At 42.5% G+C, this 559,617-nt stretch overlaps 19 protein-coding genes, 1 long non-coding RNA gene and 1 pseudogene across 78 annotated transcripts; 12 read left to right on the forward strand and 9 right to left on the reverse strand.

Annotated features, from left to right (window-relative positions):
• Positions 1–479: 479 nt before the first annotated feature.
• Positions 480–6,963, forward strand: LOC110536153 (uncharacterized). Of its 6 annotated transcripts, none has more exons than XR_002475373.3 (5): positions 484–588; positions 910–944; positions 3,695–3,831; positions 5,515–5,633; positions 5,765–6,963. It is a non-coding gene; the product is annotated as an uncharacterized LOC110536153 (long non-coding RNA). The 6 variants fall into 6 exon arrangements; XR_016484648.1 differs by having other exon boundaries at positions 5,515–5,647; positions 5,765–6,013; XR_002475375.3 differs by lacking the exon at positions 910–944 and having other exon boundaries at positions 480–588.
• A 12,798-nt stretch (positions 6,964–19,761) lies between these two features.
• On the forward strand, positions 19,762–63,902 carry LOC110536155 (serine incorporator 5). Its single transcript, XM_036936027.2, has 12 exons — positions 19,762–20,172; positions 33,452–33,619; positions 40,298–40,476; positions 40,584–40,666; positions 52,470–52,563; positions 57,428–57,639; positions 57,745–57,837; positions 58,250–58,376; positions 59,452–59,521; positions 59,658–59,694; positions 60,309–60,453; positions 61,452–63,902. The coding sequence occupies exons 1-12, from the start codon at positions 20,140–20,142 to the stop codon at positions 61,594–61,596; spliced, it is 1,386 nt and encodes a 461-aa protein (XP_036791922.2). The 5' UTR covers positions 19,762–20,139; the 3' UTR covers positions 61,597–63,902.
• On the reverse strand, positions 49,490–51,330 carry LOC149979663 (uncharacterized). Its single transcript, XM_090190870.1, has 3 exons — positions 50,849–51,330; positions 50,214–50,796; positions 49,490–49,934 (listed from the first exon to the last, which is right to left on the reverse strand). Exons 1-3 carry the CDS (start codon positions 51,224–51,226, stop codon positions 49,534–49,536), a joined length of 1,362 nt encoding a protein of 453 aa, XP_090046996.1. The 5' UTR covers positions 51,227–51,330; the 3' UTR covers positions 49,490–49,533.
• Positions 63,903–82,472: 18,570 nt separating the features above from the next.
• Positions 82,473–101,448, reverse strand: rab3c (RAB3C, member RAS oncogene family). Of its 2 annotated transcripts, none has more exons than XM_021621738.3 (5): positions 101,246–101,448; positions 98,232–98,456; positions 94,653–94,771; positions 87,862–87,986; positions 82,473–87,554 (listed from the first exon to the last, which is right to left on the reverse strand). In XM_021621738.3, exons 1-5 carry the CDS (start codon positions 101,261–101,263, stop codon positions 87,364–87,366), a joined length of 678 nt encoding a protein of 225 aa, XP_021477413.1. In that variant the 5' UTR covers positions 101,264–101,448; the 3' UTR covers positions 82,473–87,363. The 2 variants fall into 2 exon arrangements, with proteins under 2 accessions (XP_021477413.1, XP_021477414.1); XM_021621739.3 differs by lacking the exon at positions 101,246–101,448 and adding an exon at positions 100,631–100,804.
• Positions 101,449–102,772: 1,324 nt separating this feature from the next.
• Positions 102,773–107,766, forward strand: si:dkey-190g11.3 (adenine nucleotide translocase lysine N-methyltransferase). Of its 5 annotated transcripts, none has more exons than XM_090190873.1 (7): positions 102,791–102,989; positions 103,640–103,830; positions 104,660–104,764; positions 105,053–105,193; positions 105,269–105,319; positions 105,528–105,671; positions 105,899–107,766. In XM_090190873.1, exons 2-7 carry the CDS (start codon positions 103,660–103,662, stop codon positions 105,914–105,916), a joined length of 630 nt encoding a protein of 209 aa, XP_090046999.1. In that variant the 5' UTR covers positions 102,791–102,989; positions 103,640–103,659; the 3' UTR covers positions 105,917–107,766. The 5 variants fall into 5 exon arrangements, with proteins under 5 accessions (XP_090047000.1, XP_090046999.1, XP_090047001.1 ...); XM_090190875.1 differs by having other exon boundaries at positions 102,879–102,989; positions 103,690–103,830; XM_090190874.1 differs by lacking the exon at positions 105,899–107,766 and having other exon boundaries at positions 102,773–102,989; positions 103,690–103,830; positions 105,528–105,796.
• Positions 107,767–109,527: 1,761 nt separating this feature from the next.
• plk2b (polo-like kinase 2b (Drosophila)) lies at positions 109,528–115,468 on the forward strand. Its single transcript, XM_036936029.2, has 13 exons — positions 109,528–109,800; positions 109,960–110,067; positions 110,197–110,313; positions 110,518–110,647; positions 110,833–111,016; positions 111,136–111,334; positions 111,504–111,651; positions 111,917–112,014; positions 112,222–112,435; positions 112,641–112,800; positions 113,104–113,233; positions 113,916–114,026; positions 114,341–115,468. Exons 1-13 carry the CDS (start codon positions 109,609–109,611, stop codon positions 114,530–114,532), a joined length of 1,983 nt encoding a protein of 660 aa, XP_036791924.1. The 5' UTR covers positions 109,528–109,608; the 3' UTR covers positions 114,533–115,468.
• A 77,625-nt stretch (positions 115,469–193,093) lies between these two features.
• LOC110535086 (UDP-glucuronosyltransferase 2A3 pseudogene) lies at positions 193,094–199,082 on the reverse strand (annotated as a pseudogene).
• A 21,072-nt stretch (positions 199,083–220,154) lies between these two features.
• On the forward strand, positions 220,155–229,403 carry mier3b (mesoderm induction early response 1, family member 3 b). The gene is made up of 13 exons (XM_021621743.3): positions 220,155–220,257; positions 221,020–221,044; positions 221,328–221,473; positions 222,414–222,548; positions 222,842–222,965; positions 224,327–224,400; positions 224,620–224,692; positions 224,831–224,979; positions 225,075–225,156; positions 225,239–225,333; positions 225,503–225,630; positions 225,853–226,013; positions 226,281–229,403. Exons 1-13 carry the CDS (start codon positions 220,249–220,251, stop codon positions 226,826–226,828), a joined length of 1,749 nt encoding a protein of 582 aa, XP_021477418.1. The 5' UTR covers positions 220,155–220,248; the 3' UTR covers positions 226,829–229,403.
• A 1,556-nt stretch (positions 229,404–230,959) lies between these two features.
• Positions 230,960–233,425, forward strand: LOC110536163 (chronophin). 2 transcript variants are annotated; one of them, XR_005034709.2, is made up of 3 exons: positions 230,960–232,296; positions 232,434–232,939; positions 233,085–233,425. XR_005034709.2 is itself a non-coding variant. In XM_021621757.3 (2 exons), the coding sequence occupies exons 1-2, from the start codon at positions 231,693–231,695 to the stop codon at positions 232,757–232,759; spliced, it is 930 nt and encodes a 309-aa protein (XP_021477432.1). In that variant the 5' UTR covers positions 230,960–231,692; the 3' UTR covers positions 232,760–233,425. The 2 variants fall into 2 exon arrangements, 1 of the variants encoding a protein (XP_021477432.1); XM_021621757.3 differs by having other exon boundaries at positions 232,434–233,425.
• A 156-nt stretch (positions 233,426–233,581) lies between these two features.
• kgd4 (alpha-ketoglutarate dehydrogenase subunit 4) lies at positions 233,582–236,608 on the reverse strand. 7 transcript variants are annotated; one of them, XM_021621761.3, is made up of 6 exons: positions 236,519–236,605; positions 236,221–236,251; positions 235,917–236,009; positions 235,231–235,294; positions 234,441–234,634; positions 233,582–234,211 (listed from the first exon to the last, which is right to left on the reverse strand). In XM_021621761.3, exons 3-6 carry the CDS (start codon positions 235,965–235,967, stop codon positions 234,194–234,196), a joined length of 327 nt encoding a protein of 108 aa, XP_021477436.1. In that variant the 5' UTR covers positions 235,968–236,009; positions 236,221–236,251; positions 236,519–236,605; the 3' UTR covers positions 233,582–234,193. The 7 variants fall into 7 exon arrangements, with proteins under 7 accessions (XP_021477436.1, XP_021477437.1, XP_021477435.1 ...); XM_021621762.3 differs by having other exon boundaries at positions 236,221–236,340; XM_021621760.3 differs by having other exon boundaries at positions 235,863–236,009; positions 236,221–236,340.
• An 87-nt stretch (positions 236,609–236,695) lies between these two features.
• Positions 236,696–240,378, forward strand: cenph (centromere protein H). Its single transcript, XM_021621758.3, has 10 exons — positions 236,696–236,821; positions 237,138–237,272; positions 237,912–237,967; positions 238,065–238,113; positions 238,230–238,298; positions 238,498–238,554; positions 238,970–239,033; positions 239,241–239,292; positions 239,536–239,696; positions 240,047–240,378. Exons 2-10 carry the CDS (start codon positions 237,151–237,153, stop codon positions 240,140–240,142), a joined length of 726 nt encoding a protein of 241 aa, XP_021477433.1. The 5' UTR covers positions 236,696–236,821; positions 237,138–237,150; the 3' UTR covers positions 240,143–240,378.
• A 165-nt stretch (positions 240,379–240,543) lies between these two features.
• On the forward strand, positions 240,544–245,574 carry dimt1l (DIM1 dimethyladenosine transferase 1-like (S. cerevisiae)). Its single transcript, NM_001165139.1, is given in 12 exon segments — positions 240,544–240,707; positions 241,186–241,259; positions 241,446–241,532; positions 241,632–241,693; positions 241,801–241,894; positions 241,997–242,046; positions 242,395–242,518; positions 242,722–242,814; positions 244,563–244,627; positions 244,727–244,790; positions 244,907–245,013; positions 245,116–245,574. Coding segments are annotated over 12 exon segments (921 nt in total). The 5' UTR covers positions 240,544–240,649; the 3' UTR covers positions 245,159–245,574.
• Positions 245,575–246,355: 781 nt separating this feature from the next.
• Positions 246,356–276,983, reverse strand: LOC110536160 (kinesin-like protein KIF2A). 13 transcript variants are annotated; one of them, XM_090190886.1, is made up of 23 exons: positions 276,418–276,592; positions 274,766–274,931; positions 268,448–268,542; positions 267,710–267,832; positions 267,316–267,373; positions 267,074–267,187; positions 266,810–266,854; positions 265,849–265,949; positions 265,556–265,651; positions 265,402–265,456; positions 264,176–264,338; positions 263,847–263,937; positions 263,595–263,658; positions 263,392–263,484; positions 261,852–261,993; positions 261,497–261,701; positions 261,042–261,152; positions 259,662–259,729; positions 259,094–259,186; positions 257,656–257,800; positions 257,353–257,454; positions 256,952–257,087; positions 246,356–247,157 (listed from the first exon to the last, which is right to left on the reverse strand). In XM_090190886.1, exons 3-23 carry the CDS (start codon positions 268,523–268,525, stop codon positions 247,069–247,071), a joined length of 2,172 nt encoding a protein of 723 aa, XP_090047012.1. In that variant the 5' UTR covers positions 268,526–268,542; positions 274,766–274,931; positions 276,418–276,592; the 3' UTR covers positions 246,356–247,068. The 13 variants fall into 13 exon arrangements, with proteins under 13 accessions (XP_090047012.1, XP_090047013.1, XP_090047014.1 ...); XM_090190887.1 differs by having other exon boundaries at positions 274,760–274,931; positions 276,418–276,576; XM_090190888.1 differs by having other exon boundaries at positions 267,316–267,370; positions 276,418–276,556.
• Positions 276,984–277,379: 396 nt separating this feature from the next.
• Positions 277,380–301,019, reverse strand: LOC110536162 (uncharacterized). Of its 16 annotated transcripts, none has more exons than XR_016484652.1 (13): positions 300,875–301,019; positions 287,275–287,329; positions 283,863–284,558; positions 283,582–283,647; positions 283,242–283,481; positions 283,113–283,149; positions 282,925–282,957; positions 279,498–279,530; positions 278,751–279,415; positions 278,509–278,545; positions 278,342–278,371; positions 278,197–278,262; positions 277,380–277,783 (listed from the first exon to the last, which is right to left on the reverse strand). XR_016484652.1 is itself a non-coding variant. In XM_090190905.1 (13 exons), the coding sequence occupies exons 5-13, from the start codon at positions 283,266–283,268 to the stop codon at positions 277,717–277,719; spliced, it is 375 nt and encodes a 124-aa protein (XP_090047031.1). In that variant the 5' UTR covers positions 283,269–283,481; positions 283,582–283,647; positions 283,863–284,558; positions 287,275–287,329; positions 300,875–301,019; the 3' UTR covers positions 277,380–277,716. The 16 variants fall into 16 exon arrangements, 13 of the variants coding, with proteins under 13 accessions (XP_090047031.1, XP_090047022.1, XP_036791932.2 ...); XR_016484650.1 differs by having other exon boundaries at positions 283,096–283,149; XR_016484651.1 differs by having other exon boundaries at positions 283,096–283,149; positions 287,275–287,332; positions 300,875–301,015.
• Positions 301,020–301,023: 4 nt separating this feature from the next.
• On the reverse strand, positions 301,024–318,282 carry LOC110535087 (protein unc-45 homolog B). 2 transcript variants are annotated; one of them, XM_036936031.2, is made up of 20 exons: positions 318,106–318,282; positions 317,152–317,322; positions 316,988–317,024; positions 316,642–316,817; positions 316,413–316,502; positions 316,097–316,264; positions 315,728–315,893; positions 315,349–315,519; positions 314,955–315,126; positions 314,402–314,702; positions 314,135–314,229; positions 310,262–310,403; positions 309,991–310,131; positions 309,625–309,752; positions 308,595–308,661; positions 307,977–308,090; positions 305,655–305,770; positions 303,620–303,737; positions 303,363–303,518; positions 301,024–302,921 (listed from the first exon to the last, which is right to left on the reverse strand). In XM_036936031.2, exons 2-20 carry the CDS (start codon positions 317,320–317,322, stop codon positions 302,652–302,654), a joined length of 2,799 nt encoding a protein of 932 aa, XP_036791926.1. In that variant the 5' UTR covers positions 318,106–318,282; the 3' UTR covers positions 301,024–302,651. The 2 variants fall into 2 exon arrangements, with proteins under 2 accessions (XP_036791926.1, XP_036791925.1); XM_036936030.2 differs by lacking the exon at positions 318,106–318,282 and adding an exon at positions 317,815–318,001.
• A 901-nt stretch (positions 318,283–319,183) lies between these two features.
• LOC110536168 (phosphatidylinositol 4-phosphate 5-kinase type-1 beta) lies at positions 319,184–392,314 on the forward strand. 5 transcript variants are annotated; one of them, XM_036936041.2, is made up of 15 exons: positions 319,184–319,466; positions 355,050–355,135; positions 359,345–359,413; positions 360,417–360,547; positions 364,933–365,050; positions 372,024–372,176; positions 372,458–372,754; positions 380,287–380,489; positions 380,727–380,810; positions 381,480–381,528; positions 381,654–381,738; positions 384,950–385,105; positions 386,618–386,735; positions 387,589–387,718; positions 391,053–392,314. In XM_036936041.2, the coding sequence occupies exons 3-15, from the start codon at positions 359,345–359,347 to the stop codon at positions 391,053–391,055; spliced, it is 1,596 nt and encodes a 531-aa protein (XP_036791936.2). In that variant the 5' UTR covers positions 319,184–319,466; positions 355,050–355,135; the 3' UTR covers positions 391,056–392,314. The 5 variants fall into 5 exon arrangements, with proteins under 5 accessions (XP_036791936.2, XP_036791941.2, XP_036791937.2 ...); XM_036936042.2 differs by lacking the exon at positions 319,184–319,466 and adding an exon at positions 319,563–319,714; XM_090190915.1 differs by lacking the exon at positions 319,184–319,466 and adding an exon at positions 346,892–347,210.
• LOC110536167 (ceramide transfer protein) lies at positions 392,190–432,812 on the reverse strand. Of its 3 annotated transcripts, XM_090190911.1 has the most exons (18): positions 431,687–432,812; positions 430,922–431,040; positions 430,049–430,183; positions 414,009–414,125; positions 411,300–411,407; positions 407,627–407,762; positions 407,267–407,353; positions 406,806–406,963; positions 399,758–399,850; positions 399,309–399,395; positions 398,995–399,087; positions 395,081–395,176; positions 394,748–394,880; positions 394,556–394,626; positions 394,318–394,446; positions 394,070–394,199; positions 393,700–393,837; positions 392,190–393,252 (listed from the first exon to the last, which is right to left on the reverse strand). In XM_090190911.1, exons 2-17 carry the CDS (start codon positions 431,012–431,014, stop codon positions 393,710–393,712), a joined length of 1,794 nt encoding a protein of 597 aa, XP_090047037.1. In that variant the 5' UTR covers positions 431,015–431,040; positions 431,687–432,812; the 3' UTR covers positions 392,190–393,252; positions 393,700–393,709. The 3 variants fall into 3 exon arrangements, with proteins under 3 accessions (XP_090047037.1, XP_021477440.3, XP_090047038.1); XM_021621765.3 differs by lacking the exon at positions 431,687–432,812 and having other exon boundaries at positions 430,922–431,559; XM_090190912.1 differs by lacking the exons at positions 406,806–406,963; positions 407,267–407,353; positions 407,627–407,762; ... (3 more) ...; positions 430,922–431,040; positions 431,687–432,812 and adding an exon at positions 405,682–405,960.
• Positions 432,813–434,073: 1,261 nt separating this feature from the next.
• On the forward strand, positions 434,074–449,939 carry LOC110536169 (DNA polymerase kappa). Of its 7 annotated transcripts, none has more exons than XR_016484654.1 (16): positions 434,074–434,180; positions 434,363–434,511; positions 434,726–434,845; positions 435,404–435,556; positions 437,318–437,449; positions 437,562–437,733; positions 438,186–438,401; positions 438,893–439,017; positions 439,157–439,323; positions 439,446–439,478; positions 441,041–441,137; positions 442,475–442,646; positions 442,819–444,090; positions 445,175–445,223; positions 447,856–448,016; positions 448,704–449,939. XR_016484654.1 is itself a non-coding variant. In XM_021621772.3 (16 exons), the coding sequence occupies exons 2-16, from the start codon at positions 434,383–434,385 to the stop codon at positions 447,938–447,940; spliced, it is 2,736 nt and encodes a 911-aa protein (XP_021477447.3). In that variant the 5' UTR covers positions 434,076–434,176; positions 434,363–434,382; the 3' UTR covers positions 447,941–449,939. The 7 variants fall into 7 exon arrangements, 5 of the variants coding, with proteins under 5 accessions (XP_021477446.3, XP_021477447.3, XP_090047036.1 ...); XR_016484653.1 differs by having other exon boundaries at positions 434,076–434,176; XM_021621772.3 differs by having other exon boundaries at positions 434,076–434,176; positions 442,819–443,685; positions 443,872–444,090; positions 447,856–449,939.
• Positions 449,940–450,228: 289 nt separating this feature from the next.
• LOC110536170 (uncharacterized) lies at positions 450,229–463,755 on the forward strand. 2 transcript variants are annotated; one of them, XM_021621774.3, is made up of 16 exons: positions 450,229–450,569; positions 451,634–451,734; positions 451,894–451,992; positions 452,125–452,223; positions 455,166–455,270; positions 455,396–455,500; positions 455,622–455,720; positions 455,933–456,031; positions 456,188–456,286; positions 456,439–456,537; positions 456,766–456,864; positions 456,951–457,046; positions 457,559–457,760; positions 458,029–458,160; positions 458,258–458,315; positions 462,317–463,755. In XM_021621774.3, the coding sequence occupies exons 1-15, from the start codon at positions 450,413–450,415 to the stop codon at positions 458,311–458,313; spliced, it is 1,647 nt and encodes a 548-aa protein (XP_021477449.1). In that variant the 5' UTR covers positions 450,229–450,412; the 3' UTR covers positions 458,314–458,315; positions 462,317–463,755. The 2 variants fall into 2 exon arrangements, with proteins under 2 accessions (XP_021477449.1, XP_021477448.1); XM_021621773.3 differs by lacking the exon at positions 462,317–463,755 and having other exon boundaries at positions 458,258–459,760.
• Positions 461,612–468,106, reverse strand: LOC110536171 (uncharacterized). Its single transcript, XM_036936332.2, has 3 exons — positions 467,932–468,106; positions 463,151–463,258; positions 461,612–462,349 (listed from the first exon to the last, which is right to left on the reverse strand). Exons 1-3 carry the CDS (start codon positions 467,980–467,982, stop codon positions 462,074–462,076), a joined length of 435 nt encoding a protein of 144 aa, XP_036792227.2. The 5' UTR covers positions 467,983–468,106; the 3' UTR covers positions 461,612–462,073.
• Positions 468,107–480,409: 12,303 nt separating this feature from the next.
• Positions 480,410–554,830, forward strand: LOC110536172 (synaptic vesicle glycoprotein 2C). Its single transcript, XM_036936049.2, has 13 exons — positions 480,410–480,580; positions 501,551–502,350; positions 533,462–533,642; positions 537,134–537,285; positions 544,182–544,315; positions 545,117–545,206; positions 545,853–545,963; positions 546,072–546,160; positions 546,646–546,810; positions 547,108–547,241; positions 547,668–547,874; positions 548,025–548,184; positions 548,333–554,830. Exons 2-13 carry the CDS (start codon positions 501,744–501,746, stop codon positions 548,514–548,516), a joined length of 2,214 nt encoding a protein of 737 aa, XP_036791944.2. The 5' UTR covers positions 480,410–480,580; positions 501,551–501,743; the 3' UTR covers positions 548,517–554,830.
• The last annotated feature ends 4,787 nt before the right edge of the window (positions 554,831–559,617 follow it).

The following is a 559,617-nucleotide window of genomic DNA, read 5'->3' on the forward strand; positions in this document are numbered from 1 at the left end:
GCTGAAAGAAGCCATGGAGCTGTGTGTGTTCACTGGTGCATATATCACACAGGTTTCAAATCTGAAAGAGACATGTCTCGGGGATCCCTGTCAAATATTTAGAAAGAGTGAGTAAAAAAAGCCTGATAGCTGTGACTGGCACCAACTGTTTTAAGTAATGAATAGACTAAAGCAGTATAACATAAATACATGTAGGAAAGAAATATGATCATCAATTGTAGCCTTCAACATAGCCATTTTTGTATAAAACAGTCATTACAAAATATACATTCATCAAATAATTTGCCATATTACAAATACATGCTTTTCTCAATTTGACAAACGGACATAACATATCGACCAACCAACCTGTCGATGCTCTTTGTTTTGAAGGTTAGATTATAATCACATCTATATAAGATTCAGGTTTACAGTAATCAACAGATGGCGCTGTTGTTCAGAAATCATAACCCTCAACAGGTAGATCCTTTCACCCGGAAATACGAACAAAGCCGGAAGTTGGATAAATTACAGTTTGAAATCGTGGCGCTTGGCGTAAAGTCCAGAGAAAAAATATATGAAAAACTCGATTCTCTGGGAGATGGTTAGGTAATGAGAAACATGATAATATTGCCATTGTTGGGTTTTTCGTATGAGCCGTTTTGTTAAGGTTAGCGCTGTATAGATTAAGAGAAAAGCTTGATTACTAGTTAGGACAATGAATGGTTTAGCTGGTTGCTACAAAGGCAACACCTTCAAAATGAGAGTAATTATCTAGCAACGCTAAGGTTATTTCGGTTTGTTGATAAGTTAGCTAGCTGCATGTATCTGTTTGTCACTTTTAAAGTTGGTGCTAGTGTTTCTCTCTGTTTTACTTACCAACGAATATGGTTGTTCTTCCTGCCTTCCCACTTTGCCACTGTGTACAAGACTATACCAACGACACGATAGTTGCCATCAAGAAGGTAAGAGCATGTCTCTAAAGTCTGTGAGGAATGTTTCAAAGTAATTGCCAGGAGCACCTGTTTTTCCTTTAAGGTTTTTGTGTAGGCCTAACACATGCCCATGTGGGTAAAACCTGGGAAGTATAACCACAGAACATTGAGCCAGATGTTTCACTGGATGTATGCACCTGAAGCATCCGGTTGGCATTTCCACTCACCATGGTTATGAGAGGAAGCCCAGTGGCGGCAGTGGGAGGAGATGGATTTTGGCCGACATTTAGCACATTTTCTCATTGATGAAACATTTGATCACAGTACAGTTTTCTGTTCCCAAAACTAGATTCTGTTATGAACAGAGTGGACTAAGTTTTGTAGACTATTCTTTGCCAAAGTCCCTGTATTCCCACGACTGCGTAGCCTCTCAAAGTTCCAACATCAAGTTTTCTGACGATGCGACACTAGTAGTCCTGATTACAAACAATGACAAGAAGACCTACATAGAGGAGGTAGGCGCCACACTCTGGCGGTGTGGTGCCAGGAAAAACCACCTTTCCCTAAACGTCAGCAAAACAAAGGAGCTGATTTTGGACTTCAGGAGGAACCAGGCTGGGCACACCCTCATCAACAGAGCCGCCATAGAGATGGCAGAAGAATGTGCAAGAGCGGCCTGGCCCTGCAGGCCCTCCGTGTTCTACAGGAGCACCATCAAGAGCATACTGTCGGGCTGCATCACAGCCTGGTACAGCAACTCCACCACCGCTGACTGCAAGGCTCTACAGATCAGCTGAACCCATCAATGGGTGCACACAGCCTGCCCTCCAGGACACCTACAACACCAGGTGTTGCAGGAAGGCCAAGAAGATCATCAAAGACCTCAGCCCCCCCGAGACACAGTATGTTCTCCCCACGTCTAGTATAGGAGCATCATGGCAAAAACTGTGAGACTGGCCAATAACTTCTACCCCCAGATCATCACACTGCTGAATAGCCACCACCTGCCCCCGCCCCGCCCCCCCAGTTGTAAATATGTATATATTTTTATTATTATTGTTTTATACACTTCTCTTATGGACCTGCACTGTTAGAGCTCAGAGTTTAAGAATTTCACTGTACCCTGCAATTATATCTGCGACCCTGTGCATATGACTAATAAACTCATCTATCTAAAAATGGCATTGTTGAGAAGGAGTGTCTGTGGATCCCAGTACAGGAGCTTCAGAATGGTTTAGGTTAAAACTATGTATGGGAGTAGTTTCCCAGACACAGATTAAAACTAGTCCTGGACTAAAAAGCAAGCTGTGGAGAATCTCCGTTGAAAAGGCTTCATCTTTGTCTGGGAAACCACCCCATGAAATTTGATTCCGTATATTTGTCTCAAGTTTGTCGAGAGATTAAACTGCTGTAGGAGTTAAGTCACCCAAACATTATCGGGGTAAGAATCTAACTAAACTCCTACTGTTTAAATTGAAACTGTCAGAAGTAATATTCATGCGTTCCTGGTTGAGCTTTGCATCAGTTTCATCATCAGTTGCATTAATGATAATTTAGAGCTCATTTGGATATTATTCCCAACCAAAGCATCCTTTATGAACAATACTAATTATCTTGATCACCATCACCTTTACTGTGAAATTATGTCATGTTCTCAAAGAAAGCACAATATCATATGTCCCTACACTTACATTAATGTGTGTCCATTGTGTGTCTATTTCTCAGCTCCTTGATGTATTTGGGCATAAATTCAACATCAGCTTGGTGTTTGACTTTATGGACACAGACCTGGAGGTAAAACTGAGCTGTAGGTTTTGGCCATATGGGTCAGTTTCCCAGACCCTGATTAAATCTAGTACTGGACTAAAAAAAGCTTGCTCAAAGGAAAAACTCCACCAAATGGCTTTTTACTCCAAGACTAGGATTAATCTCTGTCCAGGAAACTGGCCCCAGTAAATGCTGATGTTCACAGCTTTAGTCTAAAAGTGACCTTGGGCACTAGAGGCCACTAGAGGGATACTCCATCCAGTGCTTGGGATTCATGGGTTAATTCAAAGTATGAAGGTTCTGTTGGATATGCAAGAGGGTCCCTTTATAGACTAGTACTCTGTTCATTCTGTTAGCTCTCTGTGATGTCCTCCTTGAGGCACAGATATGGGTTCAGTCATACCGAACATCAAAGACTGGCTGGTTCCCAGAGAGAGGGAGCAGCCTGAGAGCTATGGTATTAGTTTGCTTCTATCTCTCTCTCTCAGGGGTTCTGTAGGGCCAGCTCTGGTCCTGGGGGATCTGTCTGTCTGTGTCTCTGCCTCACTCTGTCCCTCTCGCTCTCTCTGCCCATCCCTATTTCTCTCTCTCCCTTTTGCTCTGGATTTATGAGTCTGTGTCTGCCAGATGGCTCCAGATGAGTGCCCAGTTTCACTGCCAATACATCAAACTCAGTTAGAGAGTAGGAAAACAGACCCCCTTAGAGCCATAATTAAGGAGTGGTAGCTGCTCCTAAATAATCAATACCACCCTCTCCGTAGCTCTCAGGATGATCTAATGGCAATTATCAAATCATAGACAGACAGATAAATAGCTCAGACACAGAAGACTGAAATACGAGGAGGATTTGATAGCCTGTGTCTACATAGAGATGTTGAGCTGAAATTCTCTTGTGCTTGTGCTTTCCTGAGAGGTGATTTGTTGTATGTGGACCTTCAGCCTTGGAGTTAAGAAAAGGTAGACTATTGAGAGACTGGCTGACACCCCTGGTCTAACTCTCTCCTGTGTTCTAGGTGGTGATTAAAGATACCATTCTGGTGCTGACTCCAGCCAACATCAAAGGCTTCATAGTGATGACTCTACTGGGCCTGGAGTACATGCACCACACACTGTCATACAATACACACCTTCTCATAGGTGCTTGTGTCAGGTAAAGTTAGGCGTGATAGACTCGTCTCCACTTCAGAAATTATATTTGTAATTGTATTTTATGTAAATTAACAAATGTACGTTTGTTATAAATCAATTACAATTGAAGTCGGAAGTTTACATACACTTAGGTTGGATTCATTAACTTGTTTTTCAACCACTCCACAAATGTCTTGTTAAAAAACTATAGCTTTAACGAGTCGGTTAGGGCACCTACTTTGTGCATAACACAAGTCATTTTTCCAACAACTGTTTACAGACAGATTATTTCACTTATAATTCACTGTATCACAATTCTAGTGGGTCAGAAGTTTACAAACACTAAGTTGACTGTGCCTTTAAACAGCTTGGAAAATTCCAGAAAATTCTGTCATGCTTTAGAAGCTTCTGATAGGCTAATTGACATAATTTGAGTCAATTGGAGGTGTACCTGTGGATGTATTTCAAGGCCTACCTTCAAACTCAGTTCCTCTTTGCTTGACATCATGGGAAAATCAAAAGAAATCAGCCAAGACCCCAGAAAAAATATTGTAGACCTCCACAAGTATGGTTCATCCTTGGGAGCAATTTCCAAATGCCTGAAGGTACCGCGTTCATCTGTACAAACAATAGTACGCAAGTATAAACACCCTGGGACCACGCAGCCGTCATACCGCTCAGGAAGGAGACACGTTCTGTCTCCTAGAGATGAACGTACTTAGGTGTGAAAAGTGCAAATCAATCCCAGATCAACCGCAAAGGACCTTGTGAAGATGCTGGAGGAAACGGGTACAAAAGTATTTAGATCCACAGTAAAACTAGCCCTATATCGACATAACCTGAAAGGCCGCTCAGCAAAGAAGAAGCCACTGCTCAACACCCGCCATAAAAAGGCCAGACTACGGTTTGCAACTGCACATGGGGACAAAGATCGTACTTTTTGGATAAATGTTCTCTGGTCTGATGAAACAAAAATAAAACTCTTTAGCCATAATGACCATTGTTTTGTTTGGAGTGAAAAGGGAGATGCTTGCAAGCCGAAGAACACCATCCCAACCGTGAAGCATCATGTTGTGGGGGTGCTTTGCTGCAGGATGGACTGGTGCACTTCACAAAATAGATGACATCATGAGGGAGGAAAATTATGTGAATGTATTGAGACTTCTCACACCAAAGTCAGGAAGTTAAAGCTTGGTTGCAAATGGGCCTTCTAAATGAACAATGACCCCAAGAATTCTTCCAAAGTTGTGGCAAAATGGCTTAAGGACAAGAAAATCAAGGTTTTGGAGTGGCCATCACAAAGCCCTGACCTCAATACCATAGAACATTTGTGGGCAGAACTGAAAAAATCATTTGCGAGCAAGGAGGCCTACAAACCTGACTCGGTTACACCAGCTCTGTCAGGAGGAATGGGCCAACATTCACCCAGCTTATTGTGGGAAGCTTGTGGAAGGCTACCGAAACGTTAGACCCAAGTTAAAAAATGTAAAGGCAATGCTACCAAATACTAATTGAGTGTATGTAAACTTCTGACCCACTGGGAATGTGATGAAAGAAATAAAAGCTGAAATAAATAATTCTCTAAAGTGGTGATCCTAACTGACCTAAGACAGGGAATTTCTACTAGGATTAAAAAAACTGAGTTTATATGTTTTTGGCTAAGGTGTATGTAAACTTCCGACTTCAACTGTATATTTCTCCACAGTAAACGCTGTGTACGATCTGAAACCCAATAACCTGCTGCTGGATGAGAATGGGCTGCTGAAGCTGTCTGATTTTTGTTTGAGTAAAACTCTCGGCAGCCCTACAGTCTACACTCACCAGGTAGTCAGTCACCTGTAGGTGTCACTCTCAAACTCCATTTCAAAGTCTTTATTGTCCATTTATTTATATTTTTTAAAATTGCATTTAATGTGTCACTCACTGTGTTTGATACAATGTTTGCTCTCTCTCAGGTGGCGTGGTTCTCCAGAGTTGTTCAGTGCCAGGATGCATGGGGTGGGCGTCGACATGTGGGCCGTGGACTGCGTCCTTGCGGAGCTTCCGCAGGTACACACACCATAAGCTCAGTCCAATTTAAACATATAGACGAGACAAAACACGTTTGCCTGTAGAATGGCACTGAAACTAGGCAGCTCAATTGAACTTTGTTCTGAAATTGTCTGGTCTCTGTGATTTAAAAATAAATCTAGACTGAGCATCAAGGTTCAGATTACTGTATTGTCAGACACAAACCTTTCTGAATACATAATGCTGCATCCCAAATGGCAAGCTATTCCCTGTATAGTGTACTACTTTTGACCGGAGGACTCTGTTCAAAAGTTGTACAAATGTAGGGAATGTGGTTGCCATTTGAGACTCATGTTCCCTGCTACTCTGTGGTATAACACCCTCTGTCTCTCTCTTGTTAACATTCCTAGCAGGAAACTCCTGGCCTGTGAGTGTCTGTCTTTTCTGTGTCTGCATGTGTGGTTCATTTAAGACTAAGCAACGCCTTGAAAATATCTGGGTCCTCAATAATACATTGTGGATTTAAATAATGCCTTCATGTCTCTAACTCTAATGTGATACACAGTCCAGCACACAAACGGGGTCCCTGGGTCCTGTGTGGGAGGGTGATCTGGCATACAGACATACAGCAGCCTGTCCCCCCTGCTGTTCAGTTCTGTGTCAGAACTACCTCAGGCTATAGGAACCCCTGAGCCCCCCTCGGCCTCCCTTCTCTTTGGTTTTTCTCTGGAAGAGTTCTAAATGGCACCCTATTCCTTATTTAGTGCACTAATTTTGACCAGCTCTTAAAGCAGTGCACTAACGGAGGCATTTGGGATGAAGTCAGTCTGTTTATTCAGTGCTGTTTCTCCCAGCCCCCCCCCCCCCCCTCCCGTCTCCTCTCAACAGCCTCTGAGGGTGAGGTACTTTACGAACAGCCCCAGCTGCCCCAGCACAACTCCTCATCTGAGCCTCTCAAAGAGAATCAAGAGGAAACGAGATGGTCTGGAGACAAGGAATGAACAACACAGACACACACGCACATCTCAGCATTGGAATCAATAGCACAGACATTATTATTCCATCATACACCAGAGATAGAAGGTTAAATACCTCCTTGACATGTTTGTGTTTGACCATGATATTAATAACAACATGGTAAATATTATTCTGCTTGCTTATTTAAACTGATGGTTTGGCTTGTACAAAGGATTCAATGACTGGTTTCCAATTTTGGATTGGGCCAGCAAGGGCCTAGAATGCATACATATTTTTGTACTGTGACCATGTTATCAGAAGTAACCTCGTCAATTAAACATAAATATTCTCACACACTGTCAGAGTAACATGGTCTACTCGTATAGAACTGGAATCCCATTATAGTCAGAGCCCAGTAATTAAACGGATGTAGGCGGTACAAAATAGCGCAATAGCAACCCAGGACTAACACACACACACACACACAGGTGTAGGGATGGTGGCGGTACATTTAACTGCAACAAAAACCAAGTGTTACTGTGAGGTTCGATGTGTGGTTTGGGAACTATTTAGGTCGACTGGGTTGTATATTCTTGCTGGTCTTGCTGTTAAATGTCCAGTGTGGTTCATTGGACTGGGTAGTTAGAAGTTGCCCCTAAACCGTGGTCCATGGTCAGTTATTTTTTTTTTTTTTAACCTCCTAATGGTTAAAGTTTAGTGTTGAATAATGTTATTCTAGACCTGTGGTTAGTGGCAACTTCTAACTCCAGCGTGGCTCGTGTGGTCCAGTGGAAGACCTTCAGTGTGGTCTAACAGTGGTTCTGGATAGAGCTCTGTAAGAGACTGCTAGAGCACGACTATTTAGGTGACGAAAGAAGAAAACAGCAAGACTGTATTTTTGTCATGATTAATTTCATACATTTAGATGTACTGTAATATTGTCATGATTCATTTCATACAAAAACAATCTAAATGTATGTTATTTATTTTTGATGTGATGTAGGATAAGTCATTCTGTCTGAGATTGTGGTTGTTCATTTGGTTGACACTTCTGAATTAATGCAACACCTCAACTCTTAGCTGACTTCTCTTAGCATAAAGTATCTAATCAATTATCCCCCAAAAAATATGAATACAATTAATTAAGTGGAGAAATCTTAGTAAAAAATACCTACTCCCACTCTGGTTTAGGGTGCCATTCACCCCACATGGAGGGCAGAGCCCTTAGTGCTCTGAATAAATACATATACCTCCCACCCACTACATGAGCAGAGATTAAATCTCACATGTCTGAAGAATAAAAAATGTCTGTGTGCCAGTCTGTTTGCACAGATTTGGATAGTGGGAAAGGTTGTTTTTATGGCTTGCAAAACGAGCCACCAGGTGGGTGGGGATTTTACTTCATGACCAATTATTTAACCTTTATTTAACTAGGCAAATCAGTTAAGAACCAATTCTTATTTACAATGACTGCCAACAACGGCCAAACCCGGACGACGCTGGGCCAATTGTACACCGCCCAATGGGACTCCCAATCACGGCTGGTTGTGATACAGCCTGGATTCGAGCAAGGGTGTCTGTAGTGACGCCTCAAGCACTGAGATGCAGTGCCGTAGACCGCTGCGCCCCTCGGGAGCCCAAGAATGAACAAATCCTGCCCACCTGGGGCACTGGGCCATGCGAAACTAATTTGCTTAGTGTGTGTGGGAAAGAGACATGGTGGCTCTCCACTCAATTCCTGCTCCGCTCTGACACCATTGTTCCACCAGCAGCGCTGTATGTCAGCAGTCTAAAGTGGCCTGTTCCTGTCCTCTCCTCTGTCCACACGGATCTGACACAACCTGGCAAGTGAGAGCAGATCTTATGACAGATTTAGTTAGTCTCTCACCAGACTCAGGGACTGAGCTGTCCCCTGTCAGAGCAGGTCAAAAGCTGGCGTCCGCTACACCTGTACTGTAGTGAGACCCTTGGTTTCACCCATCCGATGTTGTTGGATCAGTTGTCTCAATGAAAAGGAAGGAAGGATACATTTTTTTAAGTATTGGAGCTGGACTCGGTCCAGACAGACAGAGAACCATTTGGGTCATGGCCAAGGCTCAGGGTTGAGGTGAGGGCAAGCTGAATGATTCAAGTCTATAGAACTGCCCCACAATACAATACGGCACCGGAACAGCAGAGCAGGGACACAATGGCTGTGTATGGCGGCCAAGCCTGGAGAAATGACAGGGTTGTGTGTGTGTGGATGATGGTGGTGTCAGAAGTTGTAACACAGGAGGCCAGTACACACTGATTGCAGAATCACTCCAAGAATAGTTATGAGAGCCATTGTTTTTTGTATTTTATTAAGAACCCCATAAGCTGTTGCAAAACCAGCAGCTACAGTGCCTTGCGAAAGTATTCGGCCCCCTTGAACTTTGCGACCTTTTCCCACATTTCAGGCTTCAAACATAAAGATATAAAACTGTATTTTTTTGTGACGAATCAACAAGTGGGACACAATCATGAAGTGGAACGACATTTATTGGATATTTCAAACTTTTTTAACAAATCAAAAACTGAAAAATTGGGCGTGCAAAATTATTCAGCCCCTTTACTTTCAGTGCAGCAAACTCTCTCCAGAAGTTCAGTGAGGATCTCTGAATGATCCAATGTTGACCTAAATGACTAATGATGATAAATACAATCCACCTGTGTGTAATCAAGTCTCCGTATAAATGCACCTGCACTGTGATAGTCTCAGAGGTCCGTTAAAAGCGCAGAGAGCATCATGAAGAACAAGGAACACACCAGGCAGGTCCGAGATACTGTTGTGAAGAAGTTTAAAGACTGATTTGGATACAAAAATATTTCCCAAGCTTTAAACATCCCAAGGAGCACTGTGCAAGCGATAATATTGAAATGGAAGGAGTATCAGACCACTGCAAATCTACCAAGACCTGGCCGTTCCTCTAAACTTTCAGCTCATACAAGGAGAAGACTGATCAGAGATGCAGCCAAGAGGCCCATGATCACTCTGGATGAACTGCAGAGATCTACAGCTGAGGTGGGAGACTCTGTCCATAGGACAGATATATTGCACAAATCTGGCCTTTATGGAAGAGTGGCAAGAAGAAAGCCATTTCTTAAAGATATCCATAAAAAGTGTTGTTTAAAGTTTGCCACAAGCCACCTGGGAGACACACCAAACATGTGGAAGAAGGTGCTCTGGTCAGATGAAACCAAAATTGAACTTTTTGGCAACAATGCAAAACGTTATGTTTGGCGTAAAAGCAACACAGCTGAACACACCATCCCCACTGTCAAACATGGTGGTGGCAGCATCATGGTTTGGGCCTGCTTTTCTTCAGCAGGGACAGGGAAGATGGTTAAAATTGATGGGAAGATGGATGGAGCCAAATACAGGACCATTCTGGAAGAAAACCTGATGGAGTCTGCAAAAGACCTGAGACTGGGACGGAGATTTGTCTTCCAACAAGACAATGATCCAAAACATTAAGCAAAATCTACAATGGAATGGTTCAAAAATAAACATATCCAGGTGTTAGAATGGCCAAGTCAAAGTCCAGACCTGAATCCAATCGAGAATCTGTGGAAAGAACTGAAAACTGCTGTTCACAAATGCTCTCCATCCAACCTCACTGAGCTCGAGCTGTTTTGCAAGGAGGAATGGGAAAACATGTCAGTCTCTCGATGTGCAAAACTGATAGAGACATACCCCAAGCGACTTACAGCTGTAATCGCAGCAAAAGGTGGCGCTACAAAGTATTAACTTAAGGGGGCTGAATAATATTGCACGCCCAATTTTTCAGTTTTTGATTTGTTAAAAAAGTTTGAAATATCCAATAAATGTCGTTCCACTTCATGATTGTGTCCCACTTGTTGTTGATTCTTCACAAAAAAAATACAGTTTTATATCTTTATGTTTGAAGCCTGAAATGTGGCAAAAGGTCGCAAAGTTCAAGGGGGCCGAATACTTTCGCAAGGCACTGTACACTTCCTGGGGTCCACACAAACATGAAACATTACATAATGCAGAACATTAATAGACAAGAATGGCAAACACAGCCTACATATCAATACATACACACAAAATATCTAGGTCAAATAGGGGAGAGGCGTGGTGCCGTGAGGTGTTGCTTTATCTGTTTTTTTAAACCAGGTTTGCTGTTCATTTGAGCAATATGAGATGTAATGGAGTTCCATGCAGTAATCGCTCTATATAATAATGTACGCTTTTGTGACTTTGTTATGTTTTGGGGACTGTGAAAGACCCCTGGTGGCATGGCTGGTGGGGTAAGTGTGTTTATTTGATTTATTTCACCTTTATTTAACCAGGTAGGCAAGTTGAGAACAAGTTCTCATTTACAATTGCGAACTGGCCAAGATAAAGCAAAGCAGTTCGACACATACAACGACACAGAGTTACACATGGAGTAAAACAAACATACAGCCAATAATACAGTATAAACAAGTCTATATACGATGTGAGCAAATTAGGTGCGATAAGGGAGGTAAAGGCAAAAAAAGGCCATGGTGGCAAAGTAAATACAATATAGCAAGTAAAACACTGGAATGGTAGATTTGCAGTGGAAGAATGTGCAAAGTAGAAATACAAATAATGGGGTGCAAAGGAGCTAAATTATTTAATTAAATACAGTAGGGAAAGAGGTAGTTGTTTGGGCTAAATTATAGGTGGGCTATGTACAGGTTCAGTAATCTGTGAGCTGCTCTGACAGTTGGTGCTTAAAGCTAGGGAGGGAGATAAGTGTTTCCAGTTTCAGAGATTTTTGTAGTTCGTTCCAGTCATTGGAAGCAGAGAACTGGAAGGAGAGGCGGCCAAAGAAAGAATTGCTTTGTCAGAGCTGTGTTTGTTGACTATGCAAGCAATTTGAAATGTTCAACACATTGCATCACTTTTTCTTTTTATAAGGAACAGTCAGTCTCTCCTCAACTCTTAGCCAAGAGAGACTGAAATACACTGCTCAAATAAATACAAATAAAATAAAGGGAACACTTAAACAACACAATGTAACTCCAAGTCAATCACACTTCTGTGAAATCAAACTGTCCCCTTAGGAAGCAAGTCTGATTGACCAATACATTTCACATGCTGTTGTGCAAATGGAATAGACAACAGGTGGAAATTATAGGCAATTAGCAAGACACCCCCAATAAAGGAGTGGTTCTGCAGTGGTGACCACAGACCACTTCTCAGTTCCTATGCTTCCTGGCTGATGTTTTGGTCACTTTTGAATGCTGTCGGTGCCTTCACTCTAGTGGTAGCATGAGACGGAGTCTACAACACACACAAGTGGCTCAGGTAGTGCAGCTCATCCAGGATGGCACATCAATGCGAGCTGTGGCAAGAAGGTTTGCTGTGTCTGTCAGCGTAGTGTCCAGAGCATGGAGGCGCTACCAGGAGACAGGCCAGACACTCTAATGTACTTGTCCTGTTGCTCAGTTGTGCACCAGAGCCTCCCACTCCTCTTTCTATTCTGGTTAGGGCCAGTTTGCGCTCTTCTGTGAATGGAATAGCCTTCATTTCTCAGAACAAGAATAGACTGACGAGTTTCAGAAGACAGTTCTTTGTTTTTGGCCATTTTAAGCCTGTAATCGAACTCACATGCTGATGCTCCAGATACTCAACTAGTCTAAAGAAGGACAGTTTTATTGCTTCTTTAATTAGCTCAACAGTTTTCAGCTGTGCTAACATAATTGCAAAAGGGTTTTCTAATGATCAATAATGGGCCTCTGTACGCCTATGTAGATATTCCATGAAAGAAAATAGCCGTTTCCAGCTACAATAGTCATTGACAACATTAACAATGTCTACACGGTATTTCTGACCAATTTGATGTTATTTTAATGGATGAAAAATGTGATTTTCTTTCAAAAACAAGGACATTTCTAAGTGGCCCCAAACTTTTGAATGTTAGCATATATGGTTAAATTATCAGCATACATGGATACACAGGTTTTGTTTAATGCCAGTGGCAGGTAATTGGTAAAAATATAAAAGACACTAGAGAGCTGCCCTGCGGTACACCACACCCTACATGTTGGACATTAGAGAAGCTTCCATTAAAGAAAACCCTCTGAGATCTATTAGATAGCTCTGAATCCACAATATAGCAGAGGTTGAAAGGCCATAAAACGTATGTTTTCTAATCAACAGGCAATGGTGAATAATATATTTGTAAAAAAAAAATGAACAAGGCAAATCGGTTAAAAACAAATTCTTATTTACAATGACAGCCTACCAAAAGGAAAAAGGCCTCCTGCAGGGACGGGGGCAGGGATTTAAAATCTATATATACAGTATCAGTCAAAAGTTTGGACACACCTACCCATTCAAGGGTTTTTCTTATTTTTTTACTATACTCTACATTGTACAATAATAGTGAAGACATCAAAATATATTTGTTATTCTTCAAAGTAGCCACCCCTTGCCTTAATGACAGCTTTGCACACTCTTGGCATTCTCTCAACCAGCTTCACGAGGAATGATTTTCCAACAGTATTGAAGGAACTGCCATAAATTGGGTTGAGGTCAGGTAATTGTAGAGGCCAGGTAATCTGATGTAGCGCTCCATCACTCCTTCTTGGTCAAATAGCCCTTACACAGTCTGGAGGTGTGTCACCAAAGCCCCATATACTACCCACCACTGCGACCTGTACGCTCTCGTTGGCTGGTCCTCTCTTCATACTTGTCGCCAAACCCACTGACTCCAGGTCATCTACAAGAACCTGCTAGGTAAAGTCCCACCTTATCTCAGCTTGCTGGTTACCATAGCAGCACCCACCTGTAGCACATGCTCTAGCAGGTATATCTCTCTGGTCGCCCCCAAAACCAATTCTTTCTTTGGCCACCTCTCCTTCCAGTTCTCTGCTGCCAATGACTGGAACGAACTACAAAAATCTCTGAAACTGGAAACACTTATCTCCCTCACTAGCTTTAAGCACCAGCTGTCAGAGCAGCTCACAGATTACTGCACCTGTACATAGCCCATCTACAATTTAGCCCAAACAACTACCACTCCCCCTACTGTATTTATTTATTTTTCTCCTTTGCACCCCATTATTTCTATCTCTACTTTGCACATTATTCCACTGCAAATCAACCATTCATGTTTTACTTGCTATATTGTATTTACTTTGCCACCATGGCCTTTTATTTGCCTTTACCTCCCTTATCTCACCTCATTTGCTCACATCGTATATAGACTTGTTTATACTGTATTATTGACTGTATGTTTGTTTTACTCCATGTGTAACTCTGTGTTGTTGAATGTGTCAAACTGCGTTGCTTTATCTTGGCCAGTTCGCAATTGTAAATGAGAACTTGTTCTCAACTTGCCTACCTGGTTAAATAAAGGTGAAATTAAAATAAATAAAAAAGGGATTAAATGAGGTTGAATGAACTGTTTCACTGCCAGAAAGGCTCAGCTGATAGCCAGGTGTAGCAGTGGTAAGATGTTGGGACAGCTTTATGTAGGCCCTAACAGTTTTTGGTCACTGTTACAGTGCAATTCATGTATTGTTTAGTGTTGTGTTGTGTCTTTGCTGGGATGCATCCCACTTTTTTTTGTTTTGCCCACCAAGATATACATGCTAAAATCACCACTGGCTGCCTTATATGACTTTCACTTCAATATCACATGATATTGGTTCTCGGCATCACATTATATCAAAAATAAATACATGCCCAGGCTCTCAGATTCCCAGATGACTTCCAACGTAAAGACTAAGAAAACGTTGCCTGTGTGAGTGGGCTCAGACATGCCATTCTGTATCCATGTGAAGGTCCTGTACCACACACACACACAAATACATGTGACGCACACGCATGCACAAACACACACACACCGACTGAAAACCATCCCCTCTCTAAACATTCCTCCCTCTATCTTGTTTGCGTTTCTCTGTGGAAAAGAAAGAAAGAAGAGTCTGAGAAGAGGAAGTCAGTGTCATCACCCAGGTTACCTAAAAGACAAAGGGAACTGAGAATGTTATGAAAAGCAAACACCCAACTCTTTCTCTACAATAACCCTTTAAACACACACACACACACAGTTTGTTCAACATACACTGCCTTCAGAAAGTATTTTCCACATTTTGTTGTGTTACAGAATTTAAAATTGAGATTTTTGGAGTCACTGGCCTACGCACCTTGTCAAAGTAAAATTGTTTTTCTACATTTTACAAATTAATAAAAAATGTAAAGCTGAAATACCTAGAGTCAATAAGTATTCAACCCCTTTGTTACTGCAAGCCTAATAAGTTCAGGAGTACAAATGTGCTTAACAAGTCACATTATAAGTTGCATGGACTCACTCTATGTGCAATAATAGTGTTTAACATGATTTTTGAATGACTACCTCATCTTTGTACCCCACACATACAATTGTCTGTAAGGTCCCTCAGCCGAGCTGTGAATTTCAAACACAGATTCAACCACAAAGACCAGGAAGGTTTTCCAATGCCTCGCGAAGAAGGGCACTTATTGGTAGATGGGTAAAAATAAAAACAATTGAAAATGGACTATCCCTTTGAGCATGGTGAAGTTACTAAATACACTTTGAATGGTGTATCAATGCACCCAGTCACTACAAAGATATAGGCATCCTTCCTAACTCAGTTGCCAGATAGGAAGGAAACTGCTCTGAGATTTCACCATGAGGCCAATGGTGACTTTAAAACAATTACAGAGTTTAACAGCTGTGATAGTGGAAAACTGAAAATGGATCAACAACATTGTAGTTACTTCACAATAATAACCTTATTGACCATGTGAAAAGAAGGAAGCCTGTACAGAAGAAAAAATATTCAAAAAAATGCATCCTGTTTGCAAGAAGGCACCAAAGAAAGACTGAAAAGAAATGTGGCAAAGCAATTCATTTTGGTCCTGAATACAAAGTGTTATGTTTGGGGCAAATCCAATACAACACACTACTGAGTACCACTCCATATTTTCAAGCATAGTGGTGGCTGCATCATGTTATGGGTATGCTTGTAATCGTTAATGACTGGGGAATTTTTCAGGATAAAAAATAAACGGAATGGAGTTAAGCACAAGCAAAATCCTACAGGAAGACCTGGTTCAGTCTGCCTTCCACCAGACACTGGGAGATGAATTCACCTTTCTGTAGGACAACAACCTAAAACACAAGGCCAAATCTATGCTGGAGTTGCTTACCAAGAAGACTGTTCCTGTGAATGTTCCTGAGTGGCCGAGTTACAGTTTTGACTTAAATCCCGTGCTTATTTTGAGTCGGATCTTGTGCACGTCTCAGATTTGACTTTGTTTGTTCCGGCACCTATTTGCCTCTCGTGGCATAATTGATGACTTATTTCACTGTTCGCACTGTAGACATTCTAGTAAAAGCGATCAGCATTAAATCAAGTTGCCTCCTCGTTATTTATCCCGCCCCCCCCCAGTGCATCCACCGACAAAGTGGTCGGAGCAGGTGCAATTTGCAATTCAAGAAGAAGCAAACGTATAACCCCTGGCTTGTCATGCAGAATTCAAAGTTGGGCTGTACAAAATGCAAAAAGCCTTAGAAGGAAGCTAAACATCAGTCTCATGTCCGCTCCTGGCTTTAAGCAAGAAGTTGACTCGCAAGAGTTAAATGGCCTTGACATGGGGAGAGTCATTGTGGAAGGTTTGGAAAACTAAGGTAGGACATTTTTTTAAATGTACTTTCACAGCACAAAACAAGTTTGTAATTGAATATGTGCTTCATATTATCACATAGGCAGGAGGTCTAAATATTCTCATTGTGTTCTGCTGTAGCCTACATTGTTCTATTTTATTTTAAGTTATATTCCGATATAGAGATATTTGTTCTACTGTTACATTGATGTCTTGAAAATGATATGAAATTGGGGTCTTGTAAGCCCCACTGCTGAGTATGTGTACATGGCGGGTGTTCTGAAGTGTTGTCTAAAAATGTTGCTGTACACTGACGTCTAGAAAATTAGGCTATAAGAAATTCGGACTTGTGTAAGGCCCGCAGTTATACTCAAGTATGTGTGCATACTGCAGTGAAGTCTAAAATGCTTTGAATTAATTAGCACCTTAGAGAGTGCTGTCCGTTTCACCACCATAGATAGTAGGCAACTTGGCTTAAATCTAGTGGCTTGCGGAAGTATTCACTCCCCTTGGTGTTTTTCCTATTTTGCTGCCTTACAACCTGGAATTAAAATGTTTTTTTTGGGGGGGGGGGGTTGTATCATTTGATTTGGTGTACAGCAATCTTTAAGTCATACCACAGATACTCAATTGGATTGAGGTCTGGGTTATGACTAGGCCATTCCAAGACATTTAAATGTTTCCCCTTAAACCACTCACGTGTTGCTTTAGCAGTATGCTTAGGGTCATTGTCCTGCTGGAAGGTGAGCCTCTGTCCTGGGCTCAAATCTCTGGAAGACTGAAACAGGTTTCCCTCAAGAATTTCAATGTATTTAGAGCCATCCATCATTACTTCAATTCTGACCAGTTTCCCAGTCCCTGCCGATGAAAAACATCCCCACAGCATGATGCTGCCACCACCATGCTTCACTGTGGGGATGGTGTTCTCGGGATGATGAGAGGTGTTAGGTTTGCACCAGGCATAGCGTTTTCCTTGATTCACAAAAAGCTACATTTTAGTCTCATCTGACCAGAGTACCTTCTTCCATATGTTTGGGGAGTCTCCCACATGCCTGTTGGCAAACACCAAACGGTTTGCTTATTTTTTTCTTTAAGCAATGGCTTTTTTTTCTTGCCACTCTTCCGTAAAGCCTAGCTCTGTGGAGTGTACGGCTTAAAGTGGTCCTATGGGCAGATACTCTAATCTCCGCTGTGGAACTTTGCAGCTCCTTCAGGGTTATCTTTTGTCTCTTTGTTGCCTCTCTGATTAAAGCCATCATTGCCTGATCCGTGAGTTTTGGTGGGCGGCCCTCTCTTGGCAGGTTTGTTGTGTTGCCATATTCTTTCTTTTTTTATATAATGGATTTAATGGTGGTCCGTGGGATGTTCAAAGTTATAACCCAACCCTGATCTGTACTTCTCCACAACTTTGTCTCTGATCATTTTGGAGTGCTCCTTGGTCTTCATGGTGCCGCTTGCTTGGTGGTGCCCCTTGCTTAGTGGTGTTGCAGACTCTGGGGCCTTTCAGTACAGGTGTATATATACTGAGATCATGTGATATATCATGTGACACTTAGATTGCACACAGTTGGACTTTATTTAACTAATTATGTGACTTCTGAAGGTAATTGGTTGCACCAGATCTTATTTAGGGGCTTCATAGCAAAGTGGGTGAATACATATGCACGCACCACTTTCCGTTTAGAATTTTTTTAAACAAGTTCTTTTTTTCATTTCACTTCACCAATTTGGACTATTTTGTGTATGTCATTACATGAAATCCAAATAAAAATCAATTTTCTCTGGACCCTGATCTCTCTTTTGACGAACATATCAAGACTGTTTCAAGGACAGCTTTTTTCCATCTACGTAACATTGCAAAAATCAGAAACTTTCTGTCCAAAAATGATGCAGAAAAATGTATCCATGCTTTTGTTACTTCTAGGTTAGACTACTGCAATTCGCTACTTTCAGGGCTACCTGGATAAAGCACTAAATAAACTGCAGTTAGTGCTAAATACGGCTGCTAGAATCCAAAAAATTTGATAATATTACTCCAGTGCTAGCCTCCCCACACTGGCTTTCTGTTAAGGCAAGGGCTGATTTCAAGGTTTTACTGCTAACCTACAAAGCATTACATGGGCTTGCTCCTACCTATCGTTCCGATTTGGTCCTGCGGTACATACCTACAAGTACGCTACGGTCACAAGACACAGGCCTCCTAATTGTCCCTAGAATTTCTAAGCAAACAGCTGGAGGCAGGGCTTTCTCCTATAGAGCTCAATTTTTATGGAATGGTCAGCCTACCCATGTGAGAGACGCAGACTCGGTCTCAACCTTTAAGTCTTTACTGAAGACTCATCTCTTCAGTAGGTCATATGATTGAGTGTAGTCTGGCCCAGGAGTTTGAAGGTGAACAGAAAGGCTCTGGAGCAACGAACCGCCCTTGCTGTCTCTGCCTGGCCGGTTCCCCTTTCTCCACTGGGATTCTCTGCCTCTAACCCTATTACAGGGGCTGAGTCACTGGCTTACTGGTGCTCTTCCATGCTGTCCCTAGGAGGGGTGCGTCACTTGAGTGGGTTGAGTCACTGACGTGATCTTCCTGTCTGGGTTGGCGCGGGGGGCCCCTTGGGTTGTGCCATGGCGGAGATCTTTGTGGTCTATACTCGGCCTTGTCTCAGGATGGTGAGTTGGTGGTTGAAAAGGGGGGCTGTGCTTTGGCAAAGTGGGTGGGGTTATATCCTGCGTGTTTGGCCCTGTCCGGGGGTATCATCGGTAGGGGCCACAGTGTCTCCTGACCCCTCCTGTCTCAGCCTCCAGTATTTATGCTGCAGTAGATTATGTGTCAGGGGGCTAGGGTCAGTCTGTTATATCTAGAGTACTTCTCCTGTCTTATCCGGTTTCCTGTGTGAACTTAAGTATGCTATCTCTAATTCTCTCTTTCTCTCTTTCATTTAGAATTTGGAAAACAATAATGGGCAAATGTTGTACAATACAGGTGTGGAAAAGCTCTTAGAGACTTCACCAGAAAGACTCCCAGCTGTAATCACTCTACAAAGTATTGACTCAGGGGTGTGAATACTTATGCAAATGAGATATTTATGTATTTAATTTTCAATACATTTGGAAACATTTCTACAAATATGTTTTCACTTTGTCATTATGAGATATTGTGTGTAGATGGACGAGAGAAAAAATATTGCATATATTTTGAATTCAGGTTGTAACAACAAAATGTGGATTGGATCAAGGGGTATGAATACCTTCTGAATGCACGGTATATCCCCTCATTGAATAGCGTACAACTATCATGAATAGAAACTATATGAACCCAACAACGTGACGAAAACGGATGTGACATAGAAATAAAATAAGAAAATACAATCATCTAAATTAAATGTGTCATAGTTATTCAGTATATTTTCTGTCGTGCGTATTAAATGTTTATAATGCTTCATATATTGATTTATTACACAGTAGCTCTACTATGGCATTTTACTCGCTTTGAGTCTGGCATTTTGTCTGTGCGATGAGCACCTGCCTGTAACAAGTAACGCCATCACGGTAAAAACAGTGGGAGGAGAGAGGGGGCTAGAAAGAGAGAGAGATAGAGACGGGGAAGTACATGTACTGCAGGCGCTCTGAGTAGAATTTTATGCGAGAACGTCCGTCTGTACCGAACTGGAAAAGTGGGCTGAATTCTGGAAGGGAATTTTTGACAACCATAACAAGATGTGTAGACCTAATCCGTGCTGTATAGGGCAGGTGAGTAATAACTAATTGTGGTTATAACTAATATTATACTCGGCACGTTTATGGAAAAAATACCACCAGCGAACGTTATTGGTTTTTCTAACAAATTGAACTCCATAATGTATAGTAGCTTACGCTACATTTTGATGTAAAATGTCGGAATTTAGTTAGCTAATTAGTTTTTTTTCTTGATTTCGTATTCAAGGTTTCAATTCATTTTTGTATTTTACGAAATGTGTATGGCTTCCAACTGTTTGGCTAAACGCTAGCTAGCTAGTTACTGTAGCTAGCTATTCTTGCGGATGACCATCGAAGATAATCTAGCCTGCCACAGTTTCCCCAAAAAATGAGTAGTAGCGCGCGACGCAGCTACAAAGATGTTATGATTTGAATCGATCGCGAGTCTGTAACATTTGTGTAAACTGGCAACATTGTTGCTTGTGTTGTAGATGTCACTTCTACTGTAAACAATGTGTCATCGCACTGTTTAACATGAGTTGACGGCGTGCGTGACACTAATTTGCCTTCAGTTCCTACATTTGCCGATCTGGTTACCTCTGCCAACATCCTAGCGGTTGTGCCCGGCTTGATCCAATTCATTTTTTGAAACTATCTCACAGTTTTCCAGTGACGTAATGCTGTGTTGTTCTAAAGGTTTTGGGCAAGTCGCTGTATTTCTTATTTTCTAGTGGAATGATATTGAGTTCGCATGACTAGCACAGATCTTAATCCAATAAACCTCACTTATTCGCTTAGGCTATTTGGGAATGATGTGGTCTAGCCATTAGGTGATGAGAAGAGCTTCTCTGGCTGAAAAGACTATGGGGCTAATTTAGGTAGAAATTACCATTGCAGCAGAAGTCAAAGCAACCAGCCAAAGTCCATTAACACATCTAGTTTAATATAACTTCATATTGGTATGTGAGAAAACTGGTTCTTATTTAACACAGTGATACAGAGATCTTCAATGTCCCATTGCATAGGCCTTGTCTTTGGCATTGTTCCATAACTGCCTGCTAGTCTAACTAACCACACTGAATAGTTTCTCCTCCAGAGGAATTTAATTACAGGGACACGTCCCTCATCCAATGTATTCAGGGGCCATCCCTTCAGTCCACTCAATGAAGAACGGAATCAAAGGAAATACGGGCTGGTGTGTGTGTGCATGTGTGCACATGCATGCGGTGTGTGTGGCTGATGTTAGCAAGAAATGAAGCACAAACACTTTAGTCAACATTGTCTTGCTACACAGGCCATGCGATAATCCTGTCTGTCACAGACCCCCATTAGCGTTGTCCCCGTCAACATGTGTATGAGTGTGTGTGTGTGTATTTGTGTTTGTTTTGACTGTGTGTCTATGCCTGTGTGTCCATCTTATTTGTATGTGTGATCGGCGGGTGGTCTGTTCATTTCCTCTTTGGCTGAATGTGGGGGGCTGGCTGTTTGGATTAGATTAGTGACGGAGATAAACTGGCCAGAGCTGTGCAGAAGAGGGCCAGAAACAGTGGTGTAGATGGACAGGGAGGGAAGTAGTCCAGAGAGAATCAGGACCGGAGAGGTGACTCCGATAGACGTAGTTGTAACTCTGAGCTACGCTGGAAACAGAACAGGAGGGTGGCAAACACAGCAATGAGAGGTCAGGACACACTGTTGTCACACACTGACTCAGCATACACCTGCAGTAGTCTGGCGGACACACGTGTGCACACACCTGCATCCGACTAAAATAAACATCCAGTCATCTGTCACTTCAGGCTTGCCACATGGCTCCACTCTACATCCAGACACTGGTCCCAGGTCAGCTGGATAGTTCAGCCTGTAATAGTTGAGGTTAGCGCTGGGGCAGGGAGATCCGACACTGGAACAGTTTCAGAACGTTTCCCACTGAACCAACATGGCTACGTAAACAAAGCCATTGTGTGTGTTTTTCAGTCTCTCCTGGCTCATAGACTATAGCTTCACATTTAGGAAACAACAGATGTAGTGATTATGGTGGTCTTCCTTTAAAACCCCTCTGGCTGTGAACACTGTCAGGCTTCCACAGGAGGAGGGAGACTTGAGCTAAATCCCTGATCAAAACCAGGATATTATGGCCTTTGATTGGCTTGGCTTCTTAAAGGAGTAGATTACTATTTTACAACTTGATGTTAGATCAGTGTTTCCCAAACTTGGTCCTCGTGACCCCAAGGGGTGTTCGTTCTGGTTTTTGCTTGATGATGAGTTGATTAGTTGAATCAGTTGTGTAGTGCTAGGGCAAAAACCATAAAGTGCACCCCTTGGGGACTTTGGGAAACCCTGTGTTAGATGGTTGCTCATCCTGAAAGTAGTCTATGGGTCAAGAGAAACTGTAGTCCATGGTTAATTTTTCTTTAAACACCAACTACGAACTTCAGCTAACCTTAACCACCACAATCTAACCGTCAATGAAACTGATGGGGACATGTGAGCATGTAAAAAAAAAAAGAAAAGTCTAAATCACTTGAAATCAATTCAAATCCTCTCCATATTTGATGTTACTTAAAGGTGATTTGGCCATAAAAAACATGCTTACATCCCCCCATCACTTCCATTGATTATTAGCTTGTGGTGGCTATTTACTTATTATTGCTGGATCCAAATCACAGAGAGAGAATCTGGCCACACATTTGAATTCAAGGGCAAAGAAGATAAAATAGCATGTAAAAAACCTAGTGCTATCTATTTTAGATTCTGAACTCAATTTCAAATCACACATTAGGAATGTAGCCAAAATAGATTTTTACCACCTGAGGTACATTGCCAAGGTGGGCCGTTTCTCTCTTAGGCTGAGACTCATGCATGCTATTATTACAAGCAGGCTTGACTACTGTAATGCTGTCCTGTCTGGTCTTCCCAAGAAAGCCATTGGTCAACTGCAAAACATACAGAATGCTGCAGCGTGGGTACTGACCAAGACCAGACGGAGAGCACACATTACGCTGGTTTTAAGGCAGCCTTTAGTTACTATGCCCTAGCCTCTGGAACAGTCTGCCAGAGAACCTGAGGGGGGCTGAAACTGTGGACATATTGAAAGAGATCTTAAAACACACCTTTTTATTTTAGCTTTTCCTTAGGGTGCTTTTTGGTTGTTGTTCTTTAGTTTTTTTTATCCTCTTATGTTTGTTGTAGTAAATATTTCATTGTTTTATTCATTTTTTCCTGTGAAGCACATTTTGTTCCATCCCATGTCTGAAATGTGCTGTATAAATAAAGCTTGATTTGATTTGATCAAGTTGTAAAATAGTGAACCACTCCTTTAACCGTCCTTGTACCAGGTGCAGCCATTAGAGGATTTGAATTCAGTTTGAAACTGAAATGTTTTACTGGCTACGATGAGGGTCACAAACAGAGCCTGGGGTTGTGGTTGGGAGTTTGGCTAGGGCTGTAGCTAGGCTAGCAGGCCTAGTGTAGTGTGTATGTTTATGTGTACACTCTTAGAAAAAAGGTGCTATCTAGAATCTGAAAGCGTTCTTCGGCTGTCCCCATAGGATAACCTTTTGAAGAACCCTTTTGGAACCCTTTTTTCTAAGAGTGTCGCCTAGATGTTGAGCATCTCTCTGTGCTGGCTGAGGCTCCATGTGTAGAGACGGTAGTATGATGAAACCCTGTGAAATGTCTGTCTGCTTGATGGTAATGGGTTCAGCCTAGCGACATCGAAAGACAGTGTAACCCACTGCTTCAGTCAGCAAACGAAAGGGAAAGGGGTATACCTAGTCAGTTGTACAACTAAATGCACGTGTTTGATAATTGATATCCAATATTGGATGAAAAAAGATCTGCTACACATTTAAATCTCCCATGTAACTACAGGTATTCCATTGTCTATAACACAATTATAAGCTAAATGCTTTATTCGTGTGTTTTTATTGGAGGCAAAGGTAAACATGGCTATGTTCCATTACTGAGAGTAAGATAATATATTGTATTGATCAGATAACACTGTGTTATGGCTGGACTACATTCTTCCTCTGTGTACTACTGTCTGTCTGTATCACTGACTCTCTGGGTCTCTTTTTTATCTTTTTGTTCCATTTCCTCTGTTTGGGTCATGGATGCCTCTTGGGTTGCTCAACATTCCCCTGTTCTCTTCCTGTTTCTCTTCCTTTCGCTCCCTCTCTTTATTTAGCGTAGCCAATGCCAGGGGCTGTATTTACCCCATTAAGGTGTTGTTACTCAAATCAATCAAATCAAATGTTATTGGTCACATGCTTCGTAAACAACAGGTGTAGACTAACAGTGAAATGCTTGCTTGCGGGCCGTTCCCAACAATACAGAGAGAAGGAAAATAAAGAAATAACATTTAATAATAAAAGTAAAAAGGAAAGTAAAAATCAGCCTTTCCAGCTACAATAGTCATTTACAATATTAACAATGTCTACACTGTATTTCTGATCAATTCTATGTTATTTTAATGGACAAAAAATGTGCTTTTCTTTCAAAAACTTTGACATTTCTAAGTGACCCCAAACGTTTGAACGGTACTGTACATATAACTAGGAATAAAGTGACTAGGCAACAAGATAGATAATGAACAGTAGCATGTGATGAATCAAAAAAGTTAGTGCAAAAAAAGGTTAATGCAGATAGTCCTAGTAGCTATTTGGTTAACAATTTATCTAACTATTTAACAGTCTTATGGCTTGGGAGTAGAAGCTGTACAGCGGCCTCTTGGTTCCGGACTTGGTGCATTGGTAAGGCTTGCTTCCTCTCAAGTTTGTGTAGGAAACAGTGCAGTGATACATTTTTGCAGAGTGCGTGCAACTGCCTAGCTATACAGACAACACAAAAGAGTTGCTGTCAATCAGGGAGAACGGGCACTAGGCTATCTCTACACTTTACCAACCCTAGCTTTGGCTCCTAACTCTGTAGGCCAATATGTGTGTTAGTGTGTGTGTGCCTCAGCCTTCTGTCTTTGTCTTCCTGGGTTTATATATGTTGCCGTACCTTCTGTTTCTCTCTGTGAACACAGAGCATGTGTAACTTGAGAGGGTGTGTCTGAGGAATGGGTTCATTTCATCTCTCCGTCTTGTTGGCTGCAGAAGAGTACAGCAACATCCCTGAGTCAGCAGCATCACAATGACTCGTGTGTGTGTGTGTGTGTGCGTGCGTGCGGCTCTAACTGTCTGTTGCCTGCGTTCTGCCTATGTTGTTGTTCTCTGTCTGGGTTTGACCTATTTATGCAGTGTGTGTGTGTGTGTGTGTGGCCCAGGGTATAAGGGAATGAGCTTTTAGTGGTTACCATTCTTATCCTCAAAGACACAACCCATTTTAACACTGATCGTAGGACTGTTCTTATCTCCAATAGAGCCCCACAGTGGAGGTGTCGTAATACCCATAAAACCTAGTAGTCAAACAGGGAAATGGTTCCAATCGTTTTTCCACCATTCATTTTTCCCATAGGTAATTTTAGATGCACTTAAAATAAGAGCTGTGTTTCTTGTAGGCTTAACTTGGCATGATGTTTTGATAACCATGTAAATCGCTCCCAGACAAGGTGACTTTTATCAATGTATTTGGCTCAATTTACTCTCAGATTCGAAAATGCTAATTAGCATGAAAATAATGTCATGCAAGAGTACAAATCCCTGTCTCTAGATAGACGGCACCTTTGCTAACAGGTATTGTGTCAATTTAAAACTTGCACAAGACAGTTCACAAAAATGTAAATTTAAAGAAAGTTAGCTAATTTATTCATTACTAAATTTAGCTAATGTTAGATAGTTAATCCAGAGATTCTTACCTTTGCCTCAATTTGGAAGTCAAGTCCACATTAGCAGCTAATTAGCATTCATTTTTTGTCAGGGGAAATACAGGCAAATATATTGATAAAAGTCACCTTGTCCTAGAGAGATTTACACGGTTATCTAAACGTCATGCCAGGGTAAACCTACATGAAACACAGCCCTTATTTTAAGTGTTTCTAAAAAATGAATGGTGGAAAAACGATTGGAACTATAACCTTGTTTGACCGCTAGGTTTTATGAGTATTATGACTCATACTGTGATACTCTATAGTGGTAGCCTATCTCATAGTGTTAGAGATATCCCCTGACCTAGGACCAGCTGTGGGCTTCACCAACTCCTGTCAACCTGCTGATCCATTCCTTTTCAATCCCTCAGTTTTTGACTAGCTAGCCCATTGTTTTCAATAAGTGGTTTGACTCTCTCAGTCACTTTCTGGATGGGGATTTGTGTTCATTTCCTGAAGGGAATCATAACATCCTGTTATACTGAAGTTCTGAGACTGAGTGGCCCACTAGTGGTACACAGCGGAGCGTGAAAGATGGTGTGTTTGTGTCTGTGTGAGCACAACGGGTCTGTAGTTTTACCAAGTCTTTTAGACTGAGGAGGGGTTTTCCCCTTTCACCCTTAACCCCTGGGACAGCTGATGGATACGAGACAGAACGAGATGAGGAGGAGAGAGAATAGAGAAAGAAAGGGGGAGGTCAAATAAAGGGAACAGGATGAGAGGTTGGTAGAGAGGGGGAGGAAGTGAGAGAGGGATAGCATAGCAGAAAGAACTAGAGGGAAAGAGTTCTCGATGCCCCCAGGGTCCAGCGAAGGTTGAGTCACAGTGGGGGTTGGTGTGCTGTGAGTGGAAGGGAGGGTGGTTTTGTGCTTTTTATAATAGTAATAATAATAATAATAGTAGTAGATAATAGTAGAGCTGGTGGCCTTGCCATGTAATCCTAACACTTTGTGGGAGTGGTGTGTGTGGTTGTGTGGGGGGTTGGAGGAGGGGTTGATGGCTACAGATTTGGGAGTTAGTAGTTTGGCAGGCACGGTGTTAATATTGTTTGAAAGGGGTCAGGGCAGACCACCTGTCGACATGGGAGGGAGGGGAGGGTCAGAGTTGGTTGTCATGGCATCTCCATTGTCTCTGTTTGCATCGGCATGCCTCAGCACGGTAGCTAGCTATTCAGTTAGCCCCAGTTAGCTCCTCTAGCCCCCTTAGTGTGTGTCCACTGTGTTAGTGTTAGAGCGTTTACACACACTGGGTCTATTAGATTAGCTGAACGGCTAAATACACGCTCACTAAAGACAGCCAACACCCACACAACCATTTTCCTAATCCACTACTTGAGTGTTGCCTAATTCATTCTTATCAAAGAGAGGAACTAATCCCATTTAGGCCTGTGAAGTTTAGTAGAGGAAATAGGCCTACTGCCCAGTCCCAAATCAACTCCCTACCTCTACCCCATACCCTGCACAGTACACACTCCCCCCAGCCCATCCTCCCTGGCACTTTTCCTACTAGCCTACACTCCTGCATCTGAAAGGGAAAGGCAAAGGGAAAGGGGGATACCTAGTCAGTTGTACAACTGAATGCCTTCAACTGAAATGTGTCTTATGCATTTAACCCAACCGCTCTGAATCAGAGAGGTGCGGGGGGTGCTGCCTTAGATTGGTGGGTGTGAGAAATGTAGAATACAATTTAGGCTAACTAAAATAATGGCCTGTGTCTGTCAAACTGTCAGCCTGTTCATTTGTAGTTTTTCCTTAGATTCTCCAATGCATTTTAAACCCACGCTGTTGACACTGATGCCTCCGAAGCCATCATTCTCCACACAGATGGACAGTTCTTCCAGAGAATCTGTCTTACTGCTCTCATAAGCAGAGGCATTGTCATCTATTTCTGAACTGGATAATTATACACCATACTTTAACCATCTAGTAGAACCCCACCCTTGCCATTCCATATCCATAAGATTCTCAGTGGCCCTAAATCATACAGAACACACAGCTGTGGTGAGGTTAGGGGGGTCTGAGTTGGCTTCAGTAAGGGGAACAAAAACAGGCTGCTGCCTCCTGCTCTCGTTCCCTCTCTGTGCATATACATCCTTTGGCCCCTCCTCCCTTGCCTGTCCTCTCCTGTCCTGTCTCTATTATGATACAGTCTTAAAGTGGAACTGACAGTGTTTTAACTAGGTTACAGATATGAAACAAACAGACAATCATAATATCAGTAAAACATATTCAATTCCCATGTTATGCCACAAAACCAATTTTATTCGTTTTTAAAAATAGGTTCTATTTGACAAAAAATATCTATGACATTGTTGGCAGAATAGATGGATGCAGTTCAATGCACAAATCATATAATTCACCAATAGATTTCTTGGTAGTCCAACCAATATTGTTATCAGGTTGTAAATTACAGCTGACCTGGGCCCGGTTTCCCAATAGGGGTGGAACTTAGGCTTAGAGTGTTTTAACAATGCATCGTAAAATAACGTCTGAAGATGCCACACCCATTTCCTAAAACACCACATACTGCACTCATCATACAGTGAGACTTAACTGTGTCATTACAGGAGCTGTCCTGTGCTGAAAAGGATTCCACAATATAGGCTAAAGAACCCGCTGTAGCTCTTAAATGATTTGTGGCTACTCAAAGTCATCTTTAAAAATATATAGTTTTCACAATAGTTTTCCCATCAAGAGAAGAAATGTTCTCTACCCTATTATGTATTTAAATATTTGTATTATGTTTGCCATGTGTTATGTATTATCATACTTTTGTATATAATGTTTGATTATGTACATTCTGCATTTCTTCAGTTTGTGTAAACTGTGAGCAAGATTGAATAAAGCCAAAGTCAAAATCGCTCATTCCCTCATTCGCTATAGAAAATATCAACGTGATCTAAAAGTTGGATATGATGACAATAGTTTTTGTAATCGCTCAACAAATCATTGTTGCCTAATGGCAGGCAGGAATTGGGCTTCAAGTAGGCCTACAGATATTCTACAATTAAATAATGAAACAATAAAAATAATAAAACATGAAGTAGCAAGTTAAGCAACATTGCCATAGACCTAATATGTTGACCTTTAGGTTATTGCTTAGGCTACAGTGAAATGTTTGAGCTTTTAGATAATAGTAGCCAATAGGCCTAATGTACAGTTGAAGTCTGAAGATTACATACACTTAGGTTGGAGTCATTAAAACTCATTTTTCAACCACTCCACAAATTTCTTGTTAACAAACTATAGTTCTGGCAAGTCGGTTAGGACATCTACTTTCTGCATGACACAAGTCATTTTTCAAACAATTGTTTACAGATATATTATTTCACTTATAATTCACTGTATCACAATTCCAGTGGGTCAGAAGTTTAGATACACTAAGTTGACTGTGCCTTTAAATAGCTTGGAAAATTCAAGAAAATTATATAATGGCTTTAGAAGCCTATGATAGGCTAATTGACATCATTTGACTCAGTTGGAGGTGTACCTGTGGATGTATTTCAAGGCCTACTTTCAGACTCAGTGCCTCTTTGCTTGACATCTTGGGAAAATCAAAAGAAATCAGCCAAGACCTCAGAAAAATAATTGTAGACCTCCACAAGTCTGGTTCATCCTTGGGAGCAATTTCCAAACGCCTGAAGGTGCCATGTTCATCTGTACAAACAATAGTACGCAAGTATAAACACCATGGGACCATGCAGCCATCATACCGCTCAGGAAGGAGATTCGTTCTGTCTCCTAGAGATGAGCGTACTTTTGTGCGAATAGTGCAAATCAATCCCAGATCAACTGCAAAGCTCCTTGTGAAAATGCTGGAGGAAACGGGTACAAAAGTATCTATATCCACAGTAAAACGAGTCCAATATCTACATAACCTAAAATGCTGCTCAGCAAGGAAGAAGCCACTGCTCCAAATCCGTCATAAAAAAGCCAGACTACGGTTTGCAACTGCACATGGGGACAAAGATCGTACTTTTTGGAGAAATGTTGTCTGGTCTGATGAAACAAAATTAGAACTGTTTGGCCATAATGACAATCATTATGTTTGGAGGAAAAAGGGGGAGGCTTGCAAGCCGAAGAACACCATCCCAACCGTGAAGCATGGGGGTGGCAGCATCATGTTGTGGGGGTGCTTTACTGCAGGATGGACTGGTGCACTTCACAAAATAGATGACATCATGAGGGAGGAAAATTATGTGGATATATTGAAGCAACATCTCAAGACATCAGTCAGGAAGTTAAAGCTTAGTCGCAAATGGGTCTTCCAAATGGACATTGACCCCAAGCATCCTTCCAAAGTTGTGGCAAAATGGCTTAAGGACAAGAAAGTCAAGGTGTTGGAGTGGCCATCACAAAGCCCTGACCTCAATCCCATAGAACATTTGTGGGCAGAACTGAAAAATCATGTGCGAGCAAGGTGGCCTTACAAACCTGACTCAGTTACACCAGCTCTGTCAGGAGGAATGGGCCAAAATTCACCCCTTATTGTGGGAAGCTTGTGGAAGGCTACCTGAAATGTTTGACCCAAGTTAAACAATGTAAAGGCAATGCTTTGAGTGTATGTAAACTTCTAACCCACTGGGAATGTGATGAAATATATAAACGCTGAAATAAATCATTCTCTCTACTATTATTCTGACATTTCACATTCTTAAAAGAAAGTGGTGATCCTAACTGGCCTAAAACATTTCTACTAGGAATAAATGTCAGGAATTGTGAAAAACTGAGTTTAAATGTATTTGGCTAAGGTGTATGTAAACTTCCGACTTCAACTGTATATGAATATCGAAGGGGCTCAGATGCAGCCTCATGGCTTAATAGTAGGTAGATCTATCGATTGCACATACATGAAAGTGATGTAAATATTTTGCCTAATATTCTAGCTATTATATAGTTTGGTTATCTCGGTATTCTTTTTTTTATGTATCCTTGCTTCGCTTGTAAACTTTTTAGGCTATTTATATAGAACTTTGAAGTTTTCAGCGGTCACAGAGAGACAGATACACATCTTCATTCTATGTTTAGCAGAGATTTTCTGCGTGTAAAGTGACGCGGGAGGGCGACGCACTTAGTGGTCTGTGGCAGGTATTAGATTACGAGCGATTTCAGATGCAACGTTAGGAAAGGTTTTAGGAAACGGCTCGGAAATGTTAAGATCCTCTTACGAAGGTTCTAACGATTAACTTAGCCTTAAGATGCTTTTGGGAAACTAGGCCTTTTGGAAACCAGGCCCATGTACATTGTTTGCGGTCTCCAGCCATTCGGGATGCACAGTTTCAGTTTCAATTACTTTTTTGGACAACAACTGACAAATTTAGCAAACTAAGGCTGGGAATTTCAATACAATCAAACTAGCAAGGGCGATGATCACAAGTCAGTCATAATGTGGATAATAGACTAGCATATCTATTTATGTAGCTATTTATTTGGCCAGTTAAATCGCAGAGCCTAACATTAGCTAGCGCTGGGAGGATGTCATGTCATTGGACGAGTGAGTGAGTGGCCAACTTTTTCTCCCCCATATCATTTTTGGGTGGCTACAGCTAGAGATGCAGGTGTCATTTGGTTACTGTTATTCAGAGTTAGCATATCTCTTAGTAGTCAATCTAAATAAAGCATTTTAGTATTTTTTTTTCTTCTCCCCAATATAGTGATATCCAATTACGATATTGTCTCATTGCTGCAACTCCCCAACGAGCTCGGGAGTGGTCGAAGGTCGAGTTATGCGTCCTCCAAAACATGACCTGCCAAACCGCACTTCTTAACACCCGCCCACTTAACCCGGAAGTCAGCTCGGTTCAACTCGGTTCAACTGACTCCCGTGAGACTTACATATTTGAAGGAATCCATTCAGGTGTATTTTGTGGCTTTGGCGAATGCGTTCTAGTTACCTAAAGTCTGTTGCTACTGCATGTAAACACACAGTCCAGCTCAAAGTGAATGATGGCAGGCCCGTGTGGAAATGTCTTATTTGTAGACCTACTGTATCTCTGATTGGCTATGGCACACCGATCTGTGTAGAGTCCCATCCTGGACAAGACTGAGATGGTTTTATTTGGTTTTATGTAATTCACTCTATTAAGTTTTCAAACTTAAAGCCGCTTCCCCACTCTATGTTGCTATAGAATTTTCACAAATGCCTTACTCTACATCATTCCCAAACATTGTATGAAAATGGTGCTTGCTTGTCAGAAATGTTTTTTAAAATTCTTCCTGGGGGTTTATATGAACAGATTTTAATAAGATTTAATGTTGCTAAAACACTGTCAGTTCCATCATAGTCCGCAGATGCTAAGACGCAATAGTCCGGCATCCCATCATGAAATAGCTACCCGGATTTGAGACCACTATCAGCGAGAGACCAGAGCCCGAATGCGCACATCCCCCAAATTCCCATCCAACACGGTTCTGGTACTCATCCTATATTCATGTGAATGTGTTGACAGTTGGAGAAATTGCTTGAGCTGCACTGAGAATTCAAAAACTATGAAAGCCAATATTTAAGAACACAGCTGTGTGTACACGTACATGTTTTGGGCCATGATAAACCCTTTAGATAGACAGGATTAAAACCTACAGAGGCCTACAGAGTTTGTGACATAGTATGTTATATGGCAGTAAAGCCTACCATCTGAGATGAGGTCTAAACTGTGTTCTAGGCCTGTGTCTGTTACGTAATCTGTGTATTATACAGTAACGGATGTAAAGCCAGATTATGGTCTGAGCCCGTGCTTAACCCTAACCCTATGATACCACAGTAAAGTGTGTCTTTGATATTGTCTGTGTGTGTGTGTGTGTGCGCGCAGCGGGTGTGTGTTTGTAACGGTCTGATGTGTTCTGTTCCGGTGCTAATGCCAGTAGTCTGTGGTATGCTCCAGACCCGTGCTCCTCGAGCCTCTAAATCACATCACATTTTATTGGTCACATACACTTATTTAGCAGTTGTTATTGCAGGTGTACCAAAATGCTTGTGTTCTTAACTCCAACAGTGCAGTAGTATCTAACAATTCACAACAATACACACTACCAGCCAGGGATCTGCTCAAGCTTCTCTAACTCCTGTCAACCAGCCAAGACTCCCGAGATTCCTGCTCAACAACGTTTTGGCTGCATCAATGACTTTCCTTCTCTCTCTCTGTGCATTTCCTGAGTTGTTAGCAGCAGTGACTGGCTTTAGTTTAGATCTTAAGGGGGCGGTTTGGTTTCCCAGACACAGATTAAGCCTAGTCCTGGACTAAAAAACACGCTCAACGAATCATCTTAAATCTCAATGCATAATCTTAAATCTCAATGGATAATCTTAAATCACAATGCATAATCTTAAATCTCAATGGATAATCTTAAATCACAATGCATAATCTTAAATCTTAATGGAGAATCATACATCTAAATGGAGAATCTCCTACTTGGAGAGGCATACTTTGTGTCCAGGAAACCGGCCCATAATGTTGTTATTGAGCATGCATAATGACAGTATACTGTAAGTTTTAATGCCTATGTCTTCTCTTCTGTCCTGGTGTAGCTGGCGTGCTGCTGTGGCTCGGCAGCCTGCTCCTGTTGCTGTGGCTGCTGTCCTAAGATCAAGCAGTCCACATCAACACGCTTCATGTATGTCTTCTACTTCCTCCTGGTCACCATTGTCTGTGTCGTCATGATGTCACCTACTGTGGAACAGGAGATGAGGGACCATGTGAGTACACACACGTGCACATTTAGACACGTACACACATGTGTATGCACACACACAGACACACACACTGTTCTTTACATGCATCCACACACACACACACACACACAAGGAACATGCACACACACGTACACACATGCTCACACACACATAGGGGCCTACATGTCTGGCCTTGTCTTATTTCCTGCCTTGATGTTGGTTAACACATGGAGATACAGTCGAGCTCTAGAATAGTTTTGGAAGCTTTAAACTCCACATAAACCCGGTAATAAAGCCTTCCCTGGCACAGCAGAGTGGAGCAGAGCTATGGAAAACGCTGCTGGTGTCATTTCCTGGGTGTGTAATTGTATGGTAGTTAGGAGAGCCTAGTTTAGTACAGCGTGCCACAGGGGCTAACACAGACAGTAACTACAGGTGGTGAGGGTAGGCAACAACACATCCGCCACGCTGACCCTCAACACGGGGGCTAACACAGACAGTAACTACAGGTGGTGAGGGTAGGCAACAACACATCCGCCACGCTGACCCTCAACACGGGGGCTAACACAGACAGTAACTACAGGTGGTGAGGGTAGGCAACAACACATCCGCCACGCTGACCCTCAACACAGGGGCTAACACAGACAGTAACTACAGGTGGTGAGGGTAGGCAACAACACATCCGCCACGCTGACCCTCAACACGGGGGCTAACACAGACAGTAACTACAGGTGGTGAGGGTAGGCAACAACACATCCGCCACGCTGACCCTCAACACGGGGGCTAACACAGACAGTAACTACAGGTGGTGAGGGTAGGCAACAACACATCTGCCACGCTGACCCTCAACACGGGGGCTAACACAGACAGTAACTACAGGTGGTGAGGGTAGGCAACAACACATCCGCCACGCTGACCCTCAACACAGGGGCTAACACAGACAGTAACTACAGGTGGTGAGGGTAGGCAACAACACATCCGCCACGCTGACCCTCAACACGGGGGCTAACACAGACAGTAACTACAGGTGGTGAGGGTAGGCAACAACACATCCGCCACGCCGACCCTCAACACGGGGGCTAACACAGACAGTAACTACAGGTGGTGAGGGTAGGCAACAACACATCCGCCACGCTGACCCTCAACACGGGGGCTAACACAGACAGTAACTACAGGTGGTGAGGGTAGGCAACAACACATCCGCCACGCTGACCCTCAACACGGGGGCTAACACAGACAGTAACTACAGGTGGTGAGGGTAGGCAACAACACATCCGCCACGCTGACCCTCAACACGGGGGCTAACACAGACAGTAACTACAGGTGGTGAGGGTAGGCAACAACACATCCGCCACGCTGACCCTCAACACGGGGGCTAACACAGACAGTAACTACAGGTGGTGAGGGTAGGCAACAACACATCCGCCACGCTGACCCTCAACACGGGGGCTAACACAGACAGTAACTACAGGTGGTGAGGGTAGGCAACAACACATCCGCCACGCCGACCCTCAACACGGGGGCTAACACAGACAGTAACTACAGGTGGTGAGGGTAGGCAACAACACATCCGCCACGCCGACCCTCAACACGGGGGCTAACACAGACAGTAACTACAGGTGGTGAGGGTAGGCAACAACACATCCGCCACGCTGACCCTCAACACGGGGGCTAACACAGACAGTAACTACAGGTGGTGAGGGTAGGCAACAACACATCCGCCACGCTGACCCTCAACACGGGGGCTAACACAGACAGTAACTACAGGTGGTGAGGGTAGGCAACAACACATCCGCCACGCTGACCCTCAACACGGGGGCTAACACAGACAGTAACTACAGGTGGTGAGGGTAGGCAACAACACATCCGCCACGCTGACCCTCAACACGGGGGCTAACACAGACAGTAACTACAGGTGGTGAGGGTAGGCAACAACACATCCGCCACGCTGACCCTCAACACGGGGGCTAACACAGACAGTAACTACAGGTGGTGAGGGTAGGCAACAACACATCCGCCACGCTGACCCTCAACACGGGGGCTAACACAGACAGTAACTACAGGTGGTGAGGGTAGGCAACAACACATCCGCCACGCTGACCCTCAACACGGGGGCTAACACAGACAGTAACTACAGGTGGTGAGGGTAGGCAACAACACATCCGCCACGCTGACCCTCAACACGGGGGCTAACACAGACAGTAACTACAGGTGGTGAGGGTAGGCAACAACACATCCGCCACGCTGACCCTCAACACGGGGGCTAACACATGCAGTATCTACAGGTGGTGAGGGTAGGCAACAACACATCCGCCACGCTGACCCTCAACACGGGGGCCACTCAGGGGTGTGTGTTAGTCCCCTCCTGTACTCCCTTTTCACCCGCGCACAACTCCAACACCATCATTAAGTTTGCCGACGACACAATGGTGGTAGGCCTGATCACCAACAACAGCCTCTCCCTCAACGCCAGTCAGACAAAGGAGCTGATCGTGGTCGACAGGAAACGGCGGGCCAAGCACGCCCCCATTCACATCGACAGGGCTGTTCTACAACTGCAGCATCGAGAACATCTTGACTGGCTGCATCACTGCTTGGTATGGCAACTACAAGGCGCTACAGAGGGTAGTGTGTAGGGCTGTTGCGGTGGCCGTATTACCACCACACCGGGAGTCATGAGTCATGACCGTAGTAAATTTCTACGTGACCGTTGACTCAAGGTATTCTCCTCTTATGCACTCAGGACGTGTTAGTAGATCCCAACTCACTAATGATCATCAGGTTCTAATGGCCTGGTACTCAGGGCTCTATTGTTCCTCTAACCACTCTGACATGGGTTAGTAGAACCCAACTCACTAATGATCATCAGGTTCTAATGGCCTGGTACTCAGGGATCTATTGTTCCTCTAACCACTCTGACATGTGTTAGTAGAACCCAACTCACTAATGATCATTAGGTTCTAATGGCCTGGTACTCAGGGCTCTATTGTTCCCCTAACCACCCTGACATCAATGCAAATGCTATTGAAAATCACATCAAACACTTATCTTCAAAACAGTATGTGCTTTTATATCTCACCACACTGTGATTGATCGATTTGAACTGAAACTGAGTGGAAAACATGGTTGTTGTGGATGTTGTTTCAAAGCCTAACAATGAAATGGACAGCACTTTCTATATGCATATTAGCGCTTATGCATACGCATAGGTCTATATATGAGCTGAAGCCCGAAAAAATACCTGAATTAAAGTAATGATTGTGCCGTTATACAATACATAACCTACCACATAGTACACATGGCAGAAAGACATACAACAAATACAGATTTAAGATACATAATTGGTCGAGCTTATATTAAACAAATCCAGAGATGGCCTATAGTGAATCTGTATTTGATTTTGAATATCCTAGTAATAGGGAATTGTTTATATTGTCATAGTGATTGGGCTGACACATTACCTTATGCTGCTATGTGCCATTCTAAATTGAAACTAATTTTACATATTAGTAAAGACAAAATTAAATTGAGGATAGTTAGTCATGGTAACATCCACATTAATGTAGAAGTGTTTAGACATATATTATATTCTTATTTACAATAAAAGTGACTCCAAAATGACGCAATACATTGTTCACCATTTATTTCTATTGGGCACAAAATAGTCTGAAACGCAACCAAAACAAACAGAACATGCATCCAACAAGTTAGTAGAGTCACAAGCTTGATCTAATCATTGGGTTCTAGGAATATGGGACCAAATACTAAACTTTTGACTACGTTGATACACATATAAGTGAATTTGTCCCAATACTTTTGGTACCCTGAAATAAAGGGACTATATACAGAAAGTGCTATAATTTCTAAATGGTTCACCCGATGTGGATGAAAATACCCTCTAATAAAAGATGACAGTCTGCACTTTAACCTCATAGTCATTGTATCATTTCAAGTCCAAAGTGTTGGAGCACAGAGCCAAAACAACAAAACATTTGTCACTGTATTTATCAGACTGTTACTGTCCAACTGGGCACACACTGGTTGAATCAATGAAATGACTTGGAACTGACGTCTGTGCCCAGTGGGATGGCACTGACTGTGACTACTCTACCACTGAAAGAGCTGTCAAAGACTCTCCCTCTCTCTTTGTATAGAGCAGACTTCCTGCTGTTTAGCTCCATATGAAACAGACATTCTGTAAAAGGAACATCCAGGACAAAATGGCTACCGTTAGAGACACACGATGAACACACACACACAGCGCAGTGGGCAGTCTAGAAGATGAGAGCGCGGTCATTGTGTATGTGTGTGAGAGAGCGTTGGTCTTTTGTCAGTAGATCTACAGCAGTGAGAGTCAGCGCTGTCCTTCTCCTAATCAAACCTCTATCGACATGCTAATCAGCTTCTTCACAACACACAAAGACTACAAAAACAGCCTGTTCTATTACTGCCAAGCCAACTGGTCTATATCCTACTATACTGTGTCTATATTGGCTGTGGTACTGAACTATGACAGCTCTGTCCAGTGACTGGCCGACTATACTACAGCCATGTTAGGGGTGTCCGACTCAACCAATAATCTAGAAAGTGGAACAGTCAGGTGACGTAGACCAAAGGACATTTGAGGTTTTTGTTAGTTTGTTTGGATAGAGCAGAACTTATGTACCAGGAAGCCACTACAAGTGAAAGCTGATGCAAGGCTCCAGGGCAGATTTATAAAGGACATTCCAACACACAGCCAGTCTCTCACTGGTTTAAAACACTTTTATATAGAGACTCCCAGCACCCAGCGTTGAAGCAGCTGTCTTTATTTCCTATAGAAATGACTCAAGTGACTCTTGCTCGGTCTTTCCACTTTCTATAGGCATTCTCACTCCGTCCCTCTCTGCCCCTTTATATAGGCCTACATCTCTTCCCTCCCTTTCTCTCCTCTCTCTCTCTCTCTCTCTCTCTCTCTCTCTCTCTCTCTATACATCCCCCTCGCTCTCTCACACACTCTCTCTTACTCTCTTTCTGTCATTTGTTCTCTCTGCTGAAAGCAGGCTGGTAATTTATTCATCCCTGTCATTGTTTGTTGTGGCCGACAGCCTCAGTAACAGGCCGAAGAGAAAGAGAAAATCGGTTTGATGGAGAGAAAGAAATAGGGCTTGGTGGAGAGAAAGAGGGTTTGGTGTTGCTGCCTGTTCCTTTTGCAGCTTGTTTAGAAGCGTGACGCTCAGCATGGACCCTATTAACTCTACTCTGACTGAAGACTGTGGGCTCCTCTGTCCTCTGGGGAACACACACATTCAGACGTGCTGTGATTTGTGTGATCCATTCCTTTTTTAATTAGAATAATATTTGTTTCTCAAATTATTTTTCAAAAGGTTTCTTCCCACTCCAGATACAAACGTATACATACAAACAACAACTTACAGACACACATAAACAATGACTACATTTCATCTGCCCAGACCTCCCTCCCTAGTGCCTGCATTTTTGTTTGCCACTTGTACCAATTTATTTTTCTTTACAAATCCATTCCGCCATAATAGTGATATTACCATACCTATAGTGTTAACATGGCTCCTTGTCTCTCTCCATCTCTCTCTGTCTCTCTGTCTCTCTCTCTACATCTCTGTGTCTCTGTCTCTCTCTCTCTCCATCTCTCTCTGTCTGTCTCTGTCTATCTCTCCATCTCTCTCTGTCTGTCTCTCTGTCTTTGTCTGTCTGTCTGTCTCTCTCTCTGTCTTTGTCTGTCTCTCTGTCTTTGTCTGTCTGTCTGTCTGTCTGTCTGTCTGTCTCTCTCTCTCTCTCTCTCTCTCTGTTTCTGTCTCTCTCGGTCTCTCTGTCTCTCTCTCTCTGTTTCTGTCTCTCTCTGTCTGTCTGTCTGTCTCTCTCTCTGTTTCTGTCTCTCTCTGTCTCTGTCTGTCTGTCTGTCTGTCTCTCTGTCTCTCTCTCTCTCTGTTTCTGTCTCTCTCTGTCTCTCTGTCTGTCTGTCTCTCTCTCTGTTTCTGTCTCTCTCTGTCTGTCTGTCTGTCTGTCTCTCTGTCTCTCTCTCTCTGTTTCTGTCTCTATCTGTCTCTCTGTCTCTGTCTGTCTGTCTGTCTGTCTGTCTGTCTGTCTGTCTGTCTGTCTGTCTCTGTCTTTCTCTCTCTCTGTCTTTGTCTGTCTCTCTGTCTTTGTCTGTCTGTCTGTCTCTCTCTCTCGCTCTCTCTTTTTCTGTCTCTCTCGGTCTCTCTGTCTCTCTCTCTCTGTTTCTGTCTCTCTCTGTCTCTCTGTCTGTCTGTCTCTCTCTCTGTTTCTGTCTCTCTCTGTCTCTGTCTGTCTGTCTGTCTGTCTGTCTCTCTCTCTCTGTTTCTGTCTATCTGTCTCTCTGTCTCTGTTTGTCTGTCTGTCTGTCTCTCTGTCTCTCTCTCTCTGTTTCTGTCTATCTGTCTCTCTGTCTCTGTTTGTCTGTCTCTCTCTCTCTCTCTGTTTCTGTCTCTCTCTCTGTTTCTGTCTCTCTGTCTGTCTCTCTCTCTGTTTCTGTCTCTCTCTGTCTCTCTGTCTGTCTCTCTCTCTGTTTCTGTCTCTCTCTGTCTCTCTCTCTGTTTCTGTCTCTCTCTCTGTTTCTGTCTCTGTCTGTCTCTCTCTCTGTTTCTGTCTCTCTCTGTTTCTCTGTCTGTCTGTCTCTTTCTCTGTTTCTGTTTCTCTCTGTCTCTCTCTGTCTCCGTGTTTTAGATCCCGTTATACAGGGACCTGTGTGAGAAGCTGAATGCTGGTGAGAACTGCTCTACCTTAGTGGGTTACTCTGCTGTGTACAAGGTCTGCTTCGGCATGGCCTGCTTCTTCTTCTTCTTCTGTATATTCACCCTACGAGTCAACTCTGCCACGGGCTGCCGTGCCGCCATACACAACGGGTACGTGCACTGTCTACAGTATCGGTGTGTGTGTGTGTGTGTGAGTATCTGTTTATTAATCAGTGTGTGTGTGTAGTGATGTTTGTCTCTCTCTCTCTCTCTGACAGGTTTTGGTTCCTGAAGTTCATAGCCTTGTTGGCCTGCTGTGTTGGAGGATTCTTCCTGCCAGAACAGGACATCTTTCTGGAAGGTAAGGACCCGTATGTCCCTTTTTCTATCCCTAGTCTTTATTCTTTCCATACAGTCCCTCCCTGAGAGGAGAGACACTGCTCTGTCACACTGTGGTGGCTCACCTATACTCACCTGTAGAGGTCAGCTTGACTGTCTTTTTAACCTCTCTAGGGTATGTGGGACGCTAGCGTCCCATCTGGCCAACATCCAGTGAGATTGCAGAGCGCCAAATTCAATTACAGAAATGCTCATTATAAAAATTCTGAAAACCAAACATATGTTACATAGGTTTAAAGATGAACTTCTTGTTAATCCAACCACGGTGTCAGATTTATAAAATGCTTTTCGGCAAAAGCATACCTAGCCCAGAACATACCTATCCCAGAACATAGCCCATTTGACAAATTATTGCAAACAGTAACCAGCCAAGCAGAAACGTTACAAAACTCAGAAATAGAGATCAAATTAATCCCTTACCTTTGATGATCTTCATATGGTGGCACTCAGAAGACATTAATTTACTCAATAAATGTTCCTTTTGTTCGATAAAGTCTCTTTATATCCAAATACCTCCGTTTTGTTTGCGTGTTTTCTTCAGTAATCCACAGGCTCAAATGCAGTCAAAACAGGGAGACAAAAATTGTATCCGTAAAGTTTATAGAAACATGTCAAACAATGTTTATATTCAATCCTCAGGTTGTTTTTAGCCTAAATGATCTATAATATTTCAACCGGACAATAACGTTGTCAAAATAAAAGGTAAACAAGAAATGCACTCTCTCGGGATTGCGCATGAAAAAGCTCTGTGACACGTCAGCGTCCACTCATTCAGACTGGTCTTACTCCCTCATTTATAAGAATACAGCCTTAAACTATTACTGTTGACATCTGGTGGAAGGCATAGGAACTGCAAATTGAGTCCTAAGTCAATGGATACTGTAATGGCATTGAATAGAAAACTACAAAACCCAACAACAACAAAAACTTCCTGAATGGGTTTTCTCAGGTTTTCGCCTGCCAAATCAGTTTTGTTATACTCACAGACACCATTTTAACAGTTTTGATAACGTTAGAGTGTTTTCTATCCAAATCTACCAGTTATATGCATATCATATCTTCTGGGCCCGAGTAGCAGGTTGTTTAATTTGGGCATGCTTTTCATCCAAAATTCCGAATGCTGCCCCCTACCCTAGAGAGGTTAAAGCCTTTCCTTAATCAGCTTTGAGAGAAGAGAGAGAGGGGGAATAAAGAGAGAGAAAGAGAGGGGAAGGAGTCTGTTATCTGCTCCCTTCAGAGGAGAGGACTGGTGCAGATGGAGGCTTTAGTTATCGTGTGTGTGTACAGTGTTAATCTAGTCCCTGTGGTTGTCCATGGGATGACGACAAACAAGGGGTTATGCAGAAGTCAAGTGTACACACCTTGCAGAAGATATGGAACAAGAGCTTTGCAGTATTTCAAATGTATGATCTCTGCCTTTCTTCCTCCCTCCCTCTTGCTCTTTCTCCACTCATCTCTCTTCAATCTCTTCCCTTCTCTCTGTCTCTCTCATGTATTTTCCTCTCTCTCTCTCTCTCTCTTTCATGTCTTTTCCTCTCTCCTCTCTCTCTTGTCTTTTCCTCTCTCTCTCTCATGTCTTTCTCTCTCCTCTCTCTCTCTTGTCTTTTCCTCTCTCTCTCTCTCTGTCTCTCTGTTGTCTTTTCCTCTCTCCTCTCTCTGTCTCTCTCTGTCTTTTCCTCTCTCCTCCCCTCTCTCTCTCTGTCTCTATCTGGTCTTTTCCTCTCTCCTCTCTCTCTCTCTCTCTCTCTCTCTCTTATCTTTTCCTCTCTCTCTCTCTCTCTCTCTCTCTGTCTCTCTGTCTCTCTCATGTCTTTTCCTCTCTCTCCTCTCTCTCTCTCTTGTCTTTTCCTCTCTCTTTCTCTCTCTCTCTCTCTCTCTCTCTGTTGTCTTTTCCTCTCTCTCTCTCTGTCTCTCTGTTGTCTTTTCTTCTCTCTCTCTCTGTCTCTCTGTTGTCTTTTCCTCTCTCCTCTCTCTCTGTCTCTCTCTCTTGTCTTTTCCTCTCTCCTCTCCTCTCTCCTCCCCTCTCTCTCTCTCCCTCTCTCCATCTCTCTGTTGTCTTTTCCTCTCTCCTCTCTCTCTCTCGTATTTTCCTCTCTCCTCCTCTCGCTCTGTCTCGCTGTTGTCTTTTCCTCTCTCCCTCTCTCTGTCTCTCTCTTGTATTTTCCTCTCCTCCTCTCTCTCTGTCTCGCTGTTGTCTTTTCCTCTCTCCTCCTCTCTCTGTATCTCTGTCTCTCTCTTGTCTTTTCCTCTCTCCTCTCTCTCTCTCTCTCTCTTTCTTGTATTTTCCTCTCTCTCTCTCTCCCTCTCTCTCTGTCTCTCTGTTGTCTTTTCCTCTCTCCTCCTCTCTCTGTCTCTCGGTTGTCTTTTCCTCTCTCCTCCTCTCTCTGTCTCTCGGTTGTCTTTTCCTCTCTCCTCTCTCTCTCTTAATTCAATTCAATTCAAGGGCTTTATTGGCATGGGAAACATGTGTTAACATTGCCAAAGCAAGTGAGGTAGATAATATACGAAAGTGAAATAAACAATACAAATTAACAGGAAACATTACACATACAGAAGTTTCAAAACAATAAAGACATTACAAATGTCATATTATATACAGTGTTTTAACAATGTACAAATGGTTAAAGGACACAAGATAAAATAAATAAGCATAAATATGGGTTGTATTTACAATGGTGTTTGTTCTTCACTGGTTGTCCTTTTCTCGTGGCTACAGGTCACAAATCTTGCTGCTGTGATGGCACACTGTGGAATTTCACCCAGTAGATATGGTCTGTCTCTCATCTTTTCCCCTCTCCTCCTCTCTTTCTGTCTCGCTCTTGTCTTTTCCTCTCTCTCTCTGTCTCTCTCGTATTTTCCTCTCTCCTCCTCTCTCTCTGTCTCGCTGTTGTCTTTTCCTCTCTCCCTCTCTCTGTCTCTCTCTTGTATTTTCCTCTCCTCCTCTCTCTCTGTCTCGCTGTTGTCTTTTCCTCTCTCCTCCTCTCTCTGTATCTCTCTTGTCTTTTCCTCTCTCCTCTCTCTCTCTCTCTCTTTCTTGTATTTTCCTCTCTCTCTCTCTCCCTCTCTCTCTGTCTCTCGTCTTTTCCTCTCTCCTCCTCTCCCTCTCTGTTTCGCTCTTGTCTTATCCTCTCTCCTCTCTCTCTGTCTCTCTTGTCTTTTACTCTCTCTCGCTCTCTCTCTCTCTCTGTCTCTCTCTTGTCTTTTCCTCTCTCCTGCTTCTGTCTCTCTCTTGTCTTCTCCTCTCTCTCTGTCTCTCTCATCTTTTCCTCTCTCCCTCTGTCTCTCTCTTGTCTTTTCCTCTCTCCTCCTCTCTCTGTCTCACTCTTGTCTTTTCCCCTCTCCTCTCTCTCTCTGTGTCTCTCTCTCTCTCTCTGTCTCTCTTTTGTCTTTTCCTCTCTCCTGCCTCTCTGTCTCTCTCTTGTCTTCTCCTCTCTCTCTGTCTCTCTCGTCTTTTCCTCTCTCCTCCTCTCTCTCTCTGTCTCGCTCTTGTCTTTTCCTCTCTCTCTCTCTATCTCTCTCTTGTCTTTTCCTCTCTCTCTTGTCTTTTCCTTTCTCCTCCTCTCTCTCTCTTGTCTTTTCCTTTCTCCTCCTCTCTCTCTCTTGTCTTTTCCTCTCTCCTCCCCTCTCTCTCTCCGTCTCGCTCTTGTCTTTTCCTCTCTGTCTTAATCTTGTCTTTTCCTCTCTCCTCCTCTCTCTCTGTCTCTCTCTTGTATTTTCCTCTCTCCTCCTCTCTCTTGTCTTTTCCTCTCTCCTCTCTCTCTCCCTGTTTCGCTCTTGTATTTTCCTCTCTCCCCTCTCTCTGTTTCACTCTTGTCTTGTCCTCTCTCCTCCTCTCTCTCTGTCTCTCTTGTATTTTCCTCTCTCCTCCTCTCTCTTGTCTTTTCCTCTCTCCTCTCTCTCTCTCTGTTTCGCTCTTGTATTTTCCTCTCTCCCCTCTCTCTCTCTCTGTCTCTCTCTTGTCTTTTACTCTCTCTCTCTCTCTCTCTCTCTGTCTCTCTCTTGTCTTCTCCTCTCTCTCTGTCTCTCTCGTCTTTTCCTCTCTCCTCCTCTCTCTCTGTCTCTCTCTTGTCTTTTCCCCTCTCCTCTCTCTCTCTGTCTCTCTGTCTCTCTCTCTCTCTCTCTCTCTCTCTCTCTGTCTCTCTCTTGTCTTTTCCTCTCTCCTGCCTCTCTCTCTCTGTCTCGCTCTTGTCTTTTCCTCTCTCTCTCTACCTCTCTCTCTACCTCTGTCTCTCTGTTGTCTTTTCCTCTCTCCTCTCTCTCTCTCTCTCTCTGTCTCTCGTCTTTTCCTCTCTCCTCTCTCTCTGTCTCGCTCTTGTCCTTTCCTCTCCCTCTCTCCCTCTCTCTGTCTCTCTGTTGTCTTTTCCTCTCTCTGTCTCTCTGTCTCTCGTCTTTTCCTCTCTCCTCCTCTCTCTCTCTGTCTCGCTCTTGTCTTTTCCTCTCTCTCTCTATTTCTCTCTTGTCTTTTCCTCTCTCTCTTGTCTTTTCCTTTCTCCTCCTCTCTCTCTTGTCTTTTCCTCTCTCCTCCCCTCTCTCTCTCCGTCTCAATCTTGTCTTTTCCTCTCTCCTCCTCTCTCTCTGTCTCTCTCTTGTATTTTCCTCTCTCCTCCTCTCTCTTGTCTTTTCCTCTCTCCTCTCTCTCTGTTTCGCTCTTGTCTTTTCCTCTCTCCTCTCTCTCTCTCTGTCTCTCGTCTTTTCCTCTCTCCTCCTCTCCCTCTCTGTTTCGCTCTTGTCTTATCCTCTCTCCTCTCTCTCTCTGTCTCTCTCTTGTCTTTTACTCTCTCTCTCTCGCTCTCTCTCTCTCTCTCTGTGTCTCTCTCTTGTCTTTTCCTCTCTCCTCCTCCTCTCTCTCTCTCTCTTGTCTTTTCCTCTCTCCTCCCCTCTCTCTCTCTATCTTGTCTTTTCCTCTCTCCTCCCCTCTCTCTCTGTCTCTCTTGTTTTTTCCTCCCTCCTCCCCTCTCTCTCTCTGTCAATTCAATTTAATTAAATTGACTTTATTGACATGGCAAGTTCATTATTACTTACATTGTCAAAGTATACATATCGAAAAATAAAAATAAAATAAAAATAAATATTTATATATAAAATATATAAAAATGGTGGAACCAACAGCAATAATAATAGTCGTAGTGGACATTGGATTACCATTAACAACAACAATATTAATGAGAACAACAATACATTAAAGCAATGGTAGTAGACCAGTGTCAACATGACTGAGAAGACACATGACATGGTATGAAAGACAAAACAAAACAAGATGGGAAATATTATCGACATTACTTTGCACCTTTCACTGGCTGTCCCTCAGGTTGTGGCAGGACACATATTTGGCTGCCAAAACTGCACATTTTGTCTTTTCACCCAATAAATATTAGATTTTTTTCTTCATCTTTTATAGTTTCAAATTCTTTGTATTGAATTATAATTTTGGGAAAGAAATATTCTCTTAGGTCTGAGTATTTGTCACAGTGTAATCTCCCCTGGAGCAGAGTGAGCACAGCCTGTCCTCTCTGGGCAGCCAGGTTTGTCTGTGACGACCAGTCCCTATAGCCAGACTGTACTTACTGAGTCTATACCTAATCAATGTTTTCCTCAGTTTTCTATCAGTCACAGTGGTCAGATAGTCTGCCACCATGTACGGTCTGTTTAGAGCCAAATAGCATTGAAGTTTACTTTGATTTTTTGTGGTGTCTTTCCAATAGCTGAAATATTTTTATTTTTGTTTTGTGATGATTTGGTTGGGCCAGATTTTCTGAGTGCTGTCCTGAGGCTCTATGGGGTTGGTTTGAGTTGGTGAACTGAGCCTCAAAACCAGCTGGCTGAGGGGACTCCTTCTCTTTTTTCATCTCTTGACATTGTAGAGCTGTGTGATGGAATGTTTTGGGGTCACTTGTTTTTAGATGGTTGTAAAATTTGATGGCTCATTTTTCTATTAGAATGAGGAGGGGGTATTGGCCCAATTCTGCTCTACATGCGTTATTTTGAGTTTTTCTTTGCATGCAGTATTTCGATTGGATGTTTGTCCCATTTGGTAAATTCATAATTAGAGATTGGACCCCATACTTCACTGCCATATAGAGCAATTGGTTCTATAACTGATTGAACATTTTTGAGCCAGATTCTAATTGGAATTTCGATTTTGATGTTCCTTTTAATGGCATAGAATGCTCTTCTTGCTTTGTCTCTCAGCTCATTCACAGCCATGTGAAAGCTACCTGTGTTTCTGATATTTAGTCATAGATATGTGTAGTTTTGGGTGTGTTCTAATAAAACTGTGTCCAAATAGGATTTATATTTGTCATCCTTATTTCCAGACCTTTTTTGGAATATCATTATATTTGGGTTTTTCAGGTTAACGGTCAGAGCCCAGGTCTGACAGAACCTGTGAAGATGATTTAGGTGCTGCTGTAACCCCTCTTTAGTGGGAGACAGCAGCACCAGGTCATCTGCGTACAGTAGACACTTGATTTCAGTGTTGTGTAGCCAGGTGCTGCCGATAGTGTTGGACTTATTGGGCAGCCCTGTTTCACTCCCCGTCCCTGAGAGAAGAAGTCTGTTTGCTTGTTGCCAATTTTAACCGCACATTTGTTTTTAGTGTACATTGATTTAATAACATCATATGTTTACCCTCCAATACCACTTTCTATTAGTTTAAAAAAATTATTTTGTGCCAAATTGATTCAAATGCTTTCTTGAACTCTGCAAAACACGAGTAGATTTTGTCTTTGTTTTGGTTTACTTGTTTATCAATTAGAGTTTGGAGGGTGTAAAATGTGGTCTGTTGTATGCTAATTTTTTAGAAATCCAATCTGGCTTCTGCTCAGGACGTTGTGTTCATCAAGGAAATGATGTAGTTTGCTATTTATAATACTGCAGAGAATTTTCCCCAAGTTGCTGTTAACGCAAATTCCTCTGTATTTATTTGGGTCAAATTTGTCTCCATTTTTACATTGGTGTGCTCAATCCCTGGTTCCACATATCGGGGAAAATACCTGCTGTGAGGATAATGTTGAAGAGTTTGAGTACAGCCAATTTTAATTTGTGGTCTGTATATTTGATCATTTCATTTAAAATACCATCAGCACCACAGGCCTTTTTTGGGTTGGAGAGTGCATAGTTTTTCCAATAATTCTTCTTCTGTAATTGGGGTATCCACAGGATTCTGATAGTCTGACTGCTGATTCAAGGATTTGTCATTTTTCTTGTATATATTTTTGTTCTGGGCTCTTTGTTATATTGCTGTAGAGGTTTGCAAAGTGATTTATCCACATATCCCCATTTTGGATAGCCAATTCCTCATGAGGTTTGTTTAATTTATTCCAATTCTCCCAGAAGTGGTTTGATTCTATGGATTCCTCAATTCTATCCAGCTGATTTCTAATGTGCTGTTCCTTTTTTGTTCTTAGGGTGTGTTTGTATTGCTTCAGTGTTTCCCCATATTGAAGGCGTATATTTTTGTTGTCTGGTTCTCTGGGTTTTTGATTAGATATATTTCTCAATGACTTTCTTAAATTTTTGCAATCAATATCAAACCATTTTTCATTATCTGTTATTTCTGGTTTGCTCTTATGCTTCTTTAGATTAGCCAAGGAGGCTAATTTGTCAAATATAAAGTTTATGTTCCAAACAGCCAAATTTACACCTTCATTGCTGAAGGACAATGTTAAGGCTAAAAAGTTGTCCAGGAGAGATTGTATTTTTTGGCTACTAATTGCTTTTTGGTAGATGTCTGTACTGTTTGCACTCCATCTATAGGCCTGTTTTGTACCATGTAATTTATTGGGCCGTGATGCTTCATGGTTGGGTTCTGCTCTTCTCAGATACACTGTGATTTTACTGTGGTCTGAGAGAGGAGTTAGTGGGCTGACTGTGAAGGCTCTGAGAGACTCTGGGTTTAGGTCGGTGAGGAAGTAGTCTACAGTGCTGCTGCCAAGGGATGAGCTGTAGGTTTACCTACCTAAAGAGTCCCCTCTCATCCTACCATTGACTATGTACAGACCCAGTGTTCGACAGAGCTTCACGAGCTGTACTCCGTTTTTGTTTTTCACTTTGTCATAGTTGTTTCTGTGGGGGTATGTGGGGAAGGAAAGGTTGTTGCTTCCTGGTAGATGTTTATCCCCACAACTGTTAATAGTGCCTTGTTCTTCTGCTGTTCTACCATTCAGGTCTCCACAGACCAGTACGTTGCCTTGGGCCTGAAAGTGACTCATTTCCCCCTCTAGAATGGAGAAACTCTCTTCATTGAAGTAGGGTGACTCTGAGGGGGGAATGTATGTGGCACAGAGGAAGACGTTTTTGTCTGTCAAGATAGTCTCCTTGTTGATTTTTAACCATATAATGAATTCTCCTGTTTTGATCAATTCGATTGAATGAATTAGTTCAGATTTATACCATATTAGCATTCCCCCTGAGTCTCTGCCCTGTTTGATTCCTTTTAGTTTAGTGGATGGTATGATTATCTCCCTATAACCTAGTGGACAGCCAGTGGAAACATCACCTCTGCACCATGTTTCCTGTAGTACTACAATATCAACATCATCAATTTCTTTCAGGAATTCTGGGTTTCTGCTCTTTAGTCCAAAAGCAGAGCACTTCGATCCTTGTAAATTCCAACATACCAACGTAAAAAGATTTCATAACTTTTTTTTCTCCCTTTACCTTCAAAATGAGATAAACACTCACAATCCAACAAGAACTATTAAAATAGGATTTTTCAATTAAAGTAAACTCTTATTATGCAAATGTAATTTGTTTATAATTTAAGATAGAATTTGTGTCATGCGACTTGGGTGGGTATAGTGTGAGGATGGTGGAGTTCTTGTGCTCATCTTACCATGACCCTCGGCCTATCACATGTGAGCATAGTAGACTCAGCATTTGTTTAATGTCACTCATTTGGTTGGTGGGGGCTGGGCCAGTTGCTCCTCTCACAACCTGTGCGTAGCTCTGCCTGCTGAGCTGTGGCTCCTCCAAGTGTGGGTCTGCGGTGGGGGGCAGGGGGGTGGGAGGCCTCGTCTGGGTGGCTCTGAAGCTGGGCTGGGGTGGTCTGTGCTGCGCTGGCTGTGGTGGGCATTGAGGTTGGTGGTGCTGTGGTTGTGGCTGGGTGTTCCAGGGTGCTGGTCCGGGGTGTTGTCTCTGTGATCTCAGAGGGGTGGAGATTGCTCCTCTGTTCCTGGGTGGAGAGGTCGGACTGCGGTTTAAAGCGATGTCCTTGAGAGTCTTGTACAGGGATGTCTCCCTGTACAGGTGAACATGGTCATAGAGACAGTCCAGATCGAGGGTGGGGACTGTCTCCCTGTACAGGTGAACATGGTCATAGAGACAGTCCAGATCGATGATGGGGACTGTCTCCCTGTACAGGTGAACATGGTCATAGAGACAGTCCAGATCGAGGGTGGGGACTGTCTCCCTGTACAGGTGAACATGGTCATAGAGACAGTCCAGATCGAGGGTGGGGACTGTCTCCCTGTACAGGTGAACATGGTCATAGAGACAGTCCAGATCGAGGGTGGGGACTGTCTCCCTGTACAAGTGAACATGGTCATAGAGACAGTCCAGATCGAGGGTGGGATGGTGGGCCAGGTGTACATTGGATCGCAGGGCACAGTCCTGGGATAGGCTGGCATTTATTCTTTGGATTGTGGCAGGGTGGAAGTCATTCCTCTGTAGAAGAGTTGACACCACGATTCTTGAGTTGGGGAAGATTGCGGAGGCCTTCTCAATCACTCCCCGTAGTGAAGTCGTCACCCTCTCCTGCTGAGCACGCAGGTCGTTGCTTCCGGTGTGTATGATTATGTGGCTTGGCGACCCGAGATGGGCCTTATCAAGCAGCTCCATGGCCCTCTGCGTTGTTGGGCACCACACCTTTCTCCTTTTGTGTCGAGGGAAAAGTTTATTCTCCTGAATAAACTTCCCATTTGAGTCCATCAACAGGACAATGTCAGCCAGTGTTTCTTCTGGACTGGAGGGGGCAGAGGGGGGGCTGGTGGGTGTTGGAGCTGGGGTGTGGCAGGTCTGTGCCGGTGCTGCTGTCAGTGGGAGGCTGTTCTGTGGGCTGGGGAGGAGGGGTGCAGCAGGCAGGGTTGGGGAAGCCTGGCTGGTTGAGCTGGGCTCCTCTGCTGTGTGAGGACGGGGCTGGGGAAGCCTGGCTGGTTGAGCTGGGCTCCTCTGCTGTGTGAGGGCAGGTCATAGAGTGGTGGTCTAGCTGCTCCTGCAGCCTGTCCTCTGTTCTCTTTCTCTCCTGCAGCTCCTCTCTTAGTGTGGTCAGATCGTTATTACTGTTCTGCCTGTCTTTTTGGAGCTCTCTCACCTCCTTTCTTAGATCAGCCAGCTCTCTATTGAGTCCGTCTCTCTCTTGCTGAACTTCTTTCAGCTGTGTTGCAAGGCTGCTGTCCTGCTCTGTCCTCACCTTGGTTAGGAGCTCCTCTAAGGTGTGGTTGTCAGGTTGCTGTTTGCTCACGCTCTCCCTCAGCAGGACCACCTCCACCTCCAGTTTGGTGAACTCATCCCTCATGGCAGCCATGGTGGTGAGGAGGGCCTGAGCCTGCTCTGCACTGAGGGGGTCGCTCTCCTCCTGGGGCGTGTCCTCCACTATGGTGGGAAGAGAGGTGCTGGATGTGCCTTTTTGGGTGGAGGTGAGGGTGGTGCTGGTGGAGTTTGTCTTGTGGGAGTGTCCTCTCTCTCTGCTCTCTCCTTAATGGTCTGAAAGTCTGTTTCAAACAGCCTAATGTTACCTTGCACCATGACAGTCCCAGTCTTGTAGAGGTTGATTGTTGTCATGGTGCTGTCAGGGTCATCTCTCTCTTTGATTTTCAGCTTCCACCCATTACAGATTCCCTCTTTCTTTATGGATGGGTAGTGAGAGCAGACTGCTGATCTCCATGCATTTGGCTGGTCAGTGAGGAAGATGAGATTACTCAAGTCATCGTTTTTGTAGAGGTCTGCAAAAAGAGTTTCTGGCCTCCCCTTTAGTAGTTTCTGTTTAAAAGCTTTCCTCGTTGTGTCATTTTTGGCCTCTTTATGGTAGAGAATGGATTCTGCGCTGAGGGGGAGTGGGGACATGGTGCCTGTGGGCTCTGCTACTGCTGCGCTGTTCTGCTGCCCCATTGGCATGGCAACCGATTTGTTCGTCTGCTGCTGTTGCTAGCTAGCGTTAATTTAGTTCAAAAACCAGCAAAAAGAGTGACAAATCCTCACACAAAAAAACAGAAGACATGTTTAAAGTTAGTCCGTGCTCCATTTTGGTTTACTCACTCAGTTTGGTCGTTTGATGTAGTTGTATTAACTCCCCTTGCTAGGTTTGTTCTAGCTCGTTTCTTCTGGCTAGCTTGTTAGTCTGCTGGCTAGGTCTTTGTTGTGTAGCTAGCTAGAGACAAAACTTCTTAACTTGAAACGCAAAGTTACTATTCTATTACTATTCTATTCTGAATGAATAGAGTTGTTGTTCATCACTTATTGTCTGGAATTCTTTTTCGATTAGAGTGTTTATCTCATTCTAAAAACAAAGAAATATGAAATATATCAGGAGCTCATGTTGAGCATGACTCTCATGTTGAGCATCTCTCATCACCTCTGTCTTTCTCTTGTTTTTCCTCTCTCCTCCTCTCTCTCTGTCTCTCTCTTGTCTTTTCCTCTCACCTCCTCTCTCTCTGTCTCTCTCTTGTCTTTTCCTCTCTTCTCCTCTCTCTCTTGTCTTTTTATCTCTCCTCCTCTCTCTCTGTCTCTCTCTTCTTTTCCTCTCTCCTCCTCTCTCTGTCTCTCCTCAGTGTGGAGGTATGTTGGAGCCGGAGGAGGGTTCTTCTTCCTGCTGATCCAGCTCATGCTGCTGGTGGAATTTGCTCACAGATGGAACACTAACTGGTGAGAACAACAACAACACCAATACTTATAATAAAGTTGTCTTTGTCCTGCTGCTTTATTTTATGTCTTCAGCCAAAACAGTCACACATAAATACAGAATTACATCATTACATAGGATAGACACACATCCTCCAAGCCTAAAGTACTTCAATATTTCTGTTATATAGAAGGGAATAATGTGTAGGGTTGTTGAGAAGGGAGAGAGGAAGGTGGCACCTAAGGAGGGAGAAACGGAGGACAGCGGGACGAAAATAGGATGGATCCCTGTGCTGTGTTGAAGGAAGGAGGACTAGAAAGAGGGAGGAATTAACCTTATGTAGGATTGCTTATTTTGGAGATGGAAGAGTATGAAGGAGGGAGAGAGAGAGAGGAGGGGAGGATGCCAGGATGGACTCCTGTGTAATGTTATTTACACAGGTGAGAGAGCGAGCGAGAAACAGAGGGGGAGAGAGAAAAACAGGGAGAGAGAGAAACAGAGGGAGAGAGAGAGACATAAACCGAGGGAGATAGAGAAACAGGAAGAGAAAGAAACCCAGGAAAGAGAGAGAAACAAAGGGAGAGAGAGAGAAAGAGGGAGATGGAGAGAGAGGAACCAAGGGAGAGAGAGAGAAACCGAGGGAGAGAGAGAGAGAGAGAGAAACAAAGGGAGATGGAGAGAGAGGAACCAAGGGAGAGAGAGAGGAACCAAGGGAGAGAGAGAGGAACCAAGGGAGAGAGAGAGAAACAGAGGGAGAGAGAGAGAAACAGAGGGAGAGCGAGAGAAACCGAGGGGGAGAGCGAGAGAAACCGAGGGAGAGACAGAGAAACCGAGGGAGAGACAGAGAAACCGAGGGAGAGAGAGAGAAACCGAGGGAGAGAGAGAGAGAAACCGAGGGAGAGAGAGAGAGAAACCGAGGGAGAGAGAGAGAAACAGAGGGAGAGAGAGAGAAACAGAGGGAGAGAGAGAGAAACAGAGGGAGAGAGAGAAACACAGAGAGAGAGAGAGAGAAACACAGAGAGAGAGAGAGAGAGAGAGAGAGAGAAACACAGAGAGGGAGATAGAGGGAGAGACAGAGAAACAGAGAGAGAGAGAGAGAAACAGAGGGAGGGAGAGAGAGAAACAGAGGGAGAGAGAGTAGAGAGAAACAGAGGGAGGGAGAGCGAGAGAAACAGAGGGAGGGAGAGCGAGAGAAACCGAGGGAGAGAGAGAGAGAAACCGAGGGAGAGAAAGAGAGAAACAGAGGGAGGGAGAGAGAACCAGAGGGAGAGAGAGAAACAGAGAGAGAGAGAGAGAGAGAGAAACAGAGGGAGATAGAGAGAGAGAAACAGAGGGAGGGAGAGAGAAACAGAGGGAGAGACAGAGAAACAGAGGGAGATAGAGAGAGAGAAACAGAGGGAGGGAGAGAGAGAGAAACAGAGGGAGGGAGCGCGAGAGAAACAGAGGGAGATAGAGAGAGAGAGAAACAGAGGGAGAGAGAGAGAAACAGAGGGAGAGAGAGAGAAACAGAGGGAGAGAGAGAGAAACAGAGGGAGGGAGAGAGAAACAGAGGGAGAGACAGAGAGAGAGAAACAGAGGGAGGGAGAGAGAAACAGAGGGAGAGACAGAGAGAGAGAGAGAGAGAAACAGAGGGAGGGAGAGAGAGAAACAGAGGGAGAGAGAGTAGAGAGAAACAGAGGGAGATAGAGAGAGAGAGAAACAGAGGGAGGGAGAGAGAGAGAAACAGAGGGAGGGAGAGAGAGAGAGAGAAACAGGGTGAGAGAGCTATTGTGTCTTGTTGTATACAGTACAAAGGAGGGTTTGGTCAGTGTCTTAAGTTGCAGACAGGATGCACATGACAACGGAGTGTATACCCACAGTTTCCTCTCCCCCTCTGAGACACACACACACACTCACAATAGAAATGAGGGTGGCAGGGGACCACTTTAGAGTCTGTTTGTCCATTTTTCACTGACTGGGAATATAAGGCAAGAGGTCACTGCAATTACCCTGCAGCTGTGTGACTGTGTGTGTGTGTGTGTGTGTGTGTGTGTGTGTGTGTGTCTGTGTATCTTAATGCTGAGCGATTAGTGCTTTTTGAGGGCGGTTCGGTTTTAGTTAAATTATTTAAAAAATAGTCACGTTTTCGATTTCAGTTTCGATTCTTTGGGTTGAATGCTGTAACAACACAGAATAAAACTATTAATACAATCCCATGATGGTCGTGACCGCTCATTACTGCTTATCGCTTATTAATCATCACTTATTCACTTTACATATTACATTTGTTTTATTTAAAGACTATTGTTTTATTCCAAGTCATCATCTCATCTCTATAGGGCTGCTGCATATGCTGTCTGACAAAATCCCTATTTTATAGATCTTCAAAGTAAATAAGGCAGTCCTCTATGACTGCTGAATACCAACTATCAACTGTCTTTTCAAGTGGAGATGCACTACATTACCAAAACCATGTGGACCCCAGCTCGTTGAACATCTCATTCCAATATCATGGGCATTAATATGGAGTTGGTCCCCCCTTTGCTTCTATAACAGCCTCCACTCTTCTGGGAAAGCTTTCCACTAGATGTTGGAACATTGCTGCGGGGACTTGCTTCCATTCAGCCACAAGAGCATTTGTGAGGTCGGGCACTGATGTTGGGCGATCAGGCCTGGCTCGCAGTTGGCGTTCCAATTCATCCCAAAGTTGTTCGATGGGGTTGAGGTCAGGTCTCTGTGCAGGCCAGTCAAGTTCTTCCACACTGATCTTGACAAACCATTTCTGTATGGACCTCGCTTTGTGCACAGGGTATAGGGCCTTCCCTAAACCATTGCCACAAAGTTGGAAGCATTGGGGCAGGTAGTGTTCTCGGGGCAGGTAGTGGCATCCGCCAAAACCAGATTTGTCCGTCGGACTGCCTGATAGCGAAGCGTGATTCCATCACTCCAGAGTCCAATGGCGGCAAGCTTTACACCACTCCATGGTGATCTTAGTCTTGTGTTCGGCTGCTTGGCTATGGAAGCCAATTTCATGAAGCTTCCAACGAACAGTTATTGTGCTTACGTTGCTTCCAGAGGCAGTTTGGAACTCGGTAGTGGGTGTTGCATCCAAGGACAGACAAATTTTATGCGCTTCAGCACTCTGCGGTTCCGTTCTGTGAGCTTGTGTGGCCTACCACTTCGAGGCTAAGCCGTTGTTGTTCCTAGACATTTCCACTTCACAATAACAGCACTTACAGTTGACCGGGGCAGCTCTAGCAGGGTAGGCATTTTATGAACTGACTTGTGCCACAATGAAAGTCACTGAGCTCTTCAGTAAGGCCATTCTACTGCCAATGTTTGTCTATGGAGATTGCATGGCTGTGTGCTGACAGATTTTATACACCTGTCAGCAACAGGTGTGGCTGAAATGGCCGAATCCGCTAATTTTAAGGGGTGTCCACATACTTTTGTATATATATTGTACCTCACAAAGCAACGGCTGCTCTCTATATCCCCTCACGATTGAGTCTTCTTCTGCTTCTTCCGTAGCAGGCATAAAAGAAACACAGACCGGAAAAGTACATGTGCAATGGATTATGGTCATTGTAGTTAATTGCCACGTTTTATGAGCTAAACTTTGTCGAATATTTGCCTGTTGAAAACTACAACTCTACATTGCACAGTTCAGGCTGGCTCTGATTTATCTCTAAAGAAACTGAATGTGCACATTGAGCTCACAGAAAAAAACTGAAGCAAATGGAATTCAAGTAATTGAACCGACGGCAGTCAATTAGTTGTTTTAAAAATAAAATAACCGAAATGTCGGTTAATCTATCAGTACTAGTGCATCTGTGTGTATTTGTGTGTTTGTGTCTGTGTGTCGATGGGGTTGGGGAGCTCTGAGTAAAAGTAATCTGGATGTGGAAGTTTTGCCAACAACCCTAAACCTGTCTTGTTTAGGGTTGTTGGCAAGCCTCAGGAATAAAATATAACTATATCCCCCTCTCTCTTCCTCCCATTCTTCCCTCCATCTCTCTCTTCCTCCTATCCTTCCTTCCCTCCATCTCTCTCTTCATCCTATCCTTCCTTCCCTCTATCTCTCTCTTCCTCCTATCCTTCCCTCCATCTCTCTCTTCCTCCCATCCATCTCTCTCTTCCTCCCATCCTTCCATCCATCTCTCTCTTCCTCCCATCCGTCTATCTCTTCCTCCCATCCTTCCATCCATCTCTCTCTTCCTCCCATCCTTCCATCCATCTCTCTCTTCCTCCCATCCTTCCATCCATCTCTCTCTTCCTCCCATCCTTCCCTCCATCTCTCTCTTCCTCCCATCTCTCTCTTCCTCCCATCCTTCCCCCATCTCTCTCTTCCTCCTATCCTTCCCTCCATCTCTTCCTCCTATCCTTCCCTCCATCTCTCTCTTCATTTTATCCTTCCCTCCATCTCTCTCTTCCTCCTATCCTTCCCTCCATCTCTCTCTTCCTCCTATCCTTCTCTCCATCTCTCTCTTCCTCCTATCCTTCCTTCCATCTCTCTCTTCCTCCTATCCTTCCCTCCATCTCTCTCTTCCTCCCATCCTTCTCTCCATCTCCCTCTTCCTTCTATTCTTCCCTCCATCTCTCTTCCTCCTATCCATCTCTCTCTTCCTCCTATCAATTTCTCTCTTCCTCCTATCCTTCCCTCCATCTCTCTCTTCCTCCTATTCTTCCCTCCATCTCTCTCTTCCTCCTATCCTTCCCTCCATCTCTCTCTTCCTCCTATCCTTCCCTCCATCTCTCTCTTCCTCCTATTTTCCCTCCATCTCTCTCTTCCTCCTATCCTTCCCTCCATCTCTCTCTTCCTCCTATCCTTCCCTCCATCTCTCTCTTCCTCCCATCCATCTCTCTTCCTCCCATCCTTCCCTCCATCTCTCTTCCTCCCATCCTTAGGAGTTCAGGTGTGAACGACAACCGTCTGTGGTATGGAGCACTGGCCATGGTCACCTTGATGCTGTTCAGTATGGCAGTAGGAGCTGTGGTGTTCATGGCTCTGTTCTACACACACTCTCAGGCTTGTCTGCTCAACAAGGTGTTCCTGGGGGTCAACAGCAGCCTCTGTCTCATAGTCACCCTGCTGGCTATATCGCCCTTCATACAGAGACGTTAGTATAGGCTATACAAACACTGGAACACACACACACACACACACACACACACACACACACACACACACACACACTTTAACAGTCCTTCTGTTCTCCCTCCAGTCCAGCCTAAGTCAGGCCTGCTCCAGCCAGGAGTGATCAGTGTGTACGTCATGTACCTCACCTTCTCAGCCTTCTCCAGCAAGCCCAAAGAGAGTAAGTAGACTGGAGGCTCAATGATGGAGCTCCAGTGTTTCATTGCCTATCTGATTGACCTATTAACAGGTTTTATGTGTTTGCATGTTGTTAAATTTCACGTAAAATTCAAAAGGCACTTGCACATCTTTCTTGCAGGTGCATAGTAACAATTGAATAACATGAAAGTAAAGAGAAACCCTTTAAAGTATCACTTGTCTTTATTAAACTTACGAATCGGCCTCAAGGCCTTCGTCAGAGCTTTTTGTTAAATTGTACCTAAAATGCCTCCATTTAAACTGTGTTCTGGTCCGATGTGCCCTTGCAGCTCTCCAGTACTAACAAACTTAAATATTATCCTCCTCTTTTTTCTGTTTTCTCTCATTCTTCCTCCTCTCCTTTTCTCTCTCTCTCTCTCTCTGTTTCTGTTTAGTGTTGGAGGTTAATGGGGTGAATACGACAGTTTGTGTGTTTCCCTTCAACTCTGGATCAGAGAGCGACAAGAGGATTGTATCAATAGTGGGAACTGTCATCATGTTCGGCTGTGTGCTCTACTCCTGGTAAGACACACAGTTATGTTATGGCCTGGTACTGAGCCTGGTACTGACCCTGGGCCTGTTACTGAGCCTGGTACTGACCCTGAGCCTGGGCCTGTTACTGAGCCTGGGCCTGGTACTGACCCTGGGCCTGTTACTGAGCCTGGTACTGGGCCTCGTACTGGGCCTGGTACTGAGCCTGGTACTGACCCTGGGCCTGTTACTGAGCCTGGTACTGACCCTGAGCCTGGGCCTGTTACTGAGCCTGGGCCTGGTACTGACCTTGGGCCTGTTACTGAGCCTGGTACTGGGCCTGGTACTGGGCCTGGTACTGAGCCTGGTACTGACCCTGGGCCAGGTACTGAGCCTGGTACTGACCCTGAGCCTGGTACTGAGCCTGGAACTGACACTGAGCCTGGGCCTGAGCCTGGTACTGACCCTGAGCCTGGAACTGAGCCTGGTACTGTCCCTGGGCCTGAGAGAACAAACAGATAAGGATGCTCAACCTCTGTGACTCCTGATCCCAGCTTGGGGGATATAATGAGGGCATAGAGCTTGAGTCTTTGGAGAATGTTTCTGTCTACCCTTGTGTGCACACTGTCTGTGATAAACCTTAAACATACCACTGTGGTTCCCCTTATCTTTTGAATTCAGCATTTCCACACCTGAACAACCTAAAATTCCCAACGACACACACGTGTTGCTGTCACCTATCCTGTGTTTTTAGATCAGTGCAGAGAGGATAGGGGCTGTGCTCTTTAGACTATTAGAATGCTTCCAGGTTAGAGATCTGTAGCTGCAGTGAGGTCATGTCTTATTGGCTTGAGCAGATGTGAAAGTGTTTTTGATTGGCTGGTGCTGTTCAGAGGGTGTGTGTGATTGGCTGGATCTGTAGTGCCTGTCCACATGTGGTTCACATTAAGCTCAGACATATCTCCTGTGGTCGTCTCTGTAAAAGACTTGAGCTATTCTCAACCACAAATTACTGGGAAAATGTCTTCTGTCATTCCTGTGCATGTGTTTCAAGTTTTATTAGTCATATGTAGTGGTATACACAGTTCTACGGAATGCTTACTGGTGTGTGTGTTTGTGTGTGTAGTTTGACGTCCACCACCAGACGAAGCTCTGCAGCACTGCGTGTGTGTAGGAACAGCATGCCTGAGACTGAGGTAAGAAGACCTACTCTCTCTCTCTCAGACACACACACAAGCTTAGTGTGTGTGTACGTGTGTGTTTAGTGAAATGGGGATGTATAGTTGATTGGTTGGTACATTCCTGTTGTACTAACTCCCCTCTCTTCTTCAGAGAGCTCGCTGCTGTTTCTGCTTTGGAGATGACACAGGTAAATACCCACATATTCTCTCTCCCTCCCACTGTTCTCTTTCTATCATCTCCCTACTGCAACACCAGCAGAAAGAGGCAGTGTTCTTGTATGTTCTCTCATACACATATTAACAGTAAAGATGCAGGAACAGCATTGGTCAGTAACCAGAGATGATGTCAGTGTTACCAGGAGGGGACTATGGTGGTGTGGAGCTAGACCAATCAGATGGTAGCAGTAGACCTGAGAGAAGGCTGCATCTGCCTTCTGGTGGGAGATAGCAGCACTGCAGCCAGGGAAAGCACAGCACGTCATTTCATTTAGGAATTTATTACACAGAGAAAACATATTTTAAATAAGCAGATGTACAGTTTAGAACATTACAATGAATTAAGAAAACAGGAGCCCTTCTCAGGAAGCCTACTGATTTTCAGGGAGTTTCCTGTCCGGAAAAGGGGAGGGAGAGACATATAGTGTAGACCCGGAAAATGGAAAGAAATCAGGAATATTAAATGGTGAGAGTGTTATTAGGTAGAAAATGTTCTGTCCATCATACATGTTGTGTTATGTATATGTTGCTGCGATGATGTAAGGTTGTAATAATGTTGCTGTGATGTTGTGGTTGTGTTGTCCAGATGACTATGATGAGGAGAAGACTGGAGGAGGCCAAAATGTTCTGTATGATGAGAGAGGGGGAACCATCTACAGCTACACCTACTTCCACTTTGTCTTCTTCCTGGGTTCACTGTATGTCATGATGACCGTCACCAACTGGTTCCAGTAAGTAGGAGAGTTACTGAGGAAACTTTACTCTAGGTTTCAGTAAGTAGAAGAGTTACTGAGGAAACGTTACATTAGGTTCCAGTAAGTAGAAGAGTTACTGGGGAAACGTTACATTAGGTTCCAGTAAGTAGAAGAGTTACTGGGGAAACTTTACATTAGGTTCCAGTAAGTAGAAGAGTTACTGGGGAAACGTTACATTAGGTTCCAGTAAGTAGGAGAGTTACTGGGGAAACTTTACACTAGGTTCCAGTAAGTAAAAGAGTTACTGAGGAAACTTTACATTAGGTTCCAGTAAGTAGGAGAGTTACTGGGGAAACTTTACACTAGGTTCCAGTAAGTAAAAGAGTTACTGAGGAAACTTTACATTAGGTTCCAGTAAGTAGGAGAGTTACTGGGGAAACTTTACACTAGGTTCCAGTAAGTAAAAGAGTTACTGAGGAAACTTTACATTAGGTTCCAGTAAGTAGGAGAGTTACTGAGGAAATGTTACATTAGGTTCCAGTAAGTAGAAGAGTTACTGGGGAAACTTTACACTAGGTTCCAGTAAGTAGAAGAGTTACTGGGGAAACTTTACACTAGGTTCCAGTAAGTAGGAGAGTTACTGGGGAAACTTTACACTAGGTTCCAGTAAGTAGGAGAGTTACTGGGGAAACTTTACACTAGGTTCCAGTAAGTAGAAGAGTTACTGGGGAAACTTTACACTAGGTTCCAGTAAGTAGGAGAGTTACTGGGGAAACTTTACACTAGGTTCCAGTAAGTAGAAGAGTTACTGGGGAAACTTTAACTTGGTTCCAGTTAGGAGAGTTGCTGTGATAAATGTAACTTGTAGTAGAGTTAGTGGGGAAACTTTAACTTGGTTCCAGTTAGGAGAGTTGCTGTGATAAATGTAACTTGTAGTAGAGTTACTGGGGAAACTTTAACTAGCTTGTGTCTCTGTAGTTATTCATTTAAGTTCAGCATAACACTAAGAGTGTGATATGTTTGTTTTCCTGTAGCTATGACAACCATAAGATAGATAAGCTGCTGGATGGCAGCTGGTCGGTGTTCTGGATCAAGATGGCGTCGTGCTGGGTGTGTCTCCTCCTCTACATCTGGACTCTGGTCGCCCCCATGGTCTGCCCTAAACGCTTCGAGGCCTAACACACACCAACACACACACACACACTGAAACACAGCCCAACACTACCTTCAGCTTTCTACATGGGGTTTTTGTGTTGTTTTTCATTTCCTTTTTTCCCTACTTTACATGGTTAAGCTATTGTTTCCTTGAAGGCAGTTGCTGTCTTTTTATTTGTTTACTACCTTTGATACATGGAGTATTCTGTTACATGCAGGGACTCTTCAGGGTGCCTAAAACAATGGGCTGGACCAAAATACATACAGTAATTTATGTGGGACCACATGATCATAGTGGTGCCCTGATTCTGTTATGGGATGCCCAGCACCCTTGAGCACCAATGTCAATTAAACCCTTTTACATGTTTGCTTACATTTGTGATTTTTATGTGTGCGAAGCATCTTTTCCCATGATGGACCCAGACCTCCATATTGTTCTGTTATTCCCATAAAGAGAAGTTCCATTTCTCAGGCTCACATATAAGCTGGAAGTGTCTTGCTTGCTATTGCGCCCTTTTGTAGAAGACGTTTTCTATGCAATGAATCCAAATGTTTTGATTTTCCTGTCTTCACATGGTCATGTGAATCATTTTAAATTATGAGTAGATATGATGGATTGTGTCCACACTCCTTTTGAGACATTTGTACACAACACTTTTTTGTAGTGTTGTTTTCCAAATAGGCCTGTGTGACTAGCAGAGTGCTCCCTGGCTGGTAAAGGACTGCCCTGGGACCAGACTCACTAATGGAGGGAGGGAGGCGATCATGGAGGGAAGATCAACAGTTTGATTTCAAACATTTGCCAAAGGTAGATCTCAGAAACAAAGAATTGACACGCTAAAGTTTTTCACTACCACAAACCTCTGATCCTTGGTTAGCTCTCTGTTGAAGGGTCACTTTCAGAGACTTTTTTAGGACTGTGAAAACAGAAGGGGATAGGGTTCAAAACGGACCGGGACCTTAGCGTGTAGTGTAGGTTACTTAACACTGGTTGTTACTGACTGAACAAACCCAGATCAAGACTTGACAGGGAGCAAAAAAAAACTTTCTCCAGAAATCCAAATGATTCTGTTGTCATACTTACAACCCTACAGTATATAACCCTTTTGATACTATTATATGTACACTCGTCTAATATGATATTTGAAGAAAAACTGGAACATTTTTCTATTTAACATGAAGTCTTTTACCTTCAATTTCAGATTGCTGAATAGAATAATCACATAACCCTATGAGCCAGCAGTTTGATTCATTCATATATATGCCATAAAGTACCCACTGTGACTTTAGTTTCTTCCTCAGCCATTGTCCTGAAGGGATTAAATCCATCTGAAAGGGTCGGCTGTGAACAATAGGGTTGGGATCCATCCATTCAGCAATGTCATGATCTGAAAGGGTTGGCTGTGAACAATAGGGTTGGGATCCATCCATTCAGTAATGTCATGGATCTGAAAGGGTCGGCTGTGAACAATAGGGTTGGGATCCATCCATTCAGTAATGTCATGGATCTGAAAGGGTCGGCTGTGAACAATAGGGTTGGGATCCATCCATTCAGTAATGCCATGGAGTGAATCGGAATTTCAATTCAACAATTAAAAGTTGCCATAGATTGTATAAAAATAGATTTGCGAAATATAATTTCACTTGAATTAACTGTATGATGCTGAATTGACACCTGGTGAATTGGAACGCCTGGTGTAAAACTGGTTTACTAATCAATTCCTGTACATGTTTGATATTAGCAGATTGTGTCCATATGTTATTTCAGACAAGTTGTTTGTCCACAGAGCCAGATAGACATGACATGGTGTTCTACAGCTCAGCACCATTAGGTCAAGGTCATGTTAAACCGTTAGGCTCAAAATAGTCTGATTAGGCTGTATGCTGCCATACCTGATATGCTGATGTCCCTTCCTGTTCTCCATTGTTAAGATGACCACTAGGTGTGTACACAGGAGTGTGAATGGAATGTGAGTGTTTGTTTAATTTATTTGAACAGGAGCACTTGCGTGAGTTTGTCTGTGCATAACATTGTGTGTATGTGTGTGCGTGCATGCGTCTCCAAACACACTGCTCACACTAAGGGCTCTATTCAATCCGTATGGCAGACGTTCAGCATTACAGCGTGATTGACATTTAAAGGCAATGTTCCCGCGTTAGCAGAGACTGCATTCACAGTAAACGCTGTATGTCTTGTCGGCTCCATCGGAAATTACCTTTACATTTCTATCTCCCAATCTGCAACTCTTCAGCGATACAGACTGAATAGAGCCCGAATTCTCTGTACACAGTTAGTTTGTCCTAAACAAAAAATAAAACATGAACAGCCTGTGTGTGTCTGTGTTTGTATAAAGCTAATCACTTTTAGCCTCAGCTTGAAATAGTGCCTTGGGGAAGAAATCACACTGCAATCTATTCCATTTAGTTACACATCAAACACGCCCTCCTCTCCCTTCCTATATAAGCCCTTGACAATATAACCTCCTGTTCCAAAGATGTGAGGACGACGGTCCTATGTCAGAATGGTTCAGATAACTACAGAAAGAAGCCAACATCAGCGTGAGCTTTGGTTGCGAATAGTATGAACTTTGAACTCTTATTCACTACAGAAGTGATACCTCCTAGCCGTTGAGTTAGCAACAGCAGATGCAACGAGGGTTAGGAAGGAACAGACAGAGTATCCCGTCTATCACCCAACAACGTTACTACAACGTATCCAATTGACAACCAGAGACATTCTTCAAAGGACTCGGTTTGGCAACATGGCAACACGGCCTTCCATCTACCACCAACCTACCGAAGTGCAGCTCAGAGTAAATATTTCTTGCATTTTCCTTTTCCAAATGGGCAGTAATTCAGAATGCATCAGATTCTGTATTTACGATTGCACAGCTTCTCCCTGTGTCCCTCAGTCTTCCCGCTCTTTCACTCAAACCCAGGCCTTTTCCTTTGTGTAACAAGCTGTCATATCTGTTCCACCCGCTAGGGACGTTTTCCTTTATGACGCAATTTGTAATCAAGTTATGATTTAATTATGTGTATGTGTAATTCTGTGTGATTAGTTAGGTATTTAGTAAATAAATAATTAAACCAATTTTGTATTGCTGATTCAAATTGTTAGCCAGGGTTCGTGCAGATAACCAAGAATTTACAACTTTCAGATGAGACTGAATTAAGATGCTGATTGATATTGACTGCTATTGATGTAAAATATTACTAGGTCTTTAAGAGTTTTCGGAAGATAACAGCTCTATAAATATTATTTTGTGGTGCCCCGACTCTAGTTAATTACATTTACATGATTAGCTCAATCAGGTGATATTAATTACAGAGAAATTATTTTATAGAATAGCATGTCATATCACTTAATCCGGCATAGCCAAATACACGACACTATCCTGTGACGGTAGTACTGGACTATCTTCTGAACAGTCTAATCACTTTATCCTGGTCCAAGTCCCCTGCACACACGTCACCCATGTTGTCATCTGGCACAGTCACACAGATTAGCCAGTGGGTTCTTGGTATGGCACACCCACAGAGTGAGGAACTACTTGAGAGCACACCCACAGTAGGGAATGAAACTAGTGGAGTGACTGACTGTCCTCATATGTCTGGTCAGAGTTGACCTCCAGTCTGCAGTCTGCCTCGTCCAGGATACCATTGTCATCATTGTCACACTCGTCTCCCTGTCCATCCTTCTGTGTCCAGATGGGAGGAGTTGATGACTGTAGGACAGTTGTCCTTAGTCTTCTGGTGACGAGAAGAGGGGAGAGCAAAGTCAACGCAGTAACTCTTCTATAGGTGTGGACGTGTTTATAGAAGGCTATACCTGTCTATTGGTGTCACACGTGTCTCCTACAAGATCATCATCAACATCTGACTGTGGGAGAAGAGGGATTCAATATCCTCATGAGGCATGCTACCCTGTTGCTGGCTACATTAGCATTTCAGTCTGAGTTTGGGGTTAGAGTGGTGCTATGGTTATGGTTGAAGTTGTTGGTTCTGTAGTGGTTTATCCAGAATGTTCTTCACGCCTGACCACAAAAACACACGTAAAAAAAATTATTCGGGCCCCAGTTGGTAGGGTTTGTTTAGGGCAGAGGTGAATAGTTTCCACTGGCTCTCAGCTGCGGGCAGGGATTATAATGGAATAGAAATTTAGCGATCCAGGGTTAAAGGGGAAGACGTAACCAAACGATCAAGATGTTAGAGGCCTGCCACAGTGCACAGACATCAAACATCATACTCAAACTGGATATGCGCACGCAAGCACACAAAGACACTCAACTGGGACACACTTTCACTATATCTGCCAATGGAACAGTTTTTTTAAAGGGTTATCTAGTAGCTAAAGATCACATCATTCAGAATCAGAGCTTTTTATAAATCAGGATTCCAAATGGGTTAGTTATAGTGAGAAATGGGAACTCATTTTAAACAAATGTTTTTACTTGTGTTTTGAACCTCATGAGGCTGAACCCTACCCCAGCTCCTGTTTTCCCTGTAAAGATGAACTAACAGGTAGGAGACTTGGATGGAAGACAGACTGAAAGAGACTGAGGGGATGTGAATGGATTCTAGATATGTGTCACACCCTGACCATAGAGAGCTGTTTATTCTGTTGGTTGGGGCGTGATAGTGACTGGGGTGGGTCATCTAGGTGATTAATGTTGGCCTGGTATGGTTCCCAATCAGACAGCTGTTTATCATTGTCTCTGATTGTGGATCATATTTAGGTAGCCATTTTCCCCATTGTGATTTGTGGGATCTTGTCTACAGTTAGTTGCTTGTGTGCACACCAGTATCTTCACATTTTGTTAGTACTTGTTTGGGTTAATTAAAATATGTGGAACTCTACGCACGCCGCACCTTGGTCCAATCATTATGACGATCGTGACAATATGACTCTGTTGAAGGCAATGATAAAGTCTGGAAGGGCTAGAGACAGGAGACATGCAGTTTTAAACCAGACAGCTAGACCTCAGACTGGTTTGGGAAAATAGATCTTAACGTCATGGATAAATACATCTTAGTGAGAACAAGTACTTCTACAGTCACTTAAAATAAATCACTAGGGCACACTGGTTGAATCAACATGGTTTCCACGTCATTTCAACAAAATATACTTTGAAAATAAATGTGAAATAGATGTTGAATTGATGTCTTTTTGTGCTTAATTCTAAACACCATAGCATCTTAATAAGTGACCATAGTCCAATTATGTTGTCCCTCAATCTTTCTTCACCAAAACAGAATTACAGTTGGCGTTTTAACCCCTCCTTGCTCACAGACCAAACATTCATTGACTGCATGATAGCCAAGTTGAATGAGTTCCTCAAGACTAATGACACAGGAGTGGTATCTGATTCTACACTATGAGAAACTTTTAAAGTGGTTATGAGAGGTCATATTATTTCAGCTTTGGAGGAGACATACAGAACTTCACTCTTTCAGGTTGACTACAACAATATTTTAAAATTAAAATATGAATACAATTCTATTCTTGGTTCACAGGTCAGCAACCTCCTGCTAATAAAGCTGAGACAAAAACAATTTGAACTAGGGGACAACCCGGTAAAGTTGCTGGCCAGACAACTAAAGAGTGCACAGGCAAATAGAGTAATCCATAAAATCCGGTCTAAGGCGGGCACTTTGCTGACAGACCCTAAAATAAAAACAACTGCTTCAAACAATTGTACTCAGTTCTATTCTTCCAGATCCGATGCTTCTGGTTCTAATGCATCAGCCTTCTTTGATTCCATCAGCCTGCCAAAAGTTGATGATCGTGCCAAAAAAAGAATTGAACTCAAATTTAACAACAGCGGAAATAATCGAGGCAATAAAAGCTTTCCCGCCTGGAAAGGCTGCAGGCCCGGATGGTTTGGGTTGTGAATTTTATAAAACCTCCAATGAAGTTCTCGCTCCCCTCTTACTCAGGAAGATCACTGATTCAACAGAAAATAATATTTTGCCGAAATCATTGTATGAAGCCAATATTTGCGTTCTGTTAAAAAAGGCAGGGAGGCATCATATCCTGCAAATTATAGACCAATAGCATGAATTAGTTTTGATAAAATGATCACCAACATGCTTGCTAAAAGGTTGAACAAACATGTAACAACCATTATTCACCCGGATCAGACAGGGTTTATCCCCGGCAAGTTCTCTTTTTCTAATGTGCACAGGCTGCTGAACATTCTTTATGCAAATCAGGGGAGGGGCTCCAATGCGGCTGTTAAATCGCTAGATGCTCAAAAAGCTTTTGACCAAATAGAATGGTCATATATGTTTGAAGCACTCACTAGATTTGGATTTGCGACTCATTTATCACCAGGGTCAAAATGCGCTATGCCTGCCGAACATCCTCTATTCTGACCAACAGCGACAAAATCCAGTCCCTGTGAACTACATCAGGTTTGCCCACTCAGTCCTCTGCTCTTCGCTGTCTCCATTGAACCCCTGGCGATACAAATAAGGGATCATCCTAATATCCAAGGTCTTGAAGTAGGAAACATAGAAAGCCGCATTTCGTTATATGTAGACGATGTATCATTATACCTCTCGAACCCAGTAGCCTGTCCCTAAACTACTAGACTTAATCAATTAATTTGGCAAACGATCTGGCTATTCAATAAATCAGGAAAAATGTGATCTCGGTAATCGCTGATAATTTTACAAGTGAGCTAGAGAGGGTAACATTTAAAGTGGTGCATGACCACTTAATTTACCTGGGACTAAAAATACCTAGAAATCCAAAGCTCATCTTCAAGCGAAACTACAGTGAACTGGTTGCAAAGCTAAACCAAACAGAGAGCTGTTGGCATAATGTTTTCTCGCCAGGTTCCTTTATCTTTGCTAGAATCTCCCAATTTTTCTTCAGAATTTTTTAAGACTTTGGACTCGACATTTTTATCATTTGTCTGGGGTTACAGAAACCACCGTATTCGTAAAGCCCACTTGCAAAAGGCCATTTAGGCTTAGGTCTACCCATCTTTAAGCATTATTACTGGGCTGCAAATATGGGAATATTACGTACTGGCAACTGGGTTTCCCTGATAAATTGGACACTGTTGCCCCCGTGTGGCTAAATATGGAGCTCAAGTCTGTCACAAATTCCTCTCTTCCAGCCTTGCTTTCCTCCAAAGCAGAGTTCCCAAACTGATATGCAACAACTTTGCTTTGAGAAATTCCATATTAAGCATGTTTGTAAGGTGCCTGATACCTCTGTATACACCCCGATATGCTTTAATTATTATTTTGTTCCATCTCGGTCTGATAAGGTGTTTCTTGAATGGAGGGAGAAGGGACTGGCCACAATTAAATATTTATACATAGATAATCAATTGGCATCATTCATCCAATTAAAGAATACATTCAATCTCTCCCATTCACATTTTTTTCCGTTACTTACAAGTCAGACACTATATCAAAGGGAAAATTCAAAATGCTGACACCTCCAGTACAACATTCGTTGTATGATTTGCTACAGCGCCCTCCCAATTCAAAACACCTCTACACAGAGGCCATACTAGTCATCTCAAGGAGACCTGGGGTAAAAAGTTAAATATTGAAATCTCATGTCTATGGGGAGAAGCCCAGTCTAGAATTCACTCCTGTTCCATCAATGCCAGATATCAATTGATACAATACGAAGTTGTGCATAGACTTCATTATTCCAAAACCAAATGACATAGAATTTACCCCCAGGCCTCCCCACTGTGTGACAGGTGTAAAGCCTCAAAGGGTTCCTTAACTCATCTGTTTTGGCTCTGCCCCCTACTCAATAATTATTGGAGGAACATCTTTGATTGGTACTCAAAGGTATATGAGAGGGCCATTGACCCAGGCGCAGAACTCGCTCTCTTTGGCTGCTCAGAGTCTGTTCTAAGATCGTCCTATGAGGAACAACAGGCTCTGATGTTTGCAATGGTGGCTGCAAAACAAATTGTCCTCACAGAATGGAAGTGACCCCCTCCCCCTTGCTTCAGGCACCATTAACTTGGAAAATAATAGTTTATTTAGGACCAACTACTCCAGCAGATATCTCAAGGTTTGGGGTCCGTTTCTGGACCGTCTGGACAGAGACTGACTGTGAACACTGACTAGGAACACTTACTGTTGTTGCAACTGTCATTGTTGCTCTCTTCTTGTCCCATGTATTGCCTAAGCAATGCTTAATTTCATAAGTCTGGCAGCTGCGTTTAAAAAAATCTTGTGTGCTTTTGTTTTGTACAAAATTGCAAAAGAAAATCCTTTAAAAGAAAATATTTGTAAAAGAATCCATGCTCTATGACTGTTTGATCACATAGACTGGAATATTTCCCAGGCGCCACTGGGGATTACCTATATGAATACGCCCACATGGCCGTATTCATAAAAAAATGCATTGATGATGTGATGCCCGAATCATAAACTGTGGCAGCCTTGTCAGGAAACAGAAGAGGAGAGATGCTGCTTATAAACACTGCAAGGTGACCGGGGACAATTGCATGGTTAAACAACACAATTCTAACATATGCAGATCGATCAAGATGGCGAGACACAAGCATAGGGACGAAATAGAGAAGCAATTCAGGGGGTTGGAGCGAGGCGTGGCAGGGGATTCTAACGATCACGGATTACAAAAATAAATCCAGTCACGACGCTGTCACCAACGCTGCCCTGCCGGACGAGCTAAACACATTTTTCTCACACGTCGAGCATAATGACTCTGAGTTGCCGAGGAGAGCCCCTGAGGACGAGGGCTACGTGCTGACGATCTCCACAGAGGACGTATGGAAGTCATTCAACCGTGTTAACCCTCGCAAGGCTCCTGGCCTAGAAGGCATCCCTAGCCGCGCTGTCAGAGCACGTGACAGTTTCAACTGTTCTGCCTGGGATTATTATTATTTGACCATGCTGGTCATTTATGAACATTTGAACATCTTGGCCATGTTCTGTTATAATCTCCACCCGGCACAGCCAGGAGAGGACTGGCCACCCCACATAGCCTGGTTCCTCTCTAGGTTTCTTCCTAGGTTTTGGCCTTTCTAGGGAGTTTTTCCTAGCCACCGTGCTTCTATACCTGTATTGCTTGCTGTTTGGGGTTTTAGGCTGGGTTTCTGTACAGCACTTTGAGATATCAGCTGATGTATGAAGGGCTATATAAATACATTTGATTTGATTTGATGTGCAGACCAGCTAGTTGTTGTGTTTTTGGACATTTATCCACACCTGCTTCACAATGTCCACTCTCATCCCCGTGCCCAAGAAAGGGAAAGTAACTGAGATGAATGACTACCAACCTGTAGCACTCACTTCCATCATCATGAAGTGCTTCTAGAGGCTAGTCAAAGACCACATCACCTCCTCCCTCCCCGACACACTCAACCCTCTCTAATTCGCCTACCGCCCTGTCAGATCCATGGACGACACAATTGCCATTTCACTGCCCTCACCCACGGGACAAAAGGAATGCATGTGTGAGGATGCTGTCAATTAACTTCAGCTCGGCCTTCAATACCATAGTGCCACAAATCACCACAAATCAAATTTTATTTGTCACATACACATGGTTAGCAGATGTTAATGTGAGTGTAGTGAAATGCATGTGCTTCTAGTTCCGACCGTGTAGTAATCTAACAATTTCACAACAACTACCTTATTCACACAAGTGTGAAGGAATTAATAAGAATATGTACATAAAAATAATATGGATGAGCGATGGCCGAACGGCATAGGCAAGATGCAGTAGATGGTATAGAGTACAGTATATACATATGAGGTGAGTAATGTAGGGTATGTAAATATTATATAGAGTGGCATTGTTTAAAGTGGCTAGTGATACATTTATTACATCCAATTTTTTATTATTAAAGTGGCCAGAGATTTGAGTCAGTATGTTGGCAGCAGCCACTCAATGTTAGTGATGACTGTTTAACAGTCTGATGGCCTTGAGATAGAAGCTGTTTTTCAGTGTCTCGGTCCAAGCTTTGATGCACCTGTACTGACCTCGCCTTCTGGATGATAGCGGGGTGAACAGGCAGTGGTTCAGGTGGTTGTTGTCCTTGATGATATTTTTGGCCTTCCTGTGACATCTGGTGGTGTAGGTGTCCTGGAGGGCAGGTAGTTTGCCCCCGGTGATGCGTTGTGCAGACGTCACTACCCTCTGGAGAGCCTTACGGTTGTGGTCGGAGCAGTTGCCGTACCGGTCGGTGATACAGCCCAACAGGATGCTCTTGATTGTGCATCTGTAGAAGTTTGTGAGTGTTTTTGGTGACAAGCCAAATTTCTTCAGCCTCCTGAGGTTGAAGAGGCGCTGTTGTGCCTTCTTCAACACGCTGTCTGTGTGGTTGGACCATTTCAGTTTGTCCGTGATGTGTACGCCGAGGTACTTAAAACTTTCCACCTTCTCCACTACTGTCCCGTCGATGTGGATAGTGGGCTGCTCCCTCTGCTGTTTCCTGAAGTTCACAATCATCTCCTTTGTTTTGTTGACATTGAGTGTGAGGTTATTTTCCTGACACCACACTCGGAGGGCCCTCACCTCCTCCCTGTAGACCGTCTCGTCGTTGCTGGTAATCAAGCCTACTACTGTCGTCTGCAAACTTGATGATTGAGTTGGAGGCGTGCATGGCAATGCAGTCATGGATGAACAGGGCGTACAGGAGAGGGCTGAGAACACACTCTTGTGGGGCCCCAGTGTTGAGAATCAGCGGGGTGGAGATGTTGTTTCCTACCTTCACCACCTGGGGGCGGCCCGTCAGGAAGTCCAGGACCCAGTTGCACAGGGCGGGGTCGAGACTCAGGGTCTCAAGCTTAATGACGAGTTTGGAGGGTACTATGGTGTTAAATGCTGAGCTGTAGTCAATGAACAGCATTCTTACATAGGTATTCCTCTTGTCCAGATGGGTTAGGGCAGTGTGCAGTGTGATTGCGATTGCGTCATCTGTGGACTTATTGGGGCGGTAAGCAAATTTGAGTGGGTCTAGGGTGTCAGGTAGGGTGGAGGTGATGTGGTCCTTGACTAGTCTCTCAAAGCACTTCATGATGACGGAAGTGAGTGCTAGTCATTTAGCTCAGTTACCTTAGCATTCTTGAGAACAGGAACAATGGTGGCCCTTTTGAAGCATGTGGAAACAGCAGACTGGGATAAGGATTGATTGAATATGTCCGTAAACACACCAGCCAGCTGGTCTGCGCATGCTCTGAGGACGCGGCTGGGGATGCCGTCTGGGCCTGCAGCCTTGCGAGGGTTAACATGTTTTAATGTTTTACTCACGTTGGCTGCAGTGAAGGAGAGCCTGCAGGTTTTGGTAGCGGGTCGTGTCGGTGGCACTGTATTGTCCTCAAAGCGAGCAGAAAAGTTGTTTAGTTTGTCTGGGAGCAAGACATCGTGGTCCGCGATGGGGCTGGTTTTCTTTTTGTAGTCCGTGATTGACTGTAGATCCTGCCACATACTTCTCGTGTCTGAGCCGTTGAATTGTGACTCTACTTTGTCTCTATACTGACGCTTAGCTTGTTTGATTGCCTTGCGGAGGGAATAGCTACACTGTTTGTATTCAGTCATGTTTCCGGTCACCTTGCCCTGATTAAAAGCAGTGGTACTCGCTTTCAGTTTTGCACGAATGCTGCCATCAATCCACGGTTTCTGATTGGGGAAGGTTTTAATAGTCGCTGTGGGTACAACATCACCGATGCACTTGCTAATAAACTCGCTCACCGAATCAGCGTGTTCATCAATGTTATTGTCCGACACTATGCAGAACATATCCCAGTCCACGTGATCGAAGCAATCTTGAAGCGTGGAATCCGATTGGTCGGACCAGCGTTGAACAGACCTGAGCACGGGCGTTTCCTGTTTAAGTTTCTGTCTATAGGCTGGGAGCAACAAAATGGAGTCGTGGTCAGATTTGCCAAAAGGAGGGCAGGGGAGGGCTTTGTATGGAAGTTAGAGGAACAATGATCCAGGGTTTTACCAGCCCGGGTTGTGCATTCGATATGCTGATAAAATTTAGGGTGCCTTGTTTTCAGATTAGCCTTGTTAAAATCCCCCGCTACAATAAATGCAGCCTCAGGATATATGGTTTCCAGTTTACATAGAGTCCAATGAGGTTCTTTCAGGGCCGTCGATGTGTCTGCTTGGGGGAGAGAATTCTGCTGGTAGATAATGCAGTCGGCATTTGATTGAAAGTAATTCCAAGACAGGTGAACAAAAGGACTTGAGTTCCTGTATTTTGTTATGATCACACTGCGTCTCGTTAATCATAAGTCATACACCCCTGCCCCTTCTTCTTACCAGAGAGATGTTTGTTTCTGTTGGCGCGATGCGTGAAGAAACCAGGTGGCTGTACCGACTTTGATAACGTATCCCGAGTGAGCCATGTTTCCGTGAAACAAAGAACGTTACAGTCTATGATGTCTCTCTGGAATGCAACCCGTGCTCAGATTTCATCTACCTTGTTGTCAAGAGACTGGACATTGGCGAGTAGCATACTCGGGAGCGGTGCGCTCGATGTGCCCATCTACGGAGCCTGACCAGAAGACCGCCCCATCTGCGGCGCCGTTGTTTTGGGTCACCGGCTGGGATCCGATCCATTGTCCTGGGTGGTGGACCAAACAGAGGATCCACTTCGGGAAAGTCGTATTCCTGGTCGTAATGTTGGTGAGTTGACGTTGCTCTTATATCCAATAGTTCCTCCCGGCTGTATGGCAGGCAACAGGACAATGGTCACTGAACTCATTAGCAAAGATTCCATTTTCTGTATACTTATGAGGGGCGTTTGTTAGAATGATACAGTGCCTTGCGAAAGTATTCGGCCCCCTTGAACTTTGCGACCTTTTGCCACATTTCAGGCTTCAAACATAAAGATATAAAACTGTATTTTTTTGTGAAGAATCAACAACAAGTGGGACACAATCATGAAGTGGAACGACATTTATTGGATATATCAAACTTTTTTTACAAAGCAAAAACTGAAAAATTGGGCGTGCAAAATTATTCAGCCCTCTTTACTTTCAGTGCAGCAAACTCTCTCCAGAAGTTCAGTGAGGTTCTCTGAATGATCCAATGTTGACCTAAATGACTAATGATGATAAATACAATCCACCTGTGTGTAATCAAGTCTCCGTATAAATGCACCTGCATTGTGATAGTCTCAGAGGTCCGTTAAAAGCGCAGAGAGCATCATGAAGAACAAGGAACACACCAGGAAGGTCCGAGATACTGTTGTGAAGAAGTTTAAAGCCGGATTTGGATACAAAAAGATTTCCCAAGCTTTAAACATCCCAAGGAGCACTGTGCAAGCGATAATATTGAAATGGAAGGAGTATCAGACCACTGCAAATCTACCAAGACCTGGCCGTCCCTCTAAACTTTCAGCTCATACAAGGAGAAGACTGATCAGAGATGCAGCCAAGAGGCCCATAATCACTCTGGATGAACTGCAGAGATCTGCAGCTGAGGTGGGAGACTCAGTCGTATATTGCACAAATCTGGCCTTTATGGAAGAGTGGCAAGAAGAAAGCCATTTCTTAAAGATATCCATAAAAAGTGTTGTTTAAAGTTAGCCACAAGCCACCTGGGAGACACACCAAACGTGGAAGAAGGTGCTCTGGTCAGATGAAACCAAAATTGAACTTTTTGGCAACAATGCAAAACGTTATGTTTGGCGTAAAAGCAACACAGCTCATCACCTTGAACACACCATCCCCACTGTCAAACATGGTGGTGGCAGCATCATGGTTTGGGCCTGCTTTTCTTCAGCAGGGACAGGGAAGATGGTTAAAATTGATGGGAAGATGGATGGAGCCAAATACAGGACCATTCTGGAAGAAAACCTGATGGAGTCTGCAAAAGACCTGAGACTGGGATGGAGATTTGTCTTCCAACAAGACAATGATCCAAAACATAAAGCAAAATCTACAATGGAATGGTTCAAAAATAAACATATCCAGGTGTTAGAATGGCCAAGTCAAAGTCCAGACCTGAATCCAATCGAGAATCTGTGGAAAGAACTGAAAATTGCTGTTCACAAATGCTCTCCATCCAACCTCACTGAGCTCGAGCTGTTTTGCAAGGAGGAATGGGAAAAAATTTCAGTCTCTCGATGTGCAAAACTGATAGAGGCATGCCCCAAGCGACTTACAGCTGTAATCGCAGCAAAAGGTGGCGCTACAAAGTATTAACTTAAGGGGGCTGAATAATTTTGCACGCCCAATTTTTCAGTTTTTGATTTGTTAAAAAAGTTTGAAATATCCAATAAATGTCGTTCCACTTCATGATTGTGTCCCACTTGTTGTTGATTCTTCACAAAAAAATACAGTTTTATATCTTTATGTTTGAAGCCTGAAATGTGGCAAAAGGTCGCAAAGTTCAAGGGGGCCGAATACTTTCGCAAGGCACTGTATATAAAGGAGTAGCTTTTTCAGGGTGTTTAATGTTGGGGCAGTTGGTTTAGTTATCAGCTGAGTGAGGTTTAACTCAGTACAACAATATTTCAGCCTGTTATTAATAATTCAGGCTTTGCATACTTCGATAGCAAGTCAGACAATGTTTTAAACTCACAGGGAGTAGCTGATGAAGGGCAATAAATTCCCACTACCGTTAGCTGGGTGTTATTACCAAGGCCCACATTAAAATTGCTTTGGTATGGAAATTGACACAGAAGCATTTAAGTTGGCGACTTCCCCACCTCTGCCAACTCTGTCAGATCTATATACATTATAACAAGTCAGAAACGCATCAGAATTTGGCCTCGACTTCTTAAACCAAGATTCAGTAATAATTTGAATGTCCGCGTCGGTTTGAGAAGCCAGAGTTACAAAAAAATCTATTTTCTAAATAAAATTTCTGCCATTTACATGAATCAGTCTAAGCCTGCAGCTGCAGGATTTCAGAACGGATAGTCTCTTAAACAACCATGCTATATTCAATAGGTACAGTATGTAACCCCCTGTTTAACGATACTGTAGGGCTGGCTTGAATTGGTATAGATATCAACATTTCCCAGGACTGTACCATTAGGCCTCGAACATATACAGTATTAACATAATGCCAAACATCCCCTTTCATCACGACAACCGCTGGGCCTTGAGGGAACCCCCTCCAAGCTAACAGTGTAATTAATACATTTCATATATGCTATTGCAAAAATAATCATTTGGTTGTGTTTATGAAGGTCTTAGGTAACATTAGAATATATATATATATATATATGTGTGTGTTTATATGTATATGTGTGTGTGTATATATATATATATATAACACTACCGTTCAAAGTTTGGGATCACTTAGAAATGTCCTTTTTTTCCCCCATTAAAATAACATCAAATTGTTCAGAAATTAGTTAGTCAGTTAACACAGTCAGTTAACACAGCCTACCCAGCCTACTGTTGTGTATAAATCAAATGATACAAACCCCCCCAAAATCTATTTTAATTCCAGGTTGTAAGACAACAAAATTGGAAAAATGCCGGGGGGGGGGGGTACTTTCACAAGCCACTGTACATCCCCATCGCCTTGTAGGTCATGAGTTGGGAAGAACATTATATTTAGGAACATGCCTTGCATTAGTTAATGGCAGGGAACTCTGCTAACATACTGTACGCCCACCCACTTCCTCTCTGTCTGCAGATGTCAGAAGTATGCCATTTCTGTATGTTTGAAGTATGTCATTGTTGTATGTTTGTCTCCGAGTGACATCCAGAGCCATATATTTATATGGTTCTGGTGACATCCAACATCAGCTGCTGTAATACTGGCTCCATTCACCTAGATGTTCCACGTTGTGTCCTGTGCCTTTGCTGTTGTTTTAGTTTTTTGACTTCCTTTGTTGACAGGATTAACAGGGACTCTTCAATGCTCATATTCAATTCATGGATGCATTTCCTTTAAGAACTACATAAATAGTTAGCACTTTATCCATTGTGTTTGGTTGGTTTGTGTAAAAAACATATTTTGGGAGAAACACATCTACAGAACAAAAGGAGACAGTATTGGTAGGGACTGGTACTGTGTGTCTTGATAAAAGCGCAGAAGGGATTGTATAGCTGTAAACTGTGACCAACTAACTCAGATTAAGCTCATTTTTGGAATTGTAATAACACAATTGACTCTTTTTACAAGATCAGAAAGTCACAGTTAGGTGTTAGGATTTGGCACATTGTCCTTAGCTGGTCAATAGTTGAAATTAAGGCAACATCAGCAAGATCATTCTCCTGGGGTTTTGTGATGGTATCAAAAACATATAATTACAAGATTGACATTATAATAAATTATCATAATCCTGGTTCGTTCTTTGTGCATGTTTGCAAATTAATGCTTTCCTTTCAACTCAATAAAAGTCTAATCTAACCTCACCTATTTAATTTGAGTCTGTTTGAGTCTCCTCTCTCTGTCTGTGTTGTGGGTGGGTAAATGTCCTCTGATGAAAGTGATAAAAAGCTCTGACCTAGGAAATAACCATATTCATCTGTCATTTAGGCTGACAGAGGATTTTTCTAGCCTGGTTTCGTAGTGTTTCTGTTCCAGCCCCTGGTGTTTCTGCTCTAGCCTGGTGCCCGTGTGTTTCTGCTCTAGCCTGGTGCCCGTGTGTTTCTGTTCTAGCCTGTTGTCTGTGTGTTTCTGTTCTAGCCTGTTGTCTGTGTGTTTCTGTTCTAGCCTGGTGTCTGTGTGTTTCTGTTCTAGCCTGGTGTCCGTGTGTTTCTGTTCTAGCCTGGTGTCTGTGTGTTTCTGTTCTAGCCTGGTGTCCGTGTGTTTCTGCTCTAGCCTGGTGTCAGTGTGTTTCAGCTCTAGCCTGGCATCCATGTGTTTCAGATCTAGCCTGGTGTCAGTGTGTTTCTGCTCTAGCCTGGCGTCTGTGTGTTTCTGCTCTAGTCTGGTGTCAGTGTTTCTGCTCTAGCCTGGTGTCCGTGTTTCAGCTCTAGCCTGGTGTCTGTGTGTTTCTGCTCTAGTCTGGTGTCAGTGTTTCTGCTCTAGCCTGGTGTCCGTATTTCAGCTCTAGCCTGGTGTCAGTGTGTTTCTGTTCTAGCCTGGTGTCTGTGTGTTTCTGCTCTAGCCTGGTGTCTGTGTGTTTCTGCTCTAGCCTGTTGTCCGTGTTTCAGCTCTAGCCTGGCGTCCATGTGTTTTAGATCTAGCCTGGTGTCTGTGTGTTTCAGCTCTAGCCTGGTGTCAGTGTGTTTCTGCTATAGTCTGGTGTCTGTGTGTTTCTGATCTAACCTGGTGTCAGTGTTTCAGCTCTAGCCTGGTGTCAGTGTGTTTCTGTTCTAGCCTGATGTCCGTGTGTTCCTGTACTAGCCTTCCTTTCTGCTTTCTGCTCTAGCCTTCCACATTGAAGCCATTAACTGTTTTCTGACCAGCCACACGTTTCACTACTTCACATGCACCATGGAAACAATGCAGGAAGAAATAAAATAATTTCTCTCTCTATTGTGAAAGAAAGTAACAGAGGTGGTGCAGTGCCTGAAAAAACTGTCATTATGTTGGGAGTGAGATAATAATAATTTCCTCTGGAGAAAAAAAAGAGAAGTCCTTAGCATAGTTCTGGGATGAGTTTTTTTCATGAAGCCAGTTCTGCTAACTGATGTTTACTAGAGACATTAAAATATGTATTATAGACCAATGATCAATGCTTAAAGACCTAAGTGGATCTAACACCTGTAATGTAACTTTTCCAACAAGCAATAAAACTAGCAATAGCCAGGGTGCCAGCTGTGTTGCTTTAGCCAACTCTAGCCATCAAATCGGAAATATTCTGAAGAAAGGCTCAAGCTGAGATGTCAAGAATAAACAACTCCACTGTTCATGCATTTTCTAAAGTCTGTAGTCTGTCTGTCTGTCTGTCTGTCTGTCTGTCTGTCTGTCTGTCTGTCTGTCTGTCTGTCTGAGCTAGAAGGTATCAGGTGGTGTCAGTTTTTTTACTCTGGGCAGTGAAGTGTCTTCCACCTGTGTAGCTTCTTTGGGTCCATCTACGTAGTACACTACATGACCAAAACCATGTGGACACCTGCTCGTCAAACATCTCATTCCAAAATCATGGGTATTAATATGGAGTTGGTCCCCCTTTGCTTTTGTAACAGCCTCCACTCTTCTTGGAAGGCTTCCCACTAGACGTTGGAACACTGCTGCGGGGGCTTGTTTCCATTCAGCCACAAGAACATTAGTGAGGTCGGGCACTGATGTCAAATCAAATTTTATTTTGATTTTTGATGTTAGCGATGTTAGGCGATTAAGCCTGGCTCGCAGTCGGCGTTTCAATCTATCACAAAGGTGTTCGATGGGATTGAGGTCAGGGCTCTGTGCTGGCCAGTCAAGTTCTTCCACACCGATCTCGACAAACCATTTCTGTGTGGACCTCTCTTTGTGCACGGGGCCATTCTCATGCTGAAACAGGAAAAGGCCTTCCCCAAACTGTTGCCACAAATTTGGAAGCATAGAATCGTCTAGAATATCATTGTAAGCTGTAGTGTTAAGATTTCCCTTCACTGGAACTAAGGATGAAACCATGAAAAACTGCCCCAGACCATTAATCCTCATCCACCAAACTTTACAGTTGGCAATATGCATTCGGGCAGGTAATGTTCTCCTGGCATTCGTCAAACCCAGATTTGTCCGTCGGACTGACAGATTGTGAAGCGTGATCCATCACTCCGGAGAACGCGTTTCCACTGCTCCAGAGTCCAAGGGCGGCGAGCATTACACCACTCCAGCCTATGCTTGGCATTGTACATGGTAATCTTAGGCTTGTGTGTGGTTGCTCGGCCATGGAAACCCAAACTCCCGACTAACAGTTTTGTGCTGACGTTGCTTCCAGAGGCAGTTTGGAACTTGTTAGTGAGTGTTGCAACTGAGGACATATGTTTTTTACGAGCTACTCGCTTCAGCACTCGGCGGTCCCGTTCTGTGAGCTTGTGTGGCCTACCACTTCGCAGCAGAGCCGTTGTTGTTCCTGGACATTTCCAATTCACAATAACAGCACTTAAAACTGACCGGGGCAGCTCTAGCAGGGTAGACATTTGATGAACTGACTTGTTAGAAGGGTGGCATCCTATGAAGGTGCCACATTGAAAGTCACTGAGCTCTTCAGTAAGGTCATTCTACTGCCAATGTTTGTTTATGGAGATTGCATGGCTGTGTGCGCGATTTTATACACCTGTCAGCAACAGGTGTGGCTGAAATGGCCGAATCCACTAATTTGAAGGGATGTCCACATACGTTTGTATATATAGTGTATGTCCTAGTCCATCCATAAGGTTAGGATTTAGGCTTGGGTAGTCTGGATCAGTGCTAAGAGGACTTCTGGAGCACTTGTCCCGGCCTGTACATGTTTGATTCCAGACTAGATGTATGTGGAGAAAGCCAGGCCTCTAGTGGTGAAAACGGACATTACCAAAACCACATGAGGTTAGGGTTTCGTTTGTAGTTTGGGCTAGAGTTAGGGTTAGGTTGAACTGGGAGGTGGGCATGAAGCTTGGGTTAGAGTCAGGGTAGAGGGTTAGAGTTCAACCTAGCCTCAAACACAACAACACTAACTCTAACCCTAGCTTCATGTCCACACCCCGGTTCAACCCTAATCCTAGCCTGAACCTACTTTCGTGTCCACACCCCGGTTCAAAAGTAGCCAAAACCCTAGCCTTAGTTAGTTTCATGTTCACATCCCTGTTCAACCCATACCCTAGCCTCAATCACAACCCTATCTTTAACTTTAGCTTCATTTTCACATCCCTGTTCAACCCATACCTTAGCCTCAATCACAACCCTAACTTTAACCCTAGCTTCATTTTCACATCCTTGTTCAACCCATACCTTAGCCTCAATCACAACCCTAACTTTAACCCTAGCTTCATTTTCACATCCTTGTTCAACCCATACCTTAGCCTCAATCACAACCCTATCTTTAACCCTAGCTTCATTTTCACATCCTTGTTCAACCCATACCTTAGCCTCAATCACAACCCTAACTTTAACCCTAGCTTCATTTTCACATCCTTGTTCAACCCATACCTTAGCCTCAATCACAACCCTAACTTTAACCCTAGCTTCATTTTCACATCCTTGTTCAACCCATACCTTAGCCTCAATCACAACCCTATCTTTAACCCTAGCTTCATTTTCACATCCTTGTTCAACCCATACCTTAGCCTCAATCACAACCCTAACTTTAACCCTAGCTTCATTTTCACATCCTTGTTCAACCCATACCTTAGCCTCAATCACAACCCTATCTTTAACTTTAGCTTCATTTTCACATCCCTGTTCAACCCATACCTTAGCCTCAATCACAACCCTAATACTTTCCTTGACCTCAACCCATGGTCATATCCATAACCCTATGTTATACATAGAATAATAATTTTCTCAGTTTGCCAAGGTTAGGTGATACAGGACATGGGCAGCAAAACCAGCTGAATTCTTCTTGAATGGGTAGAACTTGTAAAATATTAACTTCCCCAGTTTGTCCCTTAGGAGGCATACTTTCTCTAGAACTAGAGTGATCACACTGACAAGCTGAACACCGATCTCAAGAGGTAGCGAATGGATCTCCACACACAAACACACTGACAAGCTGAACACCGATCTCAAGAGGGAGCGAATGGATCTCCACACACAAACACACTGACAAGCTGAACACCGATCTCAAGAGGGAGCGAATGGATCTCCACACACAAACACACTGACAAGCTGAACACTGATCTCAAGAGGTAGCGAATGGATCTCCACACACAAACACACTGACAAGCTGAACACCGATCTCAAGAGGGAGCCAATGGATCTCCACACACAAACACACTGACAAGCTGAACACCGATCTCAAGAGGTAGCGAATGGATCTCCACACACAAACACACTGACAAGCTGAACACCGATCTCAAGAGGGAGCCAATGGATCTCCACACACAAACACAATACACACATGACATGAGTACAATTTGTTTATTTCCTATCATCTCAAAAACATAGTTTGTACATTGCTTGCACTTAAAGGTACAAATAGTATATCCAGTTTAATATCAGTCCACACTTTAATGAGGTGACCAGAGCGTGAGTGTACTATAGTTTCATGTAAAGCCTCTTCAAGTTCTTTAAAAGCACTTCATAAGTACAATGAATAATTATTATTATTATAATTATTGTTATTCATTATTATCATCTTAAGCCTTCATCAGTAATGACATGTTGAAGTGGCTTTTCACCGGCCAGGGGCAGTCATGAATATACTGTACATGATCACAGATGAAGAAGTAGATGACAGGGGATTTGACTGGAGCGATGTCAGTGGTCTCAAACTCAGCAGGATAATGCCTATTATTGATGTACAGGTAAATAATAATGTCTCACACAGACATCATGTTTGAGTTGAGATATTTCCCTTTTTTATCACATAGACTTAATATCAGTACGGCATATGGCATATACTAATTTCCCTGACTATCTTTCACAACACTGCATCTTGACATATAGTACGAGTTCACCAACAGTTAGCTAACAAGAACAGTATATAATAAGTAGTACATGAATACATCAGTAGAAAAGGTCAACACGTACAATAAGTAACACACACACACACACACACACACACACACACACACACACACACACACACACACACACACACACACACACACACACACACACACACACACACACAACTTCACCTCACAGCGAATCCCAGATAAAGCACATATTTAGTGTGTGTGATGCTTGCAGTGCCATACAGTACAACAAGAACATTAGAACAGTCACTCTACTGCAGGTATAACTACTAGGAGTACTATGTATAGGAAATCATTCATAGAATATTGCACTTGTTGGCCCATTGCACCCCACAGACAAAGCTATGAGGATGCACTTAAACATAGACAATATACACCTTTATAGATAGAAATATAGATAATTCAATGTCTTCATGCAACTTTTCTGAACCTTCATTTTTCTATGCAGAAACTCTAGACGGCGCAAAACAAACTACAGCCAGTTTTTTGGCACAATTATATATTTTTACTATTCTGTTTCTAGGTAATTTGTAGCTAAAGGATCAATGTAACTATTCACTTAATATATAGAAGAGATTATCTTTACTGGGATTTACAGGACATTCTCGATGTAAAGGACAATTTGCTTCAGCCAAGGATGGAGTGACAATAATAACATGATCCCTAAGCTGGTCAGGGATGTGGAAAAGGTGCACTAGTTTCTTATAAAAGGGAACCCATATACTGGAGCAGGTATATGAAATATGGATGTTTTGTCTGTTTCATAGAATATTGCTGTTTATCCAGTCAGACAGACTATCTATCATGGCTTCAGTATCCATCGGTCATAACATATCATATCTTGGCTGTGTTTAATTTGTGAATTATATGTTTTCATTTCTCTTGAGAAGTGGAAATGAGCAGGTTGGTATTTATTGACATAAATAATGTACTGGAGGCAGCTCTGCAGAGTGGTCACTAGGTGGCACAGCCACAAATTCATAAAATCTGATTTTAAACTTACCTTAACTCTAACCTTAACCACATTGCTAAGCCTAATGTCTAACCCTAACCTTAAATTAAGACCAAAAATCACATGTTTGTTTTCATACATTTCTACAACATAGACCATTTTGACTTTGCAGCTGGCCTATCTAGCAGAAACCACTCAGTTCTGCCTCCAGGGCAAGATTCAAAACAAGAAATGTCAATCTGCTGGAAATGAGGGAAGGGTTTATTGTTTGGGTAAAGCTAAATGTAAGGGTCTGGGTATAAAAACACAACTTAGGTTATTGGCTATTTGACATCACACTTGTATTATTCTTATTAAGGCTAGGAAAAGAGGATCTATTCAGTTTAGCAGAAATGCAGACACTCATCAGATCACACATCAGGACTACTACTACAAAACATGTACAGTATAATACAGTACTCACATAGACACAATGCATGTATAGTATATTCATTAAATATGAAATAAATGTGGCAGGTGAGCACAAAGGAGAAGAGGCCATGTTGGAAATACTAAAAGGCCACATTTGTTTTTATCCAAGGTAGATGATTGAAAGTACTCACACAGCCACACTCATTAATTTTTCCTAAAACACACAGGCACACGGTCACGCACGCACACACAAACTGCAAACAGAAATCACTACTACCTACCAGTTTGTATACAGTACACTTAATGATATAGTTTGGCTGTGGCAGAAGACTATGTAACAACAATACATACAAAATAAAAATAAATACATAAATAGAAGGATAAATAAATGAAAGCACTGATTATAACTGTGTGTCCGGCAGGTTTTACGATGGACAGTAAAAACAGTGACAGCTATGGGTTCTCCTCACAGAATTACAATTGATAACAAGTCTTTGAAGCCAGCTGGAAAGCTACTGTGCAGTACATGCATTGACCACACATTGAATTCTAAAAGCCTTTACGAGCATCATTTTTGTGAATATTGTATGGTAAACTAAAGAGAATAATGTATGTTTGTAATGTCCTATTATCAGCCACACTATAATAGGCCTCAGACCCTCTGTGTTTCCAGGTAAAGGTGTGAAGTGTGTATCTGTTCCTCAACACAGCTATGGAGAGGGACATACATTGATTGCTAGCCTGGTCACTGATCTGTGCTCTTGCCAACTCCACAATTCCATAAAGAGTTGGCAAGAGAGCAGAAACAAACTGGCACCAAGGCTAGTTGATTGCCATTGATGTTTAATGATAAAAGCGGTCGGATAACACACCACACTGTAAAGGAGTTACAGGCAGCTCAGTGGCAAGTCTAATTCTGTATTTCATATTACAGTACACCTACTATTATATAAATACGGTATCAATGCAAGTACTTGGTAATGACGCATACAGTACAATACCGTAAAATGTACCCTATTATACTACAAAAAAGTTAATTCTACCGTAATCAGAATGAATGAACGGATTAATGAAATTCATTGAGGGGAGGGGTTTGTACTTTACAGTATTTTACTGTAATTACAAGGGAGTGGTGCAAGCAAGTTGGCTGCTATGTAAAGTGTTTACACATTATATCATATTAATTCATATTTGGTGTTTTGTATCACTTGCCTATCTAGAGGCCTTAACCAAGGTTTCCAAACTGACAGCGACTACAGGGCAAAACAGACCAAAAGGACCTGGCAACATGCTCAACCACTTAAGGTTTGACTTGCTGCCACTCTAATCTGTCCACTATACATTATGAATGAATGGGTCACTATCACCACATAGCAGTCAAATTGGTACAGCATTCTCACATGCAGGTGCAAGCCTCAAAATATGTTAAAGGGAATATTACCTTTCTCTATGTTTTTCATTAGTCCACCGATGATACAGTCCCTTGTTTTTTTGCATGTCAGCAATCAAGTTTTCAAGATAAATAACTTTCAAAATACCGAAAGTGTCACAGTATGATGCGTTTTGAATATCTTGAAAACTTGAATGCTGACATGCAGAACATTTAGGGACTGATTAAACAGTGAAACAAAAACAAAAATATCCTTTTTGAGATGCACAACAATACCATGCACCCATTAGTGGTCAAAAGGTTTTTGGCCCTCAAAAGATACGGTATGGTGCTGTATTCTGTGGGGGGGAATTACAGTACCATTCGAAACAAAGCAATGACTTCTCCGACCAAAACGTTTTCCCACAATGTACCATAATATACAGTATGCTGTAGTAAAACGTTTCAGAGTATTTTACCAATGATCATACTCAAAATGACTGAATAAATTAGTTTTCTGTTACAGTGCAGGATACAGAAAGACAAGTGTGAACAACTCCAGTCCACTAGGGATGAAGTCCTTCTGGTTTTCCTTCCATCCTGGCACTTAATTGATCAACTACTGTCACTGATTGGCCAGACAGTGCACCTACAGCAGCTACACTGGTCAATCTCTGACTAAAAGGCAAGGAGGAAAGTCATCCTTCACAGCAGCCATCCAGGACTTTAGTTGTGCACCCCTGCTTTAAAGGCCCAGTACAGTAAAAAATGTGATTTCCTGTGTTTTATATATATTTCCATACTATGAGGTTGGAATAATACTGTGACTGTGTAAATTATGATAATGCCCTTTTAGTGTAAGAGCAGTTTGAAAAGGCCGCCTGAAATTTCAGCCTGTTTTGGTGGAATGGAGTTTTGGCCTGCCTATTGACAACACCAGGCGTTAAATTAGGAAATAGACCAATAAGAAAGAGAGTTCCAAACCTCTCTGCCAATAACAGCTAGTTTTCAGTTGTCCCCTCCCCACTCAGACCACTCCCAAGACCACTTGCTATAGCAAAATTCTTGCTTGAGAAATTGCTCTTTGCTAAGAAGCAATTTTGTTTATTTTTTACCATTTTAATTGAAAACAATAACAGTAAGGTATTTTATTGTTACCCAGAAATTATATGATATTAAGATTTTAAAAATATCAGCATTGTACTTTTAAGACTGTCTGTATCCAAAATAGCACCCTATTCCCTACATAGTGAACTACTTTTGACAAGAGCACTATGTGGGTCCTGCTCAAGTAGTGCATTATATAAGGCAGGGGTTCTTAAACTTTTTCAGCTCGAGACCCAAATAAAAAATGTACCATCATCCCGTGAACCAAATCGTCCTCCAACGACTCATATTAAGAAGAAATTGTGTGTGATTATAGATGTATTCTATAATGCGACTCACCTCTCACATGCCCAGGCCCCATTTTGCGTCCCAACCCATAGTTTAAGAAACTCTGAAATAGGTAATAGGATGTAATTTGGGATGCAGACTACATCTAAGGGACTGGGTATCTTGGCGACACAGTAACTGGGAGGAGCCACTAACAGTTGCAGGCGGGCTGCTGGAGGGGCGGGGCGCTGTCTGTCAGTTTGGCGCTGGGTGTTCCCATGGTAACGGCGGTGTCAGTGTCCAGGCTTTCGGACATCCTGTCACAGATGATGTCAACGAGGCGCTCGAAGGTCTGCTTGACGTTGATGTTGTCCTTGGCACTTGTCTCAAAGAACTCAAAACCTGTGAAGGGATAGAGAGACAGAATAATATATTGTTGGTGATGTTTACAAGAAGTAAATGATCCACATTCAGAAATCTCTTGACGTAATGTCTTAGTGGAAATGTAAGGCTGTCAAATACTGTAGGTCATGCTTACAATAAGTCAATGGACTTACAGAAGCCCATGTAGGCACTGGTGCTGCGAATCAGTATGAGCTGTAGCATTATAGATCTTCGTATCTATCTGACTGTTGATGTTTCAATGTGTTCATTCTTTTATCTCTGCTTATATAAAGTGTCCCTGATCAATGAAATGACAGCAGCTCACCCAGTTGTTCTGCCAGTTGTCTCCCACTGTCTGCAGCCACCACCCTCTCCTCCTGCATGTCACATTTGTTCCCAGCCAACACCACCTGGGCGTTGTCCCACGAATAGGTCTTAATCTGGGTCGACCTGCACATGCACATACACACACACACACACACACACATGAACAGAAAAAAACAGGAACTAAAACTCAAAACAGAGCACTGCATCTATCTACTAGACGCTATAAGTGATAAGCTGATACAGTGAAAACAACACACCTCCTATATCATCAGATCAGGACGATGAGGTGCTACAGTAGGACTGGAATCTGGGAGAAACATTTCAGGAACACATTTCCCCTGTGGCCACACAGAAAGAAGGCCAGAGCACCAGCGGAACACAATAATGTACTGTGATGTCAGCACTGCTCAGTCCAGATCAGACTGGTCATAGGAGTTGAGATATAGGTCAATTCACATCTGGCTATTGACTGCTATAACACAACATGACATCCTAGTCAAAAACAGCTTTTCTGAACCGGGGTTTGCATTAAATGTTTACATATAATTGACCTCTAGGTTATCCTATATTTAGTGTCAAAATGATTACCGATGTCTATGTTTATCTCTCACAATTATTAGTTATGTGTTTCAATTATCAATAACCAGGAGAGGAGAGAAGAGGAGAGGTGCAGCAGCGTCTATTTCTGTGAAGAGCATAGGCGTGCCTTCGTCCCTATTAGGAGACAACTGCGTCATACACAGGAAATTATTTTGTGTCAGGACACGAGCTCATTCACATAAAGCCTGGCAGGGAAGGAGCCGTTGCCATGGAAACAATGCATCTTTGCCCTAAACCTTGTAACCAGGAAGAACAATAGAGAATGGAATAAAAACCTACCATTAGAAGAAGTATGTTTAGGTTGTTGGATAGAATGATAAAGCATTGTTGTGCTCTGTCTGCTCTATGCTCTAGAGCAGTGGTTCCCAAATGTTTTATAGTCCCGGACCTCCATTCAACCTCCAGCTGCATACCCCCTCTAGCACCAGGGTCAGCTCACTCTCAAATGTTGTCTTTTGCCATCATTGTAAGCCTGCCACACATACACTATAAGATACATTTATTAAACATAAGAATTAGTGTGAGTTTTTGTCACAACCCGGCTCGTGGGAAGTGACAAAGAACTCTGATAGGACCAGGACAAAAATAATAATATAATAATAATCAATAATTTTGCTCTTTATTTAGCCATCTTAAATATAAAACCTTCTTTGTTCATCGAAGATTGTGAATTGAAAGGATACACATAACTCTGCAATGTTGGGTTGTATTAAAGAGAGTCTCATTATTTTTCCATACACAGTCTGTGCCAGTATTTTGTTTTCATGCTAGTGAGGGCCGAGAATCCACTCTCACATAGGTACGTGGTTGCAAAGGACATCAGTGTCTTAACAGCGCGATTTGTGTCATGCCCTGACCTTAGAGAGTCGTTTTATTTCTCTATTTGGTTAGGTCAGGGTGTGATGTGGGGTGGGCATTCTATGTTTTATTTTCTATGTTCCTTTATTTCTATGTTTTGGCCGGGTATGGTTCTCAATCAGGGACAGCTGTCTATCGTTGTCTAGCCCTTTTTCCCTCCTTTCAGTGTGGGTAGTTAACTTTGTTAGAGGTATCATAGCCCTGTTAAGCTTCACGGTCGTTTGTATTGGTTATGGTTTTTGTTGGCGACATTCTAAATAAAAGGAATATGTAAGCTCACCGCGCTGCGCTTTGGTCCGCTTCTTACGACGTCCGTGACAGAACTACCCACCACAAAAGAACCAAGCAGTGTGGTAAAAAGGAGGACTGGACATGGGATGACATCCTGGACGGCAAAGGATCCTGGACATGTGAGGAGATCCTGGCCGGAAGGGATCGCCTTCCATGGGAACAGGTGGAAGCAGCCAGGAAGGCAGAGGCAGCTGGTAAAGGGGCCCATCGTTACGAGGGAACACGTCTAGCTAGGAAGCCCGACCTGAGCCAACTCCCCGTGCTTACTGTGGGGAGAAGCGTGGTACTGGTCAGGCACCGTGTTATGCGGTGGAGCGCACGGTGTCTCCAATGCGCGTTCACAGCCTGGTGCACTACATCCCAGCTCCCCGCATCTGCCGGGCTAGGGTGAGCATCCAGCCAGGAAGGATGGTGCCGGCTCAGCGCGCCTGGTCTCCAGTGCGTCTCTCTGTGCACTGTGTCTCCGGTACGTCTGCAAAACCCAGTGCATCCTGTGCCAGCGCCCCGCATTTGCAGGGCGAAGATAATCATCCAGCCAGGACGGGTTGTGCAGGCTCTACGCTCGAGACCTCCAGTGCACCTCCACGGCCCAGTGTATCCGGTGCCTCCGCCAAGAACAAAGATGTCTCCCCAGCCTGGTGAGTCCTGTGCCTGCACCCAGAACCAAGCCTCCAGTATGTCTCCCCAGTCTGGTGAGTCCTGTGCCTGCGCCCAGAACCAAGCCTCCAGTGATGATCCATGGCAAGAAGCCTCCAGTGATGGTCCATGGCAAGAAGCCTCCAGTGATGGTCCATGGCAAGAAGCCTCCAGTGATGGTCCATGGCAAGAAGCCTCCAGTGATGGTCCATGGCAAGAAGCCTCCAGTGATGAACCATGGCACGAAGCCTCCAGTGATGATCCATGGCACGAAGCCTCCAGTGAGGATCCATGGCACGAAGCCTCCAGTGATGGTCCATGGCAAGAAGCCTCCAGTGATGATCCATGGCACGAAGCCTCCAGTGATGATCCATGGTAAGAAGCCTCCAGTGATGGTCCATGGCAAGAAGCCTCCAGTGATGATCCATGGAGAGAAGCCTCCAGTGATGGTCCATGGCAAGAAGCCTCCAGTGATGGTCCATGGCAAGAAGCCTCCAGTGATGATCCATGGCACGAAGCCTCCAGTGATGATCCATGGCACGAAGCCTCCAGTGATGGTCCATGGCACGAAGCCTCCAGTGATGGTCCATGGCAAGAAGCCTCCAGTGATGATCCATGGCACGAAGCCTCCAGTGATGATCCATGGCACGAAGCCTCCAGTGATGGTCCATGGCAAGAAGCCTCCAGTGATGATCCATGGCAAGAATCCTCCAGTGATGATCCATGGCACGAATCCTCCAGTGATGGTTCATGGCACGAAGCCTCCAGTGAGGAGTCATGGCAAGAAGCCTCCAGTGATGATCCATGGCACGAAACCTCCAGTGATGGTCCATGGCAAGAAGCCTCCAGTGATGATCCATGACAAGAATCCTCCAGTGATGATCCATGGCAAGAATCCTCCAGTGATGATCCATGGCACGAAGCCTCCAGTGATGATCCATGGCACGAAGCCTCCAGTGATGATCCATGGCACGAAGCCTCCAGTGATGATCCATGACACGAAGCCTACAGTGATGATCCATGGCACGAAGCCTCCAGTGATGATCCATGGCACGAAGCCTCCAGTGATGGTCCATGGCAAGAAGCCTCCAGTGATGATCCATGGCAAGAATCCTCCAGTGATGGTTCATGGCACGAAGCCTCCAGTGAGGAGTCATGGCAAGAAGCCTCCAGTGATGATCCATGGCACGAAGCCTACAGTGATGATCCATGGCAAGAAGCCTCCAGTGATGATCCATGGCACGAAGCCCCCAGTGATGGTCCATGGCAAGAAGCCTCCAGTGATGATCCATGGCAAGAATCCTCCAGTGATGGTTTATGGCACGAAGCCTCCAGTGAGGAGTCATGGCAAGAAGCCTCCAGTGATGATCCATGGCACGAAGCCTCCAGTGATGATCCATGGCAAGAAGCCTCCAGTGATGGTCCATGGCAAGAAGCCTCCAGTGATGGTCCATGGCAAGAAGCCTCCAGTGATGATCCATGGCAAGAAGCCTCCAGTGATGATCCATGGCAAGAATCCTCCAGTGAGGAGTCATGGCACAAAGCCTCCAGTGAGGAGTCATGGCACGAAGCCTCCAACGACGGCCTCCAGTCCGGAGCCTCCAGCAACGGCCTCCAGTCCGGAGCCTCCAGCGAGGGTGCCCAGTCCGGGGCCGCAGCAAGCCTGACAGCTTGAAAGACATTTGGACACTACAGTGAAAATGGTTAACTTTGTTACAGCAAGGCCCCTGATCTCTCGTGTATTTTCTGCACTATGCAATGATATGGGAAGCGACCATGTAACGCTTTTACAACATACAGAAGTGCGGTGGTTATCAAGGGGCAAAGTATTGCCATGTTTTTTTTAATTGAGAGATGAGCTTAAAGTTTTCTTTACTGACCATAATTTTCATTTGTCTGACCGCTTGCATGATGACGAGTTTCTCACACGACTGGCCTATCTGGGTGATGTTTTTTCTCACCTGAATGATCTGAATCTAGGATTACAGGAACTCTCCGCAACTATATTCAATGTGCGGTACGAAACTGAGGCTATGATTAAGAAGTTGGAGCTCTTCTCTGCCTGCATTAACAAGGACAACACACAGGTCTTTCTATCAATGTATGATTTTTTGTGTGCAAATGAACTCAAGCTGATGGACAATGTCAAATGTGATATAGTGAGTTGGGTGCGCAATTACGTAGGTACTTTCCCAAAACGGATGACACAAACAACTGGATTCGTTATCCCTTTCATGCCCTGCCTCCAGTCCACTTGCCGATATTTGAACAAGAGAGCCTCATTGAAATTGCAACAAGAGGTTCTGTGAAAATATAATTTAATCAGAAGCCACTGCCAGAGTATCCTGCCTTGGCAAATTGTCACGGACGTCGTAAGAAGCGGACCAAAGCGCAGCGTGGTGAGCTTACATATTCCTTTTATTTAGAATGTCGCCAACAAAAACCATAAACAATACAAACGACCCTGAAGCTTAACAGGACTATGATACCTCTAACAAAGTTAACTACCCACACTGAAAGGAGGGAAAAAGGGCTACCTAAGTATGATTCTCAGTCAGAGACAACGATAGACAGCTGTCCCTAATTGAGAACCATACCCGGCCAAAACATAGAAATAAAGAAACACATCACAGAGAAATAAGAAAATGTGAAGAAATGTAAAAAAAAAAAAAAAAAGTGAATCACGTTTTTATTTGGTGTGCCTTCAACGGCATTGCGTACCCCAGTTTGGGAATACCTGGTCTAGAGAAAAAGCTCACTGATTTGAACAGCTCCAGGACAATACCAGTCATTAGCTACTGTAAAAAATATAAACGCATGTAAAGTGTTGGTCCCATGTTTCATGAGCTGAAATAAAAGATCCCAGAAATGTTCCATATGCACAAAAAGCTTGTTTTCACTCAAATGTTATGCACACATTTGTTTACATCCTTGTTAGTGAGAATTTCTCCTTTGCCAAGATAATCCATCTACCTGACAGATGTGGCATATCAAGAAGCTGATTAACCGGCATGATTATTACACAGGTGTACCTTGTGCTGGGGACAATAAAAGGCCACTCTAAAATGTGCAGTTTTGTCACACAACACAATGCCACAGATGTCTCAAGTTTTGAGGGAGCAGGCAATTGGCATGCTGACTGCAGGAATGTCCTCCAGAGCTGTTGCCAGATAATTTAATGTTCATTTATCTACCATAAGCTGACTCCAATGCTGTTGTAGAGAATTTGGCAGTACATCCAACAGGCATCACCACCGCAGACCACGTGTAGCCATGCCAGCTCAGGAACTCCACATCCAGCTTCTTCACCTGCGGGATTGTCGGAGACCAGCCTCCCGGACAGCTGATGAAACTGAGGAGTAATTCTATCTGTAATAAATCCCTTTTCTGGGGAAAAACTCATTCTGATTGGCTGGGCCTGGCTCCCCAGTGGGTGGGCTTATGCCCTCCCAGGCTCACCCAAGGCTGCGCCCCTGCCCAGTCATGTGAAATCCATAGATCAGGGCCTAAAGAATTTATTTCAGTTGACTGATTTCCTTATATGAACTGTAACTCAATAAAATTGTTGAAATTGTTGCGTCTTTATATTTTTATATTTTTGTTCATATTACATGTACACAACCACAGTGAAAAGAGATGTTTAACCAGTCTAATTTCTACACATTATGCCCCACACACAATGCCAACACTCTTTTTGTTTCACCTTGAGACAGTTCATAGTTTTGTCAAGTGCATCCATCAAAACCTTCTGGTAGACTTTATCCCAGAAACCTATTGTTTGTGACTGATGAAATATACTCCTCTTGTGTTCTTATTTCTAGTCCTGAATAAATCATGTTGAATCCAGGGTACAGGAAACACACAGTACAGGTTAGTGTAGGTATTCAGTATTCAGATGGAAATAGCTTGTGTGGTTTACAAAGACAGCGATTCATGACTTTGCCCGACCTTCCCAGGGACCCCCACACAGGTGGGCTAGTGGCTCTCTGACAGCAAGCGCTCTAATCAATACGCTTAGATAAGGAGATACAGAAAGGGATGAAGGTCAGCTATTTGGGTCTGTTTCTTCACAGGGAGAAATCTTATACTCATCCTATCTCAATACAACCCAACAACAACACACCTCTTCTGTTGTCCTTGTCCATAAAGATAAGTAGTCTTTCTGAGAATGTGGTTAAGATAAACAGTACTTAATCCATAACATGGCATCTGAAGTTACTTCCTTCCCTCGTGTATTTCATGATGCATGATGTACTGACACAACATTGCAGTCTTACCAACGTGCTGATGAAAGATGTATTGCTGGTACGTATTGGTTTTCGATGAGAAAAGAAACGTATGCTATTCGGCACTCATTTTCCTCCTAGAGAGGGTGAAAATGTTTTGTACCCCAGTAAAACTCACCAGTCCTGCACACAATGGAAGGACTCCTCGTTTGTGATGTCATACATAAGGATGAAGCCCATGGCTCCGCGGTAGTAAGCAGTGGTGATGGTCCGGTACCGCTCCTGCCCCGCCGTGTCCTGGAGAGATACAGAACATTATTATTGCTGGTCACAAACAAATGCACATGCATGTACACACAGACACACAGACACACACACACATGCACAGTCACACAGATAACTAACAGTTAGTCACAGCGAAAGTCTCCCATCCTTCATGTGTGTATTTATTCTGGACCGGTTTGGCTGGTTGTGATTATCATATGCATAATGCATCGCTGACTGGTTTGGCTGGCTATGATTATCATGAATGCTGCATGGCTGTCATTGATAGGAAGGTCATTATCTATTCACAGATTCTAGAGGTTCAAGTCTTCCCAGTAAAGCCACTGTGGTGGCTGAGGCCTACTGGAAGTGCCATATTGTATTATGTAATGTCTATGGGCTTACAGTAAACATATTGTATAGGGGCTATTGATTGTCATAGCTGGTACTCTAGATAGCATATCAGTCATGTAGCAGACTGTCTGATTCATCAAAAGGAAAATGGCAAATGGCCATTTTGTCTGATTTCCAACTCCTGTTTGAAGTAGGTCGTTGGAGGGGTCAAAATCCCACTGTCCTTTTGCGAAAACACTAAAACTATCTGTCATCTGTGTTCTGTAGGGGATTCTAAGCCAAAACAGTGCTGGGTTACATTAGCTCCAGAGAGGCCTGCTCTGCTCTGTGAATATGGCTATAATTATGTCTGTGTGGTAGCCAGAGGACATATCTGACCTTCAAAAGCACACACAGCTCAAAGGCTGCCTCCCTCCATCTCCTTCATACAGCAGCTGGGCTGAGCAATGGAAACCCACAATAATACACACTAACACATTGATGTATTGTATGTGCACCTACATATACACATGCATGAGGGTGTACAGGTGTGTGTGTGTTATTTTTTTGTACAATACAATATGCACAGTAGGCCTATGTAATTACTGAGTCCTATATAATGTATTGAAAGGAAATCATTTGAGCCTTTTTCACACATTGTGCTAATGGTTCTCTTGTTTGGCAGACTGTGACATTACTTTACATTAAACATGAATCTAGACAATGCTTTGACTGCTGACTTTCCTCTTGGCTGAATACTGAGGACATACTGTATGCATCCACACACTTCATTACACTATCGATTCAGGGCAAAGTGCCTGACGATGACCCTTTTTATCTCTGGGTTATTTGAGTGTGCAGCTTTGCTTGTTCTTAGCTAAAAGACACAGCAAGACAGAAAAATCCTGCTGAGTTCAGTGAACAGGAGTTCCATTAGAAACTACCTGACTGAGTGTGTTTATGCATCACCATGGACCCCAGTGTGAATAAGCCCAAGAAATGGACAGACCATTTAGTACAGTCAGTGCAGAGTGACAGTAGGGATTGAATCTTACTGGTCAATTCTGGTATACTGTGGCTCGTCAGGAATAGTACAGTACTCAAACATGATTATGATAATACATAAAACTATAACCAGTAAACGTAACTGTATTTGCAAATGACTATGACACACTATTTCACGTGTATATTAATATTGTAAATCCAACAAGGACATCATCCATTATTATAAAATGATCACTGAAGGAACAGTTCTCTCAAAACGCCCAATTAGACAACCTAGAGCTTATTCATTTGAATGCTTTCTCTGGCAATTCTGCCTCTGTTAGAACCTGCTTGTCTTTCCTTCACTGACAAAAAACAATTACCCTTATTACTCAGAATTTAAACTGTTTACATTCAACCCTGCTTTTCTGCTTCCTGATAAAGTGTGTGTAATTTGTGTCCCATGCAAATCAGCTGATTAACTGCTACAGTACTGTCTGGGACTAATGAATTGGTGGAACAGACAGTAAATATGACAGCGAACAGCATTGCCTCTCTAAGAGAGAGAAAGAGTGGGTGTTTGGAGGAAGAAGGCTTTAAACTGAAGCCTTAGCTGCCTCAGAGCTGCTCAGAAACAAACTCTTCCATCTCCGAAACCTCCTAATTAAAAGAGCCTTAGGCAAAGTCGGCCAACCACAGGAGGGGAACACACAGTCTGAGAGGAGTGTTATTCAGTGATGATGTCCTTCAGCTAAGGGTTACAAGCATCCTGCTAACGATGACACATCCATCTGTCTCGGTTCTCTACGTTGCCCTGTCTCGGTTCTCTACGTTGCCCTGTCTCGGTTCTCTACATTGCCCTGTCTCGGTTCTCTACATTTCCCTGTCTCGGTTCTCTACATTGCCCTGTCTCGCATTCAATCACTCTAGGTCTTGTTCATACAGATAAGCGGCACAAGCCACCTCAAATGTAATTGTGACTGGATCCTAGTTGGCTCATAGAAATCTATAACAATGTAGAAGTCAGTATACCAGTTGCTTGGTAACCGTAACAGGAATGGACAAAAAGATTTGAAGCAGCAAACAATTATGTTTGTTAAGTTTAACTACAAGTGTGTTTTCTGAAAACAAATTACTCAGGAGAAATGGAGGGAATGAATGCTTGGCAAACCATGAGCCATCTAGTTACAACCTGTCACAGTGCTAGATAGTTATTGATCAAGAGTAGGGGACAGGGGAAGGGGCCTGGCTATGGATTGACAGTCTAATGTGGTTTACAGACCAGGGTCATTCGGTTAAAAGAAAGGGAGATTGGACAGGGGAGTTTCTTTTTCCAGACTCCCCTTAATAATTAGTAAAGGCTTTTGTTTCATGTTCAATAGAACCTCCATTAGCCCACTGTTAGGTTAGTCCTCCAAAAACTCCTTGGGAGGCTAGAATACAAATTACATGAGAAGACACTGATTATTTCAATAGTTACGAGCCCCTTGGGAATGAATGAGAGTGCATAATTGTAATGATGAGAGACTGACAATGTCTGAAATAGATTGACTACTCTAGGCTGATGCCGAGCCCCTGTAGGAGAAGAATGAATTTGCCTCTAGAGGCTGATTTATGGTCTCTTATGTATTTTTCCTTCTAATGGTTAATGTTAGGGTTGGATAATGTAAACTAGATCTGTGCCTGCGGGCAACTTCTAACAAGAGCCTATAGTTCCTATGACTACTGTAGGTCGGGATGTCTCCTAATATGCATACTACTTATGAGCTAGCGGCAATACGCTGGTGATATCAAAATAGATTTCAATGAGAGATACAAAATATTGAGTTTCTCCATGAGTAAGTTGGAAGTTGGAGTGTGGTTGCAAAGGCAGAATCATCTTGAAAAGCTCAGCACTGCTTAATGGCTTTTCTGGCCATTGTTAAACTGTTTTGAATGTAGCCATTTTACAGCACTGGTAATCTACTAAAACTGGCATTGACATTTTGAGCTTAATACTGTTGAGTATTTAGATCAAATGATCAAAATTACTGTTCATTAACCAAGGCAAGATAAGATCAATATTGCAGTTGAATGAATAGCTGATATTTGTCCAAACTGTAGTTGAAAAGCTATACTTACATTAGACATTATCTATTACAATAGTAAGTCCCCTGGACTTTAGAGACATACTTACCCAGATCTGCAATTTGATCCTCTTGTCATTCTTGTAGACAGTCTTGACTTTGAAGTCGATGCCCACAGTGCTGACGAAGGCTGAGGTGAAGGCGTCGTCAGCGTAGCGGAAAAGGAAGGAGGTTTTACCCACGCTGCTGTTCCCAATGATCAGCAGCTTGAACATGTAGTCAAAGTTCTGGTCCCCACCCTCCTTCCCTTGAGTGGTCCCCTGAGTGGCAGACATCTGGTAATATCAGGAGTCACAGTGTAAAAGGTCATGACAAACTTAAAATCAACTCATTGGAATTAGAAATGTTGCATGGAGGAGGGACGTCAAGGACGTGTAAAAGAAGAATAAATTATTAAACTAATCACACACAGACCCAGCCTGGTTTCATAGACTAGACATAACATAGTTAACGTAAATCCTGTGACACTCAAATTAATATGATGTTACGTTTGGTATGGTTACATAGGACAGGGGTTACTTAAGGCAAAAACAAAAGTAGTGTGGTTGGTCATATAACTCAAATGTCTAGCATCCCAAAGGTTGTCGAATCTCATCAGGGTAAACTTTAACATTTTAGCTAATTATCAACTTTTCAACTACTTACTACTTTTTAGCTACTCTGCAACTACTTAGCATGTTATCTAAACCTTCCCATAACCCTAACATTAACCCTTTTAGATAACCCTTCCCCTAACCTTTACCCTTTAACCTAACTCCTAAACTTAATCCTAACCTTAACCTTAACCCTAACCCTAACCTCTAAACCTAACCCCTAGCCTAGCTATATTAGCCAGCTAGCTAACATTAGCCACCTTGTAACATATCATACGTTTTGTAAATTGTTTACATATTCTACCTTTTGCAGATGTGTAACATATTGTACATTTGGCAAATTCGTAATGTAACGGATGTGAATCGGCTAGCTAGTTAGCGGTGGTGCGCGCTAAATAGCGTTTCAATTGGTGATGTCACTTGCTCTGAGACCTTGAAGTAGTGGTTCCCCTTGCTCTGCAATGGCCGTGGCTTTTGTGGAGCGATGGGTAACAATGCTTCGTGGGTGACTGTTGTTGATGTGTGCAGAGGGTCCCTGGTTCGAGCCCAGGTTGGGGCGAGGGGACGGTCTAAAGTTATACTGTTACATTGGTGCCGTGACCCGGATCACTGGTTGCTGCGGAAAAGGAGGAGGTCAAAAGGGGGGTGAGTGTAATGGATGTGAAACGGCTAGCTAGTTAGCGGTGGTGCGCGCTAAATAACGTTTCAATTGGTGATGTCACTTGCTCTGAGACCCTGAAGTAGTGGTTCCCCTTGCTCTGCAAGGGCCGCTGCTTTTGTGGAGCGATGGGTAACGATGCTTCGAGGGTGACTGTTGTTGATGTGTGCAGAGAGTCCCTGGTTCCCGCCCGGGTATGGGCGAGGGGACGGTCTAAAGTTATACTGTTACAGTAACATATAATATAAATTGTAATTCGTAACATATATCATATGAAATGGGTGGTGAACAACCACAAAATGAATACATACCATACAAAACGTAACATTTCATACTAAATGGAGTGTCTCTGATTAACGTAAGACTAATATGAAATGCTCAGACCAGATTGACACACCAGTCTCTCAGTTAGGTGTTAAAAGCACAGACTGTGTGTCTGATAGCAGATGGCTTTGTGGAATAAACCAGAAAAGCACTACACACCCTGGGGAATTGAAGAGTCCACCTGTGTTCTACATCCTCACATCTATGTGCCTGCCAATGAACATCAGTCAGATCCTTCACAAGGTGTTTGATCAATTAGGCTTGGATTTATCAAGGGGTATGCCAATCAATTCTACAATCCAATTACTGACTCTAGGAAATACAAAATGTGGAATGTTGAATCGTTCTTGCAAAATTCGCCATCATTTGTCAGCATTCTACAAAGATACAACTAGACTACAGCAGACATCTTTGTTCCTAATAGCCTTAATGTTTTTCTCTGTGCCTCAGCAATCTGCCATGTCAAACATGTGCCTGTTCTGTTTGTTCTGTTACACGAAGAATGATGCTTTCGGTTTTACATCAAGCAAGTCTACAATTGCATTATTAACAACACTGTACAATGTTTCGTAAACTAAATGTAATTTTACTTTACGCAATAAGCTATACAAGGACACATCATGTTAGGTGTTTAATGCGCTAATTTCCATTTTAAAATGTTATGATGACGACGAAAATACACTCTTCCATTTTGCTACACAGATGTAGCCCTCTTAAATTGGATAAAACCTCACAGAATGTTGGATAATCGCAAATACACTGTAATCTATAGTAGCCGCCCTAGGTCAATCAAGTTCTTCCCGAAATTATATCACAGTCTAGAAAAAATGACATGATGTAGAAAACATATCTGACGACATTATAGCAAACAAACCTCATTCGAAGGCTTCGTGTCAGTCAGTGGCTTTTCCTAGTTTATATATCAGGCTGTTGTTATATAAATTCTTACGGTTGGAGACAGTTCTGTTTGAGCCGAGGCAATTTCAGTACCTCGGAGCTGTCCCCGTGTTTTCCCGAAACTGAACCGTTGGAAAGCGTAGTAAGCACGTTCAAAGACGTCAAAGTTCACAATATGGGGCTTGTAGTCTTCGTAATGCAAAAAGCGCTCCAGGAGATTGAAATATTAAAGCGATGTGACTACATCATTCAGCATACAACACAGTCACTTTGACAACAGCTGTGGGCCTGCATTACTCTTGATAAGCTCAAGAAAACCACCAAACTACATGAAGACTGCATAAACATTTTTTTTTATATATTTTTGTGACCATTTTCATTTTACTAATGAAGTATTTTGGCAACTATAACATTTCCTCTGTGGCATTAGCAAAAACTATGCTTGCTTTTAGAATAAACAATATCACATTTCACAAATGTGCGTTTAGTCTACTACATGAATTTGATCAATGTAATGATTATGTGTATTTGGAGTTCTGTATAGCCTCATTAAACCTGGATACTATACAGATAGATGCTGGTAAGATCTTACCTTTCCGTATAAATCCATGTAGGCTGTGCTACCCACTAATAAAAAAATAAAACAAAATGTATTGTGATATGAGCCAAATGTTAATGAAAACAGTAAACCTCGACCGATATTACAAGACCTTCTTTCTGAAATTAATTATTTGTGAAGTCAATAATGGCTACTCGTTCTGAGCATCACTGCCGTCAGTCTCTCAGCCCCCGCCCCGAAATCATGCTCCGCTTCAGAGAACAGTAAACAGAACAGGAGGTGGCGGTGCACATGATTGATAGCGTCTCTGGCCTCGGCGTGCCGGGGTTAAGCAGATGGAGTCAAGATGTGCAACAATGTGTCAGTTACAATTATGCCTTTATCATCATTTTGGAAAATAGATAAGATCATACTGGAAAAATTATATAGGGGTAGGCCTATACAGCAAAATACAGAAAATTCAAACATCTAGGTATGGCCTTTATGAGATTTGCAATATTGTCTTTAAACCTTGGATGGGGGCTGTTAGAAAATGTGGGAAATATTGTGCCAATGTCACACAAACTTGGATAGTAATTATAGTAAATAGTAATGTACAATTAACAATGTCTACACTGTATTTCTGATCAATTTGATGTTATTTTAATGGCTTTTCTTTTAAAAACAAGGACATTTCTAAGTGACCCCAAACTTTTGAATGGTAGTGTATATATGGATGTCGATTAAGGCAGCCCCCCGCACCTCTCTGATTCAGAGGGGGTTGGGTTAAATGCGGAAGACACATTTCAGTTGAATGCATTCAGTTGTACAACTGACTAGGTATCCCCCTTTACATCACCCATATACAATAATATGTCATCATAGTCAACAGCCCCTCCACATTTCATTCAGTCCATTTATCATCTGTGCCAGGCTCACTTGGCTACTGTTCTAGACAACTGGACCGCACCTGTTCTCTGTTGCTATTTCTGGTCTGACTCGCCTGAGTGTCAGTCTGTTTGTACTTTCATGCCACCTCCCTGTCACTCATGGCCATGACAAACAATGCCAGCAATGGAGTTGGCAAGAGTACAAACCATTCTGGGACCAGGCTATCCCATGGTTACAATTGTGATCAACTAGACCACACCTAATCTATGTTGCTATTTCTTACAGTCCTGAGAAGAACAAAATGCTGGGAGGAATCAGGTTGTCAGACTAGTCTGAGTTAAGGTCACAATAACCTTCTGTATTTTGCACATGTCATTATGATAATAGGCTGAATCTACTGCACACCCAAAGCTGATTTGTGAAGGTGCTGCAGACAAAAGGCAAAACTGGAGAAACAGGAAAAAGTCTCTGCACACTTCCAGTGCCATTATGAAAATAAATATAACTTTGAAGTCTTCCATGTTGCCCTATAAAGCATCATACATTTGGCCTACATCTGACTAGATTGTGTTATGTCAAATATAAGAGTTTCGGACAATATATCTGATTAAAATGTTATATTGGGTTACTTAGACACTACCAGACACAACAAAAGTTACATAATGAGATAGACAGGCAATTTCATTGGCTGTAGCGTGGCCACTACCCATTCTTTAGTTGTTGGTAACCTCAGTTATGGAATGAAATCACCTATCCATGTACCAGGAACGGATTTGATTGGGTGTGTTATTTATTAATGACTCATGGGCGGGAATTAAGCGTTTGGCCTTTTGATTGATGTCTACTGGCCGCCTGAATGGCTCATTGACCTATAAAATAAGGGATTGCTAAAACGGGGGCGCGTCAGGTAGGTCGCAGTTGCAAAGCCTAATGTGCGTGGTTTACTAAATTGTAGCCTATTTGTGCAACTATCTTAAGTAACCAATTTATGTCGTGCAATAATATTACAACACATGTTTTCTCGTCTACAAATGTGTCTGCAAAATGTTCTATAAAACATACATAGGCTTACAGAATCAACGTGTATAACATATGTGGGAAATATCTTGCTAAAGATCTTGGGTAATGATCAACTCACCAATATTAACGCATGCATTGATATAGTAGCAAATTCGCTTTGAACAATTGTTATGTTTGAAAAGATTTTGATGACTGAAGTTTCGTAAACAAAAGTTTTCTAGAAATTGCTTTGCACGATCATATGGCACCCTCTGCTGGGGGCTTGAATCTTTGCATGTCGATTGAATTACTTTATTAATTGTCTTTGTCTATGACACGTTGCAAATGTCAATATCCGAGAAACTCTATTTGCATTGCTTTACAACTACTTTGAATGCCGGCAACAACTTTTGTGTTCAGATATTTATTTATGATTTTGTCAAAAATAAACAATGAATCAAGACATTAAGCCTATCCCTGTCTACCTGACTGTTGCCTCTGCTGTTTTGATTGGCCTAGTACAGTACAAATATGGATGCTAACCACTGCTTTATGTAGCCTAATAGAGACAGTTTATCATGGAGGACTCCACAGAATTCATTCTCCAGGATCAAGGCTCCAGGATGGTCCATAGCAGTAAGGACAACCCCATCCTGACAGTTGCTACTGGGGCTTTGCTCGCTGGCCTCTACGGAATGTGGACTATGTTTGCCCTTCCTGGCTTCCGCAAAGTTCCAAGAAGACTCAAGGTACATCTCATTCACATGAATGTGCTCAGGAAGGGCAGTGAAATCAATAAACAGTAATGCTCTTAAGAATGCTTAGCTGCTTGTCTTGGAATGCTCCATGTGTGTTTCATGGTGCCTTCAAATTAAGAAAGGGGTGTATGTGGTAAGTCAAATATTTTTAGAAGAACAATTTGGTAAGTCATATTTGTTGGTTGTTTTTTTCAAATTACGCCATGATGCAGTGTTTTTGATTAATGGATCCTGTGCTACTCTCTTCACCATCAGTTCATCATCATCATCAGACAAGAGCACTTTATCGTCAGGCACAGTTGATCACGAATTGGGGTAATACCAACCAAGGAATTCAGGGCCATAAAGAATGGAAGATAGATTGGATCGCCACGTTTACAACCCTTTGTATGAATGTCTTGGCTGGGTCTTGTTTTGGTCTTGGCTGGGTCATTGATGTCTCATCTTGTATGTGCAAGGCCCTTTGCAAGGCTTTTTCCACCTATGCAGCTGAATTGATGACATTAGGCAGGCTCCATTCAATCCCTTTGCTTTTTTTTTTTTTTACAGTAGTGCTTTATTAGTCTACAACTGTAAAACCCCAAGGGATAAGTATGTCCTACCTAGAACCAATTAAGGTGATATACAATTCAGTGGCGTCTCCCACATACCCCGTCCCCTAGCCTGAGTCCCAGTCTGTTTGTGCTACATGCCAACTTCTTGTCAATCGATGTCATGTTTGGCTGGACAATGACCAATGGAGTTAGAAAAAATACAAACAGTTCTGGGACCAGGCTAACCGTCTCCCATATTATTGACTGGCAATATTATTTTCATACAGGTGCCTTACCTGCCCTCGAGTAAAGCTCAGATCGTAAACGTCATGCAGCTGCTGGAGGGACGCAGAGGCCAACTAGTTGATCTGGGATCAGGAGACGGGAGACTGGTGAGTTGGCTCTGGTGAAATAAAACTCTCTGCTATGAACAATAGAGGCTGTGTTCCAAATAGCACCCTCTCCCCTATATTCTGTACTTCTTAGAGGACTGTATAGGGAATAAGAAGCCATTTGGGACACATACCGTGTCTGACACTTACATTTCTCTCTGTTCTAGCAAGGGATCTTGTGTGGCGAGGACAACAAGCAACAGACAAATTATAGTGAAGTCACTCTTTTGCTGCAGTGAAGTTATAGGTAGTTGTATGACTCAACTTTCCTCTACCTTCTTGTCTTAGGTGTTTGCTGCCTACTCTGTTGGCCTCCAGTGTACTGGATTTGAGATCAACTCCATGTTGCTGGCATATGCTAGAGTGAAGGCACGCTGGACAGGAGTACCACCCAGCCAGGCAAACTTTGTCAACAAGGACTTCTGGAAGGTACAGTATAGTTCTTTAACATTGTGTTTATTAGACACATACTCTTTACTAAATGTGTTTTCTCTCGTTTGACAGACTGATTTGTCAAACTACAACAACGTGACTGTATTCCTAGCCCCAGGATTGGTAAGCGTTCTATCCATGCTAGGCCTCCGCACAGCAAGAACAATTCCTGCTCTTATAATACGATTATTTCTACAATTAGATTTTGAATAACTAAATTATGTTCAAACAGTCTTAACTCAGAAATGATTGGGTGTGCTGGATCATTTGACAAGAGAGTGTTGATCTGATTGGTTGATGACTAAAACCAGCCTCTCTGATTGGTCCTCAGATGGAGGTGCTGTGTGAGAAGCTTCTGAGGGAGCTTCCTGATGACGCGTGTGTCGTCGCCTGCCGCTTCCCCTTCCCCCAGTGGCCCCACCGAGCCTCGCAGGGCGACGGCCTCGACCAGGCCTGGGCCTATGACATCAGCACTGTACGCTCAGCCCTGGGCCAGGCATGACCCTATGACCTTATACTGTGCATCGATGACTGGATTAATCCTAATGTCATTCACTGGTTCACACCAAACCCAATATATGCTAATTATCACCCCAAATCAAACCCAGTATCGCCAACTGCTTCTGTCTTTGTGTACATTTTCTTTTTTGATTTATTCAAAATTCAATAGGCACTCGCACATCTGAACTATCTTTGTTGCAGGTGCATGGTAACAGTTGAACAAGATGAGAAAAAAGAAGAAACCCGCACACTGCTCTTGATAGTATCACTGCTCTTGATAGTATCACTGCTCTTGATAGTATCACTGCTCTTGATAGTATCACTGCTCTTGATAGTATCACTGCTCTTGATAGTATCACTGCTCTTGATAGTATCACTGCTCTTGATAGTATCACTGCTCTTGATAGTATCACTGCTCTTCAATAAGCTCTACATATCGGCCTCATGGCCTTCCTCAGAGCATTTGTGAGTTAAAAAAATGTTTTTACACCCTTATGTAGACATAGCTCCACCCACATCCGTTCAATGCATCGAATGGGATTGGAGTTGAGGGAAAATTCTTAGAATATTTATGTTATATTTATTGTTATATTTTGTAATGCTTACTTAAGTGTCAACATAAAACATATTAAACGGGTGTTGTTGGAAGTAGACTAAAGTGCAGCGTGGTCAGCTACATTTTCCTTTTGTTGTAAAATGTCGCCAACAAAACAACAACCGTGAAGCTTATAGGGCTAACTGCCACAAACAAAGTTAACTACTCACACTGAAGGAGGGGAAAAGGGCTACCTAAGTTTGATTCCCAATCAGAGACAACGATAGACAGCTGTCCCTGATTGAGAACCATACCCGGCCAAAACATAGAAATAAAGAAACAGAACACAAAACATAGAATTCCCACCCCAAATCACACCCTGACCTAACCAAACAGAGAAATAAAACGTCTCTCTAAGGTCAGGGCGTAACAACACGTCTGTCAAACCACAATGAGGACATCACCCATCAAGCAAGTTTTCATAAATCATTGGTTACAGCGCAAGAAAAACATCAGAGTAATTTGAAATGGTGGCATTAATTCATGTTCACATTTACAACATAACGTATAAAGGCATTTCATCATTAAGACCTTTAGGAAATAATGTCTGGAGGGTGAAAATCCCAAAACAATTGTCTTTTGCTCAGAGTGTTATTTATATCGCCTCCCATGTCTGATATCTTAACTTTCTCTATGCCACAAATTCTAAAGGTAGAAATGTTATGTTTTTGGTCTTTAAAATGTACTGTGAGTAGATAATACCTGTCGTTTCTCCTGATTGAACTATTGCGTTCACTAATTGTCTGTTTGAGAGAAGCAGAGGTTTAACCTACAGAACACAGCCCACATGGACATTTAATAATGTAAATAACATGGGTGGTGGAGCACGTAATAATGTCATTTATTTGGAACCGTTTTCTTGTGTGTGTGTGTGGCAGAAATACTCACACTCCATCATATTGTTGCACTGTGCACAACCTCTGCATTTATAGTTACCATTCGGTAGAGGGCGTTAAAGAGCCCGGCTCATTTTCTTTTGTGGCTGGCAGTTGGCATGGACCAATTTCTCGCGTAAATTGCTACCTCCTATATACAATAAATCGTGGATTCTTAAATTCAGCTGGCAGAGCTGGGTCCGATGATAAAACATGCCAGTGTTTCCTGACATCATCTCCCACTTTGCGCGAGTTCAAAGTATATGTGGAGGTGAACATTACAGAGTGTTATTTAGCTTTAGTGGGTCTTTTTTTTGTAGCAGTTCATCTTGTGTTTTCACTAATTCCAAATTAAGAGCTTCATCCACACATTGTAATACTAGCAAGAGCAGTTTGTTGATTTATTGAACAATATATGAAGCGTGAGGTGTGTGCCAAGCTTCATTGGTCAAATGTAAAGGAAGGGAATTATAAACATGTCCTTACACTGTAATTAAACCAGAGCATTTGAAGTAATTATGTAAATTAGTCTTTCCCACTGTGGTGTGAAAGTAAGGTTGCAAACTGTGAGAGAAATTAATACAATTCTATTTTCTGGATGATGTTGACAATGTTTTTTATTCCCAGGTGGGTTATTGTCTTATAAAATGTCCATTCTGTAGGATCTAGTCATTTCCACTTCCACTGAGTTACAGGAGGCTACTATGGAAAAAGCTAGAAGAGCATTAGTTATCCAAGCTGATCACTGTACTGGCCAGTGTGCATTGATATAGAGTTTAGAGCAGGACATACAGTAGAGAGCCCAGCATTTGTCTGACTTCATATCATATCATCTCCACTCTAACTAAAAAGGCACGTTAATTGTATTGTCTTTCCACATGACAAGCAGGTAGGAGAGAGCAGAGGAACAGTAGTAGACCAGTGAGGGAAGCACGGGCAAATTCTTAAGCCAACTCCTGTTGTTTAGATGTGGAGGGGGTGGGGGCTTTGCACGTCCCACGTGCATGTCTCCCCCTTAGTCAGCAGACAGAAGCAGTCACACAGGAGGTGGGAAGGTTTGTGCATCCCAAATGGCACCCTATTTCTTAAATAGTGTATTACTTTTTACCAGGGCCCATCGGTATCATGTCAAAAGTAGTGTGCTATGTAGGGAAATCAAGGTGGCACACAGTCTCCACTGGGAGCCTGGGTCAATGTGATCATAACCCACAGATCTAAAGCCTGCAGAGGGCTCTGCTGTACACCACAGAGTACCCATGGCTGTGCCCAGGAACTATGGTAATCTGCTATGACATACTGGCAGATCGTTAAAAAGGTATTCCAACCTGGAGGACTGTAAAATAACCACCTGATGGTGCTAGAACCTCAAATTAAAATCAGAGTGGCAGAAAACCATAGTTGTCTTAATTTACACTCACAATTTTGTAGCATTTCTATGCGCTGTAGCAATGTATATGATTTTACAACACATACATACCCTCTACAACCACTGTGATTATTATCATTACTTGACCCTGCAGGTCATCTATGAACGTTTGACGATCTTGGCCATGTACTGTTATAATCTCAACCCGGCACAGCCAGAAGAGGACTGGCCACCCCTCAGAGCCTGGTTCCTTTCTGGGTTTCTTCCTAGGTTCCTGCCTTTCTAGGGTGTTTTTCCTAGCCCCCATGCTTCTACATGGGGCAGCAGGTAGCCTTGTGGTTAGAGTGTTGGGCCAGTAACAGAAAGGTTGCTAGATCGAATCCCCAAGCTGACAAGGTAAATACATATCTGTCGTTCTGCCCCTGAACACTGTTCCTAGGCGGTCATTGTAAATAAGAATTTGTTCTTAATTGTCTTGCCTAGTTAAAAAAAAAAAAAAAAACTTCTACATTGCTTACTGTTTGGGGTTTTAGGCTGGGTTTCTGTTATAGCACTTGTGACATCGGCTGATGTAAAAAGGGCTTTATAAATACATTTGATTGATTGCTTGATTAATACTGTACATACAGAACACACGATTTAACCATTTGGTTTTCATCACTGATTTACCCAACCATCAGATTTGATTAGTTGTTATCAAGATTTTGCTTGTGCTTGATATAAGTCTGGTATGTGACACTGTCCCACACCTTGACACTGAGTATATGGTGTTGATGATGATGTAATGGTAATAATGATGATGATGATTCATATTTAGCATTGCAAGATTGGGTAAATATTTTCCATTTTATCCAAGCCCTTTTCTTTATCGTAAGCATATAAACACCAGTCATTGACATGCCAGTCCTGACTGTGAGGGAGCTCTACCGGACCTCTAGAGTGACGTCGTAGAGCCAGCCAGACAAAGGGCGGGGCCTACGATACCATTCTGGCTAGTCAATGAGACCAGGCTGCATATAAACCCAAGCACTCTTGACTGCATTCAGAGTACGAGCAACGAAGTCATCACCTCGCTATGGAATTACTGAGGAATATCTCTCAACAGCCGACGAATAGCAACAGGATGTACGAGCCCAACCAACCCGGGTCCTGTGAACTGCGGAGAAAGAGAACTGAGGACCACGGTCATGCACCTGCAGAGATGTCGAAGATTATCACGGATCCTGCCACCGGGAAATGTTACTGCCGTGGGAAAGTTCTGGGAAAGGTAGCCATCAGTGAATTACAACAACGCAAATTACGCAAAGACAATATGGTTCTTTATGTGTCTACTTTGGGAATAGTACACTGTTATTCCAAAGCATGCACACTTGAAAGGAACCTGGTAAATATGCTTATCAATATGATTGTGTTATTTTCTTTTCAGGGAGGTTTCGCCAAGTGCTATGAGATGACCGACCTGTCCACGAGTAAAGTTTATGCAGCGAAAATTATTCCCCACACGCGCGTCTCCAAACCGCACCAACGGGAAAAGGTAAGAGCGCGCACCACTATTCATCATGTATTATAATGTCTATATAGATTGAAACTGAATGTCCAGGACTTTTGGATAATTCATGAATTAATTGCTTTTAATAATCACTATGATGTATCTTCTCCATAGATTGACAGGGAAATCGAGCTACACAGAGTTCTCCACCATAAACACATCGTGCACTTTTACCATCATTTCGAGGATAAAGATAACATCTACATCCTCCTAGAATACTGCAGTAGAAGAGTGAGTGTTAACTGCTACACTTGAATACTAAGCCTTTATTACTGAACTGAACTGAGAAATTCCTGCATACAGTAGCAGCACCTCCAAAGTACAGCCCTCACAGGGCAGCAGACAAAAAATGGGGAAACAAAAAATGATTTGTTCTTATTTTCCATAGACTGCCTTGACTGATCTAATATTTATTCCCATGTTATCTTTGTACAGTCTTTGGCACATATCCTGAAGGCACGCAAAGTGCTCACAGAGCCGGAAGTGCGATACTACCTCCGTCAGATCGTCTCAGGGCTGAAGTACCTGCATGAACAAGAGATCCTACACAGAGACCTCAAACTTGGTAAGCATCTATGGCAACAGACACAATAGAAGCCAGAGTCGTTATCATTCAATCGGCTTTGCCAAGCACAATGCAGAGGGATTCAAACCTGCAACCTTCACCTGTCAATCTGTAAACCAACCACTTTATGTTATTGATGACTCAGTAAATGGTACAATATTTGTAATCTTCTTCTCCCCTCCTAGGTAACTTCTTTGTGAGTGAGACGATGGAGCTGAAGGTGGGAGACTTTGGGCTGGCTGCCAAGCTAGAGCCTGCTGGGAACAGGAGGAAGACCATCTGTGGGACACCCAACTACCTGTCCCCTGAGGTGCTCAACAAGCAGGGCCACGGCTGTGAGTCAGACGTCTGGGCCCTGGGTTGTGTCATGTGAGTACATTCTATTTTATTTCAAGTTTTTTGTCAATAGACGGCTCTGTGAAATTCCATTCCATATGTAAATGTTATGACAACCAGTCACCAACTAAGTCTCCCCCTCCGTTCTCCAGGTACACCATGCTCCTGGGCAGACCCCCGTTCGAGACCACCAATCTGAAGGAGACGTACAGGTGTATCCGGGAGGCGCGTTACTCCCTGCCCTCCTCCCTGTCGCCCCAGGCCAAACAGCTCATCTCCAGCCTCCTGGCCAAGACCCCGGAGGACAGACCTCACCTGGACCACATACTGCGCCACGACTTCTTCTCACAGGTGAGTTAGCTAGCCCTCCCTCAGCCTCTCTCTCTTGCTCTCTCTGTACCATATGGAGCATGAGACTGCAAATCTAATTTTGTTTTAACATTCTGTTTCCTACTTGATATGATTATTTGTCTATCTGCACTTTTTCATTCTCCTAACATCTCTCTCTCCCTCCTTCCAGGGTTTTGTGCCAGAGCGTCTTCCTGCTAGTTGCTGCCACTCCGCTCCAGAGTTCCACGTCTCCAGCCCTGCCAAGAGCTTCTTCAAGAAGGCTGCAGCTGCCCTCTTCGGCGGGAAGAGAGACAAGGTCAAATACTACGAGACTCTGAGTGAGTATATCAATTATTCTCCTCATAAGACCGTCTTAGCCAATGTCGCCAATTATTAAACCAGTTAACATTTGTTTACCTTATAAAATGATTATATAATGTTGCTAATTACCAAGTGATGATTAAAGCTGTGGTGTCGTAAATCCACTGATGTATCATGAGTGTTTTTGGCAGATTTCCTATCTAATCACACGTCTGGTATGAATGAGAGGCTGCAGGTTGAGGCCATCCAGAATATTTTCTGACTGTGTGTTGTCTCTGGTAGATAAACTCACCAAAGAGGAAGAGGAGATCTACAAGCTTCGACATGACCTGAAGAAGACGGTTATCAGCCAGCAGCAGCAGAACAAACAGATGACTGAGGTGAGAAGCTCATCACTCTCTATTTGACCATGATAGTCATGATGAAATAAAATATAAAGTCAACACAGACTACTGTAATGCACAGCGTTAGGGGAGTAGTGAAAAGTCAGATTATGGAAAAGCAATTGTATGAGGAAATACTAAATCATGATAAAGGAAAGTGTGAGGCCATGTTATTTAACCCCTCCCTCTTTCTCCTCACCTCAGGATGGAAGGCCACCGTCACCATCTGCTGGGAGACCTGTCGCCCTGGCAACAGAGGGTCTGCCCCCGACGACGCGAGACACCATCCGGCTTATTGTTAGGGGCAGTCTGGGTAGCTGCAGCAGCAGTAGTGAATGTCTTGAGGACAGCACCACTGGCAGTGTGGCTGAGACAATCACCAGCGTTCTCAGAGGATGCCTGGAAAACATGCCCAAAGGTGAGCCTAATGCACTTATAATCCTGGAGATGAGACATGATTTTGTTGAAATAAGGCAGGTACAGTGTAATTATACTGTAATACTTACTACCATGTAAAGAAATGATTCCAACACCAATGTAACTTAATATAATAAAGTGGGACTCCCTTTGTTATTGCATATGGTTGAATTGTGTTTTAATCACAACTACCTTTCTGTCTCTAGCGGATGACATCCCCAAAGGGACAGAGTGCAGTAACCTGCAGTGGGTCACTAAGTGGGTGGACTACTCCAACAAGTATGGCTTTGGCTACCAGCTCTCAGACCACATAGTGGGTGTTCTGTTCAACAACGGGACACACATGAGCCTCCTCGCAGACAAGAAGTGCGTACTCTGTTCTCTTTATCACACAACACATCACTCATACCTTAGTTGGAGATTGTTTAGGCTCTATGGGTTTTTACATTCAGCTGTCAGATTGAACATCAAAATGTTTGATGGGCGTAAATAAACAGAAGTTGCCGGCTTCAGATGTAAAAGTCAACCAAAAGTAAGCGACAGAGAAGGTCTTTGCTGTCATACTGATAAATACATCTGTTTGGCATGCATCTTGTCCTTCAGAAACACGCAAGTGTTTATTTTGGTTGCTAACTCTCTTTTCCCTCTGTCTCTTCTTTCTGTCTGTAGGACTGTCCACTACTATGCTGAGTTGGGTCAGTGCTCTGTGTTCTCCACATCTGACGTGCCTGAGCACTTCGTAGGTCAGGTGACCGTCCTCAAGTACTTCGCCCACTACATGGAAGAGAACCTGATGGATGTAAGTCTAGCCTCTAGCCTCTCCTCTCATCCTCTATTCCTCTTTTCCTTTCCTGTTGATCCTATCTTTGACAATCTCTCTATTCTATCTATCCTCTCAGTCATTTCTTCCCACTGTTACCATTTCCCCCAAAAATCCTCTTTCCTGTCTTTACTCCTGGTGTTTCACTCCACTCTCCTTTCCTGTCCTTCACTCCACTCTCCTTTCCTGTCCTTCCTCCCGGTCCTTCACTCCACTCTCCTTTCCTGTCCTTCACTCCACTCTCCTTTCCTGTCCTTCACTCCACTCTCATTTCCTGTCCTTCCTCCTGGTCCTTCACTCCACTCTCCTTTCCTGTCCTTCCTCCCGGTCCTTCACTCCACTCTCCTTTCCTGTCCTTCACTCCACTCCCCTTTCCTGTCCTTCACTCCACTCCCCTTTCCTGTCCTTCCTCCCTGTTCTTCACTCCACTCTCCTTCACTCCACTCCCCTTTCCTGTCCTTCCTCCCGGTCCTTCACTCCACTCTCCTTTCCAGCCCCCCTCTCCTTTCATGTACTTCATCCCTGTCCTTCACTCCACTCTCCTTTCCAGCCCCCCTCTCCTTTCCTGTACTGCTCTCTCCCTCTGTCGTCTTTTCTCTCCTCCTCCTCCTAGTCTTCTCTCAGTCTAATGATTAAACCTGTTCCTGTGTTTGCTGTGTAGGGTGGAGACCTAGTGAGCCAGCCAGACACGCACATGCCCAGACTCTACTTGCTGCAGTGGCTCAAGTCTGACCGTGCCCTCATGATGCTCTTCAACGACGGCACGTTTCAGGTAAACACACACATCATCACAGCCAAAATAGACATTATGCAAAATAAACACAGTGCAGCTATGGTAAATCCACAGAACACTTCATGTAAATGCATAACACATACATCAGCTAAATATTCAAATCAGTTATTGTCTTCTATCGTCTCATAGATATATTTTCAGATAAGAACCCAAATGTACTTATTCCACATTTCAGGCACACTGTTCATCAGTTTCCCAGGGGGGTTAAATATGAGACATCTACATTGATGTTGGTATTATGCTATTTGTTGTATTTTCAGTACTTTATTAAAACATATATCTTTCTCTAACAGGTCAACTTCTACCACGACCACACCAAGATCATCCTGTGCACCCAGAGGGAGGAGTACATGCTGACATACATCAACGAGGAGCGTGTGTCCTCCACCTTCAGACTGAGCTCCCTGCTCACCTCCGGCTGCCCCGCAGACCTGCGCCAACGCATGGAGTACTCACTCAACATGCTGCTGCAGCGCTGCAACTGAACCAGGAAGCAGCACCACGCGGGGAACCGTTTATACAGCCGGACAGACTTCAACATGCTACTGCAGCACTGAACCAGGAAGCAGCGGCAGGTGGTGGGACAGTGAATGGGGTCGGACCTGTGTAAAGCAATGGACTACTGATTGGTAACCTTTGCAGAGTTGCAGCTGAATCTGGATGGAGAGGCTCTGGAAAGGACAGTGTATTGAGCACAATGACTTTGAACAATAAAGGGCTGATGTGTATGTTGATAATCGGAGGATAAGATGACTGGATGTTATGTTATGATGAGGGGATGGAGGTACGAATGTGAAAACCATCTGTTTTTGAGGAAGAGTGTGGAAGTGAAGAGGACAGTAACACTGGGCTGGAACCAGATAAAACTGTTATGTTATTATTATTTTTCTAATGAAAGTAGAACCATAAGGGCTGATGGAGGCTTCAAACTCGATCCTGGGGAAGTGCTGTGTACATTACAGTCCTGTAGTGTAGGGTTTCCCAAACTCGGTCCTGGGGCCTCCCCTGGGGCCACATTTAGTTTTTTTTGTCCTAGCACTACACAGCTCATTCAAATAACCAATTCATCATCAAGCTTTGCTTATTTGAATCAGCTGTGTAATGCTAGGGCAAAAAAAACTAAATGTGGCCCCAGGGGAGGCCCCAGGACCGAGTTTGGGAAACCCTACACTACAGGACTGTAATGTACACAGCACTTCTGCAGAGGGAGGGGAGGCTGTGTGTGGGGAGAAACACTAGCTAACTTCAAACTGTGATTCATTCTCTGAGGACAGATGGACATGGCTGTTTTACTGTGAAGGAGGGGGAGAATGATGTTGATCATACAAGAAGAGCCATTTCACTGTTAGACATTGGTAAAAAAAATAACTTATTGTGTACAAAAGTGAAGTATTTAATAAATATACAACTTTTTCAAAAAATATGTTCTGTGATATGACTGAGTTATTGGGGTTTGCACATATCAAATGGTCTGTCTTTATTTCAAGCGTTTATGGTTGAATTGTGTTTTAAAGATTGCTATGAAATGGTTGCTATACTTAGAGATAGAATGAACTATCTGTCTTAGTGAAACTCTCCTCAGGTGTAAAACATTTCCCAGGTGTTTTGATTAAGTACTTTGAAATACTGACAGAATGAATTCCACAAAGCCTCAGGCAATACATTATACTTTAAACTCACTTGCATTTACATTCCTACAGTTACATTTTTACTAGTATCCCATGTCAGCAGTTTCTAGTGCACATGTCAGGGAACAGAGGAGGGAAACTTGAGGGATGTAAGGGAGACGTGAGGGTCTGTTAAAGCACTTTGGTGAATTGAGGAAGCTTGACGATGATTCAGAGTGCAGCATTGGTCACATTGACATTGACACAATACTTCAATTTCCTCACCGGAAATAGCTGATTGAATTGGTTGTTGTGAGGGTGGATGGTAAAGGAATATGAAGGTAAGGGTGGATGAGGTTGAGGGTGGGTGGATGAGGGTAAGTCTTGAGAAATATTGAATTTATACTTTCAGATTGTCCATTCTTTTGCTTTCTCAATTGATAGCTTTTCAAAGTTGCTTTGTAAGAACAACCCCACTTTTACAAAAACTCCCACGGTACCTAACATCACTACACTTTAGACTTATGAGTTACCACACCCAGTCTCAGGGATGTTAACTCTGGAAGTTATTTTGGTCTCTACTGAGTTAGGTAAATCAGGTTTGTTCTTGCACCTCATTTGTGGAACAATCTTCAAAATGTTCTTAAATTTGATGTTTTAGTGCCTCTAGGGCAATTCAGAAAGCTGATTCAGGACCTTATTACTGATAAATGAGTTTTTTTATGACTGTTTTTCTTTCTGCTTGCATTTGGTATTTATATTTTGATATGTGTATATTCTGTCATTTCTGTAAGTCAGGGCTCACCTGTAAAAGAGACCTTGGTGTCACTATGACTCCCTGATAAAAATAATGGTTAAATGAATGAATTAAAATAAATGTAGTAAAATTATGCCACGGTTATTATTGCATCAGTGCTTGATGTTCCTGTTTGACTATTTAAGATCATCTTTCCCATAGAGATCCTTTTGAATTACTAATTCCTAATTGTATGATATTTGCTTTCACCTTGTTTGACTTCGTATCCATAGAAACAGGTAGAGCTCAATCAAGAATTCTATTTCTATGGGAAGGACTTTGGTTACGTAAGAGAGAGAGACATACAGTCCTAGTGACAGCCTGGTCCTTGACGTGGTTCTCCTCGTCAGCCTGCCTCTGACCTCAGCTCTGCCTGTCTATTCATCTTCTCATTCTGTTCTGACGAGGCCTGTCCCTAGCTCACCCTCCCTTTACAATTCACAGATGTTCAGCATTGCATCGCATAGAATTGATGATAATGATAACGTAATATTAGCGTTTACTGAGATAGCGGTTTAACTTTGAGCTGGATTACATTTCCCACCACTTATTTATTCCCTTCCTGAAAAATGACTTGTCTGTTGTTGACAGGTTCTGTTATTAACAGCAGAGTCAGTGAACCATGAGGTATTCAGAGCTGAAAGTGGAGTGTCTTTAAAATGGTTGTCTTGTCAGCCAAGGCACTGAATCCTGTGTGTGCGTGTGCGAGTGTGTGAATGTGTGTGTGTGTGAGTTTGCGTATGTGTGAGAAAGTGTGTGTGTGTGTGTGTGTGTGTGTGTGTGTGTGTGTGTGTGTGTGTGTGTGTGTGTGTGTGTGTGTGTGTGTGTGTGTGTGTGTGTGTGTGTGTGTGTGTGTGTGTGTGTGTGTGTACCCCATTTTTCTCCCCAATTTTGTGCTATCCAATTACTAGTTACAATCTTGTCTCATCGCTGCAACTCTCCATTGGGCTTGGGAGAGGCGCCAAGTTGCACTGTTTCTTAACACACTGCTCGCTTAACCCGGAAGCCAGCCCCATCATTGTGTCGGAGAATCAAACCTCAGGCTGCAATGTGCCACTCGGGATGCTTGAGTAACTTTCTTGAAGGTAAATTATACATGCTCCTCATACATAAACATGAACACACAACGAGACAAGGCAGGAAGTACAAGAGGAAGGAACAGGCATTATTTATGACACTTCCAGGTCTCAATTCATGTGGTTTGACATCGACAGCCTCTGGAGTCGGTGGTTCCTTCGGTCAGAGTCATACAAATAAACTACAAACGCTGACATCAAATGATGTGATGCCATGCACGCCTAGACCAATATGCCCCCTCTTCTCCACATCCAAACACATTTCAGGAGGTCGAACATTCTGCAGAAAAGGAATAGTACGTTGGATAGAGTAGTAGGAGTTGCATGATACCACCTCAATAGTTGGCACAGATCTAGGATCAGTTAAGCGTCTTTCCATCCTAATCTCAGCAGTTAGAGGGTAAAATACCAAACTCACCATAGATCAGCTTCTAGAGGTACCTTAATCCAACTGTTATTGAGTCAGCATAGGATACTGGCCCAGTTGCACAATCTTAGAGGATTTCTTAACCAACATTAATAATTTACAGCAGCCTAGCTCATTTAAAAATCAATTTAGATAGTGGAGTTCAGTCCTAACATAAAGACTAAGCTCAGAAGATGTTCTTGGGAGTGTCAGTGTCTGACAACAATCTGTTCACTTCAGATTATGCAGGTTCTTCAGTTTCTTCAAACGCAGGTTGCTTCATGTCACATTGTCAGCAGAGAACTCCTAACATGTGCACAGGCTTAGCAAGAGAATCTCTAAACTAGGGTGCCAACGGGGATCTTTCTCCCTCAACTATCGTCACAAAGTTTTCTCTGGGCGAAAGTGTGACTCACAGCTTCTTTAAAGTAGCCTGTGCCACAAATAGAACAGTGTATTTTCACATGCTGCTACCCTGACTCCAAGATTAAAGCTGCCTTTCATAATGTTTAATTCACAAGTTCTGAGTCTTGGATTTTATACCGTATGATTATTGTTACAGACTGAACAGTAAGTACCAAATGGGGAACATTACGTCAGTTCACAGTTGGAGTAACTTTCTTCCCAACAGGACACTCCTTTTTTTAAACTGGTAAGTGCACACTGAGGGAAGGAAGCAATTACTAAGTTCCTCTTTGCTGTATGTAGCTGTACGTTCTTTGAACCAGAGCCACATATTTAGATGATGAATATAAGGCTAAGCTTTGAACCAGACATGAAACTGTACGTTTGTACCTATTCCATTGTGTGAATTATTAAGACAGACTTCTCAATAAACAAAAAAAGATTTTCAAAATCACTTTCTGATCATATTGCATTAACCTTGATATTGTTTAATCACAAATCCCAAGCCATTAATACAAACCATTCCACTCATAATAAAAGTGAAAACAAGTGAATAGGTTTTAATCTGGCTCATGCATATTGTAAGCTCTCCATGCAAGCCTGTGCATGTCAGAGAGCAGAGCACAGTTCTAGACGTGAGAATTCAGCTGTACTGTACCCTCTCCTGGTATTTTACAGGGCACACAGAGCTAATGGATGTATCTAGTCCTGCCCATTCATGCAGCTTGGCACTGCAGGAGGGATGGCTGTTTAGCTTGGCTCTACCCCCTGGGCCTGGTTGGCAACGAGAACCAGGGCTAGTAAAATGGATATGCGTAAGCACGTGAGTACCCACAATGCCATGACAGTCTGTCAATACCCAGCCAATCAGTTCCTGTTAAATCCAGCCAGTAAAATGGTAGCATCCCTTGAGCCTAACTGAGTACGATGTAGGACGCTGACCTAAGGTCAGTTTTCATTTTTCCCTCTATTGGTTAACTTTAGGATTGGGCAGTTAAGCTGATCCTAGATCTGTGCATATGGGTAACTTCAGCCTAACAGATGTATCCCCAAAGATGACTTCCGCTCCATTGACTGACACTTCAGTCAGGTTAATATAATGATTGACAGCTCATCCACAGTAGTGTATGAATGAAAAAATCTATCACAAACTAATACATTGAAAAGACTTGGTACACAACCTGCGTTGTAGGAGTGTCGTAACAGCTGTCATGAAAAGAAGATCATTTGTAGGCTGACGGATGACAGGCGTGACTGATATCTAACATGTGTGCATCATAAATATGCATAATGTAGCAGTATGGTGTGAGAGGTGCACAAGGCTGACCACCGCTCTCCAGATGTGGGTCTGCTTTCCCTCCCATTGTATGACGTCAGGAGGCAGAGCGGACTTCCTTGAAGAGAAGGGATATCCTGTTCCCCTTTCCAGGATATACATCTGTCACATGCTAGAATGGATATTTTCCTGTCAATGAGGCAGATTCATGAGTAATGTGAACAACACCGAGCACAAAACACAAGGATTAAGCCTAGTATTGATAGTTAGTTGGACTAAGTGTTAAAGTTAGGCTAATTTATTGGTGTTAAACATGCTTGCTGTATACATTGTGATGGTGATTTATGAACACAATACTGTAGATGTGTTTTAGCAGCACATTGAGTTGCAACTTGCCTGAAATTTCCCCTCCTCTCAGTCCACCCAAGTAATGATTCTGCTGCTGTCACAGGATCTCAACAATCAATGACATTCATTAGATTTGGCACCAGCCTGGCATCTGCTACTGCATGCCACACAGAGGTCAACTTCTCTCCCTCAGAAAGTAATACATAAAACAGGGAGAAAATATGCTACTGTTCTTACACAGCAGTGTTACAAGCCTGTTCTTCCAACATATGCTGTAGTAGCCTCCCTGCATGTGAACACCCTATGGCCTTTGCCAATAGGTTTGGACAAACTTTGGCTGTTGCCCCTCAATCTCTACAATATCATTAAAACACACACCATTTTCTTTATATTTCACTACTGAACACATCAGCCTGAACACATCCGCCTGAACACATCAGCCTCAACACATCAGCCTGAACACATCAGCCTGAACACATCAGCCTCAACACATCAGCCTGAACACATCAGCCTCAACACATTAGCCTGAACACATCAGCCTCAACACATCAGCCTGAACACATCAGCCTGAACACATCAGCCTCAACACATTAGCCTCAACACATCAGCCTCAACACATCAGCCTGAACACATCAGCCTGGCACTTATCAACTAAACAGGATAGAAATGCCACAGTAATATTAGTATGGCGACAGTTTGAGGTCAAGTTCCCAGGGAGACAAAAGTGTGCATTATCGATCTAAAACCATCATCTATTTATTTACCTTGTGTTTCTCTGACTCAACAGTGTTTCTGGGCTACGTGGGAGTGTTTTTACTGGGTGAATGTCACAGTCAACATTGGAATTAGGAGGGTTGAAAGTCAACTACTGGGCGTGGATAGACCAACCTTCTAATGTGTTAATCCATTATTGTGGAAGTGACATTCCATTCTTGCTTGTCACCATGAAATCTACATTTGTTTTAATAATGTTCTGTCAAGCTAAACTCAAGTCGCCCTCACTTTCTTTTAATTCCCAAAACATGAATGGTGTTTTTAAGCAAGCACACACAGCTCAAAGCTATTTGGCTTTGGCATTAAATTGTTTGTCTAGCAGAGACATATAATTGATATCTGGCCAGACAATTACGCAGCAAACACAATTATCAGTGGCAGGTATCACTGTTTACAGCTAATGCTAATTTCTCCAACACACATTCATTAGCCTCCATCTGCCTGAGGGATAATCAAAGAGAAACAACATGATCTTCCCCTGGCTGGGAGGGAACAGAGCAGCTATGTGCAAGGGGTTGGTGGGCTTTCCAGAGGAACACTGCTAGTTGTGAGTGTGACTAAATACAGACTGGTGGAGCATCTAACACTGACGCTACAAGTGAGACAAGGGTTTAAATACACAGCTTCATGTTGAGGTTCGCTTCACAACACACGTGGAGGTAACTCCGGAGGTGGGGGACCAGAGATCTCTATATCATGACTCACCATGGCTTTCAAGGTGTGGGTCGACCCACACACACACACTGCACCTCCCTCTGAGGCATGTTGGGTTCTGCTCTGCTCAATGTCCAGAGTAACTCCACAATAACTTCAGAGACTCAGCCTTTAAAAACAAGCATAATATAGCATTCAGTGTGTTCAGTATATCCACTCTGACTGTCCTCCAGTGTATTGATGTTGGAGGCCAGTGTGACTCGATTGCCATGGTAACAGTTCATGTTTTGATGTACAATAGTAATGATGACAGTATCTACTTCATGCTCTGATAAATATGTCTATAGTACAGGAGCTGCAGATATTGCAGCAGCTAATACAAGATGATATAGGCCTATCTGTCATTCTTAGCTGCAATGATGATGTTTACAAATTACTCTGCAAGGTAACATCTCTTTTCACAGCACAATGTTTGGGCACATTAAATAACATGGTGATATTGTTACACTGGGTGATAAATGGCCCAGTCTCCATCTATTTCTATGCATCTCTTTCTCCCTCTCTGTCCTTCCATCACTCCCTCTCTCTCCTTCCATCACTCCCTCTCTCTCTCTCCTTCCATCACTCCCTCTCTCTCCTTCCATCACTCCCTCTCTCTCCTTCCATCACTCCCTCTCTGTCCTTCCATCACTCCCTCTCTCTCCTTCCATCACTCCCTCTCTCTCCTTCCATCACTCCCTCTCTGTCCTTCCATCACTCCCTCTCTCTCCTTCCATCACTCCCTCTCTCTCCTTCCATCACTCCCTCTCTCTCCTTCCATCACTCCCTCTCTCTCCTTCCATCACTCCCTCTCTCTCCTTCCATCACTCCCTCTCTCTCCTTCCATCACTCCCTCTCTCTCCTTCCATCACTCCCTCTCTCCTTCCATCACTCCCTCTCTCTCCTTCCATCACTCCCTCTCTCTCCTTCCATCACTCCCTCTCTCTCCTTCCATCACTCCTTCTCTCTCCTTCCATCACTCCCTCTCTCTCCTTCCATCACTCCCTCTCTCTCCCTCTCCTTGGTGCTTCACACATGTTTTCCACAAAGCCACAACAAGTCGCTAACACATCAATGATGTATATAAACTCTGGATTGCTGATGCTATGTATCGGCCATCCGGAGGCTTTGAAGCCACCGGTCGGCCATATCGGCACTCCCCATTGGGAGCAATTCTCCATAATAATTCATAGAATTATTCATAGAATTCGTTTTATATATTTAAAAAAAAAAGTATTTGTATTTTTAGCTCACATTATATAAATGAAAAGTATGCATCAAGGTGCCTGTAATAGAATACGTGGCAAAAACAAATGTAAACATTAATATATGCATTTCTATAGCTGCCAAAAAACTTTTTACAACGGTGGGGGAGTGCCAAGATGAAGGCACGATGGCTTCAACACAGCGCCCCCATCAGTCGTCTAGTGTACATATAATCATTGTAACGCATCCCTGTGGTTTTCATCAAGCCAGTGAAACCATGGAGCACATGTCAACACTCACCTTCTCTACAGTAAATAATAGAACATGAGCCATAGGCAAGTCTACATCAGTATATTTACAATCCTACTTAGTTAGAACTAGAGACAGGAGTTTTTCCTGAACAGAGTTTTTCCTAGGTTTTTCCTGTGCGGGTCACATGGTCATGAGAAACTCCTGAGCCAACTCAAAGCAGCCAGGCATATCAAACAAACTGATCGCTGAGTTAAATATCTCTGATACAACCAATGCTCCCCTGGCATTTCTTCAGACCCCATGGCACAGCACTAGTAAAGGGAAATGCCATGTGAAATGTTATCAGTGGTTCTCCCTCTGGGGTTGGCACAGACACACGGCCAGAGCGCTGCTCCACATGGTGACGTCTATCTGGGAAGAGAGATCCCCTCAGGCTTCCTCCAAAATCCTGGTGAGGCCTGACAGATATGGCATTTCAGAGCTACACACACACACACGCACGCACGCACACACGCACACGCACACGCACACACACACACACACACACACACACACACACACACACACACACACGCACACGCACACGCACACACATTCAGACAGACACACAAACTCAGACAAACACGCGATAGAGGTTCCCATCAATCAATTCTCTGAATCATTTCACTGGGATAAGCTACTGAAGCCTGTAGCCTTCTCCTGTAGAGTCGTTTTGGGGTAAAGAAGAGATTTGAAGAGGAAACATAGCTTTGCTGTTCGGGTTACACAAGAACTGCCGTCTAACCATCCTTTCTTTAAAATAGCTGTATGTCCTGCTGATGTCATTGCTATAGAAAAATGTTTACATAACCCAATGAAACATTGTTCTGCGCAGATCCCCTCTAGACCGGCAGTCAGTTACAATATTGTGTTCCTCTTCCCAGAACTTCAGTATCCATTGTGCATCTGGCCACTCTCAGTCATTGACCGAAAAGCTTTGGGTGCTCCCTGTGTGAACCACAGGAGGTTGGTGGTAACTTCATTACGGAGAACGGGCTCGTGGTAATGACTGGAGCGGACTTGGTGGAACGATAACAAACACATCAAACACATGGTTTCCAGATGTTTGATGCCATTCCGGCCATTAATGCCATTAAATGCCATTAAAGCTGCTGCTGTCATCCCCCTCTTCAAAGGGGGAGACACTCTAGACCCAAACTGCTCCAGACCTATATCTATCCTACCCTGCCTTTTTAAGGTCTTCGAAAGCCAAGTTAACAAACAGATCACCGACCATTTCGAATCCCACCGTACCTTCTCCGCTATGCAATCTGGCTTCCGAGCTGGTCATGGGTGCACCTCAGCCACGCTCAAGGTCCTAAACATATCATAACTGCTATCGATAAGAGACAATACTGTGCAGCCATATTCATTGACCTCGCTAAGGCTTTCGACTCTGTCAATCATCACATTCTTATCGGCAGACTTAACAGCCTTGGTTTCTCAAATGACTGCCTCGCCTGGTTCACCAACTACTTTCCTGATAGAGTTCAGTGTGTCAAATTGCAGGGCCTGTTGTCTGGACCTCTGGCAGTCTCTATGGGGGTGCCACAGGGTTCAATTCCCGGGCCGACTCTCTTCTCTGTATACATCAATGATGTCGCTCTTGCTTCTGGTGATTCTCTGATCCACCTCTACGCAGACGAAACCATTCTGTATACTTCTGGCCCTTCTTTGGACACTGTGCTAACTAACCTCCAGACGAGCTTCAATACCATACAACTCTCCTTCCGTGGCCTCCAACTGCTCTTAAATGCAAGTAAAACTAAATGCATGCTCATCAACCGATCACTGCCCGCACCTACCAGCATCACTACTCGGCACGGTTCTGACTTAGAATATGTGGACAACTACAAACGCCTAGGTGTCTGGTTAGACTGTAAACTCTCCTTCCAGACCCACATTAAGCATCTCCAATCCAAAATTAAATCTAGAATATGCTTCCTACTTCGCAATAAAGCATCCTTCACTCATGCTGCCAAATATACCCTCGTAAAACTGACCATCCTACCGATCCTCGACTTCGGTGATGTCATTTACAAAATAGCCTCCAAAAATCGAACTGCAAAAATCACTGAAGCTGGAGATTCTTATCTCCCTCACTAACTTCAAGCACCAGCTGTCAGAGCAGCTCACAGATCATTGCACCTGTACATAGCCCATCTGTAAATAGCCCATCCAACTACCTCATCCCCAATGCTGTATTTATGTATTTATTTTGCTCCTTTGCACCCCAGTATCTCTACTTGCACATTCATCTTCTGCACATCTATCACTCCAGTGTTTAATTGCTATATCGTAATTACCTTGCCACTATGGCCTATTTTATTACCTTACCTCCCTTGTCTTACCTCATTTGCACACACTGTATATATACATTTCTATCCTGTTTTTTCTACTGTATTATTGACTGTATGTTTGTTTATTCCATGCGTAACTCTGTGTTGTTGTATGTGTCGAACTGCTTGCTTTATCTTGGCCAGATCGCAGTTGTAAATGAGAACTTGTTCTCAACTAGACTACCTGGTTAAATAAAGGTAAAATAAATAAAGAAAACATTTAAATTATTATGAGTTGTTCTCCCCTCAGCAGCCTCCTGCGAGTCATGTGAAGGGTAGCAGGCAGGGACATGGGCCAGCACTGTCAAGGAAAATTAGCGAGACATGTGAAGGGTAGCTGGCAGGGACATGGGCCAGTACTGTCAAGGAAAATGAACGAGACATGTGAAGGGTAGCTGGCAGGGACATGGGCCAGTACTGTCAAGGAAAATGAGCGAGACATGTGAAGGGTAGCTGGCAGGGACATGGGCCAGTACTGTCAAGGAAAATGAGCGAGACATGTGAAGGGTAGCTGGCAGGGACATGGGCCAGTACTGTCAAGGAAAATGAGCGAGACATGTGAAGGGTAGCTGGCAGGGACATGGGCCAGTACTGTCAAGGAAAATGAGCGAGACATGTGAAGGGTAGCTGGCAGGGACATGGGCCAGTACTGTCAAGGAAAATGAGCGGGACATGTGAAGGGTAGCTGGCAGGGACATGGGCCAGTACTGTCAAGGACACTGTTTTTGCGTCAGACTGACAACTCAATTGATGAAGTCAATCAATAAATTGTTTACGATAATAGACTGGCTGTTTCCACTTAGCCTGCCATTGAGCTGAGAGTAGGAAGCACTGCTGTTTCCATAGCAACTCTCCACCCACCCACCCCCAGCACAAAGGTACATCCGGTGGTTGTGTTAGTCGCTCTACTTTACTGCCTAATCAAACATGGTCAAATCAATTGATGAACACAGATATATTATGCCCCCTTCTTTTCAGAACAGACTGAATTGAACACAGGAGATGGTGGCACCTTAATTGGGGAGGACAGGTACGTGGTAATGGATAGAATGGAATCAGTGGAATGGTATCAAATACATCAAACACATGGTCCATTCACTCCGTTACAGCCATTAATATGAGCCATCCTCCCCTCAGCAGCCTCCACTGGAATTGAAATAGGATTGACCCCTGGTATTGACAACTCTACTAACATATCTCTCTTGCCATAAACACTACAAGACCAAAAGTATGTGGACAACTGCTCGCCGAACATCTCATTCCAAAATCATGAGCATTAAAATGGAGTTGGTCCCTCATTTGCTGCGATAACAGCCTCCACTCTTCTGGAAGGCTTTCCACTAGAGGTTGGAACATTGCTGAATGGAAATCCTCCACTAAACTTTACAGTTTGCACTATGCATTCGGGGAGGTAGCGTTCTCCTGGCATCTGCCAAACCCAGATTCGTCCGGTGGACTGACCGATGTTGGAGTGTGATGCATCACGCCAGAGTTTCCACTGCTCCAGAGCAGTGGCGAGCTTTACACCGCATAGTGATCTTAGGCTTGTTTGCGGCTGCTCGGTCATGGAAACCCATTTCATGAAGTTCCCGACAAACAGTTATTGTGCTGACATTGCTGTCAAAGGCTGTTTGGAAGTCAGTAGTGAGCATTACAACCGAGGACAGACGATTTTTACACGCTACGCGGGCAGAAATTTGATGAACTGACTTGTTGGAAAGGTGGCATCCTATGAAGGTGCCACGTTGATAGTCACTGATCTCTTCAATAAGGCCATTCTACTGCCAGTGTTTGTCTATGGAGATTGCATGGCTGTGTGCTCGATTTTATACCCCTTTCAGCAACGGGTGTGGCTGAAATAATCAAATCCACTAATTTGAAGGGGATTCCACATATTTTTATATATATAGTTTAACTTGAATAAGTTGAGTACTGGAAGTTTACTGTTGACCATGCAAGCTGACAATGCTTGGTGTAAATGTTTGTCAGTGTGAAATGTTTAAGCCAGGCCACACATCCCAGTGGATATCCTCTGTTTGGCCAGGCAGGCGGATGATAGGGGAACAATGCTCCCAGAGAGGGTTGAGGGACAAGGGGAGGTGGGAGGGTGTGTATTCTCCAGAGGGACAAGATTTAATCCTGGAAATGTTGTGAATGACAGACACTTACAGCGCACCTGGTGTCTTGGTGGTGACGTCTTTAATGATCCTTATTAGTTGATGCGTGTGTTTTAGCCCTTTGGTCTGACCTGAGCAGTACAGTGCCATGTACATCATTTAACGTAAAGTAGCAAAACAGCTGTGGAAATCTTATTTGAATTGGAGGATGACTCCAATTCCCCAGTGACATGTTGTCTCCCCCTCTGCTTTGTTTTTCTTCAATGAGATGTCCATCCAATGCACAGAATAGAATAGACCATAATAGAATAGAACAAAACATAATAGAACAGAACATAATAGAAAAGAACAGAATAGAACAGAACATAATAGGACAGAACAGAATAGAACAGAACATAATAGGACAGAACATAACAGAACATAATAGAATATAATAGAACAGAACATAACATAACATAATATAATATAACATAATAGAACATAACATAATAGAACAGAACAGAATAGAATAGAACAGAATAGAATAGAACAGAACAGAACAGAACAGAACATAATAGAACAGGACAGAATAGAATAGAACAGAACAGTAAATGCATATACAAACCACACTGTTACACTGTAGGTGCAATGCAGTTTTTGATTCCTCTCTGGTTTGTCTCATCCTCATCCATATAAGGACTTTGCTCTCCTTCTCTTCTCCTCTCGGGTGAGCCTAGTCTACCTTTCGTGCAACGGTGTTGTTGTCATATATGCTCACCTGTGTAAATGTTTGGATGCTACGCCACAGTCTGAACCCCTAATCCATGCTGACAGATTGATGCTCAGGAGAGGGGAACTCTGAGATAAACAGGGTTACTCACCAGACAGTGGTTTGTAAGGATGACTCTATATCTCTGTGCGCGCGTGTGTGTGTGTGTGTGTGTGTGTGTGTGTGTGTGTGTGTGTGTGTGTGTAGAATTACCTTGTTGTTTGACTCATGGTTTGGATAAATCAGTGCCCGTCACGTGTGTGAGTAGGTACTGTATTTGCGTGTGAGCGCATGGGTTTGTGTTCAGCACATGCATTGAGCTCTGGATTAGCCATTAGCCTGTGACTAGACGAGATATATGTTCACTGATTAAAGATATAAGGTATAATACAGTACATATTCCCCAGCCCCCGCATGCAAATTACTGATATTTGATAGGACATTCTCACTAACAGCACAGTTTACAGTAATGATACTTGATTGGACATTCTTACTAATGGCACAGTTTACAGTTATGATACTTGATTGGACATTCTTACTAATGGCACAGTTTACAGTAATGATACTTGATTGGACATTCTCATTAACAACACCGTTTACAGTAAGGATACTTGATAGGACATTCTCACTAAGAGCACAGTTTACAGTAATGATACTTGATTGGACTTCCAACAGTCTCACTAATAAGCTATACTACCTTCAGCCACTGTACCGTGCAATGTGTTTTTAGAAACCACACCAGAGGCGGAATAAGGGCATACAAATGCTCATTGCCATACATGCGTTGGAAAAAGCACTTGTCATGCCACCATATTACCAATCAACCATAGTCCAGCCTACATCATCATCCACTCCTTACAAACTGATAGAGAGGATCTTACTCTATGGTGAAGGACACAAAGACAAAAAAAAGAAAACATTCAGTCTCTGGCCTTGAACATGTTCAGACAAGAATTGCTTCAACACCCAGAATCTCACATACACCACCATTCTCTAATATGATATGCTAGTACAGCACATTCTCCATTCTCCATGACCATGTGGTCACCACACATTGATGATACATTGGATTTGTTCATTTTCTTTTGTGTATAGGAGTGTGTACATCCATTGTCCAAAGAAGGAAAATAATTTAGAGATTGAGCTCTATCTCTGTCTGAAGTTGGCGGGTGGTCAGCACCAGGTACTGCATCTTGCCCTAGAGATATGGGATAAGATGCCTATCATCTTACTGTCTCAAGGTATAGTCATATATAGAACACACACACACACACTTTAGAATCACTTTTTTTAAGTCCATGTAGGTATTTCTGGAGGCTCCAGAAAGTCCTTTAACAAGTACTTTAAGCCTTGCTGTTGAATGATCCTTGTCCTTTAAAAAAAAATCTTCTTTAGTTTTAAAGCTGATGGAAAGTGGAGTACCAGGAATAGAGGAGAATCCAGGCAGTCAGCGTTCAGTGATGTTATCTTTAACTCAAAGCCCAGGCATTGAAGGCTGTCATAGTGCTGACTGGTGTTCTGTTCCACCAAACGATTATTTTAGCGCTATCATGTATTTTTATCATCCTTGCCTGATTTATGAATTTTCCTCCTGCAGATGTTTGGGGATGTTGGATGGTGAGATAAAGGTGACAGACAGAATGGTGCCTCTATCTCTCCTGCTAGGCAAAGACATGAGGTAATTGTTGAAACTGTATCTTGAACCTGAGCTCTGGACACTCTGTGGCTACAGATGTTGGACCATTGATCTAACATTGCCTTACAGGCCTTGAAAAAGGCATGGCAGCCAAACCATCAACAATAAAGTCCCTAATCTATCACATTGCCTTATCTTTTCTTTAACTGTATAAACACACCAAGCTCCAGAAGTGTGTGTAATAGAACGATGAGCTATGTGTCAAAGGGAGTACTCTTAACATTCTCTCATAAAGCTCTCTATAATTTCTCCCCCATCAGCCGGAGGCAGATACTGGGAGTCAGAAGAAGACCACAATGACACCAACACACACCCCAGATGAAAGACCAACTATTGGTCTGGGAAACAATGTGTGTGTCACACCCGCTGCCAGCCACAAGTACTGCCACGGGCCCAGAGGCATGGTGTCTTTAAAAATGCATTATGCTTTTACCCAACTATATCGGCTTGTGTAATAGTTAGACGTGCTCTGCATGTACTCTACATCACTAAATTATGTGGACACCTGCTCGTCGAACATCTCATTCCAAAATCATGGGCATGAATATGGATTTTGTCCCCCTTTGCTGCGATAACAGTTGCTGGAACATTGCTGCGGGGACTTGCTTCCATTCAGTCAAAAGAACATTAGTGAGGTCGGGCACTGATGTTGGGTGAATAGGCCTGGCTCGCAGTCGGCATTCCAATTCATCCCAAAGGTGTTAGATGTGGTTGAGGTCAGTGCTCTGTGCAGGCCAGTCAAGTTCTTCCACACTGATCTCAACAAATAATTTCTGTATGGACCTCCCTTTTTTTGCCCGAGAGCATTGTCATGCTAAAACAGGAAAGGGCCTTCCCCAAACTGTTGCCACAAAGTTAAAAGCACAGAATTGTCTAGAATGCCATTGTATGCTGTAGCGTTAAGATTTTCCTTCACTGGAACTAAGAGGCCTAGCCCGAACTATGAAAACCAGACCCAGACCATTATTTTTCCTGCACCAAACTTTACAGTTGGCACTATTCATTTGGACAGGTAGCGTTCTCCTGGCATCCGCCAAACCAAGATTCGTCTGTCGGACTACCAGATGGTGAAGCGTGATTCATCACCCAAGAGAACATGGTGGTGAGCTTTACACCGCTCCAGCAGACGCTTGGCATTGCGCATGGTGATCTTAGGCTTGTGTGCGGCTGCTTGGCCATGGAAACCCATTTCATGAAGCTCCAGATGAACAGTTCCTGTGCCAAAATTGCTTCAAAAGGCCGTTTGGAACTCGATAACGAGTGTTGTAACCGAGGACAGACGATTTTTGCGAGCTATGCGCTTCAGCACTCGACGGTCCCTTTCTATGAGCTTGTGTGGCCTACCACTTTGTGGCTGAGCCGTTGTTCCGCCGAGATGTTTCCACCACTCACCCAGAGGCGGCGCTCCTAGTGGCCGGAGACTTTAATGCAGGAAACTTAAATCAGTTCTACCAAATCTCTATTAACATGTTAAATGTGCAACCAGAGGGAAAAAAATGCTAGATCACCTGTACTCCACATACAGAGATGCGTACAGAGCTCTCCCTCGCCCTCCATTTGGTAAATCCGACCACAACTCTATCCTCCTGAGTGACTCGGTCTATAAAAATAAATGGTCAGAGGAAGCAGATGCTAAACTACAGGACTGTTTGCTATCACAGACTGGAACATGTTCCGGGATTCTCCCGATGACATTGAGGAATACACAACATCAGTCACTGGCTTTATCAATAAGTGCATTGAGGACGTCGTCCCCACAGTGACTGCACGTACATACCCCAACCAGAAGCCATGGATTACAGGCAACATTCACACTGAGCTAAAGGGTAGAGCTGCCGCTTTCAAGGTGCGGGAAGCTTACAAGAAATCCCGCTATGCCCTGCGACGAACCATCAAACAGGCAAAGCGTCAATACAGGGCTAAGATTGAATCCTACTACACCGGCTCCAACGCTCGTCGGATGTGGCAGGGCTTGCAAACTATTACCAACAAAGGGTATATAACAAAGTATTGAGATAAACTTTTGTTATTGACCAAATACTTATTTTCCACCATAATTTGCAAATAAATTCATTAAAAATCCTACAATGTGATTTTCTGGAGAAAAAAAAATCTCATTTTGGCTGTCATAGTTGAAGTGTACCTATGATGAAAATTGCATGCCTCTCTCATCTTTTTAAGTGAGAGAACTTGCACAATTGGTGGCTGACTAAATACTTTTTTGCCCCACTGTATAAATATAGGACAAAACACACATCACGACAAGAGAGACAACACTACATAAAGAGAGACCTAAGACAACAACATAGCAAGGCAGCAACACATGACAACATAGCATGGTAGCAACACAACATGACAACAACACGGTAGAAAAACAACATGGTAGCAGCACAAAACATGTTACAAACATTTTAGGGCACAGACAACAGCACAAAGGGCAAGAAGGTAGAGACAACAATGCATCACCAAAGCAGCCAAAACTGTCAGTAAGAGTGTCCATGATTGAGTCTTTGAATGAAGAGATTGAGATAAAACTGTCTAGCTTGAGTGTTTGTTGCAGTTCATTCCAGTCGCTAGCTGCAGCGAACTGAAAAGACGAGCGACCTAGGGATGTGTGCGCTTTGGGGACCTTTATGAATATGACTGGCAGAACGGATGTTGTATGTGGAGGATGAGGGCTGCAGTAGGTATCTCAGATAGGGGGAGAGAGGCCTAATAGGGTTTTATGAATAAGCATCAACCAGTGGGTCTTGCGACAGCTATACAGAGATGACCAGTTTACAGAGGAGAATAGAGTGCAGTGATGCGTCCTATAAGGAGCATTGGTGGCAAATCTGATGGCCAAATGGTAAAGAACATCTAGCCGCTCGAGAGCACCCTTACCTACCGATCTATAAATTACATCTAGCATGGGTAGGATGGTCATCTGAATCGGGGTTAGTTTGGCAGCTGGGGTGAAAGAGGAGTGATTACAATAGAGGATACCAAGTCTAGATTTAACTTTAGCATGCAGCATTGATATGTACTGAGAGAAGGACAGTGTACTGTCTGGCAATACTCCCAAGTATGTGTGTGAGGTGACTACCTCGAGCTCAAAACCCTCAGAGGAAGTAATCACACCTGTGGGGAGTGGGGAATTCTTCTTACCAAACCACATGACCTTTGTTTTGGAGGTGTTCAGAACAAGGTTAAGGGTAGAGAAAGCTTGTCGGACACTAAGAAAGATTTGTTGTAGAGCATTTAACACAAAATCCAGGGTGGGGCCAGCTGAGTATAAGACTGAATCATCGGCATATAAATGGATGAGAGAGCTTCCTACTGCCTGAGCTATGTTGTTGATGTAAATTGAGAAGAGTGTGGGGCCTAGGATTGGGCCTTGGGGGTACTTAATATAAATCAATCAAACGTATTTATATAGCCCTTCTTACGTCAGCTGATGTCACAAAGTGCTGTGCAGAAGCCCAGCCTAAAACCACAGAACAGCAAGCAATGCAGGTGTAGAAGCACAGTTAGGAAAAACTCCCTAGAAAGGCCAGAACCTAGGAAGAAACCTAGAGAGGAACCAGGCTATGAGGGGTGGCCAGTCCTTTTCTGGCTGTGCCGGGTGGAGATTATAACAGAACATGGCCAAGATGTTCAAATGTTCATAAATGACCAGAATGGTCAAATAATAATAATCACAGTGGTTGTTGAGGTTGCAACAGGTCAGCACCTCAGGAGTAAATGTCAGTTGGCTTTTCATAGCCGATCATTCAGAGTATCTCTACTGCTCCTGCTGTCTCTAGAGAGTCTGGGACAGGTAGCATGTCCAGTGAACAGGTCAGGGTTCCACAGCCGCATGCAGAACAGTTGAAACTGGAGCAGCAGCACGGCCAGGTGGACCAGGTGGACTTGGGACAGCAAGGAGTCATCAAGCCAGATAGTCCTGAGGCATGGTCCAGGGCTCAGTTCCTCCGAGAGAGAGAAAGAAAGAAAGAAAGAAAGAAAGAAAGAACGAAAGAAAGAAAGAAAGAAAGAAAGAAAGAAAGAAAGAAAAAGAGAGAATTAGAGAGAGCATACTTAAATTCACACTTCACACCGGATAAGATAACCCCCCCCACTTTGCCAAAGCACAGCCCCACACCACTAGAGGGATATCTTCAACCACCAACTTACCATCCTGAGACAAGGCCGAGTATAGCCCACAAAGATCTCCGCCACGGCACAATCCAAGGGGGGGCTCCAACCCAGACAGGAAGATCACATCAGTGACTCAACCCACTCAAGTGACGCACCCCTCCTAGGGACAGCATGAAAGAGCACTGCCTCCAGCTGTTTGCTTTGAAATTCTACAATTAGGAGGCCTGCGTCTTGTGACCGTAGCGTACGTGTAGGTAGGTATGTACGGCAGGACAAATCGGTTAGCAGTAAAACCTTGAAATCAGCCCTTGCCTTAACAGGCAGACAGTGTAGGGAGGCTAGCATTGGAGTAATATGATCAAATCATTTGGTTCTAGTCAGGATTCTAGCAGCCGTATTTAGCACTAACTGAAGTTTATTTAGTGCTTTATCTGGGTAGCCAGAAAGTAGAGCATTGCAGTAGTCTAACCTAGAAGTGACAAAAGCATGGATTAATTTTTCTGCATCATTTTTGAACAGAACGTTTCAGATTTTTGCAATGTTACGTAGATGGAAAAAAGCTGCCCTTGAAACAGTCTTGATATGTTCGTCAAAAGAGAGATCAGGGTACAGAGTGACGCCGAGGTCCTTCGCAGTTTTATTTGAGACGACTGTACAACCATTAAGATTAATTGTCAGATTCAACAGAATATCTCTTTGTTTCTTGGGACCTAGAACAAGCATCTCTGTTTTGTCCGAGTTTAAAAGTAGAAAGTTTGCAGCCATCCACTTCCTTATGTCTGAAACACAGGCTTCTAGCGAGGGCAATTTTGGGGCTTCACCATGTTTCATTGAAATGTACAGCTGTGTGTCATCCGCATAGCAGTGAAAGTTAACATTATGTTTTCGAATGACATCCCCAAGAGGTAAAATATATAGTGAACGGAACCTTGAGGAACACCGAAATGTACAGTTGATTTGTCAGAGGACAAACCATTCACAGAGACAAACTGATATCTTTCCGACAGATAAGATCTAAACCAGGCCAGAACTTGTCCGTGTAGACCAATTTGGGTTTCCAATCTCTCCAAAGGAATGTGGTGATCGATGGTATCAAAAGCAGCACTAAGGTCTAGGAGCACGAGGACAGATGCATAGCCTCGGTCTGACACCATTAAAAGGTAATTTACCACCTTTACAAGTGCAGTCTCAGTGCTATGATGGGGTCTATGACCAGACTGAAGCATTTCGTACATTGTTTGTCTTCAGGAAGGCAGTGAGTTGCTGCGCAAAAGCCTTTTCTAACATTTTTGAGAGGAATGGAAGATTCGATATAGGCCGATAGTTTTTTAATATTTTCTGGGTCAACATTTGGCTTTTTCAAGAGAGGCTTTATTACTGCCACTTTTAGTGAGTTTGGTACACATCCGGTGGATAGAGAGCCGTTTATTATGCTCAACATAGGAGGGCCAAGCACAGGAAGCAGCTCTTTCAGTAGTTTAGTTGGAATAGGGTCCAGTATGCAGCTTGAAGGTTTAGAGGCCATGATTATTTTCATCATTATGTCAAGAGATATAGTACTAAAACACTTGAGTGTCTCTCTTGATCCTAGGTCCTGGCAGAGTTGTGCAGACTCAGGACAACTGAGCTTTGAAGGAATACGCAGATTTAAAGAGGAGTCTGTAATTTGCTTTCTAATAATCATGATCTTTTCCTCAAAGAAGTTCATGAATTTATCATTGCTGAAGTGAAAGCCATCCTCTCTTGGGTAATGCTGCTTTTTAGTTAGCTTTGCGACAGTATCAAAAATACATTTCGGATTGTTCTTATTTTTCTCAATTAAGTTGGAAAAATAGGATGATCGAGCAGCAGTAAGGGCTCTTCGATACTGCACGGTACTGTCTTTCCAAGCTAGTCGGAAGACTTCCAGTTTGGTGTGTCACCATTTCCGTCCCAATTTTCTGGAAGCTTAATTCAGAGCTCGGGTATTTCCTGTATACCAGGGAGCTAGTTTCTAAAGAGATTTTTTAAAAGTTTTTAGTGGTGCAACTGCATCTAGGGTATTGCGCAAGGTTAAATTTAGTTCCTCAGTTAGGTGGTTAACTGATTTTTGTCCTCTGACGTCCTTGGGTAGACAGAGGGAGTCTGGAAGAACATCAAGGAATATTTGTGTTGTCTGTGAATTTATAGCACGACTTTTGATGTTTCTTGGTTGGGGTCTGAGCAGATTATTTGTTGCAATTGCAAACGTAATAAAACGGTGGTCCGATAGTCCAGGATTATGAGGAAAAACATTTATTCCATGGGACAAAACTAGGTCCAGAGTATGACTGTGACAGTGAGTAGGTCCAGAGACATGTTGGACAAAACCCACTGAGTCGATGATGGCTCCGAAAGCCTTTTGGAGTGGGTCTGTGGACTTTTCCATGTGAATTTTAAAGTCACCAAAAATTAGAATAGTATCTACTATGACTACAAGGTCCGATAGGAATTCAAGGAACTCAATGAGGAACTGAGGCCCTGAGGCCTGTAAACAGTAGCTATACAAAGTGATTGAGTAGGCTGCATAGATTTCATGACTAGAAGCTCAAAAGACGAAAACTTTTGTAAATTGAAATTTGCTATCGTAATTGTTAGCAACACCTCCGCCTTTGCGGGATGCACGGGGGATAAGGTCACTACTGTAGCCAGGAGGTGAGGCCTCATTTAACACAGTAAATTCATCAGGCTTAAGCCATGTTTCAGTCAGGCCAATCACATCAAGATTATGATCAGTGATTAGTTCATTGACTATAATTGCCTTTGAAGTAAGGGATCTAACATTAAGTAGCCCTATTTTGAGATGTGAGGTATCACGATCTCATTCAATAATGACAGGAATGGAGGAGGTCTTTATCCTTGTGAAATTGCTAAGGCGAACACCGCCATGTTTAGTTTTGCCCAACCTAGGTCGAGGCACAGACACAGTCTCAATGGGGATAGCTGAGCGGACTACACTGACTGTGCTAGTGGCAGACTCCTCTAAGCTGGCAGGCTGGCTAACAGCCTGCTGCCTGGCCTGCACCCTATTTCATTGTGGAGCTAGAGGAGTTAGAGCCCTGTCTATGTTTGTAGATAAGATGAGAGCACCCCTCCAGCTAGGATGGAGTCCGTCACTCCTCAGCAGGTCAGGCTTGGTGTGAGTCCCAGAAAGAGGGCCAATTATCTACAACTTCTATCTTTTGGGAGGGGAAGAAAACAGTTTTCAACCAGCGATTGAGTTGTGAGACTCTGCTGTAGAGCTCATCACTCCCCCTAACTGGGAGGGGGCCAGAGACAATTACTCGATGCCGACACATCTTTCTAGCTGATTTACACGCTGAAGCTATGTTGCGCTTGGTGACCTCTGACATCGTTGGTGCCGACGTTTGATAACAATATCTCTATACTCTCTACACTCGCCAGTTTTAGCTTTAGCCAGCACCATCTTCAGATTAGCCTTAATGTCGGTAGCCCTGCCCCCTGGTAAACAGTGTATGATCGCTGGATGATTCGTTTTCAGTCTAATACTGCGGGTAATTGAGTCGCCAATGACTAGAGTTTTCAATTTATCAGAGCTAATGGTGGGAAGCTTCGGCGTCTCAGCCCCCGTAACGGGAGGAGTAGAGACAAGAGAAGGCTCGGCCTCTGACTCCGACTCGTTGCTTAATGGGGAAAACCGGTTGAAAGTTTCTGTCGGCTGAATGAGCGACAGCGGTTGAGCATTCCTGCAGCATTTCCCTCCAGAAACTGTGAGAAAGTTGTCAGACTGCGGGACCGTGCAAGGGGATTTATACTAAAGTTACTATCTGTATTTACTGGTGCACAGATGCTGATTCATCCTTTCCTACACTGAAATTACCCTTGCCTAACGATTGCGTCTGAAGCTGGGCTTGTAGCACAGCTATCCTCGCCGTAAGGCGATCGTTCTCCTGTATATTAGCAGTACAGCGACTGCAATTAGAAGGCATCATGTTAATGTTACTACTTAGCTTCGGCTGTTGGAGGTCCTGGCGAACCATGTCCAGATATAGCGTCCGGAGTGAAAAAGTTTAATGAAAAAAAGTTGAGTGAGGGAAAAACTAAAACTATAAACGGTAATTAAAAAGTAAAAACCGTAAAGTTGTCAGGTAGCAAAGTAAGGTTGGCAACAAAATGCACAGCAACACGTAAACAAGCTGTAGCTATGTTGCGCTTGGTGACCTCTGACTGTCTCATCCTAACATCTTCAGATTAGCCTTAACCTCGATAGCCCTGCCCCCTGGTAAACAGTGTATGATTGCTGGATGATTCGTTTTCAGTCTAATACTGCGGGTAATGGAGTCGCCAATGACTAGAGTTTCCAATTTGACAGATCTAATGGTGGAAGGCTTCGACATCTCAGACCCGTAACGGGAGGAGTAGAGACCAGAGAAGGCTCGGCCTCTGACTCTGACTCGCTGCTTAATGGGGAGAACCGGTTGAAAGTTTCTGTCAGCTGAATGAGCAACACCGGTTGAGCATTCCTACAGCATTTCCTTCCAGAAGCCATGAGAAAGTTGTCCAGCTGTGGGACTGTGTGAGGGGATTTATATTTCTATGTGTATTTACTGGTGGCACAGACGCTGTTTCATCCTTTCCTTCACTTAAATTACCCTTTCCTAAGGGTTACGTTGTCCATATAATAGAGCTATGAGAAGGAGGGTGTTGGGGCACCATAAGGGTGTTGGGGCACCATAAGCTGCCGGAACAGCTTCAATGCGCCTTGGCATAGATTCTACAAGTGTCTGGAACTCTATTGAAGGGATGAAACACCATTCTTCCACAAGAAATTCTATAATTTAGTATTTTGTTGATGATGGTGGAAAACTCTCTCAGGCACCGCTCCAGAATCTCCCATAAGTGTTCAAAAGGGCTGAGATCTGGTGACTGAGACACACACACACACACTTTAAAACCCCTCTGATCCTTTGGAACTCTTCTCAAAGTCACTAAGATCTTCTTCTAGCCATGGTAGCCGAAATAATGGGCAACTGGGCATTTTTATACATGACGCTAAGCATGATGGGGTGTTAATTGCTAATTGCTTCCACACCTGTGTGAAAGCACCTGCTTTCAATAAAGTTTGTATCCTCATTTACTCAAGTGTTTCCTTTATTTTGGCAGTTATCTGTACATCAGTGTTACTGTACCGAAGTTACGGGGAACGCATTTTTGGGAACATTAAGTTAATTAAAACATCTTAGGGCTGCAATCCCATTAACGGGATCGATATGACAACAGCCAGTGAAAGTGCAGGGCGCCAAATTCAAAACAACAGAAATCTCATAATTAAAATTTTAAAAACATACATGTTTCTTATACCGTTTTAAATGTAATCTTGTTGTTAATCCCCTCACCATGTCCGATTTCAAATAGGCTTTACAGCGAAAGCACCACAAATGATTATGTTAGGTCACCACCAACTCACAGAAAAACACAGCTATTTTTCCAGCCAAAGTAAGGAGTCACAAAAAGCACAAATAGAGATAAAATTAATCACTAACCTTTGATGATCTTCATCAGATAACACTCATAGGACTTCATGTTACACAATACATGTATGTTTTGTTTGATAAAGTTCATATTTATATAAAAACATCTCAGTATACATTGTTCACTAGTTCCAAAAACATCCGGTGATATTGTAGAGAGCCACATCATTTTACAGAAATACTCATAATAAATGTTGATGAAAATACAATTGTTAGACATACATAAATATAGATATACCTCTCCTTAACCTTTCTGATCTCCCCATCCCGGATCCGGGTTCGTGAATACAGACTCAAGCTCATTACCATAACGCAACGTTAACTATTCATGAAAATCGCAAATGAAATGAAATAAATATGCTAGCTCTCAAGCTTAGCCTTTTGTTAACAACACTGTCATCTCAGATTTTCAAAATATGCTTCTCAACCATTGCAAAACAAGCATTTGTGTAACAGTATTGATGGCTAACGTAGCATTTAGCATTAGCATTCAGCTGGCAACATTTACACAAAAAAACAGAAAAGCATTCAAAAAAATCATTTACCTTTGAAGAACTTCAGATGTTTTCAATGAGGAGACTCTCGGATAGCAAATGTTCAGTTTTTCCTGAAAGATTATTTGTTTAGGACAAATCGCTCCGTTTTCTGCGTCACGTTTAGCTATGAAAAAACCCCTGTATCCAGGATTGTGTAAATCTATCAGCAAGCTCATTAGCATAACACAACGTTAACTATTTATGAAAATCGCAAATGAAATGAAATAAATATGCCATCTCTCAAGCTTAGCCTTTTGTAAACAACACTGTCATCTCAGATTTTCAAAATATGCTTCTCAACCATAGGAAAACAATCATTTGTGTAAAAGTAGCTAGCTAGAGTTAGCATTTCGCGTTAGCATTTAGCGTTAGCATTAGCGTTAGCATCCAGCACGCAACATTAACAAAAACATAAAAGCCTTCAAATAAAATAATTTACCTTTGAAGAACTTCTGATGTTTTCAATGAGGATACTCTCAGTTAGATAGCAGATGCTCAGTTTTTCCAAAAAGATTCCTTGTGTATTAGAAATAGCTCCGTTTTATACATCACATTTGGCTACCAAAAAAAATCCATAAATTCAGTCCTCAAAACGCAAACTTTTTTCCAAATTAACTCCATAATATCGACTGAAAACATGGCAAACGTTGTTTAGAATCAATCCTCAAGGTGTTTTTCACATATCTCTTCATTGATACATCGTTCTTGGACACATGCTTTCTCTCCTGAATCCCAGGAGAAAATGACCGCACCTGAAGATTACGCACAAATTTAGACAAAGGACACCGGGCGGACCTCTGGAAAATGTAGTCTCTTATGGCCAATCTTCCAATGATATGCCTACAAATACGTCACAATGCTGCTAAGACCTTGGGCGAACGACAGAAAGTGTAGGCTCATTCCTTGCGCAATCACAGCCATATAAGGAGAGAATGGAAAACAGAGCTTCAGAAATTCTGCCAATTCCTGGGTGATGCATCATCTTGGTTTCGCCTGTAGAATGAGTTCTGGGGCACTTACAGACAAAATCTTTGCAGATTCTGAAACTTCAGAGTGTTTTCTTTCCAAAACTGTCAAGAATATGCATAGTCGAGCATCTTTTCGTGACAAAATATCGCGCTTAAAACGGGAACGTTTTTTATCCAAAAATGAAATAGCGCCCCTAGAGCTCTAAGAGGTTAATGCAACCGCTGTGTCAGATTTCAAAAAAACTTTACGGAAAAAGCAAACCATTCAATAATCTGAGAACAGCGCTCAGAAATAAAAAATGTATCCGCCATGTTGGTGTCAACAGAGATCAGAAATAACATTATAAATATTCCCTTACCTTTGATGATCTTCATCAGAATGCCCAGGAATCCTAGTTCCACAATAAATATTTGATTTGTTCGATAATGCCCATTATTTATGTCCAAGTAGCTACTTTTGTTAGGGTGTTTAGTAAACAAATCCAAACGCTCGTGCAGTTCCAGCCGAACATCGGACAAAAACTTCAAAAAGTTATATTACCGGTCGTAAAAACATTTCAAACTAAGTATAGAATCAATCTTGAGGATGTTTTTATCATAAATCTTCAATAACGTTCCAACCGGAGAATTCCATTGTCTGTAGAAAAGCCATGGAACGCAGGTCGCTATCATGTGAAATGCGCGTGACCAGGACCTGGCTCTCTGCCAGACCACTGACTCAGAGAGCTCTCCTCCGGCCCAACATCACAGTAGAAGCCTCATTCAAGTTTCTAAAGATGGTTGACATCTAGTGGAAGCAACATAACCAATATCCCACTGTGTATTTAATAGAGGCTGGGTTGAAAATCGATCAACCTCAGATTCCCCACTTCCTGTTTGGATTTCTACACAGGTTTTTGCCAGCCACATAAGTTCTGTTATACTCACATACATCATTCAAACAGTTTTACATCCAAGCTACTCAATACTGCCCCTGTAGCCATAAGAAGTTGTTTAATGGTAAAAAATTATTCCAAGACAAAAGACATCTTATTGAAAGAAACCCTTTTTCTTTGAAAGGGGCAACTTAATTGTCAGAATGTGGAAGAGAGCTTCATTAAAAAAGCTGTCCCACTTACCAGGGAAACACACACCCTCAGGGGAACTCATGAACTTTTACTGCATTATCAAATTATGTACACACCAGTTTTCACATCACAAAAGGCAGGCAAACAATCACTTACGACAAGCGTCTCATTTCATTCCTGGGGGAAGGGGTGCTGTAGTTAGACTCACTAGGATGCAACTCTGTCTCTGGTGTTTGCTTGGAGGCAAAGCTATCCACTGTTGAAATGCATAGAATGCTGGCTGTCCACGCCAAAATAGAAGTCAGTCGTGTGCTTCATCTCGTCTGTATGATCTGTCTCCTTGATCCAGTGGCCAATAGGGTGGCAGTACACCCCATCCACCATGTTGCTCTGGTCGTACACACAACATCTGTCGTGGTGGGAACCGTTGCCTTCCCAGATGAAATTGCCCCCCACTCGTTTGATTAACTTCAACCACTAGCTCTCTTGGCAAGGTTCTGCTAGGTGCATGGCGGCGATCCAGAGGCAAGGCTCATGCATGGACAAAACCAGTGGCGTCCATTTCATCAGAACCGCATTGTTTTGGTCCCAGTGACCCATCTCCGGACGGGACCCTAACACAAACACCTCTACGTCTGGGCACTCCGGAGTGAGAATGACGCCGCACCTGTATAACTCAATATTAGCCATGTTAGCTAACAATTTTTAGAGTGGTAGTTAGTCTAGCCAGCTATCTAAACATGGCCGAATACCGACCGGGCACGCAGGGCACATGCCCAGGATCCTTGACCTCCATGGGGCCCCCATTTATTTTGTTTGTCATTCTCACTCAGATATCATAGTAACATGGCATAAGTAATCGAAAAATGTGTAGAATTGCAGGAAACTAGCTTTAAAACTGCAAAAATGTGTCTCTACCCCATGTCAAAATGGGTGGAATTGCAGGAAATATGCTGTAAAACTGCAAAAATATTCACTCTGCCCCATGGTAAAATTAGTAGAATTGCATGGAATGTGTTATAAAGTTGTAAACCTTTCTCTCCCCCCCATGGCAAAATGTGTAGAATTGCAGGGAATGTAAAAAAAAAAATTCCCTCCTTCTTCGAAAGGGGTGCCACTAAAATGTTTTGCTGCGCGGTGGGGGGCCTCCAAACCAAATCTCGCTTAGGGCCCCCAAAAGGCTAGGGCCGCTACAATACCGAGGACAATAATGTAAAGAGAGGTTCAGCAAATTTCAGAACTGGACAAAGGGATAAACTGTACTTTAGTTAGCTGCCCACTAGCTGACATTATGTGAACTCCAATATATTTTGTATTCATTGGGTCTCTTACAGTCCCTACATTGTTCGATTTTCTCCTGTTGCTAGCTGGGTCTGGAGAGTGAGTCAGCTCTCAGTGTGCTCAATCAGCTAGCTGTGGTGGGGGAGTGTAGAGGCAGGAGGAGGCAGGGCTGTTTCTGTTTCTGTCCACTGTAGGTGGATTGTTGGGGGGGATAAGCAGGAGTGTGACGGAGTAGGGGATGGGGCAGGAAATAAGAGTCAGTGATGACGCAAGGACTTTGCTGAGAGGACTTCCGATACGTACAGGCTATCAGCACTCATAGCTCAAACCCTGCTGCACACGGTACTGAGAATGATATAAATGAACTATAGAGAACACAATGACACTGCAGCGTGTGTGTGTGCGTGCGTGCGTGTGTGTGTGTGTGTGTGTGTGTGTGTGTGTGTGTGTGTGTGTGTGTGTGTGTGTGTGTGTGTGTGTGTGTGTGTGTGTGTGTGTGTGTGTGTGTGTGTGTGTGTGTGTGTTGGCATAGAAACAAGCCAAGGTACATAAAATCTGTACCAACCTGACAAGAAAATTTGGCTGAAATTCAAGTCTTGCGTAATTGGTCAGCTGCTCGATTAAGTTCTGTGTCCATATGTGTTAGGAGAAGTGATGAATAGATGCTAGAACAAGGAGCAGTACCGGAACGAGGAGCTCCAATCTCTCTTTGCAAGTATGTCTCCTTCCCTTCCCGAAATTTGAAAGATGCTATACACCTGCAGAATCATGATTTGTCCAAATAACCAGTGACGAAAAACCCAAGCACCAGAACTATTGCTGCTCATGCGTTAGCTATACACTATTGCTGCTAGTGTGCTAGCTATCTGTGTCCATAGTATAAAGACAGAATTACTACGGTACCATTTATGTTTAGTAGTCTGCCCACAAGAGATTATGTAACAATTAATTTGTTACAATAAGCATCATGACTAAGAAATTGAAATTATGCAAATGAGACACAACATTACACACACCACCATAGAAATAGAATGATTAGAACAGGCTTGGAACCTCTAACCCTGCCAATTTGAATGGTAAACTGACTGGTACATGTTTTATACACGTTTCTGATTGGCTTGAAGGGCATTCTAGAGCGTGCATTATTTCCCTATAATGCACAGTATATCAGCATGGTAGAATTCAATGGCTGTAGTTCATTCTGACATGTTCTATGTTTGAGCTGTTTTTGAAAGCAAAAGTCGAATTAGAAACATTATTAGCACTGTTGAATTTGATTTTCATTATAGCAAGCTAGGACTGATGGTTTGGTTAGCTAAAGTAGCGAGTCTGTTTGTTTGGTTACCAAGGCAACTACTGTAGATATCTGTGTAGTAAACTCTGATTCTGATTCTGATTATGAGGAGGTCCCTGATTAATGTTCTATCACAAAAGGGGTCCCTGGCCCCAAATAGTTTGAGAACCCCTGATCTTAATTGGAAAGGTGAATTGTTTGATTCCTCTGCCATGCTCAGCTAGGAGTTGAATTGATGAAACTGAGGTCCATTCGGGAGTGCTAATTATCCTGTGGTGTTGGGCAATGCAATGTTGTTAAATCCCAAGTGGGAGAGAAAGGTATTAACCAGCCGGGCAAGGATAATAAAAACAAGGTTAAACACTATTATTAAGAAGTGTGTAGGCCTGTCTAAGAAATGTTCATTTTAATGCCTGGATATGGTTATTGGCTAATTCATGTATTTATTTAATGACAATTACATTTGATTGGTTGATAATGGTATGTTACACGTAGCCTATCCTACAAAAACCTTGTCGTTGCTGTCTAGATCAGACCCAGTAAGGTAGGCATACCATAATGTTCATATTAGGTTCCTTTAGGGATATTATTATTTTCTGATAATGACCATGTCAATAGTGCTATAAATTCAAATAAAATGTTTGGTAAGAAGCCTCATTTTCCAGAAGCAGGTTTTTATATTGAATCATTACCAGCAATGACTCTGTAGGTGGTACACACAGGGCTTCACAGCTGCCATGCTGTGAGAGTGGGCAAGATATCACACCCTTTCTTCCTACAGGAAAGGGATGCCTCTCTAAGCACTGGGCTTCCTGTGGGCTAAATTAACACAGACTCTTTTCCTGCCTGGATTAATACTGAGCCATAGAGTACCAAAAGCACTTCTCTCCTTCTCTACTCTTCTCCTTCTATCCATCTCTCTCTCTCTATCTATCTCTGTCTATTGCTCTGTCTATCGCTCTCTCATGTTGTTTACACTGCAAAGTGCTGTACCGTCTGTGCTTTTTCAGTCATTTGTATACCCAATCGATTCAGTAAATAACATAAAACAGTGCAATATGTGGCAATTTATTGATAGTTCAATGCCATATTGCCCCATAATGTACCCTTTGGGCTTCACACAACCAGACATTGCCCTAATCAGTAATACCTCCTCTTCTGTTGTCCATATTTCCATGCTGTTGACCTTGATGAGGCCGCCCACGTGTCCACTTACTCATTCACTCTCTACAGCTCAATGTATACCCTTTGACCAATGGGTGGAGTGGACTTTACTCCTCTTCCTGGTCAAAACAGGAAACTGGGGGTGGGGAGGGAGGGGGTGCTCTGGTGATTTTGCTCCATTGTCTCTGCTTTCCTCTGCAGGTGCACTCGGGCCCCTGACTAAATAACAACAAACGTGTGTGTACTGTATATTATCTATTTTGAAATTAAACTGATTGTGTGTGTTTGTGTGTGTGTGTGTGTGTGTGTGTGTGTGTGTGTGTGTGTGTGTGTGTGTGTGTGTGTGTGTGTGTGTGTGTGTGTGAATATTTAGAGTAAGAAGAAAAGCACTCATCTTCTGCTGTGGCTCAGTTTAATGATTTTAATGAAGGTAGCTCCAGTTATGACTAATACAGCAGAGGTATTTGTCAAGGCTGGGAGAAGAAATGGCGTTAATAATCTGTTTTTAATGCTGAGGATAATGAGTGGAAGGGGGATTATACAAACGTGATCTGAAATAAGAAAAGGTTACTTACCAAAGCCCTGGCTTAATGACTGTAGGTCACCAGATGGTATGGTAAACAATGGCAGATCAGGACCCACTGGGCACAGACGTCAATTCAACGTCTATTCCACGTTGGTTCAATGTAATTTTGTTGAAATGACGTGGAAACATGTTGATTCAAGCAGTGTGTGCCCAGTGGGTAACTATTTTCCAGGTTGTTTGAGTGAGCTCACAGAACAGTACAGGTATTCATTTCCACTGTGGCGCAGAAACATGGTTAAGTATCGTTTGTTTGTCTATAACGTGATAGTTCTCTCTAATTGCTGTAAGTTCACTGGCCATGTCTTCTTTCCTTTATAGAAATGTGGTAGGTGTGCTGCGCTGCATTAGTTCCTTGTTCCATTGACTCCTCCACAATATAATCACGGATTTATCAAATGTAGAGCATGAGTTGGAACACATTCCAACAGTCTACTCTATCTAACAGTTAACATGCGGTTTTGAATGAGTATGGCTTTATTGTTAGACACAGTCTTCAAGTACATTGCAAACGCCTCACACTCATGTCATTGGTGCAGTAAGTAGCCTATCTGAGACGGGTCATCATGTGTGCAACCTAATATTATGTCCTAATCATTAGCTACCATAATGAGTACATGTGTAAGTCAGACTTATAGAGCGCCATAGTCATTAGGAACCATAATGAGTACATGTGTAAGTCAGACTTACAGAGAGCCCTTGTGATTTCAGTGACATCATTCTCGTATACATCTTCAGAAAACGGTGACATGGTAGAATCTCTTCAAGATAAATTCTTAATTTAGATGTAGTTCATGGATGAATATATGTTATAAAAGCACCTTGTTAGGAGGAAGTGAGAGAGAGAGCAGCAGAGAGAAAGAGTGTCAGACAGAAAGAGAGAGAAATATATACTGTGATATGGTGATACAGCCTCTGCAGAAGTCAGGGCATTCATACTTCTTGCGCTTTACGGGGCAGCGCAGCGCTGTTGAGCAGAGCTGTTGTGAAGGAAGTTGTCAATGAATTGAGTTGGTGTTTATATAGGACATGTCAAATTAGGTTTTCATATGTGATTGGTTTTCCCATGTGAATTTGCAATAAAGGTTCAATAAAAATAAATAAAATAAAAATTCCACATGTGAAAGGGAGATTTTCATGTGAAAGTTTTCACATGTGAAACTGCATATCCGATTTTCACGTGAGGTGAAAATATGTTATTCTCCTCACTTGTGAAAAAGTTGTGTTAACATGTGATGTAATACCTGTGAACATATGGTTTCGCATATGAACTAGCCTCATGTTTTTTCAACATGTGAATACAGCCATTTCACATGTGAAACTGCAAATGTCACGTTTTTTTGGAAGGGCCAGCTCCACACATTCACCGAAAATAATTTAATGAGTGAGATTATATTAAACTTGAGTTAGGGGAAAGAAAAATGATACTATGTTGAAGTTGATTGTGTTAATCAAAAGACAAAAGACTCCTCTATGTAACTATGCAGCTCTGTTCACTCTATTTCCCTGAAATTAGGATAATAAGGTCAGAGAAGAAGAAGCAGGAACAGATCTTATGGAGGGCATTGAAAGTATTGGATACAGAGAGAGAATGTAGGTTATTGATCATTCAGAGATATATGGGTTAATGTGCCCTCTTGGAACCGTGTGCTCTACCTTGGTTGTTTGTGGTTAGTTTGTAGCCAGCAGCAGCACACAGACAACCACTTGTTTCAGAGAAAGACCATGGCCCCATTGTGGGTTAGCACTAATAGTCTGTTCTCACTGATGGCTGGCCTGCATACAGACAGACAGAGGCACTTAGTCACTGAGTAGGTGGACAGACAGACAGACACGGTGCTTCACTCTCCCAACCTCTCCACAGTGCATTACTTGTACTTATCAGAAAAACCTGGTGCAGTTGCTCAGTTGCCTCTCTCTCTCCCCCTCTCCTGCTCTTACACACACATACAGATTGACTATTTCTCTCCCTTTTCAAATGTCACACACACACAGACACACATACAGAGATGGGCAAAAGGTACATCGAAAATTATATTTTTACAAATACAAAATACCCGACAGGCAAACCAAGGTACGTAGCCTGTATACAGTAATTTTATCTATTTCGAATTTTCAAAATGCAAAATAAATTTGCAGGTTGACGCCTTAATTACAACAACATTCTCAGTAATGATAACAAAAAAAACGTTTACTTGCTATGACTGTGATGTGTTTTTTTTATTTTTTTTAATCTACCTATTGCCGGAGAAGATGGCTAACATTTTAAGTGCTCCTAACCAACGGTGTTTTTTTGTTTGTTTTTTGGCTTATTTTTTTTACTTATTCTGTACATGTTGCTGCTACCGTCTCTTATGAAAAAATTACTTCTGGACATAAGAACAGCGATTACTCACCACGAACTGGCAGAAGCTTTTTTTCCTTTAACGAGTCCGACGAGCCCAACGTAAAGGACATATTGCTTTCCCGGGAACAGGCCCAAATCCCAGTAATTTGCGTGAAGAGAAGACTGAGAAAAAGAGGATGGAGGTCGGGCTGCCTTCTGAGAATTCCCCCACTGCCTTCCATTTTACTAGCTGACATGCAATCATTGGAAATTAAAATCAACGACCTACGAGGAAGATTAAACTACCAACGGAATATTAAAAACTGTAATGTCTTACGCTTCACGGAGTCGTGGCTGAACGATGACATTATCAACATACAGCTGGCTGGTTATACGCTGTATCGGCAGGATAGAACAGTGGCGTCTGGTAAGACAAGGGGGGCGAACTATGCATATTTGTAACAGCTGGTGCACGATATCTAAGGAAGTCTCAAGGTTTTGCTCGCCTGAGGTAGAGTATCTCATGATAAGCTGTAGACCACACTATCTACCTAGCCGTTTCATGCGTGAGTTCCAAATATCTCTAACGGGCGCCCCAGCGTGAGTTTTCTTATGCACGTGATGTTAGAACGTTCTCTCCATTCCAGAATGTGATTGTTACGCAACAGTACATTTAATCCGCGCTGCCCTCAAGCCAAGGCACGCAGCCTGTTTTTATTTGTAGCCTGTTTCAACTTCAATTTCAAATTATTTTCTAACAAGTTTTTATTTTCTAAGGACAGTTTGAATTGAGGTGTGTTCCGCATCCTCATTCATTCACATACAAATAGTCCTTTTTACTTTTGAGGATAATACATTTTTCTGACAAAATTCCCCAAGCACTTCCCAATTGTTTGTGCAGTTCTCCCATTAGAACAGGATCTGCACACACGTGTTCACATTTTCCATCGGTTGCTCGCATCGCAGTCATTGTTGTTTTCGTTACTAATAATAACTTTGGAAATGTGTTTCTATCAAAGTAAGTGCCTGATAACATTATAATAGTTTCTGTATGTCGTTTCTATTGTAGCTTACTGTATGTATGGAGCATAATGTATTTGTGTATATTCCTTAAACCGCGGACACACGAGGTAACGTTACTCCTTTCTTAAATAACCTTTGTGGTGTTATATTCAATCGTGCTTATATAGCTAGCTACATTCTTCTATTAGCGCTGTAAAACAATGCTAATTGCGTCAGAGAAGTATTAGCATGTGTTGTATTTTGAAGCTACATGGTCTTATGACTCCGAAGTGGCGCAGTGGTCAAAGGCACAACATCTCAGTGCTAGAGACGTCACCACAGACTCCCTGGTTCAAATCCAGGCTGTGTTTCTTTCAAAGTAAGTGCCTTATTACATTAGAATAGTTTCTGTATGTTGTGTTATGCCGTTTCTACTGTAGCTCACTGTATGTATGGAGCATAATATATTTGTGTATACTCCGTGTATTACACGCAAGGTAACATTACTCATTTCATAACCATTATGGTGTTATATTCAATTGTGCTTATGTAGCTAGCCACATTCTTCTATTAGCTCTGTAAAATACTTCTCTGACGCTAACTGACGCGTCAGAGAAGTATTAGCTTGTGTTGTATTTTGAAGCTAACCTGGCCTTGGGCACTGCATCTCAGTGTTAGAGGAGTCACTACAGACACCCTGGTCCGAATCCAGGCTGTATCACAACCGGCTGTGATTGAGAGTCCCATAGAGCGGCACACAATTGGCCTAGCGTTGTCCGAGTTTGGCCGGTGTAGGCCGTCATTGTAAATAATAATTTGTAATTTGTTGTTAAATGACTTAGTTAAATAAATAAAAAATATAACCATGGTTTGTTTTCATTTGGCCCATTTAGCATAGCTCTATTCTGCCCTGCCCCCTTCCGGAGCTCAAATGTTGGTTATTTTGTCAATGCAATATACAATTTTTATAGCAGTGTTTATTATGTTACTTCTTTGTAATATTGTTTTATTGCTATATCCTTATATTGTATTCTAATTACTAATAATTCCTCTTTATTCTGTACTTTCAGAAACCACAAACAGGATTTACCAATATCATAACAGGAACTGGAGCTGGACATCTTGCGAGCTGAAGACTGAGGCTTTTGTATGCTAGTGTCCACTCCTTAAAAGTTTACCTGGATGAAAACACAGCAAGTAAACACATAGGCCAATATGTAATGGTCGTCTATTTTATTGGTTGAACAACAACTTGTTTTAGTAGAGGGAAAAAAACGGAATATGCATAACCCATATTTAATATTCATGCAGTGACTGAACAACAACTGCATTTCCACCCCCCACCTCTGAAGGCATACCTGTATCATGGCAGGTCACCTGTCAAGTCACCTGTCAGGTCAGCCAGTCAGTAATTGCTGCAGATGTGCTCAATAGTGCTTGAGCATATGATACTCCCAAAAGCATGGTGAAATACATAGAGGTGTATCACAAGCGAAACACAAAACGTATTTTGTCAACTTCCTCTGCTTACTTCTCCTAGTGCCAGATAGGCAGACTTTGCAGTGCCTCCGTGTGTGAATACCTTGAGCAGCAGTTTGAGGGACTTTGCAGGGAAAATCCAGTGCAGTGTCTGCAGCTGTCTGCAGCTGGACGACCCCAAGTGGATGGGCGCCGAGGGGTGTGGTGCTCCTCCAGCAGCTCTCTCATGAGGTTCTCTCTGTACTTTTGGTAGGTAATTACTTTACCTATGAGGGAGTGGGGAGGATGAGGGAAGGGATTGGATAATGAGGCAGTGGGTAGGTGGGTGAGATATTGTCACTATAATTGCATAATGGAACTGTATGTGAACTGTAGATCTGTAGCGGGTTTTATATGTACCACAAGAGAACCAAGAAATGAAGAGCGACACCACGGCTGTCTTTTTGGCTTTTATGTCGATCTGCAATAGTATTGTGAAAAGACAAGACAGGAACACATCAGTCTCCAATGCACCATCTGACAAGTTGTTCTTTCTCAGTGTTTTCTCAGACTCACACAATCACATTCATACATGAAGCCATAATGTATAGTATAAAATAATAACCAGTCCTTAACACAAAGAATGTATATCTTAATTCTTAAACAAGAGAACCATACCTGCAATAGTATTGTGAAAAGACAGGAACACATCAGTCTCCAATGTACCATCTGACAAATTGTTCTATACAGGATCATGAAGAAAGGTAAAACACATATCCTGTCTCACATCCCCAATACATTGCTAGGTGCTTTCAGTGTTGACAGTACCAAAATATAACAACTCATGTACAAAAACACTGCAACACAAACAAGTTACAACGTGAAATCGCCTCTATCCCATTCAGACCATAGAGGACCAAACTACATCTCCAATAATGCAATGCCAGCACCAGTCGGCAGCTCAGCTCATCGTCTGCATCACAGAAAGGCATACTAGCTAGCAACAGCATCACCTTTTAGCACTCTGTAAACTATATTAATAACAACATTAAAACTCTGAAAGTTACACGTTTCAGTAGTCTCACACTCCCTTATAACAATATCTACAGCATTAACCTTGGGATGTTTTATTTATTTTGTGACTAGGGGGCAGTATTTTCATTTTTGGAAAAATAACGTTCCCGTAGTAAACAGGATATTTTGTCAGGACAAGATGCTAGAATATGCATATGATTGACAGCTTAGGATAGAAAACACTCTAAAGTTTCCAAAACTGTAAAATATTGTCTGTGAGTATAACAGAACTGATGTTGCAGGCGAAAGCCTGAGAAAAATCAAATTCGGAAGTGCCTCATGTTTTGAAAGCGCTGCGTTCCAATGCGTCCCTATTGAGCAGTGAATGGGCTATCAACCAGATGACTCTTTCTCCGTATTCCCAAAGGTGTCTACAGCATTGTGACGTAGTTTTACGCATTTATGTTGAAGAATACCCGTAAGCGGCTACATTGCGCAAGTGGTCACCTAATGACTCCCAGAGTGACTCTTGAGTAAAATACAGAGGTAGCCATTATTCCAATCGGTCCTACTGAAAAACGAATTGTCCCGGTGGATATATTATCGAATAGATATTTGAAAAACATCTTGAGGATTGATTATAAACAACGTTTGCCATGTTTCTGTCGATATTATGGAGCTAATTTGGAATATTTTTCTGTGTTTTCGGGCGATTTCTCAGCCAAACGTGAAGAACAAACGGAGCTATTTCGCCTAAGGAACATTTGCTATCTAACTGGGAGTCTCGTGAGTGAAAACATCTGAAGCTCATCAAAGGTAAACTACAAATCAGCAGGGCTAGATCATCTGGACCCTCTCTTTCTAAAATGATCTGCTGAAATTGTTGCAGCCCCTATTACTAGCCTGTTCAACCTCTCTTTCGTATTGTCTGAGATTCCCATAGATTGGAAAGCTGCCGCGTTTATCCCCCTCTTCAAAGGGGGAGACACTCTAGACTCAAACTGCTACAGACCTATATCTATTCTACCCTGCCTTTCTAAGGTCTTCGAAAGCCAAGTTAACAACAGATCACCGACCATTTTGAATCCCACCGTACCTTCTCCGCTATGCAGTCTGGTTTCAGAGCAGGTCATGGGTTGCACCTCAGCCACGCTCAAGGTCCTAAACGATATCATAACCGCCATCGATAAGAGACATTACTGTGCAGCTGTATTCATCGACCTCGCTAAGGCTTTCAACTCTGTCAATCACCACATTCTTATTGGCAGACTCAACTGCCTTGGTTTCTCAAATGATTGCCTCGCCTGGTTCACCAACTACTACTCTGATAGAGTTCAGTATGTCAAATCGGAGGGCCTGTTCTCCGGACCGCTGGCAGTCTCTATGGGGGTGCCACAGGGTTCAATTCTCGGGCCGACTCTCTTCTCTGTATACATCAATGATGTCGCTCTTGCTGCTGGTGATTCTCTCTACGCAGACGACACCATTCTGTATACCTCTGGCCCTCCGTTGGACACTGTGTTAACTAACCTCCAGATGAGCTTCAATGCCATACAACTCTCCTTACGTGGCCTCCAACTGCTCTTCAATGCAAGTAAAACTAAATGCATGCTCTTCAACCGATCGCTGCCCACACCTGCCCGCCCGTCCAGCATCACCACTCTGGACGGTTCTGACTATGTGGACAACTACAAATACCTAGGTGTCTGGTTAGACTGTAAACTCTACTTCCAGACTCACATTAAACATCTCCAATCCAAAAATAAATCTAGAATCAGCTTCCTATTTCGCATCAAAGCATCCTTCACTCATGCTGCCAAACATACCCTCGTAAAACTGACCATCCTACGAATCCTCGACTTTGGCGATGGCATTTACAAAATAGCCTCCAACACTCATCTCAACCAATTGGATGCAGTCTATCACAGTTCCATCACCAAAGCCCCATATACCACCCACAACGGCGACCTGTACGCTCTTGTTGGTTAGCCCTCACTTCATACTCGTCGCCAAACCCACTGGCTCCAGGTCATCTACAAGTCTATGCTAGGTAAAGCCCCGCCTTATCTCAGCTCACTGGTCACCATAGCAGCACCCACCCGTAGCACGCGCTCCAGCAGGTATATCTCACTGGTCACCCCCAAAGCCATTCTTCCTTTGGCCGCCTCTCCTTCCAGTTCTCTGCTGCCAATGACTGGAACTAACTGCAAAAATCACTAAAGCTGGAGACTCTTACCTCTCTCACTAGCTTTAAGCACCAGCTGTCAGTGCAGCTCACAGATCACTGCACCTGTACATAGCTCATCTGTAAATAGCCCATCCGGTCTACCACATCCACCCACACTGTATTTATTTATTTATCTTCCACCTTTGCACCCCAGTATCTATATGTCACGCCCTGGTCTTAGTATTTTGTGTTTTCTTTATTTATTTGGTCAGGCCAGGGTGTGACATGGGTTTTTTATGTGGTGTGTTTTGTCTTGGGGTTTTTCGTAGGTATTGGGATTGTGGCTTAGTGGGGTTTTCTAGCATAGTCTATGGCTGTCTGGAGTGGTTCTCAATCAGAGGCAGGTGTTTATCGTTGTCTCTGATTGGGAACCATATTTAGGCAGCCATATTCTTTGAGTGTTTCGTGGGTGATTGTTCCTGTCTCTGTGTTTGTTTTGCACCAGTATAGGCTGTTAGGTTTTCGTGTTACGTTTCTTGTTTTTGTATTGTTCGTTTTTCATCATTATTAAATGTATGAAAATTACCACGCTGCATTTTGGTCCGCCTCTCCTTCGACGGAAGAAAACCCTAACAGAATCACCCACCACAACAGGACTAAGCGGCGTGGTGACAGCGGCAGCAGGAGCAACAAAGTTTTGATTATACGACTTGGGAGGAAATAGACAGGTGGGCAGTCGACCCAGGGAGAGTGCCGGAGCCCGCCTGGGATTCGCTGGAGCAGTGCGAAGAGGGTTACAGGAGAATGGAGTTGGAGAGACGAACACGGTGGCGTGGAAGGAAGAGAGTCAGCCCCAACTATTTCTTGGGGGGGGCACAGGGAGAGTGTGGCAGAGTCAGGAGTCAGACCTGAGCCAACTCCCCCTGTTTATCGTGAGGAGCCAAGGAGGAGACCAGAACCAGAGCCGGTGTTGGAGGTGAGCGAAGCAGAGACTGTGAAGGAGTTAATGGGGAAATTGGAAGAGAGAGTTATGAGGGAGTTGCTGTGTTGGTGCTTTAGGCACGGAATTCGCCCGACGGAGCGTGTCGGGGATTTGATGGCACCTGGGTCAGCGCTCCATACTCGTCCTGAGGTGCGTGTTAGTCGGCTGGTGAAGATTGTGCCAGCCTCACGCACCAGGCCTCCTGTGCACCTCCCTAGCCTTGCACGTCCTGTGCCAGCCCTGCTCTCAAGATCTCCAGTACGCCTTCATGGTCCGGTCCATCCTGTGCCACCTCCACACACCAGCCCTCCGGTGGCAGCTCCCCGCACCAGGCTTCCTGTGCGTGTTCTCGGCCCAGTACCACCTGTGCCAGCACCACGCACCAGGCCTTCAGTGCGCTTCGCCTGTCCAGCGCTGCCAGAGCCTTCCTCCTCTCCAACGCTGCTGAAGTCTCCTGCCTGTTCAGCGCAGCCAGAGCTGCCAGTCTGCATGGAGCAGCCAGAGCTGCCAGTCTGCATGGAGCAGCCAGAGCTGCCAGTCTGCATGGAGCAGCCAGAGCTGCCAGTCTGCATGGAGCAGCCAGAGATGTCAGTCTGCATGGAGCAGCCAGAGATGTCAGTCTGCATGGAGCAGCCAGAGATGTCAGTCTGCATGGAGCAGTCAGAGATGTCAGTCTGCATGGAGCAGCCAGAGATGTCAGTCTGCATGGAGCAGCCAGAGATGTCAGTCTGCATGGAGCAGCCAGAGCTGCCAGTCTGCAAGGAGCAGCCAGTCTGCATGGAGCAGCCGGAGCTGCCAGTCTGCATGGAGCAGCCAGAGCCGCCAGTCAGCATGGAGCAGCTAGAGCCGCCAGTCAGCCATGATCTTCCAGATCCGCCAGTCAGCAAGGATCCGCCAGGATCTTCCAGATCCGCCAGTCAGCCAGGATCCGTCATTCAGCCAGGATCCGCCATTCAGCCAGGATCCGCCAGTCAGCCAGGATCTGCCGGCACCGCCAGTCAGCCAGGATCTGCCAGAGCCAACTACCTGCCTGAGCTTCCTCTCGGTACTGAGCTTCCTCTCAGTGCCGAGCTTCCTCTCAGTGCCGAGCTTCCTCTCAGTGCCGAGCTTCCCCTCAGTGCCGAGCTACCCCTCAGTGCCGAGCTACCCCTCAGTGCCGAGCTACCCCTCAGTGCCGAGCTACCCCTCAGTGCCGAGCTACCCCTCAGTGCCGAGCTACCCCTCAGTGCCGAGCTGCCCCTCAGTGCCGAGCTGCCCCTCAGTGCCGAGCTGCCCCTCAGTGCCGAGCTGCCCCTCAGTGCCGAGCTGCCCCTCAGTGCCGAGCTGCCCCTCAGTGCCGAGCTGCCCCTCAGTGCCGAGCTGCCCCTCTGTCCCGAGCTGCCCCTCAGTCCAGTGGGGTCCTTGGTGAGGGTTACTAGGCCAAGGTCGGCGGCGAGGGTTGCCTATCTAAGGACGCGAGGCAAATGGACTAAGACTTTGTTGGAGTGGGGTCCACGTCCCGCGCCGGAGCCGCCACCGTGGACAGACGCCCACCCGGACCCTCCCCTATGGGTTTAGGTGTGCGGCCGGGAGTCCGCACCTTGGGGGGGGGGGGTTCTGTCACGCCCTGGTCTTAGTATTTTGTGTTTTCTTTCTTTGTTTGGTCAGGCCAGGGTGTGACATGGGTTTTTTATGTGGTGTGTTTTGTCTTGGGGTTTTTCGTAGGTATTGGGATTGTGGCTTAGTGGGGTTTTCTAGCATAGTCTATGGCTGTCTGGAGTGGTTCTCAATCAGATGCAGGTGATTATCGTTGTCTCTGATTGGGAACCATATTTAGGCAGCCATATTCTTTGAGTGTTTCGTGGGTGATTGTTCCTGTCTCTGTGTTTTTGCACCAGTATAGGCTGTTAGGTTTTCGTGTTACGTTTCTTGTTTTTGTATTGTTCGTTTTTCATCATCATTATTAAATATGTATGAAAATTACCACGCTGCATTTTGGTCCGACTCTCCTTCGACAGAAGAAAACCCTAACACTATACTTGCACATTCATCTTCTGCGCATTCTACCATTCCAGTGTTTAATTGCTATTTTGTAATTCCTTCGCCACCATGGCCTATTTATTGCCTTAACTCTCTTATCCTACCTCATTTGCACATGTTGTGTATATAGATTTTTCTACTGTATTATTGATTGTATTTTGTGTGTTGTATGTGTCAAACGGCTTTGCTTTATCTTGGCCAGGTCGCAATTGCAAATGAGAACTTGTTCTCAATTAACCCACCTGGTTAAATAAAGGGGAAATAAGTATTTTTAATTTTTTTTTAGGATTGTTGACGAAGTACAGGCATCGCAGCAGAACTAGGAAGCGGTCTTAGGAAAAGAAGGTGGCAAAGAAAGGAGCTGCAAACATAGGATCTGTGCTCCAGTGTTCTCTTAGGGAGTTCTTCTTTACTACCCCCATGAGAAGGACTGTCACCAGGAAGGTATACATTTCACTAATTGTGGTTGTCACCCATTTAGCAAGTTTCCCCCCCACTCCTGGCTCCCTCTTCTCCTGTAGCTCCAAGGCATAGCGATTGTTCTTCTCTACTATGTCTCCCACCAGCTCCTCTGTCAGAAAAAACTTGAAGCACTCTGCCTCAAATGGAAATGGAAAGGGGCGTTTGCACTCCAGACTGGGACTCATCAAAGTAAACAGCAGGGCCAGGAGGTGTGAATGGCTGGCGGCCTTCCAGCTACCACAGAACTCCTGCACTTCATCCACTGTCGGTCTGCCTCCTTCACCACCAGCATCTTCAAAGGGAACTGGGACTTTGTCAGTGGACAAGGGGTCCTCAGATTCAGGGTTCTCAATGGCTGGGGGGCAGCTCCTTACTGTCACTGTCAAAATCTGATTCCTGACTTTCAGACTCATTGTCAGAATTTTTTTAAATCTCCAGAATTTACGCATTTGTGAGTTGTCTCCTTTTGAAAGACATTGCTAATGATACAGCTTAGCTCACTAGCTACATACATAACAACACTGAATCGTTCAGAGTGGGAGAGAGAGGTTACGTGATTGACTGCCTGCATGCGCCATTTGTATCAATAAATCACTATCAGAAAATGTTTTGTGTGGTAATTATCTCATTTTTTGAGAACTTCAGGAAGTGAATGGTGGGATGTGAACGATGGTTGACAACACACCCCTTCAACATGCATATTATAAACAGACCAAACTCATCTTGTCTTCTCTTATGATCTTTGGTTTCTGTGGAAAAAAGCATGGCTGCGTGCTGAAACTAATCATCCTCGGATTGCTTTCGTTTTGTGTTTTACAAGGTGTTTTACTCAGGTATTTCAATCAATGGTGAGCTCACCAGTGATGTGATTAATTATACATAGTAATTGCTTTTAGCTAATTCATAGTGTAGTTTATTTCAGCCGATCTTTCCTCAGATCATCCTTTGGTTTCCTTCCTTTTGAGCCAATCTTTCCTCAGTTAGCACTAGGACAAATGTAGCCTACATTTTTCTGGTTAGGATGATTGTGTTATGCTATAGATACTTCTGTGAGTATCTGAACATTACATCCAAAAATCAACTGCTCACTTTCTGGACATAACTGTGTAAGGACTGTGTTTGTGTAAATAGCTTCTGAAAAAAGTGTGGCCAGCTCAAATGCTGATTGTTGCGTCATTCGAAACTGGCCGTTCTAAATAAGCGTTCTAATCACACAGGTGAGATTGTACTCTTCAGGGACGACTGTAGAACAATCATACCGTGTGAGTGTGATGGTACGTGTGAAAGGGTTAAGAAGACCACCATAGTCCGAATGCCCAAGAACACTAAGGTAACCTGCCTAAATTAATACTGACCCGTAAGCACTCATGTCTGTAGACATGAAGTGCTTTGAAAGGCTGGTCATGGCTCACATCAACACAATTAGATCCCGAACAGATCCACAGATGATGCAATCTCTATTGCACTCCACACTGCCCTTTCACACCTGGACAAAAGGAACACCTATGTGAGAATGCTATTCATTGACTACAGCCCAGTGTTCAACACCATAACGCCCTCAAAGCTCATCAATAAGCTAAGGACCCTGGGACTAAACACCTCCCTCTGCACCTGGATCCTGGACTTCCTGATGGGCCGCCCCCAGGTAGTAAGGATAGGGGGTCCCTCAGGGGTGTGTGCTCAGTCCCCTCATGCACTCCCTGTTCACTTATGACTGTACGGCCAGGCACGACTCCAACACCATCATTAAGTTTGCTGGTGACACAACAATTGTAGGCCTGATCACCGACAACTACGACACAGCCTATAGGGATGAGGTCAGAGACCTGGCAGTGTGGTGCCAGGACAACAGCCTCTCCCTCAACATGATCAAGACAAAGGAGATTATTGTGGACTACAGGAAAAGGAGGACCGAGCACACCCCCATTCTCATCGACAGGGCTGTAGTGGAGCAGGTTGAGAGCTTCAAGTTCCTTGGTGTCCACATCACCAACAAACTAACATGGTCCAAGCACACCAAGACAGTCGTGAAGAGGACATGACAAAACCTATCCCCCCTCAGGAGACTGAAAAGATTTGGCATTGGTCCTCAGATCCTCAAAAGGTTCTACAACTGCATCATTGACAGCATCTTGACTGGTTGCGTCACTGCCAGGTATGGCAACTGCTCGGCCTCCGAGCGCAAGGCAATACAGAGGGTAGTGTGTACGGCCCAGTACATCACCGGGGCCAAGCTTCCTGCTATCCAGGACCTCTATACCAGGCGGTGTCTGAGGAAGACCCTAAAAATTGTCAAAGACTCCAGCCACCCTAGTCATAGATTGTTCTCTTTGCTACCGAACGGCAAGCGGTGCATGAGTGCCATGTCTAGGTCCAAGAAGCTTCTGAACAGCTTCTACCCCCAAGCCATAAGACTCCTAAACACACATCATGTCTGGACTATCATTAAATGTGAAGCCTGTATATTATCAAATCAATCTCTATGTGTAATTTAATTACGCAATTAAACTAATCGTGTAACTTGAATTAACTAGGAAGTCGGGGCACCACGGAAAATGTTGTTTATAGAGTGTCAATTTCCCGAATATAACTCAATATTTTCATATCTTATCAAAACAGTCGCTCATTAATTAATTATTATTATTACCTCATCAGTCCTCATTACTGAACATCGCAAACCCTTAGATATCTGCACCTTTGTTTCATCACAATTCTGGAGAGCAACATCTGTCCTGTGAAGTCCACAAAGCATATTGCATGTAACAAACAGTCACATGACCTATAGTAAATATGATGTGGCTGTCATTGGTTCTGATTTCTTTGTGAGTGTGTGTGTGTGCGTTCGGTCGGTCGTGCAAGTAGAAAAAAAACATGTTGACTCACCCTACTTGTAGAGAAATGCCAATGCATCATGTTGATAAAACTCTGTCACATAGTACACTCTTTTAGTTTTTGTTGTCCTAGGCTACCTGGCTAAAATGATACCTCGCTAGCCCAACATCCTTCATGGGCAACGTTAGCTAGTTAACATTAGCCTTTTACATCTAGCTATGTATTGAACTTCCATCCTCTGTGGCCAGGGGCACAATGTATGAATTTATGGTTGGATCAGAATTGCGTTATAATCATTGGCCAGTACGGAGAATCCAAACGGACTTCCCTTTACACTTTTTTTTGTGCACCAGGACCATTCACAGTTGAGCTCCCTCAATTTAGCGCAATGCTGATTGGCTATTATTTTATACATTTTTATATCAAGGGAGGTCAAATGCTCGCTGGCTTCCCTTGCATTTAATGCAACAACATCTTTTGGACCAGACAGCATCAGATAGATGGCCTACACATACAGAGACAGTGGGGCGCTGTTTCGCTCGCTTGAATGCTTTCTCCTGTGAGATACATTCAGCCTCTTGCGAAGTGAAGGAAAATGATGGCATCCATGAATACATGCCACTGGTGCTGTGTACTGTGGGCTGTAGTATGGGGCTGTGTTCTGCTCTGTTGTGCTGTGATACACTGGGTTATGATGTTGTGTGGTGATGTGGTCAGATGTGTTGTGTTCTGATGTGTGGTGATGTGTTTTGTTGTTGACTGGGCTCTGAGAGAGAGCAATGGTATGGTGCTGTGTTCTGCTCTGCTGTGCTGTGCTACACTGGGTTATGATGTTGTGTGGTGATGTGGTCAGATGTGTTGTGTTCTGATGTGTGGTGATGTGTTGTGTTCTGATGTGTGGTGATGTGTTTTGTTGTTGACTGGGCTCTGAGAGAGAGCAATGGTATGGTGCCTGGCAGGCCAGATAGTGACAGGTTGCATTACAGCTGTAATGAAATCTGTCTATTCTGACTGCACTCCATGGCACGTTGGCATGTTGCTGCTGTTACAGTGACTACACTTCTGCCGAGAGGGAGTCACAGGAGGAAGGAGTGAGGGAGAGATAGGCATTCAGAGAGAGAGAGTGTTTGTGTGTCATTGTGCAGTGATGAATAAAACATGTTGGCCTGCTGCCCTGCTCCACTCCAATGGCTCTGGGGAGGAAGGAGACAGCCACAGGCCACAGCACAGACTGTCTGACCATGAACAGAATACTAATGTACACAGAAGAGATGAGAGAGGAAATAATGAAATGGACAGGGGGAGGTTGAGAGAATGAGGGGAGCAGGGGGAGGTAGAGAGAATGAAGGGAGAGGGGGAGGTAGAGAGAATGAAGGGAGAGGGGGAGGTAGAGAGAATGAGGGGAGAGGGAAAGGGAAAGGGAAAGGGGGATACCTAGTCAGTTGTCCAACTGAACTTATTCAACTGAAATGTGTCTTCCGCATTTAACCCAACCCCCTCTGAATCAGAGAGGTGCGGGGGGCTGCCATAATTGACATCCACGTCTTCGGCGCCCGGGGACAGTGGGTTAACTGCCTTGCTCTGGGGCAGAACGACATATTTTTACCCTGTCAGCTCGGGGATTCGATCCAGCAACCTTTCGGTTCTGGCCCAACTCTCTAACCACTAGGCGGTAGGTAGAGAGAATGAGGGGAGAGGAATGAGGGGAGAGGGGGCGGTAGAGAGAATGATGGAGAGGATATTTTTTTTTTACTCCCTAGAAAGGCCAGAACCTAGGAAGAAACCAAGAGGGGGACCAGGCTCTGAGGGGTGGCTAGTCCTCTTCTGGCTGTACCGGGTGGAGATTATAACAGTACATGGCCAAGATGTTTAAACGTTCATAGATGACCAGTAGGGTCAAATAACAATAATAATCACAGTGGTTGTAGAGAGTGCAACAAGTCAGCACCTGATCAGCCAATCATTCCGAGTTAGAGACAGCAGGTGTGGTAGAGAGAGAGAGTTGAAAACAGCAGATCCGGGACAAGGCAGCACGTCAAGTGAACAGGTCAGGGTTCCATAGCCGCAGGCAGAACAGTTGAAACTGGAGCAGCAGCACAACCAGGTGGACTGGGGACAGAAAGGACTCATCAGGCCAGGTCGTCCTTAGGCATGGTCCTAGGGCTCAGGTCCTCCGAGAGAAGAGAGAAAGAGAGAGAGAGAGTTAGAGAGAGCATACTTAAATTCACACAGGACACCGGATAAGACAGGAGAAATACTCTAGATATAACAGACTGATCCTAGCCCCAGACATAAACTATTGCAGCATAAATACTGGAGGCTGAGACATATATTAAAAACTGTAATGTTTCACCGAGTCGTGGCTGAACGACGACATGGATAACATACAGCTGGCTGGGTTTTCGGTCCATCGGCAAGATAGAACAGCTGCCTCCAGTAAGACAAGAGGTGGCAGTCTGTGTCTATTTGTAAATAACAGCTGGTGCACGAAATCTAATATTAAGGAAGTCTCGAGGTTTTGCTCACCTGAGGTAGAGTATTTCATGATAAGCTGTAGACCACAAAATGTACCAAGAGAGTTTTCATCTATATTTTTCTTAGCGGTCTATTTACACCACAAACCAATGCTGTCACAAAGACGGCACTCAACGAGCTGTATAAGGCCATAAGCAAACAAGAAAATGCTCATCCAGAGGCGGCGCTCCTAGTGGCCGGGGACTTCAATGCAGGGAAACTTAAATCCGTTTGACCTAGTTTCTACCAGCATGTTACATGTGAAACCAGAGGAAAAAAAACTCTAAACCATGTTTACTCCAAACACAGAGATGCGTATAAAGCTCTCGCTCGCCCTCCATTTGTTCCGGGATACTTCTGATAGCATTGAGGAGTACACCACATCAGTCACTGTCTTCTTGTCGTCCCCATAGTGACCGTATGTACACACTCCAACCAGAAGCCATGGATTACAGGCAACATCCGTGTTGAGCTAAAGGGTAGATCTGCCGCTTTCAAGGAGTAGGACTCTAACCCGGACGCTTATAAAAATCCTGCTCTGCCCTCTGACAAACCATTAAACAGGCAAAGCGTCAATACAGGACTAAAATTCAATTGTAGTACACTGTCTCCGGCACTCGACGGATGTGGCAGGGCTTGCAAACTATTACAGGCTACAAAGGGAAGCACAGCCGTGAGCTTCCCAGTGGCATGAGCCTACTAGACGAGCTAAATTACTTCTATGCTCGCTTCGAGGCAAGTAACACTGAAGCATACATGAGAGCATCAGCTGTTTCAGACGACAGTATGATCACACTCTCCATAGCCGATGTGAGTAAGACGGATTACCAGGTCATGTACTCTGAGCATGCGCTGACCAATTGGCAAGTGTCTTCACTGACATTTTCAACCTGTCCCTGACCGAGTCTGTACTACCAACATGTTTCAAGCAGACCCCCATAGTCCCTGTGACCAAGAACACCAAGGTAATCTGCCTAAATGACTCCCGACCCGCAGCACTCACTCACATCTGTAGCCATGAAGTGCTATGAAATGCTGGTCATGGCTCACATCAACACCATTATCCCAGAAACCCTAGACCCACTACAATTTGCATTCCCGATAGTGATGAAGTGGCAGTTCCCCACTATCTACCTGTAAACCTCAGGTGTCGTCCTGAATGCACCCACACATAATCTCAGGGCCTTGACTGTATCCTATCCACACGCTGCAGTATCCTTTTGATTGCCAACCCATATACAAAACACTGATTATCAAAAGATTACCTGATAAAAACCTGATACATATACAACAGTGTTTCTCTATCCGACCCCCAATCACATCCTGCCACTGCCCTCAGCACCTTTCTAAAGTTAATTTAAATATACTCGACATGTCTCTTCCACATAAGCCTCTCATCAAACCACATACCTAAAAACTTAAGCTCAGACACCCTATCTATATCCTGACCATTTATTTTCAGCCAAACATCTTTAACCTTTCTCCTAGAAAACACCATAAAGCAGGACTTGGCCACAGACATCCACGGACATCCAAAACTCTCACAGCATCTTCCTCATCACATATTTCACATTTCCACCTCTCTTCAATACAGCCCCATCATCAGCATACAAGGCCACACCCACTCCCTGTCCCAGCTCCTTAAATATGTAATCTATCATCAAGGTGAACAACACCGGACTAACCACACTTCCCTGAGGAGTACCATTCTCCACTTCAAACCACATTGACAACTCTGACCCTACCCTCACCTGTATGACCCGATCGAACAGAAAGTCCATGATCCAGTTATACAGACATCCCCCAATGCCCAATGCACACAACTTGATCAACAACCCTTCCCTCCACATGGTATCATAAGCTTTCTCAATGTCAAAATACACAACACTCATCAAATATTTTGTTGTCAGGGCCTTGGCTATCTCTGTAGTAACTGTCACCAGGGCATCCATGGCAGACCTCCCTCTCCTCTGTGCTACCCTCATCAAATCCTTAACTTCCAGGAAATACATCATCCTACTCACTATCATCTTTTCCATCAACTTACACATGTTGGATGTCAGTGCGATAAGCCTATAACTGCCCACCCAGCAGGTATCACCCCCGTCCTCAACAACCCTAACACTGCTTCCAACGCACTGTCCGGTGCATGCTGAAACATCACATAACACATCCTATCTTCTCCAGGAGCAGTCTGCCCGCAGCCCTCCAACGCCATTGTCATCCCAAACATAGAAAACTCTGCATCCATAGCTTCTCCTGACTCCCCTTTTATCTTTAAAACATCTCCATGCTCCTTTAGCTTTTCCCAACGTCTCCTCTTACTCTCATCACAAAGGTTCTCACATCTATAAACCGCTGCAAATGCACCAACTAGGACATTTATATTTTCATTACTTGATACAGCTGTGATGTTTCTTTTGACCAACACTGGAATTCCAGCATTTTTACCCTTCCCCATCATTTAAAAAAATCAAAACCGCACCAATTTCGGTCTACCTATAGTGGAGCAAAATTCCCGCCATGCCTCCATTTTCGCTGTTTTAATCATTCTTCTGGCCTTCACTCTCTTCCTTTGATTCTCCATTAAATGTATTTCTGTCAATCCATTCCTTCCGTAGAGCTATATCCGTTTCCTGCACCACCTTTGAGCCCTCATCTGTCCACCATGGCACCACCCACTGTCTTCCTCTCCCCGAACACACGGGAACGGTCACATCTGCAGCTGATATAATTACAGACATTACTGCCTCAGCGCACTCATCCACAGACCTCTCCATTGATAACTGTTGTCCCGCCCGCTCACACAGGTACTTGAACATCCTCCAGTTAGCTTACTCAAAGCACCACCTCATGTTATTGCCTCTACTCTGCACACACACACACACACCCATATTGACCTTACATCGAACTGGAAAATGATCACTCACTACCGTGGTTTCTTTCATCACTTCCTATTCACACCGTCCTGCCACCGCCGCAGATAACAATGTCAAGTCCAAGCATGACTCCGTACACCTAAACACATACTAATCCTGTTATCCATAAATTATTCTACTATACTCCCATTATTATCTTATTATCTTTATGCATACTTCTCCAGATTTCATTATGGGCATTAAAATCACCACACCATATTACCGCCCTATCAATCCCTTCTAACTGTGCTAACATAAGAGGTTTGCAGGGGTTATACAAATGAACTATTACAATGTTACCGCTATTCCTACATATTTCTATCCCCACACATTCCAGTTCCTGTATCTCCAATACTTTGCAAGCCATCCCCACTTCAACGAACATAACACAACCCCTCTCCGACCCATCCACTCGATCACACTATACCAAGTCCCGGAATCACAAACTCCAGTTGAGGTTTGAGCCATGCCTCTTGTACACACTCTACATCTGGTACTACCGCCATGTCCACAAACAACATCCTTAAACTCTTGTCCGTTAGCTATTAAGCTTCTAGTGTTCCAATGAAGGATCACCAAAACCATACTAAACCCATTGGCGGTCCTGATTCAACGTCTCACGCATCATTACTCCAGTTGCTTCTGTAATTCCCAAGAAGTCTTTGGCTGCTTGTACCACCACATCTACGCAGACTTTTCCTTAACCTGATCACTCAAATTCATCACACTACACATGAACGCCAAGAAGTCAACCCTGTTCACCACACTGATGGTCACATTTCGTAGAGACCCCAGTGTGTGCTACTCCCTCACCACCCCTTCCATCAGAGGCAGCTGCACCACTTTCCTCACAGGTTCAGTACTTTTAACTCTCTCTGCTGCTTCAGCATACGTTATCTTGCTTGTGATCTGTACCTCCACTTCCTGCTTATGTGCTGTACAACCCTGAGCACTATGTTCCCTGCTGCAGTAACAGAACCTTGCCTTGGCATTCACCCCACACTTTCCATATTCATGTGGTCCCCCACACTTTGCACAACGTCTCTGCCTCTTACAGACGCTAGCTACATGTCCCATGCGCTGACACTTAAAGCACCAAAGCACCACTAGCACATATCTGTAACATAAAAGCTGATGAATCCTAGATGTACTCATCTCTGAAGAGTTCCTTCAAACTTTCTACTCCACCCTCCATTGTCTCACTGCTCATTCGCCTCGCCTCAACCACTTTCCTTTGGTCACCTCCCTCTTAAACTCCTCCATTGACACCTCCATCAGTACTCCTGCAATCCCCCCTCTTACTTCCGCCCTACTGCCAGGGATATGACACCCTCCATTTAGAGCCTCCATTTTCATTATCTTGTCCCTCTGAACTATATTAACCGCAAATATCAATACCTTTCCTTTCCTACGCACCATCTTTTACATGTCCTACATCTGACATGATGGCCTTTGACAACATTATCGGATGTAACATTTTACTAGTTGGCTCAGAGAAATCACCATTACTTTGTTTTCCTGTACCTAGTCTCATTGCCTATTTGCTTTTCTAGATTCCCTCCTTCCATCTATGTCTCCATCTGGGGTAAATCCAGCCTCATCCCCCTTTTCTGAACCTATTCCTATTTATCACAGTCATGTAGGTAGAGTCATCACTGATCCTACAATCTTCCTCTATCTCAGACTTAGCTACCATGCCAAATCTTTTCAGTCTCCTGAGGGGTAAATGTGTTGTCGTGCCCTCTTCATGACTGTCTTGATGTGTTTGGACAATTATAGTTTGTTGGTGATGTGGACACCAAGGATCTTGAAACTCTAGACCCGCTCCCCTACAGCCCCATCGATGAGAATGGGGGTGTGTTCAGCTCTCCTTTTCCTGTAGTCCACGATCAGCTCCTTTGTCTTGATCACATTAAGGGAGAGGTTGTTGTCCTGGCACCACACGGTCAGGTATCTGACCTCCTCCCTATAGGCTGTCTCATCGTTGTCAGTGATCAGCCTGTTGTGTCGTCGGCAAACTTAATGATGGTTTTGGAGTTGTGCTTGGCCCCGCAATTGTGGATGAAAAGGGAATACAGGAAAGGACTAACCCTGAGGGTGCGTGTGGATCAGTGTGGCAGATGTGTTGTTATCTATCCTTACCATCTGGGGGGCGGCCCGTCAGGAAGTCCAGGATCCAGTTGCAGAAGGAGGTGTTTAGTCCCAGGGTCATTAGCTTAGTAATGAGCTTTGAGGGCACTATGGTGTTGAACGCTGAGCTGTAGTCAATGAATAGCATTCTCACATAGGTGTTCCTTTTGTCCAGGTGGGAAAGGGAAGTGTGGAGTGCGATTGAGATTGCGTCATCTGTGTATCTGTTGGGGCGGTATACGAATTGGAATGGGTCTAGGGTTTCCCTGATGACTATGAACATCTCTGGATTTACTCTGGATTCATTCTGTTTCTGAAAAAGCTCTACATCATGTTAGTATTCTATATTGTTAGTATTCTCTGTTGTTCTAGAATGGGAGTTAAGATAGGTGTAGCTCTACATCCATCCTTCATAAAGTTAGGCCTACATTCAATGTGGTGTTTGAGTATTGGAGTATATACACTTTGACATGCTGACTGAGCAGCAGGATTTTCCAATGATGAGGTATAACGGTCTTTGTCTGGACCTGCAGGTGTTTATATAAATGTAACATATTAGTGAAAACACACCAGGGAGCCACACAATACAACCTAGCCACAGTTAGCAGGATGGGGGTTTCCATGAGAATGATAAGGCTATTAACTGATAGGGCTATTTATCAAAATAAAGCACTAAATGGGTTGATGTCAGTCTATTATTCAAAACCAAAAAGCAAATGGAGTGTATCACAAAGAAACAGGGAAGTCAACAGGGACGCATTAGCTAACAGACGTTTCATCATCCCAAGTGCCTTATGTGGGTGTCACGGCTGCCTCTTCCAGTTTACAGCCATTTCATTAAAGTTACTGAAGTACGGATCATATTGGCATCTATTTCGAATTAAAAATATTTTCTATATGCATAGGAGAAGAGTACCAAACTTGTTGCCATAACAACTTAAACTGCCGACGTAAGTCGTATCTCTGCGCATTTGTTTCACTTGATTGCTCACCACTTGGTCTGGTTCCTCTGCAGTGTCCATGGTAACGTTGACGGACATGTTTCGGAGCAGTAATACCACAGATAGAAGAAGGAGACAGATGTCTCACAGGATGTACTCATCTGAAGCATCCGTTTAGAACTTCCACTCATACCTCTCTCTCTCTCTCTCTCTCTCTCTCTCTCTCTCTCTCTCTCTCTCTCTCTCTCTCTCTCTCTCTCTCTCTCTCTCTCTCTCTCTCTCTCTCTCTCTCTCTCTCTCTCTCTCTCTCTCTCTCTCTCTCTCTCTCTCTCTCTCTCTCTCTCTCTCTCTCTCTCTCTCTCTCTCTGCAATGATCGGTAAGCTGCTCTGACTCCAGCTTCAGTGATTTTTGCAATTCATTCCAGTCAGTTGCAGCAGAGAACTGGAAGGAAAGGCGGCCAAAGGAGGAGTTGGCTTCGGGGATGACCAGTGAAATATACCTGCTGGAGCGCGTACTACGGGTGGGTGCTGCTATGGTGACCAGTGAGCTGAGATAAGGCGGGGCTTTACCTAGCATAGACTTCTAGATGACCTGGAGCCAGTGGGTTTGGCGACAAATATGAAGCGAGGGCCAGCCAACGAGAGCATACAGGTCGCAGTAGTGGGTAGTATATGGGGCTTTGGTGACAAAACAGATGGCACTGTGATTGACTACATCCAACTTTGCACAAAGTTGCACAGAATCGTCTAGAATGTCATTGTATGATGTAGCGTTAATTTTTCCCTTCACTGGAACTAAAGGGCCTAGCCTGAACCCTCTCTCTCTCTCTCTCTCTCCCACCTACCCTCCAAACTCCAGGCTCAGAGCTGAGTCAGATCGAGAGCAGCAGCAGTTCACTGAACATCAGTACAATAGGCGCTGTTCTAAGTCCTATCATTAAACAAACTCAGGCCTCTTGAACTTCAGTAGTTGAGGCATGGGATTATGCTTCTGCCTAGATCGATACGCTCTGAAAACTCTGTCTGAAAACTCTAACAGCCATTGCATTGGTAAACAAGTGATCTCCTGCTATTCCCTCCAGGCCTGCAGGCATCCAGCTGCCTGCCTCACAGGCCAAATATGCTATTTAGAAAATTGGGATATAAGAGACTGGAGAGGGGTTGAATTGAACATTTGGTCAATCTACAGGACTACAACATTGTTAGTACTTCAACTCCAAAAGGCTGATATCAGACCAGGGAAGTTAAGTCTGACCATTGTCAGCTGTCAGTCTCATGAGGAGGTGGAAATTCAAATCAAATCAAATGTTATTTGTCACATGTGCCGAATACAACAGGTGTAGACCTTAACCAACCTTACTTACAAGCCCTTAACCAACAATGCAGTTTAAGAAAAATAAGTGTTAAGAAATGATTTACTAAATAAACTGAAGTCTAAAAATCAAATCAAATCAAAAAAGTAACACAAGAAAATTACATAACAATAAGAAGGCTATATACAGGGGGTACCGGTACCGTGACATCTCCGCACATTGTCACGGTACCGATACCCCCTGTACAAGAAAATTACATAACAATAAGAAGGCTATATACAGGGGGTACCGGTACCGTGACATCTCCGCACATTGTCACGGTACCGATACCCCCTGTACAAGAAAATTACATAACAATAAGAAGGCTATATACAGGGGGTACCGGTACCGTGACATCTCCGCACATTGTCACGGTACCGATACCCCCTGTACAAGAAAATGACATAACAATAAGAAGGCTATATACAGGGGGTACCGGTACCGTGACAATCTCCGCACATTGTCACGGTACCGGTACCCCCTGTATATAGCCTTCTTATTGTTATGTAATTTTCTTGTACAGGGGGTATCGGTACCGTGACAATGTGCGGGGGTACAGGTTAGTCAAGGTAATTTTTAAAGTGACTATGCATAGATAATAAACAGCGAGTAGCAGCAGTGTAAAAATCTGTTTTGTCAAACCCATGGTATACGGTTGGATATACCACAGCTTTCAGCCAATCAGCATTCAGAGCTCAAACCACCCAGTTTATAAATGATAGGCTTGGCAGCAGCTTCAGATAGTGATGCTAATGCTGCGTTCATTAAATTAGATAATCAGCATTCTCAGTAAGTTCAAAGTAATAGTCAATGTAAATAGTCCGGTGGCCATTTGATTAATTGTTCAGCAGTCTTATGTATTGGGGCTAGAAGCTGTTAAGGATGTGTGTGATGTACAGTAGGATGTGTGTGTGTAATGTGTGTGTTATGTGTGTGTAATGTGTGATGATGACACAGCGCTGAAGCTGACAAACACACACACACACACACACACACACAATCACACTGTACAAATACACATACACTCACACACTGTACAAATACACACACAGACACACACGTAGGTTTACATTTATTGGGATGAGTCTTGTCTTTGAGGCAGAACTGAGCAATTTCGGCTAGATAGGCCAGCTGCAAAGTCAAAATTGTCTATGTTGTCAAATTTAATGACAACAAAAATTAGCTTTTTGGTCTTAATTTAAGGGTTAGGGTTAGCAGTGTGGTTACTTTTTGACTGTGCCAGAACAAGATTAAAACGAAAAATGCTAACCTGCCACACACACACACACAGACACACTTGGCAGGGTTATCTCAGTCTTTCTATGTCCACAGTCCCCTCGGCCTGCACTGTCTGCTTGAGCTAATATGTGGCTTGTTTTCAATTAGATTTTTTGATAGGGACTGAAAGTTTGTCCATGCAAAACGTTGTTGGCCCTGAAAATGACTATCAAGGAACTGTACTACCTCAGCTTACAAATAAGGAAACATGATGAGGAGAGGAGAACAAGTCTGGCCTCCCGAGTGGCGCAGTGGTCTAAGGCACTGCATCGCAGCGCTAGCTGTACCACTAGAGAACCTGGTTCAAGTCCAGGCTCTGAGGCGACTGGGGGCCATGCACAATTGGCCCAGCATCGATCCTGGTTAGGGGAGGGTTTGGCCAGCAGGGATGTCCTTGTCCCATCATTCTCTAGTGACTCCTGTGGTAGGCCGGGCACGATGCATGCTGACACAGTCAACAGTTGTACGTTATTTCCTCTGACACATTGGTGTGGCTGGCTTCTGGGTTAAGTGGGCATTGTGTCAAGAGGCAGTGCGGCTTGGTTGGGTCGTGTTTTGGAGGATGCACTGCTCTCGACCTTCGCCTCTCCCGAGTCCCCAACAATACCATCACAAAATATAGACATTTCACTGATGACTTGCCAATGATGCACTTCCACTACATTGAAGGTGAGCATCACATTCAGTCATAAATAAAAAAAACTGTGATGATTGAAAGCCATAGCGGCAGGAAGCAGCGGTGCTGAGGGTGATGCAGAACCCGCTGAAAAATCACAATGTCCCCCCCCCAAAAAAAAAAATTCACTAACCCCCCCTCCCCCCTCAGAAACAGCTATGCTGAAAGCATTTTTAATTCTACACAATCATTCGAGGGCGAGCGAGGGAGAGAGGGAGAGAGAATGAAGTGGGGAGTTGTCTCTCTGCAGCATTTCCATGCCCTCCTCAGAGCAGAGACAGGAAGGGAGAGGATTCTGAGACTTTTATCAGACTGTAATTACATGTCACTCCACCTGTAGGAGAGGAGCAAGAAGCCAGCCAGGGCGTGTGTGTGTGTGTGTGTGTGTGTGTGTGTGTGTGTGTGTGTGTGTGTGTGTGTGTGTGTGTGTGTGTGTGTGTGTGTGTGTGTGTGTGTGTGTGTGTGTGCGTGCGTGCGTGCATGAGTGTGTGAGTGTGTCTAAACAGTGACGAGGCTACGAACACATGTCTGGAGTGATAGGAATATTGTGGACAGCTCTGCTGTTGGCCACAAGTACACATAAACACACACACACACTTTTCAGTCAGGTATGCCGCAGGATTGGAGATGAGAGGTTTTTGTGTTGGTTGTATTCATGACACGGCACCTTTTGATAAAAAATGTAACAAATATTCAACTAAATATCACCAGAACTAGCAGTGATAAGCTGTATGATTAAGCGTCATAGGTTGCAGGGAACCAAGCACTGACACACTGATACAAAGTAAAAACAGGCACATTTCAATGCAGTCACATTTCACAATTCAATACTAGAAAAAGGTAATTGGCAACTTACAACTCAACTGTTCCTGATGACTCAATGCAAACCGGAAACTTCACTGGACAATACTGTCTGTCACCTCAACCTGAATACAGAAGTGTCATTAATGAGCTGCCAAACTCTCTCGCTCTCTCGTTTCTCACTTCTTTGAGTTCATATCTTTTATTCTATAGTTGAATGTTACTCTATCACAGCGAACGGCAACAGGGACCAGGCTTTTGTTCCTACTGAACCCGAACACACCTGATTTACCTAATCAATCAACCAAGCATGGTCTTTGATTTAGACCACTTTCAGCTGAATGATGTGTATTGGTGCTGGGCTATAACACAAGCCTGCACCCACTACAACCAGCCAGGACCTGAGTTTCCCACCCCTGCAGTATTAGGTCAAAGTTTGTTGTGTTTGTTTATTTTGCCTAAAAACAGACTTATGAATGACGTCACCGCCCAACGTTGGCGTGTTGCTTTGGTGAGAGCAGATGTTGCTCAGCGGTACTGTGCAGTGTGGTGCTGTGAGTAGATGAGAAGTGTTGTGTACAGCAGTGTAACCAGTTTTAGGGGGAGGGTTCCTATCCTCAGGGAGGGGTCCTGTTTTGGTCGTTCACAGGGGAAAGCTGCTGCTCGCTTCACATCATTGTTTGCTTTCCCAGCTGCCTGGAGTGAATAGAAAACAAGGCCTGAGAGGTCCGCCCCTTTCCTCTTTCTCTCTCCTTCCCTCCCTCTGACCCTTTCTTCTTCCTCAGTGTTCAAAACATCCCTGGAAGAAAAGCCAGTTGGCCTGGGAGAATGACCTCACCTATTGTCCCCAGCCTAACTCTGACAGGCAGTAAAATATTGACACAGAGAATGACGTCTGCCTTCAACTTGAGTTTGTCAACAGCAGGGGAGCTGTGTTTGTTTTTGGTGAAGAAGTCATGTACAATGTCCCAATATAACCCATAAATGTTCCATGTTAACATGATAGTGCCAAAGGTGCTCTTTGGTTTACAAACATCATGGCAATCTAAGTATATAGTATATTTACAGTATATAAACCACATGACCAAAGGTATGTGGACACTCGTCAAACATCGCATTCCAAAATCATGGTTAATAACATGGAGTTGGTCCCCCCTTTGCTGCTATAACAGCCTCCACTCTTCTTCATTGCTGCGGGGACTTGCTTCCATTCAGCCACAAGAGCATTAGTGAGGTTGGGCACTGATGTTTGGCGATTAGGCCTGGCTAGTTGGAATGCAGTCAGCGTTCCAATTCATCCCAAAGGTGTTCGATAGGATTGAGGTCAGAGCTCTGTGAAGGCCAGTCAAGTTCTCCCTGACCGATCTCAATAAAACAATTCTGTATGGACCTCGCTTTGTGCACAGGGGCATTGTCATGCGGAAACAGGAAAGGGCCTTCCCCAAATTGTTGCCACAAAGTTGGAAGCACAGAATATTTTACTCCTGAAATTATTTAGACATTTCAGCTTTTCATTTTGAATGAATTTGTAAAAACATATATATATAATGACATTATGGTGTATTGTGTGTTGGCCAGTGACACTAAATTTCAATTTAATCCATTTAAAATTCAGGCTGTAACACAACATTTGGAAAAAGTGTGAAAACTTTCTGAAGCTGCTATATATATAAACTGTATATATGTGTATAAATTACTGATATTACTGATACTATATCAATAATGGGAGGAATCAGTACAATGTGTATAACAGTGCAGATTGAGAATTTAATCGAGTTTTGAGATTTTGGAGTATAAAGTCACAGACTTCTCCCATTCTTGAGGTGATCTTTTATACTTTGTTATTACATACATATGACTAGATATTAGATAACATGAGAAATGACAGACTGATTACTAATCAAATCAAATTGTATTGGTCACATGCTTCTGAAACAACAGGAGTGGACTAACAGTGAAATGCTTACTTACGGGTCCTTCCCAACAATACAGAGAGAAAAATGTCAAAATAATGGTAATCAAACAGCAGTTATACAAGTAAACACCAGTTCATCCTGTTTCGTATAGTGAATATGTGAACTGACCACGGAAGCAATGCTTGGAGAGTCTTTGGGAGGAGGAAGCCTCAGAGTGTACAGTACACTTGTACTTTGGGCACTGGGCCAATACTCCCCCTTATTACCTCTTAGTAACAGCTTGGGTCACCTGGTATTGCAACAACCTTTCACAGGAAGTGAATTTAGGGTAATCGTTGAGAAGTCAGGAACAGTCCACTCCCTCTGTAAGAGCAAGTTTTACCACATTCCAGAACCATAAGGCCAGGGACACCATTCCATCCATTCCATTGCACTGAGACTTGTAAGTGAGGGCATAGTTGTCATGTCTCTGTGCCTTTAAATGACAGGGACATTGTGTTGTAGTAAACGCCTGACAGATAGAGACAGTGGATGGGTAATCTCACACACAGCTTGCAACTCCCAGCAACACTTGATCCACTTCACTTGGTTTGAGTTCAGTGACTTGGATGAGAAAATGTGATGAGGGGTGTCCCGGAACCTGTGACCTCATCATCCTGTTACCTCAAATACAGTCACAATTTTCTCCTCGCAGATGGCCACAAAAGAAGATACCACCCTCCTCTTGGTTTCCCTGCTCTCAACTTTGGAACGAGCCGGTGATGACACACCGGGTTTGGCGAACGTTGGTTGGATTGCAGTTAGGCACACACACACACGCACGCACGCAAACACACACACACACACATTCCCATGTGTGAAAACTCTAGAGAGGCAGATGGAGAAAAGCAGTCAAGAGAGAGTGTCTGATTTTTAAGTTCTACAATTACTGACAGTTCTCATCATGGTGTCCTGAGTCAGGAAGGCTTTGTGTCATTTTCATACAAACATGCATCTTGAAGATGAATCTTATGAAACATGATGAACATACTGTAACGACCTAATACCAACACCTAGAAACCTCATCAAGGGTTTTTTATATGTTGGCACAATGGCTAAGGTTGACAGTCTCTTCTACAAAAGGGCCCCTACAATCAACAATAACATGTTAAACTTGTTCATCATCTAAAAATAAGGATTTATCTCCCATTGGAGGAGGTGGTGATCTGCCATGGTGTTGAGTGAAAGTTGTGTTCTTTATGCAGGAAGTCGTATGCTCCTAGCCCTGGTGGGAAGGCTTTCCTCAGGAGCATCCAGAGGGGAGTTTCACCCACCTGCACGTTCGCGGGATTCTGATAATTCAACTGTTTTTAACAAGCTCTCCAGCAAACTGTCCTCCTCCCCTCCACCCAAGCCAACAGGCCTGCAGTTTGTCTCACACTCCTCCTCCTCTGCATTTGAGTCATAACTGCCGCTTTTCACACTTTTTCAAAAGCGATCTCTTGATATAGGCTAATTGGGTGAAGGCTGCCCCTTGTGCTGAGACACCAATACTGCAGGCACGAGCTTGGGAGGTCTTATCGTGTGGTCTCTGCAGGAGTAGGAGCCCCACGCTGTTCTGTAGAGCAAGAAAGCATCTCAGTAATAGAGATTTGATGATACCAGCTCTTATTATAAAATACATTGTGATTTAATATGTTTTCCCCAGTGCAAAGTCTGGACCTGTTTTTTGTATTTATTTTTAGATATGAATAAAAGAGGGGATAAATAAATACAGAAAACTTCAACATTAATCTTGCTTTACTCTAACACGTAAATCTGCACTATTCTAATCTTGTCACCTTTTTGTTCTTATACGTAGGTGGGGTCTTTATGGATGCAGTGCTGATGCTTTAAGGCTTGGCCGTTATCAGGGGAAGGAAGCTCCACTACTACATGTGGATATCATATAGAATTCCACAACTGAAGTGACCTCCACAGCTAAGGGCTTCCTCTTATGCAACAATGTTCTGTTTTGTTCTGTTAGAAGGGCTGTTCTTGAAAACATAGACGCGTAATGTGTAGAACATTGCCACTGAGTTCCACATTCTGTTGCATGCAAGCTAAACCCCCATGTTGGATTATGATGTGGAATGTTATTATGAGTTCTGTAAATTCTGTACATTCCATTGCACCATAGGAGGACCATGTGTTTCATGTAGAGAAGAGAATGCTCTGTTCTATGCATTCCCCTCCTACAGTTCAGCATACTCCGTAGACACCATGTTAGCACCCAAAGTTCTAAGAGGAATGCATTAGAATGTTACTGTAATAAAATGTTTTGAAACAACATCGAGAACAGTTGATCACATTCTGTATTCTTGAGCTCTGACACTACCTCTAACTGGCCTGTCAGGTTCTCACACTGTTTACCATACACCTCCAGACGTCCCTGTTGAACTTGAATGTGGGTGTAACGTTCGTCGTTGGGAGAAAGAGAGGAGGACCAAGGTGCAGCGTGGTAAGTATTCATATTCTCTTTAATGAAAACGAATACTCGAACAAAACCAACAAAACACGAGAACGAAACGAAAACAGTCCTGAACGGTGAAATACAAACACAGAACAGAAAATAAACACCCACGAAACAGAGGTGGAAAAAGGCTACCTAAGTATGATTCTCAATCAGAGACAACTAACGACACCTGCCTCTGATTGAGAACCATACCAGACCAAACTCAAAACACAACATAGAAAAACGAACATAGACAACCCATCCAACTCACGCCCTGACCATACTAAAACAAAGACATAACAAAAGAACAAAGGTCAGAACGTGACAGTGGGGGTGTTAGGATTTGGGACGGGATGGGATGGGAGGAACCATCTGCAGGGAGATGCCATCCTTCCCCTCAAGAGGCCAGGAAGCAGAGTGAAGGAGGGAAACAGGAAGGGAACTCCTCCAATGTTAAACTGAAGGGATCTGGAAAGGAAGTCAACCTGTACCAGTTATTTTAAATGGTGAGAGATTTAGATGGTTGTTCTGGGTGAAGGAGTATTAGAGAGAGAGGCTGGCTGTATGGTCGGCTGTCAGTGTAAAGTATGTAGGATGTCCTGGTATCTTGTGCTATATTTTGTGTTTGGAGTAGGAGTGTGTCTGTATATTGTGTTTCTGATGGGAGACCAAACAGAAAAGACTATGAAATAAGTCTACTCAAGGACTGAACACTACTCTTCTACATGAAAGAGGGTTGAAATGAATCAACATATTATTGTTTTCTTCTGTTTTTGGCAGGGGGTGGAGGGAGGCTATCTTTGGCTGTATTATTGTTTTGATAAGTAATGGGAAGAAAGAAGTGGCTCAAATAGGAAAGTGTTGTTTTTCCCCTCCATTATTTATTTTATATTTGAATCTGGTGATTATATTTGGACAGCTTTTGGAAATAACAATCTGGGCTGTGGTGTGAGTGATAATCAGTGCATGATAAGCAGATCAGAGGCAATAGCTGGATCCCAAATACCCCCCAAAGTAGTGCACTACATAAGGAGTAGGGTGCCATTTGGGATACAGTCAATGGTCCATCTCAGAGCTCCACATCTACCCTCTGCCCTGTAAAATCTGCCTGTGTCCCACTAAATAATGATCATGCTATAAAGGTACAGTATCGGTGAATAGTTGTAGGGGATACTGGTTTTAAGAACAATTGTATGATGGGGTAATAGATTCATTCATGACGTGTGTAACAATTCTGTTGCACACCAAATGGATTTGACCATATGACCAATGGTCGATGTCACCAATGGTGTTTGCATTGAATTTGACCAACAAAGCTTTGTTCTAGAACCACAGTCAATCAACCCAATCACTACAGCCCAGTTTCCTATTGTGGGATAAATCAAGTTTTATTACATTGAATCAAACGAAAGATGACTGTCCTCCAGCACTGTCAAAGGTGCACATGTTAGAATAGTTATCACCATGCTGCTGTGCTGTGCAATATGGGTCCTAGGCCATGGGTCCTAGGCGCCACAAAAATGTTTAAACACAGCCAAGCAGAAAGAGTATCATGTACTGCACTGAAACAATAAACAGTCCAGGCCTACAGGGTGTAGATTTGTGTCTTATCTCAGGCAGATCGCTCAAGAGTGATTTTGAAATTGGATGTAATCCTCGTCCTGAGGACGTTGGGAAATGCCTTCAAAACAATGCTTCAAAACTGTCCACTAGGGACAACCGTGAGCGCTATTACCGTCAAGTAGGCTCAGGCTTATCTTCCGCCTGATTTAATGACAGCATAGCTTCTGCAGACACTTTAGCACTCTAGTACGTTTAAAGGGAGACATCTTGGCATCAATTTCTTGTTAAGAACCTGGCCACTAAGAGCTTTCCCTCGCCTAGACATAACCAGCTATTAATAGGCGATAAACTAGGATATCTTTCACTGACAAACTAAACATGAGCATCCATACTTTTTACTGTATCGGCATTGGCTATTATGTCCAGCCAGGAGTAGCCTTAAGATCAGACCGCGGGTCCCGGCTACTGTTCTCCTCATTCCTTTATCATCCAGGTTTGTCCCACAGCAATGGAGAGGAAACTTCAGGTCAGTAACTGACACAAAGAGCATGGGAATAGGGACCACCGGTTGCTTACACGTGAACATGTAGATGACATATTTTGTGTGGTGTATAATACTAGGTGTGTATTTCCTATCAAGTAAATATGTGGTCAATGACAAATCAATGACAGTGAACTTGATGCAGTAATCATATTGGGCAGTTTTATTGGAATAACTGTATCCCTTATACCACCACACCACCACACTAGGCAGTATGGTACAGTTTATCCTATGTCTATGAGCAATACATCATCACATGTCTATCATCATGTCTGCCATGAAGACAACAAATCATGGATACGGCCATGTGGAATAGGCAGATAAAGAGGAGGCAATCAATAAAGTGATGCAGTCCAGGTGAGTCCAATGAATCGCTGATGCGCGTAATGTTGGTGACAGGTAGGAGGGTAGGCTAGTGGTTAGAGTGTTTGGCTAGTAACCGAAAGGTTGCAAGTTCAAATCCCTGAGCTGACAAGGTACAAATCTGTTGCTCTACCCCTGAACAAGGCAGTTACCCCACTATTCCTAGGTCGTCATTGAAAATAAGAATTTGTTCTTAACTGACTTGCCTAGTTAAATAAAGGTATTAAAAAAAGGTGTGAGTAATGATGGGCAGGCAGCCTGATGCCCTTGAGAGCAGGAGCAGGCGTGACACTTTGTTTGTAAATTATATCTGAGTGGTGGAGTGTCTATCTGTAAAAATAAAATAACAAATTAAAGGACAGTCTGGTTTGCTTAATATCAGCTATTTTTACTTTTGATACTTAAGTATATTTTTGAAATTACATTTACTCACCAACAGTAACTCTTGAACCATTCAAGCTAGATACACCAAACCAACTTCCACATATTCAAGCTATCGTAACTGCAAATTCTTAAAAACTTGTAGCAACTATAACTATAAACGTTTGCATAAGTTAACCCACAAACTAAGGACAGACGCTGGAGACGAGAAGCAGGTAGAGGAAGTGAACATTTAATGAAACACGAACATGAAATAGAAGAAGAACAGCATCTGGACAGGGGAAAAATAACGACATCAGTGCTGACACAGGGAACAAAGTGAGGAGCAGACAGATATAGAGGGGGTAATCAACAAAGTAATGGAGTCCAGGGGAATCTAATATTGCGCAGCTGCATTTAATGATGGTGACATGTGTGCGTAATGAAGGGCAGCCTGGCACCCTTGTGCACCAGAGAGAGAGAGCGGGAGCAGGCATGACACAAACCGTAACTCTTGAACCTTTCAAGCTAGAGACACCAAACCGACTGTCACATGTTCAGACTATCCTAACTTCCAATTCTTACAAATGTTTATCACCTATAGCCTTATACATTTGCATAAATTCTAATTAAATAATCTGCCAACATTAACTTTTGAACCGTTCAAGCTGTAGACACTAAACCAACGGTCAGATGTTCAGGTTATCCTATTTATCATATCCAATTAACCAATCAATTATTCAATTATTCAATCAAGCTATCTTTCCATCTAACTACTTTTTCAACTATTACCAGTCACTACCATTACTACTTCAGTCATTACCACTAATTTAACTTATTTCACAACCATAAATACTTGAACTTTTCTTGTTTTTTCTTGGTACTCTAGTCTATCCCGAGTGGGCTCCCGAGTGGCGGAGCGGTCTAAGGCACTTCATCTCAGTGCTTTAGGTATCACTACATACACCCTGGTTTGAATCCAGGCTGTATCACAACCAGCTGTGATTGGGAGTTCCATATTGGGAGATCCATAGGGCGGTGCACAATTGGCCCAGCATCATCTGGGTTTGGCCGGTGTAGGTCATCATTGTAAATAAGAATTTGTTCTTAACTGACTTGCCTATATCAATTAAAAGATATAACCCTGCCACTGCATGTTTTCTTCTTCCAGGACTTTCCATGCAGACTGTGTGATGCTTCAGAAGCCATGTTTCCTTCTGGTATCAGGAAGGTGTTTTTGCAGAGGTAAGCAGACGTGCTCCTGATTGCATCTCACCACCCCTGGGGGTCAACTAGAGCAGAGGGGGACATCCTGAGCTTAGACAGAGAAAGAAATGGGGGGAGGGTATACTGTAGAGTGATAGAGCTGTGTGTGTGGAGTTCATAGTGCTGGGAACAGCTGCAGCAGGACTTCCTGTCCTGAACAGGAAACAAAATGGCAGCGGACGGAACACTCAGAACAATGCTGTGAAACTCAGCCGCCACCCAAGTAAAGAGGGGAGGGCCTGGTGATTCAGAGGGGAGAGAGACGGACTGAGCCCATCCCAGGATCTCCATAGGAACCACGTGGTGGAATATTGTTACCCCAAAGGCCTTTACAATATGTCCATCCTTATGACAGTACAGTATAAACCACATACTGTAACACTTCATCCCAGTGTCTTTTGGTCTGGTCTGGTTTGATTTTTTTTTAAAACACATACCTTAAAAACATCTTAAATCCAAATATGTTGTTTTTGCTATGGTCCTCTTAGATTGCAGAGTCTATGGCAGTATGATGGAGGCTTCAACTTCTGATATCTGGTCTGGCTTTGATATTTAGATAGTAGATTTAGTTAGTTTTGTGATGAAGGAAGCTGATTCTTATCCATTAGATATTTATTCTATAATTGACCTTCTTTTTAGTTCTAAAAGTAACAGACTTCCTCAGTCAAGGTTTCCATGTCCTTCTAACAAAAAAATATTTTGCCATGAGCATTTTCACATTTCAAAACTTCATTCATTTATTAGAATAGTGAGGAGGATGCAAACGGACATGACTTTCTTGTGTTTAATATGTCACACAGGCCCTATATTTAGCCTGAAAGACATAATAGGCTAGGAACGGTTGTATTGTCCTCAGGACCTGCAAGCTTGGGAAAAAGTCTTCCAGGTTGACTATTGGGGTAAAGATGAGACAGGAGAGAGCAACTTATACACATACACTCAAGGGTTCACAGAGACACAAATACACCCATACTGTACAATACACCCTCAAGTGCAGATACACACAAAAACACACACACGCTCTTATAGACGGGTAAGCTGACAACGTCATGAAAATGATGTGCAAGCATCGATGAGGCAGAAGACCGTGTGGTGCTATGATTCGGAACTTTCAGAAAGCTAGCAACAATGACAAGAAGCTGCCACGTGAGGAATCGTAGGTGGCTTGTGTTAAGAGTCAATGTGCAGCAGGTGGGACGGAGTCAGGCGCAGGACACAGGGAATGAGTAAGAACGGACTTTACTCCACAAAACAACAAAATATACCAGCTCACAAATATAAGCGGCCACTTAACACAGAACAAACACACACAAAAACATGGGGGGAACCAGAGGGTTAAATAAGGAACATAATTATGGGAATGGAAACCAGGTGTGTACAATGAAGACAAAACAAATGGAAAATGAATAGTGGATTGGTGGCGGCTAGAAAACTGGTGACATCGACCGCCAAACGCCGCCCGAACAAGGAGAGGGACCATCTTCGGCGGAAGTCGTGACAGCTTGTTTCAGCTCGTCTTGCTTTGAGGTGTTTTGACTCATGTCATGTCTATGCTAATATGGCAAAAACGTCATAGCTAAATAACCAACAATTGTTACGATATATTTGAGAGACAACAAGTGCTCATTGTGCAAATCTATTTATGTTTTCAATAGTTTACATGTTGTCAACAATCTAAGCCAACCCAGTCTCTTTTGTCCCATAATTTCGCACGCATCGGTATTGCTGCTAAACAACCAACCTGAGAATAGACAAATATTTAGACAAAAAAAACAACTGATATAGAACTACAACACTGATATAGAACTAGAACATTCATATAAAACTAGAACACTGGTTTAGAATTAGAACACTGATATAAAACTAGAACACTGATATACAACTAGAACACTGATATAAAACTAGAACACTGATATAAAACTAGAACACTGATATAAAACTAGAACACTGGTTTAGAATTAGAACACTGATATAAAACTAGAACACTGATATAAAACTAGAACACTGATATAAAACTAGAACACTGGTTTAGAATTAGAACACTGGTTTAGAATTAGAACAATGATATAAAACTAGAACACTGATATAAAACTAGAACACTGGTTTAGAATTAGAACACTGATATAAAACTAGAACACTGATATAAAACTAGAACACTGGTTTAGAATTAGAACACTGATATAAAACTAGAACACTGGTTTAGAATTAGAACACTGATATAAAACTAGAACACTGATATAAAACTAGAACACTGATATAAAACTAGAACACTGGTTTAGAATTAGAACACTGATATAAAACTAGAACACTGATAGAAAACTAGAACACTGGTTTAGAATTAGAACACTGGTTTAGAATTAGAACACTGATATAAAACTAGAACACTGATATAAAACTAGAACACCGGTTTAGAATTAGAACACTGATATTGTCACGTTCTGACCTCTATTTCCGTTGTTTTGTATTTATTTAGTATGGTCAGGGCGTGAGTTGGGTGGGCAGTCTATGTTTGTTTTTCTATGTTTTGGGGCAGTTCTATGTTTTCGGCCTAGTATGGTTCTCAATCAGAGGCAGGTGTCATTAGTTGTCTCTGATTGAGAATCATACTTAGGTAGCCTGGGTTGCACTGTTTGTTTGTGGGTGATTGTCTATGTTGATGGCTTGTTTCAGCACAGGTCTCATTTTGTAGCTTCACGGTCGAATTTGGTTTATTGTTTTTGTTACTCGTTTGTATAGTGTTCAGTCTTTCTTGATTAAAGATTTACCATGGACACTTACCACGCCGCGTATTGGTCCTCAGATCCATCTCGTCTCTCCTCTTCAGATGAAGAGGAGGACGTCCGTGACAGATATAAAACTAGAACACTGGTTTAGAATTAGAACACTGGTTTAGAATTACAACACTGATATAAAACTAGAACACTGATATAAAACTAGAACACTGGTTTAGAATTAGAACACTGATATAAAACTAGAACGCTGATATAAAACCAGAACACTGGTTTTGAATTAGAACACTGGTTTAGAATTAGAACACTGATATAAAACTAGAACACTGGTTTAGAATTAGAACACTGATATAAAACTAGAACACTGGTTTAGAATTAGAACACTGATATAAAACTAGAACACTGGTTTAGAATTAGAACACTGATATAAAACTAGAACACTGATATAAAACTAGAACACTGGTTTAGAATTAGAACACTGATATAAAACTAGAACACTGGTTTAGAATTAGAACACTGATATAAAACTAGAACACTGATATAAAACTAGAACACTGGTTTAGAATTAGAACACTGATAAAAAACTAGAACACTGATATAAAACTAGAACACTGGTTTAGAATTAGAACACTGATATAAAACTAGAACACTGATATAAAACTAGAACACTGATATAAAACTAGAACACTGATAGAAAACTAGAACACTGGTTTAGAATTAGAACACTGATATAAAACTAGAACACTGATAGAAAACTAGAACACTGGTTTAGAATTAGAACACTGGTTTAGAATTAGAACACTGATATAAAACTAGAACACTGATATAAAACTAGAACACTGGTTTAGAATTAGAACACTGGTTTAGAATTACAACACTGATATAAAACTAGAACACTGATATAAAACTAGAACACTGGTTTAGAATTAGAACACTGATATAAAACTAGAACACTGGTTTAGAATTAGAACACTGGTTTAGAATTACAACACTGATATAAAACTAGAACACTGATATAAAACTAGAACACTGGTTTAGAATTAGAACACTGGTTTAGAATTAGAACACTGATATAAAACTAGAACACTGGTTTAGAATTAGAACACTGATGTAAAACTAGAACACTGGTTTAGAATTAGAACACTGATATAAAACTAGAATACTGATATAAAACTAGAACACTGGTTTAGAATTAGAACACTGATATAAAACTAGAACACTGGTTTAGAATTAGAACACTGATATAAAACTAGAACGCTGATATAAAACTAGAACACTGGTTTAGAATTAGAACACTGGTTTAGAATTAGAACACTGATATAAAACTAGAACACTGATATAAAACTAGAACACTGATATAAAACTAGAACACTGGTTTAGAATTAGAACACTGATATAAAACTAGAACACTGGTTTAGAATTAGAACACTGATATAAAACTAGAACACTGGTTTAAAATTAGAACACTGATATAAAACTAGAACACTGGTTTAGAATTAGAACACTGATATAAAACTAGAACACTGATATAAAACTAGAACACTGGTTTAGAATTAGAACACTGATATAAAACTAGAACACTGGTTTAGAATTAGAACACTGATATAAAACTAGAACGCTGATATAAAACTAGAACACTGGTTTAGAATTAGAACACTGGTTTAGAATTAGAACACTGATATAAAACTAGAACACTGATATAAAACTAGAACACTGATATAAAACTAGAACACTGGTTTAGAATTAGAACACTGATATAAAACTAGAACACTGGTTTAGAATTAGAACACTGATATAAAACTAGAACACTGGTTTAAAATTAGAACACTGATATAAAACTAGAACACTGGTTTAGAATTAGAACACTGATATAAAACTAGAACACTGATATAAAACTAGAACACTGGTTTAGAATTACAGTGCATTCGGAAAGTATTCAGACCCCTTGACTTTTTTACACGTTTTGTTACATTATAGCCTTATTCTAAAATGTACTAATTGTTGTTTTCCCTCATCTGTCACGTTCTGACCTTTATTTCCTTTGTTTTGTCTTTATTTAGTATGGTCAGGGCGTGAGTTGGGGTGGGCAGTCTGTTTGTTTTTTTGTGTTGGTTTTTGTGTTCAGCCTAGTATGGTTCTCAATCAGAGGCAGGTGTCGTTAGTTGTCTCTGATTGAGAATCATACTTAGGTAGCCTGGGTTTCACTGTTGGTTTGTGGGTGTGTGTGTCCGTGTGAGTGTTTGTCGCCACACGGTACGGTTTCGGTTTTCGTTTTCATCACATTGTTTATTGTTTGGTATTTCAGTGTTCAGTTAGTTTTTAATAAATCGTCAAGAACACTTACCACGCTGCATCTTGGTCCGATCCTTACTCCTCTTCAGACGAAGAGGAAATCTGTTGTTACATCATCAATCTACGCACAATACCCCATAATGACAAAACAAAAACACGTTTTACTCAGTACTTTGTTGAAGCACCTTTGGCAGCAATTACAGTCTTTTAGGGTATGACGCTACAAGCTTGGTACACCTGTATTTTGGGGAGTTTCTCCCATTTTTCTCTGCAGATCCTGTCAAGCTCTGTCAGGTTGGATGGGGAGCATTGCTGCACAGCTATTTTCAGGTCTCTCCAGAGATGTTAGATCGGATTCAAGTCCGGACTCTGGCTGGGCCACTGAAGGACATTCAGAGACTTGTGCCGAAGCCACTCCTGCGTTGTCTTGGCTGTGTGCTTAGGGTCGTTGTCCTGTTGGATGGTGAACCTTTGCCCCAGGTTGAGGTCCTGAGCTCTCTGGAGAAGATTTTCATCAAGGATCTCTCTGTACTTTGCTCCGTTCATCTTTCCCTCGATCCTGGCTAGTCTTCCAGTCCCTGCAGCTGAAAAACATCCCCAAAACATGATGCTGGCACCACCATGCTTCACCATAGGGATGGTGCCTGGTTTCCTCCAGATGTGACGCTTCCCATTCAAGCAAGAGTTCAATCTTGTTTCTCATGGTCTGAGAGTCCTTTAGGTGCCTTTTGGCAAGCTCCGATTGGGCTGTCATGTGCCTTTTACTGAGTGGCTTCCGTCTGGCCAATCTACCATAACGACCTGATTGGTGGAGTGCTGCAGAGATGGTTGTCCTTCTGGAAGGTTCTCCCATCTCCACCGAGGAACTCTGTAGCTGTGTCAGAGTGACCATTGAGTTCTTGGTCACCTCCCTGACCAAGGCCCTCCTCCCCCGAATGCTCAGTTTGGCTGGGTGGCCAGCTCTAGGAAGAGTTTTGGTGGGTCAAAACTTTTTCCATTTAAGAATGATTGACGCCACTGTGTTTCTTGGGGACATTCAATTCTGCAGATATTTTTGGTACCCTTCCCCAGATCTGTGCCTCGCTCGATGAACAATTCCTTCGACCTCATGGCTTGGTTTTTGCTCTGACATGCACTGTCAACTGTGGGATCTTATATAGACAGGTGTGTGCCTTTCCAAATCATGTCCAATCAATTGAATTTACAATCAAGTTGTAGAAACATCTCAAGGATGCTCAATGGAAACAGGCTGCACAGAGCTCAATTTTGAGTCTCATAGCAAAGGGTAGTAATACATATGTAAATAAGGAATTTCTGTTTTTGACACATTTGCAAACATTTCTAAAAACCTGTTATCGCTTTGTCATTATGGGGTATTGTGTGTAGATTGATGAGAGAAAAAATATATTTATAAATGTTTTTGAATAAGGCTGTAATGTAGCAAAATGAGGAAAAAGTCAAGGGGTCTGAACACTTTCCGAATGCACTGTAGAACACTGATATAGAACTCGGCCACCGATACAGAACACTGCTAGGCTTCCTGTGCACCAGCATTGTCTTACGTCAGATGGCATCACTCCTGCGCGACGGACGTTGCACTATCTGACGTGACACAGAGGCTAAGGGTGATAGAGGCAGAAAGGAAACTCAGCCAATGGAAATATGTAGCTACAGCACACCAGACAGCACTATACCATGACGTAAACCTATTCCTCTGGGATATGCTTTTCCAATACCAAACTAAACACACACCCTGATATAGGCCTGTAGCTATGAGGTAGAGGGGCCACAATGGAAACACAGTGGAAAGGTTTGATCAAATCTACTACTGTAAGAGCAGGGAGGGCAGGTACCAGGCAGCATGGGATGGATATTCCACTCCATCACCAACTTAGGCTGGTTCCATCATCGTAAGCAAACAGATGTGGAGTCTCTATCTTCTGGGAGAAGCGTCCATGTGTTGCTCATATGATAATAGGGTTGATTTGTTTAGTGCTTTCCAAAAATAGAATTTCACTTTATTTTACGTAAAATAAACATTGACAAACTACCAACCATCATTCATTAAACAAAAAAATCACACTGCTGAAAAGGAAAAATAATTTATGCGCATACTCACCTTGCTGTGATGATTTTTGTTGTGTTTTTTTATGTTCATGATGTAAACTGAACAGAGGGAAATCAGCATCTGTTTGTCTTCAGGGCCAATCAAGACAGAAACATAAAGTACTAGCCCATGGCTCATCCTTACTTTCACACAAAAATGTATAATTATCATGTTCTAACAGTAGTCAATGGTATTCAATGGCTTGTCATGTATTTCTGCAGCTGCTCCAGGTAACACAGCATCCTTATCCTCTTAGAATTTCTACTCCCAAGGTGGGCCGGAAAGCAGCGGAGGAGCTAAGAAGTAATTAAGCTTCTATTTTGAATGTATTTTTATCCGATACCTGCCCACAGAACTGAGACTGACAGACTGACAGTGGAGATTCGTACACAACGGAGGCCCTAAGGATGAACATCCTGGAATAAGAAGGACCCGGACAGCACTCGTCTCCTTATCGCGTCGCACAGGTGTCTCTGAGTCTTATTGAACATACACCTGGCTGTGTGTGCCTGACAGTTCTGTTTACTTAACAGCCCCTATTCAACTCCTCTCCCAGCAAGACCTATGAGAGATATGCCCTGAAAGTAAACAGGCTGATTGGGTGAATGAAGTGTCACTTGATTGATTTTCTTGTCTCATTATGATTTTGAGAATGACTGTGATGACAAAATAATTTCCCGGACAATAGTAAATCCCTGACCAGGAAATGGCTCTTGCTTGTGAGTGTGACTGTGATGAGCAATCAGGTACTGTGTAGTTAGTATGGCAACAGTGGTCCACACTGTTCAAAGGAGAGCTCATCTTTTGGTCGAATCTTCCGTAAATGCAATAGGTCTACTGTGCATTTAATCTGTCCCTGAACTTTGAGAAACTCTGTTGGTAGTACACTAACTTTTATTATTACAGAACTAAATGTGTCTGTCGTATGTGTCTACTGCCTGAGAAGATTATGAATAGCGACAGCAGCAAAGGTGTCTTTTCTTTTAAGCAATATCTGATGGTCCTCAAGATGCTGTATCACTGAGCTAAAATACATTCCTTCGCTGTACGCCTACCCAGATGCGTTTTCAAGCCTACAGGGAGCTAACAGCACCTCTCACTTAATCCAACCTGTCCTGTAACTCGCCTCCAACTACTGTAACCTAACGTAGCAGGTGTACAATAAACACCTGAGCGGGGTCCCCACATCCGGTTTTCAGGGGAAAAGGAAGCTAAGTTGAAGATACTATATGTTTCCAGTTTCTTCCGACCCCGCTGAGCCTAGCCGCCAACAAAGGTGCTCTGATGAAAACAAACAAATATTTTCATCTGTCAGCAGTCCGTTCCTGTTGAACAGGCTTATTATCGGTTCAGTTGTGAAATGTTTTCTCTCTCTCTCTCTCTCTCTCTCCTTCCCTCCCCCTTTCTTTCTGGCAGAGCAGCTCATTCTTCTTCGTTAGAGCATGTCTGGAAGAGTGATTGATGCAATAGTAATGGGAAGACAGCAATGTCCCCTCTCCCTGTGAAGGATCCCATAAGGAGGCAAGCTGCTTCATCATGATAGAGGGGTCTCCAGAAACAGTGTTTTATCTTTAAGGGGCAATGTGAGCTAGATAGAACAACAACAACATGCGTAATACATGTGAATTATGGCAGTGGCAGTGGCAGTTCTACTCTACCATTGTGAATTATGTATGCCATTTCTGCCATGCTTCTAAATCGATCTATACATCCACTCTTTCTCATAATGTTATATACGCCATTAGGAAACAGTCTTGGGTTTGAATAAAGCATGCAGTGCACTCTACTGAGCCTTCTGAACAGCCATATGAGGATACATCTGTCTTCTTCCATTCTACTCTGACCTCTTTTCCTTTTCTCAAAACATCCTGCCAATGATGGCAATCTGTATTCATCCAGCAATCCTCAAGACCTTGTCCTTGAGACATTCTCTGTGTTTAATACTGCATAGTGTTTTAACCAACAGTATTGGAAAGAGATTTCAGTATTGCATGAATACTTTCCTCTGTGTTCATAATGGCCTAGTGTGGGCTTGATTCATGATCTATTCAGTAAACATTGAGTAACAGCATTTTGAGGATGGAATCTCTGTTGTCCTCCTGATGCACTGAGAGAGTATGGCGGCTGGTTGAGACGAACCCTGACTGTGTTGACCGATATTCACTGCCATTAAACAAGAGGCTGGCACAGCAGCCACTCAGGCCTGTAGCTGTAATGGGAAACTGTAGCGCATGACAGCTAATCAAAGCTAGCTTAGTATCACACAGGAAGGTCTCATTCCCCAAGACCTAAAGTACTGCAAAACAAGGAGTAGGGTAGTTACCCCTAGACACTGATCTAAGATCAGTTTGGTATTTCATCCACTAATGGTTAAGATTAAGATTTGGGAAGTATAAGATTAAACTTCATCCTGAACCCTACAACTGCTCAAGCTGTACTTAATGAGTGAGGATAACATTTTGACACCTTAAAGATGAAATGCAAGTATTTGATACACTGCCGATTTTGCAGGTTTTCCTACTTACAAAGCATGTAGAGGTCTGTAATTTTTATCATAGCTACACTTCAACTGTGAGAGACGGAATCTAAAACAAAAATCCAGAAAGTTCAAGATGACGGTCAATCACCCTCGGATTTTTAAGTAATTAATTTGCATTTTATTGCATGACATAAGTATTTGATCACCTACCAACCAGTAAGAATTCTGGCTCTCACAGACCTGTTTTTCTTTAAGAAGCCCTCCTGTTCTCCACTCATTACCTGTATTAACTGCACCTGTTTGAACTTGTTACCTGTATAAAAGACACCTGTCCACACACTCAATCAAACAGACTCCAACCTCGCCACAATGGCCAAGGCCAGAGAGCTGTGTAAGGACATCAGGGGAAAAATCGTAGACCTGCACAAGGCTGGGATGGGCTACAGGACAAAAGGCAAGCAGCGTGGTGAGAAGGCAACAACTGTTGGCGCAATTATTAGAAAATGGAAGAAGTTCAAGATGACGGTCAATCACCCTCGGTCTGGGGCTCCATGCAAGATCTCACCTCGTGGGGCATCAATGATCATGAGGAAGGTGAGGGTTCAGCCCAGAACTGCACGGCAGGACCTGGTCAATGACCTGAAGACAGCTGGGACCACAGTCTCAAAGAAAACCATTAGTAACACACTACTCCGTCATGGATTAAAATCCTGCAGTGCTCGCAAGGTCCCCCTGCTCAAGCCAGCGCATGTCCAGGCAAGTTTTCCAATGACCATCTGGATTATCCAGAGGAGGAATGGGAGAAGGTCATGTGGTCTGATGAGACAGAAATAGAGCTTTTTGGTCCAAACTGTACTCACCGTGTTTGGAGGAAGAAGAAGGATGAGTGCAACCCCAAGAACACCATCCCAACCGTGAAGCATGGAGGTGGAAACATCATTCTTTGGGGATGCTTTTCTGCAAAGGGGACAGGACAACTGCACCTTATTGAGGGAAGGATGGATGGGGCCATGTATCGCGAGATCTTGGCCAACAACCGTCTTCCCTCAGTAAGAGCATTGAAGATGGGTCATGGCTGGGTCTTCCAGCATGACAACGACCCGAAAGACACAGCCAGGGCAACTAAGGAGTGGCTCCGTAAGAAGCATCTCAAGGTCCTGGAGCGGCCTAGCCAGTCTCCAGACCTGAACCCAATAGAAAATCTTTGGAGGGAGCTGAAAGTCCGTATTGCCCAGCGACAGCCCCGAAACCTGAAGGATCTGGAGAAGGTCTCTATGGAGGAGTGGGCCAAAATCCCTGCTGCAGTGTCTGCAAACCTGGTCAAGAACTACAGGAAACGTATGATCTCTGTAATTGCAAACAAAGGTTTCTGTACCAAATATTAAGTTCTGCTTTTCTGATGTATCAAATACTTATGTCATGCAATGAAATGCAAATGAATTACTTACAAATCATACAATGTGATTTTCTGGCTTTTTTAGATTCCGTCTCTCACAGTTGAAGTGTACCTATGATAACAATTACAGACCTCTACATGCTTTCTAAGTAAGAAAACCTGCAACATCGGCAGAGTATCAAATACTTGTTCTCCCCACTGTATATTGCCAAAGCTGTATAATTTTAAATACTAGCATAAATTATTGGAGCATTCTTTTGGATTTGGCAGAAAAAAAGGTTTTAGAAAGACTACCAGCAAATTATATATTGAATATTTGATAATAATGGATGTATTGATAATTTTAGAATATATTGATATCCGAATGAAAGCCTCAAAACACATCTGTATCATTCATGTTTTACTTTCCTCCTACAAAGCACCTTACACCATAAAAACCTTACAGCTAAAATGCTAACCAGCGTTATGAGCAACATAACTGCTAGCAGCGTGGCTATGACATCAAAAGAGTGGTAGGTGAATCAGAATATCTTGTAGGACTCTCCTCAGATAAGCTGCTCCTTTGTTCCAGATCACAAACTTGATCCAGAACATTGCAAAGTCCAGTGGCTTAATTATTTGGTCCATGTGCAGCCTGGACAGCCTTTGCATGTTCTCCCTGTAGGATGGCACATAGAGCTCAGCCTTCACGGCCTGCAGGAAGACATCTCTGTCTAAGGTGGCGATGTCCACTATCTTAGCCACTCCCTTTGCCCTCATCCTGTTGAGGTTATCATGCTGGTCGAAGATCAACGGGAGGCTGACTACGGGGACACCTTGGTAGATGGCCTCCTGGACTCCGTTGGTGCCCCAGGAGGTCGTTCTGTGAGAGCCCACCAGTAAGGTGTTGTTGCACATGGAGGCGGATCTCTTCCCAGCGTGCCTCCAGATGACCTTCTGAGGAAGTTGGCGAATGTCGTGGTGATGTCCTCAGGGATGTCCTCAGGAAACTGTCCAAACAAGGTCTCCAGGGATATAATGATGACCCCATGGTCCCCGGAGCTCTGGACAAATTCCTCCATGTCCTGGGGAAGTGACTTGGAGGGCTTGCACTGGAAGCTGCCCATGTAGACCCCGTTGGCATGGTAGGACTCGGGAAATCAAAGATAAAGTAATTCATTATGAGTCAAATGTCTGCTGCCTGGAAGAACGTCATGTAGTGAATGTCAGTGTCAAAGTGACAAAGTTTAGCTAGAGTTTAGGAGATATGCGATTTGCAAATAAGACATTTTTACCCTCTCAAGAAAAGTAATTTTGTCTAACTTTGCTCCTGGGGTATACTTTTGGTCATGTAGTGGATGTGGACGCCTGCTTCATCTCATTCCAAAATCCTAGACGTTTCCACTTCATAGTAACAGCACTTACAGTTGACTGGTGTAGCAGGGCAAACATTTGATGAACTGACTTGTTGATAAGGGGGTATCCTATGACGGTGCCACGTTGAAAGTTACTGAGCTCTTCCATAAGGCCATTCTACTTCTTGTCTATGGAGATTGCATGGTTGTGTGCTCGATTTTAAACACCTGTCAGCAACAGGTGTGGCTGAAAGGATGGAAGTTCATTATGTAGCTAGATGTAGAAGGCTCATGTTAACTAGCTAACGTTGCCCATGAAAGGAAGTTAGGCTAGCGAGCAAGCATTTTAGCCAGGTAGCCTAGGACATAAACATTTTTAAACGTGCACTGTATGACAGAGTGATAGACCGTTTTGTCGACAGGATGATGTCATTGGCATTTCTCTATCAGTAGGGTGTCAACATGTTTTTCTACTTGCATGAACGCACTCACACAGACACAAATCAGAACCATGAACAGCCATATCAAATGTAGCTTAGGTTAATTGGACACAATCTTTTATTTGTCACTGTATTACACTAAGCATAGGTGATTTGATGATGTTGAAATGTTGGTTGAAATTGTGCTGGAATAGTGAGATGTTAATTAAAACATCACGATGCCCCAAAAGGTGAAAACAAAACAAACGTTTCAGCCTCAGGCCATCATCAGTGTATAAATCGTTGGCACACACACCTGGCTTGAAGGATGATTGTACACTGTGAGGTTGGAATAATATTGTAACAATTATGATAATGCTCTTTTAGCGTAATAGCTGTTTGTTTGAATAGACCGCCTGAAATTTCTGCCTGTTTTGGTGGGTTGGAATTTTGGCCTGCCTGGTGACATCACCAGGCGGTAAAATTGTTAATAGACCATTAAGAAATAGAGTTCCAAACCTCTCTGCCAGTGCCAATAACAGCTAGTTTTCAGTTTTACTCTCCCCACTCAGACAACTGTTAAAGTGGAATTTCACAAAAAATACAAATGTGTTTGTTTTCTTCCAGATGTAAACATAATGGCTTTCTGCTGAGATTTAAGCATTGACATGGAACAATTGTAATTTTGAGAGTGAAAAACAAAAGCATTCTAAAACCAGATCTATTTAACTGTGTAAACATAATTTGGGAAACATGTCAAATATAATTTGTGGAGGAAATCTGAGATTTCATAGGGCCCCTCTTAGAGTTGTTTATTAACCATTATTTCACCAGGTATACTGACAGAAACGTGCACTTCTTTCTTTTGTACACTAAGGACCCGGATAAGAGTGGCAGGGATGAGAAGAGAAGAATGAGCCTATTTGAAAGCAATAAATAAAAATTGTAGCTCACAACATGTTTCATTTGTTAAAAGTAGCTCTCGTGCTTGAAAAGGTTGGAGACCCCTGATGTAAAGTAAGAACCTAACAAATAATTATTATTATTTTTCATAATATACAACTAAAAGATTTATATCAGCTCCATCAGACACCAAAAGGTATTTCATTTTTACAATTATTATCCAAGTGTTTAAAGGCCTTGATTGTTTAATTCTAACATTATATTATTCCAACATGGAATACAAATCTCCAAACTTATTTTTCTTATTTTGTTAGCATTTTAGCATGTTTTTATATATCTAGAACAAAAAACACAATTTATAAAGCAAACATTATCCCTTAGGTCTAGAACAGCAAATACCTAAATGGTTTAAGTATATGTTGTGTAACAGTAATTACAATATTTTTTCTGAATACTGACAAAAAAATATATCTTAAGGGGGTTAGCCATCAATGAGGGAGTTGACAAGCCACTGATGGAGTTGACAACAGATTCTGTAAACATACAGTCCATGTACATATTTTTGCCTCTAAAAATAGTTCAATAAAACATTTGTAAAATACAGAAAATGATTTGTTTGAAAATCCCCAATAAAAACATGGTGGAGAGCTGCAACGTGTTTACAGTATATGCTATCTGGGGGCCCTGACCTCCGGGGGACCTGCAGTCTGTCAGGAGACCATTCAAGGCCATTCTCAAACAAACCATTGTTGCTGGGACTTGTAATAACACATTATTGTTACTGCATGATGAAATTGTCTTGCTTAACAGTCGGATCTCCATCCAATCTTTTCATTATTTTAGCAGCAGTGTGTTTGAACTGTGGAGAGCTGCAACATGATGTCAATGTACACTGTCTTCAGTTTCCTCCCTTGCTTCCTCCATATTTGCACATTTGAACTTCTATTTGCACTTCAGATGTCCTTAGCCACATGCAGACAATAGGCCTACTCAGAACACTAGGCCAAAGGGGTGTTCCAATCTAACAAGCATGCCAGACAACCTAAGAGCAGCTACTTCACCACTAGAGAGAGTGAGTAACAGTAGAGAGTGGGCTGTCAGTGCAGTGTGGGTTGGTAATGTTGGGCAGAAAGGAGACAAAAAGAAAGTCGACCAGACAGAAAAATAGACAGGAGGGAGGGCGGACACTGACATGCTGGTGGGTACACAGTGTGATGGGTGGATGGCTGCAGAAGGTGGGTAGATTCTCATGTGTATAACATACAGGCAAAGAGATAGGGGAAGGAAACAGGCAGACACAGGGAGGAAGCTGGGCTGAAGCATAAAAACAGAGGAGATTGATTTCCAGAGTGTTTGCACCTGCTATTTTCAGAAGGGAATAAAATACACAACACAAAGCTAGAACCATGAAACTGTCTTCAATTTTAAGAGTTTATACACTTTAACATGTTGTTCTAAAACTCCTATAGGTTTTCTACCTCTGGAAAATAGCAGGTGTATTTTGTATTTATATAACTGTATACATACGTGCAAGCTGTACACACACACACAAATGCTCAGTAAATCTGACCCTGGCCCTTGTACAGTGCCTTCAGAAAGTATTCATACCCCTCGACTTATTCAACATTTTATTGTGTTATAGCCTGAATTCAAGATTAATTAAATATATTTTTTCCTCACCCATCTACATACAATACCCAATAATGACAAATTGAAAATGTGTTTTTAGAAATTTGTGCAAATATATATAAAATACAATACAGAAATATCTAATTTACATAAGTATTCACACATCTGGGTCAATATTTTGTAGAAGCACCTTTGGCAGCAATTACAGCTGTGAGTATTTCTGGATAAGTCTCCAAGAGCTTTCAACACCTGGAATGTGCAACATTTGCACATTATTATTTAAAACATTCTTCAAGCATTGTCAAATTAGCTAAACAACCATTTTCATATCTTGCCATAGATCTGTAACTGTAACCTGGCCACTCAGGAACATTCACTGTCTTCTTGGTAAGCAACTACAGTGTAGATTTAAACTCGTGTTTTAGGTTATTGTCCTGCTGAAAAGTGAATTAATTTCCCATTGTCTGGTGGAAAGCAGACTGAACCAGGTTTTCCTCTAGGATTTTTCCTGTGCTTAGCTCGATTCAGTTTATTTTTTACCCTGAAAAACTCCCCAGTCCTTAACAAATACAAGCATACCCATAACATGATGCAGCCACCGCTATGCTTGAAAATATGGAGAGTGGTACTAAGTAATGTGTAGTATTGTATTTGCTCCAAACATAACACTTTAGACTCAGGACAAAAAGTTAATGGCTTTGCTAAAGTTGCGGTATTATTTTATTGCCTTGTTGCAAACAAGAAGCATGTTTTGGAATATTTTTTATTTTGTACAGGTTTCCTTCTTTTCACTCTGTAAATTAGCTTAGTTGTCACGCCCTGACCTTAGTTATCTTTGTTTTCTTTATTATTTTGATTACGTCAGGGTGTGACGAGGGTGGTTTGTTTAGTTTTTGTATCTTCTAGGGGGTTTTGTATGTCTAGGGGGTTTTGTATATCTCTGAGTTTTTGTAAGTCTAGGTGTTTATATTTCTATGGTTGCCTAGATTGGTTCTCAATCCGAGGCAGCTGTTTATCATTGTCTCTGATTGTGGACCATATTTAAGTAGCCATATTCCTTGGGTATTTTGTGGGTTCTTGGTCTATGTTTAGTTGCCTGTCTGCACTATGCATATTAGCTTCATGGGTCGTTTTGTTGTTTTCATAGTCTGTTCAGTGTTCTTTCAGTGTTCTTTCAGTGTTCTTTCAGTGTTCTTTCAGTGTTCTTTCAGTGTTATTTCGTTAATTAAAGAAGAATGTACGCTTATCACGCTGCGCCTTGGTCTCCGCATTATAACGACCGTGACATTGGTATTGTGGAGTAAATACAATGTTGATCCATCCTCAGTTGTCTTCTGTCCCAGCCATTAAATTCTGTAACTCTTTTAAAGTCGCCATTGGCTTCATGGTGAAATCAATGAGGTTTCCTTCTTCTCCGTCAACTGAATTAGGAAGGACGCCTGTATCTTTGTAGTGACTGGGTGTATTGATACACCATCCAAAGTGTAATAACTTCACCAGGCTCAAATGGATATTTCATGTATTCTTTTTTTTACCCATCTACCAATAAGTGGCCTTCTTCTCGAGGCATTGGAAAACCTCCCTGATCTTTGTGGTTTAATCTGTGTTTGAAATTCACAGCTCGGCTGAGGGACCAAACAGATAATTGGATGTGTGGGGTACAAAGATGAGGTAGTCATTCAAAAATCATGTTAAACACTATTATTGCACATAGAGTGAGTCCATGCAACCGATTATGTGACTTGTTAAGCACATTTTTACTCCTGAACTTATTTAGGTTTGCCATATCTAAGGAGTTGAATACTTATTGACTCAATACATTTCAGCTTAAATTGTTTTATTCATTTGTATAAATGTTTCACTTTGACATTATGGGGTCTTGTGTTTAGGCCAGCGACAAAGCATCTCAATTTAATCCATTATACATTCAGGCTGTAAAACTATTTTTGTGGAAAAAGTCAAGAGGTGAGATTTCTTTCTGAAGGCACTGTATATAAACATTTGCTTTAGCATGACTGACAGTCCATGTCTCTGCAGGTGGGAGTTCTATCTGCCTTTACCTCTGTCTGGAAGCTCCCAGGTTGCTCATCCATATTGATATGCCACAACAATCAGACACATTTGGTAGACACTGGAGCTTGTTCAACATTGCAGCCAGGTCAAGACTGACTGATCTACAAATCACCTGGCATAATAAATACTCATTAGTAGATCATCTACTCAGTCATAATTCACACACATTTGGCAATGCATTCTATATGTGTGTGTGTGTGGTGGCAGAATTTGGGGTGAGCTGTTGTAACTTCTAAAGGGATATGTTCGGTGTTGGACTGTGATATTATGCCTTTCACAGACTCCAGGGAAGGCTGCTCCGTAACACAAGGCCATTGTATTACGGAACTGTTGATTCTATTGAAAGAACTGTTGTGTAACAGCATTATTGTATTATTACCTCCCAATATATAAGGGACATGTAACCATTTCTTCCTAGAGTTGGTCCCTGTGAAATCAGAGCTGGATCTCCCCTGCAGCTGCTTGTATTAACGATTATTCTACACTGCTCAAAAAAATAAAGGGAACACTTAAACAACACAATGTAACTCCAAGTCAATCACACTTCTGTGAAATCAAACTGTCCCCTTAGGAAGCAACACTGATTGGCAATCAATTTCACAAGCTGTTGTGCAAATGTAATAGACAACAGGTGGAAATTATAGGCAATTAGCAAGACACCCCCAATAAATGAGTAGTTCTGCAGGTGGTGACCACAGACCACTTCTCAGTTCCTATGCTTCCTGGCTGATGTTTTGGTCACTTTTGAATGCTGGCGGTGCTTTCACTCTAGTGGTAGCATGAGACGGAGTCTAGAACCCACACAAGTGGCTCAGGTAGTGCAGCTCATCCAGAATGGTACATCAATGCGAGCTGTGGCAAGGTTTGCTGTGTCTGTCAGCGTAGTGTCCAGAGCATGGAGGCGCTACCAGGAGACAGGCCAGTACATCAGGAGACGTGGAGGAGGCCGTAGGAGGGCAACAACCCAGCAGCAGGACCGCTACCTCCGCCTTTGTGCAAGGAGGAGCAGGAGGAGCACTGCCAGAGCCCTGCAAAATGACCTCCAGCAGGCCACAAATGTGCATGTGTCTGCTCAAACGGTCAGAAACAGACTCCATGAGGATGGTATGAGTGCCCGACGTCCACAGGTGGGGGTTGTGCTTACAGCCCAACACCGTGCAGGACGTTTGGCATTTGCCAGAGAAATTCGCCACTGGCGCCCTGTGCTCTTCACAGATGAAAGCAGGTTCACACTGAGCACATGTGACAGACGTGACAGAGTCTGGAGACGCCGTGGAGAAGGTTCTGCTGCCTGCAACATCCTCCAGCATGACCGGTTTGGCGGTAGGTCAGTCATGGTGTGGGGTGGCATTTCTTTTTCCTCCATGTGCTCGCCAGAGGTAGCCTGACTGTTATTAGGTACCGAGATGAGATCCTCAGACCCCTTGTGAGACCATATGCTGGTGTGGTTGGCCCTGGGTTCCTCCTAATGCAAGACAATGCTAGACCTCATGTGGCTGTGACTGTCCAGGAGTTGGCGGATGCTATTGTCCAGGTCTGGGAGGAGATCCCTCAGGAGACCATCCGCCACCTCATCAGGAGCATGCCCAGGCATTGTAGGGAGGTCATACAGGCACGTGGAGGCCACACACACTACTGAGCCTCATTTTGACTTGTTTTAAGGACATTAGATCAAAGTTGGATCAGCCTGTAGTGTGGTTTTCCACTTTAAAGTTTGAGTGTGACTCCAAATCCAGACTTCCATGGGTTGATAAATTTGATTTCCATTGATAATTTTTGTGTGATTTTGTTGTCAGCACATTCAACTATGTAAAGAAAAAAGTATTTATTAAGAATATTTCATTCATTCAGATCTAGTATGTGTTATTTTAGTGTTCCCTTTATTTTTTCGAGCAGTGTATTATAACATTAAATGGTCTCTGCCTTAATCCTTGGATCAAATTTTCCACAACATGTGGGAGTTTGAGGCTCCCCCTTTCAAGATCTCACCCTCCAACAAGAGTACAGTAACTTATGTACTTGGGCAACTGTTCTGGTCATAGATGGGTTGCTATAGTGATATCATCACCCACATGGTTTTTCACACACACACACACACACACACACACACACACACACACACACACACACACACACACACACACACACACACACAACATTCTCGGTCTATTCTACATTCCTCAATGTATTTGTAAGATAACGAATGCCCTTCAACACAGGAGGGAAAAATGCATATTGTTAAATGACAGTCGAGGTGACAGATTAACAAATGTTAAATCATTTAAAAGCTAAATCTGCATATGGATTAGTTATGGCCACTCCTGAAGTATCATTCCATTACTCACACAGTGATGTTTTGCAGATGAGCAATTGAAAAATCTCTGAAGCCAGTGCTATCTTTAAATGGTCATTTCCATTGTGGGAAAAGTATTTTCATGTAAAAGTCTTCTGCATGACGTAAAGCAGAGATAAGCACACACCTCCGCACCTAGTCACAGGAGTCTAATACAGTTAGAGAGTAAAAAAAGAAATGATTGAGCCCACTCATTTTACTTCCACTGATCCTTTCAGTCAACTGTTATGGTGAAATGACGGTGTATGTCAATTACATTTTTCATTACATAAATCAAACAAAGTCTTCAGTGTTTAATCCACTGGTAGAAGTCACAACCACAAATGCTTCTTGGGGAAGATTAAAATGAAGGTAGAATGTTCTCAAGAGATAACTACGTCGCCTCCAGTTCAACCACACACACATGCACACACACACACACACACACACACACACACACACACACACTGGTTTCCGGGCTTACATGAGAGGATGACTCATAAGGTAATGTGCTGTGTAGGAGTTTCAAACATGTGCCTCATTAAAGGTGAGATAGGTGACCCAGCTAGCACATTTGGTTCCTTGGCAGTTGTGGGAACATATGTTTTTGGTTTAATATTTGTTTTGGGAACGAAGCCATATGTTTTCTGACCGGTAAAACTGAACGTTTTTTTAAACGTTCTGAGAACAGAAGTGAAAATGTTGCCTGTTCTGTGAATGTTAAGTTTTGGGTTGCAGGGAGGTTCTGAGAACGTTGAACTCTGGTTCCATTAAAGTTTTCTTGTCAGGTTTTATTAATGCTCTGAGAACAGAAATAATAGGTTATTTTGAGTTTTTTTAATAACGTCCTAAAAACTCACACAGAATGTTTCAATATGACTTTTATTAACACTGTCAACTTTTTTGAACTTGTGGAAACTAATTTCCTTAGGCATTAATCATTGCAACACGTCTTTTTTATTGTGACATGGCATCAGTGAGATTCAAACCTATAATATTTTGTTTTCTATCCATGGAAATGGTCCCCTGCGCCACCAGGATGGAGGACGCATGCAAGGGTTTTTTACAGATACAAAGCTGTTAATTTTAGTCTATTTTAGTCAAGACCCCATTTCAAAGGAAACAAGCACTCATTAAGATCAGGTGTGGCCAATTAATGGGTGTGGCCAACACATCTGAACAGACTTAACAAGATAGAGGATAGAGAGAGTTTTGTTGGTTCTGAGAACGAAATGTATATTTTTTTAAATAACATTCTTGGAATGTTCTCTTAACGTTACTAAAGTTTTATTGTGGTTTTTATGGAACGTTTTTTAAATAACATTCTTAGAATGTTCTCTGAACGCTAAAGTTTTCTTGTGGTACGTAAAGTTTTCTTAACGTTCTTCGAACATAACTTTAATTAGAACCATGACGAAACCTGTAGAAAACGTTATGCTGAAAAACTGAAATTCTCTCAGATGAACATTGTTTCTTAACTTTCTCTGAACTATTTGAGAACATTCCCAATGTCCAACAAGTGTTAGAATGTTCCTAGAATATTACCAACATTTAAATGAAATATAACCATGTTTGAACTTTTAAGAAACGTTCGTTAAATTAAGAAAATATCAAGAAAATAATGTTTTTTTGTCAAGTTCCTTAAATGTGCTGAGATAGTTGCTTGGCTTTGGAACAAGCTTTCACCATTCCCAGAAAGTTGTGGTAAGGTTGTACGCAAAATATATGTTTTTTAGAACATTATGTGCTAGCTGGGGAGAGGGCTCTGTTAAGATCCTGCTGTGCTGTGCTGCATGGCACAGTGTGGGGGAGAGACAGCAAGTACTGCTAACACCCAATGCCCTGACGATAGCATGGAGACCAGCCTGCCAGCCAGAGCTTCACCATGTGCAGACTGAGTGAAAGACCCTACAGAGATTTGTGTTCTAACTCAAAATGAGAATGTTACGGTAATGATGCTAAAAAGCCTACTAGTGTGAACTTGTGAACTCTACAAATGGATGAGGACTTTGATTCAGCAGTATCTGAGAGATCAATCAAAGATGAGCTCCTGTGATTCTGAGCTCCAGATGATTTCAGAGTTTTTCTCTTGACCACAAATTAAGTGGCTCAAAACAGAACTGTAAAGGCTTTTATTTATTCTCCAGTACCTAATATGATCAGAGGCTTAAATGCTCACTGGCCTTCGAAGCCCTGTTCTGTAATATTGGCAGACGGTGAGCTGTGTTGAAATTGTCTAGCCTCCAGGAACACTGCATTAAAGCCTTGTACCTGCCTGGAGGCGTCTGAGTTCAGCTGTTTCCTGTTCCTTCCAGAGGCAACGTGACAGGAGACACAGAGGAGAGGGACAGGACACAATGTTCCTGAGGCCCCTCTGGATACTAATGGGGACTGAAGTGACTGAGGTTAACACTAATGCTCAAGCACTATTTTTTGAAATGGGATCATTATGGTCACATAGAAGCGCTTGATAAATCTTTAGAGGGTGTTTCGAAGATTTCAATAGTACATTTAAAGAGTTGTTGTCTGTTCAGTGTGACATGTTTTTAATGAGATGAATACAAACTGCCTGATTATATCTGTAATATCACAATTTTACCTTTCTGCCCATTTAGTGCAGCAGCAGCACTATAATAATGATTTATTTATTTTGTATAGCGCTTTTCATTACAAGTAGAATCTCAAAGAAAGCTTATGTAATTGGTCTTCAAAAACTTCAGCTGACAGGCAGTTGGGAAAAGTACAGTCGTGGCCAAAAGTTTTGAGAATGACACAAATATACATTTTCACAAAGTCTGCTGCCTCAGTTTGTATGATGGCAATTTGCATATACTCTAGAATGTTATGAAGAGTGATCAGATGAATTGCAATTAATTAACAGAATCCACAAAAAACATTTCCACTGCATTTCAGCCCTGCCACAAAATGACCAGCTGACATCATGTCAGTGATTCTCTCGCTAACACAGGTGTGCTGACGAGCACAAGGCTGGATATCACTCTATCATACAGATTTTTTTTTCAATTTTATAATATGTTTATTATTTTCCAATAAAAAATTAAATAAAAAAGACAGCAATACTAACAATGACATTCATTGTACTGTTGAATGGGATGGCCAATTTATATGACAAAACAAAACTTAACTCACACATACACAAAATAAAACAAAATCCTATTAGGTGGTACATGTATAAGAAGACAGCATATAGTCATTACAAGCAGTGTAGTTAAGCCAAAAATAAATATTGAGTAGAGTACAGCACAGAGTAGCAGCAGATCGTCAACCCAGTTATGAAGCGGGACTAGACCATTTATCTAGTATCGGCTGCCATATTTTGTAAAACACTGGACTTCTATTGGAGGTATTGTATCGAATCTTTTCCATATGTATTACATTCCCTAAATCCCGTAACCACATTTCAAACTCTCCAATTTCCAAAATTGCAATGTGAGCCTTTTGGCTAATAGAGTACAAAGAGAGATAGCCTTCCCTTCCTGGTTATTCTCATCAACTGTACCAAACAGAGTGATCAATAGGTCTGGGGCTAGAACTCTATCAAAGGCTTTAGATGGGTAATCAAAAATGAGAGCCCAGTAAGCATGTAACTTAGGACATGTCCAGAATAAGTGGGTCAACGTCCCCTCATCCTGCCACCTCTCACACAGTGGTGAGGTGTCCGGGAATATTTTATGCAGTTTTACTTTTGAGTAATGTAACCTGTGTATCACCTTAAACTGTACAGGGTTGTGTCTGGCATTCACTGAACTGTGGTTTATATTCCTGAGAGCTTCTACCCAGTCCTCATCTGAGATTTCTGAACCAAGTTCTTGTTCTCAAGCCCTTTTAATGGTGTCTGTGGATGCATATTTGTGGGCCTGTAGCACATCATACAGTCTAGATACTGACCCTTTGATTGGGGTTTGACAAGGAACAAGCTATCTAATGTAGGACTATTTGGCTTCATGCCACACTGTGGGATATGTGTCCTTAAGAAATTCCTGATTTGGAGGTATCTGAAAACTATCATGCTGATTGAGTACGAATAACAGACTGGAAGCATCAAAAGGAGGGTGGTGCAGGGAATCATTGTTCTTCCTCTGTCAACCATGGTTACCTGCAAGGAAACACGTGCCGTCATCATTGCTTTGCACAAAAAGGGCTTCACAGGCAAGGGTATTGCTGCCAGTAAGATTGCACCTAAATCAACCATTTATCGGATCATCAAGAACTTCAAGGAGAGCGGTTCAATTGCTGTGAAGAAGGCTTCAGGGCGCTCAAGAAAGTCCAGAAAGCGCCAGAACCGTCTCCTAAAGTTGATTCAGCTGCGGGATCGGGGCACCATCAGTACAGAGCTTGCTCAGGAATCGCAGCAGGCAGGTGTGAGTGCATCTGCACGGGCAGTGAAGCGAAGACTTTTGGAGGATCGCCTGGTGTCAAGAAGGGCAGCAAAGAAGCCACTTCTCTCCAGGAAAAACATCAGGGACAGACTGATATTCTGCAAAAGGTACAGGGATTGGACTGCTGAGGACTGGGGTAAGTCATTGATGAATTAATTGACAGCATGCCAGGGCGGATTGCAGAGATCTTGAAAAAGAAGGGTCAACACTGCAAATATGGACTCTTTGCATCAACTTCATGTAATTGTCAATAAAAGTCTTTGACACTTATTAAATGCTTGTAATTATACTTCAGTATTCCATAGTAACATCTGACAAAAATATCTAAAGACTCTGAAGCAGCAAACTTTGTGGAAATTAATATTTGTGTCATTCTCAAAACCTTTGGCCACAACTGTAGTATCTTGAGCAGAGGGATTAGTCCTTCAAAGACATTAATAGAATATGTGTCACCAGTCACCACCAATCTGGTTTAAGTGAAAGTTAATGCAGCAATTATCAAAGATTCCCATCTCTACAAAGCGCTTTGAACTACAGATACCTCTCTCTCTCTCTCTCTCTGAACATATTTTAGTTCTGGTGATTGTTATCGTGGTATCTAATGGCGGAGTTGATCAGCAAGCTGTTCACCTGCCACAAACCTACTGAATTCACATTTAGGCAACATAAATATCCCAGGTCATAGCCATGTTTGGTCATGTTGAGGAGTTTGATGTGGAGACATGTTAAGAACATCTGAAGGTACCACTTAATGTGATGTCTCTCAGTCCTCCAGAGTGGCGCAGAGGACTAAGGTGCTGCATCGCAGTGCTATACGCTTCACAACAGACCCAGGTTCGATCCCGGGCTGTGTTGCAGCCTGGCGTGACCAGGAGACCCATGAGGCAGTGCACAATTGGCCTGGCGTCGTCTGGGTTAAGGGAGGGTTTGGCTGGCTGGGATGTCCTTGTCCCATTGCGCTCTATCAACTCCTGTGGAGGGCTGGGCGCATGCACGCTGACACGGTCACCAGTTGGACGGTGTTTCCTCCGACACATTAGTGTGGCTGGCTTCTGGGTTAAGTGAGCAGTGTGTCAAGAAGCAGTGTGGCTTGGCTGGGTTGTGTTTCTCGACCTTTGCCTCACCTGACTCCGTACAGAAGTTGCAGCGATGGGACAAGACTGTAACTACCAACTGGATACCACGGGGAGTGAAAGGGGTCAAAAAATATATACAGTGCCTTGCGAAAGTATTCGGCCCCCTTGAACTTTTCGACCTTTTGCCACATTTCAGGCTTCAAACATAAAGATATAAAACTGTATTTTTTTGTGAAGAATCAACAAGTGGGACACAATCATGAAGTGGAACGACATTTATTGGATATTTCAAACTTTTTTAACAAATCAAAAACTGAAAAATTGGGCGTGCAAAATTATTCAGCCCCCTTAAGTTAATACTTTGTAGCGCCACCTTTTGCTGCGATTACAGCTGTAAATCGCTTGGGGTATGTCTCTATCAGTTTTGCACATCGAGAGACATTTTTTCCCATTCCTCCTTGCAAAACAGCTCGAGCTCAGTGAGGTTGGATGGAGAGCATTTGTGAACAGCAGTTTTCAGTTCTTTCCACAGATTCTCGATTGGATTCAGGTCTGGACTTTGACTTGGCCATTCTAACACCTGGATATGTTTATTTTTGAACCATTCCATTGTAGATTTTGCTTTATGTTTTGGATCATTGTCTTGTTGGAAGACAAATCTCCGTCCCAGTCTCAGGTCTTTTGCAGACTCCATCAGGTTCTTCCAGAATGGTCCTGTATTTGGCTCCATCCATCTTCCCATCAATTTTAACCATCTTCCCTGTCCCTGCTGAAGAAAAGCAGACCCAAACCATGATGCTGCCACCACCATGTTTGACAGTGGGGATGGTGTGTTCAGCTGTGTTGCTTTTACGCCAAACATAACGTTTTGCATTGTTGCCAAAAAGTTCAATTTTGGTTTCATCTGACCAGAGCACCTTCTTCCACATGTTTGGTGTGTCTCCCAGGTGGCTTGGGGCAAACTTTAAACAACACTTTTTATGGATATCTTTAAGAAATGGCTTTCTTCTTGCCACTCTTCCATAAAGGCCAGATTTGTGCAATATACGACTGATTGTTGTCCTATGGACAGAGTCTCCCACCTCAGCTGTAGATCTCTGCAGTTCATCCAGAGTGATCATGGGCCTCTTGGCTGCATCTCTGATCAGTCTTCTCCTTGTATGAGCTGAAAGTTTAGAGGGACGGCCAGGTCTTGGTAGATTTGCAGTGGTCTGATACTCCTTCAATTTCAATATTATCGCTTGCACAGTGCTCCTTGGGATGTTTACAGCTTGGGAAATCTTTTTGTATCCAAATCCGGCTTTAAACTTCTTCACAACAGTATCTCGGACCTGCCTGGTGTGTTCCTTGTTCTTCATGATGCTCTCTGCGCTTTTGATGGACCTCTGAGACTATCACAGTGCAGGTGCATTTATACGGAGACTTGATTACACACAGGTGGATTGTATTTATCATCATTAGTCATTTAGGTCAACATTGGATCATTCAGAGATCCTCACTGAACTTCTGGAGAGAGTTTGCTGCACTGAAAGTAAAGGGGCTGAATAATTTTGCACGCCCAATTTTTCAGTTTTTGATTTGTTAAAAAAGTTTGAAATATCCAATAAATGTCGTTCCACTTCATGATTGTGTCCCACTTGTTGTTGATTCTTCACAAAAAAAGACAGTTTTATATCTTTATGTTTGAAGCCTGAAATGTGGCAAAAGGTTGCAAAGTTCAAGGGGGCCGAATACTTTCGCAAGGCACTGTATATATTTTATTAGTCCATCCCTATGGAGATGAATCGATTCTGTTCGAATCGATTCTGTATGTCAAGGGTGCTTCACATTAACATATTAAATGCTCAAACATGTCTAGTATTCTGTGCTTTATGCAAGTATAATGGAGCAGAGTCATCATGCAGCTGAGTTGGTGGTGATGGGTGCAGTGTGGGTGTTCAGAGGTGACGAAAATCTTTATTAAGACACAACGTGACTGGCCCTCATTTGCGCATTGTCCGTAAGATTCTATGTCAAATCAAAACATCTCACTTTTCCTGCCATATGTGCTTTCCAATCACGTCAGCTCATAGATGGTGTTGGATGTCGAGTGGTATGATGATGACTCAGTCATTTGACTCACAGATTTGGATGTGATTAATTATGCATAACCGAGTACAGTAAGTAATGCATCTGTGGAACATAGAATATCTGAACACTCCCTTTCAAATGGGCCCATGCTAACTAACTGGCCTGGGGCTATTCAGTGTGCATGATACCATATCACTGGGCAGGTTGGCATTTATTGTCATTAATCCTGCCCTGGAGGCAACTCTGCAGAGTGGTCACTAGCTGGCACAGCCACAAAGTCATAACATCTGATTTTAAACCGAACCCTAACCTTAAAAACGTCCTCCAGTGATGTTTTAAATGTTCCTGTTGAAAAGCGATATCTGAATTATAAATACAGTAGTACACACAGAAAAATGTTAGTGACCACTCTGCAGAGTTTCCTTCAGGGCAGGATTAATGACAATATGTTTTGAGCAAAATAGTGTTTTTCAGACACAACTGCAAACTTCAAGGAGTAGGGCATTGAAGGAGTTGATCTGATGTGGATTTGGGATGGCATCTGCCTCCCCCTTGCTTGAGGAACAATAGAGGAGCAATAGAGAACAAAAGAGGAAGGCTCACCCCCACACATACACACTTTGTGCTATGTCACGACTTACCTTGACCACCTACTGAGATGTGCCTTTTGTTGAGTAAATCAGGTGTTAAATAAAGAAAATGAGACTAAGAAATTTAATTTGAATTAAAAACAGGTTCAGCCCCTGGTTCGACCATGATCAGGCAGAGTTACTCCACCTCAAGAATTCCATTTGGCGAAAGGCTCGGCACACGCATACTCAGGCTGACTGGCTCTCGTTCAGGTAAATAAGAAATAAGTGCACTCAGGCTATCCGGAAGGCCAAAGTTAGTTACTTTAAGGAGCAGTTCTCTCTGTGGGTCTAACCCCAAGAAGTTCTGGAAAGCGGTTAAAGACCTGGAGAATAAACCCTTCTCCTCACAGCTGCCCATGATGTGGTTGTTACTGACAAGGAATACATGGCTGAGCTCTTTAATTGTCATTTCAGGATTCCTATTTGACTCAGCCATGCCTCATTTCCCATCCAACATTTCCTCATCTCCCACCCCTTCTAATGCAACTAGCCCAGATGCGCCTCCCTCTTTTCCCCCCGCTACAAAGTTTCTTCCTGCAGGCAGTCACTGAGTCTGAGGTAATAAAGTTAAACTTGACCCTCTAAAGTTAAACTTGACCCCCTAAAGTTAAACTTGACCCCCTAAAGTTAAACTTGACCCTCTAAAGTTAAACTTGACCCCCAAAAAACATATGGGTCAGATGGTTTAGATCCTTTCTTCTTTAAGGTTGCAGCCCCTATAATCACCAAGCCTAACTCTGACCTTTTTAACCTGTCTCTCCTCTTTGGGGAGGTTCCCATTGCTTGGAAGGCAGCCACAGTGCATCCTTTACTTAAAGGGGAGATCAAGCTGATCATAACTGTTATAGGCCAATTTCAATTTTGCCCTGTTTATCAACATTTTTGGAAAAACTTGTCAATCAACTGACTGGCTTTCTTGATGTCTATAGTATTCTCTCTGGTATGCAATCTGGTTCCCGCTCAGGTTATGGATGTGTCACTGCAACCTTAAAGGTCCTAAATAATGTCACCATTGCCCTTTATTCTAAGCAATCTTGTGGGCCGACTAAGGAGTATTGGTGTCTCTGAAGGGTCTTTGGCCTGGTTTGCTAACTACCTCTCTCAAAGATTGCAGTGTATAAAGTCAGAACTGCTGTCTCAGCCACTGCTGTCTCAGCCACTGCCTGTCACCAAGGGAGTGGCCCAAGGCTCGATCCTAGGCCCCACGCTCTTCTCAATTTACATCAACAACATAGCTCAGGCAGTAGGAAGATCTCACCCATTTACATGCAGATGATACAGTCTCATACTCAGCTGGCCCCTCCCCGGATTTTGTGTTAAACACTCTACAACATATCTTTTAGTGTACAACAAGCTTTCTCTGCCCTTAACCTTGTTCTGAACACCTCCAAAACAAAGGTTATGTGGTTTGGTAAGAAGAATGCCCCTCTCCCCACTATTGTGATTACTACCTCTGAGGGTTTACAGCTTGAGGTAGTCACCTCAAACAAGTACTTGGGAGTATGGCTGGATGGTACACTGTCCTGCCAAAGCTGCAGGATAAGGTTAAATCTAGACTTGGTTACCTACATTGTAATGGCTCCTCTTTCACCACAGCTGCCAAATTAACCCTGATGCGGATGACCATCCTACCCATGCTGGATTTCGGAGACGTAATTTATTGATCGGCAAGTAAGGGTGCTCTCGAGCGGCTAGATGTTCTTTACCATTCGGCCATCAGATTTGCCACCAATGCTCCATATAGGACACATCACTGCACTCTATTCTCCTCTGTAAACTGGTCATCTCTGTATAGCTGTCGCAAGACCCACTGGTTGATGCTTATTTATAAAACCCTATTAGGCCTCTCTCCCCCCTATCTGAGATACCTACTGCAGCCCTCATCCTCGACATACAACATCCGTTCTGCAAGTCATATTCTGTTAAAGGTCCCCAAAGCACACACATCCCTGGGTCGCCCCTCTTTTCAGTTTGCTGCAGATGGCAGCTGGAACGAGTTGCAAAAAACACTCAAACTGCACAGTTTTATCTCTTTGGGATATCTCTTCAATCAAAGACTCAATAATGGACACTCTTACTGACAGTTGTGGCTGCTTCACGTGATGTATTGTTGTCTCTACCTTCTTGCCTTTTTGCTGCTGTCTGTGCCCAATAATGCTTAATCCATCATGTTTTGTGCTGCTACCATGTTGTGCTGCTGCCATGTTGTGATGCTGCCATGCTTTGCATCCCAGTATCTCTACTTGCACATCATCATCTGCAACTATATCACTCCCGTGTTAATGCTAAATAGTAATTATTTTTGCCACTATGGCCTGTTTATTGCCTTACCTCATTTGCACACACTGTATATAGATTTTTCTATTGTGTTATTGACTGTACGTTTGTCTATCCCATGTGTTGTTGTTCTTTGTCACACTGTTTTGCTTTGTCTTGGCCAGGTTGCAGTTGTAAATGAGAGCGTGTTCTCAACTGGCCTACCTGGTTAAATAAAGGTGAAATAAAATAAAACAAAAAATGTAATTAAATAAAAATGTTGTTGTCATGTGGCGTTGCTACCATGCTGTCTTGTCATGTGTTGCTGCCGTGCTATGTCGTCGTCTTAGGTCTCTCTTTATGTAGTCTTGTGGTGTCACTCTTGTCGTGATGTGTGTTTTGTCCTAAATTTGTATTTTTAATCCCAGCCCCCCGTACCCACAGGAGGCCTTTTACCTTAACTGACTTGTCTAGTTAAATAAAGATTAAATAAAAATGTTTACAAAAAAATTAAATGAGGTGAAAAGGAGACTGGAGTGTTTACGGTATGGACAATTTTCACTTAGCAGCTGGCCCATCTAGCGGAAATTGCTCAGTTCTGCTTCCAGGCTCGATTGATGACAATAAACAGCAAGCTGTTGGTCCCACAGCTGCTATTCCTATCTATTCTAAGGCACAGCCCATCAGATTGTTTTGGGTGACAAATTGGGGATGACACAAATGTAGGATTACAAAATTCTCTGAACTTTCCTGCTTATTCCCTCCTGATACCGGGAATCCTCCAACCAGGATTTTGGGAAAACCAGGGAATTTATAGAAAGTTCCCGGAATTTTGCAACCCTACAAAATAATTGTTGTATTTTGAAAACATTTTGATAGTCCTTGTGTAGCTTCCAAACAAATACAGTTTACACGGGTCTATAACATCTGAGCTGCAACCAGGCTTTCATAACTTTCATAACTACAATTTCTTAGAACAGCTCCGTTGGTAGAGAAGCGCCTGCACTGCAGCTGCTACTTTTCCTTGCTGATTAGAAATTGTGGTTTACATAGAAACTGTAGCCATCATGTAAACAGACACTGATCTGTTTCAAGTCAGGGCTTAACCTTAAATCAACATACACCGCATCAGCACAGCTGAGATATTCTTTAAGATTTGGTGACGTTGTAGTCAATGTGTTTGCTGTGGTTGGCAGTGGCTAGCATCATGTGTTGCCACTGATAAAGTAAGATCTGTGATTACACATTGCCTTCAGTTTCCATGTGTCTGAGGTGTCTCGGTCATGTCTTTTATGATTTATGTTACTCCTGGCCATTTCTTAGAATCCTTCAGTGAGTTGCCGTGTAACCAGACAGACAGAAGTAAGCCCAGTAGCATTCTGTATTTAATGGAACAACTCTACGGATAGCTAACACTGAGCAAAGTTATAGCATGCAATGCAACTCATGACTCAATAGCCCAACTAACAGACCAAATCAAATAAAAAATAAGAAGAAATTCTACTTTATCCCATTTCTTAGAATTTGTCCTGTTAACTAGCATCCTTATTGGTGTTAATGCCTATTCTTCTAGCCCTGGATCTCCTAAAAAAAACACAATGATGTAATTAGTGTAAACAAAAGGAGAAAATGCATTTCTGTAAATTATTGCTTCAAGGGAAGGGTATGCAATCCATCCGAGAATCTCAGAGAAACCTGTACCTTGTCTGGCATGTAGCCTATTGCATCCACACTTCTTTATTCCATGTATGCCTTGTAATTTTAAATACCCTCTCTGCATCGACTTGTTTTCATTTGTGTCGTGTTGAATTGGCAGCAGGGCTCCTGTCTCAGACATCTCATTTGTGATCGTCATCGTGATCGTCATGGGTAAAGTTACTGCGGAGTTCACTGCTGAATTACTAGCTAGAAACCACCTCCTCACAAGGTGCTAACATGACAACCCTTTCACATGTTCACTGTTTATTTTTTATCACAACCTACTTTTAAAACGTTGCCGTAGTCATCAAGTGCATGTACATTAACTGACTTTAAAAAAACGAATGTCAAGCACAATGTATTTAAAAGTATAATATTACACTATACTTGCATGGGTATTACTAGTGTTATTACAAAGGTATCAGGTACGTAATGTAACATAGAAACTAGTTATATTTACAGTTTCTCATAGTTTCACAGTTGTCCTCCAATGCGTGTGTTTAAGTGAGAAGCCTACACTCAGTTCTTATAATGTCAGGGTGGAAGTTCAGTGGGTGCACTGAGCTCCAAACCTTTGAAAAACCTCTAATGTTTATCCAGAAAACATAACCAAAAGTGCATGTTTACTCCAATGCCTTCGAAGATGTTGATGCGTTAAGTGGAATGTATGTTGTTTTTGTCTCTACAGACCAGTGGCGGTTTGTGCCTTCCAAGATTAGGGAGGACTCTTTTTTTTATGAGCATGGCCTTATTTTTATTACAGCATATTGGATGACTGTCATTCATATTCCATTCGCCCAGCTCAATGTAACATCGATAGGGTTAGGCTACTACATGATACTCAAATTTTCCCTATACCAATCATGAGGTTGTTACAACCTAGCCTACAAATATAAGTTTATAATTTTGGTGCACAAGACAAGAAACAACATTGGAGTAATCAAGGTGACCCACAATGACAAATTCAATACCATATTGCACACTCTTGCCTGCATCTAGCTGATCTGGGGTGTAATCATTAGTCCAAACATGAGTTTCTATTGGACAAATTCAGGTAGGTCCCTCCTCATTACGTTCCGTTTGGTTCCGTTTAATTAAGAAACATTTTGCAACAGAATCTGCGGAATGAATCTCTGATCATTCACACACACAGTTCACTTTCATAGCAGCCACATAGATCATCACTTTGCTCGTTGTATAATTCCTTCTCGCCTCTACGCGCTCTCCTCCTCCTCCTCTCACCTTTTCCCTTTGCTACACAGCCTACATCGATGTCACCATATTAATGTTATAGTCAACAAACTAGAACTAGCGAGTTAGCAAACCCACAGTCCAACCCATGTGTACAATCATGCAGTACAGTGTACAGCAAGCAGTTTAGCAGTTACACCGGCAGGCTCCAGTGGCAATAAATGAATACAATCGAAAGATTACCTTGCTTGGAAGAGTTGCAGCGTTGGATAGCTTTAGCCAGCTAGCTAACATAAACATAATTCCTCTCAGGTTGTCCAACACAGAGATAGCATTCCTCTCTGTTTGAGTCAGGTTGTTGAGTAGGCTAAATTAGCTATTAGCTAAGTAAGTGAAAAGTAAACTAAGAAGAACAAATACAATGAAATCTCTCTCTCTCTCTCTCTCTGCTCCTTAATTTTTGGCTGAAATGTATATGTTCAGAACTGTTCAACTATTGTCTTTCTCTCTCTTTTAGTCAACTACTCACCACATCTTATGCACAGCAGTGCTAGCTAGTTGTAGCTTATGCTTTCAGTACTAGATTAATTCTCTGATCCTTTGATTGAATGGACAAGATCTTAGTTCATACTGCAAGAGCTCTGATAGGTTGGATGATGTCCTCCGGAAGTCGTAATAATTACTGTGTAAGTCTATGGAAGGAGGTGGGAACCACGAGCCTCCTAGGTTTTATATTGAAGTCAATGTACCCAGAGGAGGACTGAAAATAGCAGTCCTCCGCCTACACCATGGTGCTGTTGATGCTACTGTAGACCATCATTGCAAAACAGTGTGTTTTAAATCGGTTATTTGGTGATATGTGAATATTTTTACCTAAAAATTATAACCTTTTAAATGCTTGACTATTATAAGTTCCCTTCCTCCTCTGATGAGCCTCCACTGCTCCAGACAACACCACCAGAAAGATACAAGGCATGAAATAGCCATTTTAATTTCTCCTCTGAGTGTCTACCCCACTCAAAGAAATTCTATCAGCAGTGTGGGTACAGACTCTGCAGTGAATGGAAGAGTCTGAATCACAAGCCTGCAGGCCCCCAATGTATACCCCCTCTCTTCTCCTCTATCCATAACCCACAACATTATTAGACCCCATTGTTGATTGTTGTCATCATTGTTGATTTTGATCAAAACCCACTTCTTCCTACAAGTTTTATTGTGGTGGTTGATTATGTATTAACTACCCTGGAACTGAGCCATATTGGTGGTGATGATGATGATGTGCAAAAAGAGTAAAATCCATGAAACAATGATGTCATTCTACATTCCATATTTTCACATTACCATACTCTTATTTGAGGTTGCTGACCATCTCTGCTTTTTGAGCACAAACTAACTCTCTTCACAATAAAGGTAATGAAGTATGGATGGGTGTCTTCCTGAGCCCAGCTGCTCCGTGAGTGAGTTAGTTAGTGCTATTATCTGTTTGTGAAATCCTGTAATCCAAACCCACACCACCCACCTGCTCACAGATAGGGCCACGCTGCTGCCTTTTGGAGCCCTCTGCTTTAAAAACACTGCAGTGGACCTCAGTGCCTTCAGAAAGGATTCATACCCATTGGCTTATTCCACATTTTGTTTTGTTACAGCCAGAATTCAAAATGGCTTAAATATTTAATTTTTTCTCCCCCATCTACACACAATGCTCCATAATGACAAAGTAATATTTCTGCTAATTTATTGAAATTAAATAAGTAAATAAATATGTAATTTACATAATTATTCACACCCCTAAGTCAATACATGTTAGAATCACCTTTGGCAGCTATTACAGCTATACGTTTTTCTGGGAAAGTCTAAGTGGTTTACACACCTGAATTGTGCAATATTTGCACATTTATTCTTTTTAAAATCCTCAAGCTCTTCAAGTTGGTTGTTGATCATTAATAGACAGCCATTTTCAAGTATTGCCATAGATTTTCAAGACGATTTAAGTCAAAACTGTAACTAGGCCACTCAGGACTTTCAATGTTGTCTTGGTAAGCAACTCCAGTGTACAGTGCATTTGGAAAGTATTCAGACCCCTTGACTTTTTGACACATTGAGAGCACCCCTCCAACTAGGATGGAGTCCGTCACTCCTCAACAGGCCAGGCTTGGTCCTGTTTGTGCGTGAGTCCCAGAAAGAGGGACAATTATCTACAAATTCCATTTTTGGGGAGGGGCAGAAAACAGTTTTCAACCAGCGATTGAGTTGTGAGACTCTGCTGTAGAGCTCATCACTCCCCCTAACTGGGAGGGGGCCAGAGACAATTACTCGATGCCGACATCTTTCTAGCTCATTTACACGCTGAAGCTATGTTGCGCTTGGTGACCTCTGACGGTTTCATCCTAACATCGTTGGTGCCGACGTGGATAACGATATCCCTATACTCTCTACACTTTTAGCCAGTTTTAGCTTTAGCCAGCACCATCTTCAGATTAGCCTTAATGTCGGTAGCCCTAAACATCAGCACCACAGGTAACTTCCATAATGCTGTGAACAATCTAAGAGACAAGGTAAGAAGGGCCTTCTACACTATCAAAAGGAACACAACATTTGAGATCCCAATTAGGATCTGGCTAAAAAATCCTTGAATCAGAACCAATTTCCCTTTATAGTTGTGAGGTCTGCGGTCTGCTCACCAACCAAGAATTCACAAAATGGTACAAACACCAAATTGAGACTCTGCATGCAGAATCCTGCAAAAACATCAGTGTGCAATGTAAAACCCCAAATAATGCATGCAGAATAAAATTTGACCGATACCCTTTTATTATCAAAATCCAGAAAAGAGCCATTCAATTCTACAGCCGCCGGGAAGCGATTCCCAAACCATCCTTAACAAAGCCATCACCAACAGAGAGATCCAACCAAATCATGAGAAAAAATAAAGATAATTACTTGACACATTGGAAAGAAATAACAAAAAAAATGAGCAAACTAGAATGCTCTTTGGCCCTAAACAGAGAGTACACAGTGGCAGAATACCTGACCACCGGGTCTGACCCAAAATTAAAGAAAGACATAGTGAACATAGCATTCCTATTGAGAAAAGCCTCCAAAAGCAGACCTGGCTCTCAAGAGAAGACATGCTATGTGCACACTGCCCACAAAATGTGGTGGAAACTGAGCTGCACTTCCTGACCACCTTCCAAATGTATGACCATATTAGAGACACATATTTCCCTCAGATTACACAGACCCACAAAGAATTCAAAAACAAATCCAATATTGATAAACTCCCATATCTATTGGGTGAAAATATATTACATTTTGTACTTTAACTATTTGCACATCATTACAACACTGTATACAGACAAAATATGACGTTTGAAATGTCTAAGTGTAATGTTTACTGTTAATTTGTTATTATCTATTTCACCTGCTTTGGAAATGTAAACATATGTTTCCCATGCCAATAAAGCCTATTAAATAAATAAATAAAGAGAGAGAGCATAGAGAGAGAGAGAGAGAATAGAGAGAGAGAGAGAGAGAGAGAATGGAGAGAGAGAGAGAGAGAGAATAGAGAGAGAGAGAGAATAGAGAGAGAGCGAGAGAGAGACTCTATTTCTTCTGCACAGATTCTGTCAGACCTGGGCCCTGACAGTAAATCTCAGTAAGACCAAAATAATGGTGTTCCAAAAAGGTCCAGTTGCCAGGACCACAAATACAAATTCCATCTAGACACTGTTCCCTAGCGCACACAAAAAACGATACATACCTTGGCCTAAACATCAGCGCCACAGGTAACTTCCACAAAGTTGTGAACGATCTGAGAGACAAGGAAAAAGAAGGGCATCAAAGGGAACATACATTTCAACATACCAATTAGGATCTGGCTAAAAATACTTGAATCAGTCATAGAGCCCATTGCCCTTTATGGTTGTGAGGTCTGGGGTCCGCTCACCAACCAAGACTTCACAAAATGGGACAAACACCAAATTGAGACACTGCATGCAGAATTCTGCAAAAAATATCATCCGTGTACAACGTAGAACACCAAATAATGCATGCAGAGCAGACTTACGCCGATACCCACTAATTATCAAAATCCAGAAAAGAGCCTTTAAATTCTACAACCACCTAAAAGGAAGCGATTCCCAAACCTTCCATAATAAAGCCATCAACTACAGAGAGATGAACCTGGAGAAGAGTACATTAAGCAAGCTGATCCTAGGGCTCTGTTCACAAACACAAACACACCCTACAGAGCCCCAGGACAGCAGCACAATTAGACCCAACCAAATCATGAGAAAACAAAAAGATAATTACTTGACACATTGGAAAGAATTAACAAAAAAACAGAGCAAACTAGAATGCTATTTGGCCCTAAACAGAGAGTACACAGTGGCAGAATACCTGACCACTGTGACTGACCCAAACTTAAGGAAAGCTTTGACTATGTACAGACTCAGTGAGCATAGCCTTGCTATTGAGAAAGGCCACCGTAGGCAGACATGGCTCTCAAGAGAAAGGTTATGTGCTCACTGCCCACAAAATGAGGTGGAAACTGAGCTGCACTTCCTAACCTCCTGCCCAATGTATGACCATATTAGAGCGACATATTTCCCTCAGATTACACAGACCCACAAAGAATTCGAAAACAAATCCAATTTTGATAAACTCCCATATCTACTGGGTGAAATTCCAGTGTGCCATCACAGCAGCAAGATTTGTGACCTGTTGCCACAAGAAAAGTGCAACCAGTGAAGAACAAACACCATTGTAAATACAACCCATATTTATGCTTATTTATTTTCCCTTGTGTACTTTAACCATTTGTACATTGTTACAACACTGTATATATATATATATATAATAAATAATAAAAATTAACAGTTAACAGAAGTTTCAAAACAATAAAGACATTACAAATGCCTTTTGTAATGTCTTTATTGTTTTGAAACTTCTGTTCGTGTAATGTTTACTGTTAATTTTTATTGTTTATTTCACTTTTGCATATTATCTACCTCACTTGCTTTGGCAATGTTAACACATGTTTCCCATGCCAATAAAGCCCCTTGAATTGAATTGAATTGACACTCCATTTATAGTAGTTCAACTGTGCCCCCTACTGGTTTTGTAAGTTGGGTCTGCAATGGGTAGGGACTATGGAAATTGCCTGTTAACTGGTTTACCTGAATTGACATTGTCTGATTTAGTTGTAGTACATTGAGTAAATTGCATGATTTTCATCTATTCAAGGAAAAGGAAATTCAGCATTATGAATAGTAATTTCAGAAGTTATTCAACAGTATCTGCTTGGATAGTGGTTTCTGACAGGTCTCAAATTAATACAAACCAACTGAACGTACAATCAGTACATTCTTTATCCCAGTCAATTTTTACAGTAACATTCCTGGCTAGATTTTGACGGTAGTTAGCCTACCAGTGTTAAGTTTGAAAGACGTCACGACTACTGTTACCTGGATCTCTGATTGGTTCAGAGACTCTATCCGGGTACTGAGCTGGAACGAGCTAAAGGTACCAATATGGCGGAGGTAAGAGGGAAAACAGGGGAGAAGCATCAGATTTTAAATCGATGTTTAAAAAATGTGTGTTGCCAACTTTCTATTTAAATGTAATCGATTACATAGATTAAGTTGTTTTTGTTCAATATTTGTGGTTTTGTGTCAAAATTGCTGCAACTATCCCTCTAAAATATGTTTGAATGTATACACCGATCCTTCACGACAAGGCCTGTTCGCTCTCAGCTGCTTTGCTAAGGTCTACCGGGCAGACTCAAACGCCAATTTGATGTGGGAAGAAAAATAAATAGACTTGATTTACAATTAATTGCGATTGTGTTTTTCGGTTCTTGTGTAAAAACAAAAACATCGCCTATAACTGGTGAATTGTTTACAGTTTTAGGTTACCGTGTACGAGGCTAAACAATAATTGTATTTTTTATTGTCAATAAGGTTAGCTTTAAGGCTAATTTCAGAGCATTGGCAGTACACAAAACTGGATATAGGGGCCTTAATGTTATTTTGTGTGCCACATCCAAATGGTATCATATTGCTACTTAATATTACAATTCTACAACATTAAATAAACCGCTGTGCGTTCGGTATGTGTTTTCAGGTTGCGGAAAAATGCAGCTCTTTTTATTTATTTATCCTGGTGGATATTATATATTATCGACAATGTCTGCTGTAAAAATCAATGTTTGTTTGAACGAAAATTTTCGAAAGTGTAACAGTAATATTCACAGATTCAAAATTGCTTAATTGGTGCTATTATATTTTTGTTCTTCCAAACAGGCTTCCTTCGGGAGTTCGAGCCCAGGTAATGTCGGAATACATTTTTTAATGGAACTTGAATGTGAAATTATGAATATGACATGCCCATTTTATATTCAGTTAATGTTTTGATACCATGCAGCTAAATACATTTATAAAATCTTTATTAAGGAAGTAATTCTTGTAAATTATTTAATTGTGCTGTGGGTGCGCCAATGGTATTGACAAGCAGTGGCAGTGCCAGTTTTGTCAAGAGTATCTTAATTTATTTGTGGTTGTCCTTGTAACGGTGCCTTTAAACTGCATTCTAAAATAGTTTTCGCCCACAGTTGGCTCTTTGTCGTCGGAAGATCATGACTTCGATCCGTCAGCCGAGATGCTAGTTCATGAATATGACGATGAGAGGACTTTGGAGGAGGAAGAGTCATTTGAGGGCGAGAAAAACTTCAACTCAGAGATAGCCGATCTAGAGAAGGTTGGTTGGCTATAGCTACAGATTGTAACACCAGATAATGTGATTTAACCCAACTTTTTTTTACCATTATACTGGTATGACAGGTGTGACTATACAAAACATCAGCAGAGATGAACTAACCTTGTATTAGCGATTGGTGGAAACAGGAGTCTCGTAAAATGGATGCATCCAGTTGCACGGGGTCCGTTTGATTTGAGAAAATGCTCTGATATTAAAATAATGTTGTTCATTAAGTAATCCAACAATGTGTACGTCGCCACCTTGTCTATTTCAAGTCTTCTCTCATTAATTGAGACAGGTGTGTCCACCCCCAAAGTGCTGCATGACAGACATCTCTGTCTCTATCAATGTGAGAAGACTTGAAATAGAAAAGATGGTGACATACACATTGTTGGATTACTTCATGGACCAAAATATTTTAGTTATTTTAATAGAGCATTTTCTGAATTCAAACAGACCCACTGCAAACTCCTTTTTCCACGAATCGAGGGCGAAGATGGTATCGCCAATACCAGGTTAGTTGGAAAAATCTCTGACAATGTTTTTTTAATATCCACACCTGTAATTACCAGTATAATGGTACACATCTTTTTCCCATGAAATCACATTTTCTGGTTTTACAATCTGTAGCTAGGTTGGCTAATAATATAAATGAATATACTGTTTCCTTTCTTCTAGACAGAAATTGTAGTTGTCATTTTTATTGGAATATTTTTAAATTCTGTCTATGCTTGAATTACCACTTCCCTACTTCAATGAATAAAATGTTATAGGCTGGGGGGGAAGCATAATGAATACATGACTATGTTCTGTGTTATTATGGAAACAGACACTGTGTCATGGAACTTTTTGTCTAACCATTCTTCACATAGCAGACATGAAATATCATGATTTTGATTGTAGAAACATGGTCTAATAGGATTTCTATTTGTTGTAACAGGAGGGGAACATGCCCTTGGAGGAACTGCTGGCCATCTACCGCTATGAGGCGTCTGTCAGTACGGCTGCAGGATCCAGCATGGACAGCTCTTCTGGGGAGCTGACGGATGAACTGCCAGACATGACTTTGGACAAGGTGAGCAAAATTCTGATTTGGTAAAGGGAATATTAATATATATTAAATATATTTAGAAAATGTCACCGTGTACTGTATAGACAAATTTGTGGATATTGAAAGAGGTTTTCAGTCAAATGTATTTGTTATATCATCAGTAGGCCATCTATCCCAACTATTATTACGTTATGTGTCTTACTTTTGTATTACCTCCAAGGTGTGGTTACGACAGACAAACTTGGAATTTTTAGGGTCAATTGATCCTTGGCGGGTTCCCTTCTAACGTTACAAATGGTGATTGTGTTCTTCCACAGGAGGAGATTGCTAAAGACCTGCTATCAGGAGACTATGAGGAGGAGACCCAGTCCTCCGCTGATGACCTTACTCCTTCAGTCACTTCCCACGAGGCCACTGACTTCTTCCCCAGAACACTCAGATGTAAGGCAATTCACTTCAATTGCAACTTTATTAGGACACCTCAGGGGTAAATAAGACATTGTCAGAGCTCAAGAGAGACCAATTACAAAACGCAGATTCATATAGTGCTTTATGGTGTGAAAGTTATGAGTAACTGCAATATTTTATTTATTAAAGCTGCAATATAACTTTTTGGGCGACCCAACCAAATTCACAGAAATCTTATGTATTTATTTATTTAATATCCAAAACATACAATATACTTTCAGTGAAGCCGCTCAACAACTACATCATACCAGTCATCCAACAGAGTCCCATTCAGAGCGACACACAGAAGCATCCAGGGTCAATGCCTGAATGGGCACATTGACTGATCTCCCACCAGGCCAAAAATCGTGAACCCAACCCCTCCAAGATGCCCCCACCCCCCCACAGTTCCCCAATAGCTGCCCCTCAACCATTCGAAACCCCTCCCAAGAAGAAAAATTTAAAAAATACAATTAATTCCATTCCCCCAAGAACCCACCCCCCCCAAAATGCACCAACAACCAAGAGAATGAACTAATGAGAAAAAAGAAAGACAGAAGAAAACAGCAAACAACAATGCAAAAAAAGTATTAAATAAAAACATACATTTCAAACAAAGGACATCGAGGACAACTAAAATCATAACAGCAATGCCAAATGTATATGTTTGTGTGCATGTCTGGCACTATTACGTGTATGTGTGTGTTCTTGTATGCGTTTATTTGAATGAGAGTGCGTATATGCATGTGTACAAACACCTGCATGGCATCAGCATCAGGCAAACCGGCATTAGTTGTAAAAACACTGTGTTATTCAAACAATTTTTATTACGTTTATTTTTTAAATGTTGCTTATTTTTGTTATGTCATTCTCATTGAATGCAAGTATAAGAAACGGTAGATATGTTCTATGTGAGCTATTTCTATGCTTCCTGTTATGTTTTGCGTCTTTTACTTTTGGTTTTGTACACCAGCTTCAAACAGCTGAAAATTCAATATTTTTGCTTATGTAAAATATATTTCACAGTGGTTTAGATAGTACAATGATTATCTACACTATACTTGCTTGTTTTGTCACACAAATTGAAATTAGGCAAACCATTAGAATTTCAGCAACCAGAAAATGTCAACGCGATTTCTGCGTAGTGCATCTACTGTGAAGTGCAGGTGTCATTATTAACAAAAGCACAGTAACTTATTTATCTTGTGCTTTGTCAGCATTTATCCCCTCCCAAACATTCATACTATATTTTAATATGATCTTATCTTGTCATGTGATGAGTTGATAAGCACAGGACACCATTCGGATAGCAAGAATTTTAATGGGGAGTGCCCTTTCTGTCTTTGCATTGTCAGCTAACACTATCTACGACGGTGATAAGGAGTCGGAATGTGAGGAGGATGGGCCAAGCCCCGAGGACTCCAGAAAGGTAAGAATCCTGTCCTTTCAAAGGTGACTTTATTTGAAGGGGATACAAGATTAGGTTTCCCATAAGCACTAATTGGAGGTCAGTTATTTTACTTTCCAATGGTTACAGTTATTTAGTGACCTTATTTAGTGACCTTTGGTTAACTGAACCTAGACCTGCATTTGGAACATGGTGCTGCATGTTCTGTTTTGAGCGGTAAGTCTGTTTTGTATTTCACAGGAAATAATGGTGGGATCGCAGCACCAAGCAGAGGTCCCCACTCACCTCTGTCACTATGGTGTTGATGAGAAGGGTGAGTGGAGGCTTTCTTACGAGGTTAACCCATAAACATATTGTCAAAGTTGCATTTGACAGTCAGATATTTAGTGTTTCCAAGTGTAATATTGCATAGTGTCTAACATTGTGATTGTCATCTGCCATTTTCGTACAGTATACGAAGATGATGACCAGTTGCTATGGACCCCGGACGTGTTGTCAGAGAGTAAGGTCAGGGACTTCCTGTGTGAGGAGTTGTCATGGGCAACTGACGAGAGGACAAGAAGTGACACGGCAGGAGCTCATGTGAGAGACAATGAGCAGGTCAGTCATCACTTTAAGACTCACTGGATGTCATAACATTAGATATGCTCCTGCTGCCATCAGAGTTCACCTATTCCTCTGTCGTCTCCCTGTAGGCTCTGTATGAGCTTGTGAAATGCAACTACAATACCCACAAAGCATTGGAGCGATATTGCAGTAATGTGAAATCCTCAAAGGGTAAGTTACCATTTTGAATGAAAAGTAGACTCATAAATGTCACTCTATTGTGAGGGAAAATGACTCCTTGTGATTTTTACAGAGGAATCCCCACCGTGGTCTGAAGATGAATGCAGAAACTTTGAACATGCACTACAGATATACGATAAGAACTTTCACCTCATACAGAAACACAAGGTGGGACTCTCTCTGTTACTGATTAAAGGGTGGAGAAATTATCATAATGTTGAAAGCTTCTGTAAGGATATGGACACTTTTTATTTAGCCTTTCTTTAAAAAGCCTTTGACACTAACTTCCTGTGTTGTAGAACTTTTCTCTTTATCATGTATTTCTGCCCTTCATCAGGTGAAGACACGGACGGTAGCTGAATGTGTGGCCTTTTACTACATGTGGAAGAAGTCAGAGCGCTTTGATTTCTTCGTCCAGCAGAACCGCTTTGGCAAAAAGAAGTATAGCAGCTATCCTGGCGTAACGTAAGTGATCGTTCATTCTGCTCAACAGTAGTAACTGAGGTCTGAATTCATTGCCAAATGTATGTAGACAGAGTTCTCTCTGAATATGATGAAAGCCTGTGTTTGCAGATTTTATTTTATTGTGCTTGCAACTACATGAAAGGGGTGGCTCATGGTTATTAAAGGAGAATGTGTCTATGGCTGAGTGTGTGTTAACCTTGTGTGTCTTCCCTCTGCCTGCAGGGACCTGATGGACCGGCTAGTGGACGAGGCGGAGGGCCTGGCAGTAGACAGCTCCTCCTCTGTTTGCTCAGGTGGAGGAGGAGGAGGCGGGGTGAGGATGGAGCCCACCACAGAGCAGCAGCTCAGCCTACTCAACTCCATCACTGCCAGCGACCTCACAGGTTAGTCAACAGGGTCTCAGATGTTCCACACTGCATGTAGCACAAACTGACCCCATTATCCTTGACAGGGTAACTATATTTTTCACAAGCCTAGCTTCAGATCTGGTATTCAGTATGAATCTGCAGTACACATATTATACACAACAATACAACTTTATACAATCTACGTCCTAAATCTAATCTATCTAAGTCCTAAAAGTCCTAAAAACAATACATATGAAATCCACAGATAACCAAGTAGTTTATATACGTGTCCCCCTCCCTCAGCCCTGAGTAACAGCGTGGCCACAGTGTGCAGCCCAGCGGAGGTGAGCTGCCTGGACTCGTACAGTTTCCCCCCTCTGGAGAGCCTCCACCGGGGGTCCCTGGCCCATGACGAGCCCCTGGGCTTTCCATCCAACGGAGGGGACCCCAACTGTCTCAACATGCTGGATGCTGGCTTCTACCACTCGGATCTGGGCCAGCTGGGTGGGGTGTGCGGGGCCAAGGAATGTGAGCGGCCCTCTAAGAGGCTCAAGTTGGCACTGCCTGACTCCTTCATCAACGATGCTTCTGTGGGAAACCTCGGAGTGGACTTTGAGGGGCGGCGGAAAATGACACACCACCGTATCACTGGCACCAAGATGGCAGTGTCCGTCACAGACTTTGGGAGTTTGGCGGGGAGCCCAACAGACTTATGGGAGCACACACACGGCATCACGCACAGCACAGCACGGCGCTCCAGTCAGTGTGACCTCCCGCCGCCCCGCCCCCAGAGTTCCACCTTTAAAACCACCCTCCCATGTGTACATAAGACTCACTCACTGGAGAATTAGATTTGTATTTAATAATGATATATATGAATATACATTTATTTCATTTGTGAAATATGACATCAGTGATGTCTTTATCGTATAGAACTAAAAATCTTGATTTCTCAAGAGTTTATATAGCCATTTATTTTCTCTGGTCCTGAGGTGTTTAATGTCCGTGTTTGTGTACAGTGGGGTCCGGCCCAAGGCTGCGGATAGACAGTTGTTTGTCCCCCCCCCCCCCCCCCCCACCCCCTCCCCAAGTTATCCTGTCACTCATATTCAGCTGCCAAAACATCTTTGTTCTGGTTTCATATGTAGTTTGTTCATTGTTAAAGTGGTACTTTTGATTGAATATCAGTGTTTACAGGTAATTATAGTATCCAGGCTTGGGCAAATGTTATTTTGTCTGAGATGAGCCTGGGGTTTGTATTTAATGCAACAGCACTCATTGTTGTCGAGGCGTTGTAGGTTATAACTCGTTATAACCTCCCTCTCTGCCTTAGTTTTTTTCTCCTGTGGAAGCTTATTTTGTACTCAACCTGCTTTTATCAGATCTTAACAGTCCAAAGTGGCCAAACCGGAGGAGAATGTTCTAGAAATGTAACAGTATATTATATGATCATTTCTCATTGTTAATTCTTGTGAGTCATGACAGGTCAAGACATTTTTAAATTTAGAGACTATACGGCTGAATCTAACACCCCAATAAGCAGAGCAGCTTTGTCTGTCCATCAGATTGTCTGAAACGTTTCCTTAAAAATCGCTCGTATTGCCCCAGAAATTAGTCTATATCATGAAAATATTATACTTTATGAAGGAAAATGTTTTTTGGATTGGTATAAGTGTTGCTTTGAGATGTCATGTGTTCAGTTACAGTAATGTATATAGTTTCTACCCTATACTCTTGGCACAATACAAATCTATTTGGCCCAGGCAAGTTGTGCTGTTTGCATGTTTATCATGGAGTTCGTTGAGCTTGACCACTCGGCAAAAAAAAAGAAGAGCAAAACAAATGATTCTAAATTGTATTGCTCTATATTGAAACTAAAACAGCCTGCGTAAGATTGTTAGAAGTATTATTTCCTTATTTAAAGCCACTTTCATGTAACTTCCACAGTACGGACTGGAGGATGCCTTTTATTATCCGGTCTATAAAGTAATGTCCAGTTGCAGTCTAACAGCCTACTTCTATTTCTCTAGACTGAACTAATTGTGAATTGTTGATTGTCGTGGAGTCATCACTGTGTTAATGAGTGCAGTAATAGTGTTTACTTAATTTAACTATGCATTGTGAGTTGGATAATTAGTTCGTTTGGGGGGTATTTAATTCTGAATGTCAGACACAGAAGTCCATAGATTTTTACATAAAGATGTACCATCCCAATAATTCACCATCCTGAGTGTGTCCTGTCGGGTTTCTTGCATATGAGCATTGGTTTTACCTAGGTAGGTGTTATCTAGTCACTATTTCTATGGCAAACATTGGAGTCGGCTGTTTGTTCACCTTGCATTGTTTCCCCAAATGTGGACAGTTTCATGTAAATAATTAGCTAATAGCCTTGAAAATGTCTTCATCGACTTAAACTTGTCTTAAACTTGTGAATCTGTGTTGATACAAAGACTTTAAATGGTATTCCTTGTAAAAGGGCAATGTGTAGATATGTACAGACATTACATGTTCTTACGTTTTACTGATGGACTTTGTTTGGATACTTTGGGGGGACAATGCATGCTAGCTGTGTGACAGTTCTTGAAAATGTACCACAAAAAGGCTTTACCTAAGACTTATTAATATATTATTCAATGTCGCATTTTGTGTTCTGAAGTCTGCAATCATATGTACAAATCCCATTTTGTTTCTCTCTTATTTTATTTTCACATTGCTGTCTTTGTCTTGGTGATAAAGGGATTGCTTCTGTAGTCCCTATCTTGAGAGATGGGTCTAGTCCAGAATCAAGCCCTTGTCCCTATCCCTTAGGTACTTGCATAGATCTGGTATGGTTGGATAAATATAACCAAAAATGGTATACCATTGCTTATACCCATCAAATACTTACAGATACATCAAGTGCCTAGGGAGATGTACCAAATGATTGTTGCTCACCATCATACAAAGTGCAGATGCAGTGGGTGTGTCCAGGTGCTCTCTAGCTTTAGAAGTGCAGGGATATATTTTTCACCCAATGGTTTGTACAAAGACTCGGAAATACTGTCTGAATGTAAAGGCCGTTGACTAGTAGATTAATATTTTGATTTTACAACCCTGTGCTGAAATCTTGTGATTTCATTGAGACTTGTGTGTAAGAAAGCACTAAACTAATTCCTTTTATATTTTGTATTGTGTTTTGAAGATAGGGGGGAGTGACTATAGCAGATATATATATATATAAAAATCTAGTTCTGTGAATAAAACCTGCAAAACGTGTATCCAGAAATAGACAATCAACACATTTACAATCAAATGTTAAGAAAATCGTTATTGTTTATAAGAATTGTACATAGACACTGAATAGTTTTTTTTCTTTTGGTTTTAAGCATTTTGTATTTTCTGTTCTTTAATACATGGTGTACGGATCCAGAAAAAAGATCTGGAAAATGTCTCAAGACTCCTGCTTTGACTTGTGTGACAGCACAATTGTGATTTTTGTGGTGTTCCCTAAAATGTCTCCAACTTCTTCACTGACATCACTATGGTGGGTCTATACTTTATAGTTGTCCCCCACAATCGGGTCTGGGACTGTGGATCTCCGTCTGTTCATACGTTAGTCACATGGGATATCTCAGACAGCAAAGGCGTGATTTTGAAGAAACATCGGTGAATGATCTGTCATTCCATAGAGATCCAGCATTTACAAAATTACACTGATTGGCCAGATGGTAGTGCTATAAAAGACTGGAAATACCAACTTTGAAAGGTCACACCCCTCACATTGTTTGACCTAAAACATGAAAGTTGGTACATATATCCCTCTCCTCACAAGGAACACATTTGCCTTAGGTCTGCCATGATGGACTTTCTGCCATTTAGAATTTTGTCAAATAAACCCTGCTCTTCTGGTACCGAATGACCGATCTGCATGAAACTGTGGCATCTATGGACAAAGGTCTCCAGAATCAATGCAATATTTTCCAGACTAGTACCAATAAACATTCACGTGGGTGTGGTCAAGAACATAAATACATAAATCAGTTAAGGATATTTGCATTGTAACAGTTTGGTAAGTGTTTAAAACACTTTCAAGACATCGACCACACAGTGGCACTATAACAGACATGTTTATATCTTTTGATCTGTTTGACTTGTGTACTGAAATTTGGCACACATGCTCAGGGAAATGAGTCTAGCTAAGCCACGTGATATCGCAGACATTTTGATGAAAGTTGAGTGAATGATGCTCTTGCCATAAAGAGACGTCTTTTACAAATTACACTGATTGGCCCAAGGATGACATGTTTACTGTGTGTTCCCGAAGAAAACTACATTATAGGGGTTTTTGGCATAATGTATCTCGGGTTCTGTAGTAGTCACATCGTGTCTGGCATTGTTAATCAATGTGTACTTTTCTAACAGTACTAAGAATGTGTTAGTGGTACTTAAAGTTTTGAAATCAAAATGTACTTTGAGCACAGTATACAATATTATGTCTAGTTTAGTAGGTTAAAACAACGATGCAAAATCTGAATACAAAATCATTCTATTCTGTGGCTGTATGAAATAGCAAACATAACGCGAATAAGGCTACCTGCCGCCCCGGTTAGAGCGTTGGACTAGTAACCGAAAGGTTGCAAGATCGAATCCCCGAGTTGACAAGGTAAAAATCTGTCGTTCTGCCCCTGAACAAGGCAGTTAACCCATAGTTAATAGGCCGTCATTAAAAATAAGAATTTGTTCTTAACTGATTTGCCTAGTTAAACAAAGGTAATAATAATTCTGGGATGACATTACTTCATCTTTGTAATTTACCTCCATGATAAAATGGTAACAACCATTACTGTAGTTAGATGTGTTGAAAAAGATTCCACGATATGGCCTTTTATTTGATTAACAACTCATTACACAAAGTATCTTACAAAACAGTATACCAACTAATGCAGACAAACTTTATACACAGGGGTATAAACATTTATTTTTTTTAAATACAAAAGGCTTTACAGGGATTTAGGGTTTGTTTTGCTTTACCATTTTTCAGATTATGCAACATTTAAATAAAATGTAAATTCAATACATTTTGTCCACAATCCGGATTTGGGCGGGTGCTCGGCTCGTTCTCGATGCAGTGTGCTGTTGAAATCTACGACCACTAGGAGAAATGCGGTGAAAAGAGTGTCCATGTTACAACCGAACTTTCTGGTTCCATTGAAGGGGATCGATTAAAGTTCCCAGGGCCCGTGTAGGCGTGTTTCGGTTGGAAATCGATTGCATTCGATTTGGAACCGGGCTGCCTCCCGGGCATGAGCCAGGTGCCCCTTTCAAAAGCCACAACCCTTTCAGAGCAAGGGGAACAACTACTTCAAGGTCTCAGAGCGAGTGACGTCACCGATCGAAACATTATTAGTGTGCACCCCGCTAACTAGCTAGTCATTTCACACCGGTTACACACAGATTACCGTTCGATTTGAGAATTGCCCTCCTCCCCGTTTTTGCCCGTTGATGTGAGATGTGATTTTTGCCCGTTGATGTGCCCCGCGGCTGAGCATAATCGAATCCGCCCATTGTAACAACGTTGGATACAATGCGAACGCTGCAGTTTCATTGGTTTATCATTACAGAAAGGCGTGGTTAAATCTTCTTGATTATGAAAGGTCAAATTGTGGTTGAAACCTATGACATTGCAGTAGATTTTGGCATATGAAAAGGTGAGAAATTGGCTATCTAACGTTAAGAATGGCCGGCGCACGCGCCCTCGGCTTCAAGGGATGTCTGAAGATTGGAGGCTCTCAAATAAGAAATCTGCTTAATGCAAAAGATTTCTTCCTTTTCGATTGCGATGGCGTGATATGGCACGGAGAAGAGGCAATAACTGGTGCCCCTAAGGTGGTGAGTTCTTTGATCAAACACGGCAAAAACGTGTTTTTCGTTACAAACAATTGCACTAGGCCACGTAAGAATTACGTGAACAAGTTCTACCGTCTGGGCTTTACTGGTGTTATGCAAGAGCAGATATTCAGCTCCTCGTATTGTTCGGCGCTTTACCTGAGAGATGTCGCTAAGGTGCAAGGTAAGGTGTTTGTCATCGGCGGAGAGGGAGTGCGTAATGAACTGTTACAGGCTGGCATTTCTTTCGTTGGTGACGAAGACGCGCCTGACGGCACTATATTTAACTGCGCATTGGCCTCGGATGTCAAAGCGGTCCTCGTTGGACATGATGACAAGTTTACCTTCCTTAAATTGGCCAAAGCCTCCTGCTATTTGCGGGATCCAGAGTGTCTGTTTTTGGCCACTGATGTGGACCCCTGGCACCCGCTGCAAGATGGAAGGATATTGCCAGGTATGGTACCGATGCTGTGCACTAACTAACCTAGCTAGTAAACTAACCGACTGGTGTGCGTGTGGAAGAGAGGAGCAGAGCTAGATAAAAAAATAATAACATGTACTCTATTTCCAACCCCCATCTCTCTCTGTCAGGTTCTGGGTGTCTGACAGCAGCGCTGGAAGTGGCCACAGGTCGGAAGGCTATGGTGATAGGCAAGCCCAGCCCCTTCATGTTTGAGTGCATCTCCAGCCAGTTCAGAGTTGACCCAGCCCAGTGCCTGATGGTGGGTGACCGCCTGGAGACAGACATGCTGTTTGGGGCCAACTGTGGCCTGGATACCATGCTTACACTCACAGGGATCTCTCAGATGAAGACAGCCCAGGAGTACAGAGACAGTGATCACTCCACAAATCAGAGCTTTGTACCAGACTATGTAGTGGATACCATTGCTGACTTCTTACCTGCATTTGAGGACTGACTTTGTGTTTCAGATGGTGGTGTTGTCCGTTCACCAGTTTTGAGTGACTCTGCTGTTATAACTGTCTTATAACAACTGACTGTTCAAAATATTACTAAATTTAAGAAAAACAGTTGTAGGATCAGGAGTGAAATGTTACTTCTTTATTCCAGTATTGGTTGTAAGAACTACTCATCCCAGGTAATGCCGTTTGTTAACATTAAAGGTTTTAGCAATCAGGTCTCAATAATGTTGAAATTTTTGGCAGTGCGTGTAGGCCTGCTGTAAATATTCCAATGCATTTTTGATGTGTATAGTGATGTAAACGTGATGTGGTCTGTTTCAGGTATCCCTTATTGGTTTTAGAAGAACATGTGAAGATCCATATTTCTGAATGGCCTGTGACCGTTGCAGACTTACCACATTGATGAGGCAATCAATGCACAAATAGTATTGGAGAAATACTGAAAACGTTTGAAAAAAAGCTTTGAGATAATGACTGTCTTTTCAATGTATTATGATCTTGTAATTTAATACAACTGGTGCCAGTACTGTCAGTTGAACTATCCCTGTTGTGAACTCCTTTGCTGGAAGACTGAAATGTGAGATTTGACATTCATTAGACTTTCCCTTGGGTGTGGTGTTTGACATGTATTGTCAGATCCAATAAATGTATATTTTATGATATCTGAACGCTCCTGTCTCAGTCACTCTAAATACTCAACACCAGACATAAAACCAAGTTAGATGTTAATGGTCTAATATGTATAAGAGTGTGTGTTAAGGTCCATTGTTTACCCACTGTGGCACAAATGCCATCTTAAATATAAAATCACAGGCAAGTTCACAGTAATCATTTTAATCATTCTTGTCCAATATCAAACAAAATCCATTCACTTCCATTATGTATCCTACTTGCTTTGTACCCGAACAAACTTGCACCAGATTAATCCATGTTAATCTGGGCCATGAGAAATGAGCCCTTCATTTTCTTCAGTTTTGTGGCGTAATTCAGTCTTGTCATAAATATGCAACTTTCGACAACAATGTAGTGTAGGGATGGGATAAAGGGCTGGTCAATGGTACACAGATGTACTGTTGATGCCAACATTAACCTTCAAGGATTGAATTAAGTGAAGGTGTAAAATAGTGAGCACTGAATGAGGTGGGTGCTGAACAAATAATATAATTGGAAGATTTACTGTAATGGCTTTTCTAAAATAAAACAATTAAAATGTACCCATTGAAATTAAGGTAGAATCAAGCAAAAAATATCTACAGTCACATCTTTAAAAATAAACTTTATATGTACAATTTCAACATGAATAAAATCTTTATTCTGCATGACGTTTAATGAGGTGTTGCAGCAGGTCCTCTTGTTGAAGAACAAAATTAGGCAAAGAAATTGATTTCCACAGATAAGGACCGTGGTTGCATTCACTGAGTCACTCAACTTTACTCTGGTCCACCACGCTGAAAAATAAACCAGAAGAGTGGTTAGTGAGATCTTAACTGTATTACAACACTAAGGTAACAGTTAATGCACTTTGTGTACCCGGGATGCCTTCTGTAACACTACGGGCTGAATTCAAAGCACATATCATACCCATGAGTGTAGCCGTATGTTACCACCTGTTACTTTTTAAAATCAACAATACCACACAATTACAGCACTTCTTCAGTGCCACAGATAGGCATTAACCTGAATATAGTCCATCTCTTCTGCTTCCAGTGCTCTCCTGCGGTATCTTTGGGGGAGTTCCTTCACTGTGGCCAAGCTGTCTGGGGTTCCAGGGAGCCAAGTGAGAGGTCCAGGGGGTCTTGATAACGGCAGCGGCACTACAAGTGGAGGTGGACTAGGAGAGCTGACTGCTAATGTTTTAAGAGCCTCTTGGACTGAAACAGAGGAAATGGTTGTTTGTTTTTAAACAATATTCATGTAGCTTTTAAAATCAGTGACTTTGTTTTAAACATCCTTTGTGTTTTATGTTATTTTAATTCATCACTTTTATTGCTTCGATTAGCACATTCATAGCACTGTTTCTATAATGAAATTGGAAAGGACTAAAATAACCTTTTCCTAAATTACAGTCGTTGACATGTTTTTTTAAATGGAAAATCAAGTCAGTGTTTCCCCTTTTATATGAAAATAACCTCATAACAATACCCAGGTTGGCCAACATAATGTCAAACTAACAGAGGACAAATGTTTTTAATGCGGAGAGCTACAAAGTAATATTACAATAGAACATTGTTTGACGCAATTCATACTGCCTATCATGTTCAAGTTAATGCAACTAATCAACATGCAACCAACACATTGATATGCAATAGGCTGGCTACATGTTGACGAACAAAGCATAATTGCATACAGTAGCCGAGTCCCTGAACAGTCAAAGGGTGGAATGTCCTCTTCAATAGGATTAGCACTATGCATGGACGAAAATAAAAAAATAGCTAGTGCAACATCAAACTGACAAGTTGCTACTCACCATTCGGCCTGGGTACCCCCTCTCTGCTGGGAAACTTGATTAGTGGAGCATGAGGTTTCACAGCCTGAAAGGTAGTCAAATGAAACCAGACAAATTAAATCAACCACTTAAATTAAAAGTAGTTGTTATGACACACTTGTCTTTTGCAGCCAGACAGTCCTATATACTGTTTAATGATATGAAGTGAAAACAATGCCATAACATATTGTATTGTAGGCCTACACATGTTTATCATTACTTTGAATAAACTGCATACTGGGAAGCTGCATGGCGATAACTAGCCAGCTAGCTACTGGACAAGATAAATTAGCTAGCTAGAGTAAACACTTTGAAAGCAAGAACTACTGATTAATGAACTTGCTATTTATAGCTTTAGTTCAAAGCCAAACCACATAAATAAATGTTACACTTATGCCAGTTAGAGTGGAGCTAGTTAGTCAGTCAACTTTCATCTATATACTAGCTAACTACATGCTAACATTTTGGAATTTCATGCAGACCAACAAGGGCATTAGCACGGGTAGCTTGCTCGTTAGCTTTGGGGATGCACAGCAATAACATAAATGTCGCTGGTTTCTGACCTTGAAACCGTAACGTCTTACATTAACTAGTCAACTTTTAAATGTACTCACTTGAGTGACAATAGTTGTTGCAGAGCGATAAATGACCCAGTTAGACAAGCGTACCTGTACAACCCGCCCAACAGTCGCCATTTTGCTACTGACTTTGCCCCCCATGACCTCACGGGTCTTCTTCCGGTTGAAAACAATTCGCAGTTCCTAAAAAGTACCAGAGCATTTGTCATGTGAAAATAACCAAGTCCACTGTATGGAAACCATAGATTGAGAACAACGGTATGGATGGGATGTGATGCGAATGTGAGCTGTCAAAAAGCTAACCGGGTCACCGGCGGATAACACCGTCACATTCAGAGTCAAATACAGAATAAAACATCTATGTACGGGCTCCAAACCCTTCAGAATTTCTTACCTTTGTATAGATGCAGTCAGCTGAAAATAGGCTTTATTATTCGAAATAACAGTAAACGTTCAGGTCAGTTTCTCATGCCATTACTGTCAAACGTTACTTTTGCTTGCACCAACTTGATTTCTAAGAATAACACAAGGAAAATCCTCTTAATCGATCAAAATGCTGGTAGCAGACAAATTCCATCAACCACATTGAGCTACGTAGGGTCCATTGAAAATTAACATTGTTTTATATGTCCAAATAATCACTATAGAGTATAAGCAATGACAACTGCGGTTAGCAAAGGAAAATAACCTACCGGTAATTTAATTTTACTCCGCCTAGAAAAAAGCGGGGGGGATACTGAAGAATTACTTGGTCACGTGGTTAGTCTTAATTTCCTGGCGGTATATTCAATATTGCACCAAGAGCCTATCATCGAGTCGAATTTTAAAGGACGTGACGTTTAACCAATGGAAATATTGTTACGGAAATTGTTAAAATGACTTGTCCAATAGGATTAGACTTCTCACTTCAGTTGAGTAGAAATGTTGTATTGGTTTGCAAGTTAACCGCTAAAAGGAATCCATACATTGTTTGTGTATTGAAAACTAAGAAAAGGGTACGTATTATATAAACGTCTGTATTATATATTATATTTCAGTTAGTGTTAATTAATTAGTTGCTTTCAAGTTCTTGCCCGACATTCCTGTAATTTAGCTGGCTAGCTAACTTTAGCTGGGGTTGTCTGCTTGCCTTTATCAAAGTCGTTCACAGATCATCTCTGGTTTCACTGACTTAGATGGAAAAGTAATTGCAGAGTTAAACAATTACAGAAAATCATAGCTAAATGTCCTTTCCTTGAGTTGATTGTTCTTCTCTATGGTTCTCTTGACGTTGGCGGTGAACACACTGACTGACACTATTTAATTTTCCAGGTAATAATTGAACATGGAGTCCTTGGATAGACTGGATAACCTTGCCTCAAGTCTTGAGACCGTGGCATTGAATGGTTTTCAGGCTACTACGGTTGACAATGGACAGAAGGACAGCTCACCTGCAGAGATGCTAAGGTTTCTCCACAATTCTTATCTATAGATCATTCAATCATTCTACAATACTTTCAGATGAATATGTATCATTCAGAATTACCATTTAACCAACCCATCTGTCATAGAGTATGTAATACAGGTAACTGCCAAAATAATAGAAACACTTGAGTAAATGAGGGATACAAAGTATACTGAATCAGGTGCTTCCATCCAGGTGGGGTTTCTTTGGGAAACGTGCCTCAATGAAGGGATGGGATAGCCCCTGTACTTCAGCATGAGGTCGAAAAGGGCAGTTTTCCTGGAAAATTAGCAGTATTTTCAATCTTCTCAATGGAGCAGTGTGGATAAAGGTACAATTTTGAGCACAGTGGCATATCCCATCCCTGCATTGAGGTACTCTTTCCCGACCAATATCTCGTGCCGGCTCCATGGTTTCTTAATGTAACCATGACTGCTTTACGATCTCAATGCAGCTCGGAATGGTTGGTATCTTCTGGCAAGGTGCAATTGAAGCTGTTCTGGCTCGTGGAGGCCCAACGCCCTATTAAGAGACTTTATGTTGGTGTTTCCTTTATTTTGGCAGTTACCTATGAATGTAGCTGACACTGCTTAACAAGACTTGGTATTAAATTCTACATTCATGAGTGTTTCTCCCCTCAGGATGAAAGAACAGATGTCAAATCAATGTTTTGAGATGGCAGTGAAGCTCCAAGCAGGTAAATTACATTACCTTTATTACTGAATTGGGTATGCTGATATACTATGTGACAATAAGACTGTAATTATTTAGCAATTTCAAATGTTCTTTAACAGGAAAAAGCAAAAGATCTTCTTGCAGTGCATCTGATGCTGAGAAAGACTTGTGAGTGTCTTTAGTTTGCAATATCGTCTCATGTAGGCCTATCCATAACTAAAAGGAATATTTTCTCAACTCATATTTTGAAAATGTGGATTTCTTTGTCTCTGGATAATCCACAGGCTGGATTATGCAAATACTTTGGAGGAAGCAAAAATCATTCATTTTAACAAGACATTGGCCTTACACAGGTAACTATCACATTTCTGTATTGATATGTAAAGTAACGGTCTTTCAATCCATTAATTACTAGTGCATTAGTTATGATAATAGTCATTTGTTGCTTGCAAACCCTTTAAGTAGAAGTTTGGAGCATCAGTTCCATTTGGACAGTACCTTTTTTTTTTTTTTTTTTTTTTTACTGATTATACATTGTGTTGTATTTGTTAGGATGCAGGTGTGGCATGCCATCTCTGAGAAGCTGAAACAGAGTGATCCAGAGGCTGTGTAAGTCCAACAGGAGCAGATTGTAACAGCCTGTTTGCGTCCCAAATGGCACCCAATTCCCTATATAGTCCACTACTGTTTACCAGAGCCATATTTACTATATAGGAAATAGGGTGCCAGGAAATAGACCCTGTCTTATTGATAGCAGTTCCTCCTAAACTGGCCTTTGAGAATAAAAATATTATTATCACTACCATTGATATACTTTGGGATTGATTTGAATTTGTTTGCATTGTTTGTAAAAATGTCAATTACACAAACCACCAATAGTTATCAGTTGTTTCCCTACTGACATTGTTATTACACTTTACCTGCCTATACTGTACATAACTAACGTTACCAATTTAAAAACATGTAACTATATATTTTTTAGCACTACTTGATGTAGAGTGGGGCCTGTATATTTTTATTCCAGAGCAATGAGGGGACTGACCAGTTGTAGCCTAGACCTTTGTTCAAAGATAAAGACACTTCAGCAGGTGGGTGCATCTGTTTTCAATATGGTTGGAAGTTTTCAACAATCTGATGGTGTGATTGTTATCCTACTGTTTTATAAATGAGAACAGAATGTGTATTGTTTTCATCAGAAAAACGGTGTAGTCATTGGCTTGGCTCTGCTGTGGTGTCACCAATTGTTGCAGATTTATGGAATGTTCTTTCTGACCTCTTGTTTGCTTTGTCAAAAGGAATCATGTGAGCTGCAGGACCAAATCACAGATGTTAAAAAGCAAAGGCTAGGTATTACATCACCCACACAATTACTGCTTTACCAAGGATGTATAGGAAAGTTCAAATGTATTTTTTGAACCTACTCTTATGAGGGTGTAAGAATTCACTACATTTTAATGAAGATTAACAATCACTTCTTTAGTGAATGTTTTCGTACTTTGCCGTGTAGTTCAGGAGGATAAGTGACATGAATAAAATAAAATCCCTCAAGCATATTTTATTCTTTGACATGTTTTATTTATTTTTCTGCAGATCTAAAGCGTCTCACTCATGAGAAGATGAAGGAGATGGATGAACTGAAGAGGAAGAGGGAGCACCCAGAGGCAGAGAAGTACAGAAATGTCCTGCAGAAAGGCCAGTCTCATCTGGAGAAGTACCAGAAGATGGCCACCATCACACAGAATGTCCTGCGGGTAAATTGCACTCTATATCTTTAAGAATACAGCTCTTTATTCTTAGGGTGTGTCCCAATAATATCTCATTTATTTTGAAGTGTGCACTTGATTACTTCGTCTCACAAATCTGAAAGCTTTGGACTTGTGTGAATGTCCATGATATTTCTTGTACCAATCATTTCCTTCCAAATCAGTAAAGGGATGTGGGGAAGGGGTTTGTAAATGAGAACTTGTTCTCAACTTGCCTACCTGGTTAAATAAAGGAGATTTAATTGGGACAGAGCCTTTGTGCCAAGAGGATGGTAGCATTTTACCTGTTCTGTTAATAATGTCAGAACTCATGATGCTATGTTGTTTTTTTTCTCCAGGGGATCATCATTGCCAGTAAAGTGAACTGGAGAGACGACCCCAAATTGAGAGACATCTCCATGACGCTGGAGGACATTCCCATCTCTGAGGAATGAGCTTTCCGCATGGAAGGGAAACATTTCTGTGACATTGTTTATATGTATAATATGTTCAGTTATCAAGGGAGAGGGGGGAGAGATAACATTAACTGATGTTAAGAGCACTTGGTAAAGTGCATAATACACTGCATCAGAGATGGACATATTTTTGTAATAAACCATTAGTTGTTTTTACAATAAAAAGCATATTTGTATTGACCATGTGTTTTTATGAATAAAACTGCTGTTCACCAGTTTTGAAATGTAGTAAATGTTTTAGTGAAAGGATGGGAAAGAAATTTGATTCATGATGAAACCACAAGTGTATGGCTCTGCCAGTAGATGGCGGTACGCACCAATCGGCAAAGGTTTCTACCATTCTAACCACGGTAGCACATTTCCTGCAGACGTCATAAATCAGGATATTTCGGTTATTTGCACGTGTTGATTTTTTTTTTTGTTGCGACTGGAACAATTTTTGTCTAATTCGTTTTTCTTTGGGAGTGTCTCAAAGTCGATTGAAAAATGCCAAAAGTAAGGGCAGAAAGGAAAACCAGACAACACCAACAGGTTAAAAACCAAGGTTTGTTTCAGCTGTTTCTAGTATCTAGCAGCTAACGTTAGCAGTGGCTTAGTGCGAGTCGGAGCTAGCCAGTGGCAGATACGTTTTTAACAAACGTTAGCTAGTCAGGCTTATGGCTCTATATAGGCTAGAAAGAAGACATTTGATCTGGCGTGATCTATCTAACCGTGCGTTAGCTAATATCTGGCGTGATTTAGTAGATACTAAGTTAGCTAGTTCATTATGTTAACAGCATAAGGTGGCGTTGCGGTCTAAGGCACTGCATCTCCGTGCTAGAGACCCTGGTTCGATCCCGGGCTGTATCACAACTGGCCGTGATCGAGAGTCCCATAGGGCGGCACAATTGGCATAGCGTCGTCCGGGTTAGGGGAGAGTTTGGCCTGGGTAGGCCTTCATTGTAAAATAAGAATGTGTTCTTAACTGACTTGCGTAGTTGAATTAAAAACATAAAACAACTGTTTTTGTAAATGTATTCTAGGGGTCATGTTCAACACTGGCCTTGGTCAACACATCTTGAAAAACCCACTGGTAGTCAATGGAATCATTGAAAAGGTAATGTACTGGTTGTAACCACTTTGTTTACCATTGGTAAAGGTCAAGGATCACAACCACCCCTTCTACAATTTTCAGAAGCATGCACAGAAATGCCTTCACATGTTCAAGCAGCTGTACCCTCTCTGGTCAATATAACATGATATTGATAGGAAGGCTCACTCATTCCGATATCCATGTTGGCAGGCTGCTCTCAGGCCGACAGATGTGGTGTTGGAGGTGGGACCTGGCACAGGAAACATGACTGTCAAACTGCTTGAGAAAGCCAAAAAGGTGAGAGATGCGTTCTTACTGTCAGTGAATGTTTGTAGCTAAAGGCTTATTTGAAGCTTCTGGTACTTACTGTTGCTTTCATCTTCCCCTTGTCTGAAGGTAGTGGCCTGTGAGTTGGACGGTAGGCTGGTTGCTGAGCTCCAGAAGAGAGTGCAGTGCACGTGAGTACTTGCCATAACTTAGCTACTGAGATACATTTACAATTCCTTAAAGGGGGAGTATAAGTTGAAAGTGTGATAGTGACATCTGTGTTCATTGTCTGTAATAGGCCTATGCAAACTAAACTACAGATCTTAGTGGGGGATGTCCTGAAAACAGAGCTGCCTTTCTTTGATGTCTGTGTTGCCAATTTACCTTACCAGGTAAAACTCATCACCCTCAGTAACCAACACTTACCCAGTTCAGTAGCATAATTCTGACAGTAATACATACCTACAGAAACATGTTTCATTGTTGTTTTGCAGATTTCATCACCTTTTGTCTTCAAGTTACTTCTGCACAGGCCTTTCTTTAGGTAAGAGACAAGAGAAGCTGGCTGGTTCCAGAGCTGAAAAACTCCCCTGATACTGTCTGATTTTCCCCCCCCCCCGCATCCATTAGTACACTTGGGGGCCAAATGTGAACCTCAAACAGGCATTGGTAGACCAGACTGTTGTGTAAATCATGCATTATTATCAATGTGAGATATTTAGGGACATTTGAGTGATGTGCATGGATCTCAAGTTGGGATTTGGCCAAATTAAAGTGTATTTGTCATATGCACAGGATACAGTACAATGACATGCATACTCGCAAGCTCTCCTCATAAACAGTGCAACAACTTAAACAACGGATAAAACCGTTTGATTTGGTGTCTTGTCAGATGTGCAGTGCTGATGTTCCAGAGAGAGTTTGCCATGCGTCTGGTTGCCAAGCCTGGAGACAAGCTGTACTGCAGGCTATCCATCAACACTCAGCTGCTGGCTCGAGTAGACCACCTCATGAAGGTCAGTGGGATCTCTTGCTTGCGTCCCAAATGGGCTCTGGTCAAAAGTAGTGCACTATATAATAGAGAATAGGATGCCATTTACATTTTGGGACAGAACGATTGACTCAGCCATGAAACTGCCATTGTGCATGCGGACTATTGTGTTTCTCAGCTATGTTTCATTCTTGCTTCATTCTTAATTCTCATTTCTCTCTTGCTCAGGTGGGGAAGAATAACTTCCGTCCTCCTCCTAAAGTGGAGTCGAGTGTTGTCAGAATAGAGCCTAAGAACCCACCACCTCCTGTTAACTTCCAGGTAAGTGTTAGTTCTGTGAAGGTGACTGTATAAGAGACATGGTTCACTGTCACCTACAGTGCCTTGCGAAAGTATTCGGCCCCCTTGAACTTTGCGACCTTTTGACACATTTCAGGCTTCAAACATAAATATATAAAACTGTATTTTTTGGTGAAGAAACAACAAGTGGGACACAATCATGAAGTGGAACGACATTTATTGGATATTTCAAACTTTTTTTAACAAAACAAAAACTGAAAAATTGGGCGTGCAAAATTATTCAGCCCCCTTAAGTTAATACTTTGTAGCGCCACCTTTTGCTGCGATTACAGCTGTAAGTCGCTTGGGGTATGTTATCAGTTTTGCACATCGAGAGACTGACATTTTTTCCCATTCCTCCTTGCAAAACAGCTCGAGCTCAGTGAGGTTGGATGGAGAGCATTTGTGAACAGCAGTTTTCAGTTCTTTCCACAGATTCTCGATTGGATTCAGGTCTGGACTTTGACTTGGCCATTCTAACACCTGGATATGTTTATTTTTGAACCATTCCATTGTAGATTTTGCTTTATGTTTTGGATCATTGTCTTGTTGGAAGACAAATCTCCGTCCCAGTCTCAGGTCTTTTGCAGACTCCATCAGGTTTTCTTCCAGAATGGTCCTGTATTTGGCTCCATCCATCTTCCCATCAATTTTAACCATCATCCATGTCCCTGCTGAAGAAAAGCAGGCCCAAACCATGATGCTGCCACCACGTTTGACAGTGGGGATGGTGTGTTCAGCTGTGTTGCTTTTACACCAAACATAACGTTTTGCATTGTTGCCAAAAAGTTCAATTTTGGTTTCATCTGACCAGAGCACCTTCTTCCACATGTTTGGTGTGTCTCCCAGGTGGCTTGTGGCAAACTTTAAACAACACTTTTTATGGATATCTTTAAGAAATGGCTTTCTTCTTGCCACTCTTCCATAAAGGCCAGATTTGTGCAATATACAACTGATTGTTGTCCTATGGACAGAGTCTCCCACCTCAGCTGTAGATCTCTGCAGTTCATCCAGAGTGATCATGGGCCTCTTGGCTGCATCTCTGATCAGTCTTCTCCTTGTATGAGCTGAAAGTTTCGAGGGACGGCCAGGTCTTGGTAGATTTGCAGTGGTCTGATACTCCTTCCATTTCAATATTATCGCTTGCACAGTGCTCCTTGGGATGTTTAAAGCTTGGGAAATCTTTTTGTATCCAAATCCGGCTTTAAACTTCTTCACAACAGTATCTCGGACCTGCCTGGTGTGTTCCTTGTTCTTCATGATGCTCTCTGCGCTTTTGACGGACCTCTGAGACTATCACAGTGCAGGTGCATTTATACGGAGACTTGATTACACACAGGTGGATTGTATTTATCATCATTAGTCATTTAGGTCAACATTGGATCATTCAGAGATCCTCACTGAACTTCTGGAGAGAGTTTGCTGCACTGAAAGTAAAGGGGCTGAATAATTTTGCACGCCCAATTTTTCAGTTTTTGATTTGTTAAAAAAGTTTGAAATATCCAATAAATGTCGTTCCACTTCATGATTGTGTCCCACTTGTTGTTGATTCTTCACAAAAAAATACAGTTTTATATCTTTATGTTTGAAGCCTGAAATGTGGCAAAAGGTCACAAAGTTCAAGGGGGCCGAATACTTTCGCAAGGCACTGTACATGGGAAAGATAGGAGTTTAAATGTTCTGCTGCACAGTAGGTCTTGTGATCAGGTTTGTAATCTTGCCTCCAACAGGAATGGGATGGTCTCGTCAGAATTGCATTTGTGAGGAAAAACAAAACCCTCAACGCAGGTTTCAAGTGAGTACCAAAACAAAGCATATTCAAATCATTCTTGGTCATATCCTGTCAGCCTCATGGTTGTGTGACAAGCTATAGCCTGAAGATGGTTCTTTCCAGGTCCACTGCAGTTGAGCAGCTGTTGGAGAAGAACTACAGGATTCACTGTTCAGTACACAACGTGGTAAGCACACACATGCCAATATTCCATTTATGCAGTCTATATTTTCACATTCTGGATGTGGTTGGGTGATTTATTACTAGTTAACGAGTCATTACATTTGATTGTTTCTGGAACAGGAAATCCCAGCAGACTTCAGCATCACCAAGAAGATTGAGAGTGTTTTGCAGGAGGCTGAGTTTAGTGAGAAGCGAGCCAGGATCATGGACATAGATGACTTCATGGTGTAAGTGGAGCTGGACTTCTTATTATGTTTGCAGTTTTTTTTTCTCCTTTAATGTTAATTTGTTTTTTTTGAGATTCTTCATGTCATCTGTCTTCTATCTAGACTTCTCCACGCGTTCAACTCTGCTGGGATCCACTTTTCCTAACTGGACAGCTGAGGACTTTGTGCAGGAGCACAAAGTGGTGGTGGAAACATATCCAGTTATTAAATCTCCAGTGTTCTTTAAAGAACAGAAACTGGAAGCTTTTATGGATTGAGATCACATCTAAGAGTCATGTGTTTGTTTGGATGATAACTACTTTCACTGGCTGGAGGAATGCAGAAAGACACCTCAGACTCATGGACTACTACCTTCATCATCAACATGAAAGCTGGTGATAAGTGAAATTGTTTGTTTTGCTGAAATGTACATATTTATTAAGCGGTAACAGGTATAGTTGATGTTCATACATAAAACAGGTGACGCGAGTACCTGTTGAGATGTGTTCTATGCCAATGTCAGCCCTATAGTATGTGCTTGGTTGTCATGGATAGGTTGAAAAATATACTTTGTCAGATGTCTGAGGAGCCCTGAGATAATCTTTGTTTCACGAAGTTACGCAATTCATGACTGCTTTACCACCATAAAAAAATGACCTTATGTCTTTTCGATGAAGAGTTATCAGCAGGATAGTAATAGCTAAGGTATGCAAAATATATAATGACAACTTGGAAGTATTCAAACAGGCTTTGCTGCACTATACCCATCTCCCTATGAAGTCTGCCTCTAGATGGTGCTGGTGTCACTTCTGCCGAGTTACAGGGCCAGAGTCACCACAGTCCCTGACAACTGTCTCTGGGTCCTACAAACAAAGGACATCACCCTGCTTACTGGACATCCTATCATTAAACTAGAGGTTTTCCTACCCATGACAACTGGAAATTAATCAAGGGCTATATAATGTGTCAGCTCAATTTAAATGCAATATTCACAGTAAACCATGCATGTCGGGGCAATCGGAAATACCATTTAAATATCAACCGTACTGTAATGGGTTCTGGATTGAATCTAGCCCAAATTCATAGTGTTACTCAGCCCTGTAAAATCCAGGTTGTATTTTGACTGCATGTGCATTTGTCAGTTAAGGAGACTATAGAGAGGTTCTAATGGCATTTCAGTGGTGCAGGTCAAGGGTCAAATCAAACAGAATACTCAAGAGTGTTGGGCCAGTAACCGAAAGGTTGCTGGATCGAATCCCCGAGCGGACAAGGTAACAATGTGTTCCCCGGGAGCTGAAGAGGTGATTAAGGCTGCCACTCTGGTTCAGAGGGTTTGGGTTAAATGAGGAAGACACATTTCAGGTATCACTGACTAGGTATCCCCTTTATTACTTCTGCCAGTGTTACATCTGTGGCAAACACAGAAACATATGCAACAGTAGGTCAGTGGTATTTACTATACATTTGTCTTTACAAAGTTAAATGGGTGAAAAATGACTTTACAGTATTAAATAACAGGGAGAACAACACAGAATCAAACTATAGACAAGGACTGGTAAGACATGAGAACCACAACTAGATTTGACTTCATCTCAACTCAGGAAATTGAAGAAGGAAAGAAAGACTGGCCCTACAGAGTAATGTCTATTCTGTACAGTGCCAACTGAGCAGGGAATCAACCACACGAGTTGGAAGCCAACAGAGAGTTGCACATGCATACATGTCAATCTGACCTACCAGAATACACAACACTGGTGTTGTAGAACCCAAAAGCACAACCAACATGGTCTCTGATGAAGACAAGTCAACAGCCGTTCAATTTAAAGTACAAAAAAGTAAAACAATTAAATAGAACAGGGCAAAACAAGAGTGAAAATGTAAAATCAGCTATAAAAGGGATCCAAGGTTGCATTCCCCTCCTGTTATTTCTGATGACATCCGTGGTGAGCCTGATTAGAAAACAGATGAGTCCGTTTCTTTGTTTGTGACAGCTGTGCCACGTTTTTATATTCATGTTCCTGTATGTGCCACTGCCCATTCCACACACAAAGACCACACCCCCATGTCAGGTCTGGTCTACAGCAGGGCACGTGGCCTCTTAGGATTGATCTGCTTACTGGCTTGTTCCTCTTCTTGGAGCGACGAGCGGAACGAGTTGACTTTATCTGAAAAGAAAGAAGCAGAAAGAGTGGATTAGATATTACTGCTTATTAAAAGAATACGATGACTCATGTTAATAAAGGTTAAACCTACTACTGAATGTCAACGGTGATACATGCAGAGACCAAAATCAACAAAATAACGAAAGAGGTGGTGAATAATACAAATATGCTGGCATGCATACGCCAGGAGTCAAAATAAATAGCTAATTTTGAGCATGTGGACACCCCTTCAAATGAGTGGATTTGGCTATTTCAGCCACACACGTTGCAGAAAGGTGTACAAAATTGAGTACACAGCCATGCAATCTCCATAGACAAATATTGGCAGAAGAATGGCCCGTACTGAAGGGTCAGTGACTTTCAACATGGCACCATCATGGGATGGCAAATTTCTGCCCTAATAGGAGCTGCCCCGGTCAACTGCAAGTTCTGTTATTGTGAAGTGGAGACATCGGGGAGCAACAGCTGCGAAGTGGCACCCCACACAAGCTCACGGAACAGGATCGCTGATGCGCGTAAAAATCGTCTGTCCTCGGTTGCAACTAGGGTTGCAAATTTGGGGGAATATTCAAAACGTGGAAACTTTGAGAATTAACAGGAATATATGGGAATTAATGGAAATATATGCAAATTAATATTAATACCATTTAAAAGTAGATGTTTTTTTGCATTGGATATATTTACCATATCATATGGAGACAGAAACAAACATTTGACCTTATCATAAGTAGACATAATTGCAAATTATTAAATCCTTCCAATATAAATTTAAAAAACAACTCAGTTACAAATTTAACTGTAATTGAGTTGACTCTTCACATCAACTACTTCTCTGATAGAGTTCAGTGTGTCAAATCGGAGGGTCTGCTGTCCGGACCCCTGGCAGTCTCTATGGGGGTGCCACAGGGTTCAAATCTTGGACCGACTCTCTTCTCTGTATACATCAATGATGTCGCTCTTGCTGCTGGTGAGTCTCTGATCCACCTCTACGCAAATTACACCATTCTGTATACTTCTGGCCCTTCTTTGGACACTGTGTTAACAACCCTCCAGGCAAGCTTCAATGCCATTACAACTCTCCTTCCGTGGCCTCCAATTGCTCTTACAGTTTTTCTCAGTAGCTTTGGTGCATTTCTTAGATCAAAAGTGCAATTCTTGATACTACTTGTACAAATTCCAAATCATCTAGTCACTTGTGCACATCATTAAAGCAATTTCTTATTCCTTTGAACAAATTGCAATTGATAATGTACAGCTTTTTTCCACATGATCAATTGCTCATGTCATGTTGATCAAAATATAGCAGATGGTTCTCTGTTGAATAGTCTTACCCCTCAAAACATCTAGGCATTAGTTCCTTGCATAAGCCATTACATGCAAAATTGTTGAGCTATTTGTCATAAACTGTCAAGCATAGTTTTACACATTTCTATTAGACCTTTTGTACAAAAACGTGAATTGATGAATCATGCAGGTGAAATTGACCCTCACTCATGAAGGAATGTAAAGTGTTAGTTCAACCAACAATCAACCAGTTGTCTAAATTGCTCAAAGATGCATCTCATGAAGAATCAATTGGCAAGCATATATAGACAGACCACAACATAGAGTTGCAATTTTCCAATAATGGATGGACCAGGAAACGAACAGGGTCAACAGCCAAGAGGAGGAAGAAGAGGAGCAAGGATGCGTGGTGGAAGGCAAAACAGAGGAAGAGGCAGAAGAGGACATAGGCGCATATCTGATGACATAAGGGCCACTATTGTAGACCATGTTGTCAATCATGGCCTTACAATGGCTGAGGCGGGTCGAAGGGTGCAGCCGAATATTGGGAGATCAACCGTGTCCTCAATAGTTCAAACGTTTAGAAGAGAGAACAGGTATGTCCACCAATGTACAGTGCAGTGTTACTGTATATTAGCAGTATACTGTATACTTCCTACAATGCTTCATATTACAGTAGTCCACTTGTATTTCACAGCATACAGAAATATACTCTATACAGATACATACTGCACCTTACATGCACCCACCTGTATGTTTTACAGTAAAATGTGTGTTCGCATAGTTTTTGTCTATGTGAAAGTGTGCGATGCATCACTGCATTTTTCCCCACATAGGACTGCAAGATTACCTCAAACCGGTGGCAGAGGACACCTTTTCACACCTCAACAGGAGGAGGCTATTTGCACCATGGTCCGAGTAAACAATGCCATGAGACTCAGGGAAATACAAAGGACCATTATAGAAGACAACGATGTCTTTGAAAACATCCATACGGTTAGCATCTCAACCATCGACAGGGTGCTGCATAGAAACCAGATGAGTATGAAACAGCTGTACCGTGTACCATTCCAAAGGAATGAGGACAGAGTTAAGGAGATATGGTACCAGTATGTACAGGTAAAACATATATCTATGTAACTACTTTACAGCAACATTTTATAGTGATACATAGTACAGTAAGCATAAACTGCACACATTTCCATTGCTGTGGAAGGAACATGCAATATATGTACATTTTATGTCACTCTTCCTTACCAAAACAAATTCAACTGTGTGTTCTGGAATATAGCGTATAATGGAGTTGGAATCAAGTGAACCCTCTCACAACTTTGTATACGTGGATGAGGCTGGCTTGAACCTGACCAAATGCAGAAGGCGGGGTCGGAATATCATCGGTCACTGAGCTACTGTGGATTTGCCAGGCCAACGGGGAGGAAATATCACCATGTGTGCTGCTATTTTCGGAGCATGGTGTCCTAACCTATATCCCCCTTATAAGGCCATACAACACCCAGCATCTACTCAACTTTTTAGAGACTCTCTACAGGGCTCTCATCCCTGATGATGAGAGGGGTCTGTTTAGAGAGGATTTGCCAAAGTATGTGGTCATTTGTGATAATGTGAGTTTCCATCGATCAAACATCATAAGGCAATGGTTTGTGACCCACCCGAGGATGCTCATAGAATTCCTCCCACCTTATTCACCATTCCTTAACCCAATTGAGGAGTTATTTTCAGCATGGAGGTGGAAGGTGTACGATCGTCAGCCACACACACAGATGACCCTGCTGGCTGCAATGGATGCAGCATGTGAGGACATCACAGTAGACGCCTGCAGAGGATGGATAAGGCATTCCAAAAGATTCTTTCCACGTTGCATTGGAGGGAAAATATCCGTTGTGATGTGGATGAGAATATGTGGGCCGACAGACAGGAACGTCTGGATGTGTAGAGACAGCACAATAGTGCTGCGGGCAAAGTTGTGCCTTAGGGGTGGTTTCCTGTGTTTCTTTCTAATTTAGTTTTTTTCCCTTTGTGCCCCTTGGGTTGTCCAGTCTCTTTCAATCAATAACCCACATACAGTAATATGTAAATAGTACTGTTAAAATTGATATATGCCATAGAAGTGCAGCTTTGTGCATTTTCAATACAGTAACTGTCATCCAAACTGTAGCCTAAGTTTACATAAGGTAATACTGTCAAAGTACACAGTTACATTGACAACAAGCCTAAACATTTTGACGACCTTGTTCGTGAACAATGACTAAATGACTTATCATTCTGATGACACTGACATGATCATTGGCATGAATATTTACTTTTGAGAGATGTACTAAGGATTTTTAGTGACTGACTAGCTTTAGAAACATATCTATTGTATATTGCAGTTTGTACAAATTGTTCTGAGAAATGCACTTATTTTGCACATGTTAGAGATGATGTGAAAAATGCACCAAAGCGACTGAGAAAAACTGTAAATACTAGTAAAACGAAATGCATGCTCTTCAACCGATCGCTGCCTGCACCTGCCCGCCTGTCCAACATCACTACTCTGGACGGCTCTGACTTAGAATACGTGGACAACTACAAATACCTAGGTGTTTGGTTAGACTGTAAACTCTCCTTCCAGACCCACATCAAACATCTCCAATCCAAAGTTAAATCTAGAATTGGCTTCCTATTTCGCAAAAAAAGCATCCTTCACTCATGCTGCCAAACATACCCTTGTAAAACTGACCATCCTACCGATCCTCGACTTTGGCGATGTCATCTACAAAATAGCCTCCAATACCCTACTCAACAAATTGGATGCAGTCTATCACAGTGCAATCCGTTTTGTCACCAAAGCCCCATATACTACCCACCATTGCGACCTGTACGCTCTCGTTGGCTGGCCCTCGCTTCATACTCGTCGCCAAACCCACTGGCTCCATGTCATTTACAAGACCCTGCTAGGTAAAGTCCCCGGTTATCTCAGCTCGCTGGTCACCATAGCATCACTCACCTGTAGCACACGCTCCAGCAGGTATATCTCTCTGGTCACCCCCAAAACCAATTATTTATTTGGCCGCCTCTCCTTCCAGTTCTCTGCTGCCAATGACTGGAACAAACTACAAAAATCTCTGAAACTGGAAACACTTATCTCCCTCACTAGCTTTAAGCACCAACTGTCAGAGCAGCTCACAGATTACTGCACCTGTACATAGCCCACCTATAATTTAGCCCAAACAACTACCTCTTTCCCTACTGTATTTATGTTATTTATTTTGCTCCTTTGCACCCCATTATTTTTATTTCTACTTTGCACATTCTTCCACTGCAAATCTACCATTCCAGTGTTTTACTTGCTATATTGTATTTACTTTGCCACCATGGCCTTTTTTTGCCTTTACCTCCCTTATCTCACCTCATTTGCTCACATCGTATATAGACTTGTTTATACTGTATTATTGACTGTATGTTTGTTTTACTCCATGTGTAACTCTGTGTCGTTGTATGTGTCGAACTGCTTTGCTTTATCTTGGCCAGGTCGCAATTGTAAATGAGAACTTGTTCTCAACTTGCCTACCTGGTTAAATAAAGGTGATTTAAAAAAAATATATATATATTTTTTTAAACATGAGATAATTTCACTGAACAACAAAAAGGGAATATTGAATGATCCCCAATGATCCATCGCATCTCCCAAAAACATGTTCAACATACATCTGTAAAATTAAGGTCTAGAAACTAACGCTTTCATTGTCTTCCTCTCAGGCTTCCATGTCTTCTCCCTGGACATCCTCAATGTCCATCTCTTGAACATTAGACTTTGAAGCTTCACTGTCACTTTCCAACCTTGTTGAGGATGGCTCGTTGTCGGGCTCAAAAAGGCTCAAATTTGCCTGGATGGCCACCAATTTTTCAACCCTTGTATTGGTCAGCCTGTTGCGTGCTTTGGTGTGTGTGTTCCCAAACAAGGACCAGTTGCGCTCAAATCCACAAATTCCCTTCCACCAGGTAGCCTAGTGGTTAGAGCGTTGGGCCAGTAACCGAAAGGTTGCTGGATCGAATCCCAGAGCTGACAAGGTAAAAATCTGTCGTTCTGCCCCTGAACAAGGCAGTGTTCCCCGGTAGGCCGTCAATGTAAATAAGAATTTGTTCTTAACTGACTTGGCTAGTTAAATAAAAATAAATACATTAGATATGTTGCAACGACTGCTATATTGCATCTCCATCCCAAAGCCCTTGCTTGGAAGTGTACTTCGCCAAACTGCCAAGAACCTTGCCCTCATCCAGGCCAAAGTGGAGAGACACGGTAGTGATGACACCATAGGCCTTGTTGATCTCTGCACCAGACAGGATGCTCTTGCCAGCATACTTGGGGTCCAACATGTATGCTGCAGTATGTATGGGCTTCAGGCAGAAGTCTCTATGCTTTTTGATGTACAGTGGGGCAAAAATGTATTTAGTCAGCCACCAATTGTGCAAGTTCTCCCACTTAAAAAGATGAGAGGCCTGTAATTTTCATCATAGGTACACTTCAACTATGACAGACAAAATGAGAAAAAAAATCCAGAAAATCACATTGTAGGATTTTTAATGAATTTATTTGAAAATTATGGTGGAAAATAAGTATTTGGTCAATAACAAAGTTTCTCAATACTTTGTTATATACCCTTTGTTGGCAATGACAGAGGTCAAACGTTTTCTGTAAGTCTTCACAAGGTTTTCACACACTGTTGCTGGTATTTTGGCCCATTCCTCCATGCAGATCTCCTCTAGAGCAGTGATGTTTTGGGGCTGTTGCTGGGCAACACAGACTTTCAACTCCCTCCAAAGATTTTCTATGGGGTTGAGATCTGGAGACTGGCTAGGCCACTCCAGGACCTTGAAATGCTTCTTACGAAGCCACTCCTTCGTTGCCCGGGCGGTGTGTTTGGGATCATTGTCATGCTGAAAGACCCAGCCACGTTTCATCTTCAATGCCCTTGCTGATGGAAGGAGGTTTTTACTCAAAATCTCACGATACATGGCCCCATTCCATTCTTTCCTTTACACGGATCAGTCGTCCTGGTCCCTTTGCAGCCCCAAAGCATGATGTTTCCACCCCCATGCTTCACAGTAGCTATGGTGTTCTTTGGATGCAACTCAGCATTCTTTGTCCTCCAAACACAACGAGTTGAGTTTACCAAAAAGTTATATTTTGGTTTCATCTGACCATATGACATTCTCCCAATTCTGGATCATCCAAATGCTCTCTAGCAAACTTCAGACGGGCCTGGACATGTACTGGCTTAAGCAGGGGGACACGTCTGGCACTGCAGGATTTGAGTCCCTGGTGGCATAGTGTGTTACTGATGGTAGGCTCTCTGCAGGTCATTCACTAGGTCCCCCCGTGTGGTTCTGGGATTTTTGCTCACCGTTCTTGTGATCATTTTGACCCCACGGTGTGAGATCTTGCGTGGAGCCCCAGATCGAGGGAGATTATCAGTGGTCTTGTATGTCTTCCATTTCCTAATAATTGCTCCCACAGTTGATTTCTTCAAACCAAGCTGTTTACCTATTGCAGATTCAGTCTTCCCAGCCTGGTGCAGGTCTACAATTTTGTTTCTGGTGTCCTTTGACAGCTCTTTGGTCTTGGCCATAGTGGAGTTTGGAGTGTGACTGTTTGAGGTTGTGGACAGGTGTTTTTTATACTAATAACAAGTTCAAACAGGTGCCATTAATACAGGTAACAAGTGGAGGACAGAGGAGCCTCTTAAAGAAGAAGTTACAGGTCTGTGAGAGCCAGAAATCTGGCTTGTTTGTAGGTGACCAAATACTTATTTTCCACAATAATTTGCAAATAAATTCATAAAAAATCCTACAATGTGATTTTCTGGATTTTTCTTCTCATTTTGTCTGTCATAGTGGAAGTGTACCTATGATGAAAATTACAGGCCTCTCATCTTTTTAAGTGGGAGAACTTGCACAATTGGTGGCTGACTAAATACTTTTTTGCCCCACTGTATTCCAGAACTGCAGTTTCCTCTGCTTGGAGCAACAGTGAAGTGGGCAGGACAGTATGGATTCCTTCTCTTCTCTTGATTCCTGCAAGCAGAGTCTGAACATTAGACAGGATGGCATTGTCTCCCTCAATCAGTGCAATGGTTACTGCTATAGGTTTCAGGAGTTTCAGGTTGCTCTCTCCCAAAATACATCATCCAGGAGGATCCTCTTGATGGGGTTGTCCATATCGGCAGACTGTGATACGGCCATTTCTTGGAGAGACTCGTTCCCCTACAGGCGACTGTAGAACATGATGACTACACCACCCCAACAGGTGTTGTTGGGCAGCTTCAATGTGGTGCTCTTATTCTTCTCACTTTGCTTGGTGAGGTAGATTGCTGCTATAACTTAATGACCCTTCACATACCTAACCATTTCCTTGGCTCTCTTGTAGAGTATATCCATTGTTTTCAGTGCCATGATGTCCTTGAGGAGCAGATTCAATGCATGAGCAGCACAGCCAATGGGTGTGAAGTGAGGGTAGGACTCCTCCACTTTAGACCAAGCAGCCTTCATGTTCGCAGCATTGTCTGTCACCAGTGCAAATACCTTCTGTGGTACAAGGTCATTAATGACTGCCTTCAGCGCATCTGCAATGTAGAGACCGGTGTGTCTGTTGTTCCTTGTGTCTCTGCTCTTTTAGAATACTGGTCGAGGGGCGAAGATGATGTAGTTAATTATTCCTTGCCCATGAACATTTGACCACCCATCGGAGATGATTGCAATACAGTCTGCTTTCTCTACGATTTGCTTGACCTTCACTTGAACTCTGCATCCAGCAAATGAGTAGATTAAGCATGTCTGGTTGGGGATTGGTGAATAGAAGTAGAGGGACTTTTTGTGAGCGCTGAGGGAACTTTATGCACTTGGCCAAATTATTCTGCATCTTTGTTGCAAATGTACACAGCTTTTCCTTCTACATTAGCTGCAGTGAAATGTCTCCATACATCAGATAGTGCCCGTAGCATTTTCATGTAAAGATTAGGGGACAAAATGAGTTTAAAAAATACAAATAAAATTCCATGTACAGATAAATAGTTAAGCAGTTAGATTAAAACAACTCCTTTGTAAGATACATGGTTTAAACTGAAACATGTATGGAAACAGGTGAATTAAAACTCGTCAGTTAGCAGGCTCAAGCAAGCTAAAACCCACATGGTAGCAAAAACTAACTAGCAAAAATGATTAAGTTACAAAATTATTTAAACACACTTTTCTGTAGGCTACTATTTACAAGAAATCATGTATGTCATATAAAATATATTCACCCAGTATTGTACTAGAAAGCATGTAGTCCTTGGCTCAGACAGTGTAGTAGTGTGGGCTCAATAGCATCTCATTAGTGTGCAAGATCTTGAGAATCAGCTGTACATGTGATGGAAGAATGCACTGTGCATGCAGAGGGTTGCAATTCCATTGAATTGGGGATAGTTTAACCAAAATATGCCACAAGACCAAGAATAGCCTTATGTGTATCCCACAAAAAGGTTCACTGTTATATAATTTAAGCAAAATTCCCAGGCTTAATTTCGTATCGGAAATTTCCCGGAAAGTTTCCGACCCTTTGCAACCCTAGTTGCAACACTTACTACCGAGTTCCAAACTGTCTCTGGAAGCAACAGCAGCACAATACCTTTTCGTCGGGAGCTTCATGAAATGGATTTCCATATCCGAGCACCCGCACACAAGCCTAAGATCACAATGCACAATGCCAAGCGTCGGCTGGAGTGGTGTAAAGCTCACCACCATTGGACTCTGGAGTAGTAGAAATGCGTTCTCTCACGCTTCACCATCTGGCAGTCTGACGGACAAATCTGGGTTTGGCGGATTCCAGGAGAACACTACCTGCACAAATTAATAGTGCCAACTGTAAAGTTTGGTAGAGGAGGAATAATGGTCTGGGGCTTCTTTTTCATGGTTCGGACTAGGCCCATTAGTTCAGTTGAAGGGAAATCTTAATGCTACAGCATACAATGACATTCTAGACAATTCTGTGCTTCAAACTTTGTGGAAACAGTTTAGTGAAGGCCCTTTCCTGTTTCAGCATGACAATGCCCCCATGCACAAAGCGAGGTCCATACAGAAATGGTTTGTTGAGATCGGTGTGGAAGAACTTGAGTGGCCTGCACAGAGCCCTGACCTCAACCCCATTGAACACCTTCGGGATGAATTGGAATGCCAACTGCGAACCAGGCCTAATCGCCCAACCTCACTAATGCTTGTGGCTGAATGGAAGCAAGTCTCTGCAGCAATGTTCCAACATCTAGTGGAAAGCCTTCCCAGAAGAGTGGAGGCTGTTATAGCAGCAAAGGGGGGACCAACTCCATGTTAATGCCTTTGATTTTGGAATGGGATTTTCCAGGTGAGCATACTTTTGGCCATGTAGTGTAAATGGACCAAACCTCATTCCTTAGCGATGTTCTTCCATCTGACTGAAACGGTACCATGTCACTGTAATAATACATGTCTAGGCTGCTTACCTCTGAGCTCAGTGAGGATATCAATCTTCTGATCCAGTATCTGCTCTAGCTGAGTGGCGTAGGAGTCCACGTCATAGTCCACCTCCTCAGTCATTTCCAGCAGAACCTTCTCATCCTCCAGCCACCGGATAGACTCCTGCTCGCAAAAGACACACACACACACACACATTAACAACTCACCAATAACGATCATCTTCCTACTGACAAACAAATTATTTAAATCAATGACTTTGCTCCCATCAAGTCAGTATTACATTAGCTTGAAGAAGTGGATGATTTAGAGAATTTCATGGATAGTCGCTCCACAGGACATTAATCTTGCAGATTAATTCAACACAGAGGTCCTCCCCTAACCATATGTGAAAGGATCTAAGAGGAGCCATCTGTTAATGTCGTCTGACCTGGAAGACAGCTCTGTGGTCCTCCAGCACCTGTTCCTCCATCTCCACCATCTGAGACACAGCCTCATGGAAGTTAAAGAGCTGGGGTGACACCTCCTCCTCCTGGAAAGACAGACAACAGTCAGAGTAACACACACACACACACACCAGCATCACCTCTTTTGAATAAATGGCCTCAGGGAAGGAATAGCTGGGGCTCATACACAAACTCATGCACACACACACACACACAGTGAGAAAACCATCTAGGATACAAGCTGAGTGAACATAAAAGAGTGAGTGTATTATAAGAGTGTGGCTTACGTTCTGCTCACAGAGCAGTTTGAGGTCGTCTCTCTGGGGGGAGCTGCCCAGGTGGTCCCAGTCATAGTCCATCAGGTCCACCACATGGATGTTGGGTCGGACCCCCTCGGTCACCTGGTTAGCGTCCACCGTCAACTCCTTCACTCTGTGTGTCAATCAACACCATCCTCCAGTCAGCTGACAGTGCTGCTCAGCCCAGTTAAATACACTCCATATGCTGGGCCTTATTCAGTAGGGACAAACAGTCAGGATATTGCAGATAGAAATGCATTACTTGGATATGACTTTGACTCAGAATATTAAGTCTCGTCAGTTCTATGCAATACATTTGGCTGAATGTTTTGGCCCATTGAATAGATACCCAGAAACCATCACAACACCAGTGACACCATGTGCAGCCAATGGGTCCATCATCTGTGCTCTTATTGGTTGCAACTTGCTTGACAATCCATTTTAAGTTACAGTGATATGGTATCTTTAAAATCAAATGTTTTATTTTTTCAGTCGATAAAACCGAATTAAGCAATATAAGAATAATGAGTTAATCAAATTCAGAGTGCTAGATTAGTTGTTCCCCACTAAAGCAGCTCTAAATGATGATGCTATAGAACTGTAGAAGCTGTGTGTTTCAACAGGGCCCTTGCATGTTAGCCATGTTTGGCATGACAATGAGCGACAATGAGTTGGCATGATAGCACAAACATATGGCCAGGACTGTCTATACTTCTGGCATCTCGTGTATGTTTAATGAGGTGTGACTGAGCTGATATGGTCCAGTACAGCCTAACCTTATTGACTTGTGTCTAAGCCATGACTGACTGGGTGGTGACAGGAATTGCTGTAGCAGTTGGAATAAACACAGGCTGGTCTCACTGCACCTTTGGCAATAATTGCAGGTACTTAGCCAAGGAACTATCCTCTAACTAGCATAGTATAAAATGACCAGTCAAATACTAGGCATCAACTAATAGGCCTGACTGACTGGTTATGCTACATGACACCATAAACAAAGATTTGGAACCAAATGCCACATCACAAGAACATTATGTGAAAAAGCGCGAGGGCACACATTATTGTCCATGAGAAGATATGAGAACAGCTTTCACAAGTTAACAATCTCACTCAGCACAGAAAAAGATGATCGCAGAGCACATGCCAAGGCTGGAGAAAAGGATGAAAGAATGTTTCATGGAGATGGAATAAAAAGGGAAGGAAATGAGGAATAAGACGCATGGACAAGTCCTCCACAGAGACCGGTGAGAACGATGGAACAAAGACCAAAAGAAGAAAGTGTGTTGTGTGTATTATACAACTAATGTATGCATACAGGGAAATCATGCAGGTAAGTGTATGCTTTGACAACCAAAAAGGTATTTGTATGTGTGCACACAATGGGAAGGTGCTTGAACTGCAGGAAGAAGTAGCAAAGTCATCGTACTCATGGGTGGGCGAGAGCTCCGAGAGCTCCGAGCGACTTCCACCGCCCTGGGAGAAGGGGATGTCTGAGGGACTGATCCCAAACTCCTTTACTCTGCAGAGCAGAGCACAGCACCAGGCCCAGAGAAGAGGAGCAGGAAACACAAGAGAGAGGGGACGAGGGTCAGGACACACAAAACTAGAGAGAGAAATAGGCATTTTCCTTTCCCCATGACCTGCCTGCCACAGTGGCACTCATTCAGTCTTTCACATGTAGCCTACATCTCATCAAACTGCTGCAGACAGATATTCCCAATTGAAATACTTGTATGATCATAGAGAGCCCTTTCTTTACATCATTATACCTGCCTATTGAGGCTCAGAAGCATCCTCTACCCATTTCTAAGCACAAAAATGCTGTGTGAACGAGCACAGTGAAGAGCTCAAGGTCCATAGAAACGTAAAGGGAGCGTATTCAAAGAAGAGGTTCCTATATTCCTTTTCTCAGACACTTCTGTGCTGATCACAGATGGAAAGCACAATTGTAGGAGAGACAGTTTCCCATGGCCAGCTGTAACACGTGTGCCCACCTGTTAGCGTAGCGTAGCGTGTTGAGGGTGTTCTCACAGGATGTCATGCCAGGAGAGATGGTGGCTATCTGGATAGAACAGAGGTGAGGAGAAAATCAGTGGAGGTAAGGTAAGGCCAGTACAAAGACCAAGTAAGGTGGCCCGTCCTTTGCAGAAAGTGTGCTTACTTACAAGCTACAGGGTCCCCTACAGGGTCGGTATAGGCCTAGACCAGTGGTCACCAACCTTTCTGAGTCAAGATCACTTCAAAAACATGTCTATGCAACATTAACCAATTAAAAACAGTTCTGTAGCATTGAGGTTCATACAGTAGGTTATAGGCCCAACACATTAACACTGCATATTGGCTACAGTTGAATTTCCCTGAAAATTATATACTTTTTTTGAGGTAGTCTATATGATCACACCGGTAATACATCAGTTGTTGTATTACTTGTGAGGCACAGCTGAGTGAACATACATTTAAATAATTTTCTTTTTCTTTTTCTGGGCTGATTGATGGTGCCTGCATCTGATGGTCAATCTCAGCAGAGGGAGAGAGGAGCAGACTGAGGGTCAGCCTCTCAACATCCCTCCACTCCCTTTCCTCCACTGACACTGACCAAAAAGGGACACCGTCTTCTAGCTGATAGCCAAACTCTAGTCACACCAAATTATTTCTGCCTCATGCACAAATTAATGTTGTTATTCCTATGAACAGAGAAAGTGAAATATTCCCAAGCTGCTAATAATAACAACAAGCCTATCGATACACTTTCCTTCTCATTCATTACAGCTGCAGTGGTGGTTGTAGCACAAGTGGAAGAACACCCATTAAATGGCTTATGAAAGAGTTGAATAAAGTGTTGACAGTGCTGAGTAAGAACAAACATGAGCTCAGTCATAAAAACAGCATGTCTTTGCTGTATTCATTGACAGTCTCTCTCTAGTCATGGTTTTAAACGTTTTAATCTCACAGCATCAACTTTAGCTTTCTTTTAAGCCTGCTACGTTATCGCAGACATGGTAATCTGAGACATCCGATTGGCCAGCAGTAGGCCTATAGTGTGCTTGATTTGCTCTCTGGGCCCGACGGGAAGGCAGAGTATGTACCTTCAGACACATGAAATGGTTCAAAATGGGAACACTTCGCCTACCCAGGAAACGGCGCGATACAAAAAAAAATAAAAAATTGAAACGCAAGGCTTTATCGTTGTTTTTTTTTAAATAAATGTTTGGCGATCGACTAGGAATACCTTGGTGACCCCTGGCCTAGACCATGGGCAAGGTGTCTTAAAAAAAGTATTTTTTAATAAAATCAGAGATGACTGAACCATATGCCAGTGAGGAAAGAATTCACCAATTACCAATCCCACTAGCAGTGACTAATGATGAACTCACCATGCATGTGCGGGAGTTCTCCCCTATGAAGGAGTCTCGGAGGACCTGTGTGAGCTTGCTGGCCCTGAATGGAGTGTGTGGTTTGTTCCGTCCCAGCGCCCTGATGCACTCCTGGTAGAGTTAAAGAGAGATACAATGAGCTTCAGTTTGTCTGCCTGCTGCTAAGTCTGACTGGCTGACTGATATACATTCTGAGAGAGATGGGACAGGAAAAATACAGTTGACCATTTCTATAAGATTACGTTATGTCCAACTAAGCCTGCTAGTTCTGTTCAACTGGAGGAAAATGCATCTCAGACAGCACACTATCAGAGCTGTATTCATGTAAAATTCTGTAAATCCCTCTAAGATGAATAAACTTTTACTTGAACTACCAGACTAAACATCTGCTAACTTTCTACCGAGTGTCCCTGTCAGAATACTCTGCAGCTGCCCTCTGACCTCTCCCCTCTGACCTTTAGTGCCAGAAGGCTCTTGTTGATCTCAGCGCCCTCCAGGCGTGTCTGGCGGTCAGCGCTGGATGTGTCGGCCCCCCTCTCGTTCCCCGCCAGGTCGATCAGGGAGAACTTGCCATGCATCTTCCCCTTCCTTCTCAGAATGATCTGGAACACGGCGTGGCTACGGGACGAGTGGGCGTTGGCCGAGGTCTGCCCTGACGTTCTGAGAGAGAGGGACAGAGAGGGAGAAAGAAAGCAGGAAGGAGAGCATTTAAATGTAATGCACAATAACATTTTAAAGATCACCGTTTATGTCATTAGTTAGGGCAACTGTGGGATGTTGCTACAAATACCTTCCACTCCGTTGCCTTACCTGCAGCTGTTGCCCACTTCTATGAGTTTGAGGACGTCCTCTGTGCATTTGACATCTCTCTCATGCAACCCCACCACCTGCACCTGCTGCTTCCCATCCTCCAGCACCCGGAGCTTAGCCTTACCATTCAGCAGGTCAAACACCTAGAAGACACACACAACAAGCATGTCAAATACCTATACAACCACACACGCAGTCAGGTTAAACACAGTCAGGTCCAACACATATAGAACCGCAACTTAAAACCAGTCTGTCAATATAATCACCCACGGGAGCAATACACAGTTTCCCCTTACAGGCCGAGTTAAACACTTACAACCAAGTTCCCTACATTATTTTGGGGCACTGACCAATTGAGGTCTTGGAAGCAGAAACTTGAACGTTGTGAGAATTCTGTGCAACCTCCAGCACATGTTTACAGTGAACACTGAGGCTGTACCCTTACCGTTTCAGACAGTAGTCAATAGTCTAATGGCTATTTGAGCATAAATGTAGGCCTATCAGTGGCCTACCAACGAAACCAATGGAGAAAATCCTCTAATATTTTCACATGGAAATAGCTTTAAATTTCTATGATATGCCTACATTCCATGAGACTTAAAAAAAAACATTTTTTTAACATCATGGACCAAATAGGTCATTGTAAATTGCATATGATGCAATATAAACTGTGCGGTTCAAGCACCAAATGCTCATTGGCTGACAGCTGTGCTATATCAGACCGTATACCATGGGTATGACAAAACATGTATTTTTACTGCTCTAATTACATTGGTAACCAGTTTATAATAGCAATAAGGCACCTCGGGGGTTTGTGATATATAGCCAATATACCACGGCTAAGGGCTGTGTCCAGGCACTCCGCGTTGCGTCGTGCACAAGAACAGCCCTTAGTCGTGGTATATAGGTCATATACCACACCCCTTGTGCCTTATTGCTTAAATAAACCACATTACAAAATCAAATATTATTACTACCAAGCAATAAGGCCCGAGGGGGTGTGGTATATGGCTAATATACCACGGCTAAGGGATGTTCTTAAGCACAACGCAGAGTGCCTGAATACAGCCCTTATATGGCCAATATACCACAGCTATCACAAAACCCTGAGGTGCCTTATTGATATTATAATCTAGATAACAACAGAATTAGGGCAGTATAAATACATTTTTTGTCATACCCATGGTATACGGGCTGATATACCACAGCTTTCAGCCAACCAGCATTCAGGGCTCGAACCACCCAGCTACACTCTGCCTATTAATTTATATGCAACAGACCCTTCATATTAAAGACTCAATCTTGCAAAGTTAGATTTGTTTTGTTGCATTGAAAAGGGGCTGATAATGTTGATTCGATCACAGAGAAAAACGTTGATAGTGTAAACTGATGAGACGAACTCAGTGAAACTCAATCTCTTGCGTCTACTGCCCCGGCAGTCCTGGAGATGCGTGGCCACGCACACGCACAGCTTAGAAGGAACATTGCCTACAACCAAAACCACAAGTGGATGCTGTATAAACAAGTCATTAATCACTTTCCTTTCCACTGTAGATTTCAAAGAAGGTTGCGTACACCTGAAGATCTAACTTCTTGTGGCAAGGTTTCTTCAACATGACAAACACATCCCGAGCTGCATGATGACAAAGGGGAAAAAGACTAAGAGAAAGTTTTACAATTGTAATAGGTTCTGAGCATTACAGCACCAACAACAATACTAAGAATACACTAAGAATCACTTACCAGCTAATGCATAAATCCCTTTAGAACAATCCTGGTTCTTTCCAGAAAAATCTCCACCCATAGTCTGAAACAAAAGACGGCAATATTCACAGTTCTGATTGTGGGTGAAACATAAATAGAAATGAAAATGCAACAACGCTTGTACACATTGAACCTGGATGTCGCGGATGTAATGTTATTGTTAAGTTAGTGTTTAATAATTGACATGCATCAGCAGAAGAGGATGAGGAGGCTGGTGTGTGTGCGACTCACATGTGTTTTGCCACTACCAGTCTGTCCATAGGCGAAGCACGTGGCCATGCCCCTCTCAAAGATGGTCTCCACCAGGGGCCTGGCAGTAAACCTGTAGTAGAAACACACAAATCCACTCATCAGTGTGTGTGCATTCACACACACTAGCAAAACACATACTTGCACACATTCCATCACAACACCCTAACAAACACACACCATCAAAATACATCCCACACACACACACACTGCAAGCAGTCCTCCTGGATTGAATTCCAGTAAAAACATACAGCTGACACATCAAACAAAACAGTTGTTTTACTGCAACAACCGACTGCTCTCTGTCTGACCTGTAAACCATTTCATTAGTGGTGCTGTCATCAAATGCGTAGTCGAAGCGGAAGGTCTGGTTCTCCAGGTAGCGTGTCAGGTCCACCTTCTGCTTGGGCTCATGGACCATCACCACATCCTTACTGGGGATGGTAATCACATCCAGGTCCCTTATAGTCAACTCTGGAACACACACAGCCATGTTAATGAAAGTATACAGAGAAGATACACTATATACACAAAACTATGTGGACACCCCTTCAAATTAGCGACTTCAGCTATTTCAGCCACACTCGTTGGTGACAGGTATGTAAAATTGAGCACACCGCCATGCAATCTCCATAAACAAACATTGGCCTTACTGAAGAGTTCAGTGACGTTCAACGTTGCACCGTCATAGGATGCCACCTTTCCAACAAGTCAGTTCGTCAAATTTCTGCCCTGCTAGAGCTGCACCGGTCAACTGTAAGTGCTGTTATTGAGAAGTTCAAACGTCTAGGAGCAACAACGGCTCAGCCGCAAATTGGAAGACCACACAAGCTCACAGAACAGGACCGGCGTGTGCTGAAATGTAGAAAAATAGTTTGTCCTCGGTTGCAACACTCACTACCGAGTTCCAAACTGCCTCTGGAAGCAATGTCAGCACAAGAACTGTTCGTCGACAGCTTCATGAAATGGGCTTCCATGGCCAAGTAGCCGCACACAAGCCTAACATGGCAACAGTTTGGGGAAGGCCCTTTCCTGTTTCAACATGACAATTCCCCTGTGCACAAAGCAAGGTCCATACAGAAATAGTTTGTCGAGATCGGTGTGGAAGAACTTGACTGGCCTGCACAGAGCCCTGACCTCAACTCCATCGAACACTTTTGGAATGAATTGGAAATTCAACTGCGAGCCAGGCCTAATCGCCCAACATCAGTGCCCGACCTCACTAATGCTCGTGGCTAAATGGAAGCAAGTCCCCGCAGCAATATTCAAACATCTAGTGAAAATCCTTCCCAAAAGAGTGGAGGCTGTTATAGCAGCAAAGGGGGGACCAACTCCATATGAATGCCCATGATATTGGAATGATGATCAGACGAGCAGTTGTCAACATACTTTTGGTTATGTAGTGTAGTTTCCCTGATTGCAGGCCATAAGAAAATACCTGAACCTGACTGATTATGACCGTCCAAAAGCTCATAGTAGGTAAACTCGTGACTGGTTCCTCATTATGATTAAAGGCTCTGTTGGATGTCCTCCTTACCTTTCTTGTTAAGTGGACGTTTCCTCACACAAACACATATTCTGTGCTCTTCAATCTGACAAAATAAAAACACACATTAATCAGGCCATTGTATTGGGACAGAGGGAGAGAAAGCAGGGAGAGGGAGAGAGAGCAGGGTGTTGTCTGTACTCACCAAATCTGTGGTGGACAGCGGCCGGTAGTCCAGACTGGCACGAAAGTCTCTGATCATATGCAGGATCTCATAGTTAGGGACAGTGGTGTCCACCTCCTGGGAACGGTTATGTTAGGTCACTGTTCAATTTATACTCAAATTGAATTAGCAAGTTATTATCACTAAAGAAAATGTGTTCAATGACTAACATCGCTATAGTGAGTCAATTATCTTATTTTATCCTCATTTTAAAAACCCAGATATTAGAGAAGATATGGGGGGGCCAGAGGATGGAAGGAGGAGTGCCCCTGTACCTGTGCCTTCTTCTCCCTCAGCTCCTGTTGCTGTATCCGTCGTTTCTCTCTCTTCTCCTGCAGTTTCTCCACTTCCTTCACACAGTTGGACTTCCTCCTCGCTGCCAGGAAACCCCGGCAAAGGAACAGGAAGTCACAAACGCTGCCTTTCACAGAACATGCACACTCAACCTTTCTGAAAGGGATCTCTTCCTCTGCTGGTGTTTCCCTACTATAGGGTTGTCCAGACAGAGTGGTGGCTGGCTGGGGACTGGACCTTCTAGCATCCAGGGGGGCAGCAACTTTATACAGGCCTGAGGGCAGGCTACAGCAGCTGGCACAAACCTTACCCTGGTAACCCTTCTATTCCTATTACACTACTATAGGGCTCCTGACCAACCACTGATCCAACAACAGTCAAATGCTGACTGGGAAAGCAGAGATATGAGTACATAGGGGACTTCTTAGTCTAGGTTCCTCAAAAGTTACATAAATCCTGCATCACATTACAGTTAGTACCATTTAGAAACCCAATTCATAATTTGAAAATCCGATCATAAGAGAGAGGAGAGTATAAAGTGAGTGTCAGTAGCCCATTTCTGATTCCACCAGAGCCTAAGATATCCAGCTGAGCAGCACAGTAACCCTTCCTCTAGCATACAGCCCCATTTGAAGGCCTGCAGGCTCGTCATTCAGAGCAGAGAGCGAGGATTAATAACCTGCAGTAATCTGGGGGAGCAGGGCCAGGACAGAACCAGTGCCAGGTTGGCCGGCAGGAAGGAAGAGAGAAATAGAGAAAGAGCTACGAGGATGTCTCTCTGTTTCTGATTCCATTGGTAGGGGGGAGCCCCCATCAAGACTTTGAATATAGCGGAAGCCTTTTAGGCGAGTAATAATCACAAACTAAAGGTTCTCCAAAGGAAAGCGACAGGGCTCTAAGATAGCATTAAGCATTGGGGTGGTTGGGAGAGTTGATACATACAAAGCTGTCCAAACTCCTTTCTGCTTAGCTGATGCAATGACGCTTCTGTGACACACATGTGATCGACAAAACATAGAAAATCAGGAACATCAAGCCTATTGGTCAGATGTTATCGTAACAAATACACAACATGAAATGGAATAACAAATAATATCTCCAGGGAATGCTTAGGAGGGTGAAAATGACAGAACATTCAGATTTCCGGAATGAGTAAATATGTAAAAATAACTCCAACATAGATGGATATAGCCGTAATGTTCCTACCATTGGCTAACTGTTGGGCTGTCTGGGCCTGGGTGGGCTGGGCTGGCAGCTGGGCAGGAGGAGGAGAAGGCTCTGGCTGCTGGGGTGGAGCTGGTCTGGCCCGGGTCGACACCACTGTGGAACCCACAACACAGAGAGTTATCAAGAGGGCCTGTTTCAAGTGAATTAAGCGACATGGTACCCATGAACATTGTCTTGAAATGTTCAACTGTCAATTATCAAAAACAAGTACACAAACACACCTCTGTTATCCCTGGATGGAGTGCCATTCTTAGTGGGCGCTATGGTTCGCCGGTTCTGCTAAAGAACACAAAAGAGGGAGATAAGATAAATGCATTGACAAAAATAATTGAAGCCATGAGGATTAAACTGTAATCATGGTTTGCGAAATGATTTTACCCAGCAGATCACTAGATCACAACCCTGAAGAATACAACACTTCTCACTCCCATGACTGCAAAATAAGGGTTATAGAAATGGACAAATACTGAGAATCAGATTACTGGAGCTTCCTTTGTTCGCATCTGTTCTGTGTTTTTATGTTTTTACCTATGCACTACACAGGCAGACTTCACCCTGCAGTGGTTATCCTAGCAGTCCATAACAAAACTCAATTCCATCGCATGAAACGCTCACCTTGGAGATCTTGTTGACCTTCACAGAGGTGGGCGTTGGTGGGGGAGGGGTCTCTGGGCTGTGGGTGATCTCCTCTTCTGGGGCCACATCTGGGTTTAGTGCAAATATACTCTCCAAGTCAATCTGGATAGAGAGCAGTGTGTGTCACTGTAATTGTACCTAACCCATACAGATCGCTCCTGAACAATTCTACTAGTCCCTTCTCTTTGCCCTTCTTGTGTGTGTGTCTGTGTGTGGTGTGGCAATAAATGTGTTGACTGTACATCTCTCACCTACTGATCATCATTACCACACCTAACAGAGGCCACAACCAATTGGTGCCCTTTCTCATGGTCCTTCGAGCCAGACTTTTCAAGTCAATATTCAACAGGAGATCTAACACAATATACTCTACACATCAATATGCAGAAGAGATTAGGTGCAAATATACTCCGTTAATATGTACCTTATATGTTAGTATATGGAGAGCAGAGAAGTATATCTGTGTAGCTCAGAGGAGCAGAGAGCAACAGGACAACATCTGTATTCAACAGCAAAGCTCAGGAAATATGACTGCTGTAAGGCTCTCTAAACTCAAGTATATTCAGGGCAGAGAGTGATGTCTGGCAGAACATGCAGAAGGATTGTGTAATCTCCAAAACTCTAGAATGTCTTCAGATGCATTATTCATACGGCTCAATGCCTAAGAGCTGAGCGGACGCCGGCTGCCGTGCTAAGCTACTAGCTAGGCTTGGTTACCTCTTTCCCTTTGGTGTCTCCATTTTCGATCCACTCCACAGTGACGCTCTCATTGTCTTCATTCAACGACGTGACCATGGCTTGGTGTATTCGTCCTGTAACAAAGCACGTGTGGTTGTGCATTATCTGACAAACACCCACAGCACAGAGAAGTTGGAAGACTAAAGGGGAGTTCTCTGAAATGTAACAAATTAGTTAATTCCTTAAAATTGTTGCACAGTACTGTCCTGACTCTGGCCTACACTACTCACAGTGCACTACAGTCATTAGGGATGACTGACTGCATGACACATCTTTATTGTAAGGGCGGGAGTGGGAGGACTTTCCCCAGGGAATCAGTCAGCAGGGAAGACCGTAGCTACTAGTAGCTACCCAACTGGAGAAGTGCATAGGGACATTAAACTACTATAATGAAGCTGGAGTACACAGACCCCTGCAGCACACACACACTTCAACATGCTCTCTGAAACTGTATGGCTATGCCAGCCTGACAATACAGTACATGACAAAATAATTGGCCTTAAACATCCCAAACTAGCTTCTCCAGGACATTACTCAACAGAAGTGTGCGAAGACAAGAGAGGTGGTCTATCTAAACTTCAGCCACAGATATGCCATTTAGCAGACGCTTTTATCCAAAGCAAGTTACTGTCATGCATGCATACATTTTAAATATGGGTGGCCCTGGGAATCAAACCCACAACCCTGATGGTGCAATCACCATGCTCGACCAACTGAGACATAGAAAGCCATGTCAAACAAGTTAGGAAGCATGTAGTCAATATACATGGAGTTACCCGTTCCCTGTCCTCCCTCCCATCTACCGCTGGTCTAAATACACACTTCACAGGCAGCCTGAGCGGAGTCTGCTCCATAATTACCAGCAGCTTCCTGTGCCTAACCCTGGTCTATGACACACTACATCCCCTGGCTGCTCACTGTCAGGGGGGAAGCGGGGGGGGACATGTTCCCAGCATTCATTATTTAGAGCAGAGAGCTTTATGGATGCTTTTAGTGTTCGCTGCTGCTGAGTTCTACCCAAGTAATGATTCTACAGCGCACAGCAGTGAAAGCCCACTTAAATAACTCAGTAACAGAACAAGAATCCCTTTGATCTGAGATAGTAAGTGTCAGACAGTGATGTAAAAATAGCTTACATCAGCACTGACAGAGGCGGCAAGTGAAATGTGGAACATGCGGTCAGATGCCTGTCATGAGTCCATATGCATGTCACTCCACCATGACGTCTTTCCCTCTCCTCTTTGGCAGATCTGCTCTAGAAAACTCTGCTTCTGGTCAAGAGGGACACACCAACTGATGTGTGTGTCTTGGTGAGCCTATGCACTACTACACTGACCTGAAGAAATACAACTTGCTGAGGAGAACTTGCTGCATTGAGACTAGAGGTCAACCGATTATGATTTTTCAACGCCGATACCGATTATTGGAGGACCAAAAAAGCCGATACCGAATAAATCGGACGATTTTTTAAATGAATTTATTTGTAATAATGACAATTACAACAATACTGAATGAACACTTATTTTAACTTAACATAATACATCAATAAAATCAATTTAGCCTCAAGTAAATAATGAAACATGTTCAATTTGGTTTAAATAATGCAAAAACAAAGTGCTGGAGAAGAAAGTAAAAGTGCAATATGTGCTATGTAAGAAAGCTAACGTTTCAGTTCCTTGCTCAGAATAGTTGAAGTCATAAACAGTGCAATGCTTGACGCACAACGAAGAGCTGCTGGCAAAACGCACAAAAGTGCTGTTTGAATGAATGTTTACGCGCCTGCTTCTGCCTACCACCACTCAGTCAGATACTTCGATACTTGTATGCTCAGTCAGATTATATGCAACGCAGGACACGCTAGATAATATCTAGTAATATCATCAACCATGTTTAGTTAACTAGTGATTATGATTGATTGTTTTTTTACAAGAAAAGTTTAATGCTAGCTAGCATCTTACCTTGGCTTACTGCATTCGCGTAACAGGCAGTCTCCTTGTGGAGTGCAACGAGAGAGAGGCAGGTCGTTATTGCGTTGGACTACTTAACTGTAAGGTTGCAAGATTGAATCCCCCGAGCTGACAAGGTGAAAATCTGTCTTTCTGCCCCATAACAAGGCAGTTAACCCACCGTTCCTAGGCCGTCATTGAAAATAAGAATGTGTTCTTAACTGACTTGCCCAGTTAAATAAAAAGGTATAAAAAAATATTATATATTTATTTTTAAATCGACGCCCAAAAATACAGATTTCCGAATTGTTATGAAAACTTGAAATCGTCCATTCCAATTAATCGGTTGACCTCTAATAGAGACTGCGTGTGTGTGTGTGTGATTCTGAGAGCTGTGTCTCAGAGATCTTTATGGTAGGGCTGGACCTGCGCCAAGCTAGCTGGCAGTTAAATCCCATCTTGGATCAGCAGGTTGATTGCAAGCTACCCTGGCAACAGCAGGTGACTGTAGACACACAATGGCAGACAGACAGAATTACTTAAGAACAGGGACACATGGGAGGTGACAGAGCCCAGTGTGTTCCGGAGGATTAGATGAGGACACACAGACAAGGAAAAGGAATCGCTTACCATTGTGGAGGGAGCAAGAGCAGCAGGCGAATACTGAACAGACTGGCACTCAGGCTTGCAAGACCTGATGCAATTGAATCACTAAGAATAGAGAATGGCCTGGTCCTCCAAGAACTTCCTTGTACAGACCAACCAACCACCACACTATCTCAGCAGCTTTACCCACACACTCCTCAAATAGCACTACATGCAAACAGAATCTGTATTGTGTTTTCTGTGTGTAGAGAAACTTACACAACACATGCATCCATCTCATCTGTAAACATGTGAATGGTAACTGACAGGTGAATGGTACCCTGTCCGTGTGCACTGACTGCAGTGCCATACTCTAGCTCTTTGTTCTAAAATACAAACCTAAGGTGACTAAAAGCATCCGCATGCTTCCCAGCCGAAGCAGTTCGTTAGAGTTCGTGCATACAGTACCAGTCAAAAGTTTGGACACACCTACTCATTCAAGGGTTTTTATTTTTACTATTTTCTACATTGTAGAATAATAGAAGACATCAAAACTTTGAAATAACAAATCAAGATTATCCTACCAACAGGACATTAAAAGCGAATATCTCATGTTTTACAGAGTCGTAGCTGAACGACGACATGGATAATATAGAGCTGGAGGGGTTTTCCATGCATCGGCATGACAGAGAAGCAACGTCTGGTAAGATGAGGGGTGGGGGTCTGTGTCCATTTGTCAATAACAGCTGGTGAGTGATGTCTAATATTAAAGAAGTCTCCAGGTATTGCTTGCCTGAGGTAGAGTACCTTATGATAAACTGTAGACCACAATAACTACCAAGAGAGTTCTCATCTATATTATTCGTAGCCGTCTATTTACCACCACAAACCGATGCTGGCACTAAGACCGCACTCGACCAGCTGTATTAATTAGGCCATAAGAAAACTCATCCAAAGGCGGCGCTCCTAGTGGCTGTGGACTTTAATGCAGTGAAACTTAAATCCGTTTTGTCATTTCTACCAGCATGACACATGTGCAACCAGAGGGAGATTTTTTTTTAAATATAATAAATAGAAACAAAAACTCTAGACCACCTTTACTCCACACACAGAGACGCGTACAAAGCTCTCTCTCGAACTCCATTTGGCAAATCTGACCATAATTCACTTGATTCCGGCTTACAAGCAAAAACTAAGGCAGGAAGTACCAGTAACTCCCACAATACGGAAGTGGTCAGATGACACGGATGCAACACTAAGGGACTGTTTTGCTAGCACAGACTGGAATTTGTTCCGGGATTCATCCAATGGCATTGAGGAGTATACCACCTCAATCATTGGCTCAATCAATAAGTGCATCGACGACGTCGTCCCCACAGTGACCGTACGTACATACCCCAACCAGAAGCCATAGATTACAGGCAACATCCGCATCGAGCTAAAGGCTAGAGCTGCCACTTTCAAGGAGTGGGACACTAGTCCCTATGCCCTCAGACGAACCATCAAACAGGCAAAGTGTCAATACAGGATTAAGATTGAATCCTACTATACCAGCTCTGGCTCTCGTCGGGTGTAGCAGGGCTTGAAAACGATTATGGACTACAAAGGGAAACCCAGCTGCGAGCTGCACAGTGACGTGAGCCTACCAGAAGAGCTAAACCCCTTTTATGCTCACTTCAAGGCAAGCAACACAGAAGCATGCATGAGAGCACAGTCTGTTACGGACGACAGTGTGATAATGCTCTCCGTAGCCGATGTGAGCAAGATAGGTCAACATTCACAAGGCCATGGGGCCAGACGGATTACCAGGACGTGAACAAAAGACCAACTGGCAAGTGTCTTCACCGACATTTTCAACCTCTCCCTGACCGAGTCTGAAATACCTACTGTTGAAGTCGTAAGTTCACATTCACTTAGGTTGGAGTCATTAAAACTCGTTTTTCAACCGCTCCACAAATTTCTAGTTTACAAACTATAGTTTTGGCAAGACGGTTAGGACATCTACTTTGTGCATGACAAGTAATTTTTCCAACAATTGTTTACAGACAGGTGAAATAGGTGATCTATCACAATTCCAGTGGGTCAGAAGTTTACATACACTAAGTTGACTGTGCCTTTAAACTAGAGGTCCACTGATTAATCGGAATAGCCGATTAATTAGGGCCGATTTCAAGTTTTCATAATCGGAAATCGGTCAAATGGGACACCGATTTGACCTTTTTTTAACACCTTTATTTAATCTCTATTTAACTAGGCAAGTCAGTTAGGAATACATTCTTACTTTCAATGACGGCCTAGTTAACTGCCTCGTTCAGGGGCAGAACGACAGATTTTCACCTTGTCAGCTTGGGGGATTCAATCTTGCAACCTTACAGTTAACTAGTCCAACACTCTAACCACCTGCCTCTCATTGCACTCCACGAGGAGACTGCCTGTTACGTGAATGCAGTAAACCAAGGTAAATTGCTAGCTAGCATTAAACTTACCTTATAAAAAACAATCAATCATAATCACTAGTTAATCTAGCGTGTCCTGAGTTGCATATAATCGATGCGGTGCGTATCGTTGCTCCAATGTGTACCTAACCATGAACATCAATGCCTTTCTTAAAATCAATACACACAAGTATATATTTAGCTAAAATAAATCCAGGTTAACAGGCAGTATTACCAGGTGAAATTGTGTCACTTCTCTTGCGTTCATTGCACGCAGAGTCAGTGTATATGCAACAGTTTGGGCTGCCTAATTTGCCAGAATTTTACGTAATTATGACATAACATTGAAGGTTGTGCAATGTAACAGGAATATTTAGACTTATGGATGCCACCGTTAAATAAAATACAGAATGGTTCCATATTTCACTGAAAGAATAAACGTTTTGTTTTCGAAATTATAGTTTCTGGATTTGACCATATTAAATGACCTAAGGCTGGTATTTCTGTGTGTTATGTTACAATACATGGCACTTTTACTTTCTTCTCCAACACTTTGTTTTTGCATTATTTAAACCAAATTGAACATGTTTCATTATTTATTTGAGATATTGATTTTTATTTAGGTATTATATTAAGTTCAAATAAGTGTTAATTCAATATTGTTGTAATTGTCTTTATTACAAATATATAAATACATTTTTTTTTTTTTTAAATAAGCTTTTTTTGGTCCTCCAATAAATCGGTATAGGCGTTGAAAAATCATAATCGGTTGACCTCTAGTTGACACCTCATATGTTGAGCGGGGGACAGAGTGGGCAGTTACAAAACACATCAAGTTAGAGCAACTTAAAGGAGCAATTATGGTCAAGTGCCTTGCTCAAAGGCACACACCAATATTTTGCTTAGTTTGCGGGGGGATTCGAACCAGAAATATTTTGTTTACTGGCCCAACACTCTTAACCACTAAGCTACCTGCCGCTTCCTTACTTAACTGACTGCTGTCAGTTGGTCAAAAATGTCTCCATGGCATCTACTTTGAAAGACACTGAATGGGGATCATTTCATGCAGACATTAGAATACAGTTGATAATCCACATAAAGATTAAATAGGCCTTTCTCTTATGCCATTGAAAGAGGGCAAAAAGTGTTTCCTGTCCTGGCTGGGATTAAAAGGAATGCTGGTGCCAGACACACCCTGCACAGTTAAAGTTCTAGTAGACTAGACTGAAGTGTCAATGTCAAAAGTGAAATTAGCTGATATATTTTTATATTTAAAAAGAGATGATAAAATGTAAGAGGCTTAAAGCCTCATCTAACTGCTATACTTTTACCACTTTTCCTCTCAAGTCCTTATGATAGTCTGCTATCATGGCACACAGTAGGCTATTCTGTGGTTGAGTGATGCCTCCATTCATCGCAGAGCCCATCAGTGCCTGGCTAATGGCAGGACTAGAGACTGAGGGAGGAGGGTACTCCTGGTATATTCCAGAGAGCTGCCTGCAACAGATGAGGGGGTGGTGGTTAATAGCTTGAATCGGACTTCGCCAGGCACCGCCCCCAGAGATAGCACAGACAGCTCTACCTACGGACACTAGATAGGACCCACTTCCCATACATGATACACCAGTAAACATTAAAACACCCACGTAATCCATAACAACTAAATTTACGCAACAAAAAAAGTAAGAACTCTTCACCCCTAGTTTATAGTAATCAGAAGGATATGATGGTTTTGTTGCGGCGCTATACCTCATCCCAGGAGGGATCTGTCTCCTAGGAGTGTTAACCCGGTTTGGCTGCCTGGCGCAGGTACACAGAAACGGGCAAATGGCAAAAAACAGCCAGCCCCTTTCTCTCCCTTATAACAAATCAGTCAAGCTCATCTTGGGTGCACTGCAAAGCTACCAGATCAAGTTGATCTGAATATAAAAACTGTGCGTGCTAGTCAATGATGTGTATGGTGGTAGTCCTAAAAATAAAATAAATAAAAAGGAGGCCATTAGACTGGTTGTCATGGTTATTTTTACTGACAGCTGCCTGCTATACCTCTAACATTCATGGGTAGCTAGATAGCAGCTAAGTGCCTCAGTTTCAAACCATCTGTAACGTTACAGTACCTGCCTAGCTTACTAAACTCCACAGTGAAGGAAGTTTGATGAACTCCACAACTTCCTTCACCGCGAAGTTCAGTCAGCTAGCTACTACCCGCACAACAATTATCTGCAGTAGCTAGATATTGTAACGTTATTGGGAGACCTCAAAATCCCGGTTCATAATACCCACCAAACGACCTATGTAACTTATGTAGCTAGTCGTAGTATGACACAATGCTAACTTGACAATAAGTTTAACAGCCAGCCTTCTCGCCCCCCAAAAAATAAAACACTATCAAAGTTAACTAGCTAGAAATTATATTAAATATACTTTTAGCTAACATTAACCTCTATATAACCAGTTAAGTTAGCCAGTTAAATTACCTAGCCACTTCAGTGTTCTGAAGCATACAAGGACAGCTGGTAGCTTACCTTTGCTAACTAACCAGAACACGTATTTTGCGGTACCTTTCACAACCTAACGTTACTTAACTAGCGGGTGGCTTTGGTTAGCTAGTTTGTTGTTAGCTGCTAAACGAACGTTAACTAGCTAGCGTTAGTGTGGTAACCAGAGCTGTGCATACTGTAGTTACTGTAAAGCGTTAAGGAGCTAGCTGCTTTAACTGGCAAACTACACTAGTTAGTCCAATAACCCATTTTAACTGGTTGTTAACTATCCAGTTAGAATGTGCATTTGTCGTCTAGGTAGTCAGCTAGTTAACGTTACATAGGCCAGGTTGGCTAGCAAGCACAGCCACCCCAACTTTGCGGCTGCTACTCGGCTTCAACGGTTGCAGTGTATTCACAGCAACACAAAGCTTCTCAAAACAACTACCAGCGAGGTAAAAACCAATCGAGACATCAGAAATGACATACGAACGTAAACTTACCATCGCTTCGCTTTATTTCAACGTACACGCCGACGACGATTTTGCCAAAACTACCCGCCATTCTTCATTAGTGTATAGTATCCTGAAAGATGTTGACTTGTGTTTGAAATAAATCTACTTTGACCGGAGGATGCATGGACAGCCAGCCAGAGAGAAATAAGGGATTTCAATAGTTACCACAGCCACAAAGGGGGAGTTGGATACACATCGTAAAAAAATATTTTAAAAAATAACTTTTTGGTATTCCTTTAGGGTTAGGTTTCAAATCACATTTTAAGACGATGAATTGTAGAAATTGGCGTTTCTTTTACTAGTGACGATCGGAAAAAAGTGACCTAACGTCAAACAGACAATTTCGCAATCCATACTGCTGCACATAACATAGTCTGGTCCAAGATCAATATGTGTTCTTGCCAATGCCAACACCATTGCTGTGTCTGTTTGGCATGATAGCGCACAAGCATTCTGTCAACATCTGACCCCCCCAATAACCTGTTGATTGGTGTTGTACCAAGGTCAGAGAACCTATCCCCACACCTCACCGACAAGAGCGTTGGGACACGCTCTTGAACGCTGCACCAGGGTGTCATTCCACTTCAAACGCCTATGTGAATAGTGCATTAAAGTTTCTCCTCCTAAAGCACAGTCAACGAAGAACAGCTGGTAGGGTTTTATGAATGTTAAACAGTGTGTTATGAGGTTTTATTATTGACAGGTTACACGGGGATTTCCTCAAACTTACCCAAAAGATTACATAATGATAAAACATGTATAAGGCCATGTGTCTACAGCTATTCAAGTGAAGTATCAACATAAAACTTTCAAAATCTGCTAGCGAGGATAAAGAAATGCATGTGAAAACCAAATCAGAGTTCACTCAAAATCTTGAAGGCTACAATTAAAAGTAGAATAATTCATATATAATTGCTGCAATTAACAGAGTTGATTGAATGACAGCCTAATTGTTCATAATTCTTTCATTTATTTGAACAAATATGGACAGGTAAGCCATAGGATGGAAAAAAGCAAAAAATGTGAAGCCCCAAAGCAGTTCCCTTAATAATTTGCATTCCATTTTCACTGATCAATAAAATCAGGGTCTTATGCCATCTATGTTCCACACTGAAATATGTTGAAAACACAAGTTACACAAACACGCACTATCTGTTGAAATGAAAATGTAAGATGTGCCACATTTTGAACATGAACATAAAAAAACACTTCATAGACGAGCCAGGTCAATCAGTACCATAGTCTCTATGCTAACCATGCTGCCGGAGACAGCTCCACGGGCCCTCATTACTGCCGATGGCTCAGGGGGCCCCCATTGTCAAGCATGTTCACAGCCATCACTTCATTATTGTCTCTAAAGGAACAAGATGCATGTCATTGACATGGCAAATCAATGTTGAGTAGCAAAATACCATATCTATTACCTGGGGTGTGTTCAGTTCGCTTCAACTTTTGCTATGTTGAGTGATGGTGCGTACTGAACAGCACGTTTCTCCAAAACGATGTGCAATCTTCAACAACCTTTGGTGAACCTTTGCTCCCATTGGGTGGGTGTGGTGTATGTGGCCTGACCAATATGGGTGTGACCATTTGAAATATCAAAACTCGCGCAACACACCATACGGTAATAGCCCTCTGGGTCATCATAATCACTACGTTTTTCAATTGGTCGTTAAGTACAGTATAGTTTCCATTGAATTCAGCCTTGAACACCGTTCGGTCATACTGAACGCACCCCAGGTAGTCAAATATTGTTCTCTACTATACCTATTGGCAGGACCTCCATTCTGATTGATACCGTTGTTCAGAGCACTCATCTCAGTCTCTTCATCTCTGCAGCAAAACATGCAGCAGTAATCACTCAATATATCTTACATCTGATTATGATTCAAACCACGAATATTAGACTTACTGGTTTCTACTGGCACCCTGCTGCTTTTGTCTGTAGGGAGACAGATGCAGTGTTTTAACTTGTAACAGAGAGAATAAAATATTATTCTAAAAGACAGTGAATATTTTATGAAAGTTCTAGTATGAATATCTGTGTGTGTGTCTAAGCGCAACTTTAACAGAACATACCTGATCAAATAGACTGCAACAACAACACCAATAAAGCCTGACAGAGAAAAGTGCCAATTAATCAAAAACATAACTTTCAAAGACTTAATACTGTGATCCTAGCATTAGAGAGGAGTAATGCAAGCTCTAATGGTGCTAAACTGCACCTGGAACTATAGATGAAGCAATCATTTCAACATGGAACTGAGTAAGTATCAGGTGAATATAATGTGGAAGATATTCTAAAGAAACTAGTATCTCACCTCGTAACAGGACAATCGCTGCAGTGTCAGGCAATCAAGCCCCGGAAATAAACAGAAGAAGAATACAGGAGACCATGGCAAGAGCAGCAGCAGATACAGCAGCAGCAAAGCTTAGCCCTCAAGCAATCATTGATATTAGTTATGCCTGCAAGACCCACTTCACAAAATATACAAATTCATGTTTATAAGACATATTCTGTATAAGTACTTTAGCAATACATGTAAAGGATTAACTACAGCCATGCCAGCGGCGACAGGAAAAGCAGTAGCAGAGCCATCTAATATTAATAATAATGCATTTAATGTGCATAGTGCTTTTCATTACAGTCCTTCTCAAGGCTCTACTTAGGCAAAGAAAAATGCAAATGGAATAGATGCACAAAAAAACTGTTTTCAGATTAGGATTAGACCTATGAGAAAAAGTCTGTAGAAGTGGGTTATAAAGGCCCATTTTAAACGCTTGGATTGGTGGAGCAGCGCTCAGAGGGTAAGGGAGAGCATTCCATTAGCAAGAAACAAGGGAGCAAAAGGCTTGTTCCCACCCCCCTCCCCCAAAAAGCACATTTAAGATGTAGTACAGGATAGGATTGATAGGAGGGGCCCTTTTCGATGAAATTTACCAATAACTAAAATGACAATGACAATGACGCCGACAAACAATGAACCTATGGGAACAGAAAATCACAAACTGTTTAATTGCACAAACATGGCAGTTTGACCTTTGTAATTCTGTCTATTGGATCTTACCATTTTCAGGTGGTGGTGAGGTAGTCATATCAGCTGTTGAATCAAATCAAACTTTAATTTGTCACATGCACCGAATACAAGTGTAGACCGTACCGTGAAATGTTTACTTACAAGTCCTTAACCAACAGTGCAGTTCAAGAAGAGTTAAGAAAATATTTACCAAATAAACGAAAGTAAAAAATAATAATAACATAACAATAAATAGGTTATATACAGGGGGTACCGGTACCGAGTCAGTGTGCGTGGGTACAGGTTAGAGGTCATTTGTACATGCAGGTAGGGGTGAAGTGACTATGCATAGGTAATAAACAGTTAGCAGCAGTATACAAAAAGCAGTATACTGCTTGGATTGCGGGAAGCTTGGCTCCAGTGATGTACTGGGCTGTACGCACCACCCTCTGTAGCGCCTTATGGTCAGATGCCGAGCAGTTGCCATACCAGGTGGTGATGCTCTCGATGAGGCAGCTGTTGAACTTTGAGGATCTGGGGACCCATGCCAAATCTTTTCAGTCTCCTGAGGGGGAAAAGGTTTCGTCGTGCCCTCTTCATGACTGTCTTGGTGTGTTTGGACCATGATAGATCATTGGTGATGTGGACACCAAGGAACTTGAAACTATCAACCCGCTCCACTACAGCCCAGTTGATGTTAAAGGGGGCCTGTTCGGCCACCTTTTCCTGTAGTCCACGATCAGCGCCTTTGTCTTGCTCACATTGAGGCAGAGGTTCTTGTCCTGGCACCACACTGCCAGTTCTCGGACCTCCTCCCTATAGGCTGTCTCATCGTTGTCGGTGATCACTGTTGTGTAGTCAGCAAACTTAATGATGGTGTTGCAGTCATGTTTGGCCATGCAGTCGTGGGTGGACAGGAAGTACAGGAGGGGAATAAGTACACACCCCTGAAGGGCCCCAGTGTTGAGGATTAGCGTGGCAGATGTGTGGTTGCCTATCCTTACCACCTGGGGACAGACCGTCAGCAAGTCGAGGATCCAGTTGCAGAGGGAGGTAATTTAGTCCCAGGGTTCTTAGCTTAGTGATGAGCTTCGTGGGCACTATGGTGTTGAACGCTGAGCTGTAGTCAATGAACAGCATTCTCACATACAATACCGTTCAAAAGTTTGGGGTCATTTATAAATGTCCTTGTTTTTGAAAGAAACACATTTTTGGTCAATTAACATCAAATTGATCAGAAATACAGTGTAGACATTGTTAATGTAGTAAATGACTATTATAGCTGGAAACAGCTGATTTTTAATGGAATATCTACATTGGTGTACAGAGGCCCATTATCAGCAACCATCACTCCTGTGTTCCAAAGGCAGGATGTGTTAGCTAATCCAAGTTTATCATTTTAAAAAGGCTAACTGATCCTTAGAAAATCATTTTGCAATTATGTTGGCACAGCTGTAAACTGTTGTTCTGTTTAAAGAAGCAATAAAACTGTCCTTCTTTAGACTAGTTGAGTATCTTGAGCATCAGCATTTGTGGGTTCGATTACAGGCACAAAATGGCCAGAAACAAATAACTTTCTTCTGAAACGCATCAGTCTATTCTTGTTCTGAGAAATGAAGGCTATTCCATGTGAGAAATTGCCAAGAAACTGAAGGTCTGGTACAAGTACATGTCCTGGTAATCCATCTGGCTCCACAGCTTTGTGAATGTTGACCTGTTTAAAGGTCTTTCTCACATTGGCTACCGAGAGCATTATCACGCAGTCATCCAGAACAGCTAGTGCTCTCGTGCATGCTTCAGTGTTGCTTGCCTTGAAACGAGCATAAAAAGGCATTTAGCTCGTCCGGTAGGCCCGCGTCACTGGGCAGCTCGTGTCTGGGTTTCCCTTTGTAGTCCGTAATAGTTTTCAAGCCCTGCCTCTAGCCTTTAGCTCGATACAGATGTTGCCTGTAATCCATGGCTTCTGGTTTGGATATGTACGTATGGTCACCGTGGAGACGACGTCGTTGTTGATGCACTTATTGATGAAGCCGATGACTGAGGTGATATACTCCTCAATGCCATTGGATGAATCCCAGAACATATTCCAGTCTGTGCTAGCAAAACAGTCCTTTAGCGTAGCATCCGCACCATCTGACCACTTCTGTATTGAGCGAGTCACTGGTACTTCCTGATTTCGTTTTTTCTTGTAAGCAGGAATCAGGAGGATAGAACTATGGTTGGATTTGCCAAATGGAGGGCGGGGGAGAGCTTTGTATGCGTTTCTGTGTGTGGAGTAAAGGTGGTCTAGAGTTTTTTTCCCCCTCTGGTTGCACATGTGACATGCTCGTAAAAATTTGGTAAAACGGATTTAAGTCCCAGGCCACTAGGAGCGCCGCTTCTAGGTGAGCATTTTCTTTTTTGCTTATGGCCTTATAGAGTTGGTTGAGTGAGCTCTTAGTGCCAGCATCGGTCTGTGGTGGTATGTAGACGGCTACGAAAAATATAGATGAGAACTCTTGGTAGATAGTGTGGTCTACAGCTTATGATAAGGTACTCTACCTCAGGCGAGCAATCCCTTGTTTTATATTAGACATCGTGCACCAGCTGTTATTGATTAAAAAAAAACAACCCCACCCCTCGTCTTACCAGACGTAGCTTCTCGGTTCTGCCGGTGCATTGAAAATCCCTCCAGCTCTATATTGTCCGCGTAGTCGTTCAGCCACGACTCGATATTACAGTTCTCAATGTTCCGTTGGTAGGATAATCGTAGGTCATCCATTTTATTTTCAAATGATTGCATGTTAGCAAGTAGAATTGATGGCAATGGGAGTTTACTCGCTCGCCTACGGATTCGCAAAAGGCAGCCTGATCTGCGTCCTCTTTTCCTCCGTCTTTTCTTCACACAAATGACGTGTATCTGGACCTGTATATCTTTCTCGTCTGAAAAAGCTTCTTCCAGTCCGTGAAGAGTAATCCCAGTTCTGATGTCCAGAAGTCTCTTTCATAAGAGACGGAAGCAGCAGCATTATGTACAAAATAAGCTACAAACAACGCAAAAAAAATCTAACTAAATAGCACAATTGATTACGGACATGTAAAACGTCAGCCATTCTCTTCGACGACATTTTATCCCTGAAGACAGGAGATCGAGGTTAACCATGCTTTAATTAAGCAACAAGGCACAGGGGGGGTTGGGATATGGCCAATATACCCCGCCTAAGGCCTGTTCTTATGCACAACGCAACATGGAGTGCCTGGATACAGACCTTAGCCGTGACATATTGGCCATATACCACAAACCCCTGAGGTGCCTTATGGCTACTATAAACTGGTTACCAATGTAAGAAGATCAGTAAAAATACATGTTCTGTCATAGCCGTGGAATACGGTCTGATATACCACAGCTGTCAGCCAATGAGCATTCAGGGCTCAAACTACCTAGTTAATAATTCAGAATAATACACAGTTAAAACCTAACCCTTCTGTTATAGCTCACCATTGAGAGTTGGTGCTGACAAAGTGGTGTCACCTATGTAAAGAACAAGAGAAACAATGAAATAAGATTAACAAAAACTAAACGATGAAAATGTAATATTTTAAGTTAACTCAGAAACATGTTTTTGTCTGTGTTGCATAAACAAACAGACCCTATGGACAGAGAGCTTGCCTCGAACAGTGTCCAACCTTGAGTCTTGAGCAGCCTCCAACAATGGTGGACACTCTGAAACATAATTCCAGAAATGTTAATCATAAAAAAAAAAAACAAGGCTCAACATAGACATAGTAGAATGTGTCTTCAGTTGCAGTCAATACCTGTCTTTTCAGAGGGCACATGGTCATGATATTGTTCCATATCACACTTCTTGCCCTCTTCAATCATAAGCACAAATGTCCGACCATCATGCTGGCAAACAGTCTTGGACTTTTGGGAAATGCTTGTGCAGAGTGGGATCGGTAAACCCTTCAACAGTTCATCCTCCCCACACCATATCTTAGTCACATCAGCAGCACATCCAGGACTCTTGCAGGCGATGCATGACAAACTCTGGTGATCTACAATGGCACAGAAAGACAATGCACTTGGCATAAGAAATACCTGTTCTGTTAAATGTACAGAAAAAAAAGTATGGCAAAATGTTTGATCCATCCTCACCGTTGCTTGTAAAGACACCCCCAGTGCCAGATGCCACCCCGAGCATGACTACACAAAATAAACTATCTACAGAGAAACAAAATATTAGAGGCATATCTATAGCATATGGATCACATCAGGGTTGGAGTCAATTCCATTTCAATTCAGAATGTAAACTGAAATTCCAATTTTCCTTAATGCTTCTCCAAGAGAAAATGTGGAATCGGAATTTCAGTGTACTACCTGAATTCAAATGGACTTGACCCTGAAAATGAATCCCATGTACATATCTTACAACTTACTTGGGGACCAGCATAACATTGTTGGTGAGAATGCCTGCAGCCATAGGAAGACTGACAGTAGCCATGAGAGAACAGTCTCTACAAAGGAAGCACTGGAATTTGCCTCTTTGTCACGTTGAGGTTTGGCTGATCGTCTGCGTTTCCTTATATTCTTCCTCTTGGGAGCCACCTTGTGTTCTTTCTCTGGGACTAGTTTTCCCTCTATCTTTCTCTTCAATCTCTCTCTTCACAGCCCTCTCAGCAACCAACTCCTCCCCTGACTCACAACTGTTTGTCCCCTTTCCCTCTTTCATTTCAGCTCTCATCCCATCTTCAAACTCCCCCTCAGCAGCCATCTCAGTCACCTCTACTCCAACTGGGACAAAGCAGTCTCCCTCTCTCCACTCTGCACTGACTGTGTCACTCACACCCTCCTCTGAGAAAGCATCTCTCCTTTCCTCCTTATCACGGTCACCTGAGTTCCAACTCAGCTCTTTAACAATCCCACTTGTATCCTCATCACCAGTGAACACCCTCTCTACACTTCCCTCACCCTTGCCTCCCTCAGGCAAGTTCAGGTTTATCTCTCCAGATTCATGAATATTCTCCAGGATAGCTGTTGGTAGAGCTGGCAACACCTCTCTACTGCTAGAGATGGAGGTACAAGATTCCAGTGCTGAGCTTGTTTCTGGTGGAAGGTTTGTGTCCTGTGCAGGGCTTGAAAGACACAGTACAGAAACCATTATAATTCATATATATTTGACTCCTAATTTGGTTTGAGACATGCAGCAAGTAAATGCATGCACTCAGAATGTAGATACAGTGCCTTGCGAAAGTATTCGGCCCCCTTGAACTTTGCGACCTTTTGCCACATTTCAGGCTTCAAACATAAAGATATAAAACTGTATTTTTTTGTGAAGAATCAACAACAAGTGGGACACAATCATGAAGTGGAATGACATTTATTGGATATTTCTAACTTTTTTAACAAATCAAAAACTGAAAAATTGGGCGTGCAAAATTATTCAGCCCCCTTAAGTTAATACTTTGTAGCGCCACCTTTTGCTGCGATTACAGCTGTAAGTCGCTTGGGGTATGTCTCTATCAGTTTTGCACATCGAGAGACTGACATTTTTTCCCATTCCTCCTTGCAAAACAGCTCGAGCTCAGTGAGGTTGGATGGAGAGCATTTGTGAACAGCAGTTTTCAGTTCTTTCCACAGATTCTCGATTGGATTCAGGTCTGGACTTTGACTTGGCCATTCTAACACCTGGATATGTTTATTTTTGAACCATTCCATTGTAGATTTTGCTTTATGTTTTGGATCATTGTCTTGTTGGAAGACAAATCTCTCTCAAATCTCCCAGTCTCAGGTCTTTTGCAGACTCCATCAGGTTTTCTTCCAGAGTGGTCCTGTATTTGGCTCCATCCATCTTCCCATCAATTTGAACCATCTTCCCTGTCCCTGCTGAAGAAAAGCAGGCCCAAAACAATATGCTGCCACCACCATGTTTGACAGTGGGGATGGTGTGTTCAGGGTGATGAGCTGTGTTGCTTTTACACCAAACATAACGTTTTGCATTGTTGCCAAAAAGTTCAATTTTGGTTTCATCTGACCAGAGCACCTTCTTCCACATGTTTGGTGTGTCTCCCAGGTGGCTTGTGGCAAACTTTAAACGACACTTTTTATGGATATCTTTAAGAAATGTCTTTCTTCTTGCCACTCTTCCATAAAGGCCAGATTTGTGCAATATACGACTGATTGTTGTCCTATGGACAGAGTCTCCCACCTCAGCTGTAGATCTCTGCAGTTCATCCAGAGTGATCATGGGCCTCTTGGCTGCATCTCTGATCAGTCTTCTCCTTGTATGAGCTGAAAGTTTAGAGGGACGGCCAGGTCTTGGTAGATTTGCAGTGGTCTGATACTCCTTCCATTTCAATATTATCGCTTGCACAGTGCTCCTTGGGATGTTTAATGCTTGGGAAATCTTTTTGTATCCAAATCCGGCTTTAAACTTCTTCACAACAGTATCTCGGACCTGCCTGGTGTGTTCCTTGTTCTTCATGATGCTCTCTGCGCTTTTAACGGACCTCTGAGACTATCGCAGTGCAGGTGCATTTATACGTAGACTTGATTACACACAGGTGGATTGTATTTATCATCATTAGTCATTTAGGTCAACATTGGATCATTCAGAGAACCTCACTGAACTTCTGGAGAGAGTTTGCTGCACTGAAAGTAAAGGGGAGTAATTTTGCACACCCAATTTTTCAGTTTTTTATTTGTTAAAAAAGTTTGAAATATCCAATAAATGTCGTTCCACTTCATGATTGTGTCCCACTTGTTGTTGATTCTTCACAAAAAAATACAGTTTTATATCTTTATGTTTGAAGCCTGAAATGTGGCAAAAGGTCGCAAAGTTCAAGGGGGCCGAATACTTTCGCAAGGCACTGTATAATGGAGCAAGTAAAATTTGTGAACACTATACTGTACTGTTTTGCAGTATCAGGACATTATCATTTCAGCACATGAAAACACATTCTTCAAAATATAGTAAAGACAAGCAAAAATTACTGTACAAAATAATTCAAATACTGAGCTATATTGTGTGCAAAAATAAAATATTTTATACTAATACAATTTCTCAGAGAACAAGATTTATTTTAACAAGTAATACAAATTCTCAAAACTTACATCACTAACAAAACATCAAAGATCCACCCAGCAGTGGTGGGTTTGGCATTGAAATAAGAATCCATGAGCAGAAAATAACCCCATACCTACTGTAAAATAAAGGTGGTGGATCTTTGATGTTATGGAGCTATTTTACTTCTATTGGTCCTGGGGACATTTTTGCCAAAAACCTGGTTGCCTCTGCTAAGAGGCTGAAACTTGGCCACCATTGCATCTTCCAGCAAGACAATAACCCCAAGCACACATCAATATCCACAAAGAAATGGTTAATTGGCCACAAAAGCAACACTTTTCAATGGCCATCTCAGTCTCCGGACTTGAAAACCCGTGGTTTGAATTGAAGAGGGCAGTTCATGAGCGCTGACGATTGATATCAAGGACCTGAAAGAATTCTGTATTCGAGGAATGGTCTGAGATCCCTCCCAAAGTCTTCAACGGATAAAACACTTTAGAAAAAGGCTCAGTGAGGTGTTGAAAACAGTGGTGTCAATCATTTTGACCCCTACCTTTGAGAAAAAAAATATTTACTTATATATATATATATATATATATATATATATATATATATATATATATAAAAGTAAATATTTTTTTTTTAATTGCTTTCTCTGAGCAATTGTATTAATATAAAATACAATTATTTTAAACAAAATGTAGCATACAATATAGCTCAGTATTTGAATTATTTTAGTCATTTTTGCTCATCTTTATCGAGTGTCACTGTATATGAAGGCTTACCAGTTTTTTCTGCATTCAGTTTCTTCATAGACCGCCACCGCCATAGCTGACCCACCTACTTGAGATAATACAAATCGACCTCAAATTCCATTCATGATCCTTCTCTCCAGCCATTAGCAAAAACATAACATGTACGTCAAATATTCAACTTTTTTTTAAATAGAAAAAGACCCTACACATTTACAACAGCTTTCATTACGAGTCATACTATTTAGACTATAAATGTCCATTGGAATGTGACTTGTGTTAGGATACTCAGAAAATAATATCAAAGTTTGGTGTTTCAAATATTTTGATGCCATAACTTCCCTCAGTGAATTGCTGGCATTGCAGTACAATCTGCTGAGAGCTGAGATCCTGTAATTATACTACTTCTGGTTACATCTAGGCCTGGGGAGAATCTCAACAGGATTACCTCGATTCCTCGCATCCTCTCCTCGCCTCTTTTTGAAAAATGTCAAAAGTACTCAAGGAGAGGAGGCAAGGAGATGAAACGTGGAAACAAATACACTTGAATTAAATGAGATGGGTAGAATCCCAAAACACATATGTAAAGTGGTAAAAAATCTATTTAACTAGTTGTGCAAGACATTTTATAGATACAAGGACAAGTAGCGGTATCATTTTTAAATGTGTGCATTTTCTCAGCACACTATGCTGAGAAAGCAGCTGATTCAAAAGGTGGTGTGGCAGATTTCAAAACTCTTCAGCAGTAGGGTCGGCCTACACCCGAGTATCCTCCACCAGAGGAGGCAATCAAATAGTAGAGAACTCCCCTGTTCACCTATTGGGCCGTCAACGTTTTCACCATCATTGCAAAGCCCTAGTTATTTTTTTGCTTTGACTAAGTCATTTCTGAAGATGATTTACTTCATGTGATCAGCGATTCATTTACGCAGGTCCCTCATTTTAAGGTCAACCCTGTTATGTGAACTGAACAATTTATTTAATATGGTGAAACTTTTCCTATTTAAATGTATTTTTTTAAGAAACATTGAACATCTAATTAGAGGTCAACCGATTATGATTTTTCAACGCCGATACCGATTATTGGAGGACCAAAAAAAACCGATACCGATTAATCGGCCAATTCTTATTTATAATAATGACAATAACAATACTGAATGAACACTTATTTTAACATAATACATAAATAAAATCAATTTAGCCTCAAATAAATAATGAAACATGTTCAATTTGGTTTAAATAATGCAAAAACAAGTGTGTGCCATGTAAGAAAGCTAACGTTTAAGTTCCTTGCTCAGAACATGAGAACATATGAAAGCTGGTGGTTCCTTTTAACATGAGTCTTCAATATTCCCAGGTAAGAAGTTTTAGGTTGTAGTTATTATAGGCATTATTAGGACTCTCTCTCTATACCATTTGTATTTCATATACCTTTGACTATTGGATGTTTATATGGATGTTGGATGATATTGGATGGTTATAGGCACTTTAGTATTGCCAGTGTAACAGTATAGCTTCCACCCCCCTCCCTGGGCTCGAACCAGGAACACATCATCAACAGCCACCCTCGAAGCATCGTTACCCATCGCTCCAAAAAACCAAGGTCCTTGCAGAGTAAGGGGAACAACTACTTCAAGGTCTCAGAGCGAGTGACGTCACCGATTTAAACGCTATCAGCGCGCACCCCGCTAACTAGCTAGCCATTTCACATCGGTTACATCAGCCTAATCTCAGGAGTTGATAGGCTTGAAGTCATAAACAGCTCAATGCTTGAAGCACAGCGAAGAGCTGCTGGCAAACGTACAAAAGTGCTGTTTGAATGAATGCTTAAGAGCCTGCTGGTGCCTACCATCGCTCAATGAGACTGCTCTATCAAATCATAGACTTTATTATAACACACAGAAGTACGAGCCTTAGGTCATTAATATGGTCAAATCCAGAAATTATAATTTCGAAAACAAAACGTTTATTCTTTCAGTGAAATACGGAACCGTTCTGTATTTTATTTAACGGTGGCATCCATAAGTCTAAATATTCCTGTTACATTGCACAACCTTCAATGTTATGTCATAATTATGTAAAATTCTGGCAAAGTAGTTCGCAACGAGCCAGGCTGCCCAAACTGTTGCATTTTCCCTGACTCTGCGTGCAACAAACAAGAGAATTGACAATTTCCCTAGTTTAATGTTGCCTGCTAACCTGGATTTCTTTTAGCTGAATATGCAGGTAAAAAAAAATATCCTTCTGTGTATTGATTTTAAGAAAGGCATCGATGTTTATGGTTGGGTACACATTGGTGCAACGGCAGTGCTTTTCTCGCAAATGCGCTCGTTAAATCACCCGTTCGGCAAACTAGGCTATGATTCAATGATAAATTAACAGGCACGATTATATGCAACGCAGGATGAGCTAGATAAACTAGTAATATCAACCATGTGTAGTTGATCACTAGTTATGTTAAGATTGATCGTTTTTTTATAAGATACGTTTAATGCTAGCTAGCACCTTCCCTTGGCTCCTTGCTGCACTCGCATAACAGGTAGTCAGCCTGCCGTGCAGTCTCCTCATGGAGTGCAATGTTATCGGCCATGATCCGTGTCCAAAAATGCTGATTACCGATTGTTATGAAACCTTGAAAATCGGCCCTAATTAAAATCGGCCATTCCGATTAATCAGTCGACCTCTACATCTAAATCATAGTGTAAAAGCAGGTGAGCCGGTTCTACTCTTTTTGGCAATTTTCTGTTGTTTTGTAGTGGAAAACTGAGCGGATCGAGCATAACACGTTAACCCGGTTATCCATACAGTGCATTCGGAAAGTATTCAGACCCCTTCCCTTTTTCCACATTTTGTTACGCTAGTTTAATAAAAAATAAATAAAACAATGTAAATCTCATCCTCAATCTACACACAGTACCCCATAATTACAAAGCTACATTTGTTTTTTAGAAATGCTTGCAAATTTATAAGAAATATATACATTAATAACAAACATTTACACCCTTTGCCATAACACTCAAAATTTAGCTCAGGTGCATCCTTTTTCCATTGATCATCCTTGAGATGATGCTACAACTTGACTGGAATCCACCTGTGGAAGCCACTCCTCTGTAAAAAGGCACATGACAGCCCGCTTGGAGTTTGCCAAAAGGCACCTAAAGGACTCTGACAATGAGAAACAAGATTCTCTGGTCTGATGAAACCATCATTGAACCATTTGACCTGAACGCCAAGCGTCACATCTGGAGGGAACCTAACACCATGCCTACAGTGAAGCATGGTGCTGGTAAAATACAGTTAGGTTCTTATTTTTCAGAGTAAATAACTCACGGACACTATAGAAACTTCAACCAATTTGAATCATTCCCCAAAAGGTTCTGTACAGCTGAAAACAGACAGCAAAAGATTTCAGACTTCAGTTTATATGCATCCTACTTAAGACACTCCCCTTTCTCTCCAATCCTTACATTTTATGGCTCTACAGGAAGCTAGTAAAGAGGGTAACAGGATTCCAAACATTTATTACACTTAAGTAGAGGTCAACCGATTAATCGGAATGGCCGATTAATTAGGGCCGATTTCAAGTTTTCATAATCGGAAATTGGTCAAATGGGACACCGATTTGACCTTTTTTTAACACCTTTATTTAATCTCTATTTAACTAGGCAAGTCAGTTAGGAACACATTCTTACTTTCAATGAAGGCCTAGTTAACTGCCTCGTTCAGGGGCAGAACGACAGATTTTCACCTTGTCAGCTCGGGGGATTCAATCTTGCAACCTTACAGTTAACTAGTCCAACGCAATAACGACCTGCCTCTCTCTCGTTGCACTCCACAAGGAGACTGCCTGTTACGTGAATGCAGTAAGCCAAGGTAAGATGCTAGCTAGCATTTAACTGATCTTATAAAAAACAATCATAATCTCTAGTTAATGAAGCTGGTTGAGAGAATGCAAGAGTGTGCAAAGCTGTCAAGGCAAAGGGTGGCTACATTGAAGAATCTCTAAAATATATTTAGATTTGTTTAACACTTTTTTGATTATTACATGTCTACATATGTAATAATTTGTCTTCACTATTATTCTACAATGTAGAAAATAGTACAAATAAAGAAACCCTTGAATGAGTAGGTGTGTCCAAACTTTTGACTGGTACTGTATATCTCCACATATCCCAAAAACAAATTATTCATTCTTTAAGCTCATGGAGGTAAGCAATCCCATTGAGGATTTCCAATCACCTCCAAAATACATTTGGCATCCACTAATGGATCTAAAAGTAAACAGATTTCCTGCTCAAAATCTTGAAATAGGTCTTTGTGTCTCACCCTGATCCGTTTCACCTGTCCTTGTGATTGTCTCCACCCCCTCCAGGTGTCGCTTGTTTTCCCCAGTGTATTTATCCCTGTGTTTCCGGTCTCTCTGTGCCAGTTCGTCTTGTATGTTTCCAAGTCAACCAGCATTTTTCCCGTTCTCCTGCTATTTGCATTCTCCTTTCTCGTCCTCTCGGTTTTGACCCATGCCCGTTTCTGGACTTTGTACCCGCCTGCCTGACTATTCTGCCTCCTGTGTCTGCATTTGGGTCTTGCGTTGTTTTTTTTAACTGTTATTTGTAGCATAAATGTTTCCCAAAATGAAAGGCACAACATTCACATCTATAAGTAAAATCAACCATCTTCCAGAATGATCAGCCTTACTCTTGACTATTGCTGGACGCAGACGTCTAACTCCCTTCATAGACTTTGAGAGCACTGGGTGGCCAACCATGGGTCCCTCCTGACCATCGTCCTGGCACATTGAAATTGTGGCAAATACACTCTCAAAGTAGAGTCATGGTCAGCCCGCATCAAGTAATGATTGTAAACTGTAAAACTGCTTGTACATCCCCACGACTCATGGCAAAATTATGACCATCACACCAAGTACAGAATATGCCCCCAGCGCATTTGAAGAAGCAGCCCTGGCGGAAGAAGCAGCCCTGGCGTTCTGCAACGTGTTTACCACATTGTCCTGAATGCCTAGACTTGCCCATTTACACCTCTCAGGGGCCAAGCCCAAAAGCTGGAGGCAGCGTGCCACAGCGTGTCCCCCGAGCCTGAGAGAGCAGGTTGGGTCTTATTGGCAGCTGCCATGGGATCCCAGAGAGGGACAACAGAAGGATGAACCATGGTCGTCTCGGCCAGTATGGGGCAATCAGGAGCAGCTGGTGGTCCTTCACACTAACCCTGTCTAGTGTATTTGTGATCAGGGGAAATGGTGGGAATGCATAACGTGTAACTGTCGGCCAATCGTGAGGGAGGGCATCCAAACCCAGAGGGCCTGGAGGGTCCGACATCGAGAACCAGCTGGGACAATGAGTGTTGTCCTGAGATACAAACAGGTTCACCTGCACTCTCCCAAACCTTTCCCACAGCTGTAACACGACCTGAGGGTGTAGACTCCAGTCCCGCTCCAGCAGGCCATTTCTAGAAAGCATTCCGTTGCCCGTTTCAAAACCCCGGGGATGTGCTCTGCCCGCAGTGACGTTAAGCAGGTCTGAGCCCACAGCAAGAGCTCCCGAGACTTACCTCGCGAAGGTGCTGATCTCAGTCCCCCCAGTAATTGATATACACCACTAGTGGTGTTGTCTGAGCTGACCAGGACATGCTTCCCCTTCAAGTAGAGCAGGAACTGTTGGAGTGCCAGTCAAACCACCCTGAGCTCCAGCACATTGATGCGCTTTCCACTCCATGGGGGGTTCCTGCCACCGCTCGCTGCCATGCTTCTCAACACTGTCCCCCAACCTGCTAGTGAGGCATCAGTGCACACATGCTCCCTGCGGTGGACTCTTTTCAGGCGTGAGAGTGCCATTTCAGAGTCCTCACACATGCATTAGTCACCGGTAGCTGACGAAGTCTGTGTCGTCTCTGGTGTAGATGGTGAGAGTTGAACCATAGCTGGAGTGGCCTGAGGTGAGGAAGGCCCAGTGGAATCCACAGAGAAGCCACCGTGAGTATGCCGAGTAGCTTCTGGCACTCTAATACAGACACGGCTCATCCAAGCAGGAAACAGTCTAGGTAGGTCTGTATCTTCTCCAATCTCACCTGAGGGAGACGTGCTCTCAGAAAATGTGAATAAATCAACATCCCCTGGAAGACCACCATCTGTGAGGGAGTCAGGTTGTTCTTCACCCTGTTTAGGGTGAGGCCCAGGTCTTGAATGTCATTCACGATTATCCTTGGGTCTGCTGTAGCTTGCTCTCTTGATTGAGCACACACCAGCCAGTCATCCAGGTAGGTCAGCACTAGAATACCCTGGGACGTGATAGGCACTAGGACTACGTCCATGTACTTTGTGAATGTATGTGGCGCCAGTGAGGGGCCGAACGGGAGGACTTTGAATTCGTAAGCCACAGAGGTACTTCCAGTGATCTCGATGAACAGGAACGTGGAAGTACACATTCTTCAGGTCGAGCTCGAGACTGCCTGCAACACCTGCGCTGGTGAGAGCATCTTGAACTTGAGCTCCTTTAAACATTTGTTGAGGTCAGGATCATCTGAAAGTTGGAACTATGAAATATGTTGAGTAGAACCCACTTCGCCATTCTAGTGGCTCTACCTTCCTGATTGGTCTTGCTCCTGAGCAAGGATGCAATCTCCAACCAGAGCGCCTCTTTCCTCACCCCATCTGCCACTCTAGGTGACGCAGATGCTCCTGTAGGTCGTTGGTATCAGAATTGGAGTTTGTAACCCCCCAGAACTGTGCCCAGAACCCAGAGAGAATCCTTGCCTCTCCCAGTTTGCCGTTTGGGCCAGGAAAAGATGTCAGAGGCCAAACGCCAGCACCTCAGGAGTACTGCCAGGGCCCATGCGTTTTAGCAGTGTGCCGCTGCTTGTAAGGGTGGTCACGACTAGAGGTTGACTGATTAACCTCACTAGGGCAGGGGGCATTATTGACACCTCCGGATGAAAAGCGTGCCCAAAGTAAACTGCCTGTTACTCAGGCCCAGAAGCTAGGATATGCATATAATTGGTAGATTTGGATAGAAAACACTAAAGTTTTCTAAAGCTGTTAAAATAATGTCTGTGGGTATAACAGAACTGATATGGCAGGCAGAAACCTGAGAAGAATCCATCCAGGAAGTGGGATTTTATTTATGTTTGTAGTTTTTCCATTGACTGCCTATACAGTATCCCATGACTTAGGACTCAAATTGCACTTCCTATGGCTTCCACTAGATGTCAACAGTCTTTAGAAATTGTTTCAGGCTTGTATTCTGAAAAATGAGGGAGTAAGACCACTGAGTAAGTGGATAGTGGAAAGTCCCCAGACCCGTTTTCTGAGCGCGACCGAGAGCGCATCTTTCTTGTTTTTCTTTTATATTGACAACGCTATTGTCCGGTTGAAATATTATCGATTATTATGACTAAAAACAACCTGAGGATTGATTATAAACATCGTTTGACATGTTTCTACGAACTCTACGGATACCATTTGGATTTTTCGTCTGCCTGTTGTGACTGCCTTTGAGCCATTGGATAACTGAACAAAACTGAGGTTTTTGGATATAAAGAGGGACTTGATCGAACAAATGAACATTTATTGTGAAACTGGGAGTGTTAAGTTAACTGTTAAGTGATTAATTTGATCACTATTTCTGACTTTTGTAACTCCAATACTTGGCTGGTAACTGTTTGTAAATGTTTTGTGTGCTGGGCGCTGTCCTCAGATAATAACATGGTATGCTTTCGCTGTAAAGCCTTTTTGAAATCTGACACCGCGGTTGGATTATCAAGAAGTTCATCTTTAAGCCGATGTATAACACTTGTATGTTTTATGAATTTGTATTATGAGTATTTCTGTTTTTGAATTTGGTGCTCTGCAATTTCACCGGATGTTGGCCAGGTAGGAGGGTAGCGTCCCACATTCCCATAAGAAGTTAATCGGCATGGCCAATTTCAAGTTTTCATAAGAATTGGTCATTATGGCCGATTACATTGCACTTCGAGGAGACTGCGTGGCAGGCTGATCACCTGTCACGCGAGTGCAGCAAGGAGCCATGGTAAGTTGCTAACTAGCATTAAACTTATCTTATAACAATCAACCTTAACATAATCACTAGTTAACTACACATAGTTGATGATATTACTAGTTTAACTAGCCTGTCCTGCATTGCATACAATTAATGTGGTGGCTGTTAATTCATCATCGAATCACAGACTACTTCGCCAAACGGGTGATGATTTAACAAGCGCATTCGCGAAAAAAAAGCACTGTCGGTACATCAATGTATCCAACCATAAACATCAATGGCTTCCTTAAAATCAATACACAAGTATATATTTTTAAACCTGCATATTTAAGAATTAACTTTAATATTAACTAGGGAAATTGTGTCACTTCTCGTGTTCTGTGCAAGCAGTCAGGATATATGCAGGAGTTTGGGCTGCCTGGCTTGAACGGTTTCTTCCTAACAACGACCGTAATTAATTTGCCAGAATTGAACATAATTATGACATAACATTGAAGGTTGTGCAATGTAACAGCAATATTTAGACTTATGGATGCCACCCATTCAATAAAATACGGAACTGTTCCGTATTTCACTGAAAGAATAAACGTTTTGTTTTCAAAATGATAGTGTCCAGATTTGACCATATTAATGACCTAAGGCTCGTATTTCTGTGTTTATTATAATTAAGTCTATTATTTCATATTTGATAGAGCAGTCTGACTGAGCAGTGGTAGGCAGCAACAGGTTCGTAAGCATTCATTCAAACAGCACTTTTTTCTGCATTTGCCAGCAGCTCTTCGCAATGCTTGAAGCACAGCGCTGTTTATGACTTCAAGCTTATCAACTCCCGAGATTAGGCTGGCAACACTATAGTGCCTATAAGAACATCCAATAGTCAAAAGGTGTATGAAATATAAAGAGAAAGTCCTATAATAACTAAAACTTCTTACCTGGGAATATTGAAGACTCATGTTAAAAGGAACCACCAGCTTTCACGTTCTCAGGTTATGAGCAAAAAATAAAACAATTTGCCGATTAATCTGTATCGCCTTTTTTTGGTCCTCCAATAAATCAGTATCAGTAGAATTTTTTTTTTTAAATAGTTTAAAAGTTGACACCTCCCATCCTGCCCAGTCTTCCTGCTCGTCCAAGGGTCAGGGGCAGGGCGCACAGTTTCCAAAAACTGCTGCAAAGTCACTCTGTCTTTGCTCAGTTTTGTAGTCTGCTGTATGAGGTTGTTGACCCCTCACCCAATGGTGGAACCTGGCATGAAGGTGAGCTCCAAGAATGTTTTCTTATCTGGCGGAGGCAGTTTAGATTGTGCAGTCACCACTGAAGCCAAAGCCTTGCGGTTGGCACGTGCCATATCCATCTGGAGCATTGTGAGCAGCCTTGACACCTTTGTGGCCTCCTTAAGAAGCTTGTCATCACCACCTGGGAGGCAAGGGATCAGCAGGGCGAGGTAGGATTGCAGCATCGTAGCCGCTTCTACGAGGCACGCATTGATGGAGAGGGTCCCGGAAGTGCTTTGCAGCCGTTTATCACTTACTCTTTCAGGTCCTGGTTTGAGGCGAGGCACCATTCCAACAATCTCCTTGTCAAGGAGGATCATGGCAACCACCATGTCATCCATCACCGGATTGTGGTCTAGCCCCAAGGACTCTGCATCCATTAGGAGAGTCCACGGCCTGGTCTGGTTGTCACAACGGAAGCCCCCTTCCATCTTGCGCCAGTATTTGCGGAGAGCCAAAGCGAACTTGGGGCAGATGGGAATAAGGAGCTGCTCAGATGGTGCTTCTTCTAGCTTGATATCAAGGGCGGTAGCCACCCTCGCTAAAATTTCCAGTGTTGCTTACGTCACCGCCTGGGGTGCCTCTGTAGAGGCGCTCCCATCTACAGATGGCGCTGTGGACTGGGTCGATCCCTGATGTGCTCGGAACACTGGAGCACTGTCACCCAACTCCAACTCGTCTCCAGAGTGGAGAGAGAGGGCCTCGTTGCCGTCATCATCCCCCTGTAAAGCATCCCCTTCCTCCCGCAGGCTTTCCGCCTGATGTTTGAGGCAGATCAACTCCTTAGCCGTACTAAGTTTGTAGGGTGGGTCCCCAAAGCGGCCGAAGGAGTGCTGCTGCGACGACGCATCAACCCAGAGGGGGGAATACGGTCATCAGATGGGAGGACTGTACTGTGGCCCTCATCCCCTTCAGGTGTGCTAAGCGCAGGCGGCGCAGGCCAAACAACTATTAGGTTCTCTAACCACTCGTGTGTGATCTAACCCAAGACAGGTAATGTAGGTGTTCTAAGTTATTGAATACACTCTAACATAGAGCTCTTACCAAGCGAATGCTCTCTGGAATGAGCTGAGAAAAGGTAGTGTGGCGGCAGCTATTTAAGGGGGTCAGCTGCAGCACTACCCAGAACACGGGACTAATCTGATATTCTTACTTGGAATGTATCCTGCTGAGCGAAAGGATACCACATTGGCGTGATCCAATATAGTGCTACATAACAGCACAGCAGACAATCGCTCGTTGTTTCATGCCGTCTCCCTCTTGTTCCGGAAGCGCGTAGAGTTTCAAATTCAATCTCCTCTGATTTCCTCCCTTTCTTGGGAGCGGGGGTGTTGGACACATAGTCCGGCTGCTCCACCAGATCAGGGCAAGTTGCATCAGAACGTGCATAACAGTGAGTATTTTCTGTTAGCCTTCTTAGCTAGCTAGTGGAGTAGCTTAGATGTTAAAACATTCCACTTCATGAAGGGTATCGTCAAAAGGCTATTTTTTCTTGCACTTTTAATTCAGTGCAACATCAGATTACCAATTTGGCCAGGTTTGTTCACAAAAAAAATTGTTAAGCCGGAAAAAAAAAAATCAAACAAAGTTCATCAGGCACGGTATACTACGACCACAAGGAACAAAGAGACTGATATTTCACCAGATATATAAAATGTGAAGCATCCAGTTGGCATTTTCACTCACTAACACTGGGTGGTGAGGAAGTCCAGTGGCAGAAGATGTTGAGAGATGTGGATTTTGGTTGAAAAAGTACCCAATTGTCATACTTGAGCAAAGATAAATTAATAGAAAATGACTCAAGTAAATGTGAAGGTCACTTAAGTAAAAGTGTAACAGATTTGGTTTTAAATATACATAAGTATCAAAAGTACAGTGGGCAAAAAAGTATTTAGTCAGCCACCAATTGTGCAAGTTCTCCCACTTAAAAAAAATTAGGCCTGTAATTCATCATAGGTACACTTCAACTATTACAAACAAAATGAGAAGAAAAATCCAGAAAATCACATTGTAGGATTTTTAATGAATTTATTTGCAAATTATGGTGGAAAGTAAGTATTTGGTCACCTACAAACAAGCAAGAATTCTGGCTCTCAGACCTGTAACTTCTTCTTTAACCTCTTGAACCTCTGGGGGTAGTATTTCATTTTTTGGATGAAAAACGTTACCGTTTTAAACAAGATATGTTGTCACGAAAAGATGCTCGACTATGCATATAATTGACAGCTTTGGAAAGAAAACACTGACGTTTCCAAAACTGCAAAGATATTGTCTGTGAGTGCCACAGAACTAATGCTACAGGTGAAACCAAGATGAAATTTCATACAGGAAGTGAGCCAGATTTTGAATGCGCTGTGTTCCAATGTCTCCTTATATGGCTGTGAAAGCACAAGGAATGAGCCTACACTTTCTGTTGTTTCCCCAAGGTGTCTGCAGCATTGTGACGTATTTGTAGGCATATCATTGGAAAATTGACCATAAGAGACTACATTTACCAGGTGTCCGCTCGGTGTCCTCCGTCGAAACTATTGCGTAATCTCCAGGTGCGTGCATTTTTCCATTTTGTTCAGAGGAGAAACAAAACTGACACGAGTGATTTATCATCGAATAGATATGTGAAAACCTTGAGGATTGATTCTAAACAACGTTTGCCATGTTTGTCGATATTATGGAGTTAATTTGGAAAAAAGTTTGCCATTGTAATGACTGAATTTTCGGGTTTTTTCTTAGCCAAACAAAACAGAGCGATTTCTCCTACACAAATAATATTTTATGAAAAACTGAACATTTGCTATCTAACTGAGAGTCTCCTCATTGAAAACATCTGAAGTTCTTCAAAGGTAAATTATTTTATTTGAATGCTTTTCTTGTTTTTGTGATAATGTTGCCTGCTGAATGCTAGGCTTAATGCTATGCTAGCTATCAATACTCTTACACAAATGCTTGTGTAGCTATGATTGAAAAGCATTTTTTGAAAATCTGAGATGACAGTGTTAACAAAAGGCTAAGCTTGTGAGCCAATATTTATTTAATTTCTGGGAAGACTGAAGCTGCAATAGGTAAACAGCTTGGTTTGAAGAAATCAACTGTGGGAGCAATTATTAGGAAATGGAAGACATACAAGACCACTGATAATCTCCCTCGATCAGGGGCTCCACGCAAGATCTCACCCCGTGGGGTCAAAATGATCACAAGAACGGTGAGCAAAAATCCCAGAACCACACAGGAGGACCTAGTGAATGACCTGCAGAGAGCTGGGACCAAAGTAACAAAGCCTACCATCAGCAAGGGCATTGAATATGAAATGTGGTTGGGTCTTTCAGCATGACAATGATCCCAAACACACCGCCCGGGCAACAAAGGAGTGGCTTCGTAAGAAGCATTTTAAGGTTCTGGAGTGGCCTAGCCAGTCTCCATATCTCAACCCCATAGAAAATCTTTGGAGGGAGTTGAAAGTCTGTATTGCCCAGCAACAGCCCCAAAACGTCACTGCTCTAGAGTAGATCTACATGGAGGAATGGCCCAAAATACCAGCAACAGTGTGTGAAAACCCTGTGAAGACTTACAGAAAACATTTGACCTCTGTCATTGCCAACAAAGGGTATATAACAAAGTATTGAGATAAACTTTTGTTATGGTGGAAAATAAGTATTTGGTCAATAATTTGCAAATAAATTCATTAAAAAAATCCTACAGTGTGATTTTCTGGATTTCTCTCATTTTGTCTGCCATAGTTGAAGTGACCTATGATAAATCACAGGCCTCTCATCTTTTTAAGTGGGAGAACTTGCACAATTGGTGGCTGACTAAATACTTTTTTGCCCCACTGTATAAATCATTTCACATTCCTTATATTAAGCAAACCACACTGCACAATTATAGTTTTTTTTTTTTTACAGAGCCAGGGGCACACGCCAACAATTTACAAATGAAGACATTCTGCTTTTGCTTCGATCACACCGACAATGTCGTTGCATTTTGGTACACCGGCATTACATTCATTTCCAATGAAACGCTGCGTTTGCCTTTCAGCATTGTGGATTGGATTTATCGAAAGTATGCGTCAAACTGTATGAGTAGACGGCTTGACAGAAATGGTAGCAGAAGTTGAATACATATTCAGATTATGCTGTGTACTATTTCGCACAAAAACACTGTCGGTGTATTCGAAACGTAATTTTCTCATCGATTAAAATGTATCTCCACAGCTAGAATCTGTTACGAACAGACGGACGGACTCTAGCAGGCAATTGTTGCCCTATAAGACAAACTTTCTAAACGTCGACAAAAAATGCTTTATCACCGGACAAGTTAATGGAAACATAGTTACGGTTAACTATTTACACTTACCTTATTTCTGGTAATCACAAATAACGATGCAATACCCGCCGACAGGAAAAGTCAACTAATACGTTCGTTTGAAGTGTAAGGTGGAGAAAATTAAGTGTTGCCAACTAATTTCGAGTGTAACACGGAACCCAAACCGACTACGCGTGCGCTATCGTGCATACATTTATTTAGCCCCCCCACACCAAACGTCATCACAACACGCAGGTTAAAATATCAAAACAAACTCTGAACCAATCACATTAATTTGGGGACAGGTCGAAAAGCATTAAACATGTATGGCAATTTAGCTAGTACTTGCTAGCTAACGTTAATTTGTCCTATTTAGCTAACTTGCTGTTGCTTGCTAATTTGTCCTGGGATATAAACATTAAGCTGTTATTTTACCTGAAATGCACAATGACCTCGTACTCCGACAATTAATCCACACATAAACCGGCCAACCGAATCGTTTCTCGTCATTTCTCCTCCTTCCAGGCTTTTTCATCGTTTAATTTATATGGCGATCCCATCTAGAGGCAGGTTGATTTGTTGCTAATTGACGTTGCGATGTCATTGCGAGAACGTAATGAAGAATACAATGACGTTACTCAAATTGACTGGCCATCTCGGCAAAAAAATATTATTTGACATTTGTTCAGGTACAGACCCACTCTTTTCTGTACAATTTTGATTGATGTTGTAAGTTCTGTTCAAGATCAAACATTCGTGTCCAACTATATTCATTGGGTTTGGCTAGTCGAACCCGTACTACTGCTGCTGCAGTCAGCCAACAATGATTTGCAATTTACTGTGCACAGCTGAGCGTCTGCTGCTGACGTCACTCACAACGCACTTTTGCAGCCAGGCCCGTGTTGTGACAGAGAATCTTTTTTTGTGTCATTTAGAGGGAAAATGCGTGCATTTTAGCGTTTGAGTCACTTTTCAAAAGTTGCTAAAAATTCAAAATACATTTTTAAAACTAGGTCAATTTGTTGCCAGGTGCTGTTTGAAAAAATAGTTGCCAAGGTAGTCTGAAAAGTTGCTAAATCTAGCAACAAAATTGCTAAATTGGCATCACTGGGAGAAATACTGTAGGTACGTTCCACTACAATACCAATATTTTAGAAAGGCGGGGTTTGAGTGGCTGGTATCTATTGACAACCCTAACAATCCATGCAAGAATCGAACAGCGTATTTTTCCTAAAAATCCAATCTTTATCCTTAAGTGAAAAATTACATTAAACAAACACCTCTCATCAACACAAATACACTTTACTTAACTGACTGAAAACTCAGATAAATATATTTGTATGGTCTCTGAATTCAGGAGAGCAGACCCTGCTTTAATTGCTCAGGTGGATCGGTCCTATCGCCTTGCCTCCCTGTCCATAGGCCTACAACCTTAAATCTCTGGACCTCGATCTGTGGGATGAATCTCAGTCCATAAGCAAGTTACTGTAATTAGCTCTCAAGTTGTAGTTTTAGGTACAATCTGCAAGTTCAATGTCCTGTGACAAGTGTTAGCCTGACACTTTGGGGGGACTGAGGGTAGTGAGGCGGTATGGGCATCTGCAGGTGTACCTGCCAAATAAGAGGGGGAACATGAGCACTCATTGGACTAGAATGGAATTGGCATACAGGTTCTTATTTCTGTATGTGTGTGATTTGTTTCTGGTTGATTGAGTTTGCATTTCCTCTCATTGCCACAAGAGACAAATAACTTGGTGTTGCGCCTTTGAGGGGGTAGGACCAATGCATGCCAGTCCCTGGTACTACAAAAAGGTTGAGGAACACTGCTTTAAGGGGTTGTGAAGGGCTTGATGAGGCCGAGGTCCATGGCCTTGACCAGGCAGGTGCGTGCCACATCGATTACAATCTGCCTCTTGGGGTTGTCCATTGCTTTGCCAATCACTGTCAGGATCTCCAGGATCTCGCTCTCCATCAGCTTCTTGGCCAGCTCGTTGTCATCCGAGTTCAGCATGTTGTACACGATCACAAGGCCTCTGTGCTGAATCTGGGGCTGATCATGGAGAATCAGCCTCTGAAGGATCTCCATCCACTGCAGCGTCTGTGGAGAGAACCGAGAAAAGATTGATCAGTCAGTCAAATGATTACAAGCGCTTTACATTTGACAAGTGATGTGGATGAGGCCTCATAATTATGACACATATTGATTAGGTAATATATATTTTGTTCAAAATATTAGGAACACCTGCTCTTTCCATGACAGACTGACAAGATGAATGCTATGATCCCTTATTGATGTCACTTGTTAAATCCACTTCAATCAGTGTAGATGAAGGGGAGGAGACAGTTATTGATTATGTAATATATAACTATATTCAATGTTGTGATTCTACACTAATTCGGTAACATAGAACTGTAATTAGTATCAAGATGATTCAGTGTTGTGCTTGATTGGCACAGTTCAATTAAATTAGGAACTTTGCACAGGAACTGTCCTTGGGTCACCCCAAAGTGAGTGGTGAATGCAACCAGACAGACGTACCACCAGGGTCATCTTGGTGCACAGCTTCTTCTGGGCAGCGGTGAGCATGGCCAGGCCCCCGGCTGCAGCTCTCTGGAGCTTTTCATTGTCCTCAACACACATCAGCACCAGCAGCTTCAGTCTATCATTCCCATCCTCCAGGTACCGATCCTGCACCTGGAATACACACACAATGATGACGTTACACTGGGTGACACGTTTATCACGCACACAATGTCATGACATTGTTCCCAAAGAGTGATGGGGTTCCCTCTTACCTCTTTGCACGTCACCAGGTTGCACATGCACTCTGTGGCTGCCTGTCTGATATGGTCATGGTCTTCAAACATGTACTGCTCAATCTCAGGGAGAGCCTTCTCTTTCAGGATCTTCACCCTAGTGCCACAGAGGATGGGATGAAAGAGTTAATGAATCAGGCAACCATCTCATCTCCTCCACTCAAAATAGTTTGGCAGCAACAGTGAAAAAATCTAAATGAACTCTGGAAAGTCCCCAGAGCATATACAGTGCCTTGCGAAAGTATTCGGCCCCCTTGAACTTTGCGACCTTTTGCCACATTTCAGGCTTCAAACATAAAGATATAAAACTGTATTTTTTTGTGAAGAATCAACAACAAGTGGGACACAATCATGAAGTGGAACGACATTTATTGGATTATTTCAAACTTTTTTAACAAATCAAAAACTGAAATATTGGGCGTGCAAAATTATTCAGCCCCTTTACTTTCAGTGCAGCAAACTCTCTCCAGAAGTTCAGTGAGGATCTCTGAATGATCCAATGTTGACCTAAATGACTAATGATGATAAATACAATCCACCTGTTTGTAATCAAGTCTCCGTATAAATGCACCTGCACTGTGATAGTATCAGAGGTCCGTTAAAAGCGCAGAGAGCATCATGAAGAACAAGGAACACACCAGGCAGGTCCGAGATACTGTTGTGAATAAGTTTAAAGCCGGATTTGGATACAAAAAGATTTCCCAAGCTTTAAACATCCCAAGGAGCACTGTGCAAGCGATAATATTGAAATGGAAGGAGTATCAGACCACTGCAAATCTACCAAGACCTGGCCGTCCCTCTAAACTTTCAGCTCATACAAGGAGAAGACTGATCAGAGATACATCCAATAGGCCCATAATCACTCTGGATGAACTGCAGAGATCTACAGCTGAGGTGGGAGACTCTGTCCATAGGACAACAATCAGTCGTATATTGCACAAATCTGGCCTTTATGGAAGAGTGGCAAGAAGAAAGCCATTTCTTAAAGATATCCATAAAAAGTGTCGTTTAAAGTTTGCCACAAGCCACCTGGGAGACACACCAAACATGTGGAAGAAGGTGCTCTGGTAAGATGAAACCAAAATTGAACTTTTTGGCAACAATGCAAAACGTTATGTTTGGCGTAAAAGCAACACAGCTGAACACACCATCCCCACTGTTAAACATGGTGGTGGCAGCATCATGGTTTGGGCCTGCTTTTCTTCAGCAGGGACAGGGAAGATGGTTAAAATTGATGGGAAGATGGATGGAGCCAAATACAGGACCATTCTGGAAGAGAACCTGATGGAGTCTGCAAAAGACCTGAGACTGGGACGGAGATTTGTCTTCCAACAAGACAATGATCCAAAACATAAAGCAAAATCTACAATGGAATGGTTCAAAAATAAACATATCCAGGTGTTAGAATGGCCAAGTCAAAGTCCAGACCTGAATCCAATCGAGAATCTGTGGAAAGAACTGAAAACTGCTGTTCACAAATGCTCTCCATCCAACCTCACTGAGCTCGAGCTGTTTTGCAAGGAGGAATGGGAAAAAACTTCAGTCTCTCGATGTGCAAAACTGATAGAGACATACCCCAAGCGACTTAAAGCTGTAATCGCAGCAAAAGGTGGCGCTACAAAGTATTAACTTATGGGGGCTGAATAATTTTACACGCCCAATTTTTCAGTTTTTTATTTGTTAAAAAAGTTTGAAATATCCAATAAATGTCGTTCCACTTCATGATTGTGTCCCACTTGTTGTTGATTCTTCACAAAAAAATACAGTTTTATATCTTTATGTTTGAAGCCTGAAATGTGGCAAAAGGTCGCAAAGTTCAAAGGGGCCGAATACTTTCGCAAGGCACTGTATTAGCCCATGTTTAGTGCCATATGAATAAACACACTTATCCTCTCACACCTCAATATTACCTTATATTGATTGTTGAATTGTGTAATTAATCCAAAATAGTCTGATGTTTTGTTGGGTTATACATACATACTGTGGTGTGGTTGGTAAACAAACAGACCCTCACCTCAGTTTGTCGTTGAGACCAGCCAAATTGGTGAGACTCAGAAGTGCCTCGTAGTTCTGCACCCCATCTCTTTCAGGGTGCAACAGGCTGACTAGAGGACGCACCACCTCATAGATCTGCCAGAGAGAGATGACAAGGCATTTTTTATTTAACCAGGTAGGCTAGTTGAGAACAAGTTCTCATTTACAACTGCGACCTGGCCAAGATAAAGCAAAGCAGTGTGACACAGACAACAACACAGAGTTACACGTGGAATAAACAATAAACAAGCCAATGACACAGTAGAAAAAAAGAAAGTCTATATACAGTGTGTGCAAAAGGCATGAGGTAGGCAATAAATAGGCCATAGGAGCAAATAATTACAAATTAGCAGATTAACACTGGAGTGATAAATGAGTAGATGATGTGCAAGTAGAGATACTGGTGTGCAAAAGAGCAGAAAAGTAAATACAAACAGTATGGGGATGAGGTAGGTAGATTGGGTGGGCTATTTACAGATGGACTATGTATAGCTGCAGCGATCGGTTAGCTGATGTTTAAAGTTGGTGAGGGGAAAAAAAAGTCTCCAACTTCAGCGATTTTTGCAATTCGTTCCAGTCACTGGCAGCAGAGAACTGGAAGGAAAGGCGGCCAAACGAGGTGTTGGCTTTGGGGATGATCAGTGAGATATACCTGCTGGAACGTGTGCTACGGGTGGGTGTTGTTATCGTGACCAATGAACTGAGAAGGCGGAGCTTTACCTAGCATAGACTTATAGATGACCTGGAGCCAGTGGGTCAGGCGCCGAACATGTTGCGAGGGCCAGCTGACTAGAGCATACAGGTCGCAGTGGTGGGTAGTATAAGGTGATTTGGTAACAAAATGGATGGCACTGTGATAGACTGCATCCAGTTTGCTGAGTAGAGTATTGGAAGCCATTTTATAGATGACGTCGCCAAAGTCGAGGATCGGTAGGATAGTCAGTTTTACTAGGGTCAGTTTGGCGGCGTGAGTGAAGGAGGCTTTGTTGCGAAATAGAAAGCCGATTCTAGATTTGATTTTGGATTGGAGATGTTTAATATGAGTCTGGAAGGAGAGTTTACAGTCTAACCAGACACCTAGGTATTTATAGTTGTCCACATATTCTACGTCGGAACCGTCCAGGGTGGGGATGCTAGTCAGGCGGGCGGGTGCGGGCAACGGACGGTTGAAAAGCATGCATTTAGTTTTACTAGCGATTAAGAGCAGTTGGAGGCCACGGAAGGAGTGTTGTATGTCATTGAAGCTCGTTTGGAGGTTAGTTAGCACAGTGTCCTGTTGGCCAGGGGAGCTGTTGGCCAGGGTTGGAGTAGCCAGGAGGAAGGCATGGCCAGCCGTTGAGAAATGCTTATTGAAATCTTCGATTATCATGGATTTATTGATGGTGACAGTATTACCTAGCCTCAGTGCAGTGGGCAGCTGGGAGGAGGAGCTCTTGTTCTCCATGGACTTTACAGTGTCCCAAAACTTTTGAGTTAGAGCTACAGGATGCACATCTCTGCTTGAAAAAGCTGGCCTTTGCTTTCCTGACTGACTGCGTGTATTGGTTCCTGACTTCCCTGAACAGTTGCATATCGCGGGGACCATTTGATGCTAATGCAGTCGGCCACAGGATGTTTTTGTGCTGTTCAAGGGCAGTCAGGTCTGGAGTGAACCAAGGGCTATATCTGTTCTTAGTTCTGCATTTTTTGAACGGGGCATGCTTATCTAAGATGGTGAGGAAATTACTTTTAAAGAATGACCAGGCATCCTCGACTGACGGGATGAGGTCAATATCCTTCCAGGATACCCGGGCCAGGTCGATTAGAAAGGCCTGATCGCAGAAGCATTTTAGGGAGCGTTTGACAGTGATGAGGGGTGGTCGTTTGACCGTGGACCCATAGTGGATACAGGCAATGAGGCAGTGATTGCTGAGATCCTGATTGAAAACAGAGGAGGTGTATTTGGAGGGCAAGTTGGTCAGGATAATGTCTATGGGGGTGCCCATGTTTACAGATTTAGGGTTGTACCTGGTGGGTTCCTTGATGATTTGTGTGAGATTGAGGGCATCTAGCTTAGATTGTAGGACTGCCAGGGTGTTACGCATATCCCAGTTTAGGTCACCTAACAGAACAAACTCTAAAGCTAGGCATGATGAGGGAGGGAGGGTAAAAGAGAGGAACCCGAAAGAGAGTGACATAGTAAGAAAGGATATGAAGGACAGAGAAAGAAGAATAAAGTTGAGTTGAAAAAGTATGAGTTTTACTGAATGCAAGACAACTAAAATACATACACGTAACAGGAAGTGGTCAGACAGGTTCTTACCCTCTCTCCAGGGAATGCGATCTCCGGGTTGGAGACAGCAGCGATCTTGGCCAGGGCATGTGCGGCCCTTACTTTCCCTATAGCTGATCCCTCCAGAGCCAGTGGGATCAGAGCCTGGTGATCACACAGCAAGAGATCAGAGGTTCAGACACAGACCCACACACACTTCAACTTTTACTGTGACATTACAACATACTCTAGCCCAGGGGTCGGCAACCCTGTTCCTGAATGCTGCAGGTATTGCAGGATATTGTCCCAACTAGGCACCATGCCAGACCAACTGAGCTAATTTATTAGTTCAGTGATTGACTAAATTCAACACACCTGATCTTCCAGCTTGGTTAAATCAAAAACATGAAGTGCCTGCTGCACTCCAGGACTGCCTACCCCTGCTCTAGCCTGCATTCGCCTATGGTTGGCCAGACACTACTTGACTGATCCATACTCAAACCACAGTTTAGTTTTAACTATGACACCTCATAGTTGTTTTGAAAAGATAACGTTTTCTCTATAGAGTCAGAAAACTACTGGTTAAATAAAGGTAATAAATCAAATGTAAATTTAGACTGTGTTATAGATTATACTAGAATGGAAAATATTGTTATGTCTGTCACTCACCTTGCCCCCTCCATGGGCGCAAATAGTGCCACGGTCTTTGGGATCATCTGCCAAGGCAAGGAACACCCTGCAAATCAAAGCAAATACCATTTATTTCAATCTCATTTGTTCTGCAGTATTGCTAATTGCATGTACTGACTGGATAAATATGAGTATTTTATTAGGATCCCCATTATCTGTTGCTGAAGCAGCAGCTACTCTTCCTGGGGTGCACACAAAACATGACATAATACAGAACATTAATAGACAAGAACAGCTCAAGGATGGAACTACACACATTTAAAATAAGAACAATAGAACCAAAAAAAGTCCTGCTGACACAACACAGAGAAACAGAGAGACCCATTACTCTAGGCCTACATACAAATACATGAATTATTACATTTCCAATCTCATATATTCCATTCACATTCAGTAGCATCTATCAGTTACACGCATACATACATCAGTACATATGCATATACACTGAGTATACAAAACATAAAGAATACCTGCTCTTTCCATGACATAGACTGACCAGGTGAATCCAGGTGAAAACTATGATCCCTTATTGATGTCACTTGTTAAATCCCCTTCAATCAGTGTAGATGAAGGAGAGGAGACGGGTTAAAGAACGATTTTTAAGCCTTGAGACAATTGAGACATGGATTGTGTATGTGTGCCATCCGGAGGGAGAATGGGCAAGACAAATGATTTAAGTGCCTTGAACTGGGTATGGTAGTAGATGCCAGGCGCACCAGTTTGTGTCAAGAACTGCAACGCTGCTGGGTTTTTCACACTCAACAGTTTCTTGTGTGTATCAAGAATGGTCCACCACCAAAGGACATCCAGCCAACTTGACACAACTGTGGGAATCATTGGAGTGAACATGGGCCAGCATCCCTGTGAAACGCTTTGAGGCTATTCTGAGGGCAAAAGGAGATGCAACTCAATATTAGGAAGTTGTTCCTAATGTTTGGTATACTCAGTTTATAAGAATGTCTGTGACATAGCTAAATCCTCGAGCCTAGTACAGTTCCAGGTTGCTCACCTTGCCAGCATCTCTTTGGTCTGGTCAGTCAGGAGAACGTTGTCAGCTTTCACCATGACAGTGAGAGCTGAGATGACCCCTCCCTTTAGCATCCTCTTCACTCTCTTCTGGATGAAATCTTTCTTGTCCTAAGGGCAGAGAAGTGTGTGTATTGTCAGCACCTCCCTCAGATAATATACAGTACCTAGGGCCTCACAATAAAATATATAACTTTTCTTACAGTAGAGAGCAGCATAGTCACATTTATATATACTTTATGCTAGTTAAGTTAACAGTGCTTATTCTGTCCTGACATAAGGATGACTTGTTGTACAGTTCTGCCCACCAGACAGACAGAGGGAGGCCTGTGTCTTTCTCTTATCTTACCTTGGGGTGCTGCTCAGGGACGTGCTGCTTGGAGAACTTGGCCAGTTGAACCAGCTCAGGCATGATGTCTTTCTTCTCATAGCTGTTGGTGCAGTTGACCAGGGTACAGGCCACAGCATACAGGATGGTCTTATCTTTAGACTGTGTCACAGGGAAACAGGGAATAGTGAAGTTTAATCCTCTCCTCCAGGTCGCATATGTAATGCCACTATGCTCATGTTATGTGCTATGAGTGGTGTCTATCCTCTGTCTTCAATAATACAGTACCTACCTTGGCCAGGTCAAACATGGCTTTCATGGCAGGATCGTCCTCAACAAAGTCATCTTTTACATCAGCGTCTTGGGTTAAGTAGGCCAAACCTTCTATAGCCCACTTCCTGGTCCTCGTGTCCATGGCAGAGTTACACAACCACCTGACACACACAGGAAGAGTGTTAACAGGGAACAGGGCTAACAGGAAATGGTCCGCCATCTTGGGATTATGATCATGGGAAGCTATTTCAAAATCACTCTGAGGGAATATAATGAACATAAGGTTACAGCTCAATCTATTACTCCTGATATTGTTAGTCCATAATACTTTTGAAAAAGAGCCTGTGATGGACTGTCTATCTATTAATACTTCAATGAGCATTAACACCAAAAAGTTACACAGCAGCTACAGTTGTATGTGAACCCTTTGGAATTACCTGGATTTCTGCATAAATTGGTCATAAAATTTGATCTGATCTTCATCTAAGTCACAACAATAGAGAAACACAGGGTGCTTAAATTAATAACACACAAGTTATTGTATTTTTTTTGTCTATATTGAATACATAATTTAAACATTCACAGTGTAGGTTGGAAAAATTATGTGAACCCCTAGGCTAATGACTTCTCCAAAAGCTAATTGGAGTCAGGAGTCAGCTAACCTGGAGTCCAATCAATGAGACGAGATTGGAGATGGTTAGAGCTGCCCTGCCCTATAAAAAACACTCACAACAGTTTAGTTTGCTATTCAGAAGAAGCATTGCCTGATGTGAACCATGCCTCGAACAAAAGAGATCGCAGAAGACTTAATAAGATTAAGAATTGTTGACTTGCATAAAGCTGGAAAGGGTTACAAAACTATCTCTAAAAGCCTTGATATTCATCAGTCCACAGTAAGACAAATTGTATATAAATGGAAAACATTCAGCACTGTTGCTATTCTCCCTAGGAGTGGCCGACCTGCAAAGATGACTGCAAGAGCACAGCGCAGAATGATCAATGAGGTTAAGAAGAATCCTAGAGTGTCAGTTAAAGATTTACAGAAATCTCTGGAATATGCTAACATCTCTGACGGGTCTACGATACGTAAAACACTAAACAAGAACGGTGTTCATGGGAAGACAACATGGAAGAAGCCACTGCTGTCCAAAAAAACATTCCTGCATGTCTGAAGTTCGCAAAAGAGCACCTGTATGTTCCACAACGCTACTGGCAAACTATTCTGTCGACAGATTAAACTAAAGTTGAGTTGTTTGGAAGGAACACACAACACTGTGTGGAGAAAAAAAAAGGCACAGCACACCAACATCAACCTCATCCCAACTGTAAAGTATGGTGGAGTGAGCATCATGGTTTGGGGCTGCTTTGCTGCCTCAGGGCCTTGACAGCTTGCTATCAATGCCGGAAAAGTAAATTCACAAGTTTATCAAGACATTTTGCAGGAGAATGTTAGGCTATCTGCCCGCCAATTGAAGCTCAACAGAAGTTGAGTGATGCAACAAGACGACAACCTAACACACCGAAGTAAATCAACAACAGAATGGCTTCAACAGAAGAAAATTCGCAGTCTGGAGTAGAGGTCGATCGATTAATCGGGATGGCCGATTTCAAGTTTTCATACCAATCGGTATTTTTGGACACCGATTGGCCGATTTTATTATTTACAGTTTGTATTTTTTAAAACGCCTTTATTTAACTAGGCAAGTCGGTTAAAAACACATTCTTATTTTCAATGACGGCCTAGGAAAGGTGGGTTAACTGCCTTGTTCAGGGGCAGAACGACAGATTTGTATCTGGTCAGCTCGGGGATTCGTTTTAGCAACCTTCTGGCTACTAGTCCAACGCTCTAACCACCTGCCTTACATTGCACTCCACGAGGAGCAGGCTGACTACCTGTTACGCGAAGGCAGCAAGAAGCCAAGGTAAGTTGCTAGCTAGCATTAAATGTATCTTATAACAAACAATCAACCTTAACATAATCACTAGTTAACTACACATGATTGATATTTCTAGCTTATCCTGCGTTGCACATAATCGATGCGGTGCCTGTTAATTTCTCTTCGAATCACAGCCTACTTCGTCAAACGGGTGATGATTTAACAAGCTAATTTGTGAAAAAAAGCACTGTCGTTGCACCAATGTACCTAATCATAAACATCAATGCCTTTCTTTAAAATCAATAGACAAGTATATATTTTTAAACCTGCATATTTAGTTAATATTGCCTGCTAACATGAATTTCTTATAACTAGGAAAATTGTGTCACTTCTCTTGCGTTCCGTGCAAGCAGTCAGGGTATATGCAGCAGTTTGGGCCGCCTGGCTCATTGCGAACTGTGTGAAGTACATTTATTCCTAACAAAGACCGTAATTAATTTGCCAGAATTGTACATAATAATGACATAACATTGAAGATTGTACAATGTAACAGCAAAATTTAGGGATGCCATCCGTTAGATAAAATACGGAACGGTTCCGTAATTCACTGAAAGAATAAACATTTTGTTTTCGAAATGATAGTTTCCGTATTCAACCATATTAATGACCAAAGGCTCTTATTTCTGTGTTATTATGTTATAATTAAGTCTATGATTTGATAGAGCAGTCAGACTGAGCGGTGGTAGGCAGCAGCAGTCTCGTAAGCATTCATTCAAACAGCACTTTTGTGCATTTGCCAGCAGCTCGCTGTTTGACTTCAAGCCTATCAACTCTCGAGATTAGGCTGGTGTAACCGATGTGAAATGGCTAGTTAGTTAGCGGGTTGCACGCTAATAGTGTTTCAAACGTCACTCGCTCTGAGACTTAGAGTAGTTCCCCTTGCTCTGCAAGGGCCGCGGCTTTTGTGGAGCGATGGGTAACGATGCTTCGAGGGTGACTGTTGATGTGTTCCTGGTTCGAGCCCAGGTAGGGGCAAGGAGAGGGACGGAAGCTATACTGTTACACTGGCAATACTAAAGAGCCTATAAGAACATCCAATAGTCAAAGATTAATGAAATACAAATGGTATAGAGAGATATAGTCCTACTACAACCTAAAACTTCTTACCTGGGAATATTGGAGACTCATGTTAAAAGGAACCACCAGCTTTCATATGTTCTCATGTTCTGAGCAAGGAACTTAAACGTTAGCTTTTTTACATGGCACATATTGCACTTTTACTTTCTTCTCCAACACTGTTTTTGCATTATTTTAACCAAATTGAACATGTTTCATTATTTATTTGAGGCTAAATTTATTTTATTGATCTATTTATTATATTAAGTTAAAATAAGTGTTCATTCAGTATTGTTGTAATTGTCATTATTGCAAATATATTTTTAAAAACCGGCCGATTTTAATCGGTATAGGCTTTTTTTTTGGTCTTCCAATAATCGGCATCGGCTTTTTTTGGTCTTCCAATCGGTATCCGTTAAAAAATCATAATCGGTCGACCTCTAGTCTGGTGTAGCCCAGTCAGTCCTGAACTCAACCCGATTGAGATGCTGTGGCATGACCTCAAGACAGCGGTTCACACCAGACATCCCAAGAATATTGCTGAACTGAAACAGTTTCTTTTTAAAGAGGAATGGTCCAAAATTCCTCCTGATCTTTGTGCAGGTCTGATCCACAACTACAGAAAACTTTTGGTTGAGGTTATTGCTGCCAAAGGAGGGTCAACCAGTTATTAAATCCAAGGGTTCACATACTTTTTCCACCCTACACTGTGAATGTTTACACAGTGTTAATAAAATACATAATTGTTTGTGTTATTAGTTTAAGCAGACTGTTTGTCTAATGTTGTGACTTAGATGACATTTTATGACCAATTTATGCAGAAATCCAGGTAATTCCAAAGGGTTCATTTACTTTTTCTTGCCACTGTACATAATCATCAGAGCCACAAAACCACTTACTTCCTACACTGCTTGGCCAGTTTCTCAGTGGAGCCTTCAGCAAACTGCCTCATACTATAGTCATCTCCACCTGCTGAGCCTAGCTTACACAGACCCTGGGGAAAGGGACCCACACACACAATATTGAGTTCATGAACTTGTAAGGTTGGATAAATCTGAAGAGTCCCTGTAATGCTTTCAAACATGAACTATCAATGAACCCCTAAAAAATAAAAATGTCCATTCTATTCCATCTTTCCATAGTATGGAAATCTAAAGCTCGCTCACCACCAGCGCACGGATTTTGATCTTATCGTTCTTCGTCTTCTTGTAGATGTCTTTGAGCAGTGACACACCGTTGGTGATGATGAAGGAGGCGCGGCTCATCTTGGTCGAGGAGTGGATCAGTGCTTCCACTGCGACCATCTGGTCCACCTCACGCTCGGAGCCGCACAGCGCCACCATCATCTCCATGATGCCCTGGCGACCCACCAGCTGGTTGCCCACCTCGAAGGGGCCCTGCAGCAGGCCTGACAGAGCATTGATGGCGTGGATGTTCCTGTCCATGTCGTTGGGGTCAAACTTGCCTCTGTGGAATGGGACATGGTCAGGTGGAGCAGGGTTAAGGAATAGATGAGGGAGGAGGTCAGGGATAAATGTTAGTCTGTTAATTTAGTACTTATCCCCACCACCAACTCTATGGTGCTGTTAGATACTTCCCCTGGTGTAACATTACTCATGATGTATGCATGCATCACATATCGCTTAATGTCTGTATGATGTTATTGTCATTAGATATGGTACTTGTACGTTGCTGTTATGTTACTAATTTGTAACTCACTTGATGTACTCGTCACAGACTTCCCTATAGTTGTCTCTCTCGGGGTCGCAGCGCAGGTCGTCCCAGAGCTTGTCGAGGAGCACGCTGGCGATGAGCTGAGTGTTCTCTGTCATGGGCAGCTGGTCTGGGAGGTCAGGTATCTGGCCACACACCTTCAGGATCTTCTTCAGACCTGGGGGGGGGGGGGGGGGGGTTCACAAAGCAAGATGAATGGCAACTTTCCTACATTAAGTTGTTACTCTCAGTACTACATTTATTTTTTTCAATACAAACCATAAAATAATGTTTCTCAAGAACAAGACATAAACCCACAACTGACATAAACAGAGAAGAACTATTTCACAGGCCTACTTTGTGTCACAAATCATCGTAAAAGCTACAGTAACCCACTCACCGTGGTCGATCGTAAAGAGGCTCTTGGAGTGGTCAGGGTCTTTCTTGTCCTTGCGAGGCACGTTTCTGGTCAGCAGGTTCAGGGCCTGGTCTCTGCCATGTCCTGAAACCTTCTTACTGGCAACCATCTCCAGCAGGGCCATCAGGATGCTCTTCAAGTCCTTGCTTGCATCTGCAGGGGAGCATAGAAAGTGTCAGACCCGTTTTATAAAACACAAACAAGATTAGAATGACGAGACCTTCAAAATCAGTTTATATAGCTGATTATGCTATTCAGAGGCATTTCAAGTTTGGTAAAAAGCATTACATAAATGTATATACATTTTAGGGCTTTTGAGTGAAACTACTTAGGAAATCAGGAATGTGAGTGGATGTCTCACCCAAAACCAGGGCTTCCTCCTTCCCATAAAACCTCCGGTCTCCTCCAGTGAGGGAGTCATTGATGCACTGGAACAGGTCACAGGTTGCCAAGGCAATGTCCTCGTTGTCGACGGCCATGATGCTGCACAACTTGTCTATGCCCACCAGGTGGATAATGGCCATGGCCTGTTCAGAGACAAACATACAGGTCAACTGAGTGTCCAAAAAGGAACTATTGCTAGACATTACAATAGCAACTTTGAAAATGATCCATATCTGGCTGGAAGGACCAGGAGTTGTGAGGATCAGAAGTACTTGAGGTTTGGCTCCCCATTTATCCCCTTCTCACATAACCTATAATGCACCTCTCTGTCTTCCCTGCCCCTCACCCGAGCTTTGTGTCCAGTGCACATTCCAGCGAAGGTGCGGATAGCGGCCAGGACCATCTCTACTTTTCCGGTCTCAAGCAAATCCAGTAGCAGAGGCACTCCATTGTTCTGGAAGATTCTCTCTGCGCCAGCTTCTTCTCTGGCCAGAACCACCAGGTTGTTAGCAGCCTACATGGGAAGAAAATATTATTCATATTGCCATTAAAGTTACACACATTGCATTTGATATCAGACTTTAAAAATATTAAAGACCACAGCATCATGCTTAGTACAGTTGAATCAATGGAACTGATCTCTACTATGGTGTCATACAAACCATTTCCTTCTTGTCCTTGTCCATCTCCTCATCAAGCAGAATGTCAAACATGTTCTGAACCCGTGAGTCTGTGGAGAAGGTTGTCTTCAGCTGTAGACAGAGAGCGAGAGAGAAGTATCAGATGTGTTTTTTTATGTCTAGTTCATAAGTCAATAAAATATTATAATCACATAGTCATATGTAAGTAAACCAATGGATTGTGTCTAAACTGTCCCAGAGGGTAGCAGACCTTGGCTTGGATCTCAGCCCCCAGCCTCCTGAGGGTCTCCAGGAAGGTCTTGTTTTTGGGCTCGATGGTGGAACACCTCTGGACATCTTTAAAGGCCATGTCCAGCTTGCCCAGCTTCTCCAGAGCCTGGCAGCGCCGGAACAGGGCTTTGACGTCTGCTGCATCCACGTCAATGGCTGTCGGAGAGCAGAGAAGTATACAAGTGTCTGGGTTGAAGTGAAAATATCACTGTGGCATGAGCATAATACATTATTTGTCATGTTATATGACTGAGTGAGCAAAAACCATAACTGGCTGTGTTTTGATTCTTGTTTACGTACTAAACATTTGGTAGACTGTACCGTACCTTTGGAGGCATCGGAGGCTGCATTGGTGTAGCTTTCCTATGAAGAAAAAAGAGTTCAAAAACATCAGAAGATCAGGAAATCACACCCAAGGATAATTATGAATAATTATAAATCTATTCAAATTTTGCTTGATGAAGGCTTGTGGTTTAGGTGAGGTGTTTACCTTTTTCAGAAAACAGGCTGATCTGTTCCTGTAGACAACGGCGAGAACCTTTTTGTCCGTGCACAACTTGATGGCTTTAGTGTAACACTCAATGGCCTTGTCGACCTCACCGGCTTGGAAATGCTTGTTCCCCTCATCTTTGAACTGGATTGGATCTGCCATCTCACCCATCTGGTAAGGAGAGGAGAAGTTGTAGCTCAAAATCCTAAATATCTTGGTTAGAATTCAGTTGGATTTTTTTTACTTCAGGTTTCGGGGTCACTGGTACTTACAAAGTAAACAGCACATGTTTCTGGAATATTCCATTACTCTTCTAACACGATACATTGAACATGTACAGTGGCTATATATACTTAATAACACATTAATGAACTTTAGAACAGATTGCAGCCCACTCTAAATCTAGAAGAATAATAATGTTACCAAATATAACCCTGTTTCTGGTAGATTGTTTAACTTTACAACCACTTAAAGGAAACAAGTCAAGAATAATGCCAGCTAAAACATGATCATTTTGACAAGGTTTCCATTCATTGTGAATTAAACATATTAACAGCATGACTCAAACTTTAAGTCAGCATGAGCGATGTACCACATTTCCTAAAAATGACAAACAAATGACAGAAAATATAACATTCTATGAAAAACGGTTACTCTTCTTACCATTTTCACTATAATGTCTCCTTCTGACCCGAGTCCCCTTTAGCAAATGGCCCTGCACATGTAATCTCTAACTTGAAATGGCCTCCCCTCATGCCTTATTTGGGCATCATTCTGCACCCCAGTGGGGGCCTTACCACTGATACAACCATCCTAATGGACAGACAGCTTCCTGCCACTCCTGATAGACAATCACCATGCCCCTCTCCCCTGGCTTGAGAGCCCCTGGCAGGCAAGCATGTCACTCAAGACCTTGTACACTCAAGACATGTGTTCCTTAGAGCCATACGGTACCTTTAGGATTGTGTGATTGTGTCGTCTCCTCTCTTCTCTTCTATTCCCTTGCTTGGGTTGTCTAGTGTTGAGCTTCACTGCCTGATTGTTGCGCTGTCAACTTTTTTTGTAGTAATGCAACTCCCCCTCCGTCACAATTTATATTTATACTGAATCTCAATGAGGTGGGCCAGAACCAAGGTGGATATATTTTAAATAAGGGATGGGGGTCTACTCTCCACAGAACAGACAGTTGCTGGGAGAACTCTACACTGAATTCCCACATTTAGCATTGGTTTGGGTTTGTTACAATGTCTCATTGCTTTTATGACAACATTCCAATGGAGAATCTTTAGAATAACTGCATAGTAGTTCCTCTTTTTGTTCTCTATTTGTACATAATGACATAGGTAACCCCCTTGAATCATGGTCTGTTCCTGATATGGTCTATTTAAGGAATAGGTTCGATGACAGCTGAGAACTCACCAGCAAATGCATCTACAGCTCTAGTGAAGCGTGGGGCGGATTGGGTGGAGTGGGGGGTATGGCAGCCACTGACAGCTGTAGGAACACACAGAATGACCTGGCAGCTTCTAGAAAGAGAACTCTCTCGTGTGTGTGAGAGAGGTATTTTCTACAACTTTCTGGATCTACTTGAAGGTAAACTCCAGTCCTGACCGACGTATATAGAGTTGTTTCATGTAGAATATCGAAGGGGAAAAATAGAAAGACTGTGTATAGGCTCATCTGTCATTAAAAAATACACATCCCTTTATCAAAAACAAACAGCAGGCAGATGTCAACAACAAGCAACTGTCTCCCCCTCAGTCTGGTTCTTCTAAAGTTTTCTTCTGACCTAGGGAGTTTTTCCTCGTCAACTGTGCCTATGCATATTCTCTGTGGGTTTTAGTTGGGTTATGGAAATGACAGCCATTGAATTGTACAACTTTGTTAGCAGACAAATGTAACAGACGTTCTCAGCCACTAAAAGGCGTTATTTGCCATAATAAATGCACCGTACTGCAAGTGGCAGATCAGTGGTGAAAATCAAATATTTTGCAGCCTAACATTACCATAACTGCCCTGTAGATGGCTAGCTGATTCTAGTTCTGCATCACAGCAGAGTAGGTTGTTGGTGCACAATGTCTGGTTATGCTGAGAGGCAGAGAATGAGACATGTGTAACCAAGCCTACCCCTCTCTGTCAGTAGGCTACAGCATAGACTAGGTTACACAGGGAGCCGCACTCACAATTGCTCGCTCGCTCGCTCTCTCGTAAATATTGCTACCCGGGACTGGAATACTCCCTGTAATCCCACAGAAAGATAAAATCAACGTCAATCAATCGGTGTACTTCGCTTCACAAACGAGGGCGAACAGCTGGTAAGATTGAGGTGTTATTCATGATAACGAGAATTCTGATATTTACCTGTCCATTGAGCTATCGATTTGAAATTGACAATATTGGTCAGGTGACATGGGGATGACGTTTCAGCAATTGCTTGGCGAAGGTGTTTTTCTCAGTCGAAGAATGTGTCAGACTAATTTGTATTAATATTAATAACAGAATACGCTGCTACCTCACGTCAAGAGCTGGCAGTAAACCTTGCCAGACTGCAACTGTATTCAAGGTAATCGGGGTGCACCGAAGTGTTTGCTTATGCAGGCTATTGGCAATTAGGTTTTCTGGTGTTGTGTTCTTATCAACATCCTCGCCCTATTTTGAGAAACACAGTTTATTCAGGAAAGTGAAATTACGTAATATTGCGGGGAAGTGGCACCTAGCTTGGGGTTAACTTGAACTATTGTGAGTTTGCGACATGAAAGTGGTCAGTTCTTGAACACAGTGCAGTTGACAATTTACAATTGGTGATAAATTGGCTAGACTGGTGCAATTCCACGGTTAAAGTGATGCTAACTTTAACCGTGTTAGCCGCTAACAGAATGACAGCACAAACCATGTTACCCAACTTTCCTTCTACACTAATTCTGCAAGTAAATGTGTTTCTGTAAACGTTTCCATGGAAATGGTTCAAAGTAGTCATTGTGCAATGTACATAGTTGCATGGTTTGTTTAACTTTGTAATAATTGTTTTTTGTTTGACATTTTAAAGTAAAAAAATATGAGTCTCAGCAACACTCTTAACATGGAATTGCCAGCCTCTTATTGATGATCATATAGGGTTTGTGCTGAATAGCCCATTCCTGTTGTTGATTTCTGGAAAATAAGCCTACCAATTTACTGAGAGCAATTATTTTATCAACATTGGCTGGGTTGGAGACCTTTCTCATTGTTCCAAGGACAAGGACTCTGAGAAGCCTGGGGCATTTCAACACCTGGCGTCCTCAGGGACACACACACACACACTTAGTCTTGTTTAACTAATCTTTTGGCGACAAACAATTGATTCCCATTCAAAATTGTATTTTTCCTAACCCCTAGACCTTACCCTAACCTTAACCCTAAAACCTTAACCTTAGATCTAACTTTTAACCCCTAAGCCTAACACTAATTGTAACCGTAACTCTAAACCCCCTAGAAATAGCCTTTTTCCTCGTGGGGACTAACAAAAGGTCCCCAGTTGGTCAAATGTTTTGTTTGTTGTTTGTTTACTATTCTTGTGAAGAGTTCACACACACACACACACACACTGCTCTGTGAAATCTTAGTAGGTCACCTCTATGATGTGATTTGTTTTATTTACAGTAGGCTATTGAACTTGAACAACAGGGAACTTTTTGTTACACACACACTCCTTTTTTTATTTCTCTGAAAATAATCATCACAGAATTTGAGCAATGCCCGTTCTTTTACTACCTGATTAAATTTCATTTCAAAGGAGCCGTACCGAAAACTGAAATAAAACATTGCACATAATGTTTTCTATGTAACATCCAAAAGGCTACTGAAACTGTCCTACTATTACTAACTCTATCAAAGCTGTTATTAACAGCTATTCTAGATTATATACAGTAGCTAGTTACTTTACTGTTGTGTGCTCATTGAGCCAGCATCTCAGTATAAATGTGAGTGTAGTGTTGAGGTGTGTGTTTGACAAACTTTGAGGTTGGCTGCTGCCATGGGCGCCAGTCTAATTTCTTCAATGTTTGTTGCTTAGCCCACTGCAACCGCAGTTTCTTGTTTTTTTCTGAAAGAAGTGTAACTCTGTTAGGTCGTCGGCTGCCATACCCCATTTGTGTCAAGGTACAACGAGTTATGCATTCTTTTATGTGTCTTTGGGCACCAATGTTGTACTGGACAGACAGTTGACTATGTAGCCTGTCTGTTGCTATGCACAATTCGTGTCAGCCTCCTTTGTCCTCTTTCATCAATGACCCGTTTTTGACCACTGGCCTGCCGTTGGCTGGAAGTCCTTTGGGTGGTGCACCATTCTTGATACATAGGGCAAACTGTTGATCATGAAAAACCCAGCAGTTTTGCAGTTGTTGACACACTCAAAACGGTGCGCCTGGCACCTACTACCATAGCTCGTTTTAAAGGCACTGAAATAAGTTGTCTTCCCATTTACCCTCTGAGTGGCATACATACATACATACATACATACATACATACATACATACATACATACACACACACACACAGAGGATGGGATCATGCTGTAGGAAGGTTAACTGGAAGACTGTGCAAGACAAGGGCTTCGATTCAGCCCCCAAGGAAGCAGACACGACCACATAGACATGTTGGTCTCTTTGTTGTGGGCATAGTTTTGGGAACATAAACAGCTCAACAGGGTGTTGTTTCCTCTACTGGTTTCTTCTAGTCAACAGTGAACTACCTGGAATCCGTGTCTCCAGCAACCGTGTGTGACTGGTGGGGGTTAAACCCGGGTCAACTGCATACCACTAGACTGCTAGCCCGCTGTGCTAAAGCCTAGTCATTAGCTCAAGGAGCGAAAACCAGTCTTCAGGTCTCAGGCAAGATTACTCATCACACAGGCCTGATTTACCGTTCCACATTCATTACATGAGGCTAGGTTCAAATAAACAGTGTCGGGAGATGTTTTCCACAAATTGGATGTCTTAGAACTCATCTGGTTTAAGCAGGTTTGTTGAACAAGCTCTGTCCATTAGCTCAGCGTTGTGCATAGCCCACCCAAAACATCTTGTCACCAGTTTTGCAAACACAATCACTCTGCCCCTCTCATCATAGACACCTTACACTGCTTTGGAACAGTCACAAGGTGTCATGGAGAAAAATGGATTCATTATGGAAACCTTACACTGCAAAACTAATGCGGTGTCATGGAGAAAATTGGGTCCATGAGTCCTGATGAGCTTCCTGTTTCCTGCTGATTTGACTGTGAGGTGGAGTTGGCCAGCTCAAGGTTAGTGTGCCACTGAGTTTGAATGGGAAAGCAGCTCATGCAAATCTTGTCCCCTTCAACAAATTATCGTCAAAGCAACACCTGTGTGCCGTCTGGTTCTGTCCCTGTCCACACAGAAGGCTTGTCATAGCAGAGTCAGGCCTCCCTGAGACATTATGTCATATTTTCCAGCTGGAAAGGGACTGGAGTGGCATGTATGTGTTCCCACAGACTCATATGACTTGTTCTGTCTGACCTTGGCCCCAGCTCAATTGCTACCACATTCAGTGCATTCAGAAAGTATTCAGACCCCTTCCTTTTTCCACATTTTGTTACATAACAGCCTTACTCTAAAATTGACTAAATAAATGTTTCGCTTCGTCAATCTACACACAATACCTCATAATGAAAATGTGAAATCAGGTTTTTAGACATTTGCAAAAATGTATAAAGAATATAAAACATACCTTATTTACATAAGTAGTTAGACCCTTTGCTATGATACTTGAAATTGAGCTCAGGTGTGTCCTATTTCCATTCATCACCCTTGAGGTGTTTCTACAACTTGATTGGAGTCCATCTGTGCTAAATTCAATTGATTGGCCATGATTTGGAAAGGCACACATCTGTCTATATAAGGTCACATAGTTGACATAGTTGACAGAGAAAAGAACAAGCCATGAGGTCGGAGGAATTGTCCATAGAGTTCCGAGACAGGATTGTGTCGAGGCACAGATCTGGGAAAGGTTACCAAAAAAATGTATGCGGCATTGAAGGTCCCCAAGAACACAGTGGCCTCCATTCTTACATGGAAGAAGTTTTGAACCACCAAGACACTTCCCAGAGCTGGCCGCCCGGCCAAACTGAGCAATCAGGGGAGAAGGGCCTTGGTCAGGGAGGTGACCAAGAACCCGTTAGTCACTCTGACAGAGCTGCAAAGTTCCTCTGTTGAGATGGTTGGCTTTCTGGTAGGTTCTCCCATCTCTGCAGCACTCCACCAATCAGGCCTTTATGGTAGAGTGGCCTGATAGAAGCCACTCCTCAGTAAAAGGAACATGACAGCCCACTTGGAGTTTGCCAAAAGGCTGGTGTGATGAAACTAAGATTGAACTCTTTGGCTTGAATGCTAAGCATCATGTCTAGAAGAAACCTGGCACTCTCCCTACGGTGAAGCATGGTGGTGGGCAGGGACTGGGAGACTAGTCAGGGGCAGGGACTGGGAGACTAGTCAGGATCAAAGGAAAGATGAACGGCGCAATGTACAGAGAGATTCTTAATGAAAGCCTGCTCCAGAGCGCTCAAACTGGGGCGAAGGTTTACCTTCCAACAGGACAACGACCCTAATCACACAGTCAAGACAACACAGGAGTGCTTCGGGACAAGTCTCAAAATATCCTTGTATGGCCCGGACTTGAACCCGATCAAACATTTCTGGAGAGACCTGAAAATAGCTATGCAGCGACACTCCCCATCTAACCTGGCAGAGCTTCAGAGGATCTGCAGAGAAGAATGGGAGAAGCTCCCCAAATACAGGTGTGCCAAGCTTGTAGCGTCATATCCAAGAAGACTAGGCTGTAATCACTGCCAAAGGAGCTTCAACAAAGTACTGAGTAAAGGGTCTGAATACTTATGTAAATGTGATATTTCAGTTTTTTCACTTTGCCATTATGGGGTATTGTGTGTAGATTGATGAGAAGAAAAAAAGCTATTTACTTCATTTTAGAATAAGGCTCTAACGTAACAAAATGTGGAAAAAGTAATGGGTCTGAAATCTTTCCGAATGCACTGTATGGCAATGGTCTATTTGCATATAGGCCTACTGCAGCTCTGATTGGTTATGGCGCAACGGTTTGTGTAGAGTATGAGTCGTGCCTGTCAATGCAATAGAATCCTACTCTGCGTTCTGCCCAACAAATTCTCTGGCACAATTTGAACTTCATTCAACTTTCTAGTTTTCTATCTCGTGCTTCTCTCTGCGCGCTGATATTTCAAATGTGCGGCGTGTGCAGCTTAGAGGGAACATTTAGTTGTAATAGGCATGAGAGATCCAAAGACTATTCTTACTTTAGACATTGGCGAGTGACTGGTCTGAATTCTGGACAGTTACAATCAATAAAATGTTTCTGCAATCCGCAGCCTTAAGGGTTTGAGCGTACTCCTGGGTCAGAGAGCATCGTTAGACAGTCACACTGTACTACTCCATACTGGAGGACTGATGGATAGATAGGGCCATAATAACAGTGATGTGAGTCTCATTTGAAACACGATTACATAACACAAGGGGGACACAGAAGGTCTCCGCACTTTTTTTCAGCACTTTAAACCACTGCTGTCTGTGACACTTACTATCTGACTGGCTTGCTGGCTGACTGACTGACTGGGGTGCCTTGTCCTTATGTGGCAGTTGAAGAGGTGGAACATTGGCTTTAGATGTCCTGGTACAGAGCTAGCAGTGTTGAGTTTTTATAATGAAATCTTGCACTTTGCTCCTGACTGTTTTTGTGTTTTGTGTGACCCTTCTTCATATCAGTCATCCTCCCTCTGAGCTGTTTCTCTTTTTCTTTTTTTCATTTAATCTTCTTTTCTGCCTTCTGTGCATTTGAACATTAACTTAACTTATCAGTGGTGCACCACAAGGTTTATACACTATATACAAAAATATGTGGACACCCCTTCAAATTAATGGATTTGGCTATTTCAGCCACACCCGTTGCTGACAGCTGTGTAAAATTGAGCACACAGCCATGCAATCTCCATAGACAAACATTGGCAGTAGAATGGCCTTACTGAAGAGCTCAGTAACTTTCAATGTGGCACCGCCATAGGATTCCGCCTATCTAACAAGTCAGTTCGTAAAATGTCTGCCCTGCTAGAGCTGCCCCGTTCAACTGTAAGTGCTGTTATTGTGAAATGGAAATGTTTTGGAGCAACAACGGCTCAGCCACAAAGTGGTAGGCCACACATGCTCACAGAAGGTGAGTGCTGAAGCGTGTAGCGCATAAAAATCGTCTGTCCTCGAATGCAACACTCACTACCGAGTTCCAAACTTCCTCTGGAAGCAACGTCAGCACAATAACTGTTCATCGGGAGCTTCAGGAAATGGGTTTCCAAGCATAAGATCACCATGTGCAATGCCAAGCGTCGGCTGGAGTGGTGTAAGTTTTGCCGCCGTTGGACTCTGGAGCACTGGAAATGCATTTTCTGGAGTGATGAATCACGCTTCACCATCTGGCAGTCCGATTAACAAATCTGGGTTTGGCGGATGCCAGGAGAATGCTACCTGCCCGACTGCATAGTGCTAACTGTAAAGTTTGGTGGAGGAGGAATAGTGGTCTAGAGCTGTTTTTCATTCTTTGGGCTAGCCCCTTAGATCCAGTGAAGGGCAATCTTAACGCTACAGCATACAATGACATAAGTGGAGGGTCTTCAGAGAAGGAAGGGGAGGACTATCTTCCTCAGTGAAACACACAAAAATGATCCTTTTATAAGATAAAAAATATACTAAATATAATTGATTAAAACACATTATTTTGCAATGAAGGTCTACAATAGCCTCAACATCACTCTGTAGGGTATAACCATGGTGTAGCCAGAGGATGGCTAGCTTCCGTCCTCCTCTGGGTACATTGACTTCAATACAAAACCTAGGAGGTGCATGGTTCTCACCCCCTTCCATAGACTTGTACAGAATTTATTGCAACTTCCGGAGGACGTTCTCCAACCAATCAGTGCTCTTGCAGCATGAACTGACGTTTTGTCCACTCAATCAAAGGATCAGAGAATGAAGCTAGTACTGAAAGCATAAGCTACAGTTAGCTAGCAGTGCAGTGCATAAAATGTGGTGAGTAGTTGACTCAGAGAGAGAGACAATAGTTTAACAGTTTTGAACAAATTCATTTTCTTCCAGAATGACCCTTTGCAAGATAGTGTCATTTATTTTCAGTTTCACTTACTTAGCTAGCAAATGCAGCTAGCTAGTTTAGCCTACTCAAACACCCTGCTCAAACAAAGAGATGCTATGTTAGCTAACTGGCTATGACTATCCAACACAACACTGGAACTCTTCCAAGTCAAGGTAAGCTTTTGGTTTTGACTCATTTATTGCCACCGGGGCTGCCGGTGTAAGTGCTGAACTGCTTACTAACTGTACACTGTAACGTTACTGCATGATTGTAGCAGGTTTACTAACCCATTAGTTTTATTAGCAATTTTGACTATGGCATTACTTTAGGTAATATGGTGACAACGATGTAGGCTGTGTGTAGCAGTTATGATACGGTTTGGCTTGGAAAGTTTTTTTTCACCTGGTCACATACAGCTGAATTGTTGTGCATTGAAGTCCACAAGCGAAGGGAAAAGGTGAGAGGAGGAGCGCGCATAGATGCAAGAAGGAATACAACGTGGCTGCTATGAAAGTGAACTGTGTTTGTGTGATCAGGGGTGTATTCATTCTGCCGATTCTGTTGAAAAATGTTTCTTAAACGGAACAAAATGGGGATAAACATACCTGAATTTGTCCAATAGAAACATTTGTTTGCCACTGTTGGACTAATGATTACACCCTATATCAGCTAGATGCAGGCAAGAGTGTGCAAGGCGGTACTGAATGTGTTACTGTCTGTCACTGTGTCACCTCAAATTTGTCTCTCGACCTGTGTGCACCTATGTTGTAAACTTTAATTCATAGGCTAAGTTGTAGCAAACTCATAGCCTAAACCTATCGCTGTTACATTGAACTGGGTGAATTGAATATGAATGACAGTCATCCAATATGCTGTCATAGAAATAAGGCCATGCTCATGAAAAATTGTCCTCCCATCTTAAACGGCACTGACCACCACTGAATGACATTCTAGAAGATTCTGTGCTTCCAACTTTGTGGCAACAGTTTGGGGAAGGTCCTTTACTTTTTCAGCATGACAATACCCCCGTGCACAAAACAAGGTCCATACAGAAATGGTTTGTTGAGATCGGTGTGGAAGAACATGAGATGTACAATGAGCAGGTGTCCACATACTTTTGGTCATATAGTGTAAGTTGACCATCAGTTAATACCATTTATCTTAACAATTTTTAATTTCAACTTAAATGGCGTAATGTGAGAGTTGCGACATCCCAAGGAATCCAGGATAGCATGGACAAAAACTTCCCATAGAAGATTGTTTTGTGTTTCATTGTTTGTTGTTTACACATCCAGACTGGAGCTGAAGATTCATCTCCCATGACAACCATTCCTTTCTTTGAGCACCAGCATAATCAGACTTTGAGCGCCGGAATAATCAGAGTTTATCAGTTTACTTTTCTACTTGGGTAAATACCAATACTGCTGGCCTTGATTTCCACCAGGAAACAGGTGGTTCTGAAGGCGCCTGTTGTCCTAGAACTTATAGTCTGAGTCTTTGCCTAGGGCTGTGTTTGACCCCTTTTGACTGGGCAGGCTGAACCATCAGCAGTTGTGTATTTGGGCAGTTGCACAGTAACGGACTTGCGCTGAGATTGAAAATGTATGCCAAAACAAAAACCTTTTATGTAAAAGTTTAACAAACCATACAACTCTATGCACAAGGACTACATTTAACTATTTACACTGACATTTTTACAAAAACGCAAACACTGGAAGAACTGCAAAGTTTGGTATCAGAATTTGTCAAATCTCCCTCCGTTTATGTGAGCATGTTTTCCAAAAACTCTTAAATATTTGTTCCGAATGAACGTGAAAAGATGTTTGAAGAAAGAATGGGGTGTCAGCTATGACATGACACGTTGAGTTTTGAAACAATCTCTTTTGGTTATTCAACTACAGTAAGTGGATGTGCACCCGGTAACAGAATTGTGAAATTTCATGATGGGTCTGTACGACACAGAAATACATAATTATGGATACGAATGCCAGTCTCTTCATGGTGATAGGTACACACCAATATCTTCCTTTGCATATTTGGGTATTATGCTACGCACGGGCTATTATTTAAATGAGCTCCGCCACCAAACAAGACCAAATTTGGTTGGACTGGACAAAATCTTAAACAATCATAGACGTCTATGTTTCACAAGTTTGGACATCTAAGTACAGCTCAGTAGAGTGCAGTACAGTACATTATAGTATACTCAACTCTAGTGTGCTCAACTGTGTACTGTACTGAACTCTATTTTACTGCACTGTACAGTACATGACTGTACTGAGCTATAATCTACATTTGATTTACTGTAATGTAATATATATACTGTGCTATATACTGGTCCGGACCGAAACAAATCTCAACCAATCATGGACATCTATGTTTGACCCAAATTAAGGCTGGTCCAGACATCTGTGGATGTTGAAATCAAAGCCAGAGCGGACTGAACCAATTTCAACTACTTTTCAACATCCAGTAACGTCCGGTGTCGGTCGGTGCTTAGTGGGTGAGGATGATGGTTACAGTAAATAGAAAGAGCGGGTAGGTGTCAGTAAGAGACGGAAGAGGTGACATTAATTTGAGAGAGCGGGTGGGAGGGCTTGTCCAGACTTTTCAAACTTTTGCTTTGACCACCAGATGACAGAAAGAAAACAGTTATCAGCTTAACATAACTGATTTGGGAACAGAATTTTGAGTTAAATCACTTAAATAAAATTGATATCAGTAAAAACACCAACTAACAACTACCTTTGTTACTTCTGTGGACTTTCATTATCCTCCTTCCTCAAATTTAGAAAATACCTTAAAGATATGTGTGTTTTTGGTAAAGGAATTACAAGGCAATGTTTCTTAGACTTACAGAAGCCAGAACAAATTATACTAAACTAAATATGTGTTGATATTAGTTGGCAGGGGGCTTTACTTCTATATTATTGTGTTTTGATGTATTTCTAATACCTTTTAAGACTTTCTCTGGTAGATGTTTTCTAAGACCCATTTTCCATCTGTTTGACCAGAAATCAAAGCCTTTGCGTATTCCTGAAAAATGCATATATGCCTTAATTTCCAAAAAATGTAGACTCCTACAGTGGCTTGTGAAAGTATTCACCCGCCTTGGCATTTTTCCTATTTCGTTGCCTTACAACCTGGAATTAAAAATATTTTTGGGGGGTTTGTATCATTTTATTTACACAACATGCCTCCACTTTGAAGATACAAAATATGTTGTATTGTGAAACAAACAAGAAATAACACAAAAAAACAGAACTTGAGCGTGCATAACTATTCACCTCCGCAAAGTCAATACTTTGTAGAGACACCTTTTGCAGCAATTACAGTTGCAAGTGTCTTGGGGTATGTCTCTATAAGCTTACATCTAGCCACTGGGATTTTTGCCCATTCTTCAAGGCAAAACTGCTCCAGCTCCTTCAAGTTGGATGGGTTCCGCTGGTGTAGAGCAATCTTTAAGTCATACCACAGATTCTCAATTGGATTGAGGTCTGGGCTTTGACTAGGCCATTCCAAGACATTTAAATGTTTCCCTTTAAACCACTCGAATGTTGCTTTAGCAGTATGCTTAGGGTTATTGCCCTGCTGGAAGGTTAACCTCCGTCCCAGTCTCAAATCTCTGGAAGAATGGAACAGGTTTCCCTCAAGAATTTCCCTGTATTTAGCGTCATCTTCATTCCTTCAATTCTGACCAGTTTCCCAGTCCCTGCCGAGGAAAAACATACCCACAGCATGATGCTACCACCACTTTGCTTCACTGTGGGGATGGTGTTCTCGGGGTGATGCGGTGTTGGGTTTGCACCAGACATAGCGTTTTCCTTGATGACCAAAAAGCTACATTTTAGTCTCATCTGACCAGAGTACCTTCTTCCATATGTTTGGGGAGTCTCCCTCATGCCTTTAGGTGAACACCAAATGTGTTTGCTTATTTTTTTCTTTAAGCAATGCCTTTTTTTCTGGCCACACTTCTGTAAATCCCAGCTATGTGGAGTGTACTGCTTAAAGTGGTCCTATGGGCAGATACCCCAGCCTCCACTGTGGAGCATTGCAGCTCCTTCAGGATTATCTTTGGTCTCTTTGTTGCCTCTCTGATTAATGCCCTCCTTGCCTGGACCGTGAGTTTTGGTGGGCGGCCCTCTCTTGGCAGGTTTGTTGTGGTGCCATATTCTTTCAATTAAAAAAAAAAAAAAGATTTAATGGTGCTCCGTGGGATGTTTACAGTTTCTGATATTTTTTTTATAATCCAACCATGATCTGTACTTCTCCACAACTTATCCTGTTTGGAGAGCTCCTTCGTCTTCATGGTGCCTCTTGCTTAGTGGTGTTGCAGACTCTGGAGCCTTTCAGAACAGATATACTGAGAACATGTGACACTTAGATTGCACACAGTTGGACTTTATTTAACTAATTATGAGACTTCATGCGCAACTTTTCAGTTTGTTTTTTGAAACAAGTAATTTTTTTCACTTCACCAATTTGGACTATTTTGTGTATGTCCATTACATGAAATCCAAATAAAAATCGATTTAAATTGCAGGTTGTAATGCAGCAAAATAGGAAAAAATGCCAAGGGGGATGAATACTTTTGCAAGGCACGATAGCTTTCATTTGATCTGCTCCTCTGAACTTCCCATGTTGGTTCTCCTGGGCCCTTTTACATGGAAATATCCCTAGTCATATCTCCCTTGGCTCAGCTATGTTTCTCTGCTTCATTAAAACTTTGTTTCTCAGCATCTGTTTGATATGACCGTAATGAAAGCTAAAGGAATGTGCAATGGCTGCAATTGGCCTTGCGGTTCACAGTAAATATACATGTACAGTACATACAGTATAGGCAATAGGCAGTTCTTTCCTCTGAGCTCAGTTGAAGTCCTGCTGTGGAGGGTTGAAACCTCTACCAATAATCCTGTGTTTACATGCTCTATTTCTCAGATCCACTGATGCATAGAACAACTCTAAAGTAGTCCTTTAACGTACATGTTACATCTAATTGGTGTTTCTCTAGGAAATGCATATTATGTACTTGGAAATTAAATTAATTTGAAAGTTTTGGCGTTGATGTGGTCCAATAAGATCCAAGTTAGATCAGATGGCCATAATGGGCTTAATAAACTGTTGAATACCTCTGAACAACCCTTTAAAAAGCTGTTCTCAGAACACCACAACATCACAGGAAGCATGTATACTCAGGGGAAGTGTTTCAGTCAAAACATTGTTTAAATGTGCTCTGGTTTGTTGAGGAAAGAGAGAACACATTACTAGGAAAGTCAACTTCAAAACATTATGTAGTTTTATTGGGATTAGCAGCTGTGGTTTGTAAGTAAGGAATCTACATGTTTCTGAAATGACTTACTTCCCCTTAAACATGTATTACTGTACATTTTTGGGGATACTTTCACAGCAAGTTCTCCATAGCTCTGATTCAACATGTGGCATTCACTCTCATTGGCAACCCTAAGGAAATGTGTTTATCACTGAGGAGAGCCTAATGTGAGGGACTGTTTAAAAACTCTGCATCCTCTTGGTTGTATAACAGCAGCTGAATCTAGATGGAGAAATGCCCTTTTTCATCTGTTTCATCTTAATGACTTATCTCCCTTTCCCGGCCCCACAGTTTCTTTGGCAGCCTCTGAGATGGTGCAAACTCCCTAAGAAGGCCACCAGAGCTACATAGGCATAGGCTGTCAAATCATCAGATAGAGATTGGCTGGTGTTTGATTCTCTGCCCAGGAATTGGTTCGTTGTTATTTGACTCTTGGGATTCCAATTGACTGTAGCTGTAGGTCATGTTAATGTTGTTGTTGTTGTTGTTGTTGTTTTGGTCCTGCTGAGCTCCCACTCTCCCTCTTCTCTGTCCTGGCAAGGGAAAGACTAGGAGAGGCCCACAATGGGGCCTGGATAGAGAGACTGAAAGGAAGACTGATGAAGAGAGGGAGAATAGGAGAGTGAGTGAAAGAAAGACATGTTGTGAGAGTGCATGAGGAAAGGGTGAGGCTAGGAGGTAGAGGGAGTGTGTGTGTGTACATGGTGGTAGTTACAGAGAAAGCCCTCTCTGTGCTTTCCCCCTTTCTCTTTCTTTCTCTCTGTCTGTCTCTGTGTCTTTCTTGCTTCTTTCTGTCCTTCAGCTCCTGACCCAAGATCAGTGATGGGAGGGTGACCCTGTCCCGTCGGCCACCACGCCTGATCGTCCCATGTGGCAGCCGCATGCATCATTATGACCATGTCACCTCTTTCAACACCTCTAGTAAAGTCACATCTCACAAGGTGCTGCACAGAAGGAATATAATAACATCAGGGCCACGTTTTGATTCTTGGTAAGACATTGCTAGTTAAGGGAGAGGACCTTGCACTCCGTGTTGGGGTTGACTGGGCTGGATTAGGCTTCATTAAGCTTCATTCTCTCTGAGTGTCATGTTTTTGTTGACAGTGGATGGACTATTATGGTTTGGAGTGTAGGCTAATTTGTGGACATTGTTAGTTTGCCAGCAATTTTAGAGCTCTCCTATAACAGCGTGGCTGCTGAATGAGACAAGGAGAACACTGGTGCTCATGCATATTTTTTAGCCTCTATGCCATGTCTGTATCACTCGCCATATCACCGTCTATAGCTATAGTTGTCTCTGTCAGACCCTATACGCTAAGCATTTATTTTGGTTTGATTGCAGGGCTTTCCCAAGCTGCTTCATATTATATTGACCTTTCTGTCAAGTAAATGTCTATGTTGATTCTAGCTCATCAAACCCTCTATTGTCTCCCAGTCCACATGCAGACGTCAGTTATGCTGGTTGGACATTCCTCTCCCTGCCTACCAGAACATCATAAGACTAGAGCACGGTCATAGAAACCACTGGGCAAACAAACACCAGGTTATATGAGAGGACTGGAGCTGTATAAGCAATGGTATTAAAGGAAGCTATCTAGCTTGCCCTCTACCCCTCTCTCATTCTCTCTCTCCTTACTTTAATAAACCATTCTCCCTCTTTCTATCCCCTCTCTCATTCTTTCGACAGCGGTTTCTGTTTCTCTCTTTTCACTTTCTATCCCTCTCATTTGCATTCTCACTCTCCCTATTCCCTCTTGTTGCTGCTACACTGTCTCTGTCCCTCTCTCTATCCCTCTCTGTGTTTCTCACCCTTCTCCCTCTCTACTGTTGGGGCCATGTGATTCTGTGGGCACAGAGAGTGCTCCTCTCGACTCCACTCCTCTCCCTCCCCTCTGCTCTGCTGCACAGTGCTGCTGGAGAGACAGAGACATTCCCTGAATAACAAACACACACACATTCCTCTACAGTGCTCTCTGTCTCTCTCCCTCTCTCCTCATCTTGTTCCATCTCTCTATCTTCATTTATTTATCTTTGTCTTTCTCTCTCTTTCTATCCTTCTCTTTCTTCACTACACTTCTGAAAGATAATATCTGTAGCCATTAAACAGAGAGACTTTTAAAGTGTTCTCTCACAGACACTCTTTCTCTCACTCATCCTCCCTTTCTCACTGGCCCTGTATGCCAATGGTAAAAGGTCATATGATGGCATCATAATGAGTTATGTGTGTCTGCCAAATATATACTTTAGTCTATCTGCTTAAAAAGGACATCATGTACTCAATTCTACTCCATTAACTCATTTCATTATATGGAGCAGAGGCAATTGAATAGTTGAACATGCATGTATAGATATCCACATAATGATACTGGAGGTGAACCACAGTTCAATAGAGTGCTCTTCCTTTTTCTGTGCTGCTTATGTTTTATACTGTACCTCCTGCTCTCTGTTCAATTGAACAGCAGTGTCTGTGTTTAGACTTTAGCTCTGCGTGGTAGGACTCCGTTGTTTCCAGGTGCAGTGGACTGTTCTAAAGAGTTAGCCTGCAGCTCTGTTTCTCTCGCAGAGGTGTGTAGTATGTAGGAGCGTCCCAGAGGATCCACAGGCAGGCTCTTACTGTCTGTAGCAGAATGTGGAACACTTACAGAACTGTCCGTAACTTTACCTGCTCATTGTCCAATGCTCCACTTATGTAGAGTTGTTTGGGAACCTGAGGCGGTGTAGGTAGTGTAGAGATGGATGCAGTAGATTTTTGCCGTTCAGGTTTGTGATTTCTCCTTTCTCTTGCTCTCTTTCAAGCTGTTTTGACTGGATGAGCTGTGTTGTGGTGTCTTGTGTGATCTCTAGGGATTAACACTGGTAACCGGGATCCTGGGACTGTCCCAGGATAACTTCACATTTCCCGAAAAAATTGTCGTCGGATATCACACTAATGCAATTCCACAGCAGCAGATTGGCAAAAAATCTAATTGCACATTATCCAAACAGGTTGTCGCATGGAAGCCTTTATTAACCTACCGTATTTACTTCACACAGAGTGGGAAAGTCGCCATAAATGAAAAGCACACGCACCGTTTTGATTGGGACAGCGCCATCGCGTTGCTTAAGGACAACGGTGGGGGACCCGTCTGGATAAATCAATCCATGTCAGATATTTTTTTCACTGAATCTCCGTTTGGATATTTGGTAACTTTTAGGCAGGGGAAATGTTAGCTAAATTGAGGTGAGAGCTAATGATCATCTTTATTCTAGTTTGCTCAAATATTAGCTGATCAGAACATTTTTGCTAACATGTTATACAAGTGGATTTTACTCTTCACCCTGTCCTACTCCCGACCAAAAGCCTGTGACTTTTCTGATAATACATCATTGTGATTTTGTTTAACTGAATCTATGTATGTATATGTGGTTAATTGATCTTCGGCTGGACAAGTGGAAGTGGTAGCTCATTTATTCGTTTGCTCATCTATCACTGAACAGAAATATTTAGCATACAATAATGTATCCTTAATATTTATTTATTGACTCACAATGTAGCCTTAAATAACTTTATATAGAGCCTATGCTATTTTCCTATCGTCCCAATCCTACTGAAACCCCAAATCCTGACTCCTGTCTCGCATGAAAATGCTTAACTTTATACTGTAGTCCATATTTTGCATTATCAAAGCACGTCTCGCCTATATGCATGTCAAAATACAGCTATAACATTTCCCCCGCTTATCTGCGCTATCTCGTATTGCTGCCCATATAAGAGCTTTGGTGAAGAATGTGTGATCAACAAACGGTATGAGAGTAGATCATCTCTCTGTTATTCATGAGTTGATGGTGGTGCTGCTTTCTGTTTGGCAAAGCATCATGGTCTGTGATGAACTGGTATTTAATGGATTGAACTCCATCTCCTTACAAAGAAACGAGAGCATCGCTTTCCTCCTGTGCAGGGATCAATCTATCTAGTCATAGCTCCCTCAGCTCAGCTAGGTTTCTCTGTATCATTAAAACTCTGTTTCAAAGCATCTGTTTTGTTATGGAACACTTCTGTGACAATTTCAAAAGGCGTGGTCTGACACTGTACCACTGCTAGGAGACTGAAGCAGGAACCTCCAGTGAGGAACAAAGAGAGTTTAGACAGTCAGGCAGGCATGTCTGCTGGGGACTGGAGGGAGCCCACAACAACCACGGTTAGCCAGCTCCTGATCAGTCTAGGATTGTATCCTTACTTAGTCCTTAAATCTTCTGATTTAGTTAACAGAGGTATACAATTTGTTTTGGGGGTTTAGACAACATATAAAATATACCTAAAGTGATATCTTATAAAGCCAATATAAACAAACTGGAGGTCATTGTATCTATTCTTTATTTTACCATGGCAGTTCCAGCAATATTTGAATCTCTTTCAATCTCAAGTGGGTCCTAGCCAAGAAAGGCAGCAATTACTGCAATTGAGTATCTTAATACGTAGATCCCTGGAGCTAAACTGCCTTTTCATATTGCCCACTCACTTTGTCCGTGCCAGAAATCTTCTGGGCTTGTTTAACATCCCTCAGTCTGGGTTGTGAAGGCTTAATGTCAATGAAGCCTGGCAGTCTTCAGCTCTCTGAGTTGCTGCCACACTATTGATTTGCCCTTATGTCTTCTATCTGCTGCAGTAATCCAAAAGTGTCTGTGGGGACTGAGGAGTAACAGAGCTAGCCGCTCTCTGTCTTTCTCTCTCTCTGCTGAGCTACTCTGTAGTATCCCTCCATGGAGATATCTAGTGGATATAATGTGTTGGTTCAAGTTTGTTTTAAATTAAATGAAAAGGAGGGTCTATTTAAATGAAAAGTAGGGTCTATTTCAATTAAAAGTATGGTCTCTGGGTCTAGCCTGGTAGCAGATCTGTCGTGTTCGTTGTCCTGTCAACAGAATTGGGAAGTAACAGGTTACAGTTACTGGTTTTTCATGTAATAATCTTGGATTACATGTAATCTGTTACTGTAACGGTTTTCTGTATGAGAAGGAGAGTCGGACCAAAATGCAGCGTGTAGATTTCGATCCATGTTTTAATAAACAAACGTAAAACACGAATCAATACAAACACTACAAAATAAAGAAAGTTATGAACGTAACGAAAACCTAAACAGCCCTATCTGGTGAAAACACACAGACAGGAACAATCACCCACCAACACACAGTGAAACCCAGGCTACCTAAATATGGTTCCCAATCAGAGACAATGACGAACACCTGCCTCTGATTGAGAACCATATCAGGCCGAACATAGAACTGGACAAACTAGACATGTAACATAGAATGCCCACTCAGATCACACCCTGACCAACCAAAACAGAAATATACAAAGTAAACTATGGTCAGGGTGTGACAGTTACTCCCTAATCCTGTTACCTTACCAGCTAAAATATTGTAATCAAATTACACATACTTTTGGTTATTACTTCCAGGATTACTTTTCAGAATGTATGTTTGCAGTGGTGTAAAGTACTTAAGTAAAAATACTTTAAACTTCTACTTAAGTAGTTTTTTTGGGGTATCTGTACTTTACTTTACTATTTATATTTTGACAACTTTTACTTCACTACATTCCTAAAGAAAATATAGTACTTTTTACTCCATACATTTTCCCTGACAACCCAAAGTACTTACCTTTTTGAATGCTTAGCAGAACAAGAAAATTGTGAAATTCACGCAGTTATCAAGAGAACTCGTGGTCATCCCTACTGCCTATGCTCTGGCTGACTTGCGAAACACAAATGCATCTTTTGTAAATAATGTCTCTATCCGTACATTTTAAAAACAAGAACATGGTGCCGTCTGCTTTGCTTAATATAAGGAATTTGAAATGATTCATACTTATATTTTAGCAATTCAATTTACTTTTTATACTTAAGTATATTTAAAACCAAATACTTTTAGACTTTTAATCAAGTAGTATTTTACTGGGGGACTTTCACTTTTACTTGAGTAACTTTTTATTAACGTATCTAAACTTATACTCAAGTATAACAATTGGATACCTTTTCCACCACTGTATGTTTGCAAAAAAAATTGTTGACAGCTTTCTGTTTTCTCAATGACATTCAAATCAGCATTGAAAAAAGGTGCAAGTTTCTCCTGAGCAAGTCTGACCACAAGTCAGAGACCACTATGATGACACACCAAATACGTTTGATGGATTGCGGGAAAAGTGCAGGAATAGGCTTTCATAGACTACAGGCCAAGCTATGTCTTCCAATGGTGTGACTGTGGCCGGCATCCAAAGATTATCCAACTTGAATAAAAGCTTGGAGGTAAGGATGACAGTAGTGGTGTAGTCTACGGTGATACGGATATCACTTATTATTGATATCTACATAGCGCACTGATGTGATTCACACGTTTACTTTCTCATTTAGCTTGCTGCGCCTTATGCATTGTGGTTGGCTGTTCACAAATGTACTGTATATGTGTGTTTTAACCCAATAATGGTTGAATTGAAAAAGTTTAAGCTGCCTATCAAGCATTGTTTTTGTGACCAGTGGACAGCCAGTGAAAAATGTGCCCTTGCAACAGCTGCATAGTGCGGATCCAGGGCCTCATTAATGTAGGGGCTTGCAGGGCTGAAGCCCCGGGGCCCGAGCTCATAGGGGGCCCTTGAGGCAGAGAAAAATGGAAGTGTGTGTGTGTGTGTGTGTGTGTGTGTGTGTGTATATATACAGTATCAGTACCAAAAGTTAGGACACAATTACTAATTCCAGGGTTTTTCTTTATTTTTTACTAATTCTACATTGTAGAATAATAGTGACGGCATCAAAACTATGAAATAACACATGGAATCATGTAGTAACCAAAAAAGTGTTGTATAGCAGGTCAACAAATGGCATGTGGCAGGTTGGTCTTATGTAGTACTTGTTATGTTTGTTCCTTGTATAATGACAAACCCGGGGCTTAGGTTTAACTACTTTTAATGAACCTTATACTTCAGCTTGAAAATTAATTGTTTTGCCATGCAAGGCATTCTTCAACCACCTGCCCCGCCCGCATAGCCTGCTGGGTAACGCAGTCTAAATTATTAACACATAACAACACAGTACTAGTTGTAGTAGAGTTTTGTTATGTACCCATCAGTGACATTCCCTGTTGGTGTGATCATTTTCATCATTGATCACATGTGACAAGCAGTAGAAACGTATTGACTTCATGATTGGAGATTACAGATTGCCTCCTGGGCTCTGCTGTTCAATATTATGTTCTACCATTACTATGCAAACATTTGGACAATTTTAAACCAATGAGCCAAGAGCACATCATTGAGAGCAGCTCAGCTTTCAGCAGTAAACCCAGTGGATGACGTGTGAGTGGATCTCTCTGTTCCTCCTGTCAGTATTACTAGTTGTAATTAGGAGGAATATGTACCACAGTAACATGAAATTATTATTATTATTAAAAGCTCTGAATAAGACAGTGAGGCTTCTTCAAGAGCAGTGATACTATCAAGAGCAGTGTGCGGGTGTCTTCTTTTTTCTCAGGATTATTATTATTACCTCGATTCTATCATGTTTCAAGGTAAACCCCAAACTGTGTGTGTGTGTGTACTACTGTGCTGTACTACTGAGAAAAGAGACCGACATGATTCTTAGTCAATAATGCGTCTGTTCAATTACACAATCATGTGGTTTTAGTTTAGTCTTTGACCTCTGTATATACAGTAGTTCCATGAAGGGATTCTATAAATGAACTGAATTACTTTTAAGTAACTAGCCTTTATGAACGTCATAGGCCTATATGGTACCTTTTTTAATGTTAAGTATGACCAGGTTTGATTTGATTAAGCAATGTTAACCTTTTCACGTGTGAGTTCCAAATATCGCTAACGGTCGCTCCAGCGTGAGTTAAAAAAATAAAAATTATACGTGTGATGTCGGTGCACTCACTGTTCCATAATGTGATTGTTACGCAACATGACAGTTAGCCCGCAAGGCGCTCAAACCAAGGCACGCTACCTGCTAATTATCTATAGGGTGTGTTTCAACTTGTCAATTTCAAAGGATTTTCTAACATGTCGTTTTCTAACAACAGTTTTAATTGAGGTGTGTTCCATCTCATTAATTCACGTAGAATTAGCCCATTTCACTGTTAAGGACAATTTATGTTTAAGACTTTACTGAGCCGGACAAACGTCTCTCTTCGAGGAGACCCCAAGCACTTCCCCAGTGTTTCCCCAGATCAAGTATGCAGACATTTGCATTTCCACTCAGAAAATAACTTGCACAAACCTTTTGCCCCTGGCACATTTTCCAGCTGGCGCCCGCTTTGCCTTCATTTCTGTTTTCCTTACTGATAAAACTTTGGGCGTGTGTGTGTGTGTGTGTGTGTGTGTGTGTGTGTGTGACTATCAAAGTAAGTGCCTTATTACATTATAATTATAGTTTCTGTATATCGTGGTGTTGTTTCTACTGTTGCACACCGTTATGTATGTATGGAGCATAATGTATTTACGTTTTCAAGTACTAGTGACATCATGCATTCTGATTATTGCATAGATTGCAATCATGTTGTCATGTAAATGTCTCAGACCAAATATGTAATAACATAACGAGTTATAGGGATGGTTCACTGACTGACAGATTGAAACTATCATTACTCATGGTTGCCAGCTCAGACCCCCTTTCCAGAGGTTTTATTTTTTGTTCTCCTTTGTTTGCCTCAATTTATTGATAAATCCCTCATCATAGTAATATTTCCTGCATTATACCTTCCCCCATTTCTACCCACCCTCCCACAAACCCCCTAAAATGGTTTCAACCAAATCTGGCAACCCTGTTTAGCTTTCGCGCTACTGTTAAACTAGGCAGTAGGTTTATACTATGGGTAATAATCTGTGTGATTTGTCAAAAACTGTAAACAACTTGTCAGACGTCAGGTGCCAATCTAAATTAATATTTTTTGGGCAATGGGCACAGCCGAATTTGACTTTGTTTGTTTGCGTTTTATAGTGAATGGCGTTCTGGGATTAGGGAGTTTTCGCTTGTCAAACATAAACAAACATGGCTGCCATCATAAAGAATTTAGCTGCGTCTCAGCTAAACTAACAGCATCTCTTTTCTAAACAATATTACATTTCTCCCTTGTGCTCACCAGAGATGTGGTGCATTGTAAACAAGTCTAGCTGTTAGGTCGCTAACTTGTGTTTTGTTTATCTGTCACCGCGACTGGTTTATGGAATGAGTTTGGATATGTTCTGTGTGACGCTAAAATTAATTTCGCGTTTATCTTTTACAATAAAAGGTGACATTGAGGAATAAAGTTGTGATTACCTTTTTATTTCCCATCAGTACAAAACATTTTAGATTCTTTTCAGACAACAATGCTGTTTAGACGTGTTTGTTGCATCATACGCTCTGTTGCTACTGTTCCAATCACATATTTGCGATGGTATGCTGCAGGGAGTACTCAACAATAATCACATATGTGATCGTACACGTCAAAGGGTTAAGGGTTGAATGCATTCTCTGGCTAGTCTCTGTTCTCACAGTCTGGGGACCTGACTGTTTCTGCATTGAACAACGCTACAACGTTGCCTTGCGAAACTGTTAGGCCAGACAATGCCAATTTGGCTGCAGCAGGAGCAGCCTGAGCCTGGCACCTGGGCTAATGTAGGTAGGGGGAGGAAGGGATATTACACAAGAGCATCCCAAATGGCACCAAACAGTGGCTTGTGAAAGTATTCATCCCCTTTGGCATTTGTCCTATTTTGTTGTCTTTCAACCTGGAATTAAAATAGATATTTTGGAGGTTTGTATCATTTTGATTTACACAACATGCCTACCACTTTGAAGATGCAAAATATTTTTTATTATGAAACAAACAAGATATAAGACAAAAAAATCCAGAACTTGAGCATGCATAACTATTCACCCCTGCAAAGTCAATACTTTGTAGAGCCACCTTTTGTAGCAATTACAGCTGCCAGTCTCTTGGGGTATGTCTCTATAAGCTTGGCACATCTAGCCACTGGTATGTTTGCCCATTCTTCAAGGCAAAACTGCTCCAGCTCCTTCAAGTTGGATGGGTTCCGCTGGTGTAGAGCAATCTTTAAATCATACCACAGATTCTCAATTGGATTGAGGTCTGGGCTTTGACTAGGCCATTCCAAGACATTTAAATGTTTCCCCTTAAACCACCCGAGTGTTGCTTTAGCAGTATGCTTAGGGTTATTGTCCTGCTGGACGGTGAACATCCGTCCCAGTCTCAAATCTCTGGAAGACTGAAACAGGTTTCCCTCAAGAATTTCCCTGTATTTAGCGCCATCCATTATTCCTTCAATTCTGACCAGTTTCCCAGTCCCTGCCGATGGAAAAACATCCCCACAGCATGATGATGGGGTGATGAGGTGTTGGGTTTGCGCCAGACATAGCGTTTTCCTTGATGACCAAAAAGCTCAATTTTAGTCTCATCTGACCAGATCTGTGTGACACTTAGATTGCACAGAGGTGGACTTTATTTAACTAATTATGTGACTTCTGAAGGTATTTGGTTGCGCCAGATATTATTTAGGGGCTTCATAGCAAAGGGGGTGAATACATATGCATGCACCACTTTTCCATTTTTTTGAATTTTTTGAAACAAGCTATTTTTTTTTTCATTTTAGTTCACCAATTTGGACTATTTTGTGTATGACCATTACATGACATAAAACAAATCTATTTAAATTACAGGTTGTAATGCAAGAAAATAGGAAAAACACAAAGGAGGATGAATACTTTTGCAAGGTACTATATTCCCTTCATAGTGCACTACTTTTGACAAGAGCGCTAATGGTCCTTGTCAAAAGTAGTGCACTACAGCTGAAGTCGGAAGTTTACATACACTTAGGTTGGAGTCATTAAAACTTGTTTTTCAACCACTCCACAAATTTCTTGTTAACAAACTAGAGTATTGGCAACTCGGTTAGGACATCTACTTTGTGCATGACACAAGTAAGTTTTCCAACAATTGTTTACATACAGTGAATTATAAGTGAAATAATCTGTATCACAATTCAAGTGGGTCAGAAGTTTCATACACTAAGTTGACTGTGCCTTTAAACAGCTTGGAATATTCCCGGAAAATAATTGTAGACCTCTACATGTCTGGTTCATCCTTGGGAGCAATTTCCAAACTCCTGAAGGTACCACGTTCATCTGTACAAACAATAGTACGCAAGTATAAACACCCTGGGACCACGCAGCCACAGCGTTTTGTCTCCTAGAGATGAATGTACTTTGCTGTGAAAAGTGCAAATCAATCCCAGAACAACAGCAAAGGACCTTGTGAAGATGCTGGAGGAAACATGTACAAAAGTATCTATATCCACAGTAAAACGAGTCCTATATCGACATAACCTGAAAGGTCACTCAGCACGGAAGAAGCCACTGCTCCACAACAGCCATAAAAAAGCCAGACTACGGTTTGCAACTGCACATGGGGACAAAGATCATACTTCTTGGAGAAATGTCCTCTGGTCTGATGAAACAAAAATAAAACTGTTTGGCCATAACGACCATAGTAATGTTTGGAGGAAAAAGGGGGAGGCTTGCAATCCCGAAGAACACCATCCAAACCGTGAAGCACGGGGGTGGCAGCATCATGTTGTAGGGGTGCTTTGCTGCAGGAGGGACTGGTGCACTTCACAAAATAGATGGCTTCATGAGGCAGGAAAATTACATGGATATATTGAAGCAACATCTCAAGACATCAGACAGGAAGTTGAAGCTTGGTCACAAATAGGTCTTCCAAATGGACTATGCCTCCAAGCATACTTCCAGAGTTGTGGCAAAATGGCTTAAGGACAACAAAGTCAAGGTATTGGAGTGGCTATCACAAAGCCCTGACCTCAATCCCATAGAACATTTGTAGGCAGAACTGAAAAAGCGTGTGCGAGCAAGGAGGCCTACAAACCTGACTCCGTTACACCAGCTCTGTCAGGAGGAATGAGCCAACTTATTGTGGGAAGCTTGTGGAAGGCTACCCTAAACGTTTGACCCAAGTTAAACAATGTAAAGGCAATGCTACCAAATACTAATTGAGTGTATGTAAACTTCTGACCCACTGGGAATGTGATGAAAGAAATGAAAGCTGAAATAATTCTCTACTATTATTCTGACATTTCACATTCTTAGGATCACCATTTTCTTTTAACTGACCTAAGACAGGGAATCTTTACTAGGATTAAATTAAATTGTGAAAAACTGAGTTTAAATGTATTTGGCTAAGGTGTATGTAAACTTCCGACTTCAACTGTATATAGGGACTAAGGTGCCATTTGAGATACAGCCCTGGTGTTAGATCCTCACTCGGCTCTCTGTTTGCTCTCAGGGAGTTGAAGTTTCAGCCTACAGGAGGATAGAGAGATTGAGTGGAAGAGAGAGGGAATAGAGTGGAGGGGATGGGCAAATAAACTCCTGGAGCTATGGAGACCGTGAGAGCATAGCCACACCTCAGTGTGTCTAACATAATCTCACTCACTCACTCACATTTACACAGCAAACCTCCAGTGCATGAGACCTGCCGGCCGTATCCAAACACATCTCAGTCAGTTCAGCATGTGTCTCTGTGTGTGAAGCTATAGAGCTGTGTGAAGCTGTACAGTTGTGTGAAGCTGTACAGTTGTGTGAAGCTTGCTAAGAAACATTTTAGCTGAAAAGGTTCTCACAAGTTCTGCAGACAAACACTTACTCTGAACATTGGAACATGTATCTGAGGTGTGTTTGTTTGTGTGCATGTGCGTGCATGTGAATTCCCTGCTTGAGTGTTGTGTGAAATGGAGATAGTGTGTCTTATTACACAGAGGATCTACAATGCCATGCCATGCAGACTGAGGGGGGCTTCAGTTTGTCTCATGCCACACCACTCACAGGGCAGGACCAACTTTAGATTTGACTAATGATGTAGCTAGTCTCCTGAGCTGTGCGTTGACTCCCTTCCCCTCGTTCTCTCATTTATCTTTCTATCTGTGTTTCTCTCTCGTGTGCACTTTTATATGGACACGCACACACAAACACACATTGGAGAAGGATACTTTACGCAGCAGAGCTGTTCCATTTGATACTGTGTTCTTGTTGGCCCTTGTAGACTAGGGAGTATTTTATTGAGTCTTTACAGTAAAGGACTGAGTCTATACTTCAATATTGATTTAGCTCCTTTTACCTGTTTTGATTCCAATCCAAACCCCAGCAGCCCATCCCATTCCCCCTGCTACACTTGCTCGTTCAGGAATAGTGTCAGGGCCTCGCCTCAGGAAGTTCCCATTACTTTTGTCCACAGCATTTCCCAAGTGTTCTGGCAACGTTCTTATTAAGTTCATATACCACATACAGTGTCCTTGAGAGAGACTGTTCTTAATAGCTCTTTGCTCTGACATCGAACATCACACTATTTACATCAAATCAGATCCATGTGCTTGTACGCTGTACTATATATGGCTATGCGTTGAATGTGTTAGTGAGCTTCAACAGCTGTTGTACTGTAGCACCAGAGGATGATATGAGTGTTCTGTTTGAAAAAGGGCCATCCATCCATCTCTCTTTGTTTAGCTGGGAACAACAGCTCTGCAGCTGTGGGCCTCTCGTGGATTGTTCTGGAAAAGGTCTGATAGAGGGAGCAATGGCTGGCTGGGAAGGTCACAGGTCAGGTGGCTTAGAGACAGAGAGAGGGGGGGGTAGAGGGATAGGGAGAGGGGTTAGAGCGAGAGAGGGGGAGAGATGTGGGGATAGGGGGGCAGAGAGAAAGAGGGAGAGAAAAAGAGAGAGGAGGAGGCGGTAGAGAGAGCGAGAGTAGGAGTGAGGTAGAGTGGGAGTGAGGCACCGTCAGCGTCCCCTTCCCTATGACAGACAGACTGACTGACTAATTAACATTCCTCTTGTTCAGTATCCATACAGACAGACCCAGCACCAGAAAACATGACTTATTATGATTACCCAGGTTAGCTTAGGTCTGATTGGCCAACAGACTGTACAGCACCAATAATAATAATGTTAGACAATACACAGTTGTGATTTATTCACTAGGATCCTGGAGAAATGACTGTGACGCTGTGAATTCTGTTCTTTTTACATGTTATGCAATATCGGTGACTTTATGTAATATGCATGATATTTTCATTTGCATTTGAATAAACATGTTATGACTCAATGTTGCCCCTGAAGGCGAACAGCCAATGGTCTCACACACACACACACACACACACACACACACACACACACCACAGACAGAATACTCACACACACAGCGAGAGACAGTCTTTCCTTACCTGACCTACAGCACAGACATCAGCCCCAAGTCAAATAGTATTTACCCTGTGTGCTGCTGCTGTGTTGCTATAGTAACAAGAGAGCTGGTGTACAGATAAGGCTTCAGTCTGTAGATGAACACAGATTGTCTCTCTGCTACATTCCGCTCTTAATGTCAGCCAGTTCAGGTGCAGACCGACACACAAACAGGGTTGCAACGCTATCGGTCATTTACCAAAGTTACCGGAATCTTCAGTAATATTGGTAATTAACAGAAAATCTATGCTAATCTATTGTAACTTTGGTAATTTATACTTGAATAACTTGTACAAAATGTATTCATATATAGTATTCCTTTTTTATATCTGTCCATATTGTCTAAGTTTCTAGTAGATGGTTCAAGAGAAAATAGCCTAATTAGTGAAAAAAGCTTTGAATGAAAAATTGCATTATTTTCAGTTAACTCTGCAACTCTTTCAACTATTGACTCTTCCAACTGCCACCAGTTTGACGCCAAAACATGGACAACAAATTCATATTGACAGTCAAATAAATAAATGTTTATAAAAAATAAATAAAATATATTTCATGCTGAAACCCTCATATTTAACACCAATGGTATTCACTAAGTTGATGGTTTATATTTAGGGAAGTGGAGGGTCTTCAGAATAAGAAGGGGAGGACCATCCTCCTCAGTGAATTTAATAAAAATGTAAATTAGTGAAGGTTATTTTTTAGATAAAACTATACTAAATATATTCACTTCACCAAATAATTTATTAAAACACTTTTGCGATGGTCTACAGTAGCCTCAGCAGCACTCTGTAGGGTAGCCCCATGGTGTAGCTTTTGTCTTCCCCTGGGTACATTGACTATAATACAAAATCTATGAGGCTCATGGTTCTCAGCCCTTCCATATATTTACACTAATTATGACAACTTCCGGAGAACGTCCTCCAACCTATCAGAGATCTTGCAGCATGAACTGACATGTTGTCCACCTAATCAAGATCAGAGAATGAATCTAGTACTGAAAGCATAAGCTACAGCTAGCTAGCACTGCAGTGCATACAATGTGGTGAGTAGTTGACTCAAAGAGAGAGAAAGACGATAGTTGAACAGTTTTGAACAATTGAATTTCTTCCAAAATGAAGGGGAAGAGAGCTATATTTGGTTGTATTTTAGATATGTATATTTTTTTACTTTCACTTAGCTAAGAAATGCAGCTAGCTAGTTTCGACTACTCAAACACCCTGCTCAAACAGAAAGGAATGCTATGTTATCTAGCTGGCTATGACTATCCAACACTGGAACTCTTCCAAGTCAAGGTAAACTTTGGTTTTGATCATTTATTGATATGAAGGTTTGGCTTGGAATTATTATTATTTTTTATTTTTTTTGCCTGCTAATGAGCAAACAAGCAAATCATGCTGTTTTTATGTGCTAGCTATGAGAGTGAACTGTTTGTGTGTGGTCATGGGTGTATTCATTTAGCCCATTTGTATTTATTAAGGATCCCCATTAGTTCCTGCCAAAGCAGCAGCTACTCTTCCTGGGGTTTATTATGGATCCCCATTAGTTCCTGCCAAAGCAGCAGCTACTCTTCCTGGAGTTTATTATGGATCCACATTAATTCCTGCCAAAGCAGCAGCTACTCTTCCTAGGGTCCAGCAAAATTAAGGCAGTGTATACAATTTTAAAAACATTACAATACATTCACAGATTTCACAACACACTGTATGCCCTCAGGCCCCTACTCCACCACTACTAAATATCTACAGTACTAAATCCATGTGTATGTATAGTGCGTATGTTATCGTGTGTGTGTATGCGTGTGTCTGCCAATGTTTGTGTTGCTTCACAGTCACCACTGTTCCATAAGGTGTCTTTTTAATCTGTTTTTTAAAATCAAATTTTACTGCTTGCATTAGTTACTTGATGTGGAATAGAGTTCCATGTAGTCATGGCTCTATGTAGAACTGTGTGCCTCCAATAGTCTGTTCTGGACTTGGGGACTGTGAAGAGACCTCTTGTGGCATGTCTGGTGGGGTATGCATGGGTGTCGGAGCTGTGTGCCAGTAGTTTAGACAGACAGCTCGGGGCATTCAACATGTCAATACCTCTCATAAATAAAAGTAGTAATGAAGTCAATCTCTCCTCCACTTTCAACCAGGAGAGATTGACATGCATATTATTAAAAAACTTTCTTAAAAGGAACAAAACAGGGATAAACATATCTGAATTTGTCCATACATACCTATATCTGCAGCTGTTTAACTAATGATTACACCCTAGATCAGCTAGATGCAGGCAAGAGTGTGCAAGGCGGTATTGAATGTGTCACTGCCTGTCACCTTGATTGTTCAAAATTCTCTTGACCTGTGCACCTATTTTGTAAACTTTCATTCGTAGTAGCCTAAACCTATCAATGTTACATTGAGCTGGGTGAATGGAATTTGATTGACAGTCATTCAATATGCTGTAGTAGAAATAAGGCCATGCTCATAAAAAAATGATCAGCACAGCCAGTGATTTAGGATAATGTTTTACAGCTTTGTCATTCTATTATCGTATTTAATTGTTTAATATATTTTACATGTGATAAGGCCACACAGAGGGCCAGAGATAATTACTAACACCTGTGATAATCTGAAGTACTCAAAAGGGCCATTAGATATCTTGTGATAGATTACATAAAATCCTTGAAGAATACCATCATTCTGGCAGTTTACTGGTAAACATTGAACGTTTCAAGTAATATACCCTCCCTTTGCAACCCTACACACAACAACCCTATCTATGACATCACTAACTGTTTATTTTGTTCAGTGTATATTGTTATGATGTTCTCAGTACAGTTGAAGTCTGAGGTTTACATACACCTTAGCCAAATGCATTTAAACTCAGTTTTTCACAATTCCTGACATTTAATCCGAGTAAGAATTCCCTGTCTTTCAATTTCAGTCTCTCGATGTGCAAAACTGATAGACATACCCCAAGCGACTTACAGCTGTAATCGCAGCAAAAGGTGGCGCTACAAAGTATTAACTTAAGGGTGCTGAATAATTTTGCACGCCCAATTTTTCAGTTTTTGATTTGTTAAAAAAGTTTGAAATATCCAATAAATGTCGTTCCACTTCATGATTGTGTCCCACTTGTTGTTGATTCTTCACAAAAAAATACAGTTTTATATCTTTATGTTTGAAGCCTGAAATGTGGCAAAAGGTTGCAAAGTTCAAGGGGATCGAATACTTTCGCAAGGCACTGTATATATATATTTTTTTAAATATATATTTTTTATTATATATATATATATATATATATATATATACACACCTTTTATTTAATCTTTATTTAACTAGGCAAGTCAGTTAAGAACACATTCTTATTTTCAATGACGGCCTAGGGACAGTGGGTTAACTGCCTCGTTCAGGGGCAGAACGACAGATTTTCACCTTGTCAGCTCGGGGGATTCAATCTTGCAACCTTACAGTTAACTAGTCCAACGCAATAATGACCTGCCTCGCACTCTTTGCACTCCACGAGGAGACTGCCTGTTACGCAAATGCAGTAAGCCAAGGTAAGTTGCTAGCTAGCATTAAACTTATCTTATACAAATCAATCAATCATAATCTCTAGTTAACTAAACATGGTTGATGATATTACTAGATATTATCTAGCGTGTTCTGTGTTGCATATAATTTGACTGAGTATCTAAGTATCTGACTGAGCGGTGGTAGGCAGAAGCAGGCGCGTAAACATGAATTTAAACAGAACTTTCGTGCGTTTTGCCAGCAGCTCTTCGTTGTGCGTCAAGCATTGCGCTGTTTATGACTTCAAACCTATCAACTCCCGAGATGAGGCTGGTGTGACTGAAGTGAAATGGCTGGCTAGTTAGCGTGCGCTAATAGCGTTTCAAACTTCACTCGCTCTGAGCCTTGAGGTGGTTATTTCCCTTGCTCTGCATGGGTAACGCTGCTTCGACGTGGTGGCTGTTGTCGTTGTGTTGCTGGTTCGAGCCCAGGGAGGAGCGAGGAGAGGGACGGAAGCTATACTGTTACACTGGCAATACTAAAGTGCCTATAAGAACATCCAATACTCAAAGGTTAATGAAATACAAATGGTATAGAGGGAAATAGTCCTATAATTCCTATAATAACTACAACCTAAAACTTCTTACCTGGGATAATTGAAGACTCATGTTAAAAGGTTAAAAGGAACCACCAGCTTTCACATGTTCTGAGCAAGGAACTGAAACGTTAGCTTTCTTACATAGCACATATTGCACTTTTACGTTCTTCTCCAACTCTTTGTTTTTGCATTATTTAAACCAAATTGAACATGTTTCATTATCTACTTGAGACAAAATAGATTTTATTGATGCATTATATTAAGTTAAAATAAGTGTTAATTCAGTATTGTTGTAATTGTCATTATTACAAATACATATATTTTTTTTAATCGGCCGATTAATCGACATCGGTATCGGCGTTGAAAAATCATAATCGGTCGACCTCTAATCTGCACGCACAGTGAGGCGAAGACTTTTGGAGGATGGCCTGGTGTCAAGAAGGGCAGCAAAGATGGCACTTCTCTCCAGGAAAAACATCAGGGATAGACTGATATTCTACAAAAGGTACAGGGATTGGACTTCTGAGGACTGGGGTAAAGTCATTTTCTCTGAGTCCCCTTTCCGATTGTTTGGGGCACCCGGAAAAAAGCTTGTCCGGAGAAGACTAGGTGTGCGCTACCATTAGTCCTGTGTCATGCCAACAGTAAAGTATCCTGAGACCATTCATGTGTGGGGTTGCTTCTCAGCCAAGGGAGTGGGCTCCCTCACAATTTGGCCTAAGAACACAGCCATGAATAAAGAACGGTACCAACACATCCTCCGAGAGCAACTTCTCCCAACCATCCAGGAACGGTTTGGTGACGTACAATGACTTTTCCAGAATGATGGAGCACCTTGCCATAAGGCAGAAGTGATAACTAAGTGGCTCGGGGAACAAAACATAGATATTTTGGGTCCATGGCCAGGAAACTCCCCAGATCTTAATCCCATTGAGAACTTGTGGTCAATCCTCAAGAGTTGGGTGGACAAACAAAAACCCACAAAGTCTGACAAACTCCAAGCATTGATTACGCAAGAATGGGCTGCCATCGGTCAGGATGTGGCCCAGAAGTTAATTGACAGCATGCCAGGGTGGATTGCAGAGATCTTGAAAAAGAAGGGTCAACACTGCAAATATTGACTCTTTGCATCAACTTCATGTAATTGTCAATACAAGCCTTTGACACTTATGAAATGCTTGTAATTATACTTCAATATTCCATAGTAACATCTGACAAAAATATCTAAAGACACTGAGGCAGAAAATTAATATTTGTGTCATTCTCAAAACTTTTGGCCACGACTGTGGTTAAACCAGACTAGCCTGGTTAAACCAGACTGAATGTTGTGCTCATCATAAAACAACAGCTTATTCCACAGTCAATGAGAATACAGTATTTATTAAGGAGGGGCGTGAGTACGCGTTTAAAGGTTTGTATTCGATTACTAATAATAAGTTCTTGAAATCCTCAAATGCAACACTTTTTTTTTTTGTCACCAAATCTTTATTAATATTGTACATTTCTTGTTGGGGGGCTACAGGCACAATACACACATTGATGTAATCTCACATCCACCCACTTTAAAAAGTACACAAGTACAAAGTTTTGATCACCATGATCAAACCACAGAGCCAGAAAGTAACAATAAATGTAGTACAGAGGGGAAAAAAGAAGTGTGTCTCTAGCGAAATCTCTGATGTATTGAGAGATTCAAGGAGCTATCATCGTTCAGCAACATACTCATGTCCCAAAAGTATTTAACTGCAGGGCCCCCGAGCTGTCGTTCTGCCCCTGAACAGGCAGTTAACCCACTGTTCCTAGGCCGTCATTGAAAGTAAGAATTTGTTCTTAATTGACTTGCCTAGTTTTAAAAAAATATACAAATTTTAAAAGTATGAAGGAACAGTTGGGAGTTGGGGCCAATTGTATAATGAAAAGTTTCTTTAGCGTTAAATACAGTGTCTGAACAAATGTAAAATGTATAAATTGATGGGATGCTGTCAACAAATGTAAAATGTATAAATTGACGGGATGCCAATGTCATATTTTTCAATATTCTGTTCCAGTTAAAGCGTCATTCAGATTCACTTAGATCTGTGGATCATAATTTTTTTATTGGCTAGCTCAGAATATGAACTTTCCAAAAGTAGTTTATATATTTTGGACATCAGTCCTTTTGGGAGCCCAGATAATTTATTTACAAATCCCATCATTGGATGGTTCGGTAGTTGGGTTTCCAACATAGCTGACCTAAATTGTAAATATAGAAAAAAGGTAATATGAATGTCTATCAATCCTTGTAATGTTCCTAAACCATTACTCTCAATCGGCAAGGTGTACGGATTCCACATTTGGACCATGAGGTGATGCAAAAGACCAGATCGTAAGGCATTATTTATTTTTTTACCGCTTTTTCTCCCCAATTGGTAGTAAGTCTTGTCTCATCATTGCAACTCCTGTACGCACTCGGGAGAGGTGAAGCTTGTGTGTCCTCCAAAACACAACCCAACCAAGCCGCACTGCTTCTTGACACAATGCCCACTTAACCCGGAAGCCAGCCACACCAATGTGTCGGAGGAAACACCGTACACCTGGCGACTGTGTCAGCGTGCACTGCGCCCGGCCCACCACAGGAGTCGCTAGTGCAAGGACATCCCTGCCGGCCAAACCCTCCCTAACCCGGATGACGCTGGGCCAATTGTGCGCTGCCTCGTGTCTCCCGGTTGCGGCCAGCTGCGACAGAGCCTGGACTCGAACCCAGAATCTCTACTGGCACAGCTAGCACTGCAATGCAGTGCACCATTCTGGAGGTCTATCGCAAGGCATTGTTGTGAAATATTGGAGTATGATAAAGTAAGATATCTTTGGCATATAATGAGATGACGTGACCCGTAGAATTGAAAGACTATTTAGCAGGTAAAATGTATATGCTCTGAAAAAATTTCAAACACTTCAATCTTTTTATTGTTGGGATTATGTCAAGTGCAGCAAAAATATGTTTTGTTTTCAGTTGTATATCAGAAAAAACAGTAATTGGAAAAACCAGTAGCATACTGCATACTTTTTTGCCTTTAGCCCCTTTTCACACTAACTTGCGAACACTCAACATTATTTTCATGAGAGTACTTGAACACACTTTCTTTCAAAATCCCATCCCTAATATATCTTTCCTATAATTGTTTTAAGGCTTCCTCACAGATATCTACTAGCAGGGGTTGGAATTGAAATGATATTTCGTTCTGAACAGAACCACCATTTCTTTTTCCGTTCCACTGTTCTGACCAGCAAAATAAAGTTCTGAACCGGTTAGAACCTTAAAGTACTGGTTTATATTGTTCCTTTCTGATCCTTTTTTAACTTGTGAAATCAACCATTTTTACATTTATCTCGTTAAATTTCTTCAGCAATCAGTGCGGATAGAGCAGGCAAGGTAGTTGTTTACATGAGTGATGGACAGACAAGTGTAGCCTATGATGCAATACAACTGAAATTTTGCGGGTGGGGGAGAGAGCGAGAGAGGGAAGTGTAAAGTGGTGGACATCTTGTTATGACATGCATTATCTGAATTAGGTCCACAGAATTATACCTAGGGGGAGCGGATTCTATGAATGAACTTTGAATGTTCTTTTGAGCTAGCAAGCTCGCAACGTCAGTACAGTAGCCTATGCTTTGGAGGGAGAGGGGCAGGTATTCTAACCACACACCGGCAAAGATTTTCAGCTGGGAAGCAGGCAGCCACTGGAATACATTTCTGAGTGACAGAGTCAGGGCTTTGCATAGGTGCTTTGTTGCATTTTTGTGTGGGAAAAAATGCCTCTAACTTAAAATAAACGTATTAACCGGTTCCCATGCTTTTTTTAAAAAGTTTCTGTTCCAGAAGAGTATGGAACACAACATTTTGAACAGAAATACAATGGTTCATTGGATCAGTCTAAAAGTTTGCACATACACTGCTGCCATCTAGTGGCCAAAATCTCAAATGCGCCTGGGCTGGAATAATATATTATGTCTTTTCTCTTGCATTTCAAAGATGATGGTACAAAAAAACGCATGTTTTTTTTTTTCTTTGTATAACTTTTTTCCAGATCTAATGTGTTATATTTTCGTACATTCCTTTCAAATGGTATCACAAATATGCATATCCTTGTTTCAGGTCCTGAGCTACAGGCAGTTAGATTTGGGTATGTCATTTTAGGTGAACATTTGAGGGGAAAAAAGGGTGGATCCTTAAGAGGTTTTAAACAACAAGACTCACTTTACACTTGCTGACATGTTCACATTAGGCACACACACTCTGGTGTGGCTGAATGGTGAATAAGAGCTTCTTTGTGCTGCAGGTCTGACTGTGTGTTGGCCCTGCCTGGGGCACCATTATTTCTCATACAGTACACTCTGAGGGTCTGCAGACTGTCTCTGTGCTTTACGAGGAGTCATTTATCCAGCACAGTTAGTGCAGCAGGCATGGCTGCTCACACCCCTTCTCTACCCCCACAGCAGAGCTCCTCTTTGTGGGAAAAAAAGGGGAGGTGTTAGTGATGTTAGGGAGGTTTGACTGATGTTATGACTGCAGCATCATATCTTGTTATGGCTGTGTGTGGAGGGTGATTTGCTCCTGAACAACAGCAGGGAGCCAGTAGGGCTGGGGAGGAAACACACACCATGCAAACTCACTAATAAATGCACTGAAAGACCCTATTGTCTAGCCGTCTAAAATAATGGATAATTGTCTGCAGGATTGTTCATCATTTCGGGTTTTGAAATAGATTAAATCCATTTGTTAACTGGTGGAAGTGTAAAAAAATAAATACAATTTAAATGAAATTGTTTTCAGAGGCCACTTGAAAAACAATTCCAATAATGAAACAGGCATATCTGCCGGAATGTCCCTGTTAATGAAAAAATATTTGCTGGTGGACATTTTTCCAAGTTTCTATTGAAAAATGAAAGAGGAGCAGCTTAATATTGAAGCGGAGGGCATTCTTCTACTGTTCTTTCACTCTGTAATGATAGTAATGTAATGGAGTATTTTCTCTATGTCTTCTTTCCTCTTCCAGAGGGTCTCTGTGGATTGAAATACCCCCATGACTAAGAGATGTGGTCGTGATCATTATTCCATTGGCAGAGCTTTTCACTAAGCAAGGTGGGCTCATTATACCTGCTTCACACTGACACTCCTATCTGCAGGGTCTTATTGATCAACATAACGACCAGATACTGTAGATACACTGTGCTAGCTTTACATCTTCACATTAAGGCAACCTCTTAAGAATTAAGCTTTAAGGAGCAATTCAGCATGACTGAATGTCTAGCATACTGTAGGTCCAAAAAAACAGATTTTCACCAAGGTTTCATGATGCTTGTATCTGAGATTGTTCTATACATCAGTTGGTGTCACTATAAACTTCGATATGAGGTCCTAAACTTAACATGAAAGTGCACCCTTGTAGCGGTGTGGGCTAATACAGTCAAAATGTTTGGGTAAGTTGAACCAATGGCAAGTTGAGCAAATTTAAGTGTTTTCTTCCCAGGCATAATGCAAAGCGTTATCGCTGGGATATGAAGTATCAACCGGGCCTGGCCTATGTTAAAAAAGTACAAAGTATTTGTTAGGTGTTAAGCCTGTGTTAAAATATGATTCAAATTATTAAAAGACAAAAAACTGAATTGTGTTTGGGAAATAAAGATAGACATGGTTTTAAATAGGTAGTGGAAATATTTAATTCAGTGCAGAATTTTGTTTGTCGGCGGCTTAACTTACCCTGTCCCACGACTCAACTTACCCCATACCTGACTGGCCTGCACAGAGCCCTGACCTCAACCCCATCGAACACCTTTGGGATGAATTGGAACGCCGGGCCTAATCACCCAACATCCATGCCCAACCTCACTAATGCTCTTATGACTGAATGGAAGCAAGTCACCGCAGCATTGTTCCAACATCTAGTGGAAAGCCAGAGTGGAGTGGAGGCTGTTCTAGCAACAAAGGGAGGACCAACTTCATATTAATGTCCATGATTTTGGAATGACATGTTCGACGAGGATGTAGTGTAACTCATCCAAATGGCTTTGACTTCTCAAAAACAGTATAAAGCTAACACAATATAATGCTCCGTCACCTTAATAATTTAGCAACTTACTCAGATAACTAGCAAGTTAAACTTAGAGGTCACGTTAACGCAGAATTCTTGCAGGAAAAAAAGATAAAATGCATAATAAAAAACCTTTCTGCGTTTTGTAAACTCAGATCTAAAACGCTAATTATTGTAATTTCTGCTCAGCATCAAACAAATTTTGTGCTTCAGTTGCACTTCTCCACTCAGATGAGAATTCAGGAATGGACATTCTATCATGTATCGGCAGACAGAGTTCAGACTGTGTAGCTACTTTTTCTGGTACTTTTCTCGGTGTGGCCAGTAAATTGCAAGATTACCTTTACACAAAACATTAGAAAATGAAGCTGGCTACATTCTTTATGATAAACATTGGAAATATGATGGCCATGGATCGTTTTTGGAAAAAATACCATGCTTTTTAATCGTAAACTCATTTTCGTGTGTGGCTGCCAGCCAAATAGCGTTGCACTTATGTTGTCATCTGATAACAATTAAGCTATTTTCTGCTGAATGGGTTGCACTAATATATTTTATGTGAAGAAAAACTATAGTTGCACGTCCCTAATCACTGTATTGAAGCAAAAAAATACTTGACATTCAATATAAAACACGACCCCTGTCAATACACACCTGCTCCCTCTTTCTCCATTTATGTAATTTACAAACAAACACTGTTCAGGGGAACTACAGTACGCTTCATAATGTAAAATTATGTGACGGGTGAAATGAAGAACATGATCTGCTTCATATTATATATTGCACAAGTTGACTGCAGGTACAGTTGAAGTCGGAAGTTTACGTACACTTAGTTTGGAGTCATTAAAACATGCTTTTCGACCACTCCACAAATTTTAAGTTAACAAACTATAGTTTTGGCAAGTCGGTTAGGACATCTCCTTTGTGCATGTCACAAGTAATTTTTCCAACAATTGTTTACAGACAGATTATTTCACTTATAATTCACTGTATCACAATTCCAGTGGGTCAGAAGTTTACATACACTAAGTTGACTGTGCCTTTAAACAGCTTGGAAAATTCCAGAAAATGATGTCATGGCTTTAGAAGCTTCTGATAGGCTATGACATCATTTGAGTCAATTTGAGGTGTACCTGTGAATGCATTTCAAGGCCTACCTTCAAACTCGGCGCCTCTTTGCTTGACATCATGAGAAAATCTAAAGATATCAGCCAAGACCTCCAAAAAAATTGTAAACCTCCACAAGTCTGGTTCATCCTTGGGAGCAATTTCCAAATGCCTGAAGGTACCACGTTCATCTGTACAAACAATAGTACACAAGTATAAACACCATGGGGCCACTCAGCGGCCCTACCACTCAGGAAGGAGACGCGTTCTGTCTCCTAGAGATGAATGTACTTGGGTGCAAAAAGTGCAAATCAATCCCAGATCAACAGCAAAGGACCTTGTGAAGATGCTGGAGGAAACAGGTACAAAAGGATCTATATCCACAGTAAAATGAGTCCTATATCGACATAACCTGAAAGGCTGCTCAGCAAGGAAGAAGCCACTGCTCCAAAACCGCCATAAAAAAGCAAGACTACGGTGTTGCAACTGCACATGGGGACAAAGTTGGTACTTCTTGGAGAAATGTCCTCTGGTCTGATGAAACAAAAATAGAACTGTTTGGCCAAAATGACCATCGTTATGTTTGGAGGAAAAGGGGGAGGCTTGCAAGCCGAAGAACACCATACCAACTGTGAAGCACAGGGGTGGCAGCATCATGTTGTGGGGGTGCTTTGCTGCAGGAGGGACTGGTGTACTTCACAAAATGGCATCATGAGGGAGGAAAATGATGTGGATATATTGAAGCAACATCTCATGACATCAGTCAGGAAGTAGGTCGCAAATGGGACTTCCAAATGGACAATGACCCCAAGCATACTTCCAAAGTTGTGGCAAAATGGCTTAAGGACAACAAAGTCAAGGTATCGGAGTGGCCATCACAAAGCCCTGAACTCAGTCCTATAGAAAATGTGTAAGGCAGAGCTGAAAAAGCGTGTGCGAGCAAGGAGGCCTACAAACCAGACTCTGTTACACCAACTCTGTCAGTATCAATGGGCCAAAATTCACCCAATGTTACGCCCTGACCATAGAGAGCCTTTTTATTCTCTATTTTGGTTAGGTCGGGGTGTGACTAGGGTGGGTAATCTAGTTTGTTTTATTTCTATGTTGGCCTGGTATGGTTCCCAATCAGAGGCAGCTGTTTAGCATTGTCTCTGATTGGGGATCATATTTAGGCAGCCATTTTCCCCACTGTTTTTTTGTGGGATCCTGTTTATGTGTAGTTGCCTGTGAGCACTCCATAGCTTCATGTTTCGTTTGCTTTTTTTCCCAATTGTTTTGTGCGTTTCGCGAAAAAAAAAGATGTGGAACCCATATCACGCTACGCCTTGGTTCGAATGTTATTTCGACGATCGTGACACCCAACTTATTGTGGGAAGCTTGTGGAAGGCTACCCTAAACGTTTGACCCAAGTTAAACAATGAAAAGGCTACCAAATACTATTTGAGTGTATGTAAACTTCTGACCCACTGGGAATGTGATGAAAGAAATAAAAGCTGAAATAAATGATTCTCTCTACTTAACTGACCTAAGACAGGGAATTCTTACTAGGATTAAGTGTCAGGAATTGAGAAAAACTTTGTTTAAATGTATTTGGCTAAGGTGTATGTAAACTTCCACTGTATTTACTTCAAAAGTAGCTACTTATATAATTTTTTTATTTTTTGAAAAACTTTTAAAAAATAGTTTTGACGGTATTGAAAAACCATCCCGTGGCTATTTGCAAATACCCCCGTATATAGGGTATACCACCCAAGCCTAGTAAACAATTGCTCAACTCTTCACTATATGCTTTTTGAACCCGGCACCCGACAACATTTTGTCACTACAAACGTTTGAGTTTAGCACGCCAATTTCTCCTTAGATTAAAAACGCGTACGTCATCAATCTACATGGTTCTATTAGTCAAAGTAAAACTTGAAGGCCTCTGTGTTCATCTAGTCTGGATTGAGAAAAAACGGTTGTGGAAAAAACTGTCTTTGTGAGCTGTGTCTTGAGTTAACATTATGCAATAATCCAAGATGAATTTATTCCTACTCAGTCAGTGAGAATTTACTGTATTCCTGTACCACTGACTTAGCACCTGAAAATACTGTTTATTTCATACTAATCTTGTGACCAGTGAGTTTCTTCATCTTCTGCTCTCCTCTCATCAGATGTCAACGACCACAGAAAATGGAGTGGGAGGGTATCGGAACACAAGCGGAGAGAAAACATACAAGAAGGTAAAGTTTCGTTCCGCCACACTTCCTCACTGCTCTCTCTGGCAGGGTTTGTTTGGCCTTTTATGAGAACCATGAAGGGAGGTTTAACAGTGAGTGTTGTTGGAATGAATTCCCATTCATCGCTAGGATGAAGTCCAAGAAGCTTTCACTTTTGAAGTCCTTTTAATGTCCTGCTTCTACACAGTTGGTACATGATGTCCTGACCTTTCAGAAGTAGCATGCCTGGGAAGCTCACAGTCCATTTGCTGCTTTACTGTATTTTCAGTTGGATTAGACATCAATGGTGGTGATGGGATTTTGGCGCACACAATGTAACAGGGCTTATTGCAAAAAGTGCAGGCTATTTGAAACATCTAGGTAATTTATTTGATATTTTCAGAACTATTGAAGCTACAGTGGGGCAAAAAAATATTTATAATACTTATTTTCCACCATAATTTGCAAATAAATGAATAAAAAATCCTACAATGTGATTTTCAGGATTTTTTTTCTCATTTTGTATGTCATAGTTGAAGTGTACCTATGATGAAAATTACAGGCCTCTCATCTTTTTAAGTGGGAGAACTTGCACAATTGGTGGCTGACTAAATACTTGTTTTGCCCCACTGTATGTAACAGTGTAATTTGTAAAAATAACCAGCCATCTTGGCATCAGCTGGCTTTCAATGTCATTACTGTAACGTGCTTGTTTCAGAGAATCTGACATTGTTTTCTGACTGTATTGTATGTTCCTGAACGCCCATCTTACATTTGCCTCCTTTATAAGACATGCCTCTAAAAGAGTTCTCAGTACAGTATCTCTAGGGAATTTGCTACCTTCTTGCCCTTTGGAGTTTATGCCTAGTTTGCTTTCCTTTTTAGCACTGTGAAAAAAATCTTTGTAAAAAGCACCATACAAATAAACATGTAATTGTAATTAAATGTATTGGTTGATTGCTTGATTGATTTGTTGATTGATTGATTTATGTGTTGATTGGTGTGTTTGGTTGTCTCTCACCCTCAGACCACGTCGTCGGCCCTGAAGGGGGCCATCCAGTTGGGCATCGGCTACACGGTGGGAAACTTGACCTCCAAACCTGACAGAGATGTTCTCATGCAGGACTTCTACGTTGTGGAGAGTGTCTTCCTGCCCAGGTGAGGAGCAGGGACATTACTGATGATTATAGTGATGCTACAGATGTAGAATCTTAATTTGATCACCTTGTTGCAGGAGAACTTCACTGCAATGCAGGAAATATAAAACTAGAAGTGTATTTGAGGTTTTAAAAGGCTTCTGAAGTTTATAAATACCACTTTGTTTGAAGATGTAATCCGGAGGCAGGTTTTCTATACAACAGCCTTCTGTGTGTTCTCTTTTCGACCCCCTCCGTGTATATGGAATCAAACGCAGAAATTTTATCATTCTCCTTAGCTATCATACTCTGCTTCCACCGGGCATTCCACTGGTTTCAAAACTCGGTCCTCCAGAAAGTGGAGAGCATTAGCAACTCTTTTGCAGTTGTGATATCTTTCCAAAAAGCTGTCTTAGAAAGTATTACCTACACACACTGAGCAGCTCTTCTTATAGACAGAAGCATGCTACATGGCAGACCAATCCGAACTCATCTCTCGGCATGTCCAGCCCATCCATTATCTCAGCCAATCATGGCTAGCGGGAAGGTTCCTGTCTTTCTGTGGCTAAACCAACTTGGCTCATAATTAAAATGTTGTATTCATATTTACAGATGGCATACAAGTTTGTTATTAAGGCACGTGAAAGTTCACATGTTCCAGAAGGCATTTCTGCCAAAAAACTTGTGAATTAGTGACACGCGACACAATCCTAGTTTCCAGAAACGAGCCACATATATTGTATTTATGTACGCTTTCACACAAAAACATGCTTTACATCCTGAGTAGATTAACCATAATGATAGGTCCATTAGAAACACTACAACCTATTTGTGGGTGCTGCTGTGAAGTGACTCATTGCCTTTCTGTAGTGAGCCTGTGAATGAAAAGAGGAACTTAGGTTGAGCTCAATCTGTCTGCTAGCTGAAATAGGATAGCTTCATGTCTGGATCACTTCATGAGACAAGAGGGAGGAGGCGTTCTCCTTAAACAGTATTGATGCACGGAGAGAGATGGATTCCCAGGGTTCATATCCCAAAGAATAGAAAAAGGAATCTATCATTTAACATGAGAATGAATCAGCTAGTTGAAGTCCTGGTGTGCGAACCCAGTCTCTCTAGTGGATTGAATACCCAATACCCTGGGAATCCACATACTGTGTCTCTTAATGCAAGTGCAAAATGTACTGCGTGCCATGCTTGGGCCATACAATCCTCTATCTTAATAATTACATCATCAGCTTAAAGAAACACATTATCTAACCCAGCACACACCTAGGAATTCTCACGCATGAACACGTACACACACATACATGCATCCAAATACACGCAAGCACACAAACGCGCACAAGCACACACACACAGCGTGTAAGAGATGATATCATTAGTGCCATCAGACCACGTCACTGTTTGAATAAGCTTCTCGTTTATGTCTCACACATTTTGCTCAAGATCTAGAGCAGGGGTGTCAAACTCATTTTGCCCGGGGGCCACATTTGGTCTTCCATGAGGTCCGGAGTGCTACACTGAAAATGTGTCATTATTTAATCTCTGTCAAAATGTGCATAGAAATAGTCCTCTATCCATCATTTTTGGAATTTTAGATGCTCCCGGACTGTCTAGCTTTCATTTCGGTGATTATTAGCGAGCTGGACACAGTCAATATGCTGTATGAATTTAAGTCCATAAAAATGTCTACACAGTTTCCATTCGTTTTTAGTCATTTTAAAGTATACTGATTTTGTTTACCCCTCCCCCAAAAATATAATTTTTATGATGTATTTTTACTCAAACCACCCGCGGGCCGGATTGGAACTGATCCGGCCCGCGGGCCATATGTTTGACACTCCTGATCTAGAGAATCTGTTCCTGAACAAAATGATCAAAAAAATTCAACAAACCCCTTCCCAAATGAAAAACAGTAAATCAAAAAATAATTTCAACCTCTTGATTGACTAGCCTCTTTCCTTTCAAGCCTTGCGGAGACTTGGACTAGGAAATGCTTTCTGTGTGTCACTTTCCAAATGGCACATCAGGACATGCAAATTTTGTCCTCCAATAGAAACTATATTCAAACATGCTGTCAGTTTATACTCACAGACTGAGTTTCACCATCATTATGCTAATTTCAACATACACTGAGTATACCAAATATTAGGAACACTTTCCTAAAATTGAGTTTCACCCCATGTTGACTCCAATGTTTCCCACAGTTGTGTCAAGTTGGCTGGATGTCCTTTGGGTGGTGGACCATTCTTGATACACACAGGAAACTGTTGAGCGTGAAAAACGCAGCAGCGTTGCAGTTCTTGACAATCTTCTGATGCAGCCTGGAATCGAACCAGGGTCTGTAGTGATGCCTCTAGCACTGAGATGCAGTGCCTTAGACCACTGCGCCACTCGGGAGCCCCAGGCTGGTTTTGGATGCCTGTATTTCTCAGACATTTTCTGACTCTCACATTGCTTATCTGGTGTAACTTGTCTAGTCGTATTTTCTCTAAAAGTACCCTATGAAAGACACTCATAGCTGTGTGAAGTTCTCCTTAGTCTAAATGGTTCTAATATGAGGCCTTGCACTCACAGCAGGCAGCACATGGCTCTGTGCAGCTGGAGGTAATTATCCTTGCTGCCCACACACACTACATAAGCAGTGTGATTTCATTCAGGAGGAGGCTGATAATCACAACTATTGTGTTACACAGCGGAGCCAGGTTGTAGCTTATCCTTTATCTTGGCCAGGTCGCAGTTGTAAATGAGAACTTGTTCTCAACCAGCCTACCTGGTTAAATAAAGGTGAAATAGAAAAAATATTTTTTTAAATCCCGTTGCTGAGTGAAAGCACTGCGGTACGGCTCAACATCTTAGCCAAGTCCAAAAACATGGTTTCAAAAGCAGCTTGGCGTTGAGATTCCCTGGAAAACACAGCCTTGTTAACCCACTGTTAATGGATTTAGGGGAGTTGTTATTCTCTAAAAGATTTCAAGGAGCATCTGGAGCTAAGCTAATCACCCAGCAGACCCCCTGTGTTCTGTTCCACCTGGCACAGCTACAGGCTCATGTTAAACTGGGTCAGTCTTTATGTGAGCCATGCCAGTATCTCATATAGTAGAGAGAGGAAGAAAGGAAAACAGAAATGTTTCTTATGTAGTCTTTCTCTCTTTCATTGGACACAGAGCTCATATCATCATAGTGCTAGTCTATTGTGTTGTAAGGTGTTGTGTTGTAAGGTGTTGTGTTGAAAGGTGTTGTATTGTGTTGTAAGGTGTTGTATTGTGTTGTATTGTGTTGTAAGGTGTTGTATTGTGTTGTAAGGTGTTGTATTGTATTTTATGATGTGGTGTTGTAAGGTGTTTTGTGGTGTTGTATGGTGTGGTGTGTTGCAAGGTGTTGTTTTGTTGTGTGGTGTTGTTGTGTGGTGTTTTATGGTGTTGTAATGTGTGTTATGGTGTTGTATTGTGTTTTATGGTGTGGTATTGTGTTGTATTGTGTTGTAAGATGGTGTGGTGTTGTAAGGTGTTTTATGGTGTTGTAATGTATTTTATGGTGTTGTAATGTGTTTTATGGTGTTGTAATGTGTGTTATGGTGTTGTATTGTGTTTTATGGTGTGGTATTGTGTTGTATTGTGTTGTAAGATGGTGTGGTGTTGTAAGGTGTTTTATGGTGTGGTATTGTGTTGTATTGTGTTGTAAGATGGTGTGGTGTTGTATTGTGTTTTATGGTGTGGTATTGTGTTGTATTGTGTTGTAAGATGGTGTGGTGTTGTAAGGTGTTTTATGGTGTGGTATTGTGTTGTATTGTGTTGTAAGATGGTGTGGTGTTGTAAGGTGTTTTATGGTGTGGTATTGTGTTGTATGGTGTGATGTTGTGTTGTAAGGTGTTTTATGGTGTTGTGTGGTGTTGTAAGGTGGTATTGTGTGGTGTGGTTTTGTGTTGTGAGGTGTTTTATGGTGTTGTAAGGTGTTGTATGAGTATTGTTTAGGGTAATCAGAGCTGTTCTCGCTCTCCAGGCTCTGACCTCTAAACAGGGCTGTGTGCCACTGGAATACCAGTTCATCTGGCTTGCCATCATGGGTTACTGTATTAATGTCAATACACACAGAGGTGTGTTGCGTTACTTCATGCCACGCTGAATGGAACTGACTGGGCTGAATGCTCTGACATGAAGATTGTGTTCTAGTTATAGCCCCCCCCCCCCCCCCCCACACACACACATTTTTGCTGAGACTGTGTGATATTTGTTTGCAAAATATCAGTCTAGATCAGTAATAGTGATAGTTTTCTACATTTGTGAACTGATCAGCTGAGATTTCTTTGTAAGGCTTTGTCCAAACTTACTTGCTTGTGTTTGTGAGGATATTCTAACTAACTGTTCTGTGTCTATGTTGTCTGGTTGGTCTTCTTTCCATCAGTGAAGGGAGCAACCTGACACCGGCGCACCACTACCCAGACTTCCGCTTCAAAACCTACGCCCCACTTGCATTCCGCTACTTCCGAGAGCTCTTCGGGATCAAACCAGATGACTACCTGGTAGGTCTATGCACTGCACCTGATCGAGACACATCCCATAGGTTAGAGTTCATCCTACCTATCATGTACAGTAGCTTTCTACAATAAATTCATTGGGATCAGTGGTGACTAAAGTGTATTTTACATGTATACATTTTAGTAATTTATCAGACACTTTTATCCAGAGCGACTTACCGGAGCAATTACAGTTAAGTGCCTTGCTCAAGGGCACATCGACAGATTTTTTTCACCTAGTCAGCTCGGGGATTCGAACCAGCGACCTGTTGAGCTTGTGATGAAATTGTATACATGTGCTTTTCTTATAACTCATTTATGTGTTCTATTCATGTGCTGTTCTATAAACCAATTTCTGTGTTCATGCAAGTGGCTGACTTAACGAATCCTCACTATCAGCAGCTGTAATTTGTCAGTACGCCCAGACCTTGTTTTGAGAATGAAATATATCTCAGTTTCAAGGTCTCAGTTTAGAGAGAAGAAGCCTTGTGAGGTGTTGGTCTGTCACATGTTATGAACTAGTATTGGTCAGTGATATGAATGAAACAAAATGGTAATGATTAATTAATTATGCTAAATCATACAAATATAACTTGTCTGTGTATAGCCGTATATAAGGGACTGCCCCAGCAGAGCTCCTGACAGACATTTACTATGGTGCATTAAGTTTGTTGGAATCTCTCCAGCGTGCTGACAAATAAAGAATGATTCAATTAAGATTGACTTTGAGTGTCCCTGTGTAAGAAGTTCCACATCAAGCTCTTAACCGCTAGTCTACCTGCCACCCTGTGAGAGCAGTGGTTTTTACCCTGTTCTACATGTCCAGCTGTGGTGGTGGTGATTGGGGTTGGGCTGGGTGTAAGATAATGGTCATGCTAATTGAGCATGCTTTCATTATGACGGGTTTAATTGTATCCCCTGCACATTGAAATGAAATGAGGCTGTAATTTCCCAGAGGGTGTGCGTGTATCAGGAGTTAACCCCGTGCTGATCGATCTAACTCAGGAGGCATGTCAGAGAGAGAGGCCCTTTAGGTCAAAGTCATTACCACTCTCTAGTATTCTGCTGTCATTATCACTGGAATAGGTGGAGCAGAGGATAATACACCATAGAGTTATAGAGTTCAATATGCAGCACTACCTACCATACAGTATATATACATATATCATACTGTATGCAGGAGCAGGCCTGGCTATTCACTGCATGATCTGTTATCTATATATTATTCCACTCACACATTACTTATCATTTGAAATGATTTTCTACCATTTTTTCTATTATGCCCATAGCTTGAGGTTTTGGATGAACACTCTTTACGTCAAGGCTGTTTTAGCCAGCCTCACCACAACTCTTATGAATGCCCTACCACACTCTGCATTTATGATCTGTAATCATTGCTAGCAGACAAAAGGCTACACGACAGGCAAAGAAAGAGTGAAAGCCAGAGAGGGGCAGATTGGAAGTGGGAGAGAGAATGAAGGGTGATGCAAACACGGTCTTAATGTGTGTCCTTGTATTGATTATGCATTTATTCAGAGACCGGAGCAACAAATCAGCTTAATTAAGACACACACACACATACTACCCCCCAGGCTACTGAATGCAAATGCAGATATATTGCGGATGTGTTTGTGCTGTGGGCTCAACGTGATTGCAGACTGCCATCAGTCTGTGGAGAACCCCATGCCTTCTCTCTCTCTCTTATCTATCTATCCATCAGAATACACAGTGCTGTTTCCCTTTTACTGCACTTATCATTAAAGTTAGTGTTTAATGGACACAGCACTACTGCCTTTCTTCACTGACTTCCCCTATTCCTTTGATTTCCACATAGAAGGGGTTCTGTTAGACTAAGGCTTTTCTGTTCATATGGAGAACAACACAAAATATGTTCTTGGAACGGTTGTTGTATGTGGGCTCTATTGCCAGAGGCTCATCTCATGTAAACTAAACTGGAAATGTTCTTGTGTGTACAGACATGGGCTTTGTTTGTGAAGGTACAACTGATAAACACACACACATGCTGGTGGAAACAATACATTCACCCGTGCCCTGAGGCTTATTGCTGGCCTTACGTGGGGTTGGGTGTGTGTGGGGTTGGGTGTGTGTGTGAAGTAGGGGTGTGTGTGTGTGTGTGTGAAGTAGGGGGGTGGGTGGGTGTGTGTGTGTGTGTGTGTGTGTGTGTGTGTGTGTGAAGTAGGGGTGTGTGTGTGTGTGAAGTAGGGGTGGGTGTGTGTGTGTGTGAAGTAGGGGTGTGGGGGGGGGGGGGGGTTGGGTGTGTGGGGGGGGGGGGGGTTGGGTGTGTGTGTGTGGGGGGGGGGTTGGGTGTGTGTGAAGTAGGGGGGTTGGGTGTGTGTGAAGTAGGGGTGTGTGTGTGTGTGTGTGTGTGAAGTAGGGGTGTGTGTGTGTGAAGTAGGGGGGTGTGTGAAGTAGGGGGGTGGGTGGGTGTGTGTGTGTGTGAAGTAGGTGTGTGTGTGTGTGAAGTAGGTGTGTGTGTGTGTGTGTGTGTGTGAAGTAGGGGGTGTGTGTGTGTGAAGTAGGGGGGTGTGTGTGTGTGGGGGGGGGGGTTGGGTGTGTGTGAAGTAGGGGTGGGTTGGGTGTGTGTGTGTGTGGGGGGGGGGTGTGTGAAGTAGAGGTGTGTGTGTGTGTGTGTGAAGTGGGGGGGGTGTGTGTGAAGTAGGGGGGGGTGTGTGTGAAGAAGGGGTGTGGGTGTGTGTGTGTGAAGTAGGGGTGTGTGTGTGTGTGTGTGTGTGAAGTAGGGGGGTGTGTGTGTGTGTGTGTGTGTGTGTGTGTGTGTGTGTGTGTGTGTGTGTGTGAAGTAGGGGGGGGGGGGTGTGTGTGAAGTAGAGGGGTGTGTGTGAAGAAGGGGTGTGTGTGTGTGTGTGTGTGTGAAGTAGGGGTGTGTGTGTCTGTGTGAAGTAGGTGTGTGTGTGTGAAGTAGGGGGGTGTGTGTGTGTGAGGTAAGGGGGAGGGTGTGCGTGCATGGGTGAGTGTTAATGAAATACCGTGCTAGAAAAGCCACGCAAGCATCTTTGAATGAATGAAACAGTATGTTTGCATTCCAGACCACACCAATTGGAATACAACTTGTTCTTTTTTAACCACACAATAAACAACGGACGGTGTGTTAGGTGTTTGTCCATGGTATAAGTTGTGTTTTGTAAATCAGGCGAGAACCTTGTTGTCGTGAGGATTAGGCAGCTCGTTCAATGACCACAGGACTTGATTGAGGCAGCACAAACAGATCTGCGACTAGGTTATGGTTGTACAGGCATACTGTACCTCACCAGTTGAATTGTTTTGTTGTTTTTACAGGCATATTAAACCAGTTATGTTGTGTTGTTGTTTTTACAGACATATTAAACCAGTTATGTTGTGTGTTGTTTTTACAGGCATATTTAACCAGTTATGTTGTGTTGTTGTTTTTACAGACATATTAAACCAGTTATGTTGTGTGTTGTTTTTACAGACATATTAAACCAGTTATGTTGTGTGTTGTTTTTACAGGCATATTTAACCAGTTATGTTGTGTTGTTTTTACAGGCATATTAAACCAGTTGTGTTGTGTGGTGTTTTTACAGACATATTAAACCAGTTATGTTGTGTGTTGTTTTTACAGGCATATTAAACCAGTTGTGTTGTGTGGTGTTTTTACAGACATATTAAACCAGTTATGTTGTGTGTTGTTTTTACAGGCATATTAAACCAGTTGTGTTGTGTGGTGTTTTTACAGACATATTAAACCAGTTATGTTGTGTGTTGTTTTTACAGACATATTAAACCAGTTATGTTGTTGTTTTTACAGGCATATTAAACCAGTTATGTTGTTGTTTTTACAGACATATTAAACCAGTTATGTTGTTGTTTTTACAGGCATATTAAACCAGTTGTGTTGTTGTTTTTACAGACATATTAAACCAGTTATGTTGTTGTTTTTACAGACATATTAAACCAGTTATGTTGTGTGTTGTTTTTACAGACATATTAAACCAGTTATGTTGTTGTTTTTACAGACATATTAAACCAGTTGTGTTGTTGTTTTTACAGGCATATTAAACCAGTTATGTTGTTGTTTTTACAGACATATTAAACCAGTTATGTTGTTGTTTTTACAGGCATATTAAACCAGTTGTGTTGTTGTTTTTACAGGCATATTAAACCAGTTATGTTGTTGTTTTTACAGACATATTAAACCAGTTGTGTTGTTGTTTTTACAGACATATTAAACCAGTTATGTTGTTGTTTTTACAGGCATATTAAACCAGTTATGTTGTGTGTTGTTTTTACAGACATATTAAACCAGTTATGTTGTGTGTTGTTTTTACAGACATATTAAACCAGTTATGTTGTTGTTTTTACAGGCATATTAAAGCAGTTATGTTGTTTTTACAGACATATTAAACCAGTTATGTTGTGTTGTTGTTTTTACAGACATATTAAACCAGTTATGTTGTGTTGTTGTTTTTACAGGCATATTAAACCAGTTATGTTGTGTGGTGTTTTTACAGACATATTAAACCAGTTATGTTGTTGTTTTTACAGGCATATTAAACCAGTTATGTTGTGTGTTGTTTTTACAGACATATTAAACCAGTTATGTTGTTTTTACAGACATATTAAACCAGTTATGTTGTGTGTTGTTTTTACAGACATATTAAACCAGTTATGTTGTTTTTACAGACATATTAAACCAGTTATGTTGTGTGTTGTTTTTACAGACATATTAAACCAGTTATGTTGTTTTTACAGACATATTAAACCAGTTATGTTGTGTGTTGTTTTTACAGACATATTAAACCAGTTATGTTGTTTTTACAGGCATATTAAACCAGTTATGTTGTGTGTTGTTTTTACAGACATATTAAACCAGTTATGTTGTTTTTACAGACATATTAAACCAGTTATGTTGTGTGTTGTTTTTACAGACATATTAAACCAGTTATGTTGTTTTTACAGACATATTAAACCAGTTATGTTGTGTGTTGTTTTTACAGACATATTAAACCAGTTATGTTGTTGTTTTTACAGACATATTAAAGCAGTTATGTTGTTGTTTTTACAGGCATATTAAACCAGTTATGTTGTTGTTTTTACAGACATATTAAACCAGTTATGTTGTTGTTTTTACAGGCATATTAAACCAGTTATGTTGTGTGGTGTTTTTACAGGCATATTAAACCAGTTATGTTGTTGTTTTTACAGACATATTAAACCAGTTATGTTGTTGTTTTTACAGGCATATTAAACCAGTTATGTTGTTGTTTTTACAGACATATTAAACCAGTTATGTTGTTGTTTTTACAGACATATTAAACCAGTTATGTTGTTTTTACAGTCATATTAAACCAGTTATGTTGTTTTTACAGACATATTAAACCAGTTATGTTGTTTTTACAGACATATTAAACCAGTTATGTTGTTGTTTTTACAGACATATTAAACCAGTTATGTTGTGTGTTGTGTTGTGTGTTGTTTTTACTGGCATATTAAACCAGTTATGTTGTGTTGTTGTTTTTACAGACATATTAAACCTGTTGTGTTGTTTTTACAGACATATTAAACCAGTTATGTTGTTGTTTTTACAGACATATTAAACCAGTTATGTTGTGTGTTGTTTTTACAGACATATTCAACCAGTTATGTTGTTGTTTTTACAGACATATTAAACCAGTTATGTTGTTGTTTTTACAGACATATTAAACCAGTTATGTTGTGTTGTTGTTTTTACAGGCATATTAAGCCAGTTATGTTGTGTGTTGTTTTTACAGACATATTAAACCAGTTATGTTGTTGTTTTTACAGGCATATTAAAGCAGTTATGTTGTTTTTACAGACATATTAAACCAGTTATGTTGTGTTGTTTTTACAGGCATATTAAACCAGTTATGTTGTGTGGTGTTTTTACAGACATATTAAACCAGTTATGTTGTGTGTTGTTTTTACAGACATATTAAACCAGTTATGTTGTTTTTACAGACATATTAAACCAGTTATGTTGTGTTGTTGTTTTTACAGGCATATTAAACCAGTTATGTTGTGTGGTGTTTTTACAGGCATATTAAACCAGTTATGTTGTGTGTTGTTTTTACAGACATATTAAACCAGTTATGTTGTGTGGTGTTTTTACAGACATATTAAACCAGTTATGTTGTGTGTTGTTTTTACAGACATATTAAACCAGTTATGTTGTTGTTTTTACAGACATATTTAACCAGTTATGTTGTGTTGTTGTTTTTACAGGCATATTAAACCAGTTATGTTGTGTTGTTGTTTTTACAGGCATATTAAACCAGTTATGTTGTGTTGTTGTTTTTACAGACATATTAAACCAGTTATGTTGTTGTTTTTACAGACATATTAAACCAGTTATGTTGTTGTTTTTACAGACATATTAAACCAGTTATGTTGTTGTTTTTACAGACATATTTAACCAGTTATGTTGTGTTGTTGTTTTTACAGGCATATTTAACCAGTTATGTTGTGTTGTTGTTTTTACAGGCATATTAAACCAGTTATGTTGTGTTGTTGTTTTTACAGGCATATTAAACCAGTTATGTTGTGTTGTTGTTTTTACAGACATATTAAACCAGTTATGTTGTTGTTTTTACAGACATATTTAACCAGTTATGTTGTGTTGTTGTTTTTACAGACATATTTAACCAGTTATGTTGTGTTGTTGTTTTTACAGGCATATTAAACCAGTTGTGTTGTGTGGTGTTTTTACAGACATATTAAACCTGTTATGTTGTTGTTTTTACAGACATATTAAACCAGTTATGTTGTTGTTTTTACAGACATATTAAACCAGTTATGTTGTTGTTTTTACAGACATATTAAACCAGTTATGTTGTGTGTTGTTTTTACAGACATATTAAACCAGTTATGTTGTTGTTTTTACAGACATATTAAACCAGTTATGTTGTTGTTTTTTCAGGCATATTACACGAGTTATATTATGTGTTGTTGTTTTTCTCCTCAGTACTCTATCTGTAATGAGCCTCTGATTGAGCTGTCCAATCCCGGGGCCAGCGGCTCTCTGTTCTACCTGACCAGCGATGACGAGTTCATCATCAAAACCGTCCAGCACAAAGAGGCTGAGTTTCTCCAGAAACTACTCCCAGGTTACTACATGGTGAGTAATTTACCCAATCTGGTCTGCGTTCCCTATACAGTGCACTACTTTTGACCAGGGCCCATAGGGCTCTGTTTAAAAGTAGTGCACTATATAAGATTTAGGGTTCAGTTTAGGTTGCAAACCTAGTCTCAGGCCTTTTAAACAGTGGAAAAATACTGAGGTTTAAGGTTTGGGATTAATGGTTAACTGAGTATTCAGAGCTATATGAACTCTAACCAATCCAGAACCTTAATAATCTACTAACTGCAATCCACCTCTCTCCCCACATCCACACACAGAACCTGAACCAGAACCCACGCACGCTGTTGCCTAAGTTCTACGGTCTATACTGCATCCAGTCTGGAGGCGTCAACATCCGGCTGGTGGTGATGAACAACGTGCTGCCGCGCTCTGTCAAGATGAACTACAAGTACGACCTGAAGGGCTCCACCTACAAGAGACGTGCCTCCAGGAAGGAGAGAGAGAAGGCCTGTCCCGTCTTCAAGGACTTGGACTTCCAGGACATGCATGAAGGGCTCTACTTTGACGCTGACACCTACAATGCACTGATGAAGACCCTACAGAGAGACTGCCTGGTAGGTGTAGACTGGGACATGTGTGTGTGTGTGTGTGTCTGTCCGTCTGTCTGTCTGTCGGCTCGAACTCTGACTGTGTGGTAGGGCCTGGTGAAGCTGTGCTACAACACTGTCTTGAGTACCAAGAAAAGCAGATTATACAGCTGGTTTGAATGTTATGTCATTTCGACTTGCTGAGTCATCCCAGTATTGCAACGCATCTCAGCAAACACATGGCAGGAGCAATTTAACAAAACAAAGCAGATTCCTCACATTCTTTCAGTATTGTATGCAGATTATGGAGAGTCGTTCTGGCTTTTCCAGTCATGCTAGAATTAGAAACTAGAAGTACTATCAGATGAGAAGGCTCAGTTTACAGCACTATCTGTACGCTCATCTCTACAGTCTGCTGTTTTCATTCCCAAACTCTGGACTTAAATGGCCAAACTCCTGGTGATGTCTTCCCTTGGACATTGGGTCAGATGCCAGAAGAAGGAAAGGGCACAGATTGTATTTGTAGTTGGACTCCCTCTGTCTCTGGGAAATCAGCAACCTCTCCCATTCAAACAGGATACTCTGCACTCAGTACACACGCTCAAATAGTATACACTGCATACACGTACACACACGCATATATACTAATGCAAGTATGCACACACGCACGCACGTGCGCCACACCCACACACACTCGCTCTCCACTCTTCCACTTCAAACTCTGCTACATTGTATACAAGCCTAGAACAGTGTGTGTGATTGTAGGGTTGGACAGAGTGTTTTGAGAAAGGGAACTGTGTGTTGCTGCAGTGTTTGGCACTGGGACTGTGTGTTTCCACTGTGGGTTCATTGGGAGCTCTGAGCTCTGTTCAGTTCCATGACAGCTCTCCAAACACTGAGTGTGATTAAGAAATGTTCCCAGCAGCGTGAGAGCGAGAAAGTAAGGGAGCGCACCAGCCTAAAGATAGGAGTCCAAACTGAGGCTGCATTCCTGTCTATTTCAGAGCAATCGCCACCAGATTAGCCTGTCTAATCTAGTGAAGTAGTGGGATCCGAGCTATTGTTCAACAGAAAGAGAACACCACAACTCTGCTCTGAGCAAGGAGCTACTTTGCCACACCTAAAATGTACATAGAACAAACAGGACCACAACAAGTCAAGCTGGAGATCTATAGGCCTACAGCACTACTATGCTGTACACTGTGTACAGAACATTAAGAACACCTGCCTTTTCCATGACATAGACTGACCAGATGAATCCAGGTGAAGCTATGATCTCTTATTGATGTCACCTGTTAAATCCACTTCAATCAGTGTAGATGAAGGGGAGGAGACAGGTTAAAGAAGGATTTTTAAGCCTTGAGACAATTGAGACGTGGATTGTGTATGTGTGCCATTCAGAGGCTGAAATGGGAAATTCATAAAATGTAAGTGCCTTTTGAACGGGGTATGGTAGTAGGTGCCAGGCGCACCGGTTTGTGTCAAGAACTGCAACGCTGCTGGGTTTTTCATGCTCAACTGTTTCCCGTGTGTATCAAGAATGGTCCACCACCCAAAGGACATCCAGCCAACGTGACACAACTGTGGGAAACATTGGAGTCAACATGGGGCCAGCATCCCGCTTCCGACAAAAGGGGGATGGGTCTCAATATTAGGAAGATGTTCCTAATGTTTGGTATACTCAGTGTATATCTGTCTTATCTCCCTCTGTTGTCATTGTGCTCTGTTCAGACCTACACTACCTGTTTGTGAATAGATAATTGGTTGATTGATTGAAAACACGTAATCAATCATAATGTGGACTGTTACAGATCATATGGTGAATAGTCTTATTCAGCTATTATTATACAGTATAGTTCTTACATAACCCTATGTACTGTACATAACCCTGGCCGCCTTGGCTAGCTCTGAAGGGATGAAGGGATATATCTCATGTGGGAGAAGAATGAAGTTGCCCCTAGGCAGTTTAGTATTTTCAACAGTTAAGTTATAGTTAGTATATGTGGAGGTTTAGCTTATCCTAGATCTGTGCCCCTAAGGACAACTTTAAACCAGAGGCTGTTAAGCCTGTGTTGTAACAATGTGGGTGTTGTCCCTGACAGAGAGAGCATGGTAGTGTCTGTCTGTCTCTGTCTCTGTCTGACGGCACAGGGTGCTTCACTCTGTCTCCAACCAGGATGTAGACATCAGGAAGTAGACCAGGAACAGTAAGGAAGACACACTTCCTGTTTAAGGTATCCAACCTTTGAAAACTTGGAAATGTTATAGCCTACGATGTGATTGTCAAGGACATTTGTTTTACTCCCCCATAACAATGTCATGGCTTCTGTGAACCAGTTTTTTACCACTTTCATTGTATCGGAGACTGAGCTGTTTTTCAACAGCAAACGAGAAGTGGTGACTTAATGAATGGAGTTAGTCTGCATGAGTAGCACGGTGTTGTGGGTATATATAGGCCTGTTTGGTAACAGGCTGTCCTGTGTGTTTCTGATGACTCTCCTTTGGGACACCGCCTGGAGTCACGCCTCGATGGATTTGGCTGCTATAGCTGGCTGATTCATCTCCTCTGCTCTCCTTGTGTTTGTTAACTAAACTCACACACTCCTCAATGTTGACTTTCTATTAGCTCAGAATGGTGGGGAAAGGATAACAGTGGTTCACAGATAGGGCTGTGACGGTCATGGAATTTGGGTGACGGTAATGGGCCGGCCAAATGACCGTGGTCACCGTAATAACCGTTTCATGATGGTCTTCATCTGTAACCGTTGGTTACACAGTTATTCAGTAATTGTGCCAGCCCTATTCACAGACACTCTAAGATGACCTCTTGTTTGAAGTCTTTTAGACGACCTCTGTCTCTCTGTCCCTCCCCATCTCTCTTCTCTCACTTCCTTTGTACTTCAAAGTATAAAGAGAACAGTGTTTCATGCAGGTCATTAATGTGCCAGGCCCAGGTTTTATAATGACTGTTTGTTTGTGTCTGTCTGGGGTGGGGGGCTGTGTCTGGGGGGGGGGGGGGGGGGCTGGAGCACAGTGTCTTTGACGTCATGATTCTGACACAATGTTTGTTTTTGAAATGTCTCCTTGTGTAAATGTCTTCCTCTTTTGTCTTTTGTTTAGTAGGGAGAGTTGTTAAGAGACAAAAATACATTCTGTAACTGTAACCCTGAACAGAAGTTATTGTGGTACGTCTGAGCAGTGGTTGTACTGTAAGTGACTGGACTGTAGCTAGTTTGTTATTGTCACGGCTTCCTGCCTTCCCCTCCAGAGCAGTAAGCAAAGCGCCCCCTAAGCAGAATCTTTGTCCGTTTCCATGAGTAAGCAGTAAACCCCTAGCCACAGAGCCTGCTGCCACACCGAAAAACAGGAGTGGGATCGAGAGGGACGTGGGTGAGGGGGGGAAGGAGATTCAGCCAAGGTATGGAGGGGAGGTAAGGGGTGAGATGAGAGAGGGGGACCAGGAAGTGTCTGCTGCTGAATGTGGGTCACTGAGGGAAATGTAGAGTAGTATGTTTTTCCTTCTTCTCCTCTCTCCATCTCACAACAAACTAAGAACATTAATAAACCATGCCCAGTCCTATGACTGGAGAGGGGAGTGGGGGGGGGGGGGGGGGGGGGTGACAATGTACGTCACTGCACTGCAGGGCTCTGAGATGTTGTTCAGAGGATGACAATGTCAAATGGAATGACAGTTTAGCGAAGGGTACAATGTTTTGTAAGGGGTTGCCAATCATGAGGTCTGTTTGTGACTAGGGAAGAGGGACGTGGAGTGGCATTTAACTTGATGTCTGCAAAGGTTTTTGTCTGGGAATGCCCCTATTAATTTGAGACGGAAACAAACACGTATGCTCACATGCACGCACACACACAGCGCCACACACACACACACACACACACACAAAGGGGCCGGATTAATGCAGGGGCTGAAGCTTCTGGGCTTCAGCCCCGATAATAAGGAAATATAAACTGTATAATAACTGCATAATGTGACTGGTCAATTGTGTGAATCAATGGCTAGGTCCAAGAGGCAATGTTCAAAATACAACAGAGAGCATCATTTAGCGACAGAGGATCAATAGTTTATAAAAAATAACTGTGGATTAAGTTTTATCACAAGAACATTTGGGTATCTGCCAAAATAAATGAAACACCAACATAAAGTGTCTTAGTGATTTCTTAATCCTGCCCTGCACAAACACACAGAATGTTTGGGATTTATTTTCTTCTCATTATTGTTATAGAACTCGTGGCGGGTCATGTTGTCCCCCTCTCCTCCTGCCATGTCATGTTGTCCCCCTCTCCTCCTGCCATGTCATGTTGTCCCCCTCTCCTCCTGCCATGTCATGTTGTCCCCCTCTCCTCCTACCATGTCATGTTGTCCCCCTCTCCTCCTGCCATGTCATGTTGTTGCCATGTCATGTTGTCCCCCTCTCCTCCTGCCATGTCATGTTGTCCCCCTCTCCTCCTGCCATGTCATGTTGTCCCGTCTCCTCCTGCCATGTCATGTTGTCGCCATGTCATGTCGTCCCCCTCTCCTCCTGCCATGTCATGTTGTCCCCCTCTTCTCCTGCCATGCCATGTTGTCGCCATGTCATGTTGTCCCCCTCTCCTCCTGCCATGTCATGTTGTCCCGTCTCCTCCTGCCATGTCATGTTGTCCCGTCTCCTCCTGCCATGTCATGTTGTCCCCCTCTCCTCCTGCCATGTCATGTTGTCCCCCTCTCCTCCTGCCATGTCATGTTGTCGCCATGTCATGTTGTCCCCCTCTCCTCCTGCCATGTCATGTTGTCCCCCTCTTCTCCTGCCATGTCATGTTGTCGCCATGTCATGTTGTCCCCCTCTCCTCCTGCCATGTCATCTTGTCCCGTCTCCTCCTGCCATGTCATGTTGTCCCCCTCTACTCCTGCCATGTCATGTTGTCCCGTGTCCTCCTGCCATGTCATGTTGTCCCCCTCTCCTCCTGCCATGTCATGTTGTCCCCCTCTCCTCCTGCCATGTCATGTTGTCCCCCTCTCCTCCTGCCATGTCATGTTGTCCCCCTCTCCTCCTGCCATGTCATGTTGTCCCCCTCTCCTCCTGCCATGTCATGTTGTCCCCCTCTCCTCCTGCCATGTTGTCCCGTTTTCCTCCTGCCATGTCATGTTGTCCCGTTTTCCTCCTGCCATGTCATGTTGTCCCCCTCTCCTCCTGCCATGTCATGTTGTCCCCCTCTCCTCCTGCCATGTCATGTTGTCCCCCTCTCCTCCTGCCATGTCATGTTGTCCCGTCTCCTCCTGCCATGTCATGTTGTCCCGTCTCCTCCTGCCATGTCATGTTGTCGCCATGTCATGTTGTCCCCCTCTCCTCCTGCCATGTCATGTTGTCCCGTCTCCTCCTGCCATGTCATGTTGTCCCCCTCTCCTCCTGCCATGTCATGTTGTCCCCCTCTCCTCCTGCCATGTCATGTTGTCCCCCTCTCCTCCTACCATGTCATGTTGTCCCCCTCTCCTCCTGCCATGTCATGTTGTCCCCCTCTCCTCCTGCCATGTCATGTTGTCCCGTCTCCTCCTGCCATGTCATGTTGTCCCCCTCTCCTCCTGCCATGTCATGTTGTCCCCCTCTCCTCCTGCCATGTCATGTTGTCCCCCTCTCCTCCTGCCATGTCATGTTGTCCCCCTCTCCTCCTGCCATGTCATGTTGTCCCCCTCTCCTCCTGCCATGTCATGTTGTCCCCCTCTCCTCCTACCATGTCATGTTGTCCCCCTCTCCTCCTACCATGTCATGTTGTCCCCCTCTCCTCCTGCCATGTCATGTTGTCCCCCTCTCCTCCTGCCATGTCATGTTGTCCCCCTCTCCTCCTGCCATGTCATGTTGTCGCCATGTCATGTTGTCCCCTCTCCTCCTGCCATGTCATGTTGTCCCCCTCTCCTCCTGCCATGTCATGTTGTCACCATGTCATGCTGTCCCGTCTCCTCCTGCCATGTCATGTTGTCCCCCTCTCCTCCTGCCATGTCATGTTGTCCCCCTCTCCTCCTGCCATGTCATGTTGTCCCCCTCTTCTCCTGCCATGTCATGTTGTCCTCCTGCCATGTCATGTGATTCTGTCATTCCTTTGGAAGATGACGGGGACAACAATGGCCTCTCTCACAAAGCCAAACCACGGCAGATCTCAAATGACACCATATTCCCCATGCAGTGCTACAGCTGGATCTAGCCACTACGCCTAACATAAAAACATGGAGACATTCCATCAAATGTCAATGTAAAGGCTGAGAATTGTAATTATTTTAAGGACACTCCTGACCTCTAACAACCAACTAAAATCTAAAACTGACCTTACCTTAACCAAACCCTAACCATAACCTGATTTTTACCAATTCTGAAATGAAATATCGGTTTGCAGGTCAGGAGTGTCCTTATAGCCTTTTCCGGGCAGGTTGGTGTGTGGCTCTATTCAAAATGGTTGCCTAAGAATAGGACGGGGGAGTCAAGAGGAAGGGATGCAAATCAGAGACATGGAAAATACCAAGCTCGAACAAGAGCACAAGTGTTTATTCTGAATGTTTGTGTGTATGTGTGGCTGGTGTGCGCGCGTGTCTGTATGATTGTTCATGGTTTGCATTCGTCTTAAAAGGACACTACAGAACTAATTAACCATGATTAAACCACCAACAATAAAGCACAAATAAAGACGCATTTACCATGGGGATATCCTGGAAATAGCTGTTCTATAATCTTATTGTGGGTGTGCTCAGTCATGGTGCAATGGATTCTAGTTATAGATACATCAGTGGTATAACATATCTAAAGGCCATCTTTGCTCAACTATATCCCTCCTACTGTCCACTCTTAGTAAGGGTGTGTTTGTGTTAGTCTTTATTATCAAAGATCCTCATTCTGGACATATTAGTTCACATTTCTTAGATTATGTCTGAAAAGGCAAATAAACTGGTTCTGTTGTGGTCCTTTCACTCAGCCTGTTTTCTACTAGCCAGTTCTATATAACGGATGATGATGACTGAGTCCGTTTGGCAAGTTTGGAAGTTCCCGATGTTGGAAATACTGTTTACGGAATCCAACTGAGAGCAGATTCTAGGAATTACCATGACAATCATGATGACCATTCCTTGTTTCTCGTTGTCGTCTCTCTTACAGACAGACAGACAGTGCTATTCTTAGATGTTTCGGGGATTGGTACAATAATGCTTAGAATAAGACGATTCCCGTAGTCCAATGATGGAAAATCAGGCAAACTACATCAGCAATTTTTTGGATGCTAATTCGATAATCCTATTATGGCAGAAGGGACTATAAAAAGGATGACTTTCCACACATCATATCACAATTGCCTATTTATCTTTGGTCACACAGAAATACGGGTCACACTTCAATAACCCAGATCATAAAAAAACACTTTTTGTTTAAAATGCACACAGCTGTGTGTGATACTGGTCAGATTCCGGACTTAGACCAAGGCCAACACCGCTCCAACTGTTTCCACTCTTTGCTAGCCTACGGGTTGTTTTGATGTTATTTCAGACCATGGTAATTAACTGTGTGGTTTCATGTTGTGTGCTGCAGGTGTTGGAGAGCTTTAAGATCATGGACTACAGTCTGCTTCTGGCCGTGCATGTTCTGGACCAGAGCCCGAAGGAGGGCGGCGAGCCGGGTCAGGCAGTGGGGGATGGCAAGCGGCCCGTGGCCCAGAGGGTCCTCTACTCCACAGCCATGGAGTCTATCCAGGGGGACGGCAAGGCTGCCGAGGCCCACACCACAGACGACACGTGAGTCAGCTCACCTCAGTCATACTGCCCATACACATTCAAAGACAACCACACGTACAGTACACAATCATATACACTGTAATAGCTTGATGACATTTACACTTACACACACTCACATTCACATACACTGAAAAATACATGGCAAAACTTTTACAAACAATGATCAAAACCCTTAATGTGTCTCCTGACCTGACTACATTCTGTGACTGGACTTGCATTTACTGGGCTGTATTTCAGGATGGGTGGAATTCCTGCCAAGTCACACAAAGAAGAGAAGCTGCTTATTTTCCTGGGCATCATCGACATCCTGCAGTCCTACAGGTTTAACATGACTTCATAACATGCTATATTATATAGCATAATAACATACTATAATGTTCTGTAACATGGAGGGTTCGTTGCTACGCCCACAGACTAGTTAGCATTACATATTCTGATTGATTGGATATCAAGCAGCCACTCTCCTGGGTCCTTAAAGCATCCTTTTCTATCCAACTCTGTTAATAAGGGTTCTGTAGCTATCAGTCTTTCCTATTCACTCTGGTGAAGCATTGATTTTCTGTCCCAATGCAGGGAGTAAGGGAGAGAGAAGCTCCTCAGTGTGACAAACCTCGAGGGCCAGAGAGACAGAAGTGTCCCTAAAGCTTGTTCCCTTGTCCATATCTCAGCATCTCTAAGCTGACCTCAGGACCTGTCTGTCAGTGTCTTGGCTGGGGAGTTCCATAATGATATCATTCCCCATATATCTTTTCATATTAATCCTCTTCCCTTGCCAACTGTTTGCTTGCCTCAGTCCATCAATTGCAGTGTCAAATGTAACTACAATGGGAGCATATTATGTAACATTAAATGTAATATTGCTGTGGTTCCTGTTCTGTTTTTGGTGTCAACGGGAAGCATCTCAGGTTTTGGGTGATGGGGCTTGGTGCGGGGTTGGGTTTGTTGCGTAACAAGCTCTGTTTGTGACAAGACTTCTTGTTTCCCCCTCAGATTCATTAAGAAGTTGGAACACTCATGGAAGGCCCTGGTCTACGACGGCGTAAGTTGATATGCTGCTGATTACGTGTGTCCTTCTGAACACACACCGTTCATAGGTTCCATTCTTATTGATCACAAATGGCCCTCCCTGATAAAAGCCTGTATTGGCTTCTGTTCTGTCCTCAGGACTCTGTCTCGGTGCACCGGCCTGGTTTCTATGCCAACCGATTCCTCAAGTTCATGAGCACTTCGGTGTTCCGGAAGACTCCGAGTAAGTCTGCTGGCTTTTGTTCCTCAGTCCCCTATGACAGGGATACATTTATGACTTAAGCTGTCACACATGCCAAGCACTGGGATCGGAAAACAAGTGTAATGGTATAAGGGGTATGAGGGCTAAGACTGAGACTACAATTACACTATGTCGGTGTGTCACGTACAGTTTAGTCAACTTTAAACCATTGGAAATGTTTGTACAGATTGATTTGTTAGTCACCTGCTGTGTTGAAGGCAACAACGCAGCTGTGTTGATGTAAGGTCCTCTTACAGGAGAAATGTATACGTGATTGTGTTTTACCAGTTTGTTATGTGGATGATCCAGTAACACATACACTGTTGTCAGTCAATTAAATAGGTCAGATTTCAAACCCTCCCTCAGCTCCTCTCGCTGTGCTTTCAGTTTACGCTGACATACTGATATACGCTGACATACTGAAATACGCTGATATACTGATATACGCTGATATACGCTGACATACTGATATACGCTGACATACTGATATACGCTGACATACTGATATACGCTGACATACTGATATACGCTGACATACTGATATACGCTGACATACTGATATACGCTGATATACTGATATACGCTGATATGCACTGATATACGCTGACATACTGATATACGCTGACATACTGATATACGCTGACATACTGATATACGCTGACATACTGATATACGCTGACATACTGATATACGCTGATATACGCTGACATACTGATAAACGCTGACATACTGACATACTGATATACGCTGACATACGCTGACATACGCTGACATACTGATATACGCTGACATACTGATATATGCTGATATACGCTGACATACTGATATACGCTGACATATGCTGACATACTGATATACACTGACATACGCTGACATACTGATATACGCTGACATACTGATATACGCTGACATACGCTGACATACGCTGACATACTGATATACGCTGACATACTGATATACGCTGACATATGCTGACATACTGATATACACTGACATACGCTGACATACTGATATACGCTGACATACTGATATACGCTGACATACTGATATACGCTGACATACTGATATACGCTGACATACTGATATACGCTGACATACTGATATACGCTGACATACTGATATACGCTGACATACTGATATACGCTGACATACTGATATACGCTGACATACTGATATACGCTGACATACTGACATACGCTGACATACGCTGACATACTGATATACGCTGACATACTGATATATGCTGACATACTGATATATGCTGACATACTGATATATGCTGACATACTGATATATGCTGACATACTGATATACGCTGACATACGCTGACATACTGATATACGCTGACATACTGATATACGCTGACATACTGATATATGCTGACATACTGATATACGCTGACATACTGATATACGCTGACATACTGATATATGCTGACATACTGATATACGCTGACATACGCTGACATACTGATATACGCTGATATACGCTGACATACTGATATACGCTGACATACTGATATACGCTGATATACGCTGACATACGCTGACATAATGATATATGCTGACATACTGATATACGCTGACATACTGATATACGCTGACATACTGATATACGCTGACATACTGATATACGCTGACATACTGACATACGCTGACATACTGATATATGCTGACATACTGATATACGCTGACATACGCTGACATACTGATATACGCTGACATACTGATATACGCTGACATACTGATATACGCTGACATACTGATATACGCTGACATACTGATATACGCTGACATACTGATATACGCTGACATACTGATATATGCTGACATACTGATATACGCTGACATACTGATATACGCTGACATACTGATATACGCTGACATACTGATATACGCTGACATACTGATATACGCTGACATACTGATATACGCTGACATACTGATATACGCTGACATACTGATATACGCTGACATACTGATATACGCTGACATACTGATATATGCTGACATACTGATATACGCTGACATACTGATATACGCTGACATACGCTGACATACTGATATACGCTGACATACTGATATACGCTGATATACGCTGACATACTGATATACGCTGACATACGCTGACATAATGATATATGCTGACATAATGATATATGCTGACATACTGATATACGCTGACATACTGATATAGATTCTTGGCGAAAGTGACTTACGGTAATGCGTCCATGGATACATTTATGTAGTTGCATATTTTAGTAGTTCTGTTCTGCCTTTAGTTCTTTCCCCAGAAATATCTTGTTATCAAAGAGGTGCTTAGTTTCTCCCTATTAACAGGAGTCTATGGTTGTCCTCTGTTTGGGTGGTGGCCATGCCAGTCCCCCAGTGGGGGTAATTTAGGAACCCACCCCAGTGGCTGAAGCCCTTCTCACTTCAGGGTTTTGACTTGTGGAATGTTTCATGTTAAGATGAAATAAAGCAGTGTGCAATGCTGATTTAATGAAGATGGTTTCTGCCATGGTTTGGGATTTAGATGCTTGGTATTATTATGGCAATGCTTCTGCACAGTTTGATACAATGGGGAGGGATTTCATGCTCTGCTTGGGAGTCAGAATGGAACATCGGGGGACAGTTGCATAATGATCATTATGCGTTAACAGTTTGATCATTTTACTGCTACTTTGGGACAGACACTTCAAACTTGATTATGCACGATAATGGTTGCAATCAGGGTAATCTGTTCCCTCCATCTCGCCCTCTTTCTCTCTTGCTCTACCCCTTGACTCTCATTCCTACCCCCTCACTCTCTCCCCAACCCCCTCTTTCTATCTTGCTCGACCCCTTCACTCTCATTCCTACCCCCTCACTCTCTCCCCAACCCCCTCTTTCTCTCTTGCTCTACCCCTTCACTCTCATTCCTACCCCCTCACTCTCTCCCCAACCCCCTCACTCTCTCCCCAACCCCCTCTTTCTCTCTTGCTCAACCCCTTCACTCTCATTCCTACCCCCTCACTCTCTCCCCAACCCCCTATTTCTCTCTTGCTCCCTCTCTCTCTCCTTATCTTACTCTCTCCCTTCCCTCCGCTCTCCTTTTCTCTTCCCCCACCACTCGTTTCTGTCTCCCCCTTTCTTTTACCTCGCTCCCCATCCCACTCCCCTCTCTTTCTCTCTCTCTCTCTGTCTCTCTGCAGCCATTCGCTTCTCCCCTTCTAAGAGGACTCGTACATCCATCCCTGCTCTGAAGTCGTCCTCTCAGGAGATCCTGTCTTCTCAGAAGGAAGAGGAGGAGGAGGAGAGGAGGCAGAGTCTGGGAGGAGCACGCAGTCTGGCCAGTCTAGACGGACAAGGTAGACCAGCACACTATTATCAATCATCCACACATTCATGTGTTGTAAAAACAAAAAGCACCTGAGAGAAATCACTTCCCAGATATGTCATGTAGACCATACCTCTCATTATGTCTGGACCGATGGGCCTTTGAAAACCACTTGGTCCCCATAAACTAGTCCTTCAGTAGTGCCATAGTGTCTCCACCTCCAGCCCCCACTGAAATGTTACCTCACCGGAAAGAAAACACAGTCTATATCCTGTTATTAACAGCCAGTCCTCCTAACTCATCCCTCTCGCTGTCTCTCTCGGTGTCTCTCTCGCTGTCTCTCTTTCGCTCTCTCTCTCTCTCTCTCTGTCTCTGTGTGAGTGATTGAGTTAGCGTTATTCATGTAAACTCTTTCTGTGTCTCTTGAGGAGTCATTATCAGGCCCTGACTCCAGTGGCTGGCTGGATTAGAATCAGGCCCTGACTCCAGTGGCTGGCTGGATTAGAATCAGGCCCTGACTCCAGTGGCTGGCTGGATTAGAATCAGGCCCTGACTCCAGTGGCTGGCTGGATTAGAATCAGGCCCTGACTCCAGTGGCTGGCTGGATTAGAATCAGGCCCTGACTCCAGTGGCTGGCTGGATTAGAATCAGGCCCTGACTCCAGTGGCTGGCTGGATTAGAATCAGGCCCTGACTCCAGTGGCTGGCTGGATTAGAATCAGGCCCTGACTCCAGTGGCTGGCTGGATTAGAATCAGGCCGCTTTCCACAATAGTAACTCAGCGTCATGACTCTTCCTCTACGGTAACACCACTGTTGGCCAAACTGTTGGCCAATATTACAGGAAGAGATGAGGGTGCAGACTTCTGAGTAAGAGAGAGAAGTCTTGTTTCATATTGCAACATAGCTTCTTTAGTTTATATGAAATCTTATTTTAACTAAACAACACCTTTGTGCACGTTCTATGTCCAACCTTCATATAACATACCATAAAGACATTTATATATTTTACATGTACAGTTTCATTTTCAATAGCTTACTCTACGTATTCTAGTTAACCAATTCCACTCATACCTTCGGTCTTGTTAGAAAACCCTATTTTGAGGGATAAAAGGTTCTTGTAGGGACAATTACATAATAATTGTAAGCACAAGACATGGTTGTTTTATTATCTCATCTAATTAAACTAATTCAAACCCATGTTCTGTCCTGCAGCTTCGACATCCAGTCTGTACTGTAGGTCTTTAGATCATGTGTTAAATTAATAGCACAGCACAAGCACCCAGGACTTTGTCCTTGCCCTGTCACATCTGCATACTCTTTTGGGGTTTAGGCCCAGGTTGCTGTTATACAAATACAGTTAATAATACATTGACTGACTGAAGGCATTATCAGTGAGGTCATGGCTTTGTGTGTATCTCTCAGTGAGGTCATGGCTTTGTGTGTATCTCTCAGTGAGGTCATGGCTTTGTGTGTATCTCTCAGTGAAGCCATCGCTATGTGTGTATCTCTCAGTGAAGCCATCGCTATGTGTGTTTCTCCCAGTGTTTGGCTCCTACCTGCGTCCTGACCTAGTCCCTGACACCCCATCTTCCTACGAGGGCTCCTCCATGGGAACCATCTCCTCCTCCTCCATCAACCTGGAGACCCAGTCTGAAGACAGGTACCTCTCTCCCCTTCCTTCCTTCCACCTGGAGACTCTCTGTCCCCCCCCCCCCCCCCCCCCCCCCAGTAGTGTCAGGTTCTAACCCAACTGGAAGTCTCCATTGTGATGCCTGCCTGGTCTTGTTCCCTTCTCAGGCACCTGTCTGTTGCCCTAAATTTGTCTATCAATGTGTTTCATGAATATTTGACTCAAGGCTTTCAGAAGGTCTGATTAAGAGACATTGTTAGAAGAGAGAGTGTAATTTTCTGACAGGGTGACTTTTTCTATGTATGTACATAATCCCTTTTCTGAGGTGTGTGTGTGCCTGCATGTCACCTTTAAGAGGGGTAGGCAATAACATGCCATAAAATGGTAAACACATTCCTGAATTTAAGCAAAGTCAGGAGTCAGCTGACATGCATCAAGGAAATGGCCTGTTTCAGATGTACACCAGCCCCCAGTGCCCCCTGCTGTTCACGTGATGCTGTGTTTTAAAGGACGTTTATTTTCCCTGATTATTTGGGACTCTTTTTAGAGGTCCATAACCCAGTAAAGGAGTTCCACATAAAACATAATGTCCCAGAATTCCCTTACTTAAATGAACTTATCCTGTTTGTAAGTTCTTAGACATTAACTTCCCCTAGAGAGACCTCTAGTCTATAGCCAGACACCAGACACACAGGTTTTCCTCTGTTTCCCTGAAGGGGGTTTCACCTGGCTGTCATTTTCATGTTGGATTCTTTGATTTGCTATGCAGTTAATCTTGCACTATGGTCAAAAGAAGGGAGCTATGGAGGGAATAGGGTGCCATTTGGGACTCTTGTTTGTATATCTACTTATGTGTGTTTCTTGTTCTCCTGTTTCCCCTCAGAGATGAAATGGCGTCCAGCTCAACATTCACCCTGCAAGACAGCGCCATCTGTCTGACTTCAGAGCAGAGCACCATGGACGTAGAGGTGGACATGGACCGGGATGATGGCTCAGTGCTCGATGTCTACTTAGTGAGTATTCACTCACTGGGTGTGTCCCAAATTACACCCTATTCCCTACATAATGCACTACTTTTGACCAGGGCCCATAGGGCTCTGCTCAACACCCTATTTCCGATAAGAAGATAACTTTTTAAAATGTTTCTGCTCAAGTTTTTTTTTTTTTTTTAAACCTTTATTTAACTAGGCAAGTCAGTTAAGAACAAATTATTATTTTCAATGAAGGCCTAGGAACAGTGGGTTAACTGCCTTGTTCAGGGGCAGAATGACAGATTTTTACCTTGTCAGCTCGGGGATTCGATCTTGTAACCTTTAGGTTCTAACCACTAGGCTACCTGCCGCCCCAACATGACATGTTCTACTCTGATTTAGCCACGGTCTCCTGTATTCCTGACCCTGAGTGGGCTCTAGAAAATGTATCCTCCATATTTATTCATCTGGCAGATAAACACACCCCTTTTAATCAATTCAGAGTCAAAGATAATGTAGGTGAAACCCTTGGTTTTCAAATCAAATTGTATTTGTCACATGTGCCGAATACACCTTACAGTGAAATGCTTACTTACGAGCCCTTAACCAACAATGCCTTTTTAAGAAAAATAAGTGGTAAGTAATAAATAGATCAAATAATTAAACAGCAGCAGTAAAATAACAATAGTGAGGCTATTTACAGGGGGTTAGTTGAGGTAATATGTAAATGTAGGTAGAGTTAAAGGGACCATGCATAAATAATAAACAGAGTGTAGCAGCAGTGTAAAAGGTGGAAGGCAATGCAAATTGTCTGAGTAGCTCGTTTATTAGCTGTTCAGGAGTCTTATGGCTTGGGGGTAGAAGCTGTTAAGAAGCCTTTTGGACCTAGACATGGCGCTCCGGTACCGCTTGCAGTGGGGTAGCAGAGAAAACAGACTGTTCTCTCTGGTGCTCTCGATGGTGCAGCTGTAGAACCTTTTGAGGACCAATGCCAAATCTTTTCAGTCTCCTGAGGGGGAATAGGTGTTGTCGTTCCCTCCTCACGACTGTCTTAATGTGTTTGGACCATGATAGTTTGTTGGTGATGTGGACACCAAGGAACTTGAAGCTCTCAACTTCCTCCACAACAGCCCTGTCGATGAGAATGGGGGCGTGCTCGGTCCTCCTTTTCCTGTAGTCCAAAATCATGTCGTTTGTCTTGATCACGTTGAGGTAGAGGATGTGGTAGAGGTAGTTGTCCTGGCACCACACGGCCAGGTCTCTGACCTCCTCCCTATAGGCTGTCTCATCATTGTCGGTGATCAGGCCTACCACTGTTGTGTCATCAGCAAACTTGATGATGGTGTTGGAGTCGTGCCTGGCCAGGGAGTACAGGAGGGGACTGAGCACGCACCCCTGAGGGGCCCCCTTGTTGAGGATCAGCGTGGCGGATATGTTGTTACCTAGTCTTACCACCTGGGGACAGCCCGTCAGGAAGTCCAGGATCCAGTTGCAGAGGGAGGTGTTTAGTCCCAAGGTCCTTAGCTTACTGATGAGTTTTGAGGGCACTATGGTGTTGAATGCTGAGCTGTAGTCAATGAATGGCATTCTCAAATAGGTGTTCCTTTTGTCCAGGTGGGAAAGGGCAGTGTTGAGTGCAATAGAAATTGCATCATCTGTTGGGGCGGTATGCAAATTGGAGTAGGTCTAGTGTTTCTAGGATAATGGTGTTGATGTGAGCAATGACCAGCCTTTCAAAGCACTTCATGGCTAAAGACGTGAGTGCTACGGATCAGTAGTTATTTAGGCAGGTTACCTTAGTGTTCTTGGTGTTTCTCCTGATTTATCTGAGCTAATTCAGATGATAAATCAGACTTGGGCCAAATCAAGGTGGACTGGCAATCTTTCAGACAATTGAGAAAGAGTTGTACTATCTCGATTTAAAAAAAAAAGCTAAATCAAACTATTTTTTAAGCTCTCTCTGACTCAGGTGGTGATCCTTCTACATTTTGGAAAACAGTAAATGCCCTGAAGTGTTCAAATTCCTGTTCTTCCCTGCCTAAGCAAGTTTTGTCTGACTCTGGCATCATAACTGAGAAGAATGGGATAAGTGATACTTTTAATCTCGGCAGGCTTTTTATTTGAGAGAAACGGTGGTGTAGTTGACCCTGTTCAGTCAATCGACTGCTCTTCCCTCTGCCAGCCTCTAGCTGCCTCGATGGTTAACCCGTCAACTTCTAGTGAATCTTTGTTTTCATTTCAACAATTTACTACCTGTGATGTGCAAGATGCCTGGATTGATGGAGAAAAAAAAATCCACTGGGGCTGATATACTTGATCCATTGTTGCTGCAGCTCTCTGCCCCCCTGATTGCTGAATCATTAACCCATATGTTTAACCTGATGATTATATCTGGTACTATCCCCAAGGTTTGGAAGGCGGCCCAGGTACTCCTCCTTAAATAAAGGTTAAATGATTATCACCCTATTTCTAAACTTTCTTGCCAACTAAGATATTACAATCCTTGATTCATTCTCAGCTTTCTTTCTTATCTTTGAAATGTATTCTAAATGTACATCAGTCAGGTTTCAGACCAGGTCCCTAGTTATAAATGTTGTGGTTAACTGTATGTATAAAAGGCAACATTGTGATGCCCTTTTCATTGACCTGTCAAAGGCTTTCGATACTATTGATCACTCACTACTAATTAAGAGGCTTTCCTCAAATTGGCCTCGACCAGGCTGCATGTAACTGGTTTAAAAATGACTTGACAGATATAACTCAATGTGTATCTACTGATGGTGTTAAATCAGGTTTCCTGGATATTACGAAAGGGGTTGATTCTGGGTCCTGTACTTTCTGTTTACATTAACAATATCTTGTCTGTAAGAAATTGGAACCTGCACTTGTACTGTATGCTGATGATACTGTTGTGTATGCTATCGCCTCCATGGTTGACCAGGCTCTACCGTCTGCCTTTATTGTATTACAGAAACACTTTTTTGACCTGAAATTAGTTTTACCTGCATTCAGTACTATGTATATGTTGTTCTCTAGAGCACATACAAATAAGTCTGATTTAAACATACAGAACATCAAAGTATTCAGACCCCTTGACTTTATCCATATTTTTTTTTACGTTGCAGCCTTATTCTAAAATGGATCGAATTGTTTTTCAATAATAATTCAGGGCTCATCTGTAAAATACACCTTGGTCTCTATATGACTCCCTGATAAAATACAATCAAATAAATAATTTAAAATAAAAGTCTGCTATAAAGTGCACTACTTTTGACCAGGGGCCCATAGGGCTCTGACTAGCACACCCCTGTAGGAGCAGATCTGTCAAATGGATATAATAACCTGTATTTACTTACACTGCACTCTTCTGTTTCAGTGAAAGGGGAGGCTTACAGAGTACTACGATTTTGTCAATCGTCTTGACAATCGCTACACTCCATTGGACAGGGCTCCTTTGACTCCACCCCCAGCGCTGCTAAATCCACTATTGCCAAACACAAAGGACTGGGATGCTCACACCTGATAGGCTGATGAACTAAAACAAGACACAAATGGAATTACATGTCAGACCTTACCAAGTGATGTTTGTTAGAGCATGTCAGTGAAGTCCCTCATGGCCTATAAAGAAAAGCATATATAGAAGATATACATTAATTTGAATGTTTTCATTTTCCTGCTGACTAGAAGTTATTACACTTTCTTCATAGTAGCTGGTTGGATAATGAACATTTAGTGACATCTTGGCCATTGCAGAAGTGTAACAGTGACATGGAAAACACAAGGCCAATATGGATGAGCCTCGACTCATGCTGTTAAAAGAACAGATATTATATTCATTCTGAAACCACCAAGCCAAGACCAAGCTAAAGACTCATTGGCTGGTATGTTGAAGGTACCAAACCAACCAACACATTGCTATTCATTCCAATCAGACAGGATGAAAGGAGCAGTTTGAAGGCTGCTGTCGACCTGAGAGGAGACCCGGTCAATCTTCTTGGATTTTTAGCTTCATTGAAGAGGATGGCGATATACACTCGCCCCTGTCAAAATGGCACTTTGGATGTTAGTTATGATTGTAATAACTATTTTTCCTTGACGAACGTTGGATTAGTGGAATATGCACACCTATGTATGTCATAAGTACAATGGTAGATTTTTTTTGATGCACAGAAACAAATTTTATAGGGAGGGGTGTCAACTGAATATTTCTCAGGATATCCTTTGATACTGAAGAACGAGTGTGTCCTCTATTGTTAACTAACCTGTAGTTTGCCTCCATTTTAGACAGAATGTGTCAGATCTATGATTATATATAGTTTGCTGAAGATAAATATTTTAATCACTGAATGTGAAGAATCCTATAAATAAAATGCGTTCCACTTGTTTCTTTTCCCAAAAAATCTTGAATATCAGTTGCAATCGATGCTTTGTTTAAAAAAAACAAAAAACAGTACTCTCCATTTCCCTCATGTAAAAACATCCTCACAACTGCAGAGTAATGACTAAGTCTTCATTTGTGTAGCGTAACAATTTTAATTTACAGAACATTGCCCAAATGATAACACTTCAGACGTACAACAGAAATATACAAAGCGTGTCAATTCCTCAGACAAAATTAAAGGCTTAATGCATTCTTCAGCTGATGTCACTCCTCTGATCATCATGGCAATGTTGTTTCCCCATGGATTCTATGACCCCTCAAGCTGAGTGGAGGATTCTGACAAAAATGAGGTAAGAAATCCTGTGAAATGCTGACCCCAGTGTAGTGTCTCTGGTCGTATGATACTGTAACAGACTTCTTCCAGGGCTCATCCTGGTGTTTAAGGCATGACAGGTTAACGAGGGATGTGAAAAAAAATGGCCACCCCATCTCCTCAGCCGTTGAAGCGACTGAAGAGGTCCATTTGAACACCCAATGCTGTGGTAGGTACATTCAACAAATGACATCCATACATTCAGTTGGTTGTCATAAAGGTCACCTTACTTTGAAAACAGGCGAGTTATGTAGTTCTTCCAATTCCAGTTTGCCAACATCCTTTACTTTACATACACTGGTAAACTAATGTCTCCGTACGATCCTTTACAGCTACTGTATAATGGTGTACAAAGCTTTAGACTCCAGGGCAGGTCGTCACTAGGAGAGGACAAGACGAAGGCTAGCCAAACTCAACACACTACTCTCCGTCTGTCTACTTGCATTCTTTTTGTAGTAAAATTAGCAGCATGAAAACAGTGGTTAATGCAAACAAAGTATAATTGGAAATGTACAAAACAATTTACAAAAAGCAAAGAATTGGTTCAATTGATTCAAAATATTGCCATAGAAATTCTTGAATTTATATACAAATACATGGACAGTTTCACGATGTTTGGTTGTTTTTGTCTCAGGTGGCTAGCAACTACTGGTAGAATAAAGCCCTAAACCAGTTTCTAGTCATTTGATACAGATATTTCATCATGGGTAATATAGTTTGGAGCCATTCTGGTAGACGGATTAATGGGTAATGTAGTCTGTGGGAGCCCCTTGAATGATCATAAATGTAGCCATGTCTCTTCAGGATTAAATGTGTTCCCGCCTGAGAGAAAAGGAGATGGAAAGTTACCAAAAATAACAAAACTCACACAATGATCCTCAACATTGATCTGATTTAACAACTGTACTTGTGTGGTAGAGTGTAATTAAATATTTGTCTATATAGATGTCTTTAGGCTTGATCCAGCAATGCTGTCTGGAGGCGGCGTATGGAGGCTGTGACCCAATTGCAGAGCCTCCAGAGGCCAAATCGAGCTCCGTACAGTGATGTTGTGCACTTCCCAATTCATGTAACAATGCCGAAGGCTTCGTATAGCTCCACATTGACATGATTGGGTGATGGTAGGTCCTGTATAAACAAACTCACTTCCTTGACAACAGATCTGCGAAGCATGAATGCCCTGACTTCTACAGAGGCCGTATCGCAGTAAATGCTGTACGGCCATTGCATATGCAGAGCCTTTTAGAGTGGGTTTGAGTTCGCTGCTACCTGTAGAGGTTTAAAAGAGGATGGGTTTCCCACTGGTCTTCTCCTGGACGTAGCCAGTGAAGCGTTTGAGGAACTTGGGGTACTCCCTCTTGGCCACAGCTCTGAGGACTGAGGCAGGGGCCCAGCCTCCAGGATTCACTAGGGAAAAACAACCACTCAGTCACTATATATATTACACGGTGTGATAAAATCCCTATACCAAACCATTAATCAACATTTAACTTCCATAAAGCAGCTTGTACGTGGTCCAATAGGTAACATAGAAGAAAAAAAACTGACATGTAGGTGGATAAACTTGACCAGGCTCATATGACAACCATGAAGTCCTCACCTAGTGGGGACCTGAAAGAACTTGGGTTGCTGTACTCACCGTTGGCCACGTAGGTGATCTTACAGAGGATGTTGTCCCTGCTGATCTCTTTGTTACCCTCTGGAGGGCTCACAAGGGTCTGGCAGATCATGGCCACGTTGATTTTCGCACGGACACACCGGTTGGTGGGCTACAGAAAGAAAGGAATTGATGAGAAGGTAAGAGAGCAGTAGCCATTCCCCCCCCTTCCAATTCAACATTGATCCCTAGCTCTATGCCATCAAGCCCTTTGTGTCTGTGGAACTCACCTGAGCGTTGTTATGATCCACAGAGAAGTTGCAGACCAGCCACGTGTCTGGGTCACTTTCATTGGTTGCCAGGATCTTCCTGATAGCGGATAGGTAGAGAACGTCCCTCTGAGAGGCTGGCCATACTCTCTGAAACACAACCATTGGCTGTCAGTCAAACATGACGAGTCTTTAGACAACCCACATGTACAAGAGCCTGACACACTAGGGTGAGCCTGAACTCCAGAGGTATGATTACCTTGTGTGTCTGGTAGACTATAACAGCATTGTCTGAGAGCGTCTCCACCACGTTGAAGTTTTCAATAGTGGCTGGAAGAGAAACAGACCAAGACTAGACAAATCAACATAATTCAAGACATTGATTGTGTGCAAAGTAACAAAATAAAATGATGACTCTAGTCTAAAAATAATCTGATGACGATAGACTCACTCTCCCAGTCGTTGCGTACGTCCGTGTCCCAGAAGTAGTGGCATAACTCGTGTCCTGTCACACCCTTCACTGCATGGGTGGCCTTCAGAGGGTCCAGGACGATGCCGTTCTCCTCCACCTCTCTCCTGTACACCTGAGATAGCAGACAGTCACATGCATTAGCCATTATAGACCCATATTGGACCCATATACACTGCACTGTTTACAGTGTGAGTGAGCAGAGCGGAGCATGTTAAACTCATCACTGTAGGTATAGTCTTCTATACTAGGCATGCAGGGGACAGTGTGTCTACTGTAGTATCTAGTTATGGTCGTCTATATCCTCATCCTCACCTTCATCTCACCCTCCTCCACTACCAGCTGCCAGTTGGCGTCTCCACCCATGTCCTGCAGGGAGTATGTCATGTGATTCTGGACCACCTCCTCCACCTGACACAGACACATCACATGTAGCAGGGCCTTGAGTCACTGTATTTTACTGTAACAGTCTGTACTACAGGCTGTTATTAGGAGACAGAGCATCACTGTCAGGGAGAATGTAAGGTACAGTATATTCAGTACACTGGGGTCCATGCCTGCTCATGCAGAGAAAGTGGGATGGAGAAAGAGGTTACAACAGGAATCCAGTCATGCATTGCAGCATCTGCTGAGGTCAGCTCAGACCAAACAATGGATGGTGACCAGGGGCCTGGTCTCAGCTTTACTCTTTTTAATGCTGTGGCTAACTGAATACTGGCACATAGCTCCTCAAGGAAACACGGCCATTTTGTTTTTTTTGCCCCCTTTTTCATGATATTGAGTTGGTATTTACAGTCTTGCCCCATCGCTGCAATTCCGTATGGACTTGGGAGAGGCGAAGGTCGAGAGCCGTGCGTCCTACGAAACACAACCCAGCCACTGCTTCTTGACACAATGCCCGCTTAACCCGGGAAGCCAGCCGCACCAACGTGTCAGAAGAAGAAACTCCGTACATCTGGCAACTGTGTCAGCATGCATGAGCCCGGCCTGCGACAGGACGACGCTGGGCCAATTGTACGGCGCCCAATGGGTCTCCCGGTCGGCTGCGACAGAGCCTGGACACGAACCAGGATCTCTAGAGGCACAACTAGCACTTCGATGCCGTTCCTTAGACCACTGACACAAATTCTAGAACTGTTGATTATTGAATCTCGGCCCCTGACCACCCGTTTTTTTGTTTTGATTGTAGAGAGCGCCATCAAGTTATAGCCAGTGGTTGTAGCAAGCTCCACTTCCCGCCATTGTAAATAAGAATTTGTTCTTACCTAGTTAAAGGTTACATAAAAAATAAAATTCCCCTGTCCCAAATGTGTAATTCACACTCCAACCTGTGAAAGTCAGCAATACGCTACAAAGCGTTTAGTCTGCCGGAAAGCTAAAACAAGAAGAAAAAGTTTAGCTAGCTAGCTACTAGGGGTGGGTAGCTAGTCCTGTGCTGTTTTTTCCAAACAGGACAACGTGCGTTGATCACTGCAATGAAGGTCTGGCTACATTTGACTTTTCACTCAGTGTCTTACGGCCTAGCAATAGCGGTCTATTCTGTTAAAAGCTGTCCATGCCACCCAAAAAGCCAACTTTGTGCAACAGGAAACTACATCTGTAGCTAGCTAGCCAGTAACGAGCTAATTGGCTTGGGCAGTATGCCATATATAACATATGGAATAGCCAGGATGGTTTTTCAATACCATTGAAACAATTTACCCCCCCACAATTGCTCTTCACCCAGGGGTGCTACAATGCAGGGTGTTGGGAAAAGCAGAAGGTACATTTCCCATTATAAGCAATGGACAATAAAGTATCTATTCCCTCCATGTTATTGTCACAAGATGTCTCAATTGCACCACTGTTCAAGGATTCCATGTATTGTATGGCTACTATTTAATTGTGCTATGTAAACTCATATTGTATATTCAGAACAAATAAACTGAGTTTCTTACTATGCCTACCTACATATTTGACACTGTGAAAGACTAAATGTCTACCTACTTCTGAGTATTATTGTGAATGAGTTGTGCATTACCCCGGCCAAACCTTCCCCTAACCCGGACGACGCTGAGCCAATTGTGCGCACCCTATGGGACAACCGGATGTGATACAGCCTGGGATCGAACCAGGGCCTGTCGTGACCCCTCTAGCACTGAGATGAAGTGCCTTAGACTGCTGTGCCACTCGAGAAATTGGGCTTACATGTAGCTTAGTCAGTGTATGGGACTTCTCCATACACTAAGCTACATGTAGCTTAGTCAGTGTATGGGACTTCTCCATACACTAAGCTACATGTAAAACCGTTTCCGTTTTTTTACATGTTGAGTTCTCTGGGGCAGCTAGCTAGCAGGATGTATAGTGGGGCCGCGCATTCTAAATTAGTTTGTTTACGTTCCAAAAAAGGTCTATAGTTAAATCTACATAATTTTATTTAATTATTGTATCTAAGCGGCCTTGTAGCTCAGCTTGCCTAACTGTGTGCATTGATAAATTCAACTCCTAATGATTTTGCAAGTGGAATGTTGTTGAAAATGGATCCATTCAAGGCAGCTCTGGACAGTGTAAAGACAGGTTTCGGAGGGAGGGAACACGAGTGCATCAGAAAGAGATGGAACGACACAATGGGTATAGGACAGGTCATCAGATAGCGTGGAAGAAGGTGAACACAGCCAAGATCAATGTATGTATTACAGTTCCTAGTCATTCACATGCAGTCAGTCTCAGCCAGTAGAGTGCAGTGTAATGTGCATTCCCAGGAGGCAGGTGGCAAAAAAATAAAAGATAATAATACCTTATTTACATAAGTATTCAGACTATTTGTTATGAGACTCGAAATTGAGCTCAGGTGCATCCTGTTTCCATAGATCATCCATGAGGTGTTTCTACATCTTGATTGGAGTCCATCTGTGGTCAATTCAATTGATTGGACATGATTTGGAAAGGCTCACACCTGTCTATATAAAGGTCCCACATTTCACCGTGCATGTCAGAGCAAAAACCAAGCCATGAGGTCAAAGGAATTGTCCGTAGAGCTCAAAGACAGGATTGTGTTGAGGCACAGATCCCCAAGAACAGACTGACCTCTATCAATCTTAAATGGAAGAAGTTTGGAACCACCAAGACTCTTCCTAGAGCTGGCCACCCAGCCAAACTGAGCAATCGGGGAAGAAGGGCATTGGTCAGGGAGGTGACCTAGAACCCGATGGTCACTCTGACAGAGCTCCAGAGTTCCTCTGTGGAGATGGGAGAACCTCCCAGGACAACCACCTCTGAAGGACTCTACCAAATCAGGCCTTTGTGGTAGAGTGGCCAGACGGAAGCCACTCTTCAGTAAAAGGCACATGACAGCCCATGAGAAACAAGAGTCTCCGGTCTGATGAGGCCAAGATTGAACTCTTTGGCCTGAATGCCAAGTGTCACGTCTGGAGGAAACCTGGCACCCTCCCATGGTGATGGCAGCATCATGCTGTGGGGATGTTTTTCAGAGACAGGGACTGGGAGAATAGTCAGGATCGAGGGAAAGATAACAATAAACGAAGCAAAGGACAAAGAGATCCTTGATGAAAACCTGCTCCAGAGCACTCAGGACCTCAGACTGGGCCGAAGGTTCACCTTCCAACAGGACAACAACCCTAAGCATACAGCCAAGACAACGCAGGAGTGGCTTCAGGACAAGTCTCTGAATGTCTTTGAGTGGCCCAGCCAGAGCCCGGACTTGAACCCGATAGCGAACATCTCTGGAGACCTAAAAATAGCTGTGCAGATACGCTCCCCATCCAACCTGACAGAGCTTGAGAGGATCTGCAGAGAAGAATGGGAGAAACTCCACAAATACAGGTGTGCCAAGTTGTAGCATCATACCCAAGAAGACTTGAGGCTGTAATCGCTGACAAAGGTGCTTCAACAAAGTACTGAGTAAAGGGTCTGAATACTTATGTAAATGTAATATTTTTTTAAATATCTAAAAACCTGTTTTTGCTTTGTCATTATGAGGTATTGTGTGTAGATTGATAAGGGGAAAAAACAATTTAATCCATTTTAGAATAAGGTTGTAACAATTTTGAAAAAGTCAAGGGGTCTGAATACTTTCCGAATGCACTGTACATCCATCAAATTGATTTATAAAGCCCTTTTAACATCAGCCGATGTTACAAAGTGTTATTCAGAAACCCAGCCTATATAAATGACAAATATTTGTCACCCGAATTTTAATAATCGTCACAACCCTATGTTTGTGTGTGTACCTGTTCGGCAAAGCGGTGGGTTCCGATGGTGGAGTATGTGTCTCCAGGAGGAACTGGGGTCAGTCTGGGTTTCCTCACCTTGTCTGACTGACACTGAGAACGTACAGACAACTCTAATTATTCTCACAATACACTCAGTTGTGTAATCCCAAAACGATCACACCTGTAGGTCTAATATCTAGATTCTAGATCTGAAAGGAAAGGACATGTTCTCTTTGTTATGCAAGGAAGGAAAATCCGCCACACAGACGTTTCACATCTATACAGAATGCCGGCAGGTGGGAACTAGCGAGCAGAGTAAAATAGTAACGTACCTGCTCCTCTATCTTGTCTTGTCTGTCCAGGGCAGCTTCCACCGCATCAAAGAACTCATCCTCCTTTATGAGGCTATTAGGACCCTCCTGTAGAAACAACACCATGACAAGGTACAACTCATTACGACAGATGTACTGTTTCCACGATGTACAAACTAGTAGCCAAATCAATGTCATGCAACAGGAATCAATGTCCCGCAATCTGACTGGTATATACCCACTATGACTAATACAATGGCATAACCATGAGCTATAATGTCAATTTTATAGTATCTATCCTTATAAGCAAGTGGAAATAAATATTTAGCATTCTTGTCTCGTGTCACTTCCTGAGTCATTACTAAGTCAGATACCTATGATAACTCATGTGGATTGGTTGCAGTATTCATCGTCACTACAGGTGGAAGTGTCAGGACAGTTTTGGCAGTTTGAAAGGTTAGAACTCTTACCTCGTAGTCGGGGCCTCCATAGTGAGATTTCTTCTTCAGTTCACTCAAGGCCGACTTGTAGGCATCCTCCACCCTTCTCCTCTTCTCCAGCTCCTGAACACACAGTCAATGGGTCAACTGGAAGGAATATTGTTCATGAAGAGTCTATACGCTTGTGGTAAAATAAATCGCCATCTCAAATCTAACTCTCAAAGTGTTGCAACAGTATACTGGAAACACGGTACAAAAACGTCATGATACTTTTTCAAAAATCATGGCGCCGTTTCATATTATGCTACCACATTTTTCAGCCAAACCGATCTAAAAGAACCTTCTGGATCCTGTTATAAAACGTTAAGTCTTCAAAAAAAATTAAGATATTCAGTTGACTTTAAGCAACAGCTACTAGTCTCATATCCGCTGGTCCAATAATGTCCACTTGACTTTCATGAGCATATCATGTGGCAGCAGTAATCAGCCTGCCGCATCCCGTATCAGTCCTCACTCGCCTGTTTCTCTCTGTTCGCTCTTCCTGGACATCTGTTCCTCCATCAGTTTAAACGTAATGTAGTCATGATGGTGAGCGAGGCTGCAGACCCTGACGAGTCTTCTGTTAGATTTATACATTTGTTCTAAGGCACTCCATCGCAGTCCTTGAAACGTTACTACAGATCCTGGTTCGATCCCGGGCTGTGTCGCAGGGTAGAGTGCATGCTGACACGGTCGCCAGGTGTACGGTGTTTCCTCCAACACATTGGTGCAGCTGGCTTCCGGGTTAAGCGAGCAGTGTGTCATGAAGCAATGCGGCTTGGCAGGGTCGTGTTTCGGAGGACGCATGGCTCTCGACCTTTGCCTCTCCCGAGTCCGTACGGGAGTTGCAGCGAAGGGTAAAAAGTAAAAAATGATCACACACACACACACACGGTGGGGCAAAAAAGTATTTAGTCAGCAATCCATTGTGCAAGTTCTCCCACTTAAAAAGATAAGGCCTGTAATTTTCATCATAGGTACACTTCAACTATGACAGACAAAATGAGAAAAAATAAATAAAATCACATTGTAGGATTTTTAATTAATTTTTTTGCAAATTATGGCGGAAAATAAGTATTTGGTCACCTACAAACAAGCCAGATTTCTGGCTATCACAGACCTGTAACTTCTTCTTTAAGAGGCTCCTCTGTGCTCCACTCGTTACCTGTATTAATGGCACCTGTTTGAACTTGTTAACAGTATAAAAGACACCTGTCCGCAACCTCAAACAGTCACACTCCAAACTCCACTATGGCCAAGACCAAAGACCTGTCAAAGGACACCAGAAACAAAATTGTAGACCTGCACCAGGCTAGGAAGACTGAATCTGCAATAGGTAAGCAGCTTAGTTTGAATAAATCAACTGTGGGAGAAAATATTAGGAAATGGAAGACATACAAGAGCACTGAAAATCTCCCTCGATCTGGGGCTCCACGCAAGATCTCACCCCGTGGGGTCAAAATGATCACAAGAACGGTGAGCAAAAATCCCAGAACCACACAGAGAGACCTAGTGAATGACCTGCAGAGAACTGGGACCAAAGTAACAAAGCCTACCATCAGTAACACACTACGCCGCCAGGGACTCAAATCCTGCAGTGCCAGACGTGTCCCTCTGCTTAAGCCAGTACATGTCCAGGCCCGTCTGAAGTTCGCTAGAGAGCATTTGGATGATCCAGAAGAAGATTGGGAGAATGTCATATGGTAAGATGAAACCAAAATGGTAACTCAACTCGTCGTGTTTGGAGGACAAATAATGCTGAGTTGCATCCAAAGAACACCATACCTACTGTGAAGCATGGGGGTGGAAACATCATGCTCTGGAGCTGTTTTTCTGCAAAGGGACCAGTACAACTGATCCGTGTAAAGGAAAGAATGAATGGGGCCATGTATCATGAGATATTGAGTGAAAACCTCCTTCCATCAGCAAGGGCATTGAAGATGAAACGTGGCTGGGTCTTTCAGCATGACAATGACCCCAAACACACCGCCCGGGCAATGAAGGAGTGGCTTCGTAAGAAGCATTTCAAGGTCCTGGAGTGGCCTAGCCAGTCTCCATATCTCAACCCCATAGAAAATCTTTGGAGGGAGTTGAAAGTCTGTGTTGCCCAGCAACAGCCCCAAAACATCATGGCTCTAGAGGAGATCTGCATGGAGGAATGGGCCAAAATACCAGCAACAGTGTGTGAAAACCTTGTGAAGACTTACAGAAAACATTTGACCTCTGTACTGAGATAAACTTTTGTTATTGACCAAATACTTATTTCCCACCATAATTTGCAAATAAATTCATTAAAAAATCCTACAATGTGATTTTCTGGATTTTTTTTCTCATTTTGTCTGTCATAGTTGAAGTGTACCTATGATGATAAATTACAGGCCTCATCTTTTTAAGTGGGAGAACTTGCACAATTGGTGGCTGACTAAATACTTTTTTGCCCCACTGTACATACATACAGTTGAAATCGGAAGTTTACATACACTTAGGTTGGAGTCATTAAAACTCGTTTTTCAACCACTCCACAAATGTATTGTTAAACTATAGTTCTGGCAAGTCGGTTAGGAAATCTACTTTGCATGACAAGTCATTTTTCCAACAATTGTTAACAGATAGATTATTTCACTGTATCACAATTCCAGTGGGTCAGAAGTTTACATACACTGAGGTGACTGTGCCATTAAACAGCTTGGAAAATTCCAGAAAATTATGTAATGGCTTTAGAAGCTTCTGATTGGCTAATTGACAGCATTTGAGTCAGTTGGAGGTGTATCTGTGAATGTATTTCAAGGCCTACTTTCAAACTCAGTGCCTATTTGCTTGACATCATGGGAAAATCAAAAGAAATCAGCCAAGACATCAGAAAAACAATTGTAGTCCTCCACAAGTCTGGTTCATCATTGGGAGCAATTTCCAAATGCCTGAAGGTACCACGTTCATCTGTACAAACAATACGTATGCAAGTATAAAGCAAATATAAACACCATGGGACCACGCAGCCATCATACTGCTCAGGAAGAAGACGCGCTCTGTCTCCTAGAGATGAGCATACTTTGGTGTGAAAGGTGCAAATCAATCCCAGAACAGCAGCAAAGGACCTTGTGAAGATGCTGAAGGAAACAGGTACAAAAGTATCTATATCCACAGCAAAACAAGTCTTATATCGACATCACCTGAAAGGCCGCTCTGCAAGGTAGAACACACTGCTCCAAAACCTCCATAAAAAAGACAGACCACAGTTTGCAACTGCACATGGGGATAAAGATCGTACTTTTTGAACAAATGTCCTCTGATCTGATGAAACAAAAATATAACTGTTTGGCCATAATGACCATCGTTATGTTTGGAGGAAAAAGGCAAGCCGATTCTATGCAGTATTCTATGCAGTATTCTATGCAGTATTCTATGCAGTATTCTATGCTAGGAGACACTGCTCAAAATAGTTTAAATTCCAGTCTCATGCTCCACCAGAGGTAATTAAACTGACTCAAGACAAATGAGGCTGGCCTTTGTCTGGCATCCTCTAAGTCTTCCAGTAGCAGGAGGGAGGTGCTTCCTTGCTCATGATGCCCCACTTAGGTGCACTAAACCTGGCTGACTGGCTTGAGGGCTGTCACAAAGTACAAAGAGAACGAAGTGCCGCTTCGCACAATGAAATCCACAACAAACACTAAACGGAACAGTAGGCACACCTACTTCAAAAAGACACAGAATTCCAATAACAACATGAAGCAGATTAAATGTCACACAGGATTAAAAACAAACTTTTACAAGATGGAACAGGACACTACAGAACGGTGCTGCTGCCTACATCTCTACCACAGGTCCATTACAATTGTAATGACTAAGGATAGAAAGACAGTACACCTTTGGATTAGGATAATCTCCAACTCGAAACCAACTCAAATTCCAACTAACAGATCTGTCAAACTAGTGACTAAACCCTATTATCAAAAAACTACAACATAGTGGAAATTGATCCAAATACAAGTCCAAATATTGACTAGAAAAAAGGAGGGAAGGCGAAAACTGGGATACAACAGTCAGTTTTGGTTTCCATTAAGAGCGTATTCCAATCTGCTGTGGTGTGTTGGAAGCAGCCATCTCTGAGACCTAGGCCTATTAAAGAAAAAAGCTAAGTGAGAAGTAGCCATTGGTCTGAAGCAGAAGGAAATTCACATGATCACCACAATGCCTACTCCACACATGCTCTACTAAGGTTTTCCAGGACACAGCTTTGACCTACTACAGTAGCAACACTACATGGCCAAAAGTATGTTGACACCCCTTCAAATGAGTGGATCCGGGAATTTCAGCAACACCTGTTGCTGACAGGTGTATAAAATTGAGTACACCGCCATGCAATCTCCATAGAGAAACATAGGCAGTAGAATGGCCCGTTCAGAAGAGCTCAATGACTTTCAACATGGCACCATCACAGGATGCAACCTTTCCAACAAGTCAGTTTGACAAATGTCTGCCCTGTTAGAGCTGCCCAGGTCAAATGTAAGTGCTGTTCTTGTAAAGTAGAAACATTTAGGAGCAACACCGGCTCAACCACAAAGTGGTAGGCCACACAAGCTCACAGAGCGAGAGCGCCGAGTAGCATGGCTGTGTGCTCGATTTTATACACCTGTCAGCAACAGGTGTGGCTGAAATAGCTGAATCCACTAATTTGAAGGGTATATGCAGTGCCAGTCAAAAGTTGACACACCTACTCATTCCAGGGTTTATTTAGACTATTTTCTGCATTGTAGAATAATAGTGAAGACATAAAAACTAGGAAATAACACATATGGAATCATGTAGTAACCCAAAAAAAAGTGTTAAATGAAAATATATTTTATATCTGAGATTATTCAAAGTAGCCACCCTTTGCCTTGATGACAGCTTTGCTCACTCTTGGCATTCTCTCAAATAGCTTCAAGAGGAATGCTTTTTCAACCGTCTTGAAGGAGTTATACACAGAAGATCTCAGCTAAACAAACATTTATTTTATCTGTTGCTCTGTGACTGCCGATAACTTCAGAACAAAGTTGACTACAGTACAAAGTTGCCAATGTCTTTGCAATTGTTATAAAGAAGCAAAGGATATAACGCTGCTTCAAATGAAAACAGATGACTGCATTGAAAGAAATACAGTAGGCTACATAGGCCTATATACTGTATTTCAATCACATTAAAATCAATTGAGTTCCATGTTCATAGTGTAGGCCTAACAATGTGTGCAATGTGACAAATATTCAATTTAGTGCATACCCTAAGCATTAGAATAAGCTTCCTCAATATTTGATCATTTCTTTCTAGGAGCTGAACCATTGTCCGTATCTAATGTTAAGGTAAGATTTGAATGGAGAGAGCTGAGCCAAGAGCAGTGTTGCTTTTCTTTCGATCCTATCAGTATCTGTAGGAGAATTAGGTTAAGAAAGGGTTAGGGTTAGCGAAAATGCTCTCCTAACCTGCTATGAAAAGTATTTTAGGGAAATCAAGGTTGGTCTTGCTTCTCATGTGCCTGGTGTTAGCTAGCTCTGCAGCAACCGAGTTGTTGGTCCCAATTTTAGCATTGTCAGAAATGCTACAAAAAGATAGCACATCGTTGGTTCTTAAGGGACAGAAAATGAGCATGTGAGAGCGATAAATAAATTAAAACAGGTGCGCCTACAAACATAGCCAATCAGCAATTTTTTAAGTCCAATGTTCACTTTATGGACACTAGTCTCGTTTTAATCCGACTGATACAAGTTAAGCTATGTAGGCGCAGAAAATACTCTTAAAGCTCAATTGCTAACAAGCCTGTTAAAAATTCTGGTATGTGGTTCTTGGTAACGGCCGGACAGTTCATAACGAGAGGCTGGGAGTGTGGTGTATCTCCAATCAAGATGATTCGCTTCAACCAATACCGACACTATAATACGTACTGTAAAGAAGCGGCTGCAAGTCTGTAGTGGGATCCATCTCTGGCTTTCGTATTTCAGTATGTCGGCCCTCTTGTGTAGCGAGGGCTTCCAGGAAGACAGAAGGTACCACGATGTCCGAGCAGTCATCCTATTACTTACTCCAGTTTGTGTGTTGGAGTGTGTGTCCTGTCCTGTGACGCTCTCTCCCTGATCAACATATGCTACATTCAAGATACACACACCCAGCCACGCTGGTAGTCGAAACCAACTGCAGGCTACTCCTACCTCCCTTTCTTGGGTTGGGCAACTTGCCTTGAAATTTTTTTTTGGAAGAACTGGTTTTCAACAGCTGAGCAGAGTAAGGATGTGAAGCTTAGTCATGTGTCTGACGCAAGGTAGGGAGGCGAATTCCTACAGACTGCAGTATCTACAAAGTACATTCTCAATTCTTAATCCACTCAAATCACCACTAAACCATTCAAACAATTAAACCATTCAAATGTGACTTTACGGAAATGCAGATGAAGTGTGGTTTATTTCACATGATGAAAACAAAAAGAGCCCTCTACCTTCAAAAGCAGGATTGTCTTGAAAAGGTGTTTAACAAGTGCTGTAATTACAAAGTTCTTTCAGACAGAATGTCAATCTAGCCATGTTTTAATAGTTCTAATAGAATGCAAACTCACTGTTATCTTCCCTGAAGAGTTGAATGTTTCTAAATGTTTTACATGCCTATTGCACAACTGTTGGACATACTACCTGAGGGAGATTCTTTCCAAACACATAACAGTCCGGCATAATGAAACTAAAAGCCAATTAAGGCAGAGTGGGGCATTGAGGTGACCAGATGATCCAATCACCTCCACACACACATTAGACTGGATCTGCCACCACTGGTTAGACAACGCCTCTGCTGAACCAGGAGTTGTGTACTGTCTCCTCTCACTGGCTTAAACCATAAACACACCAGTCCACTTCTATTTTACCAGCCATGTTCGATTAAAAATGATAACTCGTTCTCTTCTGCAACAACCTGACTGGGGAAGTGTCCCATGAGAGAGGTGAGGGGTCGAATGACCCTGTTGGTAGCTAAAGAAGACTTTAGCTCTAAAGAAGAGCTGTTACAGCAGTGGGCAGTGCCATACCTTGTCAAGTCTCTTCTGCCAGCTGTCTTCTCTCTTCACCATGAGTTCGATGCAGTGGGAGAGGGTGGACAGGATCCCAGCTGTAGTGGCCTTAAACGTGATGGCCTCACCCTTAAAGTCGATCCCATTCATGACCTTAGGATTAGCAGCGGGAAACACTGGGAGAGAGAGATGACATATGACACAGTTTGATGACATGGTTCCAATGTCACATGCCACCATTCTACACATAACTGTGCTTCAGGGGTGATGAAACTAAGATTTGTTTTCTGATCTGCTTCCACAACACACATTCAACACAAACACACATTTGGGAGGAACGCAGTGTTATCTACAGTGCAGCGCCCCTAGAGCTATTTTAGGGGTCAAGTTCCTTGCTCAAGGACACAAACACTCATATTGCTACAAGTAGTAGCAACTTTAGTAATAGTATAAGTGTGAATTTACACACTGATCCTCACGCTTCTCTTTGCTGCCGTTGTTGTTGTAAAGGCAGTCGCCATCGGGCCGTGTGCTCGAGGGAAAGTCATCTTCATCCTCCTCCACCACTGGAAAGGAGACAAGACTCCATTGATCTACCAGGGTTGCCATTCCATGTTCTGTGGCAAGTGTGGTTATTACAATTTACATGGCCAGTTCAATATGGAACTGTAAAACCCACAGAAAGCCCCTCCCAGGTATTCTTCAGTACCTCTGACTGTCCCTCTCCCTCCATGTTAGCTTATTTGTTTATTTTGATCCCCATTAGCTTTTGCAGAAGCTACTCTTCCTGGGGTCCACAGTCCCTCTCCCTCCATGTTAACCAGCTACATTAGGTCTACCTCTGTCTCTCTGGAACTCGTCCTTGGAGACGCCATCTGCGCAGCTATCAAAGTACTTCTGCAGTGTGTCCACCTGTCTGCAGAGGATGTCTCTGAACGTCTCCATCTCCGCCAGCTTCTCCGGCAGGCTGTGGCCCTTCAGGTCCAACAACACAAACACACGGGTTCACTGTTAGATCTTAACATAATTAAACAATCATGCATTGGGAATCAACGGGACGTCTGCACCAAGTTAAGGTTTGTCCCTTGGTAATGAATGAATTAAACAAAATGCCTAGCTACACCTTTCCAGGGGCTGTATTGTCCAGGAGCGATTCCTGCGTATGCAAAATAACTATTTAAATGGGCGGTGTATACCAAGAAAGCAAACTTCTCGCACGTTGGCGAAATTAAGCCAATAAAAAGTGTTATGGCGGTTACATGAAATGGACAAGCTTTTTGGGGAGACTGAACATATTAGCAAAAGTTGTGAGTTTGTAACTCTTAGGTCAAAATATGTAAAGCCATTTCGAAGGAAAGGCTGTACACAAAAACGACAATACTGAAAAGACTGTCCTCTCTAAAGTAATTATGGGAATGACAAACGACGGCTATGTATGTTACAGAATCTGAAATAAACATTCCAAGCTTAAAGATCAAAATCTATCATAACAAATTTGTAGTCATTTGGAATGTTTTTAAAAAGGTCAGTGGAAAGCATATTGCATAATTACAGGTAGCCTGAATAGTATGCAAGGCCAATTAGTACTCTAACATTCTATTTATTGCATATACAGTGCTGTCTGAAAAGTATTCAGACCCCTTGACTTTTGACACATTTTGTTATGTTACAGCCTTATTTTAAAATTGATTAAATAGTCCCCCCCCCCCCCCCTCAATCTACACAAAATACCCCATAATGACAAATCAAAAATTTGTTTATTTTTAAAAATATCAAATTTACATAAGTATTCAGACCATTTTCTCAGGACTTTGTTGAAGCACCTTCGGCTGCTATTCCAACCTTGAGTCTTCTTGGGTATGACGCTACAAGCTTTGCACGCCTGTATTTGGGAGTTTCTCCCATTCTCTGCAGATCCTCTCAAGCTCTGTCAGGTTGGATGGGGAGCGACGCTGCACAGCTATTTTTAGGTCTCTCCAGAAATGTTTGATCAGGTTCAAGTCCGGGCACTGGCTGAGCCACTCAAGGACATTCAGAGACTTGTGTCGAAGCCAATCCTGCGATGTTTTGGCTGTGTGCTTAGGGTTGTGGTCCTGTTGTAAGGTGAACCTTTGCCCCAGTCGGAACACCTGAGCGCTCTGTAGCAGGTTCTCATCAAGGATCTCTGTAATTTGATCCGTTCATCTTTCCCTCGATCCTGACTAGTCTCCCAGTCCCTGAAAAACATCCTCACAGCAAGATTCTCCTACCATTCTCCACATTCATCTACTGCACACCTACCATTCCAGTGTTTAATTGCTATATTGTACTTACTTCACCACCATGGCCTATCATGCGTCACCATAGGGATAGTGCCAGGTTCCCTCCAGATGTAACGCTTGGCATTCAGGCTAAATAGTTCAATCTTAGTTTCATCAGAACAGAGAATATCATTATCAAAAGCTACCTAAGGACACTTAGACAAACTCCAAGAAGGCTGTCATGTGCCTTTTACTGAGGAGTGGCTTCTGTCTGGCCACTCTACCATAAAGGCCTGATTGGTGGAGTGCTGCAGAGATGGTTGTCTGTCTGGAACGTTCTCCCATCTCCACAGAGGAAGTCTGAAGCTCTGTCAGAGAGACCATAGGGTGGGGTGGGTTCTTGGTCTCCTCCCTGACCACGGCCCTTCTCCCCCACTTGCTCAGTTTGTCTGGGCGGCCAGCTCTAGGAAGAGTCTCGGTGGTTCCAAATTTCTTCAATTTAAGAATAATGGAGGCCACTGTATTTGGGGACCTTCAATATTTTGGTACCCTTCCCCAGATCTGTGCCTCGACACAATCCTGTCTCGAAGCTCTACGAACAATTCCTTCGACCTCATGGCTTGGTTTTTGTGCTGACATGTCAACTGTGGGACCTTATATAGACATGTGTGTGCCTTTCCAAATCAGGTCCAATCAATTGAAGTTACCACAGGTGGACTCCAAGTTGTAGAAACAGCTCAAGGATGATCAATGGAAACAGGATGCACCTCGGTCTGAGTACGTACGTAAACGAGTACCTGTTTTTTGTTTTTAAATTTGATAAAAAACAGTTTTTCGCTCTGTCATTATGGGGTATTTTGTGTAGATTGGGCAGTCCCTCCAGGATTCCGCGATCGCAAAATCAACCAATCAGCGCATATTAGGCGAGAGCTCGCAATTTTGACCAATTCCCGCACTTTTACCGTGGAAATGGCCCAATCCAAAAAAATTTATTTTTTTTATTTTTATTTTTTTTAATCGCTCATTTGCCAACGAAAATAACAGTTAACGTCTGTGCGAAACAATTTCCAAATGTTTTTGGAAACTAGAGAAAGTCAACAATCAACAGTCACTTCGAATCAGCAAAGCATAAGAGAATGTCAGAACAGTTCCCACAGCAGCGGCAGATCACCATGACTGAATTGCAAAATGTATCACAGAATTTCAGAATAGCTGCAGCAAAATCAAGCATTTTTGGCTGCAGAAATCACTTTTTTCCTCCCGCGAAATCCTGGAGGGGCTGATTAGGGGGAAAATCAATTGAATCCATTTTACAATAAGGCTGTAACGTAACAAAATGTGGAATATGTCAAGGGATCTGAATATTTTCCGAATGCACTGTACATGTGCCTATACTGTCAATCCACTTTTCTGGACACTGAATTAAGATGGTGTATTTTGGGGTGCTTTCTTTTGAAAAGGACACTCCAGGACTGTTCAGATTGTTGATAAGCACTCTTCTCATCTTTCTATCCTTTACAACATTACTGCCATGTATGAGAAATGCATTCCAGTTCATATTTTCCAAGATAATATTAGCTAGACGGAACATATCATTTTCAAGATATTAATAATTGCTTCTAAAAGTCTGAAGATTACATCTCAAAACAATCACACAAAATGTGGTGAATGCACAAGCTAAGACATGATACAAAGAGCGTCTGCTAAATGATTAAAATAGATATTACGGATATCATAACACTGAAAAAGGATACGGGCAATGAAGAGTTATAAAGCATGTATAGACCATATAAAACCTTGATAAAAGTTAGCTTTACAGGCTGTGACCGATATGTGCATGTTTTAGAAAAACTTTTCCTAAAAAACATTCTGGATGTGACATAGGGGTGTTGGCTGGGACGGGCGATCTTTACAAGACTGTAGAACACGCAAACAAAACTCACAACACTTCAATTTGGTCTATACTGCTTCATTTACATCACATCTTCGTAACCAACACTGGGGGACAGCTGTGAGTGGAGAAACAAGCACTGTGAGCTCTTTGAAAAAGCCATGAAATATGATTGACAGAAAAGCCTTCCGAGACTTGGCTTGCTACTCTTAAATGAACATAATTCATACAATTTCCGACTTAAACTTTTCAAATAAAGCCTGAACTCCAACATGTAATTATACATGTGGATTCATTTGGAAATGACTATTTAGGCATGCACAGGTTGGGAAATTCATGGAATTTCCCTGGAAATTTGTTGACAGTGTTGTGGTGGTTTACCTTGAAGGAGGAAGTGGAGGTGGCAGAGAAGCCGCTGGCAGCAGAGGTGAGAGACAGCATGGAGCCATGACGCCTCAGACTGGACTCTGAACCATACCCCGACTCCGCCTGGAGGGGTGGGGGGAGAATACATTAGACCAGTGTTCTCAACTCCAGTCTTCACGCACCCCCAACAGTACATATTTTTGTGTGGCCCCGGAAAAGCACACCTGATTCTACTTTTTAACTAATCATCAAGCCCGTGACAAGTTGAATTAGATGTGTTTGTTCCTGGGCGACAACAAAAAGTGTGTGCTGTTGGGTGTACTTGACAACTGAAGTTGGGGAACACGTGTTCAACCAGTCACCAGAGTAAGAAATACATTATTCCCCCAGCCAGGGAAATACAGAATCAAACCCTGAGAAACAGGTATACTACAGGAAAGCACAAGGATTGCCTTTAGTCCAATGGGATCTATTGAAGGGGGAACAGGACACTGACTACACCAGCTTGTGACCCAATAGGTTTGGAGGCCTATAGGAGGCTTGGTACGGTGCATTGTATGCTTGGGTATGGAGATGTCAACATTTGTCCTATCATGATTATATACTCAGAAAACATTGTGATATAGGATGGTATCGACCCCTATTGGCCAACCACTTTTCTTTGCAAAAAATTACAATAAAAACCCAGCTATAACCACCGTTAGGCTATAATCACAATAAAAGTTAATGTTGCTGAAAGCCTGGACAGAGGCTATGTAGAGGAAAATATTTTCTAATATTCCTGTCTGGTGGAGACAGCTTCAGTATGTAACAGGCTTGTGTGTGTGTGTGTGTGTGTATCCATAGGATGCAAGGGAAAGGGACCAGAGACGTGCCTCTCGTGCTTCAGCCAGTGTAATCTGACCTCGCATTAGTTCTCACTTCACTTGCTACACATGTTGCTTCTTGTGGACTGTAGTGTCGCTCTGTCAGCTCTGATTGGCAGACAAAAACAACAAGCTCCACGTGAATGCTATACACAGACGTAGACAGAGAGAAAGTATATTTCCTGACGGGACATTGAGCTGCTTTGGTGGAATTGTCCGCTGTGTCTAGCCTACATTCTCCCCTTGCTTTATTATTTGAAATGGCCTACAGCAAATACATATAGGCAAAGAATTCAGATTGTCATAAACGGTAACTAGTAATGCTGCATAGTGCCATAAATACACTGAGTATACAAAACATTAAGAACATTTCCATGACAAACTAACCAGGTGAAAGCTATGATTCTTTTTTGAGGTCACTTAAATCCACTTCAAATCAGTGTAGATGTGTGCCATTCAGAGGGTGAATGACCAAGACAAAATATGTAAGTGCCTTTGAACAGGGTATGGTAGTAGGTGCCAGGTGGACCGGTTTGTGTCAAGAACTGCAACGCTGCTGGGGTTTTCCACGCTAAACAGTTTCCCGTGTGTATCAAGAATGGTCCACCAACTAAAGGACATCCAGCCAACTTAACACAACTGTGGGAAGCATCTGTGTCAACATGGGCCAGCATCCCTGTGGAACGCTTCACACCTTGTAGAGTCAATGCCAGACAAATTGAGGCTGTTCTGAGGGCAAAAAGGCTGGTGCAACTCAGGTGTTCCTAATGTTTGGTATACTCAGTGCATAACTCACCTTTCTGGTAAAAATAGTTACTTATTGCTAAGACATACTCACTTTTGATGACAAGCTCAAGTACTTATTAGTACCCTACCTCGTCTAAGAGTATCTTAAAATGAGACATCTCAGTCTTATCTCCCCCCCAGAAAACGTGCACTCGTCTTTTCCCACTAGCACTGACTTTGCTGATAACCTCTGAGGGGAAAATGACTTACAACTGATGTGGTTGTTTCAGCTAGCTATCTTTAGATGAATGGAAGTTGCTCAGGATAAGAGTGTCTGCTAAACAACTCAAATCTAGTACAAATATGATGGAGTTCCTATTCAAGAAAAGTGGGTGAATAGGGCATGAAGTATGCTAAGTTGAAATATCTACATATAGTAATGATCCGTTTAGGAACTCAGTCATTACATTTATACACTTATAACTGTAAAATAAATATGATCATATTTAGTGACGGTGAAAATTGGCACTATTTTATAGAACTGATGACAATGAATGTACTGCCTCTGAGCAACACACACCATTCAACAACCCGCCGACCACTGGGCTTCCTCTCACTACCATATTTGGTAGTGAGAGGAAGGAAACGCCAAGCGGATGCTTCACATTTATACATCTGGTGAAATAACTCCTCATTGTTCTATCTGTGGTATCATCCTGGTCCTAACACACACACACACCAAGTTTTTCCTGTTCGTCCCACATTCAACTGTCACAAACCAGTCGACCAGTTCCACTCAGGAGCAGTCATGTTGCAACATGTCAATTCCTGGGAATGGTAGCATACTGTAAATATGGGATCTCAAATCACGATGCTTCCGGTTGCCACCATCTCTCACTTGTTTGTATTTCTTGGCCCGGGACTTGAACTAGAATCTTTCTGGCTACCTCTCTAACCTCTAGTCTTGGCTACCTCTACCTCTAGTTCTATTTCAAACCAACCACTAGGCTGGTGCACTTATGTGTAGATCTTAAAGTATTGGAGAATAAACGTAAATTGCACATGCCAAGGGGAAGATCTCTGGTATATGTCACTTCTGTGTACAAGAGAGAAAGAGATCCTTCATTCTTACCTTGTGTAGTTCGATGGAGTCAATCCATTGGAGCCGGTGCTCTGGGTCCTCTGCCCGTAGGTACCACACACTGTCGTTCACACTGATGTCAAAACGACACTCGTCAAACTCGTGGGGCTGCAGGGAGAGACAGAGTGAGTGGAGACACGAGTGACTAGGCCTATACAGGAGACGTCAAACCCTACAGCAGAAAGTACTTTGGGAAAAGCAGTGCGTCTACCGCTTTAAAAACAAACGAGTGGTCAATAGATCCTTCTTTCAGAATCAACTCAACAAGGCCCAAACACCCAACACTAGGCTATATTATTATGCAGGGCTTATTCCAATCAACATGTTGGTTGTAGGAGGAATGTGGTTCTGACTAGTGGTGCAAAGGGTATACTACTTGAAACTTTTGAAGTTTACCAGAAAACTACCAGAATTTTATCATATGACAACTTTTTTGGGGAAATTCAGATTATCATCACAGGTGTATCTCTGGCCCTCTAAAACATAATCTTAATATAAACCAATTTAGTGAATACTGTAAGAATATTCCAAAGATAAATACACAACGCAGAGGACGAGAGGTCAATAGAGGACTAACAATCAATGCAAATAGTAGTTTTTCTGTAATAGGGGATTAATGAGCAATGGTTATGGGAGGGATTTGTCGATACAGTGAGCCTGAAATAGGATACTTGTTATTTGGCCCAGTTTTATTGCAAGGAATTCTAATTGGCTAGGGCTGGGTTATAAAACGACATGCTGTCCCTTTGTTCTGTGGAGAACTGGGAGAGAATCACAGAAGAGCATCACTGAGGACAGGGGAGAATGATCATCTACCTCAGCATAGTATCTATGATTTATCCTCTTTGAATAAACATATTTCCTCCCCTTGATTTGCTTTGGGGTCTGTGCTATTAAAGAATAACAACAACTGCTAACGTTTGGTGCCGTGACGAATTGGTCTAAACAACAAGAAAACTTAACAACTGTGGATTGATCCAGAGGAGAGTCTACTCTTAATCTCCTGATTGATGGCCATCAGTGCTGAGTGAGTCTAGACCAATATAATTTTAAAAGAACCAAATCAGGTTAAAATTAGTGCATGCAATGAGTGAAACGTATCTGTGATGTGTAAGGGTTCAAGTGAAACCTTCTTGTTGCATAGAAGCGAGTTGCTAGTTGAGTAGCAATTTTTACACGTGTGGTTAACGTAAGTCTTCAACACAGGGATACAAACCGGTGAGGGCCCAAAAAGGTGACTTTTTTTTCTCTTTTTACTGAAACATGTCAAAAAAATCCCTGCTAGCGGTAAATGCAGGTTAACTAATTAAACAACAAATATGATCTGTCTCTGTGTAAAATAAGTGGTTAATGTGAACCTAACTCACTAAAGAATGTAAGTAAAGCAATCCAATGTTATTTGTTGCCTAGACTTTACTGCAAATGACACTCAAGTCCTGAGAAAAAAAACAATACACTAATATTGCAGTTAGCCATCACAGCCTTTATAATAGAACACTTGTGACCATACACATCTAAATATTGCAATTGGGGGGAAAAAAACATCTTAAAGTAGAATATGAATGAAACAAACAGGCATTCTATTTTTGCTCTATGATAGTTGCCACTATAGTAGACATTGATCAAGTGCACAAGGTTGTGTACAAAATTAACATTCACTAAGTAAAAAAATGTAATAATCCCCCTCACTCACACACCTCCCTACTATCAAATTCAACACAACAAAAGCAATATCTTTGGGCTACACTGCACGTTATTACATTGTACACTTTCTGCATGTGGACATCTGTTCTACAATGTGCCAGCAGAGCATGATACTCTTTTTTTGGCATAAATGATCTCTTTCAGGCAGAGAGTTCACCTGGCATACCCCTTTTTAATTCACTGTATTGAAAGAGGGAAAGTGTGTGGCATTTCTTTCACCTCTATTGGCCTCCAGCATAAGCCAGGCCCAGCTCCAGCTACACTTGATCCATGAATCCACTTGTTTTTACCTAATTCTCTCATTCTGAAAATTAACCACATACTGTAGAGGGAAAACTTCAGTTCACAGATAGTTATTTCGTTAACATTTCACAGATTGCCAGGGTTCAGTATGCAACTAACACGTTATAATTTGAGGAACGGCAAGGAGACTGATACCAGTTAACTGGCAAACTGCCTTTGCAACTTTCCAGCTCGCGCACTGATTCTGTAACTAGCAAGTTGGTTGCTGCATTCTTTTATGTGAACGATTGGCTGAGCCCTGGATACAGCCAGTATTGCTCCTAACGCGCATCACTCACCTTTCCTCATTGGCTCTACACAATTCACATAGGTCACATATTTTGGATTCAAAACGGCAAATTTCGCCGAAAGGTGACTAGTTTGCATCCCTGTCAACAAGCTTTTTTATGGGTAGCCAGGCCCTAGAGAGACAATGTGTTCTAGAAATGGTTTGAGTCCTCAAAGGGGGATATATTTTGGGGTTAAATAAATATATAAAACAGAGAGAGAGAGAGAGAGATATATTATACAACTTTGAAGTTAAATGTAGCGCCATTGTTAAGTGAGAAAACCACTCTGGAAAAGGGTGGAACAGCTCCTCCGGATGTGAGTATGAAAGAGATTTTAAATTCACTGTCTATGAAGATATGAAGAACCATTTCAAAGTAGAGAAGTGTAAGCATGAGATAAATAAATATTCTGTCATTGTTGACAAAGATGGAATCTGTCTGATATACAAAAAGCTTGGGGAAAAATACAGGGAATGTCTAACTCCTTGACAAAGTCACGATGATCTTTAACTGTATCAGCCGAAGAAAGAAAACGGGATGAGAAATTTTTTCTGGAGAATCATGATAGGACATTGCAGAGAGGTAAAGAAAGTTTGAAAGCTCTTGGTGGACAGATCAAAACCTTGAAAGAAGAAATTCAACAATTACAGGGAAGGGTCGTAAAAACAGACTTGGCTCCAACGTGTGGAGGACCCTTTGTTCCTTCAATCTACCCTCAGGCTGAGTTGCGCAAGGATGATCGGCATTCAAGCATCTGGTCAGCATTGCCTGGCTTTGAGTCAACAGATTCTGACAGCAGTGACGAATGATTTCTTAGGCCAACCAGAACACAGGCTGTAAAATGTAGTAAAGACAAACCTCCGGTGACAGTAATCACACATAAATCAGCATCTCCAAAATACACTGCTCAAAAAAATAAAGGGAACACTAAAATAACACATCCTAGATCTGAATGAATGAAATATTCTTAAATACTTTTTTCTTTACATAGTTGAATGTGCTGACAAAATCACACAAAAATTACCAATGGAAATCAAACTTATCAACCCATGGAGGTCTGAATTTGGAGTCACACTCAAAATTAAAGTGGAAAACCACACTACAGGCTGATCCAACTTTGATGTAATGTCCTTAAAACAAGTCAAAATGAGGCTCAGTAGTGTGTGTGGCCTCCACGTGCCTGTATGACCTCCCTACAACGCCTGGGCATGCTCCTGATGAGGTGGCGGATGGTCTCCTGAGGGATCTCCTCCCAGACCTGGACTAAAGCATCCGCCAACTCCTGGACAGTCTGTGGTGCAACGTGGCGTTGGTGGATGGAGCGAGACATGATGTCTCAGATGTGCTCAATTGGATTCAGGTCTGGGGAACGGGCGGGCCAGTCCATAGCATCAATGCCTTCCTCTTGCAGGAACTGCTGACACACTCCAGCCATATGAGGTCTAGCATTGTCTTGCATTAGGAGGAACCCAGGGCCAACTTCGCCAGCATATGGTCTCACAAGGGGTCTGAGGATCTCATCTCGGTACCTAATGGCAGTCAGGCTACCTCTGGCGAGCACATGGAGGGCTGTGCGGCCCCCCAAAGAAATGCCACCCCACACCATGACTGACCCACCGCCAAACCGGTCATGCTGGAGGATGTTGCAGGCAGCCAAACGTTCTCCACGGCATCTACAGACTGTCACGTTTGTCACATGCTCAGTGTGAACCTGCTTTCATCTGTGAAGAGCACAGGGCGCCAGTGGCGAATTTGCCAATCTTGGTGTTCTCTGGCAAATGCCAAACGCTCTGCACGGTGTTGGGCTGTAAGCACAACCCCCACCTGTGGACGTCGGGCCCTCATACCACCCTCATGGAGTCTGTTTCTGACCGTTTGAGCAGACACATGCACATTTGTGGCCTGCTGGAGGTCATTTTGCAGGGCTTTGGCAGTGCTTCTCCTGCTCCTCCTTGCACAAAGGCGGAGGTAGCGGTCCTGCAGCTGGGTTGTTGCCCTCCTACGGCCTCCTCCACGTCTCCTGATGTACTGGCCTGTCTCCTGGTAGCGCTCTCCATGCTCTGGACACTACGCTGACAGACACAGCAAACCTTCTTGCCACATCTCGCATTGATGTGCCATCCTGAATGAGCTGCACTACCTGAGCCACTTGTGTGGGTTGTAGACTCCGTCTCATGCTACCACTAGAGTGAAAGCACCGCCAGCATTCAAAAGTGACCAAAACATCAGCCAGGAAGCATAGGAACTGAGAAGTGGTCTGTGGTCCCCACCTGCAGAACCACTCCTTTATTGGGGGTGTCTTGCTAAATGCCTATAATTTCCACCTGTTGTCTATTCCATTTGCACAACAGCATGTGAAATTTATTGTCAATCAGTGTTGCTTCCTAAGTGGACAGTTTGATTTCACAGAAGTGTGATTGACTTGGAGTTACATTGTGTTGTTTAAGTGTTCCCTTTATTTTTTGAGCAGTGTAGTTGGATGAATGGTCAAAAATGTTGAAACTAGAGGTTGACTGATTATGATTTTTCAACGCCGATACCGATTATTGGAGGACCAAAAAAGCCGATACCGATTAATCGGACGATTTAAAAAAAATGTATTTGTAATAATGATAATTACAACAATACTGAATGAACACTTATTTTAACTTATTATAATACATCAATAAAATCAATTTAGCCTCAAGTAAATAATGAAACATGTTCAATTTGGTTTAAATAATGCAAAAACAAAGTGTTGGAGAAGAAAGTAAAAGTGCAATATGTGCTATGTAAGAAAGCTAACATTTCAGTTCCTTGCTCAGAACATGAGAACATATGAAAGCTGGTGGTTCCTTTTAACATGAGTCTTCAATATTCCCAGGTAAGAAGTTTTAGGATGTAGTTATTATAGGCTTTATACGACTATTTCCCTCTATACCATTTGTATTTCATTAACCTTTGACTATTGGATGTTCTTATAGGTACTTTAGTATTGCCAGTGTAACAGTATAGCTTCCGTCCCTCTCCTCGCTCCTCCCTGGGCTCGAACCAGCAACACAACGACAACAGCCACCATCAAAGCAGCGTTACCCATGCAGAGCAAGAGGAACAACTACTAGAAGGCTCAGAGCGAGTTACGTTTGAAACACTATTAGCGCGCGCTAACTAGCTAGCCATTTCACTTCTGTTACTCATCTCGTGAGTTGATAGGCTTGAAGTCATAAACAGCGCAATGCTTGACGCACAACGAAGAGCTGCTGGCAAAACACACAAAAGTGCTGTTTGAATGAATGTTTACGCGCCTGCTTCTGCCTACCACCGCTCAGTCAGATACTTCGATACTTGTATGCTTGTATGTTCAGTCGGATAATATGCAACGCAGGACACGCTAGATAATATCTAGTATTATCATCAACCATGTGTAGTTAACTAGTGGTTATGATTGATTGTTGCTAGCTATCAACTTCCGTGTTTTCCTTAAGGGTATGACCAATGCAACCACCATATTGGGGAGAGATAACCAAATGTGTTCAAAAACCAAATTACGCGTTTGTTGAATTTGAAGAAAGGTTTAGAGAAGAGGTGGTTAGACACAGTGGGTTACCCGACATGGAAGATGAAGATGCCCCATTTTTGGAGGAATTGAGTGTAATCACTCATCAGCTGATCCATACATTACTTGCGAAAAACATTTGTTTCCACAACTAATGACTGGGAGAGACAAAACTACGGCGACAGACAGACGGTCACGACTGGACAGAGACATCAATCAACATAATAAACTGTCTTATCAGAGTTGTGCAGGTTCCGAGTGAAACCAACAACAATATCCGTTCAGCAGAAGAGAAACCTGGTGTGTCATTATTAAGGGATTTCTGGTCACTGGCAAAGAGAATAGGATAAGCAGGGTCCGTCTATGTAAAAATGGACTCAAGACAACAGCCCCAACGCTGATGCAGAAATTTAAGAAGCCCTCTCCGGCTCAGCAGCAGAGTTTTCTGGATGATGTGGAGGTAAACTAACAGACCCCCTATTACTTCCAATCTCAGCTGGTGTACATATGAAATCAAATGGAATATATGGGAACATGATGGTTAACAACTTTGCTTGCAATAGATTGTCTTTAGTAGATGCAGGTGCTGAAGTCACTCTGTTGCCCATATCTTATGCAAAACAAATGTCCTCAGTACACGGGCAAGAACATCGGAGCAACAAGCGTGGGGGGGACAAAGACCGATATGAAACAAACCGTTATCAATTTCTCTTGGTCCAATGAAGATTGATGCAGGAGTGTGGATAGGCTCATTTGAACAACCTATTTTAGGTCTTGATGTTTTATGCAACTTGACTCTACATTGAACATTTCTGAAGGGAAGGTGACATGGCAAATTAGACAACTGCAGGGCTCTACAGTTCAGAACCATCCTATTTGGACTACTAAAACAAAATGAGTGTGGAACTTTCGATAAGGAACCAGTGTGCTTGACAGGTGTTGTACCACCTTGCACAAAACAATATCCCATTAGCAAGGAAGCTATGGACACTACTAAAGTAGTGATTAAAGATCTATGGAACATGGGTATAGATGAAAAGACACCATGCAATCCGGCTACTCTCATGTATCCTCCAGATACCACATTACTTGAACACGACTGTTGTTAATTGGTTTTGGATCAGCTCTCTGATAAGTTTATAGAGCCATTCTTTGGAAAACCGTGAGTTTATCTTATACACAGACAGTATGCTTTTGGTGTCACCCATTATTTTGGAAAAATATGGAAAAACAGAGGATTCATGACATCACTGGGAGCTCCTGTGAAGAATTGACCAGAGTTGATGGCTCTACTGAATGCTCTCCAGTTACAATTTTGAAAATGAAAGCACATGGTAGAATCTTTACAGACAAAAGTAATGATTTGGCTGATATTGCTGCTAAGGCGGATGCCAAGAGAAAATCTCTGTCAGCTAAACTGATTAGGAGATACACCTTGGATACATTGCAACACATTAGAGATATGCAAACAATGAAGTGTGGGAATGGATGGCTGCAAGATGCAAACTCAATCAAGGTGTGTGGAAATACAACCTGAGATGTGTAGCGCCAAATACACTCTTACCCTACTTGGTGACACAGATCCACTCTTTGGGACACATTGGTGTAGACAAGATAGTTTATCGTTTTGTGTGCAAATGGTGGAATCCTATTGGCTACACCAATAACCTGGGTTTGGAATCTGTTCCTTAAAGACAGCAAGGCCTTTTCCTCCACATTTTCTGACTTCGAGCTCCTCTTCTAGTAGAAATGGCCCGTTGATGCCAGCTGATGTTGCCCTAGTTTAATAAACTTTATAGGGCCCTATAAAATGTTGTATTTTCTCAAAATGCAGTTTCTCCATTTAGTTTTCCCAGGTTTCAGCTTTTCCCCCCGATTTTCATGTTTTCGCTCTCAAAAAATCACACATTTTTAATAGAAAAACAACAATTTGAGACCACTTTTGAGATCTGGGGAAAACCTAAGAAATTTTCATTTTTGGGTGTAGATAACCTTTCATTCAAGTGCGCACCAGCAAGACACTTACTTGGCTAGCAGTGTTTCTGTAGCACACGTGATTGCTGAGTTTGCTAAACAAATCACTACTGGATTGATGCAAATAATCATGATCTCATTCTGCCAGGTAGGCATAGACTACTTTGTAGTTAACATTTAATTGAGAAGATTTTTATGAAACCCTTTCCAACTACCAGAAGGCAGTTGTCATTAGCATCCTCGCAAACGGCTACCCAAAGCGGTAGACAAACGCGCACAAACATGGGGATTCACGAGCAGTTGCCTCTTCAGAAAGTTGAAGGAACAAACGAATCACTTAGGCTACGCATTTCGTTCATGACATCATAATCTTTGACAAATTAATTGATTTCCTACTAAGTTCAAGACATGATTAAATATTGTTGAATTATGTTTTAATGTCTGGATTCCGTCCACATTCCCTGCATCGCAAATTTTATAGGGCCTTAACTATTAATAAAGCTCCTCGTTTTATTTCCCGTAACAAAAAACTGCAGAGCCCCCACACCACACAGTATCTGGAACATACATGTAATGCCTGCAAAATGTCATAAAGCTAAAACAATCCCCATGTGTTCCATTTCATAAGTTAGTTTCAACTTCTGATGTAGTGATGAGGGAGGGCTGCTGGTTTCTCTTTAACCTCTTCCTGTACCAATCAGTACTGGGTAGAAGTTGTCATTGTAACCAGATTACCCCTATCCATTGTAAAGAAAAACAAATCTGACCTTAGATCAGTTTCTAAGGGTAACAACACCCTACTCGTATCAAGCATGTCCTTAAGAACCTCTCTGCTGTCTGTGTGAATCAGAAGAACCATTAAGTCCACTGGCACAAGGCTCTATCAGACACAGACCATAAAGCCTGGCTTTATTTTCGCTCCTTCTCCAGGAGCATAGTGTGCTGCAATCTATCCCTATCGGTGTGTGTGGAGAGATCTGATTGAGAACACTGTAACTGCCAATGCTGCAGTTGCTTCGCTTGTATCCTTGGTTGTTAAAAAATTAAAATGTATTGTTGACATTATCTATAGTAGTTAGTAGGGATGCACAATATATTAGTAAGCATATCGGAATCGGACGATATTAGCTAAAGATGCCAACATTGGTATCGGCCCGATGTTTAGTTTAACACCGATGTCAAAGCTACCATGCATACCTATATGAAGTAGGTGCATGATGTGATAACGCCACGTAAAATCCTAACCTACCCCACACAATGTCTGCTGTGTGGATCGAGCATCCAACAAGTCCAGCAGTCATTTGAAAGAGTAACAACATTTCAGCGAGACAACTCAAAAGGCGAAATCCATTTAAGCCAAGACAATGGAATTCATTGCCCTTGACAATCAACCGTTCTCTGTCGTGGGTGATGTTGGCTTTCGCCGACTGGTCGAGCACCAGTACACACTACCAAGTGCGCTATTTTTCAGATGTTACACAGTAATAGTGTCACTGCTATTAGCTTCACGACATGCATACTACGGAACGACGTTTGGGTCTTTGCGTGTCAAAAAAGATACAATAGCACTGTCAAAGCTGTACAAAAAAGTCTGCAAACACGTACGATGTGTTTACAATGCGGCGTTGGTAATAAAGCCTTTGTTCGACCGCAACTTCTGGGGTAGCTAGCTTTAGCTTGGTACCTAGCTAGCACCAATACAACCAGCCTGAAAACAATGACCAGCAGAAACTGCAGTCATGTTCATTATTCTAAGCAATGATTTAGGAATCCTGGTGTGTAAGTATTAGCTAGGTTGCCACTTGTTGTCCGCCTACTGAAATTGAACTTCAGTTCATGAAAATAAATAGCAAGCCAGCTACGTAACCCTGTTGCCCAAAGCTAACGTTATAAGCAGCCAGCTAGCTTCATCTGGCTAGTGATGCTCGACCGTGTTGTGAAGCTAGCCACAGTAAGGATTAGGCACTAGTGGAATTTACGGTTCGCCTTTAAAATAAAAAACTGTCATTGACAAATGAACAAATAGTAGAATTATGCTAAACTTTTATTTTGAAGGCTAACCGCAAAGTCCACTATTGTGGCTAATCCTTATTGTGGCTAGCTTCACAGATGGGTCCGACCATAAATAGGTTATTTTAGATGACACCCAGCTATAAAGTTAGCTAGCTAACTATATAGCTACTGAAACAGATTGTCGTTTTTGACACGTCAAGTATCTTTTTTGACACGCAAAAACCCAAACGGCGTTCCATAGAAATCCTGGTTGAGAATGAAACAACTGAACAACGAAACAGCACAGCAAGTGAAAGAAAAAGGTTTTGATGATGTTTTACTGGTAATGGGGACATATGGAAATGCCAACAAAATTACTTTTCAGTCAGTGTAGTGTGTGTGTGTAACCTTTATTTATCTAGGCAAGTCAGTTAAGAACAAATTCTTATTTACAATGACGGCCCGGACGCTGCTGGGCCAATTGTGCGACTCCCTATGGGACTCCCAATCACGGCCAGATGTGATACAGCCTGGATTCGAACCAGGGACTGTAGTGACGCCTCTTGCACTGAGATGTAGTACCTTAGACCGCTGCATCCATGTGTGTGTGTTACCTATTTACATGTGCTAGAATGCTTAAAAAGGACGCTAAAATATTAAATAATCGATTATCAGTTGTTTTTTTTGGGGGCAAGGAAAATATCGGTATCGGCCAAAAATGTCATATCGGTGCATCACTAGTAGTTAGTACCAGTATTACGATCATTAGGGGGCGGCAGGGTAGCCTAGTGGTTAGAGCGTTGGACTAGTAACCGGAATATTGCAAGTTCAAACCCCCGAGCTGACAAGGTACAAATCTGTCGTTCTGCCCCTGAACAGGCAGTTAACCCACTGTTCCTAGGCCGTCTTTGTAAATAAGAATTTGTTCTTAACTGACTTGCCTAGTTAAATAAAAGGTAAAATAAAAATAAAATTATCAACTCTAATGTGAAGATATTTTACCTTGTACGTGAAAATAAACGTAACAGAGAATACAAAACCTAATACATCTCTGACAAACACACACATACTGCATGAAAAGAGCAGTGTATGATTTCCATCCCTCTTGAAAGAAGCACAGGATACTGAACAAATGCAGCAGATACTGAGAGCGATGCGTAAACAGTAGCCTGCGGTGTTGTGACACAGCATGAGGTTGAGCCATAGCCTGAGGCGGAATTATCTGACTTGCATTTTCTGCACAAATACTGTACCTACAGTGAGTGTACTGTACCGAGTCTAGCCATAGCCTGAGGCGGAATTATCTGGAATTATCTGACTTGCATTTTCTGCACAAATACTGTACCTACAGTGAGTATGGTGTACATCCTAACAGTGAAGCTGGCCTCTATTGAGCAAGACATTAACCGATGGCCAGTGTTGGAGAGTAGTGAACTACATGTAGTTCAACTAATAATTTAACTACATTTTGCAGTAGCTTGGTGCTAGTTGAACTAAGTTCAGATCTTGGTAGTGTTTTTTGTAGTTAATTACTATTTACCATGTATCTAACTACTGAACCTACATTACTTTTTTGGTAAAAACAAAATATGAGTAAAGTAGGAAATGGCATGAGACCTTCCTAATTCTCACTTGAAACATTATTTTAGCCTATTAAACACAAACTTTCTGTTGACACTTAACTCCAGTGTGATCTGTTCTTGCAATTTGAGGTCTATGATATTTCAGATTTAGATCTAGCTATTTCGGGATAAATAATCATGATGTAGTGAACTACATTTTCAAATTTACTTTATGTAAACTAAACTCAGCAAAAAAAGAAATGTCTTCTCACTGTCAACTGCGTAAATTTTTTATCAAACTTAACATATGTAAATATTTGTATGAACAGAACAAGATTCAACAACTGAGACAAACTGAACAAGTTCCACAGACATGTGACTAACAGAAGTGGAATAATGTGTCCCTGAACAAAAGGTGTGGGGGGGGGGGTGGTCATCTGTCCTTCCTGTCTCCCTGTAGCGGTGTCTTAGGCATCTCACAGTGCGGACACTGCAATTTATTGCCCTTGCCACATCTGCAGCCCTCAAGCCTCCTTGCAGCATGCCTAAGGCACTTTCACGCCAGGACTTGCCAGTTCTTGCTGTGGGATGTTACCCCACTCTTCCACCAAGGCACCTGCAAGTTCCCAGACATTTCTGGGGGGGGGGGGGGGGGGGGGGATTCAACAAGTCCCAAACGTGATCAATGGGATTGAGATCTGGGCTCTTCCATGGCCATGGCAGAACACTGATATCCATGTCCTGCAGGAAATCACGCACAGAACGAGCAGTATGGTGGCATTGTCATGCTGGAGGGTCATGTCACGATGAGCCTGCAGGAAGGGTACCACATGAGGGAGGTCTTCCCTGTAACGCACAGCGTTAAGATTACCTGCAATGACAACAAGCTCAGTCTGATGATGCTGTGACACACCGCCCCAGACCATGACGGACCCTCCACCTCAAAATTGATCCCGCTCCAGAGTACAGGCCTCGGTGTAACGTTCATTCCTTCGACGATAAACTTAAATCCGACCATCACCCCTGGTGAGACAAAACCGCGACTCGTCAGTGAAGAGCACTTTTTGCCAGTCCTGTCTGGTCCAGCGACGGTGGGTTTGTGCCCATAGGCGACGTTGTTGCCGGTGATGTCTGGTGAAGACCTTGTGCGTTCCTGGTGTAACTCAGGCAGTTGTTGTTGCCTTCCTGTACCTGTCCCGCAGGTGTGATGTTCAGATGTACTGATCCTGTGCAGGTGTTGTTACACGTCATCTGCCACTGCAAGGATGATCATCTGTCCTTCCTGTCTCCCTGTAGCGGTGTCTTAGGCATCTCACAGTACGGACACTGCAATTTATTGCCCTTGCCACATCTGCAGTCCTCGTGCCTCCTTGCTGCATGCCTAAGTCACTTTCACGCAGATGCGCAGGGACCCTGGGCATCTTTCTTTTGGTGTTTTTCAGAGTCTGTAGAAAGGCCTCTTTAGCGTCCTAAGTTTTCATAACTGTGACCTTAATTGCCTACCGTCTGTAAGCTGTTAGTGTCTTAATGAACATGCACCTGTGGAACAGTCGTTAATTGTTTATGGTTCATTGAACAAGCATGGGAAACAGCGTTTAAACCCTTTACAATGATGAGCTGTGAAGTTATTTGGATTTTTACAAATTATCTTTGAAAGACAGGGTCCTGAAAAAGGGACATTTCTTTTTCTGCTGTTTTTATATTACTCGTACGGGTAGCTTTAGTGTAGCTTACCTTCTTCCAATGTTAAGTAACTGGTATCTTGGTAAACTATTTTCAGAGTAGCTTTCCAAACACTGCCAATGGCTAGTTTCTGCATTCCTAAGACCTCACACAACACAGATAGAAGAGTCTGTCGACAGACAGCTCAGGGATATTTGGAAAGATGGCAGAGAGAGGTTGCGTCTTTGAGTCTTGTTTTTGCCTTCATTATAAAACAGACTGAGTGCCACTGACTGTGTAGGTGTGGTGCTAGTAGTTAAAACCTTGTCTGTTGCTTTACATAGTTCCTTTTTTCTAATGCTCTCTTAGAAGCACAAAGACACCTTTCACCTAAATGCCCAATACAGTAAAAAAAAAAAATCCTGTGTTATACAGTACCAGTTAAACATTTTGACACACCTACAAGGGTTTTTCCTTCTTTGTACTATTTTCTACATTGTAGAATAATAGTGAAGACATCAAAACTATGAAATCATGTAGTAACCAAAAAGTGTTAAATCAAAATATATTTTAGAGATTCTTCAAAGTAGCCACCCTTTGCCTTGATGACAGCTTTGCACACTCTTGGCATTCTCTCAACCAGCTTCATGAGGAATGCTTTTCCAAAAGTCTTGAAGGAGTTCCCACATATGCTGAGCACTTCTTGGCTGCTTTTCCTTCACTCTGCGGTCCAACTCATCCCAAACCATCTCAATTAGGTTGAGGTCGGGTGATTGTAGAGGCCAGGTCATGATGTAGCACCATCACTCTCCTTCTTGGTCATTGTCCTGTTGAAAAACAAATGACAGTCACACTAAGCGCAAACCAGATGGGATGGCGTAGCGCTGCAGAATGCTGTTGTAGCCATGCTGATTAAGTGTGCCTTCAATTCTCAATAAATGACAGCATCACCAGCAAAGCATCCCCACACCATAACACCACCTCCTCCTCCATTCTTCACGGTGGGAACCTCACATGCAGAGATCCTCAGTTAGCCTTCTCTGCGTCTCACAAAGACACGGCAGTTGGAACCAAAAATTTGGACTCATCAGACCAAAGGATAGATTTCCACCGGTCTAATGTCCATTGCTCATGTTTCTTGGCCCAAGCAAGTCTCTTCTTATTAGTGTCCTTTATCAGTGGTTTCTTTGCAGCAATTTGACCATGAAGGCCTGATTCACACAGTCTCCTCTGAACAGTTGTTGTTGAGATGCGTCTGTTACTTGGACTCTGTGAAGCATTTATTTGGGCTGCAATTTCTGAGGCTGACAACTCTATAACTTATCCTCTGCAGCAGAGGGAACTCTGGGTCTTCCTTTCCTGTGGGACTCATGGGAGCTAGTTTCACCAAAGTGCTTGATGGATTTTGCGACTGCATTTGAAGAAACGTTCAAAGTTCTTGAAATTTTCCACATTGACTGACCTTCATGTCTTAAAGTAATGATGGACTGTCATTTCGCTTTGCTTATTTGAGCTGTTCTTGCCATAATATGGACTTTGTCTTTTACCAAATAGGGCTATCTTCTGTATACCACCCCTAACTTGTCACAACACAACTGATTGGCTCAAACACATTAAGGAAAGAAATTACACAAATTAACAAGGCACACATGTTAATTGAAATGCATTCCTGGTGACTACCTCATGAAGCTGGTTGAGAGAACGCCAAGAGTGTGCAAAGCTGCCATCAAGGCAAAGGGTGGCAATTTGAAGAATATAAAATATATTTAGATTTGTTTAACACTTTTCTGGTTACTACATGATTCCATGTGTTATTTCATAGCTGATGTCTTCATTATTATTCTATAATGTATAAAATAGTAAAAATAAAGAAAAACCCCTGAATGAGTAGGTGTGTCCAAACTTTTGACTGGTACTGTATATATCCACACTATCAGGTTGGAATAATACTGTGTAAATTATGATAATGTCCTTTAGGTAGCCTGGCAGGTAGGAGCGTTGGGCCAGTAACCGAAAGGTTGCTGGAACTAATTCCTGAGTTGACAAGGTAAAAATCTGTCATTCTGCCCATGCAAGGCAGTTAACCCACTGTTCCCTGGGAGCAGATGACATGGATGTTGATTAAGGCAGCACCTCTCTGATTCAGAGGGGTTTGGTTAAATGCGATAGACACATTTCAGTTGAATGCGTTCAGTTGTACAACTGACTAGTTATTCTCCTTTCCCCTTCCCTTAGTGTAAGAGCTGTTAGAAACAACTGCCTGAAATTTCAGCCTGTTTTAGTGAGACGGATTTTTTGCCTGCCTGGTGACATTACCAGGTGGTAAATTAGTTAATAGACCAATGAGAAAGAGTTCCACACCTCTCTGCCAATAACAGCTAATTTGTAATTTTCCCCTCCTAACTCAGACCTCTCCCAGAGAGCCCTAACAAAACCCTTCATTGAGAAATTGCTCTTTGCTAAGAAGCTATTTTTGTTTATTTTTGACCATTTAATTGAAAACAATCACAGTAAGGTATTTAATTGTTACTTAGTTGTTACCCAGAAATTATATTTAATATTGAGATAAAAACAGCTGCATTGGACCTAAGGAAAGTTACAACAACCCATATTATGGTTTTAATCTGATTTCAGTCATTTAATCCTATTGCACAAATAGCAGTAACACCATTTGTTTGGCCTCTGTAGTGAACCATGGTATTTCAGAAAGAAAATATGTTTAACCAGGGAGTTGGATTTCAGTTTATCTAACCAACAGGAGGCCTGCCTGAGGAGAATAAAGTGTCAACTGGCTAGAAACAGAAGCATACCACACAAAGGATAACAGTATGTGGCCAGAGATTACAATACAGAATCAGGATTTCAGATGCCTAAAGAACAATGTATATGTGTTTACAACTGGTGCTTCTTGTAGTGTCAGTATGCCCTTGTCATTTCACTTCCACCATTTCAGTGTCTGAACAAACATTTTTGCCAAAATGTGCCATAATGCTGCTTTCTGAGAGGAAATTAACATTTCCTCTTACTTACAGTGATGATAGCTTTGCTGAGACACAGAGAGCCCCTGCAGCCGTACTCCCGCTCATCCTCTGATTTATAGTAGCTCAGAGTGTTGTTCTTCAACACTACCCACCGGTCCTGCCATCCGTGAATGTAGTTGGTCCACTGTCAACAAAACATAAGAGCAGATAGTCAAGCCTACAACTCTACTAGCGGTGTACTTACAGTAGGACAGGGGTCATATATTTAGTTTCACACAATCACTATAGAAGACAATGATTGGTTAAATTCATTTCCTGGTTAATTGAAAGAGAAGTGGGTGTTGCATGTCCCACAAAAGGATGCTATTAATGGCCAGGGATTGACATTAAAGGTCACCCTATTGCTTGAGGCAAGTGAACTGAGCAGTGGAGCCTGCTTTGATGTTGTCCCATTGGGCATGTGATCAAATAAAATAACAAACAATCTGCAAAGAATTCCAGTAGCCTAAAACGAATATTTCTGATTCCTCCCCATGTGTAGATGAAAGGCAGGCGATATATTGCACTTTGTGTATAAATAGCTCATTTACATGTTTGGTCAACTGATCAGAATCCTCGAGCAACCAAAAAAATAAATACTGGGCAAGTGCCTTTCAGACTTTAATGTCAATCCCTGATTGCAATTTGGCCCAGGCAGCTTGTTATTAGTAACAGCGGCCATTTGTTTGTTGTACCTATTGGCTGATAGTAATTTAGATTGACAATGTTTTGATCAATTTGACCCAACCATTGTACACCATAGGGAAGTGTACAATGGGCACATCAAACTTTGAATAAAAGCTAGCAGGTATTTAGTTATTGTAGTTGTAGCAGTGTTTTTTAGAGGATCAAGTCCTGAATAAAGATACATTGTTTGTCTTACCTTGCTTAGGACGCCACCGAGTTCAACAGGCTGCCCAGATTCGGGATCCACATCTTCATCTGAGCCCGACGAGTTCGAACTATTCTCCGACATTTAACAACCAAGTTGTTGGTAGTTACCTAGAGGATAGCGTTTACCACGTGCAAATTAAAATACACAAATTGATAAGACTTGGCCTAGCGAGTGTTGCCAAATCGGTTAGAGGGCAAACGTTGTAGAAAAACATGAGACAGTATAACTAAGCAAGCCACTCCTGATTGGCATGCAATAATTGCATGGTTAACTAACGTAGCGTTAAATCCACAACTTCTTGCGGGCTATGTGTTTCGATAGCAACACGACGTAACGTTTGCTATCTCAAGTTAGCTAGAAGCAAATACAATGCATTTAGCTAAAGCTAGTTAGCTGGCTAGCAATCCAGTCAAAACGCAGCAGTCAAAATAGTCCTTCTGTTTAAATGCGCCATATCCTCTACGATCAAATACACATGGTAAATCCTTTCAGAGACGCCCTCAGACTCCGAGAACTAACAGTACGATAGCTAGCCTCCCCGCGAATCTGTAGTGCGCTGTCATGAACAGGACGACCCAAACCTGTTTGCCTACGCCTGTGGTTGTTCGGTATCATCGCCGCTATGCAGAAACTGCGCAAAATATATGATCTCTATATCAAAATCACTTGCTACGATGTGATATTTCATTGTTTGAATAAATTAATCACGTTACATAGAGAGATCATATTAATGCATCAACAACACTGGCTCACCTGTTAAAGTTTATGTAGATGGACATGTATTGTCAAGGTTTTGTTTATCAGCGCTGTAGAGAAGGTTGCAATTGCGGCTGCAATTCGGGGCGTTCCTGGATGTTGGGCATTCCTGCATCTTCTTCTTCAGTGAGGTTTAACAGCGGTTGGCATACAAATCACGATGCATTACCACCAACAACTTGACCGGGATATAAATCCCTTATACTTTGATCCACAAAACAAAATGGAGAAAAAAATATACCAACAATTACCCAACCTTAACCTTATACTCATTAAAACCCACAACCCTATTTCATTATTTAAACCCATCTGGCTCTTTTCCCCAGGCCAACAGGACACCGCCACCCAACACACCCTGTAACTCTTCTGAAGTCAAATATGGTACCCCCAAAAACTTCTCTGCCACCACAACATCTAATTTCTGTGACCTACGTTCCATCTCTGCTGTACAGTTGATAACCATAGCTATGAATGTTAATCATATCAGGATCCCTCACCCTGACCCATCTTCCTCTACTTTTTTCAGTGTGTCAACATATGACACCCTCTGCACTACTCTAACCCTGGTAACCTCAACCTGCCTCTCTCTCAACACTTCTTTCTGATCCCCAGCACAATGGCCACCTCTACAATTGACACATACGCTTCTTTCTGATCCCCAGCACCATGGCCACCTCTACAATTAACACATACGCTTCTTTCTGATCCCCAGCACCATGGCCACCTCTACTGCACATTCCTTTTGTCTCATGCCCTTCTGCACACTTCTCACACACTGCTGCCACTCCCCCATACACATTGCTGCCACATGCCCATAAACTTGACACCTGTAACAACGTAATGGGTTCAGCACAAAACCTTGTACGGGATAACTGAAATATTATAACATTCTTTTATCGGGCAAAGACTCAACATCAAAACTCAGAAGAACAGGCAATGACTCTCACCAGTCATGCCACCCAGTCTGCATCGCATCAAACGACGAGCATCACAAACACCGGGAATCTTCCCCTTCAGCTGGTCCACCTTCACCGCTACCCCAGTAATCACTCCTTTCAATGGCGCCCTATTCCTAAGAGCAAAGCAATAAACCGATCTCGCTCCCTCTGGGCAGAAGAAACATACACAAATATCACGTGTTACCTTCAATGACTCAGCTGCACCAAACTCCTTTACCACCCACCCTGAAACCACAAATGGATCTGCTAAAAGGCAAGGATTCACTTTCTCAAAAAATGTCACTCCTACTGGATGAGATTGTTCTTTATCATGTCCATTGATGAAAGGCTCGGGCTCTGAGCTCTTCACCACAGCTTCCACTCCACTTAACTCGCTCTCACTCATTTCTATTTCACCTCCAGCACTTGACATGGCATACTCCTTGCTCTGCTTGTACTTGCCACCAGTCTTCTTCGCCTCCCCATCTCCCTTTCTATTGTCATCTTCATCAAATTCAACCTCAACCTCTGCTTTCGTCATTCTCTTCGATGCCTTCTTCCTCCTTTTCCTCTTTCCTTCCTCACAGCTGAAACAGAAGACTGTCTCCTGCAGCTTAGGTAGAGGCAGTAGGTCCCCACACTCATAACAGAAGTTCCTGTGGTTCCCGCTTGTCTCTGGAGCCTTTTTCCACTCAACCGTCCCCACAAAATCCATGCTCCCAGGTTCTTCTTCTTCTTCATCAATTGGCCTCTCTATACAGACAAGATACTTGTCTCTTCGCCCTAACAATTGGAATAGGCTGTCTAGCTCCCGTCTATCCTTTCTTTGGATTTGTGGATCCAATTATTTTCCAAAAATGTTTAATAGTTGATGAGGGTTGTTGAATTCAACCACCTGTATTCCACAGGAGGTTGGTGTCACCTTAATTAGGGAGATCGGTCTCGTTGTAATGATGAGCGGAGTAGATGAAATGGTAACAAATACATCAAACACATGGTTTCCAGGTGTTTGATGCAATTCCATTTGCTCCGTTCCATTTGAGCTTTTCTCCCTCAGCAGCTACCTGTGCTGTATTCAATGGAGAGATGCTATGCTACTAGCCTCATGTCATGAATATACATAGCCATCTTGAGACAACTCTGATATCAGGTGTTTTGCGGGGATGTCATGTGTCCTTATATTTATATTGTTCCTTTTATATCAGTCCACTCGTAACAAATTAAGCATTACGAAAATTATATTCAATCAAATAAAGCTCACGTAGAAAATAGGCCATTCATTTGATGTTTTACCAAATTCTAAACTCATTGATCTACATACAAAAACTCCTTGCTTGGTGTGCAATTTTTTTTAAAACGCCACCTGCTGGAGGGAGACAGATTTTCCGCCGAGTTGGGCCTCTCTTTTTACCTCTTCCTCTCTGACCGCACCTCCGGTCCTGCCCCATAATGACGTGGCTAGCATGCGGAAGCAAATTCAAAACTCAGGAGTGAAGACCGAAGACAAGATGCATCGGCAAAGAAGAGACTTATAACGGCGCCAAATTCGGCCAGTACACAAACAAAATATTTTTTTTTTTTTGTCATTGATAGTTGGAAACTTGCTTCAAACGTTACTAGCTGTTTATAATATTTTTTACCAACTTTTGGTACATATTGTGGTAGCTAGTTTGTTAACTTAGTTACCATAATTATTCTTGCTTGTTCTAACGTTAACTTTATGTATTAAATGCAGGGTCTCACTTGAGGTGAAGGATGGAGACTGGGGGGACCTCCTCCAGTGGGGAGGGCTTCCTCTCCAGAATGGCCCTCAACGACAACAAGGCTGGAATGGAGGGCCTTGACAGGGACAAGATAAACAAGATCATCATGAAGTTCTCCAAGGTACCATGTTGAGAACTTCTGTCTGTATCCAAACACCCAAACTAACACTCGCCTAGACTCTGAGTTAATACCCTAGTTATCTACCTTACTGTAATGTAATGGCACAGGAACAGACAAACCCACTTGTTGAGGCCCAGTGTGTTCTCTTCTCACAGTGTAACATGGCCAGTTACTGGAGGTCATCAGCCTCTGTGTTTACCTTCCTCTCCTACAGGGCTCCAGGTTCTATGAGAACGAGATGAAAAAGGAACAGCAGGTGAACCAGCGCATTGAGAGGATGATGCTGCAGAAAGCACACATCACTGAGCAACAGTTGAGCAAAGCACAAACACAGGTACGGTGTAGGTGGGCTCTATACACACGCGGGCTCCCGAGTGGTGCAGCGGTCTAAGGCACTGCATCTCAGTGCTAGAGGCGTCACTGTAGACCCTGGTTTGATTCCAGGCTGTATCACAACCGGCTGTGATTGAGAGTCCCATAGGGCGACGCACAATTGGCCCAGCGTCGTTAGGGTTTGGCCGAGGTAGGCCATCATTGTAAACTGACTTTCCGAGTTAAATAAAATTTAAAAAACACACACACATTATGCGGCCTCTGACACACAGATACAGTAAGTTTATAGCTTCTACAGTATATTTTATTTTACATTTATTTATCTAGGCAAGTCAGTTAAGAACAAATTCTTATTTTCAATGACTGCCTTGGAACAGTGGGTTAACTGCCTTGTTCAGGGGCAGAACGACAGATTTTTAACTTGTCAGCTCGGGGATTCGATCTTGTAACCTTTCGGTTACTAGTCCAATGCTCTAATCACTAGGCTACCTGCCGCCCCCATATATTTAGGTGTTATAATTTGATTGAAGTTCTGTCGCCTCTGAACGTCTTGTTGTAGGTGGAAAATATGACCTTTGACCTGGAGAGGGTTCGTGACTTGAGCCGTGTTATTGTGCACGTGGATATGGATGCCTTCTACGCTGCGGTGGAGACGAGAGACTGTCCTGACCTGAAGGACAAACCCATGGCCGTGGGCTCTATGAGCATGCTGGTGAGATTCTATACAGGACTGTTAATTTGCTAGCAACATACTTTAGGCCATGTAGTGTATGTGGACACCTCTTCCTATTAGGGAATTTGGCCATTTCAGCCACATGTTGCTGACAAGTGTACAAAATCAAGCACACAGCCATGCATTCTCCATAGACAAACATTGGGAGTAGAATGGCCCGTACTGAAGTGACTTTCAACTTTCAACATGGCACTATTGAGACGTTTCATTACATGTTTTCTTACCTCATGTACACTATATATACATTAGTATGTGGACACCCCTTCAAATTAGTGGATTTGGCTATTTTAGCCACACCCGTTGCTGACAGGTGTATAAAATTGAGCACAGAAAACATTTGCAGTAGAATGGCCTTACTGGAGAGCTCAGCGACCTTCAATGTGGCACTGTCATAGGATGCCACCTTTCCAACAAGTCTGTTCGTAAAATTTCTGCCCTGCTAGAGCTGCCCCGGTCAACTGTAAGTGCTGTTATTGTGAAGTGGAAACGTCTAGGAGCAACAACGGCTCAGCCGTGAAGTGGTAGGCCACACAAGCTCACAGAACGGGAGCGGTGAGTGCTGAGTGCTGAAGCGCATAGCGTGTAAAAATCGTCTGTCCTCAATTGTAACTCTCACTACCGAGTTCCAAACTGCCTCAAGGAAGCAACGTCAGCACAATAACTGGACGTCGGGAGCTTAATGAAATGGGTTTCCCTGGCCGAGTAGCCACACACAAGCCTAATATCACCATGCACAATGCCAAGTGTCGGCTAGAGTGGTGTGAAGCTCGCCGCCATTGGACTCTCTGGAGTGATGAATCACGCTTCACCATCTGGCAGTCCGACAGACGAATCTGGGTTTGGCTGATGCCAGGTGAACGTTACCTGCCCCAATGCATAGTGCCAACTGTAGAGTTTGGTGGAGGAGGAATAATGATCTGGGGCTGTTCATGGTTTGTGCTAAGCTCCAGTGAAGGAAAATGTTAACTCTACAGCATACAGTGACATTCTAGACGATTCTGCGCTTCCAACTTTCTGGCAACAGTTTGGGGAAGGCCCTTTCCTGTATCAGCATTACAATGCCCCCATGCACAAAGTGAGGTCCATACAGAAATGCTTTGTTGAGATCAGTGTGGAAGAACCTGACTTTCCTGCACAGAGCTTTGACCTCTACCCCATCGAACACCTTGGAGATGAATTGGAACGCTGACATCAGTGCCGACTTCACTAATTATCTTGTAGCTGAATGTAAGCAAGTCCCCGCAGCAATGTTCCAACATCTAGTGGAATGCCTTCCCAGAAGAGTTATAGCAGCGAAGGGGGGGACCAACTCTATATTAATGCCCATGATATTGGAAGGAGATGTTTGACGAGCAGGTGTCAACATACTTTTGGCCATGTAGTGTATAAGCACAGGCTTCTCATGAGCGAGACAGGATTTGGAAGGCTGGCCACGCAAGACTATGGAGACAAGCAAAATAATATATAATTATATATTATTATTATTATTATATAGTTTGTGATACCAAATGTCTAGTTATGTGATGTCAAAATAAGAAAGCCAAGCCTGTTGACTTCGCTACCCAGAGGGAGGTTCATATCTGGCGATCTTTCTCACACTGGTTCTCTTTCATGTATGAACTAGTTTATGGTGTTCTAACTGAATCTGAAAGATGGCCCATTATTGCACTACAACAATTACCTCGTATTGAGCCCCAGGTTGTGTCTACAACTTGTCTATGTTTTATCCACTCTCCTCAGACAACTTCCAACTACCATGCAAGGAAGTTTGGGGTCCGTGCCGCCATGCCTGGCTTCATCGCGAAGAAGCTCTGCCCAAACCTGGTTATTGTTCCAACCAACTTTGACAAATACAGAGCAGTGAGCGCTGAAGTAAGGATCTGACACACACAGTGTTTCAGTGGCCAGTGAGGCTTTTAATATATGTATAAATATCCTCCCTAAACAGACATATGGGTCACTAATCATCCTATTTCTCTGCTAGGTCCAAGAGATCTTTGCAGACTATGACCCTCACTTCCTTCCCATGAGTCTGGACGAGGCCTACCTGGACATCAGTGAGCACCTGGAGCAGAGGAGGGTCTGGCCAGAGGCCCTGCGTACCCACCGTCTCCGGACCAACGACACTGGGACAGCTACATCCGTGTCAGTGCCAGGTCAGGAGTCGGTGTCTAAATACAGTGGATTACTGTGTAATAAATGTGTCATGTTCATTTGTTACACTGTTGGATTCCTTTTTTAAACCCATTTTACAGTTATAGTTTACATACTGTGATAAAGTTGTCATTTGTAAGACAACTTTGAGAGTCCATTTTAAGTAGTTCGATTGCGATATAAAGGCAGATACATGTTCTATGGTAGATATAACAAAAGTAAAGAGGGTTATTAAGAGCTTAATAGCATAAGCCTCATCTAATTCTTCCTTCATTTTCTGCCTGACAGAAAGTAAATTAGAAGGGATTGGAACTATGTATGTGTAGTCCCTCTCGCTTTCTCTTATCTAGTTCACTTTTGCCACCTGTCAAGTATAACGAGTGACAAGGGGGGCAGAAGAGAAGAGACATGGACACACAGCTGTGAATCATCTCACACCTCTCTCTCTCTCTAGTTGAGGAGCAGGGTGATGGCCTACAGGAGACAGTAGAGGGTCTGTCTCCTGTCCTGTTTGAGGACAGCCCCAGCTCCTCCTCCTGCCCCTTTCTGCAGGATGCTCCTGGGGGCGGGGCTGGGGGAGACGTGATGGTGTTTGGGACCTGTGCCGAGGAGGCGGTGAGAGAGATGCGCTTCCGCATCGAGCAGAAAACCTCACTTACTGCCAGCGCAGGTGAGCGAGACGCTGTGTGTTCGTTTTCCTCAGAGGACACATTGTCTGAGTCCCAGATAGCACCCTATTTAGATTTTAATTGAACCTTTATTTAACTAGGCAAGTCAGTTAAGAACAAATTCTTATTTACAATGACGGCCTACACTGGCCAAACCCTCCCCTAAACCGGACGACACGGGGCCAATTGGGCGCCTCCCTATGGGACTCCCAATCACAGCTGGTTATGATACAGCCCAGTATCGAACCAGGGTCTGTGATGACGACTCCAGCACTTTGATGCAGTGCCGTAGACCGCTGCGCCACTCGTGAACCCAAATTCACTATGAAATGTCTTTTGGAACAGAGCTGAGGGTTACATAGCTGTGTGAAAATACCTCAGGGAACATTTGATATGTTACTATCCTAGTCTAACTTCATCATCCTATTCTGTATGTAGTCACATCAAGCTTGTAACACATTTGCCATGGGTCTTTTATTGGTCATTCTTCTAGGCATTGCCCCAAACATGATGCTGGCCAAGGTGTGTAGTGATAAGAACAAACCCAACGGCCAGTACAGACTCCCCTCTAACCGACAGGCTGTCATGGTATTCATACAGGACCTGCCAGTCCGGAAGGTAGGTTGCTATACACCTCAGCCCCAAACCTAGACAGCCTATTAAGGGATGTTTACTCAAGGAGATTTTTTATGGACCATGTTGCTAGCTGATGGCCTACAAATAAAGATGAGTAAAAGATGGTCTTTTGGTGTGCCAGGTATCAGGCATTGGGAACGTGACAGAGAAGATGCTGGGAGCTCTAGGTATCACCAGCTGTATCCATCTTGGCCAGGAGATGGCGCTGCTGGCCTTGCTGTTCTCTGAGACAGCCTGGCACCACTTCCTCGAAATCTCCCTAGGCTTGGGCTCCACACACATCGAGAGGTTCTGGCCGGGCAGGCAGAGGGGGTGGGCAGGGCAGAAAGGGGCAACTATACAGTAGATGAATCCTTCAAATGAGTTCAAGTCATCTGACTTGAGTCTGTCTGTTTTTTATTTACTTACAGGGACGGGGAGAGAAAAAGCATGAGCACAGAGAGGTAGTTGTTTTTCTTTTCTGGCAACATACAGTGAGCTCAAAGTATTTTCACAGTGACAAGTTTGTTGTTGTTTTGGCTCTGTACTCAAGCACATAGGATTTGAAATGACAGAGACTATGAGGTTAACCTTAAAGTGCAGACGGTCAACTTTAATTTGAGGTTATTATATCCATATTGGCTGAACCGTTTAGAACTGACATAACTTTTTGTACATAGTCTCCCCATTTTAGGGAACTGAAAGTATTTTGACAAATTCACTTATGTGTGTTAAAGTAGTCAACGGGTTAGTATTTTGTTCCATATTCTTAGCACGTAATGATTACATCAAGCTTGTGACTCTAAAAACTTGTCAGATGCTGTTGCAGTTTGTTTTTGTTGTTTCAGATTATTTTGTGTCAAATAGAAATTAATTGTAAATAATTTGTCATTTTGTAGTCACTTTTATTCTAAATAAGAATAGAGTACTTGTTTCTGAACACTTCTCCATTAATATTGATGCTACCATGATTCTGGATAATAATGCATGAGTCTTGAATAACTATGAGTGAGAATGTTTGAGTCCTCTCAACATTACCAATAATGGGAGGTTAGCCATTTTGGTTGGGTAACTTTCTCACTCATCAGAACCTTATCAACCATTCATTTCTATTTGGCACAAAATAATCTGAGACGCAACCAAAACAAACTGTAAATGCATCAAACAAGTTTGTAGAGTCACAAGCTTGATGTAGTTATTGCGTGCTAGGAATATGTGACCAAATGCTAAACTTTTTACTACTTAAATACGCACGTTAATTTGGGTTGCCTGGCTACCCAGACTCCTTGCTCCAGCCAAATGCAACGCCACGCCTACGGACGTTAGTTTCTTCTCCACAATGAGTCTGGATCTGAGTACCTCCCCGACCTTTCCCCGAATGCAAACCCATTCGGGGCCGTCTGATTAGTCCAGAAACCGATGGGTTGAGCCAGAACACACGTATAAAGTGGTGGTTTTAAAATTCCTCATTTGCTTTGATACTATGATTCGTTAGAGACAATCTAATTGCTGACAATTTTTTGTGCAACACCCCTCGTCGCCACAATCGACTTCAATGATGGCATTCTCAGACTAAAGTATGTAGCGAACGACAGACCAGCGGAAGAATTCGGTGTGAGTTGCCAGGCTATAAAACAGGGGGGGGGGGGACTATGTACAAAAAGTTCTGTCATTTCTAAACGGTTCACCCAATGTATTCGCCTCATAATAACCAGACTGATTGTCGCTGTGCAGTGAACATTCATGTAAGCTTGCGAGATCAGGTGGCTTGCTAGGCTACCGATATGGATGAAAATACCCTCAAATTAAAGCTGGCCGTCTGCACTTTAACCTCAGTCATTGTTTCATTTAAAATGTGTTTATTTATTGCACATATCCAGTTCAGAGACAGAATTACAAAACATGTCACTGTCCAAATACTTTTGGACCTTACTGTATGTGTGAAATCAATAGATAAATAATGGAACATACTCTAATACTCTCCCCACATCCAACATGTTTCTCTATCTCCTTCATTCTCTGTCAGGACATTTGGAGAGATGGTTGCATTAGAGGAGCAGTTCTCTCTGTGCAGGCAGCTGTGTCAAGACCTGGCTCAGGACCTGCAGAAGGAGGCTCTCCGGGTACTCCACAGCAGTGGTTTTCAACCCTCTCCTCGGGGACCTCCAGACGTTTCACAATTTTGTTGTAGCCCTGAACTACCTCACCTGTTTCACCTTTTCAGAGGCTTGATGATTAGTTGTCAAGTTGAATCAGTTGTGCTAGCTGTAGAATAGTTAAAATACATGGAAGGACTGGGGGTCCCCGAGGAGTGGTTTGAAAGTACAGCTTGGTTCATTACAGTACACTTTTAGTAATGGTATAAGTTGTGTAGCACATTTCTCCACCTCGCTTAGAGTATATTTTCTTAAACACAAATTCACTTGGATTCATAGTAAAAGTGTTTGAAATCAAACAATTTTTTAAAAATCAATTAATCTACTCGGTCTGCAACCCAGAGTTTGTAAGATTCTGATTTAAATGAAACAGATTTCTCAGCTTACAATAGTCAAAATGTTTATTCACGAGGACGTCCTAACATCAAAAATGCAAACCCAGACTTTATAACACACACAAACAAGTTCAAATCTTAAGCTACGCCTTGCTTAGACAGTCTGTGTTTTTCCACTACATAGATACATTGTTTAATCTGCAACATGTTTCATAATCTTCTGCAAGCCTAACCGTTTCTCCCCTCCACGGGTGGAGACAATGTCCTGTAAGGAACACAGTAGTCCAGCTTGTCTGTCGATAGCTCCTCTTATCATTTGTTTCCCACTTGCACCCTGCTTACATACTAAAAAGGAACAAAAGGTCCTTGTTCTAATTCTGACTAAAACTACACACATCAGATTATAGTTTTATGATTCTAATCAATTTCATAAATTATATGGTTTCAGAGTGGAATTATTTAATCATTATCTTTCAACATATACATTATTTTATCAGGAAGAGGGAGCAGGAAAGTGTTCTTGAACAGAAAGGATATTTCCTCAGAGAGGGTATTGAGAGGGTATTTTGGGGTCACAGAACATCACAATATCAGTGTTGGATCCCAGAATCAATCTGTCTCTAAGAAGCATCTCACACAATTACTAGAGCGTCTGTTTCCCTCCAATCGATAGAGAGAGCTGCCTTGGCACGACCATCACCCCCTGGCTTAGCCCTAATGTTCTTTTGATAGCTGGAGGAAATAGAGAGCAATTATGGAGAATACCAGGGACCAGTGTGATCCTCAGCCTGCCTGGTGAATAGGCTGCTTGGGGATGATCATCGCGCTCTTAGGAAAATGTCTTTGACCCTTCTTCACTTAGTGTAATCTATCAGTCAAATCAATGTCTGTTTTGTCCTTTGACTCCATCCCCAGGTTCAACCAGATGTATCCTGTAATTCACCATGTCATTGCTTTGTTTTCTTCCAGGGCAAGACAGTGACGTTGAAGCTTAAAAATGTCAACTTTGAGGTGAAAACCAGAGCGTGGACATTGCCGTGTGCCGTTGCTACGAGTGACGAGCTCTTTGCTGTCGCTAAGGACTTGCTGAAGACTGAGATTGACAACGTCAGCCCCCAGCCACTGAGACTGAGGCTCATGGGTAACCTTAATTTACCTTCTCTCACTGGTTTAAATGGAGTATACCACTGGAAAAAAATACTTAATATCACATTTAATGTCTGTTGTATATATCAATAATATATGAAGTACCTTCTACTGATTCTGTTATTAATTCTTATCTTTAATTAAAATCAACCCTTGCGTGTCTGCAGGCATTCGAGTTTCCAGCTTTGTCAGAGCTGACGACAAGAAACCCCAGCAGAAGAGCATTGTGGGATTCCTTCAGCAAGGCAGGGCTGACTCCAGTAGCCCCTCACAGATCTCCTCCCACAAGCCTGTGAAAGAGCATCCACCTAAGCCTCCAGGCCAGACCCAGCCCTTTCCCTGCCCTTCCCTGGTACAGCAGAGCCAGGGGCAGGAGGATCACCCCTGGGTACCCAGCTGGGGAGGAGTGGAGGTGGGGAGGACTGGGGAGCAGCAGCAGTCCTTCTTCCAAAAAGCTCGCGCCCAGAGGCTGCGGCTGCAAGCTGAGAGAGAGGACCCACCAGAGGATGGAAAGTGGAACGTCTTAGAGACCAGACTGGGCCCAACCTCATCAGCCACCAAGCCCAAACAGACACAGACACCCATTCAGAAGAATCCAAATACATCAGCAGAGACACACTTCACGATGAGTGCATTGACAGCTCCTGACAACATGACACATGCACCTACAGCCAGCAGCACAGAGGCACATGTGTCTACTTCATTGTACTGGTCCACAGAGCCAGGGACAGACAGTCTGACCTGCCCTGTGTGCTTCAGGGAGGTGAACACCACAGACCTGACAGTCTTCAACAGACATGTTGACCAGTGTCTCAGTGGGGTTCCTATGGAGCACAACATTCACACAGACACAGAACTAGAGAGAGGCTCCAGTGTCTGTGAGGAGGAGGTGGAGAAAGAGAGGGAAGGGGAGATTGAGAAAGAGATAGCTGAAGGGGAAAGGAGGAGGGAGGAGGGATTGATGGAGAAAGGTAGGGACCCACTTAGTAGGTGCATGTTGGACTCATTGGGCCTTCGATTGGACTCTAGTGCAGGTGATAATAAAGGACTACTTCTGTATGAGACTAGTACAACTAATATTTCACTAAACGCTGTGGGCCTGAACCCTGTCTGCCTTAACACTTGTCCAAATGGAGGTGTGTCTATACCTAGAGTTACAGACCCTAACATCCTGAAGGGTTCATCTCAAAGTGACCCTCGTATTCGTCCGTTGTCCCCAGGTGGCCCTCGGCCAATGACTACGCCCAAGGTTGAGTCACATGACCCCAGAGAACCCGCCCTCACCTGCCCAGTGTGTCAGGTGACACAGGACACCGATAACCTCACCCTCTTTAACCGACACGTTGACCTCTGTCTAAACCAGGAGGTCTTACATGAGCTTGAAGGACTGGCATCTGTGGACTGCACCACCCACAATGCAACACCTGCTGCCCACAAAGGTCAGTGTTTCATTTAATGATTGATCTCACATTACATGTCACCATGGGGCACCATGTGCAGATCGATGAGGGACAAAACAATTAAATCCATGTTAGAACAAGGCTGCAACACAACAAAATGCGGAAAAAGCCAAGGGGTCCGAACATTCTCCGAACGCACTGCACGTAATGGAGCTCCATTTGTTCAGTTCTGTAAATAACTCACGCTTGAAACCGAAAGACAACTCAAATGTGTCCTACAAAGCACCAACATTATTTACAAAATGTAAATGGTACAGAACAAAAACTGATATCTGGATCAAATACATTAACATAAAATGTATACACTACTCTACCTGATTTAGTGCTGATCTTCAAATATTCTTTATATTAAGCTTTTCAATACATATTGTTTTGCAAATGACAGTATGGACTATAACTACGGCTGTTCTGATCTGTTGTTGCACATTGTTCATGAATGTGTCTTGTAGTTCTTATACAAGGCCAAATTTAAAGTGTATTAATATGAATAGGAAAAACACATCCCAGAAACATGTAGTTCTGTCCTTGAACTGTTCTTGTCTATTAATGTGTTATATGATGTCATGTTTTGTGTGGACCCCAGGAAGAGTAGCTGCTGATTTTGCAACAGCTAATGGGGATCCTAATAAAATACCAAATGGTCATTAAAATAGACCAAGAACTTACTTGAGGTTGAGTATATTTTCTTCCAAGAAAGAGTGAAACTGACCTGTTCTAAGGGTGAAACTAGAAGAATGTTTGGCCACTGTGAGGCCAGTCTGTCTGTCTCAGTGACATGGTATTGTGGGGGCTGTGTATTGATTTCCTTTGAGAGAGTGAAGACGTCTCATTTCACACTGTGGGGCCTCCCCTGCCCTGCTCACTGCCCCTGGTAAATCACTTCTTCACCCATTCAAGCCTGACAATGGAAAGAAAGTCTCTTCCAGTTTCCTCTTAACTAACTTGCCTGTGAGGTTGCAGTCTTTATAGCTTTGAAAATAACACAAATTACTAAATTGCTTGTCGAACCTAGACAGTTGTCATTCTTTTTTTCCTAATGTCTTTTCCTGTTTCCCGCCCACAGAGCGAGAGCAGCCCCTGCGGAGAGCGCCACAGAAAGGCAAGAGCAAAAGGTGAAACTACCTACAACTTCTTAGACATATCTCTGACTCAGGGTGTATATATCAGAGATTGAAGTGTCACTCAGAGAGGAGCGAGATAATTGATTTAGATGTACCCATGGTTACTGACACTAATCGTGTTAGTTTGAATTGGTCAATTGACTTGAAAGTCAGTACATTCACAATGGACTTAATTAAACACAAATGTTGCGTGGTAGATTAAAACATTGACCAGAAGTTGACAAGAAGGTTTCAGATACTGGTGAAGACAGAGTGAGAATTGTGCAGTAAAATCAAATGTATTTATATAGCCCTTTTTACATCAGCTGATATCTCAGAGCTGTACAGAAACCCAGCCTAAAACCCCAAACAGCAAGCAATGCAGTTGTAGAAGCACAATGGCTAGGAAAAACTCCCTAGAAAGGCCAAAACCTAGGAAGAAACCTCGAGAGTAACCAGGCCATGAGGGGTGGCCAGTCCTCTTCTGGCTGTGCCGGGTTGAGATTATAACAGAACATGGCCAAGATGTTCAAATGTTCATAAATGACCAGCATGGTCAAATAATAATAATCACAATAGTTGTTGAGGGTGCAGCAAGTCAGCACCTCAGGAGGAAATGTCAGTTGGCTTTTCATAGCCGATCATTGAGAGTATCTCTACCGCTCTTGCTGTCTCTAGAGAGTTGAAAACAGCAGGTCTGGGACAGGTAGCACGTCCGGTGAACAGGTCAGGGTTCCTTAGCCGCAGGCAAAACAGTTGAAACTGGAGCAGCAGCACGGCCAGGTGGACTGGGGACAGCAAGGAGTCATCATGCCAAAGAAAGAAAGAGAGAATTAGAGCGAGCATACTTAAATTCACACAGGACACCGAATAAAACAGGAGAAATACTCCAGAAATAACTGACTGACCCTAGCCCCCCAACACACAAACTACTCCAGCATAAATACTGGAGGCTGAGACAGGAGGGGTCAGGAGACACTGTGGCCCCATCCGATGATACCCCCAGACAGGGCCAAACAGGCAGGATATAACCCCACCTACTTTTCCAAAGCACAGCCCCCACACCACTAGAGGGATATCTTCAACCACCAACTTACCATCCTGAGACAAGACCGAGTATAGCCCACAAAGATCTCCGCCACGGCACAACCTAAGGGGGGGCGCCAACCCAGACAGGAAGACCACGTCAGTGACTCAACCCACGCACCCCTCCTAGGGACGGCATGGAAGAGCACCAGTAAGCCAGTGACTCAGCCCCTGTAATAGGGTTAGAGGCAGAGAATCACAGTGGAGATGGGGGACCCAGCCAGGCAGAGACCACAAGGGTGGTTCGTTGCTCCAGTGCCTTTCCATTCACCTTCACACTCCTGGGCCAGACTACACTCAATCATAGGACCTACTGAAGAGATGAGTCTTCAATAAAGACTTAAAGGATGAGACCAAGTCTGCGTCTCTCACATGGGTAGGCAGACCATTCCATAAAAATGGAGCTCTATAGGAGAAAGCCCTGTCTCCAGCTGTTTGCTTAGAAATTCTAGGGACAATTAGGAGGCCTGCGCCTTGTGACCGTAGTGTACGTGTAGGTATGTACGGCAGGACCAAATCGGAAAGATGGGTAGGAGCAAGCCCATGTAATGCTTTGTAGGTTAGCAGTAAAACCTTGAAATCAGCCCTTGCCTTAACAGGCAGCCAGTGTAGGGAGGCTAGCACTGGAGTAATATGATCACATTGTTGGGTTCTAGTCAGGATTCTAGCAGCCGTATTTAGCACTAACTGACGTTTATTTAGTGCTTTATCCGGGTAGCCGTAAAGTAGAGCATTGCAGTAGTCTAACCTAGAAGTAACAAAAGCATGGATTAATTTTTCTGCATCCTTTTTGGACAGAACATTTCTGATTTTTGCAATGTTATGTAGATGGAAAAAAGCTGTCCTTGAAATGGTCTTGCCAGGTCGCAGTTGTAAATGAGAACTTGTTCTCAACTTGCCTACCTGGTTAAATAAAGGTAAAATAAAATAAAATATGTTCTTCAAAAGAGAGATCAGGGTCCAGAGTAACACCGAGGTCCTTCACAGTTTTATTTGAGACGACTGTACAACCATCAGGATTAATTGTCAGATTCAACAGAAGATCTTTGTTTCTTGGGACCTAGAACAAGCATCTCTGTTTTGTCTGAGTTTAAAAGTAGAACGTTTGCAGCCATCCACTTCCTTATGTGCGAAACAGGCTTCCAGTGAGGGCAATTTTGGGGCTTCACCATGTTTCATCGAAATGTACAGCTGTGTGTCATCTGCATAGCAGTGAAAGTTAACATTGTTTTCGATTGACATCCCCAAGAGGTAAAATATATAGTGAAAACAATAGTGGTCCTAAAACGGAACCTTGAGGAACACCGAAATTTACAGTTGATTTGTCAGAGGACAAAACATTCACAGAGACAAACTGATATCTTTCCGACAGATAAAATCTAAACCAGGCCAGAACTTGTCTGTGTAGACCAATTTGGGTTTCCAATCTCTCCAAAATAATGTGGTGATTGATGGTATCAAAAGCAGCACTAAGGTCTAGGAGCACGAGGACAGATGCAGAGCCTCGGTCTGACGCCATTAAAAAATGTGCTGTGTTTCGTTCTGGCTACTTTTCCAGGAGAGGCTCATCTCCCCCACCCCCATCTAAGAAGGTCAAAGCCCTGGGCCCAACTCGGAACACCATCGACAAGTTCTTTAGGTGACAACACACACGAAGACCAAGAGGATGGCATGTTATTCTCAGACGGTGATGAAGACTGACTGCTACCTGGATCTCAGGTGAATGGAGTGCTGGTGACCTCACTAGAAACCATACCTACCTACCTAGTACTTCTTGGATTGCTGGGCATTTGGATTGCTTACTCAATAATTGAAGATGCACTTTCTTCTTTCTATAATGTTAGTTTTTATGTATTTTGTTCATTCTTTAATGTCATAATGGTCATAAATTGCTTTATTAATTTATTGTACTGCTATAATTGATCATGCACTAGCTGCGGCTAAATGAGGGGACTGTGTGTGTTTTGCACCATTTTAGATGTAAAGAAGAAGGTGCACGATGGATGTGAAGAATAGGGGTTAGAATAACTAAACACTGAACAAAAATATAAATGCAGCATATAAAGTGTTGGTCTGCACAAAAAGTTTATTTCTCTCAACTTTTGTACACAAATTTGTTTACATCCCTGTTACTGGGCCTTTCTCCTTTGCCAAAATAATCCATCCACCTGATAAGTGTGGCATATCAAGAAGCTGGTTAAATAGCATGATCATTACACAGGTGCGCATGTGCTGGGGGCAACAAAGGGCACTCTAAAATGTGCCGTTTTGTCACACAATGCCACTGACATCTCAAGTTTTGAGGGAGCGTGCAATTGGCATGCTGACCGCAGGAATGTCCACCAGAGCTGTTGCCAGATAATTAAATTTAAATTTTTCTACCATAAGCCGCCTCTGTCGTTTTAGAGAATTTGGCAGTGCCTCACAACCGCAGACCAGGTGCAACCATGCCAGCCCAGGACCTCCACATCTGGCTTCTTCAACTGCGGGATCATCTGAGATCAGGCATCTGGACAGCTGATTAAACTGTGGGTTTGCACAACCAAAATATTTCTGCACAAACTGCCTCAGGGTAGCTCATCTACGTGCTCATTGTCTTCATTAGGGTCTTGATCGGACTGTAGTTCGGCATCGTAACCGACTTCATTTGGGGAAAATGCTCATCTTCGATGGCCACTGGCACTCTGGAGAAGTGTGCTCTTCCCAGATTAATCATGGTTTCAACTGTACCGGGCAGACGGCATGTATGGCATCGTGTGGGCGAGCGGTTTGCTGATGTCAACATTGTGAACGGAGTGCCCCATGGTGGCGGTGGGGTTATGGTATGGGCAAGCATTAGCTACGGATAATGAACACGATTGAATTTTATCGATGGCAATTTGAACACACAGAGATACCGTGACGAGATCCTGAGGCCCATTGTTGTGCCATTTATCCACCGCCATCACCTCATGTTTCACCATAATGCACGGACCCATGTCGCATGGATCTGTACACAATTTCTGGAAGCTGGAAATGTCCCAGTTCTTCATGGCCTGCATACTCTTCAGATATGTCACCCATTGAGCATGTTTGGGATGCTCTAGATCAACGTATACGACAGCGTGTTCCAGTTCCCGCCAATATCGAGCAACATTAAAGAGGAGTGGGACAACAGCGTGATCAACTCTATGTGCTGCATGAGGCAAATGGTGGTCACACCACATACTGACTGATTTTCTGATCCATGCCCTACTTTTTTTTAAAGTTATGCATCTGTTGGTGACATCTGTATTCCCAGTCATGTGAAATCCATAGATTAGGGCCTAATTTATTTATTTAAATTGACTGATTTCCTTATATGAACGGTATCTTTGAAATTGTTCCATGTAAGTAATGTAATTCTAAGTTTATATTTTTGTTCAGTGTATTATAGTTTTGCATAAGAAAACTTAAATATCTAAATTGTTTTAGATTATATTTAAATGTGCATTTAGTATTTAAGATGTTTCCACAAGAATATTGCTCAAAGTTACCACCATGTTGACATTTGCTGAATGAACTGTGTTGGCAGTCAATTATTCTCCTTGTTAAACTTTGTAAAGTCTCTGTGTCAATGTTGATGAGTATTTAATGTGTGCAGTATAAATCCATTTAAACACACCTAAGGCCTCAACTACTTTCGGAGTTTTGATTGGAGCTTAGATTCATAATAATAGTAAACTGTACACTGTACAGGAGCTCAATAGTCAAATACACATGAATGACTAGAGTCAGTCATAAATCTGCACTCATACAGCTCACTACTCCAGGCTTAGAGTGTAGATAAGGCAGTGCAGGTATTCTTATGCACTCACTTTGACCAGAAGCGATTCTGTGAAGGGTGTGGGCTTCCAGAGTAAACAGAGGTCAGCCTTCCAGCCCTGGTAATGTACATACACTGCTCCATTTCCACACCACTTTGTATTCCTTATGCAGTAAGAACCTCTATCTGCTTCAGTAAAAAGATCCAGTTCCTGACCAGACTTTCTGCATTCATTCAGTAATGCTACATGGTTGTTTTGAAAGACAAGTATTAAACAGAGACATACTGGGATCCAGCCCAGGATACAGGGAGAAGTCACCAGATATTCACCATGGAGAGAATGTCCTTGAAGGAGAGGATGGGGGCACAGCTGATGAAGGAGCTGAACCTGAACCCTAAAACGCCAAAAACCACAAAAAAAGCAGTCAAGGGATTCACTGACTTCATACAGAACGAGGAGACCAACAGTTACAATAATGAAGAAATGTGTGAGTACCGGGTATGTGTGAGTACCGGGTATGTGTGAGTACCGGGTATGTGTGAGTACCGGGTATGTGTGAGTACCGGGTATGTGTGAGTACCGGGTATGTGTGAGTACCAGGTATGTGTGAGTACCGGGTATGTGTGAGTACCGGGTATGTGTGAGTACCGGGTATGTGTGAGTACCAGGTATGTGTGAGTACCGGGTATGTGTGAGTACCAGGTATGTGTGAGTACCGGGTATGTGTGTGTGAACGTGTGCCCATGAGCATGTAAATGGGTAACACCTAAGCCCTGTTTAGATTTGTTTTATTCAACATAACTTGAGTAAACACTGAACGTTAAAAAAGGGGGGGTTTGTGCCATCTGCACTGTTATTCAAGTGAAAGTGTTTTTGAAAATGTTTAAGTGGAAATTGTTAAAAGTAGTCTTTGCATATAGTTGTAGGGTTTGTTTAACTTTTCAATCACTGGTTTTTGTTTGACATGCATGTTAAAGTGAAAAATTGGAGTCTCAGCATCACTCTGTCACAGTGGAATTGTCCCACGGTCAAATTTAACAGTAAGAATAATAGCCTGAGGCAACAGAGCCTTACTTCTGCCCTCTTTAACAGGATCGGAAATTGAGTTCTTGTAATTATGGTATTAAATGTTGAGAAACATTGGTGAATATTCATTCAATGCTAACATATTCTTTCGTAGACCAAAGCAAGCAAGGAATATCCTTATCCTCTTAATTATAATGACTGCAAAGATTATGTTATGATAATATACTGTAGAAATGATAATGCTCTTGACCAAATCCCTGATCATCCTTATGGTTGAATCCATGTTGGAAAACCTTAGGTGTGTTACCATGTATCTGTCATAGGTAATGGTTTGACTGAATGTGAACATCCAGTGTGCAAAGAGCTGTGTTTGTATTGGCCACACGCACACACACAGCTTACCAATTCCACCCTAATACTAGTCATAATAACTGAAATTTCACACCCCCATGTTCTCAAAAGAAAAACATGCATATTGATGTATTACTTATTGTGAAGCACCTGGTGAGTCTTATGTGTTTGCAGTGCTGGAGCTGGAGAAGGAGTACATTGAAGCAGCAAAGATAAATGATGTACAGACCATGAAGATTCTGGGAAGGGCAGTCAAGGTTGACGCAAAGAACTTGGTGAGTCAGTCCTCATATCCATAGGAACATCGTCTCCACACTGCAGTTAGTGGGACTACAGGAGACTATCATGTACTATTTCTGTTACTTCTTTATTAGAACCATGTACTCTGTTCTGTGTCACTTGTTAGAATAACTTGTCCCATGCATTGACCCTAGCATGATCGCACTGCCCTGCACTATGCAGTTGCTGGAAAAAACATAGAGGCCGTCCAAGTCCTTCTCCAGCGCAGAGCAAACATCAATCAAGAGGACAAGGTAGGAAGACAACACTTTTCCGGTGTTACTGATGGTGTCTTTTAAAGCTTCTCCTCTTCAACAAACTCAGGAGAGAATGGCCATGGTTTGTCAAAATTAAACTATTTCTCTCTTTCATACATACTCGCACAGCATGGAGTGACAGCCATCCACCTGGCTGCCTGGTTTGGGAGTCTGCCCATCCTGAAGTTGCTTGTGCAGGGTGGTGCTGATCAGAAGGTTGAGAATGCGGTAGGGAACCTCTGTTCCTATTCACAAATTTCTCAGAAATCCCTTTCCTCGATCTGCTGGTCAGACCTAAGCTGTTCTCTGACATCTCAACCATCTAGGATATCAATTACAATAATCAACCATCAACACAATTTCTCCATAACCATTTGAGAATACAAAATGTCAAGTTGTCATGTACAGTGCCTTTGGAAAGTATTCAGACCCTTTGACTTTTTCCACATTTTGTTATGATACAGCCTTATTCTAAAATGTATGTACATACAATACCCCACAATGACAAAGCAAAAACTTTTATTTAAATTTGCTAATTTATAAAAAATATATATAAATAATATCACCTTTACATAAGTATTAAGACCCTTTAGTCAATACTTTGTTGAAGGACCTTTGGCAGCAATTACAGCCTCAAGTCTTCTTGCGTATGACGCTACAAGCTTAAGTTGACACACCTATATTTGGGGAGTTTCTCCGATTTTTCTTTGCAGATCCTGTCAAGCTCTGTCAGGTTGGATGGGGAGCGACGCTGCACAGCTATTTTCAGGTCTCTCCAGAGAAAAGTACAGAGAGATCCTTGATGAAAACCTGCTCCAGAGATGTTCAAGTCCGGGCTCTTGGCTGGGCCACTCAAGGACGTTCAGAGACCTGTCCCAAAGCCACTGCTGCGTTGTCTTGGCTGGGTGCTCATGGTCATTGCTCATGGTCTTGTTGGAAGGTGAATCTTCGCCCCATTCTGAGGTCCTGATCTCTCTGGAGCAGGTTTTCATCAAGGATCTCTCTGTACTTTTCTCTGTTCATCTTTGCCTCGATCCTGACTAGTCTCCTAGTCCCTGCCGCTGAAAAACACCCCCCAGACCAAGGCCCTTCTCCTCCGATTGCTCAGTTTGGCCGGGAAGCCAGTTCTATGAAGAGTCTTGGTGGTTCCAAACATCTTCCATTTAAGAATGATGGAGGCCACTGTGTTCTTAGGGACCTTCAATGCTGCAGACATTTTTTTGTACCCTTCCCCAGATCTGTACCTCGACACAATCTTGTCTCAGAGCTCTACGGACAATTCCTTTGACCTCATGGCTTGGTTTTTGCTCTGACATGCACTGTTAACTGTGGGACCTTATACAGACAGGTGTGTGTGCCTTTCCAAATCATGTCCAATTAATTGAATTCACCACAGGTGGACGCCAATCAAGTTGTATAAACATCAAGGATGATCAATGGAAACAAGATGTTCCTGAGCTCAAATTCAAATCTCATAGCAAAGAGTCTGAATACTTAGTTGAAGTCAGAAGTTTACATACACTTAGGTTGGAGTCATTAAAACTCGTTTTTCAACTACTCCACAAATTTCTTGTTAAAAAACTATAGTTTTGGCAAGTCGGTTAGGACATATACTTTGTGCATGACACAAGTAACTTTTCAAAAAATTGTTTACAGATTATTTCACTATCACAATTCTAGTGGGTCAGACATTTACATACACTAAGTTGACTGTGCCTTTAAACAGCTTGGAAAATTCCAGAAAATGATGTCATGGCTTTAGAAGCTTCTGATAGGTCAATTGGAGGTGTACCTGTGGATGTATTTCAAGGCCTACCTTCAAACCCAGTGCCTCTTTGCTTGACATCATGGGAAAATCAAAATACCTCCACAAGTCTGGTTCATCCTTGGGAGCAATTTCCAAACACCTGAAGGTACCACATTCATCTGTACAAACAATGGTACGCAAGTATAAACACCATTGGACCATGCAGTCGTCATACCGCTCAGGAAGGAGACGCGTTCTGTCTCCTAGAGATGAACGTACTGTGCTGTGAAAAGTGCAAATCAAAAACAAACAAAAAAGTGCAAAGCGAAAGTATCTATATCCACAGTAAAACGAGTCCTATATCGACAACCTGAAAGGCCGCTCAGCAAGGAAGAAGCCACTGCTTCAACCCAGCTATAAAAAAGCCAGACTACGGATTGCAACTGCACATGGGTACAAAGATTGTACTTTTGGAGAAATGTCCTCTGGTCTGATGAAAGAAAAATATAACTGTTTGGCCATCGTTATGTTTGGAGGAAAAAGGGGGAGGCTTGCAAGCCGAAGAACACCATCCCATCCGTGAAGCACGGGGGTGGCAGCATCATGTTGTGGGGGTGCTTTGCTGCAGGAGGAATATTATGTGGATATATTTAAGCAACATCTCAAGACATCAGTCAGGAAGTTAAAGCTTGGTCGCCAATGGGTTTTCCAAATGGACAATGACCCCAAGCATACTTCCAAAGTTGTGGCAAAATGGCTTAAAGACAACAAAGTCAAGGTATTGGAGTGGCCATCACCCATCCTATATAACATTTGTGGGCAGAATTGAAAAAACGTGTGAGAGCAAGGAGGCCTACAAACCTGACTCAGTTACACCAGCTCTGTCAGGAGGAATGGGCCAAAATTCACATTATTGTGGGAAGCTTGTGGAAGGCTACCTGAAACGTTTGACCCAAGTTAAACAATTTAAAGGCACTGATACCAAATACTATTTGAGTGTATGTCAACTTTTGACCCACTGGGAATGTGATGAAAGAAATAAAAGCTGAAATAAATCATTACTATTATTCTGACATTTCACATTCTTAAAATAAAGTGGTGATCCTAACTGACCTAAGACAGGGAATTTTTACTAGGATTAAATGTCAGGAATTGTGGAAAAATAGTTTAAATGTATTTGGCTAATGTGTATGTAAACTTCCGACTTCAACTGTATGTAAATAAGGTATTACAGTTTATTTTTTATACATTTTCAAAGATGTCTAAGAACCAGTTTCGCTTTGTCATTGTGGGGTATTATGTGTAGATAGCTGAGGATTTGTTTACATTTATTTAACGTAACAAAATGTGGAAAAAGTCAAGGGGTCTGAATACTTTCCGAAGGCACTGTATGGAGATGGTGAGTTGTATTCTCACTTCTCAGCTGGGAATGAACATCATGCACTGTGCTGCCATCAACAACCACACTGACATAATGACATTCATCATCTACGACCTGATGATGAAAGAGCTGGACAAAGAGGACCTGGTAACTACATAGACATACAGTATCAGTAACCATTGCATCCATTTCAAATATTGATTGGGCTGAATTAGTTCAATAAGCTGACCCTTTTTTTTCATCTCCTACCCCCCCGCACCAATCTCTCTCAGTCTGGACACAGAGCGTTTGCTTTGGCAGCAGAGCATGGCTCTGTGGAGATGCTGCAGATGTTGATGGAGGAGGCATACAATATGGCCACCATGGAGGAAGACCAGGTGTGTGTGTCACACCAATCAGGGGGCTGTAGGACTGTTTATTCCTCTATCTCCTCTTCCTGTTCACTGTCTCTCTCCCTTCCTCATTTCCTCCTGATTTTTCTCTTTCTCTAAATGCTAGAATAGGAACACACCTCTGCATTTGGCTGCCGGCAATGGCCACTTGGATGTCGTCCAGCTACTGCTGAAGAGCTTTGAAACTCGCAATGAAGTCAATATGGTAAAGTCTCACTGTAAACGCTTTCAGGGAAGCCAAAACGTTCATATTTTAACCCTGCTTAAATTGAAAAAATTATCTTTAATGGTGAGCGAGTGCTGCGCATTTTCCTTTTCAATGGAGCTGTTTGATTGCCAGCATGTGTGATGGTGTGTGCTCAATGGCTACACCTTGCAGTAGCTGCTTTAGGTCAATGACTGATGTATTCGTGGCAGGCTGGGGAGACGGCTCTATACCTGGCTGCTGGCGCTGGCCATGAGGACTGCGTCCAGGCTCTGTTGGAGGCAGGCTGTGACCCAAACATTGTCACCATGGTAGGCCTGTAAACATAAACCACACCCTCCAACTATTCACTAAAATGGCCGCCACCAGGCATAGTTACTAAATCACACCCTGTTTATTCTACTTCAGTACTTTACCTAATAGGTAGACCTCTCTATTCAATGGGAACCTCTCCTCTCCCCTCTTAGGACCAAAGCAGTGCTCTACACCCTGTCTCAGAGAAGGGCCACACATCGTTGGTGAGACTCCTCATAGAGAACTCGGCCCACTTGGACTTACAAAACCAGGTGAGAGTGAGCATAGTGAACTGGTCCTACGTCTTGGTCAACCATGAATAAAGCCAACCTGTTATCTGTGTAATTACTCAGTCTGTAGTATGACCTGACATCAGAGAGAGTTTCTATATAATGGTCCATGTTGGTTGTGTCTCCATTGGCAGCACCTCCAGGCTCCTCTCTACCTGGCAGTGAAGAACTGTCACATCCCTGTCATACACACACTGCTCGAGGCTGGCTGCAACATCAACGTCACTGATCACGTACATACAACACGTATACTCGGTCCACATCAATGTTATAATGAATTAGTTGCGTCCCAAATGGCACCCTATTCTCTGCATAGTGCATTACTAGTCCCGGGTCCTGCCAAACGTAGTGCACTATGTAGGACAGACATTGTAATGGTTGAAGTTATGGGTTTGGTAATCTGACCCTAGATCTGTGGTTAAGGGAAACTTATAACGTGAGCTCCTGTCTGTCCTCCTAAGAGGTCCCAGACTGTCCTGCATGTCGCTGCAGAGCTGGCCAGAGTGGACATTGTTGAGATGCTTCTGAAAGCTGGGATGAACCTAGTCCTCCAAGACAAGGTGAAACATGGACACCGAGAATAGGCTCATTTGACCCCTCTCCTCTCCACGGCAACTTCCCACTCAACTGTTTCTGTTTTGAGCAGCAGGGTAAGACAGCACTGGGTGTGGCAGCCCGAGCAGACGAGGTCATCATCGTTGACATGATCATCAAGGCAGAGAGATATTTGACATGGAGGATGGTAATGTTAACAGAGGACCATAATGGAAATAACTAACTTCATTGTGTTTGTTTATCCTCTATAATTGTGAATGAATGTAGAATGTATAGTCTACTGTTGTGTGAGAGACCTCCCTATAAGTGATATAGCTGTACTGTATGATCAAATGCAGTAAATTCAATCAGAGATGAATACGTTGCTGAAGTCATCTGCTAATCAATTTACTGGAGCTGGAAATCAATGATTATATTCATCACCGATTATTAATTTCCTAAAGTCACAACTCCAGATTAATCCCTGTAATACCATTAACGCTGGCAGTGGGAACATTATTTATGGACCTGAAATGCTTGACAATCAATTTCAGTGTCAATTTGATTCAGCATATCTTCCATACCCAACCTGACAGTCAAAGCAAGTGGCTCTGGCATTCAATAAGCATGGGACTATGTGTGCTTATCGCTGAACACTCACTGCTCTCAGTTTGTGAAGCTTGTCCTTTCTCAGGTGACTAGATGTGATTACCCTTCCAGGCCAACACTGAGCTTAATGAGAACCTTCACAGCCAGACTCCGCTGACGTTTAAATTAGACCACCGCACGGAGAGCAAACAGACCCGCAGCACTGCCTGGCACCTGGCCTACCGCCTGCTGAAGCCAGGCGACTGGAAGAGGCTGGCTCTGCACTGGCATTTCACTGAGCAGCAGGTGGCTGCCATCGAGGAGCAGTGGACAGGTGACACACACAACACCTTTGGCTCACAGTGTAGCGCAGGGGAAAATCATTCACAGGAATATCAATTGAAACTCATGAATTTATCAATACCAAGTGTAAAGATAAAATTTAGAAATCGGTAAGAGGGATTCTTTACTCATTTGACATTGTTCCAAAAACAAGCCACTTGGGTGACATTACCAAGGAAAGCCTTAACTACACTAAGTAATTTAACTCTTATTTTACCAGGGAAGTAAAGAACAGTTTCTAATTTAGTGTGTGTGTGTAGGGCAGCAGAGCTACCAGGAACATGGGAACAGGATGCTGTTGATCTGGCTTCATGGGGTAGAGCTGGCCCAAAGGAGTCCTGCTAAAGAGCTGTACCAGGGCCTGCTTGCCATAGGCAACAAGACTATAGCAGGTATGGGGTGTCCATGACCCTTACCTCATAGGAAAATATAACATTTATGTTGAAGTCATAACAGCAAATTACAGATGGGTGTTTTGTTGTTTTACAGATAAAATACGAATGGACACAGAGGAAGGAGACATGAAGAAATGCATCCTTTCATAAAGGTGGAAAAAAAACGACATAGGCATGCTTGAGTCAACAAGATTATTTTTTTCCAAAGCATTTGTGTGGTTATTTTTCAATTGATCTTTATATATATATATATATTCAGTGAATGGTTTATTATTCTATGAGCACATTTTCTTCCAATTCATGTTCCATCATTCCAGCAATTTACATTGAGGGTTTAAGGTGCAGAATGTGGCTAAAACATAAACATATGGCGTTGATATAGTTCTGAAAACGTTGAACACAGGTGTTGTTCTCCACACGTCAACAATGTTAGGTAAAACCAGGGATGCAAACTAGTCGCCGTTTTGAATCCAAAATGTGATTCGTGTGGGTCAGATGAGAAAAGTTTGGGATGGAAGGGCTTTGGATCACTACTAGCTGTAAGTGAACAAGTGATGCGCGTTGGGAGCTGGCTGTATCCAGGGCTCAGCCAATCGTTAAAACGGCAGCACGTGACTGAAGAGACAACCAACTTGCTAGTTACAGAATCAGCGCGCGCTGGAAAAACAGCGGGAGAGTGGGAAGAGGTAGCTGATCACCGAGACGGGGCGAGGAGTTGATGAAGCTTCATGAGCTGTAACCGAAAAACAACTGACGTTTGGAAAGTGTGGAACAAGTATCTTGCTAGCTGGATCGAATTATCAGTTAGCAAGCCAAAGAAATGTTGAGCAACATTAACCAACTTAAACTCAATTATTTGATCAGCTAACGTTACAACATCAGATGAGCTAACCAATTCGCTATAGTATTAACTGGTATACGACTACTTGCCGTTCCTCAAGTTATAACGTGTTAGTTGCTTACTGGACCCTGGCAATCTGTGTGAAATGTTAACCATCTAAAGTAACGTTGTGTGGTTAATTTAAAATATTAGGTAGGGATGAAGTGTAATGTTAGCTTGGCCTGGCTTAAACTGGATGCCACCATAGAGGTGAAAGGAACACCACACACTTCCCTCTTTCTCAATAAAAAGGGGTATGCCAGGTGTACTCTGCCTGAAAGATCAATTATGCCAACAAAGTGTATCATGCTCTGCTGGCACATTGTAGAACGTAATAATGTGTAGTCCAAAGATAGCTATTGTTGTGTTGAATTTGACAGTAACGTGTGAGGGGGGATTACGTGTTTTACTCGGTGAACATTTTTGTGAACTTGCTCGATGTCTACTATAGTGGCCACTATAATAGAGCAAAAATAGAATGCCTGTTTTTCAATCAAATTTGATTAGTTCCATGCGCCGAAGACAACAGGTGTAGCAGTAAAATGCTTACTTACGAGCCCCGAACCTGCAATGCAGTTTCAAAAAATACGCATAAGAATAAGAGAAACAAGTAATTAAAGAGTAATTATATTTCTACTTTGTTTTCCCCCCAAATTGCAATATGTAGATGTGTGTGTGTGGTCACAACCATTCTATTATAAAGGCTGTCGTGGCTAACTGCAATATTAGTGTATTATTTTGTCAAGACTTGAGTGTCATTTGCAGTCAAGTCTTGGCAACAAATAACATTGGATTGATTTCTTTACTTTTTTTTAGTTGTGAGTCAGGTTCACATGAACCACTTTTTATTTTATACAGACTGATTATGTAGATCATATTTGTTGTTGTTTAATTAGTTAACCTGTATTTCACCCCAGCAAGGATTTTTTGCATGTTTTGGTGGAGAAAAAAGTGTCACCTTTTTGGGCCCTCACCAGTTTGCGCCCCTGGGTAAAACTACTAGGAAAATGGTCATCATTTAAATAGAAAGATGGTTCCATCAGTCACCATTCTATTTTCCATTCCGGAGTGTTAGAAATATCAGGTGCAGGTGTAGCATATGTCTAAAATATTTGGGAATATTCAAACGTGCAGGTGTATCAGCTTGACTAAGTCATGTATGGAAGACTGTATTTGCATAGAAGGTGGGTGGAATGTTCCTATGCGATATGGTTTTGTTTGTGTGTGTTTACTCAACAACTTTGATAGAGTGTTTGTGGTAGGCTGAGTGTGTTCTGGAGGAACTCTGGCCCTGCTGTTTGGAGGAGGAGAAGCTGTGGCCTGACCCGCTGGGAGAGAGAAAGGGAGACAGGGTGAGGTCTATCCAGCGAAGGTGTGTTTCTACAGATCATAAATCTACTTGTTTGGTGATTTTGATTCATTGTAAAAATAGACATGTTTGATGCTGATGGTGTACCTGTGTGACAGGGTGTTGGCGCTCCACCCATAGGTTGCTGGGAGTGCAGACGAAGCGTGCCGTGATGCATGCAGTCAAGGTTTTGGAGGCTTTCTGTTGACTCGCTGTGATCACCAGTGTACTGAGCTGATACATATTATTAAGGAACAGTCAATAAATACGGGACCTTTCACTTTGTTTGACAAATGGTGAGGAAAACGGTAACCAGAGACAGTGGCTGACACCCTTTTCCCAAACACTTCTCATCATGGATTTAGCCATGGTAAAAACTCCTTGTCAATGATAACACCAATCCAATGATTGTAGCTCCATGACAAAGTGGGAGAGGGGTAGAGAATCGGGACATAGCCACGATAAGCTCCCAGTGCCATAGATAGTTAGTACAAACCGGTCTGTGCTCTGTGGGAGCTTGCAAAGCCACTAACCTGTCTGTGGGAGCTTGCAGTGCCTCCTGGTGGTAGGGTGCTGTGGAACACCTCTGCCCTAGAACCCACCTGAGGGAGAGCGAGTGAGTGGGCAGAGTGATCGTAGAAGCCCATACATAGAGGAGATGAAGAAATTAGACAAACTGATCCACTGTTTCACATAGTGGGTGTTTGAGGAGTCAGTATTGTGTTGTGACAATTACACCCATATGAAATACTGTTAATGAGAAAATGTTAAGCCTTGAGAAAGAATAGATACAACGGCAGGAAATGTGACTATGTTTAATGATGGGGGAACCTGATCCATAATAGTGAAAACTTGCATGCACTGTAACTAGGGTGTGTGAGAGTCTCACCGTCTCTGTCACGATGGTACAGGGGGGTCAAGGTGGAGTGGGCTGTACCCGAACAGAGGCGGCGGGCCAATGAGCCTGAGCCAGGATCGTGCTGGAGGGAAGACCAATAAGATCAGTCATATAATGTCATACAGGTTTATGTCCTGAAGTAAGCTTCATAACTGGACAGGTCAAAGATGACAAACAAATAAGCCCAATATGATCAAATCTGACCCAACATAAATCACATTGTCAGTTGTAAAATGAGACAAATGACTGACATTCCAGGCCCTCCCCCTAAAACAACCAACAAAGCTCAATTATTACACAGATAAATGAAACAGCAACAAGAAACACTAATACTCTTTTACTTTAAGCTGAACCCTACAATCTCATATACATGCATACGCACGATGACCACACATAAACACAATCAGAAAAAGTCCTTGCCCATCAGTCAACGCCAGACCAAGGTTACAACCTCCACAAAGAGCACCACTCAGTCAGCACATTCAAAGATTTAGCATCATCACGCCATCCAATGAATGAATGAGCCAGAGGAATGAAAAACATCCCCCTCTCCACATAAATCTATACTGTCAACGTGTCAATAGTAGCAGACTGCACTCTATTGGACAACTAGTGTCTGTTTTACTGTAACATAGGCTACATGTGTAGGTTGATCAGATCATATGGACTGGGAAAGGTATACTTATTTTTTAAAGAATCTGTTCTATGAATGAAAATGTCAGGAACAGAAGTGTTTGGGTTTTTTTAACCCTTTTTCGCCCCAATTTCGTGGTATCCAATTATTTTAGTAGCTACTATCTTGTCTCATCGCTACAACTCCCGCTCGGGAGAGACGACGGTTGAAAGTCATGCGTCCTCTGATACCCAACCAAGCCGCACTGCTTCTTAATACAGCGCGCATCCAACCCGGAAGCCAGCCGCACCAATGTGTCGGAGGAAACACCGTGCACCTGGCAACCTTGGTTAGCGCGCACTGTGCCCGGCCCTTCTTCATGGACTCCTCATAACGCTCCCTCTCTGCCCGCAGGCTCTGGATCTCAGCCTGGGCCGCATCCACGTGCTACTCACCGGGAGAGGGAAAAGAAGGAGAGAGGGACGAGAAAGAGTGGGGGAGGAGGAGAGAGAGGGATTAATTAATGTATCATCGTTGTTAAACGTACCGTAATTAAAATTCAAAGGTAACATTGTGGAAAACATGAGGCTAGATTGTTACTGAGGAATAAAGATTAAAGGGAAGCATGTTTCAAATCACTAACTCTGAACTGACCACAGTCTGCAATGTCTGCTCCATTCCCTCTCTTCTCTCACTCACAGTAATAACCATCTCTCCCTCACTGTGCTAGGCCTGTGTTCTGCTCTAGCTCCATTCTTTCTCTTCACGTCTATGGTACTGCCAATAACTCTAGCCGATTCAAATCCTCTCTTCCATTCCAATACCCCCCTCCCTCCGTTTCTGCTAGGACTGCTCTACTACATGTCTATGGCTCAATCACTGCTCTAGCTCCTCTCTCACTGGGCTTTCAGCCTCCATCAATTACATGTTTAGTCAATCAAGCTCACTCACTGTGATTGATGAATAACTGCTGCACTAAAGCAATGTTATTAACCTCTCCACAAAACCTGGTTTACAGACAAACCTTCAAAAATGTGTATTTGCCATTTAAAAAGCTGTCAGGTCTGCAGAACTGTGCAATATGGCGAGTGACAACTATTTATATAAGACCATGTTAATTCAGTCTCTGTTGTCCAGTTAGTGTAGCTAGCTACTGTTCTGTGCTCATGTAAACTCTGGGTAAATTGTCTTATTTTAGTACAGAACACCCAACAAAAACAAATTCACATTTCAGAGTGTTAGAATTACATATGATTTCTGTTTCCACCTCCCCTGGACGAGGGCATGCCAGCCTGCCCACACCTTCCTCTTCAGCTGCAGACTGTAGTGCTGCTCTGCCAGCCGGGCACTGTGGGCCTGGAGAGAAGGGAGGGGACACGGGGGAAAGCAGGATAGACCAGGGACAGGTGGAGAAATGTTTAGAAAGACTCAACTACGTAGGATTCAAACCCACAAATGAACAAGAAACAACTTTGTTTTTCTACTTTTCAGATATTTAGTGAAAGATGTATTAAATACTGTAATTGTCAGTTTGAGAAACAGACGCCTCACAAGTCCTCAACTGACAGCTTCATTAAATAGTACCCGCAAAACACCAGTCTCAACGTCAACAGTTTATTTTTATTGGCCAGTCTGAGATATGGCTTTTTCTTTGCAGCTCTGGCTAGAAGACCAGCATCCCGGAGTCACCTCTTCGCTGTTTACGTTGAGACTGGTGTTTTGTGGGTACTATTTAATGAAGCTGCCAGTTGAGGACTTGTGAGGTGTCTTTCTTAAACTAGACACTAATGTACTTGCTGATAATGGACCTCTGTACACCTATGTAGATATAAAAATAAAAACAATAGAATTGGCAGTTTCCAGCTACAATAGTCATTTACAACATTAACAATGTCTACACTGTATTTCTGATCAATTTGATGTTATTTTAATGGACCAAAAATGAACGGTAGTGTATACTGTAGCAGAAATTACGAATCAGATGAGGAATTCCTGATCAGTCAGGAAACATCTGATAAGGCCCACTGGGCCAATAGAATACATTTGTAGAACACAGCCTCAAAAGTCTATTCTCATAACTGAGAATATACACCGCTCAAAAACAGGGAACACTAAAATAACACATCCTAGATCTGAATGAATGAAATATTCTTATTAAATACTTTTTTCTTTACATAGTTGAATGTGCTGACAACAAAATCATCAATGGAAATCAAATTTATCAACCCATGGAGGTCTGGATTTGGAGTCACACTCAAACTTTAAATTGGAAAACCACACTACAGGCTGATCCAACTTTGATGTAATGTCCTTAAAACAAGTCTAAATGAGGCTCAGTAGTGTGTGTGGCCTCCACGTGCCTGTATGACCTCCCTACAACGCCTGGGCATGCTCTTGATGAGGTGGCGGATGGTCTCCTGAGGGATCTCCTCCCAGACCTGGACTAAAGCATCCACCAACTCCTGGACAGTCTGTGGTGCAACGTGGCGTTGGTGGATGGAGCGAGACATGATGTCCCAGATGTGCTCAATTGGATTCAGGTCTGGGGAACGGGCGGGCCAGTCCTTAGCATCAATGCCTTCCTCTTGCAGGAACTGCTGACACACTCCAGCCACATGAGGTCTAGCATTGTCTTGCATTAGGAGGAACCCAGGGCCAACCTCGCCAGCATATGGTCTCACAAGGGGTCTGAGGATCTCATCTCGGTACCTAATGGCAGTCAGGCTACCTCTGGCGAGCACATGGAGGGCTGTGCGGCCCCCCAAAGAAATGCCACCCCACACCATGACTGACCCACTGCCAAACCGGTCATGCTGGAGGATGTTGCAGGCAGCAGAACGTTCTCCACGGCGTCTCCAGACTTTGTCACGTGTGTCTCATGTGCTCAGTGTGAACCTGCTTTCATCTGTGAAGAGCACAGGGCGCCAGTGGCGAATTTGCCAATCTTGGTGTTCTCTGGCAAATGCCAAACGTCCTGGGCTGTAAGCACAACCCCCACCTGTGGACGTCGGGCCCTCATATCACCCTCATGGAGTCTGTTTCTGACCGTTTGAGCAGACACATGCACATTTGTGGCCTGCTGGAGGTCATTTTGCAGGGCTCTGGCAGTGCTCCTCCTGCTCTTCCTTGCACAAAGGCGGAGGTAGCGGTCCTGCTGCTGGGTTGTTGCCCTCCTACGGCCTCCTCCACGTCTCCTGATGTACTGGCCTGTCTCCTGGTAGCGCCTCCATGCTCTGGACACTACGCTGACAGACACAGCAAACCTTCTTGCCACAGCTCGCATTGATGTCTCATCCTGGATGAGCTGCACTACCTGAGCCACTTGTGTGGGTTGTAGACTCCGTCTCATGCTACCACTAGAGTGAAAGCACCGCCAGCATTCAAAAGTGACCAAAACATCAGCCAGGAAGCATAGGAACTGAGAAGTGGTCTGTGGTCACCACCTGCAGAACTACTCCTTTATTGGGGGTATCTTGTGTGATTGACTTGGAGTTACATTGTTTTGTTTAAGTGTTCCCTTTATTTTTTTGAGAAGTGTATTATGTTAATCTCCAAGCTAAAATACATCTCCAGGCATTGAATAGATAGACAAAAAAGAAGCAGGGCAGGCTATCCTAGAGGCTGTCGCTGCATTCATGTTCTCCTCAGTGATAAATATCTCAGTAACCATGGTGACCAGGTGGTCTGCTGTGTCTGCACCTCTCAAACGGCATCTGCAGTCTGTCTGAGACAACAGACGACTTACCGGCCATCTTTTCATTACCTGGATCTCAAGAGATTGTCTTTATTTTCTGCACACAAACCTGATAAACAAAATAATGTTTGATCCTGGGTGGCACAGTGGTCTAAGGCAGTGCATCGCAGTGCCACCAGAGATTCTGGGTTCGAGCCCAGGCTCTGTCGCAGCAGGCCGCGACCGGGAGGCCCATGGGTCGGCGCACAATTGACCCAGCGTCGTCCGGGTTAGGGAGGGTTTGGCCGCATTAGCGACTCCTGCGGCGGGCCGCGCACGCTGACCAGGTCGTCAGGTGTACGGTGTTTCCTCCGACACATTGGTGCGGCTGGCTTCTGGGTTAGATGTGCATTGTGTTAAGAAGCCGTGTGGCTTGGTTGGGTTGTGTTTCGGAGGACTCTCGACCTTCGCCTTTTCCGAGTCCGTACCGGAGTTGCAGCGATGAGACAAGACAGTAACTACTACCGATTGGATACCACAAAATTGGGGAGAAAAAGGGGGTAAAAATAATAATAATGTTTGATTAGAACTCTGGGAGCATCAAAATAGTATATTATAGTTTTATATATCCTAAAGCCTGTTCAGTCTCACGGCCTTTATAATAATGTTTTTTATTGGACTAAATAGAAAGCATATAGCTGTCTGCTTTGGCTGTGTGTGACTACCCTCAGACATGTGTTAGTGTGCCCTGGGCTCTACTATAACAAGGGAAGCCCTTGCTGCTGACCCAACCCCCCTGCTAGAGCATTTCCCATCTTTAGCTACAGAAACTGAGCCTGGGAGGCAGAGAGAGTGAGAGAGAAAGAAACAGAGCGAGAGACTAAGTGTGACCGTAAGAATGCAAAGTAAGACTGGTTCCTCATCCAGGAATGCATTTACGTCAATATCTTAATCAAGGAAGAAAAAAGCACTCTAAAGAGCAGTTTGGGTATGATGCCAGCATATCATTACAAATCAGGCGCACAAAATCCTGCCTGCTTTTTTACATCCCAGTGCACTACTCCATGACAGTTTAAGCTCTACAACCACAACTAAACATGCCACGGTCTGGAGAAAAGACTGAAACCGGGTGTAAGCTTGGTTTAAGCTTGCTTGTGGTAGGTAACAGAGAATGAATGGTTATTCTGATATTAAATAGAGTACCTCAGACAACTAAATATTGTAATAAATAATGTGGAAATTGTGCAAGTTGAGATGACTAAACTGCTTGGAGTAACCCTAGATTGCAAACTGTCATGGTCAAAACATATTGATGCAGTTAGTAGCTAAGATGGGGAGAAGTCTGTCTATAATAAAGCGATGCTCTGCCTTAACAACACTATCAACAAGGCAGGTCCTACAGGCCCTAGTTTTGTCGCACCTTGACTACTGTTCAGTCGTGTGGTCAGGTGCCACAAAAAAGAACTTAGGAAAATTGCAATTGGCTCAGAACAGGGCAGCACGGCTGGCCCTTGGATGTACACACAACTAATAATAATATGCATGTCAATCTCTCCTGGCTGAAAGTGGAGGAGAGATTGACTTCATCGCTACTTTTATTTATGAGAGGTTGACATGTTGATTGCACCGAGCTGTCTGTCTAAACTACTGGCACACAGCTCGGACACCCATGCATACCCCACAAGAAGTCTCTTCACAGTCCCCAAGTCCAGAACAGACTATGGGAGGCACACAGTTCTACATGGAGCCATGACGACATGGAGCTCTATTCCACATCAAGTAACTCATGCCAGCAGTACAATTAGATTTTAAAAAACAGCTTAGGGAACAGCGGGGACTGTGATGCAACACAAACATTGGCACAGACACATGCATACACACACAATAACATACGCACTATACATACACATGGATTTAGTACTGTAGATATATGGTAGTGGTTGAGTAGGGGCCATGTATTGTAATGTTTTTAAAATAGTATAAACTGCCTTAATTAAATGTAACCTGTCATTTATGGTCTGATATTGTCAGTTATATGATTAACGTGCTTCACAGTCTGTGTTTAGGGACAGGTATTGGCTATCATCAAGCTATTCATTTCTCCATGTCAAGTGTTTGGGTGCTTGTGAAATACACATGGAACATTTAACAGCTTGTTGGACTTGGTGCATTTGAGTCTATGTAGGCCTGGGGTATAAAAATAAAAAAAACTACGACAGAGGATAATTTCTTGAAATCAAAATCCTTTATGACAGTTGATCATTTGAAGGGAGCAATGTGGAGGGCCTCAAGCTGTGTGTCTGTCAGAATGGCTTAGTGTAACGAGTGTGTGTGGTTGAGCAGCAGCCCACTGTACCTGCTGAGTGTTAGGGCCTAGCGTCATCGTTTCCACGGGAACCTTGTTCATCTGCAGACAGTTGTGATGCGTTCAGAAGCTGCAGTTGAGCACTGGGCTGCTGCTCATACTCAGGACTGACCACTGCATGGTGGAGAAGTTCTTCATATTCATCCTGTCCATAATGAAAGAAGAGCGTGAGTCATTGAATCCTGAATAAAGTTCTGCATAGATACTGCATGTCTCCATTGCAACTTCAAATGATCACTCAAAACAGTCAAATTATGAGTTTTTTTTAGATTAAGAATTGTATTCATCTTTTTTGAAGACCTCTCCACAAATCTGTAAAAGGAAGTGCTTTGTTACCTGCAGCTCAGATGAGACCGAGCTGTCCCCTGGTAGAACTGGACTGCTCGAATCCCCTTCATCTGAGGAAAGATTAAAATACAAAACAAATGTTTATTTTACTAGGAACAGCACTTGGAATGGTCCCGTGCTGATGAAGTCAGATAGCATGATGACAAATACTAAATAGTTCATTAACATAAAAAATAGATAAATAAAACCTAGATAACTATTATACTTTATTCAAAGATTTTACCTAGAAGTGGACATGACGAATTTATAAGGTAGCTACGGCGAGGGTAGTCTCGCAAGGCCATCCTACAAAATCTATTTTGGTGATTCGTCAGGTGATGGCATAAAGTTTAGGCTATATTTCCAAGTGAATGGGGTGCTTGCTTTCACCAAACAAACGTTCAAAGAGCAGATGATTGACTGGGGAAAAAACAACGATAGATTGGATCAACTTGTAATGAGTGGCAGCAGACTGCTAAACTATGTTCAACATGATTTAGCTAGATAACAAACGTTAGTAACCTAGCTAGCGCGAAAACACACACTGCAGCTTTGAAACATTGTCTTGTATAATGTCATCATTTTCAAAAGTAGCTAGATAACGTTATTCAATTACTGCTTTTTAGAGTATCTCGAACTGGCTTCGTCTTGCGTTTGTTTGTTTGTAATTTGTTGAATTTGACCGTTTCAAACCTCTTACTTTGCGTTTCAAACTGGCTAACTTTAGAACAAGGCGCGATTAGGTTGGTTACTGAGTCGAAGGTCCTTACTACAGTACTTTTGATTGGGCAGTGCTTTTCCCTGGTAACAGTAGGCAGAAACAACACTGAAATCAACCAGAGGCGGAGGAGGAAGCCATATTACCCAAACCAAACCACTGCCCCAAACGGCCTGAGTGAACTATATTCCTTTATCCACCATCTTCGGCTACATGTCATCTAAGATGATCCAAGTGGTCATGCTGTAATTTTAGCTATCTATAGTACTGCTACTGGTATAATTAGCTGACCAGATGTAATGTTAATCTACTGTTATATTTAAGTGAACATATTGCACTGTAACGTCAGCTAGTGTTGCAAGTTTAAATTGATTTGTCAATGCTTCTTTATCATTTGCCATTAATAAGCAGGGAAAAACAGTGGGTGTGTGTGTACATTCTTGTTTGGTAGCGTATGACAGTTAGTGGCAGCAGCACTACTTACTGGTGGTTTTGTAGCCCACAGCAGACCATTGTGATGGTTAATGCATTAATTAAAACAATCAATCAGTCCCACTTATCCGTCTGAAGTAGGTATATGTCTTTGGTGAATACCACCACCCTGAGAACCTGCCTTTAGACATTATCGTGTTTGTGTCAGTTGGGCAACTGCCGACACATAGCTAGGTTCATTACCCGTACGAGCGAAGACAGAAACGCCTTTGAGGTCATGAACCTCGTGCTTAATGGCATTAAACCCCATATGTGGCAGAGGCCTGGCAGACTAGAACGGAGGTGGGACAGACAGCAGAGACATATGGTCCCTCTTGGCCACGGCAGAAATGCCTGTGTTGCTCTTGGTCTAGGACCTCTTTACCACCTGGATGTGCAGGGAATAGGCTGCTATGGCACTATCAGGCACGATGCTAGCAGCATTGATATGAGACTTGTCAATTCTTTGAATTAGATACATGAGGGAAAACACTGTGTAATGCCATATGTGTCTGTGTAAGTGTAATACTCTCACTCTGAGATTAAACTGACATCTTAAACTGGGCTATTCTGCCAAGGACGAACACTAGTGCCAAAAAGCAGTTTAACAACCGATCCCCTGGCATAGCATAGGCTACTCCAGTTGAGGAATAAGTGTGGATTTCAGGTCACTATAACATATTGTTTAAGATATGTCTTTTGTTACAAGAAAATAAGGCAATAAGACATGGTGAAGTATGCAATGAAACCACATAGATAGGATTTTATCATTATGCATCTTGACAGTATGGGTTTTAACCTGTCTGGATGCACAGAGAGGATAATCCCTGTTGCATTGAGGGGAGTGCATCATGTTCTGATGAATGACAGAACTGTGTAGCTTCACACAGATGACCTATTTCCATTCCACATATGCACCATATTTATACATTTTAAAGGGATATGTTTCTCACAATTTCTCTTTGAGGATGATATTGTCACCAGAGCTTGCTTTGGCAGCTTCCCTGCCCTTTATGATAGCATTAGTGAGCAACTGCTAATTTGTTATGCTTTGGTTAAGATATCATAACAAAACAAGGCATGATAAAATAATCCTTACAACGTGTGTGTGTGCGTGCGTGCATGCGTGCGCGTGTGTGTGGCAAGAGTGAACCAAGGAAAATAAAGTGTCACAAGAATCACAATGTCAAAATGACAAGAGATATGAAGCTGTAAATGCCCCTACACTCCATTCCCAATCAGGGACTGTATGGCCTGTCTCCAACAGACAATGTGGTTCATCATTGGATACGATGGTCTACCAGTAAGCACATGTGTGTGGTTCTGTGTGTGGGTCAAACAATATCCAAATATTGATCACTATTATTCACTGTTCCTGTGGTGCACATATATTTTTACACATGGAATGATTGATATATTTTCCCTTCAACAAATCAATGGTAATAGCCGTGTTTGGATCTTAAAACTCTTTCATTCTTGTAGTGGAAAGAGGTTATAAACGACTGTTGATAGGGGTGAGATTAAACAGTGTTTTACTCCCCAACCCCCTCACTAGATCCACTTTGTAAATACCACCTTAGTTTTAAAAAGTAAATGCAACTGGGCCTGTGTTGAAATGGGATGCAGCTCACATCCTTCTCTCCTAGCCTGTAAGAAGTTCAATCTGTTCCAGGACAATAATCACAATCTGTTTGACTTTCCTCCCCCTGGCATTTTAGCTCAGGTATGTAAGACTATTCAAGACCTTGAAATGGTAGACATGACAGAAATGAGAGAATAATGTTCTGAGGTAAAGCTGATTGAGTTGGAAAAAGCAAAAAAGTATTCTTCAGTTTTTTGTCAGTATATTGCTGATGTTTGATTGTTTAATTATTAATCTTGACAAAAAATGTTTTGTTTATACAGCAGTCAAAAGTTTGGACACACTGTCACGACTTCTGCCAAAGTCGGGTCCTCTCCTTGTTCGGGCGGTGCTCGGCGGTCGGCGTCGCCGGTCTTCTAGCCATCATCGATCCACTTTTCATTTTCCATTGTTCCCGTGGCTGTGCCCTTCCCCGTTCACGCCTTAGACAGTCGACCATCAGGGTCAGGGTTGATTAGGGAGGCCACCGCTCCTCTGGGTATGGTGACGCAGAGGGGTCACAAGGAGAGAATCAGTCTCTTCCTCATTGACTCTCCTGCATTTCTCGTGGTGCTAGGCCTACCCTGGTTAGCTTGTCTTGGCAACGGAGGGCTCTCACGGGGTGGTCGCGAGAGTGCTGGGGGAGTTGTTTAGGTGTTTCCGTTGGTGCTACTACAGTGGAAAGTCCAGACCAGGTCTCCACCGTGCGCATTCTCCCTGAATATGCCGATTTGGCTCTCGCCTTTTCCAAAAAGAAGGCGACTCAATTTCCACCCATTGACGGGGGGATTGTGCGATAGATCTCCTGGTAGACCCAGCACTTCCCAGGAGTCACGTGTATCCCCTCTCACAGGCGGAGACGGCGGCTATGGAAACATATGTCTCCGAATCCCTGCGTCAGGGGTACATTCGCGTCCTCTACTTCACCCACCTCCTTGAGTTTCTTTTTTGTGAAGAAGGATGGAGGTCTCCGCCAGTGCATTGACTACCGAGGCCTAAATCAAATCACTGTGAGGTACAGTTACCCGCTACCTCTTAACGCTACAGCGATTCAGTCAATGCATGGGGCGCGCTTTTTCACCAAACTAGATCTCAGGAGTGCTTACAACCTGGTGCGTATCAGGGAGGGAGATGAGTGGAAGACGGCGTTCAGCACGACCTTAGGGCATTATGAGTACCTTGTCATGCCGTACGGGTTGATGAATGCTCCATCAGTCTTCCAAGCCTTTGTAGATGAGATTTTCAGGGACCTGCACTGGCAGTGTGTAGTGGTGTATATTGATGACATTCTGATATACTCTGCTACACGTGCCGAGCATGACCTGTACGTCAACGCTGAGAAATGCCTGTTCTTCCAGTAGTCCGTCTCGGGGGTGGAGATGGAGAGCGACCGCATTTCAGCCTTGCGTAATTGGCCGACTCCCACCACAGTAAAGGAAGTGCAGTGGTTCCTAGGGTTTGCCAATTACTACCGGAGGTTTATCCGGGGTTTTGGTCAGGTAGCGGCTCCCATTGCCTCACTGCTGAAGGGGGGACCGGTACGGTTGCAGTGGTCGGCTGAGGCAGACAAGGCTTTTGGTCACCTGAGGGCTCTGTTTACCTCGGCTCCCGTGCTGGCCCATCCGGATCCCTCTTTGGCCTTCAAAGTGGAGGTGGACGCTTCCGAGGCTGGGATAGGAGCCGTGCTCTCTCAGCGCTCGGGTACGCCACCGAAACTCGGGGGACCGGGAGCTGTTGACTGTCGTCAAGGCTCTAAAGGCGTGGAGACATTGGCTTGAGGGAGCATCCCTTTTTCATCTGGACTGACCACAGCAATCTGGAATACATCCGGGCAGCGAGGAGACTGAACCCTCGCCAGGCAAGGTGGGCCATGTTTTTCACCCGTTTTGTTTTTTCCCTTTCCTACAGACCAGGTTCCCAAAATGTGAAGGCAGACGCACTGTCCCGACTGTATGACACAGAGGAGCGGCCCATGGATCCCACTCCCATACTCCCGGCCTCCTGCCTGGTGGCGCCGGTAGTGTGGGAGCTGGACGCGGACATTGGGCAGGCGTTACGTGCAGAGCCCGCTCCCCTCCAGTGTCCCGCAGGGCAACTGTACGTTCCGTCTGCTGTCCGTGACCGGTTGATCTATTGGGCCCACATGTCACCCTCCTCTGGCCATCCTGGGAACGGTCGGACGGTGCGCTGTTTGGTTGGGAAGTACTGGTGGCCTACCGTGGCCAACGACATGAGGGTTTATGTTTCCTCTTGCTTGGTGTGCGCTCAGTGTAAGGCTCCTGCCCAGAGGGAAGCTACACCCCTTACCCGTTCCACAGAGGTCTTGGTCGCACCTGCCAGTGGATTTTCTTACCGATCTCCCCCCCTCACAAGGAAACACCACGATCCTGGTCGTTGTGGAACGGTTCTCTAAGTCCTGCTGTCTTCTCCCTCTGCCCGGTCTCTCATGGCCCTACAGACTGCAGAGCCCTTATTTACGCACGTCTTCCGGCACTACAGGGTGCCTGAGGATATAGTGTCTGATCGAGGTTCCCAGCTCACTTCGAGGGTCTGGAAGGCGTTCATGGAACGTCTGGGGGTCTCGATCAGCCTTACCTCTGGGTTTCATCCCGAGAGTAATAGGCAGGTGGAGAGAGTGAACCAGGATGTGGGCAGGTTTCTGCAGTCGTATTGCCAGGATCGGCCGGGGGAGTGGGCAGCATTCGTTCCACTAACCTCTCCCCCTTCCAGTGCGTACTGGGGTACCAGCCGGTTCTGGCGCCTTGGCATCAGAGTCGGACCGAGGCTCCTGTGGTGGACGACTGGTTCAGGCGCGCGGAGGAGACATGGGACACCACCCATGTTCACCTCCAGTGCAGACCGTCACCACAGTGAGGCCCCGGTGTTCGCACCAGGGGACTGTGTCTGGCTCTCGACCCGGAACCTGCCCTCCGCCTGTCCTACCGGAAGCTGGGCCCGCGGTTTGTGGGGCCATTTAAAGTCCTGAGGAGAGTGAAGGAGGTTTGTCATAGGTTACAGCTTCCCCCTGATTACCGTATTAACCCCTCGTTCCATGTGTCTCTCCTCAGGCCGGTGGTGGTTAGCCCGCTCCAGGAGTCTGAGGTGCGGGAGGTTCCTCCGCCCCCTTTGGACGTCGAGGGGGCCCCGGCGTACTCCATTCTCTCTATATTGGAATTGAGGCGTCGGGCGAGGGGCCTTCAGTCCCTCGTGGAGTGGGAGGGGTACGGTCCGGAGGAGAGGTGCTGGGTTCCGGTGGAGGACGTGTTGGACCCTTCAATGCTGCGGGAGTTCCACCGTCTCCGTCCGGGTCGCCCTGCGCCTCGCCCTCCGGGACGTCCCCGAGGCCGGCGTCGGCTCGCTGCTGGAGCCTGCGCATACTGTCACGACTTCCGCCGAAGTCGGGTCCTCTCCTTGTTCGGGCGGTGGTCGGCGGTCGGCGTTGCCGGTCTTCTAGCCATCGTCGATCCACTTTTCATTTTCCATTTTGTTTTGTCTTGTTTTTCCACACACCTGGTTTCAATTCCCTCATTTACTTGTTGTGTATTTAACTCTCTGTTCCCCCCATGTCTTTGTGTGGGATTGTTTATTGTAGTGCTTGTGCATGTTCCCCGTGAGCGCACAACAGGTTATTTTTATGCCCATTTATCTTGTTGTTCTGGATGCCGTTGGTTTTGCTTAATAAATCTCCGGTTATTACCCAGTTCTGCTCTCCTGCGCCTGACTTCTCTGCCGCCAATTACGCACCCCGCTACACACACCTACTCATTCAAGAGTTTTTCTTTATTTTTACTATTTTCTACATTGTAGAATAATAGTGAAGATATCAAAACTATGAAATAATACATATGGAATCATGTAGTAACCAAAAAAGTGTTTAACAAATCAAAATATATTTTAGATTCCTCAAAGTAGCCACCCTTTGCTTTGATGACAGCTTTACACACTCTTGGCATTCTCTCAACCAGCTTCACCTGGAATGCTTTTCCAACTTTCTTGAAGGAGTTCCCACATATGCTGAGCACTTGTTGGCTGATTTTCTCTCACTCACACTCGGTCCAACTCATCCCAAACCATCTCAATTGGGTTGAGGTCAGGTTATTGTGGAGGCCAGGTCATCTGATGCAGCACTCCACCACACCTTCTTGGTCAAATAGCCCTTACACAGCCTGGAGGTGTGTTTTGGGTCATTGTCTTGTTGAAAAACAAATGACAGTCTCACTAAGCTGCAGAATGCTGTGGTAGCCACGCTGCTTAAGTGTGCCTTGAATTCTAAATACATTTCTGACAGTGTCACCAGCAAAACACCCCCACACCATCACACCTCCTCCTCCATGCTTCATGGTGGGAACCACACATGTGGATATAATCTGTTCACCTACTCTGCGTCTCACAAAGACACGGCGGTTGGAAACAAAAATCTCAAATTTGGACTCATCAGACCAAAGGACAGATTTCCACCGGTCTAATGTCTATTGATCTTGTTTCTTGGCGCAAGCAAGTCTCTTGTTATTATTGGTGTCTAGTAGTGGTTTCTTTGCACCAATTTGACCATGAAGGCCTGATTCACACAGTCTCCTCTGAACAGTTGATGTTGAGATGTGTCTGTTACTTGAACTCTGTGAAGCATTTATTTTGACTGCAATTTCTGGGGTTGAAAACTCTAACTAACTTATCCTCTGCAGCAGAGGTAACTCTGGGTCTTACTTTCCTGTGGCACTCCTCATGAGAGCTAGTTGCACCATAGTGCTTGATGGTTTTTGCGACTGCACTTTCAAGGTATTTGAAATTTTCCGGGTTGACTGACCTTCATGTCTTAAAGTAATGATGGACTGTCGATTTCTCTTTGCTTATTTGAACTGTTCTTGCCATAATATCGATTTGGTATTTTACCAAATAGGGCTATCGTCTGTATACCACCTCTACCATGTCACAACACAACTGATTGTCTCAAACACATTAAGAAGGAAAGAAATTCTACAAAATAACTTTTAACAAGGCACAACTATTCATTGAAATATATTCCTGATGACTACCTAATGAAGTTGGTTGAGAGAATGCCAAGAGTGTTCAAAGCTGTCATCAAAGCAAAGGGTGTTCACTTTGAAGAATCTCAAATGTAACATATTTTTAGATTTGTTTAACACTTTTTTGGTTACTACATGATTCCATATGTGTTATTTCATAGTTTTGATGTTGTCACTGTTATTCTACAATGTAGAAAATAGTATAAATAACGAAAAACCTTGAATGAGTAGGTGTGTCCAAATGTTTGACTGCTACTGTACATTAGGCAGATAACAAGAATCCCTGCCTGGGGTGGAATGAGCTGGAACTGAGTGCCATAGAGAAGAGTCATCGATGGCCTATGCTCCCAAAGGAGCGATGGGCCTAAGGAAGTAAGAAAGTTTGTTTAATACATTACGCTACCTGATGCATGTACATGTACTGTACAATGTACAGTATTTACCTCCTATAATTCATTTGGTTATAGTACTGTAATAAACTGTAAATAACATAACTTTCTACAAAACTGCTGCTGCTGCCTACAATCGATTTGAATTAGATCTGTCTGCAGAGCCACAATTCCTGACAACAACAACAATGTGCTGTCATCAATCATGATGATGTTAACCCATTTGCTGCCCATATCCGACAGTGGTGACCTCTCATACAAGACAATGGGGATAATAGTCAGTGAAGCACTTTTCTTAGCTGCCTACTGTTTTCAGAGAACTTTTGATTGCATGTTGATGATATTGGACATCCCCCTCAGGCTACAGTCATTTATCACATCACCACGACAATAACACCAGTGTCCTTTTGCTTTTATGATGCTCTTTTCCAAAACAATCACTGGCTACTTGGTATTGTGTCTGTAAATATGGCCATGCTGTCTCCATTTATATAATGTAAGTATACTCCCTGGCAACTGTGTAAGAGAGGGCTAAAGGTCTGCTGACCAATAAGAGAGAAGGAGAGAGGAAACGAGAGAGTGGGAAGGTGGGAGCTAAGTCAGTTACCTCTCCCACTAGGCAAAAACAATTATCATCAATGTCTGAATCGCTGTCTAGACAAAGATAACACACTTTATGGCTAGACTGCAGCACTAGTCTACCCAAGCTATAACTATTAATGGCTGCTAATGTGCATCTCTGTGTATCTATGGGTATAGGCATGTTTGGTGTAAGTAGGATTCTTTGAAATGTGAATGAATATGTGATATGATGGTGTGTTTGTGTGTGTGTGGCCATGTGCGTCAGAGTTTGTGTGTGTGTGTGTGGCCATGTGCGTCAGAGTGTGTGTGTGTGTGGGAGAGAGAGAGAGGGCCATTCTGTTCTCCCGTACATTAAGCTAAGTGCTCCTTGGCTCTCCAGAAGTAGTAAATTGAGTCTTAGGCCTGAGGAGATGTTGTCTTCCAGCTCTGAATGAAAAGCAGAGAGTGTCCCCAGCCTCAGATCACCGCTCCTGTGAATCATCAAAATCAGAGGACAAAGACAGGTGCCTCTCTTTTGTAAGTGTGTGTGTGAGTGAGTGTGTCCATGCCGGTATGTATGCATGTGAGTGTGTCTCTGTATATAAATGCATTTCTTCATGTGGGAAATGTACTGTGATGGTATTTAATTCACGCTACGTACGTTATATCGCCTGTGTCAAGCACTCTTTCCATTTCTTGACATTCAAACAGAATCCCCCCTAAAAATATATCAACATAATACCACCAATTCCTGACAGTATCATTACACCAGTGCTACCCTCTACATCTTTGAATTTAGCTCAAACTGCTGGAATCCATTTTAAATGCAATCCTTTGACAATCATATCTTACTATGACTTAAATCTCATATACAGCAAGAGGTAACCCCCACAGAAGAACATTAAATGGGATGTTTTGTGCAGATAATAATCATCTCTCTGCAGTGGATCTTGTTCCTCTGTGGTACTGCTACGACGGATTTTGGTCTTTAATGATGTGAGTACTGTAGGACTGAGTGTGCTGCCGCTTGCATCAGTCCCTCACTTTATTCTCTGACCGTCTCTCTCCACAGCTCTTGGGTTTGAGAAGTGCTAGGATTTGACATAACAAGCACAGTGCTCACTGTCTCTCACTTCATCAGAAGAACCTACTTATCTTTGAGAGAGCCTGTGTTCCGTTATGTAATTATACAGCATTATTATACATACAGTCTTTGTGTGATATTCTGTAACAGGTAAGAATTATAATCTGTGTCGTACTGTATTGTGTGCATAGAAATAACTAAAATAATAAACTCTCAGATACTTTTGAAGTCTCTTTTTCTTTTCATGACTGATTGCAGTTACTTTCATCAGCTATATTACTCATATTCAATGCTGAACAGGGAAACAGTGATCACTATGCCCTCAGTGTTATTGCTCAGAGAAGAAGGTGCACTGACCTGGGCGTGTTGATAGATCAGGGTGATACTTTGAAACACTTTGACTAAATTAATAGCATTCATTGAGTTCATCTTGCAACAGCCAATGTTCTGCCAAGTAATGATGGGTGCCATTCATTATAGATGCGCATGGCATCTTGTTAATTGATTGTCAGTCAGTATTCTTCTTCTGGTATTCTTCTGGTGACACCAGCCTTGGGTCATGGACTGCCCTGTATTGCTCTGTGCAGGTACACACCTATGTTTGCAGAAAGGGAAGAACTCATATTAATATCCCAATTGAAATTCTGTTTTAACATTTAGTGAGAGCAGATCCCGTGCTTTTCACAAAAGGCCAACACATAATTCCAATTCTCCTTTATGCCAATGTTAATGTTCTATTCACTGTTTTTCTTAGATTATACTTGAGAAAAAGCCCAATCTGTGGTTAAGAATGGAGTTACAACAAGAATGAACCAGACAGAAAGCTTCACTGAGACACAAAAGAAAATAGATGTAACCTACTAAGGTAAGGCCGAATTAAGTAGGAAAGCATGCCTATTCATATTTGCTTGGGTCATCTTGATGAATTCATGCTTGTAACTAATCAAGCATAAAACAAACAGTGGAACCTGTAATATAATAGTGGTAATAATAATAATAATAATAATAGTGGTTGTTCAGATTAGGACTGACTCATGACTCAGCCATTTAGCTTATTGAGAGAAAATTGTGGTGTGGCCCACATATGACATTGGCCTAATTCACAGAATTTTCTGAAGAACTTTAATGGAAAGGTAATGAATAATTCATGTATCCAGTGTCTGTCTTATCCACCAACGCGCTGTAGTAGTGGTGTTTTTAAGGCGCAAATTCATCACTGAAATAATTTATGGAGTCAGGGCCATGGACAGCGGTCATTCGCGGAAAATGTCTTTCAGGACCGTGGATAGCGTAATATGAAAACGCTGATGTCGCCTAGTTGGCCTTCTGCGGTTACAAACTACACTAAACAAAAATATATAGACGCAACATGCAAACATTTCAAAGATTTTACTGAGTTACAGTTTATTGAAGGAAATCAGTCATTTAAATAAGTCATTATCCCCCCGTTCAGCATATTACACCTAACGCACTGCGCTTTTAGCAGGATAAACTACTTTCAATATTATACCAGCCTTGTATGTTTTCAAATATGTAAGATACAGAATGAATCATTTTAATCAAGTGAACTTGAAAACATTGCTATAAGGTGAATTTGTAAATGTGTTTTATTTAGCCTACACACTACGCTGTTCGAGACTGTGGCGGGAATTATAATTTGGCACAATGGTTTGCAACAGGTCGAGCTGTTGTCGCATCAAATGGAATTTGAAATGATGCCGGCGAGAGCAAGACTGACTCCATTACAATAACGAGTCACAATGATACACTGCCACATTAACATAAGGCTATATGACACAAACTTTTCAGAAAATACAATCCGTTTTACAGCACAATTAATTTGCCTTTCAAATGTATGCCATTCATCTTCAGCATGTCATCTGAATTTCTTTGTTGTTGCTTTGCCACAAAAACATGCAAAAACGATCAATTTCCATTGCTCAATATGAAACTTTATCAAGGTATTTGAAGAATAACATGAGCTCTTAAATCTGTAGAAAATATGTTCGTTAAAAAGCCTCGGTCTGGAAATCAAAACCTCTCATCACATCCTACAGTACTGCACGTCGCAGTGTTTCACGTCATTCTCCCTTTAACGAGATTGTTCCATTAGATGGAATTGCCTGCATCACTCAATGAAATACAATTTTTGATTTTACTTTCTCTCCTAGCTATCCCCTGCCCCTTCTGCTCCTCTCTCTCTCTCTCTCTCTCTCTCTCTCTCTCTCTCTCTCTCTCTTTGACTCTCTCTCTCTCTGTCTATCTCCTTTTCCTGAAGTAGCCTACTGCAGAGAGAGAACTGCATCGAAAAAACACACCGGAAGACATGAACTACCTCAGTTCTACAGTGTGATAGCAGCAAATACAGATTCGTAAGACACAAGCAACTCGCCTGGTGCAATGGCTAACAATCAGGGCCATCCACTTTTCCTCTCTCACACAAAGGTAAGCGCGTTGATTGATCGAGGGAACGTTGTGGGAAAGCAGAGGTTGTTCTTATTCAAGTAGGCTAGCCTACAGTGATTCGTTTACATTGCTTCATATAGCCTTTCGCGGAATACAGCATAATGTTCATTATAGGCTAAGTGTAAAGTAAAATAGCAAAATACACTTTTTGATATTGTCATATGCAAAGTTCGGTTACGTAGGCCTAATTATTGTATGAGAGACTGCAGTGCAACTGTGAGGGGGATGTTGGCAGGAATACCCACTTTATTCATAATAAAATGCTATTTACTGCTCAGTCTCATTCATAGCTTACGTCTGAAGTTTACCAGATTTTTCAGTGGAATTGCCTTTGAAACTATACTGACAAATATTATGTGCTTGGTGTTTTTGTTGGAATGGAGTGTCTATGCTTGACTTTTCTTTATAGTCCGTGTAAAACATGTGCTTCAAACCATCCAGATACACTACTTGGAGTATTTGGGATACTAAGCTATAATGTAGGCTAACATCAAAGAATACAGTTTGGTTTTAGTCCTGTTACATCAAGGCTATCCCTTTAGACATACCCACCAAGTAAAGTCATGATGTCCATGATATTTGTTCTTTATTCAAATAAAATTGAAGTCAATAGTTGCTACTGTCTCAAATCTCTGCAAGTCTGAAACAAGCTCTCGTCTGCGTTGAATGAGTATCAGGCGGCCAGTCACCCCGGGCGCTTAAAGCACTCTGCATACCGCCAAAAAGAGCGCAAGGCTGCGGGTACAGTAGCGAGCTGGGTACTGATTCAACGATTGATAGGCTACCAAAGAGAACGTCCAGTGAAGCGGAAATTTGCATCAAAGTGCTCTGTAGTAGGAGAATTATAAGCTTGCTTGGTAACATTTAAGTTGTCTTCAAAACGGCTTGACATATTTTCATGTGAGGTTTTGTCTAGCTGGACAGTTGGTGGGAAATATGAGACTATTTTTCTTTATCCTCACTTGACTTTTAATGGTGTTGACAGCTAAATTAAGTCATGTGTAGGCCATGGCTTTCAGATGAAGGAAAAAGCTAATGGAAGAGGAAAGGGCTGTCTTTTTCACATCAGATCACCAATCAATCCTGTATCTTATATGCTTGACACACCCCACTGGGCACAGACTCAATTCAAAGTATATTCCACATTGGTTAAACTTAATTTTATTGAAATGATGTGGAAACAACTTTCATTCAACCAGTGTGTGCAAGGTGGGTCAAATTTAAACCCAAACCATTTTCTCTCAGGTGGACCATACACTATAGGGGTACATGCTGTACACCCTTCCAGTGGTACTAGGACCCCTAGGGGTACTTGGCCTATCTACAAGGGGTTTTTGAGAAGACTCATGAGACCATAGGCCTACTGGTGAAATGCACATGAGGGGGTACTTAAGGGGTACTCCGGGTAGAGCACAATTTAGTTGGTGGTACAGTAACTAAAAAAGATTAGGAACCAACCACTGGCAACACCACCTGACTCAAAGCTACATCCTTGAGAGGTGGAGGCTCTAAATAGACCCAGTGCGTCAGCCTTGTAAGTCCCCCGGTCTAAGCACGAAGCAAATGAAACATTAACAGATAAATCATTTGCATATATCTGGAATGAGTCAATCCGGTAATTACTTGGCATTGTAAAATAATGTTATTCAGCCACGTCCTCTAACCTCGCTTGCCCATCTTCAATGAACATTTGAACCACATACTTCTCTTACTCAGGATACCCATAGTACCGTTCTTTATTAGAGCAAGGTTTTTCCTGCATAAAGTCTCACATCTCTTCACACATGCATGCCTCCATTTTCACAATTTTCTCTCATGTTGTATTTTGGGTTTACCTCTTTCCAAACGGCTGTCAACCTGGTGAAGCACAGCCACAGACTATAGTGTAAAAGCTGCATCCAGCAGCAAACGGTGTGCTCTCCAGCTTATCTGTTAGGGCTCTCTGTGTTTCCTAGCTCGGTGGTAAGTGGTGTGCTCCCCACAGCTTCTCTGTTAGGGCTCTCTGTGTTTCCTAGCTCGGTGGTAAGGGGCTGGCATGGCTGGGTGACCATATGGGCCAAACAGGAACCAGTGTGTGTTCTCTGGGAGCCAAGGCACATAACCTGTTTGGATCATCCCTCCCTTCCTGACTCAAATGTAACTCTGCTAAGTATTATGTGACATCGTTTTTGTAAATGGGAACTAGGTGATATTCTAATACAAATCCCAGAGATCAGTAGCAGTTACCTGATATATCATTGGCCATTATACCCTGCATCTGTGAAATCAGCTGGATGTGCTGTTCAGTGAATGCAATGTATTTCAGTCTTTAGTTTTAATGTAGGACACACTGTAGTGTGGGGAGTTGAGTGCATATCCAAGTGCCATTAATTTTGACCAGCACTGTCACATGATATCACAACACTATTAGTTCCATTCATATTAAATCAAAATTTCTTGGTCGCATAAACAGGTTTGCAGATGTTATAGCAGGTGCAGTGAAATACCTGTGTTTCTAGAACTAACAGTGCAGTAATATTTATCAATACAATAACAATACACACATAATCCCAAAATATAAAAAAGATCAGAACGAGCAATATCAGAATGAGCAATGCCCAAGCCCGGAATATATCTCTCTCTCTCTCTCTCTCTATATATATATATATAAATTGTGTGTATAGACAGCATGGACAGTTTATGAATAGAAAAAAGGTGTGTACAGCAGTATTAATACAGGATGAGCCAGGATGAGCCAGGATCAGCCATGACTAGAATACAGTACATATAAAGTGGGTAAAACAGTGTGTAAATATTGTTAAAGTGACCAGTGTTCAATGTTTCTATATACATGGGGCAGCAGTCTTTAAGCTGCAGGGCAGAGTACCGGGTGGTAGCCAGCAAGTGACAGTGTCTAAGGTGCCAGGCAGCGTAACTGGCAAGCTATGGAGAGCCATGTGGTTGTGGGCGGTGCAGTTGCCAGATGGTGATGCAGCCCGACAGAATGCTCTCGATGGTTTATCTGTAGAAGTTCAGGAGCATCTTAGGAGTCACGCCAAATTTCTTCAGCCTCCTGAGGTTGAAGAGGTGCTGTGGCTCTTCTTCACTACGGTGTGGGTGTGGTGGGACCATTTCAGGTCCTCAGTGATCCTCTCCACTGCGGCCCTGTCGATGTGAATGGGGGCGTGCTCTCTCTGCAGTCTCCTCTAGTCCATGATCAACTCCTTCGTTTTGTTGATGTTGAGAGAGAGGTTATTTCCCCGGCACCACTCCGCCAGGGCACTAACCTCCACCCCGTAGGCCATCTCAGCATTGTTGTTGATCAGGCCTACCACTGTTGTGTATCCACTAAGTCATAAGGGACAGAGAGTACAGGAGGGGGCTGAGCACACACTGCCTGGGTGATCCCTGTGTTGAGGATCAGTATAGAAATGGTGTTGTTGCCCCGCCTCACCACCTGGGGGCGACCCGTGAGGAAGTCTAAGACCCAGTTGAACAGGGAGGGGCTCAGATCCAGGGCCACTGCAGTGGTGAGGGAACTGTTCTATTGTTATTGGCATGGGGGGAATTCCTATGTCTTATCTACACTAAGCAGGGGATTGATTGAAGTCAACATTAAAATTAATAATTCCAGTTATTATAGGTTAAAAAGGGATTGCCAACCGGCAACAGCAGTACGAAGTAACCATAAAAGTTTACTTTAAACCGTTCGCCATTATCAAAATATCCTTGTGAAGGTTGACTCCACTACAGAGCACTATTGAAGCAGGTTTCTTTCAGGGGTAATCTGTGTACCTACATGGCTAGTGGGCTTTAGCTCTCCTCCATTCCTCTCTCACTTTCTCTATTCTCCTTCAACCCTCTCTCTTTCTTTTCTGTCTACCCCTCTCCTCTTTCCAGTTTCCCATCTCATCTCTCCTTCCTCCTCTCCCCTTCATCTCTCTCCACTCCTCCTGTCTCCATTCCACTCCCTTTTCCCATCCCTCTTTATACATTCCTCTCTTTTTTCTGTATTCCACCATCTCTCTCTCTCCATGTAATGTCATCAGGATCTCCTAAATGAATACCTCCCAGGCCCAGGCTCTTTCTTGCAGATAAGGTCATGCGGTCTCCATTTTGATGGGATTACGTGCGGGTCGGTCCATTTAGAGATTGGACCTGCCCTGTCTGATGCTGATGGAACAAACCAACTACCAAACCGTCTACCCACGCTTGTCTTTCAAAGGGGAGGACACTCACAAGTCAAACATGACTAAGACTGAATACATTCAAATAAAGATTGCATCCCCAACATTGGTTGAATGTGAAAGTATGTGACAGGATATTGAATAAAACACAGTGTGGATTAGTCTAATAAGGAGCATAAGTTGCTAGTATTTCCATCATAGGATGTTTGCACTTGCATTCACATTGAACCTCATCATTAAAAATAGTCCAAATGCAAGTGGAGTGCATACAGGGAGGGCAAGGACACTGGCAGCTCGGTTTTCATTACTGCTTTGTGTGAGTGAGTATGTTTGGTCCAGTCTGTCATTCAGACTGCACAAAGCAGGCAGTATTGATGATCTATTATGATCTTATGAAAACATATGAAGTGTTTACTGCCCTCAGTAGGTGTTGGTCAGGAAACCAGTAAACTCCTCTTGCTACAAAGTAGCTTTGTTTTTCATTCTAACCACCTAATCTACAGTGCATTTGGAAAATATTCAGACCCTTTGACTTTTTCCACATTTTGTTACGTTACAGCCTTATTCTAAAATTGATTAAATTCGTTATTTTCCTCATCAATCTACACACAATACCCCATAATGACAAAGTGAAGAACAACAACAACCTTATCTACATAACTATTCAGACCCTTTGCTATGAGACTCAATTGATTGGACATGATGTGGAAAGGCACACACCTGTCTATATATACCAAGCCATGAGGTTGAAGGAATTGTCTGTAAGAGCTCCGAGATAGGTTTGTGTCGAGGCACATATCTGGGGAAGGGTACCAAAACATTTCTGCAGCATTGAAAGTCCCCAAGAACACAGTGGCCTCCATCTTTCTTAAATGGCAGAAGTTTGGAACCACCAAGACTCTTCCTACAGCTGGCCGGGGGAGCAATCTGGGGAAAAGGGCCTTAGTCAGGGAGGTGACCAAGAACCCAATTGTCACTCTGAGAGAGCTCTAGAGTTCCTCTGTGGAGATGGGGAGAACCTTCCAGAAGGACAACCATCTCTGCAGCACTCCACCAATCAGGCCTTTATGGTAGAGTGGCCACATGACAGCCCACTTGGAGTTTGCCAAAAGGCACCTAAAAACTCAGACTATGAGAAACAAGATTCTCTGGTCTGATGAAACTAAGATTGAACTCTTTGTCCTGAATACCAAGCATCACATCTGGAGGAAACCTGCCACTATCTCTACTGTGAAGGATGGTGGTGGCAGCATCATGCTGTGGGGATGTTTTTCAGCGGCAGGGACAGGATCGAGGCAAAGATTAATGAAGAAAAGTACAGAGAGATCCTTGATGAAAACCTGTTCCAGAGCACTCAGGACCTCAGACTGGGGCAAAGGTTCACCTTCCAACACTACAACAACCCTAAGCACACAGCCAAGACATCAGAGGAGTGGCTTCGGGACCAGTCTCTGAATGTCCTTGAGTGGCCCAGCCAGTGCCCGGACTATTCTGGTTAGAGCCAGTTTGCGCTGTTCTGTGAAGGGAGTAGTACACAGCGTTGTATGACATCTTCAGTTTCTTGGCAATTTCTCGCATGGAATAGCGCATAATGTCTTAGAACAAGAATAGACTGACGAGTTTCAGAAGAAAGTTATTTGTTTCTGGCCATTTTGAGCCTGTAATTGAACACACAAATGCTGATGCTCCAGATACTCAACTAGTCTAAAGAAGGACAGTTTTATTGCTTCTTTAATGAGGACAACAGTTTTCAGCTGTGCTAACATAATTGCAAAAGGGTTTTCTAATGATCAATTAGCACTTTAAAATGCTAAACTTGGATTAGCTAACACAAAGTGCCATTGGAACACAGGAGTGATGGTTGCTGATAATGGGCCTCTGTACACCTATGTACAGTAGATATTCCATAAAAAATCAGCCGTTTCCAGCTACAATAGTCATTTACAACATTAACAATGTCTACGCTGTATTTCTGATCAATTTGATGTTATTTTAATGGGCAAAAAATGTGCTTTTCTTTCAAAAACAAGGACATCTCTAAGTGACCCCAAACTTTTTAACGGTAGTGTATTTCCCTTTAGTCCAAAAGGTAGACTCATTATGCATGAGATCAGATCCAGCAAATTGTCCTCAAATCAAATGTATTGGTCACATACACACTGTTAGCAGATGTTATTGCGAGTGTAGCGAAATGCTTGTGCTTCTAGATCTGACAGTGCAGCAGTATCTAACAGGTAATATCTAACAATTCCACAACACAACCTAATACCTAACAAATTCGTCAACAAAACCTAATACACACGATTTAGTAAAGGAATGGGATAAGAATATATAAGTATAAAATATATGGATGAGCAGTGACAGAGATGCAATAGATAGTAAAGAATAGATATTGAATGATACAGTATACATTATATACATATGAGATGAGTAATGCGAGATATGTAAACATTCTTAAAGCATTATTATTAAAGTGACTAGTGTTCCATTTAATAAAGTGGCCAATGATATCAAATCTGTAGGTAGGCAGCCACTCAATGTTAGTGGTGGCTGTTTAACAATCTGATGGTCTTGAGATAGAAGTTGTTTTTCAGTCTCTTGGTCCCAGCTTTGATGCACCTGTCCTGATCTTGTCTTCTGGATGGAAACAGGGTGAACAGGCAGTGGCTCGGGTGGTTATTGGTGCTCCCTTTGCTGTTTCCTGAAGTCCACAATCATCTCTTTTGTTTTGCTGACATTGATTGAGAGGTTATTTTCCTGACACCACACTCTGAGGGCCCTCAGCTCCTCCCTGTAGGCTGTCTCGTTGTTGTTGGTAATCAAGCCTACTACTTTTGTGTTGTCTGCAAACTTGATGATTGAGTTGGAGGCGTGCATGGCAATGCAGTCATGGGTGAACATGGAGTACAGGAGGGGGCTGAGAACACACCCTTGTGGGGCACCAGTGTGGAGGATCAGCGGAGTGGAGATGTTGTTTCCTACCTTCACCACCTGGAGGCGGCCCATCAGGATGTCCAGGACCCAGTTGCATAGGGCGGGGTCAAGACCCAGGGTCTCAAGCTTAATGATGAGCTTGGAGGGTACTATGGTGTTGTAGGCTGAGCTGTAGTCAGTTAACAGCATTCTTACATTAAAAAGATCTCTGTTTCCTTCTTCTCAAACTCTCATTTAAATCTCTATTATAGTGTCATCTTTAACCGGTAACAAAATGCAGGTTGACGTTTATTGTCATGAGTCTTGTCTTGGAGGCAAAACTGAGTGATTTCCCCTTAGATATGCCAGATCCACAGTTATAATTGGCTACATTGAAAAATTAATGTAAATACAGATGTGCTTTTTTTTCTTAGTTTGAGGGTTAGGCATTAGTGTTAGCAATGTGGTTAAGGTTAGGTTTGACATTTTATGACTTTGTGGCTGTGCCAGCTAGTTACCACTCTGCAGACCTACCTCCAGAACAAGATTCATGGCAAAAAAATGCTAACCTGCTAACACCATAAATACTTTTCTCAGTTTGTGATAACTTTTTATTAGTGTCAGTAGCCCGGCAAAATGCCCTAAAATCATGTCTTGAATCTGGTCATTTGTTTGCGGATTAGTTGGAAAGTTGCAGCCACGTAATAGTTGACCTAGAGTTTTTAAAGAGGCTGAAGGAAAGCAGAGGCACCATCCATCACCCAGACAGAGGCTATCGCTAGACCAGGGCCTATTTCAAGCCATCCTCAGACAGTTCACACTAATGGTAGCTGCATGTCTTGTGTTAACCCTCTGTATGCCAGTCCACTCAAATCAAATCTTATTGGTCACATACACATATTTAACAGATGTTATTGGTCACATACACATATTTAACAGATGTTATTGGTCACATACACATATTTAACAGATGTTATTGGTCACATACACATATTTAACAGATGTTATTGGTCCATATTTAACAGATGTTATTGGTCACATACACATATTTAACAGATGTTATTGGTCCATATTTAACAGATGTTATTGGTCCATACACATATTTAACAGATGTTATTGGTTACATACACATATTTATCAGATGTTATTGGTTACATACACATATTTATCAGATGTTATTGGTTACATACACATATTTATCAGATGTTATTGGTCACATACACATATTTAACAGATGTTATTGGTCCATATTTAACAGATGTTATTGGTCACATACACATATTTAACAGATGTTATTGGTCCATATTTATCAGATGTTATTGGTCCATATTTATCAGTTGTTATTGGTCCATACACATATTTAACAGATGTTATTGGTCCATACACATATTTATCAGATGTTATTGGTCACATACACATATTTATCAGATGTTATTGGTCACATACACATATTTATCAGATGTTATTGGTCACATACACATATTTATCAGATGTTATTGGTTACATACACATATTTATCAGATGTTATTGGTTACATACACATATTTATCAGATGTTATTGGTCCATACACATATTTATCAGATGTTATTGGTCACATACACATATTTATCAGATGTTATTGGTTACATACACATATTTATCAGATGTTATTGGTCCATACACATATTTATCAGATGTTATTGGTCACATACACATATTTATCAGATGTTATTGGTCACATACACATATTTATCAGATGTTATTGGTTACATACACATATTTATCAGATGTTATTGGTTACATACACATATTTATCAGATGTTATTGGTTACATACACATATTTAACAGATGTTATTGGTCCATATTTAACATATGTTATTGGTTACATACACATATTTAACAGATGTTATTGGTCCATATTTATCAGATGTTATTGGTTACATACACATATTTAACAGATGTTATTGGTCCATACACATATTTATCAGATGTTATTGGTCACATACACATATTTAACAGATGTTATTGGTCCATATTTAACATATGTTATTGGTTACATACACATATTTAACAGATGTTATTGGTCCATATTTATCAGATGTTATTGGTTACATACACATATTTATCAGATGTTATTGGTTACATACACATATTTAACAGATGTTATTGGTCCATATTTAACATATGTTATTGGTTACATACACATATTTAACAGATGTTATTGGTCCATATTTAACAGATGTTATTGGTTACATACACATATTTATCAGATGTTATTGGTTACATACACATATTTATCAGATGTTATTGGTTACATACACATATTTATCAGATGTTATTGGTTACATACACATATTTATCAGATGTTATTGGTCCATACACATATTTATCAGATGTTATTGGTTACATACACATATTTATCAGATGTTATTGGTTACATACACATATTTATCAGATGTTATTGGTTACATACACATATTTATCAGATGTTATTGGTCCATACACATATTTATCAGATGTTATTGGTCCATACACATATTTATCAGATGTTATTGGTTACATACACATATTTATCAGATGTTATTGGTCACATACACATATTTAACAGATGTTATTGGTCCATATTTAACAGATGTTATTGGTCACATACACATATTTAACAGATGTTATTGGTCCATATTTAACAGATGTTATTGGTCACATACACATATTTAACAGATGTTATTGGTCCATATTTAACAGATGTTATTGGTCCATATTTAACAGATGTTATTGGTCCATATTTAACAGATGTTATTGGTCCATATTTATCAGATGTTATTGGTCCATATTTATCAGATGTTATTGGTCCATATTTATCAGATGTTATTGGTCCATATTTATCAGATGTTATTGGTCCATATTTATCAGATGTTATTGGTCCATATTTATCAGATGTTATTGGTCCATATTTATCAGATGTTATTGGTCCATACACATATTTAACAGATGTTATTGGTCCATACACATATTTATCAGATGTTATTGGTCCATACACATATTTAACAGATGTTATTGGTCCATATTTATCAGATGTTATTGGTCCATATTTATCAGATGTTATTGGTCCATACACATATTTAACAGATGTTATTGGTCCATACACATATTTAACAGATGTTATTGGTTACATACACATATTTATCAGATGTTATTGGTTACATACACATATTTATCAGATGTTATTGGTCACATACACATATTTAACAGATGTTATTGGTCCATATTTAACAGATGTTATTGGTCCATACACATATTTATCAGATGTTATTGGTCACATACACATATTTAACAGATGTTATTGGTCCATACACATATTTAACAGATGTTATTGGTCCATACACATATTTAACAGATGTTATTGGTTACATACACATATTTATCAGATGTTATTGGTTACATACACATATTTATCAGATGTTATTGGTCACATACACATATTTAACAGATGTTATTGGTCCATATTTAACATATGTTATTGGTTACATACACATATTTAACAGATGTTATTGGTTACATACACATATTTAACAGATGTTATTGGTCACATACACATATTTAACAGATGTTATTGGTTACATACACATATTTATCAGATGTTATTGGTTACATACACATATTTAACAGATGTTATTGGTTACATACACATATTTATCAGATGTTATTGGTCACATACACATATTTAACATATGTTATTGGTCCATATTTAACATATGTTATTGGTTACATACACATATTTAACAGATGTTATTGGTTACATACACATATTTAACAGATGTTATTGGTCACATACACATATTTAACAGATGTTATTGGTCCATATTTAACAGATGTTATTGGTCCATACACATATTTAACAGATGTTATTGGTCCATACACATATTTATCAGATGTTATTGGTCCATATTTAACAGATGTTATTGGTCCATATTTAACAGATGTTATTGGTCCATATTTATCAGATGTTATTGGTCCATATTTATCAGATGTTATTGGTCCATATTTATCAGATGTTATTGGTCCATATTTATCAGATGTTATTGGTCACATACACATATTTATCAGATGTTATTGGTCCATACACATATTTAACAGATGTTATTGGTCCATACACATATTTATCAGATGTTATTGGTCACATACACATATTTATCAGATGTTATTGGTCACATACACATATTTATCAGATGTTATTGGTCACATACACATATTTATCAGATGTTATTGGTCACATACACATATTTATCAGATGTTATTGGTCCATACACATATTTAACAGATGTTATTGGTCCATACACATATTTATCAGATGTTATTGGTCACATACACATATTTATCAGATGTTATTGGTTACATACACATATTTAACAGATGTTATTGGTTACATACACATATTTAACAGATGTTATTGGTCCATATTTAACAGATGTTATTGGTCCATACACATATTTATCAGATGTTATTGGTTACATACACATATTTATCAGATGTTATTGGTCACATACACATATTTAACAGATGTTATTGGTTACATACACATATTTAACAGATGTTATTGGTTACATACACATATTTAACAGATGTTATTGGTCCATACACATATTTATCAGATGTTATTGGTCACATACACATATTTAACATATGTTATTGGTCCATATTTAACATATGTTATTGGTTACATACACATATTTATCAGATGTTATTGGTTACATACACATATTTATCAGATGTTATTGGTCACATACACATATTTATCAGATGTTATTGGTTACATACACATATTTATCAGATGTTATTGGTTACATACACATATTTATCAGATGTTATTGGTCACATACACATATTTATCAGATGTTATTGGTCACATACACATATTTAACAAATGTTATTGGTTACATACACATATTTATCAGATGTTATTGGTCACATACACATATTTAACAGATGTTATTGGTTACATACACATATTTAACAGATGTTATTGGTCACATACACATATTTAGCAGATGTTATTGGTCACATACACATATTTAACAGATGTTATTGGTCCATACACATATTTATCAGATGTTATTGGCCACATACACATATTTAACAGATGTTATTGGTTACATACACATATTTAACAGATGTTATTGGTCCATATTTAACAGATGTTATTGGTCACATACACATATTTAACAGATGTTATTGGTCCATATTTAACAGATGTTATTGGTCCATATTTAACAGATGTTATTGGTCACATACACATATTTAACAGATGTTATTGGTCCATATTTAACAGATGTTATTGGTCCATATTTAACAGATGTTATTGGTTACATACACATATTTAACAGATGTTATTGGTCACATACACATATTTAACAGATGTTATTGGTCACATACACATATTTAACAGATGTTATTGGTTGCATACACATATTTAACAGATGTTATTGGTCCATACACATATTTAGCAGATGATATTGGTCACATACACATATTTAACAGATGTTATTGGTCCATACACATATTTATCAGATGGCATTGGTCCATATTTAACAGATGTTATTGGTTACATACACATATTTAACAGATGTTATTGGTCCATATTTAACAGATGTTATTGGTCCATATTTAACAGATGTTATTGGTCCATATTTAACAGATGTTATTGGTCCATATTTAACAGATGTTATTGGTTACATACACATATTTATCAGATGTTATTGGTCCATACACATATTTAACAGATGTTATTGGTCACATACACATATTTAACAGATGTTATTGGTCACATACACATATTTAACAGATGTTATTGGTTACATACACATATTTATCAGATGTTATTGGTTACATACACATATTTATCAGATGTTATTGGTCACATACACATATTTATCAGATGTTATTGGTCCATACACATATTTAACAGATGTTATTGGTCCATACACATATTTATCAGATGTTATTGGTCACATACACATATTTAACAGATGTTATTGGTCACATACACATATTTAACAGATGTTATTGGTTACATACACATATTTATCAGATGTTATTGGTTACATACACATATTTAACAGATGTTATTGGTTACATACACATATTTATCAGATGTTATTGGTTACATACACATATTTATCAGATGTTATTGGTCACATACACATATTTAACAGATGTTATTGGTCACATACACATATTTATCAGATGTTATTGGTCCATATTTATCAGATGTTATTGGTCCATATTTATCAGATGTTATTGGTCCATACACATATTTAACAGATGTTATTGGTCCATATTTAACAGATGTTATTGGTCCATACACATATTTATCAGATGTTATTGGTCCATCCACATATTTAACAGATGTTATTGGTCCATATTTAGCAGATGTTATTGGTCCATATTTATCAGATGTTATTGGTCCATACACATATTTAACAGATGTTATTGGTCCATATTTAACAGATGTTATTGGTCCATATTTAACAGATGTTATTGGTCCATATTTAACAGATGTTATTGGTCCATATTTAACAGATGTTATTGGTTACATACACATATTTATCAGATGTTATTGGTCCATACACATATTTAACAGATGTTATTGGTCACATACACATATTTAACAGATGTTATTGGTCACATACACATATTTAACAGATGTTATTGGTTACATACACATATTTATCAGATGTTATTGGTTACATACACATATTTATCAGATGTTATTGGTCACATACACATATTTATCAGATGTTATTGGTCCATACACATATTTAACAGATGTTATTGGTCCATACACATATTTATCAGATGTTATTGGTCACATACACATATTTAACAGATGTTATTGGTCACATACACATATTTAACAGATGTTATTGGTTACATACACATATTTATCAGATGTTATTGGTTACATACACATATTTAACAGATGTTATTGGTTACATACACATATTTATCAGATGTTATTGGTTACATACACATATTTATCAGATGTTATTGGTCACATACACATATTTAACAGATGTTATTGGTCACATACACATATTTATCAGATGTTATTGGTCCATATTTATCAGATGTTATTGGTCCATATTTATCAGATGTTATTGGTCCATACACATATTTAACAGATGTTATTGGTCCATATTTAACAGATGTTATTGGTCCATACACATATTTATCAGATGTTATTGGTCCATACACATATTTAACAGATGTTATTGGTCCATATTTAGCAGATGTTATTGGTCCATACACATATTTAACAGATGTTATTGGTCCATACACATATTTATCAGATGTTTTTGGTCCATATTTAACAGATGTTATTGGTTACATACACATATTTAACAGATGTTATTGGTCCATACACATATTTAACAGATGTTATTGGTTACATACACATATTTAACAGATGTTATTGGTCCATACACATATTTATCAGATGTTATTGGTCCATACACATATTTATCAGATGTTATTGGTCACATACACATATTTAACAGATGTTATTGGTCCATACACATATTTATCAGATGTTATTGGTTACATACACATATTTATCAGATGTTATTGGTCCATATTTAACAGATGTTATTGGTCCATATTTATCAGATGTTATTGGTTACATACACATATTTATCAGATGTTATTGGTTACATACACATATTTATCAGATGTTATTGGTTACATACACATATTTATCAGATGTTATTGGTCACATACACATATTTATCAGATGTTATTGGTCCATATTTAACAGATGTTATTGGTTACATACACATATTTATCAGATGTTATTGGTCCATACACATATTTATCAGATGTTATTGGTCCATACACATATTTATCAGATGTTATTGGTCCATATTTAACATATGTTATTGGTTACATACACATATTTATCAGATGTTATTGGTCCATACACATATTTAACAGATGTTATTGGTCACATACACATATTTAACAGATGTTATTGGTCCATATTTAACAGATGTTATTGGTCCATACACATATTTAACAGATGTTATTGGTTACATACACATATTTAACAGATGTTATTGGTCCATACACATATTTATCAGATGTTATTGGTTACATACACATATTTATCAGATGTTATTGGTCCATATTTAACAGATGTTATTGGTCCATATTTATCAGATGTTATTGGTTACATACACATATTTATCAGATGTTATTGGTTACATACACATATTTATCAGATGTTATTGGTTACATACACATATTTATCAGATGTTATTGGTCACATACACATATTTATCAGATGTTATTGGTCCATATTTAACAGATGTTATTGGTTACATACACATATTTATCAGATGTTATTGGTCCATACACATATTTATCAGATGTTATTGGTCCATACACATATTTATCAGATGTTATTGGTCCATATTTAACATATGTTATTGGTTACATACACATATTTATCAGATGTTATTGGTCCATACACATATTTAACAGATGTTATTGGTCACATACACATATTTAACAGATGTTATTGGTCCATATTTAACAGATGTTATTGGTCCATACACATATTTAACAGATGTTATTGGTTACATACACATATTTATCAGATGTTTTTGGTCCATATTTAACAGATGTTATTGGTCCATACACATATTTATCAGATGTTTTTGGTCCATATTTAACAGATGTTATTGGTTACATACACATATTTAACAGATGTTATTGGTTACATACACATATTTAACAGATGTTATTGGTCCATACACATATTTATCAGATGTTATTGGTCCATACACATATTTATCAGATGTTATTGGTCCATATTTAACAGATGTTATTGGTCCATACACATATTTATCAGATGTTATTGGTCCATATTTAACAGATGTTATTGGTCCATACACATATTTATCAGATGTTATTGGTCCATATTTATCAGATGTTATTGGTCCATATTTATCAGATGTTATTGGTCCATATTTATCAGATGTTATTGGTCCATATTTATCAGATGTTATTGGTCCATATTTAACAGATGTTATTGGTCCATACACATATTTATCAGATGTTATTGGTCCATATTTAACAGATGTTATTGGTCCATACACATATTTATCAGATGTTATTGGTTACATACACATATTTATCAGATGTTATTGGTTACATACACATATTTATCAGATGTTATTGGTTACATACACATATTTATCAGATGTTATTGGTTACATACACATATTTATCAGATGTTATTGGTCCATACACATATTTATCAGATGTTATTGGTCCATACACATATTTATCAGATGTTATTGGTTACATACACATATTTAACAGATGTTATTGGTCACATACACATATTTAACAGATGTTATTGGTTACATACACATATTTAACAGATGTTATTGGTTACATACACATATTTAACAGATGTTATTGGTCACATACACATATTTATCAGATGTTATTGGTTACATACACATATTTAACAGATGTTATTGGTCCATACACATATTTATCAGATGTTATTGGTCCATACACATATTTATCAGATGTTATTGGTCCATACACATGTTTATCAGATGTTATTGGTCACATACACATATTTAACAGATGTTATTGGTCCATACACATATTTATCAGATGTTATTGGTTACATACACATATTTATCAGATGTTATTGGTCCATACACATATTTATCAGATGTTATTGGTCCATACACATATTTATCAGATGTTATTGGTCCATACACATATTTATCAGATGTTATTGCGGGAGCAGCGACATGCTTGTGTTTCTAGCTCCAACAGTACAGTGGTATCTAACAATTCACAACAATAGACACAAATCTAAAAGTAAAATAATCAAATTAAGAAATATCTAAATATATACATCTTTCCCGTGACAGAGGAACCCCACTGGGCCAATCTCTGGGAGTGGTATGGTAAATAGCAGTGTGACTGCCCCTGTTGATCTGGCGGCCTGTGCTTTCTCAGTCTCGTCAGTGGTGGAGAGGTGAGGTGGAGTGTGAGGGCCTTGGTATGCACACAGGTCTTCACTGATCCTCATCACCACTGACACGGCGGCTTAGACTATGCTCTACAGACTCTCTGACAGACAGACACTGGACACACACACACCCACAACCCACTGTGTGTGTGTGTGTGTGAGAGAGAGAGAGAGCATGAGTGAGAGAGCATGTGTGTGTGTGTGTGTGTGTGTGTGTGTGTGTGTGTGTGTGTGTGTGTGCGTGCGTGCGTGCGTACTTTGTATTTAGAGGTGTGTCATCACCCAACTCATGACCTGCATAAAATACAAGGAAGCATCAATGTCTTGAGAGTCTGTCAGGAGTCTTGACAAGCCACTGGCAGGGCCTGACTCTGAGTTCACATAACAGCAGAGTTCTAAAATATAAACTGCAGAATGGGATCCAATAGGAGAGTAGTACAGTATAACAGACGGGTTGAGACAGACAGGTTTTCATATTAAATCCCAGAAGATGGTTATTTAACAACACCTAACCCGAGTGTCCTCTGTAATACAGCTCAGAGAAGTTCATCCAAATAAGGTTCTCTGTAAAAAAAGAACAGTCCAAGACAACAGTAACACAGGACCCTGCTACTAGAAACAATGATAAATAACACAGGACTCTGCTACTAAAGACAATGATAAATAACACAGGACTCTGCTACTAGAGACAATGATAAATAACACAGGACCCTGCTACTAGAGACAATGATAAATAACACAGGACCCTGCTACTAGAGACAATGATAAATAACACAGGACCCTGCTACTAGAGACAATGATAAATAACACAGGACCCTGCTACTAGAGACAATGATAAATAACACAGGACCCTGCTACTAGAGACAATGATAAATAACACAGGACCCTGCTACTAGAGACAATGATAAATAACACAGGACCCTGCTACTAGAGACAATGATAAATAACACAGGACCCTGCTACTAGAGACAATGATAAATAACACAGGCAATAGGGGTACTGAAAAATTAACAATACATATAAAAGGATCATTGGTCGGAAGCCAGCCAATGAGCCAAACAGGATGAGCAGAGTCACCTTGAATCAGCGGTGTCATTTTGCCCAGTAAAATTGCATTATGGGAGTTGGAGCCTGGGCGGTGATTTGTGGCCTCCTGACAGGGCTTCATTGTTCATTAGGCCCTATAGAGAGCAGCTCAGAGACACACTGGACGGACGACCTCAAAGACACCCTTAGTCTCTCACACACCCTCATTCTCTCTCTCTCACACACACACACACACACACACACACACACACACACACACACACACACACGCACACGCACACGCACACACACAGACACACAATCTCACTCACACACATAATCATCAGAGTCCGTGGGTTCTGTTAATCAAAAATAATACAAATTATATAATTTCATCATTTATATTTTACAAAATAAGGACACACACCTGTCTCCAACAGAATCAGCCTTCTTCCATTGGAGGATTTAGTAAATCCTTGGTTGACAGTTTCCAATATACCTCCTCTTCCCACCAATCCGTAATGTATATTTTATGCAAGCTATAATATGAGAGTGCAGCCAGGGAGATGAAGTAAATCTGTGATATACTGTAGGTCTTAGTTTACACTTTGATCACTCACAATAAATCATGTCACATTGCAGGGTTATGTTGGGGTCTCCACCAGCCAACCCAGGCCTCTGACGACTGGGAGGGTTTCCCCTGCCCACTATGTGTATGAAATCAGTGACCATGCCAAATCAATTTAATTCCAACACCCACTGTTTGTGTGTGTGTGTGTTGGTGACACTGGTCATTTGCCTTCAGTTTTCCTGTGAATCCTCCCCTTGCATGGATTAAAGGATGACACTAAGGTTCTGCTTGGGTCGCCACATCCACTGTAATATACCAGCGCTTTATCAAAGACACATTTATTTGGGCCAGAACCTTGTTTATTAGTTCCTTCTCCAACACAAATTAATATGATTCGGCACATTTCCTATCTCTGTTTAAGGCCTGAGACTGATGTCGACTCATGAAATATAGAACAGGAGAGCTCTCCCGGGAATTGAATGTACTTTGTGAATATAAACTGAGAGTAATATGCCAAAGCCATTTTCTTCACATCACTCAAAGAAATGATCAAAAGGAAAGGGAGCAGGCAGGCAGGACGGTGAGTGAATGTTTAAGATAGTTTGGTGTCTGCTGTTTCTACATCATTGTCTGGTTATGAATGTAGCTGTGGAATTCACCTTATCTGACTGGAACCTTTCTGTCTCTCCCCCTGTCTTTCTGTCTCTCCCCTGTCTCTTTCTGTCTCTCCCCTGTCTTTCTGTCTCTCCCCTGTCTTTCTGTCTCTCCCCTGTCTTTCTGTCTCTCCCTCTGTCTTTCTGTCTCTCCCCTGTCTCTTTCTCTCTCTCCCCTGTCTTTCTGTCTCTCCCTCTGTCTTTCTGTCTCTCCCCTGTCTCTTTCTGTCTCTCCCTCTGTCTTTCTGTCTCTCCCCTGTCTCTTTCTCCCCTGTCTTTCTGTCTCTCCCTCTGTATTTCTGTCTCTCCCCGTCTTTCTGTCTCTCCCCCTGTCTTTCTGTCTCTCCCCTGTCTCTTTCTCTCTCTCCCCTGTCTTTCTGTCTCTCCCTCTGTCTTTCTGTCTCTCCCCTGTCTTTCTGTCTCTCCCCCTGTCTTTCTGTCTCTCCCCTGTCTCTTTCTCTCTCTCCCCTGTCTTTCTGTCTCTCCCTCTGTCTTTCTGTCTCTCCCCCTGTCTTTCTGTCTCTCCCCCTGTCTCTTTCTCTACCCCTGTCTTTGTGTCTCTCCCCCTGTCTTTGTGTCTCTCCCCCTGTCTTTCTGTCTCTCCCCTGTCTCTTTCTCTCTCTCCCCTGTCTTTCTGTCTCGCCCTCTGTCTTTCTGTCTCTCCCCCTGTCTTTCTGTCTCTCCCCTGTCTTTCTGTCTCTCCCCCTGTCTTTCTGTCTCTCCCCTGTCTCTTTCTCTCTCTCCCCTGTATTTCTGTCTCTCCCTCTGTCTTTCTGTCTCTCCCCGTCTTTCTGTCTCTCCCCCTGTCTTTCCCTCTCCCCTGTCTCTTTCTCTCTCTCCCCTGTCTTTCTGTCTCTCCCTCTGTCTTTCTGTCTCTCCCCGTCTTTCTGTCTCTCCCTCTGTCTTTCTCTCTCTCCCTTGTCTTTCTGTCTCTCCCATGTCTCTTTCTCTCCCACTGTCTCTTTCTCTACCCCTGTCTTTCTGTCTCTCCCCTGTCTCTTTCTCTCCCCCTGTCTTTCTGTATTTCCCCTGTCTCTTTCTCTCCCACTGTCTCTTTCTCTACCCCTGTCTTTCTGTCTCTCCCCCTGTCTTTCTGTCTCTCTCCTGTCTTTCTGTCTCTCCCCATGTCTTTCTGTCTCTCCCCCTGTCTTTCTCTCTCTCCCCCTGTCTTTCTGTCTCGCCCCCTGTCTTTCTCTCTCTCCCCCTGTCTTTCTCTCTCTCCCCTGTCTTTCTCTACCCCTGTCTTTCTCTCTCCCCCCTGTCTTTCTCTCTCTCCCCCTGTCTTTCTCTCTCTCCCCCTGTCTTTATCTCTCTCCCCTGTCTTTCTCTCTCCCTGTCTCTCTCTCTCTCCCCTCTCTCTCCCCTGTCTTTCTCTCTCTCCCCTGTCTTTCTCTCTCTCCCCCTGTCTTTTTCTCCCTCCTCCTGTCTTTCTGCCCCCCCCTCTTTTTGCCTCTCCCCCTGTCTTTCTGTATCCACTGTCTCTTTCTGTCTCTCCCCCTCTCTTTCTCCTGGTCTTTCCATCTCCCCCTCTCTGTTTGTCTCACCCCGTATTTCTTTCCCCCCTTCTCTTTGTCTATTTGTCCCACAGCCGGACCAATGAACACCACAGCCAGTGAGGGTATCTTCCTGTGGTGACTGCAGAGTCCAGGGTTTTCCCCTGTTGCATCTCCAGATCCACCACTCTGCTCTGCTCCCAAACCCCTCCACCAGCTTACATCCATCTCCCTCCTACCGTTCCTACCCCTCTGTACTTCCACCCCTGAACCTCCATCAGAGTAAAAATGGACGACAGCTACGATAACAGGACTTCCTTAGTGAAGGGGGCCAAGGAAATTGCCAAGGAGGCCAAGCGGCACGCCGTGAAAAAGGTCAACAAGGTCGTGGACAGCGCCACAGACGAGTACTCCCAGCGCAAATACAGCCGGTTTGAGGACGAGGTAGACGAGGGGGACGACTTTTACCATAATCCCCTGAGGCAGGATGGAGGCTACAATGACAATGACCAGGCCAGTGATGCCAGCGATGCCACAGAGGGCCATGATGACGAAGATGAGATTTACGAGGGGGAGTACCAGGGGATCCCAGCGGCTGGAGACAGGAAGGCCAGGGAGGGGCAGGTGGCTCTGGGGCAACCCGTCACAGACAGCCTGAGAGAACGTAAGGAGCTGGAGAAGGAGAGGCAGGCGGACGAGGAAGAACTGGCCCAGCAGTATGAGCTGATCATCCAGGAGTGTGGCCACGGCAGGTTCCAGTGGCAGCTGTTCCTGGTGCTGGGCCTGGCCCTCATGTCGGATGGGGTGGAGGTGTTCGTGGTGGGGTTTGTTCTGCCCAGCGCCGAGACGGACATGTGTGCTCTGGGTGGCTCCAACTCCAGATCTGGATGGCTAGGTAAGGGGTTTGGCGTTTGGAGTGCGTGTGTGCATGTGTGTGTTCATTTGTGTGTAAAACATCAAATCAAATCAAACTTTACTGGCCACATACACATATTTAGCAGATGTTATTGCGGGTGTAGCGAAATGGATGAGTGCTATAGCTGGTTTGTGTAAGAAGAAGACAGGATTAAATTACTGTTGTCCACCTAGACTAGGCTTAAATCCCTGTCATTCGCGTGAAGAACAGATGGAAGTACAGGGGGTGGAGATTGGGGTACCTTGTGAGAATTTGTTGGCAAGTGGGTAACCTGCCTCTACCATCCGTTCTACTGGACAACGGGCAATCACTGGAGAATAAACTGGATGATCTCTGTTCGAGACTATCCTACCAACGGGACATAAAATGTTTTAATATCTTATGTTTCACCGACAACACGGATAATATACAGCAGGCTGTGTTTTTGTGCATCAGCAGGACAGAACAGTTACATCTGGGAAGACGAGGGGTGGGTGTGTGTGTCTATTTGTCAATAACAGCTGGTGCGCAATGTCTAATATTAAGGAAGTCTCGAGGTATTGCTTGCCTGAAGTAGAGTACCTAATGATAAGCTGTAGACTACACTATCTACCAAGAGTGTTTTCATCTATATTTTTCGTAGCTGTCTATGTACCACCACAAACTGATGCTGGCACTAAAACCGCACTCAACAAGCTGTATAAGGTCATAAGAAAACAAGAAAATGCTCATCCAGACGTGGCGCTCCTAGTGGCTGGGGACTTTAATGCAGGCAAACTTAAATCCGTTTTACCTCATTTCTACCACCATGCCAATTTTCAACCAAAGGAAAAAAACTGTAGCCCACCTTTACTCCACACACAGAGACACATACAAAGCTTTCCCTCACCCTCCATTTGACAAATCTGACCATAATTATATCCTCCTGATTCCTGCTTACTAGCAAAAACTAAAGCAGGAAGTACCAGTGACTCGCTCAATACGGAAGTGGTCAGATGACGCGGATGCTACGTTACAGGACTGTTTTGCTAGCACAGACTGGAATATGTTCCGGGAATCATCCAATGGCATTGTGGAGTATACCACCTCAGTCACCAGCTTCGACAATAAGTGCCTCGACGACGTCCCCTCCACAGTGACCGTATGTACAGTGGGGCAAAAAAGTATTTAGTCAGCCACCAATTGTGCAAGTTCTCCCACTTAAAAAGATGAGAGAGGCCTGTAATTTTCATCATAGGTACACTTCAACTATGACAGACAAAATTAGAAAACAAAATCCAGAAAATCACATTGTAGGATTTTTAATGAATTTATTTGCAAATTATGGTGGAAAATAAGTATTTGGTCAATAACAAAAGTTTATCTCAATACTTTGTTATATACCCTTTGTTGGCAATGACAGAGGTCAAATGTTTTCTGTAAGTCTTCACAAGGTTTTCACACACTGTTGCTGGTATTTTGACCCATTCCTCCATGCAGATCTCCTCTAGAGCAGTGATGTTTTGGGGCTGTTGCTGGGCAACACGGACTTTCAACTCCCTCCAAAGATTTTCTATGGGGTTGAGATCTGGAGACTGGCTAGGCCACTCCAGGACCTTGAAATGCTTCTTACGAAGCCACTCCTTCGTTGCCCGGGCGGTGTGTTTGGGATCATTGTCATGCTGAAAGACCCAGCCACGTTTCATCTTCAATGCCCTTGCTGATGGAAGGAGGTTTTCACTCAAAATCTCACGATATATGGCCCCATTCATTATTTCCTTTACACGGATCAGTCGTCCTGGTCCCTTTGCAGAAAAACAGCCCCATAGCATGATGTTTCCACCCCCATGCTTCACAGTAGGTATGGTGTTCTTTGGATGCAACTCAGCATTCTTTGTCCTCCAAACACAACGAGTTGAGTTTTTACCAAAAAGTTATATTTTGGTTTCATCTGACCATATGACATTCTCCCAATCTTCTTCTGGATCATCCAAATGCTCTCTAGCAAACTTCAGACGGGCCTGGACATGTACTGGCTTAAGCAGGGGGACACGTCTGGCACTGCAGGATTTGAGTCCCTGGCAGCGTAGTGTGTTACTGATGGTAGGCTTTGTTACTTTGGTCCCAGCTCTCTGCAGGTCATTCACTAGGTCCCCCCGTGTGGTTCTGGGATTTATGCTCACCGTTCTTGTGATCATTTTGACCCCACGGGGTGAGATCTTGTGTGGAGACCCAGATCGAGGGAGATTATCAGTGATCTTGTATGTCTTCAATTTCCTAATAATTGCTCCCACAGTTGATTTCTTCAAACCAAGCTGCTTACCTATTGCAGATTCAGTCTTCCCAGCCTGGTGCAGGTCTACAATTTTGTTTCTGGTGTCCTTTGACAGCTCTTTGGTCTTGGCCATAGTGGAGTTTGGAGTGTGACTGTTTGAGGTTGTGGACAGGTGTCTTTTATACTGTTAACAAGTTCAAACCGGTGCCATTAATACAGGTAACGAGTGGAGGACAGAGGAGCCTCTTAAAGAAGAAGTTACAGGTCTGTGAGAGCCAGAAATCTTGCTTGTTTGTAGTTGACCAAATACTTATTTTCCACCGTAATTTGCAAATAAATTCATTAAAAATCCTACAATGTGATTTTCTGGATTTGTTTTTCTCATTTTGTCTGTCATAGTTGAAGTGTACCTATGATGAAAATTACAGGCCTCTCTCATATTTTTAAGTTGGAGAATTTGCACAATTGGTGGCTGACTAAATACTTTTTTGCCCCACTGTACATATCCCAACCAGAAGCCATGGATCACAGGCAACATCCGCACCGAGCTAAAGGCTAGAGCTGCTGCTTTCAAGGAGCGGAACACTAATCCAGACATTTATAAGAAATCCTACTACACCGGCTCTGACACTCGTCGGATGTGGCAGGGCTTGCAAACTATTACGGACTACAAAGGGAAACCCAGCCGCGAGCTGACCAGTGACGCAAGCCTACCAGATGAGCTAAATGCCTTTTATTTTCTCTTCGAGGCAAGCAACGCTGAAGCATGCATGAAAGCAATAGCTGTTCTGGACGACTGTGTGGTCACGCTCTCCGTAAAACATGTCAACATTCACAAGGCCGCGGGGCCAGATGGATTACCAGGACGTGTACTCAGAGCATGCACGGACCAACTGGCAAGTGTCTTCACTGACATTTTCAACCTCTCCCTGACTGAGTCTGTAATACCTACGTTTCAAGCAGACCACCATAGTCCCTGTGCCCAAGAAAGCGAAGGTAACCTGCCAAAATCCTAAACTCAAAGCACATGAAGTTCTTTGAAAGGCTGGTCATGGCTCACATCAACAACATTATCTCGGAAACCCTAGACCCACTCCAATTTGCATACCGCCCAACAGATCCCTAGATGACATGATCTCAATCGCACTCCCACTGCCCTTTCCCACCTGGACAAAAGGAAACCCTATGTGAGAATGCTATTCATTGACTACAGCTCAGCGTTCAACACCATAGTGCCCTCAAAGCTCATTACTAAGCTAAGAACCCTGGGACTAAACACCTCCCTCTGCAACTGGATCCTGGACTTCATGACGGGCCGACCCCAGGTGGTAAGAGTAGGCAACAACACATCTGCCATGCTGATCCTCAACCCCGGGGCCTCTCAGGGTGCATGCTTAGGTCCCTCCTGTACTTCCTGTTCACCCACGACTGCATGGCCAAGCAGGAATCCAACACCATCATTACATTTGATGAAGGAGCTAGGAGTGTTGGATCCGTGTTGGATCAGACTAAAGGTGCGTCATCAGAGTGCACAGCTGAACATTGTATTGCTGGAAAACACTCGGTTGGTTATGTTTGATTAAAACAAACCGCAATTCATTAAATACAAATACCAAACTTGTTCTTGCGTGGATTCTGCGAAGCGATTAGATTTTAAGAGCTAAAACACCGCTAACCATACAATAGTACTAAGTGACTGTAGTACAAAAACACCGGTCGTCGTCGTGGGAAAGGCACATTGTTAAACACTTTTTGTTAACATCTGGCTGCAGTAAAGAGCCAACCTGGATACTAAGGATATCCTGAGGAAAATCGACGACTATCAACAGCTTTACACTTTGGAGGAACAACATAGTCCATCATGGAAAGATCTGGCTACCTCACAAAAGAACCAGACAAAAAACGAAAGACAGATTCATCTATTTACTTACCGTTGAAGTAGAGTGCTCTGGCTAGAATCCATACATCACTGGACAAGTTGTGTGAGGAGGTAGCAGGGCTGAGGGGGAGTTTGGAGTTTAGCCAGAGTGAAATTCTCACGCTCCAAGGAGAAAACTAGGCACTCAACACCAAGGTAAAAATCCATGATTCCAACATGGATTGTCTACTCAGGGAAAACAGGGTGATGAGGGAGTCGCTACTAGACATATAAAGTAGCATGCGTGAAAGTCTAATATTTTCTGGGATTCCTGAGGACGCACACAATAACCCAATAATCCAGAGGGCATGATCAGAGAATTCGTGCAATCCGCCTTGAAACTTCCTCTAGAGACTGTAAACAAGGTGGCTTTCCACCGAGTGCAACAAGACCAAGGGTCCCCGACCAATCATTGCAAAATTTGAACACTACCAACAAAAGGAGCTGATTAATAGCACGGGAAGGGAGCTTAAAGGGACCATATTCGGTCTCAATTACCAATTTCCACAGGGAGATAAACAGACTTTGCAAGAGGCTGTATCCTGTACAGAGGCAACAGATGGAGAGGAGTAAGTGTGTCTTTCTCATTGTGGACAAACTCTTTATAGATGGACAGCTATTCTGAGACAGCTCCATAACACCATGGCTGTACTAAATTCTAGAGGGGCTTCAGGTTAGAAAAAAAACACATATGGACTTAGACATACACATACACTGTTGGTCTCGCTCTCTTCTCTCACTCTCTCTTTCTCTCTTTTCTCTTCTCTTCTCTCACTCTCTCCCCTCTCTCTCTATAGTCAAGAACTGTTCTATAATTTAATGTTTCTTGTTTGTCTATCTTTTCTATGTCTTTGTCTACATGTTTATATATGTTTACAATAAGCAAGGGGAAGATATCAGAATAGGGACATTGGGGAATAATAACCTATTGTACGGGATACATTTGTGCTGTAGTGAAGCCATCTCTATTTAAAAAATATATATGTTATTTCACCTTTATTTAACCAGGTAAGCTAGTTGAGAACAAGTTCTCATTTGCAACTGCAACCTGGCCAAGATAAAGCATAGCAATTCGACACATACAACAACACAGAGTTACAAACGGAATAAACAAAACATAGTCAATAATACAGTAGAACAAACGAAAACAAAAAGTCTATATACAGTGAGTGCAAATGAGGTAAGATAAGGGAGTTAAGGCAATAAATAGGCCATGGTGGCGAAGTAATTACAATATGGCAATTAAACACTGGAATGGCAGATGTGCAGAAGATGAAGGTGCAGAAGATGAATGTGCAAGTAGAGATACTGGGGTGCAAAGGAGCAAGATAAATATATAAATACTGTATGGGGATGAGGTAGGTAGATAGATGGGCTGTTTACAGATGGGCTATGTACAGGTGCAGTGATCTGTGAGCTGCTCTGACAGCTGGTGCTTAAATCTAGTGAGGGAGATATAAGTCTCCAGCTTCAGAGATTTGTACAATTCATTCCAGTCATTGGCTGCAGAGAACTGGAAGGAAAGACGACCAAAGGAGGAATTGGCTTTGGGGGTGACCAGAGAGATATGCCTGCTGGAGTGCGTGCTACGAGTGGGTGCTGCTATGGTGACCAGTGAGCTGAGGCAAGGAAGGCAGTTTGTTGAGTAGAGTGTAGAGTGGAGGCTATAGTAATGCAAGGTCTCTTTCATGATCATGTGAAACATCAATTACTATGGAAATTCTGGGATGTGTTTTTCAATGATTTTAAAGGTAATTATGATGCAACTATGATGGTGATACGATATGGATTACAATTATCATGAATATTAAGGCTACACACTACATGTTACACACAGACACTCAACCATGCAAATTGGCGGGGTTATTATTTATTTGGACATCACACATTATAGTCTTACTCTTATACAGACATCGTACACACTCTCACTAAATCACATCCAATATCATACACATCAACCTACTCAGATTTGCTACACACATAATATCTTGTCTCAATTTTCTAATATCTGTGGCATTGGCTCACAGGCAAAACAGGCAAGAGAATAAAACAAACATTGCTAGAACCTATTTCTTGAATTCTAAATATCAGACATTTAAAAGCTCTACTTTTGACTGTCATAATACCTCTGATGGCAATAACTTTACAAGCACTAATTGTGGTCAATTTAGACTGAGAATAGTATCTAGTTATGGTAAGTTGGAATAAAAGGTTAAAAACCAAGGTTAAAAAAGTTTTAATAGGAGAAAGAATTCGATCGGATCATCTAATTGGCCTTCACATAACTCTTATAGAATTTCCACGTGGACATTGGAAATTTAAACAGAGTTTACTGGAAGAAAACCTATTTTTAACTAAGACTAAATTATTTATAACTGAATTGTTCCAGTATAATATAGGTTCAGCAAATCCCTTTATTGTTTGGTATACCTTTAAATGTACATTCTGTCACGTTCTGACCTTAGTTCCTTTGTTTTGTCTTTGTTTTAGTATGGTCAGGGCGTGAGTTGGGGTGGGCAGTCTCTGTTATTTTTTCTATAATTTGGGAATTCTGTGTTTGGGCTGGTATGGTTCTCAATCAGAGGCAGCTGTCATTCGTTGTCCCTGATTGAGAACCATACTTAGGTAGCCTGGTTTCACCTTTGAGTTGTGGGTGAATATTTTCTGTGTTTGTATTCTGCACCAGACAGAACTGTTTCAGTTTCGTTTGTTCACTTTGTTGTTTTTGTTCAGTGCTCAATTTCTTTATAAAAAATATGGACACTTACCACGCTGCGCATTGGTCCTCACCTTCTTCCACCACCTACGGCCATTACAGAATCACCCACCAACCAAGGACCAAGCAGCGTGGTAACGGGCAGCGGCAGAAATCTCAAGAGTCCTGGACATGGGACGAGATTTTGGACGGCAAGGAACCCTGGGCACAAACTGGGGAATATCGGCGCCCCAAAGCAGTGCTGGAGGCAGCGAAAGCTGAGCGGTGGTGGTATGAGGAGGCAGCACGGCAGCACGGCTGGGACGAGAGGCAGCCCCAAAAATGTATTGGGGCGGGCGCATGGGGAGTGTGGCTAAGTCAGGTAGGAGACCTGAGCCAACTCCCCGTGCTTACCGTGGTGAGAGGTGGACTGGGCAGTCACCGTGGTATGCCGTGAGGCGCACGGTGTCCCCGGTGCGCAGGCATAGCCCGGTGCGTTACATAGCAGCGCCTCGTATCGGCTGGGCTAGAGTGGGCATCGAGTCAGGTGCCATGAAGCCGGCTCAGCGCATCTGGTCTCCAGTGCGTCTCCTCGGGCCGGGGTACATGACACCAGCCCTACGCATGGTGACCCCGGTTCGCCAGCACAGCCCAGTGCGGTCTATTCCACCTTGCTGCACTGGCCTGGCTACGGGGAGTATCCAGCCAGGTAGGGTTGTGCAGGCTCGGTACTCGAGACCTCCAGTACGCCTCCACGGACCGGTCTATCCGGTGCCTCCTCCATGCACCAGGCCTCCGGTGGCAGCCCCCCGCACCAGGCTATCTCTTCGTCTCCTCCCTACAGGTGCTCCCGCCTGTCCAGCGCTGCCAGAGTCTCCCGTCTGTCCTGAGCTGCCAGAGTCTCCCGTCTGTCCTGAGCTGCCAGAGTCTCCCGTCTGTCCTGAGCTGCCAGAGTCTCCCGTCTGTCCTGAGCTGCCAGAGTCTCCCGCCAGTCAGGAGCTGCCAGAGTCTCCCGCCAGTCAGGAGCTGCCAGAGTCTCCCGCCAGTCAGGAGCTGCCAGAGTCTCCCGCCAGTCAGGAGCTGCCAGAGTCTCCCGCCAGTCAGGAGCTGCCAGAGTCTCCCGCCAGTCAGGAGCTGCCAGAGTCTCCCGCCAGTCAGGAGCTGCCAGAGTCTCCCGCCAGTCAGGAGCTGCCAGAGTCTCCCGCCAGTCAGGAGCTGCCAGAGTCTCCCGCCAGTCAGGAGCTGCCAGAGTCTCCCGCCAGTCAGGAGCTGCCAGAGTCTCCCGCCAGTCAGGAGCTGCCAGAGTCTCCCGCCAGTCAGGAGCTGCCAGAGTCGCCCGCCAGTCAGGAGCTGCCAGAGTCGCCCGCCAGTCAGGAGCTGCCAGAGTCGCCCGCCAGTCAGGAGCTGCCAGAGTCGCCCGCCAGTCAGGAGCTGCCAGAGTCGCCCGCCAGTCAGGAGCTGCCAGAGTCGCCGGTCCTTTGCGGTCCAAGACCTTTGCTTGGAAATTAGAAAAGAAAGGGCAATATTACTGTTGCTTGTCCCTCTTGATTAAACAGACTACCCCTTGCCAATCGGGAAACTCTTGGGTATGTTGTGGTGGACTGTCATTACAATTGCTTTTCGGGAACCTGGTAAAATTATTAAATCATTGTCAGCATGCAGTCAAAGCTTTAACTAATTTTGGAGCTAACTAGTGCTCTCCAATCATATCCTGATATCGACACCAGATGGGTGTTGTATTCATGACATTGATAACTTAGCTAGCTAATATACATTTTAAGAAAACAAGTGATATTAAGTGGCTTGTTTTGGTGGTCAATGAGACTGAGAGAGCTAACTTAGCTAACCAGCTGAGCAAGCAAACAATGTAACAAAACTATAATTTAGGCAGGAGTCTCTAAATCCTGCCCATTTCTAAAATGTCCCTTCTTAAAATATGATTTTAAACCTAACCGTAACCACACTGCTAACCTTATGTCTAACTCAAACCTTAAATTAAGACCAAATAGCAAATTGTAGTTTTCATAAATTATTTAGGATATAGCCAATATGGACTTTTGGCTGTGCTATCTAATGGAAACCGTATTTCTCGTTGAATGACAACAAAACTTTCATGTTCCTACTCCTTTTAGAAGTAGTTCTGTTGACCAGTCACCGACGAAAGGGCGTAGACTTCGGCTACCAACTCCGACTTGCCTAAAAAAAAAAGACCAAAATCAACAAAAACGTCACAATGTTGTCATAATATATGCGCAAACTGTTTCGACTTTGTATAAAAAGTCCTCAATTGTCAAACTTGAGTAAAAGTAAAGAAACCTTTAGAAAATGACTCAAGTAAAAGTGAAAGTCACACAGTAAAATATTACTTGAGTTAAAGTCTAAAAGTATTTGGTTTTAAATGTACTTGGAACTGCTAAAATGTACTTAAGTATCAAAGGTATAAACCATTTAAAATTCCATATATTAAGCAAACCAGATGGCATAATTTCTTTATTTTTTTATTGACGGATAGCTAGTGTACGGCTTTCCTCCTGGGAAGGAGAGGCGGACCAAAATGCAGCGTGGTTATAGTTCATGTTTTTAAAATAGGAACACTCAACATGAACATAATACAAAACAATAAATGTGGCAAAACCAAAACAGCCCTATCTGGTGCAACAAACACAAAGACAGGAAACAGCCCTATCTGGTGCAACAAACACAAAGACAGGAAACAACCACCCACCAAACCCAACGCAAAACAGGCTACCTAAATCTGGTTCCCAATCAGAGACAATGACTAACACCTGCCTCTGATTGAGAACCATATCAGGCCCAAACACAGAAACAGACAAACTAGACATCCAACATAGAATGTCCACTCAGATCACACCCTGACCAAACAAAACATAGAAACATACAAAGCAAACTATGGTCAGGGTGTGACAGCTAGGGGCACACTCCAGCAGACATAATTAAAACATTTAAGCATTTGTGTTTAGTGAGCCCACCAGTTCAGAGGCAGTAGGGATGGCCAGGGATGTTCTCTTGATAAGAGTGTGAATTTGACAATTTTCCTGTCAAAATGTAACGAGTTCTTTTGGGTGTCAGGGAAAATGTATGGAGTAAAAAATTACATACTTTTCTTTAGGAATGTAGTGAAGTAAAAGTAAAAGTTGGCAAAAATATAAATAGTAAAGTAAAGTACAGATACTACCCAAAACGACTTAAGTAGTACTTTAAAGTATTTTTACTTAAGTACTTTACACCACTGCTGGGAAGCCTACGGTAAGCTTGATGGTATGTTGATTTCTTTGCCCATGTTGAGGGACTAGTTTTCACAATGTGTTAACTTGGAGCCACAATAGTGCAAATGGTTGCAGGTCTGTAATCCATCACTAGCAAGTCTGACATTACATGTGTGTCCAGGGGCTTTCTGTGTCATACTGTAAAAACATGGAATCAGTCAGCCCTCAACCCTCCTGCACAGTGAACCATAGCACTGCGACTTATGTTGCTCCATGCGCTGCTTCCCCTTATTCATCACGCATTGTTGGGAAGGGCATGTATGGAGGCATTTCACTGTAATTCTACACCTGTTGTTTACGAAGCATGTGACAAATACAATTTGATTTGCTCAATCATGTCCCCTCTTTATCCATCTCTATCTCTTTCTCTCTCTCTGTCTCGCTCTCTCCTCTCACTCCTCTCTGATTGCCTCGAGGCTCCTCCCCTGATGAGGTGACTTAGGCTGAACGTGATTGTGTTTGTTTGGGTGTGTGTGTGTGTATGGACACACTCCATGATTACTTTGACCTTGTTGGAATCCAACTGGGCTTTTACAGGATAATGATGTTTAATTACAGTAAACAAATGGTAAAAAGGGTATTTACTATACAGGTGCAGTGGTAATACTGTATCTATTCTACATTAAAAAGGTAGACTACATGTAACTTAATTGCTGTTGAGTAGAGCTCAGTTGTCCAAGCATAGGTGATATGTCTCTGTTAATGATGCTATGAGTATAGTCTCAAACTGCCAACTTACTGGTAGGCCAACACTTTTACTGGCTCACTATATCTAGGTGTTTGTCTCTTTTCTGCAAAGCATAAATTGTACCTAAGATTCAAATACACTAAATCATTTGCAAAGGCCACAAATCCTTCTATTTCAAAAGCACCAACTAGTTGTTGGCGGTGTAAGCATATTTACTTACACATCTGTACATTCTGTATCAGTACAACATGGGTGTGATTTGGTGGTAAGTTAGTTACACTTGAGGAGACTTAGTTTCCATGCAGACGGATCTCAGGGAAACATTAACCACATCCCGCATCGCAGGGTGGTCAAACTGAGCCCAGAGTAATTGAATAATGCAATATGAAAAACACAAAGGCCTGTACGGGATGCACAACAAATATTACAGAATTCAATTTGGACCTAACAAGATCCCACAGGAATCTTAACTGCTGCATGTGAATGAGGGAGGAATGAGAGGTTCTAGAGTGGGAGGTGAAAAGGAGAGAGAGAACAGTGAGCAAAAAGAGAAGGATAAAGGGGAGTGGCAGGAATGGCATTGAGTGAAGAGATAATGAAGAAAGAATGATGTAGGGGAGGAGAAAGGAAGAGGAATAAATGGGATGGAGGGAGGGAAAAGTAAGTAACAGAGGAGAGGGAGAGGAGAGGGAGCAGATAGGGAGGGAGGGAGGGGGATGTGGGAGGAGAGGGAGCAGAGAGGGAGGAGAGGGAGCAGAGATGGAAGGGGAGGAATGTGGGAGGAGAGGGAGCAGATAGGGAGGGAGGGGGATGTGGGAGGAGAGGGAGCAGAGAGGGAGGAGAGGGAGCAGAGATGGAAGGGGAGGAATGTGGGAGGAGAGGGAGCAGAGAGGGAAGGGGGATGTGGGAGGAAAGGGAGCAGAGAGGGAAGGGGGATGTGGGAGGAAAGGGAGCAGAGAGGGAAGGGGAATGTGGGAGGAAAGGGAGCAGAGAGGGAAGGGGGATGTGGGAGGAAAGGGAGCAGAGAGGGAAGGGGGATGTGGGAGGAAAGGGAGCAGAGAGGGAAGGGGGATGTGGGAGGAAAGGGAGCAGAGAGGGAAGGGGGATGTGGGAGGAAAGGGAGCAGAGAGGGATGTGGGAGGAAAGGGAGCAGAGAGGGAAGGGGGATGTGGGAGGAAAGTGAGCAGAGAGGGAAGGGGGATGTGGGAGGAAAGGGAGCAGAGAGGGAGAGCAAGAGGAAAGAGAGACTTATCTTCTAACACTTCATCTTATCACTTTCCACCTCCTTAGTTGTCCTCCTTTTCTCTTTCTGTAACTCTCTTTACTTTCTCACTCACTTTTTTCTTCGTTCCCCCCTTTTTTTAGTCTCTCTCATTCTCTCTTTGCATCTCACTCCCTCTTTCCCCCTTTCTACCTTCCTCCCCTCCCTAAAATCTGTTGATGGTGCTTGAGCAAGGCACTTAACCCTAATTTGCTCCAGGGGCACCATAGTAGTATGGCTGAACCAGTAAAACAACACATTTTACTACACCTATCTGGTGTATGTGACAATCAAATATATTTTTTAATCTCTGTCTCTGTCTCTCTGTCTATGGTAGCTAGCTGGCAGGCTGTGAGTATCTGCATGGTCCGGGCCAGGGGCAGCTGAGCATGGCTAAACTGCAGTGAGATCGCAGTGCCACTGCAGAGATTACACTACACACTACTTGCGCAGAGAGAGTGTGTGAGGGAGAGCGTGTCTATGTGTGTGGGGGGGAGGGCGTGTGTGTGTGTGTGTGTGTGTGTGTGTGTGTGTGTGTGTGTGTGTGTGTGTGTGTGTGTGTGTGTGTGTGTGTGAGAGAGAGTGTGCGGCTCACAGAGAACCTGCAGCCACCACCAATATCAGTGTAATAGTGCTGTCTTATCGAGCGCTCATTGAATCAAAATACTTCATGCCTATCTATTCATTACCCTTAATGCAAGGAAGCTTAGACGCATTACTGAGCTGAATGAGATATCCCATTTTGCTTGCACTCCTAGACCAAGATAAGTATACTTTCATAAAGATTTGATTGAAATCTTTGCTACCAACCAAAATCAGTCAAAGAGCCCCAGTCTTTCTTTCTGTGGGGGTGGTGGTTTCCTTCCAGCAAAGAGGGGGCATGAAACCCATCAAGCCTGACATGATGTAGTACAAATGTGATTACATGCTGCTCAGTGTAAATGAGCTAAAGAGAGGAGAGGAGAGGGAGGAAAAGGAGAGGAGAGGAAAAAGGGAAGAGAGGAGGAGAAGAAAAGGAGAGCAGAGGTGAGGAAAAAGGAGAGGAGGAGATTGGAGGAGATGAGAGGGGAAGAATGGGAGGGGATGAAAGGAAAGAGAAAAGATATAAGAAAGAGGAGAGGGGGACACAAGCAGAAAAACAAGAGTGGGGAGAGAGAAGCACAGACAGAAAGAAAGCAGAGAGGAAATGAAAGATCAGAATAGAGGAGAAAAGAGATGAGAGAAGAGGTAAAGTGAGAGAATAAAACAGTGAAAGATACAGGGAATCACCCCACCGTTGTTCACAGCGACAGAGTTAGCTCCAGACAGGCATGCTGTTGTCCTCTATATGCTGTATGAATAAAACAGAGCAAGCATTTTGTGTGGCACTGAAACAATTTGCCCCTCTAAGAGCGAAGAGCATCAAAGCGTGAAATCGGAAAAGAGGCCATGATGCAGCTGAGCGCTCTCACCACTCTCATGGGGCTCCTCAGGATCTGACAGCACAAACAACACCACCACCACACCAGTCACTAGGGTCTTCCTCTCTTTCTCCCTCCCTCTCTCCTCTCCCTTTCTTCAACCCCTCTCACACTCTCTTTCTCTGAACTCCTCTCATCTCTTTCTCTATCTCTCACTCTCTTATTCTTCACTCCTTTCCTCTTTTTCAGATCTTCTGCATTCTCCTCTCACTCCATCCTAATTTTCTCCACCCTTTTCTATTTACTTACAGTGTTCCCCTCTCATTCTCTATTTGCCCTTATCGCCTCCCCTTTACTCTTTTTCTTTCATCATCTCTCATCTTTCATTGTCTAGTTTTCAAGAGCTGCTGAATTATGATACTTAACTGTGTGTTTGTGTGTGTGTTCTGCCGCACTGCTCAGCTCCAGCGCCACTCCCTCTAGAGAGTGTGTTGGTGTGTGTCTGAGTGTTTGCTGAACTTCCCTGTTTTGGAAATGTGTTTGGACATATCTGGGATCTATGCTAGTGCTTTGGTGCAGTTCTGACTCAGGGTGTTTATTTGATGACGCTGTACCACAGAGTTTCGTTGCCATGCCGTTCACCAGTCCCATTTCAAATACTGTGTATTCTCTTAGTTTGCTCCTAATATCTGCATGCTCCATTTTAGTTCAAACTTCCACACTGGTCCCAAATAATTGCAGTAGTGTGTGTGTTTTGCTGTCAAAGACTCAGCCTTGTTGCACCCTGTTGAAGAAACCCAATCACCCAGACAGTCAGTAGTTTCAGAGACCCTGTTCTCTTCTATCACCTCCTGCCTGGCCACAGATCACCTCATCATCACTACTCTCCTCTCTCACAGACTCTCTTCCCCTCCAGAAACAGACTCTCTCTCACCCTGTCCTTTCACTAGACATTCTAGATGTGACCTGTGTAGACATGCTGTCATCTATCTCTCCCTCCAGCAGGCCTCTGGGCCACAGCCTATACATTTAAATTGTGTTCACATGTGAATAGCCTTAGCTTTCCTCACTTTGCTTCTATATGGATGGTGAGGGGAAAGCCTGTGACAGAGGCTAACATGTGAATAGACCTGCCTGTCTGTTGGCCTTCAGGTTTGAATGAAGCCAAGCTAAATCAATGCATCAGCTGAGTTTGATAGTGAGGGAATTCCAGTTAATTTTAGTTAAGAGTCTATGAGCTGCCTCACCATCTCTCTCTCTCTCTCTCTCTCTCTCTCTCTCTCTCTCTCTCTCTCAACACCTCCCCCCTCTCTCTCTCAACACCTCCCCCCTCTCTCCAATGTCCCCTCTCTCTCTCGTCCCAACTAGTGAATCAGCCATGACAGGACAGGGAGTGGCTGAGATAATGGGGAGCACTAAGCCACTCTGACAAACAGGGCTGTCTGTCTCTAGGCTGGTCTTAATTGAGGGGTGAATGTCTATTTTGTCATATCTATTCCTGTATGTCATTTAGTATAGCAGCACTGTATAATATTTAGTAATAATGTGTAATACAGTTGAAGTCGGAAGTATACATACACATAGGTTGGAGTCATTAAAACTTGTTTTTCAACCACTCCACAAATTTCTTCTTAACAAACTATAGTTTTGGCAAGTCGTTGAGGACATCTACTCGGTGCTTGACATAGGTAATCTTTCCAACAATTGTTTACAGACAGATTCTTTCACTAATAATTCACAGTATCACATTTCCAGTGGGTCAGAAGTTTACATACACTAAGTTGACTGTGCCTTTAAACAGCTTGGAAAATTCCAGAAAATTATGTCATGGCTTTAGAAGCTTCTGATTGGCTAATTGACATCATTTGAGTCAATTGGAGGTGTACCTGTGGATGTATTTCAAGGCCTACCTTCAAACTCAATGGGATGTCTTGCTCCCAGGCAGACTAAATAACTTTTTTGCCCGCTTTGAGGACAATACAGTGCCACTGACACGGCCCGCAACTAAAACATGCGGACTCTTCTTCACTGCAGCCGACGTGAGGAAAACATTTAAACGTGTCAATCCTCGCAAGGCTGCAGGCCCAGACGGCATCCCCAGCCGCGCCCTCAGAGCATGCGCAGACCAGCTGGCTGGTGTGTTTACGGACGTATTCAATCAATCCCTATCCCAGTCTGTTGTTCCCACATGCTTCAAGAGGGCCACCATTGTTCCTGTTCCCAAGAAAGCTAAGGTAACTGAGCTAAACGACTACCGTAGCACTCACTTCCGTCATCATGAAGTGCTTTGAGAGACTAGTCAAGGACCATATCACCTCCACCCTACCTGACACCTTAGACCCACTCCAATTTGCTTACCGCCCAAATAGGTCCACAGACAATGCAATCTCAACCACACTGCACACTTCCCTAACCCATCTGGACAAGAGGAATACCTATGTGAGAATGCTGTTATTTGACTACAGCTCAGCATTTAACCCTGGGTCTTGACCCCGCCCTGTGCAACTGGGTACTGGACTTCCTGACGGGCCGCCCCCAGGTGGTGAGGGTAGGCAACAACATCTCCACCCCGCTGATCCTCAACACTGGGGCCCCACAAGGGTGCGTTCTGAGCCCTCTCCTGTACTCCCTGTTCACCCACGACTGCGTGGCCACGCACGCCTCCAACTCAATCATCAAGTTTGCGGACGACACAACAGTTGTAGGCTTGATTACCAACAACGACGAGACGGCCTACAGGGAGGAGGTGAGGGCCCTCGGAGTGTGGTGTCAGGAAAATAACCTCACACTCAACGTCAACAAAACTAAGGAGATGATTGTGGACTTCAGGAAACAGCAGAGGGAACACCCCCCTATCCACATCGATGGAACAGTAGTGGAGAGGGTAGTAAGTTTTAAGTTCCTCGGCGTACACATCACAGACAAACTGAATTGGCCCACACACACAGACAGCATCGTGAAGAAGGCGCAGCAGCGCCTCTTCAACCTCAGGAGGCTGAAGAAATTTGGCTTGTCACCAAAAGCACTCACATACTTCTACAGATGCACAATCGAGAGCATCCTGTCGGGCTGTATCACCGCCTGGTACGGCAACTGCTCCGCCCACAACCGTAAGGCTCTCCAGAGGGTAGTGAGGTCTGCACAACGCATCACCGGGGGCAAACTACCTGCCCTCCAGGACACCTACACCACCCGATGTCACAGGAAGGCCATAAAGATCATCAAGGACAACAACCACCCGAGCCACTGCCTGTTCACCCCGCTATCATCCAGAAGGCGAGGTCAGTACAGGTGCATCAAAGCTGGGACCGAGAGACTGAAAAACAGCTTCTATCTCAAGGCCATCACACTGTTAAACAGCCAACACTAACATTGAGTGGCTGCTGTCAACACACACTGACTCAACTCCAGCCACTTTAATAATGGGAATTGATGGGAAATGATGTAAAATATATCACTAGCCACTTTAAACAATGCTACCTAATATAATGTTTACATACCCTACATTATTCATCTCATATGTATATGTATATACTGTACTCTATATCATCTACTGCATCTTTATGTAATACATGTATCACTAGCCACTTTAACTATGCCACTTTGTTTACATACTCATCTCATATGTATATACTGCACTCAATACCATCTACTGTATCTTGCCTATGCCGCTCTGTACCATCACTCATTCATATATCTTTATGTACATATTATTTATCCCCTTACACTTGTGTCTATAAGGTAGTAGTTTTGGAATTGTTAGCTAGATTACTTGTTGGTTATTACTGCATTGTCGGAACTAGAAGCACAAGCATTTTGCTACACTCGCATTAACATCTGCTAACCATGTGTATGTGACAAATAAAATTTGATTTGATTTGATTTATTTGCTTGACATCATGGGAAAATCAAACGAAATCAGCCAAGACCTCAATAACAAATTGTAGACCTCCACAAGTCTGGTTCATCCTTGGGAGCAATTTCCAAATGCCTGAAGGTACCACGTTCATCTGTACAAACAATAGTATGCAAGTATAAACCCCGTGGGACCACACAGCTGTCATACCGCTCAGGAAGGAGACGCATTCTGTTTCGTAGAGATGAACGCCTTTGGTGCGAAAAGTGCAAATCAATCCCAGAACAACAGCAAAAGACCTTGTAAAGATGCTGGAGGAAACAGGTACAAAAGTATCTATATCCACAGTAAAACAAGTACTATCTCGACATAACCTGAAAGTCCGCTCAGCAAGGAAGAAGCCACTGCCCCAAAACCACCATAAAAAAGCCAGACTACGGTTAGCAAATGCACATGGGGACAAAGATCGTACTTTTTGGTCTGATGAAACAAAAATAGAATTGTTTGGCCATAATGACCATTGTTATATTTGGAGGAAAAAGGGGGAGGCTTGCAAGCCGAAGAACACCATCCCAACCGTGAAGCACGGGGGTGGCAGCATCATGTTGTGGGGGTGCTTTGCTGCAGGAGGGACTGGTGCATTTCACAAAATAGATGGCTTCATGAGGGAGGAAGATTATGTAGATATATTGAAGCAACATCTCAAGACATCAGTCAGGAAGATAAAACTTTGTCACAAATGGGTCTTCCAAATGGACATTGACACCAAGCATACTTCCAAAGTTGTGGAAAAAAGTCTTAAGGACAACAAAGTCAAGGTATTGGAGTGGCCATCACAAAGCCCTGACCTCAATCATATAGAACATTTGTGGGCAGAACTGAAAAAGTGTGTGCGAGCAAGGAGGCCTACATCAGCTCTGTCACGAGGAATGGGCCAAAATTCACACAACTTATTGTAGGAAACTTGTGGAAGGCTACCCAAAATGTTTGACCCAAGTTAGACAATTTAAAGGCAATGCTACCAAATACTAATTGAGTGTATGTAAACTTCTGACCCATGGGAATGTGATGAAATGAATAAAAGCTAAACATAAATCATTCTCTCTACTATTATTCTGACATTTCACATTTTGAAAATAAAGTAGTGATCCTAACTGACCTAAGACAGGGAATTTCTCCTAGGATTAAATGTCAGGAATTGTGAAAAACTGAGTTTAAACATATTTGGCTAAGGTGTACGTAAACTTCTGACTTCAACTGTATGTATGCAATGAAGATTCTTATCTTATGTAATGATTTTAAATGCACTAATTTGTGACTAGTCCTGTTTCGATGCTCTTGTCAATACTACTCCCAGTTTGCTGCAGCGTAACAATTGCTTGGGTTGGTCCAGGAGCAAACTGGCGTCTAGCAATGTGCCTGGTCATAAACAGAGCTTCAGGACAGTCAGGGGGATTGAACCTATAGTGTGTAGACTAGATTCTGCATAGTTAAAGATAAATATATTGTCACGTTCGTTATAAGGATCAGACCAAGGCGCAGCGTGGTATGCATACATTCTTTATTATATTAAGAATGAACACTGAACTAACTAACCAAAATAACACGAGACGCTACACAAATGAGTGCTGACAAGCAACTACACATAGACAAGAACCCACAAACACCAAAGGGAAATAGCTACCTAAATACTGTATGATCCCCAATCAGAGACAACGATAAACAGCTGCCTCTGATTGGGAACCATTTCAGGCCACCATTGATATACAAATCACCTAGACCTACAAAAACTCGAGACATACAAAAAACCCTAGACAATACAAAAACTAGCGTACCCACCCTAGTCACACCCTGACCTAACCAAAATATAAAGAAAACAGGAATGTCTCAGTTCAGGGTGTGACATTCAGCTTTTATGTGTGGCTGTATAGCATATACAGTGCTTGCAAAAGTATTCATCCCCCTTCACGTTTTTCCTATTATGTTGCATTACAACCTGCAATTTAAATGGATCTTTATTTGGATTTCATGTAATGGACATACACAAAATAGTCCAAAATGGTCAAGTGAAATGAAAAAAGAAAAAACCTTGAAGTGATGCGTGCATATGTAGTCACCCCCTTTGCTATGAATCCTCTAAATAAGATCTGGTACAACCAATTACCTTCAGATATCACATAATTAGTTAAATTAAGTCCACCTGTGTGCAAGCTAAGTGTCACATGATCTGTCACAGGATCTCAGTACATATATATACAGTGGGGAGAACAAGTATTTGATACACTGCCGATTTTGCAGGTTTTCCTACTTACAAAGCATGTAGAGGTCTGTAATTTTTATCATAGGTACACTTCAACTGTGAGAGACGGAATCTAAAACAACAATCCAGAAAATCACATTGTATGATTTTTAAGTAATTAATTAGCATTTAATAATTAATTAGCAGTCCTCTTCTGTTTGTGCCGGGTGGAGATTATAACAGAATATGGCCAAGATGTTCAAATGTTCATAGATGACCAGCAGGGTCAAATGATAATAATCACAGTCGTTGTAGAGGGTGCAACAGGTCAGCACCTCAGGAGTAAATGTCAATTGGTGTTTCATAGTTGATCATTGAGAGTATCTCTACCGCTCCTGCTGTCTCTAGAGAGTTGAAAACAGCAGGTCTGGGCTAGGTAGCATGTCCGGTGAACAGGTCAGGGTTCCATAGCCGCAGGCAGAACAGTTGAAACTGGAGCAGAAGCACGACCAGGTGGACTGGGGACAGCAAGGAGTCATCAGGCCAGGGAGTCCTGAGGCATGGTCCTCTGGCTCAGGTCCTCCGAAAGAAAGAAAGAAAGAAAGAAAGAAAGAAAGAAAGAAAGAAAGAAAGAAAGAAAGAAAGAGAAAGGAGAGAGAATTAGAGAGAGCATGCTTAAATTCACCCAGGACACAGGAGAAATACTCCAGATATAACAGACTGACTCCAGCCCCCTGACACATAAGCTATTGCAGCATAAATACTGGAGGCTGAGACAGGAGGGGTCGGGAGAAACTGTGGCCCCGTCAGACGATACTCCCGGACAGGGCCAAACAGGCAGGATATAACCCCATCCACTTTGCCAAAGCACAGCCCCCACACCACTAGAGGGATATCTTCAACCACCAATTTACCATCCTGAGACAATGCCGAGTATAGTCCACAAAGATCTCCGCCACGGCACAAACCCAAGGGGTTCGATCTCTGCATTCTAGAGTGCTCTCACCCATTTGGAGCCTAGTGCATAGATGTGTTGTGTCTAACACAGATGTCTGTTTGTTAGTCCATGTTCAATAGAAATGTAACACTTGTATGGGCTGTATTTGCTATATCACTATTACTTTGTCATCCCGTTTGTCAAGATGAGGTCAAGGAGTATCTTCCTTAGAAATTAGAAATTAGAAATTACTTCAGATGATGTCCCCATCTTTATTCCAAGATGGCGTAGCAGTGTGTTTTATCTTGTCCCGTCCTGTCCCGTGTAAATATAGTTTTCTTTTCGTGTATATTTTGTATGTATTGTAATCTCACTTTCCATCTAAGGCTTGAATATACTCTCCTGCAACCAGCCTCACCCAATGTGGTATGGATCTGCTATTTTCATACTTTAGAACCGGAACCCCCATCAGAAGCTAGCCAGCTAACTAGCTACTAGCTAGTAGTCAATTAGCCCCTACTAGCGGTCTTCACCGTTAACTCAGACACCAGCCAGCCTCGGTCAATACCTGCCAGTCTACACAGCGCGATATCAACCCAGAGCATATCTGCTTTTTCTCTACCACATCTCCGGATTCAAACCACAAGCTCTAAACCTTTACACCAGATCATCGCAGCTAGCTAGTTGCAATCCGAGTGGCTACTCATGGCTAACGTCTCTGTCCCAAAGCAAGCACCAGTTAGCCTTGAGCTAGCCTCGAGCTAGGCCCATCTCCTGGCCAGCCTTGAGCTAGCCTCGAGCTAGGCCCATCTCCTGGCCAGCTGAAGAGGTCCACCAGCTAATTATTGGGCTACAATACCTCTTTTGCCAATTGGATTGGACCCTTTACTGGCGACACGAAGCCGTGCCAATCCATGACGACTGGTCTGCCGACATAATAGTCCGTTGTGATGACGCTGAAGGCCCATCTGCTATCCCCGGCCCGCTAGCTGTCTGAATCGCTGTGTCTCCAGCTTGGTTAGTTTTGGTTAGTGATTATTGTCTTATTTCACTGTAGAGCCCCCAGCCCTGCCCAATATGCATTAGATAGCCCTTTTGTCCCACCCCCCACACATGCGGTGACCTCACCTGGCTTAACTGGTGCCTCTAGAGACAAAACCTCTCTCATTGTCACTCAATGCCTAGGTTTACCTCCACTGTACTCACATCCTACCATACCCTTGTCTGAACATTATGCCTTGAATCTATTCTTCCACATGCAGAAATCTGCTCCTTTTACTCTCTGTTCCGAACGCACTACACGACCAGTTCTTATAGCCATTACCCGTAACCTTATCCTACTCCTCTTCTGTTCCTCTGGTGATGTAGAGGTCAACCCAGGTCCTGTAGCCCCCAGCACCACTCCCATTCCCCAGGCTCTCTCATTTGTTGACTTCTGTAACCAAAAAAAGCCTTGGTTTCATGCAAGTTATCAGAAGCCTCCTCCCTAAGTTTGTTTATTCACTGCTTTAGAACACTCCTCCTTCCCTAATGTCCTAGCAGTGTCTGAATCCTGGCTTAGGAAGGCCACCAAAAATCCTGAAATTTCCAACCCCAACTACAACATTTTCCGGCAAGATAGAACTGCCAAAGGGGGCGGAGTTGCAATCTACTGCAGAGATAGCATGTAGAGTTCTGTCAAACTATCCAGGTCTGTGCCCAAACAATTTGAGCTTCCACCTTTCCAGAAACAAGTCTCTCACTGTTGCCACTTGTTATAGACCCCCCTCAGTCCCCAGCTGTGCCCTGGACACCATATGTGAATTGCCCCCCATCTATCTTCAGAGTTCGTACTGTTAGGGGACCTAAACTGGGATATGCTTAACACCCCGGCCATCCTACAATCTAAGCTAGATCCCCTCAATCTCACACAAATTATCAAGGAACCTACCAGGTACAACCCTAAATCCATAACCATGGGCACCCTCTTAGATATCATCCTGAGCAATTTGCCCTCTAAATACACCTCTGCTGTCTTCAACCAGGATCTCAGGGATCACTGCTTCATTGCCTGCTTTTCTCCTTCACCCAAATCCAGACAGCTGATGTTCTGAAAGAGCTGCAAAATCTGGAACCCTACAAATCAGCTGGGCTAGATAATCTGGACCTTCTCTTTCTAAAATTATCAACCCAAAATTGTTGCAACCCCTATTACTAGCCTGTTCAACCTCTCTTTCGTATCGTCTGAGATCTCCCAAAGATTGGAAAACTGCCGCGGTCATGCCCCTCTCCAAAGGGGGGTGACACTTTAGACACAAACTGTTATAGACCTATATCCATCCTGCCTTGCCTTTCTAAAATCTTCGAAAACCAAGTTAACAAACACATCACCAACCATTTCGAATCCCACCGTACCTTCTCCGCTATGCAATCTGGTTTCCGAGCTGGTCATGGGTGCACCTCAGCCACGCTCAAGGTCCTAAACAATATCATAACCGCCATCGATACAAGACAGTACTGTGCAGCCGTCTTCATCGACCTGGCCAAGGCTTTTGACTCTGTCAATCACTGCATTCTGATCGGCAGACTCAATAGCCTTGATATCTCAAATGACTGCCTCGCCTGGTTCACCAACTACTTCTCAGATAGAGTTTAGTGTGTCAAATCGGAGGGCCTGTTGTCTGGACCTCTGGCAGTCTTTATGGGGGTGCCACAGGGTTCAATTCTCGGGCCGACTCTTTTCTCTGTATAAATCAATGATGTCGCTCTTGCTGCTGGTGATTCTCTGATCCACCTCTACACAGACAACACTATTCTGTATACATCTGTCCCTTCTTTGGACACTGTGTTTACAAACCTCCAAACGATCTTCAATGCCATACAATTCTCCTTCCGTGCTTTTAAATGCTGTTAAAACTGTTAAAACTAAATGCATGCTCTTCAACCGATTGCTGCCCGCATCCGCCAGCCCGACTAGCATCACTACTCTGGACGGTACTGACTTAGAATATGTGGACAACTAAAAATACCTAAGTGTCTGGTTAGACTGTAACTCTCATTCCAGACTCACATTAAGCATCTCCAATCCAAAATGAAATATAGAACTGGCTATTTCGCAACAAAGCCTCCCCTCATATGCTGCCAAACATACCCTCGTAAAACTGACTATCCTACCGATCCTTGACTTCGGCAATGTCATTTACAAAATAGCCTCCAACACTCTACTCAGCAAATTGGATGTAGTCTATCACAGTGCCATCCATTTTGTCACCAAAGACCCATATACTACCCACCACTGCAACCTGCATGCTCTCGTTGCCTGGCCCTCTCTACATATTCATCGCCAAACCCACTGGCTCCAGGTCATCCATAAGTCTTTGCTAGGTAAAGCCCCGGCTTATCTCAGCTCACTGGTCACCATAGCAACACCCGTAGTACGCGCTCCAGCAGGTATATTTCACTGGTCATCCCCAAAGCCAACTCCTGCTTTGGCCACCTTTCCTTCCAGTTCTCTGCTGCCAATGACTGGAATGAATTACAAAAATCCCTTTAGCTGGAGACATATCTCCCTCTCTAACTTTAAGCATCAGCTATCAGAGCAGCTTACCAATCACTGTACCTGTACACAGACAATCTGTAAATAGCACATCCATCTACCTCATCCCCATACTGTTATTTATCTTCTTGCTCTTTTGCACCCCAGTATCTCTACTTGCACATCATCATCTGCACAGGTATCACTCCAGTGTTAATGCTAAATTGTAATTATTTAGCCTCTATGGCCTATTATTGCCTTACCTCCCTAATCTTATACATTTGCACACACTGTACATAGATTTTTCTATTGTGTTATTGACTGTACGTTTGTTTATGTGTAACTCTGTGTTGTTGTTTTTGTTGCACTGCTTTGCTTTATCTTGGCCAGGTTGCAGTTGTAAATGAGAACTTGTTCTCAACTGGACTACCTGGTTAAATAAAGGTGAAATAAAAAATAAATAAAAATATCACCAAGTAAAATTATGAGTATGTGCAAATGTACTTGGAGAATAAATGTGATCCTGACTACGTCTAAGTGTGAATGACCCCAGTTTTACCCCTGGAATAAGAGAGTTAAATCAGACCCCCATCTATCCACAACAGCCTACTGGGGAGATGAGACCTGAAAGAAGTCATAGAACAAATGAGGTGTATCTTGCTATACCCTGAATTTAAATTATTCGACCAGACATCATGGCTTCAAGCTAAATTATATCACACCATGTGTAAGCGGAATATGGACAAATCTATCTTCAATCTGTTGTTTATCGTCATAGTGAGTGACATTTAGAATTAAAATGACAGCTCTGTAGTCATGAGAGAGTTATCCTTTCGACTCCATTTTATGTTTACTCGTCGATTTATCTGTTTATACTGTATGTAGGTTTATGTTTGTTTCTTGAATTGATGTATTTGGACGGTGTCTGAATCCTCTGAATCCTTTCGGAGGAATCGTGTTTGAGGGAAAAGCATTTATACTGTATATTTGTTGTTGTTGTACTTTTACCCCTTTTCGTGATATCCAATTACAAATGTACTTGGAGAATACAGTCTTGTCCCATCGCTGCAACTCCCCTACGGACTCGAGAAAGGCGAAGGTCTAGAGCCATGCGCACTGCTTCTGGATACACTGCTCATTTAACCCGGAAGCCAGCCGCACCAATGTGTCAGAAGAAACACCCTCCAGCTGGCGACCGAGGTTAGCTTGCAGGCACCCGGCCCACCACAAGGAGTCTCTTGAGCTCGATGGGACATGGAAATCCCGGCAGGCCAAACCCTCCACTAACCCGGACCACACTGGGTCATTTGTGCACCGCCTCACGGGTCTCCCGGTCTCGGCCGGCTGTGACACAGCCCGGGAACAAACCTGGGTCTGTAGTGACTTCTCAAGCACTGCGACGCAGTGCCTTAGTCCACTGCACCACTAGGGAGACCCTCGGGAAAAGCATATTTACACTAGTCTCTTGACCAGGACGTCAATGCATTAAAGTGGAACTGACAGCATTTTAACTACTATGCAGATATGAAACAAACAGACAATCATAATATTAGTCAACAAAATATTACATTCCCAGTATATGCAACAAAACCAACTTCATAAGAGGTTTTAAAAATAGGTTCAGTTTGACTCATAATTTCATTACATACAGAAAGTATTGTTGGCAGAATATTTGGATGCAGTTCAATACACGATTAATATAACTCGCTAATACATTTCTTGGATGTATAAAAATATTGCTATCAGGTTGTAAATCACGCGCTGCCTGGAACATTGTTTGCTGCCTCCACCCATTCAGGATGCACTCTTTTATAACAAAAATATAAACTCAACATGCAACAATTTCAAATATTTTGTTGAGTTACAGTTCATTGGAAAAGCAGTCAATTGAAATAAATTAATTCACACTGCTTTGCTTTATCTTGGCCAGGTCGCAGTTGTAAATGAGAACTTGTTCTCAACTAGCCTACCTGGTTAAATAAAGGTGAAAAAATTAATGAAAATAAAATAAAAAATTAGGCCCTAATCCATGGATTTCACATGGCTGGGCAGCCATGGGTCGGCCTGGGAAGGCATAGGCCCACCCACTGGGGTGCCAGGCCCAGCCAATCAGAATGAGTTTTCCCCCACAAAAGGGCTTTATAACAATAGTTCTCTGCACCCCCCCCCCCCCCATCCCCTCTGAAGAAGCCAGATATGGAGGTCCTGGCCTACATTGTTACACTTGGTCTGTGGTTGTGAGGCCGGGGGTTTCATGTGGTCTACGGTTGTGAGGTCGGTTGGACGTACTGCCAAATTCTCTAAAATTGCTTTGGAGGTGGCTTACGGTAGAGAAATACATATTGAATTCTCTGGCAACAGCTCTGGTGGACATTCCTGCAGGCATCATGACAATTGCACACTCCCTCAAAACTTGAGACATCGGTGGCATTGTGTTGTGTGACAAAACTGCACATTTTAGAGTGGCCTTTTATTGTCCCCAGCACAAGTTGCACCTGTGTAATGATCATGCTGTTTAATCAGCTTCTTGATATGTCACAACCTGTCAGGTGGAAGCATTTTCTTGACAAGGCTAAAATGCACACTAACAGGGATGTAAACAAATATGTGCACCAAATTTGAGAGAAATAAGCTTTTTCTTCTGAGATCTTTTATTTTAGCTCATGAAACATGGGACTGACACTTTACATGTTTTGTTTATATTTTTGTTCGGGAAGTTTCAATGACACAATATTTTGGACAAAAACTGACAAATGTAACTAAGGCTGGGAATGTCAATGCAATCAAACTAGCAAGGGCAATGACACAAGTTGGTCATAACGTGGCTAATAGGATAGCGTATCTATTTATGTAACTATTTATTTAGCCATATAAAAACACGGAACCTAACATTAGTTAGCTGGCTGCTGCAACTAGAGATGCAGGTTTCATTTGGTTAGCTAGCAAGAAATGTGAATCGCTTTGCTAGCTAGCTAGTTATGCTGAACTTGAAAGACTTATCCATGTTGTGTTTATAAATTCACTCTGGCTATCTACTCCGATTTCTCATCTTAGCGTGCCAGAGGCCCCCAAAATACCGGAGGAATTTATGAATGTGTAACACTCGTTGAATATGACCGGTGTCAGTAAATGTTGGCAAAAAAAGTTATTCAATTGTTATCAGCAGCGCAGTTAGTGACTAATGCTCTAGATACCATGTAAACAGCCTAACCAGCTCTGCTAGGGCAAGTAAAATGGCCAGAGCGAGGTGTTCTGTCATTTTATGTCTGGAAGTAGCTCTGAATTTACTAATGGACAATCTGATAACGCTCTGAATTTAGGAACGACAGAGCGCACTATGGAGGCAATTCACAACCGCACCCTTAGTTGTCAATCAAATTTGTTTTGGCATATATCAAATGGGCGGGCAAGCAGGGAAATTCCCATTCAGTTGTCAAAATGTGGGTTGGGATAAGCATGCATTGGCAGGCAAGCTGCAGAAGGATGAGCAGGCTACCCCATCGTTTATCAGTACAATTTTAAACTCCAACTAGCTGATAACGTTTGAGTAGGTTTATCTAATGTTCCCTCATTAAATTTTAGCTCATCTCTCTCTGGCTAGCATTAGTTGTCTACGTTGTTGTTGTTGATGTGCATAACTGAGGGAGAGAAAGCCTACCTTTCAAGGTTGTTTGATCAATAGAACTGTGAAGTTCCCAAATGTAAGAGGACTGTTATATTTACATATTTTCAGAAATCCATTCAGGTGTATTTTGTGGCTTTTGACCAATGCGTTCTAATTATCTAAAGTCTGTTGCTACTGCCTGTAAACACACAGTCCAGTTCAAAGTGAATGATGGCAGGCCCATGTGGTAAATGGCTTATTTGCTTACAGGCCTACTGTAGCTCTGATTGGCTATGGCACACCGGTCTGCATAGATGTTTTTATTAGGTTTTATTTACTGCAGTGTCTATTAATTGTCCAAACACATGGCCACTTTCCCAATCTATGTTGATATAGAGTTTTCACAAATACCTTATGTACAGTGGATTCGGAAAGTATTCAGACCCCTTCACTTTTCCACATTTTGTTACGTTACAGCCTTATTCTAAAATTGACTAAATAAAATAAAAAATATCCTCATCACTCTACACACAATACCCCATAATGACAAAGCGAAAACAGATTATTATTTTTTTTTTTAACCTTATTTACATAAGTATTCAGACCCTTTGCTATGGGACTCGAAATTGAGCTCAGGTGCATCCTGTTTCCATTGATCATCCTTGAGATGTTTTTACAACTTGATTAAAGTCCACCTGTGGTAAATTCAATTGATTGGACATAATTTGGAAAGGCACACACCTGCCTATGTAAGGTCACACAGTTGACAGTGCATGTCAGAGCAAAAACCAAGCCATGAGGTCAAAAGAATGGTCCGTAGAGCTCAAAGACAGGATTGTGTCGAGGTACAGATCTGGGGAAGGGGACCAAAATATTTCTGCAGCATTGAAGGTCCCCAAAAACACAGTGGCCTCCATCATTCTTAAATGGAAGAAGTTTGGAACCACCAAGACTCTGATGAAACCAAGATTGAACTCTTCTCCCTTTATGCCAAGAGTCACATCTGAAAGAAACCTGGCACCATCCTCACGGTGAAGCATGCTGGTGGCAGCATCATGCTGTGGGGATGTTCTCCAGCGGCAGGGACTGGAGACTATAGTCAAGATCGAGGGAAAGATGAAAGGAACAAAGTACAGCGAGATCCTTGATGCAAACCTGCTCCAGAGCACTCAGGACATCAGACTGGGGTGACGGTTCACCTTCCAACAGGACAACGACCCTAAGCACACAGCCAAGACAACGTAGGAGTGTCTTCGGGACAAGTCTCTGAATGTCTTTGAGTGGCTCAGCCAGAGTGGCTCAGCCAGAGTGGCTCAGCCAGAGTGGCTCAGCCAGAGTGGCTCAGCCAGAGTGGCTCAGCCAGAGTGGCTCAGCCAGAGTGGCTCAGCCAGAGCCCAAAGGTGCTTCAACAAAGTACTGAGTAAAGGATCTGAATACTTATGTAAATGTGATAGTTCAGTTTTTTTAAAACATTTGCAAACATTTCAAAAAAATGTTTTTTACTTTCTCATTATGGGGTATTGTGTGTAGATTGATGATGATTTAAAAAATTTGAATAAGGCTGCAAGGTAACAAAATGTGGAAAAAGTAAAGGGGTCTGAATACTTTCCGAATGCACTGTAATTCACAAACATTGTATGAATTTGTGAAAATGTTAAAATTGCCATAGCTAAGTGCTGGCTTGTCAGAAAATGTATAAAAAAAAATGTAATTCATCCTGGAGGTGTATATGAACAGATTTTAATAAGATTTAATTTTGTTAAAATGCTGTCAGTTCCACTTTAAAGGTCCCATGATGCTGTTTTTTTTAACCTTAATATCAAATCATTTCTCTGTAACAATTAAGTACCTTACTGTGATTGTTTTCAGTTAAAATTGTACAAAATAAACAAAAATAGCTTCTTAGCAAAGCGCAATTCCTGTCAGGGAGTGGTCTGAGTGGGGAGGGGATACTGAAAACTAGCTGTTATTGGCAGAGAGGTTCGGAACTCTCTTATTGGTGTATTAACTAATTTACCAGGCAGGCCAAAACTCCATCCCACCAAAACAGGCTGAAATTTCTGGCAATTTTTACAATTTCTCAGTATTATTCTAACGTTTTAGTGTGGAAATATTAAGCAGAAAAATCCAGCTTTTTGTCTGCACTGAGCCTTTAAATAATGTAATCCTAGAAATCCATACAAAATTGACTATGTGGCCATACCAGGACAATATAATTAAAGGTGGGTACTTTGAAGGCTTGAGAAGAGTACTCTCTTGTGAAGATTAGAGAAGAGCAGAGTTCAGTAACAGTACTTTGGTGTTAATAATAGAGAAGAATGGATCATAGTGTTCCAGTCAGACACCAAGATCATGATCATCAGTGTGGGAACCCCATGCTGTTTTGTCTGGGGCATTGATTCCTCTCCACATTACAGACATTAAAAGGGAGCAGAGGCTTCTTTTTAAAAGTCATGTTACACGAGTGGGTTCAGGTCTATTCCATTCTGTATTTACTCATCGCATCACAGTGGGAATAGGAATGGGTTGCGTTTTACGGGAAGCGACCCCCCACCCTGTAAATCTTAATGTAGTTCCTTAGCATTCTTACATGTAACAGGAATTGTATAGTTCTTAGTGTAAATATTTATGAAGTGTACTCTTGGAATGTGCATTAATTAAACACAAAACTGGAAGAAAAGTGGAATCAAGGCGAGAGAGATACTTTGTTGTTCTTTATCAACTTGTTCCTGCATGAGATATAACTTTAACAGTCAAAAGTTAACATGAAAGAGCTGGATTTACCAAGTTGTTATTCTACCAAACAACACTTAAACATCTCCCCTCAGGAGAAGTGAAATGTATTATTCAACACAGATTGAGTCATTCAACAGATTTGGTGATTAAACGTCCTTATTGACGAACGATCATCAACACTAATGGGCCTTAATGGGGCTCCATACTTTACTGTGACACTTTTACACCCTTCACTTTAGCAGCTAGCCCACTCTGACGAGCCATGAATGTGTGCGAGCCATTAATGTGTGCGTTCCAAATGGCACCCTATTCCCTATATATTGCACTACTTTTGACTAGAGCCTTATGGACCCTGGTCAAAAGTAGTGCACTATAAAATAGGGTGCCATTTGAGATGTGCCAATGTCTCCTGGCAGGGATCTGATGTCAGGTAGAGAGGGACTAGATGTGATTATGACGTTGCATATTAAATAGCAGGGGATATATATTTTTGAACTTGTGTTCTGCTGAAGGATCCATTAGACCATATGAGTTCATTAGGATTAGCTTTGAGCTACCGCAGCCGATCTTAACTATACAGTCAAAATTCACTGAGTATCATTTGTTGATTTGTTTGACAACTGCTTTGATGATTGCTTTGTGCTGTGCAGATAGACATGGTTCAAATCTAAAGTCACCCCCCCCCCCCCTCTCTCTCTCTCTCGCTCTCTCTCTCTCTGCAGGCAGTATTGTGTACCTGGGGATGATGGTGGGGGCATTTTTCTGGGGGGGAATGTCAGACAAGATGGGCCGCAGACAGTGTCTGCTCATCTGCATGTGTGTGAACGGCTTCTTCGCCTTCCTGTCCTCCTTCGTTCAGGGCTACGGCATGTTCCTGTTCTGCCGCGTGATCGCAGGCTTTGGGTGAGTCTGACTGACCAGGCTAAGAATGGAAAGCAATGTGCAATGTGCTACTTATGTCTTAAAGAATGGAGTAATGAATCCCCATAGTAATGCACATTAAACAAGCAATAGGAGACTGCAAACTCCAAATGACACTGTAGATTCAAACATGTATTGTGAGTTGTGACATGAACAAGACAACTGACTTAGCTATGTAGCCTAATTAGGACAAAACTACCTACCACCTTGAAGAATCCTTTCAACTCCTTCATCAAATAGTCCTGCAGTTCTACTTTCTTAAAACTCCTTAATTCCCATAGACTTCCTTTCACAGTAGATCATCATTAATTCATTATCTTATGTAGTAATTTGTATGTTTTGGTTTATTTAATGAATATGTACACTGAACAAAAATATATGCAACATGTAAAGTGTTGGTCCTGTTTCATGAGCTGAAATAAAAGAGCTCATAAATGTTCCACATGCACAAAAAGCTTATTTCTCACAAATGTTTTGCACAAAATTGTTTACATCCTTGTTGGTGAGCATTTCACCTTTGCCAAGAAAATCCATCCACCTGACATGTGTGGCATATCAAGAAGCTGATTAAACAGGATGATCATTACACAGGTGCACCTTGTGCCGGCGACAATAAAAGTCCACTCTAAAATGTGCAGTTGTCACACAACACAATGCCACCGACGTCTCAAGTTGAGGGAGCAGGCAATTGGCATGCTGACTGCAACAATGTCCACCATAGCTGTTGCCAGATAATTAAATGTTCATTTCTCGACCAAAGTCGCGCTAGAGAATTTGGCAGTATGTCCAACCGGCCTCAACTGTAGAACACATGTATGGTGTCATGTGGGCGAGTGGCTTGCTGATGTCAGCGTTGTTAACAGAGTTCCCCATGGTGGCGGTGGGGTTATGGTATGACCAGGCATACTCTACGGACAACGAAAACAATTGCATTTTATCGATGGCAATTTGAATGCACAGAGCTACGTGACAAGATCCTGAGGCCCATTGTCGTGCCATTCATCCGCCTCCATCACCTCATGTTTCAGCATGATAATGCACAGCCCCATGTCGTAAGGATCTGTACACAATTCCTGGAAGCTGAAAATGTCCCATTTCTTCCATGGCCTGCTTACTCACCAGACATGTCACTTGTTGAGCATGTTTGGGATGCTCTGGGTCAACATGTATGACAGCGTGTTCCAGTTTCCGCCAATATCCAGCAACATCGCACAGCCTTTGAAGAGGAGTGGGACAGCATTCCACAGGCCACAATCAACAGCCTGATCAACCTGATGTTGTTACGTGGAGTGGAACAGGGAAACCCAAGAGCAGACTCAGACGAGGAGACTGGGATGAAGTAGGTATTTTAGGTATTTATTCAAACACAGGTGGAAGATGGAGTGCAGGGGGCTGAGGCTGGAGCGAGAGGGGTTGGGACAGGGTAAGCAGGTCCGGAGGGGAATCCAAGGGAGTAGTAGAGTGGGGAATCCAGGGCAGAGTAGCAGGATGTGGAGACGCGGGACTGGAGACCGGAACCAGAGTCAGAGCGGGCAGAACTGTAGTGGAGAGGAAAACCGTGTCAGGCAAGGAAAACAGGCACAACAGGATAACAGAATCTTAATAGTAACAAACGGCTAAAACAGTAGACTGACTGAGCAGAGATTACAATCTGGCAGTGTGGAAGTGGCAGGGCTGAGTATTTGTAGAGGTCTTGATTATGGAACAGGTTGCAGCTGGTGGGGATCTGCTCTGACTCCAGCACACCTGTCTCTACCCACACAATCACACACACACACACAGAGGGAGAGGGAGAGGGCACGGGGGAGTGGTGGCAGGTCAAGGAGACACAGGATGAGCAGCAGAGGGTGTGGCAGGAGCAGATGTAACAGATGTGTCTCGCTGCATGAAGCAAATGGTGGTCACACCAGATACTGACTGGTTTTCTGATCCACACCCCTACCTTTAAAAAAATGTTGTTTGTGATCAACAGATGCATATCTGTATTCCCAATCATGTGAAATCCATAGATTAGGGGCCAATTAACTTATTTCAATTTACTGATTTTCTTATATGAACTGTAACTCAGTAAAATCTTTGAAATTGTTGCATGTTGCATTTATAGTTTTGTTCAGTATAGTTGTAAATGACTCTGTCAACATGTTCTCACTCCCCTTCTGATATTTCATCCATGTAATCGCTAGAGGTTTTCATCTCTCCTGTCTAGGAATAGGATTGTGTGACTAATGAATGTGTCAAACATCCCTCTGTCTGTAAGTGTGTCAGTGTGCTCCTAACATCCATAATGAAAGCCTTTAGTTTACACCAACTAGGCTATATCAGTGATAACATGGATTCAATACAGGGGATTAAAACCTTGTTTCATTGAGGTGTGTCTTTGCAGAGAGGTTTGTGCATCTTATACTTTGAGTGGATTAGTGCTTTTAACATTGCTGGTAAAATACTTTACAATGTTCTTTTAAAATCGTTTGCAGGAAATAATTTCCCTCAATCACATTCATTGAAAAAAAAGTTCAAAGAATGCACAAGAATGATACGAGCAATATCTCAACAAACCTGTTTTTATTAGTAATATATATATTTTTATGAAATCCAACCCATGCCTTATATCATAGGAGGACTGAATATTGTCCATTTTATCATGAAATGACAACATTCTGTCCTTTTTGTTTCAGTCTTGTTGGCCTTAAGTGAAAGGCTCTGTGATAAATGATTGTCTAAGAAGTAGTACTTGGCAGTTAAAGGCAGCTTTATGATGGACAAGTGAAATATTATACTAGCCTGGTACGACCATTCTGATGTCGCAAGCTTACATTCTGTTTCGCTACACGGTGAAAATAAGCAAGAGTTCAGGATGACCAATCAGGCTACTACTTACTGTACAGCACCGTTTCTGAATGTCCATACTGTTGTTCACTGGCTGCATGGTCTCTAGCCTCACATGTCTGGGAATGTAAGAAAAGAGCATTGATTTATCCAGAGAAAACATGGGAGGGATGTAACAGTCCCTGTCAAGAGCTCATTTACTAATTGCCTCCCCGCCCCTCTCCACAGATAGACTCAGAGTAATCGAAAAGGTTTGCCAGCCAAACTGCCTTCTGGGAGCTAGCAGGTGTTGGAGTCTCGGAGGACTGGCTCTAAGCCTAATGGTTAACTGGAAAGCCAAGGAATTGCCCTTTTGGCAAAGTTGGCTTATTTTGAGGAACATTGTTCCAGTGTTTGTTCCTATTGTCTACTTTTACAGTAGTAAAAATTTAACCACAGTTTGAAAGCTGAAAAATACAAAAGGTTCCTCTAAGAAAATAGAAGCGCCACAAAATCTTTAGCATGCAGCAATATGTACTATAGTTAGAATAATTTACATAATTTACATGGGTCTATTTTATCTTAAATCATTTCTAGGGGTTGATAGAATGTTGCCCTCTGCAGAATCTGTGTCCCTACTCAGTGTCCTGTCCTTGTGTCTCCTTCAGAACAGGGGGGGTTGTGCCTATAGTCTTCTCCTTTTTTGCGGAGGTGCTGTCCAGAGAGAAGAGAGGGGAGCACCTGAGCTGGCTGTGCATGTTCTGGATGATTGGAGAGATCTATGCTTCAGCCATGGCCTGGGCCATTATACCACACTACGGTGAGTCTTTATGCTTCAGCCATGGCCTGGGTCATTATACCACACTACGGTGAGTCTTTATGCTTCAGCCATGGCCTGGGCCATTATACCACACTACGGTGAGTCTTTATGCTTCAGCCATGGCCTTGGCCATTATACCACACTACGGTGAGTCTTTATGCTTCAGCCATGGCCTGGGCCATTATACCACACTACGGTGAGTCTTTATACTTCAGCCATGGTCTGGGCCATTATACCACACTACGGTGAGTCTTTATGCTTCAGCCATGGCCTTGGCCATTATACCACACTACTGTGAGTCTTTATGCTTCAGCCATGGCCTGGGCCATTATACCACACTACGGTGAGTCTTTATGCTTCAGCCATGGCCTGGGCCATTATACCACACTACGATGAGTCTTTATGCTTCAGCCATGGCCTGGGCCATTATACCACACTACGGTGAGTCTTTATGCTTCAGCCATGGCCTTGGCCATTATACCACACTACGGTGAGTCTTTATGCTTCAGCCATGGCCTGGGCCATTATACCACACTATGGTGAGTCTTTATGCTTCAGCCATGGCCTGGGCCATTATACCACACTATTGTGAGTCTTTATGCTTCAGCCATGGTCTGGGCCATTATACCACACTATGGTGAGTCTTTATGCTTCAGCCATGGTCTGGGCCATTATACCAATAAATCAAATCAAATGTTGTCGGTAAAAAACTCATCTGCAGAAATCCAGGTTGGCAGAGTACAACCAGTGGAGGTGAAGGTTTCGCTGTGATCTCTCTAAGCGGCTGCAGACTGAGAGAGGGACGGTTTACGTGATTAATGTTGGCCTGTAAACCACAGGGATACACACATGCGCGCTCAAAGACAAACAGACACACACATACTCACAGGCACATGGACAAACACATAGGGATATTTAAGGAATGAAGGTGTGCCGGTGGGAGATAGAAGGCTGTAATTTACGACGCTGCTACGCTGGAAAAAAGCTGCACATATCAATAAAGACGAAGGAAAATTGCCTTTTCTCTGTTTATTCCTCAAACTGTCTCTCTCTCTCTCTTTACGCCTGTCACTCTCTCTCTCTACACCTGTCTCTCTCTCTCTTTACGCCTGTCACTCTCTCTCTCTACACCTGTCTCTCTCTCTCTACACCTGTCACTCTCTCTCTCTCTCTACACCTCTCTCTCTCTCTCTACACCTGTCTGTCTCTCTACGCCTGTCTCTCTCTCTCTTTCTCTCTACGCCTCTCTCTCTCTACGCCTCTCTCTCTCTCTCTCTACACCTGTCTGTCTCTCTACGCCTGTCTCTCTCTCTCTTTCTCTCTACGCCTCTCTCTCTCTCTCTCTCTCTACGCCTCTCTCTCTCTCTCTCTACGCCTCTTTCTCTCTCTCTACACCTGTCTCTCTCTCTCTCTACGCCTCTCGCTCTCCCTCTCTCTACGCCTCTCTCTCCCTCTCTACGCCTCTCTCTCTCTCTCTCTACGCCTCTCTCTCTCTCTCTACGCCTCTCTCTCTCTCTCTACGCCTCTCTCTCTCTCTCTCTACGCCTCTCTCTCTCTCTCTACGCCTCGCTCTCTCTCTACGCCTCGCTCTCTCTCTACGCCTCTCTCTCTCTACGCCTCTCTCTCTCTCTCTCTCTCTCTACGCCTGTCTTTCTCTCTCTCTCTCTACGCCTATCTCTCTCTCTCTACACCTGTCTCTCTCTCTCTACGCCTCTCACTCTCTCTACACCTGTCTCTCTCTCTATCTCTCTATGCCTCTCACTCTCTCTACGCCTGTCTCTCTCTCTCTCTATCTCTCTATGCCTGTCTCTCTCTCTCTACACCTGTCTATCTCTCTCTCTCTCTACGCCTGTCTCTCTCTCTCTACGCCTGTCTCTCTCTCTATCTCTCTATGCCTGTCTCTCTCTCTCTACACCTGTCTATCTCTCTCTCTCTCTACGCCTGTCTCTCTCTCTTTACGCCTGTCTCTCTCTCTCTCTCTCCCTCTCTCTCCACACCGGTCTCTCTCTGCTCAACCTTTCTTTCCCTTTCACTGCTTCTTTCTTTTTTGTCTGTCTCTCTTTCCTCTTTCTCTCAATATCTCTCCCACCCACCTTTAACTCTTCCCCCTCTCCCCCCTCTCCTTCTCTCTGTCTGGGGATGTTATTCTTGATCAAACATAATGAGCTTTTCCTTCTTGCTCTAACGTAACGGGACAAAGCTACAGCTAGCCATGATTTATGTCAGGGGTGTGGGTGACGTCAGTGAGGGGCTTCTGAAGTGGCAGCATGGAGGATATGAGCCGGCTGCACTGAGCCACTGAAACGCCTGCTTGTACAAACACTGACTGCACTGTAGACGTTGAAGGCAATGATACTTGACACAGTGGGGGTTCATTTAAGTTGAGGGCAAACACACACACACACACACAGGGAGGATCGGTTTCAAAAGCCACTGTTTCTCTCTATTTTGCAGTGGCTATAGAGGATGGCTACACATACAATCTGGGAAACTTAGCGAGTCTCACTGTGAAAGCTCTGCTATTAGATCTGCAGATGTCCCTGTGAAGGCATGTCAGTAGACCCACTCTGCTCTCATTCTTCCTGACACACTCTGTCCTCTCTCTCTATGCTCTTTGTCTATCCTCCCCCTCAATGCTTTCCCTCTCTGTCCCCTCTCTCTCTATCCTCTCTTTCCAATCCCTCTCTCTCCCCCCTCTCTTTCTCTTTGAGTGTGCCTTGCATACTCCAGCACTTTTCGATGTTTTTAATGTTTTCCTAAACTGCCGCAGTGCCCGCCATCAGTGATCCCGAGGAGTAGTCTATTGTCTAATACAGAAAAACATAATGATGGATTACCACACATCTACCACCTCATTGGTGTTTAATACTCCATTAAATCTCTTTAGGTAACTTCTCATATGCCTTCAACACTCGGCAGCTCCTAATGTGTCCTAAAACCCCATGACAAATGCACAGCTGGATACTACAGAAGCCTGAATCAGCCTGCAGAGATCTCATCATACTACAGGATACTGCTACCTTTTCTTACACTACTAGTGCTCTGGTGGGAAGTTATATTGTGTGTCCCAAATGACACCCTATTCACTGTAGTGCACTACTTTTCACTAGTGCCCTAAGTTGGAGAGGGTGGGGGCTACACACTGCTGTTGTTTCCAGCTGTTACACTTTCCCTTGTTCCTAGTGCCTTCAAGTGCTGTCACATGATTGCGGTCAATTGATTTGTTTTCGTGCTGTTATTTTTTCTATGAACAAGCCTTACATGGAATGGTCTGGCTTCCATTGACAAGTAGCATAATGTTGAAGGGCTGTTTCTGAGAACTGAAAAGTATTTAATTGTGTCTAAAATGGTTATTTAAAAAAATGGTTGTGCTGCAGCAGTTTCACTATTCTGCAGCTTACCTGAGTCACTAAATTGTGACCAAAGAGAAAACAAAGTCAGATAAAGGACTATTGTAGGCCACAACATTATGAGCCTCTCTCCTTCTCTCTCTCAGCTCTCTCCTACAAGGTCACCCCACAGCTACCTCTCCTACACTCTCTTCTCCTCTCTCTAAGGTCTCTCTCTCTTCTATGTCTCTCTCTCCTTTCAGGTTTCTCTCCCAGATCTCTTTCTCTACTAATCTCTCTCTCTCTCTCCCTCAGGTCTCTCTCTCCTCTCTCTCAGGTCTCTCTCTCTCCTTCTCTCTCAGGTCTCTCTCCTTCTGTCTCTCTCTGATGTCTCTCCCTTCTCTCTCCTTCACTCTCAGGTCTCTTTTCTTCTCTCTTTCTCCTTCTCTCTCAGGCCTCAGAGATGCAGAGCGCTACCCGACTCAGTCATCCATAAACTTAGTCAATTATGTACATAATCCCGGTAATGAGATTTCCAATGGCATGGGCAAAACACGAACCCTCTGGGTCTCACAGCACAGCTACACCCCCATAAAAAAAGGCACTCACTGCAGCACACCAAATCCTACACACACACATACATGTGCGAACACACACACACACATTACCACCACCATTGGCATGTGTACACACACACACACACGCACACATGCATCCATCCATGCAAAAACACATGCATTTACACCAACACCTGCATTAACACACACACAATACCCTGAATGTAAGGAATTAAGATGGTCTTCATGGTAATGCGTTATTGGGAATCCTTGGCATCGTTCCACACACAACTACAGGACTGCGTCATCATTACTCAGCACAAAACCACAGTAACACCCCAGTCTTATACATGAACACTAACACAGTGCACAAAAGGATGTAGAGTTTACATGTGCCATCACTGTACTGTGCTGGGTGGTTGAAAATATATCAGAATTCTCATAACACTCTAGAATTAGAGCCATTGCTCTTTAAAAGGAATGCATTTTCAACATCTATGACAACCTTTCTTTCTGCTTTGAACATAGCTGGCTTGACCTCCACAGTGGTTGAGAAACAATGGTATCAAATCCAGTTTCAATCTGCTGTTTAGATGATTTCCCAGCAGTAATTTCCTCACATTAACATCCCCCACCCCCTCACCTCCCTCTCCTGTTGATGGATAATGGTATTATTCTCTCAAAGCATGTGCAAAAAGACACAATCCAGAGGGAGAGACGTGGGAGGTCACGACTACCACGACAACCTCCCTATCTCTCCCTTTTTCCCCAAATACGAATAGGTAACATAAGCACACACACACTGCATTTACCCTTTTACACTAATGTAGCTACACTCCCACACATAGAAGAACAGTCATTTTCAGTACAAAGGAGATGAGGACAGCAAAAAATAGCCTCGTTTTCTATTCACCCTTTTTACTGTGAAAGATGTTTGACTTTTTAGATGTTCCCTCGAATTTTCACCAACACCCAACAATTAAGATATTTATAATCTATTTCACAGAAGGTACAAAAACATACATTTAAAGGTTTGAATGGTTATACTGTGCCTGAGGGAGAACACCAGACATTTAAAGGTTTGAATGGTTATACTGTGCCTGAGGGAGAACACCAGACATTTAAAGGTTTGAATGGTTATACTGTGCCTGAGGGAGAACACCAGACATTTAAAGGTTTGAATGGTTATACTGTGCCTGAGGGAGAACACCAGACATTTAAAGGTTTGAATGGTTATACTGTGTCTGAGGGAGAACACCAGACATTTAAAGGTTTGAATGGTTATACTGTGCCTGAGGGAGAACACCAGACATTTAAAGGTTTGAATGGTTATACTGTGCCTGAGGGAGAACACCAGACATTGTAGTGCTGTACATGGCTAGTTCAGTGTTGAGGCTAAGATTGTTTACATGGCTGTGTACTAATTACAATGATTGAGGAAAGATATAATTGAAGGTTTTAGCAGCCGTTTTCAACTCAAAGACATCACTAGTCCAGCACGTTCCTCTCCAATTGAATGCTCCAGAAAATGACTTTACAATGTGCTGAGATAAGTGTCATTTAGAAAGGGGAAAATGGAAATTGATTGTGTGTGTGTTGCTGCTATGATGATTAATGGGACACAGTCTGCCTGTCAGATGAGATCAGGTGCAACATGATTTTAAAGCTGTAATATGTAACTCTTTGGGCGGCCTGACCAAATTCACATAGACATGTGAGTTATAGATCATTCTCATTTAACGCAAGTATGAAAGAAGCGGTAGATCTGTTCTATGTGTGCTATTTCTATGCTTCCTGTTCTTAAGTTTAGTTTTTGCGTCTTTTACTTTGGGTTTTGTACACCAGCTTCAAACAGCTGAAAATACAATATTTTGGGTTATGTAAAATATATTTCACAGTGGTTTCGATGGTACAATGATTATCTACACTTGTTTTGCTTGTTTTGACACATAAACTGAAATTAGGCGAACTATTCGAATTTTAGCAACCAGAAAATGTCGGAGCAAAGTCTGCATATTGCACCTTTTTAACTTAATTCATTAATAATTGCGCCTTTTTAACATTAACAATCAATTATTTTCCAGCACATTCAATGAACCTGTCTCTCTAAAGCTCTCCCAGGCCTCCACAGATTCATTCATCTATCCTCTCACACGTCCCACTGCAGTGGTGGGACCAGCTTTCATTAAATGACATTTTTTATTAACAGCGTTAAATCAGGTTCACATTACAAGACTCCCATAACACCATTCAAAACATTGTTTGAGTGAAAGATCTAGAGCCCTCCACCTGATGAGAATACATCTGATATCATTCAACCAGTGTTCCCAAGGGACCCATATGCAGTTCAATAGCATTGCTGGTGATCTTGCTATTCTGAATTGCAGGATAATTGTTGCCTGACTCATACTGAATTTAATTCAGCTCTATCAATCGATCCATCTGAACCTACAGCACCATCCTAGAAGTTGTTTGTGCTTACGTCAAAATTGCGTGATGCATGATTCATTTAGGCCAGCTCTCATTCAACCCATCGGTTTCTGGGACCAATCAGAACGGTTTGATTGGTTTGCATTCGAGAAGTCGTCGGAGTAGAAGCAAATCCAGACTCATTGTGGTGAAGAAACGTTAGTGGGCGTGCCGTTTGGCCGGAGCGATGTGGATGAGTGGCCCGGCAAGGATAATTGCCAACTGGTTTAAAATGTCCTTTTCTTTCCTTTCCATGTTGGGTGTGTGGTCTTCCAGAATAAACACCATAGGAATTGTGCAACTAGAACAGACATCAAATCACCAAGGGAAGCCACAACTAGTTGCTCAAAAGTAACTTAAAAAAACAAACTCTTCTGACAATGTTGAGTTACTATGAGACCAACGACAAGCTAAATACTGTATGAATAAAAAAATCAAGGCTCCCTCTCTTGAGAATGTGACCCTAATGTAAAATATGCTGATGTGTTCTCTTGTGTGTGATTGGTTGCTGATGGGTTCTCTTGTGTGTGATTGGTTACAGGCTGGAGTTTCAGTATGGGTTCGGCCTACCAGTTCCATAGTTGGAGGGTGTTTGTGGTGGTCTGCGCCCTGCCCTGTGTCTGTGCTGTGGTGGCTCTCACCTTTATGCCCGAGAGCCCCAGGTTTTACCTGGAGGTAAGGTAAAGCATTATGGGAAATGGGGTTTTAGGGAGAATGTTTGCTCCTCACAGGCTACATCAGTGGGGGAATCATAGGCGGTTGGAGGGAGGAGCTATAGGAGGACGTGCTCGTCGTAATGGCTGGAATGGAGTCCATGGAAAGGTATCAAACATATGGAATCCACATGTTTGACTCTGTTCCATTAATGCCATTCCAGCCATTACAATGAACCCATTATCCTTTAGCTCCTCCCACCAGCCTCCTCTGGTGGGCATGAATGGTCTCAGCTTTTCAGTTCAAGAGTTTCAATCTGAACAGTTTAGGCAACTGTAGACCAATCCATTCCCAGATAGGCATATAGCCCAGTTAATCCATTATTTAAGTCTGATAGTTGGTTATCATTAGCCCAGGGCCCTTAGCCTAAAGCCCTATAGCATCTATTTCCTCAGAAAACCATTGAACAGAGTGCATTATCCTAGGTTACTATCATGTTTAAGAGAATTTGTTCTTTAACAGAAAGGCCTATGAGGCAAACAGTGAGTCAGCCTAATATTTCATTAGCAGAGGCCTTGGCTACACATTCCACGCCATTTCCCATGGTGTGTCTGCGATGGCAAATAAGAAAGCAAAAGGTCTGTGACAGTAGGCCTGTTACTGTAGGAGAATTACCCTTTGAAGTAAAATGAGTCATCATTGTCGTGACTCCTGTCATCTCAGCCCATCTCCTCCTGTGTGAGCATGACTGTCACAGAGGAGCGCTCCCATTTCTTTCTCCATTAATCCCGTTCATTCCCTCTGGTTTCTCCCTCCTGTCAGGTGGGGAAGCATGACGAGGCTTGGATGATCCTCAAACAGATCCATGACACCAACATGCGAGCGCGTGGGCAGCCGGAGAAAGTCTTCACCGTGAGTTTTTCCCAGCCTGTATAACCGCCACCACTGTGACCTGTTAAAATCTGTGCTGAGGATCATATATGTGATATGAGAAGGTTTTGAAAGGTGGTTCGTGTCATTCAAACACACGATGGAAAGAGCATCCCAATCGATCCACATTTAGAGCTTTGAATTTGGAGTCAGATTTCCTGTCTTTGTAAAGCAAAATAAAGCCTTTCAAACCTCTGATACAAACCTCTTTAAAGTAAAATAAAGCTCTAGCAAACCACGATACAGCTGTAGCCTACATTTTTCAGATGGAGTTTTTTTTAATGCAATAGCATAAGGGCTCAATCAATCTGGCATTGCAAAACCTGGGTATCATCTCTTTAAGGAATGTGCATAGCCTACATGTTTCCATGGGCAAATCAAATTGCAAGGCAAAATAGTTGTGGATACTGTAAGCGAACCAGGTCAATTCCAATTCCTCTCAGAGGTGGCTCCAGGGTCCGTGTTTCCTTGTACCACCCAGAGAGATATCCAATGAAGGGATGATACACAGACAACCTTCAAGTTACATTTCTCCACCAGCAGTAGCCTACATGAAAGAACAGCATTAACATAACTTTTGATTGAATTATGTTATTGAAAACTCAATTTCCCATCATTCCCATCCCAGGTGAACAGAATCAAGATCCCCAAACATCTGGATGAGCTGGTGGAGATGAAGTCAGAGTCGGGGAACGCAGTCTCCAAGGCCCTCTTCAGGTCAAAGACAGAGCTACGTGGGGTGGGTTTTCTCTGCCTCTCCACCTCTTGGCTCGCTAGATGGTCATGATATCCTGCACTGCACTCTCACAAATCATTATTGATGTGTCTCTCTTGTTTATCCACGCAGATCTTGGTTAACTTTATGAAGTGTTTTGACTACCCTCTGAAAGAAAACACTATCAAGCTGGCTATTGTGTGGTTTACACTGTCCTTTGGGTAAGCTTTGTGTTGTAATGTAATAGACTACCGCTCCCACCCTCTCTCCTGATAGAACGTTTTGTTTCTCCATTTAGAGATGTACATAGAAGTCAGAATATGCTAATGTCCTTCGTCAGGAAATAGCAGAGGCGTGAGCTTGCAGCTACTTTGCATTTCTGTCAGCTGTCTAATGCAGCAGCTCCCTGCTCTCAGGAGAACTACTGAATCAATACACTTCCATTGGGCTCTCCTCTCAGTGTGACAGGATGGGAATGCAAGCAGCCTGAGGAAAATAAAAAACCCAACACAAATGTTGTATTCTTCCCCTATAGTGCCAATACATTTAGACAGTCTCTGGTTTAATATACTGTAAAGACCTGTCTTTCTGCCCATTTGTTAACTCATATCCACTCATTTGACTCCCTACACCCAATGCCTTGTGGTACGTACATAATCCAACCTGTGTGTTTGCGACGCCACTGTATCTGTGTGTGTGGATGCAGGTACTACGGCCTGTCTGTGTGGTTCCCTGACGTCATCAAGCATCTTCAGGCAGACGACTACGCCTCCAAGGTGAAGATCCACAGCAACGAACGCATCGAGGACTTCACCTTCAACTTCACCCTGGAGAACCAGATCCACACCAACGGGGTCTTCATTAGCGACAGGTAGGAAGGAAGGAGAACTTCCACACTAATGAATCATGGTCAAGTAGTTATAACTTCATCCTCAATAAAAAGGGGACTTTATAGACTAAAATGGAGTATGGATGAAAAATGTGAATCATTATTATGCCACTTTTATATTCTCATGGCATGTTGATTTATCTGCACTGTCCCTGTCAACTAGATAAGATGGATCAAATTTATTAAGCTGAATACAGAAAAGCCACCAAGGATTTCTCTGTAAATGTAGGCATTAGTAACCATGTCCACACATGCACTTTCCTCTGTTGATCGGTCCAGATTTCTTAATATGAAGTTGAAGTCCGTCACCTTCATTGACTCCACCTTCCGTAACTGCTACTTTGACGACGTGACGTCCGTGGGATCCTACTTCCGGAACTGTACCTTCATCGAGGCGTTCTTCTACAACACTGGTAAGACAGACGGACAGACGGACAGAAACACTTTTCTTCTAAGCCATCACTCCAGAATCAAAAGAGTTATATTCCATTTTGCATAGTCAACACAGACACAGTATATGGTTTCATAGACACAGTATATGGTTTCATAGACACAGTATATGGTTTCATAGACACAGTATATGGTTTCATAGACACAGTATATGGTTTCATAGACACAGTATATGGTTTCATAGACACAGTATATGGTTTCGTAGACACGGTATATGGTTTCGTAGACACGGTATATGGTTTCATAGACACAGTATATGGTTTCATAGACACAGTATATGGTTTCATAGACACAGTATATGGTTACACAGAGAATGGGTGAATGGGTATTGTGCTTTTTCAGCTATTGTACTGTGTCAGCCCGGCTTCTTTCACTATTTTTGATGGCAGACATCGATGAATCAAAACTGATAGACGGCACAGAGGTGATCAACAGCTCGTTCCACCACAACAAGACGGGCTGTCAGATGACATTTGACGACGACTACAGCGCCTACTGGGTCTACTTTATCAACTTCCTGGGAACTCTAGCTGTTCTACCCGGCAACATTGTTTCTGCACTGCTCATGGATAAGATTGGACGCCTTTCAATGTTAGGTACATACATGGACAGTCTGCATAGTCTGTTCTTAGGGCTACCTTTGTTATGAGCATTACTGTAGGGTGTTAAAATAAAAAACGAATGTGGTTGTGTGTTTGTGTGCGCTTGTGTGTGTGTGTGCCTGTGTCTGTTTGTGTATGAGACAGGTGGCTCCATGGTTCTGTCAGGGATCAGTTGTTTCTTCCTGTGGTTCGGCACCAGTGAGTCGATGATGATCTTCATGCTGTGCCTTTACAACGGCCTGAGCATATCAGCCTGGAACTCACTGGACGTGGTCACCACAGAGTCCTTCCCTACAGACAGGAGGTATGGTTAGAAGAATAATAAGAATACTCCATTTCTATGTGCACACAACACGCATGCACAAACACACAAATATACTTACAAAACCCTTTAAATCATTAAATTGCATTTGTAATTAGTTTCTGTCTCTCTCTCTTTCTTTCTCTCTCAGAGGGACCGGTTTTGGGTTCTGTAATGCTCTGTGTAAGTTAGCTGCCGTGTTGGGGAATGTGATCTTTGGTTCGCTGGTTGGCATCACCAAGGCCATCCCCATCCTCCTGGCCTCATCTGTGCTGGTGTGTGGAGGTCTGGTGGGGCTCCGGCTGCCTGATACTCGGGCCAACGTCCTCATGTAGCCCCAGGAAGGACCACCTCACCTGGGGAAGACCTGGGCCAAACCTGGGGACGGCATGGGAAGCAAGGCGCAGAATGGTGCAAAGGGTTTAGTTCAAATGTTTCCTTATGGATTTTGACATTTGATTTCTTTATTGCCCCTTCTGGTCTCACAGGGAGTTCAATTGCATAACCCCCCCCCCCATCCCATATCTCTTTAAAACAGTATACTTTTACTTTATCAATGTATTTATGTACAGGACCCAAGTATCAGACCTTCTGGATACATCCCTGGGGTCGAGAGTGAACTCCTATTTCTTAGTGAATGTATTGTTTGGGAATGTCACAACACCCCTCTAAGATTAAATCAATATTTTAATCTTATTTTATCATGACATAATCATAACAGTTAGTGGATATTTTAGTTACGCCTGTGGCTCATTGGCTAACTATATGACTGATTGCCTGTGGAGTATGTCCATCCATACCATCATAGTATTAGCTGTGAAGGAAACTCTGTGGGTCCTGTAGTCTGTTCTATAGTTGGTTGATGTGAAGTCTAGATCAGTGGTGTATGTGTGAGGAAATATCAGTGTCAATGGCTGTCGGATATGAGTTGGCTGGTGGAATCAGTACTGGGTTAGTGCTATGAGAGTTGTGTAGATATCAGTAGTGCCTGTTGCGTTGAACTGTATGAGTACAGTTTGTCTGGAGCCATTGCAGGGACAGAGTTAGTGAGGGCTGAAAATATCAATGTGTTTTTATTAGGCCAAAACAGATGGAGGAGAGAGGGAAAAACAAGCTGTAATGAGCACAGCCAGCCTGCTGTGGGAGAGAAGGGGGAATAGATGATCAGAAAGACTGGAGAGATCACACAGCTGCAACACAGGTGGCCTGGACAGAGAGACTGGCAGGGAGGCAGAACCAGAGCGAGAACAAGGGTATTTCTGGGCTACCGTGAAGAGTATAGATGGATCTTTGTCAGGCTTGATGTGTTCTCCTGTCTTTTCACATTATGTTTCTACTGAATGTACCCTGCACTTGTTATGTCTGCAGGATATGCGCACATACCCTGAACCGTCAACCATGAAGAGTCATGGTGATGGACAGGATTTAACCCGCAGGAGCTGGTTTGAAGCAAAGCTTCTCACAGATAACATCAGAAACTATAATAACATGTTAGTTTATTAGTTTACACTGACAGATGCATAACAAGGTTTTTATCAGTGTTCTACCCCAGACTACCACATTCACATATAGACACTCAGATCTCCAAGCCCTTTGCACCAGTTCTCTACCCAAGAATAAAAAGGCCATATTTAATAACTTTAATTGTTATTATTTGAAGTGTACATACTAAATCTAGCAATATGTCTTAAGATATTTACATTATTTGCAGGTATGTATCTGCAGCTGTTCTAAACTTTGTTGGGGAAAATGTAAGAATACCTATTTTTTTTCTCTGTGTAAAATATTGTTCTCTCCTCCTATATGTTGTATTGTATGCAGGCTCGCAGAAAGGGCTTTGTTTATGTTCAGTAATATTGTTCTCTCCTCCTATATGTTGTATTGTATGCAGGCTCGCAGAAAGGGCTTTGTTTATGTTCAGTAATATTGTTCTCTCCTCCTATATGTTGTATTGTATGCAGGCTCCCAGAAAGGGCTTTGTTTATGTTCAGTAATATTGTTCTCTCCTCCTATATGTTGTATTGTATGCAGGCTCGCAGAAAGGGCTTTGTTTATGTTCAGTAATATTGTTCTCTCCTCCTATATGTTGTATTGTATGCAGGCTCCCAGAAAGGGCTTTGTTTATGTTCAGTAATATTGTTCTCTCCTCCTATATGTTGTATTGTATGCAGGCTCCCAGAAAGGGCTTTGTTTATGTTCAGTAATATTGTTCTCTCCTCCTATATGTTGTATTGTATGCAGGCTCCCAGAAAGGGCTTTGTTTATGTTCAGTAATATTGTTCTCTCCTCCTATATGTTGTATTGTATGCAGGCTCCCAGAAAGGGCTTTGTTTATGTTCAGTAATATTGTTCTCTCCTCCTATATGTTGTATTGTATGCAGGCTCCCAGAAAGGGCTTTGTTTATGTTCAGTAATATTGTTCTCTCCTCCTATATGTTGTATTGTATGCAGGCTCCCAGAAAGGGCTTTGTTTATGTTCAGTAATATTGTTCTCTCCTCCTATATGTTGTATTGTATGCAGGCTCGCAGAAAGGGCTTTGTTTATGTTCAGCCTTTTGATTTAGCGTTTCTGTTTAACGTTGCTTGTGGCATTGAATTTATAAACATGTCATGCTGCTTCCTATTCAAGATACTGAAGGGCCTTTTTTTAAATGTGCCTCTCCTTCGGTGGAGCGTTCTCCGCATAGACAACAGAAGGGTACAGGAGGTAAACAGGAAGTGAACTGTGTGTGTGGTGTGTGATGTCCCTTCTCACTACAGTCAGCATTTTCAAGTACATCATTACATTGGTGTGACCGTGACAGATATGTATGAAGGTACAACATCCATCCTATCCGTTTCATCGGTTTAAAAAAAGATGCCCCCCCCCCCCCCCCCTTTGAGATTAAGTTGGAGGATGATCTCATTTAAACTGAATTGGGGAGAAACTGAGAGCAATAAGCTATTTATTAACTACTTGCATAAGAGTGAGTGGAACTGCTTGCATATTTTAAGCATTTTTTTAAAAGTTGTACAACTTTTTGAGTAAACGATTACAGTGCTTGTTATAAATGTAAAAAATGAAACACCATACTGACAATTTGGATGACATTTTAGAATCAGTAACAAAATCTTCTATTTTTTGGAAGACTTTTAGCCATATATACACACTGTGTGTACACAATGAACAGGATTCAATACAAAGTTCATTTACAAATCTTACACTTTATAATGGAATTTCATTCGTGCTAATGTTCCCCTGTCTAAAATGTCACCCAAATTTGGCAAATGCATCTGATGTTTACAAGCAATACTGTAGAAATATGTTGTTATTACTGTAAACAGTATAATCTCCAGGTCTACATACTGTAGCTATATAGTGTTTTCATATCTAATTCACAGGTCTACATCTCTACATGGCTCTGTAGTGTTTTCACATCTAATTCACAGGTCTACATCTCTATATGGCTCTGTAGTGTTTTCCCATCCAATTCACAGGTCTACATCTCTACATGGCTCTGTAGTGTTTTCACATCTAATTCACAGGTCTACATCTCTACATGGCTCTGTAGTGTTTTCACATCCAATTCACAGGTCTACATCTCTACATGGCTCTGTAGTGTTTTCACATCTAATTCACAGGTCTACATCTCTATATGGCTCTGTAGTGTTTTCCCATCCAATTCACAGGTCTACATCTCTATATGGCTCTGTAGTGTTTTCACATCTAATTCACAGGTCTACATCTCTATATGGCTCTGTAGTGTTTTCACATCTAATTCACAGGTCTACATCTCTACATGGCTCTGTAGTGTTTTCACATCCAATTCACAGGTCTACATCTCTATATGGCTCTGTAGTGTTTTCACATCTAATTCACAGGTCTACATCTCTACATGGCTCTGTAGTGTTTTCACATCCAATTCACAGGTCTACATCTCTACATGGCTCTGTAGTGTTTTCACATCCAATTCACAGGTCTACATCTCTATATGGCTCTGTAGTGTTTTCTGTGGCTTACTGCCGGTGTAGCACGCCTGTTTCTGTGTGTGTTGTTTCTGTGAGTATATCGTAGTTTTAGTAGTCCACTGTATCAAAACTGCTGTCTGCTTGCCCCCTCCTCATATCTAAAGAAAAGGGCAGGCTTCCAATAATGGGTACATGTAGGGGTGTGCGCTTGTGTTTGCTTTACATCGTCTTGGATACAGTAAAGTCTGTTTTCTGATTGTTTGTGTCTTGGTATGCATCACAAATTAGCAACAACTGACTTTATGACGACTTCATGATTTTTAAGTGATGACATAATCAACAAAACTTGAGTATTTATAGTAGTAACAGTGACATGGCAAAGCCATTCTCATTAGGCTGATGTCAAACCACAGCTACTGACTACTTTTACCACCTCAGCAGTGATATGCATTCAATAAGGTACCAGTTGTTTATGAACAAGGATTGCAGCTATATGATAGTACTGGATGTGTTTAAACCTCTTAACCTAATTGTGACAGCATTGACTATGATATCTTACAAAATATAAATAAGTATCTCTTTCTTTTGTTTTCTGGGGGTGGGGGGTATTGTGTGAGTGTGTGTTTGCTTGCGTGTGTGTACAGTGAGGGAAAAAAGTATTTGATCCCCTGCTGATTTTGTACGTTTGCCCACTGACAAAGAAATGATCAGTCTATAATTTTAATGGTAGGTTTATTTGAACAGTGAGAGACAGAACAACAACAAAAAAATCCAGAAAAACGCATGTCAAAAATTATATAAATTGATTTGCATTTTAATGAGGGAAATAAGTATTTGACCCCTCTGCAAAACATAACTTAGTACTTGGTGGCCAAACCCTTGTTGGCAATCACAGAGGTCAGATGTTTCTTGTAGTTGGCCACCAGGTTTGCACACATCTCAGGAGGGATTTTGTCCCACTCCTCTTTGCAGATTTCTCCAAGTCATTAAGGTTTCGAGGCTGACGTTTGGCAACTCGAACCTTCAGCTCCCTCCACAGATTTTCTATGGGATTAAGGTCTGGAGACTGGCTAGGCCACTCCAGGACCTTAATGTGCTTCTTCTTGAGCCACTCCTTTGTTGCCTTGGCCGTGTGTTTTGGGTCATTGTCATGCTGGAATACCCATCCACGACCCATTTTCAATGCCCTGGCTGAGGGAAGGAGGTTCTCACTTTGATGCGGTGAAGTTGTCCTGTCCCCTTAGCAGAAAAACACCCCCAAAGCATAATGCTTCCACCTCCATGTTTGACGGTGGGGATGGTGTTCTTGGGGTCATAGGCAGCATTCCTCCTCTTCCAAACACGGTGAGTTGAGTTGATGCCAAAGAGCTCCATTTTGGTCTCATCTGACCACAACACTTTCACCCAGTTGTCCTCTGAATCATTCAGATGTTCATTGGCAAATTTCAGACGGGCATGTATATGTGCTTTCTTGAGCAGGGGGACCTTGAGCAGGGACACTGCAGGATTTCAGTCCTTCACGGTGTCGCGTGTTACCAATTATTTTCTTGGTGACTATGGTCCCAGCTGCCTTGAGATCATTGACAAGATCCTCTCGTGTAGTTCTGGGCTGATTCCTCACCGCTCTCATGACCATTGCAACTCCACGAGGTGAGATCTTGCATGGAGCCCCAGGCCGAGGGAGATTGACAACTCTTTTGTGTTTCTTCCATTTGCGAATAATCGCATCAACTGTCACCTTCTCACCAAGCTGCATGGCGATGGTCTTGTAGCCCATTCCAGCCTTGTGTAGGTCTACAATCTTGTCCCTGACATCCTTGGAGAGCTCTTTGGTCTTGGCCACGGTGGAGAGTTTGGAATCTGATTGGTTGATTGCTTTTGTGGACACGTGTCTTTTATACAGGTAACAAACTGAGATTAGCAGCACTCCCTTTAAGAGTGTGCTCCTAATCTCAGCTCGTTATCTGTATAAAAGACACCTAGGAGCCAGAAATCCTTCTGATTGAGAGGGGGTCAAATACTTATTTCCCTCATTAAAATGCAAATCAATTTATAACATTTTTGACATGCGTTTTTCTGGATTCTTTTGTTGTTATTCTGTCTCTCACTGTTCAAATAAACCTACCATTAAAATTATAGACGGATCATGTCTTTGTCAGTGGGCAAATGTACAAAATCAGCAGGGGATCAAATACTTTTTTTCCCTCACTGTATGTGTGTGTAAATATTGTACATAATCAATGCTGTAATTTGGGGACTCTGTATGCTTTTTGATTGAGTGATGCGTCTCCAGCTTTGTTCAAGCGATAACTCCATGTTGTACATCTGTGTCTCCTCGACTACTGTGTATATAAACTTGCATGCGTGTATGAAAACTTATTTTTCTTCTTCTACCAGAAGAAAAAAATATATATTTTATTTTTAGAAAAAACTTAATGTGTCACTATAGTTAGTTTTTGTTTAGCCATTTTGTTGAAGTGAACAAGGTGTGTGCTCAGATTAATATAGATGTGTATATTATTGTGAAAGGAATGCCAATCGTGGGCAGGTCTATAAACATGAAGCTGTGTAGAGAAATATTTGCCAAACGATGCCCTGCGAATATTGTTTTAATTAAAGGGGATTGGCAGGAATAGCAGACAGTGCTGTTTATGAGCGTCAAGTATATGAAATAAAGAATGATGTTCTCTAGCAAATTAAATAATGTGTTCCTCTGGATATAAAGCTACACAACATTGAGTACATTGCAGCTTACATAAATAGGTCTACTGCAGGTAATTTTGGAGACAATATTGTGTCAGAGTGCATGCACACTGGAGAGCATGGGCGCAAAAACACTACACCTCAATAACAATAGCATTGTTTAGTTCTCACAATCACAACTCAAAAAAATGTCATCGTATGAGTTACTGTGCCTTCAATGTTTGCAAATCAGATATCAATTGTTGTTGGGAATAAAAAGGTCAATTTTCAATTAGTATTGTTGGGTTCTGAGAATATGAAATATACTTATTCATGTCACTGAGGGAGAGAAGGTAATGTATAACGTTTACATTATGTCAGGATATGTTATTGTTAGCCATCAGGGATCCTATGGGAGGGATCCTCTGGGAGGAGAAGAGACACAGTCTGGTACCAGGCACCATGACAGACGTGAGTTGAGCAGGGAAGCGATCACATGTGGCAGGCATTGATAAGGGGAGAGATCTTTGGATTAGACATCAAGGGGGTTGAGGTCAGGTCAGGTCACCTTAAGGGAGAAGGAAGGGTTTATTACCCTATCACTTCGTCTTCCTGTTGAACCATAACAGATGTCAGGGTTGGAGAGAAGGAGGAGTGCATCTAAATTGGAGTATATAAACTTGTTGGTGGAAACATGTTTTGTCTGATGCAGCTGGATTGACCCTCTGGGAGAATTAACTTGGTTAAGCTTTCATAGTGTCCGTTGAGTTTTTCACTCTGAGAATTAGAGCCTAACAGTATAGTCTACTATAATTCCAGTCTATAAAGTAGGAAAAGATACAGTTGAACCAAAGTAAGGGCTTATGGTATTAGTTTTAAACAACAACACATAGTTTTCATAGCTAGTAGGCATTAAGCATGTATAGTAATTACATTTACCCCTGGCTTTTCCATTTTAATTAGAAAAACAAACCTTCCAACAAAACAAACAGAGAAAATGTACATGTAAATTTAACTTGGAATTTGGAGTTAATGCCTTCTCACACACAGTATTTGAAAATGTCTACAATGGAATGCCTGCTTATTGCCCTGCAATGGCAACAATTGCACAGCAGAGACAAGAGAAGTTTCACAGCATATCACAGATTACTCCTGGTCCCTGCTGGTTGACTTGAATAAATCAATTGCTACAGGCAGGCACATATACCCTTTTCGCACTACTGCCCAACTGAGCCAAGCCATACCGAGCTGTACTACACTGGTCTGGTTACATGTCATCCACCGTAGTTGCTGTAACAATGCTGGAAAGGAGAATATGAAAAGAAAATCCAAGTCGGAACAATATGGTTCACGTCGGATTGATGGTGTGAAAAGGTACTGGTGTAGCCTGTCAGCCTACAGTGCATTCGGGAAATGTTCAGAACCCTTCTCTTTTCTCAGATTTTGTTACGTTGCAGCTTATTTTTTGCAAATGTATAAAAAACTAAAACAGAAATACCTTATTTACATAAGTATTGAGACCCTTTGCTATGAGACTCGAACTAGAGCTCAGGTGCATCCTGTTTCCATTGACCATCCTTGAGATTTTTCTACAACTCGATTGGGGTCCACCTGTGGTAAATTTAATTGATCGGACATGATTTGGAAAGGCTCACACCTGTCAATGTCAGGTCCCACAGTTGCCCGTGCATGTCAAAGCAAAAACCAAGCCATGAGGTGGAAGGAATTGTCCGTAGAGCTCCAAGACAGGATTTCTAAATGTTTTATTTATTTATTTAACCTTTTAACCAGGTAGGCTAGTTGAGAACAAGTTCTCATTTGCAACTGCGACCTGGACAAGATAAAGCGTAGCAATTCGACACATACAACAACACAGAGTTACACATGGAATAAACAAAACATACAGTCAATAATACAGTAGAACAAAAGAAAACAAAAAGTATATATACAGTGATTGCAAATGAGGAAATAAATAGGCCATGGTGGTGAAGTAATTACAATATAGCAATTAAACACTGGAATGGTAGATCGGCAGAAGATGAATGTGCAGGTAGAGATACTGGGGTGCAGAGGAGCAAAATAAATAAATAAATACCAGTATGGGGATGAGGTAGGTAGATAGATGGGCTGTTTACAGATAGGCTAAGTACAGGTGCAGTGATCTGTAAAATGCTCTGACAGCTGGTGCTTAAAGCTAGTGAGGGAGATGTGAGTCTCCAGCTTCAGAGATTTTTGCAATTCGTTCCAGTCATGGGCAGCAGAGAACTGGAAGGAAAGACAACCAAAGGAGGAATTGGCTTTGGGGGTGACCAGTGAGATATACCTGCTGGAGCGTGTGCTACGAGTGGGTGCTGCTATGGTGACCAGTGAGTTGAGATAAGGCGGGGCTTTACCTAGCAGAGACTTGTAGATAACCTGTAGCCAGTGGGTTTGGCGACGAGTATGAAGCGAGGGCCAACCAACGAGAGCGTACAGGTCGCAATGGTGGGTAGTGTATGGGGCTTTGGTGACAAAACGGATGGCACTGTGAATGACTGCATCGAGTTTGTTGAGTAGAGGGTTGGAGGCTATTTTATAGATGACATCACCGAAGTCGAGGATCGGTAGGATGGTCAGTTTTACGAGGGTATGTTTGGCAGCATGAGTGAAGGATGCTTTGTTGCGATATAGGAAGCCAATTCTAGATTTAATTTTGGATTGGAGATGCTTAATGTGAGTCTGGAAGGAGAGTTTACAGTCTAACCAGACACCCAGATATTTGTAGTTGTCCACGTATTCTAAGTCAGAGCCGTCCAGAGTAGTGATGCTGGACGGGCCAGCAGGTGCGGGCAGCGATCGATTGAAAAGCATGCATTTAGTTTTACTTGCATTTAAGAGCAGTTGGAGGCCACGGAAGGAGAGTTGTACGAGTTAAGCTCGTCTGGAGGTTAGTTAACACAGTGTCCAAGGAGGGGCCAGAAGTATACAGAATGGTGTCGTCTGCGTAGAGGTGGATCAGAGAATCACCAGCAGCAAGAGCAACATCATTGATGTATACAGAAAAGAGAGTCGGCACGAGAATTGAACCCTGTGGCACACCCATAGAGACTGTCAGAGGTCCAGACAACAGGCCTTCCGATTTGACACACTGAACTCTATCAGAGAAGTAGTTGGTAAACCAGGCGAGGCAATCATTTGAGAAACCAAGGCTGTCGAGTCTGCCAATAAGAATGTTGTGATTGACAGAGTCGAAAGCCTTGGCCAGGTCGATGAATACGGCTGCACAGTAATGTCTCTTATCGATGGCGGTTATGATGTCGTTTAGAATCTTGAGCGTGGCTGCGGTGCACCCAATGACCAGCTCTGAAACCAGATTGCATAGCGGAGAAGGTATGGTGGGATTCGAAATGGTCAGTAATCTGTTTGTTAACTAGGCTTTCGAAGACCTTAGAAAGACAGGGTAGGATAGATAGAGGTCTGTAGCAGTTTGGGTCTAGAGTGTCACTCCCTTTGAAGAGGGGGATGACCGCAGCTGCTTTCCAATCTTTGGGAATCTCAGGCGATACGAGAGAGAGGTTGAACACGCTAGTAATAGGGGTTGCAACAATTTCGGCAGATAATTTTAGAAAGAGAGGGTCCAGATTGTCTAGCCCCGCTGATTTGTAGGGGTCCAGATTTTGCAGCTCTTTCAGAACATCAGCTATCTGGATTTGGGTAAAGGAGAAATGGTGGGGGCTTTGGCGGGTTGCTGTGGAGGGTGCCGGGCAGTTGACCGGGGTAGGGGTAGCCATGTGGAAAGCATGGCCAGCCGTAGAGAAATGCTCAGAGCAGTGGGAAGCTGGGAGGAGGTGCTCTTATTCTCCATGGACTTTACAGTGTCCCAGAACTTTTTTGAGTTAGATTGTGTCGAGGTACAGATCTGGGGAAGGGTGCTAAAAAAATTCTGAAGTATTGAAGGTCCCCAAGAACACAGTGGCCTCCATCAATCTTAGATGGAAGAAGTTTGGAACCACAGTTCCTAGAGCTGACTGCCTGGTCTAACTGAGCAAGTGGGGGAGAAGGACCTTGGTCAGGGAGGTGACCAAGAACCTGCTGGTCACTCTGACAGAGGTCTAGAGTTCCTCTGAGGAGATGGGAGAACCTTTCAGAAGGACAACCATCTCTGCAGCACTCCACCAATCACACGGAAGCCACTCCTCAGTAAAAGGCGCATAACAGCCCGATTGGAGTTTGCCAAAAGGCACCTAAAGAATTTCAGACCATGAGAAACAAGATTATTTTGTCTGATGAAACCAAGATTGAAGTCTTTGGCCTGAATGCCAAGCGTCACATCTGGAGGAAACCTGGCAACATCCCTACAGTGAAGCATGGTGGTGGCAGCATCATGCTGAGGGGATGTTTTTAACGGCAGGGACTGGGGGACTAGTCAGGATCGAGGCAAAGCTGAATGGAGCAAAGTACAGAGAGCTCCTTGATGAAAACCTGCTCCAGAACGCTCAGGACCTCAGACTGGGGTGAAGATTCACCTTCCAACAGGACAATGACCCTAAGCACATAGCCAAGAAACGCAGGAGTTGTTTCGGGATAAGTTTCTGAATGTCCTTGAGTGCCCAGTCAGAGCCCAAACTTGAACCTGATCGAACATCTCTGGAGAGACCTGAAAATAGCTGTGCAGCGCTGCTCTCCATCCAACCTGACAGAGCTTGAGAGGATCTGCTGCGAATAATGGGAGAAACTCCCTAAATACAGGTGTGCCAAGCTTGTAGCGTCATACTCAAGAAGACTTGAGGCTGTAACCGCTGCCAAAGGTGCTTCAAGAAAGTACTG

Source organism: Oncorhynchus mykiss, chromosome 11, assembly GCF_057628025.1.
Source record: "Oncorhynchus mykiss isolate SJ-2025 chromosome 11, ASM5762802v1, whole genome shotgun sequence".
In the NCBI taxonomy this organism is placed as follows: Eukaryota; Metazoa; Chordata; class Actinopteri; order Salmoniformes; family Salmonidae; genus Oncorhynchus; species Oncorhynchus mykiss.

What these genes read in the sequence shown, in the direction of transcription:
- LOC110535087 (XM_036936030.2), bottom strand. An exon ending in GTCTGTGACGAGTACATCAA is followed by an intron (nt 314,703 to 314,954) that starts GTGAGTTACAAA and finishes CCCATTCCACAG; the next exon opens with AGGCAAGTTTGACCCCAACG. An exon ending in GCACCAAGATGACCCTGGTG is followed by an intron (nt 302,922 to 303,362) that starts GTACGTCTGTCT and finishes TTCTCTCCACAG; the next exon opens with ACGCTGCAGTGGATGGAGAT.
- LOC110536167 (XM_090190911.1), bottom strand. Translation starts at nt 431,014, where the DNA reads ATGTCGGAGAATAGTTCGAACTCGTCGGGCTCAGATGAAGATGTGGAT. An exon ending in CCTCCACTTCCTCCTTCAAG is followed by an intron (nt 407,763 to 411,299) that starts GTAAACCACCAC and finishes TTGGACCTGAAG; the next exon opens with GGCCACAGCCTGCCGGAGAA. An exon ending in TGGAGGAGGGTGAGATGAAG is followed by an intron (nt 394,881 to 395,080) that starts GTGAGGATGAGG and finishes CTGCTATCTCAG; the next exon opens with GTGTACAGGAGAGAGGTGGA.
- LOC110536168 (XM_090190913.1), top strand. Translation starts at nt 347,103, where the DNA reads ATGCAGCTAGCTAGTTTCGACTACTCAAACACCCTGCTCAAACAGAAA. An exon ending in TGGAACTCTTCCAAGTCAAG is followed by an intron (nt 347,211 to 359,344) that starts GTAAACTTTGGT and finishes TCCTCTCATCAG; the next exon opens with ATGTCAACGACCACAGAAAA. An exon ending in TCAAACCAGATGACTACCTG is followed by an intron (nt 365,051 to 372,023) that starts GTAGGTCTATGC and finishes TTTTCTCCTCAG; the next exon opens with TACTCTATCTGTAATGAGCC.
- LOC110536170 (XM_021621774.3), top strand. Translation starts at nt 450,413, where the DNA reads ATGGAGAGAATGTCCTTGAAGGAGAGGATGGGGGCACAGCTGATGAAG. An exon ending in ACATCAATCAAGAGGACAAG is followed by an intron (nt 451,993 to 452,124) that starts GTAGGAAGACAA and finishes ATACTCGCACAG; the next exon opens with CATGGAGTGACAGCCATCCA. An exon ending in CCACCATGGAGGAAGACCAG is followed by an intron (nt 455,501 to 455,621) that starts GTGTGTGTGTCA and finishes TCTAAATGCTAG; the next exon opens with AATAGGAACACACCTCTGCA.
- LOC110536163 (XM_021621757.3), top strand. Translation starts at nt 231,693, where the DNA reads ATGGCCGGCGCACGCGCCCTCGGCTTCAAGGGATGTCTGAAGATTGGA. An exon ending in AGATGGAAGGATATTGCCAG is followed by an intron (nt 232,297 to 232,433) that starts GTATGGTACCGA and finishes TCTCTCTGTCAG; the next exon opens with GTTCTGGGTGTCTGACAGCA.
- LOC149979663 (XM_090190870.1), bottom strand. Translation starts at nt 51,226, where the DNA reads ATGGCTGCCATGAGGGATGAGTTCACCAAACTGGAGGTGGAGGTGGTC. An exon ending in AGCCCAGCTCAACCAGCCAG is followed by an intron (nt 50,797 to 50,848) that starts GCTTCCCCAGCC and finishes TCAACCAGCCAG; the next exon opens with GCTTCCCCAACCCTGCCTGC. An exon ending in GTACAGGGAGACAGTCCCCA is followed by an intron (nt 49,935 to 50,213) that starts CCCTCGATCTGG and finishes ACAGGGAGACAT; the next exon opens with CCCTGTACAAGACTCTCAAG.
- LOC110536162 (XM_036936037.2), bottom strand. An exon ending in CATTGTCATTTTAGTTATTG is followed by an intron (nt 278,546 to 279,370) that starts GTAAATTTCATC and finishes TTTCTCTGTCAG; the next exon opens with GCTTTATTGGTGTTGTTGTT. An exon ending in AATGGAGGTCCTGCCAATAG is followed by an intron (nt 277,784 to 278,196) that starts GTATAGTAGAGA and finishes TTGTTCCTTTAG; the next exon opens with AGACAATAATGAAGTGATGG.
- si:dkey-190g11.3 (XM_090190871.1), top strand. Translation starts at nt 103,660, where the DNA reads ATGGAGGACTCCACAGAATTCATTCTCCAGGATCAAGGCTCCAGGATG. An exon ending in AAGTTCCAAGAAGACTCAAG is followed by an intron (nt 103,831 to 104,659) that starts GTACATCTCATT and finishes ATTTTCATACAG; the next exon opens with GTGCCTTACCTGCCCTCGAG. An exon ending in GATCAGGAGACGGGAGACTG is followed by an intron (nt 104,765 to 105,052) that starts GTGAGTTGGCTC and finishes TTCTTGTCTTAG; the next exon opens with GTGTTTGCTGCCTACTCTGT.
- rab3c (XM_021621738.3), bottom strand. An exon ending in GGATCAAATTGCAGATCTGG is followed by an intron (nt 94,772 to 98,231) that starts GTAAGTATGTCT and finishes GTATCTCTCCAG; the next exon opens with GACACGGCGGGGCAGGAGCG. An exon ending in TTCCATTGTGTGCAGGACTG is followed by an intron (nt 87,987 to 94,652) that starts GTGAGTTTTACT and finishes GTGCATGTGCAG; the next exon opens with GTCGACCCAGATTAAGACCT.
- kgd4 (XM_021621760.3), bottom strand. Translation starts at nt 235,967, where the DNA reads ATGGGGGGCAAAGTCAGTAGCAAAATGGCGACTGTTGGGCGGGTTGTA. An exon ending in CAACAACTATTGTCACTCAA is followed by an intron (nt 235,295 to 235,862) that starts GTGAGTACATTT and finishes ACTACCTTTCAG; the next exon opens with GCTGTGAAACCTCATGCTCC. An exon ending in GGGGGTACCCAGGCCGAATG is followed by an intron (nt 234,635 to 235,230) that starts GTGAGTAGCAAC and finishes CCTCTGTTTCAG; the next exon opens with TCCAAGAGGCTCTTAAAACA.
- LOC110536169 (XM_021621771.3), top strand. Translation starts at nt 434,383, where the DNA reads ATGGAGACTGGGGGGACCTCCTCCAGTGGGGAGGGCTTCCTCTCCAGA. An exon ending in TCATCATGAAGTTCTCCAAG is followed by an intron (nt 434,512 to 434,725) that starts GTACCATGTTGA and finishes CCTCTCCTACAG; the next exon opens with GGCTCCAGGTTCTATGAGAA. An exon ending in ACTGAGACTGAGGCTCATGG is followed by an intron (nt 442,647 to 442,818) that starts GTAACCTTAATT and finishes GCGTGTCTGCAG; the next exon opens with GCATTCGAGTTTCCAGCTTT.
- LOC110536171 (XM_036936332.2), bottom strand. Translation starts at nt 467,982, where the DNA reads ATGAACAAGGTTCCCGTGGAAACGATGACGCTAGGCCCTAACACTCAG. An exon ending in TAGGCCCTAACACTCAGCAG is followed by an intron (nt 463,259 to 467,931) that starts GTACAGTGGGCT and finishes CCTTCTCTCCAG; the next exon opens with GCCCACAGTGCCCGGCTGGC. An exon ending in GGTGGAAACAGAAATCATAT is followed by an intron (nt 462,350 to 463,150) that starts GTAATTCTAACA and finishes CCCGGTGAGTAG; the next exon opens with CACGTGGATGCGGCCCAGGC.
- LOC110536172 (XM_036936049.2), top strand. Translation starts at nt 501,744, where the DNA reads ATGGACGACAGCTACGATAACAGGACTTCCTTAGTGAAGGGGGCCAAG. An exon ending in GCCCCAGGTTTTACCTGGAG is followed by an intron (nt 544,316 to 545,116) that starts GTAAGGTAAAGC and finishes CCCTCCTGTCAG; the next exon opens with GTGGGGAAGCATGACGAGGC. An exon ending in CAAAGACAGAGCTACGTGGG is followed by an intron (nt 545,964 to 546,071) that starts GTGGGTTTTCTC and finishes TTATCCACGCAG; the next exon opens with ATCTTGGTTAACTTTATGAA.
- mier3b (XM_021621743.3), top strand. An exon ending in GCCCCGAGGACTCCAGAAAG is followed by an intron (nt 224,401 to 224,619) that starts GTAAGAATCCTG and finishes TGTATTTCACAG; the next exon opens with GAAATAATGGTGGGATCGCA. An exon ending in CACTGCCAGCGACCTCACAG is followed by an intron (nt 226,014 to 226,280) that starts GTTAGTCAACAG and finishes CCCCTCCCTCAG; the next exon opens with CCCTGAGTAACAGCGTGGCC.
- plk2b (XM_036936029.2), top strand. Translation starts at nt 109,609, where the DNA reads ATGGAATTACTGAGGAATATCTCTCAACAGCCGACGAATAGCAACAGG. An exon ending in GCCACGACTTCTTCTCACAG is followed by an intron (nt 111,335 to 111,503) that starts GTGAGTTAGCTA and finishes CCCTCCTTCCAG; the next exon opens with GGTTTTGTGCCAGAGCGTCT. An exon ending in CAAATACTACGAGACTCTGA is followed by an intron (nt 111,652 to 111,916) that starts GTGAGTATATCA and finishes TGTCTCTGGTAG; the next exon opens with ATAAACTCACCAAAGAGGAA.
- LOC110536155 (XM_036936027.2), top strand. Translation starts at nt 20,140, where the DNA reads ATGTGTAGACCTAATCCGTGCTGTATAGGGCAG. An exon ending in ACAGGACATCTTTCTGGAAG is followed by an intron (nt 40,667 to 52,469) that starts GTAAGGACCCGT and finishes GTCTCTCCTCAG; the next exon opens with TGTGGAGGTATGTTGGAGCC. An exon ending in ACCGTCACCAACTGGTTCCA is followed by an intron (nt 60,454 to 61,451) that starts GTAAGTAGGAGA and finishes GTTTTCCTGTAG; the next exon opens with CTATGACAACCATAAGATAG.
- cenph (XM_021621758.3), top strand. Translation starts at nt 237,151, where the DNA reads ATGGAGTCCTTGGATAGACTGGATAACCTTGCCTCAAGTCTTGAGACC. An exon ending in GGCAGTGAAGCTCCAAGCAG is followed by an intron (nt 237,968 to 238,064) that starts GTAAATTACATT and finishes GTTCTTTAACAG; the next exon opens with GAAAAAGCAAAAGATCTTCT. An exon ending in CAGAGTGATCCAGAGGCTGT is followed by an intron (nt 238,555 to 238,969) that starts GTAAGTCCAACA and finishes TTTTTATTCCAG; the next exon opens with AGCAATGAGGGGACTGACCA.
- LOC110536160 (XM_090190882.1), bottom strand. Translation starts at nt 276,478, where the DNA reads ATGGCGGGTAGTTTTGGCAAAATCGTCGTCGGCGTGTACGTTGAAATA. An exon ending in GAGACACCAAAGGGAAAGAG is followed by an intron (nt 267,833 to 268,447) that starts GTAACCAAGCCT and finishes CTCTCTATCCAG; the next exon opens with ATTGACTTGGAGAGTATATT. An exon ending in AGAACTCCCGCACATGCATG is followed by an intron (nt 259,730 to 261,041) that starts GTGAGTTCATCA and finishes TGTTCTATCCAG; the next exon opens with ATAGCCACCATCTCTCCTGG.